The 530,759-nt window shown below is 52.1% G+C and overlaps 115 protein-coding genes and 1 further gene across 115 annotated transcripts in view; 51 read left to right on the forward strand and 65 right to left on the reverse strand.

Annotated features, from left to right (window-relative positions):
- Positions 1–11,619: 11,619 nt before the first annotated feature.
- Positions 11,620–12,707, reverse strand: HER10_EVM0007173 (prefoldin). The gene is made up of 5 exons (XM_035476738.1): positions 12,465–12,707; positions 12,217–12,378; positions 12,047–12,156; positions 11,864–11,981; positions 11,620–11,777 (listed from the first exon to the last, which is right to left on the reverse strand). The coding sequence occupies exons 1-5, from the start codon at positions 12,487–12,489 to the stop codon at positions 11,740–11,742; spliced, it is 453 nt and encodes a 150-aa protein (XP_035328157.1). The 5' UTR covers positions 12,490–12,707; the 3' UTR covers positions 11,620–11,739.
- A 358-nt stretch (positions 12,708–13,065) lies between these two features.
- HER10_EVM0009238 (prolyl-tRNA synthetase) lies at positions 13,066–15,746 on the reverse strand (the record flags this gene model as incomplete). Its single annotated transcript, XM_035478730.1, has 7 exons — positions 15,202–15,746; positions 15,049–15,142; positions 14,949–14,989; positions 14,798–14,888; positions 14,656–14,738; positions 14,476–14,605; positions 13,066–14,414 (listed from the first exon to the last, which is right to left on the reverse strand). The coding sequence occupies exons 1-7, from the start codon at positions 15,295–15,297 to the stop codon at positions 13,066–13,068; spliced, it is 1,884 nt and encodes a 627-aa protein (XP_035328333.1). The 5' UTR covers positions 15,298–15,746.
- Positions 15,747–16,085: 339 nt separating this feature from the next.
- On the forward strand, positions 16,086–19,365 carry HER10_EVM0010240 (CBF/Mak21 family protein; the record flags this gene model as incomplete). The annotated part of the gene is made up of 4 exons (XM_035479706.1): positions 16,086–16,748; positions 16,812–17,899; positions 17,967–18,477; positions 18,532–19,365. The coding sequence occupies 4 exons, from the start codon at positions 16,086–16,088 to the stop codon at positions 19,351–19,353; spliced, it is 3,084 nt and encodes a 1,027-aa protein (XP_035328414.1). The 3' UTR covers positions 19,354–19,365.
- A 21-nt stretch (positions 19,366–19,386) lies between these two features.
- Positions 19,387–20,615, reverse strand: HER10_EVM0004302 (uncharacterized protein). The gene is made up of 4 exons (XM_035473951.1): positions 20,102–20,615; positions 19,882–20,005; positions 19,800–19,828; positions 19,387–19,741 (listed from the first exon to the last, which is right to left on the reverse strand). The coding sequence occupies exons 1-4, from the start codon at positions 20,225–20,227 to the stop codon at positions 19,460–19,462; spliced, it is 561 nt and encodes a 186-aa protein (XP_035327882.1). The 5' UTR covers positions 20,228–20,615; the 3' UTR covers positions 19,387–19,459.
- Positions 20,616–20,754: 139 nt separating this feature from the next.
- HER10_EVM0003309 (adenylylsulfate kinase) lies at positions 20,755–22,443 on the forward strand. Its single transcript, XM_035482923.1, has 2 exons — positions 20,755–21,111; positions 21,178–22,443. Exons 1-2 carry the CDS (start codon positions 20,970–20,972, stop codon positions 21,927–21,929), a joined length of 894 nt encoding a protein of 297 aa, XP_035327787.1. The 5' UTR covers positions 20,755–20,969; the 3' UTR covers positions 21,930–22,443.
- Positions 22,444–23,161: 718 nt separating this feature from the next.
- Positions 23,162–24,087, forward strand: HER10_EVM0003010 (adenylylsulfate kinase; the record flags this gene model as incomplete). Its single annotated transcript, XM_035472700.1, has 3 exons — positions 23,162–23,169; positions 23,376–23,628; positions 23,716–24,087. 3 exons carry the CDS (start codon positions 23,162–23,164, stop codon positions 24,085–24,087), a joined length of 633 nt encoding a protein of 210 aa, XP_035327751.1.
- Positions 24,088–24,285: 198 nt separating this feature from the next.
- HER10_EVM0005390 (V-ATPase subunit C) lies at positions 24,286–25,818 on the reverse strand (the record flags this gene model as incomplete). The annotated part of the gene is made up of 5 exons (XM_035475011.1): positions 24,286–24,492; positions 24,550–25,042; positions 25,116–25,207; positions 25,344–25,438; positions 25,524–25,818. The coding sequence occupies 5 exons, from the start codon at positions 25,816–25,818 to the stop codon at positions 24,286–24,288; spliced, it is 1,182 nt and encodes a 393-aa protein (XP_035327984.1).
- A 1,221-nt stretch (positions 25,819–27,039) lies between these two features.
- HER10_EVM0012137 (uncharacterized protein) lies at positions 27,040–30,251 on the forward strand (the record flags this gene model as incomplete). Its single annotated transcript, XM_035481538.1, has 3 exons — positions 27,040–27,055; positions 27,116–27,286; positions 27,379–30,251. 3 exons carry the CDS (start codon positions 27,040–27,042, stop codon positions 30,249–30,251), a joined length of 3,060 nt encoding a protein of 1,019 aa, XP_035328580.1.
- Positions 30,252–30,808: 557 nt separating this feature from the next.
- On the reverse strand, positions 30,809–32,563 carry HER10_EVM0009292 (F-box domain-containing protein; the record flags this gene model as incomplete). The annotated part of the gene is made up of 3 exons (XM_035478783.1): positions 30,809–32,066; positions 32,129–32,446; positions 32,526–32,563. The coding sequence occupies 3 exons, from the start codon at positions 32,561–32,563 to the stop codon at positions 30,809–30,811; spliced, it is 1,614 nt and encodes a 537-aa protein (XP_035328335.1).
- Positions 32,564–37,801: 5,238 nt separating this feature from the next.
- On the forward strand, positions 37,802–38,904 carry HER10_EVM0011072 (uncharacterized protein; the record flags this gene model as incomplete). Its single annotated transcript, XM_035480514.1, has 2 exons — positions 37,802–38,579; positions 38,648–38,904. 2 exons carry the CDS (start codon positions 37,802–37,804, stop codon positions 38,902–38,904), a joined length of 1,035 nt encoding a protein of 344 aa, XP_035328490.1.
- A 568-nt stretch (positions 38,905–39,472) lies between these two features.
- On the reverse strand, positions 39,473–40,293 carry HER10_EVM0006591 (uncharacterized protein; the record flags this gene model as incomplete). Its single annotated transcript, XM_035476173.1, has 2 exons — positions 39,473–39,974; positions 40,046–40,293. 2 exons carry the CDS (start codon positions 40,291–40,293, stop codon positions 39,473–39,475), a joined length of 750 nt encoding a protein of 249 aa, XP_035328112.1.
- Positions 40,294–40,746: 453 nt separating this feature from the next.
- Positions 40,747–44,411, reverse strand: HER10_EVM0001021 (uncharacterized protein). The gene is made up of 4 exons (XM_035482846.1): positions 41,868–44,411; positions 41,526–41,805; positions 41,374–41,477; positions 40,747–41,319 (listed from the first exon to the last, which is right to left on the reverse strand). The coding sequence occupies exons 1-4, from the start codon at positions 43,834–43,836 to the stop codon at positions 40,994–40,996; spliced, it is 2,679 nt and encodes an 892-aa protein (XP_035327564.1). The 5' UTR covers positions 43,837–44,411; the 3' UTR covers positions 40,747–40,993.
- Positions 44,412–45,807: 1,396 nt separating this feature from the next.
- Positions 45,808–46,711, forward strand: HER10_EVM0001796 (ubiquitin family protein). The gene is made up of 2 exons (XM_035471531.1): positions 45,808–46,410; positions 46,476–46,711. The coding sequence occupies exons 1-2, from the start codon at positions 46,171–46,173 to the stop codon at positions 46,536–46,538; spliced, it is 303 nt and encodes a 100-aa protein (XP_035327634.1). The 5' UTR covers positions 45,808–46,170; the 3' UTR covers positions 46,539–46,711.
- Positions 46,712–46,825: 114 nt separating this feature from the next.
- HER10_EVM0004473 (LIM domain-containing protein) lies at positions 46,826–49,739 on the reverse strand. The gene is made up of 2 exons (XM_035474116.1): positions 49,272–49,739; positions 46,826–49,206 (listed from the first exon to the last, which is right to left on the reverse strand). The coding sequence occupies exons 1-2, from the start codon at positions 49,348–49,350 to the stop codon at positions 46,901–46,903; spliced, it is 2,385 nt and encodes a 794-aa protein (XP_035327902.1). The 5' UTR covers positions 49,351–49,739; the 3' UTR covers positions 46,826–46,900.
- Positions 49,740–50,798: 1,059 nt separating this feature from the next.
- HER10_EVM0007793 (CHCH domain-containing protein) lies at positions 50,799–52,255 on the reverse strand (the record flags this gene model as incomplete). The annotated part of the gene is made up of 5 exons (XM_035477337.1): positions 50,799–50,917; positions 50,991–51,025; positions 51,125–51,308; positions 51,891–51,914; positions 52,216–52,255. The coding sequence occupies 5 exons, from the start codon at positions 52,253–52,255 to the stop codon at positions 50,799–50,801; spliced, it is 402 nt and encodes a 133-aa protein (XP_035328207.1).
- On the forward strand, positions 52,209–55,600 carry HER10_EVM0006541 (dynamin central region). The gene is made up of 4 exons (XM_035476124.1): positions 52,209–52,768; positions 52,830–53,216; positions 53,288–54,910; positions 54,964–55,600. Exons 1-4 carry the CDS (start codon positions 52,670–52,672, stop codon positions 55,276–55,278), a joined length of 2,424 nt encoding a protein of 807 aa, XP_035328106.1. The 5' UTR covers positions 52,209–52,669; the 3' UTR covers positions 55,279–55,600.
- Positions 55,601–55,705: 105 nt separating this feature from the next.
- Positions 55,706–60,845, reverse strand: HER10_EVM0000128 (uncharacterized protein). The gene has a single exon (XM_035469923.1). The coding sequence runs from the start codon at positions 59,203–59,205 to the stop codon at positions 55,897–55,899; it is 3,309 nt and encodes a 1,102-aa protein (XP_035327490.1). The 5' UTR covers positions 59,206–60,845; the 3' UTR covers positions 55,706–55,896.
- Positions 60,846–61,362: 517 nt separating this feature from the next.
- On the reverse strand, positions 61,363–63,636 carry HER10_EVM0004027 (uncharacterized protein). The gene is made up of 4 exons (XM_035482941.1): positions 63,386–63,636; positions 63,243–63,333; positions 63,023–63,187; positions 61,363–62,971 (listed from the first exon to the last, which is right to left on the reverse strand). The coding sequence occupies exons 1-4, from the start codon at positions 63,487–63,489 to the stop codon at positions 62,057–62,059; spliced, it is 1,275 nt and encodes a 424-aa protein (XP_035327850.1). The 5' UTR covers positions 63,490–63,636; the 3' UTR covers positions 61,363–62,056.
- A 333-nt stretch (positions 63,637–63,969) lies between these two features.
- Positions 63,970–65,176, forward strand: HER10_EVM0012880 (26S proteasome non-ATPase regulatory subunit 9). Its single transcript, XM_035482260.1, has 4 exons — positions 63,970–64,298; positions 64,379–64,451; positions 64,501–64,838; positions 64,892–65,176. The coding sequence occupies exons 1-4, from the start codon at positions 64,128–64,130 to the stop codon at positions 65,015–65,017; spliced, it is 708 nt and encodes a 235-aa protein (XP_035328650.1). The 5' UTR covers positions 63,970–64,127; the 3' UTR covers positions 65,018–65,176.
- Positions 65,177–66,009: 833 nt separating this feature from the next.
- HER10_EVM0009075 (GTP-binding nuclear protein gsp1 ran) lies at positions 66,010–68,196 on the forward strand. Its single transcript, XM_035478574.1, has 5 exons — positions 66,010–66,356; positions 66,521–66,613; positions 66,682–66,835; positions 66,920–67,125; positions 67,193–68,196. The coding sequence occupies exons 1-5, from the start codon at positions 66,300–66,302 to the stop codon at positions 67,325–67,327; spliced, it is 645 nt and encodes a 214-aa protein (XP_035328314.1). The 5' UTR covers positions 66,010–66,299; the 3' UTR covers positions 67,328–68,196.
- Positions 68,197–70,199: 2,003 nt separating this feature from the next.
- HER10_EVM0007918 (homeobox domain-containing protein) lies at positions 70,200–73,073 on the forward strand. Its single transcript, XM_035477458.1, has 4 exons — positions 70,200–70,766; positions 70,842–70,953; positions 71,015–71,475; positions 71,529–73,073. The coding sequence occupies exons 1-4, from the start codon at positions 70,534–70,536 to the stop codon at positions 72,559–72,561; spliced, it is 1,839 nt and encodes a 612-aa protein (XP_035328219.1). The 5' UTR covers positions 70,200–70,533; the 3' UTR covers positions 72,562–73,073.
- Positions 73,074–73,406: 333 nt separating this feature from the next.
- HER10_EVM0011744 (ATP-NAD kinase) lies at positions 73,407–77,617 on the reverse strand. The gene has a single exon (XM_035481167.1). The coding sequence runs from the start codon at positions 76,064–76,066 to the stop codon at positions 74,036–74,038; it is 2,031 nt and encodes a 676-aa protein (XP_035328546.1). The 5' UTR covers positions 76,067–77,617; the 3' UTR covers positions 73,407–74,035.
- Positions 77,618–81,663: 4,046 nt separating this feature from the next.
- Positions 81,664–83,421, reverse strand: HER10_EVM0012507 (exosome complex subunit Rrp46). The gene is made up of 3 exons (XM_035481901.1): positions 83,122–83,421; positions 82,900–83,057; positions 81,664–82,809 (listed from the first exon to the last, which is right to left on the reverse strand). Exons 1-3 carry the CDS (start codon positions 83,309–83,311, stop codon positions 82,426–82,428), a joined length of 732 nt encoding a protein of 243 aa, XP_035328615.1. The 5' UTR covers positions 83,312–83,421; the 3' UTR covers positions 81,664–82,425.
- A 242-nt stretch (positions 83,422–83,663) lies between these two features.
- HER10_EVM0004899 (serine/threonine-protein phosphatase 2A activator 2) lies at positions 83,664–85,080 on the forward strand. The gene has a single exon (XM_035474527.1). The coding sequence runs from the start codon at positions 83,761–83,763 to the stop codon at positions 85,036–85,038; it is 1,278 nt and encodes a 425-aa protein (XP_035327940.1). The 5' UTR covers positions 83,664–83,760; the 3' UTR covers positions 85,039–85,080.
- A 112-nt stretch (positions 85,081–85,192) lies between these two features.
- Positions 85,193–87,372, reverse strand: HER10_EVM0000670 (uncharacterized protein). Its single transcript, XM_035470441.1, has 3 exons — positions 87,021–87,372; positions 85,599–86,951; positions 85,193–85,521 (listed from the first exon to the last, which is right to left on the reverse strand). Exons 1-3 carry the CDS (start codon positions 87,099–87,101, stop codon positions 85,291–85,293), a joined length of 1,665 nt encoding a protein of 554 aa, XP_035327537.1. The 5' UTR covers positions 87,102–87,372; the 3' UTR covers positions 85,193–85,290.
- Positions 87,373–87,445: 73 nt separating this feature from the next.
- HER10_EVM0000154 (uncharacterized protein) lies at positions 87,446–89,637 on the reverse strand. The gene has a single exon (XM_035469948.1). The coding sequence runs from the start codon at positions 88,946–88,948 to the stop codon at positions 87,956–87,958; it is 993 nt and encodes a 330-aa protein (XP_035327493.1). The 5' UTR covers positions 88,949–89,637; the 3' UTR covers positions 87,446–87,955.
- Positions 89,638–94,055: 4,418 nt separating this feature from the next.
- Positions 94,056–94,869, reverse strand: HER10_EVM0002183 (uncharacterized protein; the record flags this gene model as incomplete). Its single annotated transcript, XM_035471907.1, has 2 exons — positions 94,056–94,087; positions 94,434–94,869. 2 exons carry the CDS (start codon positions 94,867–94,869, stop codon positions 94,056–94,058), a joined length of 468 nt encoding a protein of 155 aa, XP_035327666.1.
- Positions 94,870–95,256: 387 nt separating this feature from the next.
- HER10_EVM0000465 (uncharacterized protein) lies at positions 95,257–96,120 on the reverse strand (the record flags this gene model as incomplete). Its single annotated transcript, XM_035470246.1, has 1 exon — positions 95,257–96,120. The coding sequence occupies one exon, from the start codon at positions 96,118–96,120 to the stop codon at positions 95,257–95,259; it is 864 nt and encodes a 287-aa protein (XP_035327514.1).
- A 472-nt stretch (positions 96,121–96,592) lies between these two features.
- HER10_EVM0006150 (transcription initiation factor IIF) lies at positions 96,593–97,850 on the reverse strand (the record flags this gene model as incomplete). Its single annotated transcript, XM_035475743.1, has 4 exons — positions 96,593–96,934; positions 96,985–97,187; positions 97,239–97,512; positions 97,575–97,850. The coding sequence occupies 4 exons, from the start codon at positions 97,848–97,850 to the stop codon at positions 96,593–96,595; spliced, it is 1,095 nt and encodes a 364-aa protein (XP_035328060.1).
- A 919-nt stretch (positions 97,851–98,769) lies between these two features.
- Positions 98,770–100,017, forward strand: HER10_EVM0012732 (RNA polymerase II transcription factor SIII subunit A; the record flags this gene model as incomplete). Its single annotated transcript, XM_035482120.1, has 1 exon — positions 98,770–100,017. One exon carries the CDS (start codon positions 98,770–98,772, stop codon positions 100,015–100,017), a length of 1,248 nt encoding a protein of 415 aa, XP_035328635.1.
- A 576-nt stretch (positions 100,018–100,593) lies between these two features.
- On the reverse strand, positions 100,594–101,109 carry HER10_EVM0000317 (ubiquitin family protein; the record flags this gene model as incomplete). The annotated part of the gene is made up of 4 exons (XM_035470104.1): positions 100,594–100,678; positions 100,793–100,875; positions 100,964–101,018; positions 101,099–101,109. The coding sequence occupies 4 exons, from the start codon at positions 101,107–101,109 to the stop codon at positions 100,594–100,596; spliced, it is 234 nt and encodes a 77-aa protein (XP_035327503.1).
- Positions 101,110–101,668: 559 nt separating this feature from the next.
- HER10_EVM0003209 (SPFH domain/Band 7 family protein) lies at positions 101,669–102,996 on the reverse strand. The gene is made up of 3 exons (XM_035472893.1): positions 102,570–102,996; positions 102,125–102,480; positions 101,669–102,067 (listed from the first exon to the last, which is right to left on the reverse strand). The coding sequence occupies exons 1-3, from the start codon at positions 102,826–102,828 to the stop codon at positions 101,747–101,749; spliced, it is 936 nt and encodes a 311-aa protein (XP_035327775.1). The 5' UTR covers positions 102,829–102,996; the 3' UTR covers positions 101,669–101,746.
- A 613-nt stretch (positions 102,997–103,609) lies between these two features.
- On the reverse strand, positions 103,610–106,329 carry HER10_EVM0003524 (trehalase). Its single transcript, XM_035473198.1, has 4 exons — positions 105,809–106,329; positions 105,374–105,732; positions 105,006–105,306; positions 103,610–104,947 (listed from the first exon to the last, which is right to left on the reverse strand). Exons 1-4 carry the CDS (start codon positions 105,985–105,987, stop codon positions 103,744–103,746), a joined length of 2,043 nt encoding a protein of 680 aa, XP_035327803.1. The 5' UTR covers positions 105,988–106,329; the 3' UTR covers positions 103,610–103,743.
- A 1,978-nt stretch (positions 106,330–108,307) lies between these two features.
- HER10_EVM0006442 (beta-eliminating lyase) lies at positions 108,308–109,916 on the reverse strand (the record flags this gene model as incomplete). Its single annotated transcript, XM_035476026.1, has 3 exons — positions 109,501–109,916; positions 109,188–109,446; positions 108,308–109,127 (listed from the first exon to the last, which is right to left on the reverse strand). The coding sequence occupies exons 1-3, from the start codon at positions 109,601–109,603 to the stop codon at positions 108,308–108,310; spliced, it is 1,182 nt and encodes a 393-aa protein (XP_035328096.1). The 5' UTR covers positions 109,604–109,916.
- A 1,929-nt stretch (positions 109,917–111,845) lies between these two features.
- On the forward strand, positions 111,846–113,825 carry HER10_EVM0003755 (glycosyltransferase family 17). The gene has a single exon (XM_035473419.1). The coding sequence runs from the start codon at positions 112,400–112,402 to the stop codon at positions 113,534–113,536; it is 1,137 nt and encodes a 378-aa protein (XP_035327826.1). The 5' UTR covers positions 111,846–112,399; the 3' UTR covers positions 113,537–113,825.
- Positions 113,826–114,683: 858 nt separating this feature from the next.
- Positions 114,684–118,675, reverse strand: HER10_EVM0002485 (ADP-ribosylation factor family protein). The gene is made up of 4 exons (XM_035472194.1): positions 116,430–118,675; positions 116,204–116,276; positions 116,107–116,126; positions 114,684–115,987 (listed from the first exon to the last, which is right to left on the reverse strand). Exons 1-4 carry the CDS (start codon positions 116,477–116,479, stop codon positions 115,579–115,581), a joined length of 552 nt encoding a protein of 183 aa, XP_035327693.1. The 5' UTR covers positions 116,480–118,675; the 3' UTR covers positions 114,684–115,578.
- A 1,982-nt stretch (positions 118,676–120,657) lies between these two features.
- Positions 120,658–124,665, forward strand: HER10_EVM0010890 (DNA-directed RNA polymerase I subunit RPA2; the record flags this gene model as incomplete). The annotated part of the gene is made up of 2 exons (XM_035480335.1): positions 120,658–121,394; positions 121,456–124,665. The coding sequence occupies exons 1-2, from the start codon at positions 120,927–120,929 to the stop codon at positions 124,663–124,665; spliced, it is 3,678 nt and encodes a 1,225-aa protein (XP_035328475.1). The 5' UTR covers positions 120,658–120,926.
- A 1,556-nt stretch (positions 124,666–126,221) lies between these two features.
- HER10_EVM0012981 (uncharacterized protein) lies at positions 126,222–129,177 on the forward strand (the record flags this gene model as incomplete). Its single annotated transcript, XM_035482355.1, has 6 exons — positions 126,222–126,498; positions 126,551–126,681; positions 126,736–127,002; positions 127,053–128,185; positions 128,731–128,780; positions 128,873–129,177. 6 exons carry the CDS (start codon positions 126,222–126,224, stop codon positions 129,175–129,177), a joined length of 2,163 nt encoding a protein of 720 aa, XP_035328658.1.
- Positions 129,178–129,664: 487 nt separating this feature from the next.
- On the reverse strand, positions 129,665–130,652 carry HER10_EVM0000363 (uncharacterized protein; the record flags this gene model as incomplete). The annotated part of the gene is made up of 1 exon (XM_035470148.1): positions 129,665–130,652. The coding sequence occupies exon 1, from the start codon at positions 130,469–130,471 to the stop codon at positions 129,665–129,667; it is 807 nt and encodes a 268-aa protein (XP_035327508.1). The 5' UTR covers positions 130,472–130,652.
- A 251-nt stretch (positions 130,653–130,903) lies between these two features.
- On the reverse strand, positions 130,904–133,963 carry HER10_EVM0004818 (alpha-glucuronidase A). Its single transcript, XM_035474450.1, has 3 exons — positions 133,042–133,963; positions 131,860–132,977; positions 130,904–131,804 (listed from the first exon to the last, which is right to left on the reverse strand). Exons 1-3 carry the CDS (start codon positions 133,582–133,584, stop codon positions 130,925–130,927), a joined length of 2,541 nt encoding a protein of 846 aa, XP_035327932.1. The 5' UTR covers positions 133,585–133,963; the 3' UTR covers positions 130,904–130,924.
- Positions 133,964–134,791: 828 nt separating this feature from the next.
- On the reverse strand, positions 134,792–135,607 carry HER10_EVM0012250 (nonselective cation channel). Its single transcript, XM_035481648.1, has one exon. It carries the CDS (start codon positions 135,408–135,410, stop codon positions 135,111–135,113), a length of 300 nt encoding a protein of 99 aa, XP_035328589.1. The 5' UTR covers positions 135,411–135,607; the 3' UTR covers positions 134,792–135,110.
- A 161-nt stretch (positions 135,608–135,768) lies between these two features.
- Positions 135,769–138,259, reverse strand: HER10_EVM0002735 (nonselective cation channel; the record flags this gene model as incomplete). Its single annotated transcript, XM_035472436.1, has 6 exons — positions 135,769–136,602; positions 136,665–136,728; positions 136,782–137,099; positions 137,153–137,467; positions 137,524–137,860; positions 137,971–138,259. 6 exons carry the CDS (start codon positions 138,257–138,259, stop codon positions 135,769–135,771), a joined length of 2,157 nt encoding a protein of 718 aa, XP_035327722.1.
- A 1,851-nt stretch (positions 138,260–140,110) lies between these two features.
- HER10_EVM0010892 (phosphopyruvate hydratase) lies at positions 140,111–141,624 on the reverse strand (the record flags this gene model as incomplete). The annotated part of the gene is made up of 4 exons (XM_035480337.1): positions 140,111–140,906; positions 140,972–141,022; positions 141,078–141,423; positions 141,501–141,624. 4 exons carry the CDS (start codon positions 141,622–141,624, stop codon positions 140,111–140,113), a joined length of 1,317 nt encoding a protein of 438 aa, XP_035328476.1.
- A 2,567-nt stretch (positions 141,625–144,191) lies between these two features.
- HER10_EVM0008194 (peptidase family M1) lies at positions 144,192–147,477 on the forward strand. The gene is made up of 3 exons (XM_035477726.1): positions 144,192–144,462; positions 144,536–146,831; positions 146,886–147,477. Exons 1-3 carry the CDS (start codon positions 144,380–144,382, stop codon positions 147,342–147,344), a joined length of 2,838 nt encoding a protein of 945 aa, XP_035328239.1. The 5' UTR covers positions 144,192–144,379; the 3' UTR covers positions 147,345–147,477.
- A 229-nt stretch (positions 147,478–147,706) lies between these two features.
- On the forward strand, positions 147,707–148,840 carry HER10_EVM0001188 (FolB domain-containing protein). Its single transcript, XM_035470943.1, has 2 exons — positions 147,707–148,490; positions 148,589–148,840. Exons 1-2 carry the CDS (start codon positions 147,810–147,812, stop codon positions 148,802–148,804), a joined length of 897 nt encoding a protein of 298 aa, XP_035327583.1. The 5' UTR covers positions 147,707–147,809; the 3' UTR covers positions 148,805–148,840.
- A 77-nt stretch (positions 148,841–148,917) lies between these two features.
- HER10_EVM0002818 (uncharacterized protein) lies at positions 148,918–150,156 on the reverse strand. Its single transcript, XM_035472512.1, has 2 exons — positions 149,254–150,156; positions 148,918–149,151 (listed from the first exon to the last, which is right to left on the reverse strand). Exons 1-2 carry the CDS (start codon positions 149,800–149,802, stop codon positions 149,008–149,010), a joined length of 693 nt encoding a protein of 230 aa, XP_035327729.1. The 5' UTR covers positions 149,803–150,156; the 3' UTR covers positions 148,918–149,007.
- A 192-nt stretch (positions 150,157–150,348) lies between these two features.
- On the reverse strand, positions 150,349–153,775 carry HER10_EVM0006809 (UTP-glucose-1-phosphate uridylyltransferase). Its single transcript, XM_035476384.1, has 4 exons — positions 152,953–153,775; positions 152,341–152,436; positions 152,203–152,279; positions 150,349–152,145 (listed from the first exon to the last, which is right to left on the reverse strand). The coding sequence occupies exons 1-4, from the start codon at positions 153,067–153,069 to the stop codon at positions 150,855–150,857; spliced, it is 1,581 nt and encodes a 526-aa protein (XP_035328128.1). The 5' UTR covers positions 153,070–153,775; the 3' UTR covers positions 150,349–150,854.
- A 3,336-nt stretch (positions 153,776–157,111) lies between these two features.
- On the reverse strand, positions 157,112–159,579 carry HER10_EVM0000384 (PHD-finger domain-containing protein). Its single transcript, XM_035470169.1, has one exon. It carries the CDS (start codon positions 158,664–158,666, stop codon positions 157,371–157,373), a length of 1,296 nt encoding a protein of 431 aa, XP_035327511.1. The 5' UTR covers positions 158,667–159,579; the 3' UTR covers positions 157,112–157,370.
- A 698-nt stretch (positions 159,580–160,277) lies between these two features.
- On the forward strand, positions 160,278–162,234 carry HER10_EVM0008245 (histone deacetylase). The gene has a single exon (XM_035477775.1). It carries the CDS (start codon positions 160,575–160,577, stop codon positions 162,057–162,059), a length of 1,485 nt encoding a protein of 494 aa, XP_035328246.1. The 5' UTR covers positions 160,278–160,574; the 3' UTR covers positions 162,060–162,234.
- A 768-nt stretch (positions 162,235–163,002) lies between these two features.
- On the forward strand, positions 163,003–164,652 carry HER10_EVM0006160 (histone deacetylase). The gene is made up of 2 exons (XM_035475753.1): positions 163,003–163,689; positions 163,766–164,652. The coding sequence occupies exons 1-2, from the start codon at positions 163,444–163,446 to the stop codon at positions 164,495–164,497; spliced, it is 978 nt and encodes a 325-aa protein (XP_035328062.1). The 5' UTR covers positions 163,003–163,443; the 3' UTR covers positions 164,498–164,652.
- Positions 164,653–164,764: 112 nt separating this feature from the next.
- Positions 164,765–166,582, reverse strand: HER10_EVM0004056 (major facilitator superfamily transporter; the record flags this gene model as incomplete). Its single annotated transcript, XM_035473713.1, has 2 exons — positions 166,358–166,582; positions 164,765–166,248 (listed from the first exon to the last, which is right to left on the reverse strand). The coding sequence occupies exons 1-2, from the start codon at positions 166,560–166,562 to the stop codon at positions 164,765–164,767; spliced, it is 1,689 nt and encodes a 562-aa protein (XP_035327854.1). The 5' UTR covers positions 166,563–166,582.
- A 1,890-nt stretch (positions 166,583–168,472) lies between these two features.
- HER10_EVM0004399 (beta-glucosidase) lies at positions 168,473–171,292 on the reverse strand. Its single transcript, XM_035474047.1, has 2 exons — positions 169,320–171,292; positions 168,473–169,261 (listed from the first exon to the last, which is right to left on the reverse strand). Exons 1-2 carry the CDS (start codon positions 170,586–170,588, stop codon positions 169,214–169,216), a joined length of 1,317 nt encoding a protein of 438 aa, XP_035327892.1. The 5' UTR covers positions 170,589–171,292; the 3' UTR covers positions 168,473–169,213.
- Positions 171,293–176,299: 5,007 nt separating this feature from the next.
- On the reverse strand, positions 176,300–179,410 carry HER10_EVM0001295 (uncharacterized protein). Its single transcript, XM_035471050.1, has 2 exons — positions 177,379–179,410; positions 176,300–177,316 (listed from the first exon to the last, which is right to left on the reverse strand). The coding sequence occupies exons 1-2, from the start codon at positions 178,976–178,978 to the stop codon at positions 177,009–177,011; spliced, it is 1,908 nt and encodes a 635-aa protein (XP_035327591.1). The 5' UTR covers positions 178,979–179,410; the 3' UTR covers positions 176,300–177,008.
- A 5,974-nt stretch (positions 179,411–185,384) lies between these two features.
- HER10_EVM0011337 (TBC domain-containing protein) lies at positions 185,385–187,577 on the reverse strand. Its single transcript, XM_035480771.1, has 3 exons — positions 186,734–187,577; positions 185,870–186,672; positions 185,385–185,816 (listed from the first exon to the last, which is right to left on the reverse strand). Exons 1-3 carry the CDS (start codon positions 187,229–187,231, stop codon positions 185,693–185,695), a joined length of 1,425 nt encoding a protein of 474 aa, XP_035328518.1. The 5' UTR covers positions 187,232–187,577; the 3' UTR covers positions 185,385–185,692.
- Positions 187,578–189,172: 1,595 nt separating this feature from the next.
- Positions 189,173–192,950, forward strand: HER10_EVM0007676 (sulfate permease). Its single transcript, XM_035477225.1, has 3 exons — positions 189,173–190,706; positions 190,759–191,299; positions 191,352–192,950. The coding sequence occupies exons 1-3, from the start codon at positions 190,284–190,286 to the stop codon at positions 192,905–192,907; spliced, it is 2,520 nt and encodes an 839-aa protein (XP_035328197.1). The 5' UTR covers positions 189,173–190,283; the 3' UTR covers positions 192,908–192,950.
- A 1,303-nt stretch (positions 192,951–194,253) lies between these two features.
- HER10_EVM0005671 (histidine acid phosphatase) lies at positions 194,254–197,803 on the reverse strand. The gene is made up of 10 exons (XM_035475277.1): positions 196,355–197,803; positions 196,205–196,289; positions 195,951–196,113; positions 195,870–195,893; positions 195,737–195,804; positions 195,618–195,679; positions 195,420–195,565; positions 195,273–195,361; positions 195,101–195,217; positions 194,254–195,047 (listed from the first exon to the last, which is right to left on the reverse strand). The coding sequence occupies exons 1-10, from the start codon at positions 196,927–196,929 to the stop codon at positions 194,481–194,483; spliced, it is 1,896 nt and encodes a 631-aa protein (XP_035328016.1). The 5' UTR covers positions 196,930–197,803; the 3' UTR covers positions 194,254–194,480.
- A 3,351-nt stretch (positions 197,804–201,154) lies between these two features.
- On the reverse strand, positions 201,155–203,951 carry HER10_EVM0005625 (TfdA family Taurine catabolism dioxygenase TauD; the record flags this gene model as incomplete). The annotated part of the gene is made up of 5 exons (XM_035475233.1): positions 202,324–203,951; positions 202,028–202,258; positions 201,893–201,960; positions 201,669–201,838; positions 201,155–201,599 (listed from the first exon to the last, which is right to left on the reverse strand). Exons 1-5 carry the CDS (start codon positions 202,565–202,567, stop codon positions 201,155–201,157), a joined length of 1,158 nt encoding a protein of 385 aa, XP_035328010.1. The 5' UTR covers positions 202,568–203,951.
- Positions 203,952–208,454: 4,503 nt separating this feature from the next.
- Positions 208,455–217,623, reverse strand: HER10_EVM0003810 (uncharacterized protein). The gene is made up of 7 exons (XM_035473474.1): positions 212,769–217,623; positions 212,079–212,541; positions 211,326–212,023; positions 210,368–211,270; positions 210,222–210,264; positions 209,960–210,115; positions 208,455–209,770 (listed from the first exon to the last, which is right to left on the reverse strand). The coding sequence occupies exons 1-7, from the start codon at positions 212,769–212,771 to the stop codon at positions 209,664–209,666; spliced, it is 2,373 nt and encodes a 790-aa protein (XP_035327832.1). The 5' UTR covers positions 212,772–217,623; the 3' UTR covers positions 208,455–209,663.
- Positions 217,624–220,225: 2,602 nt separating this feature from the next.
- Positions 220,226–221,947, forward strand: HER10_EVM0013326 (uncharacterized protein; the record flags this gene model as incomplete). The annotated part of the gene is made up of 1 exon (XM_035482688.1): positions 220,226–221,947. The coding sequence occupies one exon, from the start codon at positions 220,226–220,228 to the stop codon at positions 221,945–221,947; it is 1,722 nt and encodes a 573-aa protein (XP_035328692.1).
- Positions 221,948–222,413: 466 nt separating this feature from the next.
- On the reverse strand, positions 222,414–223,928 carry HER10_EVM0000526 (SWIM zinc finger protein; the record flags this gene model as incomplete). Its single annotated transcript, XM_035470304.1, has 1 exon — positions 222,414–223,928. One exon carries the CDS (start codon positions 223,926–223,928, stop codon positions 222,414–222,416), a length of 1,515 nt encoding a protein of 504 aa, XP_035327523.1.
- A 3,177-nt stretch (positions 223,929–227,105) lies between these two features.
- On the reverse strand, positions 227,106–228,148 carry HER10_EVM0004190 (uncharacterized protein; the record flags this gene model as incomplete). Its single annotated transcript, XM_035473842.1, has 1 exon — positions 227,106–228,148. Exon 1 carries the CDS (start codon positions 228,051–228,053, stop codon positions 227,106–227,108), a length of 948 nt encoding a protein of 315 aa, XP_035327870.1. The 5' UTR covers positions 228,054–228,148.
- A 493-nt stretch (positions 228,149–228,641) lies between these two features.
- Positions 228,642–231,668, reverse strand: HER10_EVM0001180 (uncharacterized protein). Its single transcript, XM_035470935.1, has 4 exons — positions 230,097–231,668; positions 229,538–230,034; positions 229,402–229,479; positions 228,642–229,342 (listed from the first exon to the last, which is right to left on the reverse strand). The coding sequence occupies exons 1-4, from the start codon at positions 230,277–230,279 to the stop codon at positions 228,790–228,792; spliced, it is 1,311 nt and encodes a 436-aa protein (XP_035327581.1). The 5' UTR covers positions 230,280–231,668; the 3' UTR covers positions 228,642–228,789.
- Positions 231,669–234,203: 2,535 nt separating this feature from the next.
- On the forward strand, positions 234,204–235,982 carry HER10_EVM0004017 (short-chain dehydrogenase). The gene is made up of 3 exons (XM_035473677.1): positions 234,204–234,637; positions 234,699–235,134; positions 235,191–235,982. Exons 1-3 carry the CDS (start codon positions 234,610–234,612, stop codon positions 235,618–235,620), a joined length of 894 nt encoding a protein of 297 aa, XP_035327848.1. The 5' UTR covers positions 234,204–234,609; the 3' UTR covers positions 235,621–235,982.
- A 934-nt stretch (positions 235,983–236,916) lies between these two features.
- Positions 236,917–239,398, forward strand: HER10_EVM0003668 (uncharacterized protein). The gene is made up of 2 exons (XM_035473334.1): positions 236,917–237,618; positions 237,684–239,398. The coding sequence occupies exons 1-2, from the start codon at positions 237,313–237,315 to the stop codon at positions 239,109–239,111; spliced, it is 1,734 nt and encodes a 577-aa protein (XP_035327820.1). The 5' UTR covers positions 236,917–237,312; the 3' UTR covers positions 239,112–239,398.
- Positions 239,399–239,474: 76 nt separating this feature from the next.
- HER10_EVM0011781 (amino acid permease) lies at positions 239,475–242,748 on the reverse strand. Its single transcript, XM_035481202.1, has 3 exons — positions 241,463–242,748; positions 241,178–241,387; positions 239,475–241,121 (listed from the first exon to the last, which is right to left on the reverse strand). Exons 1-3 carry the CDS (start codon positions 242,026–242,028, stop codon positions 240,059–240,061), a joined length of 1,839 nt encoding a protein of 612 aa, XP_035328550.1. The 5' UTR covers positions 242,029–242,748; the 3' UTR covers positions 239,475–240,058.
- Positions 242,749–243,660: 912 nt separating this feature from the next.
- HER10_EVM0004564 (glycosyl hydrolase family 47) lies at positions 243,661–246,347 on the reverse strand. Its single transcript, XM_035474203.1, has 3 exons — positions 245,452–246,347; positions 244,035–245,374; positions 243,661–243,978 (listed from the first exon to the last, which is right to left on the reverse strand). The coding sequence occupies exons 1-3, from the start codon at positions 246,041–246,043 to the stop codon at positions 243,775–243,777; spliced, it is 2,136 nt and encodes a 711-aa protein (XP_035327909.1). The 5' UTR covers positions 246,044–246,347; the 3' UTR covers positions 243,661–243,774.
- Positions 246,348–246,549: 202 nt separating this feature from the next.
- HER10_EVM0009758 (2-oxoacid dehydrogenase acyltransferase) lies at positions 246,550–248,513 on the reverse strand. The gene is made up of 4 exons (XM_035479234.1): positions 248,154–248,513; positions 247,715–248,074; positions 247,251–247,643; positions 246,550–247,191 (listed from the first exon to the last, which is right to left on the reverse strand). Exons 1-4 carry the CDS (start codon positions 248,391–248,393, stop codon positions 246,895–246,897), a joined length of 1,290 nt encoding a protein of 429 aa, XP_035328376.1. The 5' UTR covers positions 248,394–248,513; the 3' UTR covers positions 246,550–246,894.
- A 288-nt stretch (positions 248,514–248,801) lies between these two features.
- Positions 248,802–251,088, reverse strand: HER10_EVM0002925 (RNA recognition domain-containing protein). Its single transcript, XM_035472616.1, has 3 exons — positions 250,869–251,088; positions 250,605–250,821; positions 248,802–250,546 (listed from the first exon to the last, which is right to left on the reverse strand). Exons 1-3 carry the CDS (start codon positions 250,949–250,951, stop codon positions 250,235–250,237), a joined length of 612 nt encoding a protein of 203 aa, XP_035327740.1. The 5' UTR covers positions 250,952–251,088; the 3' UTR covers positions 248,802–250,234.
- Positions 249,306–250,165, forward strand: HER10_EVM0004307 (uncharacterized protein; the record flags this gene model as incomplete). Its single annotated transcript, XM_035473956.1, has 3 exons — positions 249,306–249,629; positions 249,688–249,906; positions 249,992–250,165. The coding sequence occupies 3 exons, from the start codon at positions 249,306–249,308 to the stop codon at positions 250,163–250,165; spliced, it is 717 nt and encodes a 238-aa protein (XP_035327883.1).
- Positions 251,089–251,342: 254 nt separating the features above from the next.
- On the forward strand, positions 251,343–254,222 carry HER10_EVM0006269 (WD repeat domain-containing protein). The gene is made up of 3 exons (XM_035475860.1): positions 251,343–251,775; positions 251,842–252,669; positions 252,724–254,222. Exons 1-3 carry the CDS (start codon positions 251,553–251,555, stop codon positions 252,762–252,764), a joined length of 1,092 nt encoding a protein of 363 aa, XP_035328069.1. The 5' UTR covers positions 251,343–251,552; the 3' UTR covers positions 252,765–254,222.
- Positions 254,223–254,509: 287 nt separating this feature from the next.
- On the forward strand, positions 254,510–261,760 carry HER10_EVM0007889 (uncharacterized protein). The gene is made up of 2 exons (XM_035477429.1): positions 254,510–261,160; positions 261,219–261,760. Exons 1-2 carry the CDS (start codon positions 255,018–255,020, stop codon positions 261,484–261,486), a joined length of 6,411 nt encoding a protein of 2,136 aa, XP_035328217.1. The 5' UTR covers positions 254,510–255,017; the 3' UTR covers positions 261,487–261,760.
- A 204-nt stretch (positions 261,761–261,964) lies between these two features.
- HER10_EVM0010645 (WD domain-containing protein) lies at positions 261,965–263,975 on the reverse strand (the record flags this gene model as incomplete). Its single annotated transcript, XM_035480098.1, has 2 exons — positions 262,675–263,975; positions 261,965–262,607 (listed from the first exon to the last, which is right to left on the reverse strand). The coding sequence occupies exons 1-2, from the start codon at positions 263,832–263,834 to the stop codon at positions 261,965–261,967; spliced, it is 1,803 nt and encodes a 600-aa protein (XP_035328451.1). The 5' UTR covers positions 263,835–263,975.
- Positions 263,976–264,544: 569 nt separating this feature from the next.
- On the forward strand, positions 264,545–266,536 carry HER10_EVM0009058 (endonuclease/Exonuclease/phosphatase). The gene has a single exon (XM_035478558.1). The coding sequence runs from the start codon at positions 264,786–264,788 to the stop codon at positions 266,310–266,312; it is 1,527 nt and encodes a 508-aa protein (XP_035328311.1). The 5' UTR covers positions 264,545–264,785; the 3' UTR covers positions 266,313–266,536.
- Positions 266,537–266,583: 47 nt separating this feature from the next.
- Positions 266,584–268,842, reverse strand: HER10_EVM0000372 (uncharacterized protein; the record flags this gene model as incomplete). The annotated part of the gene is made up of 5 exons (XM_035470157.1): positions 266,584–267,318; positions 267,370–267,462; positions 267,499–268,105; positions 268,273–268,369; positions 268,548–268,842. The coding sequence occupies 5 exons, from the start codon at positions 268,840–268,842 to the stop codon at positions 266,584–266,586; spliced, it is 1,827 nt and encodes a 608-aa protein (XP_035327510.1).
- A 697-nt stretch (positions 268,843–269,539) lies between these two features.
- Positions 269,540–271,916, reverse strand: HER10_EVM0008446 (FKBP-type peptidyl-prolyl cis-trans isomerase). The gene is made up of 4 exons (XM_035477969.1): positions 271,610–271,916; positions 271,005–271,478; positions 270,296–270,941; positions 269,540–270,236 (listed from the first exon to the last, which is right to left on the reverse strand). Exons 1-4 carry the CDS (start codon positions 271,694–271,696, stop codon positions 270,031–270,033), a joined length of 1,413 nt encoding a protein of 470 aa, XP_035328265.1. The 5' UTR covers positions 271,697–271,916; the 3' UTR covers positions 269,540–270,030.
- Positions 271,917–272,559: 643 nt separating this feature from the next.
- On the reverse strand, positions 272,560–273,703 carry HER10_EVM0004310 (ThiJ/PfpI family protein; the record flags this gene model as incomplete). The annotated part of the gene is made up of 2 exons (XM_035473959.1): positions 272,834–273,703; positions 272,560–272,762 (listed from the first exon to the last, which is right to left on the reverse strand). Exons 1-2 carry the CDS (start codon positions 273,465–273,467, stop codon positions 272,560–272,562), a joined length of 837 nt encoding a protein of 278 aa, XP_035327884.1. The 5' UTR covers positions 273,468–273,703.
- Positions 273,704–274,154: 451 nt separating this feature from the next.
- Positions 274,155–277,776, reverse strand: HER10_EVM0013372 (uncharacterized protein). The gene is made up of 3 exons (XM_035482733.1): positions 276,389–277,776; positions 276,043–276,268; positions 274,155–275,944 (listed from the first exon to the last, which is right to left on the reverse strand). The coding sequence occupies exons 1-3, from the start codon at positions 276,947–276,949 to the stop codon at positions 274,797–274,799; spliced, it is 1,935 nt and encodes a 644-aa protein (XP_035328699.1). The 5' UTR covers positions 276,950–277,776; the 3' UTR covers positions 274,155–274,796.
- A 7,494-nt stretch (positions 277,777–285,270) lies between these two features.
- On the reverse strand, positions 285,271–287,443 carry HER10_EVM0001040 (uncharacterized protein). Its single transcript, XM_035470802.1, has 3 exons — positions 286,359–287,443; positions 286,028–286,271; positions 285,271–285,947 (listed from the first exon to the last, which is right to left on the reverse strand). The coding sequence occupies exons 1-3, from the start codon at positions 286,727–286,729 to the stop codon at positions 285,906–285,908; spliced, it is 657 nt and encodes a 218-aa protein (XP_035327565.1). The 5' UTR covers positions 286,730–287,443; the 3' UTR covers positions 285,271–285,905.
- Positions 287,444–289,470: 2,027 nt separating this feature from the next.
- Positions 289,471–292,053, forward strand: HER10_EVM0012219 (uncharacterized protein). Its single transcript, XM_035481617.1, has 2 exons — positions 289,471–290,087; positions 290,215–292,053. The coding sequence occupies exons 1-2, from the start codon at positions 289,878–289,880 to the stop codon at positions 291,544–291,546; spliced, it is 1,542 nt and encodes a 513-aa protein (XP_035328588.1). The 5' UTR covers positions 289,471–289,877; the 3' UTR covers positions 291,547–292,053.
- Positions 292,054–307,276: 15,223 nt separating this feature from the next.
- On the forward strand, positions 307,277–310,810 carry HER10_EVM0010916 (uncharacterized protein). The gene is made up of 4 exons (XM_035480360.1): positions 307,277–308,671; positions 308,723–308,964; positions 309,017–309,787; positions 309,844–310,810. Exons 1-4 carry the CDS (start codon positions 308,593–308,595, stop codon positions 310,261–310,263), a joined length of 1,512 nt encoding a protein of 503 aa, XP_035328478.1. The 5' UTR covers positions 307,277–308,592; the 3' UTR covers positions 310,264–310,810.
- A 347-nt stretch (positions 310,811–311,157) lies between these two features.
- HER10_EVM0010501 (cellulase) lies at positions 311,158–314,217 on the forward strand. Its single transcript, XM_035479958.1, has one exon. The coding sequence runs from the start codon at positions 312,308–312,310 to the stop codon at positions 313,847–313,849; it is 1,542 nt and encodes a 513-aa protein (XP_035328438.1). The 5' UTR covers positions 311,158–312,307; the 3' UTR covers positions 313,850–314,217.
- A 683-nt stretch (positions 314,218–314,900) lies between these two features.
- On the forward strand, positions 314,901–318,076 carry HER10_EVM0003267 (uncharacterized protein). The gene is made up of 4 exons (XM_035472949.1): positions 314,901–315,182; positions 315,301–315,519; positions 315,597–316,315; positions 316,366–318,076. The coding sequence occupies exons 1-4, from the start codon at positions 315,096–315,098 to the stop codon at positions 317,759–317,761; spliced, it is 2,421 nt and encodes an 806-aa protein (XP_035327782.1). The 5' UTR covers positions 314,901–315,095; the 3' UTR covers positions 317,762–318,076.
- Positions 318,077–324,961: 6,885 nt separating this feature from the next.
- HER10_EVM0000308 (ammonium transporter) lies at positions 324,962–327,327 on the forward strand. Its single transcript, XM_035470095.1, has 3 exons — positions 324,962–325,523; positions 325,592–326,515; positions 326,576–327,327. Exons 1-3 carry the CDS (start codon positions 325,454–325,456, stop codon positions 327,109–327,111), a joined length of 1,530 nt encoding a protein of 509 aa, XP_035327500.1. The 5' UTR covers positions 324,962–325,453; the 3' UTR covers positions 327,112–327,327.
- A 3,524-nt stretch (positions 327,328–330,851) lies between these two features.
- HER10_EVM0009030 (alpha/beta hydrolase fold protein) lies at positions 330,852–332,499 on the reverse strand (the record flags this gene model as incomplete). The annotated part of the gene is made up of 2 exons (XM_035478532.1): positions 330,852–331,985; positions 332,410–332,499. 2 exons carry the CDS (start codon positions 332,497–332,499, stop codon positions 330,852–330,854), a joined length of 1,224 nt encoding a protein of 407 aa, XP_035328307.1.
- A 198-nt stretch (positions 332,500–332,697) lies between these two features.
- On the forward strand, positions 332,698–334,005 carry HER10_EVM0009480 (short-chain dehydrogenase; the record flags this gene model as incomplete). The annotated part of the gene is made up of 3 exons (XM_035478966.1): positions 332,698–333,444; positions 333,563–333,793; positions 333,871–334,005. The coding sequence occupies 3 exons, from the start codon at positions 332,698–332,700 to the stop codon at positions 334,003–334,005; spliced, it is 1,113 nt and encodes a 370-aa protein (XP_035328345.1).
- An 869-nt stretch (positions 334,006–334,874) lies between these two features.
- Positions 334,875–336,782, forward strand: HER10_EVM0005920 (monooxygenase; the record flags this gene model as incomplete). Its single annotated transcript, XM_035475522.1, has 4 exons — positions 334,875–335,061; positions 335,149–336,171; positions 336,224–336,540; positions 336,606–336,782. The coding sequence occupies 4 exons, from the start codon at positions 334,875–334,877 to the stop codon at positions 336,780–336,782; spliced, it is 1,704 nt and encodes a 567-aa protein (XP_035328040.1).
- Positions 336,783–337,906: 1,124 nt separating this feature from the next.
- HER10_EVM0011739 (fungal specific transcription factor domain-containing protein) lies at positions 337,907–338,851 on the forward strand (the record flags this gene model as incomplete). The annotated part of the gene is made up of 1 exon (XM_035481162.1): positions 337,907–338,851. The coding sequence occupies one exon, from the start codon at positions 337,907–337,909 to the stop codon at positions 338,849–338,851; it is 945 nt and encodes a 314-aa protein (XP_035328544.1).
- Positions 338,852–340,509: 1,658 nt separating this feature from the next.
- HER10_EVM0003533 (cytochrome P450) lies at positions 340,510–343,530 on the reverse strand (the record flags this gene model as incomplete). The annotated part of the gene is made up of 3 exons (XM_035473207.1): positions 341,996–343,530; positions 340,735–341,925; positions 340,510–340,665 (listed from the first exon to the last, which is right to left on the reverse strand). Exons 1-3 carry the CDS (start codon positions 342,245–342,247, stop codon positions 340,510–340,512), a joined length of 1,599 nt encoding a protein of 532 aa, XP_035327804.1. The 5' UTR covers positions 342,248–343,530.
- Positions 343,531–344,415: 885 nt separating this feature from the next.
- HER10_EVM0011870 (uncharacterized protein) lies at positions 344,416–348,935 on the forward strand (the record flags this gene model as incomplete). Its single annotated transcript, XM_035481284.1, has 3 exons — positions 344,416–346,029; positions 346,093–347,368; positions 348,805–348,935. 3 exons carry the CDS (start codon positions 344,416–344,418, stop codon positions 348,933–348,935), a joined length of 3,021 nt encoding a protein of 1,006 aa, XP_035328555.1.
- A 10,319-nt stretch (positions 348,936–359,254) lies between these two features.
- On the forward strand, positions 359,255–364,987 carry HER10_EVM0006915 (uncharacterized protein; the record flags this gene model as incomplete). Its single annotated transcript, XM_035476487.1, has 3 exons — positions 359,255–359,263; positions 359,794–364,749; positions 364,841–364,987. The coding sequence occupies 3 exons, from the start codon at positions 359,255–359,257 to the stop codon at positions 364,985–364,987; spliced, it is 5,112 nt and encodes a 1,703-aa protein (XP_035328131.1).
- A 1,526-nt stretch (positions 364,988–366,513) lies between these two features.
- On the forward strand, positions 366,514–369,522 carry HER10_EVM0004985 (uncharacterized protein; the record flags this gene model as incomplete). The annotated part of the gene is made up of 4 exons (XM_035474611.1): positions 366,514–367,545; positions 367,579–367,872; positions 368,032–368,301; positions 368,356–369,522. The coding sequence occupies 4 exons, from the start codon at positions 366,514–366,516 to the stop codon at positions 369,520–369,522; spliced, it is 2,763 nt and encodes a 920-aa protein (XP_035327952.1).
- Positions 369,523–370,034: 512 nt separating this feature from the next.
- On the reverse strand, positions 370,035–374,661 carry HER10_EVM0003153 (fungal specific transcription factor domain-containing protein). The gene is made up of 4 exons (XM_035472838.1): positions 372,756–374,661; positions 371,990–372,664; positions 370,656–371,936; positions 370,035–370,587 (listed from the first exon to the last, which is right to left on the reverse strand). Exons 1-4 carry the CDS (start codon positions 373,605–373,607, stop codon positions 370,474–370,476), a joined length of 2,922 nt encoding a protein of 973 aa, XP_035327768.1. The 5' UTR covers positions 373,608–374,661; the 3' UTR covers positions 370,035–370,473.
- A 3,413-nt stretch (positions 374,662–378,074) lies between these two features.
- On the forward strand, positions 378,075–382,236 carry HER10_EVM0012756 (uroporphyrinogen decarboxylase). The gene is made up of 4 exons (XM_035482142.1): positions 378,075–380,812; positions 380,870–380,911; positions 380,988–381,917; positions 381,992–382,236. The coding sequence occupies exons 1-4, from the start codon at positions 380,758–380,760 to the stop codon at positions 382,063–382,065; spliced, it is 1,101 nt and encodes a 366-aa protein (XP_035328640.1). The 5' UTR covers positions 378,075–380,757; the 3' UTR covers positions 382,066–382,236.
- HER10_EVM0011724 (uncharacterized protein) lies at positions 378,211–380,295 on the reverse strand (the record flags this gene model as incomplete). Its single annotated transcript, XM_035481147.1, has 1 exon — positions 378,211–380,295. The coding sequence occupies one exon, from the start codon at positions 380,293–380,295 to the stop codon at positions 378,211–378,213; it is 2,085 nt and encodes a 694-aa protein (XP_035328543.1).
- Positions 382,237–382,452: 216 nt separating the features above from the next.
- Positions 382,453–383,731, reverse strand: HER10_EVM0010112 (uncharacterized protein). Its single transcript, XM_035479582.1, has 2 exons — positions 383,195–383,731; positions 382,453–383,117 (listed from the first exon to the last, which is right to left on the reverse strand). Exons 1-2 carry the CDS (start codon positions 383,383–383,385, stop codon positions 382,859–382,861), a joined length of 450 nt encoding a protein of 149 aa, XP_035328403.1. The 5' UTR covers positions 383,386–383,731; the 3' UTR covers positions 382,453–382,858.
- Positions 383,732–388,315: 4,584 nt separating this feature from the next.
- On the forward strand, positions 388,316–390,422 carry HER10_EVM0007835 (UbiD family decarboxylase). The gene is made up of 7 exons (XM_035477378.1): positions 388,316–388,833; positions 388,888–388,966; positions 389,058–389,257; positions 389,316–389,452; positions 389,544–389,664; positions 389,749–389,791; positions 389,869–390,422. Exons 1-7 carry the CDS (start codon positions 388,757–388,759, stop codon positions 390,307–390,309), a joined length of 1,098 nt encoding a protein of 365 aa, XP_035328212.1. The 5' UTR covers positions 388,316–388,756; the 3' UTR covers positions 390,310–390,422.
- Positions 390,423–392,836: 2,414 nt separating this feature from the next.
- Positions 392,837–393,690, reverse strand: HER10_EVM0002564 (uncharacterized protein). Its single transcript, XM_035472270.1, has 2 exons — positions 393,523–393,690; positions 392,837–393,451 (listed from the first exon to the last, which is right to left on the reverse strand). Exons 1-2 carry the CDS (start codon positions 393,558–393,560, stop codon positions 393,217–393,219), a joined length of 273 nt encoding a protein of 90 aa, XP_035327704.1. The 5' UTR covers positions 393,561–393,690; the 3' UTR covers positions 392,837–393,216.
- Positions 393,691–397,900: 4,210 nt separating this feature from the next.
- HER10_EVM0005137 (superoxide dismutase) lies at positions 397,901–400,032 on the forward strand. Its single transcript, XM_035474761.1, has 3 exons — positions 397,901–398,925; positions 398,985–399,183; positions 399,241–400,032. Exons 1-3 carry the CDS (start codon positions 398,854–398,856, stop codon positions 399,723–399,725), a joined length of 756 nt encoding a protein of 251 aa, XP_035327963.1. The 5' UTR covers positions 397,901–398,853; the 3' UTR covers positions 399,726–400,032.
- Positions 400,033–409,945: 9,913 nt separating this feature from the next.
- Positions 409,946–412,519, forward strand: HER10_EVM0011036 (uncharacterized protein). The gene is made up of 4 exons (XM_035480478.1): positions 409,946–410,240; positions 410,298–410,385; positions 410,449–410,787; positions 410,839–412,519. Exons 1-4 carry the CDS (start codon positions 410,076–410,078, stop codon positions 411,414–411,416), a joined length of 1,170 nt encoding a protein of 389 aa, XP_035328487.1. The 5' UTR covers positions 409,946–410,075; the 3' UTR covers positions 411,417–412,519.
- An 840-nt stretch (positions 412,520–413,359) lies between these two features.
- HER10_EVM0010317 (uncharacterized protein) lies at positions 413,360–414,447 on the reverse strand. The gene is made up of 3 exons (XM_035479781.1): positions 414,160–414,447; positions 413,972–414,039; positions 413,360–413,891 (listed from the first exon to the last, which is right to left on the reverse strand). The coding sequence occupies exons 1-3, from the start codon at positions 414,166–414,168 to the stop codon at positions 413,537–413,539; spliced, it is 432 nt and encodes a 143-aa protein (XP_035328422.1). The 5' UTR covers positions 414,169–414,447; the 3' UTR covers positions 413,360–413,536.
- A 5,114-nt stretch (positions 414,448–419,561) lies between these two features.
- On the forward strand, positions 419,562–424,343 carry HER10_EVM0004805 (C2H2 finger domain-containing protein). The gene has a single exon (XM_035474437.1). It carries the CDS (start codon positions 420,512–420,514, stop codon positions 423,932–423,934), a length of 3,423 nt encoding a protein of 1,140 aa, XP_035327930.1. The 5' UTR covers positions 419,562–420,511; the 3' UTR covers positions 423,935–424,343.
- A 6,064-nt stretch (positions 424,344–430,407) lies between these two features.
- HER10_EVM0011668 (transient receptor potential ion channel) lies at positions 430,408–434,743 on the forward strand. The gene is made up of 3 exons (XM_035481092.1): positions 430,408–432,123; positions 432,184–433,761; positions 433,814–434,743. The coding sequence occupies exons 1-3, from the start codon at positions 431,805–431,807 to the stop codon at positions 434,173–434,175; spliced, it is 2,259 nt and encodes a 752-aa protein (XP_035328539.1). The 5' UTR covers positions 430,408–431,804; the 3' UTR covers positions 434,176–434,743.
- Positions 434,744–435,038: 295 nt separating this feature from the next.
- HER10_EVM0000525 (protein phosphatase methylesterase 1) lies at positions 435,039–437,101 on the forward strand. The gene is made up of 3 exons (XM_035470303.1): positions 435,039–435,775; positions 435,889–436,721; positions 436,794–437,101. The coding sequence occupies exons 1-3, from the start codon at positions 435,546–435,548 to the stop codon at positions 436,958–436,960; spliced, it is 1,230 nt and encodes a 409-aa protein (XP_035327522.1). The 5' UTR covers positions 435,039–435,545; the 3' UTR covers positions 436,961–437,101.
- Positions 437,102–438,448: 1,347 nt separating this feature from the next.
- On the reverse strand, positions 438,449–441,614 carry HER10_EVM0000147 (cytochrome P450). Its single transcript, XM_035469941.1, has 2 exons — positions 440,162–441,614; positions 438,449–440,083 (listed from the first exon to the last, which is right to left on the reverse strand). The coding sequence occupies exons 1-2, from the start codon at positions 440,434–440,436 to the stop codon at positions 438,652–438,654; spliced, it is 1,707 nt and encodes a 568-aa protein (XP_035327492.1). The 5' UTR covers positions 440,437–441,614; the 3' UTR covers positions 438,449–438,651.
- A 3,262-nt stretch (positions 441,615–444,876) lies between these two features.
- Positions 444,877–449,218, reverse strand: HER10_EVM0011923 (uncharacterized protein). Its single transcript, XM_035483165.1, has 3 exons — positions 446,728–449,218; positions 446,330–446,665; positions 444,877–446,266 (listed from the first exon to the last, which is right to left on the reverse strand). The coding sequence occupies exons 1-3, from the start codon at positions 447,530–447,532 to the stop codon at positions 445,386–445,388; spliced, it is 2,022 nt and encodes a 673-aa protein (XP_035328560.1). The 5' UTR covers positions 447,533–449,218; the 3' UTR covers positions 444,877–445,385.
- Positions 449,219–459,025: 9,807 nt separating this feature from the next.
- On the reverse strand, positions 459,026–462,006 carry HER10_EVM0008058 (Cullin family protein). Its single transcript, XM_035477594.1, has one exon. It carries the CDS (start codon positions 461,853–461,855, stop codon positions 459,105–459,107), a length of 2,751 nt encoding a protein of 916 aa, XP_035328227.1. The 5' UTR covers positions 461,856–462,006; the 3' UTR covers positions 459,026–459,104.
- A 9,988-nt stretch (positions 462,007–471,994) lies between these two features.
- HER10_EVM0003282 (uncharacterized protein) lies at positions 471,995–473,470 on the reverse strand (the record flags this gene model as incomplete). The annotated part of the gene is made up of 4 exons (XM_035472964.1): positions 471,995–472,307; positions 472,374–472,857; positions 472,927–472,991; positions 473,058–473,470. The coding sequence occupies 4 exons, from the start codon at positions 473,468–473,470 to the stop codon at positions 471,995–471,997; spliced, it is 1,275 nt and encodes a 424-aa protein (XP_035327785.1).
- A 15,858-nt stretch (positions 473,471–489,328) lies between these two features.
- HER10_EVM0008837 (F-box domain-containing protein) lies at positions 489,329–493,406 on the reverse strand. Its single transcript, XM_035478345.1, has 3 exons — positions 492,174–493,406; positions 490,237–492,111; positions 489,329–490,062 (listed from the first exon to the last, which is right to left on the reverse strand). Exons 1-3 carry the CDS (start codon positions 492,450–492,452, stop codon positions 489,505–489,507), a joined length of 2,712 nt encoding a protein of 903 aa, XP_035328292.1. The 5' UTR covers positions 492,453–493,406; the 3' UTR covers positions 489,329–489,504.
- A 1,783-nt stretch (positions 493,407–495,189) lies between these two features.
- On the forward strand, positions 495,190–496,723 carry HER10_EVM0010243 (uncharacterized protein). Its single transcript, XM_035479709.1, has one exon. It carries the CDS (start codon positions 495,821–495,823, stop codon positions 496,397–496,399), a length of 579 nt encoding a protein of 192 aa, XP_035328416.1. The 5' UTR covers positions 495,190–495,820; the 3' UTR covers positions 496,400–496,723.
- A 21-nt stretch (positions 496,724–496,744) lies between these two features.
- HER10_EVM0011156 (sucrose transporter) lies at positions 496,745–499,510 on the reverse strand. The gene is made up of 5 exons (XM_035480594.1): positions 498,813–499,510; positions 498,728–498,753; positions 498,357–498,668; positions 498,224–498,295; positions 496,745–498,165 (listed from the first exon to the last, which is right to left on the reverse strand). Exons 1-5 carry the CDS (start codon positions 499,277–499,279, stop codon positions 497,015–497,017), a joined length of 2,028 nt encoding a protein of 675 aa, XP_035328498.1. The 5' UTR covers positions 499,280–499,510; the 3' UTR covers positions 496,745–497,014.
- Positions 499,511–510,750: 11,240 nt separating this feature from the next.
- Positions 510,751–513,525, forward strand: HER10_EVM0010118 (uncharacterized protein; the record flags this gene model as incomplete). Its single annotated transcript, XM_035479587.1, has 5 exons — positions 510,751–510,985; positions 511,032–511,400; positions 511,462–512,860; positions 512,966–513,048; positions 513,101–513,525. 5 exons carry the CDS (start codon positions 510,751–510,753, stop codon positions 513,523–513,525), a joined length of 2,511 nt encoding a protein of 836 aa, XP_035328404.1.
- Positions 513,526–515,325: 1,800 nt separating this feature from the next.
- On the forward strand, positions 515,326–517,914 carry HER10_EVM0007945 (uncharacterized protein). Its single transcript, XM_035477483.1, has one exon. The coding sequence runs from the start codon at positions 515,459–515,461 to the stop codon at positions 517,772–517,774; it is 2,316 nt and encodes a 771-aa protein (XP_035328222.1). The 5' UTR covers positions 515,326–515,458; the 3' UTR covers positions 517,775–517,914.
- A 2,223-nt stretch (positions 517,915–520,137) lies between these two features.
- HER10_EVM0009785 lies at positions 520,138–520,986 on the forward strand.
- Positions 520,987–523,295: 2,309 nt separating this feature from the next.
- Positions 523,296–523,637, reverse strand: HER10_EVM0007135 (uncharacterized protein; the record flags this gene model as incomplete). Its single annotated transcript, XM_035476701.1, has 2 exons — positions 523,296–523,391; positions 523,434–523,637. The coding sequence occupies 2 exons, from the start codon at positions 523,635–523,637 to the stop codon at positions 523,296–523,298; spliced, it is 300 nt and encodes a 99-aa protein (XP_035328150.1).
- A 3,740-nt stretch (positions 523,638–527,377) lies between these two features.
- HER10_EVM0001440 (ankyrin repeat protein) lies at positions 527,378–528,925 on the forward strand (the record flags this gene model as incomplete). Its single annotated transcript, XM_035471186.1, has 2 exons — positions 527,378–528,218; positions 528,348–528,925. 2 exons carry the CDS (start codon positions 527,378–527,380, stop codon positions 528,923–528,925), a joined length of 1,419 nt encoding a protein of 472 aa, XP_035327605.1.
- Positions 528,926–530,314: 1,389 nt separating this feature from the next.
- HER10_EVM0008199 (uncharacterized protein) overlaps positions 530,315–530,759 on the forward strand; it is a gene marked incomplete at both ends in the record, with an annotated part of 531 nt that continues 86 nt past the window's right edge. Inside the window, one exon of the mRNA XM_035477731.1 lies at positions 530,315–530,759. This exon is cut by the window's right edge and continues 86 nt beyond it. Within this exon, the coding sequence (XP_035328240.1) occupies positions 530,315–530,759 (445 nt within the window).

Consider the following 530,759-nt stretch of genomic DNA (forward strand, 5'->3'; position numbering starts at 1 on the left):
TATATTATTACTTAGCTAAGTTCCGTATTATTAAAAATATTATGTTACTCTTTAAGTATATTTACGTTAAGTATAATAATTAGGGCGTTAAGGGGCCTAAGAACTTATTAAGCTTTAGAGGAGGGACTTATTAAGGGTATTTTTAATAAAATAGGTTCTTATTAAAGTAGTATTATAATTAACTAACCTTTTAATTAATTATCTAATTAGTTATTTCAATAATAGTTTATATATTAATAAGTTTATTTAATAGGTTTATTTAGTAAATTTATTTAGTTTAAATAGAGCTTTAAGTAATATGAAAAGTAATAAAAATAAAAAGAATTTTTATAAGCTCTAAAAAGTAATAAATATTAGCTTTTTTAGCCCTTTTTTTTTAAGAACCTCTATATTATTAATAAAGTTTAGAACTTTTATAGTTAAGGAAGGCTATTTCCTTTTAGGGTCGGCCCGCCTTATTAAGGGCTATTTTCGCTTTATAAATAAGCTAGTCTACGAGGGTTAATATTAAGTTTTTATTACGTATATTACTTAATAAAGTTTATAATTAATAATAACTAGCCATCACTATTAATATAGCTTAAACTATTACTAATAACGTAATATATTAATCTTTTTTAAATAGTTAAAAACTACATTTTATTTTTAGCTTTTTAATAACTCTAGATTTCTCTTTTAATCTTTTAAACTTTCTATTTTATTACTATAATATTAAGGTATTAATTATATTTTAAAATCGATTAAGTATTTTATTAAAACTATATTATATAAGTTCGGTATTAATAATAGTAATAACTATAAAAATATTTATATTTTAAATTTTAAGTTAATAATAACTAGCTTATACTCCTCTAAGTAATCTTTTATAAATTAGGATTATTAAGTATAATATTAATAAAATTAAATTATTAAGTATACTCCTTAAGGTATCCTTATAAATCGACGAGTTATTAATATTTTAATATTTTAAATATTCTTAAAGTAAATAATTTAATAGTAATAATAATAATAATAATAATAATAAATAGTAAGGGAAGCGTTTTTAACTTTAATAAAAAAAACGAGTAATAAATATATAGTATATAAGAGTTAATATATACTAGATATTAGTACTTATAAAGGTTAGTATTATTTTTAATAATAATAATAAGGGTATTTCTAATACTACTATTATAAGTTATTATTACCTAGAGGGTAATAAACTTAGCTAAGTAGGCAGCTTATAAAGTAGTAGCGTTATGCTTAATATTACTATTAATCTATAATTATAAACTTTATAAAAAGAAAGTTTAAAAGTAAAAGGAAATTGTAAAAATAGTTTAATGAGATAGTAAGAATATTTACTAATACTATATATTAATACTATATAACTAATATTAAGAACTACCTAAATAACTAATAAAAGTAAAAATATAAAATAAATATTAAAAAAACTAAGTATATTATACTCTGTACTTAATTACTAATTAAAATAACTCCTAATCTTTTACTCTGTCTATAGGGCGAGCTTTACCCACTCTAACATATATAAGACCTTTTAATACTAGCCCGTATAAATAGCTAGATTTTATATTATATATTCTTTTTTATTAAGGTTAAAATTATATATAATCCCTTACGTTTATAATATAACCTATATTAAAAGATTTCTAACTTTATAAAATATAATTTCTAAATTAATATTAATATATTAGATCTTAATATCTATATTAGCCCGGCTATTTATAATATTTATATTATTACTTAGCCGGATTCCGTATTATTAAAAAGTATTATACTACTCCTTAAGTATACTTATATTAACTATAATAGCTAGGGTATCAAGGGGGCCTAATTTATTAAGCCCTAGAGGGGGGGACCTATCGAGGGGCATTCTTAGAGTCCTAGCCCAGTAGTTACTAACTATATACTAAGAAGTTCTTATTAAAATAATATTTTAATTAACTAACTTTTTAACTATAACTTTTTAACTAATTATCTAACTAGTTATTTAAATAGTAGTTTATATATATTAATAAGTTTATTTAATAAGTTTATTTAATAAATTTATTTAATTTAAATAGAGCTTTAAATAATATTAAAAATAATAAAGATAAAAATCTTTATAAGTTTTAAAAAGTAATAAATATTAGCCCTTTTAGCCCTTTTTTAAAAAACCTCTACGTTATTATTAAAATTTAGAACTTTCATAGTTAAGGGCCTTTTAATTTTTATAACCAACTTTATTATTAACTTTTTAGTTAGTATTACTATATAATAAAAGGTATAGTTTATCTATCCTAAATTTAATAGCGGTTTTTATATTAAAATTACTATATTATATTAAATACGTACTTAGGGTATATTACGTATATTATATAATTAAAAAGTATATTATGTTATATAATTTTCTTTAAAAATATAATCCCGTTAAGGTTAATCTTTTACGCTTATAAAGCTAAAAAAAACCATTATATAAACTTATTATTATAAACCTGCGCTTATATTTAATAACTTTTATTATTAACTTAGTACTTTAATTAATATTATAAAAAAGTATCATTATAATAAATAATAATAATATTTTTAAACTACTATTAATAATAAAAAGTCCTCGCTACTTATTAAATTAATTATATTAATAATAATCTCAAAAACTTAATTTAATAACTAAGACTAATATAACTATAATTCTATTAGTAAAAAATACTTGATTTATTATAAAACCGGCTATTAATTGACTAAATATTAAAAAAACGACGCTAAATATATTAAAAGTTTAAAAATAATAAAAAATAAAATACAAGATTTACTCTAAGTTTATATATATAATTCCTTAAGTTCTATAAAGGAACTGCTTTTATTATTAATAATAATAATAATAATAATAATAATAGTAGTATAAAAATAGTAATAATAATATAAAAATAATAAATAATAAAAGAATATAGCGTTTTTTAATTTTAATAAAAAATAAAATAATAAATCTTTATTTTTAGTTCTATTTTTATTAATTACTTACGTAGTTCTTAATATTAGTTATATAATATCAATAAATAGTGGTTTTTCTAGCTTTATAAATATAAAAATCGACCTTAATAGGATTACGCTTTTAAAGTTATATAATATAATATTTTTAACTATATAATATGCGTAATATACCTAAGTATATACTTAACGTAATATAATAATTTTAATATAAAAACTAATATAAAAACCGCTATAATTTAGGATAAGTAAGCTATTATAGTAATACTAGCTAGAAAAGTTAGTAATAAAAGTTAATTATAAAAGTTAAAATAGCCCTTAACTATAAAAGTTCTAAACTTTAATAGTAATATAGAGGTTTTTAAAAAAGGGCTAAAAGGGTTAATATTTATTACTTATATTAAAGCTTATAAAGATTTTTTATCCTTATTATTTTTAATATTACTTAAAGCTCTATTTAAATTAAATAAACTTATTAAATAAACTTATTAAATAAACTTATTAATATATATAAACTACTACTTAGATAATTAGTTAAATAACTAGTTAAGAGGTTAGCTAATTAAAATACTACTTTAGTAAGAACCTCTTAGTATATAGTTAATAATTAGCGGGCTAGGACTCTTTAAAAATACCCCTTAGTAAGTCCCCCCCTCTAAAGCTTAATAAATTAGGCCCCCTTAATACTCTAGCTATTATAATTAATATAAATATACTTAACCCTTTAAAGTCGGCCCGCCTTATTAAGGGCTATCTTTACTCTACGGGTAAGCTAGTTTACGAGGGTTAATATCAAGTTTTTATTATATATATTATTTAATAAAGTTTATAATTAATAATAACTAGTTATAACTATTAATATAGTTTAAACTATTGTTAATAATATAATATATTAATTATTTTTAAATAATTAAAACTACTTTTTATTTTCTAACCTTTTTAATAACTCTAGATTTCTTTTAATTTTTCTAAACTTTATTTTATTATTATAATATTAAAGTATTAATTATATTTTAAAATTAATCAAGTATTTTATTAAAGCTATATAAGCTATATTATATAAGTTTAGTACTAATAATAATAATAATTATAATAATATTTATATTTTAAATTTTTAAATTAATAATAACTAGCTTTATTCTTTAAATAATCTTTTATAAATTAAAATTATTAAGTATAATACTAATAAAATTAAATTACTAAGTATACTTTTAAGGTATCTTTATAAGTTAATAAGTTATTAATATCTTAATATTTTAAATATTCTTAAATAAGTAAATAATTTAATAGTAATAGTAATAGTAATAATAATAATAATAAATAATAAAAAAGTAATGTTTTTAATTTCAATAAGGAAACGAAGTAATAAATATATAATATATAAAAATTAACGTATATTAAATATTAATATTTATAGAAATTAGTATTATTTTTAATAATAATAATAAGGGTATTTTTAATATTATTATTATAAACTATTATTATTTAGAAAGTAATAAACTTAGTTAAGTAAGTATAAGTTATAAAGTAATAATATCGTACTTAATATCGCTATTAATCCGTAGTTATAAACTTTATAAAAAGAAAGTTTAAAAATAAAAAAATTATAAAAATAGTTTAATAAAATAATAAGAGTATTTATTAATATTATATATTAATACTATAAAACTAATATTAAGAACTGCCCGAGTAGTTAGTAAAAAGATATATAAAACAAATAAATATATTTAAAAATAGTATAATACTTTTAATAATATAAAATTTAACTAAATAATAATATAAATATTATAAATAACTAAGTTAATATAAATACTAAGATTTAATATATTAATATAAGTTTAAAAATTATATTTTATAGAATTAAAAATCTTTTAATATGGGTTATATTATAAATATAAGGGATTATATAAGGGTCCCTTAACTCTTAATAAGAAGAAGTACGTAATATAAGATCTAATTATTTATATAAACTAGTATTAAGAGGTCTTATATATATTAAAATAGGTAAAGCTCGCTTTATAAATAGCTAAAAGTAATAAAAGTTAAGAGTTTTAATTAATAATTAAATACGGAGCGTAATAATTAAATACGGAGCGTAATATACTTAGTTTTTTTAATATATAATATACGGTATAGCCTGGTAAATTACTCTATCGGGGATATAATATTAATATATAACATACGGTATAGCCCTGGTAAATTACTATATCGGGGATATAATATTAATATATAATATTAATAAATACTCCTATTATTTTATTAAACTATTTTTATAATTTGTTTTTACTTTTTTAACTTTCCTTCTTATAAAGTTTATGATTATAAAAATAACGAATATAAAATATATAAAAATTAATATTATTTTAATAATAATAATAAGGGTATTTTGAATATTATATTATTGTTTATTTTAATTTTAATTTTATTAATTACTTAAATAGTTCTTAATATTAATTATATATAATAGTTCTATTCTAGCTTTATAAATATAAAAATTAACTTTAATAAGATTACGTTTTTAAAAAAATTATATAATATAATATACTTTTTAATTATATAATATATATAATATACCCTAAGTACGTACTTAACGTAATATAATAATTTTAATACGAAAACTATTATTTAATTTAGGATAAATAAGCTATTTTATATATTAGCTAAAAAGGTTAATAATAAAAGTCGGTTATAAAGATTAAAAGCGGCTTAATAAAAGGTTATTTACCCTTAATTATAAAAGTTCTAAACTTTAATAATAATATAAAAGTTTTTTTAAAAAGGGCTAAAAAGGCTAATATTTATTACTTTTTAAAACTTATAAAGACTTTTTGATTTTTTTATTTCTTTTATTTTTAATATTATTTAAAATTATCTCTATTTAAACTAAATAAATTTACTAAATAAACTTATTAACATATAAACTATTATTTTAATAAGAACTTATTTTATTAAAATAACCCTTAATAAGTCCCCCCGCCCTAGGGCTTAATAAACTTTTAACCCCCTTTAATACCCTAGCTATTATAATTAATATAAATATACTTAAAGAATCCCTTTAAGGTCCGGCCCGCCTTATTAAGGGCTAATTTTACCCTATAAATAGGCTAGTTTACGAAGGTTAATATTAAGTTTTTATTATATATATTACTTAATAAACTTTATAACTAATAATAGCTAGCTATAAATACTAATTAAGTCTAAAATATTAATAATCTTATTATAATATATTAATTACTTTCTAAATAATTAAAAACTACTTTTTATTTATTTAGTATTCTACCTCTACGAATCGCTCGGGCGGTTCCCAATATCGGTTATATAGTATTAATATATAGTATTAGTAGATACCCCCTATCTCTTTAGAGGAATTCTAATTATATTATATAAATCAAGTACTAATAATAGTAATATTTATATTAATATACTTATTTTAAATCTTTAAATTAATAATATTTAAGTCGTATTTTTAAAACGACTTTATTATAATTCTAGATTTTTAAATATAATATTTATAAAATCGAACTTTTAGCTATTAAGGAAGCCTTAAGGGTCGATAATTTCTAAATATTTTAATATTTTAATAATAATAATAATAATAATAATAATAATAATTATAGTATAATAGTAATAATATAATAATAATAATAATAATAATTATAGTATAATAGTAATAATATAATAATAATAATAATAATAATTATAGTATAATAGTAATAATATAATAATAATAATAATAATAATTATAATAGTAATAATATAATAATAATAAACGATAAGAAAAGCGTTTTTGATTTTAATAAAAGAAATAAAATAATAAATATATAATATATAAGCCCCCTAATAAAATAATCCGTCGGGGCCGTACCGTATATTACGTATTAAAGAAAACTAAGTATATTACGCTCTATACTTAATTATTAACTAAAATAGTTCTTAACTTTTTATTACGTAAAATCTTCTTAAGTTCTAACTATTTATAAAGCAAGCTTTACTTATTTTAATGCGCATAGGACCTTTTAATACTAACTTATATAAATAGCTAGGTCTAATATAATCTCTTTTTATATAAATATTATTATTACCTGGGGCCTATAAGAACTATTTAAAGTACTAACTTATTAGCTTAATTCTATACTTTTCTAATTTATTTATTATAATTATTATAATTAAACTAGCGTTAATATATTAAATTTTAATATTTATATTAGCTTAGTTATTTATAGTACTTATATTATTACTTAGTTAAATTCCGTATTATTAAAAAGTACTTTACTATTTTTAAGTATATTTACGTTAATTATAATAACTATAATATTAAGCTAATTAAAATAAATACTTAGCCCGGAGGGATAGACTTATTAATAAGTATTTTTAAAATAGGTTCTTATTAAAGTAGTATTTTAACTAGCTAACTTCTTAATTAATAATTTAACTAGTTACTTAGGTAGTTTTATATATTAATAAGTTTATTTAGTAAGTTTCTTTAATAAATTTATTTAGTTTAAATAGAGTTTTAAATAATATTAAAAATAATAAGGATAAAAAGAATTTTTACGAGCTCTAAAGAGTAGTAAATATTAGCTCTTTTAGCCCTTTTTTAAAAACCTCTACGTTATTATTAAAGTTTAGAACCTTTATAATTAAAAATAAATAACTTTTTATTAAGCCGCCTCTAACTTTTATAACTAACTATTATAACTAATTATTATAACTAACCTCTATTATTAACCTTTTTAACTAATACTATTACGTAATAAAAAGGGTAACTTACTTATCCTAAATTAAATAGTAGTTTTTATATTAAAATTATTATATTATATTAAGCGCGTACTTAGGGTATATTACGTATATTATATAATTAAAAGTATATTATATTATAAATTTTTTTAATCTATTAAGGTCGATCTTTTGTACTTATAAAACTAAAAAAAACTATTATATATAATATAGTTATAAGAGTTAATATTTATTAAATATTAAAAATTAATATTATTTTTAATAATAATAACGAGGGTATTTTTAGTATTATATTATTATAAGCTATTGTTATTTAAAAAAATAGCGAACCTAACTAAATATAAGGGCTTATAGAATAATAATATTATATTTAATATTATTATTAATCTATAATTATAAATTTTTATAAAAGGAAAGTTAAAAAATAAAAGAAAATTATAAAAATAGTTTAATAAGATAATAAGAGTATTTATTAATATTATATATTAATATTATATAACTAATATTAAAAACTACACGAGCAATTTATAAAAATAGAATTTAAAAATAAAAATACTTTAGGTTAAACTTTTATTATAAAATAATATTATAAATCGATAACTTATTTTAGTATTTTTAAATATTAATTATATATAATAATTTTTTCTAGCTTTAGAGGTATAAAAATCGACCTTAACGGGATTACGCTTTTAAAAAATTATATAATACGGTATATTTTTAACTATATAATATATATAATATACCCTAAGTACGTACTTAATATAATATAATAATTTCGATACGAAAATTATTATTTAATTTAGATAAGTAAGTTACCCTTTTATTATATAGTAATACTAATTAAAAGTTAATAATAAAGGTTAGCTATAATAATTAACTATAATAATTAGCTATAAAGGTCAGAAGTAGCCTTCCTTAATTATAAAAGTTCTAAATTTTAATAATAATATAGAGGTTTTTAAAAAAAAAAAAAAAACTAATATTTATAAAGCTCGTAAAGACTTTTTTTATTTTTATTCTTAAAGCTTTATTTAAATTAAATAAATTTACTAAATAAACTTATTAAATAAACTTATTAATATATAAACTACTACTTTAATAAAAACCTACTCTACTCTTAGTATATAATTAATAATTAGTAAATTAAAAATATTTATTAATAAGTCTATCCCTCTCGGGCTAAGCGCTTATTTTAACTAGCTTAATATTATAACTATTATAACTAATATAAATTAATACCGTGTAAACGATATCGAGAACCGCCCGAGCAGCCAGCAAAGGTAGAACACAAAACAAATAACTAATATAAATATACTTAAAAAATAATAAAATACTTTTTAATAATACGGAATTTAGTTAAGTAATATTATAAATATTATAAATAACTAGGTTAATATAAATACTAAAATTTAATATATTAATATTAACTTAGTTATAATAATTATAATAAGCGGGCTAAAAAATATAAAATTAAAATAATAAACTAGTATTTTAAATAGTTCTTATAGGCCCCGGTAATAATAATATTTATATATAAAAAATTATATTAAACCTAACTACTTATATAGGCTAATATTAAGAGGTTTTATACGTATTAAAATAAGTAAAACTCGCCTATAAATAATTAAAACTTAAGAAAACTATAGTAAAAGTTAAGAGCTATTAATAAAAGGAAATAATAATTAAGTTAATTAACGACTATTTTAGTTAGTAATTAAGTATAGAGCGCAATATACTTAGTTTTCTTTAATATATAATATACGGTATTATTGGCGGATTACTTTATTAAGGGAATTAAAATTAGTTATAATAATTAATTATAATAATTAATTATAATAATTAATTATAAAAGTTAAAAATAGCCCTAATTATAAAAGTTTTAAACTCTAATAATAATATAGGACTTTTTTAAAAAGGGCTAAAAGGGCTAATATTTATATATTAAAGCTTATAGAAATTCTTTTTATTTTATTATTTTTAATATTACTTAAAGCTCTATTTAAACTAAATAAACTTATTAAATAAACTTATTAAATAAACCTATTAAATAAACTTATTAATATATAAATTACTACTTAAATAACTAGTTAGATTATTAGTTAAGAAGTTAATTAGTTAAAATATTACCTTAATAAGAACTTAAAAATACTTATTAATAAGTTTACCTTTTTAAACTAGGCGCCTATTTTAGCTCGCTCGACGCTATAATTATTATAACTAATATAAATATACTTAAAAATAATAAAATACTTTTTAATAATATAAAATTTAGTTAAATAATATTATAAATATTATAAATAGCTAGGTTAATATAAATATTAAATTTTAATATATTAATATTAATTTAATAATAATAATTATAATAAGGGGTTAGAAAATATAAAATTAAAATAATAAGCTAGTACTTTAAATAACTCTTATAAGCCCTAAATAATAATAATACTTATATAAAAAAAATCGTATTAAACTTAGCTATTTATATAAGCTATATAAAAAAATCGTATTAAACTTAGCTATTTATATAAGCTAGTATTAAGAGGTTTTATACGTATTAAAATAAGTAAAACTCGTTTTATAAGTAGTTAAAAATAATAAAAATTAAGAGTTAATAAAAGGAGATAATAATCGAATTAATTAATTACTATTTTAATTAATTATTAAGTATAGAGCGTAGTATACTTAGTTTTTTAATATATAATATATAATACGGCCCTAGCGGATTACTTTATTAAAAATATACTACATTATAAAAATACTTTTGAAAGCTTAATTATATTAAAGTCGATTTTTATATTTTTAAAATAAAAAATATTATATATTTATTTAGTATTCTACTTCTATAAATCGCCAGAGTAGTTTTTAATATTAATTATATAATATTAATATATAATATTAATAAATATTCTTACTATTATTCTTACTATTTTAATAAACTATTTTTATTTTTTTTCTTTTTAATTTTTTTATAAAGTTTATAATTATAAATTAATAATAATATTAAGTGTACTACTATTATTTTATAAGTTTATATACTTAGCTAAGTTCGCTGTTTTTTAGGTTAATAATAACTTATAATAATATAATATTAAAAATACTCTTATTATTATTATTAAGAATAATACTAATTTTATTAATATTTAGTATATATTAACTTATATATTATATATTTACTTTACTTTTTATTAAAATTAAAAGCGCTACTTCTCTTACTATTTATTATTATTATATTATTAAATTATTTATTTATTTGAATATATATTATTAATATATTAAAACTTATTAACCTTAGGGCTTTTAATAACTAAAAGTTTAATTTTATAAATATTATATTTAAAAACCTTAAATTATAATAAAGTTATTTAAAATAATATAACTTAAATATTATTAATCTAAAAATTGAAATAAATATATTAATATAAATATTACTTTTATTAATACTTAATTTATATAATATAATTTTAAAATACTTAACTAATTTTAAAATATTATTAATATTCTCAAATTATAATATAAAATTATTTTTTTTAAAAAGATATCTTAAAATTATTTAATAAAATAAAAAATAAAAATAGTTTTTAATTATTTAAAAATAATTAATATATTACGTTATTAATAATAATTCAAGCTATATTAATAGTTATAACTAGTTATTATTAATTATAAAGTTTATTAAATAATATATATGATAAAAACTTAATATTAACCCTTATAAACTAGCTTATTTATAAAATAAAAATAGCCTTTAATAAAGGGCTAACCCTAAAGGGATACTATATATTTATATCAAAAATTATCTAAATAACTAATAAAATAGAATTTAAATAAATAATTTAATATTTAAAAAAATACTATTAATAGAGTATTAAAGTACTTAGTTTTTAAGCTTAGTAGTTAAGTAGTTTAATAATACTTAAGAGGTCCGCTAGTTGCTTAAGGTTCGGGGTTATAGAGGTTTAGTGCCTAGTGTAATAGTAGTCACGGTGCTATTTTTGTACAATAGTTATAGTAGCCTGCTTTATAACACCCCATTGCTATTCATGCTGTCTGGCTTTGTAAAACCTTTTGCCTCAGCACTATCAGTTACACACGATTCGTTAGTATATCCTTAACCATGCTGCCTATTGCCAAGTCATGTTTCCTAGGGACATGTGGAACTTACCATCCTCAACACTTCGCACATTTAGCGTTTTCCGCTGCACGATCAGCTCGAGGTCCTGAATGTTATTCATCAAATTCTGAATCTTGGCCTCGTAGAAACGTTCGGCAGACTCGGTATCCTGCGTGAGTGTTAACACACACCATGGTCAGAGGTCAGACAGAACCTCGGGCCTGATGAACATGCCTTCTCGACGTAGAATCCTGTGCCCACGTCGACGATGACGTGCTTTGGATCCGAAAGCTCCCCACGTACGTAGAGAGAGTTGGTTAGCGGCACCAGGACAGATTTGTCGCCTGGAGAAATGTTAAGTTTGCTGGCCACTGATGACACGGGAAAGTTGGGGACCTGCATACCATCCCCAGCACCAGGCCTGGCCTTGACACACCGGAGGCACTCCTTGAACCTGGATTGCGCGCTGTGTAGTTGGGCGAACGAGTTTGTCAAGTGCTCGAGTTCTTCTTCCAACTGCTTCTTGACCTGACTGAGTTGCTGTGTGTCTAGCGTCTCCAGATTGACTGTGGAGCCGAGTCAGCACTGAAAACGGAAGATGTACACCTGACCTTAATGAGGAGACGGCGGAATCTAAACCGGAAACACTCACTACTCTCAGAACCCTGAGCGGCCATGGTTGATTAAACAGGCCTGCGGGCGAACAAAGTCGTCGGGATAGATGATTGAAGTGAGTATGAGTTCCTGCTCAGTACCAACCCCTAAGCGACGGTGAAACCCCACTTCGAAAAATGGCCAAAAGGGAAAACGGCGGGTTGCTGATGTGATTGAGACCCGGTGCTGTGTCAAACTTTCTAGAGGCGGAGTGAGGTTTGAAGCAAGGCCTGACTACTTGATTGTCGTTCATTGACACCACTCCTTCCCATATTATTGACAGCCTTTATCGCACTTCTCGGGCGGTGGCTACACACGTGACCGCCCCACACCGCGCAGGACACGTCCGGGCAGGCCGCCATCGCATGCCACCCACCTCACATCGAGTGTGGTAAGATCGGTAGATAAAGAGAGGTTGCTGGGTCCCTGATGCTTCGACGACAATGGACACACCTTTTAGTTGTGACATTAAAATGAGCTATTGGAGGCGTTTTCCTATCTTTACAATGGTAGGACATCTGATTTGGAGATACATGAATGTCTTGTACACACCGCGTCGCGGGCGTCTCAACGAGACGTCCTAGCGGTCTTCATTCTGCTCAGAGCTGTTCGAGCAACTCTGCCACACGCTGGCGTAGCTCTTCAAGCGGGACTGTTTCTTTGATCCCGAATCTGCGGCACTGGACCTCACAGTTACCTGTCTCCTTCCATACTTTACCCAGTATGACTAGGACCGGATAACCTACCAAGTCTGCGTCATTCAGCTTCCAACCGAAGGACGCCGACCTATCATCCAGCACCGTGTCAATGCCCCCTGTGGCGATCTCATCATACACTTGACTGGCATCTTGAGCTAGAGCAGGAGTCGAAATCACCACGACTTCGTAAGGGGCAATCACGCGCGGCCATTGTAGGCCCTTTGTGTCTGTTAGATGCTCAGCTACGGCCCCTATGAGTCGGGAGACGCCAATTCCATGGCACCCCATCTGCATAGGCGTCTTTTCCTCAGCCAAAGCTGGCTGACCATCGTGCTGACTTGATTTCGCACGAGTTGGTACGGATACTGTTGCATCGAGTGGCTCCGAGTATCGAGTTCCTAGGTAGAATGTGTGCCCAAGCTCCAGCGCCTTCTGCAGCTGGAGAACGCCACTATCGCAGCAAGGGCATCTGTCACCATCGCGAGCGGCGAGCAGGTTGATTGATTGTCCAACTTGCGTTCTGGTAATGATGGTCGAGTCTACTCCATCTTCGGGAACATCCAACCCTAACAAAGGCGATGATTTGCTTTCTTCTCGTAGAACCTCTTCTAGGTTGCTGCTCAATGTGGAGTGTATGATGTTGATGATCTGGGGCCGGGTGGCCGCAGTGTCCGTGCTAGAACTCGTTGATGTAATAGCTGTCCGCCACAGTGATGCGGCATTCTCAGTGCTTGCGTCCAGATCAGCGACAATTGTCTTAATGGCCGAAATCCTGAGATCGTTCTCTCGGTCAGATTCATCCTGGCTTCGGCCTGGATACCAGGCATTCACCAAGGTCTTGCGGTCTTTACTGATGCCTCGCCAAACCCTTATTGAAGCAGGTGCAGGACTTGGGGTTTCAGTCAGACCGCATGGTCCCGAGCTGTCGACGGCCACTGTCCTTGGCTCGGCAACCTCGGCGTTAGCAGCGTAGCTACAAGTATTGCAGGTGACCAGAGTGTCTTCCCCAATTGAGGTGGGCAAGTGATACTCATGGCTCAGATCGCCTCCCATGTCGCCGGAGCTCGCTTTGGCTACTTTCACAGGCAGCTTCAGTGCTTTGAAAACGCCGGTGTATGCCGACTGGACCTTCTTATAGGTCTCCAGGGCCGAATCCGCGGAGACATCAAAAGTATAGAGGTCCTTCATGGTGAACTCGCGGGTTCTTAGTAGTCCATGGCGCGGGCGAAGTTCGTCACGGAATTTGCGCGCTAACGATGTCAGCATGAGTTATTGGGTGGCTGATGAGGTCTGTGAAGTTTCTGTGCTCACTGATTTGATAGAGGCGAAGGGGCAGTTCTTTGTAGGATTTCACAGTCTTCGCCACTAGAGTAGTAATCTCTTCCTCGTGGGTCGGCGACAGCATGTATTTGGACCCTTTGCGGTCCTCGAAGCCGAAGAGCTTTGCCAGTCAGCCGTAGGATCAAGGTTTTTGAGACAGCATGCACTGACCTCAGCCTCTAGTTGTGTAAGACGGCCACTCCTCTGCCAGAGGTCCTTGGATGTAATGGTTGACAGAGCTACTCTCGAGGCTCCTGTGGCAGACGTCAGTGAATGGCAGCGGCCGGTAGCCGAAGTGTACGAGAAAACTTACCAAGTTCATGCATATAATAGTCAATGACGCCCTCGAGTTTCCGTTGGACACGCTGGCCAAGAGGAAGTAGATGGAAAATGCCAGAGTGTGACTGAAATATGAGGAATGAGCAAAATCTCCCATCTCAATGCCCCTTCATCGAACGACCTACCTGTCGCAAGAATCCGGCGCGAACAAGCTTCTCATAGGCGCCTTGAGTTTCTGAATTGAGTACGCTGACAATCGAGATAGGCAGCATGCGATAGACCTACCTTCGCCTCGTTCAGGTGTCATTCCTCCGGTAGGGACCCAAACAGTTGACAGTCGATTCCTGGTGCTACCGGCGCGGTAGCCGCGGCTGAATGACTAGTGACATGTAAGCAATGTCATATGAGTTATTACTTGAAAGGCATATGTGTACCTACCTGGCTGCTGCCATTGAACGGTAAGTTGCCATGGCTTGCCTTCGTGCTAGGAGACGTCGACAATATAGGGACTCTCCATGCGCGACTGAAAGACATGTTGGCGTCAAAAGTAAGTACGCCAGCTGACGAGGCAACTCTGGAACACGTTCGCTGACCAATGCTCGCAAGTGAGTTACTGGTTCAGTAGCGATGACCAATATTCACCTTGAAAGCCTCCACCAAGATGGGATGATAGTGGTGATTGGTCAACCGCTGAACGAGCTGGCCGCTTGGGGACTTGTCAATCGGAAATCAGCAAATGGCACAAGCTGGCAATGGACAGTTGATTAGTGAGACTGGCGCAAGACAAGATCTAATCTCATTGAGGTCACAAGAGGCCAGGTGAGGGAGGCTACGTCAAATTTTGTTTGACCCCAATCTTGGATTGCTTGTATGAGAGGGCTATCAGCGACAATACGGCTTACCTAGGTAGACGGGGCCAGGTGGATGCGCGACCCGAATTTATATCGTTATTACCTTACTCCGAGTTGCCTTGGGTACTCCAAGTTGGAGATGACAATACAGATAGGTAATACTCAATTGGGTTTACCGTTCCATTTAAGTAGGTAGGTATCCGTACCTAGGTACACCGGGAGGCTCGACCACGACCTTGACCATCCCTGCTTATCGATAAGAAAAAAACGACCCCACTCCTGGCTCTCAATTGCCTTTTTTTTTTTTTTGCGACAACCCTTCCTCTCTGCATTGCAGGTTCTGCTTCTTGTACATTTTGGTGTAATACAGAGGATTTCTCTCACCTTCACACGGTTCATTGTTATCTTCTCCAATAATTTACCCAGGACTCTCCCTCTTCTTTTGGCTGCGGTCGTAATCTGAAATACATGATGGGCAAGCCAAAGAGGCAATCTGCCGGCAAGGCTCGACAGCCAGAGTCCTTGAACCCGGAATCATTCTCGAATCTCACAGCCAAGATTGAGGGAAAACTAGGCCAAGCTGTCAAAGACAACTCAACCGATACCAAGAAGCGCAAACACACCTCCGACGAGCCATTGGAGAGCTCGTATCAACGGAAAAAGCATGCCCATCGTCGCGACAAGTCCACGAGCGGGCGTGACGACATTACGACTAAGGTGAAGGGCAAGAAAGGCGCGCTTCTCAATCGCGAGGATCTCCTCGAGGAGATCAGAGCCTTGGGAGGAGACGAAGAGGACCTGAAGCTCATTGGAGACATTGATTCGGACGACGAGGACGCCACTGAGGAAGCCAACTCTATGGCTAATATTGACGGAAAGCTTCAGAGTGAGCTTGCTGCTTTCGCAGCCCAGCTCGGCCTCCAGCAACATCACGAATCAGCAACAGCCCAGGATGCAGAAGAATCCCCGGAGGAGGAAGATGGGGAGGAGGAGACGGAGGACGACGAAGCGAGCGAGGTAGATGAAGTTGGTGAAGGCGATGACCAGTCTGACCAGGAGGACGCAGCTCCTGAGATCCATGCACCGCAACAACCTCCCCGTAAGGATGTCAAAGATACGTTCAAGAAGCAGTTCGTGAGCAGCCACCTGACCCAAGTTCCCCTCAAATTCATGCATATGCTGACCTGTACCCGCCAGAAATTCGAACCTCGTGCTGATTGGCACGGGGCGGAACTGAGCCAGCTCCCGGACCCTACGTCTCCCGAAGTGAATGGTTTCCTTGGCGTCATCAGTGCTCTCAAAGCTCATGCAGTCGCTCTTCTAGAGGCGGATGCGGCAGCATACAACAAGAGCGTCCTGGCATCATCCTCTCGAAAGTTCCTCTCCACCATCATGTCTTCCGGAACGCTCTCCGACAAAGTCTCTGCTCTCACCTTGGCAATTCAAGAGTCACCACTGCACAATGTCAAGGCTTTTGAGTCTCTCCTAGGCCTTGCATCCAAAAGGAGTCGTGCTCAGGCCATTGGTGCTCTTGGTGCTCTGGTTGATCTGCTCGGTCCGGGTCTAGTTCTACCTCCTAATAGGAGACTGCGTGCCTTTCAGACTCAACCTGGTCTCATTGGAGCTCTGCAGCGATCCTCTGTCAAGAATTGGAACTCTAGCCAAGCCTTACCGGGTCGCTTAACGGATGCACACCTCATCCAGTGGGCTTACGAGGATTGGCTCAAGATATCATACTTCAAGATCATCCAGCTCCTTGAGGTCTGGTGCAACGACGAGATTGAATACTCTCGCACCCGTTCCATCGACTTTGTCTACGGCCTGCTCAAGGACAAGCCCGAGCAAGAGACCAATCTGCTCAGGCTGTTGGTAAACAAAATGGGCGACAAAGATCGCAAGATTGCCTCGAGAGTCTCCTACCTTCTTCTTCAGCTTCAGAACACCCACCCCGGAATGAAGCAGGTTGTGATCAAGGGTATAGAGCAGGAAGTTCTACTCCGACCAGGTCAAACTTTCAGGGCCAAGTACCACGCTACGAACACTCTGAACCAGACGATACTGAGCAACCGCGAAGGTGGCACGGCGGAGGCACTGCTCCGCATTTATTTTGAGATTTTTGTTACTCTTCTCAACAGTTCCGCACTTGGCAAAGCACCTGCCGAAAGTCAACAGGATCGTGCTTCCAAAGAGACTGGCGTTACAACGGAGACAGCCGATAAACTGGTCACCGCAGTACTGACAGGAATCAACCGCGCTGTGCCGTTCGTGGCCGAGCAAGACCCGATGTAAGTTCTCCTTGTCCAATGGTTTCTGTGCTTCTGAATCTTCGAAACAACTAACACTCGCATGCAGCCTCGAATCCCAAATGGACACTCTTTTCCGAATCGCGCACTCGACGAACTTCAACACGAGCATCCAGGCGCTAATCCTTATTCAGCAAATATCCGTGTCAAGGCACCTGGCATCCGACAGGTTCTACAGGACGTTGTACGAATCCTTGCTGGATCCGCGACTTGCCAACTCCTCTAAACAAGCCCTTTACTTGAACCTGATTCTGAAGTCTCTCAAGGCCGATGTTGACACGAGGCGGATCAAGGCCTTTGCGAAGAGAATGTTGCAGATTCTCAACTTGCACCAGCCTGCTTTCGTCTGTGGCTTGATATATGTGGTTTTCCAACTACGGACTCAGTTCCCCGACCTTAGAGCACTCCTGGAAGAACCAGAGGATAACGACACAGAAGAGGCGACTAGCCAGCCCTCGCCAGAAGATCAGAATGCATCTGTTTCTAGAGGGAGTGTGTACGATGGCCGCAAAAGAAACCCAGAACATAGCAATGCTCAGAACAGCTGTCTCTGGGAAATTGTAAGCTTGGACCTGTGTTTGAGTTCACGAGACTACGGTCGCTAATGAATACAGATACCACCCCTCACTCACTTCCACCCGTCCGTGTCTCTGCTAGCCGCAAGTCTGTTCTCAAATGAGAAGCAGATGGCCAAACCCGACCTGGAGAGCCATAGCTTGATCAGATTCCTCGACAAGTTTGTGTACCGCAGCCCGAAGGCGGCAGAGACTGCTAGGGGAGCATCTATCATGCAGCCGGTCCGCAATCCTGATTCTGGCAGTATCTGGCTTGCGAAGAGAACTGGCTCAGGTGCAGCTGCGCCAATTAACACGCCTAAGTTCTGGAACAAGAAGGTAGACCAGGTTGCAGCGGAGGATATCTTCTTCCACGAATACTTTAAGCAAGCGGGCAAGAAGGTCGAGGGTGGTAAGAAGATCACTGAACAATCGTCATCTGGACCAGATGAGGTTAGTGCCGAGGACAACGCCGAGCAAGAGGATGAGATCTGGAAGGCCTTAACTGCCTCGCATCCCGATGGCCCAATCGAGAGTGACGATGACGACCTTGACATGGATGGATTCGACGACAGCGATGACGAGTCCGATGGCGGCGTTATCTTCTCTGACGGCTCCGACGCCGAACTTTCGGATGGTGACGAAGATGACGGAGACGACGAAGATGCCGGCGAGCTCCATGGCGAGGAAGGAGACGACGATGAGGCGATGGAGGATGGGGGTGGCCCCGAGCTGTCTGCAGTACCTGGAGAGGCCGAGGAAACTAGCCAGAAGAGCAAGAGCGCCGCCCGATCATCCAGGAGGAAACTCAAGGACTTGCCAATGTTTGCGTCGGCAGATGATTATGCTGAACTCTTGGCGGCAGAGGAGGAGGACATGTAATCGGACCAAGAAATTCTCAATAGATATCATATTGTATGTCTGGGTAATACAAGCCCATGAGATGAGAACTCCTGATCAACTCGCTACCGACCTATCCCATATCTAGCTATGTGTCAAACCACTCAAGGTCGTCATCTTTAGTGAATATGGCTCTATACGTCTTGTCCCCATCCGAATGCTCAGTCTCTTCAGTGTGGATGCTGTGAAGCTTTGGCGGCTCAGCTCCGGGCACAAAGGCGCGGAAGTGAATGTAGGCAGGTCCCGACTCAGGTAGTGCTGGGATTCGGACCTTGCCAAAGAGGTGGATTCCGTAAGCCGAACTGGCAACTCTTACGGCTACAAAGTTGTCCGGGCCAAAAGCGGCCAGTTGGTGATCGTCGAGGTGTTCCTAGGATCTGTCTAAGCGGACGCGATGGCAAGGCGTGGCAAAATAATGATTGACTTACAACGGCCTGAAAGTACTCGGGCTCGTGCTCTGATGATGTAGTGTTAGCCCATGGCTTGTTTCCAGTGGAGAATGTGACTTACTTTGATGTTCACGTCGGATGTGGAGAAGTTCTTTTTTGAGATCGTGCGCGATCTCTTGGAATACCTTGATTGACTCTTCTTTAGGCGCGTGCACAGCGCCCAGATCTACGGTTTCTGCCGTGGCCTAGAACGGACGGAGTACGGCAAGAGGTCAGCCGGTGTCAACATGGCAGTAGGTCGTTTGCATATTCGGCATGCGGAGGAAAATGAAAGGCAATACCATTGCGTGTTTTGTTGCTATATCTTTCTGCCGAATTCCTAGCGGCAGGGACGTGATGTCTGTTATTAGATGGGACGAGTATGAGATGAAGTTGGTTGACGGTGAATGCCAAAACCAACTGAACATCTGCCCCGTGGACGGCGGTGTCTTATTAAAGTACCAGAAGGCCAAAGGTCAGATGAGGGGTATGTATCCATCTGTACCAGGCCTCTAGGCTTGTCACGTTGCTTGCGTCTGCATCCGTACTTGGTCATTCAAGTTTTGAGATCTTCCCAGGACCCCTGGAGCCACACGGACCGATGCCGCATGAGAACCAACCACTGAGGTAAGGGCGAAGACTCCGTCCTGCCCGTCCCGAGTCTGATAGTTTTACGGAGAGAGATATGATGTCATGTGGCCGGGATCTTGTCTTGATCATACAATCATATTCGAGGACTCTATTGCGTGGAGTGTACAGGGGGCCGGGCGAGGCTACGACACCAGAAGTTACATGTGCATTTTATCTGCAGCAAAGTATGGTTCCAAGTTCAGAAAGGAGGAGTGTGCTGTTAAAATAAAGCATCAGACAAGCGCAAGGAGTGGAAACCATCTGTCCGTTTTCATAAGTCCAGGTGAAATCCCCATTGATGCATATTTTGGGCTAGGTGTTTCTTCCGCAGTTGTTCGCTTAATGAAGTGTCGTTTAGTGTTATGATGTTGAGCTACCTAATTGCTGGGATCAAGGTACCTCGCCTGAACGGTCAAGCTATCCTACCTGCAGCCTCGGCATCGACTGGAGTGACAAACCGCGTCAAAGGTCAAACTCGACCTTCTCCTATGCCTCATACATCAATCGTAAGCTCCAATCTTAGACTGACCAACTGTATCCATGGCAGCATCACCCTTTCTTCCGCTTCGGCGACTTCTTAAGCAGCCTGCAGCATTGGCCTCCCCTAACGCGCCAGTCTTGCGAACCTCCGGCCTTCGTCAGCAGGTTTGGCTCCGACGCTATCAACAAGGCGTCAATGCAGGTAAATTACGTTGCTTTTGAAAGTCCTTCAAGACCATAAGCCATTGAGCTCACACAACTATTGTAGGCACATCATCGCAACCGAAAATCTCTTCCCGGTTCCGCAAAGCCATCAGCTTCGGCGCGTTTGGACTACTGTTTACGAGCCTGGGTTTCGCTGCAGCGGCGAGTCCCCTACTGCCCGGTCTACTTGACGCGGCAAGACCCCGTTCTGATGAGGATACCCTGCACGCCTACGTGCCCGAAAACGACGAGGCCGCAGTGGTGAATGATTTCGTCAACAACCACCCTATTGCGGCAGAGATGCGCCGGAATCCCGACATGACTGAATCTCGGCCCCACATGAGACTCCCCGATGCGCTGCGGCGGCATAATCTCACTGGCGGCACGCTTCTTGGGCCGGGTCGGATCACAGTTCCCCCTGTATGCTGGACTGAAAAGGGAGGCAAGTCTCTTGTGTCAATCTCCCATCTCGGCACAGACATTTGTGGTCACCCTGGCATTGTGCACGGTGGATTGCTTGCTACAATGCTGGACGAGGGTCTGGCGCGATGCTGCTTTGGTGCTCTTCCACACAAAGTGGGCGTTACGGCCAAGCTTGAGATCAACTATAGAAAACCAGTGCACGCAGGCACGTACGTTGTTTTGCGGGCGCGTACGACAAGAGTAGAAGGGCGCAAGGCATGGGTTGAGGGCCAGCTGGAAACGCTCCCAGTGGATGGAGAAGAGCCTCTTGTCCTAGCGCAAGCCTCTGCGCTCTTTGTCTCCCCCAGATTTGCATCTGTAAGTGACCTTTTCTCTTACTGCTTGGATCATTGAGCCACAATACTGATATCCAAAAAAAGGTAATGGCGAAGCTGAATGCGACTTGAGATCTCTGCGAACGCAAACCAGAGCGGGACATTTCGATTCTATTCATACCGTAGATTTCAATAGTCGGATGGAACGCGCCGGGGCGATTAGAGAGAAGAAACGTCACCGAATTAGAAGGGTTTTGCGAGAGAAGATCGATGCACTGAGCTGAAAGCGCACGCTCAACCCGACCCGACTTAGACTATTCGAGCCAGTAGCCCTTCCACACTCTTGTGGGACGGATTCTGAGTACAGGCCACGAGCCCTGCTGGATGGATTGATAGATGGCTCTCATGAGGGTGCGCGCAGAATAGCTCCCTCTCAAGACTTGCAGCGTACGGCGAACACTAGGCAGGTATAGATAGCCCCGCGACCTGGCTTGAGCTGATCGATAGCTCGCAAGTAAAAAATTGCGGTCAGCGAAGAGGGATATTGTCCAGCAGAACATTCAGTCAAGATTTCGAAATGCGCGACTCTAGTTGAGGACAGTTGTGATGTCATAGCCGTGCAAGGTGGCCATGAGCGGTCCCTAGGTGACACGGAGGAGGCTTCGGCACCGACGTGAAGCGCGGCGCGGCATCCGGGAACGGAGCGGGAGTCGGCACTCGGTCAGTCGGAGGCAATACCTCCAAATGGGCAGGAACCAGCCAGATTACAGGCCTCTGACGTGCTGGTCCCGCCAAGCGATGATCCACCTCTAGCCGATCTGACGCCATCGCTCGGCGCAGACTGGCAGTGTTCCGGTAAGGAAGTACTTTCATCATGTTGCGGATTCTATTGATTTTTTTTTTCTTGCTGTATCCTAGGTCATTGGATCATTCCCTGCGGTATCCGTAAGGTACTGAACCTAGATGCGGAGAAGGTCAAAGCCAGACAAAGTACCTCTCTCATGAAGCCACTCTATATTTTGTAGTGTTTGGGAGTTTTGGGTACATCGCCTGGTGCTGACTTCTCCATGATCTTAGCTTGTGTGAAGTGAAAAACGAGAGGGAAAAATGGAGGGGGAGGAGGTGGGGTGAAAAGCAACTTAGTACCCTCCCTACTCGGTCCGTTGTCGTGAGAGTCGTGTATGCGAGCGCATCTGTGTGTATATGTATGAGCGGTTGTTGCCGCTGCGCCTGATTCCAATCCACACTTTCGTCCTTTCAACACCATTCTCCCCTTTAGTCCTTACCACCAGATACCCAATCGAATTCACAATGGCTACGTAAGTATGAGTCTGGAAATCTAGAGTTCCGTCATGACGGGATCGAAATTGCCCCTCCATGAATTTCCTTCTGCTATCCCACCGACCCCGCAGTCGTCGCACCTGCCTGCGGTGAATGCTTTGCAGCTCTTTGCCTTCACGTCCGTAACTCGACAATTGGCGGCATAACGAACAAATTGGCTGATGTTTGTCCTCCGATATCATAGCAACATTACATGGCACCCCTCACTCTCGCGCTCTGAGCGTAACCAGCTGCGCGGGCAGCGTGGTTTCACCCTCTGGCTCACAGGACTTTCCGCCTCTGGCAAGTCCACCGTAGCAACCGCTCTGGAACAGCACCTTTTGCACCTGGGAGTTGCCGCCTATCGTTTGGACGGTGACAATGTACGCTTCGGCCTCAACAAAGATCTTGGTTTCTCCGAGAAAGACCGTAATGAGAACATCCGTCGCATCGCTGAGGTATGATCAATTACTCCAACCTTTAGACTTGATCTTCCGCCCTGAGTACGGCCACCGTCAGAGAGTACGCGACTAATGCCGCAGCAGGTCGCCAAGCTGTTTGCCGATTCTTCGACTATTGCCATTACCTCCTTCATCTCGCCGTACCGTGCAGACCGTCAAGTAGCTCGTGAGCTGCACAGCCAGACTGGCCAGAGCAGCGATGAAGCCATTCCATTCATCGAGGTCTTTGTCGATGTGCCTCTCGAGGTCGCTGAGCAGCGTGACCCCAAGGGTCTGTACAAGAAGGCTCGGGCGGGAGAGATCAAGGATTTCACCGGCATCTCAGCCCCTTACGAGGCACCCGAGAAGCCCGAAATTGTTATCAGGACCGACAAGTCGAGCGTCGAGGAATGTGTGGCACAAATTGCCGAGTGGCTGATCAAGGAGGGTCTCATTACTGCGAGCAAAACAGCCTGATGTGTACGGTCCTACAATTGCATGTGCGGCCGGTTCTCATCTTGTATGAACTAGGAGTTACCAACTGGCTACAGCCCAGAGCTTTCTAACCACGGTCTAATGCCCCTCAAAAAATAATACGCATTTTCAGTGCAAGGTTGCGTCTGAAACGCGGGACTGCATGCACCCGCCATGCTGCAATTGTGTAGTTCTACGCAACTAAGAGAAGTCAAACTCGTAGTAAACGTAAGCTGTATACTCGTGTCCCTCGCCTCCGCCAAGACCAACAGCAGCCATCTCGGACGAAAGTGCTGCGTCGTCTTTGGTAATTTTCCCGCGCTTGTCTCTGCCAAAGGCGTTGCCTCCTAGGTACGAGTAATTAGAGTCAAGCGCTGTCTTGACCTTCTTGACCAGTTTCGAATTCGTCTGCCCGCCGCGTTAGCATCGTAAGCAATGATTTGAGGGAGAAAGATGAGTGCTAACCTTGACAAGAACACTGACATAGTCGAGCGGGAGTCCGTAGCGGAGAACAGCCTCGACAAACACGCGCAGCGCGAGCACATGCAGCCAGATCATGACGCTTTCGCTCCAGCCTGTCCGGCCGATTCTCAGAGCCTCTCCCCATGTCTTCTTCTCTTCACGAGCCACTCGGTCAAGCTCGCGTTGCTCTTCCTCCTTTCCACCCTCCACGTACTTGTATTGACGCGGGGTCCATTTTTGCTCGCGACACTTCGCAAGGAACTCTGCACTGTGTTTTTTGAATGACGTAGCAGCGTACAAGGTGAACTCTTCGTCCGTCGCGACCTGCACGGCAGACCGGGGAACCACCATCGGTGCCAGTGTTTCATAACTCTTCAAAAAGTCCTTCTTTGCATTGTTCGGCACAACAATAAGATGCGTCTCTAGGTATTCCGAGTCCTGGATGAGGAGGGCGGGATCGACAACGGGAGTGAGGGACTTTGTCGCAAGGTTGCCACTGTAATACTGCTGTCAGCTATCAAGTCATCCTTGCGCTAGGAGAAACGATGGGTCTTGGAAACAATACGTACGTCTGCTTGCGCTGGAGAGTGGCAAAGTTTGTTTTGACCGAGTTATACTGGTTGAACTTGCTCTTGACATCGTTGTCGGTAGTGACGAGTTCCTGGCGCTTCATTAGTTTCCTGCGGGCCTACTCTATGGATGGCAACCCCGATCCGCGCCGAAGGCGAAACGGATGCAGCAAAGCAGAATCCCGCCGCGAACCCGTTGGTTCCAGTGCGCCCTCTCACTCCACGTACCTTTTGCAGTGTATCGACGAGTTCGCTCAAAGGTTTGTCGGCGCGGTATCGGACCTTGTTCCAAGAAAACGAGTTGACATATTGGTCGGTGGGCTCTGAGGTACAACCGCCGTTAGTGATATGTACAACAGATTTGTGGGATGGCAGCAGCAACGAGGCGGTGCCCTAGACATTTCTCACTATCGTTGACCATCTTCTGCTGGGAGATCTTGTCCTCATCACCATCGAGGATTGACTTCAATGAGTCGGCAACCTTTGCAACGACAGCCTGGCAGGTAGACTCTAGCTTGGTGAGGTCATCGGCTTGTTGGACCAAGGCATCCAGGGTGCCGATTTTGAAATCGGGTATGTTGAAGGGGCGAACACTACCATTCTCAGCCGAAATGGTAGCACTTAACGAGTTGATTGCATCGTCCTTATCTCCAGAGTCGAAGATGCCGAGAGGCAGGGAGACGAGGGCGTATTTGGTAGACATGCTTCTTGGACTGGATCGGACGCCAGCTAGCTATCCATGCGGCTATGTCAGAGCCTCGGAAGGTCTAGGAAAGTAAGGTGAGGTAAGGTTACGGTAGGTGAGGTCGAGAGAGCTATCGGAAGGTAGGCGGAGTTAGTTGGGCATCGGTCGATGCAATCGGGAGAAAATGAGAGGTTGTCACTGACCTGGAGGCTGGGGTTTTGAGCAACACCCGCTAGTAAGCAATGGCTTTGCGAACTCCAGTAAAGAAATCGCACATGGGTAGGTAGCTGAGATGGTGTCAATTGAGGGCCGGAGCGGGTTGAAATGTAGCAGTGCCCAGTAGTACGGAGTAGAGGAGAGAGAGGTTACCTTGGGTGCTAAGCTGAGGCCAGCCTACGAGCCTGCTCCATGTAGCCCCCTACCTACGCAACGGTGAATCGCGAACGAGGTACTCGCAACTTTGCCAGTGTTCAAGTACAGATTTGGTGTACACAGGTGGAAGAGGTACGTGGATATGGCACGACCGTTTAGGTACCTGGGAAGCGGGCGACGTAGCGGGGCGCAGTAGCTAGGTACCTCAAAGCTGGGTGGTGGTTCGTCATTCACTCTACGATAGCCTGAGAGGTAGCCAGCGGGTCTGCTGCCATCTAATAAGGTGACAGCCTACTCCGTAAGACCTACCTGCTATACATGGAAAGCTGCGAAGACTAATCCTCTTCACTCGACATCCCCACGCTGTCCAACGCTGCTCACGCCATACCTCCCCAACTTCGACAGCCGCTGCGCATTCGCAAAGCGTAGGTCTTGTCCAGATATCGCTCCGCAGGCCTTGGTTTCTTCTCTATCTTTCCTTTCGGCATTTCGCCCATCGCGAATGCGCATCGCGAGATTTCGCTGTCGCTAATTCATTGTATAGCTCCAAACGATCGAGGGCTTCTCGCTTTATTACAATCTGAATAGTACTTCGGCCAAATCCAACAACGATGACGACCAGCTGGCGCCGTTGCATTATCAAAAAGAGAAGCTGACTCGGCAAGTCATCACATGCAGTCGAGTCGCCTTGGTGATCCATCTGGGGTTTCGTGATGCCCTCTTGCATCCGCGGGTTTTAGCATACGTATTTTTTGCCATCCGGATCAAGGCTCCCCGCCGGGGTAGAAATCTCGAAAGGCACCGCTGTGTTCCGATCTTTCTTGAAGGGATGATGCGGAATTTGTGACGCGACTGTCATCCACAGCCATGGCTACAACCGCAGGTAAGTGTAAAGCACAATGCGCTTTGTTTTCTGCGCGCCGACTAATCGTCTTCTGCAAAGCATCTCCTCAAATTTCGAACCCTGCGCGACGACCTACACCGCTTGCTGATGCCTCTACCGCTACCGCTACCGGCACTGGCACTGGCACCGCTGTTGGCACTGGTACCGATAGTAGTGCTTGCAACGGTTCTGCAGTACAAACCCCTGTACTGGGCGTTACAAGTGAAGGAGGTTTGTAGGCTATTCTTATGTCTTTAATGCTATTGTTCGTTGAACGGTCAGGCAGGATCACTGAAAAGGCGTTGCTGACTTTCGAGCTGTAGGCGCGGCGAATGGATTCGGGGTCTTGCAACACACTGGCCCCCCAGTACAGGATGATATCCCGGGCCTTTATAGAGATGGACGTGTACGTAACCCTGTGCCTAGTAAGCTGAAGGGCAAGACCGACGCGACGAAAGGGAACTTCGGAGTGATGCACATAGACCTCACTACTACCAACGAAAGTCGGGAGCGTGATGCAGCAGCCAAACGCACGAGTGAGGGAACGCAGCTTGCGGCCAGATTGGCCCAGACAGATCGTTACATTCCCATCAGACGGAGCAAATTTATCTATCGACCGGAAGTACATGCCTCGAACAGTCCACCACAGCTCAACGCACCGCATCCCAGTGCACCGCAGCTGAACGCACCACAACTCAATAAACCGCAGCAAAACGCACCGGGACACGATAAACCGCAACTGAATAAACCGTGGCCCCATCAAACGCAACCTAATACACCGCAGCCCAATACACCGCAGCCCAATACACCGTGCCCCCCTAAAACGCCGCTCATCACACCGCAACGGAATGCCCCCCAACTCGATCGACCCCAGCTGAACACGCCATATATTCGGGAGACTGTTGAAGAATCGGCGCAGGTGCGGAGGAGGACCTCGACACTTACGACCGTGGAGACGATAGCCGAACAAGCTCGACTCTTGACTCTGTTGCGAAGCCTAGACCCTGATCTGGTTGTTGATCAGCTTTGCAAGGGACTGAAATTCTTTGGAGGGATTGCCAATGAGCACACATCATCCGGCGCATCCTTTCCCATCAGCGCCGAGGCGAATGGATCTGGATCTCTCTTTGTTGGCTGGCTGGCAGAGATCTTTCCAGCTCTCGACCAAGGGGCGATGCCGAGCGCACACCAAACGAAGCTGAGACGACCACGTGGTCGTCCCAAAGGAAGTAGGAATGCGAAGGGAAAACAAGCTGGCCATAGTGTGCAGCGACTGGCTTCAAGAGCTCATGCAGCAGGAGCAACAACGGACAACAGTGCAGGTGATGACGCGGTGGAGAGGGCTGCGGTGGATGCTAGCTGGGTTGACATTGATGACACCATTGCAGATACTGACGGAGAGAGTTTGCAAGTGGATGCCGAGCGGGTGGTTGCAACTCCAGCTTCCAGTCAGGTAGTCTCCGGTCCAGGTGCTTCCGGTGGAATGCCGGAATCTGGCTCCGCCCAGACCTCGACAACTACGCCGGCCCCCAAGCGGAGAGGGAGACCTAAAGGCTCGAAAAATCGACCGAAAGATACGGTGCCCTCGGCCAACGATGCTCATGAGGATACGAATGGTGTATCCGAGACCCCAGTAATGATTCAGCCAACAGCAGTTAATCCTCCCGAATCCTCAAGCACGACTGAAGGCCTTGACGAGCTTGGATCGCCGCTTGTCAAGAAGCGGAAAGGAGGCCCTGGCCGTCCTAAGGGATCCAAGAATCGACCGAAAGGATCAGCAAATGTCCCCGGCTCTCAATCTCAACAAACACCACCTGGATCGGCTGCAAATGACCAACGAAGCGAGCCACAACCTACCGCAGCGGGTGATTTGGCTCTGCCGGCGGCTGGTGGTGGTTTCACATCCTCTACCCGAGAACAACAATTCGAGCAGCGACCGGCCATTCCGGTAAATGTAGCTTCTCCGTTCAGACCGGAGACTGTCAGCGAATCCGCTGCCATGAAGCAACAAGTCAGCAAAACCTCCAGATTCGCAAAGCGCAAACGGAAGGCTTCCCAAGAAGGCAGAGACAGTAATGCAGGCAACGAGTCGCTAACAGCTGCCTCGGCTTCAGGTCCAAATAATGGTAGGTTTACTGCAACCACCAGTGAGAGCCCTTCGTCACCGCAGATGGCTCGGTCTCAAGGACTACAAGTGCAGGATCACGCTCATGGCCATCAGCCAGTGACCAAGAGGCAGAAATTACCGAATCATCAGCACCAAGATGCTGCCTCAAAAGGTGGAATGACGCAAGCTAGCCAGAACAGTCAGACTGGAGAAGGTGGGCAGCGCATGCCACAATTGTCAGAGCCAACGCAGACAGACCTTCACACCAGCAGCCTCACAGATGCCAGAAATAGTAATCTTCAGAGGCCGAGGAACCAGATGGGCGGCGCGGCAAATCGATCATCGCTCCAACAAGCCCTCAACGCGCAGCAACCTCAGTCTGATCTACGACTTCAATACAGCCAAAGCCTCATAGCTTCATCCGCTGGCCGAGGAGTTGAAAGAACTGAGGTAGCGGCATCCTACTCCTTGAATATGCCTTCAAGGCAAGCCATGTATAATCAAGATGGATCGGCTCAGGGGCAACAGCAACAAAATCTCTTTCATCAGCAAGAGCAACATCGGCCAACGACACAGAACCGATCTAATGACAGTCAGCACCGCCTAAGCAGCTCGGGTACCGGCCGGATTCCATCAACACTAGGGCAGAATGGGGACAGCTATACAGAGTCTACAAGTGACGGAGACTATCAGGGGCTGGTGGGCCTTCAGCAACCTACGTATGGCACCCACATGACCGGATCATCGAGCACGCGAGGAGACAGCTACCGGACTTCGACCTCACGGCCGATACAACAGCAATCATCTACATTCCACGCACGACAGGAACACTCAGTACAGAATACGGGCATGTCGTCTTTCCAGGACTATTCCGATTCGGCATTTCTGGCAAGCTTGACAACGGCTAATCAAGCAAACTTGGCGATGAATCCCACACAATACAATGTCAATGGTGCAGAGATGCAGCGTGCATCGCCGAACATGAACTCAACATATGGCTCGTCACACCTAGGCCAGTCGTCTTTTGGTGGCGGCATGACAGAATCTGCAATGAGAGAACGCATGTATCATACTTCGAGACGTCAGTAAATAAAGACGTAGATGTCACAAGCGCCCATTTACTGCACCGCCTGTAGGTACACTGTGCGACTGGCGCCATGCTCCGGCTGGTGTCAAGGGCTCAAAACAAATTTCTGACCCCCTACCTACGCAGTTGCGCCATGGAAGAGTTGGGCCAAATAGGTGGGTGGCCGTCTCAGCTGTGATTCCGAGCATCGTCTACTGAGGATACCCAGCCAAGTCGGCGTACCTCGGTCAAGATCCGGTATGTGATAGTCGGTCGTCAGTGGCAAGCCTATGCGTGGAAAGAGCACGTAGCTGAACGCGTGAATTGTTTCACTTAAATAGGCAAACGGATGCCCAACCAGTCCTGGCTATAACACGACTACAAAGCTAAATGGAAAACTGTTTGATGTTGGTATCTTTATCCAGATCCCAGGTATTGCACCCCTCTCTATGCTGGCCCTGACAAAGAGAATGTGAAAAAAAAAAGAAGCATGTCCAAAGGCAAGTCTCCGCTTGAGTTCCACTGGGCCAAATTCCAGGCCTACCTTAACGCCCTTAAATGCTCAACGCCACGCTGGTTCTCATGCGCCGTCCATAGCATCTTCGTCTATCGCTTCGAGCGGAGGACGAATGGATTCTGGTGTACTTCGTCCGTACCACCACTCATCCTCCTCGTCAATGCCATCATCGCGAATTAATTCCAACATTACTTGTGCATTGCGTTTGATATCCTGGGTACGCTCAACGATGCCCCGCTCCAATATCAAAGCTTCCGCGGTTTTGAGCCAGATTTCTTGTAAGCTAGGGAGGTCAGCCAGTACGTGCCGGACATGCTCACGCTCCAGCGGTCCCATGGGCATGCCGGCTGCTAGGCTTGTGTTGAATACCAAGTTCGTATCGGAATCGACTGGATCATCTAGGGAAGCCCGAGAGGCGCGGCGCGTTGATATTCCGTCATGTTGTGTCGACTTGGTTGAATCTTTGACCGAAATCGAGGACTTCTTTCGGCCCATGCCCATGATACCACGTCGCTGTTTCGGGGTAGGGTCGATCGAGTCCTTCGAGACACAGTTGTACCAAACATCAACGGCTCCCCGCCTGCTGTTGTAGCCCTTAATCTCCCAAAGCCTCTCCACTTGTCGCAAGCCTCCAACACATAGAATGGCAACATGAACCTCATCTGGAGGTCTTTCCTTCAAGTAGCCTCGCAATGATCGTTCAACGCGGCCAGCATAAGATGGCGGTCGGAGCCGTCGGCAGAATGACGAGATGACCAGAGGGAAGACTTGATGAACTCGTAAAAGCGTCTGATCGTCGTACATGCTCATTATTCGAGCCTCGATCGGATTCAGTGTATATGGCTCGCGCAGTAAGCCATGACCGTTGTGGTCGAGTATGTGTTGTAAGTGCAGCTTTCGATAGGTTTCGAAAAAATGGAACAAGGTGAAAAGAAGTGGTATCAGGCGACGACGCATACGTTCATGCTGAGGGGCGAACTCGAGACGCTGCGATTCCGTCGTTCGTAGGAAGATCTCCTTAGTGATCCATTCGCACATGAGGTATGACAATTTGGCGGCGACGTGCAAACGATGCCACAGACCGCACAAGTGATGGAAATTGGCGGCGGTGGGGTCGTTAGATGGGTAAAGACGCAAGGCGTATGCCGGGATGTGATGTTCTAGATGATGGCGAACGATGGGTGCCTCATTTAATGTCACGATAGCGTGCCAGGACCTCGAGACTCTGCGAAGATTTAGGACGTCCGTCAATGGCAGCGACGAAATGACTTGAATCTGAAGCTCAGTAGGTAGAGCTAGGAACAGTTGACCGAGAGATTGCCTGGTGATTTGTTAGAATTGGTGAACACCATCGTACGTTGGCTCTAGGGGAGGGTGGCTAACGTCTTTGGCTTCGCGAACGCTATATACTGTTCGCGATGGTCTACCTGCGATGTTGACTTGTTTTGGAGGATCGAGACCTTGGATCGCAGGCTGAAGAGTCGGCTCTTCTCGGTACGCTTCTGGTCTGAGGGTCGGGGAGTCTCGGTATGGCCTTCATTTGACTTGTAGGTTCGTAACGGCAGAATAAAGGTAGAGGTAGACTGAGATGATATCGGTGGAGAGGGATACGGTTGAGAGGATGGCGTCTGAGGATGGCGTAATTGGTGAAGCTGCTGGGGTTCGCGGGTCGCAGGGGACTCATTGAGTTGATTGAGTTTGCTGAAGTACCGCTCGGAAGCGAACTCGGTGATATGCGGCGGATCCATGTTAATGCTATCGCGCTGGACAATGGCTCAGCCTGAAGTAAGAGAAAACGAGGTCTAGGAAGTCCAGCATATGGTCGAGGTACGCTGTGTTGAAAATGGGAGAATTAACGACGGGCGGGGATCGGATAGTCGAAGATGCCGTGCATTCGCGGCTCAAACATGGCTGAACATTGAAGATATCGGTGATGGTTCGCAGGCGGGGGAAATCGTGGGGGGTGATTTGAATGAACAGGCTGGCGCCCGGCGTCGATTGGGATACAGTCGTCGAAAGCGCAGGCTTCGAGAGTCGACGGGCGAAAGGTGACGATCAACGACAATGGCAATGTAGGGTATCGATATTGGACGGCCGATGAAATGGGTCGAAGAGGGCCGAATCGGAGCAAGAGACGAGGAAAGATGGTGAATGAGCGTATGTGACAAAGCTGAGTCGGATAAGGAGATGAAAGGCGACCGATAGTGTTGTAGAGAGGCAGAACGTGGTGGTGACGTTTCGAACGTGATGGTCGACGTTGGTTGGGATGTGAGGATGCGAGGAAGAAATGGAGGAGGGAGAGGGAGGGGGCACAGGCAGAGCGCGAGGGTGTTGGAGAGGCCCGTCGAAGTCAGGTAACTCACTCTCTCTGGCAGGCAGCACGTTCGGTACTGGTAGTGGGAGAAAGGCGGTGGTGGTGCAGTCAGGCTCAGGTTCCAAGAATTCTTGGTGGGTGGATGAGAGTGGGTAAAAGCGTAGAACCTCTCTGTGATGGGCGACGACGTGGGTATGCACGTAGCTATGGTGGTATGGTATCCAAGACTGGATAACTTGGTAGACACTGGCGGTCACCTCAGTCTGTGGGCGCAAACGTGGGTGAGGTGATGATGAGGTTAGGTAGGTATTACGGTGCGGTACGGATAGAGAAGAGGCAACGAGAGCAAGTGGGTGGGACTGGAGGCCAGGAACGGGAGAGAGGCAGATGCAAGAAAGCGAGAGAGGGATCGGCTGTTCGCTAATTCTGGGTGGTCCGGCGGTATGTGCGGCGAATTAGTGGAGGTCAAAGTGAGGAAGGGCACCTGCTGGCCTAGGGGGGGGAGTCGATGATCCCGAAGCGGCGTTTGGCACTGTGATGCAACGGCGCTGACTGGCTACGTCCTCGGAGAGGAAAGGGCCGGAGAAGGGTCGTTTAGGGGGCCTTCACTCAACCTAACTTAGGTACCTATCAATTGTGGGTATTTTACCGTGTATCTATTTCTTCACTACCACAGTATCATGGGCGTGGATGGCGGAAGCGAAAGAAAGCGGCCGAAGAAAGCACCGTAAAAGTGCGCGGACGAAGCTTCTCATCCCCACAGTCCTGAGCCTGGCAAGCCGTAAGTAAGTGAAAATCGCATTGGATGCTTTTTATCGAGTGGTTGAGTTCCATTGCTCTACGGAGCGGGTGGTGGTCACTAGGTACGTTGGTGAGTATACCTACTGTGAGTGTGGCCTTGAGGTTCCTTCTTTCTTTCTCTCTTTTTTTTTCTTTCTTCCCGTTTCTTGTTCCTTGAATCAGCAATTGGGTCTTGGTCTTAACTCTATCCGTAAAATGGCTCTTCATCCATTTCGCCATCAGGTATCCGTATGGAGTACTGATACAGAGGCCAGGTACGGGGGAATAAGGTACTCCAACCATTTGACTCGAGCGGCAACTGCAATTGCGACTAATCAGGTGTTTTCATCGGCGAGATACCTTACCTAGGTGCGTATGTACAAATTCAGATCAGATTAGTACCTGATTGTCCATTTGTTGTTGGTATCTTCTTATTTCGTGGTTCAACATCCGACTTCCATTCCTCGGCTGTTTTACGGACTCTATGGCGCTTCCCCGTCTCCATTTCCTATCCAGTGCCATTGTCGAGACTCCAGAGTCAAATGTCGATCCTGGGGCCCGGGGAATGAGGGTGAGCCCGCCCGATGCCGCTCCAACTTCTTCGCCGTGTACCATGCTTTTGCCATCAACTACACGCGATGAAGCAGCTTGGTCGGTTGGCTGTACGGAGTAGACACTGCGTAGGGGCACTTCTCGGCCATTGTCCCGCGTTCAGTGCGCGATGGCCCATGGCTACCTTTGGTTCAGCGGGCGCAGCGGGCGCAAAGAAGTATCCTTAGACAGTATGCACCGATGAAGTACCGGCCACATTCGTGCAAACGATCCAGGAGAGAAGCCCGGCATAGGTCGAGACGGAGCTCCTGCGGCTAGATGCTCTCGCTCTGTTTCCATTGGCTCATTCGTGTTGCAAAGCCCGATTCGATGCTATCACGGATAGATGCTTCACCTGTCCAAAGGTACTGCTGATGGATCATGGTCTCAGCCGCCCTAGAGCTACTTGGACCGACTTCGATGATCCAGGACCGATTACCAAATAGGCCCGAGACAGTGCCATACCTGACGCTTCAACGGAGACAAGTCTATCCGTCGGCACTACTCCGTGGGTAGACCAGACAGTGGCAGTCTGGAAACATTTCTCTATCGGCGGATCTATCAATCGCATGGCGTGCTAGAAAGCAGTGTGAACCAGACGATGTTCATGTTGAGCATGCTGGTACTGACATCTACCTATTCATCAATCATGTCTCAAGTTTAATTTCATTCTCGCAGTATTAAAATTTGCAGCCGGCAGGAATGAGAAGGCCAGTGGGCTGCGGGCATCGCCGACACTACCGATCTAGGCTCATTGATTTTCTCGCCTTCGCCATTTACACACGGGTGGCTTGGCTTCGCGGGGCGCCACAAAGCAAGCAGTGAATCACATCGGGGTACGGACCATGGACCGCCCACAGAAACTCGCCATGCGAATGATTTGGTCCAGGTAAGAAAGGTGTCGAAGGCACAAAGCCTATCCAAGCACCCAAGGAATCTTGCAATTGTACGTCGTGAGCGCACCTTTTGCATGACTTGAGGTTTTGCCCCTGCTCACATTCCTCTCTCGAGGGCTGAGTATCCTGAAAGCATGTACACATGGAAGAGCAAGAAGATAAAGAAGAAAAAAAAAAACTCAATAGTGTTCCACACTGCAACTATAATTGCATACTGCGTAGTTTCTGGCACCTCATCGCCGTGCACCCCTCGACCCTCGTGAGCTTAGTGTACTTCGTACGAAGCCGACATCTACCAGTGCCAACTTGAGCATGGCCCATGGGGTCAAATGGAACATGGTAGGTAGATTGGACCGAAGTGACCGAAGTTGAAGCGATGGAACCGACACAAGTTGGCTAGGCGCTGTCTCGGACGGACAAGCTGCCTTCGATGCAGCGGGGGGGATAGGTACAGTGGGGTGTACAGATACCGGGGAAGTAAAGTAAACCGTAAATGCTACATACGGTGCCGCGGTATCAGTTTGACGTCTCGTCAGGCTCGGCCCAATCATGAGCGCTGTAAGTCACTTAAGTGTGAGCACTGAGGTACGCACCTCGATGCCATTGGTGGTGCAAGCTGATAGTTACGGAGGTAGGTACTTGTAAAGGTAAGTACCGTCAGAAAATCCAGATGGCGTGGTGGAGCGGCCCTCGGGCCTACCGCGGTCTTTTTGTTCTCTTAGGCTCTTAGTCTTCGGCCTTGCCTCCCCTCCGCATTCGTCACAGCCGATACCTATCTCCCCCCCAGAGGCCCCAACCTTTCACGTCGTTTTCCGGCCGCATGGCCGCCGTTGGTGGATTGCTTTACCTTTACTACGTAAGTACCGTTATCCGTGACCCGCTCCGCTCTACCTACTTCCCTTGCGTGTGTGTGAGAGAGAGAGAGAGTGTGTGGCTGCCTTAGCGAGTAACGTTTTACCGGCTCCATGCCATACTCCGTCCTGGAGCACCAAGGACGTTCTAGCACTTTATAACGTTCTTCCGGTTGGTCATCAGGTCACTAGCGCTACGGAATACTGGATTAGGAAGGCACCTCGACTTTTGGCACTGCATTATCCGTATATTACCCTACAGATACGGGACTGTATCCGTAGGTCTACTTACGTTTATGAGTCTTGTCTCTATGTTCCCGAGCCAATCTTAAGGGTAAGAACTTCCGATCCGCACCTCTTTGTGTAAGCCTCGTAGAAATTGAGCGACCTAACCCGCATGCCCGGTGGCGCGCCATCATCGCTTGCGTCTGCCTTTGAGATGAAGACCTGTATCCCGTCATGTTAGTCGACCATGAAGCCATATTTCTTGGCCAGGCCAGCCCCCCAGAATATGTACACTAGCGGGCAATGGCATCGACATCGGCCGAGAATGCCCCGTGGATATGTGGGATTCTCCCCGCCCGTGGTCACAGGTCGCAACTCCCCCCTCTCAAACTTCTCCAGCTTTATCGAAAAATTTACACAATGTTTGCACCTCCAGGACCCATTCCCTCCATATTACTCCGCGTTTCCTCCGCTCTTTGAGCTGCTCCAGAGCCCAGGGTCAGGAGTCAGGACAAACTACTACGTAGCGGGTTTGTATCACACTTTGACAACCACACGCGACACTGCCATACGGCCCTGAAGGCCAACCGTCCCACTCGAGTGGCAATACATATTGTTCGCTTTCATAACTGATGTGGGAGACAGAGGCCCTTTCTTAATTTTCTATCCCCCCGTACCTCTCTTGTTCACTATTACCTTGACAATCGAAGTGATCTTGGAATGCCGCGATACGCCCGAATGCCCTAGGCACGTATACGGCCCTGCTTCAACGTTGATTCGCGATTCGTTTCCCGCCATATCACCTACACTGTAGTTGAAGGCGGCTCGATTGTATAACCGGGAATTAAGTGATGCTCTATGCATGTGTATCTTCACAAGTAATAAAAAATTCCTCTTTCGCGCGCGTGGCGTCAATCTCCTCAGCCACAACGGCCCGGACCTGATTGGATTCCATCCATCTCTGTCTCCGTCTCCGCATCCCACTCATCGCCAAGTCTGGGTACTTCCTCCTTTAAGCTCATCTTAGTCATTGGTTGGTGCCGATTTATCTTCACCAGTGCGAAATACCTCATTCTTCTCTTTCGTCTCGAACCATTTGTCTTTGCCGGAGACCAGACTTCATTGTCGGTGAACCACCTAGAACCCATACCACGGCTCAATCGCTGCAAAGAATTGTCACGATAGACTCGGCCGGATTGTTTGCACTGGCCGATAATACGTTCTGCTTTTCCTGTCCGGTGCTGACGGGGAGAGTACGCTATGCATGGGTAGTTTGAGTCTTTAACGCGCCTCGGTACTTGAGCAGGCCGCAAAACGCCCGGCCCCGCACCGCGTCGTGTCCGCAAAACCCACCTCACACCGGACCACAATAGGGTCAGGACCGGAAGGAGACGAAGAGATGGGAACGCCGGGTAGTTCTCGGGCTTCATCGCCACCGCGAGTGGCGTCGATTGAAGTGCAACTTCCCGGTCCAACAACAAGCACCAATCCCGATGCTGCCGCCGACACTGCGCCTTTTGCCCTTGCCCGGTTCGAGTTTGAGACAGGCAAGGGTAATGAAGGCACCAAGGTCTTAATGGTAGAATGGGATCCCTCGATATCGCCTTCTTCCTCCTCGCCGGCATCCGAACTTTCACCACCGCCAGCCAAGGCATGGGAGGTTTCTTGGGATGGCAAGACAAACCATCTTCCAGCAAGCAATGATGTCAAAGGAACGCATAAACGGGTGTACTTCCTAATTCCACCAGGTGCTAATGTTCCTCCCACCGTTTCCATTGTTCGTCCTGGCGGTACATCCCTCACCATCAAACCCCTTCCTGCTATCTTCCCGCCAAGCCTGGTTGCCAGTGAATTAGATACTGGACCACGTGGGGTTCTTCACACCATCTGGGCCAAGAAGAGACTTCGTGAACTTCAAGAAGAGATCGATGCCGAGAAGATGACAAATACCGAAAGCGTCGGCTTAGAAATGGTGCTCCAGGAGCAGCAATGGGTTATCGATCATTTTGGTATTGTTCCAAAACCCAACAACATCGTCGAAGGCCGGACGATGTTTGCCTCAGAAACTCTACTGAGTCCCATCTCTTCTCAATCCCCGACCGGTAGCCGACTGGGAGAGAAGCTGAAGGGGCTGAAGCTCACGACTTCTGCAGCAGATTTAATTGCTGGTTCGGCTGGTGAGATGACTCACAAAAGATAACCTGCGTAGCATATCAACCAAGCATAACTGACTAGAGACTCGCAGACAAGAACACGCATCTTCAGCCTGTATCTTTCTCGCCCGCCCCCAATGACATGGCCGTTCACCCCTTCTCGCACCCTGCCCGGGAGGCGACTACTGGCAACCTGTCCCTAGGAGCTTCGGCATCGTTAGACGCCATGCTCGCAGGGGGCGATCTTCACCCGAGACAGCAAGAACAGGACCAGGAGGAGGAACTTTTTGCACTCCCGATGAGCCCCCGCAGTCCTGAGATGAAGCGGAGTCCCTTCAGCTTCGCTTGAAGATAGTGATCGCTTCTGGGCCAACATCATTTCTACTCTCAACGACTTTGAGTCAGATCCTAGTCAGGGGGGTTGCGATGTCCCCTGGACGTATACCGTGTGTGTGTGCGAAACTGGAGGACGACAGCAGTAGCTGAAGGTGCTAAAGCATACATTCGTAGACGGGCTACAGAACGACACAAACAGGAGTTTCATGTTCCACGTCATAGCTATTTTCTAGCCAACTCAGCATGTATCATTCAGTTTGTAGGCTACTGCTCCTGCGTACTTCCTTTCCTTCTGGTATTCCATAGAATGTTTCTTTCAGATATCTGCTAGCTAGACGTGGTCCTTTGCATTGCGTTGTCGTTGCCGATACCGCCATCGAGAAGCAACAGTAGAAAACAGCAGAGAGAACCGCCGGCATGCCATTGATGTAGTGCTCGTGTGCTGGTTCCCGTTTTTCGATGCAGCCGAGTGGTTAGCTCCAATCCGCGAGGATCACCACCTCCTGCGATTCCCGCTGCCTCATTCCTTTCCCACCTTCACTTAGCATTCCACTGAACCAGATACTGGAATCGCATTCGTTTCATCTCCAGCCACCAACGCGACCTTCGTCCCACCGCTCCTTCCTCTCCTGACGAAGATAATAAAGCACCTTGGCGTCTCTGTACCTCTTGATCCAGTCCAACGTCTCTCTCTCCGACGCATACGCGCCATCTCCCTCTCCGTCGATGAAGCTCTCCTCCAAGACATGGCATACCGAGGCCTGCTCATGGACACCTTGCCCTAGACGTTGGTACATGGCAGCCGGTGAGAAGGGTGCTAACGCGTGGTCCATATCGGATTGCTTCTGCCGCCACTGGCGCTCGAGCGCATGTGTTGAAAGAAGCTGCGCTTGCGTCGTGGAGCGCTGGTGGGCTAGACGAGCCTCGAGTTCCACAAGCCGTGACGCGAGCTCAAGGTTCTCGGTCAAGGCCGCTTGAAGGGCCTGATGAGACGACGAGAGAGATGGGTGAATCGTACTTGGTGCATGTGCAAGGGCATTAAGCAGGTCCACGTTGGTCGCTACGTCAGCGAGGTCATGTTTTCTAATACCACCATCAGCCGGGAGAAAGACAACAAACGGCAGGTGATGCCGCTGCCATGTCCAGGAACGTACGCCTTGTCTTGCAACACCTTGGGAAGCCAATGTTCGCCCGGATCAGGCACAGACTCAGGTCGGGCTATTTCGAGCCCGGCCGGCTGAGAGACTTGGTTCAGACGGCTCCCACCTGCACTCTCCACATCAGGTCCGGTGCCGTTGCCGTTGCCGTGCCGGGGCGAGTTGAGCATAATCGGCGTGCCGATACGACTTGTGTCGTGGCTTCCCGGCTTGGGTGGGAGTACCGGTGGTGGAGGATCATGCATGATGTGGACATAAACACGCAGCCGATTAAAGACTACAACAAGATGATCCTCGTTCTCAAGGCCTAGGAAAATCTTTAGGCCAATGAATCACTTGGTCGGCTAATCAAAGTATTAGGCAAGGTATCTTCCAACTACAGAGATGTCAGCGTTCGTTGGGCGGCGTAGGTTTACAAGACGGAATGCGGCTGTGGTTCATCAGGCAGAGGGGTGGGAGGTTCACAACGTTAAGCAAGGACCTTGTCAGGTGCCCCCACAGCGGATGAATGAAACTAACCAATCAAAACTAGAATTGTGACTGGATTGTACATTTTGTATAGTTAAGCTCACATCTGCGTATTATGATATCATTTCCATAACCACATATCTGTACGGAATACTCAATTATAAGTAGGAACTCAACACAAGCATGGCCTCAAGAGGTACGAATACGCAGTTTTTTTGAACAGACTTTTCCTGTGATTCTCTTTTATTTGTGAGTCTGCAAGTCTCGATGTAATTAATCGCCTCCCTGCATTAATCAACTTGGTAGCTGAATGACCTTCGTGTGTTCGAGGCATATCACGCCCAGCCGAAGTCTTTGTGAGCGGCAAGCCAAGCGCTAGCCGAATCTCATGTAGACGTAACGCATCTCTAGTAGAGGCCTCAGATCCCCATTCCTTATTCCTAACAAACATTGCGACTCGCCAGTAGACTGCCCAATTCAGTGCTTTACGGACCAAAGATCCCGTGACCACCCCATTTCCCGTAGCTTCTTGCTACTCGAATTGGCCGCCTTTTTCTCGCCCGATGCAACGGCCAGAGCTTTGCTGCAGGCAGCAAAACACTCGACCAGTTCCTTCATTCGCTTAGCTTTGGCGAAGCACTCTGCCACATCGGAGCCCTTCTCCGCAATAGTGGCCGCCAGCTCCATACACTCCAAAAAGTTATCCCTCGTCAGCGTCGTGCCGGCGAAATGGAGCGTGCTGACGTAAGCGAGGATCGTCTCGGGAAGATATGCTTCCCGCAGCGCTTGTAAGTCTTGATCCTCTGTCACGAGCGGATTAGTTATCTGGAAGATGTGAGTTAAGTAGCACGCATTACCTTGATCACCCAGCCAGTCAACCAGTAGCGGCCGCACGTGTTCTTTGGCCGCTTTGACCTCATTGCCAACCTTCGCCCAGAAATCTCGTTTGACAGACGGGTCCCTGCAAGTGGTTAGCAAGATGTTGTAGCCAAAGATCAGGTTGACATACTCTCTTGACAGTTCCGCTAGGGAAGCGACAGTCTCCATTGTGTCCAAGGCTCTGACAAGACACTCAAGTTCGCGCAAGACCTTGGCGTCCGATACTACTTGACTTGGCGAGAGGTCCATCGCACCCGCGCCTTCGAGCTGGTTGACCCAGAATTCTCCATCTTGTGTCCACCAGAGTTCGTCTTCTGCTTGTTCAGGGAAGTCGCTTAAGCGCATGCGCAGAATGCTGTCGAATGGGACACGATTTGCGAAGCTTCTGGCGGCATTCAAATGCATGGTCTCTGTTCGATGGGGTTCCAGTTAGCTGACAGGAGTCATCTATCTTGAAAAGGCAGGGTCATACTTAGAAAGTGCTTGTAAATTGCTACGCCGAGGGAAAAGACATAGGGCCAGGCCTCGCTGACTAGAAGCAGCCATTCTACTGACCGGATCAAGCGCTCGTCGACCACGTCAATGGATTCGGGATCTTCGCCAAAGAAGTCTGTTTTGATGGAACGTCCGTACTTCAAGGACGCCGGGCCATCGTCCATGATCTGGAACTCCCGCATTGCATCGTTTTGCGCAGTATCGGAGTCCAAGGTCTGGAACAAGAACTGTGGTTGTGCCTTGACGAATTCCACCACGTCCAGTCCTGCTTTGTGAATGAAGGTGAGCTGCTCTTGACGAGCTTCGCTATCGGTGATGGGAAGTAGGTTTGTGCTTAACACTTGGAAGGCTCTCGATGGGTGAAGCCTGGAGCAATACAGTGGTATCAACTCCTCCAAGCCTGCTAGTCGGAGCAAGCTAATGTACTGCGTAATCGTGTTCTCTTGCAATTCACGACGATCATGATCTGAGCTCATTGTTACGGTGTTTGTTTTCAGAGTGCCGAGTTTGTCAAGCGTATCGAAGATGATGAGTGCATGGACAGCAATTCGCAGGCCATCGGGACTTGTGATGTCGGCGAACTTTTCCGTCACTACGTCGACGTTGCGACAGTTGTGATCGGGCATGAGCGCAGATGCCTCCTTGGAATTCGCTTTCTGTGTGATGGCCACACCCTGCTCGTAGAAATGTCGCTGGAGGTCTTTGGAGATAATGGCGGCTTGTAGTGCCTTGATAGGCTCCAGAGCTTCCTTGCTTGTGTGCGGGCTTGTCTCAAGGTTGCGGATCAGGCGTTGCTCCAACGTGGCGGCATCGCCATGGAACTGAACTGCGTCAAAAGCAGCGAATGATGAGCGGATGCTTGCCGATGCTTCCGGAGAACATTGGCTGAGTAGGAAAGTGTCGAACTGCGTGCGAACCAGAGCGTTGTAGTGCATGAACATAAAGTCGTCCCAAGTCTGGCATACTCTTTGCACGCTGGGGATGTCTCCGGACAACACCCCATATACTGCTCTCTCGATATCATCGGTCCCTCCTTGGCGAGCAAGAGCAAAACACATGCGTCTCCAAAGAGTAAGCGCTGAAGGGTCGTCGACAAGCGTGGTCTCGCCATGGTCACTTGCAAGAGGTAAGGCGGACATGGATACAGCCCTCCAGACCTCTGTCCTCTCCAAGCACCACTCCCGCGTAGTCTCCAAAGCACAGCCCCTTCGAAGCAGTTGGAAGCAGCCTACCCAGATAGCCCTCTCAAAGTACTCATCCTGTGGCTCCAACTTGCGACCCTGTCTGATCACAGAGTCTGGGTCTAGCTCGGCAACAAGTGGCGCCTTGTCTGAGTTGACTAGAGAGCGTGCGACCTCCGGAAAATGCACATCAAGCGGGCGTGAAGAACCAATCACACTCTTCTGCAACTTGATGGCAGACCTTGTGTGTATCCAACCGTGAGCGATGATGTCTCCTCTGTCAGCGTTTTGCTGGAGCTCTCGTACGAGGTCGTCGATGTCGGGGCCAGCTCTCGCGCCTTGTTGTAACCATTCGAGAATGGTCTTCCTCTCTGTGGCCATCTGGTCGCTCGCAAGGAATGCCCTCCACAAATCTTCTCCATTGTACGTAGCTTCCTGGTTCGTCGAGGATCGAACAGAATATCTCAGCGGGATAAGGCGACGAACGAGATCCCATGTCTGTCTTTCCTGCTCCCATACTCGAATCTCTTCTGAATCTGCCGCAGCCTCTGCCTCTTCTTCATCGTCCAGGTCCATCTCATTATCGCCAATTGAGCCCTGACGGCGTGGCTTGCGCAGCTGCGACAGCTTTTCGACGGCATAATCGTGGTATGCGTCTACGAGTCCCAAGACCCTTGCGCGTTTGTCCTCATCGGTGCCTTGGTTCGCCAGGCAATCGTCCAGAATGTTCGCGAACACCTCAACTTCGGGCCCGATTCCGTCCATTTTCGGGAATGCAATCGTTGTCGAAGGAAACGAGATCTAGGAAAATACAGATCGGAAGTTTGCGCACAAGGAACAGAAGGTATCCGGTCGCCTCGTTAACTTCAATGTGGAATGATCGATCTTTGGTCGTCGGCAAGGTTGCGCATGGGACCAGGGTAAATATGGAGTCCCGATGCGATCCTAGTGGGTGGTGATTAGCCAAAACAGGACTTGCGAACAAAGTGAGACTATGCAGTGACTCGTCTGCTTACAATCTGTCAATGATTGTGGGCGTCTGTGTTTCTAGGCCGGGGAGATATCAAGTCATGGATGCTGCGGTGTGAATGACTTTGCAAGGTGCTTTGCAGCGCCAAAGATGTAACTAGTTGCAACCTAAGAAGCTCTTGCGCGCAGAAACTTTCCCAGGCCCTCGACAAGATTGAAGGAATTCCCACGTAGCGACTCTGAGGATAGAGGAAATAGGAAATAGGCTGGAGGAACAGACTCGAATAGTGGGATTGGGATAGTTGATCAGACCTCCCACCCTACCGGGAAAAAAAATCATGAAAACAAACCAGCTGGCAGCTCAATGAGGCGTCTAAGGTAAGGTACCTCACCTTGCGGCGCCGGGAGCGACAGACGTCCCAGGCGAAAGGCAGGCTACCTTAGCGCCTAGCTGGCCCGTGCACACAGTACCTAGATGCGCGCGTCGCGCCAAAACTTTAGGCAAGAGTGAACACTGTGTGCATACTCTAGATCTATGCCTTGAACAGATCAGAAATCGACTGTGTAAATATACGTAAAAACACAGTATGGACCCGCTTTAGCAGCCTTTATCAACACACACAGTTGGAAATTTTCTTTGAAGTTTCTCTCTCTTTCCTTCTTCAATGTCAAGGCTTTTGTATTAGAGTCTCGGAATAAGCACTCAATGCTTGTTCAGATCCTACGGGGTCTCTCAGCGCGCTCAACGAATGCCTAGAAGAATTCTCTCTTTCTTAAATGTTGCCAGATTTCTCTACTCGGGTTAACGTATATCTATGGAAGAGTGTACATTTCAGCATCCCAATAGCTACTTCTGGGAAGCGGCCTCGCGCGACTCCTCACGTATTCTCGACAGTTTCAGTCGAAGCAGATCTGGCTTGGGGCAGCTCGCCGACGTAGCGCTGTCTCCTTTTGACTGGTAAAAAGCCTCGCAGCATTCGTACAAGGCCAAAATCACCGACTGGCACTTCTCCTCCTTGTACCCGTTTTTTGTTAAGCAATCTGCGAGCCCAAGTTAGCTATGATAATGCCGACTCAGCCTCACACCTGGTATTTGAATCGTAACGAAGCCATGGAGAAGTGCATGATGAAGACCTACCCTGAATAGCGCACTGCGCGGAACTAGGTCAGCGCCGGGTCTGTTAAGTTGATTCATGGGTTGGATGATGGGCTTACAGCACGAGGCTGGCACGGCGGATTCGCCTTCAGGTCCTCATTCTGGCCCTTGCATTGGATTGTCAGCAGCTACATCGTAACACGGCGCGGTGTCGGAGAGTCTACCATGACGATCGGTAACGGCAGCGTTGCTCAAGGCCAAACGTCGAAGTTGCGAGCGGTCCTGGTGGACAATGAATATGTTAGCAAAGAGCCAGCTATAGGCATTGAGGCTCAACCTCGTGATTGTTTCTTGAACATGCTTATTAATGATAGAGCACCTAAATCATGCAACAACGGGAGACTAGAAAGGTGTGCTCAAATACCTACGTGTACGTGTTCCACGAAATTTTGGGAAGGGGCAAATATTCAGATGGAAAGTAAGGTAAGGTACCTAAATCGAGGTGGTGGTGTAGGTAGGAAAGAAGGTATCTGGCTTACATTCCACTATCACCTTGAGGCTTAGGCAGGCGACATCTGGGGTGGGAAGGTGTTCTACCTAAGGTAAGCCTTAGAAAATCTAGGCTCCACTTTGTCCAATCAACCGCCTTCCATCCCACTTCCACCCAATGTCTCTGCCGACCTCTGTAGGTACCTAGAGCGCCTGTCTTTCGGACTCAGATGCGCCTCCCACTACCGCTCCCCACCTTCCGCCTTTCGTCAACTCTACAAGTCACCTTCTGCACAACATCGCGTGCTTCTTTTCCCGCGCTCTTCACAAGCCCAACTCTTGAAGTTCTACAGCCACACGCGTGCGATCTCTCACACTATCGCGAATACGCCCTGCAGCGCAAAGTAGGTGGACACCAACCCGTCAGCATTCCATCCATGCTTCGACCTCTATCAATCCACTTCCGTTGACCCCTCCAAGGTCCAAACGACCCACGACAGTCTTGTGCCGTTGCTGACTTTCACCTTGTCAGCGATAGTCACGAAATGTCTGGCGAACACGAGAACGGAAGCCCGTCTGCTGGCGGTCAAGATGCCCCGCCCGCCGTCGAGCACCTGAACATCAAGGTTACCGACAACAACAATGAGGTCTTCTTCAAGATCAAGCGCTCTACCAAGCTGGACAAGCTTATGACGGCCTTCTGCGAGAGACAAGGCAAGGCTATGAACTCTGTCCGATTCCTCTTCGAGGGTCAGCGTGTTCAACCCACGGATACCCCAGACACGGTAAGCGTTGGCGACGCGGCTGCCTCCGACATTGTATGCAATACTAATGCGAGTGGCACTATCAGCTCGAGATGGCAGATGGAGACACTCTCGAGGTGCACCAGGAGCAGGTCGGCGGTTCCTTGTAGTCAAATGGAGGCAAGAATAACGGGAAAATACATGGTGGGAGTAGTCGAAGGAGCGATGGATTTCTTGCTTCTTGAGAAGGCCTCGGCTGTCGCAAATGGCGTACATGGATGCAACGGATTCTCCTAATAGGGCCATATGAAGACAGTCAATGACGATTATGACTTTTACCACATTATTTTGTTCACCTTTTCCCCTTTAAGTACCTTGTCCAGTCAAACGCTATGCTATTGCTCAAGCTTAAAACAACACCGAATGCCAATCGACAACAAAAGCGCAAACGCTTGCCCTATTCCTTGACTCTAACTCCTATCCTAGACAACTCAAAATAACGCCCAATTCTACATTCTGCTCGTTTACATCGTTATGCCTTAAGTTCTATCATGCGGCATCCTGTGCATAGCACCATCACCCTGTCACCAACCTCTTTAGGAAAAATTTGGCCGTCGTCGAAACCGCCCTGGCAAGAAGCGCAGCGGAAACACTCGTCATGCCACTCACCGCCCAGCGCCCGAATGTATTGTCCGATGACAGCAGTCTTGCACTTCTTGCACTTGGGCGCCCTTCTCTCCGTCCTCTTTGTCTGACAGTTGACACACCACGCATACCCGTCCTTTTCGATATGAGTCATGCCTTTCTCGAATGGATCGCCGCATTCCGCGCAAAAGAAGTGCCCGTAATGCCAATGCTCTCCCAGAGCGACAACGTGCTCCCCGAGAATGGGTGTCTTGCAGTGTTTGCATCTCGGTGCGTAAAGTTCGTGCCAATCAAGATGACAGAAGAAACGTAGGCGCTCGTCGCCGTCTTCGGCCATGGTCTTGCCTGGCGTTTCTTCCAACACCTCGCCATCGGCGCGACGTTGAATTCTGTCAAGGCGCTCTTGGCGGTGAGCTTCTGGCTCTGGACTAATCTCCAAGGCTTCCAGACCAGTACCACAAGCAAAGCAGCTGAAGCACTGGGGATGGAAGCGCTCTGAGGATCCGCCCAGAGCGACGAATCTACCTTCAATTGGGAATGCGCATTCGTGACACAAAGCGGTTGAGTGTTTGCTGGTGGCAGGAGCTGGTGACCAGTGACGTTGCGGGCGCCGGAAAGGGTGGCCTCTGGATGCTGTCTTGGGGTCAGGCAAGGGCCGCGGCTTCGGATTCGAAGATTCATCGTCGTCGGGGGTAACTATGAAAGGAACACCAGGATTAGAACCAGGTGGCTCATCCGTCCCGTCAATATTTATGACCGGAACGATCGGGTTGCTGCGTGCTCTGTCCGACGGAGGCTCCTCCGACGCCACCACGATAGAAGGAATTTCCATCGGCTGGCTGTTTTGGCTCGCGGCTCCTGGCCTAGCATCAGTTCTCTCGTCTGGAGCCTTCCACTTCGAGTCGAAGCTTACAATCGGCCGACCAGGGCGATCACTGACAGCCGTGGGCGTAGGCAACTTCGCGCTGCGGTCCTTCAACTTCATACTTGTGGCCCCTCGGATATCTTCACTGCGTATCTCCATGCCGTTCTTCTTGGGGATCTGGTCGTCCACCACAGGCTTCGGAACCGAAGTGTTGGTGGTGTACTGTGGGTTGCGCGACTGAGACGGTGGGTTCCGTTGAATCTCGACATTGCACCTGGGTTTCCAGGGTCCAACGCGGTCCGCCTGTGAGTTTGTAGCAAATCGGACTTGATTCTGGGGGTTCTCTGGTTTGTCCACCAGAGGTAAGTCTGCTGCCGACGCTGGCTTCGTCTTGGCCTTGTCTTCCCGGGCATTGGCTTCTGGCTCTTCCCAAATCTGATCACCGGAAAAAGGCCTTTGAACTTCGCCGCTGATGTTCCGCTTCATACTGCTGCGACGCTGCCCTGAGCCCCTGGGTTTCGGAAGGGGTCGGGCACCGGTTGGCCCTGAAGTTCCCAAGTCTATCGAAGGCCGCTCGGGACTCTGACTCTCCTCCCCAACGCTATTCCGTGACAAAGCCAGGGAAGGTCGACTTCGCCGAGAGTGACCATCGCTGTCGGTAGAGCTGCCAGAAACTGACCTGGACTTGTCCCTAGCGAGGCCGGATGGATGGGCGCCGTCGGCATGTTTGCCCACGCTTGCGGTGCGAGCATGAGCATAACTGTTCTTTCTGAGGTGAGGCTTGTACCGATACGGGGCGTCCTTGTCAGGAGGGCGAACTCCATTCTGATGCCGCCAGACCAATTCTGAGGCCTCGTCGAGTGCAGCATTATAGATACGTGTTTCGTCGTCTGGCGTCTCCGCGGCTTCATTCTCGACGGGTTGTTCGCCGTTCTTAATGGACATGTCTTCCATGGCATGTCGAAGTGACACGGCCTCTTCCTTTTCCATCCATCGCTGTCCTCTTTCCATGTAGGTGGCAGTCGGCACCACCTGAGAAGGCTTCAGAGGTGATGTTGGGCGGTAAGGTTGATACTCCCGTCCTTGGGTGCTCGGAATGGAATGACGGGATGATACACTGGCGTTTACAGAAGGGGGGTGCGGTTGCGATGGTAGGTTGATAGAACCTGGAGTGGAGAGTGCAGGACTTTCGCTTCGAGGAAGGGGCTCGGAAACGCTATGTTCGATTGAAGGGCGTTTTGATCTGATACTTGAAGAGGAAGGCGGCAGAGGCCTTGCTCCGCCGGGGCGGGCGACTCTGTTGGATCGGAGGTTTGCCAAGTAGGCAGCTAAGAAGTTGGGATTAGCTATCACGACAGCCAGGAAGAGAGAAGCACACAGAAGCATTTCTCACCGAATTGTTCGTTATTCATGTAGCTTGGCGATGGAGGAGTCACCTTTCTCGTCTTCTCAGTGCTCTTTCTGCGATGCATGATGGAGAGCTGGCGTGCGGCGAGCACGTCGTCGATCAAGCAGTGGAGACAGGGAATGGTGGTGGCGGTGGGCAGTAGGTAGTGGGAACAGGGTGAAGATTGATGCGGTGCCTGGGGAACATGCGGTGAAGGTTAAGTGGATTCGCTTGGCTATGGATGTATAGATGACGATGATGCATCTACTTATGAATGAAAGGGCAAGACTGAGTCTCTTAGTGACACTCTGAGGGAGGGGTTTTCCGATTGATGGCGATGAAGTTATACTTGAGCCATCCAGTCGTAGCTAAGGTAAGGGAAGGTATTTGGCGTGGGATGTTGTCAGGGCAACGATGACTCTCCCTTCTGCGACAACGAAACATCGAGGCCGACGGGGTTGGGTGAGCTTAAGTTGACCTGCCCGGCTACACTACCTAGGTACGCAGGGGGCTCTGTGCCGTCGTCGGGGACACACCCGGTACTTGAGAGAGTCACCTCAGTGCAGTGTGACCTGATGCCCTTCCAGGTTAGCCCCTCGCGCCGTGCATGTTCCCAGCACTTCTCAGGGAGACAACCACAATAACAGCTCCACAGTGGCAGACGCCTTCAAATGATGGCTAATGCCCGTGATCTTGCGTCGACTTCTTTGAAAGGAACCACTTTCCCTCTGTTAAGTGCCCCGATTTGTGAGCATCTTTTCCATGCTGAAGGTACGTTATGTCTCATGTTTTGTATACCACATAGCCCTCAGGTGGCTGTATACGCCAATGTGCCCCATCACTATCAGATAGCTGCATACCTACCTACCTTACTCCATACATATCTGAGAATTGAGATTTTGGGCAATTCAGCATGTCCTGACCAATTTGCCCCAAAAGCAAGCGCGTCGGTCTGGGTCAAAAGTAACAAAAGTAACTTAAGTAAGTAGTGCCTAAGACCAAAGTAAGTAATAGTGCAGCCACTGTAAACAAATATGCCGTCCCTTGCCTGGGGCTGTACCATGCACAGGGCGACGCCCCCAGCGCGATGCTACTGGGTCCGTTGTTAGAGTGCATGACTTTCTTTGCTGCGCATAATGGCTCAAATATTGACAATTTCTTACACATCTGCGTTGTCAAGCAGCCACGTCGTCGACCACCCCCGCAAGTTCGTTGCAATGCAAACAAATGCCCCCTTGGTATGAATTCCGTGAATAATGTACATGTAGGGGAGTTATCAGCTGAAGAGCCTCCAAGGACCCGTCATATTACCATCGCAATTCGCCGGGCTTTGCGTCCTTGTCCTTGCCAGTATTTCCCTGGGCTTGAGCTTGGCTTAAAGCCAGACCGTTTGGTTCGTTTGCTGGTTTCGGTCCATTGTCGAAGCCTAGATTTCTGAACTCGTCCTTGGCCATGAGATTTCTGAGGCCAAAGTTAACAGTAGTCAGAATGTCGTCCATCGTTTCGTCCACAGTCGCATAGTGAAAAGTAGACTTACCGATCCATCCGACATGCAAGGTAGGATTTAGCAAGGTCGCGGCATTCAGCGTCGTTCACTCCTCGTACTTTCTTGATGCACTCGAGATAAGTAGCTATAACATGCTTGCATTCGCCTGATCAGGTGCGCATTAGTAGGCCAAGGACCTCAAAGACGCAATGGATTGGGGCACATATTTCGCAACTCACCGTCATGATCAAGTGGGAAACTGCCACGTTGGGGACTGAGTAACAAAACAAATGGTAGTCACACGTTAGCCTGCACCGCACCACCTTACATATTGCATTGGCTGTTGTGAAGAAGGGCCGGGTCAGGTACGAACGGAATAGGCTTGGCATTGGCTTGTCGAGAACCTGGACCACCAAGTTGACTCATGGTAAAGATGATGCGGGTGGGATTCGATAACGACAAATGATTCAACAAAGTTCTAGCTGATAGGTTGTCCTGCGAAGCTGCTGCTGTGTTGATGTGAAGAAGTTGCTGTGCCTGGATATCTATATCTGAGCCTGGGCATTGAGGGTGAGAAATCTGAGTGTCCGGAGCTCGGGTAGAATGGCGCCGCAGCTTGACTTACCTTGGCAGGTATCCAACGCTTGTATCGTCTACCTCACGTATGAGGTTCTCGATTGCCTCTTTTGCTCAAGTTGCGGAAAGGCTCACATGCGCTGGCCCTGTAGTGGAATCATTGGCTACGTAGAAGGAGGACCGACAAAAGCGTGTGGAACGATATTGGTCGATTCTGTCAGGTACCTGAGGTACCAACATCGGTACAGACAACCTAAAGTCTCCTTGGCACCCAGTGACACCCAAGAGTCTACGACGGGACGCTATGGCTTTTTCAGAGCACCTGTCACTAAGTGCCTCGAGAAAACCCCTCGCCCAAGGTAACTAACGAGCTACGCAATCTACAGTAGGTAGCTGAGGGGCGAAGGCGTACGACTAGGTACATATCTCAGAATCAAATTTCAGTAAGGTAGGTAGGTCTTCTCTTCTATCTGGTATCACTACTGGAAGATTGCGGCAGATAGAAAACTTTCGGTCCGTCCATAGCCAGTTGATGACTTTTAAACACTCGCCAGTGCGCGCACCGGTAAAACCGCGAGCTAAGGTACCTGTATACGAATCCAGGGAGGAAGAAAAGGTCAAAAAAAAGCCAAAGCCCTTTCGCGATAGAAAGGGGGGTAAAAGGCCATGGAAGATATCTCTCGCTTCATCTTCCTGGGAAAAGCCTCGTCGCAATCATTGTTTTCCTCACCCTCTGAATTAGCTTACTTTGTAATCTGCTGGCTCATACAGAGTAGGTCCTGATAGTGATGTAACCGAGCCTGAGGTGTCAGGGACTAGCGGATCCATGGATGTGTATTAGCTAATACTAGGAACCATTCTCCTCCACTGTACCAACCTAAGCATTACGTGCCTTGTCGTTTGTCGGAGCTTTCTGCGTAGGCGACATGGTGGATCGCGCATGAATTCTCGAAATTGAACGACACGCCGGAGAGCATCTACGCGCATCGGCTCAAGTAAAGCCCCCCTTCGCCCAAAAATTCCATCTCGCCTGAAGGGGCTTCGTTCTCAGTTTTGTATTTTCTTCATCTTCTGCCTCGCCCTCAACCTCCAGAGGCAGCCGACCACTCCCGACGAGCCTGCGCTTGCTCCCTTCACCTGCACTAGGTGCCCTGCCTTGTTTTGCGTCGCCCTGCGCTGCAGATTCCCCGTTCGGCCTGGCCTTTCGCCGTGTGAAGGAGCTTCCACCATTTCGCCTCCCGAAGCTCTCCTCGACATCCACGAGTGCTTCACTCCTCACCACCACCACCTCTTCCAACCCGATTTTGTGGGAGTTTCTACCTCCTAGCGTCACCCAATCACCATGGCGTCCCTCGGAGACGACCTTCTCGGCACTGTCAACAAATTGCAAGACTTGGTCTTCAATACTATTGGCAGTGACTCGCTCGATCTCCCCCAGATTGTATGTCGTCTTGTCATGGTGCATTAACTACCTAGACGCCCAATCGCTGACATTTGAGCAGGTCGTAGTTGGTTCGCAGTCAGCCGGAAAGTCCTCCGTCCTCGAAAACATTGTCGGTCGTGATTTTCTGCCCCGCGGCAGTGGCATTTGTACTCGACGACCCCTGATCCTGCAACTCATCAACGTATCCGAGGACGAGAGTGCCCTCGACCCTTCCTCCGACCCCTACAGGTCCCCCGACCTTGCCAGACGATCCGAATGGGCCGAGTTCCACCATATCCCGAACCGCCGCTTCAATGACTTTTCGGATGTAAAGCGCGAAATCGAGAACGAAACAGCACGAGTGGCGGGCAACAACAAGGGAATCAACAGACAGCCCATCAACCTTAAAATCTACTCCCCACATGTGCTCAACTTGACACTTGTTGATCTTCCCGGCCTCACAAAGGTATGCCACCATACTTGCCTTTCTCAGTGCTCAGCGTCAAACGCCTGGCATACTCTAACACAAGCTCTTAGGTTCCTATTGGCGATCAACCTACAGACATCGAAAAGCAGACGCGGAACCTGATCTCCGAGTACATTGCCAAGCCGAACAGTATCGTCCTTGCCGTATCTCCTGCCAATGTTGATATTGTGAACTCGGAGGCTCTTAAACTCGCACGACATGTCGACCCTCTTGGTAGGAGGACGATTGGCGTGCTTACCAAGGTGGATCTCATGGATCATGGTACGAACGCGTTGGATATCCTATCTGGCCGCGTGTACCCTTTGAAACTTGGGTTCATCGGTGTTGTCAACCGCTCTCAACAGGACATTCAGGGCGCCAAGCCCATGGAGGAGGCTCTCAAGGCCGAGTCTGAGTTCTTCAGACACCACCCCGCCTACCGGAACATTGCTAGTCGATGCGGCACTCAATATCTGGCCAAGACGCTGAATACAACTCTGATGGCTCACATTCGCGAGCGCATGCCGGATATCAAAGCTCGCCTCAACACTCTCATGGGGCAGACCCAACAGGAACTGGCAAGCTATGGCGATATGCACTTTAGCGGCAAGGAGCACCGTGGATCCCTCATCTTGCAGCAAATGACACGCTTTGCCACGTCATTCATCTCATCCATTGACGGTACGTCGACTGAAATATCGACTAAGGAGCTTTGCGGCGGCGCTCGTATCTACTACATCTTCAACTCCGTCTTTGGCATGTCGCTAGAATCCATCGACCCAACTTCAAATCTTTCGGCCCTTGATATTAGAACAGCCATTCGCAATTCCACCGGTCCCCGTCCCAGTCTTTTCGTACCCGAAATGGCCTTTGACCTTCTCGTCAAGCCTCAGATCAAGCTTCTCGAGATTCCTAGTCAGCGATGTGTAGAGCTTGTTTACGAGGAGCTCATCAAGATTTGTCACACCTGCGGCTCAACTGAGCTGTCTCGATACCCAAGACTGCAAGCTAAGCTGATTGAGGTCGTGTCAGACTTGCTGCGAGAACGCTTAGGGCCGACCTCCGGTTATGTCGAGTCTTTGATTTCGATCCAAAGAGCGTACATCAACACTAACCATCCCAACTTCCTGGGTGCCGCCGCTGCCATGAGTCACGTTGTCAGCAATAAACAGGAGAGGGAGCGAAAGCGTTTGATTCAGGAAGAACGGGAAAGACGGGAGAAGAGGCGTCTCAAGGAGTTGGGCGCCAATGGCACCGAAGGCCCCGAGGGCGAGGAGGAAGAGCCGGCCATCATCGAAAAGGCCGAATCGAATTCTCTTCGGAAGCAGGCAACTAAGGGCGCGCGCAGCTTGTCACCTAGCGTACGGGAAAATGGCACCACCGGTCTGAATGCGGCACTCAACGGAGCAAGGTCAGCTTCTCCGTCAAGATTCAATGATAAGGGCCTGGGCGGCGCGCGCGACTCTTTCTTGACCTACTTCTTCGGCAAGGACGGTGCTTCTGCGATTGGAGCAGCATCATCGCCCAACTCCTCCATCGCTCGGCACGTTAGCCAGAGCTCTGAGCCCACATTTTCACAGAGCATCCGGCGAGCTGAAGACAAAGTGGCTTTACGTGCTCCAGCACAAGCTTCGTCCCGGGACGAGCTGGAATTCGGCAAGCCTCAGCAATCCATAGATTACGGCTCCCTCTTCGTAGGTTTCTCTCTTCCTTATCTCTCATTAATGAGTATTAATTCAATCTCCAGGGTACGGCTAGTGGCGAGCCAGCCATGACAGAACGGGAAGCCATGGAGACAGAGCTTATCCGAGCACTTATCTCTTCCTACTTCAACATCGTGCGCGAGTCGATTGCGGATCAAGTTCCCAAGGCTGTCATGCACCTGTTGGTGAACCACTGCAAGGATGTAGTTCAGAACCGACTTGTCAGCGAGCTTTACAAGGAGGCGCTTTTTGAGGAGCTTCTGTACGAAGACGACGGTGTCAAGAAGGAGCGTGAGAAGTGCGAGAAGCTGCTCCAGACGTACAGGGAGGCGGCCAAGATCATCGGTGAAGTGTTATAGATACGTGTTGGAAAAGGAGAAACAGATATTGGCGAAACTGGCGCCACATGTTTGCATTAACGCCCTCTCTATCTCTCTGTAACTCTCTGCCTCTCCCTATCTCCTTTTCTCTTTCTTTATTCCCCACTTCCTACCTCTGTGTGTGTCGCGCAAACGGATATACACTCTCGGGTTTGTCAGGCGGATAAAAGGCGAGGTCTACGTCAGGGGGGCGTTTCCGATGGAAAAGGCTCATGGATGTCTGAGAAACGATGCCATGATCGTTGTGCTGTACCTCATCTCAGTCTGCGGGGTGCCTATCATGTACCTTGTTGTGTCGAAGAAGTGTGTAATAGAAGATCCTCAACTTCAATAAAGTCAGACTAATATTCAGCTATGGGTATGTTGCAATGCACCCAGAGAATGTGAATGCTAATCTGGAGAGATTCGCCTCACGCGTACACATTCCTTGCCCATTTGTCCGTTGCAATCACACGGAGTCAGGCTTGATGCTCAGCTTTTTCGGACATGAAAATAGATTTGGATACGAGGAAGATAAAGTAGAGCATGGTGCTATTCGGCTGCATTTGACTACTGTGTTATGCTATTCCTATCCCATTAAAGAGGTACAATGTCTAGCTAGTACTCTGATGGTCTTTTCGCGCAGGGATCCGACATGGACGCTAGGTTGTCTGGGTCATATTCTGCATACGATGATGGAGCAATGGTATATTGGGCTCCTGCAGTGCAAGCTTCGCGCATTTGGAAGTCATCTCGTCGCTCGCCAGGAATAGGGGTCCGGTCCATCGAGTCGTACAGAGTATCGTGACCACGGTGTGAGTATGATCCTCTGTTCTGATGGTGATGAGTGTCATCCTCGTACAAAACCCGATGCGTTTCTCGCTCTCGTAGAATCGGCCGACGAACGATGTACTCTCCCTCTGCATCTCGTACATGTACAATTTCATAAGTCTCCTCATAATCTGCAGACTGAGGGCGAGTCGCGCTCGCACAGCGCGTTGCGCTGCGGTTGTCGCTGCTACGACCTGAATTTTGAGTGACCGCTGGGCTGTGGTAGTACGTCGACACCTCAGAAGCATGTCCGGTGTGACGGGATCCATGCGACTCTGCGATGTATTGCGTGGAGTGTCCATGGCGAGCGTCATCGAAAACTTCTACTTCCATGCGTCGTCGTTTAGGGTAATTGGGAAAGTCCGATGGAGGGCCGTCGCGCGCTGTGGAACGGCGCTCTTGACGAACTATCTCGCGCTCTAGCAGCCCAGCCTTGGGTACCCGAGCCAGCGCGTCACGATCTTGAGCAAGATGTGACTCGAGAGCCGCAGTCAAGCTAAAGTCATCGGGATCCCCCGCTGATGAACGTGTAGAATCTAACTCAGCAGCCCTGGAAGAATGAGGAATTACTGGGGCACATCTTGCTGAGCCAGGCCTTGTGTCCTGCGGTAACAGTTGCTCCCGGTCAAGCAATGGGCGTGACCGAACCAACCTCGACTGATCCAACGTACGAATGACTCTCTCTTCCTCCTCTACGGGGTATCTACTACCATGCCCATACCGAGATTCGACCAGAGCTCGATCAGGGGCTCGACTTGGCTCACGGTACCCGTGGCAATTTTCGTCGGGCAATGCTGAGGTACGGTTTGGGGAGTAGCCTGACGGCATGTAATGATCTGTTTTGTTGCCACCTGCAGGATGTCCACTGTCAAAGTAAATGGTGCGACCCTCACGATCAAACTCTGTCGGAGAAGCGCCCCAAGAGCTTTGTCGGCAAGGGTCAATGTGTGAGGCCCGAAGGGTGCGTCCTGGTTCGCGTGCTTCATGAGGAGGGACCAGTGGCTTATACGGGAGTGCTGCGGATCTTCGATTATAATCTTCCGTTGACGGCTGCGTGTCTCGGCGTTGTTGCTCTTGACCCCCGATCGGTGGTTCTCGAATGGCTCCAGGACCATGCCAGGGGTTGCGTTCATGACTGGAAGCATCTGCATGCGTAGCATATGTGTGCCAAATATCATCCGTGGTCCGACCTGAATCGCTGGGCTGTACCACCCCGCCCAAAGGCCATGCGGCCACAGATTGTTGTGTAGGTCCGTTGGGCCTATTGAAGACCCAGGGGACTGCTTCGTTGACGAGGTTGAACTTGTGTCCCTTGCCGCCAATAATGGCTTTCAAGTCAGGAATTTCTGATACATCCGGCATTAGGATCATGTCTTGAGTCCAATCGAGGCCTGGCTCACTCCTGAGCCCGACCTGCTGCAATCCGGCATGTTGGTTTTCGAAGTGATTGACGAGCTGCGGGAGCGAGAACATGGTGCGTTCTGGATTGACTGGTGGCCCTAGACCCAATGTACAGGATCTGCACCTCAGTCCATTGATATTGCGAACTGGACGCATAGCCTTGTTGTTTGATAAGCCATCGTTAAACATCCGCAACGAGGGAGTCTCGCCAAATTTTTGCCAGAAACGTTTGACCACATGGTGTATAGTGATGTATACTCTCAAAGGCCCAGGTAAATCCCTGGTTGTGCTAAGCGAGTTCCAAATGTCTCTCGCTATCCGAGCCAAGTTTTCCAACTGAGTGGTGTACGATGACGCAAAGGGCATTCCTTGAGGTGTAGCAGACGGTGGCTGAAAATTGCCTTGATGTGGAAAAGTGCTATGCGGTTGCGCACTATATGGTGCCTCTAGCATGTTCCGAGGTTGCTCTTGGGGGCCAGGAGGTATAGGTCCAAAGCTAGAAGATGCCACAGGGTGAAATTGAGGGGCGCCAGACAGCCCAAAGTTCGGCGGTAGGTAGGGCGCACGCGGTATCCTGGCATCCGTACTGTATGTTGGCAATGCATTGTACGGAGCAGCTTGTGGTGCGTGATAGGAAAGGGGTGGAACTTGGTCCGAAGGAAAACGGTGCACATGGCTAGGCAGGAGACTGCCACTCCGACTAGGAGTATCATGACCTTGAGGTGGCCGGGGTCCTGTTGCCGCATGACCTTGGGCGGTTCCCTTTCCTGCGGCTTGCTGAGAACCTTTGGTCGATCGGCCGTTGGGTTTGAATATGGGCTGCTCCGGCCATTCAGCTCTCCAGTGAACAACGATGTTGCCGAGACTGAGGGCTTTGGTATGCTTTGCGGCATAGTGTTGTATGACCCCCTCGAACCCGTAGAACCTATGACTTTCGCAACCATTGCAAAGAAACAACTCCTTCCTATACGGCTCGGTATGCTGTTTGATCTTCATATCAAATACCCACTTCATGTTCTCCAGAGTGAGCTTCTGTGTAAAAGGGCCACCTTGGGGATCAACAACAGGCTGCCGCCCAGCTGCGATAGCATCCGCAGTGTCTTTCGCAACATCGGCGTAAAATCTTGACCGCACGGATAGGAGTACCCCTACTGCAAAACGTGGGCTATTCTCCTTGTTGACTTTGCGACCCTTGTTCCAGCTACCGCGGATGATCTCGTCGGCATATTTTGACATTCGCGCTCGTACCGGACCTTGGATATCATCCCAGTCTTGATCTGTCACTTCTCTTGTTGTCTCGACCTTCGTTTCAATGCTGGAGCTCCGAGATTCAGTAAGACCCCTGTTGACGTTCCTCTCGGCATCGGCTCGTTGAGACAGCAATCTGGGCTTCAGCGTATTCCACGCATTCTCGTCCAAGGCGGCCGTGATTTGTATGGCTGCTTGAAAGGAAGGCATGTGAACAACAACGTTGGGTGGCAGAGGAGGGTCGAGTAACATTGCGCGCCGCTCGATTTCAGCACGCCGTAATGCTTTCCGCGCGGCAGCCTCTTCGTGGGTCTTATCTGACCTTCTGCGGCCTTCAGAATCTCGGTCCTCTAAAGAAGTTTGAGAGGAGGTTCGTGGTTCGTGGTCTTGGTCTTGCGGCAGTCCATCATTACTGCCGTTTCCCATAGTTTGCACGCTCCGGCACATTTGCGCCAGACCGCCAGCCGCGGCCCACTTCTCCCATCTTGATGCATCAATTCTGAGCTCTTTACCCTGGGCGCCTAGTCCTTTGAGCCACTCTTCGACGGCTGCTGTCCCAAGGCTCTGAACCACGTTTAGCTGTTCCTTGGCGGCAGTGATGCTGGAGGTTGAGTATAATTTTGTAGTCTCCAGCTTGTTATCGCCCACGTTGGTTTCCAAGGTGCTCGATGGAATGGCCTGCAGTTCGGGTGTGACGAAGACAGAGGCGAGTGCTGGGATGAGGGATGATGGGATTGTGGAAGAAAGTAACAGGTCGATCTCCTATGGAACGTTTAGTTTCGAGACGAAAAATGACGAGATTTAAGCACCAAACAGACCTTCACAGAATGTTTCAAAAGACAGGGACCGCAACAGGTGACGCCAAATGCAAATACAGTTGCCAGACCACACACTCCAGGCCCCGGACGCCAGGGATCAGAACTCTCTTGTTGTTGATCAATCGGCTTTGTAACACCGCAATATTGACAAATTTTGGTGCAGCATAGCCGCCACATATCGAGTTCAGTACGATTCTCCAGCGGGGAGGGCATTCTGGGATGGTGCAATCTCCTTGAATGCTGCCAGACTGTATCTGGTTTCATTGGCTTGAAGAGACTCGCATTTTCCGGGTAAAGAGCAGTATTGCCGAAAGCGGAGTGAGAATCAAGATACCCGTTGAAAAGCTTGTTAACTCGTAGCAAGGTACCCAAGCTCCTAGGGGGGAGAAATGCGAAAACCCGATGCCATATTCCAGAGGGAAGAAGTGATCTGTCCCCAGGCAACTGAGGTGGCTTGGTCCTCATAGCCTCAAACTTCGGCCTCTTGGATGTGCCTAGGTCTTGGCTAGTATCGGTGACTTCCACAATGCTATGAGCAGCCTTTCGTTTGTTGTCCCTGCTCGACTGACCCTGCAAGCTCATGGCGGCTTGGTCGGATGTATTGACATTAGAGAGACAATTGTTCCTTGGTGTGAAGAACTTCACATCGTCTGAAAATGCACCAGCCTGAGATGAAGCAGTATTGCCATCGTCTTCGGTTGGACTGTGAGGCAACGAGGAAAGCTCCATTGCAGCCTCTCTTGGGGATGAGATACCTCGGCCAGGACGCAGGATAGAACAGGAAGGGTGTGATGGATTGGATTGCCAATAGCAACTGTGAAAGGTAGAGTAGAAAGAGCTTGGGAGAGATTGGAGAGCTTGTACACTTGTCAGATCTGAAAATCGTGATAGCTTGAAGGTCACGCAACGAATGATCTATTGTCAACTCGTTGCGCCTCGGACCCGACTCAAAAGCCGCCCGCTGGATGGAAATATGGCCCTCACAGCTATGAGATTCCAAGGTTTCGCGGGGTTAAGAGAAATATGATAGTGAAATGGCTCTCGTACAGTCTGAGAATAGTAATGAACGTCGGGAACAAAGGAGCCTCCGGACCTACAGTCCTTTCCCTAAAAATCACACCAAACGAGGAACGTCAGGCGTGAGCGGACACATATGCTTGGGAGTAAAATGAAACAATGCCACCGCTACTCATTCAATTCCCGTAACATGGTCTTGGGAAAGAGCGATGGGCGGCTGACCGACGTGATGGGACGCAGTGGAAGGGAGTTGAAATGGCCGATGAGATGTATTGAAGTGGTGGTTCAATGTTAAATTGTACCTCCAGGTATCGAGGTAGTTTCCAATGCTAGCTCGGAGCCACGGAGCTACAGGGCGCCGTTCATGGACGAGTGGAGACCTACACCCTCACTGTAGGTAGGTGCCCAGTCGGATCATGCTCAAGCCTCAAGGTTCCTTGGCTTTCCCACCGTACCTTGACGTAAGTAGGTACCTCCGCGAAGGTAGTTATATGAGTTTGCGCAAGATGCGGAATCCCAGTTTTTCCACACGATTTCACCTTCTAATGTAGATGATGTTCGTGACGGCTGTATTCGCTCTTGCGCATCGGGAAACGGTGCATACGGTCAACGACTGAGTATCGGAAGTGAACCTGGCGTTTAGCTTGGCTACAGATCAACGTCCTCACCACGAAGGAAAGGCTGATGTCACAGGCACTCAGTAGTGTCGCAAATGCATCGCATTCAATTCCCATGTCTGGCATGTAGGAGAAAAATCTGTTTCAAGATTGTGGACCAGTTTAATTGAAATGATCATGGCTATCTAGCTTACGAATTCGTGGTCATTGCCGACTTGAGTCTGGTATTTCCCTCCCTTCTCCAAGGCCGTACTTGACTTTGGATCAAATAGCAACGGTGATGGTAGAAAACGGAATGACGAATTAGAACCATGGCTGTGTCGTGCCATTCTTGGTACTTTGTTGGGCAAAAAGAAATGCAAGATAGTAGAGACCGAACTGTATAAACAGCTGTCACGGAAGAGGTAGGCAGAATCCCTCAGGTGCCTTATGTCTATGGGACTCGAGAAGATACAGTTAACGTACCAAATTAAGCGAATGGCTTCGCCTTGGGCCCTCCACCCAATTGACCAGCGAGTTCGTATGTTTGTGTAAGGTATGCAGCAAAACTTCTTAGACGATTAGCCTGAGCCGGTTGTAAATGAGGCGAAATGCGAGCTTAGCGTCTCTAATTTTTCACCATTCTCCCGTGATCTTTTGCCTTCACCAATGCTGCTGGAAGACCTGGCAACGATGCATCTGCATAGTGCCAGTATCAGATTAGCCAGACCTGTTTGAGTTGTCGGATGCCGTTCCAAGCATCGCCACCCACCTATCGTCTTGTGACGCAGGAATCGGCCTGGTTAAAGTTGTGCAAAGTTTGGAAGTCGCCTCTTATAGTCATCAGCCGATCTCCATGCGGCGAGGCTATGAATTGCGTCTTCTGCTTCCTTTTGCCTCACCCTCTCCCTCTCCTTGGCCTCTCCTGCTCTCGCGATCAGTCTCGTTGATATTATCGGCTGTTGCTCCTCGACCGCTGGGATCCGAAGAGCGAGAGACGCTACTATCGTGGCGATGTCGGGGACTGCTTCGAGATCTCGGACTTGCACGTCCCCGAGAGGTTCGACGCGTAGAGCTACGGCTGCGTGATCTAGGACTTCGAGATGATGCTAAGTTCGAGCTTCTACTGCGGGATCGTCTCTCACGACCTGGCGAACGACTCCGTGATGAGGAGTATCTACGGCGCTTTGCAGCCGCCCGCTTATCAGGCGATGTTGAGGGCGTCGAAGGGCTTCGTGAAGATCTCCTTTTCCTTCGTGATTCGCGATACTTCCCCTGGCTCCTTCTCGGCGACGCCGATCGATTTCTCGTAGGCCTGGGGCTGGATACGCTGCGTTCTCGACGAGTTCGTCGGGCAGGGGCCGGGGGCGAGCCACGGCTAGAGTCCCGCTTGCGATCGGGGCTGCGCGACCGTGAGGTGGCGGATGCCGGAGACGGAGAGCGCGTGTCGTTGCGAAGACGGCCAGATACTCGGCTGTCGAGACCGCGATTCCTTGGGACATAGCTGTCTCTAGTGGACCCACGGAACGAGCCTCTGTCCCTCTGATCACGGTTCCTCGCAGCCGGTGAGCGCGACCTGTTGCCACCAAACCGTCCTCCGTGTCTACCTCTTGGGTCGTAGTCCCTGTCACTGTTGCGACCGCGCCACATGTCTCCACCGCCGCCGCGGCCGCGTCCGCGTTCACCGCGATCCCTATCTCTCGGTGCCGGGCCATCTTGTTGACGCCTGTCGATATCGCCTCGGCGGCGTCGTGCCTCGTCTGCAGCGCGATCGGCTTCCATCTGGTCTACGTCAGTGACTATCCTTGGCTTTGAATGAAGATTGATACGTACCTTTTCTTGTATCAGCTCTAGCTTCTTGGCCTCTAGAAGTTCTTTGGGCACACCCTGAGGGCTTGTTTGGGCACTCAAGAACAATTTCCATAGTTCCCTGCAGAATGGCGCCGTGTCCTTGTCCAAGAAGCCCGTAAGTTGTATTTGTAAAGCTTTGATGTCTGGCTGGAGGAAAGTCAGAAGATAATCGCGAGAATCGGTCGAGGCAGACAATACTGACAAATCGGGGCCCTTCGATCAGATTGAAACAAAGCTCGATAACAACGTCATCTTCGCTTCCCAGGATGTCGGAAATTTTGCTGGCTATCCACCTGAAAAAAGATCAGTTAGCAATTGGATGACAATGGAAGGCGAGGCTCATGCTTTTTCATCACCTGAAGGTTGACTTTTTGCATGTCAACCTTTTGATTGAATTCCGCAGGGAATTTGGTGGACTTTAGGAGCTTTGCGTCGACGCCGGTCGCCATGATGATCGGAGAGGCAAAGAGCGGACGTGGTAAGAGGATGGAGGAAGAAGAAATGGAACTGTGACGTTGATACAAGGACAGTCTGGCAAGAGATCGGGAGCTGGCTGGGGTTGAACTTAGAGCTGTCGCCGGGGCTGCATCGGGTCGCTGAATGGACGCGTCGGGTTCCAGTCAGACCGCATCTTGTGCCTCAGGTACGAGCAGTGATTCTAGGCTCCCACCAGGTCTTGTGAGTTAGTCAGCGCATGGGGAGTCACAATACTGGGCACCTACCCAGGCTAGGTACCCTACCTAGGTACCTAAGGCCGGCACGGCCAATGAACCTAAGGCTCGATAGGTACCTACTCCAGGTTCCCAAGCACCTGTGGTACCCGGCTAGGTAAGGTAAGGTAGCTACCTAGGTGCTAGGCAGGTCCCCATGACGCTGCCCAAGGATTTGGGGCGCGGGGCTCACAATGTCCTTTATGTCGATGCAATACCCCAACAGAGAGGGTTGAAGTTGAGGTCCACCAATATCAATTCCAGCCCAAATACTGGGGACATGAACGAAGTCGTCTGCCATCGCTGCAAGAAGTCAGGAACCGACTCTTCATCGCACTAAAGCCCCCTCACATTTCTATCGGTCCGTCCGGTCAGCTATGGGATTGCCCCTCAGGATGGACAACATACACGCTCCAACCGTGCCCTCGGGCCCAGCCAGCAATACGTCAAGGAACGGTGACCTTGGTCGCCTCTCTTTTGCGGAGCTACAGAACAAGAAGGAAAACATGGAGGCTGAGTTGAAAGCTTTGGGCGCAGTCCTCGACTCTGTTTGTGATTTCAAGACCCCCCGCTCCAGTGTTCGGAGACGAACATGGAGAAGCGAGCATTCAGCTGATTGGCGAGCCAGCACGGAGTTGACATGAACACACCTCTCACAACTCAGGACGGCTTTCCAAGAGCCGATCTCGATATTGCTCAAGGTGTTTCTCCTCTGGTGGCAGAGATCTAGTACCTCGCTGATTGTAATAGTGCGTACTACCAGAGCCCGCATCATCCACCTCCGCAATGACTACAAAGAGCTCATGACCATGGTTGAGAAACAACTCCATGAGCACTTTGCCAGCTTGCAAGGAGAGGAGATAACCGAAGTTCCGCTCTCCGGGGGTGCCAATAACACCCTGGCAGACCATTCAGCATCTCAGCCGCTGGAGGAGCCATTCGCAAAGGTCAACACGGTGGTTCCGGGAAGCCCAGCCGAGTTAGCTGGCCTAAAGCCGAACGACCAGATTCGCGTATTTGGCTACGTCAACAGCTCAAATCACGACAATCTCAAGAAGGTGGCCGAATGCGTGCAAGGGAATGAAGGTGTAAGTTGACTGTTGCCAGACACTTGTGTGGATATGACATTAACCAGACAAAGCGACCTGTTCTGGTCAGGGTGTCTCGACCCAGCCAAGGGGCGCGGGAGGAGTTGCACGTAACACTTACTCCGAGACGTAACTGGGGTGGCAGAGGTTTGCTGGGCTGTCACATCCTACCTTTGTGAGAGAGGAATATATTGCTTCAGCTGCGGGGGCCAAATGAGGATCTGATATCGCCGCATGTACAGTAGGCCAACCGACATGTTTCGCGACGACTTCACTTACATAAGACATGAAGACTCATGCCGAAAAGTACAAGGCTGCGCGCTATTGAATTCAATCAGTCAGAGTCACTAATGCCTTGGGTGCCCGCAAGGAACAATCAACTGGCAGGAGGACGCTTCGACTCCACGTGGCTCGGCATACTTCTGGATTCACTAGCACGACTAGGTACCTGGTGTAAGCCACCGGCTGCGGTCATTAGATGAACCATTAGGCAGATAATTGCCATGGCTGAATAGGCAGCGATTAGAAACAGGCAGGGTGGTATGGTAGTTGGATTACAAAGCAAGTCGCGGCCTGATGGGACAGGTGCCTGTGTCGAATGCTCAAGGGATTTTGTGAGATGTGTGGCGGAGGATGATGTTGGCACTACTTACTTTTGAGATATTGATTGCATGTTCTGGTGTGAAAGAAGAACATCAATGGATGGCTAACACAGGTGCCGTATGTCTGGATTGACCGCCCACGCCGCTCTCTCCCAACCTAAGGTAAGCAGTGACGAAAAAGCGGACCTCGAAAATTATTTTGGTAGTTTCCATGATACGTACGGGCATGAGAGTGGTCGAGCGCGTCAAGTATGCATTCGCCGCCAAACTGGGTGATATTTCTTACCTTGGGTTTTTTAGTGAGAGCGATCTGCCGGCGAAGGGTTGTAATCCTCAAGTGCCCGAAGCAATGGGACCCAACTTGTTGCTGAAGGAGACAAGGAAACATCCAGTCACCCAAATGGAAACGGCCCGGAGGAAAGAACAAATGGAAAGAGACGTACTTGCCGTCGCCCATTGAAAGGGGACCCCGCTATGACGAGACAGCGCCGCACGTGACCCTTGCCTAGCCCAATCGTGCCTACCCGACTTCGTTGGCCTGCCTGACTGAATTTTTCGCTTAAGAAGTACGGCTTCCTTGCAAGCTCCCCCGCCATCCTCAAAAACATAACCCCCCCTAAAGTCGATCAGTCGGTGACGATTTCCACACGTCGAAAAGTTTACAGCCCACTACTCATCCCTCTCTCCGGTACGATATCATCTACTCCGCGCCCTTGCCGACGCTGGTTTTCGCCTTCACGTCGACAAATCTCCCCATCTGTTTGCCTTCTTTCGCTTTGCGCCAGCTGCTAACCTCGCGACCAGCCCCGCTTGTTTACAATTAACTCGCACCGAACCGATTCCTTCACCGATAGCAAACATGGCCGAAACTCCTACCTTCAAGCTCGTCCTTGTCGGTGATGGCGGTACCGGAAAGGTGAATCTAATAGTCCCTCGTCCCCCATCGCCCTTGTCGAGGTTGCGCCCGACAGCAGCGCTTGCCCTCTTCGCCAACATCGACCCCTCGACTTGAGCCGATGGCATTCCCTTCCACTTCCCCCCTCCATTTTATCGCGTTGCTAACAGTGTGTGACGTTGCAGACCACCTTCGTCAAGCGTCACTTGACTGGTGAGTTCGAGAAGAAGTACATGGCCACTCTTGGTGTCGAAGTCCACCCTCTGGGTTTCAGCACGGTAAGTACCTCCCATGGACTTGGTTCCCCTACAGCATCCGTCGCCGGTTTCTAACTCAGCGCGCGCAGAACTTTGGTCAGATTCAGTTCGATGTTTGGGATACCGCCGGCCAGGAGAAGTTCGGCGGTCTCCGTGATGGTTACTACATCAACGGACAGTGCGGTATCATCATGTTCGATGTCACCTCCCGTATCACCTACAAGAACGTCCCCAACTGGCACCGTACGTGGCACCCTTCGGATTGGCATGACTCGAGTTCATGTCTTTGACCCCAAACGACCAGCCCAACTAACAAGGAGCATCTAGGCGATCTCGTTCGTGTTTGCGAGAACATCCCCATCGTTCTCTGCGGTAACAAGGTCGACGTGAAGGAGCGCAAGGTCAAGGCCAAGACTATTACCTTCCACCGCAAGAAGAACCTCCAGTACTACGATATCTCTGCCAAGTCCAACTACAACTTCGAGAAGCCTTTCCTCTGGCTTGCACGCAAGCTTGTCGGCAACCCCGCTTTGGTACGCTCCCGAACGACTCTCTGCACCGGTTTCTGCCTCGAAGATTTTCATGCTAATTGCTCCACAGGAATTCGTTGCTGCACCGGCTCTCGCTCCCCCCACCGCTCAGGTCGACGAGAAGCTCCTCGAGCAGTACCGCAAGGAGATGGATGAGGCCGCCAACATGCCTCTGCCCGGTGAACTTTCGGACGAAGACTTGTAAAGATAGAGACGCGGCATGGACATGATCCCAACGCGGTGGAACGGTTGAAAGGACGTCGTGAACCGAAATTCTCTGGCGCAGACCGGCAATAGCTGGTCACGGTCATTATGGTAGAAGACGGCACGGCCGGTTCGTATGGTAGACTCGGAGCTGGATGGAGGGTTTTACACTTGCTGCGAGACGACCAGCATACTTTGAGTAGTTTGACGCCTTACAAGATGAACACTGAGTCCTTACATTTCCACCAAGGTGTCTCGGGTTCCGCTCGTCCACTTCTCTACTATGCGTGTCCGTACCTCGACAGACAGCGCAATGCATTTAATTAGATAGCAATTCAATGGTTAGCTAGGCATGAATGGGGAGACAGACAGACATACAGACAAGGAGAGAGAGGAAAGAGCGCAAAAGCAGGTAGAGAAACGGTCATGAACATGGTCTCGTCAGGACCACAACATGCAACTCAACCACGCTACGTCACATCATATTCTGAATGAGAGATAATAAGTGGGTTCCAGATATCTCGAAAGGTGCATAAGTAGCACTAAAGTAAGTAGTCCCTTAGACGATAATGTGACGGACCCTGTTTGCGAGCGAGACCGAATGAAGTACTATGGTAAACCAAAAGCGCGTTCAAAGAAGCGAACAGTGGGTATGCACCGGCCTTGACAGAGTACTCCGTATCGTGTACATCCAGAGGTGGTTGGAGACCATCAGAGGAGACGGCCCCGGACCCTTGAAAAGACATACCGAAAGTTGGGGCAAAAATAGTGCTTGCGGCCACGATACAGGCCCATTTGTGCAAACGATCAAACTCCTCTCAATTCAAGTTTCAGCTGCTAAGTTATTTCGTACACCTACCTGCCTTACGATTATGTCTTCAACAACTGAGTTGTGTTTTGCCGAAAGCTCAACCTACAGAGGCTTCCATATTAGTTCTTCGTTTCTACACTGTGTTCAAGAATGCCAACTTTGAAAATATATTACACAGCATGAGTAACTGTTCCCACCTCTCACCGACACTCATCGAAAGGCATAGCAATACTCCGGGGTCTGGGCCCAGGACTTTCCATTTAAGGTAATAGAAGTGCTAGCCTGTTAAATACTCGGGATCCAGCGACGCGTCTGGTTGTCTGTTTGTTGGGGAGGTGGCTGGGTGTTAATCTCTGATAGTACGGAACTTTGGTGTCTGACGGGAGAACCGAGAGTTGCTAGCGGGGCTTAGGAGGACATGGATTGTAATGGATATTCTTGTGCTGAGTGCGGCTTATGTGCCAATTGCAAGGCGCGTCACTGGGTCTGCTGGATTTCTAGGTGGGAGGGCGAGGTGGGCCTTTATTGGTATGCGACGGAGAAGAAAGTTTTTCCGCACTCAATCAAGTGTGTCCGTATCTTGTTCCAGCCTTCATGCACCAATTCGCATTCGCGCCAGGCTCCATGGTCCCCAAGCAGACTCGGTCAGATGCGGCAGGGTGGGTACACGGAGGAGGGATGGTCTGGGGTCAAATACCACGCACAAGCGACGACCAGTTGCCTTTCGCGTTCTACCGCTACCGGAAGCATAGTATCGAATTCAGATCGAACCGGGGTGTTTTGCACGCGCGTGGTGTCACGTAAATATGACGAGGAGTAATATTTCAGATTGCAGTACATGACCAATCTCGACTTCGCTTTTGTTGGATACGGTTTTCACATTTGACTTTATGAGCTTGTTATCCGGTATGTCACGAACAGCTTTTACGGCGCGAGAGGCAAACTTGTATGCATAGGCGCGTTGTTCATCCGGCGAGGCGCCAGACCAAAAGCACGCCAAGTCCAGAAAATGAGGAGGAGAACGAGGTGTGGAGGTAAGATGAGAGAGCGAGTGGACTAAAGTCTAAGGGATATTCATCGGTCAGGTCGTCGACGGTAAGACTAGCATAGTTCGATGCGTGCTTGTAATTTCCATGCGGACCGCAAATGATTAAGGTATTCGGTATTTTTAGGGTCTGTCTTCAATCTTGTCGGTGTATGTAGCCCCTGGTGATGGAAAGTAGACTGTTTTTGTTTTATTTCCCAATTGAAAACAGACGCGCGACGTGACTGGTCCAAGCCTTTTACGCATAGGCTATTCGTACCTCACGTTATGACACTAATTTGCAGAAGCTAGGTACCTACATTGAGCGCGTAGACTTGGGTTCAAGTCAGCAAGGAACAACAGGCCTTGGGGTCAGTCAACATGAAGACATGTGCTGAAGTACGTGCATGTATTGGTTATGACTTGCGAACGACATCGCTCAATCCAGATGAATGTGTACTTGGATTGGCTTACAGACTATCTGCGCCGCATCCGTCCGGCCATGGAACATGAGGCCCACGAAATGTAGATGGAAGCATGCCGCGCCTGATGCTCAAGCGCAAACATTGTTGCAAGGTATTCGTAAGGTGATAAAGCACACAAAAACAGACGTGGAGGTGACTTGGTGGGTCTGCGGATCCGTGCCGCGATCGCGCTGTTGTGCGGTACCTTACCTAACCTGGTAGGCTTAGTGTCACTGTACTCCGTAGATGATTATCACTTGCTACTCAGTCAACTACTTCGCATCACACTCACGACCAAATACGATGTGTATTACGCGTCAGTGCGAGTTTGCTGGAATCTGCAGTGGAATTTCACTTTTCTTTCTTTCTTTTCTTCTTCTTATAAATGCTTGCTCAACATGATTTTCAGAAACACTTTTGTATCCCTGCACCGAGCCGGTATCAGACCAAGCTCAGTACCTACGGTACCCTGGCCGGGTATCTGCAACTCCACTATCCACGTCCCTAGCGTGTAAGTGCCTTTCCCTAGTTGGGGTTCTCAGACGCGCCGTGTTCAACACCAAAACCCATGTGGGAGGCACCACAACTCACCTGGACCGTACCTGACCTTAATTGCGACGAATAACCGCGCCTCGTGTGTCTCGACACTCTCGCTTCCCCACCTCGTCCGTTCCTGGGAGCCTCTCTTCGTCATTCTTCCTCTTTACTTTGTTCTCCTCCCAACTTTGTTTTGCCTGCAGTCCTACGATTATCTCCAATTCACTTTATTGTCACGCCTGTCCCGTGTCTTGTCCAATCTTCCTTGAGTGCACGCTCGCTACCATCGCCCCCGGCTCGCGACATCTCGTTCAGTTGCATCGACCCCAGATCATGACTGTCGTTTACGACTCCTAGCTTCGACCGCCGCCATGTCTGTCTCCGACATCTCCTCTCAAGCCTTGGTTGGAGCTCCGCCGTCCTCTTCTTCCCCCTCTCCACGCGAATCCTCCTTCCGGACAGATCAACCCGCGCAGACTCCTACCAGACAGCCTCTTGCAACTGGGACAGAAACTCCTGACTTCGCGCCATCTTCGTCTGTCAAGACAGAAGTGTCAAACACCGACTCTGAGCGTCACCCAAAGGGAAAGAGGAAGAGAACTGCGTATGTCATTGTTCTTGGCCCCAATTGCAACGCGTTCTTGTGCTACAGCCACTGACTCTCGTTTGATCACTGTAGTGCCAAAGACAAGTCGATACTCGAGGCTGCCTACGTTGCGAACCCGAAACCAGACAAGGCAGCACGCCTAGACATCGTGAAGCGCGTCTCTCTCAACGAAAAGGAGGTTCAGGTATTTGATAGCTTTGCCGGTACGATAACGGTCGCGCTTGGTGCTGATTGCGAGCGTGTAGATATGGTTCCAAAATCGTCGACAGAATGACAGGCGCAAGTCGCGGCCCCTCTCCGCTCAGGAGATTGCTGCTCTCCGGTACGGCGGTATGCAGATACTCTCTTCGGATCCAGTAGCCTACACCTCTTCTTTGCCGGAAGAAAAAGCATCGCCAGTGGTAGAAACAGCTCCCATCAATGCTGTCGTGCCTGCGGAGACTCCGGTCAAGGCTTTACAAGTGCGCGGAGACGAGGCCGATGAACAGCCTCAACACGCAACACCGTCCATTTTAAGTGGCGGTCCTGAGACGACGGTTCTGGAGACGCCGTTGTCCCAAGTCACGGCTTCCTCGTCTCAGCCTCACTCAACGGGGTCATTCTCTTTTTCAAACTCTGTTGGGTTCTTCACATCTTCTCATTGGAACGCAGCAAGTGCCTTTTCAACCCCTACAACGCTCAACCGCAGCGCTGACGAAACCCCTAAGTATGTCTCGTTTAATTGATCGTGGGCTGTCTTCTAGCTAACATATTATGCAGATCCGATCTATATACACCTGCGTCTTGCTCACCGCCTGCACATGGATCACAAACCCTGCCCTCTCCTCAATCGTCGCAACAGTCGCAGGTGCGATTGTCGCTTTCGCTCGAAGGCAAAGCTGAGCTTGTCTCTAATGAGAACTCACCCCCTCGCTTTCAGCCTACGAAGCTATTCTCGGATTTGGCACCCTTGCCTCAGCCCAGAATAGCTCGACCACTCCAGCGCAGTCACAGTGCCCTCCCTAGCGTGACTCTACCACCCATAACAGCCCTCACTGACTCGCTGCCACCGGCACTGGGACGAGGCAGATCTCGTGACGCTCACGCATGGGAGCTCTGCTGTGATGCTGATACTCGTGACGAGCTCACGACGCAAGCTGAAGATGAGTCTAATGGCTCTGCTGTCGCTGCCATCAGTCTTCTCCGCTCAACCAGCGGCGTTCTTCAAAACAACAGCTCCAAACGGAACTGTCCTGCAAGTAGGCCGGCTTCTCGACCTCAACAGGCTAAGAAGCCTAAGCTCTGTCGCACATCTTCCAGCATGGCTAGAATGCAAACATCACTCACTGATGGCGAGGAGTCCGTATCTCAACCAAGTGAAGAAAAAAGCCTGGATGACAAGGTCAAGGTGGACATGCTGATATCTCCATCGGGTGATTCTGATAAGGAGAATTGGACACCTGAGGACCAAGGCAACATGCGTCGGTTGCCGCCAATCAATGACCGGAGACCTTTGCCGGCTGCCGTTGACGGCAAGAACAATGCGAGACGAACAGGTCGTACTTTACAGGACCATCCCGGGCCTGCTATATTCAGCAGTAGCCGGGCCAGAACGATGCCCGCTATGGGACGCCGAGGATCCGGAAAATATGTCACCATATTCGAAGATGGGCAGAGCTCAAGCTCACCTACGACAAAGGGCGCAGACGAGGTGGAGAGTTTCATGCGCGGCGGCGATGTGAGTCCAAGCAAGAAGGGCGACATGGATTGCATCGCAGGTCTGTTGTCTCTTAGCCAAGGTGCCTGGCGATAGAAACTTGGTGTGGAGGTAGGCGGCTTCACACTCTCGTCGGGAGTAATCTGCACAAAAACTGAGTGTCTTTGTTGCGTCCCCTTGTGGACACTCAGTCGGCTCCGTGGTAGCAACGGACAGATACAAGTCCAACAACATGGGCAGTGGCCCCCTCCCCCTCGTCAAGCGAGTTGCGACACAGAAAGACACAGTAAGCGTGGCTGAAGGTCCAGCAAATTCAGAGATGGATGTGCCGGTCATGCCATCTATCGCTTGCAAACGTTCTATACTTCTGTCGTCTCTTGCAGGAGCCATGACCGACATGATGGAACCCAGCTCTCGCTCTCTAATGTCGCACTGCGTATCAGTTGAAGGAGGACCGTCTTTGTCCTCATGTGTTGGTGTTGTGTTGGGGCTTGAAATTCTAACAAGCAAAAGGCGTCTTGGGATTTGGTTGTAGATGTGGCTCTGCAAAGTCGGTTGTACGTGTGCAATGTTTATGTTCTAGACAAGCCTGTAAGGCGCCACGGCGAAGCAAGTCATAAATAGAGCAATGAAACACAAAAAAACTAACAACGTAACCGATGTGTCTATTTGACTTCGGATCACCGAGTAGTGGTAACTAGTGTCTGTATTACTATATGTGAACAAGGTTGTAAACCAAGGTGCCATCATCTTCTTGTTGTCTCCGTAGATAGGCACGGATTCTCAATGCTCTCACATGATAACCCAGATGCTCGTGCTCATCCAGAAACAGCCCTCATGTTTATTGTTGCAGAATGTCAAGATTACATACGCTCTTTGTTTGGGAGGAATACATGAGAAGAGGTGACTTCGAGTCAGGCACAGGGGCTGAAGGGATCTAGGTTCACGTTTGTGGCAAAAGCTGTTTGGTATGTGACCACACCTGCTAGTCGGATCTAGCACCAACCGCAGATGCTGGTGAGATTTTGATCTCACTCTCTTTGTTTCTATTTCTCTTTCTCTCTCTTGAGACTATGTATTCGCCGGTCACAAGAGGATCGACATCCTCTTCCCCTCTCTTCTTTCAAGTTGAAAGGCGGGCGGGTACGTTGGCCTGCGCACCCGACAGCTACCTCATGCAAGTATATACCGTGCCAGTGCCAATGCCAGTATTATCTCCCTCGTCTTATGATGATGATGTTAAACAACACTGCTCATGCGAGCATGTCAGATCTCAGTCTTTCCATCCACGCATCCACGCACACACAGCAGTGGGCGTCCCATGCGTTTCCGTCTTTCTTATGCCTTGCGAAATCGCTCAAGTCTATAAAACAAAGAAATAAAAGATGCCAAAACATCTTAGTCTAGCCCACCCTCCTCGCTCGTGGGGCGAAATGCAAAGGTGCAGTGCAGCATAGTCGAACTGAACAGAGCGTGCTGCTTTGCGTAGCTGAGCTGCCTCTTTTGTGATTTCGAAGAAAGTTGGGAATCATGATGCTCTGTCTTTCACGAATAAACAAACGGCCGTTAATCACATGCCCAGCAGACTCATCTGCCTTCTCAAGGGACTCGCACTGATGCTCCCGTCCTCGCTAGCGTAGCAGGCCGAGTCGGTGTCAATGTCCCACTCCGGATCTTCATCCTTGCCGTCCTCAGACGGGCAGAGGCTGCCGCCAGCAGAGGGGTCGAAGCCCTTTTGCGTTGCGGCGCGCGTATTCCAGCGAAGAGTGCGGGAAACGCTGTCGAACCACTCCGTCTGAGTTCGGACAACTGTAGGAAATGGATATTGTGAGGCGGTGATGGTGACGTAGTCTCCTTGCTTCAACTCAACACGACCCTTGCCATCAAAGGCGCAGTACGCCGTTGCGCGCGAATTGCGCGGCACCGACACGCGGAGGAGCATCGTGTCAGAGAGAACCATCGGGCGGAATGAGAGGGTATGCGGGCAGATAGGTGTCAGGAGAATAGCCGGGATGTCGGGGTGTACCAAGGAACCTCCGGCCGAAAGAGAATAAGCAGTTGATCCTGTCGGAGTGGAGAAAATGCAGCCGTCGGCCTGCACGACAGTAAGAAGCTCGTCATCGCCGTAGAGTTCCAAGTTCGAAACATATGGGGATGGGCCGCGGTCGATAACAAGTTCGTTGAGAACCTCGAATTGCTCTCCTTCCTCCGCCTCTTGGCCAAGAGTGCCGTCACGGTAGACAGTGCAGGTGAAGCGCATACGCAAGTTGACACGCATGCCCTCGTCTCCCATGATCCGGTCCAAGTGCTGCGTGTACTTTTCGAATTCGAAGCTCGTTAGGAAGCCGAGACTACCCAGGCTGAAGGACAAGACGGGAGGCACGATGCGCTGAAAAAGCCATGATGTGAACAGAACGGTTCCATCACCGCCGAGGGTGAGGACTAGGTCGAACTTCTCAGGTTGGCTCCAGCATAAATCAGGCGTCCAGTACTTAAGCATGTCCTGATACGCAGGATTCTCTGCAACAATGCCATTGGCATCGAAGCGTCGAGAGTTGCGCAGCTTGGCATCCACATAGACATTAACGCCAACGTCGGCACCATACCTCGGAGTGCGAAGCAACCAGGTAGCGAGCTCGCGGGTCAAGTAGACGAGCTGGTTATCGCGAGCCTTGGTGACAATCATGACATTGCGAACAGCGCGCTTGATGGGGCGACGTTGCAACTGCTTGGAGACCTCGCGGACGCCGGTGGCTGTCTGCACGAGCCTAGAGTGTGACATGCAGTCGTCATTCTTAATCTCCTCGAGAACCTTGTCGATGTTGACGGCATCATCGAATCGGTTGTGGTAGAAGCAGGGGGACTGCAAGGAGGGTAGGGCGGTGGTGGGGGTCATGCTCCGGTTGGCCAGCTCGTTCAAGGCGTCGGCCAGCTTCTGGGATGAAGAAGTGGCGGGGCGGTTGTCGCAACCGCCTTGCTGGGACAACATGCCGGTAAGTGAGAGGGCTTCGGGTTTATTTCTGCGAACAACCGAGGCCAAGGCTTTCATAATAGTCTGGCGGGGAACTTCGTGGGAAGGTGCGCGACGATGGCCCTTGGGAGGATGGGCGGCAGCGCTGGCGTTGGCGTTGGTAGACTTGGAAAGAGGAGGCGGGAGCAGTTCGGGATAGGCGGCGGTAGAGGTTATTGATAGGGAGCTTCTTCTTATCGAGGACGAGGGGTTTTGTGTTGCAGCAGCTGTAGCGGGAAATCCGGCTTGGGCGCCAGCGTAGGGTTCCTCCTCTGCTACCGGGCCAGCATTGCGATGCAGTGACAGTGAGTGCGAGTGTGTCTGCGAGTGTAAATGGGAGACGGAGTTGGAGGTGGAGGCGGAAGAAGAGAGAGGTCGGTCGTGGACGGTAGTGGTGCTGACACTGGCGCTGGAGCTTTTGGGGCGGTCGGAAAGCGAGGTTTTAACTCCATGGGGGTCGGAAGAGGGCGACGAGGACGGCAACGAGGACGGCTGGTGCTGTTGCAGTGACAATGGCGCTGGCGGCGGAAGCGGATTCGGATTACTGAGGGCCGGGTGCAGGGCGGTGGGCGAGGAGACGAAGCCCGACATGGTTAAGAATAGTGTATCTCCGCCGACGGGGCGTGGAAAGTGAGAGAGATGTGGATGGAGATCGGGGTATGGGTGTATGGATGGAGGAGCGAAGTACTCTGTACCGCGCGAACCGATCCAAGGTGCAAGGTGAGTTGAATGGCCGGAAAGTGAGCGATGGACGGCTAGGTGGTAATTAATTGTCGCAAAAAATAATGCAGCGGCAGTGACGAAAGAGTAATAATAGCACCTTCCGGGGGCGTGGGCTGCACGGCAGAAAACCTAAGTACCTTTCTCCGAAAGGTATGTGGTGGAAGGCACGGGTACCTCAAGGTAGGTACTTCCGACTTGGTAGGCGAACCGTGGAAGCTGGCAGGGGGTCGGGTGGTGGCAGGGACCTGTTCTCCGCTAAGGCCGAGCGAAGTTCGAACACCAAGCGGTAATAGCAGACACAACTGACTGCTGGCGAGCCGAGAAGTAGCAAGTACCAAAGAACAGTTCCTACAACGTGGAGACCACACACAAAAGAAGGTCGACCAAGCAACTTTCTAGACTCCAGAGTCCAAGGAAATGGAACCTGGGAAACAACCGGACCTTACGGACCACCGACGCCGATGGAATCGGTCAAGTACTGATGGGCGTTGTTGCCGTGTAGATCCTTGTGTTAGGCCGCGATTGAACGACCTTTGCTTGTGTGATGGAACGGGTATCCGTACTGGACGGATTTACCACAAACTCGTACAAGTGTTCAGAACGTCTCTGATGTCGGGTAGAACACAGGTTCAGAACAGTGTCCAAACGGAGATAGTCGGTGCTTTCGCAAGCTTGGCAACCTGGCAACCTTACTGAGATTGGCGCTTGTAACTCTAAGCTCTACGCTCAAAGAGACTGTCTGTCTTCCTTTTTCTTTTCCTGTTTTGCTCTCTCAGGCACCCTCTAGAGATGCAGGTCGATGTGCAGGTAAGCTGGGCGCTTCCTGCAGAGTTGTGACTCGGGTGTGACGGGGTCTCGGATGGAACGAATGACGCTAAATTGAGTCGAATTGCCGCCTCGGGGCGGATAACTAAACCAGGCTGATGACTGCTGATTTGTCTGACAATGTTGCAGTCGGGTGTGACGACTGACCAGAACCTGAGTGATGAACTACTCGTCTGGCAGGTCGGTTCTTGGTAGTCCGGTTGGGGCGTCCTGGGCTTGAGGATGACGAGAACTGAGCCGAGTCGACAGTGTGAAACCGAAGGCGATCAAATAAGAAACGATGAAAAGCCAGCAGCCGCAACGAAGTAATTAAGTGAAAAGGGGTATGATAGCAATGCAGTGCACACGCAAGGTATCTGATGCAAAGACAAGGCAAAGCGACGTAGTCAAGCAAGAATTATGAACAATGCCCCAAAAAACGTAGCGGCCGAGGTAATTGCTAGAACTACCGGAGCTCTGCTTCGAAAGGAACGGGATGAATGGGAGAAGGAGAGAAGAGGAGGAGTTTGTGGTGGAAGAGAGAAGGAGGAAGAGGAAGAAGAAGAAGAAGAAGAAGAGCGATAAACCAAACGAAGACGAAATAAGAGAGTGACCAGACTGACTGACAAGAGAACAGAGGGGAGGCCAGTTCAAGATTCGTCCCAGCAATGCAGGAGCTTTAATATTCTAGGTCACAATAGATATTTCTCCCCTCTCCTCCCCTTAGGCCCCCCCCCCCCTCTTCTCCATTTCTATTGTTTTCAGTCTGATGTCGATCGAATCGAGCAGCAGGATGGATGTGATGCGACAAAGGGCGCTCCCGCCACAACGCCCAAGCTCAAGCACCCTGTTCTGCTACTTTGCTACGGGCTGAGAATAATCCACTTGACTTTTCTTCAAGAGGTATCCCTACTCCGTCTTCAGGTGGTGTAAGGTACGGATATCAAGAAGCCAATCTTCTCTTCCCTCTCGGTACCCGTGGGCCCCCCGTCCTGATCCATAACCTATTACCTTGTTCTTCTATCCGCCCTGGCCATGTTGTTGGACTGTATCCGTACGAAGTCACGAAGACCGAAGTTACGAACTACGAATACCCTACTACTCCTTAGCCACATCCATGACCCATATGCTTAACCGTGTTACTATCATCTCTGGCAGCCTCCAAAGTTCCAAGGTTCAGCACCCGCAGTACGCGCCTTGCCATGTTGCATGCAACACCCTGCTGCCAGGAGGCCGGGCAATCGGTGGCCTGAAGCACAGATACGTACCTATCTACGGACTCTACCCGATAGTGGCTTGGTGTATCCGTAGTCGTCACTCAGGTAGGCATGTTACGATGCATCCATATGCTACGGATACACGTGTAGACCCAGAGATAGGACTGGTTCCTCAAAAAGATTGGGCTTGTGATAAAGTCAACGGGTGTGAGAGCCAGCCAGCGAGAGGATGCAAGGCAAGCAAGGTGCGGCGAGTGGTAAAACGTCGATACGTACTCCCCGTCCACATCCCTGGCGATCCCCAGTCAAACGTCTCTTCCTCTAACCTCTTTTGCAGAGCCAGGTTCTTCAGAGGGCAAGGGAGACGAACAGGGGGCGGCATGACAATGGCAGACCCCCGTGGTGGGCCGGGAACGACTTCTGGTTCCCAGTCCCTAGCCAATGCAGGCCCGTTGGATCGTGGTGAGCCAATACTGAGAGGGCTACCTGCTGTGCGGAGACGGATGTAGCCCGTGATTATTGCGTACATACGTCCTTACCTTACATTACCACTGTCTACACACCTTACCGGCGCCTTGGAGCCAGATGCTGCCGTGTCTTGACAGGCACGCGGCACGCTGCAGGCCCGCCGCACCTCACGCACAGCATCCCCTTTTGCAGCTGCGGCCAGCGTCCAGGAGAGGCAACAAGAGACGGGACACCAAGTGTATCGTGTACCCGCTCGGGTCGCCACAAATGTCGCACTTGTGACGGTACCGAATACTCTGCAACTCGAGCCTATGTTCCTTTACGTCAACGGACGAGACGAGGGAGGCTCCTCTCTCTTTACTGATTTTTGCTGTTATTGTTGTTGCCCTTGGTCTGCCATGATCAGCTCTTGTCTAGACTTTTTGGTCCTGTCCTTCGTACACGTGTAGTAGCATCGATGATCACCCACCGAGTGTAAGAAAGACCGGGCAGTCCGACATCCAGCCATCGAATCGCCTCGGATCTGTGCACGACTCTATTTGTCGGAGGCCCTTGACTGGAACTTTCCACTTTCTATTGAAATATTGAGAAGAATTAACACCATAGGCCAGACTGCGTTTAACGTGGAACTGTCTCCAACAAGCGTTAACAATAGTTAGCGCTCGCTGGATCCAATGACAAGAGCAAGTCATGCGGTCACGATACTGAGGCAGCATGGGAAGCATGCCCGTACGGTAGTGCGACAGCCACAATAGGTGATCCGGTGGCTATTGGGATATCACCAAAACGGTGGCTATCGACTGGACAGAGGATAGGTATCCGCACAACGCGTAGAAACCAAAGAGCCATGCGGCTTCAATCTGGTCTCTGCTTTGCCCTGATCGACCGGTGCTTGTGCAGTCTCACTCTCATGTTTGGGACGCCGCTAGGCCAGGATTGTCGGAGGCGAAACAACCAATCTGTCCGGTTTCCCGTCGTCTCAAATGACAAGTCTTTCCCCATATCCCATACTACCGTATACAAATTCTGGCGGCAACATCTCTTCTGACTCTCTCCTGAATCACTCGTTTGTAGTCGAGTAAGGTACGGCATGCGAGTTTTCTTTCATGTGCGTGTGCATATGTGTGTGTGTATTCGCCGCCGGGTCTGGCCTCAACTTTCCGCTGAAAGACGCAGGCCGCAACTTGGCCTGTGTCCTGTTCCTGAGCGAGGGGCAAAGTCTAGGTAGACCCTCTTCCAGCGATGGACTGCATTATGCCAGTGTGTTTCGAGGACGTGAGCCTTGACTCTCTGCTGCTGCTCGGCTTGGGCGGTCCTAGGCTTCCCGAGACGGCAACAATGATCCACCGATGACAGCAAGATAGAGGAAGAGAGGAAGCAAGGGTCAGTGGTAGATAGGTGTGTGTGTGTGTGTGTGTGTGTGTGTGTGATATCTGCAGATCGAGGCTGTCGTCCGAGGTAGCCCGATTGCTGCTGGACGGCTCGATCACCTTTGGGGAGCGCCGAGACATCCAATGGCTGAACGGACGGCTTGCTAGGAGAGGAGATCATGGCTTGTCAGACTCCAAGAAGAAAACCTCTTTGCAGATCTAGAGTGTCCCATCCGGTAGAACGTCGACCGCCGGCGAGGTGAGTGAGTGAAGTGGAGGATGCGACGAGAAGAATCGGCCAGGTGTAAGAAGAACCGATAGCCAAGACTTTCCTCGGAACGAACCTTACCTCGAGATGCCTTAGCCAAGATGATATTGGACCAGCCCTGATGTGTTCAACAAATAGTAGAGGTCCTTGGTGATAGCAGATAATCAGAGACATGGCAGATGAAGTTTGCCGTCAGTTGTCTGTGGGAACCTGCAGAGCGTACGAATGAGGGCTGTGCTGCTTTCGACAACAATCCACCTCCCGTACTGCTGTTGTTGCACAATCCCATGTCCCTAGGTTGTCGCCGTTGTTCTCGTTGTTGTTATCATCAGCGTTGCATGGAGAAGGAAGGAGGAGTCGAGCTGGTTTGGACTTAATGCGGATCAAACACCGCCCGCTTTTTGGCCCGCCGCGGGCAGAGCTACCTAATACCTAAGGTACTTCACCTCTTCACGCTTCGTACCTTTTTTTTTTTTTTAAAAAAAAAAAATGTAGATGGACGTCCTTGGCTAGCGGTTACCCGACCCATGTTACTGGATAACATGTGCGTTTGGTGCACCCCCCAATTATGTTATCACACTGTATAGGGGAACTTCCTCGCTGATAAGTCCAGGTACCGCTACCTCTGCCTTCCTGGCACGACGTTCTAGAAGCTCTGCGGCGCTGCCTTCGCCCAAACTGCTAAGCGGAACAGCGGTCACAGGCCCGGGTCCACCGGGCTGGAACACATGCATACGCAACGATAAAACTGATTCCTTTTGCTTACTGGAGGCCAATGAAGATGAAAGACAAGAGTCCAAGATCATGCCTTTGAGCTTCTGCAATCAAGGCAGTTAGAGTATAGGAAAGCTGCTCCGGAAGATGGGAGGCGAGTACCATGCAACCGCATTCCAACCCTACTTACATGCCTACATCAGTTATGCTTAAACTGGCCCGAAGCCACCCCGAGCAGAATCAATATAATACCATGCCGCTTCGTATGGTGTATCCAACCGTGGCTCTTGGCGACTACTACTCATTGGTCACCTTATTTCATAGGTACCCAGACTATTGCGTGGGTGATTTTTTTTTTTTTTTGGCATCACCATCTCAGGCACGAAGTGACTTGATAAACCTGGGAGATCTTTTCGGGGTAATAGAATTTCTACTATGTAAGGGTAGCCAAAGGCCTGGGCATTTAAGGTAGGTAGCTTGCGCCAGGTAAAACAGGAGACACTCCACCAACTGGAAAATGGTGTCATTTTCTAGTGCCGACACCATTTTCCAGTGCCGACCGATGCAGAAAGGCAGGACACCCAATCCTCTCCCCCACCGAAGACGGTCACGGAGCCGTTTCCAGTTTCCTCCGCAGGCGGGAGAGCGTCAAAGGTAACACCGCTATGGGAGACGTCCTGGTCAGAAACACCCGGTAGCTCCTAACCTCGGGGCCTGTCATTGTCGCAGGTTTCCCCGTGCCCCTGCCCGCTTCAGGACCCCTGAGATCGAGCTGAAACACCGCCTCACGCCGCATTTTCAGCGACCTTCAAACAGGCCAAACAACGCCGTCGATAAGTACCAATCCACTTTACTTGACTTTGATATGCGACCTGACCCAGTCAAGTTACTTCTCCCAACATCGGCCGCGGGATAACTTTCTGGCCCTTGTCTTCCGTGTCATGTTGCTACTGCTTCTGACGTTTGTGATAAGTGATAGCCTGTGAATAGGCCCATTGCCGAGCCGGTCCCCGGCTCCCAGCTCCAACAGTGTTTCCAGCTGCTGTCATCGTTGCTCTTCCCCTGAGGAAACCTCATGATAATTCGTCTTGCCACCCCGTCGGCCGTCTCGTTTCGATACTCTCCCCAGTCTGTCGTTTTCACCGTTGATAACTGAGTGAACCAATCCAGACCATCCCTTTTGATACAAGGGCGCCGTCCCTGATACCTAGAGGCTAGACGTCGATGCCGCGCGTTGCTCGTTGGTATCGTCCTTCTTATCATCGATTACATTGAGCCAGTGTCGACATCTCTTCTTCACTGGAACTCCTGAATAAGGAACCACCCGCGCCTCGGTTGTCGCTCGGCGGTTCCAAGACCCTGCATACTTCGATTGATGGGCTGATTTTACGCAGCCTTTGATTCCATGACGGTCCGGATGAACTGCTGCATGTCGGTTGCGTCTTGGCTGTCATCGTCCATGGCGTCACCTAGCTCCGCTTGACGGTGTTGGCTGCACACTGGTTGACCTTTGTTGATCACTTCATCCCACTCGGCCATGGAGAACGTCCCCTCACTCTCCAACAACAACAGGTCGTTCTCCGACGTGAAGATGACAACGTGAAGCGATTTTGACTGGTCAATCTCCAGAGGAGACGGGTCAGCGATGATCTTGTCACCCTTCTGGACAACGGCCAAAGTGGCACATGTGGCAATAGCCTTCAAAGGCACAGCAGCCGACAGCAAGGCCAAGATGGCGCTGTGAAAGAGAGCCGGTAGCAGGGGCAGACTCTTTAGTAAAGTAGGATAGTCAGCAACAGCACTCGATAGGCGACACTGGGCGGTGGCTTTGAGGTATCTGAGATGGACTTCTTTACTTACAGACTGAGCTTGTACTACTTTGCTGTTTGCATAGTCATTCTGCGGCGTCTCAGTCACCTGGAGCGTAACCTGAATAAGACATCGAGGAAAATTCTTGACGGGAATCAGCTGGCGAAGGGCGGACCGCAAGATGTTCTCGAGTTGGCGTTCTCCTGTGCCTAAATAGTCGTAACGAGTATGAGCAAAAGTGACCACATGGTGCCAGAAAAAAGACAGTCTGACCTCCAACCCCTGCAGCAGGTCGTACGACAACATCAACGACTGATTCGAAGGGGTTTTCGTCTCGTCGTTGGACCTCAATCGGCCCATTGACGGCCGCAACCACGCAATAGCCGCCTCTTGAAAACGTTGCCGAGCCATCTGCTCGCGGCAGATGTGAGATGCGGGCCTGGGGGTTCGAATTGAGAGTCATGACGAATGGTGATGCGGGAATGATGGAGAATGAGGACAAGGGAATGAATTGATGAGTTAGGATTTCTCCCTTGAGGTATGCTCGAAAAGCGAGTGCGAATTAGTACAACGACAACCTGTATATCCTGCCTCAAGCAACTTCCGGGAGGAAAAATTAGGATGAAGTTGGCGAGCCACAGGTACGTACCTGTCTCGAGGCAAAGTTCCCAGCAGCAGACCAATTACAATCAAGACCTGCGTCGACAGGCACGTCCTGTATGTGCTCCGTACCTACCTTACCTCAGGTGGGGGCTGCTTCATTCATTTACCAGACAAGTATGTACGTACTCAGCACAGCGAGCTTTCTAAGCTTCACTTTAACTTCAACATCACTCAATATTCCGCCAAGCTTGTTTGCACAACCGCCCCTTTAACACTGGATATCTGTTCCCGAGTTTGCTTCCTCCCGCCATGGCTTCAGCAGATACTACAACACATGCCGCCACGACAGCCTTGCCTACCTTGAGTAATAAGATTCCTAAGCTAGAACCCCGCCGACGTCGCCCAACTCCCTCCAACCCAACACCACGTCCTGAGACGCCCGCGCTGCCTGCACCACTAGGCCTCGATGACCACGAATACAAGACCCCCTCGCGACGGATCCTTTCCCAGAAAGACCATGAGCTATTCTTGTCGTCCCCGACATATACGCTGGTTCTAGCTTTCGTTCTTGGCCTCTCCGAGTCCGTCGAAGATACACCTCGCTCTGCCGTTAAAGATAGCGAACTCAGCCCTACACTACAGTCGATCCTCGGCATACTCGACGAAGTAGATGGATTTGTGAAAGAGGCTCCTCCCGACGATCAAGAGGGCTCGCGCTTTGGAAACAAAGCCTTCCGGACGTTCCTAGACCTGGTGAAAGAGAAGGCAGCGGCTTGGCAGACGGGATTAGGCGTCGGCGAGGCCGCAAACACTGAGGTCTTGGTCTATCTGGAGCATTCCTTTGGAAACAGGCAACGTATAGACTACGGTTCAGGGCATGAGCTTAACTTCATCATGTGGCTCCTATGCCTTTACCAACTTCGAATCATCAGCAAGGGCGACTTCCGACCATTGGTCCTCAGGGTTTTTGAGCGGTACTTGCAGGTCATGCGTAACGTCCAGTTGACATACTATCTGGAACCCGCTGGCTCACACGGTGTATGGGGCTTGGATGACTACCAGTTTCTCCCATTTCTATTTGGCGCCTCGCAGCTTCTGCACCATCCATTCATCACACCATTGGCGATCCACCAAGACCTCACGCTGGAGGAGTTTAGTCAAGATTATCTCTACCTTGGCCAGGTCAACTTCGTCAACGATACGAAAACGGTCAAGGGTCTACGATGGCACAGCCCCATGCTGGACGATATCTCGGCTTCCAAGTCATGGACCAAGGTGGAGGGGGGTATGCGCCGAATGTTCGTCGCCGAGGTTTTGAGGAAACTGCCGGTCATGCAACACTTCTTGTTCGGTTCGCTCATTCCAGCAGTAGATGGGATGAGCACAGAGCAGGACTTTGAGCTAGGCGACGAAGAGCATGAAGAGGAAAGCGGCGAGATTAACCCGGGGAATGTGAGCAAGCATAAGCATCAACATGTCGGATGGGGTGATTGCTGCGGCATCAAGGTCCCTAGCAGTGTAGCTGCTGCTCAAGAAATGAGGAAGAGAGGAGCCCGCGATAATCTGCGGCGGATACCCTTTGACTAGATGTCTATGACAGGCTGCCATATGGCAAGTTATGAAGAGAAAAAAAAGCCATGACAGGTACGAATAATGAACCTTTTAGATTATACTATTATGCACTACTATAAGTTGTTCTCCATATTGCCACTCCATTTTGTGGAAACCCCCTATTACTCTTCTCTAGTTGTATTACGATGCTTCAACAGCATCCTTCGTATTTTGTATGTTCAATTCAAGGCACAAGCCGCCTCGGTCGCCGTCCAGTAAGGTATCTATCTACCTCACCAGGCCGAGCTCGTGAAGACGCTCGATACCGGGAAGGTGCGCCCACTGCTCACTGGAGGGCGAGCCGCAAGTGAGATCGAACCACAGATCAGGGTGGTCGTTGTCGATGGAGTCCAGCGCGTAAGCGACGGTGCTACCGTACAGGTCGCACCGCGGGACGTTGAGACCCTTTTCAGGGTAGAAACGGTACGACTTGCAGCCGTCGGTGGTGTTCATGACACTCTGTGAAGGAGGAGTCTTGTCAGCGATGCCGGGCTTAGATTCCTCGGAAAAGAGGGGAGGGAGGATTATCAACTTACGGCACAGAATTGGTAGCAGCCCTCGAGGGTCACGGGTACGTTGGGGGCGTTGTTGACGAAGCGAGCCAGGAAGTAGTTGCCCACCGGCAAGCCGTGGACGCCGCAGTGGTTGTTGCCCGGCATTGGTTTGCCCGTCGGCGCGTCGTTTTGGCAGACTGTCTTTGTTGGGATTGTCGTCGAGGTAGGGACCGTGGTCAACGAGGCGGTGGTGATGGGCTCCATGGAGGTGTCGATGACGCAGCTTTCCGTCGGAATGACGGAGGAGAAGGCTGTCGTCGCCTGGGCGGTGGATGTGGCAATGCTGCTGGTGGTGTTGGGGAGGAAGGGCGTCACGTCGGGCGTCTGTGTTGTCCAGCTGGACGATGTCGGGGCTACCGAGGCGCTGGAGGTGGTCTCGTCGTCGCATGGCTCGGTCGTGGCGCTGGCCGAGGTGGTGGCTGACTGGGTGTATGTTCCATTTTGCGTCTTTGTGGAGAGAGTGTACGTCGTAGTCGAGTTGGCGACGGGCATGCTAGATGTGAATGTGGGAACAGTGCTTCCGGTGTTGGTCTCATCGTCGCAAGGCGTCTCCACGGCCGCGCTGGTTGATGTTTTGGTGGACCACGGCGCCGTGGAGTTGAGCTGGCTGCTGAACGCCGTCGAAGTCGAGTTGGTGTATGAGGAAGTAGAGCTCATATCATCATCGCAAGGCTCGGTTGTCTGAGAGGGGGCCGCAGATGTGGTGTTGTGCCAGACGGGTACGGAGGTGACGGTTCCATCTGAACCTCCGGTCGTCAGGGACGAGCTGGAGTATGTCGACGTGATGTTAGGGTACGGCTGATGGGTGCTGGCGGTATCGTCAGGACAGGGAGACTCGGACGGTGCCGCGGATGAAACGGTTGTTGAGTTTACAGGCAAAGTGTAGCCGGTCGAGAGAATCATGGAAGTCGAGGAGGTGGTGTTCCATGCTGCTCTTGAACTGGTAGAGTTGGCAGGCAGCGAAGACGAAGACGAAGGCAGGTAGGCTGTGCCGGTGCCCCTCGATGATGTCAAGTTGCCGCCATACGAAGTCGTAGCCGTAATGTAAAACGTGACGTCCACCGTGGTGAAGGAGGTGGTGACACTTTCGGGGCATCCGGATGCGTGGAACGACGAGGAGGAGGCGGAAGCGGTGGACGATGTATTATACGAGAGGGTGTAGTGAGTGCTGCTGGCGGTCCCCGCGGCGGTGCCCGTGCCGACAGCAGACGAAGTCCCGTTGGAAGTGCCGTTGAAGTGGAATCGGGAGCGGCCCCGGGCGGCGATTGGACGGACCCATTCGCCCGATTCTAGGTCCGGTTGGGAGTCTGGGCCTCGGACGATGTGAGCGACAACCTGGTTTCCAATTTCGTTAGCAAACTACCCATCTCATAAGATTCGATTTGAGTTTCCTGTCAATCTCACCTGTTCGTCTGAACTTTTCGGAGCTGCTACCGCATTTCCGAGGAGAAGGGCGGAGATGCCCAAGAAGAGGCTTTGCTGCATGGTGTTGAGAAATGATCTGAACAGCAATAGGAAGACACCGAAAGGCTGGAGCAATGAGTAGTCAACCAACAATTCCTGTAAGGTATTGTGTCGAACTGGATGGATGGTGAGTTGCCCAATACACCAAGACCTTTGAAGTGAAAGCCATTGCCTTCTTTATACACTGTCGCTGTCATCGCTCAGATCTTCAGGGAGTTGCATGATCTCCATCACAGGAGGCTTCGAGCCCTTGGTTCCCTGAAGATGTGGAGGGCTCAAGAATAGAGGGAAGACTATGGGTGCTGTCTATTGAGAGCCGGGTCCTGAAGAAGTGGGAGGGGGGATGATAGTATCACGCAAGGGGGGCTGTTTTCAACCCTTTCAAGCGACCACGGCTAAGACATCGTCGCAATGAGCCAAAACTTCAGAACACAACGGCTTGTCGGCAAGACGCCTCAGAAAGGGAGAGTAAAGTTCATGAATGTGGTATATTTCATTAACAAGCAGACCTCCTACGCCATTTCTCGAAGTAGAGGGTCGAGTCCCGTCGGAAGGGAGTAGAGCCCCCCATCTGTAGTAAAGTACAGAAACCAAGTATGATTACAATCTTTCCGTCATGCCCTTTGGGAGTTGAAATGCAGTGTAGGGTATCAGAAGGAGTTCACTGAACGCCGCCATGCCCATAACCTTGTCGATGCTAAATGCAGTGCAAAGAAATCCAGACACTCGGCACAAATGAGTGTCGGGAAATGTACGCCATTGCAGACCTCAAAACGATTCGCTTTGTTCCAGCCTTTGAGGCATTTCTCAGTCCATGTCTGCCTCACTGTCGTCCGTACTTGCGATGTACGTTCTGTCCTGAGGTCTCCAAATTCTCAGTCTTCCCAAATCGTCTCCAAGTCGAGATCTTGTCGTCGTTCAGCGCCACACACACTCCAGCGCTTTCGCTTGTCTCTCGATCCAAAGCCCCCCAACGTTCTGCCACGCAAGGGCGCGTCTAGACCGCTCTTGCCCTTCACCTCGCCAGCATCGCCATTTTCTGCGGCGTCTGCGGCAGCCTTCAATTGGGCAATCCTCTCTGCCTCCATAGCTGCCTCCTCCGCGTCAGGCGAGTCTGGTATAGTTTCCAGACTAGAAATGCTCGGACTTCTCGATCTTGTAGATGTCGGGGTCGACGGAACTGACGAGGAAGGAAACGAAGGAGAGACTCCGCAGCCGTGTGAGAGGGAGTCGTATCCTCGTGGAGATGGCGAAGACGACGCCGATGTATATGTAGGCGTGGTAGGCATCGCGAACGAGGGAGTGCTGGCAATACCAGGGTTCCGCAGTGGTGAGGAAGGACGGCGATGTCGGGGCAGGACCATAGAGGGCGTCGTTCCAATGAGGTTTGCAGAACTGAATCGCTCTGCAGTCTGTCGATCGGGATCTAAGGCGGAGGCGCGGATAGGTGAAGTCGGGAATGCCTCGTCGACGGGCTTCCGTGGTGTTCGCACGCGGGCGGGCGATCCCGAGGGGCTGGCAGGGCGGAGTTGAGGGGAGAACAGGATGTGACCGGCGCCATTGACGCCAGGCATAGACTGGGTGCGAGACATTGGAGGGGCCAAACTCGCTGCTGACCTAGATCTCGTATGGTGACCGGACAAGGGCGAGGTAGTACGTGGTCGGTAGGGCAGAGGGGTAAAGGTCCAAGACGGCGCAGTCGGAGAAGTAGGACTGGGATCAGTCTGGCGGCGGAGAGTCGGAGGCTTTCGCAAAGGTTCAGGCTCGGCAACGACAGGAGGGAGTAATGTCGGGTTCTGTATACGGAGCGAGGGAAGTGGTGAGGATCGGAACTCCTCCATTCTCTCAGTCTCGGGAACGGGCTCCATGTTGTATGTCGGAGAGTCCGATGTGCCAGGCTGGCGAGGGCGACATTAGCTGCGGGGAACTGAGCCTGCAGACTGCGGAGGAAATCGGTTCCTCTCTCGTCGTGAAGGTTGCACGAGTTTCCGAGGGCGGTTGTTGTCTCGAGGGGGGACAACTAGAGCTCGGCGTGAAGACCGGTCGGACAAATCAGTTGCAGGCCGTACTTGTGTGGAACTGCATCGACAGCTGGATCGATTGGAACGTTTGGCGTTGGGTTGAGCCTTGGAGAGAAAAGAATCGTTTGTTCTCGAGCGGTGTCGTTTGCAGAAGAGCGAGGAGGATTGGTGAGGGAGAGTGAAAGAGAGGAATGAAGTCGAGGAAGGCAGAGGGCAAGAGTCGATGGGATCGGTAGGAGCGGAGGTGCAACTGCAGCAACGACAGGGCAGGAGCAGAGAGACGAGACAAATAAACAAGACACGACGAATAGGCGAGAAGATGGGCAGAAGGGCAGCAATATGGAGGATAAAAAGGCGGTGGTGTCAAGCAGAGTCACGCATTCCGGGTTGCAAATGAGAAGAAGGGCCCTGGGCGGCTGACGAAGGGGTCCTGATTCTGAAGGAGGGAAGATGGGCAGGGACGGGAGGGTAGCCGGGGGTGCCCATAGCAGGCCCGGAGATATACGAGAGAGGACGGACGCGGATGCTGGAGGCGGAGAGGCGGGAGATGGAAGGCAGAGAGGGAGTTTGTAAAGCAATGCACTGGTTAGGAACCTGGGCAAGTACCTGAGGAGACGCAAGGTACATGGAAATGTGGTGAGCATGAAATAAATTGGGGAGGTATTCTCTGTCAATTGCAGTGGGGATGTATACATCCAAGCCATGAGGAAAGGGGGTGGGGGAGGGTTACTAAGGCGCGGTTGGCACCCAAGACACTTTACCCTACTGAGCCCAGTATGGGGAGTATCTAAGCGGTTAGGGGACTTGGGGCACGTCCAGAACCACCGAGAACTTGGGCACAGGGCTCAGGAGTAAGCTGTATTCATAAGTTGCCTTACTGCGTATGGTAATGAAGCAAAGGAGGGGGGCGGGCGCCATCACGTTAGGCCATCAGCAAACCGCTGCTGCACGCTGCACGCCGCATATTACACATGGCTCTTTGTCTGTCTGTATCGGGCCGCTTCCTTCTGTTTCCTTTCCCCTGGCTTGTATTAGCAATATACTTGACGTCCACAGGTTGTTTGTTGTGTCGGGGACGAGTGGATGTTGGGAGGGGGATGTCCTTCTGGCAAGCGATCCTTAATCAAAGGTGAGAGGCGCTGTAGATGAGATTGATTGAGGTGGACTTGATACCTTATGCAGCAGCAGGAAAACAGCATAATGGGCACCCGAATTCGTCGAGGCACCCAGGTCGTCTTTACCCGTGCCTTAGCAAGCTTGCCTAGCTTAGTACCTGACTGGCACATTGGTTGGTATTCGTACTGCAGAGTCAAGACTCAGACCCCTCAGAGCGGCGCCCGCTACGGTGAACCATTTGGTCACGATCAACAGAAAGCGCTGCTGCAGGGGACTGGGATTGTCAGATGCTTGTGTGCGCTTGTCATGCACCATACCTTGCCATGAATCTAGGTATTCATCTTACAGCACCGCATAGTGAGGGAAGTACAGAGTCAGTCTGTCATCAGCACAGTCTCTGTTTCTGTACATCTCTCGTGGCACACCATAAGAAACATATACCACGCAGATACTGCCACGAGGATGCAGGACTGTACGGTTTATTGCTGCAATGCTCCAAGTGGAGGCAGCGGTAACCGGCCCAGCCTCCACAACTCATAGTCCTCCACTCTCCATGTCCTTTTTTCCCCTGCGAATAGAGGGCCGGCGCGGCGATGCCGCCAGACCCTGATTGATATCCGCGTGCTGCGCGCACGCGGATGCGGGGTGCAAGCAGCCTTCCATTTGCAAGTTGCATCCCCCCCCCCCCATGTTCCACTTTACAAGCAGTCGCCAGTTGGCGCAATTTGCCTCACTCCCGCCAACTTGCTCCGCAATGTACCTCCTGATCTCCAGGGTGAGCCGTGACGACCAACTTCCGATGATTTTTCCGTATCCGTTCTGTCCGAGTGTTGTGCACAGCTCTGCGTTTGGAGGCTTTCGGGCTTCCAAGATTCGAATCACAAACAACGCCAAAAAATAAGGCCTCTCGGTGACTGTGAAATTACTACCAATTAGGTACCTTAGCGCTTAGAAGTCGAGCCAGATGCGGTACGTTGGTACCTGAATCAAATTAAATAAGGTAAGGCAGGTACAACATCTGGGGTGCCTCCCCTCAAGGTAAAGTGCATGCATGCACGTCGTTAGTGTGAAGAGTAGGTTTACGTAATATACACCTGAGCAGCTAAAAGACAGGCCACCATTGGTTCCTACCTTACTGTAAAGTGCACCTTGGCCGAAGATCCAGCGCCCTACGGATACACAGGCACATTAGCCTCTCCTGTCCGTATTGACGTTGGGTGCTTGGGTACTGTGGTCTGTGGAAGGTAGCCGTAGATCCTCTCTACCTATCGGTCCTATCCTGATCCACGATCCGACGGTATCATTTGCACTGTCTGATCGAAGCTTGAGGCTTTCGTTGGGCTCGATCTAAGTTCGACTCTTTCTGTCAGTACATATCCTTGGCAAAGCTGCTGATCTGTTAGTCACTATAGCCGACGGGACGCCTCGAAACCAAAATGTAGATATGCGACCCCTTCTCAGTGTCAATGACACCTCAATGGGAACGAAGCACGCCCAGTCTCTCACCCTGCATGGATCTTTCTGCCTTGGCGAGTGTCCGGACTGAGCTGGGAACTCCTGTGCAGAGCCCAGTACCTGCAGAGAAGGCAAGGAATATAGGTGAGCAATCACTTCACCGATGCTGTCTGTAAGAGCATTGCTCTGTTTCACCTCTCAGAGCTACGAGGTGTCAATATACTCAATGACAACCTGATAGAGGAGTCGACTCTGGATCGCCTGAGGTATCGATGTGGTCTAGCGTCGGGTGCGACCCTACCTGTATTTCCAAGGACACCGCTGCCTCTGTCATGCTGCCTCATGCTCAGAATCCCCACCCTCACCAATATCATACAGCACTATAGTATGCACTCCTAGCGTGCAGATATTAATGAATTCATCACAGCTAGAGCCGCGTTTCTCTGTTACACAGAATCCCATCCGAACTCTGCGGCGTTTGCCAGCGACTACTTCGCTTACCAGTTGCTACAAAACTCGTTCTCGCCGAGATACGTTTCTAGTGGCTTACACTGCGCCAGGATAGCTCCTGGGTCGTTTGACCGTCAACATGGAGCACTCGGACCATAAATCTATATACATAATGGCGCCTTTTCTGGCACACCAAATGCATCACTGCCATTCAATTTATACCTCCTTAAGGTAGCCAGCCTTATCCTCATCTACGCACGGTCTTTCCAGCTCCAACATCATACACCATGTTCACGGCTAGAACGCCAAACACCAAACGCCAATATCCTCAGCCCACCCCCGGCTTCTCTGCATTGCATCGCCTGGCATCTTAAATCACCTGACCTCATTGAACAAAGCCTGCATTATGCACCTCGTTTTCATTGTCTTCAATGCCCGTCCGTCCGTCATACGAAGACCACTCCGTGCCAAGTTCCCCTACCTCGTTTCTAGGCCCCCTATACCGATAGGCATTCAACAGACTGAGGCGACTCGAAGCAACGCGCATTGTAACGGCTATTCACAGTATGAGAGCGGGTACATGGGGTTATTCTAGCCTCAAACCCTTCGTGCCATTGGATGATTTGTACCGCTTGGCCCGACTGATATATGCCTACACAACAACCCCTGTGAACAACAATGCTCGTCAGGAACCTGAGAAGCGTACCGGTCTCATCCATGTCTGCGCCTCAGCAGTCCCCTCCGTTCAAACCGAGAGTTGGGAGTTTTGATCGCACACGAGTCCGCACATCTAAAAACATTTTGTCAATGCTTTGCGTGTTTTGGCACATCCGCTCGCTTGTCGGCACTGTAACCCGTCTAAAGGTGACCTGACACCTGGCTCAGCCGTGTCTGAATTGTCTCATCCGGTCTTCTTGCCGTCGGATGCCTTGTATTCCTCGACAGCTTCGCCGCTCTGACCCAGACCCTGCTAGGAAGAGCTGACTCTAGGCCCTCGCAATGTCGATAGCTACGATACTGCCAGTGTGTCGTGACAAGTTTCTCGTATTGTAGGATTGCTCTTGTTTTGGTTATGAATTTGTGGAAACCCGTGAGGGGCGAAGCTTGCTTTGCGTTACGTTACTTGGATTCCAACCCGCAGTCATAGGTATCAACACAAGGCGAGGAATCCGAGCCCCGGTGTGGCGATTCCCGAGCATTCCAGACGTGAGGCGGCCTCGTGTCTCCCGATGTAACTCGACCGGATCGGGCCCGCATCCCGGAGTCGAATGCCGGTGTACGGGACCTGGGTATGATCTTACCTCTCGCTACCGTTGTGGCCCGCGCCACCCTTACCTCTCGAAATTCCAACTCAGAAGCGGTGAAGTCTCGTTTGCGGTATGCCTCCCGCTCTGAGCAGCTTAACTCGCTAGTCTTTACAGATGAGATGATGCACATGAAGGCAGAACACATGCGATTTACTATGTCTTGGTATCGAAGCATACGTATCTCGGCCTCCCGTCGTAGTATGAATCTCCAATTCGTAAAAACGATCGCCATGTTGTTGATGTTTTGCTATCTTTCGTGGTGATGGATATTGATGTAGTGAAGCCTCAAGCCTTCGCCTTACTTAATTCTCTCCGTACATGGACCTCCAAGTCTTTGCTCGCCGTATTCATTCCGATTATCGCGGAAGAAGATCATCAGCTTCCATTTGGAAGCCGAGCGTGGCATCTATAGAGAAAAAACACTAAAGCCGGGAGTTAAGCCATACATCCATCATCAACGGTAGCCCTCTGCCTGTTATGGAGGCTTCCTGCTGAGCCTCGGCCCAGGGTTCTTTATCAAAATGACAAAAATGCAACTTACATCACACGCAATGGGGCTCAACTCAGGCACCCGAGATCACCTTCGAGAATTCCTCGTCATGCTTTGCGATATAAACAGATGCCACTTACATCAGAGAGCACCAAAGAGTAGACCATCCTCGCTGAGTGATGGCATAATGACGCAGAACTTCACTGTTTTATTAGCAGCCAAATCAATCCTAAATTATGTATGGGAAACAATACAACATAGCACGATGGAACCTGACTTGCCAGTGTACGACAGTGACGTATTCTGAATGGGTTCACGGAAAACTCCAACGTCCATCGCCAGGTAAATCAAATAGAGGAGCCTTGCGGCTCTCCCGTAGCCTCATCTTTGACAATATTCTTGGTTGTGTCCATAGCCTCCACCGTTTTGTGGGAAGACTCAGAGGTACCTTGGGTTTCAGAGGTTTCTGAGGCCTCGGAAGCCGCAGATGTCTCTCCCTTCGATGAAGTAGCACTCTCTTCATCATCAAGCTCGTCAGAGATCATGTCAAGCCTAGGAGTCGGGATAAGTTCAAAGATCTCGTGGGCTGCAGAACTATCATCATTCGAAGCAAGCTCGACCTTGGGAACCTCGACAGCCTCAAAGGTCTCGAGAGCTCTAAGGTCATCATCCCCAGAATCGTCATCGACAACCTTGCTCTTTCGTAGCGTGTTCTGTAGGCTCTTGAACGCATTTGCCGTGCGGTCTTTGAGGGTGTCCAGACGCTTGCACTTGTCACACACTCCAGCCTTCCGGACGCAGTTCATCGAGTGTACACGGCGCTCGATGCATGTGTGACCAGTATTACTTTCCGTGTACTTGAGGAGGTCCCTCTGCAATTTGCAGATTGTGACCTTTTTGCCGAGTTCACTGTGCTTGCACTCGTATACGGTGGCACGGTAGAAACACATGGTTGCTAGATAGAAGAGTAGTGGAAATGGAAAAGTCGAGCGGGATTAGACTTACTGTTGTTTTGTGGTTGAAGTAGAGATCTGACATGGCAACTTCGACCCGAACCTCGAGATACTTATATGCTCGACGTCGGACTGTGTAGCATAGATGACCTGCCTAGGTCGAACATGTATCGAAACGCAAAGTACTGCAGTTGTTTCTAGACATGTAGATGTTTCGCGGGCCTCTAATCGATGGTTTCTACCAAAGCTAACAAAGAGGATCGAGATCCTGTGTGGTTATCAGTCGGCATGTTTGAACAAAGGATGCGAGACAACGGCACTGCCTAACATAACATCGCCACGACTAAAGGATCAACCAGCATTGTTCAGAAGACCAGAGCTTTATTATGTGGACTTCTTGAAAGATAGGTATTCACTTTCGAGAATCTCTGAAAAAGTTGATGCCCATGCTGTGCCTCCTGGCGCCCGAACATCCTCCACCTTTGGCACTTGGTACCCTATTCTCCTCAGAGTCTTCATCAAACTTGACTCGGCGTTGGAAGATATCACAACTCCTCGGGTTGCCAAAATACACTCAATATCTGTAGTGGAGTCGCCAAAATACACCAGCGTCCCAACATCCTCTACTCCTCGCCGAGCCGCCAATGTTCGAAGGGCTCGCAGCTTATCCTCGCATGTCATCAAAGATGCCTGCCTCGTTGTTGAGCCCTCTACTTCCGGCCCGGAGATGCTTCCGTTCAACTCGATCTCATTAGCGACAACGTCGACGCTATAGTCTGAGAGGACACCCTTGATGAATGATCTAGACCAGTTGACGGAGACTACTGCGACGGACCAGCCCTTCTCTCTGGCAGCACTCATGAGCTCCGCAAAACCATCTCTTAACTTGATTCTCCCTTCCTTTCGACAAGTTTCACCGGCAAGTGTGAGATGTTCCAGGCTGATGCCCTGGAAGATGCCTGAGCTCTCAACTCTCTGGACTGATCGCATCTCAACCTCCTTCAGACCCCGCAAGAAGGCGAGCTCGTCTTCAAGCGAGGATCTGTCATCTGCGATTGGAAGATACGTGGACACATGGCTGGCATGGTCTTTGCTGTAATCCAGCAGGATCTGCTGCCAATTTGAAGACAGATCAACCCCACGCTGCTGCTGGAATTGGAGGCCGATTTCTGCCAATGTACCGATCGTATCCTTTGTCGTAATGGTACCATCAAAGTCCAACACGAGGTTGGGAGTTAAAGGAGGCATTTCCGCAACACGTGATACTGCGCGGTCTTGACGTTGTGTCCGGGAAGATTGGCTTAATTGGATCCAAGCCGATGAAGTCGAGTGGTGACGACTGTGCACTTCCCCACTTGCCCACTTTGATCACATGTGGTGTTGGACTAGGAAAGAAAGGCAGCCATGCTCATGTCAACAGTTGAGACAGTGGACACTGTGTTGCTACCACCACCGGATTAGGACTTCATCTACTGTATCCCAGGCAGAGTGTGTGAATCGCTTTCTCTGTGTTGCTCTATCGTTCTGTGATGGGAGGGATAGCTGCAAACCCTTCGACACGTGTGTCATCACCTAGTGTCCCGGGGGGTATCAAAAAGTCCCTAACTGTAAGAGCCACCTCCATCCAAGACTTTCCATGCGGAAAAAACAATGCCCTTCCAAACGCCTTGCGATGCCCTGCGGTTCCTGTGCCCTGATCTGTTTCAATTGCGAATGTTCACTAGACAACATCCTCCATAACCACTTCGTCATCGTCGTCCTCTGCGGCGGCTTCCTCCGGTGCCGTCTCATTAGTGGCGCCGGACGCCATGCTCTTCAAGTGCTCCTGAAGCGACCACTCGTTGGCGTGAATGCCGGATCTGTTAAGTACTGCTATCTTTTCCAATGTCTGGCGTAAGAAAGCCTCGGGCTGGTCAAATCTAGCTTTGAGGATCGACATCTTCCAGTACTCGTACTTCCTGAAAGCCTCCATGAGACCATCCAACAGTTGTTCCTCCGACATGCGGGCGGATCTGTTTTCAGATTTCTTCGGCTTGGTGGCCTTGGTAGGCGCAGACGTTTTCTATTCTTTATTAGTACTGGATCTACCAATTTCCACCGAGTGCTACTCACAATGAAGGAGCCAAACTTCTCAACCGCAGCTGCAGAGCCATGATGAATAATGCTGTTGGCTGCGCGCTGTTCCATGATCTGCAAGGTATGCTTGGGCCGCTGAGCCTCGACTTGCTTCCGTTGAAGAATTGCCTGGCTCTCCGCGTTATCGACTGGCTTGCACGCCAGCTCGTACTGGATTCTAGCGGCAATCTTTGTCTTCTCTGCGTTGAATTAGCCGCTGACCTGCGCCATTTTGAGAGCATCAAACTGACTTGGAATCGCCTTGCGGTAGTACGGTTGCCATTTGCGGCCCTTCTCGAATGGTTTCTTCTCCACCTTCTCCGTCTTGGGTCTCAGGAATCGAGCCGGGATGCCAGCATTTGCAGCGTCTGTTCGCGCCTTGGATTTGGCCTTGAAGCCAGGTAGGTCCTCCTCGGTGAAAACAAACGTGCTCCGCGCGATCTCCTTGCCCATCTCCAAGTCGTATTCTTTCGGCATCAGCTGGTGCTCGGCGCGGTCGGAATTGAGTAGCATTTTGAAACGGTGCTGCGCAAGCAAGTTAGCTCAACCGTCGATCTAGACTTGTCGCGTCGCGTATATCACAGTACCTCAACGCTGCCATCTGGACGGACCACATCCCACTGTCGCATGGTGCCGATCTCGATTTCTGCGTCATCCGGCAAGCTATCCCATGCTTCCCACAGGTCCTTCGGAACGCGTGCTAAATATGCCTGGCCGAAGGAGCCTTGATCGCCGAATTGGTCGAAGAACTCCAGATCGCCAGCATCTTCGTATAGGTCATCGTCGTCGACAGGAGCGGCAGGTATGGCTTCGGGATCGGGCTTGATATATGGCTCCGGTTTGATGTATGTTGAGTCCGCCATATTGAATATTCCGGGTTACCTCAAATGCTCCGTTGCTATCCAAGGTCGCGAAGTCGAGGAAGAGTTGGTGTTTTTTGCAATGACGGCAGAGGAAACAGGATAGTCCACATCTATCTTAGCTCTGTCACAGCAAGCAAGAGAGAAGCTCGGAGTGGCAGTCAAGATCCACTCAATGCAGCAGCCTGGAGGTACCTTAGTGCCCGAAGTAGACTAGCTCACGAATCATGTGACATGGGTGAATTGGCGCCAATCTTCAACTTTTGGAGGTTCAAGTACCGACTATGCTACTCGACTATTTGCGTTCGCATCCTTCGAATTCAGATACTTACACTAGAATACTTTGAGGTCTGCCTGGGTTCGTAATATGAGCAAGTTGAATGTCCGAGCCCGGAGGTCTCAATCATTGATTCCAGAAGCAAACCTAACATATTTGCACAATGAGCCCAGTCATCATTCATCCTCAGAGGTACCCCAGTGACAGTCACTGTCTGCCTTAGCTCTTTGACAAGGGCCTGTTCAGGTCAGCTTTGGGAGCCACTTAAAAGCCGCATGCCCCACTACGGATCTGGCACTTCAGTGTTCGTGACCTCTTTAAAAGGACCCATCCACCTGCAACTTCCCGCCATCACTTACATATACCAGCAACAACAAAGATCTAATTTTTGAGTATAGTACTGCTTATCGGCCCGGCCTGTTGCCACATGGCCTCGAGGGGTCTCCTCTACCTAGACAGAAACACTCTGCTTCAATAACCTAGGTACCATTCGAATTACCTGAATACCCACTACATCCGTTATTTGAACGATGAACCTGCGATTCGCCCGTTCCCCATCAACGACCATACGACCAAGCGCTCTCATCACGGCGGCAACGACCATCAGCTAGGCCCTCTTCAAGAATTCCACTTATATCACTCACCATGGCGCCGACTAAATCACTTGCCGAGCTGTGCATTGCTATGTGCCAGAGACACATCACAGAACTCAGCAGTGTCGGCAATGGCGACGCCCTCCAATACCACCATGTCCGCGAAATCCTCCTCAGAGTCACGAATCCAGCTCAGCTCCGAGAGATTGAGCTCAATTCCCCTTTTATACAGGGCGAAACCTCCGAGCTCTGGCTGCGCCTTATCAAGAAGGAATTCCCATCCGAAAGCCACGAAAAGAATTATGCGCCTAAGAATCCGTCGAAGTGGTACAAGATATACGAGCGATATGCGGAGGAACGCCGCGAGGCTCAGCAACAGGCTGAGGCCGAGCTTCTCGCCAGGGTCCAGGGGCTCCAGCAGAAGAAGGACAACAACGTCAGCAGAATCGTTGACCCCAAGTTCGCCAGATTCTTGCCCAAGCCGCCCAAGACTGGTCGCACCTTTTCAACACAGCCTCGAGGAAAGAGGGAGCTCCCGAGTTCCCTGAGCTGGGCCGCCGGAAGCAGAATGAAGATGACGACGGGCGCTAGCGTCATGAAGAAAGCCCGTAGAGAGGCCAAAGAGATTGTCGGCATAAGAAGCACTATGGCTGTGCCAACTGGCATGATCAGGGCCCCTCGATTGAAACAGGCCCCGCCCTCGATGGCTGCCGAGCACCGAATCTCAAGTCAACCAGTCTTTCGGCCTACGTCTACCAGCAGCCGCCCACCCACACATTCCACATATGTCACTCCCCAGTCCAAAGCCACATATGTTTCCGATTCATCGGACGGCGAGGACGGTGATTTATTCAGTGATGAGGGAACGCCGAAGAAGAACAAGAGCATAGCATCTTCCTCTCGCCACAGTCGGGATACGGCAGCTTCCTCTAGGCCTACAAATCCTTCTCAATCCTCAGCATTCAAGGATCGCAACTCTTCAACATCCGCCAGATCTGCCTCTAGTTCGCAAACATCGGGTTTGCGACGTGGGGGCGGTATTCTCGGAAATGCTGCTCGGCCCAAGAGCAATATCAGAGTTGAGCGTCCACCAACCAGACCCGAGCTACCATCCTCTGCGAGTATGGATTATTCCCGCCCGCACAAAGTACTTGCTCAGAACAGCGGCCCGCAATCTCCTCCTTTGCCAGCGTCGTTGGACGAAGCACAACAAGCTCGACCAATTCTGGGCAATCAGGAGCTGCCCAGAAAAAGAAAAGCTGTCGACATTTTCATGCCGAAAAAGAAGACCAGACGCTGAAGGAAAGTATAATCACGTATGGCTAGAATGAGGAATCATGAGTATTGTAACATACAAGGTCGTCGGGCGTTGGTATAGGGACAGGTCACATAGCATTGGAATTCAGGCGTCGGGTTGGTCATGGTATATACCCTCAGGCTTCGCATGGTCGTCCTGCCCATCATGGCAGAGTGGAATTTAACTCATTTGAAGATGCTTGACGGTGCATTAGCTTTCAACTCAGCACCATTTGTTTGACCCCATGCTGTGTTCATGTGACTAGCTTTATTCTCCATGTGCGGATTCTCGCAGGCAGCTCTTACACGCTAGTTTATTGCTCCCCCGGTGCCAAATCCCAATGCAGACTTTAGCTTTTGACAGTTAAGCCTCGCATTCCAGCCTGCCTCGAGACCACCCATCCTTTGGACAGGCGATATTCTATATTTCCATGTCGCGAATGGACGTCGCTACTGCATATCATCCCCTATAGGCTCTGTAGCCGATGCATGCTCCGTCTCAAGAACGCTGAAAACACCTGAGCTGCGTATTGTTTCCTGGCCTGTCTTCTCTTGCTCAAAGCCGTTGTCAGAGACAGATCTAGTTTCCACCACGAAGGGCGAGAACCAAATGCAACGTAGCGCCAGCCTCGAGGCCATATTCAGATGCGGACTTGTCGTCGACCCTGTTTGAGCATCTTGTTAGCGGAATGGTCTCCGTAGGAAATTCTCCCAAGGTCCCCCAGTCCTATCACACTAGCGAAAGCATGATTCCACGCTCCAAGAGGATTACACTATACATTTGCTTTCCACCGTAGATGAGTCTTTGCTGTACGGGCGGGATGCCTTCCTTCTCCTCAACCTTCTCCTTGATCTGAGAGACCTGTTGCAAGGTTGGTCAGCGTTCTATTCTGCCCCTCTCTGTTTCCGTCCGTTGTATTAGGTGGACAATGTGTCGGATGGGTACGCGCCTTGTATTCGTTCTCGATGTCCAGCTCAATCTCCTTGCCGGTAAGCGTTCGCACCCTAGTTGGCGTAAGCAGTTATTCGAATGGGTACAGTCGGGTCACCGCCTCCAGAGGTCCGGAGGACAGAGATTCGCGTACTTGATTAACATTGTGGCGTGTGTGAAATAGCGACAACAATCTATGGGGCTTGTTTCTGGTTTCGAGGGGAGGTAGAGAAGGCGAGGTTGTGTGGTATTCGAATTCGACTTGGCGGGGTCGTGCGGTTTGTTGGTTGAGGATGTGACGGTTGTACGATTAGTCTCGAGCTATCCGCAGGCAGGAAGTCGTAGTGGGGGAGGGGCCCTTCTGTAAGCTGAGCAGGGGAGGGGGACCTCTGAGATGCCCCGGCCCACCACAGGCACGTCTTAACGCTGTGCAGGCATCCACCAGTTCCGACGGCCTGTGCTGCAAATGGATCGACGGCTGTCGAAGAAAGTACTTCAACGTACGAAAGACAATCCCAAACGTAGCAAGCTTGCTACTATAAAGTACCTTATAGATGAGCAACATAACGAGGGACAGTTACGGTGTGGAATTTCCTATTGTGCTGTACCAGAATTACTGAAGCGTTTCTGTTTGTTGTACATGGATGGATTTTTCACCAACCCTTTCGAGCCTCCGACATTTGCAGATGAAGTGTTCTCGAAGCTTTCAGAGGCGTTTTTTTTTCATTATTATACAAGTCCATGCCAGTTTTCGATGTTGTAAGAGTACAGTGTGGAGAATTCGCGCCCAAATGCCGACGCCTCATTTCTTCTCGCTATCATCAAACACGTTCAGGCCCAGGCCCTCAGAGTCAAGCAACAAACGGTTCTTGCTGCCGGACTCCTGCATCTGTTGAGCAATAGCGCGCGCGTTCTCAATCTTCTTCAGCTCGACGTAGGCCTTGCTCTTCTTGATGGCATCTCCAATCAGCTCAGCAGAGCGAGCCTCACCCTGGGCCTTGACGACCATGGCCTGCTTCTCCTGGCGAGCCTTGTCAACAACGAATGCCGCGCGCTGAGCTTCTTGCTGGGCAACCTGCTTCGCTTCAACGGCAGCTGTGAATTCTGGGGAAAAGGCAAGGTGCTATGGCGTACTGTTAGCAGGGCATCATGGGGGTTCTTTAGAGTGTCGTTTACATACCGTCAGGGACACATCGTCCAGCAGGATGTTGAACCGTGCGGCACGGCGGGAGAGGTTCTCGCGAACTAACTTGGCAACCATCTCTCTCTGGGTAATCAGTTGGGAAGCGTTGAACTGAGCAACAACACTCTTCAGAACCTCATTGACAATGGAGGGAAGCACTCTCTCGTCGTAGTCTGTGCCGAGAGTGCGGTAGATCTGAGGCAGGGCCTTGACATCAGGCCTGGAAAGAACACGGCAGGTGATGTTGACCATCTGTAAGTCCTTGGTTCCGGTGAGAGAGGCGACGTTTCTGGGCTTCGCGCGAACATCGTAGGTGACGGGAGTCTCGAACCAGGGAATGATCAAGTGGGTTCCTGAGAGGAGTCAAACTGTTAGTACGTTTTCATTACCAACATCAAGGGGAAAGGTGCCTCCTCAAGTGGTGTGGAGGGGCGCTGCCTACCTTCGCTGTAGATCTCCTTGCTCACACCCGTTGTCCTCCGGTACTTGATCGCTCTGTGACCACCGTCGACGTTGAATAGCGCATTCTGGGCCACGAAGGCAGCACCTCCCAACAGAACCAGACCGGCAAGTCCCATGCCAGCGCCGCGAGGACCACCGGGCATGCCGCCGCCGCCAAAGCCGCCGCGCTTCTGCTGCTGCTGAGCGACGGCCCTGAAGCGCTCGTAGGCCTCCTCCATGGGATTTCTTCCTCCAGACATGATTGAGTTCGGGTGTGGGCGCGTCGGTTCGATGGGTATTCAGCTCGAGGCAAGGGAGCTTCGATCGGTGCTGTTTTGCGGTCGATTGACTGTGGGTTGCTACAGCTTCGGAATAGGAAAGCAAACGGTGGAGCTTTGTCAGACCAGTATTCAACGTCACGGTTCGTCTGGCGGAGCTCAAAAAATGGTGTTGGCCGGTGCTCTCGGCTTTGGAGTGTGCCCGCGGCGACAGCTGGCAAGCACCTCAGGCAGCTCCCGGTTCGTTCGAGCCGTCATCAACCTGGAAGGCGCACAGACCACCCCCGGATTACTTACCCGTCGACCCTGTCTACATCCTCAGCTGTCACCATCCGGCAAAACTGGCCTATCATAGCAAGCAAGCCAGTTTCCGTGAGAGCAGCTTCATCTCACATTCCCACGATATGAAGCGGACCAGGTGGTTATTGGTATATCGTCTGGTTCAATGAGATATTGGGTCATGGTTGGGCGCTTTGTATACTTCGGTAAAGTCTTAAATTCGGGATGTTCTTGTTGGGCACCTGCGCAGTAGGTCAGCAAACACCGAAGACGACCGACTGAGACTGGAGGCAGCTTGGTGCCGGACTTTTCCCCTTACCGTTCGGCTTCATCGATGAGAGCAATTCCAGGTGGATCTTGACTCAAGTCGAAGAAGTCTACACTATGGGCTAGCTCACCTACTACGTCGTTGGCAAACATTTGGTTGTGTCAACGCCAGGTAGAGAGCACTGCGATCAACATCTCAATTAGTGAGTCTACGTAAACGTCGTTAAGATATTATTTGGCCTGATGGCGCTCCTAAAGCATACCAACATCCCTATTTGTACAGCCTCAATACTGTGATACTATGCGATACATTAATAGAATGCGTCATCGCAAGTCAGCCCATTTCTGACTCTACACCCTCTTTGCGGCCTCTTCCGCGCGTCTACCAAACTTCTTGGTCCAAGAAGCATCGTAGGAATCTAATTCTACCGCGCGTTGAGGCAAACTTCTCTTAGCGGGATGGACGTTGGCTGCGGTGATGTTCCCGCAGTCGGGCCGCTTCAAGTCATTTCCAAACACATCAACGGCCCAAAGGAGGACACCGTTCGTCCAGCCGAATCCTTCAACCACTTCATATTCTCCACCGCCACCCGCAACGTTGGTTGAGTTATCGCCGTACTTCTCAAACATGGTTCCGACGCTCTGGGAGGTCAAGCCCTGGAGCTGAGGAGTCTCGCTGGTTGAACCCCCCGTAGCGTACCACGTGCAAAAGGTAGAGTCCAGGTATCGTTGTCCGAGGCGGAGGGCGAGACTCTGGACATCACGCCAGGCGGGATCCGACTCTCCAAAGGTGGCAGGTGTCCTGCGGAGACCTTCCATAAGAACGTGCATCAAGGGTGGCCAGACGTTGGGCTGATCCCACTGTTGACCTGTCTTGAGGTTTGTAGCGGGGATGCCGCCCTTCTTGATGTCTAGATACTTCTCAACACGCTGGTAGGCTTGCTTTACCGCGTAAGGGTTGTTCTTGAGGTGAGAAGGTGCCGCTCCTGTCCAGAACGGGTAGAACTGGGAAACCGAGAAGAGAACTTGTTGTTCTGCTTCGGCGGTGTTCGTTTCAAGAGTGTTGGCATCATCGTCTTTGGGAATGTAGATATTCTGCCCTCCTGATGTCACGTTGTAGTCAAAGTAGCTTGAAAGGGTCGAGTTCCACATCAAATCGTACATAGCTTGACTTCGTTTGGTTGCAAGTTCAGTCCAAGCCACTGCTCCCGTGCTGTTGTTTGTGGAGTTGAGTAGCGCAGCAATGGTCATCTCATTCCAGTACAAGATGGAGTTCAGCTCCACAGGGACAGTCTCCAGAACATTGAGGGATCGGAGAGGGAAGTAGACGTCCCTCGCCGCATCTGCAGGTCGAGAAAGCCATCGTGAACTGTAATCCCAGCCACTCTCGGCACCGGACGCAAGATTGGCATACACACGGGCCTTTTCGGTGTCGTTCAGTTTCTCGACCTCAGGGTAAATGATTCCGTTGGTCGAGTAGTAGGAAGCGTTCGAGGCAGTGACGTAGTCTTCTCTGTATGATTCGGGTCTGGGTTGTGTGTTGGTGACGTTGTATCTGATCCTTGATGTTAGCTACAAGCTACTAAGTTTGATGGTCTGAATATTCTACTGACTGATTCAGAGTGTATGTAGTCCCGTTTTTGTTGACTTCAACAGTTCTGTTTGTCGTCCAGAATTCATGCTCCTTGATGAGGAGAGGGATTGCGCGTTCTAGTATGCTCCGGTCGCTCGTGTACTCGACATAGAGTCGTACCATCTGTGCTAGCAATGGCGGCTGCGAACGGTTCAGATAGTAGATTCGAGCGCCATTAGGCACAAATCCGAGTTTTTCCACGAGATCCAAGAAGTTTTCGATAACATTCTTGGAGATCTCAGTGAAAGCGCCACCCGTGCGTAAGAGACCCTCGAGAATCCCTGCATGACATTGAGAGTCAGTTGACAACTCGCCATATGAACGTGAACTTCAGTAGTGTATTCTTACAGAAAGAGTCCCAATAGTAAGGCTCGCGGAATCGGCCTCCGGCAACTACAAAGGTGTGGTTGACTGGGATGAAGCTATTCGGACATGTTGTGCAGTTGCTTGCAGAGCCAGCATAGGTGCGGGTCAAGTCCGGCCAGATGGCAATGACCTTCTGAGAAAATTCCTTGATCACCGTATCGTTGATCTTGTCGAGAAACTTTGGGTCCGTCTTCAATTGGTCTTTGGGTACTTCCTTGAGCTCACCACCTGCTGCGGCGAAATTGGCGCGTAGGAAGTCATTGAGTGCAGTGTTATTACTCAAGGGTTTCGACAGATTGTTGAATGCTGCTTGGATCTCTTCCAGGGACTTAATTGCAGGCCTTTCGAGTAGCGATGAATGTCAGTAGAGAGCCTAGGTCGAATTTCGGTCACGTGGTGGTGTCCATGAGCACTCACATGTCTACGAATGTCTTTGAGTCTGAGAACGGTCTTGCCAGTTCAACTTCTTTCAAGATGTCGCCATGGCAGTAGATGGGTGAGTCGCAAGGAGCGACAACAGACCCATTCTCATACAAAGCCTGAGCTGTCCGAGGCAAGACAGCTACAGCTGCGAGGGCCAGTGCAAAGTTGACCATGGTGTTCAATTGAGCTCTCGGAGGAGCTAGTATATACACAATGGTAGTATTATTGAACGGGTAGATCCAGAGACGCAGACGAGATGTTCACTTCGGATGAAGTGGCTCACGACCAGGTATAAATGGGCACAGAGGGAAGCACATTATGCATATGGGATGCTGCCAGGCTACCCACCAGGATCGGCTGCAGCTTCACTTGCCTTAGGTCGGGAGGGGAAGCTTGGACGGGTTCGTCGCCAGGAGGGATCGTCGGTCGCCTGAGATGGGCAAGTACCGCAGCAAGGCCAGGGCAGACCCGGGCCGGTACCAGGGGGCCGTGAACCCAAATGTACATAGGCTTTCCCAGGATGTTAGACATAATGACCAAAACAATTTCAAAAACTCCTTCGTTTCCTGCGGGTTTACGTGGGCGGCCGAGCAGAAGGTTACCGTTGTTCGGCGCCGTTGGGCTTGGAATATGCTGGGTTCGAGTCAATTCTGCGCCATCGCAGGCATCTTGGGTTCGCGGCATGGCAGACGACACGTTGGACGCCACAACACGCAACTTTTACCAATCGAGACAAGGGCGCTGTCACATCGAGCAAGGCAGAGAGACAGACACCGAGAAATGAAGCTGGCTGGCTGGCTGGCTTCGCCGGTCCTGCTTGCAGACGACGTGCAGCTTTCCCCGCATGATCCAGTCCTTTGGGGAGCCGTGGTAGAGCCGCTGTACGAGCGTCATAGCACCGATTGGCCGCCTGTTTTGTTTCCTCTCAGCTTCTCAGCATTTTCCCAGCTCTGGGGGAAGCTTCTAGCTCCAGAAGCGTCCATGAGCATGATGGGCCAGCAGGCTAGGCGTATTAGTGCAAGGGTAGGCGGAAAGTGTGGGTGACGAGCATCGTATGTCATCCCACTTGGACCGACAGGTATTGTGACGTCAGCAAGGATGACCGTGGGATCTTGCGAACTTGGTATTAGTCTTGTCTTGGGAATTGCGGTAAGAATGCCTGTTTGGCGGGGTATTAAAGGCTTTGTTCGGTGCTCGTCAGACCATGCGGTAATTGTTATTGGACAAATGAGCCGGGCTCTGCGGAGAAGCTCGGCGGCCCCGGATACAGCTTTCCCCACACTCCTCCGGAAATTGCTCCGAACGTTGTCTTGATGCATTCGAGTAGCTAAGGTATGTAGTACAGATACCACCTGTATGTTTGTCCACACTATGTCAGCGGCGGTGAAGTAACCCTCGAGGTCTTCAATGTTCCGCGTTTGCATTCTTCTTCTGCTGTCTGCCAATCGTCCAGACACGGAGGCGCAGACGATGTGCAAGTGAGGCTTTCCCCATGAGCAACGAAATGGCTGCCAGCGATGTACTCCGTACTTTCAACATTTTTGCCCAAGGGTCTACCTCCTTGTGTAGCTTTTGTGCCTGGAGAGGAGCGAGACCGAGATTGTCATGTGGTGTGGGAGAAACCCAATACTTTGTTACATCTGATAATATGTAATCGTAGGAAATCTCATCCCTATCGGTCTTGGAACCCCCACAAGTTGATTTACGACAACTACTCGCTTTAGAGGGTTGAAGGCATCTTGAAAAATGAAGGCTGACCACATTAATATTAAATATTGGCCAACGACAATTGGGGCTGTCGCATTCCAATTCCCTATCAGTATGTAGGTACTCTCTCGGTGATTTGTTACATTTGACCTCTCATTCATTTTACTTATCGGCACTTCAAGCCGGCATTGCATGTACAAACGCCTGCAAAGCTGATCCACGTTCGTACAACGCGCCGCAGCAACCTTGATTACGGTTGAATTTCACTTCGCGCAAGAGCCATCTTCATCTGCCACGCTTGAATTGTATAACCTCTTTCAGAACCTGCAATCGGCAACGGAGTTCTCATGTCAAGGCCGACGGCGCGTAGTAAATCTTCATCCATGGTAGTGACAAACACCGAGTGGCTTGATCATGGGCCATCCTGAATGACAGATTTCGTTTTCGACATTTTGCACACCAAAGTTTGGTTGCAGACCTCAAGCTTGATGTCTGGTTTTGCTCGCCATACATAATGTTTTGTCTTTCACAACAGTTGATTCGTTGAGACGACAGGGATGAAGCAGTGGTCGCTCGTCTTACATCAGCTACCCTATGTAGAACCCTTAAAGGTCAGCCAGTGAGGCTTACTTTCTTCACGCAATTCGGGCTATAGTCAAGTGACACGATGGCTGAAGCTGTGACAGCCTCAGATGATATGAGCATAGAGACGTGACATCATTGATTGAAGTTGGCGTCGTATGAGGAATATCAAGCCCAAGAAAACCCAAAAAACCACGTTCAATCTTAACGCGGCTGGTACATGTTCGTCGGGCCCTTCTCCCCTCCTGTTGTCTGACTACCACCCTCCAGAGCTCGCCGAAAGACTTGTTCTAGCTTGGGCAGAACCTTGTCTTGGTTCTGGGCAATTTGATAATGGATAACCAACCTGTTGCCAATGAGTTTCAGTCCCACTTCCGCCCCAAACGCGACGAAATCCTGGGTGCTGCACCCAGCGGCATCTAAATCAAGCCAGCACATGTTGGTGTCGACCGGAAGGGTAAGCTTGCCACCGAGACTAGTCCAGAGTTCCCCGATTCTCTTTGCGGTCTCGTGAGACGACTTCAAAAGACCACCTTCACCATTCGGCCCCTTTCCGAACGTCTCGTCAACGGCAACCCTAGCAGGAGCTGCTACCACTCCAGACTGCCGGAGACCACCGCCGATAGACTTGCGCACCCAGCGGGCGTGCTTGATGTGCGCTGCGTCGCCCACAACGATGCTTCCAATTGGAGCACCGAGACCCTTTGAGAAGCACAAGCTGACGGTGTCGAAGAGTGAGCAGTATTCGGAGAGACTACCGGCTCCAGAGGCAACAGCCTCCCACATTCTGGCACCATCACAATGAAGCTTGAGGCTGTTCTTCCGTGCAAACTCTGCGATCCTCTTGACCTCGGCCAGGGGGGTCACCACGCCGCCAAGGGTGTTTTCCAAGCTGATGACCCTGGTAGGACAGGTATGGACATCGTCATCAAGAGCAGCATGGGCCTCAATGTCCTCTAGTGTCAGGTAGGCTCCGTTGCGTGGTACTACGGGTTGGATCATGGCGCCACAAAGCGAAGCAACGCTGACGAATATCAATCAGTAGATGTCGTACGGTACGAGAGCTCAAGGGGGATGCACGAACCCGCCAGCCTCATACTTGATGATGTGTGAGCGATGGTCACTCAACACGCTGTATGGAGGTTGTGTGAGGAGGGCTCGGAGAGCTACTTGGTTCCCCATGGTCCCGGAGAGAACCAAGAGAGCGGCCTCCTTGCCAGCAAGAGCTGCGACGTGAGATTCGAGTTCCATCGTTGTGGGGTCCTCCACGAAAACATCGTCTAGCAAACTGCAATTCTGAATGGCAGCGAGCATCGAAGCCGTCGGAGTGGTCATAGTATCGCCTTGTAATCACGGTTACTCTACCAATCTTTGGTTAAGCTGACGTCCTTACTTACTTCTTAGGTCGAAGCCAGCGGCCCCGAGATGACCGACCCAAGCATTCTGCTTAGGGGCACCAGCAGTGCCATTGCTCGTGTTACTGACAGCAGATGGGGACATGGCTCCTGGAATCGATCGGGGAGATGATGTGTGGATGGATGCGGTAAAGCCTGGAAGCGTGTGGCGGGTGAGGGCGTTGAAGGCCGTTGACAGCTGCGGGGTTGGCTGGTTATGAGATCGCCTCAATGCCGCGCGCAAGGCGAGTGGAACTGTGGGTGACCGATCGGTTAGTGTTTCGGCCTGGCTTCAAGAGCTTTTATAAGGTGTGATGCTCTTATTTGAGTGATTACTAGTGCTTTGGCATTGAACAGCGAGGTGACTGGTACCATGAAGCTGTGTCCTGAGCAGAATCAGACTTACTCGGTCTCCTGGCCAAATTCATCTTTTGGGGGTCTGGCCGGGACGAGATGCTTTCGTGGGCCGGTTGTATACAAGCTCTCCATACAGATACGCAGAGCCGGTACGTTATCTTGCAAGTCCGGGGTCGGAGTCGGGGTCGCTGTGGAACAACCAGCGACGTTGTCATGAGTGGAGCACCACAAGAAAGTTCCGAGGTACGGATGGTCTGGGACGCTTGACAGTTGCCCAATACCAGTAACAATAGACCACAAAGCTGAATGTAATCTCGTATTACTAGCATTTACCATTCAATTACTTCAGAGATGGTATATCAAGCTGCTTCTGCTTCCGCACATATTCATATCAGTAATTAAGCACTTACTATCCGTGCTTAACTACATCGTCGTACGTAGCTTTGCTTGTATGATGAATGTACCTATTGGCTCGGCATCGGCTTGCCGGGGGTTTGACATCGCTCCTTTGATGTTGCTTATCTTATCTTGATCTCCGCAGGGGGCTCTGGAGTGATGACATAACATGCGATGGTTTGGCCAATGCGTCTCACAGAAAGATTGGAGAAGAAAACAAGGTACCTAAAGGGACGTTACTCGGTATAATTTCAAATGTCGCAGGAACGCCAGCTTGGCATCTTGACATCTCAGCTCTAAGCCTCCTCCCGAGGCGAAGAATGTTTTTGTTTCAGACCAATAGGTGCTTGAATCGAGCAAGCTTCGAAGCTGGGGCCCGTTGGGCTTGGCCCGTGATGGCATTGCTGGAACTTGAAACCTGGGCGGTGGGACAGTGGCTGCTCAGACACACCAAGCTCTGAAGGCCTTTCTTGACCGGGTATCGAGACGAAAGCTTCACCTTGGCTTGTGTTGTCTTTCAGGAGTAAGTGGGGGTTAATGATGAGGGATCGGGAACCCCCGAATCCTCTCTTAGGCCATAGCATACGGCAGCGTATATACCCGCAACAGGCAGCCATCAACAGAGTCTTTTCTGGTGTTGTTGATGGTGGAGTTCCGCCGACGATGGATTGCGCCTCACAGCTTGCGTAGGGGCGTTACTCAGCACATTCGGCGCCATACAACGTTGATCGTCGGAAAAGGAGCGAGACAGTGCTGACAGCTACCGTCGTTGACCTTGGCGCAGCAATGCCCAGCTTTTATCTTTGTCGGGCCTTCACCTGTTCGAGAGACATACGACTGCGTAGGGCCACTGGTCAGGAGTGACTAGACCCCACTCGGCCTGGTAAAAGCTTCTTCTTGCTACACCCCTGTTGGCGGCACCAATCACGCAGGACGTCCCCTGCTTCTCATCTTTTATGTACATTCACCCTACCCACGCACTACGGAACCACGGATGTTCGTGCCTTCTCGCGCTCATCTTGCAGCTCACTTTCCATCAAGGGCGAGTCGAGTGCTGGTGGCCATTAAGAGAATGATTTTTGGGCTGGGAGCATCAGTATGTTTTCTTTGATTGTATGATTTCCTCCTCTTAGGCTGGCTCGTCTGATCTACTACCATAAAAATAGAGTTATCTTCTCGGCGTTTCTACATAAACAGAAAACGCAAGCGGCATTGGTCCCACCCTTCATCCTGGACTCATCAACGTCAAAGATGGAAGGCCGGACGGACGGTATCTCAATGTGCCGGCCAAGTTTACCATTCCTCCAAACACTCCTGGACAACAGCGCACAATTGTAGCCCGGGTGGACCTGTGTCTGCAAGTGCAAGACATGGGAGACTCACATCCGCCTCGAGCTGAGAGGAGACATGGTGCCGCCATGTGCCTGTCAGTTTCGACAATGGAACTCGACCGATCTGCTCTTCAACACAATTTCAGGGGCTCCCTTGGTTCGTGTGAACTATGAAGCGCCCGCCATCGCGCCATTAGTGCTACCTTTGTGGTAACCTAAACTTGCCCATAGCATAGCTGAGGCTTTCCCCGGTAAACCGCCCAGCCAGAGTGTGCCACTTTGATCAGAACTTTTGCCTACCTTAGTGTAAAACGTTTATTTCATTAAAGCGCGTGTACTTGCTTGACTTTGCTTCAGCTCGCCCCCCCACGCCCCTTCCTCTGGCATCTCAAGCTACTTCATATTTCACAGGTGACACCGGTGCTCGAGCCTGTCCGAGCCTCGACATAATCATACACTTTATATACCTACTGGTTCCTTCCCCTGGCATCCTGGGTTTTACACACTTCCCCAGTTCTGAAAATATGCGACAGGGCTGTTCCCGCCATCAAACGATCCGTGGCCCGGATGCTCTCATCTGAGCAGCTCTACAAAGCCTGTGTTCCTCACACTGCCTTCTGGCTAGGATTTCCTTTCACGCTCCTACCAGTAACACCGGATTAGGGTGGAGACTGCATTCGCCGTACCTCAAACCCGGTCACCAGATTTTGTTTTGAGAGGTGAAACGAAACAGCCTCGCCGCGACGACTCAAGACCAGAACATCTGCCCTTCCTACTCAGGTCGCCATCTGTCAGTCAACGCCTAGCCCATCGACACCATGGTTCTTCAATGGCACATTGGCTTTCCTGTCATCCTGAAACTCTTGTTGGCGATAACGATCTGCCTCATTTTGTACTTTAGCCAACATCCTGCACTTGACAGATTCGACCATCGCATATCAAACCTCGACCTGTCCCTTAAGCTTCCCAAGGGCGGTCTCAATTTCGGTAACAAGAGCGACCATCATGGCTTCTACTCCTCCGATGCTGCCGCCAAGTTTTGCAAGCACCACGGTTACCCCGTCTTTGTTCCCCAGTCAGAGACTGGCCAGCGAAAGGTATACGACCTATTCATGGTCAACACAGAGCTCGACTGGATGGAAATACGCTTGAACTCTACCTACAACTACGTTGACTACTTTGTCATCGTTGAGTCTCCAAAGACTTTTACTGGCAGGCCCAAGCCACTCACGATCAAGGAGAACTGGGACCGGTTCAAGCCTTACCATGACAAGCTTATCTACCACGAGCTCGAATTCCCGTCAGATTTCAATCCGAGAAGGTCGTGGGACTACGAAGACTTACAACGCAACGCCATGTACACCCAAGTGCTGCCTAGGCTCGTCGGAAAGCAGGCTCCGGTATACGGGGACGTTATCCTCGTCGCCGACGTTGACGAGATTGCTCGACCGGAAACACTATTGGTGCTGCGAACGTGCCAATTCCCCCGTCGCCTCACCTTGCGTAGCCGGTTTTACTATTACAGTTTCCAGTTCCTCCACACGGGACCTGAGTGGGAACACCCGCAAGCCACCTACTACCAGGGCCAACGCACGCTCCTTCCGGCGAACCTGCGAATGGGAGACGGGGGCTTCAAGCCGCTTTACGATCTGGAGAAGGCGAATCTCGGGAACGCCTGCTGGCACTGCTCCAGCTGCTTCGCCACCGTCGATGAGTTCCTCACCAAGATGTCGTCCTTCTCCCACGAGTGGATGAATGGCGAGAGGTTTCGAAACAAGGACCGTATAGCGGACGCCATTAGGAACGGAAAAGACCTTTGGGGCCGGGACGTTGACCAATTTGTGCGCCTCGAGAATAATACAGATATGCCGAGTATTCTACTGGATGAGCCGGAAAAGTTTGGTTATATGGTGAATAGGGATGGGCCTTCAGCTGGGTTTACCGACTACCCATGACTACCCATGACTGTCCTGAACTCCCGTCTCTTGCTTCTTTGGTCATGCTCGTTATTTTCTATTCTGTTTTAATCGGGCATATTAGCATGGAGTTACTGCTTGGATGGAGGAACCGCATCGTCGTCTTTTTTTTCCTGGAGGGATGGACGGCGAACCCAAGAGGGATGGCATCTGGCAAGTCATTCCGAGCACTAGAAGAATTCAACGCCATGTACAATACATTCCCAACACTCATGCTCGTGCCGCATTGCCTTGTGGGTGGTGTGAGAGGCATTCCAGTTCCTTGACAAAGATGTATTGCGGTGATCTGGATGACATCGAATGAGCGAGCGAGCAATGAGTATTTGAGTGGGTACACGAGTTCCACATTCCATGTTCACCTTACGTGACAGTAGCCATGGGCTCACCGAATGCCATACACTAACTCATTCGCTCACTGTGAATTCGAGAAGGTAAGTGAGGTGAAAGTAGTCAAGTCAAAAGGCTGGAGATTGTTCTTGCCTTCCCAGGTATCCAAAGCAAATAGCCAAGGTGATATAGAGTGAGCGAGTGAACCGGCGTCCAGTCAGTGAATGTGGGGTTGACGACGGGAAGCAAGCAGGAAAAGCAGCTGTCCTGTCCGCTTGGCACTTCTGCCACCTCTAGCGTCCCAAGCATCACCAGGCCATCCCTGGCTAACACATCGTTGGCATCGCTCATTGAATGGGTCCTGCGGGAGGGGGATTTTCTTGCCCTCTCCCCCAAATACGTCGTTATTTCCAATAGAGGGCACATTTTATTTTCCACCTCTCGTTTATTTTCCAAACCGTTTTCTCCTTTGATCTACTTACCTGTTCTACCTTACTCAGTTTTCCTTACCTTTTCAACTTCACATTCCCCACACTCTCTCCCGAACCTCCGAGACATTGAAAACACAACGCAACAGACAAGAGAGCACCTCAGCGCAACGGGCACCGAATCACCCCTCCTCCTCCTCTCCGTCCTTCACCCCATGGGCCCTGCAGCAAAGGGGTGCGGAAGCGTCGGTTGGCGGACCAATCACGTCGCGCCAGCAGCAGATGGAAAACGATGCATTGATGCGCGATGCGCTGGCAGTCTCTGGTCTGTGTGCTGCGCAAAAGGGAATGACAATAAGAGAGAGCAAGACTGCCACTGCTGAACGAGAAAGAGAGAGGAAAATAGAGACTGACGAAAAACTTGATATCTTTTTCCTCCCTCTTTTGACCCCTCTCTTTCCTCTCTTTACTTTTCATCTCGAGACATCCCACGGTCTTTACTTTGGTTTCTATCTCTTCTGTCGTCTACCCCTCTCCTAACTCTCTCAATTCTTGTACCTCATTCTTTCTCAACACCACCACACACCGGTGCTGTGGGTCAGACCAGCTCATGTCGATTTTATGGTGGACTGCATCACCTTCTTCATATACGCAGAGCTTTGGCGTGGCAGCGTAAACCTCATACAAATCAAACATGGACAGGAGATCAAGCGATCGTACATCAGTCATGATATTCATTCGTCTACTTTCGTAGCATCGTCATGGCCACCCACTTATACCCCGCTCTGCTCCTTTCTACGTTGCTATTTCTCGCTTGAGCGGTGCCGCGTACCAGCATTTCTAGGTTGGATGACCTTTAAATGACTGGAAATTCCGGCGTCCTAACTTCAAAATCAAAGGCAAGCGCCCTGCTTCCAGACATGCCGTCCAAATTATCGCTTAAAAACAGTCCCCTTCCCTCCCGCTCCGGTATATGGGACATGGTGAAAACGCCATGGGGGACTTGGCACGCTTACTGCTGCTAATGCTATCGCAGACCAACTAACAACGTCAGAAGATCCGCGATTTGGAGGACAATTTCGACACAACGACGTCTCGACACCGAACACCATGCCGGATAACTCCCCCTCGTCTTCAGTATTAGTATTGCCCCTTCGAACCCACTAGCCCGGAAGCCCAAGAGGGATACGATCGAGAAGGAACGGCAGGGCGGGACAACTGGAAACGCGGCGGATCGAGGCACCCAACGCGCGTCAGTATTACGCATCACCTGTTCGCCCACTTCATCAGCCACTGTAGCACAGCGTCCAAGTTGGTCTCCTCCTTGGCGCTGATGCCGTAGCAGCAGACCTCGCGGTGGCCTATGGACTTGAGGTCAAGCGCATCGATCAGCTCGTCCACCGATAACTTCTGTGGGAGGTCCGATTTGTTCCCCAAAACAAGGAGCGGGATTTCCCTCAGAGAAGCTTGGTCCATGAGAGCATGAAGCTCCTCCCGAGCTTGCTGTAGCAAGTCCATATCAGCGATATCGACGATGAAGACGATAGCGTTGACGCCACGGCAGTATCTTTCCCACATCGTTCGAAATCGGGGCTGGCCACCAATATCCCAACACTTCAATGTAACGTGTCCTCGTTGCACCCGCTTCATGTTGAATCCGACCGTCGGGATCGAGCTACACGAGATTTCAGTTAGCCGAAGATGCCGCTAGCCGAGACCGATTACACCAGAGATGGCACAGTAGGCAGTTCTGAGGGGTTTCTGAGGGGCGAAGAAGAAATGGAGGTCGCTTACTCGATGGTGAACTCGCCGCCCTGCAAGTGTAAATGTCAGCGTGCGAACGGCTTTGGTGCGAAGGAAAACCTGGCAATGTAGGAAAGGATTCACTTACTGCAAGGACGCGGAGTAGAGACGTCTTACCCGCATTTTGGAGACCGATCATCGTCACATCCATCTCTGTCGCCCTGTCGTCGCAAGTCAACTCAAGCTCAAGATACCATCCCCGAGGATCGAGGGTAAGGGCAGAGTGGGCGCGGCGGGGTAAGGTCAGAGCGCGCGGGCCGTCCATCGCTGAAAATCACCCCCGCTGTTCATCGCGGGAAGCAAAGTGCACTCACCAGAACGTCCTCAACAGCCAGTCGTACACTTTCCGGAAAAGCCCCGCCATGGTGGTATAATGAGCGCGATGCGCTGGTGTGGAGGAGGTGGTATAGTATGCGTAGGTGGCCAAAAGAGGTGTCGCCAACGTGTGCTGATCTTGGATGCGGATATAGCGTGACGGCAATAGAGGTTGCGCAACGGAGAAAGGTCGGTGGCGTGGCGATTGCTATTTCGTTCGGAAGAGTCGTCGATACGGTGAGAGACGGAGAGGGATGAAGGATGGGTGCGGAGTTGTGATTTGGATGCTTAAGTATTCGATGCGCTCAGACGCCTTTGAAAATTGGAAATAAAAATGTCTCGTATGACCCGTGGTAACCGACCAAATGTCGCAAGTCAAATGTCGCTGGCATCGACGTGGGAGATGGCGGCACAGGTTGCTGCTCTGCTCTGTGCGATGATGGGGGCGGGAGAGACAGAGAGAGAGAGGCTCGATGGGCGTCGCTGGTTTCTCGTTGGCGGGCGACGACACTGGAACTGAGAGCAAGTTGCGGCGCAGATGCAGGTGCAGACAGTGCAGGCGGCGGGCGGGAACCAGAAAAGAAGAGCGCAGGTGACGCTTGGCCTGGCCTGGTCTGTCCCTTTGGGGCCGGAAGAGGTAGGTACCTCGAGCAGCCCGTGAGGTAAGGTAAGGTATAGTAGGTCCCCACCAGAGAAAGACGGGATGGTGAGGGTTGATGGGTCGTGGAAGTGACTGAGTACCCTGGATCCGGCTCAAGCTTGGGGTCGAGGGACCGGGGTCGGGAGGGGAGGGGCACAAGCTGTAGAATGAACAGTGCCGAATTTGGAGTCGCAAGAATTGGCGGTTGGGGATGAAAAGACGACTGGGAATAACCGCGTTGACAGGGTCTGCAGCGGTTACAAGATCAACAACTGGGGTTTCATTCGTTTGCTTCTACCGGATCATGTGGATCTGTCCACGATAGGCGCGAGAAAGGGCTGCGATCAGGGACGAAATTGTATGTCCACCGGGTGCCGGTGCACCTGAGTTCCGGTGTGAGTGCCTTTGCAGTACGTTATGTGCGGCAGCGGCATGGAAGTCAATCCACTGACGACAGCAACGGCGGCGGTAGCAGGGATGAGATGGGAGCGTGGCGGCGGCGGCGAAGGGTGATTTTCGACAAGGACCAGCCTACGAGGCGGTTATTCAATACAACGGCGCTCGTCCCGACTATGATGAATCTCTTTGGCAGACGTGGATGACTTGACTAAAGTACGCTTCCGTGACCTGATGTGAAAGCTCGTGGACCTGCTCCCGGCTGCCAATGTTAAATGAAGGTGATGTGACGTATGGTTGAATCTAATGGTGCTTGTAATCCGGTGGGCGAACGGCTAAGGTAGGCAGAGGTAGACGGCGACGAGGCGCGATAACCTAGACGTCCTGGGAGTCACCAGAACCCGATATGGGTGGGCCAAGTCGGTCTTAGCCGGCTTAGGTTGAAGGGTTGCAGCGATTCGAACCGTGGTGTCCAAAGTAAGGCCAAGACATGCAGACTTCCAAGGCTAATAAAGGAAGCCCCGAATTGATGCGGTGGGCGTGAAGGCTGGCTTTCCGCCTCGGATGTTGTTTAGTCGGCCTCAGGGTAAGGTAAGGTGTGCAAGGTAAGGTTGCTCAGGTGGTCACGTTTGCAGGTGGATGGGTAGATGAGTAGATGGTAGAAAGATTTCCCAATGAAGAAAGATATGTCGACAAGGGGAAGGTGAGTGGAAGGATGAAGGGCGCGTGAGAACCCAGATTGTTGCAGGCGGCACAACTCCAGATTTGTCTGGCAATTTCCGTCAAGCAACCTGCGAGGGCTGGCTGCGTGCGGGCCGAGGCAGGACGGTGCGATGGAGAGGGGAGAATGGTCGTCAACGTTGGGCGTCTAATGACGTTGTGACTGTGATGAGAGGCGAGGCGAGGCGAGAACCGGGCGGCTCGCCGACAAAGGCGTTTGTTGGTGGCTACCTTTTTTTTCTCTGTCTTTTTTGGAAGGATCACCAGTAACGGAGGTTGGGTAGGGTTCTGCAAGCGGGACGAAGACTTTATGCAGGCTCGACCTTGAGAGGCAGCCAAATGGATATTTCGATGGCACGAGCTGGATGAAAGGCGGACCGGGCTGGATGAATAGAAAGCAATGAGATGGAAGCCTCGAGTTTCCTGGGAAAGCAGGATGCAGATCGGGAGTATTTAGCAACAACGGCGCATGGTCAGGTAATGGCCGTTAACTACCTAGGTAGGGTGGTGAAGTAAGGTAAGGTAGGTAAGGTAAGGTAATGAAAGGGAAGGACTGTAAGGCAGGCTGGGCTCTTTCTCCAGGCAGGCAAGCACGCGGGCGACAAAAGCCGCAGGCAACCCAATTATATTCATGGAAGGAAGGAGCCTTTTCCGTAAGATGTACCTTCCACGGCTGGGGGTTAGTATGCCCGGTACGGGAGGGAAGGTTTGGGCAAGGAAGGCAGTTAGTCACTTCAGTCTTACGCCTAATGGAGGGTGCAGCACTTATTCAGCTATGGTACTCACCTACCTTTGGTACGGTGAGATAATCTCTGTTTTCTCTGCCTTGCCTTACTTTCTCCGTTTCTCTAGATCTCGTAGTAAGGAACTATGGGAATAGAGGATGTAGGCGGGGGAGAAAGAAGGCAACTTGCCCGTTTGTTTGTTTATAGGTAGTCTAGCAGAACAAATGCGCAGAGCTGGCTGGATAATCTGACGACTAAGGCTCGAGAGAACTTCCTACTACAGAACAGAAGAAAATCGGTAATTTAAGTCTGCGATATTCTCTCCCGAGCTAAGGTGGTGTCATTACACAAGCAGCAGGTGTTAGAACTGTTCACTGCCCTCAGTTACCTTGGTGTGCTTAGTGAGGTGTGAGGTGGATGGAAAGATACCTATTACTGTGTAAGTACGGAACTTCCACCAAAAGCTGGAGAGGACAGGGGCTTGGCAGGTGAGACAGGCAGAGGCCAAGAGGCAAGGGCGGCAGCATATGTTATGCATCCCCCGGGCATCACCCTGTCATCATCTCATGACGGGTGCGGAGTCGCGGAGACTGTGGACTACCTCGCACAGAGTGGGAGCGAGAAGTATGTATCGCGAGTACCTCGGTGGGGGTATCTCACGTAAAATGTCCATGGACATGCCTTAGCTCCTAGTCTCGGTGAATCGGGCCCAGTTAGTGTAGATTGGGCTGCAAGTCGCCAGCTGCTCGCTGCAATTCCTACTAATTAGGAGTCTTCCTTTGCTAGTTGCATTCTTAGGAGACTCCCGAAATCTAGATTTGACGGGGAGGGTACCCATCCACTGCGAGCATTGGTGAGAACCAGCGATTTCCGGGGATGCGGCATGACCACTTTACGCCTAAAGGCCTGACCTGACTTGACCTTACCTCACCTCACCTACCTTACTTCACCTTTCTGCTACCCTACCTTATAATTAGTGCGGATAGCTGTTACACCTTAGGCCACCCAGTGAAGGTTGCTTGCCTTGCCTGACGGATCCCACTTTGGGCTGGAAATTCCCGTCTTACTGAAAGGTTTCCCTGGCTAGGTAGGTACTACAATCCTATGTCAGAATTCGCTGTGCTGATTCGACTTTGTAAGACCACTCAAGTTCATTGCGGCATGGTGCTGCCACCAACCCAATGTACCATCTCGATCATCAGACGAATAGAGCAGAGTTCCGTCAGCGAACCCGGGCGATGACAGCCACCAACCATTGACGCGTCCACTTCCGCCTGCCATTCCCAGCTGTCGGGTTCACATCACGCTGAGTGACCAACCGGGTCCAGTCAAATGTGACTGAAATTTCGTGGTAGATTAGAGGTAACGAACCATTGGTGTCACAGTCAAGGAAGCTGCAGGACACGCAATATCCCGTCCCTACGACTGATCAACTTCGGCGTTCACAAGGTACAAAGTAGAGCACGGCGGTGTCTGAGATGAAGGCTGGCGTACGGACGGGAGTGGGTCGGTCTCCGTGGATATCGGGTGCCTTTCATAACCGGAACGCCGAGAGCATCTCAGTCCCGGGTGCACAATCCCGCAACAGTGGGGTCCCGCCTACGCGGGCTCCATTCCGGAAGAGCATTTCAAGACCATGGCCCCGCACCTCAGATAAAGCACCGTCCTCGCACTGTCTTGGATAACGGCCTGCACTTTCAATGAGGCCGCGCCATGATTGGACGATGCAATTTTTTCCGCTCCAATCTCCATAATTATTTTTTTGTTTCCACCGAGGGCCCGACTGACGCATCTCGCCCTCTGCGATCCAGAAACCGGGTGCAGTAGGAAGAAGTCTACATTTTCGCCCTCCTTGTCTGTCGCTTTTGTCCTGCCCAGGGAGACCAGTCCTTGATATCGCTACATCTACATGACATAGTCCCCCGTAAGCCAGCAATTGTTCACTAAGAAAGAAGGAAGAAGTCAAGCCTGAAGCTAACAATCGCAGTCGCAGGCAAGCGAACGAGAGAGCGAACATGGCGCCCTCAGCGACAAGCACCGAGTGGGATCACCAATACAATACCGTTCGTCGCGAAAACCTTTTCCGCAACCCCCCGAAGGATCACACGGCCTATCCTGCCCTGCAAGAGGCCGTGAGCCCTCACATCGACTCCTTCAATGCCTTGTTCACAAGTGACGACAAGAGCCTCCTCGCTCGAGGCATAGAGGATATTGGCACAAAGACGTACCTCGATGGCGACGACAGGGCGGGCCTCGAGGGCAAGAACCGCCTGTCTGTACGGATCAAGAGTGTAGCGCTGCAAAAGTCTCAGCTACCCCCCTCCAACAAGTTCGCCAGGAATCGTGAAATCCTGCCCTCCGAATGCAGAGAGCGTCATTCGACGTACCGAGGCAGGCTTTCCGCCACCTTCGAGTACAGGGTCAATGGTGGTGATCCGAAAGAATTTGTGCGCGAGCTTGGACAGGTGCCAATTATGGTCAAGGTAAGTGCTTCTGTACACCAATTGCAAAACTGACGGCGGGGTGCTAATGAGGGATTGGCAGTCCAACAGATGTCACTTGGAGGGCAACTCCCCTGCTCAGTTGGTGCAAAGAAAGGAGGAATCCGAAGAACTGGGCGGTTACTTCATCGTCAACGGTATCGAAAAGATTATTCGACTGCTGCAAGTCAACCGAAGGAATTTCCCCATGGCGATCAACCGACCGAGTTTCCAAAACCGAGGCCAAGGCTACACCCCGTACGGTATCATCGTCCGATCCGTCAGACCAGATGAGACATCTCAGACCAACGTTTTGCACTACCTGAGTGACGGTAACATGACGTTCCGCTTCTCCTGGAAAAAGAATGAGTACCTTGTACCGGTCATGATGGTCCTCAAGGCTCTCGTCGACACAAACGATCGCGACATCTTCGAAGGACTGATTGGTCTCTCCAACACGAAGTCGGCCAAGAACAGTTTCTTGACGGACCGTGTTGAGCTGCTGCTACGAACCTACAAGTCATACGGACTCTACAGCAAGACCGAGACGAGAGCCTACCTGGGAGAGAAGTTCCGCGTGGTGATGGGTGTACCCGACACCATGTCCAACTACGATGTCGGCACTGAGTTCCTGCGCAAGGTTGTTCTTGTTCACCTTGGTAACATCAACGTTACCGAGAAGCAGGACAATGACAAGTTCAAGATGCTGTTGTTCATGATCAGAAAGCTGTATGCTCTCGTGGCAGGCGACTGCGCTGTCGACAACCCTGATGCTGTCCAAAACCAGGAGGTCCTTCTTGGCGGTTTCCTGTACGGCATGATCATCAAGGAGCGCCTTGAGGAGTTCCTGTCGACTGCTGTCAGATTGTCTCTCCGCGAATGGACCAGAAAGCACCCGGCCACCCCCTTCACATCGCAGGACTTTGCCAAGGAGTTCCCTGCCAATATCTTCAGACACGCCAACGAGAACCTTGGAAACGGCCTGGAATACTTCCTTTCCACAGGTAATCTGACCAGTCCTTCTGGTCTTGATTTGCAACAAACAGCCGGTTTCACAGTTGTTGCGGAAAAGCTCAACTTTCTCCGTTTCATCAGTCACTTCCGAATGATTCACAGAGGTGCCTTCTTCGCCGAGTTGAAGACAACAACGGTCCGAAAGCTGTTGCCCGAGTCTTGGGGTTTCCTGTGCCCCGTACACACTCCTGATGGTTCGCCTTGCGGTTTGCTTAACCATCTGGCTCACAAGTGTAAGATCATGACCGATTCCGTCGACGCCTCCAAGATCCCTGGCCTTGTGGCGGAGCTGGGAGCTGTGGAGACGTCTTCTGCGGCTACAGATGAAAGCGTTGTCATCATGCTTGATGGCAAGCTCATCGGCTTCTGCACACCTCGCGAATCTCTCAGAATCGCAGACACTCTTCGTTTCTGGAAGGTGGAGGGCACTCACGGTGTCCCTCTCCAACTGGAAATTGGATACGTCCCACCTTCAAACGGCGGTTCATACCCTGGTATCTACTTGTCTTCTGCGCCTGCGCGTATGGTCAGACCCGTGAAGTATCTTCCTCTTGATAAGGTGGACTTTGTGGGGCCTTACGAGCAACCCTACATGTCTATCGCCGTTGTTGAGAACGAAATTGTGTCAGGCGAGTCGACGCACGTGGAGGAAACTCCTACCAACATGCTCTCCATTCTTGCCAACATGACGCCCTTCTCCGACTTCAACCAGTCTCCCAGAAACATGTACCAATGTCAGATGGGTAAGCAAACCATGGGAACACCGGCAACGGCTCTTCGGCACCGAACGGACAACAAGATGTACAGAATTCAGAGTGGCCAGACACCGGTCGTACGATCGCCTCTACACAACGCTTATGGATTCGACAACTTCCCCAACGGCTTCAACGCCGTTGTAGCGGTTATCTCATACACTGGCTACGACATGGACGACGCCATGATTTTGAACAAGTCGGCACACGAAAGAGGATTCGGACACGGTACCATCTACAAGACGAAGAAGGTCACCCTGAAGGAAGAACAGAGAACACGAGCCACCAAGAATATCACCAAGCTCTTCGGTTTCGCTCCCGGCGGTTTTGTCAAGGGTTTCTACCGTGGCTTGCTCGATGAGGACGGATTGCCCTACGTTGGACGGATGGTCCAAGAAGGAGATGTGCTCTGCGCATGGCACACGGTGTCAGCAGACTACAGCGGCAAGCTGATCAACCTGGACGGACAGACACACTATGAAAAGTACAAGGAATCTGAGACTGCATTTGTCGAGGAAGTACGTGTGCTCGGTAGCGAGTCGGGTAATGAGCCTGCCCAGACGATCTCTATCAAGCTCAGAGTTCCCCGATCCCCGGTCATCGGTGACAAGTTCTCTTCTCGCCACGGACAGAAGGGTGTCGCTTCCCAGAAATGGCCTGCTGTCGATATGCCTTTCTCAGAATCTGGTATCCAGCCCGATATCATCATCAACCCTCACGCTTTCCCTTCTCGTATGACAATCGGTATGTTCGTCGAGTCACTGGCTGGAAAGGCTGGCGCGCTCCACGGATTGGCACAAGACTGCACGCCCTTCAAGTTTAATGAGGAGAACACCGCCGGTGACTACTTCGGTCATCAGCTGATGAAGGCCGGGTACAATTACCATGGCAACGAGCCCATGTACTCTGGTATCACGGGAGAGGAACTGGCCGCCGACATTTACGTCGGTGTCGTCTACTACCAGCGTCTGCGTCACATGGTCAACGACAAGTACCAAGTGCGAACGACGGGACCAGTCGTGCCGACAACCGGCCAGCCCATCAAGGGTAGAAAGCGTGGTGGTGGTATTCGTGTGGGAGAGATGGAGCGTGACGCGCTGCTCGCTCACGGTACGGCCTTCCTGCTGCAGGATCGTCTGCTCAACTGTTCCGATTACACGCGATCCTGGATCTGTCGAAGCTGTGGTTCGTTCCTCTCAGTTCAACCAACCGTGTCACCATTTGTGGGTAAGAAGAAGCAGGTCACGACAGTGCGTTGCAGAAACTGCGCGACCCGCCTCGACGCCGGCGACGCGGAGAGCGCCGCCAAGGTGGAGGGAGAGATCTGGGAGGACGGTCAGGGCAACCAGTGGGTCGGAGGCGAGAACACGACGGTTGTCGTTGTTCCTGGTGCGCTCAAGTTCCTAGATGTGGAGTTGGCGGCTATGGGTGTCAAGCTGAAGTACCGCATCGACTCCAAGGATGCGCCTCGCAAGGGCCCCTTGAAGCCCATGAAATCATTACCATAGAGGCTTAGATCGACGGCGTTTCGGTAGACAAAAGATGTATTCCACCCTGTACATACATTATGACTTCTTAATGGACAAAGGTGCACAGTGCTGGTCAGAGTGCTTCTCGCCGAGTAATGATGGGTTTCCCTATCAACATTCCATGTTTGGATTCAACCCCTAAATCGAGTCTCAGCTTCGCGTTGAAGACTCCAAGCCGAACTCCGAAGGGGTTTGACAAACGGCATAGATGTTGCGAGCGTGGACTGCGTAACATCAACATGTGTAGAGCGGTTACAATCAGATGCTGAACCGTTTGTCTCATGTAGGTTACCGGACCAACAAACAGTCCTTTGGACGCACATCGTACAGACAATGTCGGCAGCCGCCTTGTGCAGAGTTTGACAATCGATTGGCGGCAAAGATCTGAGAGATTTCTCTGCGCCTCCGTCAACTATAGCACAAATTTGGCAGACCAAACTCATGCCGTACCCGAGAAGCCTCGTGGTATCCAAAGTAGTTTATTGTGGTTCCTCGTAGTCGTTCCAAAACTGAGGTAAGACGGAAGCTGCTATAGCTCACCTTCAGGGTGGCTTGATATAGGAATGCCACGAGCCGCCGTGGGAAACCAAGATGGTTGAGATTGAGTCAGTGAAATTTTCATACCGATCAGGCTTCGTTCGCCTAGAGACATCTGTTCTGAGAGCTCCTGCTCTGGCTGAACAGTTCCACCTAGCTTGACGTATTACCGCGCCCTGCTTCTCAGCTATCAATGTGGGATATCCCTCAATCAGTGCTTGATTGGAGAGCAATTTACACAAGGTACGATAGTGATGTTTCTTGGAGCTTTGAGAGAAGGTACGCCATGTCACATCAAGGTACTGTAGTTGATCAGGAAGGCACGGCACGTTTTGTGGCCGGAAGATACCAAGGACGAAAATCCGTGCCTTCCGCTCCAGTCTTCTTCTCTCACCAGTACCTAGGTAGATCGTGACGCCTGTCTTTCCTCTAATAGATTCGGATTACGTCGTGCAGAGGTACCTCGCCCCGACACCTTCCTAATTGACTCTGTTCCCAAATCTAGAGACTGCCGTTTGGAAACCAGGAACTCAAGTACGCAAGCACCATACAATCACGGCTATGCGGCGTGCCACTCGCATCCTGTTTGCCTTACGTGACTACCTTAAAGTGTGCTCCATACCAAATTGCATTATATTGGCACGAGAAATGCCGTTCGGTTCGCCCTTTTCAAAATTCCTTTTGGCCGGGCTATCTCCACTACAATCTGGACGTCGAGTTCGGCACTCATCAACATCCGAACAATCCCGGAATTTTGAACACGATCATCTTGCTGTCATCGTCACACCTGGCTGGTTCCCTTATTCAAGGCAATCTGGCTGTGCCGAAATTTTGATCGACCTGGACAGCCCATACTTCGACCCTCTGACATCTACCACGTCTCAGTACCATCCTACGAGAACACCAATATCCATTGTCCTTGTCAAACTTCTCATACCCTTGGCTTTAAACTAGTCGACTGCAACAAAGGGGACGCAGGAAAGGCGTTTTGTTGCGCCATGCTTCTATCTCTTGTATTCCTCGCTACCGCCGCAGCGGCCATACCCTCTCCACCGGCCTACGACTATGGCTTCGAAGCGGCCAAAGTGGTCAAGCGCCAGACACAGGATCCAATGATTGTCACCAAACTGCCTTCAATAAATGGAACTATTCCTAACCGCCCCGACATCAGAGAGTTGAAGGAGAATCCCTTCAAGTGGAATCTCTTCCTCCTCGCATCAAGCATGTTTCAGTTCACGAATCAAAGCGAACAGCTATCGTGGTATCAGATCGCAGGTAAGACTGAGTGGTCACTATCGCGTCGATTGGCTTTCCTGATATACAGCAGGTATTCACGGCGTTCCTTTCGTCCCCTGGAACGGCGTGCCCGGCGTACCGGGAGGCGAAGAAAGGGGCTACTGCACCCACATGTCCATTCTCTTCCCATCGTGGCATCGCGTATATCTTGCTTTGTACGAGGTCAGATCCCATGAAGTCTTGACGCCCCCCACAAAACCACTAACATCGTAGTAGCAAATTCTCTTTCAACTCGTGCAGTTGATTGCCTCGTGGTTCCCGGACCCCACGGAACGAGCTTACTACCAAGCCGCTGCGATAGACTTCCGAATCCCATACTGGGACTGGGCCACTACGCCGCCGCTCGGAGAAAACGTCTACTTGTCCGAATTCGAGCAGCCTGCAATTCAAGTGTATGGCCCTAACGGATGGCAGACCATTGCCAACCCATTATACAGCTACAAGTTCCGGCCGCTGGACCCGCAGGTCTTTTCTCAAGGCGATGTAAGTAGTGGCTCCCACTTGATCAAAGAGTAGAATCCTGATGGTATAAGTTTCCCCATTGGACAGAGACAATGAGAGCTCCCTTCGAGACAACGGACAACCAAAGCATAGCGCACTCGATCGAGCATGCCAGACCTGCACTTCAGCAACGACTCTATACTCTCCTTTCCAATTACAAGGACTTCGAGCCCTTTAGTAACAAATTTTGGGGGACGGCGTCAAATCAGACGCAGTACGACTCAGTGGAGGCTTTGCACGATGCAATGCACGTGTTGGTGGGCGACCGCGGCCATCTGTATTACATTCAGTATTCGGCATTCGATCCGGTGTTCTTCTTGCACCATGCTATGGTGGAACGAATAGTCGCCATGTGGCAAGTTCTGTATCCTACCGCCTGGGTCACTTCCCAAATCGCAATGGAGCCTTCCTTCACCATGCCGTCAGGGACTGTTCAAAATTGGCTCACGGAACTCAAGCCATTCTATGTGGACGCCAATGGCACCTTTTGGAACTCGGCGATGGCCAGAGACACTACGGCCTTCGGATATTCGTACGCAGAAACGAATCCGAGTCTAGGATCTCACAAGTCTGAGGAACAAGCTCGCCTCATAGCAACTATCAACAGACTATACGGCTCGTCTAGCCCCTCAGGTCTGGCCCGGAAGCAACGGAGAGTGGCGTCCAAAAGAGAGGGGGGGCCGCTATCCCAAGTCCGAAAGGGAACCACTTCGAAGCATGTGCTAGACTTTTCACAAGACCCTGACCTTGAGACCAAAGTAGCGACTGAGGACGACATGTACACCGAATGGGTCGCCAATGTTCATGTTCAGAATGGAGCGTTGGATGGCTCGTTTGCAATCCACTTCTTCCTAGGTGAAATCCCCGAAGAAGCCACTTCTTGGGCATCTGCACCGAATCTCATCGGATCCATGAGCGTATTTGCGATGAAGAACATGGGTTCAGGCAACCATGTGTCCGGGACAGTTCCTCTGACATCGGCCTTGATGCATATGGTTTCGGCAAGAATTATCTCAGGGCTTGAACCCGATGAGGTCTTACCGTATCTCGAAGAACATCTCCAAGTTCGGATTGTCGCGGAAGGATCGACTGAAGTTGAAGCGACAAAGATAGACAGCCTACATATCCAGATCGCAAGCGCTCGTGTTCAAGCATCTAGACACGAGTGGGAACTTCCGAAATGGGGGCCTATGGTGGAGAGGTTTGTGCTGAGCCTCGGCTGATATCGTCTCTGCGTTGCGATTGGGAAAAGACTTAGTTACAGGAAATTTTCCTAGATCCATTGATTAGAGGACTTAGAGATAGCTGCCCTTTAATGTGTAATTTGCGTTTGCCTTTCCGCCATTAAGTTGACATGATGAGGAGTGAAGCTACCAGTCACGTGGACCGAGACTAAAGACTCACCTTGAGCGTGGCCCCACTTCCCAGAAACGGGATAGCAGCTTTTCCGAAGCTTCAGCCTTCCGTCACCCAGGACTGCCAACCTCAGTCGCGAGGTCTCGCATCTAGCCGCCTTTGCATTTGACGAACGACACGCTCAACATACGAACGCCGCCGCCAAAATGAAACTCGTCAGGTACGCGCAATTGATCGTCCTTTCCCTCCTTCTGCCGTCAATTTGTGTGCTGAGCCCTCCTTCTCAGAGATGCAGAAGGTCGCTCGCCGTAAAACGAGACCAAAATAAAGCTGACCAGAACTTCCAACAACTAGATTTTTGATGAAATGCGCCAATGAGACGGTGACAATCGAGCTCAAGAATGGTGAGTGGACCCTTGTCATTCTGACCCGCGGCTCTAGGAAGATGCGCAAACCGCTGCATATCGTTTGTCAGACTGAATACTGACGCGTGCAGGCACCATCGTTCACGGCACCATCACCTCGGTCTCGCCGCAGATGAACACGGCGCTGCGCACAGTTAAGATGACCCCGCGGGGCCAGGACGCCGTCTCGCTCGATACCATGAACATCCGCGGCTCGACGATCCGATACTTTATCCTGCCCGACTCGCTGCCGCTCGACACACTGCTCATCGACGACCAACCGAAGCCCAAGAACAAGGCGCGCAAGGAGGCGGAGCGCGGCGGCCCTGTCCGCGGAGGAAGAGGCGGCCCCAGAGGAAGAGGCCGTGGCCGGGGACGCGGTCGTGGACGTGGTTGAGCTTGGGTTAATGGGACAAAATGAAGACGCGCTGTTTTTTCGACGAGGGCCGACCGTCGACACCTGTTGTTACTGGGTCGACACCGACAATTTTTTATGGGCGCCGAGAAAGGTTTCCTGCTTGCCTCAGGGAAAGAAAGACGGAAATAGCGCTCGTGAATCATGAAGAATCTCTTCATAGGGGGAAATACTTATGCCCAACCCCTTTAGGGACGACGGACCGTCGATGAACTTTTTTTTCTATTTTACAGTCCGGGCCTCGAGCTTGAAAAAAGACGGGTAACCCTACACATCAAGACCAACCGGATGCTATTCAGGCGTTGGGGGTGGTTAGGAAATAAAAAGAATACAATCCCAGTAAATGAAACTACAGATCTCGCAACTGGGTGTGTGCCATGAGGCTCGCCAGCACAATCATGCGACTAAATGAAGAAGTACACAGGTCAACAAGATGTCAAGATGAAAGAGCTATATGTGTCCTACGTCTCTATGTAGAGTGTTCCTCCGTCTCTGTCTCCCTCCACACCCTAATGATCTGCAACTTCTCCCACCCAGCCTTCTTCCCGCTCTCCCCAACCGTGACAGCCCTCCACCCGCCCCCGAACCCTTCAATCCGACCTTTGACCTCGTCCGGCTTGTTCTGCGCACACAGCAGGATGTAAGCGCACCCCCTCGCGCTCAAGACCCCAGGCAACGCCTCAAGCAACCGATCCGTCGTCTCCATACCGTCCCGCCCGCCCGCGTACGACAGTGAAAGCAGATACGAGTCCTCGTCAAACGTCGTCTTTCTGCCAGCGTCGGCGACGAGCGTGGCTGAAGACTGCGCGGGGAGCTCCGGGGACGGGACGTAGGGTGGATTGAAGACGAGGACGTCGACGCTGGCCGGACGCAGCGGGGTCGTGAGGTCGCCCAGGGAGGCGCCGAGCCAGAGGGAGGGAGGGGAGGCCGTGGACGGGTTGTCGGCGACGGCGCGGCGGACGGTGGAGGTTGTGGCGTGGCAGGCGTGGCCGTTTAGGTCGATGCCTGCGGTGAGGACGGTGGGTGTGCCGAAGAGGGTTGCTGCGTGGGCGGCGAGGAAGGCTATTACGACGCCGGAGCCGGTGCCGATTTCGACTACCAGTGGGGCTGCTGGTCTTGACCTTGATGATGATGATGATGTTTCGCCGCCAAAGCGTGATGTGAGGAAAGAAGTCTCGGATGAGGCTGAGAGGGTGTCTAGGAGGAGATACGAGTCCTCTGCTGGCTCATACACACGCTCAAATGGGACGTGGGAGGTATCCGGTGTGGGCAGCATGTTGGGTGAGGGCCTGTGAGGAGTGTGTAAGTCTCAGTGAGATGATGAGTGAGGGGATGAATTCTTACAAAGTGGTATTGGGTTCTGATTCTGTGAGGCGGGTTTGACATGCAAGGTCGCTATTGAGGCCCCGTTGATATCTGCCAGGTACTCGGCTTTGTGAAGGGTGCTTGCTGCTGGTTTGACCCTCAAGAGACGATGGCTAGATGAAAAATTTGGGGATGAGGTCAAAATCCAAGATACCTTTGTCGGATGAATTTTGTGGGGTTCACATCACTCACACCAACCACAGAACAAATTCACGATTCATCCACCTGCATTACAATGCGATTGCGGTCACCAAGAAGACACGTCAAAATGCACATAATAGAAATATAAATATAATCATGAAGAATTCATAAATCTTGAATGTTAACTACAAAATGATGTATGCTTGCTCAAAAGTCCAACAGTCTAGTCGATGATACCATCAGGTAAGAAGCTGACATAGTCCAAAGGAGCGACCTCAGGCCCGTCAGGGGTACCGACAATCTTCAACGTATCGCCCTTGGTCACCTTGACGCCAGGGAAGTTGACGCGGATGGCAGAGTGGCCATCCAAGAACTCGGACGGCCAGTGGCCCAGCCTCTCCTCGCTGTTACCCCTCCACTGGCCGACGACGGCATCGTTGATGTACGCGACGTACGAGCACTTTCCTCTAATGACGTCAAAGTAGTTGACGGCGAGGGTGTACGTTCCGGTCTCGAACTCGACCGTGGCGGATGCCGTTCCGGCCGTCGTGTTGGAGCTCGTCACGATGGCCTTGTAACCCGACGCCGCCTCAAAGGGGTCGACGTCGACGACCTTGTATCCGTCGAGCGTCATGTGCTCAGCCTCGATGCGATACTTGTAGTTGCCCACGCGTCCCGCCTCGTCGGGGATGCTCGACTTGTTCCAGTAAAAGTTGTTGATGGAATCGCGCCAGACGAGCGAGTGGCCGGCCTGGTACTTGAGCTTGAACAGCACGTGCTCGTAGCGCTCCTCGTCGATGAGGCCCTTGAGGGACTCCCACTGCGGCACGAACGTCTGCGCCGTGGCCGAACCGTCGTAGTGCGCGTCGTAAAAGTGCTGGATGACCGTCTTGCCGCTCTTGAGCTTGTGCGTGTAGGGCACGTGGTGGAACCAGAGGAGCAAGTCGTCGGGGGTCGTCTCAATCTCCTCGTACATGGCCGCCACCTCGGGAGGGTATTGTCCTGCGTTTCGCGTGCCGTTCTTCACGGTACGGTCCATACCGATGCTGTCTCCGTCTGCTCTAGTCCACTGACCCCAGCTGTTGCCGTCTTGGCTGCGCGGGCTAAACTTGGAGTTAGTCATGAACTTCAAAAGTTTGAGTATGCAATCTTGCTTACCTAGGACCGTAGTGGGCGTAGAGGATATCAGTCAAGGTCTGGATGCCCAGATTGCCGCTGTAGCTCTCGTAGGCGGGCCAGCTCTCCATGGACATTTTGGTAATGGTGTCGACGATCTTGCGGTCAACACCGAATGTCAGACGGGTCCAGTCTTGGACAATGGCAACAACGTCGTCAGCAGGATTCCAAGCAAGTCTGCCATAAGCATAGAGGTTGGACATGGCCAGATGACTTCCAAGCCATGTCGAATTCGCGCCGACATTGATGACACCAGCGTAGCCACCGAGAGGCCTGTTGAGGCGCTTGCCAGAAAGAATGTCACTGACAACAGAGGGCTGACCATCAATGCGCAGATCAAAGTCCAGGATCGTCTTCCAGAGAGGAGGGAGGTAGACCAAGTGATCCTGCTGGCCGAGATACTCCTGGGAGATCTGCAACTCGATGGCCATGCTTGTGTTCTTCAAGTTGGCAAACAGGGGCGACACGGGCTCCCGGACCTGGAAGTCAATGGCGCCGTACTTGATCTGGACAATGACGTTGTCATCAAACTGGCCGTCGAGGTGCTTGAAGAACTCGACCTGGGCGTTGGCACGATCAGCGCGCCAGTCGGACTGGTTTAGCGTGAGATGGTCGTAGACAAAGGCTCTGAACATGACGATGCCCTTCTTGGAGCCGTGGTTCTTGAGCTCCTTGGCGAAGAGGTTGGCGCCATCTGCCAGCGTCCTGTTGTAGGTCAGGGGGCCGGGCTGACCCTCCGAGTTGGCCTTGACCAGATATCCAGCCATATCGGGAATGCGCGCGTAGAGCTCATCGGTGATATTTCCCCACCAGGCAATGACAGTCTCGTCGAGGGGGTCGAAAGTGGAAAGGTTGCCGTATGTCTGGGGTGAGGCGAAGTTGAGGGAAATGCCCACCTGAACACCCCATGGCCTGAAAGCGTCGGCAATCCTCTTCAACCCGTCCATGTTCTCGGGGGAAAGGAGAATGGCATTGGCGTTGACGTTGTTGACGATGATACCGTTGATTCTGGCGGAGGCCAGCAGACGGCCGTACTGGGAGACGCGGGTCATGTCGGTGACGACCTTGAGGTTCTCGAAGAAGATGGAAACACCTCCGTACTGCTCAAGTCAGACATGTTCGCACTCAATGATGGTCTGAGGAGGAGGAGGGAAGACTGCTTACACCACGCTCAATGCTGCCATGAGTTCCTGTGCCATCCATGTTGTCCCATTGGTTTGCCCATCTGACAGGAGCAGAAGGGTTTGTCGCATAAGTCAACTCGGTGAAGTTGCCCTGGGCCAACAGGCTCAGATACTCAAAAGTACCGTAGAGAGCGCCCCTCTCGTTCTGTCCCAGAATCTTGACACCATCACCCTTGACGCTAAGCCAGAAGCCATCCTCAATGAGGTCCGCTTGAACGCCCTCACTTCCACAAGCAGCAACGTAGTCGTCAACAGTAGCAATGACAACGGAAGCAGCAGCACAGGCGTCCTGGCCGACAGAAACGTCTTTACCGAGGATGCCTTGGTAGCCCTTAGTCAATTCGGACAAGGCAGAAGCAATTGGGCCGTTTTCTGTCGCATTGAGGCCGATGACGGTAGAGGGAAGGGATTCGGCGACGCCGGAAGACTTGCAGTCTGGTAGGCGAGCGTAACGCAACCAGCCGTCGAGGCCGTCCTCTGCGGTAACGAGGCCGAGAGAAGCAAGGAAAAGAAGCTTCCACATGACGTGCGGTCGGTGGAAAGAGGTGCTGCTGGCGAGAAGAACCAGTTGGAGAGAAGCACTTGCTCCAAAAGACCTGTTACATGGTGGGATCGGGGGTGCGCGAGCTTATAAGAAGAAGCGCCGGTTCGTTCATCGACACGCGAGCGGTGCACTTGGGGTGGGATTCCCAGATCTGCGGGACTCGCAGGACCAGGAACAGGAAAACATTATTTTTCCCACAACCCAGGCCTTGTCAAGTCCGAAGTCTCCAAGGGTTCCCGGGTCCCAATGCAACCGGCCGACAGCGGTGATGAGCGGATGGGGTTGACCATGGTATTCAGGCTAAAAGGAAAGCCGACATATTCATCCATGGCTTGGGTGTGGGGAAGCTCTGGGGGAGACCATCGAGGTTGGACTACCAATCTAACGTCTTCCCGAACGACTTCAATGGATCCTTGGACAATGTGACCCCTTTCATCTTGAGTCTAAACAGCGACATGCGGAGAAATTGGCACTAGCGGAGAGAACCTTGACTGGGGCAGGAATTATCGTTGGATGTCGGGCTTGGAAAAGGGGAACATGTACCGGTGTTAAGATAGAGAAGAAACCAATCGTAGGAAGGTTTTCCTGGCTCACGCAAGATGCCTTACATGACTTACAGCTCGTCGTGATAGGGGGATGAAGACAACGGTGTAGCCACAAATGATTGAGTAAGGCAATAGCAAGTGAAGGAAGAAACGTCTGATGTTCTCATTTCCCCGCATGGGGAGAGAGAGACAGGAAAGCGTGGGGTGAATCGGGGAAAGAAGGGTGGGGAGATGGTAGGTAATTTTTTTGAAAAGAAGCCCAAAAAGAGGGGAAATAAACAGTTCCCAGGTCCGGCCGGCACTGCTTCGGGTATCCATGTTCCATGAATGACTTCACCGGCTCGGGTCGCCCTTGCTTCCTCTTCCCAGCTCTTTCGTCGAGGACTGATAAATTCTTAGGGGGTTATTCAGCAGCTCGGACCTGCAATTTTACTCCTCTCTATGCGGTAGAAACGTTAATTCCATGACTCAAGTCAACATGAGAAAGCTGCTAGCTACCTTAGTGATCACTGATCATTACGCAGCAGCGCTGTAGTGAGATGATACCAGCCTGTGCTACTGCTGATTGTTCCCCTTTAGAAGGCTCCTAGTCAGTCGACTTCGGTAGAGCTACCCCGACCCCGAAAACCCCAACGGCCCAGCTTCCATAACTTCGTTGTTTCTTCTTTTGCTCGCTTTCCCCCGCCATTACTTTCTCTCCTCGGTTGTCAAAATCGAACCACGCAGAAGAGACTTCCTGGCCCGTTCAACTCCCATCAGCTAGAATCGTCATCGCGTCTTGGCCCTGGGTAAATACACGTCAGCCCCAGCACTAACCCATCTGCGCCTCAGCCTCCACCCCAGTCACCAGCTTCACTTACCCAGCTTGGCAACTCCATCCACCCAGACATCGACCCTCCCACGTGCCTCCTTCGTCTCTGTACTTTGCGCCTTCGTGATATCCGTAAGTTTCCACCGTCTTCACATGACAGCGCAGCAGGGGACCTCGATCCCAGCGTCCTGCTTACTCGGCCCCGCTCCGATCTTGATGCCGTGCGTGATCTTCTTAATCACCCGCGCCTGGTTGCGGTCGTAGAGCCCGTATAGGTCGTGCGTCGGACACGACCGCTTGTCCGCCATCTGGAGCCGGAGAGGCCTCTTCGCGATGCCGCTGCCGAATTGTCCGCATGTCGTGTAGCCCATACCGGGACCGCATTGCACGGCGATCTCGCCCCAGACGCATTTGCACTTGACGTGCTTGTAGATGAAGACTTCGCACATCTTTTTCGCTTTGTAGAGATTTGATATGGCAATGGAACGATGGCGTCGAAGAAAAGCCTTGCTTTTGCTGTTCTTTGTCTTGGTTGCTGTGGAATGAAGGGTAGGAAAATGTAGGCAAAAGGTGAAGTTTGGGAAGGTGGGTGGTAAGTGTAGGCCACCTAGGTAGATGCTACCTCCTACTTCAGATTGCAGACACGAAACATCCCCAATAACTTATTCACTTATGAGCAGCGCTGCCCTTGAAGATACTCGATTTCATACTTTTAGGCATGCTTTCTACTTACATCATCAACAATACCACCACACGCTAGACCTTTGCATCCCCGCGTCTGCCAGTATACACAGCACAATTACGTGGCTAACTCGGTGACTGGGTCAGAGGCGCTTCCCCATCACGAAGGGTGCTGCTCTCCCCAGTACCGAAGCCTCGGTCAGAATAATCTTCGGCGTCCAGCATGCGCGCCAGCAAGGCCTCGATTCTCAGGGACGTTTGCTCGAGAGAATCCAGCCTGCTGCCGACGTCTTGCATATCCTCGCTTCCCGTAAAGGACCCACGCAACTTGGACGACACGCCCGGGAACATCGAATCTCTCCTAAGAGGCGACTTCTTCCGCATGGTATCATTCGTAATGGACCGAGTGAATTGTCGCCGGATGAGGTGGTGCGTGAGCTCGTCGTCCACCGCAATCTCTTCCTCGACGGACTCGGGCGGCGGCAGGTCAAACACGGCTCTTATGTCGCGGTGGGCCGTTATGCGCCACTTCTCCCAGAACCATTGCTTGACCCTCGGGTACAGCGTCAGGCTGCTCGACTGTTTCTTCTCCGGCTGCGGCGCTGGCCAGAGGATTCTGCGTTCTGCCACCGCGATGATCAGTAGGAGCGGAAGGTTGACTAGCCGAACGCTAGCTACATGTATCTTATGGAACCATCGCGGGGTGAGGATGAATTTGAGCGGAATAAGGACGAAGACGGCCAGGATGTTGAAGGGGGGCTGGTAAGCAAAAATGGCATCGCCCTTGACTCCTTCTAGTGTCAAGACGGCTTTGCGGAACATTATCTCTGCAGTCGCGTTCTTGACGATCGTGCTAAATGTATTGGAAAGCATGGAGACGAGAATGGTGAGGAACAACGTATTTCCCAGGAAGGCGAAAGCGACCATTAGGACAGGACCCAAGATGGGGTGAAATTGCACCTGGTGAAAATCTGTTCAGTCCGAGATCTAATAGAAAAGGGGGAAGATGAAGGGGCTCTTACCGATTCGTTGATGCCCGTCCCGTCAAGACCAAACCAGATCCAGAGCATCCACTTACTAATAGTACTATTGCTGGATTAGAAGCTGTACATGGTAGGCCAGTTCCGGAGGCAACTTACACGGGAGGATGTGCACCTTCACCAAGCCACAGAAGCGACAGTAGAAAGCCACCGAAACACCATGCTGACAAGAACGTGAGAAGAACAAAGTCTGACATCATGGACCGCAAGGAGAGGAAAACCAGATTATCCGATAGCAAGTTGAAGGCAAGACGCGGGACCAGCACCGGGGCACCCATCGCAAGGACGTCGAGAGCTTGTTGTTTTGGAACAAGTTCTCCAACTCGAGCTCCATGGATGCGCAGTACCGCGTATACAATATAGATGCCAATGAAGCCAACATCGAGGAAGGACCACAGATTCTGAGTGTAAACGTGCCTATCTTGTCGTGAGTGACGCTACTGTTTGTGATGAGATTTGGGTTTTCTTACCAGCCATGCTCCAAAATCGTAGCAAATTGATCGAGGGACCATCCAAAGGCATAGATGGCGAAACAGCCTTCCAAGACGGTGAAAGTCTCCGGCTTTCGCTCGGCCATGACAAAGAGATAGAGAGCCAGCAGAATCAGGAACTGGAAGACCTCGAGAATGTTTCTGGTACGAGGTACAAGTAGTCGATATTGGTCCAGCAGTGGCCCTTCGCGCGGGTTGTAAAGTGAGATAGGCTTGAGTTTGTAGTGGTCCGGAATAATGTCCATAAAGCTCGAAGGAGTGTAGACAATACGGCCTTCGTAGATGGCATCGACGCTTGAGTCCATCGTTAGTATCTGCTCAAAGCTCTAACCCGAAAGGCAAAAACCTACACTTTCTGGCAAGGAGTAGCACTTAGAAAGTATTTACTCTCAGTCAAGATAGCAACTTCGAGCGAAGGAAGCATGCGGTTGTAACTGCGATAGGACTCCGTTGAAGCTGCCTCACGAATCCCGGCCGGTGCCATCTGAAAGGGCTCAAAGCCGGCAACCAGGATGTGTGCTAGCAGCACCAAGCCTTCAGGCCCTTCGTTGTCTTCACTGAAGCGCCTCAATATCCGCGTTGCCACCAGCTCGCAGAGAGCTGCGCGGCTGTAGTTGACATTTTGCCGATTGTTCAAATGAGATTGCTCATATAAAAACTGAGCGCGGTTTACGAGCAGGCAATAAACTTGTGACTATCAGGTTATTTGCAACAAACACCACCCCGAATATTCCAAATCAATCTCGGTTTCTGCGAGATTGAGGATCGAGGTGAGAGACGGAGGACTTTGAACATACCTATGGAGATGTCGTCGAGCTCATACAATTTGTCGACAAGCGGGCGGACGACGGCGATGTTGATACGCACATCACGAAGTTGCTCCAAACTCAAATAGTCTTCAACAATGGAGATAATGTCTCGTCGTATACGGTGAATATTCGTGTATACTGGTAAGTGACTGTGAGGATTGACCATGCAGCCATAGAGAGGAACTTGAATCTCAGAGGTGTGACTGGCACGGTTCCGTTGCAGCAGCGGCCGTTCTTCCGGAAGCTGGAGGCGTGCCCGTCGGGTGCGCTCCGACATAGTATGGCCGGACTGTATCGAACTTCCCTTCGTGGTGGTACAGAATGCAGCGTAGGCGACGGCGATGTGGCATAGGGCTGGAGCTAGGGTCGACAGGACATTTAACGTGTAGACAGAGCTAAGTCGTACGTAACAAGTGAGCGAGCTATGGGATGTTTGGCGGAAGAAATCGGCGGTGATGGTGAGAAGACGGCGCGAGACACCCACGTGGAGAGTGGCAAGTTAGGGGCTGCCCCCACGCTCTCGCCCGTCACAATCCGATTGGGTTGCTCAAGTTGTTATACTAGATAGCCGGGGAGTCAGTTACAGCCAGGAAGTTGCAACACCAACAACAACAAATCCTAGAGTGGCGGTGGGGAGTTGGTAGCAGGGTGACCGCAAGAGACAACAAATGTCGGTGCCTCACAGATAGCAGAGATGACGCAGATATCGGTAAGGTAGATATTAGATAGGATGCGGATGGAGTAGGACAGGGGACGACACGGCTCTTGGCTCCACGGTGCATGGGGACGCTAACAGTAGAAGCGCATCTGCTTTCAATGCGAGCCTGAGCCCGACAAGGTGGTCTGGGGTAACTAAGGCAAAGAAAGCATTGCCCGCGCGTCAAGTTATGGAATGTGATACTAAGCCAAAACTAGCATTCATGAAGCGGCAGCGGCGGCACGCAGCATGCGAAGCATCAGCCGCGTCTAGTACGGGACATACTGCGTATAGTAATGAAGAGAGCCGCAGAAGCAGCGGAGGGGAAATACGCCAGACCATTGCAGAAGAGAAGGACAAAGGAGAAGGAAAGTAGTACACACTGACTCGGTGTCCAGGTTGCGACGCGGCAATATTGTTGGCTCGCCAGTTGTTCAGGAATTCCTCTCTGTTCGTCTGGTGTGTGTAGTCTCATGAATGACGACACATGCGTCGCGCAAACGCCCGGTTGTTTCCGAACTGTCTTGTCCTGAGCTTCGCAATGTACGCTGCAGTATCAACTGGATCTGCAATTGATGGGTGAAGAAAACTGAGATAAACCAGCACTCGCGCTAGCAAGCCTTCTAGCTGGCTGTGAACTTGTAGCTCCTAGGTACTGAGTAAGGGGGGGCGGGAGTTTGAAGTCGTGCACGGTGCCTCTCACCTTTCTCGGCCTGCCAACTTTTGTCGTTCGAGGCAATTCGAGGCTACTCTTTGCTGCAGTTCTTCAGCCCAGGCATGGCACACCCTGCAGCATCCAGCCTGAATCCAAGTGATTGGGCTACAAGCTGAGTGTAGTACTGGGGCACTGAGCGGTGTATAATGTGTGTGTGTGTGTGTTCAGCTCCACGTCTACACCCACGTCTTCTGAATCTGATGGGTCAAGACTCAGAGGCAAAAGCGCGCTAGCCGCATCAAGCAACAGAGCTTAGCTGCTTGTGTTACATAATGTCACTCTTGGCCGAGGACGCCTACCAAAAAGTTGCTCCGAATAGTGCCATCCAGGGACCTTATCTTTCATGCAGTCAATATTGGCGGGGCTCATGGAGCTATCTTTTTATGTCGGAGCTCACCAACGCTCGCGGCGGGGCGGTCGATGCTCTTCAGCAAAAGTTTTTGGTCTATTCGCCGGTAGCAAATATGGTTATCTCTCAGGCGCCTTCTGAAGCTCTCAGTGATGGGGGATATTTGTTCTTTTTTCATTTTAGGATAAAGTGCGGTAAGCTACGAATTTCATCATCGATGCTCCCATTCATCCCTCCGTTGCGCATTTCCTATACGCCAGACGTTTCTCATCAATTTTTTCACCCCAGTCCTGCCGAGTCTTCCGGGAAGAATACTGCCATCGGACCATGGAACGCAAAAGCTCATCTTCGTAATCGCTAAACCACTTTACAGGTTGACAGACTTGCGGAAGTTGGCGCCGGCGTAGACGGCGTTCTCGCCAAGCTCCTCCTCGATGCGGAGGATCTGGTTAAGCTTGGCAAGGCGCTCGGAACGGGCCGGGGCACCGGTCTTGATCTGGCCAGCCCGGATACCGACGACAATGTCGGAGATGGTGACATCCTCAGTCTCACCGGAGCGGTGAGAAACCATGACACCCCAGCCGTCGGCGTAGGAGTCCTTGGCGGCCTGGATAGACTCGGTGAGGGTACCGATCTGGTTGACCTTGAGGAGAAGGGCGTTGGCAGCCTTGAGCTCAATGGCCTTCTTGATGCGCAGGGGGTTGGTGACGGTCAAGTCGTCACCAACGATCTGGATATCCTGGGTCTTGTAGAAGTAGCTCCACGCCTCCCAGTCGTCCTCGGCGAAGGGGTCCTCAATGCTGACAATGGGGTACTTCTTGGCGAGGTCAGAGTACTGCTGAGCGAGCTGCTCGTAGGTGATCCACTTGGTGGGGTCGCTGTCGGGGTTCTTGAAGTCGAGGTCGTACTTCTTGGCGTCCTCCTTGTAGAACTCGCTGGAGGCAACGTCCATGGCGATGTTCATCTGGCCAGTGTATCCGGCCTTCTCAATGGCCTCAGCAATGAGCTCGAGGGCCTCCTCGGCAGTCTGGATATCGGGGGCAACACCACCCTCGTCACCGACGTTGCCGGCGGACTGGCCGTACTTCTTCTTGGCCAGACTCTTCAGGATCTGGTAGACCTCGGCACCCTGGCGGAGGGCCTCGGAGAAGGAGGGGGCAGCACTTCACAATTGTTAGCTGATGGAACGGAACAGGCTGGCGGAGCATCGATGCGTGGGTCAACTTACGAAGGAACAATCATGAACTCCTGGAAAGCGAGGCGGCCGCCGGCGTGGGAACTGTAGCACGGAGTGAGCAAATGTTGGATCACAGTAGAAGCAAGGAATCGCTTACCCTCCGTTGAGGACGTTCATGAAGGGAACGGGAAGGACGTAGGGCTTCTTGGTACCGGCCAAGTCGGAGACGTGGGCGTAGAGAGGGACACCCTTCTCAGCAGCACCGGCCTTGGCGACAGCCAGGGAGACACCGAGAATGGCGTTAGCTCCGAGCTTGGTCTTGTTGGGGGTTCCATCGAGGTCGATGAGGAACTTGTCGACCTTGGTCTGGTCCTTGACATCAAGGTTCTCCTTGATCAGAGCAGGGGCAATGACGGAGTTGACGTTCTCAACAGCCTTGGTGACACCCTTGCCAGCCCACTTGGTCTTGTCACCATCGCGGAGCTCGCAGGCCTCGTGCTGGCCTGTTCAATGGGTTCTATCAGCTTTCGATACTTTTATCTCTCGGCAGGGGTTGGATGCGAGGACGAGGACGACGTACCAGTGGAAGCACCGGAGGGGACGATGGCACGGTGAAGGCCGGTCTCGGTGACGACGTCGACCTCGACGGTGGGGTTGCCACGGGAGTCGTAGACGTAGCGAGCGTGGATCTTGGTGATGGCCATGTTGTCTCGTGTGATGGATTTGTTCCTAACGAAGAGAGGGGAGAGAGGTCAGTAGATGGTCGTGGGGGGAGGGAAAGGCTTTATATTGGCAGAAGGCAGAAAAGAGACAAGTGGGTGAGTCAACAATGTGATAGGACCGATTGGGGGAAATTGCTAAGCTTGCGAGTGCTCGCTCCTTGACCGGACAGCAAGAATTGCCTCAGGGTGGGATGGCATGGTGGGGTGATTCTTCGGACACAGCTTGCAAGCTCCCAGCTGTTTCCCCAAGACCATCGCCAGGTGCAGTGGAGTGGAAACGTATGATGAGACAACTTACTTGTGGAGTTTTGATTGATAGAGCCGGAGTAAGACCTCAGCAATTACTTGCGTATGAAGGAAAAAAAGATGAGGTTGAAGTGATGGAAGAGAGGTTGATGGCGACAGAGGCGGGGGTGAGGGACAGCAGGAGCACGGTGGGAGCAGATTGTTTTGGAGGGGTCGTTTCCCTCCTCAGGTAAGGGTAAGGTAGGTACCTTCGTTTGCAACCCCACCTGCCCTGCTGCTGCACCGGAGTCCTGAGTCCTGATGTGAGGTGAGGTACCTGCGGTAAGGTATCATAAGCTGCTTAACTTAGCTCGGGGCAGGTGCCCACGGCGCCATTGGATCGCTCAAAAGATTGGGGGTATCTTGGACGGGTGCCCAATCGCTTTTTCTCGAGACGAGGCGGGGCATCTGCCCTGTTAGAGCGCTACATGGGCCCCAAGCTCCAAACGGCCAAGAATATCACAAACCAGCTTCGTTTCAAAGTATCTTTGGTACTGGTCTTAGCACCGCCTCACCACGATAAATGCATCTTTGGTGAGGGCCGCCTTCTCAACAAACCAAGCAATGAAAACGCTGCCCTGCCAAAGCGGCCAGCAGCTGGGAGGGATCTGGAACACGTTTCTGCCCTTGTCTCTCTTCATTGGGTCATTCTCGCTATTCTCGTCCCTCGTCCCCAGCCCCGAGTCCGGCCTCATTGATTCCATGGCTTTCTGTGTCTTTTCCAGGTGCCCTAATCAGTCACTGACCTCGGTCCTGGACAAAACAAAGGCCGTTGCCATGTCTTGATTCCTTGCCCATTGGCCGTTGGCATCCCCGTGTGGTCTGATTGGCTGCCCACAACCATTGTCTCTCGCACAACGGCTCTCCAGCCATCCATCATCGGCATCTTGTGGACTCTAGGGACTGAGCTTGCGTCAAAGTGCGTCTTCGACAATCTACAAGTCCCGACGCCCGATCTTCAAGACGTCTTTTCCCCGGCACCCCGGTCCAACGACGAGCTGCTAATTGGCAATTGAGATCAAACAATGGCATTCTGACTCCACAAATGGTCTGGGACAGGCTGTACGCCATGGATTATCCCGAGGATGTTGCTCGGAATAGCCAGGTGCTAATGCGGTTCTTCCCGATCATGGATCCCGACCCCGTCACCCCGTCCAGTAAAGCCGGGGTAAGACAAGTGTAGGGTCGGCAGGCAAGTCATTCTGTAGGCAGCTGATATTGCCTAGAGTAATTTTAACCTAATCGTCTGGAGCTCAAGTGGAAATGACGTCTGGCTTTGACCCGGGGAGGCGGTTCTCGGCCGGGGAGACAGCATGTTAGTCGGCTTGCCTTTGGCACATCCGCGTGCCTGCAAGCTTCTTGTCCGCTTTCACCCGAGTATAAGTCATGCATAGCACATCACTGGGATATGGCATTCTTCGAGTCTCTCGGTTGGCTCATACAGACACTGGCTTCCATAGTAGGATAAACAATTTCCCAGCTTTTGTCTACCTGCTCATCGAGCAAGGCTCTACAGCTAGCTGGAAGTGCACGTGACAAGTTGTCGTTGCTATCAAACAATCCTTCAAGCACCACTTCCGGTACCTAAGGTCCCCTTGCCTCCCGGGGCCTGCTTTGATCAGGAGGACATTTTAGGCCCTTCGCTAAAGACCTTCTTTTGTAATCGCACGGCAAGTAGGCTGTTGGTAAAGTTTGGACTCAAGGCTGCAACTCGTGCAGATGGAACAATATTGAGATTGATCTAACCATGGCGAAATTTGAGACTGTGCTGCATCATCCCGCTAGCTCAGCAAAGAAGAACTTGCGACTTAAACTGTAATTATCGAGGGGTTTCAGTCTTGCTTTGTTGCCACGTGCATGCGTTGCAAGGCAATTTCTGCTGTCTTTTCCAATGAGCTGCGGAAGTGTCTACTCCAACAACTAAGTTATGATGACTGCGAAGGGTTTGTGGGAGGCACTGTGGTAGGTAACATGAGTAAGGTAATTGCGATTCATTATTCTTCATACCCGGGGATTGACGGCTACATCCTCCACAAGATCTCCGATTGAAACCCGTGTTCTAAGGCCGGCCGGAAGGCAGCAAGTAAGGCAGATCCCGTGTTTCTAGCCCCGACAGCACACCCGGCGGCCCTCCCAGGAAAGCACGGGTGCGGCAGTGGGCCGAATCGGGTGGAAGCGGCTTGGCGTGGGTCCGGGCGGCGCTGAGGGAAAGAAACTGACCTGAGGCATGGGGATGTGGGGAGAGTTTTCTACCTTTGCCAGCGGCCTGCGCGGCCTGCGTCGGCGCCTTCCACTTCTGAGACTGGAGCATTGATTTGCACAGAAGAACTGGAAGCTTCCCCTCAGCTGGACCCCGCGTCTCTGTTGCATGTACCTTCCTTAGACAGCTTGGGTGCCTAGCAGACTGACCGCTTTCGTTCCTTTGCGGCTTTGGCCCCCCTCCCCCTCCTCAATGGCGTTCCGTTTCGCAACAAGACGAACGGTCAACCTAACCCCACGCATCGTCAACCCGACGGCAAGACCAGTCACACGCATGTAAGTACACTTATACTCTTATCTGGTCTCTTTTCCACCTTTGAATTACCCATTGACCTGGCTTCTTCAACAGTCCCTACCAACTACGAAATCACAACGCCTTTGCGACCCGTTCGCCAGTACTCCGAGCTACCCCTCCTCGACGAATTTCGCGACTCCAGAACCCTCAGCGCATTGCTGCTACACGATACTGCTCCTACAAGAGAAGTATGTGCAGACACGGAGAGCATGGCGGCGCTGGCACGCTGAACTATCCTCGGGAACAGCTGCCTACCAACGTCGTCCCGCGCCACTACGATCTTACTCTTGAACCCAACTTCGAGACGCTTAAGTTCGATGGCTTGGTCAAGATTGACTTTGACGTGGCGGAGGACTCCAACACTATCTCTTTGAACACCCATGAAATCGAGATCAAGAATACTTCATTGTCCTTCTCTGTCGAAGGACAAGAGAAGAGCCTTGGCGAACCAGTCGTCACCTACGACGAGTCGAAGCAATGGCACAGCTTCGAGTTCAAGGAGAAGCTCACCAAGGGCGGCAAGGGTACCCTCGAAATCAAGTTCGTCGGTGAGCTGAACGACAAAATGGCGGGTTTCTACCGCTCATACTACAACAAGCCGGATGGCACCAAGGGTATCATGGCCACCAGCCAGATGGAGCCTACCGACGCCCGCAGAGCCTTCCCTTGTTTCGACGAGCCAGCACTCAAGGCCGAGTTCACCGTCACTTTGATTGCTGACAAGGCTCTGACCTGCCTTTCCAACATGGATGTGGCTGAAGAGAAGGATTTGCCCTCTGGAAAGAAGGCTGTCAGTTTCAACAGGTCTCCCGTCATGTCCACCTACCTCGTTGCCTTCATCGTCGGAGAGCTTAATTACATCGAGACCAACGATTTCAGAGTACCCATCCGAGTGTATGCCCCGCCTTCCGAGGACATCGAGAGAGGCCGTTATGCCTTGGATATCGGTGTGAAGGCCTTGGAGTTCTACGAAAAGGCCTTTGGTCTTCCTTACCCTCTGCCTAAGCTTGACCAGGTTGCCATTCCCGATTTCGCCGCCGGCGCTATGGAAAATTGGGGTCTGGTCACCTACCGTACTGTTGAAGTCTTGTTTGACGACAAGACCAGTGGTGCCGCAGCCAAGGAGCGAGTTTCGACAGTCATCACTCACGAGATTGCTCACCAGTGGTTCGGAAACATTGTTTCTCCGGACTGGTGGCACGCTCTGTGGCTCAACGAGGGCTTCGCCGAGTTTGCGTCTCGCTACTCCATGAACGCCTTCTTCCCTGAGTGGAAGCTCAAGGAGTCTTTCGTCAGGGAAGATCTTCAGGCAGCATTGGGTCTCGACGGACTCAGGAGCAGTCACCCTATCGAGGTTCCCATCCACAAGGCCGAGGAGATCAACGAGATCTTCGATAGTATCAGCTACGCGAAGGGCTCTTGTGTTGTCCACATGCTTTCGGCATTCCTTGGAGAGGATGTATTCATGGAGGGTGTCCGCAAGTACCTTAAGCGTCACGCTTGGGGCAATGCCACTACGAATGACCTGTGGCAAGCCTTGAGCGAGGCTAGCGGCAAGGACGTTGGCTCCATCATGAACATTTGGACCCAGAACGTGGGATACCCCGTCGTCTCTGTCACCGAGTCAGGCAAGTCGATCAGCGTGGAGCAGCATCGTTTCCTGACCACAGGAGATGTCAAGCCCGAGGAAGACAAGGTCCTCTACCCCATCTCTCTGAATGTCCGTACCAAGGGAGGTGTCGACAAGGACTTGATGCTCACAACCCGTGACACCAAATTCGAGATTGACGATGCCGAGTTCTTCAAGATCAATGCCGATTCTACGGGATTCTACCGCACCAAGTACGCTATTGATCGTTTGGAGAAGCTTGGAAACGCTGCGGAACTACTTTCTGTTCAGGACAGGGTTGGTATTGTGGCTGATACAGCTGCTCTCGCAACCTCTGGCTACCAGAAGACCTCGTCTCTTTTGAGTCTGTTCAAGGCTCTTAGCCAGGGAGGCGAGGCCGAGTACCTTGTGTGGGACCAGATCCTCACCCGCCTGGGCTCAATCAAGATGGCCTGGATCGAGGATGACGCCGTTGTTGACAAGCTCACCGAGTTCCAACGGGAAATTGTCAGCAGTATCGCACACAAACTAGGATGGGAGTTCTCCAGCAACGATGGTCACGTCGAGCAACAGTACAAGGCTCTTACGTTTAGTGCGGCTGGCATGTCTGGTGACGAGAAGGTTGTTGCTGCAGCCCGGGCCATGTTCGAGAAGTTCGCGGCTGGAGACAAGACGGCGATTCACCCCAACATCCGAAGCTCCGTCTTCTCAATCGTTCTGAAGTTTGGCGGCGAGACAGAGGTATGCCTGTTCCTTGAAAATGCCATTGAAGCAAGTCACTAACCAAAATCACAGTATGAGGCCGTATACAAGTACTACAAGACCGCCGAGACCGCCGACGAGCGCAACAGCGCTCTCCGAACCCTTGGCCAATCCCGCGACCCCAAGCTCCGTCAACGCACACTTGATCTTTTGCTGAGCGGTGAGGTTCGTGACCAAGATATCTACATTCCTATCGGCAGTCTGCGGTCGAGCAAGGGCGGCATCGAGGCCTTGTTTGACTGGCTGCAAACAAGATGGGAGGAGATCTACACCAAGTTCCCTGCCCAGTCTTCCATGATTGGCAGCATCGTGAGCTACTGCACAAGCGGGCTTACCAAGCAAGAGCAGCTGGATAAGCTCGATAAGTTCTTCGCGGAGAAGGAGAAGAAGGGTTTCGTGCGTGCTTTGTCGCAGTCCACCGACTCGGTCAAGGCCAAGATTGCTTGGACCTCCCGTGATACTGAGGATCTGCGCAAGTGGTTGAATCTTTAGGTGTATATCTTGATGAGGGCGATTGCTAATTAGCATAAACGCCTGCTATTTCATCTTGGATGATTGAGGGGTGGCAGTATACTGCCAGGTTCGGCAGAAAAATCCAACAAATAACGCATTGTAATAAAAATGGACAAATAAGAGAACATCTCCGCTTGTCGAGCCCTTCATTTAAAAGTATTCAACTGGTTCCTACTACTGTCCTCATGTGCATGAGAACATCGCATATGATGTGGGTGATTTTATGGTTGTGGTGGACCCCGCGATTGTTTAGGTAGTCGTCATGTAGGGCACTTTCCTCAGCCAGTGCATACTGAGTTTGTGAGACCCGTTCACCTTGAGCTGCGACCAATCCGTCCAACGTTCATCCTTCACCTCCTCCCATCCAACCGATCGTGTATATTGGCCGGCCTCGAAGAAATCAAATTTTCATCGAGTCTGATTGTCAATCGCACCTTTGCTCATATGGAGTCGAAGCGAGTTTCGTCGTGGCAGGTCCGCGCCGAGGCCGGCGAGCCTTTTGCGGTGGTCCGGGTCCGCGACCTTCAGAGCACGATCAAAGCCGGTACCGACGCCTGGGGCCGCGAGGGCAAGACACAGCCCGTAGTTGTCTCCGCCGAGCTGTCCATGTCAGAGCCCTTTGAGGCCGCTTCACTCGCGGACAAGGTCAGCGATGACACGGTGCACTATGGCCTCTTGGGCAAGGCGCTCCTCCGCATACTGGACAACGTGAACCGCTACGAGGACGATTTGAGCCTGGAAAACGCCATGCAGATGATCTGGAACGCGTTGACTGGGTACCACGTCTCCGGGCCTGAGGCTGATGGTCTCACGGAGCCGGCGTTCCTGAAGGACAAGCTGCCCAGAATTCGCTACCTGAATATCTCCCTCGCCCTACCAAAGGCATCGCTGCTCGGCAGTAGCGTGAGCCGGTCTTACTCCTTGGCCCATGGCTTCCGTAATGGTACCCAGGCAGGGGCGGTCTACAGCTCGAGCCTGCGCATCAACGAGCTGCGCGTGCCTACGCTCATCGGAGTCAATGACAACGAGAGACTAGCGAGGCAGGTTGTCGTGGTCAGTATCGAGATCGAGGGCTACACTGGAAGGTCGGATAATTACGTCGAAATCGAGTCTTTCGTTGTAAAGGTTTGTGACTTCTTCCTCCTCTTATTCACCGTCTTGATAGTTCTTCACTCAGTCTTATATATATGGATCATTGCTGACTCAAGTCATGGTATCGAAAGATTCTGGGTGACTCTTCCTTTGAGACGCTTGAAGCCCTCGGTCCCGCTATCACTACGGGGATTAGGCGGTGCTACCAAGAACGATCAGATATTCATGAGCCTCTCTGCAATCCCGCAGACTGGACTATCAAGGTCGTCATGGAGAAGCCGACTGCCATCACCATGGCCGCGGCCTCGTGTGTGGAGTACAGAGAACCGCCTCAGGCAAAGCCATAGTCAAATCCATCTTTTTCGTCAAGAAAGAACCACATCAACTTAAGTCTAACATTGTTCGCTGTACCGAGGTTGACGGTGAGAGAATCCACGAGGTTTTCGCTATCGTGCCATCTCTCCCCCTTGATCTGTGCCGTTTGCCGTCATAATATCTCACCCAAACTCCCCCCTTCACCGATCCCTAGGCCCGTCGAGTTTCCTACTACTCATGCCTCAAACTTGTCACACTGAGGCACATCCCCGTTCGTAATCTCCCGAATGAACGCGGGATCCGGGTCGAAGAGCATGACGTGGAAATGCTCAACCGCGTGAACGGACTTGAGACTCCGCCAGTTCTTGAACCAAATGACCTAGCCATCATCGTCAGCTTAACTCATGTCCATATTGCATGTCCGTTCTGACGATGGGCACCGCCAAATCATGACAGAGAAGAAGGGAGGATGAAAACTCACAGTATCAGGCTTCGTCCTCGCCCGAAACGTCCCCTCCACAAACCGATCAATCTCCTCCCTCGCCCTCTCCGTCAAATCCCCCGTCGCCGGATTCTCCTCCAACTCAAACTTTGTCCAAACAACAAGATGCACAATCCGCCCATCAATCCCATACGGCCAATCATTGTACAAAATCCTATAATCCCCGTCTGCCTCAAACGGTCTCTTACCCTCAGTAGCCCTCAACGGCTCCTCCCACCCAAGCCGCTGCCTCAGCACAAAGTTCATGACGCTCCCGTGCTCCTTGATCAAGTGGTGGATGAACAAGCGGTACCGCCTCAGCTCGCTCGGCACCCGCTGGAACAGATCCAGACGGTTCGTCTCGACGAGCCGCCGGACTTCCGTCCACGTCTGGCGGTTGTAGGCCGCGTCGGGCGTGCTCAGGATCCCGACGTCCTTGGCCGAGAGGTTGCGGAGGCCCTCCGGGCACTCGTCCGTGCGGCGGTCCGTGGGAACGTTGACTTGCCAGTACGGCAGCGCCGTGGCTGCCGGGCCGGAGATGCTGCCCATGATTTTTGTGTGTTGTGGCTTGTGGTTTGGTTGTGGGAGGTCTTTCTCTGGTTCAATTGACAAGGTCAGGGGTTCTGTCGAGTAACTTTAGGATGGTGTATCTCGTATTCAATGCAAAAAGAGGATGGATGTCGTTGTCACCGAGAAAGGGGAAGTAGTCAACGAAGCTAGGAGGGAACGGCGATCTGGACGCTTGCAGGGCTGCCCACGGTTGTCAAAGAACCCAAGACGGCGAATAAGACCCCTTTACTATATGGGGGGTGGACCGCAGTATTTAGCCTCTTGTTGCCCGTAAAACGGAGTGCCAATATGCCCGCATTAAACTCCTAACAAATCTTGCTTTCGGTGAACCCGTTGTTGCCTACAAAATGCAAAATGTTGCTGCTATCCCATGAAGCAAAAAAAAAAAAAAAAAAAAAAGGCATGGAGGCGTAGACTATCAGTCGGAAACCGGCTGCCCACCAAAATCATGCATCCGGCGGCAGCATCCCACGTCGAGCCCCTCTCCCCTACCTTACCCCCCGGATTGCGCCCGCCCGCTGTGGTGCCCGGAGTAAGGACCGGCATGTAACCGCGCGCATTGTTCACCTCAATTTTGTTTTTGTTGTGTTTCTCATGTTGACTTTTCAGATTCCTTTTTCCTTGTCTCACCGCTACTCGTTGCTAGTCGGTTCTGGACCACTCCACACGGAAATGCAGGTCCAAGTTACCGGCAGACCGATATCGTTACACACGAACGGTCCTCGACGGACCATGCCAAAATCCACGGCAATTCACAGGGATCAGAGGGAGACATAACCAATGCAAGTGCAGGTGGAGGTCAACGAAATGCACACGCATGGTTTGAGGTGCCTTATTAAAATACTATCGAGTTTGTTCTGCCGCTGCCACAGATACCTTATGCAGACGCCGCCTTTTTGGGGGGAATGATCGTTGGTTTCTCTCTACTGTTCCACCTCGCCTCCAGATTGTCCTCTTGTGATGATTCTCAATGCATCGTGACATCTGACCGGAATGTGCTCAAAATACAAAACCTGCAAAAAAAAAGCCACTTAGTGCTCAAGCAGGCGCAAGCTACCCTGCACAACGACGTTCTCGAGGATGGATCCAGGAGGCACATCAATAGTGCTGCCTTCCGTCGCAACAATGATGACGGTACCCTTGAGCGTGACGCCACGGCCAAGGTTGACGGCACCAGTGATGGTAAGGTGGTCCAACTCGATGATCTTAGGGATGGAGGGGATGTGCTTCTGGAAGTCAGAGACCTTCTTGAAGTCGCTGCCCAACTTGATGAGAGGAGCGTCACCAAAGCGGCTGGAGCTCATTTGGAGCTGGCCGTGCTTGACGGTGTAGAGATCAGACTTGACGAGCATCAGGTCAGAGCAGGTCTTGACGGGCAAGAAGCGACGACGGGGAACGTTGACACCGTGGGCGTTCTTGAAGTGACGGATGGCAGCACCGACAGCGGTCTCCAGCTGGATAATGGAGATGTCAGACTCGCCCTTCTTGTCACCAGGGATGGTCTTTCCGTTGGGAATGATCTCCATCTCAAGCTCATCGTTCTCGACGACGCGCTTGATGGCCTTGAGGTTCAGCCAGATGTTGTTGGTGTTGAAGTACTTGAACTTCTTAATGGACTTGAACTCGTTGACGTGCTCCTTGGGGACCTGGGCGATCTCGAGAAGACGGACGGATCCCTCGTAGTCGATGATAGTACCACCCTTGACGTCGGCCTTGGTCTTGTTGGTCAACTCCATGATGTACTCAGACTCAGTCTCAACCATGTGCTGGAGGATGCGGAGATCGACGACGGCACCCAAGTTGTCAACGTTGGACAGGAAGACAACCTCAATACCGCGCTCAATGAGCTTGTCGAGAATACCAGAGTTGTAGAGCGACTCGAAAACGTCACCGTGACCAGGGGGGTACCAGTCGTTGATGGAAGAGTCGGTCTTCTTGGGGACGGGAAGGAGAGAGTCCTTCAGGATTCTGGGGTACCTGGACTGGTTGAAGGTGAGGATGTCGACGTTGTGGCCCTCGTACTTCTTAATGATGGAAGCGGTGTCCTCATCGGTGTTGAATGAGTTCATGAGGATGAAGGGCACGTTGACATCGTAGGTGCGGTTGAGGTACTCGATCTGGCGGACAGACAGGTCGAGGAAGGACATGCCGTCACGGACCTCGATGACTGACTTGGGACCGACACAGCCCATGGAGGTACCGAGACCACCGTTGAGCTTCAGGACGGCAAGCTTGTTGAGGAACTGGACGGACTCGGAGTTGGCGAGGTCCTCGTAGTCAACAACCTGGCCCTGGGCGGGGGGAGCAATACGGTCCCAGTCGCTATCACACTGTTAGCTGGAAGGCCATTTGTATTGCAGGTTCCTGTTGTACACTTACACGGCGTTGCCCTTGGCCTTGTCGTTCAGGTAGCGGCGGAAGAGGGCGAAGAAGTTGTCCATCTCCGTCTCGAACAGCTGTAAGATGATTAGAACTCGTGTTCCCAAGATTACAGCTGGAGTGGATTTTTCTGCTTACCTTCTTCTGCTCGGGGTCGGTGACGGTCTCAGAAAGCTGGGTGAGGGCATTGCGCATCTGGGCAGCAGCAACGCTGGTGGAAGTGTTCTCGAAAGCCTGGATTTGAAGTCAGCCGCGCACTCACGAAGATGGGACTAAGTCCTGCAATGGAAGCTTCTCAAAGTGGAGAATGCTTTGAAGCTATCGTCGAGTGATCCGCTGCGGGGCCCTGCGACCAATGTGGCCAGCTTGCTGCTACCCCTGACAGGCATCGTGGAGCTTGTTGCCGGGGAGAGAACAGCGCACACCGTACCGCCCAGCTTGTCTCCTTCAGCCATGTCAAGCCAGCAAATGTCTTTGGAGGTATTTGGTGCCTCACGCATTGGCGATGCTGTACGGTGCCGTGTGGGACTGGCCCGGCCGCGGCCGTCAAGGTAAAGCAAGTAGCCAAGCGTCGTACGACATCTCAGGTATTCAGCATGGAAGAAGTGACACAAGCTAGCAGGTATGGCGGTTCTTGCACTGCACAAGGCCGTGTTCTGTCTGTCTCGGGACAAAGCAGGCACCGGTCGCGGCACTCGACATGCCTCGCTCAAAGCTGCACTGAAAGAAAAGGGTGGATAGAGTATGTACCATGTGGGATCTCGTCTTGCCGTGGTGGCGGGAGCTGAACTCCTCATCGCTCTTGCCCTGGCCGCCGAGGGGGGACTTGAGGTGGGTGGGAAGAGCGCTCTTAATCGCTTGAGCCATTGTGAAGGATATCTGACGCGATTCGCGGTGTGAAGCTGAATATACTAAGAAAATGTTAATGGATTGTACCGGAGCAAAGAGCGAAAATCTAGTGTATCGTATTTTTTCTGTAGGTGTAGAAGGGACGGTGTGGAAAAGGAGAGGGAAAAACAAGCGGTGATTTCGAGGACGGCGGGGTAGTGCCTACATTGACAGGGGATTCGCCGTGGGATTTACGGCGAAAAAGATTGCTGGTAGCTCAAAGTGTTCTGTGTAGCCTGACGTAATTTGTGAGCTTCTCCATGTGATTTGGGAGAGAAAAATAAGGCAAGGTGCGGAATGAGGCAGGTCGGCGGAGGGAAAGCAAGGTACTCCCGCGGTGAACGAGAGCTGGGGGGAAGGGCGGGGGAGGTACCAAGACTGCGAAAATGGCAGAGAGGCAAAGTGAGGTGCTTCGGAAGCCAGATCAGAAGTGCAATCTGCTTGGTTGGAGCAGATTGAGTGCGGTTGCGGTGATCGGCGGTACCTTGGGGTGAAGAAGGGTTGGAGGGGAAGCAGGCGGCGGGCAATCGGGGGTGGGAGTCCAGGTAAGGTACTTACAGCAATAGCAACAGCAACGAGCGAATGTGGTCGAGAATCTGGTTGGGATGGAGAGGGGAGGAAGAGGAATAGAATAGGTAAAAAAGGAGAGCCGTCAAAAGGAGTCAGAGACAGGCAGGAGGTGGCCGGGCAATTGGCTTTATAGCGGTGATATCACTGTGGGAACCCAGTCGATTCGCATTTGCCAATTTTCATTTTATCTCGTTCCCCCCGTTCGAGGAGGAGACAGCCACGCACGGGGAGGGGCGCCTGTCACTGGAGACACCCGATGGTCGACACACCTGAGGTCGAAATGCTGGGTGCTGAGATGGGCAGTCACCGTCAGTAACCTGGCCTTCCAGGTTCCTTCCTCACCTCCTTCTCGAACCCGATGCCATATACGAAGTAGGTACGTACTTTGTGCCTCCCACCCCTCCTCTAGGTACCTTACCTTACTGAGTACTACCTTATGTACCTCATCCCACCTTGCCTTCACACCTCAACTTGTGCTGGCTTGTTTTTATTTCGCGATATCTGTACATCGTTCACCACACAGCATAGCACGCCTCCTAGTCACATTGGCATTGTTATTTTTCTCTCTTTTCCTTCTGGATCAATGCTCGTTTGCTCGTACTCGTCTCCGATATGAGGACAGGTGAACAATCAAGGCAAGTTTCGAGACTCAAAACATTTCCCAACCTAACCAGTCCCTGAAGCTAATGCTCCGTACCTGATATCGCCCACCTAAGCCATTCCAGTCCACCTTTCCTCGACTGCAACCCACTGGCCTTTGGCCTGGCCACGGCTTTCTCAGCACCCCTGTGGCGCTTCAGACTAGTGACGCCTAAACGAGAGAAGCGGCGGCTGCAGCTGTAGCTGGCTCGCATAAGTGGCAAAGGAGGAGGCGCGGAGAGAGCGAGAAAAAAAAAATCAACAACAGCAGTCTCGGGAAGCACGTCGTTGTTTTTATCAAGAATTGGGGGTACACAAACAGATACGGAGATGCAGATCACCAAAGGGTGCGGATAACGGCCAAATCTGCAAGGCGCTGCGACCAACCATCCCCATCCAATCTACTCCAGGAAAGGCCAGAGACGACACCGAGAAGGCCAATGCTCAGACATACAGGACCAGTATCTGAGCCACGATGCTGGTCAACCGTCAACGTCTTCCGTACAGGCAGAAATGAAGTTCTGTCTTTCGGAGTCCCCATTGACCATCTCCAACTTCATCTCAAGTTCCAGTAACAGTCCGCGGCCACGGCCGCCCACACGCTGCTTCACGGAACAGTCGTCCGAACAAGTACCTCCCGGCGATGCATGCACTAAAAAAGGTGTGAGTCTCCATTCACTGCGGAGTCAAACCGTCTTCGCGACAAAGTCGCTCGTCTTGAATGGATATCCTGAAATATCACACCCCCACCAACCAACATCCTCGCCAGCTGTAAGATGAGCTGGACCTGCCCTCCTACTGTACTTCCAACCATATTCCCCCTACAATCCCAACCACTTTGCGGAGTCATTGTCTGCAATAAGGCGGGACACGACACCTGATGTACCCATTTCTTCACCTACTTTACTTCAGAGAACCCGCCCCCCACCTGGGGAAACGTTACGGTGTGCTGCTCGCATTGCAATAGCTTCCAAGTTCCTCGGACCTAGTCGAGGCCACAAAGACTTTGACGCGCACCTTCTTTCATGTTTTCTGTTTGAAAACTGAGCAAGGCTGAGAGCCCATCTCAAAGGAGGACCAAGCGGTGCGATGTCCGCCTTTTCTCGCCGACGTCCCTCCATCAATGGCGCTATTCGTCAAAGATAGTCGGCCGAGCTGAACGCTCAATGGCCGGACTCGCCTACGCTTCACACACCTCATCGCCCATCGCGCAACAATAGGAGTTGCCACCACCCTGAACTTCCCGACTTCGCTAAATTGATCGGGACCAAAAGTGCTCAACTCGGCGCCCTTTTCTTCAAGAGGCCGGCTTTCCGCCTCAGTGTCAAACAAGAATCGCCGTGCCAGTTACCTTCTGGCCCCCAGTCTTCATCACAACCGGAGCCGATTTTGTAGCCAAGCCGGCCTCCTTCGGAATCTTTCCCGAATAATCGCTCTTCAAACTCCCAAATGACCCAACCATCAGGTTTCTGATGATGTTCGTTGAACCGAAAATAAATCCCACAACCCCTGAATGCCGGCATCTGCGCCCCGGGCGGGCCAATTCCCACTTGGCTTCTCGTTTTAGTCAGTTCCCAACCGGCTCAAAGGGGAGGGATCCATCAAAACCCATCCCGCCTGGTCGGAAGTTTGATTACATACTGCTACACTGTGGGCCGGGTTGTCCAAGACGAATATCTCGCAGAACACGGATACAGAGTCTCTTTCCGACGCGATCATCTCATCTGTGGCGGTGGCCCATTCACGACGAAAGGGAGCTAAGGAGACTTTGACGTGTTGTCGGCCATCGCCCGGACTCTACTACTATCTCTTTCAGCCCGGCAAGCCAAACTCGCGGGCGTCCATTCAGCCTGATCAGACATGACGCCGTCGGCTGTCACGCGAAAGACCCATGTCTTTCAACATGTTATGTAAGCGCAATTTGCGCTTCTTGACGCCATTTTCAATAATGGCATTCTTCTCCCGGATCTCGAACTCTTTTGCTCATATTCATCCTTGTCTAATAAGCAATATGTTGCAAGTTCTACATTGCGCTAATTAACCTCCACCGAGGTGGTTAGTGAAGTAATGAAACGAAACATTGAGCCAAATGTCATCACCAGGGGCCATAACCACAAATAGAAACAGGCGGCGGACGGGAAGCCTCATTCCGTATCTGCACTTGGACTGCATCGCAGACAAGGCCGCCCCATCAAATGAGGCTCTCCGGTGCGTCCCACGTGGGGGGAAGGGGAGGAAGCCCAGACCACACCACAACGCCAGAAGTTGAACCCCCATAGGACGCAGTTGGTGGATGATCGGGGAGCAGCAAAGTACAATAGCGGCGGTTTTGAAAACTGATGAACGTTGTGGCCTTCACCTGTGGGAGAGTATTCGTACAGAAATCGCTTTTAGGCTGGGGTAGTATACAAGACAAACAGCCACAATATAGCTAGAAGCGTATCGAGGAGTTAGTCATTGGCTCGATATCACCGCCTTCGAGGTCCTACTTAACCTTGACATAGTCTTTGAGGTAATGCCTATACCCAAGGGTTTCCGGGTAGACAATACGAAAAACGCGGTAGTATTCTTTGTTAACGGTTCGAGGAAGGCCTTGAGACTTGCAGATCCATGCTGCTTAAAACCTTTCCTGGGCTCTTGTGCGTTCAACTTAGCCGCGCAGTCGTTCAGCAGATTTAGACAACACATCCAGTCAAGTGCGTGACATTCACAGTATTCTGCATCATCTAGCTCACCAATGAAGTTACGTGTGGTGCAGAGCTCAAGGTCTGGTTTACTGTGATATGTTTTTTTCCTACCTTGACTCTCATCGCAGGGAGTCAGAGTATACGACAGATGTCAAGAAGGAAGATTGTGTCTATTCGGTTTCCATGCGTGTGTGACGCCAGCTGTGACATTGATCTCGCCCGAAAAAACGCCTGGTCCTTCCTTGGTGATTGGATCTCTCGTTCACGAGGACCCTCACCCTGATAATCAAGCTACCAAACGCCGCCCACCTGAACCTCCAAAAAGGGGTATAAACGCTCGAATCACACCGCTGTCCCGTTATCTTCCCAGTAAGGTACGATGCCTTATTTCTTCTTCTGCTTCTCCATGTTCTCCGTACACACGGGGCAGTACCACGTCCCGTTCGGCTCGCTCTTGAGGCCGACGCACGACCAGTGGAACCACTCGTAGGGGCAATCCTCATTGTCGCACGCCACCATGTCGCCGAAGCTGACATTCTGGCACGTGCAGTATTTCTTGTCGTCGCCAGCCTCGTCATCCTCGGCGTCGAGCATGCTGTCGTCGCCGTCGCCGTCCTTGCCGTCGCGCGCGGGGGTGCCACTCGTACGGTCTACGCGGCTCCTGTGGTCGCCGTCGTCGCCGCTTCCACTCTCGGCATCCGATAGCTCACTATCTGCCGTCGAAGCTGGAGAGTTGCGGCTTCCGGCCTTTTTCACGCGGGACAGGGACGACTTGTTGCTGCTGATCGGCTTCTTCCGGCCTGCGCCGCTCGGCGTCCCTTTCCGTATGCCCGAGACGCTCGATGCCTTTGTGGACGACGATCTGGGCCCTGCGCTGCCCGCTCGCACCGTGCCGTTCGGTCCAGGGGTAGATCCCTTCGGTGTTCCTGGTCCCAGTGACGAGTGCCTAGCCAGATTGCTCGACGTCGCAGGAAGGACACCCAGTCCGGAGACGGAACGCGGTCCTCTCTTTGGCGCGCCGCTCCCCGGCCCTGCCGAACTCTCCCGAGCCTGGCGGTTCATTATCATGCTAGCAGCAGGCGTCGCGGGGGCCGAGGAAGCGTGCTGCTGGGACTGGGCGTTGCGGATCTGGGGGTTTCCTGCGCGAGCCGTGACCGGACTCGACGAGTTGACGATCGGATTCAACGGCGTCGCGGTGATGGCGGAGGCGACGAGGTGGCTCGCGGGGTTGATGGATCGGCCTGACGGGGCAGAGTGGTTCGCGGCGCTGGGCCGGATGAGGGAGGGGCATTCGTCGGGTTCGTTGAAGCCGGGCTCGGCGCGGTCGTATAGCATCTTGATGTGTTGATCGAGGTTTCGCAGGTGCTTGTCCATGATGATCTGCAGCTTCTGGGTCAGGGCGATCTTCTCCGTGGCGAGCTGGTCGGCACGGATGAAGTTGTCGCGCATCTGAGATCGCATGCCCTGCTCGCGCGGGTTCGTCTCGTGACTGCCGTTCGCCCTGATCCATTTCTGTATCTTTCCATCGCGGTCCTCAATCAGCTTGACGCAGTCGCCATACTGCCGGTCCCTGTCGGCAATCTCATCCTGCAAGAAGCGAATTTCTTCTGGAAGGTTCTGAACGCGGTTGAGCCAGTCGTCGAGGATGATGGCCGGGTCGAGAGCCTCGGCCGTCGGCATCCTCCTGACGAAGTCGATGGACAGATCGTCTCTAGGCATTTTGCGTGTTAACGACGGTCCCAGTATAGATATGTACCCTTCGTTGAGTAAACAAGCGGCTGGGATCTATTCTAGCAGGCAGACGAAACGGCGCACGCCCAGCAAGAACCACAGAGACGGATCAGGAGCAGGATATATGGAGCCGAAAGCAGGGTTCTTGCTAGAGACAGGACGAGGACGAGGACGAGGACGAGGACGATGATAGGTCGAGTGAGGTAGAGGAAGCAACAAAGGTCTCGTGAACCAGAGTCATCGAGATTAAGATGGGGACTATGCGAGGTAAGAGGGATCGGGGCAGAGCAGAATAGAGGATATGTGGAGTGTAAGGTATAGAGCAGAAAGCCAGCAGCAGGTGGGAATAGTGGCACGCAGGGTGACGGGGCGGGGCGGCACGGCACGTCCGCCGACGGGGTGGGCTGACCGAGAGGGCAGAGAACCACTGGTGATATATGCCTTGGCTGCACTTGCCCTTTGGGAAGGCGATGACAGAGGAGTCTTGGACAGGAGAGACTTTGATAAACAGAGACCCCGGCCACGATCCTCCGCAACGAATAAAGTGACTAGCTTGGCTCACCTAAAAGGAACTGGAGACCGGAAGGAGAAGGGGGCGTCGAATCGACAAGAGAGCTCTCTCTAATCGATTTCACACCAGCTGCGGCAGGCGAGTCGAGCGTCGAATGATCGAGTCGAGGCGAGGCGACGTACGGGCCCTGGCTCGTGATCCCGGAATGTATTTTATTCACGGAGTAATGAAAATTTCCTTGCTGAATACGGATAGAGAGATGAAATTTTCTCGGATGCGCGTGGATGTGGGGTGGAAGAGGCTGGAATCGCGTTTGTGCAGCGTGGTGGTCCAGTTCCAGTTGGATTCGGGTGGTGTCAGTGTCACCGGTGGGTGGACAAGTTTGCGAGGGTCCAGCTGGTCATGGCACTGTCCACTGACAGCGAGACGAGCTGAGCGGAGACGGGAGTTTTAGCCTCCGGTTTCCATGCTAATGGAGGTGCCATGGTGCGTTCAGGCTGCAGGTCCATGTGCTCAGGCGGACCTCGAGTCATTTAGATTTGATTGGGCACCTTGTGGATGGTGGGTCAGGACGCATTTGTCCAATTTCAATGTCTCTCGCAGAGTCGCAGGTACCTTTCGAGCATCTGGGGATTTGTTCAAGGAAGATTCCAGCCTCGAAGAACCAGATTCGCACAGACTCGTTCCTCATAAAGCATTGATGACAGAAATTAAAGATGCAAGTAATGCACGAGAGAAGTATTGCATCCTTGGAGTCTACGGCACTCTCTCCAAGTTCAGAGAGTTTCGAAAGATTTGAAAGATGTGTTGACGAGGTTTCTCGAGATTTCTTGCATGTACCAGAAGGTCAAGCCGCAATGAGGCTGGTGCACTGCAACCATTCTGGGGAAAGCGTGGCTAAATGCGCCCAAGGTGGCTGGTCTTTCCAATGGAAGGAAACCTTGCTTTGCTTCAGCAGGGGCCCACCTGAGGTACCGGCTTCCTCCCCCGTCGCCTGCCACATGAAAGTACTATCCAATTATGAAGCCAGCCCTCGAACGAAACCTCGCAAATACATCACGAATCAACGTTGAATCACCAACTGACAACCTCACGGACGACTTTGGAAATTAACGCAAATACCACCAGCTGCACCTCAACCCAGTAGGACCACCGAAGGCTTACCACTTTGTCCTTGCGACCACCTCTGACTCAACCAGTAATACCAGCTATCCATTCTACCATTGCTGAGTAAAACTCATCTCAGTCGGCCAGCTCAGGACCCCACCAGTCACATTCGACAACAATCGAGACTCATCGTGAGCTTTGTCCCGGCCGCTCCGGCGGGAAACCCGTCGCTTGCCATCATGGACACAGATGCGTACCGATTTCGTGTCCCCAAGCCGAATTATTTACCTCACAGGACCGACAAGGACGGCATCGTTGAGGAATACGAGCCTCTCGGCCAAGCCAGTGAGCTCGACAACGCCAAGTACTTCGCGAAATGCAAGCGTATAGCTGAGGAGTCTGGCATTACACGACCAAAAGGCTACAATGTCTCTTTCCATTGCAATCCCGAAATGGAGAAGCACCACTTCGGCCAGACTCATCCTATGAAACCCTGGAGACTTACCCTTTCCAAGAGTCTCATTTATTCTTACGGCATGTCTTTCGCCATGGACAACTACATCGCCCGCGCTGCCACATACGAGGAGCTCAACGACTTCCACTCGGACGACTATTTGGACTTTCTGGGCACTGTCCTACCCGAGCCTGTTCCTAGGGACGTTGAGAACGCTAACCCCGATCTTAAGTTTAATCTGGGCGGCTCCGACTGTCCTCTGTTCGAAGGCCTCTACGACTACTGTTCCATGTCAGCGGGCGGATCTCTCGATGCTGCGCGCAAGATATGTTCCAACCAGTCCGACATTGCCGTATCATGGGGAGGCGGCTTGCATCATGCGAAAAAGGCGGAGGCGTCTGGATTCTGTTACATCAACGATATCGTCCTGGCTATTCTGCAGCTACTACGGTGCTATCCTCGTGTCCTTTACATCGATATTGATGTGCACCACGGAGATGGTGTTGAGGAAGCATTTTATTCCACCGACCGCGTCATGACGGTATCATTCCACAAATACGACCCTCTCAACTTCTTCCCCGGTACCGGCGGACTGGACGATAATGGTCCTAAGAACGAGCACAACCCAGGCGCCCACCATGCCATCAACGTTCCCTTGAACGATGGCGTCACTGACGATCAGTACAAGTGGCTCTTTGAGAATGTCATTGGCAAATGCATGGAGAAATTCCGACCTAGCGCTATTGCGCTGCAGTGTGGTGCCGACTCTCTCGCTGGAGATCGTCTGGGACGTTTCAATCTTCAAGTCCAAGGCCACGGCGCTTGCGTCGAGTTCTGCAAATCATTTGGAGTGCCCATGATTCTCTTTGGTGGCGGCGGGTACACTCCCCGCAATGTTGCCCGCGCCTGGGCCTTCGAGACCAGTATTGCCATCGGCTGCCAGGACAAGATCGATCCCATCATTCCGACACACGCTCCTTGGAGAGACCAATTTAGGTATGAGGAGTTGTTCCCGACACTGGAACAGATTCTCGGGGAGCCGCGTGTCAACCGCAACACACGAAAGAAACTGGACGAGGTGTTGCAGCATGTGACAGAACAGCTGAGGTTCGTACAAGCAGCTCCAAGTGTACAGTACCAGACCATTCCCCCAGACCTGGGCGGTCTGAGAGACGACGTTGAAGCAGCACTCAAAGAACAGCGAGAGGCCGAGAACGACGCTGTGAGGAAACAACGAGAAGAGGCTGTTGGACAAGCCATGGAGTATTGATGAGGGCATAATGGCATGCCACCACAGCGTGGGAGTACGTGGATACCAAACGGAGTTTAGGGTGTATGAATGATTTCAAAGTCTAGCAATTGGCGTCCTCAACGTCAGGGCGGGCCAGGCGGGAACTTTAGGGACTACTCTTCCAGTACCTTGTTACTGGGAAACATCAGACGAGTGCAAATTGAGTCCCGTAATCGTCCTTGAAAAGACCGAGTCACTACTGCTGCATCAGCATATGTCATCTATGAACGTGATTCCTGAGCCGAGTCGCTCACGTGTGATGCTGATGGGCTCATCTCAACGCTTGGCAAAAACCGGATGCAATGAAGGAAACTCTACAAGTTGAAAGAATCATCTCGCATCAATGATCAGGGCAAACCTGACATTGTGGTTACCAGTCGTGCGTTGCAATATAGAATAATGGAACCAACCTCAGCAACCCGCCCGGCTCTCATTCGACATTATTCGGCTGCCTAGATAGCGGGGCCTCGGATGAGGACGTATCTCGGCCGCTACGTCCAAACTTGGCTAGATTCAAGCCGGGCACATTGAGCAATTGTCCAATGGGGAGCAGCAGCGTGATGAGCACCCTTAAGCTTAATCCCCATTTCATGATTCTCAATTATGCGACGACTTCACCGACGAAGCGTTCCTTTGGGGAAGCAGGTAGAGGGGAGAGGGTGGTGAAGGAGCTGATTTGTCTGGTCATCAGGGAAGAGCAGGTGTTATTGGGATTCAAGTTGTTGCGTCCTTCTGCTTTGCGCGTTTGCATGTAAGTCTGGCTGGAAAATACTACTTCAGATCACCGCCAAGGAAAGAAATGGGATTGAAAATTGACCTTACCTCAACATCAGACGACTAGGAAAAAAAGTGAAATACGGGACGATGTCACCCTCAAGCCCATGGGGCCGCCCATATTGTCTTACACCCCCATATGGGCCAATATTATGGCTGTCGGTCAGCATTTAGATCAGGGCCAAGAAGTGTTTGTCTTCTGCGCTCTTTCAGTATGCGAGGAGCTCAGGATCGCGCCAATCGGCTTCCGCACTGATGCTTAATTGACGCAGAGCCCGTCGTCCTTTGCTGTATTTGGGTTATTCGTACCGACGGTTTCGTTCATCGATGGCACGCTCCCTCGGCCCTGCATCCTTTCAACTAGCTGCCTGGAGAGGGGGAGGGGTGCCACTTTATATCGATATTGTTCCCGCTTCGTACTGGGATTTACACCCCCGGATCCTGATATAAGTCAGATTTGAAATGTATATAACAACCTTTGCACTTCTTTCCTTTGGAAGATAGAGAGAGTGTCTGCTACCCACAGGAACGCGTCAAATCAAGAACTCCAAGTCCGACCCTCAAGTTCCTCCCATCGGGCAACACAACAATGGTCTCGTCACGACAGCTCGCACTGCTAGCCGGAGCTCCGGCCGGCATCCTCGCCCTCGCCGCGCCGCTCGTCCCCCGCGCCGTGGACTACAGCAAGTGGAAGCCCGGCGTCAGCTTCCAGATCGTCCTCCACCACCCCATCTTGGCCGGGAGCACGGCCGACATCGTCCCCGCCAACGCCGACGTCTGGGATATCGACCTGCAGCACGCCGTCGACTATCCTAACATCATTCCCACTCTCAAGGTGAGACGACAATCCCATCTACAACACGCGCCATCTTTGAGAATGAAATATTGCTAACACACACACCAACAAAAAGTCGGCGGGAAAAATCGTCATGTGCTACTTCAACGGCGGCGCCCTCCAAGACTGGGACGAAGACCTCGACGCTTTCCCCTCCGCCGTCATCGGCTCGCCCCTGAACCCGCCCTACACGGACGAGCGCTACCTCAACATCAAAGACGCCCGCGTCGTGGCCCTCATGAAGGCCCGCCTCGAGCGCGCCGCCTCCATCGGCTGCGACGCCGTCGACCCGGACAACATCGACGCCTGGGCCGAAGACGGCGACGACCCGACGGGGTTCAACCTCCAACCGTCCGATTACGCGACGTACATCTCCGCGCTGGCGGCCCACGCGCACACGCTCGACACCACGGCCGGTTCTGGGAGGAAGCTGCTGCTGGGGCAGAAGAATGCGCCGACGATTGCGCCGCAGCTTGCGTCCGTGGCGGACTTCGCGGTGCTCGAGACGTGTCTGGGGACGAGGACGTCGGACGAGGTTGAGCCGTTTTGCGCGGACTTCCAGCCGTACATCGCGGCGGGTAAGCCCGTTTTCCAGATCGAGTACCCGTTGAGCGTGCGGGACGACGACTCCATCAGCCAGGTTGATTACAATTACTTTTGCGTCAACAAGAATGGCAACGAGGGGTTCAGCGAGGTCCTGAAGCATGCGAGCGAGCAGGTTGATGGGTGGGGCCAGTTCTGCGGTCTGGGGCTTACGGGAGGTAGGTTTGAGACGCCCACTGTTGATGAGGGGGATGATGAGGAGTAAAAGGGGGAGGTTTCATGTGAGAGATGTTCATCGAGGGACACACCGAGTCGTGATGACTATGGACATGACTTCAATTCTTGTACTTATAGCTTATATCCAGTAGAACATGTACATGCTGGTAACGATATTTCATACAGATCAAAGGACGAAAAGATTCCGCAACTCCGTGCAGGCCATGACACAGAAGCAAATAACCAACGCGAGCATGCCATGTTAGAAAGCCGCAGTGAAATTCCAGGGAAAGCCCCTCACTCGATCGAAGGGCCCTCAGTTGTGGAATTGAACAGAAGCCTCGGCCTCCTGCTCCAGCATCTTACGCTTCAACCCCCTCGCTTTCAGCGCCACGTACCCGACCAGCGCAATACCGACGGCTAGGCCGGCTGAGAGCAGAATGACGTTGACGGGCACGGGATCGCCGCCAAACGTCTGGTGGAACAGGACGTCCAGTCCGGACTGCAAAAAGTTGAAGAGGCCCGACAGGCAGATGATGGTGCCGTACACGGTGCCAAACGTCTCAAAGCCAAACACCTTTGCGCTGTAGTCGGACACGGCGGTGTAGTAAAAGGGGCGGTAGAGCACAAAGAGGCAGACCTGGATGTAGGCGGCGCCCATGTTGTCGAGGACGCCCAGCACGCCAATGGTGGTGGCGATGGTGACGAGTGCGGTTAGGACTGTGACGGTGCTGGTGTGATCGAGGAGGACGCCGATGAAGGGGATGGAGAGGATGCCGCCCACGGGCAGGGCAACGTCGAAAAAGTTGTTGATCTCGATGGCCTTGCCCACATCGCCAAAGATGACTTCATACTGCGCCCGAATGGTGGCGACAAAGTAGTTGATGCGGAGCATCTGGATGACGGTGAAGAGGCAGATGAGGATGAACCACGGCGAGGCGATCTGGCGCAGGGCCGAGCGGTTATGCATCACGCCCCAGACGCCCGAAATCTCGTTCTTGTTCTCCTGGCGAATCTGCTTGTCTACCTTCTGAGTACCCAGCAACTGCTCCACATCCGCAACGACAGACTCGCGGTGTCGGCGCTCCTCGCGCAGAAGAGCCGTGTTCTCGTCAATCTGGTCGTCGTACGGGTCCGGGTCGGATTCGTTCGCGGCCGCGGTCTCCTCTTGCAATTCGACCAGTTCTCCTACCGTCTTGTATGACTGCTTAGGCATCAACGCGAATTGGACAACAATAATGAAGGCCGGGACGATCAAGTACACCTTGAAAAACTTTTCATGACCAAAAGTACCCTCGGATGCTTGGAAGATTAGGCGGTAGACCAGGAACAAGGCGCTAGAGGCGTCAAAAGCACCAGTCATGAGTGCGAGAATGAAGCCCGAGTGCTTTGGGAACGCATTGGACAGTTGGAAGGACGAGATGTAAGTGAATGGACCGCCCAAAGCAAGGCAGAGGTATCCAATGAGAAAGCCGTCAAAGGGGAGTGTCTTGGCATAAGCCATCAGAATTGACCCGATAATCAAGAAGACACTGCCGACAAGTCCACAAACACGCGGACCGGCGTGGTCAAGTAGGGCGCCAACAGGCAAAGCCGCGATATTGGTGCCGACCGCTGCCACGGTAAACATGAGATTGAGATGAATTTCAACACAAGTATCGTCGGGAGTTGAGTTGGACTCGTCAGTGGAACAGACGTCGCTGTAAGCACCCTCTCGTTTGAGCACCGGCTTCAAGGCCGCAAAACCAAAGGCGATACCCGCTGCGAAGAGGCAGTAGATGACGGCGATGGTGACTTGGACTACGGGAAATGGTCAGTACATGTTTCCGTGTGACAGTACATGGTAGCACGGCGTCGGGCACTTTTTTGACGGCAGGTGACGGGCTTATTGGTAAGACGAGCGACGTACGAATTCTTTTCCATTGCGGAACTTCAAAAGCGCCAACGGCCAGCACAGTATCAGGCTTGCTCGCTGCAGGGTCCCATTCGTCGGGAAGAGGGTTGAACGTGAGACGTCCCGCCCTTATACTTGAGGCATCGCTGCCTCGTCTCGATCCCTGGGCTTGGGGCAGGAATTGGAAAGTTTCCACCGAGGCCACACGGCTCAAAGACATGGTGGCTGATCAGTTGGTCGATGGTTTTTTTTTTTTTTTCGTGATTGAGATGCCAGCGAGTAAAACGAGATCGAAAGCCAGTGGCCAATAAATATATTCAACAAGCAACTGTTAAAGAAAACAGCCGCCGAGAAATAGGTTCGAGGAGGAAGTCGAGCTGAGGTTAAGAGGTGGAGCCGAGCTTGAGATAGCTAGCCCAGCAAGCTCTGGTTCGCCAATGACAATCCGTCGATAGGCAGAGAGGTTGGCGAGACTCGATCGAATGGGGTAAGGCAAGGTAGGATAGAACAAGATACCACTGCAGAGCGGAAATTTTCAGACTTTTCAGTCGAGATAAGGCTCTTTATCTGTCGGATCGAGAACCAAGGCTTTGCTGCATGTCCTGCAGAAATTTTCTGACGTAGTGTAGTGTAGGTAGTCAGTCTTTGGTGTTTTCCCCCATTCAACCGGAATCGCGGGGCACACCATACATTGATGGATTGACGACAGCCCCAGAGCTAGGGAAGGGACGGCAGCACTCTCGCAGTCTTTCCCCGTAAATTGGGACTAGGACAGTATTGGAGAATATCGTAACGACAAAACAGTGAGTAAAAGAATTCGACAAGGTAAGAATATTTGAAAATTTAAGTTATGCTCGAAGGAATTGTAGGAAGGGTGTCGAGGTTAAAGTAGAGAAAATCTCCCACAGACAAGTGATCAGGTGGCGATGCGGGGAAGCGCCGATTGGGCGGAAGGAGGGGTTCGAGGTTGCAAATGGAAGAACACGGGCAGAACACGCGGATGAATGGGATGCAGCTGGGCTTGGTTCACAGGGAAAGAGCCGGTGCTTTTTGGAGCAAGGCATCATGGGCAAGCACAGCAAGGTAGGGGAAGCGGGGGCAGAGTAGACAATATGTAAAAGAATAACGTCGTAGAAAACGCGCTTTGCCTCCTCCTAACCGCCTCGGTCTGGAAGTCTTGCCCAGCCGTTGTTACGCTGTTTCCACCAAAGACGACCGCATGCATGGAGGAGTGAATGGAAATCGGATGAAGGAATTGAGCCGTCATGTGGCCCTCCTTCTCCGGTGGGCACCACATACCGTCCCCGATCTGCCGCCGTGAACCGAACCGCATGGGCCCGGCCGCTCGGGGAATGGGAGCGACACGGAATGAGGTCAATGATTAAGAAGCCACCCCACACGATGGATCATGTCAGATTTGATGGGCAATCTTGTATGCGAGCTATCACCTGAAGCTTAAGCTGATTGCAACTGGTATTTATAAGACCCGCTGAGAAACAATTTCAGCCAACGCATGCCGTTGCAAGAGAGGGCAGAACACGTTCACAAAATGGCGTAGATGGAAACGGAAGGAAATCCTCTTGGTTCCTGATGCATTATTCTGTGACTCTGGTTACTAACCTTGGTAGCAAGTAATTGGAGATGACATTCGTCGAAACCCCAGATCAGCGCCAATCTACATAATAAGACGAGTTAGCCACCTCTGTCGACACCATCTCGGCATCACCCTCTAACCTAATCGAAGCCAGTCAGCAACGGTGCCAAAGTCAGCGGTAAGGCCGGCTAAAACATTTAGTGAGAAGTTATCACCCTGCAGCACTGTGCATCAATCGTACAAATATACATCCGATGTTCTGCGATACCATCGTCGATGTGCTTCAAGTCAGGACCATAATGAACAGCGTGGCTTGGTCAAGACTTCAAAACAGCCATCTAATAGTTTGCTTCAACCACTATAGCGGCCCGTAGACGATATGCCCACGACTGCCATCTAACCGCATGCGGTCAGGGCACCCCCAATCTGACGGCCTCCGGCCCGAACGGCAGGGAAGAGGGCGGGGGCGGATGTGAGGCTGCATGTCTGCCGAAGTCTGCCCCTGGACCCCCGAGGCCCGTCCTCGCCGTGATCTATCCCGATGATTGTCTTTTACGGATGCTAAACCAATCTTGGTTGGCGAGGGCAAGATAGAGTAGTCGTGAGCAGTAAAATTAAAAACTAACGGTGCGTCGGCAATACACGAAGCGGCTATAAGGGTACCCCCAACGCCCGCGGGCTACGCTCGTCATGAGACCACCCGCGAAAACAATACAGGCACGGTAGCAAGGCAAACAGCGATAGACAAAGAAAACGATGCGTCATGGTGACAATGTGCCGGCGAGGGCTGCCGTTCAAACTCTGCCCTTCCCCAAATCTTCCCGTCCATTCTTATGCAAACTACCCGAGTCGAGTATCCACCATCTCTAACCCCCTACTAACTGTTTCCTGTTGTACTCTGTCTTGCGGCAAAACGTCGGCACCCAACCGCGAAAGAAAACACCTCATAAAGGTAATCGTAAGGCATCGTCGCAGGTCGTGGCTCGAGTTGACATGGGCCGAATTCGCCGATAGAAAGGAGATGTCTGTCTCGGCTTGTCGTGATTCCGGGGTAGTTCCAGTTGCGCCCTCAGGCTGTTGAACTCGTCCTCTATCCATCGCTCCAACTTTTCCTCTCCAAACGTCTCCACAGCATGAAAAATATGCACACAAATTAGAAAAAGGCCATCAAAGATCGTAAGCGGACGTGTCGGTGCCGATCCGTCGATACTCTAGAGGTATTCACGAGAAACAAAAGCAAAAACATCCACGCCAGGTAACTGCTGGTCATGGGCTCTTCACTTGTAGAATCTGATGATGGCCTTTGCGCTGCCGGAAATGGCCGTCTGGGGATTGCGTGTTAGTCAAGGGACGATGTCCAGGCGCCAAAGTAGGTAAACTTACAGTACAGCCAGTGCCACCTCCGGTGTAGGAGCCGCCAACAAGCGCACACTTGCTGTTAGCACCCGTGATTTCAATGTTGAAATCGAGCTGGGCAGTCGATGTTGGTGCGTTGTTGAAGATGGAGATGTAGGTGTTGCCGTCGGTGCTCTTGCCAACACCAATGTTGACGGGAGCCCAGTTACCAGCTCCAAGAGGGTCCTTGGAGCTCTTCCAGACGCAGGCATCCTCGACACCGTAGCCGAGCTTGTTGACGTAGTACTGGGCGGTGGTAGGGCTGTCGTTCCAGACGTAGTAGTCGGCGGAGGCGGGGTTGGTGAGAGCCAATTGCTGGCCAGGCTGGGGAACAGTGGCGATGACCATGGACTCGGTACCGGGGTAGTCGGTACGGCAGACGCAGGAGATATCGTCGAGGTCGTTCTGAATGAAGACGCCGCCGGCTCCCTGTTCGCAGAGGGTCTTCTTGGTAGGGCGGGAGAGCTCGAGGTAGCCATCGGCGTTGCAGTAAAGTCCACCGATAGACTGCTTGGTCGAGCCCTGGGCGGTGGGCCATTGGGTCTTCTGGTAGCCAACGGGGCAAGAGTAGGAGCAGAAGGAGTTCTTGGAGCAGCCGCCGTCAGAGGCAACAGCAGTCTCGATGAAGGAGATAGCGGCGTCACCGACGCTGTAGTTGGGGGTTCTCTGGATACCAGTCCAGCCGTTGGTGCCGAGATAGTCGACGGGAACGGCGCCGTAGTCGGAGGGGAACTGGGAGCAAGGAATGGTGCCGCTGGGGAACTCGGCGGTCAGGCCCTTGCCTCCGGAGCTGCTGGAGCCTCCGCTCGAGGCCTTGGTGGAAGCGGGCGCCTGGGTAGAGGTGGAGGAAGGCGTCGGGGTCGGGGTGGGGGTAGGAGTCGGCGTCGGGGTAGGCGTCGGGGTGGACGAGGTGGAAGACTTCGCAACCTTGGCCTCGAAGAACTGGGCGTCCTTAGAAGTGGAAGCCACGGGGGCCTTGGAGGTCGAGGCCGACGGCAGAGGGGTCGAGGAGGGGTTGGTCTCGCCGACGACAACGAACAGGCCATCGGCGATGCCCTTCTTAGCCTCCTCTTCACTAATAGGCTTTCCTCCCAATTCGTAGGCGACCACAGTCGGGCCAGACTCGTACACGACGACAACGTCGCGCTGGTCGAGAGCGGTGTCCCTCTTGACGTGGCGGTGACGGTGGTTGTGGGGTTGAGCAACAACACCGGCGGCGAAGGATGCCGCAATGGCGAGGTTAATGATGGACCTCATATTGTCGATTGATGTTGATAATCTAGAGTACGTGTTAGCGCAACTTGAACCTCAATTGCGTTGGAGGGTACACAAAAGGCGCTTCATAGGGGGGGCGGTGAGACGCTGCATCATCAGGCAATGAATGAGCGTGAAAATGGCAAAAAGAACAACTACAACATCAACGATGCAGTTGCTTTTTTGTTCATCGCTTTCAATGCCGCGCGCAAGGTGGTGTTTTCTCTTGCGATGCTGTGTTGCGCGTTTTGCCCCGAATCGCTTTGGTGTAGACCCCCAATCGGGAGGCGTTTTCCCCCGTCACAACCACTCACTCACCCTTTTCTCGCGAGTAGTGCAGTCAGAATCGAGAATCGTTTCGATATATGGCGTGTCTTGTCGCGTGTTGATAGTGATCGAAACGGAGAAAATCGTACTAGGTGATTACAGGATAACGAGTGTTGGCTGATTCGGATTCAAAAGAGTGTAAGTGAGAGCGAACTCTCTAGTTGGGAATCAACGCGGTGAACGAGAATGAAGAGCTCGATGACCAGGAGAAACTGAGAAGAGGGAGAAGGAGAGGGTGAAGTGGAGGAAAACAGGGTAAAGAGGCCATGTCGTGGATCCCTTGGGAAATTAGGAAGACCAGGCGCGGCAGGTACGCCAGGTACAAAGCCGTACAAGCCACCCGGGCCTCCAAGACCATACCCAGGGCCCCCCAAGCCTGCCCAAGACCACCCCCCAGGCGCTATTATCAGAAACAAGACCAGTCGATCCCGCCCGCGGGCTGCAGGTACAGACACACGCTTACGAGGGCACCCGCCGTACCTCGCAGCAAAGCGGTGCATCTGCCCCAGAAGGGGAAGGAAAGGGGGTTATCTGCCTGGATTGGACTAGCGGCAAATTAGAATTAGTGGTTCGTTGGATCCATTTATTTTTACGTTGACATTCACAACCACCCAGACCAGGCCCTGACCCGTAGTACCTGGACCTGGACCTGGACCTGGACCTGGACCTGTACCTGGACCTGGACCTGGGCCTTGACCTGCGCTCTCGCTTCGCGTTCAATTGCTGTTATTACCTTACTCCGTAGGTACACAGAAAGGCCAGGTACGGATCCCGTACTTCCATTGGGTGCTTGGCTGATTGCTCCTTCCATCTTGAACTCGCTGCTTCGCACTTGCTCGCGGGATCCCATAATTCCTTCCCAAGGATCCCAGCCACAAGCCCACGACCAACTTGAGTGGACTCTGGAGGAACAGAGAGAGGGAGAGGACCACAAGGTGCTGCATGCGAAGCCTGGGGACACATGAACATGCGCATAGCGGACCCAGAAGGCGCAAATCCCCCTCTTTTTGGCATGTCTGCATTGTGTCGTACGAGGAGAGTGGAAGGCGCCTGCAGCCAACAGGCGTGGCCCCCTTCCTCCTTCTTGGGTTCCTTCCTGGCCAAAAGACCCAGAAAGCAGCTGGTAATGGTCGGAAATCCGGGTCCAAGGCATGGGAAGCATATTGCCTTCATTTGCCATTTCCATCATCCACGGACCAACTTGTCCAAGAAGAACGGCAAATCTTCATGGATGCACTCGTACTTTGTGCCTTCATCCTGGCACTGCGCCCAAAAAAACACACAAAAATTCAATCGGGCTGTGGCACTCTCCCACGAGGCACTTTCAGGGACGTCCCGGTCACACTGCTTGACGCTCCCGCCGCGGCATCGCCTTTCGTCTTCCACACAGCTGTCGTCCCATCATTTCTTTATTTGTATCCTTCTTTTTCTGCTCGCCTCAGGCAAAACCAGTTCGTCCCATCATGCGTCCATTCTATGCTTCTGGGCAGAAAATAAAAAGCAACGTCAGAAACATAATCGATGATACCTGTAGGAAACAACCGCAGCGCACATATACGACCCGACGGGATCTAATGCGAGACAAACCAACTGGCGAAACAAGCCATTACCGCCAACCATAGCCGTTGCGTGTCAAGCCACCGCCTTGTCCGCATTTTCCTCTCCCCCCTTTTTCTCCCAGAGTCCGCCTCTGTATCCGTATTCTCGCTGCACAATTGGACAAATGGATCATATCATCCCCGGACAAAGATGTTGTAGCGCTGCGGAAATATTCGTCGTCACCCCAGCTCCAACTCGACAAGCCCGGTCGGCCGAATGACGATCACCGCTGCCATTGCATGCGACAGTTGAACGGGTTATTCCTACAAAGACACTACGCATACAATCCCAGTCAGAACCCTGTCCCTGATACAACATAGCCAGCCTGTCGCCGTGTCAATTGACGGCTCGATTTTCCCTCTTGGTCTTTGTCGACGACTCTGGCCCTCACCCAGTCGAATCAGATTGCCTTGGCACAATTAAAGAACCATGTATAGGTAAACCAATCCCTGCTCCCACTAACCATGGGCTGGCTGTTGGCAGCTTTGCTCAATTTCGACATTGCGAGGCAATCAACCGTCTGTCAAGCGCCTTTCCCGAAAGCGTCGACGACGTTATTTCCACTCGCCAGCCTGGACAATTGGTCTCCTTTGTTTTTGTCGATTCGTCGCTATCGTTGTCGTAGCCCTCGGCTGTCGTCGTCGTCACCTCACATCTCAATTCGCTGAAGTGGGAATGGGATAACATCTGGCACCAGTAACTAGCCTTTCCCCTATTGTTTGGGTCTTCTCCAGACTCCAAAAGCCAGTCTCCAACCATTGATTGTTGATTTCGGCTGTCCTTGGCACCGTGCTGCAGCCACCGTGCGCTACTACGATTGACATCAAGCGCTCATACGAGATTCGGCTGTTAGCGACGTTACACGGTTACCATTGACAATCGCCGCAGAGATGGTTCACGGGTGGCGGGTGACGGAGGTTATTGCAACCCCAGTTACCCCTATTGTCTTTTGGATTTCCGGTACAGATACGCACCTGAGGAGTAGGAAGAGGTTTGAAGTCTGGAGTCCAGCAAGCGCCACTGGCCAAGGGTCGAGAACAGATTCGAGATGAACCCTTCTTGCGCACGTCCGGAGTACATGTCCATGTCATCTGAAATCTGGAGAATCCTTGACCGGCTGATGCATAGCTATTCTGAGTGGGAAAAGCCAACCTTCAGTCCCAGACGTCTCGTGAAGAATCTACCATCGGTATACCAAAGACTAATGTACACGAAGCTTCGCTACAGAATTCCGCCTGAAAGGCGCGAGGCAGTAGCTCAGTTAGCCCCCCCGCCACCGGTGCTACGTGGGCTTCTTTGTGAGGATTTGGCAAATCTCTCCAGCAACCAAATCTTATTTACAACCACGACGGCCAAAGTGCCAGATGCCATTTATCTTGCAGGCTTCCGCTAGAACAAATGAATGGGGAATCGAGAAATTTCGGCTTCCCGTCGGGCTGTGGCTCATCTCCTCCCTAGGTACCCAAGAAATCCGTACCTAGCTACTTTCTCAACAACAAAACTATGGGCCGAAAGATCAACGACAGAGAGCTAAGTCGTCGCGATCCACGCCAATGGCTTCAATAGCGTTGCACATCCTCCATTATCCACCGGTCGCTAATTAGTAACGATGAACGCTCGTACTTGGCCCGACACTACCTCCGAATATCCATCACCTGCAACTACTGCGGTTGCCAAGACGAAGAGACAACAAAAACATGGAGATCCAACCAAGCTTCGATTGTAGCTACCTACCTAGCTACGGACACAGCGCGTGCTCGCTCAATCACGACCCTTCAAAGGCGTCAGGCCTCTGGCCACTCACACCACCTACGAGGTATTCTTACTACGTACAGATAATCCTACAGGCCATGAGCATTTACCTGCTGGGCCATGCCATTTCCTTCGTCTCATTTCGGCCATGACGTCCACAAATCCACACCACAATTTCGGAAGTTACGATCGATCTGCGCTAGAGCGAAAAGCAATGGCCGCGCAGCCACCACCTTCCCACCTGAAACGTTGAAACATCAACAGCCTTCTGGGTCCAGGCCTGTACGATTTATCGGTCTTCACGAGAGGTGCATGGAGAGGCCCTTCTCTCAAGGACCCAAACCCAAAGGCCATTTACGAGGAGAGTCATGTCACGAGCCCTGCTGGCTGCTGCACGAAAGACCCTCCCCCTCATCGGCTCGAGAGTGCCGTGGGTTATACGGATAACCTATTCGTACCTGGGGCTTGCGTAAGTGGTCGGCATCGACGATAATCTTGTTCGATTAATAGTCCCCCACTTCACGCCGGAATAGCACGATATACCCAAGTGAAAGTCACCCAATTGGTGGTCGAACTCGCGTCACTGGAAAATTACACCCACCAAACCTCGTACTTTGGAATTCGTGATTTTGAACATCACCGAGGCCCTCATCCGCAACCTCAAAGAAATCTGCCATGGCGCCTGCTTCCAGGACGAGAGATTCCTGGCGGGCGTCCGTTCCATGCCAGCAGAACGACGCGACTTTGATCAAAACAACGCCAACTCACCCACGAGACTCATCCGCCTGATTTGCACATGTATTACAAAAACACGCTATCTGACGATGCATTCCAGACTCGACGTTGGTTTGGTTATCCACCCCACGGTCAAGTGCTGCTCTTCGCTCTGGCCCACGCCCATCTCACGGCTTCTAGAGCCTCACGGGACGGGACCGCCGTTGTTTTGACCAGAGACATTGGTCAGAAACAGGGGGGGCGATTGATTGTCAGGCACAGGAATGGCTGATTGCGGCACTTGAATTAATCAACTCATCTTTTCGTTGAAGTTTTACCTCCTGACTGACGGGAGCTGTCGAGACACGGTACCATCAATCGCATATTGCTGTCGTCTCGTTTCTTCCTGATGCAAGCTTTTGCGCCCTTTCCGTCGCGTCGCAAGACGTACTCAAAACCTGGCAAGCTCGACTGCAACCCAGGCGCAACACGACTCGTGCTGTTTAGCAAACACGGCGTGGGCATAGCGTAGGTGGTCGGTTGGTCACCAAGGCGCCCCGAACAGGCTACTTTTCTTGTCTCACTATTTGACCGCCAGCTGGGCCATTGTTGACAAATTTTGTTATGGAGGGGCGAGCATTCCAACGACTACCGGCGACACTTGGTCGGCGTCGGCGGCGGCAAGCCGGCGTTGGATAATGATTGTGCAGAAATGGCTGCCGCCATGGCGCAACCGTTGAGCCCAGCGCAAGTGCGTACCGTATCGACGGGATTGTTTTGACAAGAACCCATGCCTGGTCGTATGCAACCTCTTCCACTCTCGGGATGCTCAAGAAGAGGGGTCAGGCTCTGCACTTCTTTTGATTATCACGATCCAGGGCGGGGGAGGGAAGCGGGTTGTCTCTTTTCCCCTCTCCCTTTCCCACCCCTTCCCAGCTGATGGATATCCCTTGGGTATCCGTTTGTATCTTTCTTTTTTCTAATAGTGTCTCTGCGGCATGCTTGGCGAGAAGGCTTTGCGCGCTTTTTTCAGGATGGTCAAAGAGCAACAAAAACTCTGCATCCCTCGCTCTCTCTCGACTTGAAGCTTAGAAGTTCCCTTCACTTACGTTCACAATGAGGCACATGGCTGTTTCTGTGCCTTTCGCTTGGCTCGACTCGGCTTCTTGGCATGACTTATCATCACCTCTCATCTCATGAGTAACCTACTTACCTGCTTGTATCTGAGCTAAAGAGGGAAGCAGCAATGTGTGTGTCCACCCAGGTCGTCTTCCGTGTCACGTTGAAACGCCATCGTGAGTCGAGTATCCCTTGCATGTATGCCCTTGCAAGTTGCAACGACTTTGTCGCATAGCAGGTGATGCTACAGTCTGGGGATGGATCGAGATTGATTATTGTCGTTTTGTTCGGGACAGAGCAAGTTGAGCACCGTGACCAGAGGCGGCAACCGAGGTGAAATGAAATGAAATGAAATTCAGGGATTCGATGGACCTGATGTCTAAAAGGCATTGAAATTCCGATATTCTGTCTCCTCAAGGAAGACCTAGAGCCTCGAGGCTAGACTTTCTGCAACGACCGCTATAATACATGAGAGGGAAAAGCCGATATCAGGATCCTCAGTGTGAAAAACTACCAGAATGAAGAAGGAAAAATCCGTCGCGGGAAATCGTGGGACATGGCCATAGACTCGGCCCCATTTTCCAACGACGGACCAACTCAAAACTTTTTTTCATATCGAGGTCCACCGTGCACGTCTACCAGTGCCCTGAATAAAACGCCTTCCCCCGGGACGAAACGGGTCGTCCTGCTAACTGATGGGTCAGAGAGGCAGAAACATGGGTGTGATAAACGAGAGATGAGAAATCAAGACGCCGATAATGAGTGAAAAACGCCAATTTGTCCTCCTGCTGCCGCTGCATGAGGTATCCTCTTGCCCGCTCCCCACCAGAAACATTTCGTCGTTGTTACATAGGTGATAGGTTGCGCCGACGGCTGAAGAACATGCCGTCGTTTGTACCTGCGTGTACTGCATTATACTTTGACCTCCGTCGCTTCGCCACCATGGGCCTCCAGCTGTTTCTTGAGTCCCGTGACTTCGCTCGTGAGAAGTCCAATCTGCGCCTGCTTCGCGCTCTCTGCCTTTTCAAAAGCCGTGACCTTATCCGACAGCTGTTTGACCTTCTCTTCGAGGCTCTGGATGTACGCCCAGACACCCGGGTCCGTGGCGAACATATTGCCGCCATTCTCGGCCCCACTTCCTGGCTGCGTTCCGCTGGAACCACGAGCATGGGCGGCCCCTGCCGGAGCCGCGCCAGCCTGTGATGCCGGAGCAACAAAGGCTGGAGAACAGTATCAGCGTGTGATCAAATTGCAGGCGCAAGTTTCAAAAGGCACAACTCACCTGGCGAAGTGTTCCTGTCAGAAGGCCTGCGGCCATATTGGTGCTGCTGGAATTGTTGCGTCAGACTTGGCGAACGTTGTCTCGCAATGTTGTTTGTATCGTGCCCGGGGCTCAATGGCTTCGGGCTTTCCGTCATGCCACTTTGTGAGTAGACAGAAGCGCCACTTACGGGCACAGAAGACACGCTCGTATTCGGCGTGTGAGCACCAGCAATGCTGTTGGGCATGCTTGGAGACGTGGTCGAACTTGCTGTACCGCGGTCAACGTTGGGCGGATAGAGCCCGCCGGTTCCGGGTCGCGGACCTGCTGGCGGGTATGTACGCGAATGAGCGCTATATCCATCGATGCTACCAGGTCCACCTGCAATATGCTGTGCCTTGATGCTTGGCAGGCTCAGGCGCCTCTCCTCCTCCGTCAAGTCTTCTTCGTTGGCATACACTATGCCAGCCATTGAATCATCGCCATCATGCATACTCGGCCCGTCCAAGTCATCGGTCTGGTCGAAACTGCCCATACTGGAGCGGCGGCCCGCACAACCACCCGCACCCTTGCTGTGCCGAGCGAGTGCGTCGCCCCGAGCAAACTTCCGATCGCACTTGGGACATATGTGGGGTTTCTCGCCTGTGTGCAATTTGCTATGACGCTTCAAATCGTGGAGGCGTCGGAAGCGCATGTTACACTCCTGACATATGTACGGCTTTTCCTGGCTGTGAGTGAGCAGATGGCTCTTGAGGTTGTGGTGACGCGTAAATTCCGTCTCGCAAAACGGGCACTTGTGCTTCTTGCCGGATTGAGTCGGAGAATCGTGGCCGGGCGACGGCATGGGAAAGCTCATGCCGCGCGCCGGTGGTGCGGGCATCATGGCGGCGGCTTGGAGCGAACCCGGATATGAAAGTGATCCGGGCGTATTCTTCTCATCGTGAACCGGGGCCGGGTGCGGCTGCTGGGGCTGATGCTGTGGCTGTTGAGGTTGTGGCTGTTGAGGTTGTTCGCTCAGCTTGGGATCAACTTCCATTGGGCCTGGACTGGCCGTCACCAAAGCGCCTGCAATACTAGCTGCGCTCGCTGCGCTTTGCGGGCTGATCTCTGCAGGTTCTGCGGGCGCATTGCTAACTTGTGGGATTGACACCGGTTCGGGAGCCTTGGTGGTGACCTCCATGGCAGCCGTTGGAGCTTGGGGTGCTTCGTCGGGTCGACTCATGGCGGCAACACTACCGGCCAATACGGAAAGCACCGAGTGGCCTGGATTGTCGCTTGAGGCGGGTGGATTTAGGCGCTGTTCGCGTTTGCGTTCCTCTTCGAGAGCTTCGAGCGCCGCGGCGGCTGTCAATGGTGTCGGTGAGCGTCTTGACGATGCCAAGCCGAAACGAGCGGACTTCGTGGGGGAGGGATAGTCGATAGAGGGAGGGATAGGAGGAACGGCGCCTTCGACAATAGGGTCGATAACAGACGTGGGCGAAGTAGGAGTAGACTCGCGCGCCCTCTTGAGCGACTTGGTGCGAGCAGGATCTCCCCCAAGCGCGAAAGTGTCTGATGCGACCGGCGTCGTCGCTGCCAGGAGGGGGGCTTCGGTCGCAATGGGACCGTTATCCGAGGCCATGAGCGGGCGAAAGCATCAACCGATTAATTGGAGGGTTTGAATTGGAAAAGAAAGCTCCGATGCGACCGCGTCGTCGAGGTTGTTGATGGTCAACGACAAGTCATGGGAGCTTCGAATCGTTCAGCCACACGTGGCGGTTCTTGTTCGTGGACGACCCCGAATTTGACGGGACGAGCGGACGAGTCGTGGTGGAATGTGGCGGAACCGATTTGGGCGGGATTGAATAATGGCTGACGCAAGCCGGTCTCGATGGCGAGTAATTCGTTGGAAATTGAATTTGTTACGCGCGCAAAACCATTGGCGGGGTGGAAATCTGGCTGGCGGCAGCGATGTTGAAGAAGAGGGAAAAGAGAACTGAATTCCAAGTGTGGCAGAAGCTGGAGGAAAAGGGAAGGGTGGAGGGCGGGTGCAGCAAGATAGAGTAAGGCAAATGGTCAGAAAGTTGAGCGAGAGAGGTGTGACGGCGTCTGCGAATGAGGGCGAGTTGGGGCTTGCGGTTTCTGCCACAACAGACGGCGGGCGGCGGGTGCGGGAGGTACGGACACACACTGGGGCGGCCGCACACGCTACCTGCCTTCCTTACCACCTGAGGTGAGGAACGACAGAGGTATCCGTACTCCGTACCTGCCTGCCTGCCGAGCTTAGGTAAGCTTTCGTGAGACGAGGTAGGTAGGTACCTACCTACTTACATGCCTCTCTCCTCCTGCCTACCTAAGGTGACCAACCAGGACATGGAAGGTCAGGCAGGCCGCTCGCTGCCCGCAGGCGCACGGAAAGGCGGTTCGTTCTCGGTTGCGGCAGCGCGGCAGTGTTGGAGGACCACTGACAGGACGACAGGAGGAGGGAGTTGGAACTGGAACTGGAACTGTGAACATGATCCATCCCGACTGCTGCAGTTGTTGTCGCCAATGCTGCTGCTTGCATCCAACTATTTACCTGAGTTTGGGGAAGGCAGTCACGCCGTTATCCCAGGAGCCCAACAATCAAGTCCCTTCCCTTTTCCCAGGTATGTCGCGTGTGCCTCCCCCCGAATATCGTTACATGGCATGGCGATTGATACCTACCTCCCCGTACCACCGTCATGGTACCCGTCGGAGTTGACCAAAGTATGGAATACCTTGTAGCTGAATATCGAGGAACGGTGTACTCGATACATTGCCCACCCACCTCAACTTCTCTCAGGCGGCGGACATACATCTCAAGCCACACCCATGCGCGCGCGCACATACACACACTGTTTCTCACTCGTCTCCTCCCTAACTCCGTCTTGGCATTCTCTGAATTACGCCACGCTCTGTGGGTGCATATTTGAACTATCTCAATACGTGCGGCTTGTTGGGCGCCACACTACGGAGTAATGGAATCAATATCGGGTCAAGGAAAATAAAATATGCCTCAGTCTTGCTCCCAGCTCTAGTCTTCATAAGAATTGTGACATGCCGAAGAACGAGGCGCCACACTTGACGGTCGTCGGTCCAAAAGGTAGTGTACGAAGCATTGGAATTGTGAATGCGACGGAGTCGGATTCCGGGGACCAGGCTGGATGACGAGGGAGAGGGAAGGGAAATGGAAGGGAAGGAAACCTGAGAGAATGGAGCCCGAAAGCAAGGGCCTTTCAGCCCCCGCGGTGGCTGTGCAAGAAAATCAAGAGCCCCATCCCATCCATGCCCCAGCCTCCCAGTGCCTTCTGTTCTTCCCCTTTGCTGGGAGTCTGGGACACACGCGAGTGGCTAAAAAGTCCATCTCCGTCTCCACTCAAATCCACTCAGTGGCTTCCCATAGGTTCTCGGCCTGGGAACATCAGTCCCGGTTCCAATTTTCACCTCGTAAACAGACGTGGCTTTGCATCCGCACTACCGACGGGCCAAGTCACCGATACTTGTTTCTCTCGTCCCACCATTGTCGCTCGCCCTGCTTACGGCTGCAGTCTCCAGGTGCACTTCACTTGGCTCCTCCACGCGCATCGCCCCTCTCTCTTCTTTTCCCCCGCAGCAGGCGTACTGGAAGACTGCTACGCGGTTCAGCGGACAGTGAGAGTGCCCGTGGCTGATGACCTGCCGAGGAACCTACCTGTGCCTACCTGACCAAGAGCTCTCCAGCTACAAACGCCTCGCATCACGCGTGCTACACTCCATACACGCGCAAACTCCGCACACCTGGCCGGGAGTACCTTGATTGTACCTGAACATTCCCTCACCTCAGGCTTTGAGCGGGCGATGAGCCGACCTCTTGCCGGATCGACTCCCTCAGGCATGAAGCTAATGATAACGGGATCGATCGTTTCTGCCGATTTGCCCTTAGCATCACTCGTTTTTCGATTGTTGAGCCGCAATGCGGTCAGTCGCCCCTCAACGCGCTGCTAAATGGGCAGAAGAGAGAACCAACGGAGAGGGCATGCACTTCAATCAACACATCGTTGCCAGGCACCCGCCATGAACCCACCGGAGCCTCGCCTGGCTGTGAGCCTGTGCCTTGCTCTGCTTGCCTTGTCCAGTCCCGAGGCCGCCTGGACTGAGGCTGAGACTTCTTTGATGGACGACTAGCATCCACCGCACAGGTTTCGCTTACAGGTTCCAAGGGATACGGCGGAAAAGGCGGCGCTCTCCTTTGTACCATCGCCGGCTATCCCTTCGGCGGTATAGAGATCATGGAACGATCTCGATAATCACCTCTGCTCAGGAACCGGAATCCCGCGGCCATGGTGCCAACTTTCTGCCCAGGCAAAACAACAAACAGACTGGCAGGTAGGCAAGGAACGAGTCAGGCATCGGCCAATGAAGGGATTGAAACGACTCCGTCGCAAACCATCAACAGCGACGCCTTGGGTATTACATACTTCAGCTTTGGTCAGCTATTAATCCGTGACGAATCACCTCGGAGCCAGGTCCGTCCCTATTCGGCCATCAATTATCTAGCTCCCCATACTAGTGCCTGTTTTGTAACCCCTGGAGCTCGCGAGGCACCTGAACTGGGAATCATTTGGGTGGCACTTCATACAGGCGATGCTACCCAAATGTGGCTGAACCATCCAAACAGACACAAAATCGACAAAGCAGACATGACCGATGCCGCGGAGCATTTCCTACGGCAACCAAAGTTGCATCCAACGTTCCGCACCTTCGATCCCGCGATCACTCACTGTCGAACCATGAGATCATTGGCCTAATCTATCCCTCACCTTCGCCGCCAAACCCTACATGACCACGCGGTAATACCCCTTCTCGCTCTCTTGTTGGATCGTGTTCCTTATGACGACGACGTGCGGACCCCGCGATGTGTTGGGAAAGCAGCCAATCCCACATTAGCACGCCGTGGGAAGAGAGAAGCCGCCGCGGTTTTACGCAGGCCTCTTGCGACTCTAATTCGTCATTTTCCGCTGCTATTCACCCCTTCTTCAATCTTCCTGAGCCTCTGGTGTGATGAGCGTGAGTTCTGCGCTGACTGATGGCCCCGAGCCGCTGTGTCAGCTGAGTCACGGCCTAGCCAGAGCTCATTTCGTCCCCTGCCTGTCAGCACCCATTGGCCGCTATCACTTTACGCCGCTGATCCCTCGCTGCTCAGGACCTTGACGGGACAGCACCACTCACCTGAGCCCTTCCGAGTACAGACAGGGCCTGGCTCTTTCCCATGCTCATCGTCATCAATCGCCTGGCTCGATGTCGCGGGGGACCCTGTTGCGGGGACAACAGCATCCGTGATGATGCGCGCCTCGATACGCCAACTGCTGTGCCAGTTTCGATCAAGATGCCATGAGTTAGACTACTAGGTAGGCAATCATGATCGCGAACGCCATTGCCTTGACTTGCCTGCCGTGCCAGCTTGCCACATCGTTGACACTCTCGGGTTGATCATGGTCGCAGCCCGCACTCTTCAGCTGAGGTACTCCAGCCTCGCCACATTTCATGCTTACATGGGGGAAACAGCCTATTCAAAAGCAGACTACGTCATCTTTCACGGAGGTGTTCCTGTCACGAACAAGAGCCGCGCGACCTGGCCAACGACAAGATGACAGGATACCTTTGGCAAGCCAATGACGGCAGTTGAAAGCTCTGCTGGGCGAATCCAGTCGCCTGACTTCAAGATAGACTAGTCCCGATTCCGCACTTGCTGCGGTGAGGCTGGCTGAGGCCTTAGCGGTTCAGCAATATGTCTCGGCAGGTCGCAAGTATGTGAAATGGCTTTGTGATTTTGAGAATTGTTTGGTCCCTCTGCCTATTACTCCTCGCTTCATTCTGTTGTAGTTTTCGGTTGTGTCCCTGCCTCGGAGGATGCCCGTGGCAGAGTCGCCGCGCTTTGCTGAAGCGTAAAGTCTACTATCGGTATTGGGTTGAAACAGCTAGGTAGGCTGACAAGAACTCTGGTGAGCGGGCTTGCGTTCTAGTATAGATGGTGGAAATACCTCTAGGGTGGCAATGGCGGATAAGAGAGCCGCTCAAGGTTAGTTACAACCTAAGTTCGTATTGCAGCCGACTCAATTGCCACCCGCCTAGGTTGGTGAGACTTGACTTGCCTGGCAATCAAGCTATTGCTCATGTGGAGTAAGTTCCTACCTCTGGCTGTGAGTCTAAGCATGAGGGAGAAGTGAGCATCGACCTGCATTCCCTTCTGGAGCTGCCTTGTTGAAAGAAGTGCTTTGGCTCTTACACTGCTGCTGGTAGTGTCCGTCCCATCACCTTTAGTATACGTTTCGCGACAAGGTGACGAAGATGGTGTGCAAAGTAGCCTCAACGGCACTGAAGTCACTTCGAGACATTCATGGAAGCCTTGTGGTCACAATCTAGCATCTGGATGGAATCTGGACAAGAGCAGAATCCAGTCGCAGCTGACTTGGAACATGGGGAGATATTATCTCTGGTAAACTAGGAAGGTTTTCTGGGTAAATGACGTGCGTGCGTGGCTCGCGTAGTTACGATGTCTGAGTCCGCAGCCGATGTCATGTCTAACGAAAGTTCGACTTGACGTGTGTTCAAGTAGTTGAATGGAAACATTTGTCAACGTACATGCCCTTGGTCACGGTCGTGACTTTATATTTCAATCCTGGGTTCTGAAACCCTGAGCAAACGTACTCGGTCCACGGGGATTACTTGTGCTGTTTTAAATATACCACTGTCCAAATTCTACAAGTTTACCTCGATTTCAGGCTTTTGTTTGGAATCCAATGTGGAAAGGCCCATTGCCAGGTCAGGGTACGTTCACAGTATAGCGCCTGAGAAAGAATTGAGTATGTTTTGCCAGTTGTTGAAAGTTTTCAAGTCAGACATCTTGCCAAATGATAGACTTACTTTGTCCATGAAGTCTTCGCTATGTCGCGTTGTAAATATGAGAGAACCCTAGAAAACTCTCCCAAGGAATGAGTACATCTCCAAAGGTCATAGTTTCGCACGAGGTTCATGAGATCTGTGCCGCCGTGACGGTCATATGTCATAAGTATTTTGTGCTCTCAACAGTGTCATCGCGAGCAACTACTAGAACTTCGATGTGTTACAATCCCTTGTCATAATTGTTCACAAAATACTATCTTTTGCTTGTGTACTCTCATGGTTGGCACTTGACATCTGCCTAAACAATGTCTGGGCTTTCAACCAGTTGTGCGAAGCACTTTCTCCCCACAACTTAGACCAGACTCACATCGATTAGTTGGGTATGGAACGCTTGCCTGAACGCGCCACTGAGTGAAATTATCAGTGAAGCACAGATTGAGCAACTGTCGTAACTGCTGTCCACGGATTCGATGAAGAACAGGCGGAGGCAACTGGACACATAGCAGACGAAGCACTTCACCCTGTATGTGCCGGGCTCGTTGAGTTGTAAGGTGCCAACTTGCAGATCCTTTGCAACCCACTTGTTGTGCTGGAGGGTACTGCCGACTTGCTCTATTGCTATGCTATATCGGCCACGATACCGATCACGAGTCTGCCTGTGCTCCCTTAACTAGACTGCTGGTAATAGAAGGAGGGGCCAACCGCAACGTCGTGTGGATAGGCCCCAACATCAAGTTCTCTACACAGAGTCGACGTTTCTGTGATACTTCATTGCAAGCTGGCCTCTACCCTCACTCTCTCCCTGCCTCCACCCCCATCCAACCCTCGCATACTCTGGGTTGTCGATTCCGCCCCGCTCTATCACCTGGATTCCCACAGCCCAAACTCAAATCTACTCGCCCTAAACGAGAGGTCATGCCATGCGAGTATGGAATATACAGCACAAAAGTATATGGAGGTGTATGACACCAAAGTGGGCAAGAGACCCTGATATTCTCTCTACAAGCACGGAATCGCCCGCCGCCACAGGGAGGGACACCGCCACAGGGAGGGACACCAGAGGAAGACTGCATACTGTATTTGGGTGGCAACATATTCTTCTCACAGTAAGACAGACGACAAGTAATAGGAATTACAACGATAAGTATCAATTAATTTTCCCACCCAATGCAAGTGTACTGTTCTTTCCCCGGTATATCTCATGGAGCTATGCCATCCTTGACCGTTTACCACCCCCTATGGCGCTCTATCATGAAGTTCCCATCTCGTTTCCCATGTTTTTGTTTCAATCGTCAAGTCGTTAAAAGTCTTCTCATCGTACAGGTACACGTCATTCAACGTTCAAACATTCATCAGACATCGCCCCTTCCTTTTGTTGAGTTCTCGCCACCTCCTCGTGAGGCGGTGCTCTTCGTGCTCTTCTTGTCTACCATTATTCATAATATCCATGCATTCAGTGGGCGTGCGCAACTATAGCCACGTAGGTGTCGTCTGGGATTCTTTCTATGATCCACAGTGTACGTTCAATTACTTTATCGGCTTGCAGCGAAGGGAATGAACGCAGCAGCTTATTAGGGCTGATAGATTGTTAGCATGCACAACTCAAGTCTAGACGGCGCAGAAAACATACCTTGGAGAGCTCATGAGCTGATCCCGCATGCCCATCAACTGGGCTACAATACAGAGAATATTCAGATGGGGCCCGTAGGCGAAGAGAAAGTCCCACAATCTGAGGACTTCGGGAAGCGGAGGCGTACAGGCACATAGCGTCAGAACCGAGGGGAAAGCGTAGATCTCAGCCGTGAGACCTTTGGAGTGCAAGTAGCCGCTTAGCTTCGAGTCGACCGTGGCAAGGACCTTATCAACCAGCGCCAGACCCTTGTGTACGCCGTCCATAGCGCCGCGGATGTAGCCGGGGCATTCGCGCGTCAGAAGTGTGTAGAACGCGATGAAGGCCTCGGATTCGCTCCTTGCTGCGTAAAGGAAAGGCGCGGCCAGCACGTTCATTCCTTGCACGTATGTTCCGGGCTCCGCAGCATGGCTGGATTCGGAGCCTTCTGTGGTCAAGGTGAGGGCCCTGGCACGGTTTCTGGCACCAGGCGAAAAGGCGGGATCTTGCGAGTAGGCTGTGGCTGTCGACGTCGATGTCGAGCTGTCCTGCGATATGGAGCTTCTTCCAGTGCTGGGTCGCTCCCTGCGCTGCTCCTCCCGCGCATCGTGTAGGCGCCAGGCTACGGCGTTGAGGAGGCGAATCAGGCTGGCCTCGCTCACACGTCGCCTGAACAAAGGATCAGTCGTTAGGGTTCGAAAGGTATCGTTGCGAATCTTGGAGTAGGCTGGGGAGGCTCCGCGGTGAATCAGGCCCAAGTAGTCATCGGTCGGGAGAACGGGGGTATCGAGCAGGATGAGCCAGACGTATATACGTAAGGTTGACTGCGTGGCAAGAAGTCAGCATTGGTGTATAGGCTTGATGGGCATGAAGGGTGATGTTTACCATGCCGTCGCTATCACTCTTTATGCCCTCGCTCAAGATTTTGCGACGAGCCATGCCTAAAGCCTCAATTGTCTCTCCTTCGGGTGGGCCCTCTTTAATAAGTTGTTGGAGAGACATGGTCGCGTACTTGGGGCTGATGCCCATCATGCTGCGCTTGCCCGTAGCCAGCGCATTTATATGATGGATAACGGGCGCCGGCGCATCGCTATTGGATCGTCCTCGAGTGTGTCGCGCCACGTTGGAAGAAGAGCTCGGGTCGCGTCGCGTAGGAGAGATATTTCGTTGCGTGATTTGCGTCAAGCGTTGCTGCGAGATCAAAGAGGGTTGATGAAGGGGTTGAAGCTGAAGAGCCGCCTTGGAGCCAAGATTATGTGCGGATTGCAGTTTGCGAAGGCGATGGGTACGCGGAGACGGTGGTGGGAGCAACTCTGTGGTTTTGGCTTGCGACAAGTTGTGCGCCGGATGGGCGACAGGATCTCTTGGGGGACTCGGCGGCATCTTTGCGACTGAAGGATTGGACCAGCTATATTCACTAAGTGAGGGACAACGGGAATATACGACGGGTTATGGGAAGAGTATTCTGAAAGATTGGCAGGGCACGGTACCAAGAACCGCTAGAAGAGAAAAAAAGAGGCAAGACAACAAGCGTAGCGAGGTGACCAACACCTCGTGGGCTGCTATTTTTGGCCCGGGGCGGGGAGGAGGAGGTTGGTGATTGCAGACTCGGTGGTGTAGATGACAAGCATTGCAGGTGTTGGCGGCTTGGAGTTTGTTTTCTGACTAAGGCAAAGCGACTTGTTGCCCGGGGAGAGAGGGGCTGTTGAGGACTCGCGTCGGTCAATTGCCCCGTGTTTTTTCGCGTACCAAATATCGCTGGCGACCAGCAGCTCAACGATTCCAGCGCTGAATGGTCAATTCCAATATTCTCATGTTGCTTATTCTAAGAGCTCTAGTCCAGCCTCGCCGGCCGAAAGTGTGAGACCTCCTTATGGCATGCAATCCACTTTCCGAAATTTGGCAAATTCGTAGCAATGTCTCCAATCTTTGAACGAAACAACCGTCAAGAAGGCGAGAACATTGATCATCGAGGCTGGTACCTGGAAAACCGGGGCAAGCAATTGAAAGACGACTGTAGGTATTGTGTAAGGTTAGCTGACTTAATCTTGAACTTCCTCTTTGAGCCACAGCGTGCAGGTCCGGGTCGAACCCCCACAGTAAGGTAAGGGACCCTTCCGGAACTGTCGGCGCAGATGTCCCGATCCGGTTGCGGAAAATCGTTAAACCTATGCGGAGTATCTCCCCGTCGATTATCCGAGCTGAACGTCCTTCCTTATGTCAGCCTTCTGTCGTCGCAAGCTTGGCGTCATGGGTGCGTCTTTGGCTGTTGGTCCAAGCTGGCCCATGACGTTGGCCATCCGTAACCACATCCGCTTTACGGATCCTCTTAGCAATAGGCAACTGTAGTCTCCAGTCTCTAGTATCCGGAAGGCCAGGCGACTACGGATTCTGCCCACACAATGCAGCATATTATCCCGGAACCCCATTCCGTGAATCCATCTTGCCATCGTCTTTCGCCTGGGGCCGAGCATCCCCCTGTCTCTCTCCAGACTCTTGACCATCTCGCAGTTTGCCGCCATTGTCGACGGTCTGATTCGCACGTGCAGTAACCACGAGGAAGTGCAACATCACACGTCCCGACAATTATGGCCATCTGAGATTCTGGTCCGCATCTGTCAAGGACCAACCCAGCTTCTCATCTCGTTCAAAAGCTTCGCACCACACTTCGCGAGACAAGCAACCAGTCAAGGCGAAGAAGTCTCAGAAGGGTCCAACCAGGTTGAGCATCTCCGCAGCCATCTGCCCCACTTTCTCATCACCTCAAACAAGGGTACTATTGCACCATCGCCAAGTTGCAGAAGCTGAACCCCATTGGTCAGCACACTAGGTACCGTCCCAATTGCGGTAGTTCTTTGGATACTCGTCTCCTCCCCGTGGAAACGTGTGTTGCACAACTGGGAACACTTTGGCATTTGGGCATTGTCCCTCACCCGACAGTCTGCTCTGATTTTTCATCGTCTCCAGTTTATCACGTCGGTCAACAAGGCAGCGCTTCGCCCGGCTCCATGACTGACGACACATGAGCATTGGCATTCTCCAATTTCTGCAGTCTGGCCACAGGAAACCCGAGCTTTCCCCTCGTGCTCCTGTATCTCTGACATGCCGCGTGGTAAACCAAGTTGAGACTTGAGAGAGCGAGAGAAACCACGCAATAGTTCCCTCCGAGACCGCATCTTTAGCATGGTCCGTTCCTCCACTTCATCACAGCTGAATACGCCGCATTGTGCATATAGAGTACTTCATCCAATGGCGCTTATTGAAAATCGTACGGACGAGCCCGTCTGATATTACCAATTCGATATCAAATAAGCAAGAGAGCGCATGTCCCTTGTCTGGTGGGTATAAGATAATTGGGCTCGCAGCATGTACCGACCCCCATTGCCCGTCTCCACTAAGCTTTGAATGGCAAAGGCTCGATGGCGACATCGCCCCGGTTTCGACATCGCGGGAGGAGTGCGGATACTACCACCACAAAGAGCTTCTGCTGACACCAACAATTGTTGCTATTAAATCCGCGCCATTGAGGGATTCATACACCCCCTGTCAGAGTTTTCCCTCTCTCGAGTCTCTCTCGCCGTCGTCGTCTTCTCCTCGGCTCTTCTGCAACGCTCATTTCTTGGCTGCCGCCGTCATCCCGGTGCCACATCTCTTGGCCCACGAGATCCATCGTCTTGTCAAGCAAGAATGCCTTAAGAGCCTCCCTTGGCACTCCACTACCGAAGTTTCTGAAGTCAATTAAAAGCTTGTCTGTCTGCCTTCCTCAGCCTAAGTTGAAGAGCTTGCGATAGTCTTTGAAGAGCTTCGAAGAGCTTCCGCAAGATTTGAAGAGCTTCTGTTTCAGTCGCACAACCCGACCAGGTCGCTCCAGACCACTCAGGCCACACGATACAGATATATTGTCGCCACTATTGTGTGAAGGGTTGTTGTCTCTCATCCCTTCTTGTCAGCCACAAGCGCTTCTGTCGCCATTTTCGCACGCCGCCAAATTACGGCGTTTTTCCTGTGTCGGGAACTCTCTCGCTCATCGTTGAGTCGGCCATCGTTGTCTCGACCAATTAATGCCCCTTTGACCGATTGCGCAACTTTGCAAGGGCTGTCAAGTAGCGACAATTTCGCACCTCCTGCCCCAAATCGCCACCCCCGTCGAGCCTCGAGGACTGGAAGCGTTCTAGTCACGGCTTGCACCATTAGCTTCTGCCCACTACGCACCCCGGTTCCCATTCCTGCCGCCCACTCTCGACCGCCAAATCCCACGGCGACCCCCGTGGACCCAGGAGTGTGGCACGGTAACCACCCCCGGTGACTCCTATATAGCCTTGGGACATCTTCGCCAAAAAAGGAGCGAGGTCCTGTGTGCTACTCGTCTCTGTAGTCAAGAGCTCGACAAGTAATTCTTCAGAGTCTCTGCCGGTTTCCGGTCCGATCAACCACCATGTCGAGCACAAGCACCAAGATTGGCCATGGCCTGGCCAAGGTCTTGGGCATCAAGCTCGAGAAGCCCGAGAACGAAGAGATGTTGCGCGGCGAATCTGTCTTCTCTGTTCAGTCCTCGGACACATTCGTTGAGGAGGAGCCAACAACGGCTGAGTGGCTCCTCGAACTTCTTCCCGACGGCCACGAAGTTCTTGCATACATCCGCTCTCTCTTCCCCTTCCTCAACTGGATTGGTCACTACAACCTGCAGTGGTTCCTTGGTGACTTGGTCGCCGGTGTCACTGTTGGTGCTGTTGTGGTACCTCAGGGTATGGCTTACGCTTTGCTTGCAAAGCTTGATCCTCAGTTCGGTCTCTACTCATCCTTCATGGGTGTTATTATATACTGGTTCTTCGCTACATCCAAGGATATCACCATCGGCGTATGTAAACCCTCTTCCAAATCACATTGGTGCTCTACTAACAGATCAATAGCCCGTTGCTGTTATGTCCACTGTCGTTGGTAACCTCATTACCGATGTCCAGGCAGACTTCCCCCAATACGAAGGTCATCAGATTGCGTCTGCTCTGGCTATCATTGCCGGCGCCATCATTCTCTTCATTGGTTTGATTCGAATGGGATGGGTTGTCGACTTGATCTCTTTGACCTCTCTGTCAGCCTTCATGACTGGTTCTGCCATCAGCATTGCTGTTGGTCAGTTGGTCACATTATTGGGCATCAAGGGTGTCAACACAAGAGAGGCTACCTACCTGGTCTTCATCAACACCCTCAAGGCTCTCCCCAAGACAAAGATGGATGCTGCCATGGGCCTGACCGCCCTCACCATGCTCTACCTTTTGCGGTTCATCTTCACTAGCCTGGCCAAGAAGTATCCTCAGAAGTCGAAGCTTTTCTTCTTCCTGTCGACCCTGCGAACCGTCTTCGTCATCCTTCTCTACACCATGATCAGTTGGTTGGTCAACATGAACAGACGGTCAAACCCGCTGTTCAAGATTTTGGGAGAAGTTCCAAGAGGTTAGTGCATATTTCACTCGGCTAGTATACTGTGAGCTAACCAAAATTACAGGTTTCCAGAATGCTGGCGCCCCGAAGATCGACACCGACCTCATCAGCGCTTTCTTGCCCTTCCTGCCTGCCAGCGTTATTGTGCTGGTCATTGAGCACGTTGCTATCTCGAAATCCTTCGGTCGTGTCAACAACTACACCATCAACCCTTCCCAAGAGTTCGTTGCTATTGGTGTTACCAACGTCATCGCACCTTTCCTTGGCGGGTACCCCTCTACGGGCTCGTTCAGTCGTACCGCTATCAAGTCCAAGGCTGGCGTCAGAACCCCCTTCGCCGGTGTTATCACTGGCCTTATTGTCCTGCTTGCCATCTACGCTCTCACGGCTGTGTTCTTCTACATCTCCAGCGCGTCACTGGCTGCAGTCATCATTCATGCCGTCGGCGATCTTATTACGCCGCCCAACACTGTTTACCAATTCTGGCGTGTCTCACCCCTTGAAGTCGTCATCTTCTTCATTGGTGTCTTTGTCACCATTTTCTCTTCCATTGAGAACGGAATTTACGCCACAATCTGCATCTCTGCCGTGCTGCTCCTCTGGCGCATTCTCCGTAGCCAGGGACGCTTCCTCGGAAAGGTCAAGATTCACTCCGTCGTCGGCGACCACGTCATTGGCGAAGACCACCGACAAGTCATTGGCGAGTACGGCACCTTCAACGCCAGCGACAACGCCGCCCGCAACGTTTTCCTGCCCATCGATCACGGCGACGGATCCAACCCCGAGGTCTCCCTGGACGAGCCGTACCCCGGCATCTTCATCTACCGCTTCTCCGAGGGCTTCAACTACCCGAACGCCAGCCACTCCCTCGAGTACCTCACCGAATACATCTTTGCCCGGACGCGCCGCACAAACATGCAGTCGTACGGAAGACTGGGCGACCGCCCCTGGAACGACCCGGGCCCGTCCCGCAAGGCCAAGAAGGCGCAGGCCCAGATGCACGAGGAGGAGAACAGAGCGACGCTCAAGGCCATCATCCTCGACTTCAGCTCCGTCAATCACGTCGACTTGACGTCCATCCAGCAGCTCATTGACGTCCGCAACCAGCTCGACCGCTACGCGGCCCCCGACAAGGTGAACTGGCACATTGCCTGCATCAACAACCGGTGGACCAAGCGTGCTCTCGTCGCTGCCGGCTTCGGCTACCCAGTCGACCGCAGCGACGGCACGCAGCACCAGTGGAAGTCCATCTTCAGCGTCGCCGAGATTGGCGGCTCCGAGTCGGCGGCCGCGGTCGCGGAGAAGGAGGCTAACGAGAAGGAGCTCTCGACGCACGCGCGGGCCGCAAGGACCATTGACGAGGAGGCGCTGGGCAAGGACGGCGGCGCGTACGACCAGATCGACCCCGTCTCGTCGGGCTCGAGGAAGGGTGGTGCCGGCGCCGGCAACATTGGCGGCGGCCCCAGGAGGAAGGGTGTCGTTGTCCACGGCCTCAACAGGCCGCTGTTCCACGTCGATCTGACGAGCGCGCTGCAGAGCGCCATCGCCAACAGTGAGGGCAGGGGTATTGTTGAAGAGGATGCAGAGGACCCCAAGAGTCCCAGCACCTCTAGCGATTGAGAGAGAGAAATGTGAACGTTTAGGGATGGAAACAGATGTATAGCGATTTTTTGATACCCTAGGTGGGAAATTTTATTGAAGAAAGAAGAAAAAGTCGGTGCAAGATATGAAACTAGGCACATAGAAGATATTGATGACGATATATCACCCTGCGGGGAGAGCAAGTTTGCGTCTTGCATTTAATGTTATAAGATTTGAAAACACTATGATCCAGCCATCCGAGTCAGTTAAGTGATTTATTGCTCAATTTGTTCCAGGCACGTAAGCACGTAGAAAGGCTCACCCTTGAGGAGTTTCACTGTACGTGATTACCCTTCAGCAAAGGATGTTAGCTTGTACGTCTCTCTGTGAGTCGATCCTGTATCAGGACCCATCAAATACGCAGAGTGATAAGATGTTTCCTTCGGATACTTTCTGATGATGTATCTTGCTACCTAGTCTCGACAGATAAAACCCCTCTAATGCCACCATCACGAACTGACACACTTCAAGCAAAATCGTCGCCGCCCTTACGTCTCAAACCACAATCCTCACAAAAGAATACAATATACATCACGATCTAATCAAACGATACAATCCCATAGCCTAGAATAACCTTTTTTTCGTCCCCCTATCCGACGTTCCCCCAATGCTCAAAATCAACTTCATATCAACACCACGCATCCAGAACCCACCTACACCCACATATCTCCACCAAAACACCAAAAATCATCAAAAACATACAACACCAGGTATTCGCTGGTCGTCACCGACCCAACTACTAATCCGGCCCTCATTGGCTTATCTATGGGAGAGCGGACGGGATCCCGAGTTTTCCAATGGGTATGGTCGTATGTAGTGGTTTGAGGAGGGTAGGGCCTACATGATGGCAGAGACGACATGATCATGATTACGGATGGCGCGATGAATATTGTTAGCACCACGATGTAGTTTCAAATAAGAAAGGCGCTTTGATTTCGAGTTATTCCATTGGCAATGGGGCTCAGCTCTGCAGACGAGGGTTTGGGAGTGGATGGGGATTGAGACATAGACAGCTGTTTCGTGCTCGTCTTTACCCAAAGAACGACAAGAGCATCCGCGGATCTCATATCCATGCGCAGTTCTGTAGTTGACCGTCAATGGGGCCATTTCAGAAAAAAAAAACGGATCTAAAGTGGTGCCGGGTTATATTCCTCCAAGTACCGCAGAGAGTAGAAGTTGCCGTGGGTTACAAGATTGGTTTATTCTCCTCACACCTTGCGACGACTCCTTCATCCCACCACGGTAAACTGCTATGAAGAGACAGAGCCTTGGGCATAAACAACGATGTAATCTTGATAACCTGAAGATACCAATCGAGATATGTTCCCGGCACTAGGATACTGTATGCGAATCCAAGGCGACCTCTGCGTTGATTTCCACCGCTGAAAACACTGGAATGCACGGAAAATGCAAAAGCCACCCAAATAGATTAATCAAACACCACCTACAGACCCTACAGTAAACAGGCGCAATTTCACCTTCGATCAAAAAGAACATTAAATATATACACAACCATGGTCCAACAGCACTATCGTCACAAGCACCTACCCCCTCACAAGGGCCTACCATCATACACAGTCCCGTACGGAACAGTCTCAATGTCTCCATGGCAAGCCCTATCATAGGCCGCCAGCTCAGGCATACCCTGCTGCACATTCAAAAACGTCTCGAGCTCGCACCAGCCGTCTAATCTCGTGACATCGCAATCGGGGAAACTCCAGCCCAGCGGCACGGTCCTCTGGTTCAGGACAAAGTGAATGTACTTGGTCTCCCCACCGTCCTTCTCGTACCCGGAACGGTCGGCCTTGAACGGCTTGGGCGTCTTAATGACCTCAATGTCGAGCCGGGCGCCAAAGGGCGTGATGTGCGAGATGGTGAAGTTGTGCGGGCCCGGGTACTGCGTTGGCTGGAGGAGTTGAGCGAATTGCTTCAAGCCAAACGCCGTTAGGATGGAGGCGATGTTTGTGTCGTGGGAGAAGTCAAAGTAGAGGCTTTGGTTGAGCGGGAACGTGACTGTGTTGTTGTCGAGTGTCACGTTGATCTGAGACCCAGAGTAGCCCAGGGTATGGTTCTGGAGGCGCGCAATGACCTCTTGTTGATAGCCGATACCAACAGCGCGCTGCAGCCTTGTCAATATCGGTTCATTCAGCGCAGTGTGAAATCTTAACATACACCTGTGGGGTTCTGGAACGCGTTGTTGCCGGCAAACATGAGGTCGACGGAGTAGGAGAAGCCGACCCATTCTTCGTAAGTGAACAAGTCGCAGAAGACGCTGAAGCCGTATGCCACCTGGTTCGAGGTCAGTCAAAGGCGATCCAGTCTCCCATCCGAAAGAGGTTCTCACCGTCTCGTAAGGACACATGGTCTGAGCCGCATAGGTGTCATCGATGGTCCAGTCATATCCTTCCGCCAGATCTTTCAACCGGGCAGTAGCTGGAAAGAGTTGTCAGCGGCATGTACGACTACGTAGAATAGCAGCAGGCAGGCTCACCATTGGCGAGGTAGTTCGAGATCCAAACCTTGGCAGCATCGTCGCCTCCATTCTGCTTGCGAGCGTTGGGGCAGTTCAAGTAGCCGGCGAGCGAGTTGTTCGCTCTGTCTTGTTCAATGATGACCTCGATGGTGGCATTGTTTGTCCTGATATCCAAGTCAGCTGTAAGCTTCACATGCCTCAAGTGGAGCACTATACCATTCGAGACCGAAGAAACCCGCCAGCCAGTACTCGGCCGACTTCAGCATCCTGTCTTGCGTCTGCAAGCGTGTTAGTCACGAATACTCAGAAGATAGTAGTAGATACTCCTGACGTACAGTTGTTCGCACAATGATCTTGCTGTTCGGATTATACAGCGACGAATACATGTACGAGTGCAAAATGCCTAAGCGCTCATTAGTCTTGATGCTCTATGCCTTTGCGTGAACTGTCTAGTATCAGGCCACCTACCAGAGTCGAACAGCTCTTGACGCCCTGTGGATGAATGTGTCAGCAGTTTCATACACAAACAAGGTAGTACTCAACACCAACCTTTCGGAACCAGGATCTCGTGTCCCAGTTGATACTTCCAGTTATTCAAGAACTTCAAAGCACCCTTGGCGTTCAATTTCTTGCCAGCCTTTGCGATGCGCTGCCCAAAATCGGCTACATTGGATCCCGTGGTGGGATATCTAGATCCGTGGCGAGAGAGCATCTATCACAGGTTAGTCAAAATAAGCATTTTCCATCGTGACCTGAGAAGCAGCCATTGAAGTCCAGCCTTAGCTAGCTCTGATGTGGCTTACCTGAACTTGGACGATATCGGCTCCTTCCGGCAGCGCGTATTCCTCTACACCAAAGCCAGGACTCGGTTGATACGGGGTAAGGTACCTAAACGCTCGAGAGTTGAGCGATCACTTCTCCACCTCTGACCGTGTACATGGCACGCAACTTACCCCATCATATTGAAAATGCTCTCATTCTTGCTTCCCATTCCTTCGATAGGGATATCCGTCTGCAGCGGCGCATTCGGCACAAAGGTTCCCGTCGGAATAACTCTCGTCTGCGCCATAAAGGCAGGTCTACCAGTCGCCGTCGGGCCAGCCCACAACTCCGGACTCGTCCTGAAGTACTGTGGCACGTCATCGTCCGGCCTACACGGGCAGTCCTCGAGGTTCTTCAAGCCGTCCAACGCGTTCGGGCCCCGTCTCACGCCGCCATTGTCCCAGGCGAAGCCCAGGACCACAAATGCGAGCATACATCCCACAAAGGCCAGGGCGAGCGCGATAGCAATGGTGGCGCGACGGCGGTTACTGGGCGAGTTGTGCGAGCCGTCACCGTGGAGATCAATGTCGACAAACGTGGCGCCGGACGTCGGCGTCGGCGGCGGGAGGGCCGGAAGAGGCTTCTCGCCAGGCAGAGCCTTTTGCCTTCGGCCGGAGGAACCGGAGCGGCTGCGACGAGGCTGCTTCCGGGAAAAGTCGTCTTCCTGTCCCGGAACGCGGAGATAGCCGCCCTGGCGGGGTGCCATAGTTGCTACAATAAATCCCAGGGGAGGACTGAGATTTGCGCAACGCTCGATGAGAGAGAGAGAGGGTGTGGCGGAAGGGATCCGGCGCTTGAAAGGAGGTACAAGTCAACCCCTTCGGAGTTGACGGTCCGCTGAAGGCTTTTCTTGCAGGCGATGCACGACACTCCTTGGCTTGGGAAGCTGCAGCTAGCGATGTCCAGTCACAAACTGCCGGAGGTTGCACCGAGACACCAACCGGACGCAGAGCTCGTACGCAGGTAAGGTAGCCTGGTAGGTAGGTAGGCAAAAGAGGGGGGCGTGGAATAGGCAAAGTAGAATAAGGTACGTCAAAGCAGGATTCGTTTCACACTCGGGGGTGCAATCCCATGTATGGAGCGCTTGTTTCTTGAAGTGGATGGTGCCTAGGATGGACATGCAGCTCTCAAAGCGGCACTATCAGGCGGGCAAACCGAGGTTGGCGTAGGCGAGACGACGATGCAGAGTGAACTGTGTGCGCCTGAAGGCGGTTGGATGGACCGATTGTGAGGTGCGGCAGTAGGGTATAACGGGTGCCGATGCAGGAAAGAAGGGATCTTCTTCGACACACATGCGGCGGGCAGTCGATCCCCAGGCCTCGGGAGCAACGTCCGTGATTCCCCAATTGGCCACCTGGATGGTCAGTGCGATGGGAAGGAAAAGGCAACTTTGCAGGACGGGAAGGGCGGGAGGGACAGGCGAAAGCGAAGAAGCAAACAAAGGGCGGTCAGGTGTGTGTCGTGTGCGCAAGATCACCCAATGCCTCTTTGCTGTAAGGTCAGGTATCCGTAAGAGAAGGTTTGATAACGTCGCGATGGGGTGGTGTCGTCTGAGGCGGCCAGGAGGAGCTCAAGGTAGGGAGACTCGCGGTTAGGGGGCATCTGTCGTTGGGAGCGGCGCCTTCTCATTCGACGATGCGTGGCCCCATCGGCAGCTTACCTTAGCGGCTTAGCTCAACCGGGAAGGCGGATCCGGTCCCGACGACGCACGGCCAACAGCCAATGACACGGCCTGGTCTGGCTGCTCCGGCTGATGGCTCTTTGGCCTGTGCTACTAAGTACACAGTAAGGTAAGGTAGGTGCCCTGAGACTCCCGTCTCTGAGTGATGGATCTTTGATTCCTGAATGATGAATCTCAATCTGACAGGATTCCTACTTACCTAAGCACGCGATAGGATACACATCGACTTGACCTCTCATGACACTCCCAGGTACCCTAGAGTTCAGTCGTGAGAGTCCTGGGGTATTCCTACCTTACGTTGCCTTTCCTTGACTTACCTTAGGCTGGACTGGAATGGACTGCTGCCGCCGAATCCGCGGAGGCTGTAGCCCATCACTGTCAACGCATTCCTACCTAGGTAACTTTCAGCCGTTGACGAACCGACGTCAATCGGGCTGCAATCTCCATCCATCCATCCACACAACTAATACTCCGTGCCACCAAACAATCGCAACACCCGTCGTTCATGCTTGCTTTTTCCTTCTTCATGGCCATCGTCCGCTACCTCCCCCACGCCCCCAATCAACCCTTCCCCTCAAGGCCATGTTTCTCCCGGCTGAGTTCCAGCTCCAGCTCCCCGACCATCGCATCCTTTAGCTACACAGATTCTGCCACCCAAGTCGCGAAGCGAGCATCGCGGGGAAGCCCTACCGCACCTTGACCCAACCTTTCAACGTCAATCACCGTGCGTCCACTTAACTTGGACCTTCATGGCCGCGCTTGTACCAACCTGCAGCTCTTTCAACGATAGTTCTTCCCAAACAGGACTCATCCAAGTTGATTAGTGATTCCACGCAGGTGTCAGCCAGTCGATTCTAGGCCTAGGGTTTTGTGACAACCCCCCGTACTTACATACAACCCATTCGTCACTCATGGTCACTTTTTTCTTCTTCCACTCCTTCTTGCTCGTCTTGGCGCGCTGTTGAGAAGAAGAAACGATTACTGGAGCTCTTGTGCTCCACAGTACGTATCTTCAATGTCTCCGCCGCTCCTCCAAGCAGGCGTTCCGAACCAGACCAGACTCCTCCTCCCAAAGGTGGACCATCCCAGCGTCCCTCCTCTTGCAAAATGGGCCCCGTTTCTATCCCTCCGATCGATCGCCCACGCTAGGAGCCGATGACAACCTCCCCGTCGTGTACAGGCTATGCCGCCATACTTTGATGGGAAAAAGAAAAGAAAGCGTCGAGTGCTGGGATTGCAGAGAAGCAAAACAAAACATGGACAAACGCAAGAAGCGGGGGCTCTGGCTGCACACATCCATCTCGAGACCTGCTAGCGAAGGACGAGCCGGTCATGCCGACCTCGGACCACCGCCGGATTTCTCACCATTTCAAATTAGGTAATCAAGTCAAGCTTGCTATGGGTGCAAGGCTTTGGCAAACCAACCGGCAAAAAGCAAAATATACTTGTCATGCACCCTTGAGTTTCGTGCGGATACTCCTCATACTTCACCCTCGTCTTGTCTGCATGGAACACGTATCCTGCTCGTCGGTGACAAGCAACGTGTCTGCCCAGGATCATCAGGTGGCCAGCGTCATCGTAAAACCCCAGGTCCTCCAGGCGACTAGGACCGGACTGAAGACATTGGCAAAAGAAAGAAAACATCCCGGCGTAGGGGTCCTTGAGACGGAGCTGATGCACTTCTGGAAAACACTCCAAAAGTTCCCGCATGGCGGCCTCCTCTTTCACTGCCCACTTCTCATGCGGACCTCGTTTTCTTTTCGCTCCTCCCTTCCCTTGTAGGGGTGCGAAGGCAGACTCGCCGTAGGCTGTAGCCAGCGATCCGGCATTCCCATGCAGGCGATGAAATTGTACATGCCCATAGACACTGATACCAGCGTATTGCAGGTGTCAAAAGCTGCTTGTCGTTCCGCCACGAGCTGCAGCCACGCGCTCGCTTGCTTGCCGATCACTAAGAGAAGTGCAATCGAAATGCAGGAAAAACCCAAGGCACACTGTCAATAGAAGCGCTTAGTGGCTCTTTGCATGTCTCGACAATGGCCTCGGCCCTCCTAGGCGGCTGTCGCCTCCCCTAGAGGTCAACATGCTCGAATTGTCCTTTTGGCCATGGCAAACTGCGAACTCCATGCCCGTCTAAGATATCGGTCAGATGGTCTGCCGGTCAAGACGCCATATTTGCTTTGCAAAGCAAAGATCAATGGCCTCACCGTTGAGGATCCCAGACATTGATGTCTGTTCGCATCATCGTTGCTTTTCTTCCTTGCAGCTGAGTTGTCGTCCACCAGAGACTGCGAGGGCTGTTGCTTGGGGCTGGGAATACGGGACCGTCATATGCACGTCTTTCTACATTAGAGGCGGCGAAGAAGCAATGTCGGATCCGCAGAGAGATCAAGCGGGCGTTCTTCTATGCATAGTGGGGCTGGTTTCCTGATTCCGCAATCGTCAGTGTAATGAAGCAAGATATACCAACTTGACAGAAATTGAATGCGGCAATTGATGCAGATAATTGTCTGCTTTGCCTCAAGTATGTTGCCTCTCTGTGAACTGCCGCAGCTCGCAATGAGCAACTCCGGCAGATCCGTCAGGGAGAAACCCAGGCCTTTTGTGACCGAGAAGCTGAGAGTATGAAATGAGGTTCCGTTTTGGCCGCGTTGACAGGCGTACACCGATGTCTTGAAATATGTTCAGCCATTGGTTAGCTGTTTGACCGGTACTGCATGGATGTAGATTTCCCAGCTCCACGGTCGTGTGACCAATGGGTGCCGTTACCTATCCTCAACCAACTCACTGACAGCCGGACACGTGCCGGGATTTCAGTGCCACATGTCTCAGAACCAGACTTGCCGAAGTCATTTCAAGCTTCGCATACCGGACAGGTCTCGACGGTCAAGGATTATTAGGTTATACTATAACAACGCCGGATTTAACATCCCAACCATTGTATACATGCTTTTCCCAGCCGGGTTCTACTGTGTGAACTCCAATGGACTCCGTGCTTTTCTGACCGTAAACGACGAGGAAACGATAATGAACTTTTGTGGTGCAAGGGGGGTTAAGTGAGATGTTGCGGAAGGAAACTCGGACAAAAGAAGATGTGGTGATTGACTCCACGCAAGAAAAAGCCCAGCCCAGTTTCCTGGGTTCGAAACATGCAAGTCCAAATAATGCAACCATGACGCCTCTTTCTCCCTTTTTGGTGATTCTTCATTAGGCGTCCTAGCAAGAAAATCAAAGACCACAATGTGCAGAATCAGTTGGGGTACTTTCTGAGTGGGAAGAACGCGTCAGGCATCGGCTCCAGGTGCCAGACGCGGTCGGCAGGCTTGTCGAAAGCATCATGCCACTCGCGCTTGAGGGCATCGGGAATAGACCAGCCGAGCTGCTCATTGCGCACGCGCATGCGCACAAGGTGACGCTTCTCATTAGTACCCTGGCCGTTGACAAAGGCCTCGCGGCGGTGGAGGATGGCCAAGTTGTTGATGAAGTGAATATCGCCAGCACGAGTCTGGATCTCCATCTGAGTAGCCTTGGCAATCGCTTCGACAGCGTCAAGAGCCTCAATCTGGCGAGCTGACAAGGATGGAAAGTGTGCCGGTCTGGGATGGGCCGAATTGCCCATCAAAGGGGTGCGGCCAAAGTTGATAATGATCTTTCCGTCATGATGGAAGAGAACCGGACGGCACTGGAACTTGGGACTGAGGTCTGGTCAGGCGACAGCTCGGAAACAACGGAGAACCGGTAGGCAGCTGGGACTGTTTACTTACAGGGCAAAGGGCCAATCGGAACGGGACAAAGTGCGAATGATGTCAGGTCGAGTGGCTGCAAGAACGTTGTAGACGGTGTGAGCAGAGGCAATGATACACTTGCCACCGGCAGCAGCAGTGTTGCGGGTCAACCAGCTGATGACATCGCCGGACTCCTCATTGTGGAAGGTCTAGGATGGCCTTGTCAGTAGTCTGCAAGGAAAGACAATGGTGGTAAAACTTACAATGGCTGAAGTAGAATGGCGATGGTGATCCGCCTTAGCCTGGCTTGTGTTGTCGGCAACGATGTGGACTGTTGTTGTTGATTATAGTTAGCAAAGACTGTCCAAAAGACGAACAACGGCACAATGTCAACGTACCAAGCATATTTCCCTTCTTGTCCTGGCGAGCACGTTGGTTGGCGACATAGCCCTGAACGCCAAGGTACAGGATCGTAAGGTCTTCGACAGAGTGCTGCTGGGGGTCAATGCCGCGGACTACAGCGAAACCCTTGCCTTGATGAATGTCACGGGCAATGCCATCCAAAGTGGCACCAAGGGTCGGCAGAGGGAAGTTGTCCCGGCTGACGAGATCGCCGTCTAGGCCCAGAGCTAAATTGGCACCAAAAGTCAGCCTTCGGACAATGTCAGCATGAGGTGGGCAGGCTTTGGCATACTCTTGAAGTGCTTGAGCGCGGCAGCGAGCTCGTCAAGGTCCGCATTAGTGAGGCTGTAAGTGTACTGCGACTGTTTGGTAAATTGCGGGCCGGTCCAGGCTGATTCGTTGACCACTGTCTCGGGAAAGCCAGTGGGGATGACAGGAACGTCCGCGACTGGGGCGTTGCGGTCGAGGTGATGGATGTGATGGCCAGCGGCTGCTGTGGTAGCACCCACGACCGGACCAACTGCACTAGACGCCATCTTGCTGATGTGAGAACTGAAATCAGACTTGTCAGAAGATGACCATGGGCGAAACATGAGTAAGCAGTGGCAGGGGGCATGTTCGGAACGAACCTGGAAACGTTTGTTTGATATTGACTTTCTGCCGTGCGGCGTGGGATGTAAGGCCAAGAAGCGTGGGCGTGAAGAAAGCGACTTTGAGTCAGGTTGAGGCTCGGAACAAGCTTTGAGAAGAAGGGGACGTAGTGACGGCGGAGCCAATGACTACGAACGTGTGCTTGAAGTTGAAGAGCGTCTGGAAGAGACTGAGTAGGCGTGGCAGAGACTGACTTGTATAAAGGATTGGGAAGAAGAGAAGACGAGACAAAGGCTGGTGCGGAAGACAATGGCGTTGATGGGAGAAGAAACGGTTGAGAGAGAGATGGCGAGGATCTGACATGATCTGGCAGAAGCCTAATATACTTGCTTCACGGGCCAGGAGGAGAGGCAATGGAAGGAGAGGCCAGTCGGTGAAGAAGGATACTTCAGCGGCAAGGCAAGCGCAGCAGGAGCAGAAGCAAGAACGGGCAGGCTCAGGGAATTCGGTGGCAAGGAATAGGAAGGACAGAACGGGTAGGGACGACAGGCGAGATAGCAGGAAGCCGCTCGATGTATGGGTCCCATGGAGTGGTTACCCGAGTTGCGCCTGCCTGCGTAGGGGTTTTTGCAGGAACGGACGGGAGTGAAGATGGGAAGTGAAAGTAAGTTGTTGAAGGGTAAGTAGGTAAGGTATGGTCGTGAAGCAAAGGAGCACCGAAGCTGTACGAACGAATACAGACAGTGCTGGCTTTCCTCTAGGTGGTATCCGGGCCCGGTCGACGGCCACATGCGTGGAGTGGGCTACCTAGGTAGGTGGGCGTGGATATGTGGGCGTGAACGACGAGAAAGAGATATGGGCGTGTGCGTGTGCGCGCGCAAAGAAGCAGCGATATGTTGCTTTACCTTAGTTCGCGGGAAAGCGGCAAGGGCAGGTAGCAGGTGAGCCAGGCCGTTGGGAGGGCCAGCCAGAGACAGGAAATGAGGTGATGGTGTGAGATTGTCATCAAGACATTTTTAAGTCATGGGGAGTTGGTTGTGAGAAGAAGAAGAAACTGCAGACGAGAGCGGAGGACCAGAGGTAGCTGGTAAAGAACGGAAGGGAGGTGCTGATGGAGCCCACCCGACCTCACATCGGGTCCAGAGAGGCATGCGAATGGCAACTGAGAGTGAATTGGCGAAAAAAATAAAATAAAGTAAAACATCCAGAGGTAGGTAGTCTCTACCCTGGGAACTAACGCAGGCAAGGAACAAATTGAACGGCAGGATGGGCCAAGACAAGGCCTGCGCGGCGAGGTAAATGAAAGGAACTAAGGTATCTTACCTTACCTACCTTGAGACAACACTTGGGGAATACCTACTTTACCTCAAGGTGTACGAAGTAGACGGCAATACGAAAAGGTGAGCTCCGACCTGAGGTAAGGTAGCATGGCAAGAACAGAACTTGAAGGGAGATGCAGATGCAGGGTGCCAAAGTGCACCACAATCCACGGCCATGTAGCAAGATTTGGACGGGAGGGTACATGCCGAGATTCCCTTGCCTGCCTACCTGAAGGTACCTTACCTTACGTTGCCTTGCCTTGCCTTGCGATAATTGATCATTCCTTCCCAAACATGAAATGAAAGATTGGTGCGTAAAGTAACCCAAGGTCAAATATCTGTAAGGTGAACAAGGAAGGTAAGGTAGGTAAGGTACCTTAAGGTAGGTAAGGAAAGAAAAGGATCTGTAGACAGGTTCGGATACCTCGTTGCACGGAATGTCATGGGGGGTGCAGTTGGAAGGAGGGATGGGAGAATTGAAAAAGACGGAAAGATGGACGGGCATTTGCACTTGCTTGACCTCGATTTCAAAGGTACGTCTCCTCCCTGCCTTACATCACATGGGTAGGGCCTTCCACCACACGCCCACGCAATACTTCAATCAATACTTGCCATGCTCACTCTTTCCCTCTCTACCCAGTTTCCTTTGCATTTTTTTTCCTTCCTGGTGTTCTTTTTCTCATTGCTCTCCCAGGCATGGAGGCTTTTGCGAGTGCAAGTATCAATAAGTGGCCAGCCTGTCAGGTGGACTTGCGCAACGCCGGGGGGGTGGGAAAGTGCACCATACTCTTGCAGGTACCCGGCGAGAAAGAAGCAATATGCGAGGAAAAGAAGATCTGGGCTGGTCCGGGCTGAGCTAGGCCGTGATTGCGATGGCCAGCCCCAACCTGACGTGGAGGGGAACAAAACACAATCGAAGAAGTGAAGGGGAAGATTGAGAAAGAGAAAAAAAAAAAAAACAGGATGCACTGTGCACCCCATCTTAGGCCGGTTGTGCCTCATCTCTCCTTGACCTGGCGACCCTCTGGCTTCCTGGATACCCACGCCGGGCATATCTTCTGCTCAAGGCACGAGACATGGATGATGGTGCCGAAAAAGAGGAAAAAGGACGAGAGCTGATAGAGCGATAGAAGATGCGTTCTGTATGACCAGTGGGGTTCGAATGGAACCGGAAGAACAATGTAGAAGAGAGGAGCCGATGCAGTAGTGGTGGACCAGGGAAAGAAAAGATTGAGTACGTACGGGCTCCGTAGAGCAAGGTAGTGTCCTCAGGGACTGGAAGGGGGGTTGCAATGGCTCTGATTGTCTCTCGAATGCGCTCCTTGGTGGGTAGCAAGTTGTGGCAAGCTGCGAGGGATGAGAACGACAAACGCAGCAACCCGATGCAATGGAGGGACACGCACATTACATTAGCACTTTGGATGCAATATGTAGCCGTCCAGAGAGCGCAAACCAAACAGCGCGGAGCTAGAATATGGGGGGAAGGGCAGGAAGCCAGCGGCTCTACAAGGGAGCCACTGATACGTGCTATGTGCCCATTGTAGGTGTTACGTACGTAACCGTGCATTGCTTGTGCTAAGAACAGTAAACTAGCAATTTGATCGCCCGCGATGCACACTGTGGGGAGGGGCGTTAAAAAAATACTGCAAAATAAACATCAGGTCGGGTTGTGGTGCGACAGACCAGCCAGCTTTTCGTAGCACGCAGGGCGCGATTTGGTTCTGCTAAAGTTGCGAAGGTGACGGAGCTTTGACGGACTCAAAGACACATCATGTGCAATGTGTTGTCGGATGTATCGTTATTGGCAACGATGCCACAGTCGTACGCTTCCGTGCAGATTGTGAGTTACCATGATGGATAAGAGGAGGCAAGCCGCACGGCACGGGCACCAGATTGCAGCAGCAGGGTACGCGTGGTGAGGTCGACATTGGACGAACATGGACCACCAAAGCTACCTCGCTCGGCGTCGGGAAGGCACTTCAGCAATCCAGTGCGGTGGGGAATGGGTGTGCGATCAGAGACATGATCGATCCCACCTCGGTAGGCAGTGGGAAAAACACGTTTTGTGGCGAGCGCCTCCGCTGCTTGTTGAAACATCCGCAGACGAGGAAGACGCAGTTGCGACGGGGCTGAGTGCACGATCAATTGGAAGCTCTCACGGCCATCGTGTAGCACGGCATATTCGAATCCTCGGGACGATGACGGTTGGGTGGGTGATCGGGAGCACTAAGCTACGGCACAGAGCCTTGCTTGGTGTTGTCGCCCGTCTCCGCGCCCTGAACCGGGCCGTCAAGTCGAGTTGTGCGCTCCGGGGGCGATGGTAGGTGGTGTCCGATTCGATTCGTGTGCTCGTGTTGCCCCGATGAGCGACCCACGGTCCTAGACCAATTGATAGGGTCAATGTTTGAGGACCTGGTCACCCGATGCTCAGGTTTTCCTTTGCTCTGCGAGATTGATGAAGCGCCCCAACAAACCAATCGGCGCTGCTGCTAGCCGTTTTGCTCGTCCCACCTCGTTCGATCTCAAGGAACTGTAAGAAACGACGGCCATCTTGAGAGCAGACGGCGTATCGCAGGAGAGGTGCTAAGGTGCACGCCGGTAGGGTCTGAGTCGAGAATGCGAAAGGGGAAGGGAAAAAAAAAAAGCTGGCAACAGAGGCAGTCCGGAAGATGAGTCTGAAAGAGAGGGAGAGGGAGTTGGTGTGCTCATAAGCCACGCAAGGCAGTCGCAGGACTCTGGCTGACTGACTGGCACATCGGGCTTTACCAATAGGTAGACCGTGAGAGCGAAATGGAGCATGTGTGTCTAAGCTATCCATGTTTCAACGTGGAGTCGGTGGCATGGGCAATGTAGCTGGTGTCCAGCAGCAAAAGCAACGAAGAAAATGTTCGGAATTAGCATCCACTGTGCTGTACAAAGCCGGGCAGAGATGGAAGGCAGGTGCCCTGGGGTCAGGTAGGTTTAGGTACGTACCTATAACTGAAGTGCAGATGCGACGATGCGTCTGTGGGCACTAGGCGAGGCGTTTGTCCCACAGATGCACGCAACTGGAGACATGCAGACAACGAGCATGTAATGCGAAAAGGAAAGAAAAGAAATATTCTCAAACAAACACAGCCGAGGGGAAGCGGACGGTGGAGGGCTCTCAAGTGAAAAGACATGCCTGAAAAACTCGAAGTACGGAGTTGGCGGGACGGAAGGAAAAGGCACCAAGCATATATCAATATGGTACCTACCTTACCTTGCGTGCTTAGGTGAGGTACCTTACCTTACTGACGTTGTTATCTTTCTCACTGAGGGATCTGGAAGCCTTCGCGATGGCGAATCGTTGATAAGGTAAGAGTAAGGTACTCGGTAAGGCAGGAAGGAACAGGCCCAGCACGAGGAGGGGAAAGAGATGGTCGTCTGCAATATTGGGACTTTGCTGGATGCGCTTGCATCTACACCCATGTAAAATAAGGTAAGCAGCTAGCCGGGCGGTAGGCGAACGGGACAGGAGAGCCGCGACCCCTGACGCCGATGGCTGGGACCACTTACAGTCCGTCCCGGTCGCACCTCCCGTTTTTTTCGATGAGCGAGGGACCCCTGCAATCCTACCCCCAGTCACTTCCACGTCGGGAACCTCGATGTGGAATTTATGGGTCTTTTAGTGGTACGTGCACGGCCCCCCATCCATTTCAGTTGGAAGGAACCTCCAAGGAAAGCAAGGTTGACGGCGGCACGGCGGGGAGGAGGAGGGGAGGACCTTGCCTTAGGTAAGGCATTCCCAACTTCCCGTTGGTTCTCCACACTTTCCCGGTTGAACGTCACCTCACCTCCTGGCCCTGCCCTCCTTCACCATCGTGACTCCTCCGAAACTGCCGGCAAAGGCAACAAGACCCGGCCGTGAAAGATGCGAGAAACCTCGTCATGCGACCTCAAGCGCTGCAAGCTCAGGGTCAATTTTCCGCAACTCGCCGAGTTTCTTCCCCCTACCGCCCAGCCCGATGTTTGTTTCTGTCATCCTTGATAACGCTGGCCGCAGTGCGGAAACGAAGATGCAGCGAACCTCGGGAAGAATCTATTCTTTGTTTTCATTTTTCGTACCGTAATTTCAATTCAGCATGTCGTCTACTTAGAAAGAGAAGGTAAGAGGGGGGTTTTCCAAGGGGTTTCTTCCTTCTTCCTCACGCCCCCTCCCCCATCTCCCTCCGTCAATCAAGGCTTGTTCGAGGCCTGCCTTACCGACGGACAACCTTCTCAGACCTGCACACCCTCAGGATCCGAAATACTCCCTCAAGCCAACAGGGAAATACATCAAGTCCAGACCGGATTTCATCCGAGTTGCTTGCCCGACATGTCTTAGTCGACAACACCACACCACATTCCCCATCTCCCATTTCCCATCCCGCCAGTCACTATCCTCCATCCCGCTGATCCATCATTCAACCTCCCGTCCTCCCCCAGATTGCCACCCGACTTTGAAACATTCCGATGCCCCATCGACAGCACGAAAATGTCAGTTGGGCCTGGCGCGCGCGTATACACACAAATATTCTCTGGATGTGATGTGTCTTTTTCATCTTGTCTTGGATTTTTTTTTTAACTTTTTTGACAGCACTGGACCGGCCCGCGAACCAGAGATGCATATGAAATCTGATGAAAAGCGGAGTCTGCATTGGGCCGGTGAAGGATTTCTACGAATAGAACTGCGCCAACTCCACACCATCCGACCGGACACACGTCTGCAAGGACACCTGCAGGACCCTGTCCAACGGTGCGGATCGGCACAGCTCGAGCCATTCTCGACCGAAACGATGTGTTCGAGCTTTTCATATCAGAACGCAGTGAAAGATCATGTGCGCGCATCCCCTGGTTGAACCATTGGCGAGATGTGGGGGTCGACATGGAACCTCGTAGTCTCCAAAGGCAAAATCCTGAACTCGATAAGCTCCAGGTCTTTCATTCCTCGACTTCAACCATCTTTTGTCTCTGACGCCCCATCGCGAACTCTTAGAGGTTCCGACCTATATGCCGTGGTGTAACATGGCACAAAATACACGGACATCCGGCATTCGCCACAGTCAATCATGGGACATGCACAATGTCGGCACGGCGATGCGCTGAACGGAACCATCCGACGAGTACAAACACACAAAGTTACTATGGACAACAACAGAAACAACAAGCCTCGGCTCATGATCATGTTTTGCCACCCGTCGTCATCGTCGTCAACTTCGTTGAGACCTTCCCGTCTCACTTCTCTTCCCCTGCCCACACGCAAACCTGTCATGATATCTCTCCTTGAGAGTAACAGTAGAGCCAGTGAGATGAAAGGAAAGAAAAAAGATGGGAAAGAGCCACCGGTATGCATTCTCCCTCCATTGCCGTCGCCATCGCTCCGTAGAATGAACAGACAGACCGAGGTGGACCTCTTCGATTCAAGAGTCCCGGTCGAACGAGAAGAATAAGTAAGTATCAAACGGCCTGCTCGCGAATGATAGAAAAGAAAAACAAATTTGAAGAAGATGAAAGCATGAAATGAACACCGCCTTCAATGCCAAACCTTTAAAAGCCAATGACTTGTCTTTTGGGCCCTCCCGCTTTGCGCCTCTGCACGTCGCTTTAGTGTGTGCACCCCTCCCCTGTCCCAGTAAAAAACAACCTGGAAGATCCAAACGGAAAGTATCGCCCTCCCCCTCATCTCCTAGCCTCCATCCCTCTCTCCACCTGCCCACCTCGATTAATATGCCCACGTTTGGGGCTGCCAGTCTCGCTGGAAGAGCTGGCTGACGAAGAAGTATGGCTGCTCGTACTGGTTGGCTCGTTGAACCTCTTCCCATTCGCGTTCTAGTCTCAATCGCGTCAGTCATCACTCCCAGCTTGTTGGTTGGCCTGTCACACTGTCGATCCAAGGGATGCGCATCTCTCTAGCACAGAACAGTCACACAGACACACACACACACACACCACCCCCCAAATACTCCCGTATCGGTCACAAGGGGGGGCTTGGTTTAGGAAACAAGGGCTGCCACTGACTGTTTTGCATTGCCATTGCGCGCGTGTAGTGGATAAACTGCACCGCATCGTCGTCCAGCTGGGCCAGCGTCCGCAAGTCCTGGTCTCTGCAATCCTCGGAAAATGGGTAGATTCCCTTGTTGCAGTAGTGGAAGTACGCCAGGAGAATCGTTCCTCCTGTTCGTCAGGCTTTCGTCAGCATGTCTTACTCAACAAAAAGCCAAACAGATTGGGCCACCGCTGAACATAAAGCAAGCGCCCCAGCCAGCTATTGTCCACTTACCCATATGATACTCCTGGACATCTGTCTGCCTTGCGAATTTTGTCTGCCAGTGTAAAAATTATTTGTTAGCAAACTCATGGTCAAGCAACTCGTGGCTGCTCCCTCATTGAGCTGAAGAGCCTGCTGATCTCCCCATCACAACTCACCTTCATACCATGCTTCCTGGCGTATGAAGCATCGTGATCCGTCACAAGGGCGATGTTGTGCAGCAACATAAACGTAACCAGGTAGGTGGTCAACCAAGTCTTCTGCTTATTCTGCAGCGTCATCTTTTGGAGCTTTTCCAGCATTTCTCGTCGAAGTCTCGTCTGTATATGCTGGATGAGGACCAAATCCAATTGAGCTCCCATCACCGGCGGAAGGGGGATGCGTCCGTGCTGCGGGCTGCTGCTATCCAGAATATCGCGAGTCATTCCGAGCGTGTCGTCTCCAACAATTTCTATTGACTTCGTCGTCAAGCGGACCGCCATCCACAGTTCCAGCGTCTGAAGCAGAAGCTCCTTCTCATCTTGAGCCGTTGAAGGATCCTGCGAGAGTTTCCAAGCTTTGAGGTAGGTCTCGAAGAGTAGTCGATCCCTGACACCCATCACACTCTCCACGACCGAGTTAAAGCATTCAACGACGCCTCTCTTGATATAATCTTCATACGCCGTCTGCGCGTCGTCCAGGTTCGTGATGGCGTATGTGGGAATCGCCACAGACTTCTTTTCCCCTTCTTCGGTAACCCAAGTCCGTTCCAGCTTGTCGCCCGGTTGTGGGACGAATTCTCGAACAGAGAGCTGAACCCACATACTGCTGGGTGTGTAGCCCTCCCACAAGCGTACAATCCTCACTTCATTCGACGCCCAGTTATTGATGTTGTCTACAATGCCGTTGTTGAAACGCTGGGTCCATTCGAAACCAGGTGCTTGGCCCTTTTTGAAGAAATGGCATTCCGTGATTTTGTGGCGTACACAGGGCTGGCGGATAAGTTGCTTGTGATGATTGTTGTTCGATCTTGGCTTGCAGCCTAGACACGGCCCTTTCGGATCATCTGGGTCAGTCTTGCACTGATATCGTTTGTCAGCAGTCGAATCAATCACTCTGAACTTCTGTGATGCTTACTCTCACTCGCTGCATCTTGCATCGAATGCAGGATCCGTTCTTCCTTGTTGCTGCTGTCTCCTCCCGAGCCTTTTGGTCCTTGAAAGGGCCACGCTTTGCGGCTGGTGGGCGCTGGTTAGGGAAAACAACATCAAGGCTAGCGTTGGCGTGAGTGTTGGCAATAGAACCGTCCATGTCCTCAGTCTTAACACAGGACATGGGGTATGTTGAGTCCATAGCAAATCTGGCAGTCGTAACAGGCACAGGTGTGGGGGTATGTAACGCTGGAGATATGACCATGTCCATCATATTGCCGCCGTATGTAGGCGGCAGAGTCTCCCTCGGAGTCAGACGACGATCAAGGGTGTTTGCGTTCGAGTAACTGGGTTCACCACCAACATGACCACTGGGTATTGTGGAATAGAAGGACGGTGCCGATACCTCAGTCACGTAGACATCAGTGTCAGGCCCGGAGTGTTGGGACACCAATGTCTGATTAGGGTCCTCATGTACAGGTTGATAGCTGGACACGTAGGAGTCCAGCAAATTGTTACCTCCGGCCGGGAATGAATTCTGGGTGTTAGACACAACTGGAGTTGGGACGTAGACGTCTGATTGAGAAACTTGCGCTGAAGGGGGTTTCTCAACCTCATAGGGCCTGTTACTGTTGGTTCCGTAGTCATAAGTAGCAACCTCTGACCCAGGAAGGGGCTGATAACCTGGTGATTGGATCAGCAAGGGCTGAACGATTGTTTGATACGCCGCAATACATACCATCGTTGGTAACAGCACAGGTGCTCCAACAGTTTTGGCAGAACGCCAAAGCCAGCGTCTGCATCCCCTGTGTCAGTCCATTGACGACAGGACCTGGAAACCCTGAAGAACGATTTAGTTCGACGTTGGCAAGGGCATGCTGCCCAATGTGAGGAGCCTTCTCTTCATAGTCCTCAGGAAGAGAGCCTCCTGCGTACTGAGAAGACATGGAGTAGCCTGATGCAAGCCGTTGTCTCTTGTGAGCGTTTTCTATTTGTGAGGTGTTGGAAAGGATTTGGTGAAGTCGGAAACCAGGAATGTTGTACAAGTCCGCGACTTGGTTAATCAGGATTTGGGTCTCGGGGTGAAGGGTAGAGAAGTGTATATTGGCATATGGAGAAGGCGAAGAGCTGTGATGTCCCGGCACTATAGAAGAGTCGTCTTCGGGGCCGGGGACCCGGCGCTTTCTGAGATGATTGTGATTCTAAGATGAAATCAACCAACCGCACGTTCAAAGTGCAATAGGGCAGAGGAAGGGATGGAATCGCCAGAGCAAACGGGAACAGCCAGGGCTAACAAAGATATAAGGGAACGATGTGTGTGCAATGATGCGGGTGCTGGGACAGCGGCTGGGCTCAAACGACATTGGGGAAGATCGGTGATATATCCCATGCACGCTGCCGCCAGCCGGGAAGCAGGGACATCTCTTACCATGATTGATGCAACGAGAGAGGGTGTGTTGGACAGAGCCTAGTAGCGAGACCAAGTACCACAATCTGTGACCTGTATAAGGTATACGGCAGAGACAAGCAGCAAGCAGTAGGAGTGAGCAGGCACAGCGAAGCACAAGGGGAGCGTAGAAAATTGCGCCTCACCGGGAGGGGGTGGGGGAGGGAGTTACGGTCTCACGAGAGCCATTGCCACATAATGGCACCCCTTGTGCGCGAGTGGAGTACAGGAAAGAGGGTATGGTAGGGGAAAGGAAAGGAGGGTTGATGACTCGGCCAGGAACAAAAGGCGGAGGAAGAACTGCTCGGCGTAGGATACAGAGGAGTGGAAACGGAGGTAGGGAGTCAGGCTAGAATGCCGTTGTGAAGAGAGACAGACAGGCCTGCTTGACAGCATACACTCGGCCGAAACTGGGGGGGATGAACCAAAGGAAAAGACGGCAAGTCTTGCTGCTGCGTGCGTGTGCGTGCTTGGAGGTATGCGTATGCCGCTCTGCTCTTTTTTTTTTCCCTTTCCCTCACTCTTTTTTTCTCTGAGGGGGGTACTCCTGCTGCCGCTGTCTCTCTCAGTCGGTTTCTGCAGCCGTTGCTCCTCGGCCTTGACGGATGTCGCAGATGCTGCTGGCCGTGGCCTGAGCCTAGTCGCCTGGATGTTTCGCCCGTACGGCGCAAATTCGAGACGCTGTCGTTCTCGTTGTTTGCTTTGTGCGATGTCTCCTTCGGTGGAGCACAGCGTTGCGCGCGCTGGCAGGCTAGAACCAGAGAGCGTGCCGATAGAGACTCTGGTACTGGCGATTGGCGTATCCTGTGCTGGTCGGTCGGTCGGTCAGTTCGAAGGAGTCGAGGCTGAAGTGAGAAGACTCGGTGAGAGGAAAGTTGAGGAAGTGGGCTGCACCCGTGCTGAATTGTATTTCACCGGTCTGAGGGGTACTCATGAGAGGACAGGGGTTCTTGAGACCACGCCACGCGAGAAGAGGAGCCGAGCATCTTCCCGCCCCTGCCGAGTGGATGGATTTCAGGCTGCCCGTCTGATGGGAATAAGGCGACAGGGGTGGTGGAAAGAACACCATGGAACCGACTGTTGTGAGCGCTGCTGATCCTGCTTCTGGCCTTCACTTCCGCCTTTTTTTGTGTAACCAACAGGTGCCGTTTGCTTCGTCTGCATGGAAGGGCCAAACGCTAGGCCAATCAAGGGTCGAGACACTTCTGATGCTGGATCTGCTGATGCTTCGGATTGTTGCTCACGGCGAAGGTTGTTACGATTGCTAGCCAACGATTGCAAAGGCCGCCACAACTTCACACATTGGTGATCGGTCGGTCTCGGGAGGCGGATGGATGCCCAAGGCTGTCCTGTCTCCTGTCTGGCCAAGAGATGTGGATTCGGATGCGTGTGCTTACGTGAAGCGCCATGAAAGATCCCATGCGGGCGACGACGTGATCTAGGACTGGGAGTCATCATATTTCCATCGCCCGGCTAGCAACGTGCGCCATGTTACCAAAAGGCCGAGGCAACCAACCACCACGCGTGCGGCCGCAACCCCCCCAGATTTGGCTCCCTAATCGCCTCTTTTGCCAATATGACCTTTGTGCTTCTCGACGTTCCATTGTCATGCGCTACGGTCCCGAGAGTCTGACACCCTTTGCCTGCTTACCCTCGTTTAGTTAGATCGCTCGAGCAGCCTGCAAGTCTAGGGATGCGTGTGTATGCCTAGGTTGGCTAAGAACAGCCTCGTTGTTTTTCCCTTTGGCAATGCGTATCCAACCCGATCCAGAGATCGTCACCGCTTTTCCGGGAGTGAGAGTGCTTCCAGAAAGTTGATGAACATATGCTAGGCACACTCGACTTGCTTATGGACGGGACAAAAGATGACGAAGAATTCGGTCCACGAGAGGCGCAAGTAAAACATTTCGTGTGAAGAGCTTCGTTCTCGTTCTGGGTCGTCAACAGCCCAGTTGATTCATCTAACAAGATTATTGGTCCGTTTAAAAACCTGTCAGTCGATCGATCAGTCGATTCAGCCTGTAGCTTGCACATGATTGAGTGAAATTAACATCTTCAGCTCTTGACGATGATGTAGCCGCTCTGCCCCAGTAACCGGGTGTACGTCCACCGCCACCAACACCACCACCACGGTCTGGCCTGACTAGGTCTGGCCGTACTGTTGGGCCGTCCCTCGGAGCGCCGGTAAAGGAACCTGCCGGCTGTCAGAAAGTGAAGCATGCAGCAAGTAACGCACTTTGGGCAGCCCCATGTTTGCTCAAAAAGGCCTTGACCGCCTTTAACCACCACGCAGCCCCTGGTCCTGGCGTGTTGCCCGAGAGGCGGATTGTTGTTGGAAAGACGAAATTCCCATAAAATCCGCTCACGACCAGCCAATGTTGGAGACTAATTACCATTACGAAACTGCAAGCATACCCGCAGTCGCAGAAAGTCAACGGCCGCACGGCGTCTTGGCCGCGAAAAGACGATCCCCCCAGCAGCAGTAGGTCAAAAGGGTGCATTGCGTGCGGGCCCTGCGAATTGGTGTCCCGGCTGAGAGCAAACTTTTGACATTCATCTCGAGAAAATATGTCGGTCAACAAATTCGGCCATTTCACAGGTAAAAGCGCCTGTCGAAAGCAAAGCTCTGCATGCGCGGGCGTCACCAATGATGGCAGCCTCTGTCGATGCAGCTGATGAGGTCAGGGAACCATCCGCTAACGGTCTCGTATCAAATCAGCGTCTGACGTTCCTCTGCAGGCCGCCGTACCAGTCGAGTGAGGCGAAGTGAAGTAAGAGCGTTGCGAGATGGCCACACAGAGCGGATGTGTAAAAGTTGGATCCCTGAACCAGGCCTCGGTGATTGTGAGATGCACAAAATCGGCCTGCCAACAGTGAACACGGTTGCAATTTGCTGCTCCAGAGCAGGCATTAACGACGAGGAACACCAAGTTCTGGTGGGACGCAGGAGACCGTGGAGAGTTTAAGCTCGAATGGGCAACCGGTGAGTCGGGAGCCTCGCTTGTGGATGGTCGCTCGACAGACCAGAGACTCGACCCGTGGAAGTGTGTGGATTCACCCCGGCAAGGCCAGACGATACCTAGCCAAGTGAGATTATGTGCCGTGACGTGCCCCCAAACCCAGCGCTATTTCGTACCGCCCATTTCCGTCGGAGGTTGCCAGCCATTGGCCTGTCTCGTGCTATGTTTCGATGCTCAACATTGTATCCATACTTTGGTCGGGTACCACAGTATCGATTCTCCAAACTGCAGCCAGAGCGGTGATGATTCGTGAACAGGGTGTGTTGGCCGCTTACAGACTATGCTGCACATAATTAGTCCGGCGACGATTTGCGGATTGACGAATGATTACTGCCGGACTAAAGAAATTTTTGCTGGAATCTTTTTTACCGAGATCTAATTAGATTGCCTCGCAGGCTAAATAGAGCACTGCAATGGCCACAAAGTTCCAACGGATCGCAGAACTAATCGGGGCGGCGCTAAACAATGCGTAAGACCGGAAGAAGAGCATAATGATCCATTTCTCTGCCGATTCTTGAGATCTGCTGAGCACTCGGCATTGAACAAGACTGGTTGCAATGCGCTAGCATGCGATCGTGTCCGAACGGGCGGGGAGAGTTTTCGGGTAGGCGGACATGGGGCCTACAGATTGTACACTATTAGTGAATTCTGCGCGGACTTCTTTTTTGGTTGAGTCGGTTCAAAACTAAGGTACCTTAGCTATCGGGTCCTTTTCAGCATCCCATAATAGTATATGAAGCGGCTGCGCATGCATGCTCCGGTGATTGCGGAAGATGTCCCGTTGCTCTAGTCCCCGGCGGAACAAGGACAACCTTGCACATCGGTCAAGTCCAGGGGCCGAGCTGGTGGACGGGAGAGTCGGGTACCAGCATCGGCCCATGGAGTGGATGTATCCACCCGGTGAGGATGAACATCGGAAACTGCAACGTATGCCAACCGCAGATTTGTGCAGAGGAGCAGCAAAGCAGAGGCTGACTATGTTGGTCTTGGTCTAAAGATTCGTGGCGTTCAGTCATTTGCTTGAGGACGGTTGGCAAGGAAATACCTCAGTGCAGTGTACTGCGGAACGACGAGCCTTGTCGGACCCCCAGCGAAGAGCGGCTTCTGGCCGAGATGCAGCTCGGCGACCACAGCGTCGTCGAAAGTGCCCCAGGCCATCGTCCACTACTCCGTAGACCAGTCCTAAATAAATTGTTGAGGGGTCTACTCCGTACAATGGATGACGTTTGCAAGGTCGGTCGAGACAATTCGACCTTGTCCTCATTGATTTTGGCTGAAGTTCCCGGGGTTGAACGTAGTGGTGGGCCGGAGGGTACTCCGGAGGTTATGACACAGTCGCATCGAGCATCGGCGGCAATGCAACCCACTTCGCGGTCAAGGTGACCCCCAAGTACGTGGATGGGACTGCCGGCGCGGGCCAGGTGGTCCAGAAGCTACCCCTCGCAGAGATGCGAGCCAACGACGGTGGGAGAAGCAGACGAGTGGTGTGGCGGATTGGCAGCATGCAGCGAGAAAAGAGCACCTAGGGACGCAAGAATCGACAGTTGGAAGTGTTGAGGTTTGCCGTGACTGGGTGATGTGAGATGCGGGAGGCTGCTACCGATACAAAGGCGAGGAATGGAAGGGAGCTTCGTCTCCGCTCTCAAGTACGGCGCCGGTTTCGTCACGTGGAGTGCAGCCCGGGTCGGGTGGTCCGAATGCAAAGTCAAAGCTTCATGTGCCGGGCGACACGTCCATGGTTGAGGTTCTTCATCCGACCGGCCGAGAAGTACGGAGTGTTCGGTGTGTGCTCAGGCCTTTTCTAACGTCGAAGCCGGGAGGCCGGTGTTGAGATATGGCTGAATGAATCAACGACTTATTTCAGAGAAGATAACGAGAGTACACCTTTAGTTACCTGAGGTTTTTTGAGGAAAATGGCACAGGTGCTTGCGCTTACAGTGCCACTTGCACCTGGAGGGATGTTGAGATGCCAAGTCGCGACACTTTCGGACAAAGGAGTCGTATTTGCCTGAGGTAGCCCAGTAGGTCAAGTAAATACCTAGGTAAGGTAGACACCTTGAAACCTCAAAGTGTCTTTTCTACTTACCTACCTTAAGGTAAGGTACCTTACCTTCCATCATGGAAGGTAAGAGGCGGTACCAACCTTCCAGGTTATGCTGCAGGAGGGAGGCAGGCAAGCAGGCGCTAGTGCGCCATCACCACTTTGAGCAAGTGGCAGGAGAGCAAGAATACCTAGGTAACCACCTCAAGTGAGGTAAGGTAGGTAGGTAAGGTACTTCCTCCCTCATGTCACTTGGATTCCACGCAAGATGCAAGCACGTTTCTGAGCCGTGGAAGTAGTGGAGGCAAGGACCGTCCCGTCCCTTCCTACCTTACCTCAAGACAGGTACTTACCGTGCCTCGCCTCACCTCACCTCACCTAGGTACCTAACTTCATTTGTGGCCTAACCACCTTGGCCTCCTTGCCTTCACTCGGGTGCCTTAGCTTCCATTCAATTGGGTTGTGTGCTTCCTCCGTATTGGCTAACCATACCTAACGAACAAAGACCTCCATAAGGCGACAGCATTATCAACTTTATTTGGACTGAACAAGTCTCAAGCAGCCAGAGCAACGACCCCGCAAGCATTCTGCAGTTGTTGATATATGACCAAGTTGCGTCTTTCCGTCTGCTCAAACGACTAACAGACTGAGAAGCACGATCAGGTACTTTATCCTCGACGCACCTACCTCCGGATCTCTCGCCTGTTTTATCCGTACATTCAAGGTACCTCATGTAAGTACGAAGCGAGATGCCTGCACTTTCCACTTTCGCTAGACGAGCAGACAGCACGTTTAACAATACTTGGGTATGATACTTGTTCTTGAGATCTGCACCGAGGCAAGTTGCATCAATGATTACCTAGGCCCTGCCGCCCTTTGCTTATTTCCTGCATTCTGCAAGCTTCCCGTTCTGATCATGTTTCCGCTGACTCCGGAGACTCTTGCGGCTGCCAGCTTCCGACCTTCAGCTCAGCATATAGCCGTTCCCATCACCTTGTCGCTTACTCTAAAGCTGGTTAACTCGGTCTGTGTTGTATGAATTGGATGCCCCTTCTCTACTCCCTTACGATCTGTCCAGCCATGCAGTCAAGCCAATCCCGCATCCATATGTACCCCCGACGGGAGCAAAAGCCTTCCCCACGAACGCGACCGAGACAACGCCGATCCAAGCTGCGGCACGATGCCTCAATGTCTTACAAAAACGGCTGGCCGCGGCTAGACGTCGATGCAAGTAGCGACTCAGGAAAAGAAACAATAGCGTTGAGAAAGGCTGCCGGGCCGAGGCCATATAGAAGAGAAAAAGAAACCACGGAGCGGCCTCTGGCCCCCCGATTTCCGTTGCCTGCCTTGCCAGCGTGTCTGCCTGCCCAGCTGAGCACCTTGCCACATATCAAAGGAGATAAATCCGCGGCACCTTCCAAGCTCACACACGCACGCATGCCTTACCGTCTGCTTGTTCGCCTTACACTACCTAAACTGGCGCCTCTTGCCTCTGTCAAAAGTTCACACCTACGCAAGGCAGACAAGGCAGGAAGCTGCAACGGCGTTGGCCAAGCAGATCGACGGGAGTCCAACTAGTGCGGCTCGCGGACATGGAAGCTGCCTAGGGTGGGAACTGTCACTTCTCAGTGGGCAAAAACCCAAGTTGCAGATTTGCGAGGTGACATCGCCATTCACATCCACCCCCTTCTACAGCCAGCATCGTATGGTTGGCATCTTCCTCGCACTTGTGCTCGACTCGTTTTCTGCCAATTCGCCCCGAGTCAACCAACACAGCTCTTCTCCTCATCTTGACCGTTCATCTTTCCTCTCGACCAATCAGGCGCCCTGCTTGAGGACCTGGCACATCTCCCCTTCCAACTGCAGCTACGCATGCAGGGCAACACACAAACACACAAATCGGAACCCAGCATTGTCATGCAAATTCCCCACGCCCATACCCTCGCCCACGCTCACGATCACTTCCTGGATCACTAGAACTCATCAGTCCATGCGTACCTTGTCACCGGTATCGCTAAATTTCATGATTCGGCCTATTGCCTGGTGCAACGTCGTGCCGCCCCGCCATCGGTCAACATCTTGTTTGTCAGTCACCGCAGTAGTGGCGGCACATCTGTAGGTAGAATCGACAACATGCCTCGATAGTCTTCCTTCCTGCTGATTTTCTGCAGTGATATACGACTCAGGAAAGATCCGAAAATTCGTCCATCTGTCATTTGACAGTTTCGTCCCCCCTCCAAAGCGCCACTTGTCGCCTTCTTCTGCGCTGTCTTCCATCAACTTCCTTGATGCCGTGAAACACCTTCGCTATATGACGTTGAGCGCCATTGGCTATTCTGATTTCAACATTGCCCAAGCCTGTCAACTATCGTCACAAGATGGATCTGGGGTCGGACATTATACGCGACATTATCCACCCCACAGCAGCCTTCACGGACGTCTCTCTGTCAGACGTCGAGCACCATGATAGTAACATCCCACATCGACTTCCATCGGCCGATGACTGGGAGCACTCCCAGCTGAATCCCAAAAACCGTATTGACAGCCTCGACCCCCTGCCAAATCCTCTGTGGCGCATCGATGGCTGTACAGGACTCGGGACCCAATTCTACGTCCTTCCTACGTTTCTCTTTCCAACACCGCCGCTGCGTCTCGATGCCTTTGTGCCAGAGCAGTCAACTCAAACGCCCGAAATCCGGCAATTATTGGATTTGGATGTGGCGTTTCATACCAAAGATCGCGCCCGAGTTCAAAAGCTGAACATATCCAAGCACATTATTCGTGCTTTACAAGTCTGGACAAAACGACTGCCTGACCCAGAGGGGCTCTTACGATCTGTGCCATTTGGCTCCCGCATCGTCTTCAAAGATATTTCTCTCGATGTCAGAGCCATAGAGATCAACATCGCACCCACGTACTACCTCGAACGTCAACTTCTCTCGGCATCCGCCCTCGCTGAGATGTGGGGACCCGAAGTCCAGATACCGCAATGTATAGACTTGTCCGAGGTTCATGTTGTCGAACAGATCCACGACAGTGTCTGCCTTGTTCAAATCAAAGGACGCCTCTGGATTTTGAAGACACTGACAAGTTACACCAAGTACTTGTACCATGAGCTTAAGCTTCTATTGTCAACAATACCACACCAGAACATCATGTCACGTCCCGCACACCTCGTCACAAAGCGTTGCACTTTTGGTAGCAAAGTTGCTGTCATCGGCTTCACTCTCGAGTATCATCATTATGGTACTTTACGAGACATTGTGCCTCTTTCACGAATCCACAACACGATTTCTCAAACAGAACAATTCAAATGGTCAATCCAGATTACGTCGGGTGTACTGCACCACCGCAGAACCTCTGGTACATTCTACCCTGACCTCCGCCTCGACAACATCGTCCTATCAAAGAACAGAGATGCAGTCATGGTCGATTTTGAACAGCGCGGGGTGTGGTGCGAATTTGCGTCCCCAGAGATCAATGCTGTCGAATACATCCGCATATTAGCTACCGATGACGAAATACCCGAGAATACCAGAGATCACTATGCCGACATATTGAGGCGCTTGTGTCCTGATTTCGAGTCTCTGCAAGCAAGAGAGGAGTATACAAATCCGCCCAACGGCTACAATATCTGCTGGGCATGTCTCAGCCCGAGGGAGCAGGAGGCATCGGAGGTGTACATGCTCGGGAGAGTATTATGGTGCATCTTTGAGGGAGCTAGCGCACCTCAGCAAGCTGCTGTGTGGCAGTCCTATCGCTGGGAGACCGACGTCGACTTTCCTGCCTTTCTCAGGACGCCACCGATACTACGCTCGCTCATCGACCGTTGCACAAGTGGCCGTCGTGCCACCTTGGGTAACCAGATCGGTAGAGAGGGCAACAAAATTGTTTTCAAAGGTCAGGAGAACAAGACTGAGCCCAAAGACATCCGACAAGCTGCTGCGACGTGGTGGAAACGTGAGATAGCGTGGGCCGAGAGTTTCCTGGCCATGAGAGACCACTCAAGATCGAGCGGAGAATGGAGCGAGAACCACTTCGACAGACCTAGCTTACAGAGCGTATTAGATGAGCTAGAGAAGATTCGGGATGAGCTATAAACAGGAACAGACACGGGGCCAAAGATGGCTTTACGAGGGCTGGAACAGAACAGAACAGATGTATTCACTTAGAAATGAACGATTCGGGGATAGACAATGGTATTTATTTTATTGCAAAGCAAGAGAGGAGAGACCTCAGAAGTATGAGACGCCTGGAGCCAGCAACCAATCGACCAAAGTCACTGCCTAGAGACTTGGCGCCTTACATTCTCCAACAATCATGCAATCTAAATGAGAAACAAGATGTGCGGGAGTACAGGTAGTGTCAAGGGGATATACATGAACATGATAAGTATAGATAAACGGAGTAAGTGTCACAGACACAAGAATGAAGAGAAATATGGTAAGAATCCCGTCCTCCCCAAGGTTCAGAGAAACGCTCTGTGCTTCCCTGTCTTTCCTTCTTCTAACAAAAAAGCATGCAGTGTAGGAATATGTCCCGTGGACGTGTGCGTGTACGCCCACGTCACCTCATTCTCTTGGATCCCCGATCATGGCTCTGACTATGCCCGTGGCGTTTCGACCCCGCCCCGGACGAACTTGTGATGGCTAAGCCGCTGCCGCCAGACCTCCTCAATCGAGCAATGAGGGAGCGGAATTTCTCGACGTAGGTAGCCGGCGCACCGTTTACGCCCAGCTGGTCCAGGATGTCTTCGAGGCTGTGGAGGAATGGCGCGGCGGCGTCGGGCGGGAGGAGACTCAGTACCCCGAGGACGAAGTCTTCATCGCGGTCCCCGACGAGGCGGAGGAAGAGGTTCTTGTCCCGGCGAGCGATGGCGGCGGGCCTCGTCGTCGACGTCGAGGAAACGAAGTCGCGGTTCCGTTCTACGACGGCGGCGAGGATGTGTACTAGGGTGCGGGCGGCGCTTGTTCGCTCCTGGGGTTCTAGGGGCCGATCGCGCTTGAATATTGAGGTGCGGACGAGGCCTATTACACCGTTGATGTGTCGTGCGGCCCAGGCTACGTCACGAGGACCCTCTGCTGAGCCGCCTTCTGAGGAGGGGGTGGCAGTGGCGTTGGAGTCGAGTTCGCGCAGAACGCGGTCGACGCGCTGGGAGAGCTTGCGAAAAGGGTCGTTGACGGGGTCTGTGGAGCGCATCTGGGAGAGGAAGTAGTGGAAGAAGTCGTTGTTGGCGAGGAGCATGCGGAAAATTGTGCCCTCGAGGTCGCGGCGCTTGACTGGTTTCTTGCCCGTGGAGGGCGGATTTGAGAAGAGGTCTGGGCGATAGTCTTCAGGAGAGGACGAGGACATGACAGCTGAGAGCATCTCGCGTGCTTCATCGACGCGGTGAGGGTTCGGGTGCTGTTGTTGGTTCTCGTCTTCTTCTGCCTCGTCCGAATCGGTGTTTCCAGAGTCCTCTTCCGAGTCTGGGGTGACGACGTCACAGCGTAGGCCGTCAGCCAGGACGTCAAGGTGGAAGGCCGATATGTCTGAAAAGGGGTCGCCAATCTCCTCTGGGTAGCCGTCCGCGGTCATGGTCAGGGGGGACGCCGGGTCGTGATCGTAGAGCGTCTGCTTGACGAGCTGATCCAGGAGCCAGAGGAGGTGCTTGCAGGGCGGGCCGGCCGTTTGCTGCTGTTCCCGGCACGAGCAACGTGGCGTCGCGAAGGGGCTGTCGGGGGATCCTATGCGGATGGAACGGGGCACGAGCTCCGTCATCTGAAAGGCGTAGACGTCGTCCCTAAGGCGGCAGTACTGCAGCGAGAGGCGGGGAGGATCCTTGAAGGCCTCGCGGACGCGCAGACGGGCGTCGTGAGAAAGCGTGTCGAGCTTGTAGACGAGCTTGGAGGGGGAGCGGATGACGGAGTGGTCGTCGTCGTCGACGAGAGACGAGTCCGAATCGGACTCTGGCTCGGAGCTGCTGGAGCCGCCATCGTCGTCTCCGTATCCGCCGCCGTCGTCCTCATCGTCGTAGTAATCTGAGGTGGTGATATCGCTGAGGGACTGCCGGTGCGCCTGGGCTCTGGTTGTGGGAGGCATCCTTCTTCCCAGAGAGAGCTCTCTGAATTTGGCTACGGGGGTGGGAGAGGATGACGAAGACATTTATGTTGTGCGAGGGAGCAGTAAAGTTCTATATGTTTCACAGAGCCTGCTGATGAAGAAGGGGTTTCCATGGTGAATCGGTTCACGGGTTACTTATAGGATCCAAAGGTCAGATGGCAGGGGGGAGTGGGAAGGGGGAAGGGGGGAAAGGGGGGGCGGAGTGAGGCCAACTATGACAAGACCCCCAGAGACCCAATGCTAGTGTTAGTTGGCGAAGCTGGCGATGCTGGATAGGATGTTGGAGCAGGGGGGAAGAAGCGGGAGGAGGCAGATGAAGACATGACCAAGACGAGCCTTGGGAGTACTCGCACACGAGTGGTGGGCGAGCAGGTCCCATGGAGATGGACGATATGACGCAGAGCAGGAGTAGGGGCGCGGTAAAAAGGAGTAAGATCAGAATCGAGGACGACTACTGGCCGGTTCGGGATCCCTCCTTTCCCACCCCTGGTCTTGCGAGAAGTTGATCAGATCACCTTCTAGAAACAATTCCATTTTCTATACTTTTTTTCCTTCCTGCGTCTTCACCCGGCCCCTGATCCTGGGATCGCTGTTACTGCTGGGGAGAAAAGTCAGGCGGGATGAGGTGGAGGGATGTGGGAGGTCGGCTCGCCCTGGCCGAGACCGAAGTCTGGATGCGTGCTGTGAGCTCAGCAACAATGCCGGGAAAGGCTGGATGGGTTTAGAAAAGCTCGGGCAGGGGCGCAAAACTGCGCAAAAGAGTTGGGACAAGGTTTTGGGTCGTGAAACTCCACATCAGGTGGTCGTAGAAGCTTGGGTGGAAAGGAAAGCAATGCAGAGTAAGGTCAGGGCCCAAAGAGAAACATCGGACTACGCAGATCGAAGGTCTTTGCGCCGTCTGCGGCGTACCGGCGGCACGCGCGTGGCATGGGGAGGGGCATTGATCTCTTGTTTTCCCATGTCCAGGGTCCGGGGAAAAAAGCTACGACGCATGAACAATGGGATAACTGACCGAGAAGGTCTCGTCTGGCGTGATTCATAGGACGAAGTACGGCAAAGTGGGGGGGAGGGAAGGAGGGACGACTCAACAAGGCACCGGGGGAAACATAGAATGCGCTGTAACGATGAGATGTTGGAGCAGAGATACGTTGATTTCTCTGCTGTGGTTCGCCAGATTGCGATGATTCGTACTTTGACGATGACGATGGGAAGAAGAGAAGTCGAAGTTGAGAGAGGCAGTATCCTGGCTGCCGGGGTGCTGGGTATGGTACCCTGGCCCGGGTGAAGAGGTTAAAAGTGGGGTCGCGTCTATCGCCCAAAGGCCGAACCGCACGGCCGACCGCCGAAGGGCCGTCGTCCACCGTCGCGGTGCCGTGGGCTCCTGGGCAGCCTTCCATTCCCGCCCAGAAGTTTCCTTCCACCTCCAGCCACGGCTCAAGCCACGAATACGCTGCTGCCATTGGTTCAGGAAGAAGACCAGAATCCGAATGCCCAATAAGAGCCCAGGCATTCTCTGAACTGTCCAGTCACCGCTGCCTCTTGGGGCCTGGGGGCCGCGCAAACGGGCCGCTAGTAACCCCACCGTGGCTACCAAAACGGGAACCACAGCCCCGAACGGGCCGGCCGCTTCTGCGACCGCGCCTATATTCGCGCCCCACTTTCTTCCCTTTTCTGACGTCCATCAGGCTCTGGGTTCCATGAGAAATCCAACTTCACCAAATCACAGCCTTCCTCTGGCCGCATCACCGGCCGCATCCCCCCAACTATCGCGGCCCTCTTTGACCCGGTCCATTTTGCTGTGCAGCGTGCTCCTACGACCGTCATAAACACCTCACAAGGCTTTCTTCGAAGCATAGGTAGGACCGCTGTTCCCTCTGCGGTTCCAAACTCCCGGAAATCGGTTAGAACGCCTTACAAGCCAGAAGGAAGGGGGTCCATGGCCGAGAGGCCTCACGACGGTCCTGGTCTACCCTACCCTAGGTAGGTAGTTGGGTAGTCGGACTTATTCGCTGCAACCTAGAGCCAACCAGACTTGGACGACAGGATCATCACGGTATCTTATTCGTCTTCCTGTACGGCTCCCGATAACCAGCCAATCACTTTGACCGACGATGGCGTGAATAGATTGAGGCCCGTTGGACTTGACATCGGCCTCTGCGGCACCTCCTCAGCCGCAGAAGCCTTTGACGGACTGACCGGCAGTGCTTGACCATAGCCAAGCATCAACGGCTTCCCCATGGGTCCTTAGGCAGACGACAGGGGCAAAAGGGGCTTCGCAGGACCACTGGTAGAGGAATCTAGCGTCGTGATCTATTCATAGTCCGTATAAGTGCTGTCGTGTCACTATGGAGGTTGAGAGTCATCCTTCGGACAGGCGCGATAGCCGCCTACATGAACGTGTCTTTCAAGACTCGACAACCTTTCTGACTTTAGAGGAAAACAGGGCTCTAGATGTGACGTATCTCAGCAAAGAAAGTGTACCAAGTCTAGACCGGGGATGCCTGGGCAAGAGCAGGGCGGTGTACCTTGATGCCACATGACGCCAGGCTGACGATGGTGATCGATGGGTAAGGATGAAACTCGTAGTCACACAGTAATGATTGAACCAGCCTGGGAGGCATACCTAGCGGGAAAGCAGAGAGATTGCAATATGGTTTGTATTCGGGTCACAAAAAGCCGCGCAATCGTCTCTTGGGCGGAAAGTGGTGAGTTCAGGGTTACCGGCACAGGGAGGCCATCTGATATCTAGTGCCGAGCGGAAGATGCCCCCAGCTTCGGTCACGTCGTAGCGCACACTTTGGCCCATCCCTTTCGGATCCACGTGCAGTTTCTGCTCATCAGTCAAGTAAAGCTTCCGCTTGCAGAACTCTGATTCATACCTGATTGATAACGAACCTCACAATGACTCTGACATTTCAAAGTTTGATGCAACTGGCAACATTGATAGCAAATCATAGAGTCATGTTGTCTAATGGCCGAATGAATTGCTTGCAGCGGATGCCATTATTGTTGAATGAGAGGTTCTGAAATTATTGTCTAAACTCTTCTCAACAGCACAGTGCCTCTTCTGAAACGAAAGGGTTTGCTCTCAATCAAGCGACCTCCTATCTTCCAAACACCAATCCTTTCCGAAAGGCGAGTCTTACGAGGCGCAGCCTACTTGCGAGACTTGACTGACCACGTCTTCTCCTCAAACCGGATCACGCGACCTGAAGTGTGACTGGACTCAAACACCTGCCTCCCAAGAACAACATCCATAATGACCCCAATCTGAAGCAAAGCCAAACAACACGTAAGAATGCCACACAGCTGCGTGACCACGGGGCTGTAGTCGGCGTGAACGGCATACACGGTAGGCATAGCCGCCAGAGACCAACCTGCAACGTAACAAAACGGCAGTATCGGCAGCACAAAGACGCTCTTCCACCCGTTGAACCACTCGCGGTACCGGTACGTCATGGCGATGCCCAGGAACACGGCCGAGACGTTGCAGAATGCCCACCAGCAGGGGAATAAACTAAACAGCACGAGGGGTTGGTGGCCGTAGTAGAGGTACAGCCCGCCGTAGCTGAGCAGGCACTCCTCCAGTACGACGTCGAACAGACCCGCGAGGCCGAGAAACACCAGCAGGGTCTTGTTGCTGACCCCGCGCATGAGCGCGCCAAAGATGGAGCACCCGAGCACGGCGCCAAAGGACCACCAGATGATGCCGACGTACACGTCGAACTCGCGGCCGAGAAAGGTGAACATGAGCTGGGACGGGTCGTGGGACTGCGACCAGTAGCAGTTTGCGAGGTAGTTGTCCACGGCCTCGGGGAGGACGCAGGTGGCGGCGCCGAGGGTCAGGGCCGTGGGCACGGTGGAGGACCAGCGCTTGCTTTCTGCGAGGGAGATGAGGACGAAGACGAGGGAGAGGGCGAGGAGGATGGCCGATACGACGCGGACGTGGGATGCGTCTTGGGCGAAGGCGTCGTTTGGGGGGGCGATGGTGCGGAACGTCCAGTCGAATGAGACTTTGACTTGGGCGTTTTGTGCGGATGTGAGTGGTAGCATTGAAAGGAGTGAGGCTGCGGTGAGGACCGTCCGACTGAGAAGCTTTTTCATGTTGGAGTTCTGTTGTTCTGGGAAGGGGGACGTAAGACGATGTACAGTGTGGGTGAGGTTCGAAGAGTTAGGTAAGGTCGAATAGTCGAAGAGTGTCACACCTAGGATCAGTCCGTCAGAAGCTTGATAAGTGAAGATGTCTTTTATACATCTCCAGATGTTTGCGTTGTTCCGAGTTCGTAAGTTCGGAACCGAACGAACCCTTCCAGCATGAGGCTGTGATCGGGGATTTCCCACATGCAGGTATCCGACCATATCCGCAAAGCCCCTTATCATGTCGCCACAGAAGTTGAAGAAAAATATTGAGATGACGTATCAATAGGCCATCTCAGAGAAGCGGAATCCAGCAAGTTGCCGCAAGGTCTTGCGACGTGATTCCATGATACTAAAAGTGGTAGCTCGGAGCCGAGCTTGCGATGTGGCTGGTACGATGGATTAGTATTTGGCCCCGAATAGACTGCACTTCGCCTCTGAGTACGGTCGACGGAGGATATAATTCATCAAATGAATTATTTCAAAAACAATTCCAGCATCTCATTCTCAGGTCATTCCTTCGTTATCTCTCATAAAAAGCCTGTGGTCAAATTACCCGGCTTGAAGGCGTATAGCCTCTTTATATAACACATTCCTGCTGCATGGTATGAGCACGCCCAAACTCCATATACCCCGATCTATAGCCAGAATCTACGACAAAAAGAAAAACAACGATTGTAATGAAATGGGTATAACACATCGCCTACATCACCTTGCCCCGGCGATCTCCCGGCTCTCCTCCCGCCCCCTTTTCTTCCCTGTCGCCAGCAGAGCATTCCGCCGGCGGTGGAACTTGATCGATTGAGTGATTCGAGTGCGACATGATATCAATCGTTGTACGGACATTGATGACCGGCCTGTCGCGCGCCTGCGTCTCCTGCACGTGGCTCCTCTGGCCGAGATCAGAAGACGGCCTCGACGCGTCGTACTCCTCGTACTCGTCCCGCCCGTCGTCCCGGACCGTCTTGTTCAGCTCGATATCGGACCCGGTGCCGGACAAGGCCCGGTCAATGTCGTTGAATGTTCGTACGGTGGAGTTCGAGTTTTCGGATTTGCCCCCCCTGGCGACGGCGCCGGACGTTTCTTTCGTTCCTGGGTGGCCGCTCGTATTGACCCAGCCCGCTCCAGACGGACGAGATTGCTTGCTCTTGTTGCTCCATCCGAAACCCCAGTTCTGGAAGAGAGGCCGGAGACTGGTGACCGAAGCCGCGATGATGCCTAGCGCCGGCTCCAGGACACTCCAGATGGCGACGTCGCTGTGGAGGGAAAAAGGTTAGCCAGGTGCTCCTGCCAAGTCAGACATTTGGGGACGTACATTGTTTCGTAGAGGAAGTCTGCCGAGATGGCGAGACGTCTTACATATGGTATACGTACGATAAGAGCAACACCAGCACTAGATGTTTGTTAGAAACAGGATGCAACGCCACGGGATTGAGAATGTTTTGACTTACACCATGCCCATACTCAAGAGAACAGCAACAAGTGCCTTTGTACGCCGGTTCAAGTTGACGTTCCACAAGAGGGCAATCGGCAGCAAACCCATGCACCAGTCTGATATCGCCGAGATGATGCTGTGTGCAATGGTCGCGTCCGGGACAATGTTGAAGTTGATACACGACCCCGGGTCTCCGTACAGTTGCCTCCAAAAGTAGGATGGGGGCATGCACTGGAAGGTCATGATGCAGAAGAAGGCGATGGAGATCATCCAGACGACGACGAGGTTGGCGTAGATGATCCAGCGGTGAACTTTGTTGAGAGCGAGACGGAGGAGCAGGAGACAGATCGAGGTCCGGATCGCCAGCGTGATTGGGGAGTAAAAGACTTCGCAGATGTACCAGGCTCTGAGAGAGACGGCGGCTTGGTCGACCGTAAGTTCTGTGATGTGCTTTCCTGTGGCACCATTGGTGATGCCGTGGAGGGCGATGCCACCGTATGCTGTGTAACCGAGCTGCGAGATGTTCATGTAAGTGGCAAGTAGGAGAAAATGCGAGGGTCAGGAAAGGTACTAACCATGGCCCCAAAGATAAGCCAGTCATCGATGGCTAAACTTTTGACGATGCATACTTTAACGTAGGCTCTCGCCAGGACGAAGAAGCCGGCCGCGAGCATGAAGGACAGCTGGACAGCAAAGAGCTGCATGCCTCTGTATTGGATATCATCGTGCGGTACGCGTGGTTCTAGTGAGCCGTCCATATTGTAAGTCGAGATGGCGAAATATGGCTCAAGCAAAACACCAGAGACATCGGGACTCCCAGTGCCACAGAAACGCGGATGGCGAGAACTTATAAGCCCTCCCACTCTCAGCCTGGCGTATGTGGCCCAACTTGCGCCATCCCATATGTCAAAAAAGAACACTCAGTGGGGGGTAGGGAGCTCAGAGAGGAAAAAGAAAACGCCCCTACATGTACCGGTTCCCCACGAGGAGACCAGGTCTTGAGAGTGTATCTCTCTCAACTACTTTAGATTGAAACACCCCAGGCCCAAATCGTGTTTTTCTCCATCTAAAGATTGCATGTTCCAGAAAACCTTCTTTTACAACGAAATCTCGCTTCAGAAATCTTCCTCTTAAGGCCAAGTTCTCCGTGCCGATAATCCGTGGTTAACACCGCCATTTCGATAAAAACAACAGCTATACGACATGCAAAAGATGGCAAAGCAACACCTTCAATCGGGTCACTTGCTGGCTTAGCAGTACATCCTGCGCCATAATGGAGAGACGGGACGCAACTTGCAGCTGCCGCGAGGAAGCAGGGTTCAGGACAGCCACGCCCATGTCCAGGGTTTGACTGGGATTGACAAGTTCAGGGTCGCCCACCAGGCCTGCATATACGCACAGAGAAATTGCTAGTCGCCAGGCGCACGACAATTTTCTCTCCGGTAGTTCCGCGACTCCGTGTGGTTCTTGTTCATCTGCAAGACAGATGCTTTAGGAGAAAGCGAATCCACACTTGGAGAAAAGAAAACCCCACAAAGTAAGTAATACGGGGTCGAGTGGGATGATGCCAGTCGTACAATAGGGTCGGTTTCTGACTGGACCATTTCAGACGAAAAGGGTTCCTCTCCTCCGGACCAACGATGCCGAGGATCCAAAAAGCATGGCTCTGTGGCCCAAGAATCTGACAGGTGTGATACGCCGTAGCGAGTATGTGACAAGAATGGGGTTATGATAGAGGTTTGATCAGCTTTGTCACGCCAGAGGCTATTGGTTTCCTCAAGGACCACATCAAACTAGTATGTGTTACCTCACAGACCCAGCCAGTCTGTGATCAGGATGAGATTCCCTGTATGACTGTTAAATTGATGATCTCGCGGTATCCGTACATGCCTCCCAGGCGGATGCTCGATATGAAAGCGGAGACGGGTTCCAAGGCCCCGGATCGTGACTAGGTTCATAAGCCGCGGGTTAGGGGGGTAGCGTCATATCTTGGAGCTTCAAAAGTGCAAAATGTGCAAGCAGCGAGAGTGTATTATTATGATCCTGCTAGATGACTGGTGGCGAGAGACCGTAGCTCTTGGTCGACACAGAGAATCGTCAGTCCGCATTGACTTATTTTATCTCCTAGAAAAAGAAATCATTAGTCGTAGCAGCAAGTTGGAGACCACAACAGTCGAGACTCGATGCTGGCTCTCTCAGTTATCGTTTATGACCAAGTATTTAGCCTGCTGGTAAGCAGACAAGATCCCGATAACCACGCATTTTATTGTGCATCAGGATGATTCTTTGAGACCTGCTTCGCAACGTGGTCCCTCGGTGCATGTCTTGCCCTGAGCATTTTGCCTTTGGGAATTGGGTGGTTGCGATTCGGCCGAAGCCGAAGGACCATCATTATCCGTACATGGGGTACGCTGATGGTACCCTTACTGGAAACTGCAATAATCTGGAAGAGTTTTCTCGGTCTCGAGGGCCGCCTGGCGGTCAGCAAGTTTGCCCATCGTACGATCCGAAAGAAGGCAGAGTAAGCCAGAGTGGACGACATGGATACCCGAGTGAAGTTAGATTGGATCGGTGGATGGGCAGCAACGGAGGACAATACTGTCTCAGTGTATCGGCCGTACGAAGAACCACTCGTTAGTTCAGCCCTTCCCGTGGCGGGACCAACGTTCGTTTAGCCAGAAAGGCTGGCGAGTCATTGCCATCGGCCGACGAATGCGAAAATTGCCAGTACCTAGATGTGTGGGCCACGTCGTGCGGAACCGCGAGGTTCAACGGGGAAGCTTAGCCAGGCAGAGCCGGTGCAGGTTGACTGGTTGACTGACCTGTCAAATGCTGGTAGAGAGGGGCGGGCAGACAGTATCGGATTATGGCCGTGGATGTATTTGAAAATCCTTCCAAGCAAATGCCGTGGCGGTCTGACGGTCTCGATGAGAAAAGTCGAGGATGAAAGCAGAAAAGAAAGTTGATGTTGGATGGGGATGGAGGAGGTCCAACGAGACCGAAGCAAACACCAGGGTAGCACAGGCCGGGGGAGCCTGCCGGAGCCAGGGTTATTGGATGGATTCGCCAATCGAGGAAGCCCCAGGGTTGGATAATTAGCAGGCGTTACTTTACGCCAGGCACGTTGCAGTGAACCTTGTTCACTCAGGTCCCAGGAGCAAGTCTGAAGTTTGAACTTGGCGATGCCGGGCAGAAGCCGTGGTGGCATCCAACGCGGGACTTGTTTGCTTGTCAGTGTCAATCAAATTGCACTGACAGAGCGAGTTGCATTTAACAGCCGGCCGAAGTATCCCTAGGTAACCAAGCAAATGTACTTTGGTGAGATATAATTGGGGTCAGTAGCTCATCGTATCAGGCCCACGGGGCAGAGTCGAGTTCGATCAGATCGTCCCCGACTGACAGCTCAAATAGTGAACAATGCGCTCGATCCTGCAATCTGCTTCACTGGCGCTTACGTGGGCCACCTCAAGAGTCGACAGTACATAGGCTGGACCGAATTTCTGCTCGCTGACCGGATCATCGTAGAAATTCTACCAACTTAGCGTCCTGCCCATTCCTTTTGTTGAGTGCGAGCGTGAGAGAACTGATCGATGTGAAGGCAGGATCGAGAATGCCGTTGCGCTAAGTCGACGAGCATCAAACCCTTAGGCTAAATGATATATCACTTCTCAACAACGGCTTTTATGGCCCGTTGTCTCCAACAACGACAACAGCTGGGTCCGTGAATGTGAGAGAATTGGCGCTTTTGGCGACTGGGCTCCTTTCCCCTCTCTGCGGGCTTTGGCTGTCGAATGCCATTCTCTCGGGAGAGGCTTGCCAACTACGCGCGCCACTTGAAGCAGTCGGCGGGTTCTAAGCTTCACTGTCTCACTCGCTGAAGATAGCTGTCGATCCATGATTCACAACCACTTGATGATCAATTCGATGAACCAGTAGACTATCCGACAACGATTGATTTGCAAGTGGCAATAAGGATAACGTCTCAAATTTTAAAGGCGCCCGTCTGCATTCGAGGTCCGGCCTAAAACACAGACGATACGATGACCGGTTGACCGGGTCCCATGACAACAAACATCAAAGACCTCAGGGCTCAGGCGTGGCGTGTTTGCTTGTCCTTCTGTGCCGCATGTCAAATACACACTCAAAATTAAAACCTCTGTGTCCCGAGGTTGGCCCGTCAGGAAAAAGAAAGTGAATGGCGAGTGGTCAGATTATGACGTGGTTTGCATGAGCGGGGGTTGGGCCCCTATATTCCGAAGAGGGAGGGGAAACACCGGCAAAGTCAACGATAAGGAGCTGTGTTAAGTATCCATAACTACGGCCGGGAGAGCATGGTCATGTCGGTGCACAGGGCCTTCCGTACGGGAGGTATTCTGCTCTCGGCTCACTCCGTGTCGGGCCCGGGTGCGGGGTACACTATGAGGACGGAACGGTAATGGAGTGGGTCTCAAGCTTCGGGGGCGCATAGGACCTCCCGCCGATACGATCGCCGAATGTCTCCCATCATGAGATGACAACGTCATTGCTAAGGCTCATATCATGATCCAGTATGCTAGACGCGCCGTGGTGACTGCCTGAAGCCTTGGCATGCGATGCACAGTGTTCAATCGAGACAGATGGAGATCATGCCGGACGAATTGTCCCGCTTTCGAGTTACCTCAGCAAAGCTCAACCGAATGTGCAGGCGGACGGTTGTCTCCGGGCTCCCATGCAATGAATCGAATTGTTGAGTGCGATCAGAAAATACAGAGCCGCAAAGCTCCTACTCCCTGAAATTCAACCAATTATTTGCGCATTCATGTGAGGGAAGGAAATAGCGCCTGAGCCTAGACCGCACAATGTTTCTGCAATTGCAGTCACCATGACGTCGTTGATGAGGTATGTGGGTAACCGTTCTACCAATGCACCTACCTCCTTCTAGTTACTATACTTATCTTGACGACACGATGGATAGTAGCTTCCTTGCTGTCTCTGCTTCGGTCGTTATAATTCTTTCCCCTTGAAGTCCCATCCTTCCTGACATCTCAAACGTTACTCATCCATCTACACCTCTTTGCATCCGCAGACTCAGTAATTGCCCATACCACAATGACAGACAAATCACAGTTCGAGGAAGGTATGTTACTCGTGTCATGATACTTCGCAACAGAGAGAGAGAGCTCACAACTCGTTACCAGGTTACAAGGTGCCGGTCACAGACCAGAGCTTCCCCGGCAAGGAGGGAAAGCTGCCCGTCACCCCTCTTTTCGACAGAGTCCCAACTGCAGATGGCGGCTCCAAGCTGTATCAAGCTGCAGGAAAGCTTGAAGGCCTGAAAGCCGTCATTACTGGTGGTGACTCTGGTATCGGCCGCGCCACAGCAATTCTCTTTGCCATGGAAGGTGCCGATTCGCTCATTGCGTATCTCCCTGATGAGGAGGAGGATGCTCAGGAAACCAAGAAGCGTGTCGAGTCTTATGGTCGCAAATGCCATCTCATTGCGACTGATATTACTGATGCCGCCAATTGCCAAAAGATTGTCGACACTGCGCTGGAGAAGCTCGGCGGTATCGACATCCTCTTCAACAATGCCGCATACCAGATGATGGTTGAGAACATTACGGACTTGAAGGAGTGAGTTGTATAAGCCGGCTCGCTGCTTTTTGCCCGCACGCTAACAGACATTGTAGGGATCAGTGGATTCATACGTTTAACACCAACATCCACCCCATTTTCTACCTTTCCAAATACGCCTTACCTCATATGAAGAAGGGCGCAACCATTATCAATAACGCCAGCATCAACGCTTACATCGGCCGTCCTGATCTCTTGGACTACACCTCCACCAAGGGCGCCATCATCTCTTTCACTCGCGGGTTGAGCAATCAATACTGCGACAAGGGCATTCGCGTCAACGCGATTGCACCTGGTCCGGTCTGGACTCCACTCATCCCCGCGACCATGAACGAAAAGGCCCAGAAGGAGTTCACGAGTCCCATTGGACGCCCGTCGCAGCCTTCAGAGATCGCGACGTGTGTGGTTTTCCTTGCTTCCACCGACAGTGCAAGCATCACGGGACAGACGATCCACTGCAACGGCGGTGTTATTGTCAACGGCTAAGGAGGGAAGCGAGACATTTTGTGCTACATAGATACCGTACGCTCGGTACAGGTCCTGGTTTCTTAGACAGAGTGCTAAACATCAAGGTCTAGAGAACAAGTTAATAATTCCATGATCACAACTTTTTACTGTGTGAAAATAGAAGAGAAGCGTGGCCATCTCCATATTCTATTCTGATTATAAGAAAAATCTAAAGAGCCTCAACTGCGGCGACCATTGAGCATGTGTTAGCAATTGTCTTTTGCGGTGACCATGTCCATCTGCTTAGAGACCGATTCGGCCGACGGCAAGGTCCCAGGCGGGAACGCTACCCACAAGAGATTGAATAGCGTGGATGAAACAGGGGACTGGGATGAAACGAGACCAACCACAGGTCGCCAATCGTCCACCAACACGAGGGGCGAGGGGCAGATGAGAAGCGCGTCGTGCTGTGTGCATGACCTGCATTTCTAGTGTGGTTCTGGTGCATGTCGGTCGATATTGGGACGTATTTGCGCTGGATTGACAAGTCTGTCCTCATTGGACGAAGGCAGACCGAATCCTGCCTAGATCACATGAACTTTCAAACCCCTTTATCTCGCTATCCATTGTCAACAGCATGTTGATGTTTAGGAAAAGCTACTTTGGCGGGGAAACGTGGACCGACCGAGCCGATTATAGGCGATGGTTAGCTGTCCATGTGCGATTGGCGTAAGGATGCCTGCCTAGTGCTGGTCCAACGAGGTTTCCGCGCTATGTTTACCTTGGTCGCAAGACAGGCCGTTAACACGCGCATGCAGATCATTGGATTCTCATGCGCATCAGTGCCTACACGTATCGTGGTTGAGCCGCAGGCCGTGACTTGGTTTCTGTTCTGTTACATGACACGTCGAAGCTTGTTGGGTTCTATCTCTGAGGGCGAACTGCTGGAGCCTTGACGTCGTTCCCGCAGGCGGGTCAGAGTCATGTTGCGGTATCCTACTGCAAAATAGGCAGCGGGACGCAATGCAAACAAAGATCTCTGGGAAACTCTATTGCTGCGTCGTGGTAATGGAGCGGGCCGCTGCTAAGGAAAGACAGAACGACGATGAGCATGACAAGGCAGATAATCTTGTACTCTGCTACGCCAGGAAGTAAGGTCCCCTTTGTCTAGGATCTCTTTCCTGGACAGGCGAACGGCCAATGGCACGCCAAGGCTGAGTCTGGGGGTGCTCGGCCCCCAAGAGCAGAGGTAATCTCTACCTTCTCTTGTCATGTCGCTACGCCCTCATTCCCAGGAAAGGCTGAGCTTTAGGAAGTACCGGGAACTTTGTCTCCAGATGTGACCAGAAACGGCCCCTCCTCCAAAGAAGACGTGTCGCGCTTTCCCCTTCCCTCCTGCTTCCCTGTCGCAGGCCCATCCCTTCATTTTCCCTCTCCCCCTTCCAGAACAACTCATCTGGTCTGCTTGTTTTGGGCTGAGCCACCCACACATTCTCCGTCTGTTGTTTTCCTTCTTTTTTCTCTCTTCTGCAACAAGAGCTTCGCCAATCCTCTTAATGTCATTGTCTCTCTGGCCCTGCTGAGCTTTCTTCTTGCAACTGCTTGAACCCCTCGAGCCGTGCACAAACAACAGCTCCAACGAGCCCACTCCACCAATACCAAGTAAACAAACCGTCATTTTCGCATCGCATTCCCGTCGCATTCCTCACGTTCGAATACCCAAAGGCTACCATGGCCGCCGCAACGTACAAGCAGTTCTTGACTGCTCCCAACTCGTCGCTGCTCGCGCCCAATGCGACTCTCTACTACATTACCACCACTACCACTTACAATGGCCCTACCGATATCATTAAGCACCTCAACACTTTGCGCAACCAGGTGAAGAAGAAGAAGGAGGAGATCCTGGACATCGTCGAGGGCCGCGATGCCATCGCTGCAGAGGTTGACACTACCCTAGAGTTTGTCACCAGCGGCGGCGCATACCTGCCTGGTCTCGATGACAACTTCCTGTCTGACCGGACTGTCTACCTTCCGATTGTTTGTGCTACTCCGCGTCCTTGATTCTGGAGATTCAACTTGGCTAACCGCTCCCTTGTCAACAGATGCACGTTGTGAACTTCGATAGCGAGGGCAGGGTCGCCCAGATTCGCCAATCTTGGGACCAGGGCGCCCTCCTCAAACAGTGCGACATCATTGGAAAGTCGGGCCGCAACTGGCCCATCCGGGATAGCACCGAGCAAATCAAGTTGATCACCAAGGGCTTGAAGGCCAACGGCAAGGTCGATGCCCCGGCTCCCGACTTCAACGAGTTGACCCACCGATCGCGAGGCAGCTCAACCAATGTGCTGCGAGACCCTCATGCTTCTCTGTCTCTGTTTGCGCCCAGAGAGGAGCAGGAAGAAGAGGCACCCCGAGCTGTTGTGTCACCTTATGCGGGTACCCGACCTCAGCAACGGTCCTTCAACGATATCCTTGGCCCCCAGCACGAGGAACCCAGCTCCCCCAGCGCCGGACGTGAGCGCGATGAGTCTCCCAGCAAGTTTGGCGCTCCGAAGGCTGGAGCCGGAAAGAACTTCCAGCCCAGCCGCTTGTTCGACGCCGATGAGCACGCAGATGTGCCCGACAGCCCCGAGCAGAAGTCTCCCGAGAAGTTCTACAGACCCAACCCCAAGAAGTTCCAGCACTTTGACTTCGCCGATGGTTCAGACCCACAAGATACTCCCAAGCCTGCCGAGGGTCGTCCTAAGGCTAGCAAGCACGACAGCAGTTGGTCTTTCGACGATTTCACGACGCCGCAAAAGATTAAGCCCGGGAAGACACTGCGCACTCAGGACGTCCGCCACTGGGATACCGATGTGAACAACTCGGCGATTAAGGAGACCCCTGTCGCCCGGCAGCAACAGGTCAAGGGACGCCGCGACGCCGAGGCGCACTTTGATTTCGAGGATGATGGCCCGCAAAAGACACCGCGTCCCGCGGGCCGACCCAAGGGCACTGCGCACAACACTGGCCTTCACCTGTATGAGAACAACCTGTACAGCGAAGACGGCAAGCCCCTTCCTGGAACCGACTCTGACCGCGCATTGGGTAACATTACAAACCTCAACCATCGTCACAAGGACTTTGACCCCCATTTCGCCATGACAGATGATTCGCCGAGCCAGTCGGGCCAGCAGGGGCGACCCGCAGTCAGTGACTCCCGCAAGAAGGTGGTGAGCAACATGGACTCCCACTGGGATTCATATGACGAGTCTCCCGCCTCTCAGAAGGAGAACAAGCCCCAGGTGTCTTCAAAGGGCAAGGGCGGTATCCACATCGCTGGAGACGGCATGGGCTCGAAGAAGGTCAAAGAGGAGAAGGAGGGCGACTCGAAGGGCATCCACATCGCCGGAGACGGCATGGGTGGCAAGAAGGGCACCAACCGCAACTGGCTCTACGGAGACGACGACCTCGACGACATTCCCAAGGCCGTTCCTCCCAAGGGTGGCTCAGGCTTGACCTCGGCCCAGAAGAGCTTTTGGGACTTCTAAGCGCAACGGACGGACACCCTGGCATCCCTCGAAAGAAGAAGCCAGCGCCACTGGCCCGGTGTCTTGACTGTTCTTGTTACGATTAAATGTTTTGTGCCACGCTGCCCATGATTCACGGGAGCGTTTCATTGCTGCCAGTGTGCTATTCCTTTCCCGACTACTCATCCTTCCATCATGTTGTCGCGTGATGGAGTGGGACTCGGACTAGGGGAAGTAGGATATCTGGCTAAGAATACCTGGATGTAAAATTGCTGTACCACCCGTGAGAAAAAGAAAGAGAGAGAGAGGGGGGGGGGGATAGAGGAGACGTTTTGAAGTAAGGGCGAGCGGGGGGTGAGGAAGAAGGTTCAAAAATAGGTTCCTCTACCGCTTCTATTGTTGCACAGACATAGCCCATGATATCCAACAGACCGAACACATTTCTACCTACTTGATTTCCTGGCAAAAATACTACTGGGAAGGATTGATATGATGCTGGTAGAACTGACGCGCTGACTATAAAATTACGGCATCTGAACCTCGTGAAGAGTAGCTGACTACTGTCACTGTGTAGAACGGGCCAGTTGCTCTTTCTGACAATGGGTATACAGTGGATGATACGATGTAGGCACTGCCCGTGAGGATCCATGATGCAGACATGAACTGTGTATTGTGTCATCCCCATTCTAATAGAAGCCATTCTTTCTGGTGATGATCTCTGGTCATCCAGATATGGCGGATATCTCCGATTACCTAGGCATACAGTATACCATGGCATCAACATGAATGATCAAGAAAAAGTTGTAAAGTACCAAGATCAGCCCCCCCGGCAGGATGTCCATACGCCACGCTGTTTATATCCCTCGCTTCCATATCCAGAAAACATCAAAAATAAAAAGAGGTTCTTCGACTGCTTCTGTACGTCGATCATTGTAGCAAAACCCCCCAAAAACACACGAGTTGCTGCTTCAACACAAAAACTTGTACACACGCTTCCACCTAGGCCACGACCGCCTCTCCTCCTGCTCCTGGGCAACCAGGATGCCGAGGTTAAAGTCTCGCCGGCCCGTGGAGACGTCCATGTCCTCGATACGGATAAAGACGGTCCGGAAGTAAAACTTGTGCGCGACGTACATGATGGCCACGATGGGGAACGCGGCGTACCGCAAAAAGAAATTCTTCGCGACGGACTCGGCGTCCCAGGTCTCCCAGCCGACGGGGAAAGCACCGACCCAGAACTGGGCGATGAGTACGAGGACGTTCATGATGAGGCCGCACCACGAGCCGACGATGCCGACCTGGGAGCGGAAAGCGAGCTCGTGCAGGCCGTGGCCTTTACGGGCCCAGGCGTGGCGGAAGCGGATGTGGCAGAGGCAGATGGAAGCCCAGGTGAAGATGGATGACAGGCCCGAGATGGCGAGGAGCCAGTCGAGGACCTGGTCCTGCTGCTTCAAGTCGGCGAGGTAGGCGAGGAGACCGACGGCGGACGCGACGCCGATGGCCGTCAGAGGGCGACCTTTGCGGTCGACGTACGAGAGGAAACGCGGGGCCTGGTGCTGGTCCGCCAGCGCGGCGAGGGTTCGAGATGAACCGAAGACGGCAGAGTTACCGACGGAAAGAACGGCGATGAGGATGACGGCGTTCATGACGGAGGGCAGAATATCAATCTGGGCGTTCTCGATGGCAATGACAAAGGGGGAAGCGGTCGCATCGGCGGAGGAGGAAGCACCGAGGAGACGGGGCTCGTCGTAGGGCACAAGAAGCCCAATTAGAGTAAGGGCCACGACGTAAAACAGGGTGATGCGCCAGAACACCTGCTTGATGGCGGTTGGGAGGGATTTGCGTGGGTTCGCCGCTTCGGCCGCTGCCAAACCGACCAGCTCAGTACCGGCGAAAGCAAAAGCAGCGGTGACAAAGACGCTACAGAGGCCTTTGAAGCCATTGTGAAATGCCCCCGGCGTTTGCCAGAAGCGACCGCCAATATAGCCCGTGTCTGGAGTCCCGCCGCAGTTGAGAACGATCCCTAGTAAGCTGCGCGGTGATCAGAATTAGACCCCTGTGGCAACGGAGAGAAGACAGTAACTTACATGAAGCCAATCACCGCAATGATCTTGATAATTGAGAATATGAACTCGGCTTCGCCATACCCTTTAATACCAAAGAGATTGATAGCGACGATACCAATAAGGAAAATGGTGACAAAGTAAGCCTTGGTTATGCCCTCTTGCCAGTACGTTATTGTGATTGCAGCCGCAATGATTTCGAGGGGTAGTACAATAAGCCATTGCAGTGCATAGCTGTAGTATTTCGTCAGCGGTCTCTTCTCTCCATGGCGCTCACGAATGACGCGCGCAGGTGCTGCGTATACTCACTTCCAACCCATGGCAAAACCCCACGATGGGTCCAGAAATCGCGTGGAGTATGCCGAGAACGAACCCGCAACGGGGAAAGCAACAGCCAACTCCCCCAACGCTTGACAAGTGCAGTATAACATCGCGCCCACGAGCGAAAAGGCAATCAGTAATGACGCCGGCCCGCCCACCTCGAGCGCCTGTCCAGAAGCCACGAATAGTCCCGTGCCGATGGAACCGCCAATGGCAATCATCTGCAAATGCCGGCCCTTGAGCTTTCTCGAGAGGAGGGAGTGCGAGGTCTGTAGGTTGGCGAGTCGGATATCGTAGTAATGCACGCCGTTCAGCACCCTCTCGTGGCCGGGCTCGAGGTCCAGAGACGAGTTGCTCTTTGGCCTGTGGATGCTGCCATCGGACATTTGCGTGGGCGCGCGCCTGAAGCTCTCGAGCACGCGGCTCAGGACGCCCGGCGCGGGGCTCGGGTCGTAGATGGGTTCCCGCCGCATGCTGTAGCTGCTCCCGAGGGTGAGGGAGTCTTCCTTGATCTTGATCGCACTGAGTTCCACGTCCTCGTTGTACGGCGCCATCCCCGTTTCCGTAGCGTGTCGGTATGTAAATGGTAGATATCAAGACTAGTGGGGTCGTCGTCGCCGTCTACACCGCTCGTCGCGGGGGATACTATTGAGTCTGGCTCTGTGTCTGGCCGTGTGTTCGAATTGTTATCGTGTATATCGGTCGATCGTGAGATATGGCGTTTGTACGTCGGGTCGCTCGTTCGGTGAGACTTGGCGCGCTTTAGGCATCGGCCACCTCCGTCGAGAATCGCATGCCCGTTGCCGAGGGTATCTGGATGCGTAGAAGCAGGGTCTGACGCCGATAAGATGCCTGCAGATCGTCTCGAAGTATTGGCGTAATCGTCGGTAGAGAGCGTAGAGAGTTCGCGGATTGAGGAAACTGGTCGGCCTTGAAGTCTATGCCGCACACCAGGAGAAGGGCAACGTTTCCGTGTACTAGTCGTTGCGACGAAAAGCGACGGACTACCGCCACCTAAAGGGGTTGGGTGACTGAACTTGTGTGGTGAGGCTTATCATGCTGGGCCGACCAGCGCAGTTGCCGCATTGGCGTTGAAAGGTGACAGGATGGGATGGCTTGCTGGTCTAATCTGGTGACAAGGATACCCCCCGACTGACAGACAAGAGTTCCAAGCCGCCTCTTTCGGTCCTTCAGAACGTCGGCGACAGGACGAACTGGCTCGGCTTAAGGGTGCGACACTGGCGCCGACGAATGAGGGGAGAGGTGGTCATGGCTGGGCCAGGCTCGAATCCTTCACTTGTCCCTTGGCAATGGGCAGTTGCACTTGGAAATGGAATTGTCAGTGTGCCTGCACCCCCAACTTTGCCCCCCCCCCCCCAAAGTCGCCCTAAGCAGAAATGAACCCACTTCCGCTATCTCTCTCTCTTGCCCGTCCGTGCCTCTCACTCCATCTCTCTCGCTTACCCAATGCCCGCTGTTGCGATCGGTACGGGCATGTGCTTGTCTGGGGTTCTCTAATGGAGACTAAATGGAGGCAGCATGACTGGGAGCCATAGATCGTCCAACTAGGAAGCTGGATGGCTCCACAGGGGAGCAACCCTTGACCGTCCGAGTCGGCCATTTCTCTGCCCGTATCATGGGCTACCGTCTACTACCTATGTAAGGATATTTGTTCAAGTCAATATTCGCCCACAGTCGTTCGTTCCCCTCTCCAAGACTCCAGAGTAATGATGACACACCTGCTGAGCGCCGAAGCAAAACTCCCAATTGACTTTGTTCACTATGCAGGTGTCATGCCCTGCTTGCAGTCTGTTCGCAACTCTGTTCGCAGCTTTGCCTCAGACCCAACGTTTGACAGGCGCACAGATTGAGGCAGGTTGTCATCCCACGCCCCACATGCATCGAGGCACATACCTTCAATACCCAAGGTGCTTAGGTAGAATACAAAGTACACTATCCCTCATCTCAGAACCGCATGTGCGGCGGCGTCAAGTCCTCGCAAGTGAGCAGGGAGCTGTGGAAGTATATATTCATAGTCGGTAATTACTGCCATGAAAAGTTGTAAAAGCATTGCAAATCTGACAGTGCAGATGGGACATAAAAAAAAGCAGTGGTAGCAAGACCATTGAGAGGTACATTAGCCCATGCTTGAGCAGGGGTTTTTACAACAGCTAAATCATCTTCCCATACAACGCCAGACTGTGCCGTTTGAATACTGTGCCTCCAACGACAGAGACATGCTACTTTATATAAACATGCTCTCCCTGACTTTCATCACAGGTGAGCTTACATCAATGATATCATGCTTGTTCCTTTTGCTCCTCCTTTTTCTCTACAATCAGCTTTCCGTTGGCGTCTCTCGGCTTACGCTGCCAGCCCGTGCTGAAGAGCTTGCCCATATCGAACCGGGGGAGCGGGTGCGCTTCCGTGTTGAAGACAACCTTGTCCATGGGCAATAAGTCATCCGGTGAGAATAGGAGGTAGAAATACTTGAGTGTCTCGGCCTAGTCATACCGTGTTAGTTACCATGACTTAGCAGTCAGGCCAGAGTCTCACTTACCATCCAGAAACTTTCCAGGTTGTCGCGCGTAACCGGCGGAATCGTGTTGGCGTTGCTCAAACTTGTAAAGCCTCCACCATCCTCGACCGAGGTGTAGTTGACAAACGACTTGAACATCTCCCAGCCCCATTCACGGTACTTGATGTCCCCAGTGATTCTCCACATGTAAAAGACACTCTCAATCGTCTCTGGCCGCTGAAGGTTGTGGACATCCTGAGAGTGGACCTCAAAGTCCTGTCGCCACTTGGCATGAGGATCCGGATCGAAGTCCTTGGGTGGGTGGTGCGAGGCCGAGGGAGAGGCAGGTGGGTTGTCGATGTTGAAATAGGTGATCTCGGCGGCAAGCCCTGTCGCCATCCACTTGTACATACCCCAACACGTCTGCATGAGCTCGCGGGCCAGCTTCATGTCCTCGTCCTTTTGTTTGTTCCATGTGGGCAATTTCCTGGCCTCCGCCTCGGGAATGCCTCCTGTCGCTCCCAAAGCAATGGTGCCGGGCATGAAGCAAACGAGGTGGTCCATCTTTGGAGACAGTTCATGGTTCAGGCCAGAGGGGCGCTCTCCGAGAACAGTAAATCCAGAGGGTTTGCTGTAGGTGATCAGGTGCTTGCGGACTCCTGCTAGGGCTTCGTCCCACATCTCCAGGTAGACGGGCTCCTGCTTGTTCGTCTGCAGATACTGCTTGATCAGGTACTCATAGTACGAGTCTCCGCGGGAGCCCAGGCGAATGTTGTCTCCCCTGAACTCTCCCGTCGTGGCGTAGAGGTAGATGGGGACAAGTCCATCCTGAGCACCGTTGTCGTCAACCACCTTCATGACCCGCTCGACCTTGTCCCAAAAGTCCTTTTCGCCGGTCAGCTTGGCTAGGTACTTGAACTCGAGCTGCAGTGTCGTCGTCTCTGCGGTCGAAGAGGCGCCGCCGTCAGCATGGGATACGATGCCCTTGTAGGTGGCCAGGTTGACGCTGGCGTAGGGAACTCCCGACGGCGAGTCAAAGGCGCTCATCAGACGATCGGCCAGATCTTTTGCTTTTTCCAGGTATAAGTCCTCACCAGGCGCGCCTGGGTCGTCGTCTTTGATCGCGGCCAGCTCGGGGAACTCGGTGGACAGGTAATGCGCAGAGAGAAGGCCACCCATCATTCTGATGGTTGTCTCGAATGTGTTGACGTCTTGGTCTTGATCCCACGTCAAGTCGTTGGCAAGCCATTGCCTCGCATGGCTCAGGCGTGATGTCAAGTTCATCAACATCATGGTGTCGAGCGAATCGATGATGATCCAACCAAGTCCCTTGGGTGCCATCTGTCGTCCGGTCTTCGCAATGGGATGGTACTCGTCGTATCCTATGAACAAATTTGGCCATTAGTTTCCGAGCTCCGTATGAACGAACACAATGTTACCAGCAAGGTCAAAGTCTTACCCCAGGCATAGCGTTCGTAGGCATCCCAGCTGAGCTCAAAGGCTTCAACTACTCTCTCCCGTCTCTTGAGCCAGTCCACCTTCTTGCCCGCGGGCTCTGTCGCACCAAGCCAGCCAGTCCATGTCGTTGCCGATTCGCGGGCCTTGGAGCCCTCTGAGAAGAAGCCAAAGAACCAAAGACCCGTCACGAAGCAGAGGAGGGTAACGAGGATGGAGCGCTTCCGCCGCCAGAGAGGCCGAAACCTCCGGCTTGCGTGGTGGGCATAGGGCTTGTCCTTGTACATGGGAAGCTGGCCCTTGGTACCAAGAAGGTCTTCTACCCGCCCCTGCACACCGTGGAAGATACCAGAGTTGCCTCCACGGTAGGATCGGCTGCTGTTGGCAGAGGCACCCCAATATCTGTCTTCGAGTTGTCGCTGGGGATTGCTGAAGGAGGGAACGTTCTTTGGGACATTGAAAGACATGTCGTTCAGCGCAGTGGCTCCGGCCTCGACTGCTTTTTCTTTGATGTTATGGGCAGCTCGGGCGGCCGTGATTTTGAAAACGCTAATGGCGGAGTTCTGGTGTAGATTGAAAGGGTCGCGAACATTCATATTACGCCCTCAGCATTGTCGCAGTGTGGATCCGGCGGTTTCGAGCAAACGACGTGGGACGGGACGAACAGGTCGCAAACCTCGGGGATCAACAACCTTGGAGGGAAAAGACTGTGAAAGAAGGCTTGCAAAGACAGGTGCTCTGGTTCAACCCCCAGCAGCTTTGAGGAATGACAGTTGTATTGTGACGGGGTGGGATGTAGAAAAAAATAACAAGAGAGACAAGAGCAACCAGCAACTGAGACTACCTGAGGAATCTCGATGATGTGGACTTTCTGACCCAGCTGGTGCGGGCCAGTGAGTGACACCTCTCGGTCGCGCAAAGGTGTCCCGTCGGGTCTTGGAGGTAAGGTACCGACCACTTTACCCGCTAACCCACTGTATTTCCTCACAGCGCACGCTCACTGGTGGACGGGACAGGAAACCTACGGAAAGGCGGCACTTATGCCCAGCGTACCAGGCACTTTCGTCACGATGGACCGATACGTTTGAATCTTTATTGTTTGGTACCTAGTTCTTATGGTCCTTGGACCACCAATCTCGTAGATATGCCACTGTCTGTGATCGCGAGTCTTTTCCTTGGTCTACGCGATGCTTTCAGACTACGGCATACCGCTTTGTGTATTCGTAAGGTAGCTAGCTCCATTGAGACCTTTACTCCCAGCTACTTCAGCCTCGTGGCATCGAGCATTATGTGTACAAATCACTCATTGGCAAAATGAACACTCCCAGAAATCCTAGTGTCGCATTCCGTCTTAGTTTAGTGTGTAGTAGTACAATGGCTCTTCCCAATCGTCGCAATGCTCAATCATGTGTATGCTGTGTTTCAACGCAAAAAAGCGCTTCTTCCCTTACAGAAGCATACGTCTGGGATCCTCAATGTACTCCTTGACCTTGACCAAGAACTGAACAGCTTCTCTTCCGTCAAGAAGGCGGTGATCGTAGGTAAGCGCCAAGTACATCATGGGGCGGATCTCGATCTTGCCGTTGATGGCCACTGCGCGATCCTTGACTGCGTGGAGTCCGAGGACGGCAGTCTGGGGAAGGTTGATAATGGGGGTGCCCATCAGCGAGCCAAAGACACCGCCGTTGCTGATGGTGAAGGTACCGCCAGCCATATCCTCGATCGTTAGCTTGTTGTCGCGGGCCTGTGATAGCTCCATGTTAGCGTTGAACCTCGATGACGTAGTAGGGTCATCGTCCATACCTTCTTGCCCATGTCGGCAATGGCCTTCTCGATGCCGAGCATGTCCAGCGACTCGGTGTTGCGCACGACAGGGGTGACGAGACCCTTCTCAGTGGCGACCGCAACGCTGATGTCGACGTAGTCGCGGTACACAATCGTGTCGCCGCCGTTGGGGCCCTCGATGGAGGCGTTGACGGCCGGAATATCGCGCATGGCCAGGACGCAGGCGCGAGAGAAGGCGCTCATGAAACCAAGCTTGACACCAGTCTTCTTGAGGACGTCTTCGCGGTAAAGCTTGCGGAACTCAATAAGGGAGGACATGTCAACCTCGTTGAAGGTGGTAAGCGAGGCCGCTGTGTTCTGCGACTGCTTGAGTCTTTCGGCGATTCGGAGGCGCATGCGGTTCATTTTCACCTGCGAAGATGCCTGGTCAGCTCTAATGCTCATGGAAAAGATTGCGCGCAAAGATTAGGTGGTAGACCTACGCGACGTTCCTCACGGCTGCCAAACGCCGGAGCAGCGCTGGTTGCCGACTCCTTCTCGGGAGCAGGGGCAGGTTTTGACGTCTCCTTTGCCGGGGCAGCGGGCTTGCTGGCGGGCGCATCATCCTTGGGCGCCTCCTTCTTGGGTTCCGGCTTCGATTCTGACTTGGACTCTGGCTTTGACTCAGGCTTTGACTCAGGCTCCGACTTCTTCTCTTCGGCAGGCTTAGATTCGCTTGAGCTGGACTTCTCGCCTCCAAGCTCCATTCTGACGATATCCTGGCCGACAGTGACGGTGTCCTCCTCGTTGACCAAGAATTCCTTGATCGTACCGGCCTCAGGAGCGTTAACAGCAACATCGATCTGTGCAACAAGAGAAAGAACTGCAGTCAGCAACAGGAACGTCATGTTTTCCCCAAAGATACCAGATGAACAAAGCTACCTTGTCAGTCTCGATGGTGGCAATCTCCTCATCCTGCTCTACAAAGTCGCCGACCTGCTTCGACCACTGCTTCAGGGTACCTTCGGAAATGGACTCAGCCATCTGCGGCACTTGGACGATTTTGTCGGCATAGCTGCGGACGTGCTGCATCATCTGGGGAAGCTGCAGCGGCAGCGAGCGCGGCTGGTACCGGCGCAGCGGCACGGAGCGCGCAGTCGCGACAAGTCTTCTTGAGAGCATCGTGACGGGTGTTCGATGAGGTGTGTGGGGAAAAGGAGAGAAGAGATGAGCGTGGTTGTGTTTTCTGTTTTTTGGGTGCACTCTGGTAGGCTAGCAAGCTGGTCACAGGTCTGCATGAGACCCACAGGTTGGCAATGGCAGCAGTACGGTTGTAGTAGTGGAAGCGGTTCTCTCCGTGTGTACGCCCACAGCGAGTAGCCTTCTGCCATCAAATAGGTACCCTTACCTCGGATAGCACTCAGCCCCGGCCGGCTTGGAGCCTGCCCTGTACTTTTATCTCGCCGGGACAAATACGGAGTACATGCCGATCCTTCCGACGCTGGGACAGATGGAATTCCCAAGAGGTAGCGTCATTGGCATATTGGCACCGGAACTGTCGTGTCAGCCATCTTTCACTGTCACCAGCAGGTAGGCAGCACAGAAGGGATCAATCTAAGGTAGGAGCCTTTGATATACAGACAAGTGACGAAGAAAGACTTTCAGGCATGGACGGTCTCCCATTCAAGTTGCAAAGTGCTACCACTATTAGATACGTACCGGGACGAAGTAGCCGACTTAAAGATTGGGTATCTGTACCTTGAGGCCAGTGGGGCTGTCAAGGGCACAACCGACACCCAACTCGTCGTACAGTCGGTGGCCTGCATCCGAGCATTTCAACTTCAAAGGGGATACGGCCCGGGGAAATAGACGTCTGCCGCATCGAGAACCCCGAAATCGACTCGGTCCATGTTCACATTATACGTGTGAGCCAACCGAGAGTCGAGTCTGCCCTCTAGTGCCACGACTGATCATTCCTCTACAGTCGACGTTGCATCCTCACCAATCGAGTTCTCAGCGGTGTTTGGACCTATTTCACGCGAACAAGGGAAACACAAATTCACCTCTGAAGGGCACGCATTGTCTACGTTAAAAATGTCGTTTAGGGACTTCCCATTCTTGACTCCTGAGGAGTTTTCCGAAATATGCCATCATTTCGATAGTCAGTATTGCCGTGCTACCTTGGGCCCGATGCGACGGCGTTGGAAAATGAGGGTATGCACGGCACTTGATACATCATTCGCCTCGGGCGTTGAATACACTACTTATTTGCAAATTATCCGGCCACTCGAGGCTACTTTGGACTGCGGCGATCTCTCATCCGTTCTGGATAATTTCTCATTTGGCGATGGTGCTTCGGAAAAGGATGCTCTAGGACTGGGTGATGAGGCCATGATTGATGCTGAAGAATCCGACGAGGTAATGTCCCAGGCTCTTCTTATTCGACACGCTGCTTATGTTCACTAACATACGGCAGGCGGCGCTCTCCAAGTCACACGTTCCTGACTCCGGTCACGTCGTCTACGAAGTGCACTGGCATCCCACATATCGGATGCCTTGCCTATGGTTCACATTACACGGACTGCCAGCCGACGAGCCTGCATTCAACCTTGACACTGTCTTTCGAAGACTCGTGCCCGATCAGTTCAAGGATGCTCTCCGACGGTCCAGCGGAATTGGAGGAATCTCCGGCGACGTAAGTGTGCATCAGCTGCGGACCAGTCAATTAAATCTTCTGAAAGAGACCGTCTGTAGGTCTGTACTAACAATCGAGGTCGCAGCACCACCCCCTTACGGGATTACCGTCATTCTTCATCCATCCATGCCTCCTCGGTGACGCCATGTCGGGTTTCACCTGTTCCAAGGAGCAGTACATGATGCTATGGCTCGGCCTGGTTGGCGGATGCGTCGGGCTCTGGGTGCCCAAAGAGATGGCCCTGGATTCAACCGGCTGAAGCTCACCGCCGCCGGGACCTTCCTGCCTTCTCTCGCCCTGTCTGAACTGAAATGCAAGGCTGAAATCCTCAATCGTCGTCGCTGTCCTCCTCCATGGCAACATCGCTGTCCTCGTCTTCTTCCTCGTCTCTGGTCCGCTTCTGTCCTCTTGCATCAGCCGTCTGCGCGTCAACCATGGTTTGATCACCCCCGGCTGCCGGCTTCGCCGTGGTGGCCCCCGTGGCTGCCGCTGATGCGGCACCAGGTGCGGGAGCGTTGAAGATGCTCTTCTGAAGATCCGTCACTTCGGTGCTGGAGGCTCCTGCTGTCGAGTTTGGCATCTTGTATGTGCCGTCTAATTTGGCGACGAAGTCGGACTTGGACTTTGCGTACTGGACGTTCTGTTCACGGTCTCGTCAGCGAATCCCCTTATAATCCTCTACTCTCAGGGTCGCATACCAGAGGCCGACCGAGGAACTCAAAGCCTTCAAGGGAGCGCATGGCCTGGGTCGCTGTCTGGATATCGCGGAAGGTGATGTGGGCTTGTCCTCGCATCTTCATGGTCTTCATGGCGACGATGTCGAGAACGGGGCCGTATGTGGAGAACAGCAAGTAGAGTTCGGTTCGCAAGTCGGCTTTTTGTATCTTGTTCGACGGGAGATTTGTGACATAGAGCCTACGATCATTAGCGATTGCCACTTGTTTCCTGTGTTTCTGACTTACGTCTGGTTCGGAGCAACAGTCGCAACTTTGGCGGGTAGTGATGCGTTTGGCACGAGGCCACGGGGAGGGGCGACCGCTGCCATTGTGCAATATGATGTATGGATGTGTGAGATGGTATGAGGCCTTCGTGAAAATCGTCAATTGTTCGACAGTGTCTATTCGGTGTCGGTATGGTCTCGAGGTGGCGCGTAGTGGTATTCGTCCTCGTTGAATCGTCGCGGTACCGATTTTTTGTGATGACCGTCCGGCTACCGCACTGTAGTTGGTCTTCGGAGCTTCACTGCTAGCGCCGCCAATCGATCCCAGGGACGCCAGGGTGTGGCCTTAGGTTCAGAGCTGTGCACAAAAGAGAGTGGTGCGAATGCCATGTTGCCCTGTCGGAAGACCTACCTAACCTAAGGTACCTACGTAACGCCCCTCTCTGCCCCACCAATGTGCACCTCCCAGACGGTACGTTGTAGTGTATGCAATGCATGCACCTTACGTATGTAGAGCCTGGGGGAGATACATTGCCTTGCTTGGACGGAGGCCAGCCAGCATCTACTACCTAGCACTGCCTCAAGCGACCACTTTGTCTGCCAACATCGCCAACTCTTCTCTTTCTATACTCCCTCAACAACCTCCGACTCATTCTAGATAGTGGTAGTAGAGAGCTATACTCCTATCACGAAGCAACCGTTCATCATGGCGGCCCCTCAGGTTCACCACCTCTTCCACGCGCCCATCGCGGACCATTCCTTCTCTGCCGACCGCCAGACGCTGGCTATCGCTCGCGATTCTACCATTGAGCTCTACGGACCTACTGGAAATTCTTTCAAGCTCAAGGATGAGCTCAAAGGACACGACAAGACCGTCACAAGTGTCGACATTGCTCCCAACAGCGGCCGTATTGTCTCCTGCTCTCAAGGTATGTCAATGCGCGCTAATCCGTCCTGTCTCCGAGTCGAGAATAGCACCTGACCTTCCGCGATAGACAGAAATGCTCTTGTCTGGGAGCCCTCGCCGACCGGATACAAGCCCACACTTGTTCTCCTCCGAATCAGCCGCGCCGCGACCTTTGTGCGATGGTCCCCCTCCGAGACCAAGTTCGCCGTCGGATCGGGCGACCGCGTAATCGCTGTCTGCTACTTTGAGGAGGAGAACGACTGGTGGGTGTCGAAGCACCTGAAGAAGCCCATTCGCAGCACCATCACATCCGTCGCATGGCACCCAAACTCCGTTCTGCTTGCTGCTGGATCTACCGACGCCCACGCCAGGGTTCTGTCCAGCTTCATCAAGGGTGTCGACGCCCGCCCCGAGCCGACCGCTTGGGGTGAACGATTGCCGTTCAACACCGTCTGCGGAGAGTACTTGAACAACTCTGCCGGCTGGGTTCACTCTGTCTCCTTTTCGCCGAGCGGAAATGCCCTGGCGTTTGCTGCTCACGATAGCAGTATTACTGTCGTATACCCCAGTGCCCCTGAGCAGCCTCCTCGCGCCGTCGTCACGATCACCACCCAGTTGCTTCCCTTCATGAGCCTTCTGTGGAGCTCAGAGGATGAGATCATTGCCGCAGGTTACGACTGCGAAGCCTTCCGCTTCAAGGGCGGCGAAGGCGGCTGGAGCCTTGCTGGTACTCTGGAGTCAAAGGGCCGACCCGGGCTTAGCGACGCCCGCGAAGAGTCTGCGCTCAACATGTTCAGGCAGATGGATCTCAAGGGCAAGGCTACGGATGACACCAAGCTCAAGACAGTACACCAGAACACTGTCACCACACTTCGTTCCTATGAAGAGTCTGGCGGTAACTTGACAAAGTTTACCTGTAAGTTTTGGAATCCCTTTGTTCACTAGTGTCGAATGCTAACTAGAGATGAAGCCAGCGGTGTCGACGGGAGAATCGTCATTTGGAGCACTTAGACAACCTTTCATAGCAAGCTTTCAATGGAAATACCACGATGTTTCAGATACTCACCTCCATATTGTGAGCTGACCTGCTAGAACCTAGTGACACGTTCTCGACAGTTCTTTCCGAGCACATTGACCAAGAGGCCTCGGTCGCTCGACGTCCGGTTGTATACAAATACGGCTTGAAAGGTCATCTAACTCATGTTGACCTTCCAAGCGACGTTGATAATCAACATTCAACATGGAGCAGTACGGCAGAGAACCCGAGCCTCTGTGCTCACCTAGCACATTCATCTACAATCTTGCGTTCAGACCAAAAGATCAGAACTCGGCGACCAGTACGAACCCGATGGCTGTACAAGCTTCGCCTATGCCACCTCACTTTGATCCACAACTTCACGCCGGTTCTCTCCTTGAACGACGCGCTCTGGCTGGACGCACTATCCACGGCAGGCCACTTGTGCCATTGACTGTGCAAATTCTGCACCGAAATGACATGGACATATCCGTGACGGATTTTGACGAGTTATTTGACGGCTTCTTTCGCTTTCTTGCACGACACCAATCTCATAAGGAGAGGCATGCTCTAGCAATGAGGATTCGCTCGGTTCAGGACATTTGTCTACGAGCTAGCCAGAAGTATCACGAACGACGACGCAGGCAAGCCAGAAACGATCGCAGAAGAGAACGCAGAGAAGAGCGCAGAGACAATTCAAGGGGGGGTTGCTTGAGAAGGCTTCGTGGAGGCAGTCGTCGCCCCAACCCCTACGATCGACCCGTTCAACGAGATTCGCACCATGATTCTTCGTCTTCAGCGTCTTCCACCGCCAGCGACTCGGTCTCGAATAAATCGCTTCTGCATAGCACCGGCCGGATTTGCAATCATCTCTGGGAACAAGCCAACGTAGACGCACTGGACGGATTCCTGGGTAGAGGGAAGAAGCGGGAAGCAGCGACAACCATGGCGCAGCTGCTAGAATGGGCGGAGACGGTCATGGAGTGCAGTAATCGCAGCAAACGCAGCGACTCTCCCGACAGATCGGACTTATTGCGACTACTCGAAGCTGCAAAGAATTTGTGCGGCTGGCTTGGTGACAGTGATTGGGAGGCAGAACTTGGAGAAGTTGAGGGCGCTGTGACATTCTATCTCACTTTCGGAGTAGCATAGACTTAGGGAAGGGTGGATCATGTTTTTTTTTGGCGATGTTGGTGCGGTTGGTGCGAGCTTAATAGTAAAAGACAAGCTAATTGGTAGGAAATGCCTCTAGCTGTCTTATATCAATAGCAAAATCGTGTGATTGATCCTGAGTTGACGAATATTACAAGAAGCCAAAGTTTCCTTCCCCAGGCTCTTTCAACTTGTAGGAATGTCAGACCGAAACATGATACTTGACTCTGGCCTCATATTTCCTGAATGCAATGCTTCTTTCTGTCCTTGCGAGGCAATCAATGGATCCAGGTTCTTTGACGAAACAAACGGCGAGATTTATGTCTTTGAGATATTTTGACGGGGTCAAAGCAATGGAATGGAAGCAAGCACATGCAGTTGGGCTATCTTCTCCGTGCCACACGTGCCTACCTGAGCTACCTGAAGTGCTAGCGTACTGAAACTCCCCGAAAGTACTTAGGCACGCTATCATAGTGAATAGTGACATTGTGCTGCCAAACAGAGAGCCGGTTACCGTGTTCGCCTAAACGGGAGGTACCCATGCCCCTGCCACCTCTTCACTTCACCTTCTCCAACTCAAACGTCGTCTCCCGCTGATCTAACCCAACCCCACCAAACGCGCCAGCACCTCCCAGCTCCCGCCCGAGTGTACCTGTGCTTGTGCTCTACCGGGACTTGTACTGTCAACCACCTTTTAACAACACATCCACTGCCGCCTTTTGCTTTTTCCTTTCAGAGAGAAACGTCACCGCTATTGCCTGTGAAGATCCCTCTTGGATTCCCTTCGCCAGTAAGTATTTCCTGCAGTCTCTAGAGTTTTGTTGCTTCTTGGATTCAAGAGGCATTCCAGGCGCTTACCATTTTCCGCACTCCAGCCCACCTCAGATTACTCACCGCGTACAAGCGACCCGCCACTATTTGCCAAAAGGACCCCGCCAGAGCTCTACCGATACGCAATATCGCACATCACCGGGCTCCAGAAACAACAACCACCCTCACACACGCCCTGTTTACACGAACAGTCCTTCTCCCTCCCGGTAATTCGACTCTTTCCTACAGCGAAACCTGAGAAAGGGAGCCATGACCGATCACTTATAATGGAAACCCCAATGTCAACTCAAGAGCGCCAGCTCTGTGAGTTTCTCCGAGAGCTTCCCGCAAGATGGAACTACGAGTACGACGATCAAGCACACCACGACCTGTTGGAAAGTCTATTCTGGTCTTTGGCAGGAGGTGAACGATACATGCCCCTCTTCTTTCCCTCTGGGCGTCCTTCGCACAACCTCAAGCTCCACGATGCTCAGGGCGCAGAGGAAGGCGCTGAATACACCGAAGCCGCCCGCGGCAAGCGATGCGGCCACATCTTCAAGCCCGGAGAAGCCTCCTACTCCTGTAGGACCTGCAGTACCGATGATACTTGCGTCCTTTGCAGCCGATGCTTTGACTCGACCGATCACGCCGGGCACATGGTTCGCATCAGCATTTCCGTCGGCAACAGTGGATGTTGTGACTGTGGCGATGACGAGGCATGGCGCCTCCCCATGTTCTGTACGATTCACTCCGAGACGAGTCCGGAGAAGGGCGAGGGAAAGGGAAAGGAACCGGCCGGTCTTCCCGAGGACCTGGTGCAGAACATGCAGATGACGATTGGCCGCGTCTTTGACTATATCTGCGACGTCATATCATGCTCACCGGAGCAGCTGCGGCAGGGCAAGACGGCCGACTCTATCCAAGCCGACGAGGAGCTTTCGCGCCTGTCTCCAAGCATCTATGGCGAAGGTCCTTCGGGGCACCCCGAATACGCGCTGGTCCTCTGGAACGACGAGAAGCATACGGTGGAGGATGTGCAGAATCAGATTGCGCGGGCTTGTAGAACAACGGAGGCTCAGGCTCTCGAACGCGCTACTGAAACGGACCTTGTCGGGCGCAGCATTCTGAAGCGGCTCGACGACCTTGACGCTCTTCTTGAGATGGCCACTAAGTTGGAGCATATCAAGGTTACCGTCACCATCAGGTCATCGCGCGACACATTCCGTGAGCAGATGTGTGGGGCCATGATCGAGTGGCTCAGCGACATCTCAGGATGCAGTGTCGGATCAGACCACACCATTCTGCGAAACACCGTCTGCCAGGAGATGATGAAGCCTTGGAGGAAGGGCAGTCCTGGAAGCCATGCTATTGTGGGGAAGGATGGCATCTACGACGAAGAGAGGTTCTTGAGAAATCTAGAACAGTCTCAGTCTTTCACACAGCACGTCTTACTGCAGATGCAGCGTATTGCTGCCCAACAGCAAACAAGAGCTCTTGGCGACAGTGATGATGATGACATCGACATGGGCAGGGGCAACGGCACTCCGGATAGTGACGCGGGCGACGATGACGACGATGATATGGACGATATCATGATGGTGGATATCCAGCCTGATGGACCTGGGGATATTGGCCTCGAGTGGCGTGGTAACGATCAAGCTCTGGAAGAAGATGAAGCTACCATGGCCGGTTATCCGCCTCCTCCACCCCCACCCGCAGCTGCACGCCGGTCTGCCAGAGACCGCGATTTGACGCCTTCAGACTCCGACACTGCTGAGCCCCTGATTGCACCTGCAATATACGCCAAGGCTAACTTGGAAATTCCCAAAACTCCTGGCCAGGGAGAGAAGGCGCCCTCACCGAAGCCAGGTAGGTATTGGCTTGAGACTCCCCCTGGGTATATGAACCGTGAGAATGTTCCCTCGGCGGAGGATGTCTTCCAAAGGGTTCGTCTAGACTGGCTCATTCTATTCGATCTTCGCATGTGGAAGAAGGTACGCAACGACCTTCGATCTCTCTACATCTCAACTGTTGTTTCGATACCCGAATTCAAGCGCATATTGGGACTGCGATTTGCAGGATTATACACAACGCTGGCTCAACTCTACTTGATTGGAGACAGAGAGCCGGATCACTCCATCATCAATTTGTCTCTACAGATGCTCACAACACCTTCGATCACTGCAGAGATTGTCGAGCGCGGCAATTTCATGACGAGCTTGCTCGCCATCTTCTACACCTTCCTCACCACTAGACAAGTAGGCTACCCATGGGACGTCTCGTCCAATGCTGTCCTCGCCTTCGATTCTGGTTCAGTGACGAATCGGCGTATGTACCACTTCTATCTTGACTTGAAGTATCTTTTCGGCTCGCCAAACGTCCAGGAGAAGCTACGCACCGAGGAGAGATATCTCCTGCAGTTCTTGGATCTCGTCAAGCTACACCAAGGCATTGGGCCGAATGTGCGCGCCATTGGGGAGCACGTCGAATACGAGACGGATAGCTGGATAACGGCTTCGCTGGTGACACGCGAAATCAACAGACTTGCTCGACAACTGGCCGACGCGTACAGGAATGTGCCGGATAACGAGGCACACTTCGTCGCCCAAGCCATCAGATTGACAGCAAAGGCTGTGATTCTTCACTCTATTGGTGCTGAACGCCATCGATTTAAGCAGGCCGAGATCAAGGAAGAGGTCAAGTTCAAGACTCTTGGTGATTTCGAATTTGACAATGAGTCGGCACGGTACGAAGTGGTCAAGTTCACCGTCGAGGAGGACCCCATCAGCTTCCACCACGCCCTCCACTATACGCTCTCGTGGTTGGTGGAGTGCGGGAAGTCTCTCCCTGCCTCAAGCATGCGAGCCCTCCTGAGCTTCACAACGCAAGACTTGAGGGTTCCTCCCCGCTCCATGGGCCGCAAGGTCATGCCGAGAAGGGACAACTCACCGGAAGATAACCTCATGGCTGCATTCGACTACCCCTTGCGGGTTTGCGCTTGGTTGGCGCAGATCAAAGCGAACATGTGGGTTCGCAATGGCATTAGTCTGCGTCACCAGGCGGCGACATATCGTGGAGTCAGCCAAAGAGATGTCTCTCACCACCGAGATATCTTCTTGCTTCAGACTGCCATGGTCACAGCGGATCCAAGTCGCGTCCTCGCATCCATCATTGATCGATTCGGCATGGAGAAATGGGTCAAGGGCTTTTTTGAGCAAAAGTCGGCAGCGCAAGACGATGCGCAACATTTGGACGTGGTTGAAGACATGATTCACCTCCTAATTGTGTTGCTAAGTGATCGTACATCATTGATTGCCTCCGAGGACGAGCCCAACGCCAATGTTCTCGCCATCCGCCGCGACCTCACTCATATCCTATGCTTCAAGCCTCTTTCGTTCAACGAAATCAGCAACAAGCTGCCCGAGAAGTGGCAGGAGCAAGAGGATTTCCACCGTGTTCTTGATGAAATGGCTTCATTCAAGCCTCCAGAGGGTGTCTCCGACGTAGGCACTTTTGAGCTACGACCCGAATTCGTTGAGCATATTGATCCTTACATTGCCCACTACAACAAGAATCAGCGTGAGGAGTCCGAGCTAGCTTATCGCAAGAAGATGGCTATCAAGACTGGGAAGCCGGTCGAAGAGATTGTGTACGAGCCCAAACTTCGATCTATTCCCTCAGGACTGTTCAAGGATCTGGCTGCGTTCACTAGTACCGGCATGTTTGCCCAGGTCATCTACTACTCCTTGCTCTACCCGCTGGTCGCCGCCAGACTCACGCCGAGTGTGCCATCCACTCGCACTGAGACTTTCCTTCAGGTTGTTCTTCACCTGATTCTCATCGCGATTTCCGAGGACAAGGCCGACGAGAGCGACATGACGGAGGAGTCGCTCAACTCATTTGTCTTTATCTCCTTGACACGCACTGCCCGAAGTAACTTCATGCAAGAAGCGCCCAATGCAAAGACCATCGTCGCGTTGCTGGACATGATGTCTACCAAGGAAGAGTTCAAGGCGTGCCACCCCAAGATTGCTCTCATCCTGAAGAGGATGCGACAGAAGCGCCCCCGCAACTTTGAGAACGCATATGTTCGATTGGGTGTATCGGTTGACCGCATCGATACTGCATCCCCTGCCAACAACTCTGCAGAGGAAGAACGCGAGCGCAAGAAGAAGGCCGCACTCAGTCGACAGGCAAAGGTCATGGCACAGTTCCAACAGCAACAGAAGAGCTTCTTGGAGAACCAGGGCAACATTGACTGGGGCTCGGATCTCGAGGATGAGGAAGAGGCCGAGCAGAACACTGACCGGAAGAACAATTGGAAGTATCCCACTGGCACCTGCATTTTGTGTCAAGAAGACACAGACGACCGTCGTCTTTATGGAACGTTTGCTCTGTTCAACGAGAGTCACATTCTACGACAGACAGATTTACAAGATCCAGACTTCGTCAGGGAAGCCTTCCACACACCTTCCAGCCTGGATCGCTCTGCGGAAGACATCCGGCCATTTGGGGTTGCTCATGAGAATCGACAAGAAGTCACAAAGGTCAACGCTCAAGGCGAGAAGTTTGTTGCCGAACGCCAGACAATTGGCAAGGGCTTCCCATCCAACCTCTCGCGCCCCGGACCGGTCTCAACTGGTTGCGGCCATATGATGCACTACAGCTGCTTTGAAATGTACTTTGATGCGACAAACCGGCGACACCATCACCAAATTGCCCGACACCATCCTGAGAACCTTCGAAGACAGGAGTTTGTCTGCCCATTATGCAAGGCTTTAGGAAACGCATTCTTGCCTATCATTTGGAAGGGACAAGAAGAATGTTTTCCTGGGCCCCTTCAATCCCAGCGCATTTTTGCAGACTTCCTAGACGCTCAAATGCGATCCGGCTACTACCGCCTCGGTGCGAATCGCCCGCCCGACCAAGTTCAGGCAGGGTTCGCCAGCTATACCGCAGGACAAGTCACGGGTTCACTTGCAGAGAAGGCGCCTCAGCTATTGGAAGAGGCATGGTCGGCTGATGAGTCGGGCTTGGATTCCGTGGTTGTAAACACGCCGCTGACGTCTGTATTCCCGGCAGCCAGCACGCCGGTCTCCAATCGCCGATCTGTACAGAGTGATGGTTCTACTCTCATGACCGAGCTGGCCAAAGTTTACCGCCGCCTTCGCGATACTGTACGGTCTAACAACTTTGAGACTCGCCACGACAGGCTCAATATCGAACTGCGAGAGAAAAACGAGCTCTGCCACAGCGATGTCCTGGCTAAATTGGTCGGGTACTCCACTTCGGCTGCAGAGATCCAGCAGCGTGGTACCGAAGCCCAGTACGGTATGACACTGCTGGAGAAGATTCCCGAGCAGAGTTTGACGCACCTCCGCATCTTGGCTGAGACGGCCACTGCGTACCGGGCTGTCGGTGGTCTCAAGGCTGGCGGAGACAACTGGATCGACGAAGAGTTCCGCCTGGATAGCGAACGGCAACACGTTCAACTGTTCGTCTCGCAGTACTTTGGGCAGGAGACGGAACACGTTAGGCGTCCTATCGACATCTATCCGCCGTTACTTGGCCAGGACGCCTTCATCTTCCTCACCGAGTGCGTGTTTGGCGTCATTCCGGCGCAGAACTTTGACGTCACTCATATCCTGAGACTTTGTTATCTTGCGGAGATTGTCAAGATTGTCTACCATATGGGACGCAACATCCCGGTGTCTACCTGGGTGAACCATCTTCTCAACAGGGAGACGCAAGATCCGGCACTTAAGAACTTTGCTGAATTTTGTCTCGCAATCACCAAGACTGGCATGGAGATCAACGTATCCCACCATGAGATGCCGGCGGATCTTGGCGAGAACAAGGGTTTCGGACAACCGGAACTGGACAACCTCGAGGGCTACTATACGTTCGTCAAGAAGTACGCTCTGACTTTCCTAAGGAAGAGCGTCGTTCTTCTCTACATCAAGTACGGCGTAGACTTCAACAGCCACGTTTCTCCTCAGCCAGACGCGGACGAGTTAGACCGCCTCACAGAAGTACTTCGGGTACCAACCTTTGATGAGATGTGTGCCGCCATCACCGACCACGGTCCCAATTGCGGTTGGCCTGCTTCGACGACGAGTCTAGTCAAGGGATGGATCAGACATCAAATCATGTGGCCAGGCGACGCCGATCGTAAGCTTCCCAAGTCCGCGCTCATCAGTCACCCGGGCATTTTCGAGCTGGTGGGTCTGCCGAAGAACTACGATGCTCTCATCGAGGAAGCTACTCGACGGAAGTGTCCGACGACAGGAAAGGACGTCTCGGATCCCATGATTTGCTTGCTCTGTGGAGAGGTCTTTTGCGGTCAAGCAGTCTGCTGTCTTAGAGAGGAGACGGCGTCTGGCGACCGTGAGCCGCAGAGAATTGGCGGATCGCAGCAACACATGCGAAAGTAAGTCTTCATGATGAGTGGGTGAAATCACGCCCGTGCTAACCTTCTCGTGCTCTAGGTGTCAGGGTAACATCGGCCTCTTCCTCAACATCCGCAAGTGCTGCATCTTTTACTTGTTCAGGTTGTCGGGGTCCTTTAGCAGCGCGCCCTACATTGATAAGTACGGTGAGACGGACCTGGGTCTACGCCACGGCCGCCAGCTTTTCTTGAACCAGAAACGCTACGACTCGATGCTGCGTACCACATTCCTCAGTCACGGAATTCCGAGCTATATTAGTCGTAAGCTCGAGGCGGAGATCAACAATGGTGGATGGGAGACGATTTGAGGTTTCGTCGAGTGGACGGAAGTGATGAACTCCTGAGGAAAATGAATGCCACGCATAAAGAGAGATAGGGAACGGGGGAGGAAACTGACGGGAAGGAACACATGTTCTTTACAAATCGGGGGCGGAAAGCGAAGGATAGACATGACATGCATCTTGGGCCCTTTTGTTATCTTCTCATCCTTAGAGACACATAGCAACTTTTGGGGGCTGGTGGCAGGGAGGCAACGTCGGAGTTTCGACAGGTTGGCAACGAGAGTTTGAATTTCAAGATAAGCAGAAAAAATGACATGCTGCACAAAAAAGATTCGCTCGAGTTTTATCCTTGGCATCGATGTCTGCCTGTTGAGAAATTTTGGACGGTTGTCCATCTATCTTGGTATCATATTCAGGTCATCGCCTATACTCGAGATGATTCTGTTTTCTCCTCCCCTCGATGTACATTCATGGATCTGGCCCCCCCTTTCCGTGTGATGTTCTATCACACGCCAGCCATATCGATGTCTTCTTCCTGCTTTATCGGCGGTTCTGTGCCATCCACGTTGGCGACTTCCTCTCCCCTAGTCTCCTCACCAATCGCGTGGCCATTCGTCAGCGTCTTCTCCGCCCCATCGGCTTCAGTACCAGCAACAACGGCGGCAGCAGCGGCCACGGCATCGACCTCCCCTTCACCTAGCAACCTCTTAAAGATGCGTATCCGTCCGTCCTGCCCCGCCGACACCATGACGTCCCCATGGACATCGACCCAGAAACACACGTTGGCACCCTTGCCGCCTCCCCGGTGCGAAGAAGAATCCTTCTTGTGGGCGGGGATGCGCTGAACAACCTCTTTGGTGACGACATCCCACAGCACAATCTCGCCGTCCTCGCTGGCCGAGGCGATGAAGGCGCCCTCGCCGGGGACGAGGCCGAAGCAGCCGCCGATGGCGAAGCGGTTGTTGGCGTGGCCTTGGTACGTTTTCTTGACGGAGCCGGCAACGTAGTCCCAGAGGCGGATGCTGTTGTCGAGGTTGAAGGCGAGGACGAAGCGGCCGTTGGGTGCGAAGCAGACGGAGGTCACGGCGGGGTTGTCTTCGTGGACTAGGGTGCGGAGGCACTGGCCTGTGTAAGTGTCCCATATGCGACTGTTTTTCATGGTTAGTAAAGGATCCCAAACAAGGAAGAAGGGGGGTAAGTCTTGGTAATACGTACATGAGGCCGTCGGTCGAACAACTCACGACCAACGTGCCGTCGCATGAAAAGTCGATGCCGCTGACCGGGTCGCTATGCGCCGGCAAACTACGCATCAAGCGACCCGCCCTGACATCCCACAAAAAAACGGCCTCGTCGTACGATCCCGAGGCGAGTATGTTTCCCTTGGGCGAGAAGGCGAGACACATCACGTAGTTGTGGTGTCCCCGCAGCGGCAACATGGGGTGCGCGGCGGGCGCCGCGTCGTCCTTGGCCATGTGGCCCACGCCCTTTGCCGTGACTTTGGGCCGGCCCGTCACCCGGTCCCAGATGCGAATCGACTTGTCGTCGGAGCCCGTCGCCAGGCTCCCGCTGTTGGGGCTCCACGCCACGCAGTTCACGCCGGCCATGTGGCCCACCAGGGTGTCCATGTGCTCCCCCGTGGCCGCGTCCCACGTCTTGACGGTCCCGTCGGCCGAGGCGCTCGCGATCCACCGGCCGTCGGGCGATATCCGCACCTGCGAGACGGGCGCTCCCGCGTGTCCGCTAAGCACTCTCTCCTCCTCGTACCGTGGCCTCACAGGGCCCTTCTTGACGGGCCCAGGTGTCACGGGCGTCGTCACTGTCGCACCGGTATCTGCGCCGCCGTTGGTCGAGGAGAGCCGTAGCCTGCGGTCGACAGCGCCTGAGAGACTGCCGCCCGATGTGGACGCAGGCGACCGTGACCCCGCGCGTGACTCGTCCTCGTCCTCGTCATTATCATCGTCGTCGTCGCTGCGTGAGCGGGAGGGCGAGGCGGTCGCCGACCTTGGTGTGCGCGATCGCGACCGCGACCTCGAGTGCGACCGTGATCGAGATTTGGAGTGAGATGAGCGTGAGTAGTATGCCGCCTCGTTGAGCTCGTCCTCGCTAGGAGACCTGCTAGGCGTCATGCTAGGACGGCCGCGGTTGGTTGACAGGCGGCGAGATGTGCTGGACCGCTGCTTCTTCGTTCTCGTTGTCGTCGCGGTGGTCTTCTTGACGGCTGCGGCTGCCGTGGTGGTCGTGACTGTCGTGTCATTGAGCTCATCTGGTGAGCTTGATCGCGGTGTCGCGGATGTGCTGTGTGCGACGACTTTGCGACGTTTCGGAGGGGGTTCGGGGAGAGGCGTCGCTGCTGCTGAGGAGCCGAGGTCTGACATTTTTCGCGTTATGTTTGGGTATGAAGGTACGAGTATATGAGACGGGCTACCAGGTCCCTTTTGTGTTGGTCAAGGAGGCTGTTCATTCGATGGCGGGCGGGGTGGTGGAAAATAGGAGCAATCGATGCCCAGGAAAGCCAAAGGTAAGGCTGAATGAAAGGACGGCAAGAATGATCAGCAACTTTTGGCGCGTTGAAAAGAAGCAGGGGTCGCTTGACTGACGTTTAGCGGTTGCTTTTCAGCCTCGTCCCCACCGCACAGGTCATTCTGGGGTCGAGCTCTCCCCCTGATAGTGTGTGGGACCGCTAAGATAAGAATCCGCTGCTGCCATGTTCGTACCGATTGGCCAATGGCGGACTATATGGGGCCTCGTCCGGCCGAGCATCTGTAAGAGTGGGTCGCTCTTCCGTCGACAACCCCCGGCCTGCCGGCAAACGCAAACGGGACAGCTCCTTGAAAGTTGAGAAAGGGAAAAAAAAAAAAGAAAACCGAACGCAACGTCACCAAAAGTCCAAGCGTCCGTTGTAGTGACCTCTTCATCCCATCTCGCGAAAGCCCCGCGATCCGACCTCACTTTTGACGGTAATGCGACTTCATTCTCTCATCTTTGCCAATGCCATAGCGCCAGTCCAGTCAAATACCCATCATTACAACCACTGCAGAGCTTGAATCCTGCTCTCACACTCCACTTCGGAAGCTTCGGCGTAATCACCTACAACTGCCGACCTATCTTGTTGCAGCTGGCTGTCGTCTTACACGCGTTCGACACTCCTCTTTGATCCAATATCTCTTCCCGATTTTAAGCCATCTTAATCTTTATCTTTTTCCACAATCTCCTCGGTGGCCTCCCTATTTCTTTCCCCACATCTTCTCATCTTCACAAAACATAATCTTCAGAATATTCACCTCGTCATCTCGATACAGCAAACAACATAAAACCAAACACAAAAAATGGACGACCCTCTCCCAAAGGACCTTCGCCTCCTAACCCTCAACTGCTGGGGCCTAAAATACATCTCCAAGCTCCGCCCCCAACGCCTCGCAGAGATCGGCCGCCGCATCGCCGCCCTCCCGGACCCGCCCCACGTCGTCGCCCTCCAAGAGTGCTGGGTCACCTCCGACTACGACGCCATCCGCGCCGAGACCGCCGCCGTCCTGCCCCACGGCAAGTTCTACTACTCGGGCCCCTTTGGCGGCGGCCTCGCCGTCCTCTCCCGCTGGCCCATCGACGAGAGCTCCATGCGCGCCTACCCCCTCAACGGCAGACCCACGGCCTTTTGGCGAGGCGACTGGTACGTCGGCAAGGGCATCGCCTGCGCCCGCATCCCCGTCCGCCTCGCCGGCGCGGACGGCGGACCCGGCAGGGACCACGTCCTGAGCATCTTCAACACTCACACCCACGCGCCCTACACCGAAAACCAACCGGGCGACACCTACCTCGCCCACCGCCTCGCCCAGTCCTGGGAAATGTCAAAACTCCTCCGCGCCGCCACCCAGCGCGGCGACCTCGCCCTCGCCATGGGCGACTTCAACATGCGACCCCTATCCCTCCCGCACCGCATCATCACGGCCCACGCACCAGTGCACGACGTCTGGCGCGTCCTCCACCCAGACTCGTCCCTCGGCGCCGCAGACGACCCCCTGGAAAAAGCCCGCGGCAGACCCGTTCCCTCGGCCGACTTCAACCTGCGCGAAAACGGCGCTACCTCGGACCACGTCTACAACACCTGGCGCTGGTCCAAGGAGCAGCAGAAAAAACTCGGCGAGGGGAAAGAACCCATCGTCGTACCACCAGACACGCCCGACAGAAAGGGGAAACGCCTGGACTACATCTTCTTCGGCTCCGGAGGAGGTGGCGGTGGTGACGATGACGATGGCAGCGGCAACTGGATCGTCCGCAGCGCCAAAGTCGGCATGGTCGAGCCGCATCCCACGCTCGGCTGCTCTCTAAGCGACCACTTCGCCGTCGAGGCAACGCTGGCATACCAGACGCCCCACCATCGCCACCAAGGCCTCGATGCAACGGGAAACGATAACGAGACGTCCTACCTCCAGGACGCCTCAGCCAGCTCCCACCGCGACTCCTTCACGTCCGAGAACCCTCCTGTTTCCGAAGTGCCAGGCAAAGGTCTTCCGGTACCAGTCTACGACGAGATCCTCTCCGTGACACGTCAGTACATCCACCGGGAAGAGAACCAACGGCGCTGGCGGGGATTCCACTTTTTTGCATGGTTTGCCGTCCTGATAGCGTGCCTTATAGCTGTGTGGTTCAGCCCACACAACTTTGTTGCCTTTGTTCTCATGCTCCTGAGCAGTCTCGGACTGGTTGCTGGTGTTGTTGACGGTCTCATGTCACTCCTCTTTTTCAACTCAGAACTCAGGGCCTTGAAGGAGTTTGAATGGGAGATCACAAACGCCAAAAGGCATGCGCGAGATTCTGTTTCAGGGGAGACGGTAAAGAGGGAAAAGTCTTTCTAAGAACCCGAATGACGGTGGTCCTGCCTAGCATAATAATACCCCAGACTCTAGGCTTAGTTGATGGTGCCTCCACAACATGTCACACGCGCCAGAGGAGGGGCTGATATGTAATGAAGAATAATGTCTATTCATACTCGACGTTGCTCTTTCCTTCTCATAATGGCGCAAGACACCTTGTACGTATGATCAGCTCATACTTCTATCAGTAGCTGCTTCAATTTTGCCCCTCTGCTCAAAGTCGCCTCGACTGACAACGCATGCCCCACGTCGATCAAGAATTTGTAGGGTAGACTGTTCCAACAGGCCTGCGACTGGCCATGTCTTTGCGTCGCCACGAATAACCTAGAAAAGCTGTTCGCTTCCTCATCTGAAGAACGTCCTCCTTGACCCAACGGTCCCGCAGCAGCTTGTCTCTTGGGCGCTTGCATTCTCTTCGTCCGACTCTTCTGACGTACCATTTGAGAAAGGCCTTTTCGACATCTTCCAGAAAGGCATGGTCGTCAATGTCGCGATCGAATCGTTTCAATTTGGATGAGTCATGGGGTTTGGAGATGAACTCAGTGGTCAGACACCTCACATCGTCTTCAAAGTCGTACTGTAGAAACCTAAGACGGAGATCGTCCAGGTTCTCCGACCCCTCCACTATCTCGGAATCCATTGAGTCAGACCAGTCGCTGATCGGCTCATCTTCTTCAAAGTAGTGAGAGTCAGCGTAGCTTTGAATATGTGGTATCCACTCTGGTCGACTGGAGCGTATTGCTTCCCAAGGAACGCCCCGAAACCACGGGTGGGCCTTGATCTCGGATGCGTCATTATTGAAAACGTATTGACTCGGTACACTCTTGTAGCCCTGAAGCTTCTCCCAACTTCGTCGAGCATCTTGGTTGCGATACTCGGGTGAAGAGAGACGGCTGTCCTTGTCCTGGAGCAGGTCCTTGATCAACTGCCGGCATACTCTCGAGACTGGAGGTCCATCAATAGGAAACACCAAGCTTTTCCGATAATCCTGCTCTCAAAATCAGAGAAATCTACAACGGGAGGTTCTGTCCAAACTTACGAGGATGTTCTGTTTGGTATAGTGACGACCCTTCTCCGAGAGAAACGGCGTGTGCCCATATAGGCACTCGTAAAGGATGATTCCGATACTCCACTAGTCGCATCTACCATCATACTTCTCTCCCATGACCACCTCTGGAGCCATATACTGGCTTGTGCCAACAATGGAGCGGGCCGAGGATCGGCGTGTCTCTGTTGTTCGCCAACCAAGCAGCTGGTCGACTTTTACAATCTCGTCTGCGTTTGTTTCGACGACATTGAACGGACATTCAAGCCCATCAAACTTGGTTCGGAGCAATTCTGACGGGGGATAGTGCTTGGACGACCCTTCTCGAGATGATCGTCGCCTCGTCCGTCCACCATCGCGGGCGGCTTTTTGATCCTCGCCATCACCGTCGAGCGTAACACCTGTTAGGGCCAGAATTGACTGTCGCTGCCACTTGTAGTAGGAGGTGTCATGGGACCAATGGTCGTCAAAAGCCAGCCCGAAATCCGAGATTTTCAGGTGACCGTCGGCCCCGATGAGGAAGTTGTCTGGTTTGACATCTCGGTGGATGCATCCAAGCCTATGGGCCTCTTCGACGCAAAGTATCATCTCGGCGATGTAGAATCGAGTTCTAGACTCGGTCAAGATGTTTTCGCGAATCAGAAGACCAAGAAAGTCTCCGCCCGGCATGTAGTCCATGAGGAGGTAAAGATTCACTGGATCCTGGAAACTGGATATCAGGGGCACCACCCTAGTCCCGATTAGCATGGGAGAACAGCGTTTCCCAGCACATCGAGGGGACTTTTCTCACCATTCTGAATTCTCAGAGGCCGCCAAGAAGTCTCTTTCCGCTCGTAAGTGACCTTCTTGGCAGCTTCGAATCATGTCAGACTTCCGAATGACCTTCATAGCAAATACCTGTCGTCGGCATCGGTCCCACACAAGCTTGACAACTCCGAAGCTCCCTTTTCCGAGGATTTGCAGGGTCTCGAGGTTTTCCAAGTCCGATCCTCGACTCACTTCAGCGTTAGACGTTGTTGACTATGCAACTCTGCAGCTGTGAGTTTTGGCGTTTCTTTGCTCGCGGAGGAAATTGGTCTCCATTGCAAAGAAGAGCCTCCAGTAATAGTCTCTCTCACTGGGGCCGAGGTGACCTCCATACTGATCGAGATTTCGTTGGTGCTCGGCGATACGTTGTTCACGTGGTGTGGGACGACTACTCAAAGCATTCTCGAAGTAGGTCTCCAGGTAAATTCTGGCGGCTGCTGCCTTTTCGACCGTGTGGACCCTTTGTTTATCAGAGAGTTGGTTCCAATCTAGTTGTCCCCAGGGTGTGTACTCGGACGCCGAAGAAAGCTCAAATTCCAAGTCAGGTGGCGGATTTGGGGCGGCTAGGCCAAGAGGGTGGTTTGTGACGGGCTGGGCAATTGGGTATCGCAGAGGGCGGGACTGTATTGCCTTGTGAGTGGGTTTCCCCCTTATGTCCATGAACCTGTGAATGAAGTTCCTGGTTCTGGTGGACCTAGCACTGCCCGAGGACTGTAGGTCTGCTTTGTGTGTTAGCTGGTGACTGTTGGCCTTGAAGTCAGTCTCTACCCACGTTGATGATGGCGGTATCTCCCCTTGAATAAATGGGTAAGTGGGGTCTCCTGAAGATGAGGACGGGGATTCCAAAGAGTGTGCTGTGCCTGGCCGTCAACTTCTGGACTGAGGTCTGTTGGGGGTGTGTGGTTGGCGTCTATGGCTGTTGCCGTGAGGGTCGGGTTTGAACGTGCGACGATGCTGCTGCGGAGAACTTGTTGATGCATGATGTTTACTAGTGATGGAGAAACTAATTGAAGAGGTAATGAGACCTGCTGGTATAGCGACTTATGATAAATGCGGGGTCCAAAAGAGAGGCGGACGAGCAGTCCGGCTGTGATGGTGTTTGGCCTGGTGGCATGTCGTCTGAGAAGATGTAGGCAGATTAGGAACGAGGATATGGATCGTTGTCCTCGGCCCAGGGTTGCATTGAGGGACTTGCCAAAAGCAGCTGGACCACCTCGGCCGTTTCAATTGATCTACAATGGGCAAGTGAGCTCCATCCAGGATAGTCACCGGCGAGGAGGCAGGTAAGTACGCTGTAGATTGAGCTTGCCCCAACATCTCAGGACGTCATTACAAGTTTCTGGGCACGATCGGTCGCCTAAGAGGAAGGCTCGCCGGGATATTCATGGTAAGAAGTAAGGAGACTTTGTTTTTCGTAAAGGAAACCGGAGCTAAGTACAGACCGACCGGAAGAAAACCATCCATGTCCGGTGAGAGAAATTTCCTACATCAACAGAAAACTCTTTTTGTGATACGCCAACTAATGCAGTGTAAGTCCTCGCCTCGTCATCCCATCAAACACATTCTGCTTCCCGCACCCCACGAGGGGACTGCGGATCTTCGCAGATAGCCACAGGTCGGAGACTATCCATTGCGGCAACGGCGCATATATCGCGACTCAGCGAATCCCATCGCCGTCACACATCATTACGAGGGAAGGTTGGCGTCTGGAACGCCGGGGCCCAGCAGGGGCTTGCCATCTTTCCATGGCGTGCTCACCGGGCAAAATAGGGTAGAATACAGTGAGAAGCATCCTGAATCGGCGTCTCGCCGCCAAAAGGGGGTCTTGCTAGTGAGGAAGCGACCTGTTTACTTGATCTCAAGGAGCTTAACGTCGAAGGTCAGGGTGCTCTTGGCAGGGATGCCGGGCAGGCTCTTGTTGCCGTAGGCGAGGTTGGCGGGGATGGTAAGACGACGCTCACCACCGATGGCCATGCCGATGACACCAATGTCCCAGCCCTTGATGACCTGGCCCTTGCCAGCCTTGAAGGTGAAAGGCTTGCCCTTCTTGTTGGCTAGAGATATGAGTTAGCGAGACACCCAGGAGAAACGAACATTTGAACTCAGCGCTTACCATCGAAGACCTTGCCGTCGTCGAGCTTGCCAATGTAGCGGACACTGACGCTGTCACCGTTCTTGACAGCGCGGCCGGTACCGGGCTTGCGGTCGTCAATGGTGACTCCCTGAACGACCTTGACGCCACCAGCGGGCTTGCCAGCCTGCTTGGCCTTCTCAGCGGAGCCGGTAGGGCCCTGCTCGAGGTTCTTGGCGAACTGAACCTTCTTGTCGGACTTGGGGGTGGTCTTCTCCTCGGCGGCGACGGCCTCACCCTTGTTGTTCTTGAGCTTCTTCTTGTCCTTCTTGGAGGTCTTGGTCTCGTCGTCGGCCTTGATCAGGTCGTCGAGGCTCTCGGCAGCGCGCTTCTTGCCCTTCTTGCTAGTCTCGACCAGCTTGGGGGCCTCCTCCTCGTCGGTGTCGACCTCCATGACACGCGGGTCCTCGGTGTCGTCAAGGTCGTCGCTGTCCTCATCGGGCATGCCGTACTCGAGCTCATCGGGGGACAGGTCGTACTCGTCGTCGTCCTCATCCTCGTCGGATCCCTCTTCCTCCTCATCGTCGATAACGTAGTTACCAGTGAGGTGGACGGTGTGGGTACCAGAAACGACGAAGAAGACCTTCTCACCCTCCTGGACGGTGATGTCAAGGGGCTGCTGGTAGTTCTGCGCGGTTGTTAGCAATCAAGATTTTCCCCTCCAGACTCGCACGGTCTATTCGCAACTTACGCGCTCGGTGTCGAGAGTGCAGATGACAAAGTTCTCAAGGTCAAGGCCCTCCTCGTCGTCATCGCTCTCCTCGTCATCCTCCTCATCATCGTCAGAGGCCTTGCCCTTGCCCTTCTTGCTGGACTTTCCGTTGGGCTTGGCATCATCCATCTCCTCGTCAGACTCCTCCTCGCCGACGGCCTCGATCAGCTTCTTAAGGGCCTCAGCCTGCTTCTGCTTCTTGGACTTGGAGGGGTCGCTGGGGCCTCCGTTGGGCTCATCATCGTCATCGGACGACTCGTCGTCGTCGCCGTTGGCGTCAATGAGAGACTGGAGGTAGTCCTCATCGATCTCCTCATCCTCGCCGGCCTCGAGGTCGTCACCGAAGCGCTGCTTGACGAGGCGAAGGGTAGAACGGGGGACAGCAGGAATGTTGCCGTCAGCATCGGCCTCGGGAGCCTCAGAGGGATCAATGGCGGCCATGGTGATGCGGAACTGGGAAATCCCAAGGTTAGTTAACTGTGAATAAGCAGGAGTGCGCCGGCGCCCAGCGCAAGTTGCGAGCTGGCCGGAGCTTGCGCTCAAGTGCCTACAGGCAAGGAAACAGGGCAGAGAGATGCACATACAGTGGCAGGGAAGTCGGGGTTGGCGGGGATGAGGATCTCGCCGGCAGGGACCTCGAGCCCGTAGAGAGCGACAGGAAGCTGGGCCATTGTGCTGATTGTGAAGGTGGTATGTGAATGAGACTAGTAAAAGTTGGTGCTTTTGCACTTGATAATTGCTCTTCAAGGAGGTCGAAAAACAAAGACCGTTCGTTCTTGAAGGGATTATTTGGGGGTATGGGAAGACTAGGAAGAGGAAGAAGATGGGGTGGGATTCGAGTGTGAGAGGGAGGTTGTACAGAAAAGTCGAGGTTCTCGAAGAGCTTTTGCCTGAAATTTTTTTCCACTCGACGACCAGACCAGACGGAACTTTTTTTTTCTTTTCTTTTTTTTTTTTCTTGGTCTCGACCCCACCGCTGGCGGCGCTAGTGCTGCCTTATCCTGTCTTATCGGCCTTATCGCACCATGGCAACCAAGGCGCAACGGCAGGGAAGGTGCGTCTGGGGAAGGAGCTGCATTGGACCCTTGCCCCAAAATGCCCCAAAATGCCCCAAAAATCCCCAAAACGACGTCTTCACCGGCGCTCTTGTGGACGGTGAGGACCCTCCACTCGTACACCGCTTTCTGCCTGGACTCGGTGCTGATGCTGTTGACGAAGTCTGTGCTGCCTTTGAGGTCCTTCGAGGTGCCTTTGTTGCGCCATCAAGGATCACTCATCCTCACTGCATGCCATATTCTGATGAGATCTTGATGGCAAGTTGGCCAAAGGGTCTTCGATCATGCCGTTGGGCAAATCCGACATCTCGTCATTTTACGGACATATACAGATGATATCTCTCTTGCATATCCTCTAGATAGAACAGCTTCTATCATCAAGGTAACTACCTAGGATCTACCTTGAGAACTGCAAGGTCCCCATCCGTCTCCTGACCTCTCTCTTATTCTGATATTCATCGTTGGTCATCTTCGACTATCTACCTCGACTTCACAAACCAAGCCTTGACGAGCTGCCACACAAACCCCAAAGCGAACCTCGTCTGCCCCTGCTCATACATCTGGCCCCTCTCACCGACTTCCGCCATCTTGCACGCAATCTCGACAATCGGCCCCGGAAACAGGCGCCTCTCGCTGCTCCGAGCGTACGCCGCCACCAGATCGTTCCCATTCGTGATACCACCTGTGAATATGCAACAATAACTTAGTCAAACAGACATAAAGAGTGAAAAGAGAGGAGACAGAAAGACTTACCACAGCTCCAGAAATTGCCATCCCGGCACCATCGAAACTCATCCCCCACAAACCTCGCCCCCGGAAACCTCTTCTTCAAAACATCCTGCAGACCCCTCGGTCCGCATACCCTCCTCCCCTCCAAAATCCCCGCGGCACCGCACAAGAACGCACCCGTACAGACACTCAGCACGTCCGTCCTCTTTCCTTTTCCTCCCTCCCCCTCCTCCTCATCAGCATGTCCCCTCAAAAACTTCAGCGTCTCCTCATCCCAGCTCGCCGCCGGATCCGGTCCGGGGACGAGCAGGATATCCAGCGTGCCCGGCTGGACCTCCGGGCTGGAGACGTCGTGCGTCGGCCGGATCTTGACGCCCGCCGTCAAGGGGAGCAGAGGAGGAACGAGGTGTCCTGCTGACTCCGGGGCCGGGTTGTCCGAGCTAGAGCTAGAGCTAGTGCTGGGGCTGGCCTTTGCAGAAATGTAATAGATTTCCACGCTTGGCGCCAAGTTCGGGATATGTTTGGGTATCATGGGCAGACCGCCCAGGTACTCTCTCGACATCATAAACAAGACGTCTACGCAGGCCATGTCGAGGAGCTGACACTCGGACGGCATAAAGACCCCAATCTTGACCATTTCGGTACTGGTGTTTGCCATTTTGTGTATTGTTCCTTTTTCCTCTTCTTTGAGTTTTGTCGTGAGATGCTACAAGGTGGATTGAAGCAATACCTGGATAGGGCACTGGATTCCAACAATATGTTTAATGTGTCCTAGCATGGCTACCTCGGCATCATCGTCAAGGTATCAAACCCCATCCATCTTTATACTCGAGCCAAACAGCCTATCGACCGTCCGTCCTCCGCATGCTGCCGTCCTTTACTTCGCGGTCCGGAAGCCCATCGGTATAGCCAAAGTGTTCCGTACACAACAACCAAGCAGAAAGACACTGGGCATCCGGTGGCTGACATCCATGGGAGCTGATTGGGTGTCATATCTTAACTTCCGAGAGGCTTCGGGGTTCTAGCGGCTTGTCCTCGGCGGTGTTGGTCCGTCTGACGGATGACCGACCACTGTAAGCTGTTTGGAACGGCTTCCTGTCCTTGGCTACGTTCGTTCGAAATTCTCTCCTTCATCATGATCAATCCCATTGCATCTGCTAACGAGGGAGCTTTGCCCGGGTGGTTTCCTCTAGAAAAACGTGAGGTTGCATCATATTCATGCCTACCTTGCTCGCCATGATCAAATCAAAACCGCAAGGAACCCAAACTAAGTCACATAGAATTGCTCGCAAATAATGTATAATTCACATCAATTTTATCGTGGCAACGTTCTTCCTGTTAACCACGCCGTCCAATCCACGTCTTAGCGTCAATTGCCATGATCATGAATCGTTCTATGTACACACAAGATTAAATATTATAGGACTCGTCCAAATTAATGGGCTCCGGGATTCTGTCGTGTCGGCCTCCCGTCTTGCTCTTTTGGAGCCCATTGTCAGCTGTTCCTGCTGGGCTTGTCCCGTCCCCAGCGGATGCAGTCATCTTTCGTCACCATCCCGGCATCTTCCTGCCGCTGGTGGGTGAGCCTCGTCATGCTGGCCTGGATATGTCCGACCCCATCGTTTCCACTTCGTCTTCCGTATAAGCGAATGCACTTGGACGGCTCTCTCGCTCGTCAAGTTCCTGCGTATTGCTCCGAGAACTCCGGTTTGAGGCCCCATGAATCCCCGAAATCTCTAGAATGCCGATACCATGCCATGCCATGCATATCAAGAATGCCCTCATCTATTTACACGTGAGGCTCTTGGGAGCCCCAACTTCTTCAAACACGTAATCGAGTTAAAAACCGCCGCTTGGTGGGTCTTCCTGGAATTGGGCTGTGCGTCGAATTGAAGAAAAAATAATGTGAGCCATCGACGCCTCCGCGGGGAGGGCGAGGTCCTGTCGAAGAGTAGATAAAAGTTAACACAGAAGAAAATGATTGTCGTTACGCGATTTCGGCTGCCGTGAGGGATTTCGCTCTTTGCCGGGTAACCTTTTTGCTGACGGAGTAGACCAAGTCTAGCGTCCAGAAATGGCACAGCTGTGCCTGGGCGCAAGGAATGGCACCATAGAGAGGGGCAACGAGCGGAACCATTGCGTAGTCAATGAAGTTCTTCTTGACGTTGCGGTAAGAGAAGTTCATGCCCTCAGACAGACCAGCCTCGGTCATCTCACGTTGGCGGGACTTGACGCAGATGCGGTGGAAGCTCTCATACAAGAAGAGGTAGAGCGCAATTTCCATGAAGCCAAAAGTACGCAGAATGTTGCAAACGTCGAAGATCCAGCTGAGGTGAGCGACTTCCTTATTGCCCTCCGTGACCCACACGTACAGAGTGGATGAAATTACGAAGATGGTCATCTGAAGGGGAAGGAAGTGCGCCTCGAAGAGACGGTGGAACAGGTAGACGATGCGTTCCCAGTTAGGAGACTGCAGTGTATCGTGGGTGACGTCGGAGAAAACACCGCTCTCTCTGGGCTGTTCGGGATCCTGTTGGTCCAGCTGCGTCTCGGGGACGTAGACGTCGGAGGCGTCGCCCATGGAGTTGTGAAGCGGACGGAAAGCGCGGGAGGTGTGCTTCCTTTCCTGCCAGAGTTCGACAACCTTTCGGAGCGCATATCCGGAATCGAGAGCACCCCACATATGTCTCATTGCCTGCTTGTAACGAGCCTGCATGTCCGAGTAGATACCGCGGAGACCCTTGGAGCCATCGCCGCAGACGTTGCTCTGACTGACGGGGCTGACGACGGTCCTGACGGTCAAGTTGCCGTTGAGAGCGAAGAAGCACTTGAGGTACATATGCAAATCTTCTCCGATGGCCTCGTTGTCGCAGTCCCAGCCGCCGACGCGGTCAACAAGTTCCAAGGGCACGGAGTAGACGGAGGTGGGAGGCGCAATCGTAGATCCGGAGTACAGTCCCGACATACCACCAGCACCCCAAAGGATGTCGGCAACACGGACAATGGCGGGAACACTGTGGGCGTTGCGGTCGAAGATGATTGGAGCCGCGTACATGGTGGTCTTTGCTGTTTCGGGATAGGCCAGGTGCATGGTAGTCAGCAAAGCGAAGAAGTTGGATGAGAGATGGCTGTCGGCTGTACACCCCACGTTTCTGTCAGCGAATCATCCTACATGCGCAAAAATTGGAAACATTGACTGCGGCAGATTCTCAGAATCTGACATGCGCACGTACCGTCAAGACCCGTAATGATCACATCCTTGCGGGTAGTCATTGAATATTTTTGGCTCAATTTGCGGGCAGCCCATGCCACGTTGCTTCCCTTGCCAGCAGATTCGCCTGGGATGTCGGACGGATGAATGGTGTAATCGATGCTGCGGAACTTCTTGACGAACTCCTGAATGAGGGTCATGGCCTTGAGCTCGACGTTGGGCTCGCGTTGTTCCATTCCCAAGTAGACCTAGTATGCAAGTGTCAGTTTTTGTACGCGTATCAATCGACAACGACAATATTCGCCAGATCAGTGATCATTGACCACCAGGGCAACTGTGTGGCCAAAAGGGGGTCCAAATGTACTCACATCGTAGCAGCTGCGAGCTTGAGGGTGCGAAGCCAGCACCTCGAGAGTCTCCTTCAGGGTATCCATCTCCTCCTTGTAGTTGGGGACAATAATAGCGTGGATGACGCGATCGGGTTCAGCATCACCGTCGGTGTAGAGTTCGGGCTCCATGTCGCCAGCTTCGCTGCTAGACGCAGAACCACCGTGGGAGGACGTAAGGGTCTCCGAGCTGGACAAGGAGGTTGAGGAACCACGGCGACGGTGGGAGAGTCTGTAGTCTCTGAGAGTCCTGTTGCGAGCAATCTTCTTCAGCTGGCGGGTCATGTCAAAGACAGCCCAGCAGCATCGGAGAGGAAAAGCGAAGACGAGGATGTGGATAAACAAGCAGTAGTAGGCGTAGATTTCGGTCCAAATGCCAGCGCCCTTGGTGGTCGAAGTCGAAGAGCTAAGGCTATCCTCGTGCAAATAGTTGTGTGCAGAAGCAGCTGATTCCTTTGAGATAACCCAGTAACTCAGGCCCAACAAGCCCAGCATGGCCAAGCCGCCGACGCGGCGCGAGGCCCAGGCCAAAATCGATGACATGGTGACGACCGAGGATGTTGCTTCGGTGAGGCGCGTTGCCAGCGATGGAAAGGTCGACGATAAGGCGACAGCTCAGCAAGGTCGACGACGGAAGGCGAGGTTGTCTGTCTGTCGAGGCAAGCAGCCGATAAGAGGCTTGGAGAAATGTGCGAAGCCTGACTGGGGGGGTGGAAGTTTGCTCGAGGGAGAGCGAGACCAGCGACTGTAGACAGCAAGTGGGAGAGGGAGAGAGGAATGGAGAGGGAAGTAGGGCGGAGGAGGAGAATCAGGAAACCTCTGGGCCGAAATTGCGAATGGCACGCGTAGAATTGGAGCCCTACCGGTCGAGGTCGATGGTGGTCTCTCGCGCTCTCTCACTCTGTCTCTTGAAGAGGGTTGAGTGTGGGTGAGGAGGAAAGCAGGTGACAGACAGGAGGAAGGGGGGGAGGGGGGAGAGAAGGAGTGAAAAAGGGAGAGACTGGGAAGAATTAGAGTGCGTCTTGTCGGATGATATTCACGAGGAGAATAGCGACTAATGGATACGGGGCAGACTGAGGAAGAGAGAAGGAGGGAAGAAGTGCAAGGTAGTGAGAGTGGATGATTTCTTGGATAGGGACCTGGGCATGGAGGAGGAGCAGGAGCAGGAGCCAGGAGGTAGTAGGTAGGTGGACACGGGTACAGTAAGGTCGGGTCGGGTCTGCTAAGCTAAGGTAAGGTGCGGTACCTTAAGGTCCAGTCCAGTCCACCTCAGTGTTCCGCGGGTGGTACACTACAGACAGGTAATATTGTAAGGCAGGCCTGGTACGCAGTGAGGTAGACCATAGACGGTAGACGAGGGGGGGCGGCAGAGAAAGGGGGCGCGCTGATTTCTCTGAGGTGAGGTGCGGCGCGCCTTGCTCTGGACTCTCACCTCTGTATACGTACGGAGTATTCGTACCAGCCCTCTTCCCCTTTCACACGCGCACCTCAGAGCTTGTTTGCGTTGGACCAGACCAGACTGGTTCCAGATGGGACGTGGGGAGTGAAAAGGGTCACTTGTACAGAGTACTTGTGTCGGCCCAGCGCCACAGCCTGGCTTGGGCGTGGAGGACCCGCTCCCAGATGTACGGATACCAATATTCTCTGCCGCCAAACTTTGTCTGTTTTATTTCCATTCTCACCAAAACAACCAACGGCACCCCAAGTATGAAGACGGCCCCAATACAGTGACGCTGGGGTTCGACCGCCCCAGACAGATATCTACAATACCTGCTGAGGCATACTATGGAAGGGAGGTATAAAGGAGGTGCTCGCCGCCTGCAAGATGAGGTAGGAAGACGTGCAGCTTGCAAAATCGTTGAAATGGGGAGTGGAAGCCTCTGGATTGGCGAGACGACGAGCTGGGGGTCTCCTAGCACCGGTGATGGCAGCCGTAACAGACCGGGGGGTTACTAAGGCACCTTGATCCGGAGAACTGCAGCAGATTGAGGTGGTGAAGAGGCGAGGCAGGCCGCAGGCCGCAGGTCACAGAGAGCAATGAAAGAAAAAAAAGAGAAAGAAGCAAGAAACAGAGCGAGGGTCGAGATGGTTCCAGTGTGCTAGAAGCCAGACTAGACCAATCTTGGACGTGATCTTGAATCATGATTGGCTCATGAGAAAGAAGGATCGCCTCTGATTGGCCTGGGCGGCCAGGGCCTTGGGGTATGCCGTGCTGAGGCTAGCGCATCTCGCCCGCTCGCATCGCATCTAGTGGGCTGCCTCTGCGCCTGCCTCACTCCCATCCTCCGCCTCGATAATTGCTTTAGCGCGAAAAGGGACGTGGGCCCATGAGAGCTCGCAGGGGTGGCACGGATACACGGACAAGGTCTGGTTGCCTTGGGAATTTTCTGCGCTTGTACTGAATCGCCCCGCGGGAAATGAGAAGGAAGAAATTACCGAGTAAGCGGTCAATCGCGAGCACTGTGTACGGCCGGGATGTATAGTTGAGGTTGTCTTTTCTCTCTCTCTTTTTTTTCCTTCCGTCGTGTTGATGATGACCAATCGATATCGAACTACGGAGTTAGCCAACGGAGTAGCGTTCGTTGATTTCGCTTTGTGACAGCTTCTCGTGCCGATAGTGATAACGATTGAAAGGAAAGCACCGCCATGCCATGCCATTTGCTTGTCAACGTTATAGTAACTTGGGCCAAGGAAGTCTCATATTCTGCGAGGCTTGGCCAATATTCCAAGCATGAGCGGAGCCAATATTCGTCAACAACTCATTCTAGAGTCTAGTATAGGCAGTCGAATTGCAGAGCGTGGGAACCCCTTCAGATAGATTGACTGAGCCGGGCAGCTTGTTGTGATGATGAAAGTGTGATCATGTGCGACGCTGCGTCATGATCGAGTGCGAGCCGGTAATGCTAGACAGGAGCTTGTCGGGCACTGCACAGCCGCACTTGGCGAGTGGCTTCACTCAAGCTCGATTCGAACCTTCTTTATCCTGTGTCATCTCTTGCTTATACATTTGGTGCTTCAGCCTTGGTTGACATGATATTCCTCGTGACTCCAGCCTCAATACCAAGAGTTCTCTCAGACCACGGACGTAGGTACAGATAAGGTGATAAGTATCTCCCTGCGAGTTTTTACTCTCTACACAGTAGATCATTCTGAGTATCACATAGCTTCCTGTGAGAGAGAAAAATCAGCAAGAGCCAACAGTCGCACCTTTTACGATGACTGGGACGTAATTTCACAAGATCCCCGCACAGTATGCGCTTCTCATGCAGCGATGCCAAGTTCATAGGCCAAAGACTGCCTGCTGCCTGTGCCTTTTTCGACGCTAGGGACGCTAGAGACGCCAAGGTGCCGTGGGGTCGCTCCTCCCGCTCTGACGGGCTGGCTCGCCCAAACGGGATATTTGAAAAGTACCTCCCCACCAACAATTTTCAAGTGCTCGATCCGGGGGCGTCACAGTGCAGTGAAAGGTCCACCTTGTGCTGCCTTTTTACCGCCAGCTCTCCACCTCACCGAGCAAGCGTGCGGCAGGCAGGGGACCCGTGGACCTGTGACAGGTACGTACTGCGTACATACAGCCAACAATACTGCGGATGGTTACTCCGTACGGATACAAAGTCCAAGGCAACTCGACATCCGGTGCTGGATCCCGCGGACATAGTACGGCGCTCCCGCGATGACAGAGCTGGAGGGCACCACGGCACGCAGGCGGCAGGAGTAATAACTCATCAACAATGGAGACTGGAGCCGGACCCGGACCTCCTGAATCCCCATTCCATTCAAGCCCTGCAAAAACATACAAACAAAGGAGGTCCAGAGCTCAACAGCCCATAATTGTTTCTGGATTCTCATTCAGGCCAGTCTCGGTGGTGGCTCTGGTGGATGCTCAAGATGGAAAAGGCGTAGAATCCGGCCGGGAATAATCGTCAATGCAATCGACAAGCAAGTACTCCGTATTGTGTACGAATGCTTTGGCTTCTGTGGACTCGTGGAGGGGGATTCCTTTTGTACCAGGTTGTGAAGCTTAGCCATCCTTAGTGGAAAGTCGCTCAGGGGGCGGTGTACAGAGTACGGATTCAGATTACTGTGTAGTAAGCAGTCGAAGCTTAACCTCACAACCGAACGTGGGGCTTTCTTTACCTTATTGTTCAAGGCGGTACTTCAAAGGTAAGTTCTCATGCCTTCTTCCTTCCTTGCAGTCGTAAGGCGCCTGCTTAGTCGACAAGGTGTCATAGGGTAGAGGCTAAGGCACCTTCCCTTACCTCAAGCAGGCCCGGTCTAAATGATAATACCTGAGGCGGATGATAAGTGAGGCAGCTTCCGCTGGTTCCTTTTTGTTTGATGATTGCACCTCGGCTGCTTCGACTTCATCGATCTCTAATGACGTGCCTTGATCTTTGTACTAGCTTGCCTACTTTGTCAGTCCAACAAGTCAACTTCTTCCGAGGATTGTTCCCGTCAATTTGCTGCCACCAGCTAGGCAGTTCGACATGTATCCTACTTGTGCGACGCGACAGCTGGTCTGTATATGTTTCCATGGCATTAAGTTCTTATCAGCTGTCAGCTGTGAAAAGCATGCGATGACCACCAAGCCACGACTATGCTCTCGAGCACTTGGGTTCCCATCACAAGCTCAAGACCAATACGACTCTAGCTACCCGGGAGCTCAAGATAGTCCATAATATCATCAAACACCCAAAGCTCGACACCGCTAGTCCTTTCTCGATTTAACCAACAACAACACCTATCGTTCCTACGATTCGACCGCGCGTTGACCATCCGGCCAAGGGAACATGTCGAGTTATCTTGGAAGCAGTCAACCCTGCCACTATCCGCGTTTGCCAGGCCAGCGAGGATGAGCAGCCATGCGCCATGGATACCGCCTCTTGTGCCACAGTGTCACGGGACAAAGACGGTATCCAGGGCCACCGCCGCCGCCGCTGGACCTATGCTATGCTTGCGTGCGAGGACGAATCGAAACACACGGCGGGCAGATGCTGCTGGCGGTACCACGCTATCGCAGTCTCACAGACAATGCTTCAGGTCTGGGAGATTTACCTACCACTGCGGCGCTGCAGGACGCTTCTAGCTGCCGGGACCACATGCAAAGTGGTACGTAGGCACGCCAAGCGGAGCAAATCGTGGCTCAGTCTGGGAGCGCGCACACCTTTTTACACGTCGCGACACCGTCTAATGAGCTACAGTCTCGCAGTCTCGTAGTGGCCATTGGTTCGTTCGGGGGTGCTTCCCCAACCCCAGCTCTCACAAGCGGCGCTGCAGCTTGAGCTGTCGACAGACGGCGGGTCGAAGGAGGGGGTCCCTTCCAGCGTGGCAGCTGTGGCTGCCGTCGTCATCCATCACAGCTTTGCTGCGGCATCGTCGTCATAGGGCGAGAAGATGCGACCCTAAAGAAACGAGGTCATGGGTAGCTAGACGACGAACGATAACGATGACCAGCGAAACGCGCCTACACAGGCGAAATTGGTCACGGCATGGGCAACGGGACGGCAAGGCAGCATGCCTGCCAAATGTCATCTCATGGCATGCATTTTTCGACCAGACCTGTCGCACGCTTTTCGCCTTCCAGGGTTCGCATCGATGATTACACTCTGGTAGACTAGCCTGCGGTCGAGGCCCCGCGAACGATATTCTTAGTCGTCCCACCATCGCCAAACTTACACTTGGTGTCATCCTGCGCTGAATCTGACGCTGTCCAGTCAGTCCAATCCAGTCACAGTGCGGCCTTCCTGCTCACTCACCGTCGGACTGGAGAGCCGACGTGGGATCTCGTGGCGTGCTGGGATACCGTTGCTGCGAAGTGATGGGATGCTGAGACATGGCCGTTTCCTCTTCACTTAGCCTCTACGGCTCCTCTTGCTCTCTGCCTGACCCCTTTCCAGAGTCGCAATGGCCAAGGAGATCGAAAAAAAATTTGAAGTCCAAATCAGCAGATGAAAACCAGGCCTAGGTGCTCTGGCCAGGTCTCTACCAGGGCCCCAGGGTTGCAAAACTGCAAACGTGCCTGTCAAGATTCAGCAGTGACGGGTCACGGCAGCCGGGGCGGGAAATTTCGACCTGCATCCCGTTGACTTGGATGCCCTGGTCACACTGTCCGATATCGACATGTGCCCGACAAGTGCATATCACCAACAATCCATCTCACCAGCCAGTCCAGTCTCAACCACGCTCAGACACCCGGGCGGTTGGCCTTGGTCAATGCAGGTTCGGCGTGGCCTCGCGAGCCGCATCAACATCATCAAATCAACGCCGTTAGCTTCTAGCGCATTTCATCAGCCCCGTGCTCACCGCATCCAAGCCATCTTGAGATGCTCGTGCTATCAATGGCATCTATTCATGGCCTGGCTGGTCTAGTGCTTTCTATAGACGCCTGAGACGGCATGGCAGTGAAGTAGCAAAGAGACCTGAGATCAAACCCGCAATCTGCATATAGCAGGTAGGGCAGGCCACAGACAAGTCTTCGCATACTTTGTTCGTACAGAACACGAGAATACCAACTTCGACAGAGGGGTCATCTTTGGAGGCGGGTGGCGTCGAATGGGCTGCCATCCTTGTACGGATAGCTGACGGTGCTTATTCCTCCCGGACAGATTCAGGCCGCGATATGTCTGAAAGAAAGGATACCGCGGGCTCTTCGTCCGCTTCAGGCTAATTCTTGTATTGTTCGCTCGTAGAGTTGCCCCAGCCACACTCCGCAATTACTCAATCACAAGCGAGAACTTGCTTCTTCCGTAATGGATAAGGCGAGCATGCTGGTCCGAGGATTGTCGGATATGAGCTTTTGGTCACAATACGATGAGGAAGGCCATGTCCATCGATTGCTTCGTAATTCACGCAAATGTCGGGCGTAATTGCTCCCTCAGCTTAACTCCGATCTTGGCAGAATCGTTGCACTCGCGACATCTAGAGACTCGACCACCTATTCAGAAGCCAACGCAAGCAACGGGAGGTTATCCGTATTCCGCGAACCTCCACCGTAGGAGTCAGCAATGAGCATTGGAGATACATACGTAGTACGTATTCGGATGCCAACTAATATGATGAAGAAAGTCAGCAACACGTAAAGACCGAGGAAGGCGTATTGCAGGTGCCAGGAGCACCTATAGGGGGGTTGCCGGATGGTGGGGTGGGCGAGCACTTGGCGGGCCGGCGTTTGAGATTGAACGTTTCTGATGCTCCGAATCTGACTGGCCGACTGGACCAGTACCTTGCAAGGCAAGACATGGAGTTCCAGGTCTCCTCGCCAGCCGACCGCGTTCAGAGGTAAATGGTTCGGCTACGGCCACCAATGTGGCCAGTCTTTGGGCTTTCCTGGGGGAATCGGAGCGCCTCCTCGAACACCATCTCACCTCGATACTCGCCGTTGAACCCCATCAACGCCGGTCGCAACCTAGCTTATTGTCATTGCGGAACCTGCGTCGACCCGCACTCGCGGATCGCCATACCGGTGGCATGCCGCATAACCACCAGATGCAGATATCAACGGCGAGATTGTCGGAAAAGAGGAGGTGTTGGAGAAGCGGAGACAACCAAGGGAACGTAGTCACGAACCATACCTTGCATCCACCAATCGACGATTCGACTCCGTCGCCGCCCGGTTACTTGGCAGGCCTTGGCTTAGTCCGTCACCCATCATGATGAACGACTATGTGCGATTTGCGAGGTCACTGAGCCTTGCATCCATGAGCAGGAAGGAGTTGAATTTTAGGTTGAGAACATCCATCGGAGAACATCCATCGTGGCACAAGAGCCCCCGTCTCCCAGCTAAAGTCAAGGCATCGATGCGTGTCCGGTGCGGCTGAAGCATCCGATGTCTTGATGATGAGCTAGAACTCAGCGTGCGATGGCTCCCGCAAGCCTCAGACCGAATTGGTACAATTGTTGTTCCTCTCGGAAATCTACGTCTGCAAAGTACCCAACCCACGCATAGCGGACGGTTTACCCTTGAGACACCAAATCCATGGACCAATGTGGCACTCAGACTCGTCCGGTCACAAGTGGCATGTCTCAACATGTTGCGATTCAGAAGTTCGCCCCATCATATCCGTCTGCGTACGCATCTGCCCGTTTACCACCGGGGCCGTCTTGTCGGCCGACGGGGTCCTGTTCTGCTCCAATGCGGGAAACAACTTTGAAACAAGCCCTGCGAGACAGTCGAGATGGGCATACTTTTTCTTGCATAGCACAGGATGAAGCTTGCAGGACAGCGTGCGTGGCCTCAAGAAAGCAAGAACGGTTGATGGGGTGTTAGGGGACCATTATGCCGGACTTGATTCCTGCAGCGACTTGCCGTTCATGTTCCTCGAGGCTTCTCGAAGCATACGGTCGCGAATGACAGAGACGAGGCAATATGCGATCCGCGCAGCCAGCGCAATTCTCGACGACGAAGACCTCACGGCCTACTTGCACCCTTCCTTTGCCAACACGACCTGCTTCTGGCCAATTGTTCCAGTCACGTATGAAACGACTTGCCTCAGATGTTGAAAGCCAAAGAACAAAAATAACTCACCGCCCAAAGTCTTCCATCCCCGATGACCCCGACAGCCGGACGGATCAACCAACCAGTCACCTTGCGGGACTGACATGTCGCATCATCGGATCCGAGGTGAGACCTACGGCTGCCCTGTGCATTGCTTCCCCAGCCAACGCGTCACTTGTGCTTCGGCCGGGCGGGCTTCGCTGGCCGTCCGGGCTTATGCCGAGTCGGAATTTCCTTGGCAGCCGGCGCGGGTGACGACAGCATCCCGTTCAACAGCCGTTCCCTCGACTTTCCCCGGGCAGACCCACCCCCAGAGCATTTCACACGTCCCGACGTCAAACACGGCTCACTTGTCTTTTGAACGAAATATGTTTCGACCTGTATAATATTGATTATTGAGCTGACGACGCCAATCGTCTGCGATGACGTCGTGGTTCTCGGCGGGCTATGAAGGTGTGAGGCGAGCCTTTCCTCGGCCTTGTGGTCTTTTATCGGACCCCGTCTGTGATGTTCACTCCTCTTTGCAATCCCATCGGCAGCCCTTTGGAGGCGCAGCGCGCTATTACGCTGCGCTGTCAGCAACAGAGCCACCCCAGGCCCAACTTTGACATGTTCAACGGTGCCCGCGGGTGCGTGTCACCGTAATATACCCTTTGAGCTTAGATGCCGTCCTTCCGTAGCCCCACCCTCGCAGGCATGCTCGCGGCTTTCGAGAAAAGTCCTCATCCGTAGACTCCGAGTTCAGCCTTGAGAAGGATACTAGGGCATCGCAACGCCTAGTAGACTGATTCCCCCGCAGATGCTCGTGTTCAGAATTCTCGCTGGGCCATCTTGTTTCTGCGGCATCCCCAGCTGAAGTGCCGAGCCACGAAGCTGGGTCAGAGGCTCTCGCAGAGCAGTGGGGTACACGATCTATTGATACCGAAGCATCTTCTGCTAGACACTTCGTGCAGCAGCCGAAAGATCGAGCTCGTCCAACGGGGAAGTACGTTCCATCTGCCGCTTTCATACAACCTTTTCGAAGAGCTCCTGGATGGGTTTCGCAGCCTACACCAGCGGAGGTTAGGCAATTGATGCGCAGGACAAGTTTTGCGCAAAACAGGAAGAATCGCGTTTTTAGAACTCACATCAATGAACTTCTCCAAATCTTTATCGAGGTTGGCCAGATCGTCCTTGCGCTTCTTGTTCTCGGCAATGAGCTTCTGCTTCCTGCCCACCAACTCGAGCCTCTGCTGCTCGAGAGCTTCACGTCCCACTCGCTCGTGGCCGATGCGTGCAATCATCAAGGCGTCCTCGTCGGCGTCGGCGTGCTCTGGTTGCTCGGCGAGGAATTCTTCGACGGGGATGAGAGGTAGCTTCTGGTAGGTGTGGCTGGAAAGTCACAAGATGTTAGCTATACATGAACGCTTGCCGGCGGCCGTATAGAAAGAGAAGATGAAAAGGCCTCCCCCGACTTACTCGTAAGATTCGCAGGCCTCAATCTCGCCCTCGAGATGGCGCTGCTCGTAGTAGAGGTTCTGCAGCTGGAGGTGCAGGCGGTCGACCTCGTGGCGCGCCTCGGCGGTCTGGGCTTTTGTGTCCCTGGCGTCGAAGTTGGCAGAGCGGTGCAGGCCGCGGAGGTGCGAGATGTTTGTGAGGAGGAGTTTCTGTTCCTTTGACAGGGCGGCTTGGAGCTCTGGTGATGAAGAAGCTGATCCTGACTCTTCGGCCGCCGCGCGGGTGATTTCGGTGAGGAGGTGGAGGAGCTTGGCGGCTTGGTCTTGGGCGTAGCCTGAGGTCTGGAGGACCGCGCCGAGTTTCTTGTCTGATACGAGCTCGTTGACTACCATTGTTGCGGTTTCTTGTGTTTTTGTTCGTGGGGGCTGTGAAGAAGTTGACGATGAGGATTGGCAGGGTATGGTCACAGCTGTGTCGGTCTCGATTTGAATTTCGTTGATGGATTCGCTGGAGCTGATTTGTTTGATCGCCGTTTTCCGAAGAAAGAATTGTTCGTGAAAGCCTCGGGGCGAAGTTGGGATCGCGACGTCTCTCTTGTCGCGTGCGTGCGCAAGGCTGAAGGAGGGCGAGGTAAGGTGGTCCGGCGCGATCTGACGAATGGGGTGGATTGGGCGGTTTTGCACTTTTTGCGCAAACAGACGGGTGCGGTGGAAAGTCTGGGTACGACGCCTCAGCCGTGGCGTGGTGGTTGGATCTAGTCTGCTTCCGATGCTTTTGTTAATATTCCCATAGCTCACCACCACCGTACCGTGGCGGACGTTGGAAAATCAGTGCAGCCGCACCGCAGGGACCGTGCTTTCGGTAGCAGTTCCCAGCTCCCGTGGTCCCGTCTCACCACCACCTCCAAGATTCTAAGAACCTGGACAGGAACACAATCTGCACTACAATCTACAGACCGCCATGAGCGGCGTTCTGCTTGGTTCTCGCGACTGTGGACCAATTCATGCTCCGGCGGATCTCATGGTTAGGAAGACACGACTTGGCCGTAGGTGAGATAAGGTAGGGAATGCACCGCACTGGTGAAGCACATGCTGGGCCGCAGCAAGTGATACCATAATACAGAGCTTACAGGGTAGAACATTACCGTACATACATCTTCAGGCACGCCATGGGGAAACTAGTCGGAAGCCTTATCGGATAGTGCCTTTGGAACTAAGCAGCTAAGGTACCTTGAGGATAGTCATGGACAACAACGAGAGTCTAAGACATTGGATGTGGTCTTGGGGTTGTCCATCACAAGGCACGCTAGGGCGGGAATTTCCCCAATGTCGAGCGTCATCTCCCAAGCCTTTGGTTTGCCGTGCTGTCCGGCAGACTAAGGTACGCATCATAAGCGGGAAGATCCGAATGGGAGTGGTAAGAGAGACAAGTGGTTCCAGCGATTGTGAAGCTATTGCCTGAGATGGAGCTCGGGGCTCCGTCATTGTTGATTCCTGCCATATTGGAAACACCCGACACCTGACGGGATTTCCTCGAACCTCAACCCTGCTCCTTTAAAGAGGAGTCTCGGAGCTCTTTCATGCACATGCTAGTGTAAGGTAAACAGCGTACGGAGTACGGACCATGCCTTGGCCCCTCCGTCTCACAAGGCATTGACAGCCGTTGGGGTCGTCATCCCAAGGCTTGGTTTTCTTACACACGTACGGAGAACGCATGGCAACGGCACGGCAAGGCAAAGTCGGCAACGGGCTGCATATTGGCATTCACGCATTTCTGAAGATCTTACACTAGTCCGTCACTCTGCACCAACTTTTGTGTGTTTCGTTGCTGCAGGTGCAACAGGTGCAACAGGTGAGCAGTAAGCACTCTCACTGGTGGACGAAAGACAGAAAGAAGAAGGGGGAAAAAAAAAAAGAAGAAAAAAAAGATAGTGGCCCCTTGTGGGAACGGGTGCGAGGAAGGGATGACGACGATTGGTGGCGCGCATCAGAGGCCCGCCACGCCACGGCACGCGCGCCTTGGGCTGGGGCCGAAGTTTACCGGGCCATGCAGGCGCTGGACCCGCTCGGGGCCAGCAAAGCGAACCGAACAACAGCCTTGAGATTCACGGTTCATGCGGGATTCCCTCTCAAGACATTCGGTTGCTTCCCTTGATTGTGTATTTGGATGAGTTTACTCTTCTCTTCTGTCCTGCTTTGTCCTGAGGGAGCTCCATTTGGTCTCTGGTTGGTTGGACTCCGATTCGTAAACAGGTGCCTCTCTGTTCAGTCCCTTTTGTGTGTTGTTCCGATGGCGGATGTCATGTCCCTTTAGAGCTGCAGAAAAACCCACATTGCCCCGAGATGAGAAGAGCCAACAACCCCGGCCTCTGCAAGGTACCTTACGAATACTATCCGTAAACCACTTTGCGCGGCTTGGCTTGAGCGCTTCCGCAACTCATTCGCAATTCCCTATTGTAATAGTTTCCCTCTTTCTTTTGTTACTTTTGCTCGTTCTCTGTTTCTCTTCCCCTTTATCTCTCGGATCGCTCTCGGTAATTGAGTACGGAAATACTTTGCGTCTTGCTGACACAAAGCACCACTTCAAATCTTGGGAATTCGCCTCCCGCTCTGTTCTGTCTTGTCTCTCAGTCTCTTTCTCAACTGCCAAAGCTCCCGTCTCGTACCTATCTCTTGGCTCCATTAATTGAGTCTGCTTACTATTCCTCGTTTTTTTTTTTTTTTTTGCAAAAACAAAACGCACGTGCAAAAAGGATCCGATCCGAGGAGCTTTCGTTTTTGTGTTTTCTCGCAAGACAGGCACCTAAAAGTATCTCCGTACTCCATTTCGCCATCCGATCCCATCCTTCCAAAGGTCCCCCTTGACCTTCCCCCCGAGAAAGGCACCAGGGTCCAGCTGTTCTGTCGATCTGCGGCCTGCTCCTCTCCGTACTTACGCCCCGGCCAATCCGATTCCCGCATTGTTGAGATCCGCCCGCCGCTCAACTACCTCAACAGACTTAGAACGCTTTTTTATTTCCTGGAGAAAGCAGCTGCTTCTTTCGGTCCCTTCTTTTTCGGTCTCTGTCCTGTCTGAGTTTCACTGACCTGCATTCCTGTTCCCGTTCCCCTCCTCCTCCTGCTCATCCCTCCCACGCTCCCTCCACCCTTCCACCGCCCGCCCTTTACGCCAAGGCCCCTCCCCTCCCGTTGGGTGTATAAGCCAATAATTGCCATCGCCTCCCGCTCGTGGGCTTATCCGTAAACATCGACTCGTCCCGCAAATCTACAAACCACAACACAACCGCACTCCTTATCACCAAAACACCGCATATCTTCAGTGTAACACAACCAAAACCACAACTGCGGGACCACACTTGCACGTGTAAATCCAAACGAAGGCGAGACCGACATAGTTCAACAATCCGGAATCCCACCAACCTTTTACCTGGCTGCGGTCTCTACCGCCGAGCCCCCTACTCCGAACCTTGTTTTCGCTTGAAGCATACCCGAGGTGCTTCTGTTAATACCTACATATTTCTGACTTCCTGTTGGTTGAGTTATGGAACCCATTGCCAACATGGCTTCCCTCAAGTCACCTTGCAGCGGCGCCGCCATTCAGGACGACGACGACTTCACCACTGCCACCGCCTCGGGAGCTCAGACTGAGGGCTCCGAAGTTGCTCGGAAAAGACGACACTCCCACTTTATTCCTAGACGCAAGTCCATTGTCAACCAGATCATGGACGGCGAGGAGCACTTGTTACTAAAGGTATGCTGACTTGCAATTACAAACCTCGGCTGCCGTTCAGGGTTGCATTTCTCTTCTTACAGAGACACTGTGACAAGAACTTGTCCGAACACGAGGGGAGAGACATGCTGACAGTACTCCTCCACAGGTCGATCTCTTCCTGACCGAATTAGAACGCCGCCTCGAATTCCTCGAAAACTACGGCGAGCTCACTTTCGACTCGAGCATATCCCGCGCCTTCTCCACCCTCCAGACCGTCCGCGCTCGCTGCTCTTCTGCCTCGGAGGAGGTCCTCGGCGCCGGACGCAGGCGCCTGCACATCATGGTGGAGACACTCGAAGCCCGGTACCAGGGCGCCCTGGCCTCGGCCGAATCCCTCAACGAGAAGGCCCGCGTTGGTATCGAGCTCCTGGACGACATGCTCACCGAGTTTGAGAACAAGGCGCACAAGTTGCGGGAGCAAGGCCTCGCCAATGCCGCCGACACGGCAAGCGCATTCATGAACGAGGGCCGAAGAGTTGTGGACGAGAGTATCGGGCTCGCGCGAGAGGTCGTCGACGAGGGTATCGAGAGAGCCATGCGCGCCGCTGAGAATTTGGAGGAAAAGATTGCCCACGCCGTCGCGCGGGCCAGGGAGACGAAACTCATCACCTACGACGACCTCCCCATGCCGTGGCGCATCAACCCTCACATCCGCGATGGATATCGTTTTACCGAGTCCAAGCTCGAGTGCATCTGGTCGGCCTTCCGCCCCTCGAACGAGCTGGTCAACATTTGGTCTCACGCCATTGGCCTCTTCATTGTTCTCGCCGTCGCCCTCTATTTTTACCCCCGCAACATCAACTTCCAGTTCAGCACCAAGACGGATATTTTCGTTGCCGCCGTCTTCTTCTTCACGGCGTGTCTGACGCTGGTATGCTCAACAATCTGGCACACCATGAACGCCGTGGCCGACGTAGACGCAATCAGCATCTTTGCGTGTGTCGACTACACGGGCATCTCGCTGCTGATTGCAGCGTCCATCGTCACGACCGAGTACACGGCCTTCTACTGCGATCCCGTCAGCCGCTGGTTGTACATGGGTACGACGGCAGTCCTCGGCATCGGCGGCGTCATCCTCCCATGGCACCCGACCTTTAACGGAGCTGAGATGGCATGGGCCCGCGTCGCCTTCTTCTGTGGTCTTGGCGCAACGGGGTTCCTGCCGATCCTGCAGCTCTACTTCTCCCACGGGCCCGACTTTGTCTGGGAATTCTACACGCCGATTGCCAAGAGTATCTTTGTATACCTGCTCGGCGCTTTTGTCTACGCCAGCAAGATTCCCGAGCGTTGGTGCCCGGGCATGTTTGACTACATTGGCGGAAGCCACAACTTGTGGCATCTGGCGGTTCTCGGTGGTATCTTGTTCCACTACACGGCGATGCAGTCCTTCTTTGCCAATGCCTTCCGGCAGGCGCAGGGAGAGTGTTCCGTCTTTTGAGGTTGAGGCGTGAATGTACGCCGCGTTTTGGCTCGGGCTTGCTTCGATATGCCAGTCGTATTCTGCTGTGATGCGACTACGGAGAACTTGCTTTGCCCGCGGTCATACATATCCTCCTTTCCGGGAACATCTCGCACTGGTGCCTGTTGTCCAAAAGGGCTGTATCTCCCAGCCTTGCCCTGGACAGCAGTAGGCGCCATCTGGCATCAGTCGACCCGACGCCTCCTCGGCTCCAGACCCATCATGTTGGGTTATGTTGGGCCGAGCATCAATGTCCACACTGGCAATCTTATATCGCTTTAGAAAGCTTAGGACATCATCCCATGGTCATCTTTCCCGGGGGATAAAGGCGGACAAGCTGTCAGGATATTGACGTTCGTCAGCCCTAGAAACTTTTCACGCCTCGCAGAGCCGGACAGGGACGCTGTTATTTTCAACAAAGTCACACGTTCTCCCGCTCAGTAGTCACGGGCTGGCCACGCCCAGGGAAAGGAGCGCCCCCATTACCAAGCCATTGAAAATGGTAATCGGCTCGGCGGCCGGACCAGCCGTTGGAGTAATACTTATTGCATTGACATGATTTTGTCTGTCCACGACTTGTGTCAGCATTTAGATTAGATTACAATACCTAATAGGGCAAGAAAGCTAGAAAACAGGGCTTGAGGTCATCACTTCTCCCCCTGCGCTCGTTAATAGAATAGATACCCATCTGTCTAAAAGTTGGATGTTGATCTTTTTGATAGCACATACTTGCACTTCTTGTTGACTCTGCCGTTGCTTTTTTCTTAGGGAGACTGTTTGATGAGAGCCTTCCTTATTAAGATTTCCTAATGATCAAAATGGCCCGAATCCTCCTTGATTAGTTGTAGAGGTTCAGGATCTGAACAGGCGTAGTGTACGGTCCTCGTCACCTGCCTCTCCCAACTTTCCTCTCTCTGCACGCCTCGCTTTCCTGTCCTTGCGCCTCTGCTCCCTTTTCCGCATCCCGATTCCCACTTCCACTTCAATGTCTCAAAGTTGGGTGTCCATTTGCCGGGAAGGGCATGCTTCAAGGCCATGGGACCGCCGAAACTCTCGTCTGGATCTTTGCTGTGATCCGACTAGGTGCTTAAAGGAGAAGAAGAGCCACTACTATCCTGAACTACCCTCGCTGTAGTCCATGCTCCTAGCCGTCGTGTTCGTCAGTTGTCATTGCAACCTTGTCCGTGTGCCGGGAGGGTGTTGGTCTTTTGGTCAGTCGGTTGATGGTTGATTGTCAACGTCCGCTGGCTCTCCGGCTGTGAAGTACTGGGCTCGGTGCCATTCAACTCGAGAGATGGTAGATGGTTGTCATCATTCCCCATGGTGTCGCTTCTGGTGACTGCTGACGGCGAATCCGTGTGCTCGCTGCTATCGTCTTGTTCGTCTCCATCATCCTCTTCATCTTCATCGTCATCTTCATTGTCATCGGTGTCCTCTCGTGTGCGGAGTCTGGCAAGATTTCTGGCCATCGAAGCCTCATCTACCTCAGCCTTGTGCCTCATCCAGGCCCGGCCAATCTAGAGATGTATGAATTCGACATTTTCTTATTGTCAACCAAAGATTCAGATTGAGACTTACCTCGGTCTCAGTACAAAATTTCTTCAATTCCTCCGCCGCCTCCTTGACTGCTAGTCGTAGTTCTCGGCTGACGGGCATCTTCTTGAAGCATTTCGTCTCTTGCTGATTGACACAGCGCTCGAGTTGCTCTGAGTAAAAGACGGAAGTAGAAAGAAAGAGATTTCCGGTTGGTTCTCAACAACCTCGCTCCAGGTAAAGATGAGAGAGTCGTGATTGCCTTTTTGAAAGAGTGGGAAAGAAGAGAAAGTAAGGAGGCCAGAGATATCTCTGTCAGGTAAGGTAAGTAGGTACGGCTATGGATTTTATAAGTGACGACGGGCCTCGAGCCGTACGGGAAGGTACGATCAAGCTTTCACCACTCGTAACTTCTCCCGCCAACATTTCTACGTTAAGTTGTCAGGAAAACAGAAGAAACTTTATAAATTCTTCATTTTCATCGTCTTCTTCCTCAAACCGTTCTTACCTCCGAGGAAATAACGTTTGTATGATTCAATCGCGACGTTTTGCGCTCACTTTGCAGCCACAAAGTCTATTGTGCTTAGGCGGCGACGTAATACCCTGCAAAATGCCTCTGACTTTCGATGAATCTGCTTATAAGGAGATGAACTCAGGCGTCAAGTTTGACACGAGGAGATAGCAGAGTAAAACAACCGGGCCGTACCTGAGGTTGCTGTGGTCGGTCCATAGGCAATAGTCATGACAGGTCAACACGCAGGGCCTACCAAGATTCATTCTGAACTCGCCTTTCCGCCCTATGTCTTGCAGGTTACGGAACAGCTAACGGGCTTGTAGATGACGAGAGTTGATGACCAAATGACGAATGATTTAAGAATAATCCTCTTATGGCTTATAGTATTACTGACGGAATCAGCGCCTGATAAGCATTTGCTCTTGTCTTAGCAGTCGGATTTTCTTACCGATGCACTGTCTGCTGGATTCGCATGAAGACTGGAAGACAACATGTACAGTTTTCAATCGTCGATGGGTACGTCAGCCTTCATTGTGTTCGTCGTAACATCTCGAGGACGCCTGATCGTCAGAAAGGGTAGCCGCATCGAATGAAATACGTTTCCCTTAGCGATGACCGCCCTCTCTCTTTCCCATTGTTATCTTCCTTGATCTCCTCGGCCGGGAGCGGTCCCGGGTGCCTAGCAGCTGCCATCAAAGTCAAAGATTGAAAACATGGTTTTTGAGTCTTCTCACAGCTAGATTGGCTATGGAAACGTTCTCGTGGAATTGAGAAGTCAAGATGGGCGGTCTAGACTCCATCGACAGGGCCACATTTCCGCGGTTGTCGTGCGAAAGCCTGCACCGCGTTCCATTCATTCATGAGGCGTTTTTCCAGGGAATAGATTCTTCGATATTCAGCCCTATGACCGACTGTAGTACAGCGAGCAGCTCTTCATTTCTCTCTAGGCATTCGCTCTGGTGGCTGTATGGACGGAACAGACCAGATCACGGCTACTCACCAACGGCCCGACAGTTTCGAATACGACGAAGCATCTATGGGAGAGCCATCCAGCCTCTGTAATGGCCAAACATCAAGTATGAAACCAATCTCTTGATATTCATCGCTGATATCCGCCTTCAACAGTCGACCAAGCTCTCAGCGACCGGAGCAACAAGCTCATCGCCTGATTCGAAATAGACGGTCAACCTCCAAGCTGGTATTGTCTCCTTTGACTGAGAAGAAACCATATTGTGACATTTTGAAGGGAGAAGCCATTCAACACGCTGCATCATCAACTCTATACCTGCTTCGCCACGCCAACACCTGCCTCACATCACCACCCACCTCGCCCAACCACGATACAAACCTCGAAAGAGCCTCGGACATCACCCTTTTGTCTCGAAAACTTATAGTTAGGGGCAAATCCGTGCAAAAATGCGAGAGGAACTCGTTGGCGGGAAATTTTGTATGAGAAAGCAAGTGCTTGGTGAAGATCTTATAAAGTAGATTGATTTGAGGTAAGGTACTTTGAGTGTTGGCGACTTCGCAATTGCGGTGTGGCTGCATGAGATGTGAGAGAAATAAATAGTGAGTCTGGGTCGGCCAAGCAGAAAGGTGGCATTATGTTGACATCGATATAAATCCCTTCCAATATGAAATATCAAGGAGGGGACGTGATAGCCACGCGGGCCAACATCCTTCTCTATCTCCCGGGTGGAATTCCTCAACGAATACTCCACAAGAACGAAGCAAAGATGAGATCTTGAGGCTCTGAATCATGGGATCATATTCATCGCCTCTCGGCCCATGTCTAGTTTACAACGGAAGCCAAGGCAAAAGTCATGGGTGGAATCTAGAGAAGCCATTTAGAAAGTGTTTATGGGATTATCTACTAGAAATCCCACAATAATCCGACATCTACCTGTAAAACCTCAGGTCAGCTCAGATCAGGCTCAATTTCCGTGTGCTGAAATCATAACCCGAACAGATGAAACGGACACTTGGTGATGAGCGAGGGGAGAGGCTCTGAAGGTAGCTAGCCACTTCATAGGACAGAGGGATTGCAATACCGTTAATGATATCAAACATTCTAATCCAAGATTCTGATAATGGTTACAGGAACAACTCTAGAAATCTGATGTCTCATCGCCTACTTAGGAGGCTAATGGTCACTCAAGGCAAACCAGCTGCTTTGCTCAACTGTCACACGAATAACGCCGAGGTCCTTTGACGAAAGACAAAAGGTATCGGATTCTCCTGCGAGTTGCAACCGGTGACCGAAGAGAGAGAGGTATCCCATGAAGAGTAACATACAGCTTGTCTACCAACGCGAGGCAATCAAACATATGTGGGATCAAGTTCCGGCTATATAACCAAAGCAAGCGTAGATTGACGTGTAAACAGGAGGGGGCTCGACAGTACGATCGTCCCTGCCTCAGCTTGTGGACTGATACCTATCCTTTCACGCCATGCGCACTCACCTAATTTACACAAAGATGCTCTCAGATACTGCCAATATCCTCCCCGAAACTGAAGAATCACTTGCTCAATACGTGTTTCTACGACCTCTAAGCATCAGATATTCCCGTCAATGACCCATTCCCGGGCCGACCAGTCCCTTGAATCCTCTCACAAACCTGGCAGGGTGTCCCATTAACCCCCCAAGCCCGATCTGGGAAACCATCAGAGACGACCTCAAAGCCGTACACGAGGCCCTTCTCCAAAGACTCACACGCCAGACGTGACGTGCTCTCTACCCTCATGCATGCATGTAAACCGACTACACAGTAGACATTACCACCGAGCATCGGCCGACGCGCCAAGTCACCAATAACGCGAACACCACCGCAGTTGCTTCGGGGGCGGAGGAAGCCATCAAATTACGAAGATCCTCATCGACGTCATCAACGACCAGACCAAAAGAGACTCGAGGCAATAGACTCTCTCCGGACAATTTCCCACCCGAAGAAAAAGGGCTGAACTAGGACGGAAAGTCGCCGAAGGACCGACTGCTCGGTCCGCCATATCTCCGTTCTCCCCTTCAGAAAATACACACAACTCCTCGAGAAAGAAGCCCCCCAGCTCGATAGTCTGCAAGCCGGCTCTTCTCTAGTCCACGCCATTCAACGTTCGCGCTGCTGCAAATCAGAGAAATATCATTAGATGAAGAGCCCAAAGAACATCATAATCAACAACAACCGAGGCAGCAACAATTGCGAATGCCACTCATTGGAGGGAGAAAAAAGCCACGAGGCCACCTGTGTGAACCCCGCACATCGACAAGCCCATGATCAACACTTGGAGATCTTTCCACCCCAATGTACCGCACCGTCTGCCTCGGTTTCAACCAAGACTGAACATCGGACACCCCTTCTGCTACCTGAGCAATCAACAGAGGGAGCGAAAGACTCAATTCGCAAAGTACACCTCATTCATCTCATGAGAATACGGCATCTGTGTACGCCGTAAGCTTGGCCGGCACCTCCAACCCTCACCGTACGGCCGAGGGTTCGAATGCGACAAGTGTCCTCGGGACCTCGTGAACACTGATTCACAAGACCAAAACCCGGCTCAGGCGCGCACCCTCCTCCAGAGATCTCCCAACCTCGGCGATGCACAACTGAGACAATGAGACTGAGACATTCGACCGACGCACCACCGTTGCGGGTGCCAATACCGAAAGGACACCGCGGGTTTCGCAGCCAGACCGACTCGAGTGAGTCGAATCGATACAACGGCCGGTCAACAAGTCAGGCAAATTTCTGCCCCCTCAAGATGTCTAAGAGGGTGTATAGCAAATATCGAAGCTCGCGACACACACCCCCCTTAGTCAAGATCAGAAATTAGACAGAACTCTCACCCCGCCTTTGCCCCGCGAGAAGCGCTAGAAGAAAGAGATAGTGAGACATGCCATCGAAGAAAAAAAGAGCCTTACGTGGACAGACTACAGAGCAATGCCGACGTGGTATCGGAATCGCTCGGAAAGTGTAAAGACCTTCCTCCCTCCACTTGTTGGTTCGATAGACCAGACGAGAACCAGAAAAAAACACAAAATCAAGCCTCGAATGACCAAACCGAAAAAGGGCCATCAAACTGTTGATCATTGCCCTACGAGCACGAAATACCGCCGGGTGGAAGCCCTCTGACAGAAGGCGCGATGCGACGCTACCTTGACGCCAGCAAGCAGCTCTAGGCCAAAGTTAGCAATGTCTCAGTTCTAGTCAAACAGCTAGACCTCTTCGACGGTCCTTCTAGAGGTTTCATCCAGTGTGGATATTTCGTCTTCGGAACCGGTGCGTCGTTTTTTTTTCTCGTTAGGAACAGATACGGATTTGGGAGTCCCAACGAACAAAATCGATGACCGAAAAAAGAAAGAAATGCCCGTAGTACGAGTACACTAGAAACGGGGACGAACGTGTGAACCCCATCGTCGGATCATCGGACCCCAAATCTGTTGTTTGTTCTTATCCTTCTCTCCCCTCCGCCCACCACGGCGGAGCAGTTATGTCGATCACAAAGACGGATAATCCCACTGGACGGAACCCCAACGTCGTATCCAGACCTCCTCTGGGACAAAATCCTCGTCGCTGAGGCCCCCTGGGGCTTCGCCTTTTCCAAATTGCTGGTAGATTTGCAGCGAGGGTCATGTCAATAGTCGCGACGCTAGCCCGCTCATCATTAGCCTCATCTGTGCCGTCCCAGACGCACAGTCCACAAGCGGATTGATTTCGCGAAATGAATTGCCAGACGGCGTGTGAGTGGGATAAATTCTCCCAACATCGACAGTTGGAGGAATCCGGGGTGGCATATTACCGTAGGACAAACAGCTCATGGGGGCGTCTGTGGTCGTCCGTTACCTTTCACTCTGCTGCCCTCCCTTTCTCCCCCTAGGCTTCTTAGCGAACGCCATCGGCGGCCTGGGCCTCCTGTATAGATTTCTTGGCCTGCATGTTGTTGATTCCAACCGCATGTACATTGAAAAGCAGGTGTGTCGCGTTGACGAGCTGTGCCGCGCACCAAGACCAGAGACCGGTCAGCGTCTCCTCTTCGAGACCCCTCTGCAGAATCGGGGAAATCATTCGTGAAATGAGCTCCCGCGGGTTCCCGCAAGCCTCATCGCTCTTCTCCGCATCGCGGCCCTTGATGGTTCGTTCTCCCATTGTCATACCATGTCCTCTTGTAGAAAGTCGACCGGCGCTTCCCCAGGCCGCAAGGCTCCCGGTGTGAGAATTGAGAAGAGACCCGTTGCGCCTTTCCCTGCCAGGACTCGGCCCACTGGAGGATTCAATCGGACCGGCTAATTCCCATGTCCGTCGGTCTTCTTGAGGCGAGAGCACCGCCCTGGCGGGCCATGAACCATGAGAAAGAAGGCTGGGCGATGTACAAAGAGGGGACCTTCTTGTCTGATCCTCCGAAAGAGATTCCACTCCAAAGGCACAACTCCGGGGGGCCAGGCTTCGTGAAACAATAGAGAACAACCATGACGGCATGCGGAGACCGATAGATCGTTGCATAGCAAGTGCAAAAAAAAAAAAAAGGGCCCCCAATCCGGCCTCGTGGAAGGGGGGATGGATAGTGATGCGATTCCCACAACCTCCTCAGTAAGCATCTGCGAGTGCATGGCGTGTACCCGCGATGCCAAGATGCATCTTACACACCCTTCACGTTACTTTGACCAACCACACCTACGGCCCGCGGCCTCAATGCGACTTGTGCCTGCATCTGAGGTGCATACACATCCTGGAAGTTTGAAGGATTCCATGAAATTCGCAGTCGTGGGTGCGAGGTTTTCACGGAGGACCAAATGAAGGCTAAATGGCAAAATCGTGTGGTGGGCCATGCCCTGGCATCCAATCCGTTAGAAGACTCCTTCTGAAGGGGGTCGGTCAAGATCAGCTGCACGAAGGGCTTTGGGTTTCTTTGTCCCAGGTAGAAGCTGCTTCGACGTCCCGAATTAGGAGCGTGGAGGTGGCAGCCCATATCTGTCGATTCAGCGTTTCATGTGGGCTCCTGAATAGACGTCGAATTTTGCAGTGAAGTTTGGCTCTTATCGTCGTCATCGTACCACTTACGTCGCCTCTTTGACCAGAGGTTCATATATTTGAGGGATGATAGCCATGTGCTCGGCTCTCACCCACAAGGTTTCTTCTGCCTGTTCGCCTGCGCTGTGGATTCAAGTCGAGCCCGCTATGGGCTGAAAACCAAAAAGAGCATCGCGTCAAGCAAAGCCCTGCTTGATGAAGTCGTTTCGCGGGGGCAAGCTTCCTGGTTCCCTTTTCAATTTGGTATTTTGACAGGCAAACAGCTCAACAATTAGGGCGATCCATTGGCTAGAATTACCATATCAAGGGTACGAGCTTGGCCCTGGTCAGTCTGACACATTGTTGCTTTGTTTCTTTTGGAAGGCAGTGGAACCGTTGGTCCGTTGGTTTTCGAGATTTCAAGGAGGGGGGCAAAGACCCAAAAGTTCTCTGGAGCGCCAGGGGTAAGAACACAAGTCTAGCGGAGAAGTGGATGAGATGAACGTGGTGGAAAGGCACCTAGTCCTGGTCTTTGTAAAGTCTGCCCAGGATGCGATCATGTTCCCGGGGCGCGACGTGGATAAGGTGCCTTGGAAAAGTGGACGAGCCTTTTTTCTTTTGTCCGAATCAATCGTAAATGCCTCCGCTCTCAATACTTTGACAGTTGATAAGGTTTACACTGCTCCGAGCCCCCCAGCGGCATTTGCTTCAAGGGCACGTTGATATATTGCGGCCCAAAGAGGGGCCGTCTGCTGTTGCTTTCCTGTACGCCAGTGTAGACTGGTACGGATACAGATACTTCCATCCGCATGCTGTGACTTACCCCCATCGGATGTGAGCAATGCGCTGCATGCTGAGGAAAAATTCGGTCGAGGTCGAATCACGTTCTCGAGGGTGCCTGAATAGCACCCTGGCGTTGTTGCAAAATGGACATTCTCCCGGCGCGGCGTGGCCTTTCCGCTCCCACATATGCCCTGCGCCTGGGCCGACAAGAATTGCCTCTTGAAGTCTCGCAAGGCGACCAGTCGTTTTCTCTTCTTCGATGCTATCTTGCGGCTGACGAGAGAGGATGGCATGACGGGTTCCAGTCTCGATGGAACGTCTCGCTTCCTATGCCACGCTGCACTGTACACTACGTGCTCACAGGCACGCCATGTGGGTGGCATCCGGACCCGGGTAGCGGAAGCCATTCCCCTTGTGTGCTTCGTTGCCTTTTCTGAGAACTCAAGATCGGAGGGGACAGGCTCTACGGCTTGCTTGGTAGACGGTGGACCTATGCGAGTGAGCCGGTGGGCCTGCCGTGACGAACGCGTGCTTACAAGCGTCGCTCTTGATATCAGAATGTGTCGTCACGCATTGATGAGGGGAAGGGAGATCTCGGCTTGGGTTCATTGGCGGGGCGCCCTTCTGAGAAAGGTGTGAGCCCATCCATCGCCCTTATTCTGTCCTCCGTACCACACTATGGTAAGCACCTCGTAATGTTAGTACCACGTTAGTGTTGACAAACGACTACCCGCGACTGACAGCCGTTGACGGAATTCTTCAAGGTGCGCCCTAGAAGCTTGAAGAGAGGCCGACGCGTCCTTGGCCGGCTACCACTCGGCCACCAGGCATGCGGAGTGCGGCGTAGCTTCGACGCTTCGCTGCCCCTGGATTACCATTTCGGGAGGCTGGCCAAATGGGGCTAGTTTCCCGCTCCGCCCGCCTTTAGCGACCTCCCGAAAACTGCTGGTCGCCCGGTGCCGGACCCGCTCGGTCGGCGCTGTCTACGCCTCCCACGGATCTGAGTGGTTTTTCCCTCCAAGACTCCTTCAGGCTTCAATAGGCGCCTCTTATTCTGTGTATTTTACCCGGGGGACCCCATGGTCTATTCGTGCGTGTCTTCTCACTGTAACCCGAGTCTCATTGCAAGGGGAACGACCTAAAACCCCGACGGGCCTTGGCGGTTCGGAATGGACCACGGCGACGTATACCATCAACGGGAGGTATTACAGCCGGCTCTAGTGTCATCATCGCGTTCATTCAGGGTCCGCAGTATCTGGTGATAGATGCCTGCAGCCAATGGATCTGACTCGATCAATGTTTCTATCGCAACAGGAGCCATGCTTTTCATTTTTGGATCGATCATGGTGGACGTCGTCTGCCAGCCAGCCCGCCCCCGAGCTACCTTGACGATCTGGTCCGGCTCCGGGCCCTTTCACCGAGGATCTTGTTAGAGCCTACCCGGCCATGCTGTAACTAGAGCCGGGCGTTGGGTATCGTGGCGTTATCCACCATTGATCCGGTAGACCATACCTCGTAGGTCCAAGGGAAGTTGTCGGTCATCCGTTGCCGTTCCATTATCTGGTACCGACGTCACTGGTGAGCTGTGTAAGTCCTCCTCTACTGCGATTACAGGATAGGAATCCTCATGCTGAAGCCGATGCAACCAGCGAAACAATGCTGGTCATTGGCTTGCCCGCTCCAGAAAATTCTTCTTGTTGTCGGCAAGGGCTGGGCTCGTGGACCATGGCAGCTGTTACATTGAGCATGCATACAGCGGGGCTCTCGCGATGACAATGATTCGGCTTCAGGACCCGACGATGTGGTCAAGCCTCTTCCCCGAGTGGTCCGGATCCTCAACCTTTCCGGAAAGAGTCGATTCCCTGATTGAGGTGGTGGCCCCTCTACTGTGCCGTATTCAAGAAGTTGTCGACTTTTCATTAGGGGCTCTTTGTCTGAGACCGAAATGAAGCTGGTCGCCAACGGGAGCAGAATCGAGTGTTGTTGCTCAGCGCACCAATCCGATCCGGGCGTTGGGTTTATCGATGCGCAAGATATTCCAAACAACCTAGAGGTTGGCTGGCGCCAGGTTTTTTGCCATAACGGAATGACGGAAATGACGAAAATTTGGCTTTGTCATTTCAATGTAGGCTAACGTTGTGTTCGTTGCCTGGACTCAAAATCGCGGCCGAGCGACATATTTGCGGCACTTCGCATTTCCGCATGTTCGAGAAGCTCTTCCGAGAGTTGTCACAACAGAGCAGTGCCAACGCCAACGCCAAGCTAGGACCCCTACCTGCGGCTTCTGGTATTGGAAGGTCTTGAATTCAGCAGATAGGACAGGACAGCCTGCGCGCTATCGACACTGAGGCGCACTGTTGGGGTTCTCAACGGTCAATCAAGAAGGTGACAGCAGTTCCTTGTCTAAGAGGTTTTCGACCCTGCAGCTGTGACGACTCAAATCGCGCTTCAACTTGGTTGCGAAGTTGATAATCCAGACGATTTGACAGCCCATAAGTTCAACTCGAGCCAATAGGATGGGTACCTTGAATCTCAGATATCTGACGGGTACAGTCGATCAAACCGCCTTCCACTTTGTGCAGATATTCCGGCGATGCGGCTTGCCGTACCGAACTACTGTGTATAATGCTGTTTTGAGACTACCAGCTTTCATCCCCAGCCTGACACCCGGGTCATGGATGTAGGGTAGGTAGAACTGACATGAGCGGTATGCGCCGAACCAGTGACCGATGGTATTGATTTCGAAACCATTCCTCTCCATATCCGAACATCGATATCATCGCTGGACTTGCGGAATTTCCTATTCGATAGTGCATTGAGGTTCATACTGAGTTAAACTTGGTCGGATGTCACCAGTCCGCGGCTACAGAGCCACTATAGTGCGCTGGTTCATTTAGTGCGCCGACTGGAAGAGACTAATATCCGTAGATGAAGACACCTTTGTGACGCCCAGGCACGCCAGGCTAGCTGAGCAGGTCTGCGATGGTGGTGGTGGTGGTGATTGTGATTTGTGGTGGTGGAGGCGTGTTGCGGGGTGGTGTGCCAGGGGTAAAAGGTGTGGGTGGGACTGCTGCTGGGCGGTCGTCTTTGGCTGACCGAAATGGACATGTCTGTGCAAGAACAGGGGACCACCAACTCGAGGGGGTGGCATCAAGGGTCGCGGAGCTGCGGGAAGTCTCTCCTACCGCGCTGCGCAGTGTCGGCAGCACCCCTATGTCAGGCACATCGTTCCGCTCTGCGAAAGACGTACGTCTGCGTAGCTCATGCAGAAGTCAGGATGGTTCAGAACCTGCAGTGACGGGCATTGAGCTGTAAGGCGCGCCGAGACACGAGTTGAAATTTGCTTTTTGCTCAACGGGTCCTAGGCTTGGAGGAAGCACTTAGGGCTTCTCAACCCGTCAACGAAGCACACAACCCAGAGACTTCAGGGCCATCCTCTCGCATCGGTCGATTGGGATGATTTCCAGGTCGTTGGGCCTCGTGGTTGGCCGAGCCAAGCGAAGAGAAGCACAACCCCACCAGCTTTGCTCCGGCGCTGTGCTCCACGGTGACTGCCAATCGATCTGCAAAGCAGGGGCTCGTATGGGCAACGCAATGAGACACATTGGCCATTCACATCTTTCCCATCGTGTCGTGAGCTCTGAGAGGCTCGGGGACGGCACACCCATACGAAGACTCGGCGGCGTATGCGCGCTGACGATTGATTCGGGTCACAAAATCGTTGACGACCGCAACGATCATGGCCACCTTAACCTCGAGCTGTAGCGCTTCGTGATCCAGGTGGAGTGCGAGCTGAACGCCGAGACTTGCCTTCCAGGCTGCTAGGAAGCAAGCTTGGTCTTTGTGCGCGCTCTTGGTCAATCTGCTCCGTACGTGGCCATCCATTCATCCATCCAAAGTGATGGAACGCCGGGATCTTGCCCCAGAGATCTCTTTTTGGCTGACAGGGCTACGAACGCCATGGCAATTGACATGCCTTAGCATGGTTTCTTGAGATTGAAAGCGCCTGGCAAAATGAGCAGTGGAGCCCCCTTTTCTGGGTGTGCTTGTTGGTCTTGGCCCTTGAGAACATTGCAACCAACAACAGCAAGGTCTTCGAAAGACTCGTTGCGGGCAATGGGCATCACTGCTAGCATCTCTTCCCTCGCCGAATCGCAAGATCGTCATTACACTCTCCGAATAGTTGGAGCTGGTTGGAGACCAAGACGGGTGTCCACGGAGGCACGTTGCTAGCGATCGTTGTCTTTCTGCTATGGTGGTCATTCGTCGCATGTGTGCTAGCTGCTGAGTACCGAAGCCACCACGTTAGTCGCAGTTGGCACATTGGCGGCTTCGCTCTTGCGTATTGGTTGAAGGTTGGAACGAGACTTCTGCGAGACAGTACGTGAAACCCTCCTTGCTTGTCTCCTCTGTGTCTCTCTCGGATTTGGCACATTTGCTTCTCTCACCGTTGAGAAGATCTAGACATGAGGTTCCTGCGGACAAGCAAGGGGAGCCGATGGTTTGCCTCCCTTTCAGCTGGACAAGCGACGCAACAGGCAAGGCATTGCTCAGCCCTAAAATCGGCTGGCTGCTTTTGCCCTCCCTCTGCTATGTAAGTACGCACGAGCCGTGGGTATCCGTACTCCGTACAGAGAATTCATAGAAGTGTTACGGCTTTGCAAGTCCAGGGGTGCCATGTCGGGCCTTTGACGTGGCCCAGGACTATATTGACAGACATTAAGAGGCGTTTTCTGCGAAGTGGCAGTAAAGTGCAACGTCCGGACTTGAATGTGGGCCAACGTGGCAAAGAGTCGTCAACATGTTGCGTTTATTCTTGGTCGCGGAACAGACCGATTAGACGAGGTACACAAACAGAAGAAGCGCACCAGGCGTCACTTCTGGTTCCTTTTGCTTTGGTAACTTGTCTGTGCACAGCGAGATGCACGCACGTTCTCGGCACTTTGCCAGCAGCACCAGAAGGCTGGGATTTCAAAAAGCCGCTGTTCAGCTGACTCGCGGGCACTAGCCACGCAGCTTTTAGCTATGGCTCAGCCGCCTTCGAAACGCTCGCTCGAGTACCAAACAATGGGGAATGGCTAAAGTAGTTTGTTCGGCTTGTTTCGATCCATCTCGTTGCTGGAGGTATCGCCAAAGAGAATCGTAAAGTCAGGAAGCAAAGCTAAAGCGGTGAGAGAAGCCGGGCAAAGCTGAAGCCGAGCCATGATTGTCACCGGGCTCTTCGTGATGGCAAGGGCTAAGGTGAGACATGCAGACGCATTGCAACGAGGGAAACGTCAGTGAGAGACATTCGACTGGCAATGTCTCGCTCGCTGCCGTGCCGAGGGAGCGGTCGGTGATGGAGGTGAGGGATCTGAGTCAACTGACGGTCGGTGGTGCATCCGATACGCGCCACACCATGTGTACAGCGTAGACAGCGTCGATAGCTGGGCGTGTTATAAGCCCCAAAGCATGAACGGTTGGTAGAGGCTGAGGTGAGGTGGCATCGGCAGAGCACGGCACTGTTGGAATTTGCTAGTGAAAGCCCTCGATTGGGTTGGCGGGAGGCCTTGAAAAGCCATGTGCGGCATGCTCTGTTTGAGTTTTCTGGGGATCGAATTGCCGAATGTTGTTCGACCAGACCAGACCAGACCAGAAGTAAGATCTCCGTAGAGACGAAAGACTGCGGTATCCGTAGCGCGAGAGGATTGAATCGAGGTCAACTTTTAGATCGAGGTCGTTAGGTGGTCCAAGATTGGGTCACGCGGTTGGGGTTGAGTAGAGGCGGCGGCCGGCGTGCAGCGGCCACGGCGGCAAGAGAGCACATCACAGGGGCCTAGCTGGATAACTCGAATGATAGGCTCGACGGGTGAAGAGCATGAAAAACGGAAGCAGGGGAGTGCGAGGGGCTCGCAGTGATCTTTCCCAATTCAGCCATCGAACTTTACCTTATGTCATGTCTGACACGGGACATGGGTGACGGGCAACCGCAGAGAAGGCGTGACTCCTTCCATGCCTTCCTCACCAGCTTACCTTGGTTGCCTTATTATCAACACGGAAGGTCTTCATACTCAACCTGGAAGGTACGGAGTATCCATCCTCAACCTGCCTTGGGCAACGCCACCGCCCACTATATGCCAACTTGACAGGAACAGGATGGACAATCATGGAAGGAGAGCTGAGCAGTCCAAGAGACGAAGAGTCATGGAAAGAGAGTGACAAGATGTTGGAAGGCAAATTGGACGGCATGGTGCCCATCAAACCAGGGGCAATTCGTGATGTGCCCCCTTCGCGTGATGAAAGGCATTGATGAATGAGGGACTGCAGAAGCACATTTCAAGCCAACCGAGATATTGCATCTGGGTGATACTCCGTAAAGGTGCTCAGGAATGTTTTCAGCACACTTGTCGACACGGGTTGTGCGCATTGTGAGTGGTGAAATATTTAGCGGGACGCCGTGGACTGTGGACAGGTGCTGAACAACACCGGGAGAAAGATCCACTGAATACCCTCGTTGAGGCCTGTCTGCGGCCTTGACTGGTCTCTCTGCTGGTGGGGTTACTCAATGGGCATCCAGGGTTTGGTCCGCCACGGAAGATGCAGCACCTTAACTGGAGCGAGGTGAGCAGCCACGCAGTACGGAGTACCTTAGCAGTCTGGAGGTGGAATTCCCGGCCACACGACAGCAGCCCGGCCAGGTCGAGAGTCCCCCGGCCGCCGATGTGGATCTGTTGACAAGGCCCCACATTTACGTCCCACGCCCACGCCCCCCTTTCACAACAGTGATTGCGAAGTACACCCCTCCCCCTCTTCCAGGCTTTCCTTCTCCTCCTCTTCCTCCTTCTCCTGGGTCCGTCCCTCTGCTGAGGTATTCCATCAAGTGCTCCTCCTCTTCCAATTCTCCTCTCCTTTTGGTGCTTCTTTTTTTCCCCTTCCCAGTCCCTGGTCGGCATCCATCAAATCCACACCCTACCCCACCAGGCTTCACTCCCCCCCTTCCGTCCATCGAATCCAACAACACAATGGAAGGCCATGAAATCCCTCCTCTCTTTCTGCTGTGCCTGTGCCTCTCTTCCATCCTGGGCCTGGTCCATCAATCCCTCAATTCCATTCTCACGCTAACCTACACACCCCTGCCCTGAAGACTGTGGCCTCCCCAATAGGGCATGCAGACGACGATGCATCGCCTCACGCGAAGCTCACAGAGTTCCGTCCCACCGTCGCCGCCAGAGAGGGTCGTCGGGATTTTTCCTACAAGGACGCCCATCATCGTCACCTAGTCTATGTCCCTAATTGGCCCCTGTCCACGCCCAACTACACGTACTACGAAGTAGCCCGCCCATGTTAGTCCCAGAGTTGGCCGACCCATTACACCCAAAATACCCGTTCCCGAGTCCTGCCTGGCCCGTGGAGTCGTGGTACCCCAGCATCTCTGGCCTGGACCCTGGGACCAGCGCCGCGACTGGTTGAACCTGATGGTACGGAGTACACTACGAAGTCCACACCAGAGCGCCCGAGTGAAGGAGAGAGACAGACAGACAGACAGACACCACACACCCACACGCCTCTGCAGAAAGTTGAGCGGACGCTACCCAGTAGCCCACGCATCGATGTACATAATGATGTCCCACCCTCCTTCTTTTCACTCGAGGGTCCTCTTGATCGGTTCTGGGCTTCTTCGTCGTTGCTTCTGCTCACGTCTCTCCTTGATACCCCGAGTTGCTGTTGCTACGCTACCATCAACCGGCCTCGCCCTGACCTGTCCTGTCAGCTCCAATTACGGACCATGACGGTAGCCATATAGCCAGAGACGTCTCTGTCCCATGCTGCAACATCTCGCCGACGACTTATACGCCGCTCGCCCTGCCTAGTTCCCCGGAACATACACGAATATCTGGGATACAGTTCAAGTCAAGACAAAACTTGGACTTCAGCGGGACTGAGGACGTTACTGGGGGAAACTATTCAAACTACACGCCATTGAGAGGGCATCCGGCACCGAAAACAGCCGTCAGTACCACGATCGTCACTACTACGATAGATATATTTCTACGCTTGAGCACTATTGCTATACTGCGATACTCGTCCACGCATTGTCCAAAATAGTGTCGGCCACTGGAACAGGACCATCATCGAGCGGCTGTCCGACTCGACCACGAACGGAAATTTGAACGGCCGTACATATTTCAGCCGCCCGTCAGCTATAATTCGACCATGGCCAACGAATCTCTCGCCAGGGGAGGCTGCCCCATACCATTCTACTCTGCGAGCTTGTTTCCAATCGACGAAGGGTGTAAGTTTGATGAGCTACAGCATGACGGGTCAAGTTGTTGACCTTTCATAGTTATCGAGGGCCGACTATGCCAAAACTTGACCGCGACCTTGCAGTGTTGCTTGCCCTGCCCGCTTACAGACTGGGTCTACCCGGATTACTTCAACACTCTGACGACGGCAGCCAACTGGGTCTGCGTCGCTAGCGCAGCATGCTGCCTCTTCCTCCTGATATCATGGGCTTTTCTGCCTGTTGATAAAACATATAGACACTACCTCAGCATTTGCCTGACAATAGCTGTGTTCATCATGAACGTAAGTGGCCCGCCCTTCGAATAGGGACGAGGGAGACTGACTTCCCCCTCAGCTTGGCTTCGTCGTGCCACTTGCCGATCAACCGGAGCAATGCTACAACGACATTACACCGCACAGCATGAAGTCTAGCAAAGTCTGCGGTGCCTCTGGGGCCTTTCTCTTGCTCGGAGGCTGGGCCGGTGTCATGTGGGTATTCTTGCGATCGTTGTCCCTGCATCTCCAGATTTGTTGGCAAGTTGTCGTGGGCCGCAACTTTATGATTTTTGCCCAAGCTACGGGCTGGGGTATCCCACTTGTTGGCATCGTCGTTGCCCTCGTCTTCAGTGGCGTGTCGTTCCGATTTGGCGCTACCTGTCACATCAACCACAAGAACAGTCTTGCCGATTTCTGGATACCTCTGCTGGTATTCGCCGGTCTCACGGTCATCATTCAATTCGCCACTTTCGGATATTGTATCAAGGTCTATCTTGCTTCCCTGGCGGATAACAGTGCGTCGACAGAAGGGTCGAGCTTGCCCACGTACAGCAATAGCATCCAGACGATGAGCCCCCGTCAAGCATACCGCCGAGTGCGACGTGTCATTTCTCTCCAATGGCGAGGTATTGCTATTGTTCTCATCATCATTGCCGACGTCATCTTCTTCTCTGTCGTCTTCGTATTCCAGGACAACACGGTCCAGGCAGTACATGACGACGAGAGCATAGCCCAGGCTTGGATCCTCTGTCTTGTCAGCACCAAAGGTGACAGGACGAAGTGCTTGGACAAGGCTAAGAACATGGTTGTCAACGAGGCAACTATTACGGCGGTCCTGATTCTTCTGGCGGTAAGTGACGCGCGCCTATGCCCTGTACATTTTCACAGGTGACTGACTTGATCCAGATGAATGGTATCTGGCTGCTCTTCCTATTGGGTCGCTGGGCCATGGTCCTTGGCTGGGTGGACCTCTTCACCTCCTGCCTAGGCAGAAACAAAAAGGAATTCGTATCGGTGGATGCCAGATACGATGTCAAGAAAGACACACGTGCGTACGAGATGCTGTCTAGAGACTCGAGCGCTGTTGTAACACCAATCTCTCCAGTCAAATCCCCCATCGTAAGTCCCAACAGCGAACGACGAAGAACGCCGGATTATTTTGGGCAGACCGCTCGCTATCAGCCGCCGATGCGGTCGTTCTCGAGTCCTCGACCGCCGCAAACACCTCCCACCTGGGATGCGCGAGCAACTTACGCTCGGCCCGAGTCACGATCCCGAGGGGACGGCTTCGATGACATGAACCCACTTGGGATGAACCGTATATGATGAGACGAAGCGGCTGGTCATGACGGAACGAGAAGAAGAAAAGAAAATTAAAACGGAGAGAACAATGCGTCTGAAATCGGATGAAACCATATTTCAAGCGCCTGCTTTTAAGCGCGCGCGCGCAACAATACCCGACAACCTAAATGGAGCGGCACCATTCGGCCGAAGTTCGATCTTGCCCGCGCTGATCCGCGCTGACGGTGAACGCTGACCAGTGTCGCAAAAAGAATCTGAGAAAGATGATGTAATGTGGAGGAACCACCGGCCTCGTCGGCCATGTCAATATGTCAGAAAAAATCAATGTAATATCAGCGTCGGCGTCTCGGTCTCGTTTATACCGCGAAGGAATGCGAAGAGTACGTTGCCCCCACAATTTAAAGACCCGAAGGAAAGGATTGTGGGAAGGTCGGCGGCGGGAGCCTCTCTCTTATTGATTATTGATGGATGGGGGCCATGGGCCTCGGCGCTTCAGTATCGGGGCGGGAGAGGGAACGGGATCGGCGGAACGAATCACGATTGACGGACATGTAGGAGCAGTTGAGAGTCCGAAAAACAGAAGAGTCACGCGACAATTTAATGCGAGATGGCCTTATCAAGTACCGGATTGTGCATGTCCTTAGTCCCTCCAACGGCCCAATGGGTGGAAACATGAGGAAACTACCGAACAAGGATGGTGGTGGTGGTGGTGTTGTTGTGGGTGGGATTATGGGATAAGCCCGCCCGGAAGATGCGGAATGGCCGGGGTTTTTCACGAGTGATGCGAGGAGCAGCAGCGGAGGGGGGCCAAACAAATCTCAGCAATCGCATTGGAGCGAGCCATTGATCAAGTGCCATGTCATCCAATTCCATTGCATCCCAATGCCTTCCGCAATCCATTGCAAATGCTTCCGCTCGGAGACCCAGGTCCTGACTGACGGTGGAGAAGCAGATTGACTCTTCGGGCGGTGGACGGACTTTTTCACTCATCTGCCCAGTCTTTTGATTATAAGTAGGTTGGGCTTCCAAAATGAAGGAATTTTCACAGACGAGTGTAACCCCTTTTTTCTTACACTTGTATCAAAAAAACGTCTCGTCATTTATACTGAGAGACTCTGACCGAAACGTGTGCATGACTTCTGACGACAAGGCATCAACGACGACGAACTGTTGATCCTAGCTTACACCAACAAGGACACTCATCAAGTTATCGTTTCAAATACTGAACCGACTGGGTTTTTGATTTCACTTGACCCAAGCCACCACGAACTACGAAACAGAAGAAAAACGTTTCAGTCAGCTTCAAAACTGTCGACCACCAACGACTGAAGACGGTATTGAGATTTTGGCCTGGAAGTTGGGTGGAATCGAACAACATACCGAAAGCGAAAACCACGGACGATAGCGGAACCTGGCCGAGAAGGGGGGGGAAAAAGAAGGGAAGGAAATCAGACAGAGAGTAAAAAACCTGTCAATACCGCCAAGACGGAAACGGCCTGACGTCTACAAGGGCTGTACGCGTATCCGGTGTGAGCATTTCACCGGACGACATCAGAACGAGACGAAAAGGGAACGTCTCGAAGAAACGAAACGAGCAGTCCGAACATTGAAGCGTTGCGTTCCCGAGCACGTGGTCGAAACACTCTTATACCCTGCTCAGGCTAAAGTCTCTCAAGGAGATCAAAAAGTAAGGAACACCTCGTTACAGGAAGAAAGCAAAAGCAAAAGCAAAAGCAGAAAACGGGCAGGTTCAAGGTGTGTGAGGTCATCTTGCCCGTTTGTTAGGTTATCGGCATCGTCGGGACAAGCTCTGCAGTCCGCACCACCCGTCCGTCGTCCGTCGGATTTGAGGCTTTGTCCTTGCAGCAGGGCTGGCGCTGGAAAGGGACTAGTTTGGCCCGGCTTGACACCCACCACCTCCCGCACAAGCCCACCGCTTCCCGATCCCGCCAAGGGGAGCCTCTCAGCGGACTCACCTCAGCTCTCAAGGTGGTGACACCAGACTCCACTGATTGGACCACAAGCTCCACAACCCAACCTTATCGCTTATCTTATCGGAACATTAGTGATGCCGTTTTCCGAGATCTTCAAGCTGAACCCCGGCACGCCGGCCAGGGTTTGGCGCTGGAGCGCGGGACGTCCCCAACCTGGGACGCCGATTGATGACATCGAGCAACCGAGCACTCCGCCAGCTAGAGGTGGTGTCTACCTCCCGAGCATAGACAATTCTGCGACAACCGAAGATCATGGAGCCTCCACCGGCCTCTTCTTCCGCAAGATCTCAACCTCACCCCAGCCCTCTTCACCAACAGCAACAACACATTCGAAATTAAGAAGGAGAACCTGCCACCTCGGCTTCGTCAGATTCTCGTCCTTTAGAATGTTTCTCATACTGTCCCTCGTCTTCCTCGGCGGCTACGTCCACTACTTGTGGAAAGCAGAGGCTGCTCTCGGTGTCCCCTGGGTGCCCGACCCGGAAGCTCAGCTGTTCCAGCAGCGGCCCCTCCTACCTCCAGCACAGGAGACCAGCATCGACACGTACTCGCTGCCGCTGCACACAAAGGGCCGGGACATTGTCGACGAGGAGGGACGTCGCTTCAAGCTCCTGTCCGTCAATTGGTACGGTGCCAGCGACGAGCTCAACATCCCCGGCGGACTCGACGTCCAGCATCGCGATGTCATTGCGCAGACCATTCGCGGCCTGGGCTTCAACAGCGTCCGCCTGCCCTACAGCGACGAGATGGTCATCACCGACCCCCCGATCCCGGCCGAGCTGGTCGCTGCCAACCCGGACCTGATTGGTCTCAAGGCACTCGACATATTCGAGGCCTGCGTGACGGCGCTGACGGACGCGGGCATCGCCGTCATCGTCAACAACCACATCACGCACTCGACCTGGTGCTGCGGTGCCGACCCCTGCGACGCCCACTGGGCCAACGACCACCTCGGCCCGCTGTGCCGCATCAAGCAGACCGAGGAGGACTGGATCCAGCACTGGGAGAAGATCATGCTCCGCCTCGTCGACAACCCGGGCGTCATCGGCGTCGACCTGCGGAACGAGGTGCGCGGCGTGTGGGGCACAATGACCTGGGACAAGTGGGCCACGGCGGCCGAGAAGGCCGGCAACAGGCTGCTGGAGATGAACAAGGACTGGCTCGTCATCGTCGGCGGCACCGAGTCCGGCAACGACCTCACCGGCGTCGCGAAGCGGCCCGTCGTGCTCGACGTGCCCGACCGCGTCGTCTACTCGGCCCACGTGTACGCCTGGTCCGGCTGGGGCAGCCTCGAGGGCCGATACTCGAAGCGGGCGTACGCCTCCTTTGTGAAGGCCATGCGGCACAACTGGGCTTACCTCGTCGAGGGTGACGTCGCGCCCGTGTGGGTGGGCGAGTTTGGCGCACCGCACCAGCCCAGCATCGGCGACGCGAATTACTGGAACAACCTGCTGCGCTACCTCAAGGTCATTGACGCCGATTTCGGGTACTGGGCCGTCAACCCGCGCAAGCCAAAGGATAACGTCAAGGAGACGTATGCGCTCGTCGAGGACGACTGGGTCACGCCCGTGCTGGACTACCGGATGAAGGACATGGTTGAGATTATGAGGGCGTAGTGCGCTCCGCAGTTTTGGCTGGATGGTGAACAGGTGTGCCTGCTAGAGTCGCGCATTGAGGAGCTCTTGGCGACGATGTGTATTTGATGACACGAGTGACGGAAAATGTTTCCCCCCCTTTTTTTACCACTCCCCCCTAATGGCGTTTTATGGAATGGTTCTTACTATAGGCACTTTGGTTTTTTTTACTCTGGGAGTGCCAGCTTCGGATACCCGGCTTTGGTCAGGCACGAGCTAGACGGTCACTGACGATCATGTCATAAAAACTGGCGAAGAAGCCAAACGTTGGGATTAGGATGACAATTTTGATGTAAGCAATTGGATTCATGAATGGCCATGCAGTCAATGAATGAGGAGTTCCTTGGATGAATTCTCGGCCCCTTGCTCGTCCCGTGTGAGGCATTCGCCATTGGTGACGCGAAGCATTGTTACTATGAACTGGTTTGTCTGCGCTGATCCTGCTAGTCCACGTGGTAGGACGAGGTCCGTGGATGGTCTCTAGTAGTTGTGGTGATGGAAAATTGGTCGGATGGCATGTCCGTGGCCTTGATGCTTAATCTGTCTTTTGGCCTGAAGGTACGACCACTACCCGTGACCAAAGATTTCTTTCAACGCCACTCTATAAGTCCTGGTGCTGAAGCTTACGGACGAGGTAGGTACTGCTGCCCTCCTTTATACGCTGGAATGTTTCCTCCCCGCAAAACGTGCTCGCTGAAACAATCGACCCCTCCTCTCCAGACAAGCAATCCAGCAAGGTGATCCCAACACCCTCTGTGAAAGCTTCCGTTATCGATAAAGCAATGGAATGGAAAACGCAGGTGCCACCCGCCCGACTTCCCGTCAGGTCCCGTCATCAGGCCATCACCTTATCGATAACCGCAAATTAAAGTGGAGCAACACCCCTCAGTGGGTGTGCCGCCGCGCGCGTGAGTTGGAGGTGGGAGGTCCCGGACGGTGGTGGTGTGTGTGGGTTGACGACAAACGGCCAGAGGGAAGCTGCGGATGAGCTGCGGCGGGGGGGAATGAGGAGAGGCCATTCTCCAGACCTCACCTTCCACCAACCCAACTTTCTTCGCGCAGCCAAACACACTTTTTCGATCGTCGCAAAAGGCAGTGTATTTCTTTTCCCATCGGGAACAGGCAAAGCCTCAAGATTCTATACTTTAACAAATCCACAACAAAGGGGAGGGCGGCTCGTATGTTGCGCGCGAGGCGAAAGGGAGAGAAAGACTCCAAGGTGCGGTAGATGGCGGGCCAACAGGGTCAGTATCATGATCGCGGCTTCCGCGAGGCTGTGTTGGGGAAGTGTCAGGTTCAGACCTGTGTTGATCGGGTACGTACGACGCAACTTTGCTTCCTTTGCATCTCTGCTTTTGTTTTCTTTGGGGCAACGCGAGAGGCCTCTGCAGCTTTTCCTAGTATCGACTTGCATGCTGACTCTACTTTGTTAGTTTGGCGACGGAGCTACCGAAGTGATCCGGCAACGCGAGCGCGACCACGTCAACGGCATCGAGAATGACACCCTTGTGCAGGGCGTCCCTTCTGACCAGATTGTAACGGGTGTCGAGGATGAGGAGGCGGGCAGCTCACAACCAATGTCCTTAGAGAGGAAGATACCAAGGACGCCGTACTTTAGGAACAACCTGACAGCTCTGTCGCAGAGATACAATGTTGGATCTCCCCTTCCCGCTTCGTCGGATGCCGTGAGGGACGACCACTTGGCTAACGGGACTCCCCCCTTTCCTAGCTCTACTTCGCTGCGTACGAAAACCGAATCTTCGTCTATCGCCCCAAGGGCATCCCGCAACAAGCACTCCCTCGGGAGCCGAACCTCATTCTGGCCACGAAGCCTGACAAGATCGCGCGACATATTGGAGGCACGCTGAATTTGCGCTTCTCCCATCAGATCAACCATATCGCCGTCGGGTTTCTCGGGAGAGAGGAAATCCTCGTTTCGGTCTACGACGATGGGTCGGTTTTCGCGTACTACGTCCGGAAGATTGCAAAGTATATCGAGCGCATAGCGTCCGGTTGTCGAGAACCCAATCCCGTGCCGACGTACTTCTTGCGCGAGAACGTGGGTATTTCGGCATGGGGGATCGCGATCCATCAAAAGTCGCGGCTCATCGCCATTAGCTCCAACAAGCGGGAAGTGACCGTCTTCGCCTTTGGGCTCTCCCGCTTGCCCGAGGAAATGGATTGTCATGCGAGACATTTAGATCACTGCGAAAGATCGGTTCTCAAGAGGAAACGAAATTGGAGGATTTGCATACCCCTGGGTGAAGGGGGTCACAACATCCCCAATCTTTCTCTCTGGGACGACCATCATGGGTACGCTGAGAAAGTTGTTGCGAATGATATCTACGGAACGACCTGGATCTTGGACATATGGAAGGCCGGAACGGCGCCGTTCAAGATATCGCACAGAGCTAACGTCCAAGGGCAATGGGCATTCCGTAATCCAATGTAGGCCATTTTCAGACACTTTGATGTCACCTCTGCTAATTCAATTTCAGGGGCTGGGGCGTCATTGTCCTTCCGTACGAGAGTTTCCTGCCCGCACGATCTGTGACAGACCTCCTGGGCATGGAGGAGTCAGACATCATGAACGCTAAAAACTCCCACGCTGGGCGATGGATTGAGACCCAACGGGGCCTCTCTCGCATTCGCGATCATCCTGCGGAGCCGATCGCTCAACGCATGCCGGAACCGGAAGCGTTCGGCCATCACCACGGAGCGGCATGGTTCCAGCATCAACAGCCAGCTTTCCTAGCTGCTATACTAAATAATCAGCAGTTTCTCGGACTTCCGGCACCTCCACCGCCGCCGTTTCCTCCCCCTCCTCCGGCACCAGCCGACAATGGTAATAATGCAGGCGGCGGTGCTGTACCCCCCGCGAATGCTATTGTCCCTCCTGGAGCCCCAGCGACACAGAATGCGGTCCTGTTCACCCCGGATCACGAAGACGATGATGACGACGGATGGAGCGAAGAGGAAGAAATCCCGGTCGCAGCATGGGACGATATGTCTTCTTCTTCTCTTGATAGCGAAGATGATGACGTGGGTGGGCCCATCGGGGAGGATGCGAATGAGATTGTCTTCATCGAGGAGGCGCTTTCTGCAACGGAAGAAAACGTTGGGTCTGGCGAGGGCATGACGCAAATTTCGCCGCCTGAGATGCTTTCCAGCTTTTTCAAAAACACGCCGAACTACGACATGAGCGAATTCCAATCTTCCTGGCTGGACATGGTCTATACGCCCCACGATGGCAAAACGTACGTTGCCCCAACGACAGTCATTGGACGCCTCCAGTATCTTCGTCGACCCCTGGTAAAGAACCGAAACACAAGGGAGCAGGACAGGAGCGCCCTTGAAGAATTGGGCAACCGGTGCTGCATCTTGCGAACCTACGAAGAGGACATTGAGATGCGCAGCATCAACCCAGACGACGGTGCGGCGGTCTTCTGCAAGGACCCGATCAGCTGGATGTACCCCCCTCACCCCTTACTGCAGCATTCCGAGCGGCTCAACATGATTCTTCACATTCCGGAGCTGTCGCTCGTGGTGATCGGATCCGCCATGGGTCGTGCTATACTGCTGACCCCGACACGCTCGCGCTACCACATCCCGGGGAACGGGTATAAGCTGAAGCAAGGGTTCCGGATTGACCGGGTTCTGCCAACACTCTCGGACGAAAAGGCAGGACGTCGGCCGCCTCGGGGACTCTATGGCATCGCTGCTGGTCCGATTCAGGAGGGCGGCGCGACGGGGTGTTTACTGCGTGCTGATGATGCGGCTATGCCGTCGCCTGCGTCGAGACGGTACAGGCTTATGCTCCATTATCGGGATCATAGTATTTTGAGTTACGAGATCAGTCGGGATGACAAGAATGAGCACGTTCTCATCTTTTGAGAGGCCGATTTCTCTGAAGAAGGGCAACGGTGAGGAGCCAAATCGAGGTATGGAGAGAGAGGTCGAGGGCAATGATTTATCAGATACGCTGGAGGCTCTGAGGGAAGGGGGTTATGCATTTTCTCTACGGACATGATGATGGCGTTTTCTTGAGGCATTTCCAAGGTTTTTTCTTTCCTGATACCCGGCCTAGTGAAACCCCCCTCTCTCTTCGTGGTTGCTTGCTCGCGGAAGAGGGAGAAGTTTTAGCAGAAAGATAGCTAGGCCTTTTGAAGAACACGATAGCCATTAACCTTGAACCGTGTGTAAGGTGTGTAATATTTCAATACTCACTGAAGACCAATCTTCTTGAGAGTGGCTGCTATGGAGAGGGGACGAAAGGGGTCCTGGAGTGATGACCGCACTGCTTAGTTTTTGAAGGGGTATGGAGGTTATCTTGCTAGGTCTCTCTCGCGGATTCTCTTGCCAAGTGCGATGTGATACCTTACTTGATCACAGCTCAGATGATACCCAGACTTTGTCGTATGTATCCTGAGCTATAGTCATGACGAAAGTCATTGATGTTTAAGATGAGATCATCTATGGATGGTGTATCCGTTGGCCAAGGTGGAACTTTATCCGCGTTTTGTCCCTGGGTCCTTACTTTTCGATGTTTCTTGCAGCGTAAAACTTGTCCAAGGTTGTTTTCTTTTCTCCCAAGGGTTTCGTCTTCTTGTGTATGGTGTGTAAACGGTCTTGCCGGCTTGGAGTAAGCTAGATGTGACCTGAGACCGGGAGCTGGGCGTGACATTCTTGGTGGCTGGTGTACTGATCAATGGCACGATGAAGTTGGATTGTTTGGTGAAGCTCACGGAATGTGGATGAGTAAACAAATCTGCTTTGCTGTCAGTATTTTGCTGCGACGAACTCGGTCTCGGGGTTTAGATTTGAGGAGGGATCTGGTGTGCTTCTCTTCGGCGTGGAGACCTTCGTTGAGAACTTGGGGTAGCGCGTTGTGTGTGATATAACCTTACGCGGTGACTTGAATACAGTGACACGAAAAGGCACGGATTTGGAGAGTTACGTGGTGGTGGACTCAACTTATGGAAGAACGATTCTGCTAGAATCCACGAACTTATAGCCATCGAGGCCCACTCCATATAGTCGCCGTTAGTATCTCCGAGTCAACACACAGGTAATGATCTAATGTCCAACCTACTATAAATAGATATCTTATTCCTGAGATTGAGTAGAAGCAACACCAGTATAGATATCGTCCATTATCAGCGTGGATAGACGATATTCTGAGCAGGCCGTTTCGCTGACTAGGGGACCAAGCTGGGCCGACATAATCAATTAAGTACACATCATATGTCAGAGCCAGGAAGGAAAGCCGCCTTGTAGTATGACACCGCTGCTGACGTTGGTTGTATTCAAGGCCGTATATGCGACGGATGCTAGATAGTCGAGGCCGACTTTGATCCATTGGCTGACATACCGTCTTGTAGAAAGCAGCAGTATGTTCCGGAATAGAAGCAAAAATACCTTGGCACGATCGCAATTTGAGAGGGAAGCTGAAAGGGCCATATCCATCCTGCTGTCTGCCTGGCTCGGTTCGTCCCCACAGCCCCTTGATGAATTTTATACCGGTCTTGCTAAAGACTTTGGCCATTGCCAAATACGTCAAGCGATGAACCCCCAGAGGTTGGACGGAGGAGTCACTTTACATAGACTCTGTTTCTAGTCGCTCTGGGAATGATATGACACGTCTTTCGGACTATCGCACCGACATCGACTTGCTCCATCCTGTGTGAATGCACTTATTCAGCCAGCATAGACCGGTGCCACAGCAGATACGGAGAAAGTACGATTGGAAGGCTTTCCGATCAAGGGACATTCACTGCCCTGAAAATAAATGGAATTGTTCCTGTGCTACCAGGTCACAGAGGCCTCGAGCGATGGTCAGTTATGCCATACAGTAGAGAACTATCAAGCAAGGCCCTGCAACCCTTTCAGCCAGACCTTCGATTCCTCCACCAAAATACACACGACGGATCTAGAATAATGTTTGGCACTCTCTCCATGGCGAGCAGTCGTTCCATCCTCTAGATCTCTCAGACCATCTTGGGGGCCCCTGCCACTCCGTTATTCAAAACATAGAAACAATGTACCGAAGTAGTTCGCGGCGAAATAGAGTTTCCCTTTCACGTCAATCCAGAAGGCTTGGAAAATAACGTGTCTCAAGGCGGTCACCGATGATTTTGATGCGAGTCTCTTCCCCTGTCTTCCTAAGAGGTCAGTGGCCGCAGAGCTTCCAGGGAGATATAGAGGACTCTAACTTATAGGTAGCTCACCTGTTACCAAACGCCCCCACGCAGAGAGTCAAGTTCTGGCTATCAGCATGGAGACCTTGAGCAATATGTGAGGTGTAAACGGCACTTCATGATACGGAGATACCGCAGAAAGGATGCCATCATCTGGTCTAGTCCACGAAAGGATCTCCCTATCGCATCATCAGACTTCCCAGAGACCTCGTTGCAAATCACAACTTGCAGCTATTCTATATAGTTCTGTGATCAATGAGTCTTGCCAACTATTAAACGTGGAATCACCTGGATCGAGGTCTTTTTATGACAAGCTTCAATCCCGTACATAGAGAGGTCAGCCAATGCTTGAACATAGCCGTTACCCCCCTCAAACAGCCCGCAGCATATAGCGTGAATGATCGCGGATAACCATCGACTGGACGCGCTGATGAGAGAAGCATCAAGTAAATCGCAGCGTCGCCCGCGACGCTGTTATCCATCGGCATCATGTTCCGTAGGCTTGACCAAGACATCTAGAGCGTCCATAACGACAGAGTCACACTCGGTTGACACGTAACATCACAAAAGCAGGATCATTGAAACAGGGGGGAAACTTTGTAGTTTCTGCATTCTCCGCCAGAAATTTTCAAGGGAGCAGACTGTTGATGAGATATGAGCCATGTGTGAAGCTATATTGAGCAGATAGCTGCCTCAAACATAGACAGGCTGTTGCGGATGTTTCATCTTTGCCAAATCCGCCTGGGTTGTTGGGCAAGGAGACATAGAACACAGCCCGTCGACCTAGACGAATCTCGTGGCCGTGGCATGTTCGTTCGTAAAAAACCCTCAAATTGTGAAGCAGGTCTGACGTAGGACTCACGCACTGCGTCTGAAGTGGTCAAGATGCGGGACGATGTCGACTCGATCATGACAGAGGAACGGAGCTGACTCCTTGCACCCCGAATACATGTGTAATGTCGTTATTTGTATACTTTGAACCCTTTTCTGATAACACCAAAGGAAGCCTGTCTTCTGGGTCTTGGTACTCCCACGATGCAGTGGAAGTCTCGTCACATTCCAGAACGATTCAACTCCACACGATACCATCATACGATCATCCAAAGTCACGTAGTCACTTGCTCTTCAAAAGCAAGCCATCAGTCTGCAACGCCGACTCGACCTGCCTGAACCTCATATCCATAGAATCCTTCTAGAAGGAGAAGAACAAATAGGGGATGACCGAGAAAGAATGGAAAGCCCACGGCCTTCGGCCGGCCCGAGCGGACCCACTTTGACTGCCGGAAAGGAGCGAACGCCCCCGAAGTGGATCCCTCTCCCGCTAGCGGAGAGGGAAAATGACATTTTGCTCTGACAAAACGACCAGGGTCCCGATTGGCTCATCTGGGCGCTGATAAGGCTAAGGTTTAGCGCAGGTCGACTGGCGCCGGGAACAGGGAATCTCTTCTTTTGGACGACCGGCGTCGCTAGGATGAGAGGAGGGAGAGGCGCACCACACACATTGGACGTCATCTTTTTTATTATCGGTTGCCCCCCAACTTCTGGGCCGTGATGCCCACATGTCGGGTGGTTTCAAGTAGGCGGACGTCGTCCCGGACTGGGCAATAGTTGGGTTCTTCTCGAACACGATCATCGCCGCGCACTTAGTATAGAGGCCCCCGTCTCAGGAGGTCGAAGCCGGCAGTCAGTAGCAGAAGATTTTGGGGGACCAAAGCTGGGGTGCAGCAGTATCGGAGGGGATAGCGCGCGATAGGGCATGATGCTCCAGAGCGATGACATATGCTCATGCAACGATTTGATGCAGATAATTGCGAAGCGTTCGACTGGTCGCGCGGGAGCTTATCAGGTTCGATGCGTGAGGCGGACGTCACCAATATGCGAAATCGCCAGTCTACCCAGCTCATCGGTCGTTTAATGCGCAACGTGTCTAGAGAATGTCATTGTTGGAGGCGCTTATCCGGTGCAATGAGCGTCTTTCTGATGGCCATGTCAGTAGCTTGATTTGGAGGCACGCCTCTTTGCTGATCTCGAGCACCGCCCAGGTTTTCCCACCTCTAACAAATACAGGCGTGGCGACCGAGGACCATAGTGGGTCATGGTCATCGTTTCGGTAAGTCTTCAAATCGATCTCAGCCCATGATGCTACTCGTCTCAAACGTGAGAAATATAACGGCAGTTCAAAACCAGTAATTATAGCGTGAGAGCTGAGAGATAGTGACATCCCGCGCCTGAACTTCCAAGACTCGATAGTCGTCGTCCAAATATTCAAGACTTAAAGGGCGTTGATAATGTTAGGGATTGGTCGAATAGAATCAAAAGCAACCGGATTTGCGCCTGTTAAAGATGCAGCCAAACAGATAGCGTTGATTGGAGGTCCCCAGCCTGGGATCGACCTCGGTGGAGGAAGCCAAGTTTGAAGGCCCCTCTGCGTTCTCCGGTTCCCTTAGGTGCTGGAGTCTGGATGCGATGCACCTCGCGAATTGGGCTCTCAAGTGTTAGCAAACGGTTGCCAGGCTGAAGACTAATGGATTTCAACCCCACAACGAGAGGCGCGTCTCCGAATGAGCGATGGGTCCAGCAAGCCGATTTCTTCCTTGACATGTGCCGAAGACGGAGCTGCAAGAGCCAGAACCCTCTACGAGCAAGGGTGAAGAGTGGCATCGATTTTTTCGAGAAAAGAAATTTGGTCAGTCTTTCGAGTCGTCAAGCGGCCTGCTCCAGAATTCATCTTGGTGTTGCAATGCAACTTGACCGAGAGCATTCAAATCATGCCACATCAATGTTGGAGCTAGTAGAAAAGTCGCGGTAGCCTCGCTCGTTTGAAATGACGGTACGCGCCACACCAAAGGTTATCTCTGGCTCTGGCAGATTAGACTGTCAGTTGGCGTCAACATGGATGAAGAGTCTTGTCAGGAACGCATGGCCGATTCCGCCAGCCGTCCGCCTCACAGCGTCTCGGCTGAAGCTGATACGCAGATGGGCACGAGGGATCATGTCCTCATAGTGGGTGGGTGGGTTAGCTCTAGTCATTGGCCGTGAGGTCGGCAGCACGCATCGCGTGTGCTATGTGAGACAAATCGTAGTGTATTAGTCGAGAGTACCGCTATAGGACTGTGCTCGAGCAAGGGCAGTGACCGAATTCCTGGGAGCAAACCCCGTCGACAAATGCCAATGCTGAAAAGCAAAGCCAAGCCTTACGATAAGGTCGAGACATCCTCTGACCTGATCAATAGCTGCTGAAATTTGGGGGTTTGGGGGTGGAGGACGCTACGGGAATTGTCGTGAAGAGGATTGCCCCATTGGGGCAATTCCACTGAAGAAGAAAGGGAGCGAGGGATTTGGGGGTATCCCAGGCCGACAACCCCGAGTCCCACCATCGTGAGGTCTTGTCCCGCCTGCATCGGTGGAGGGTGTCCGGGTGGGTCGAGTGATTGCCGGACTGCTGGGCCGTGAAGATGCAGGGGGGGAGATGACAAGCGTGGATTCTGGAAAAAGAGAGTGAATGAGTGAGAGAATTTGCAAACTTGTGATGGAAATGGCTGACTAAACAGCCACAGTGAGCTCTGAGTGGACCAAAGGCATTTCTTTGATTCAGCCCAATTACTGTCCACCACTGACAGGTCCCGCTTGGGCTGCGCCTATCGCATGTCTTATCTGTGGTTCTGTCAAGTGTCAAGCGTATCTGGGAGACTGGTCGTCCGCTCGGGTCGATGTTTCTTTTCGTTCATGATTGATTCAATGATGACAGCCAAGGACCGAGGATGATTGGAGCTTGGGGGGAGACACGGAGGCAGCCAAGCGTGACTGTTGAGGCTGTCTCGATAGTTTCGATGGCTTGGCTTGGCAAGTTGTATTTTGGCTGCTGTATGTTCGGCAGGAGTGGCAGTGTCGCAGCCGGTGAGGTATTTGTCGTGCTGGGACAGATATCGGCCGAGTGGAGGGTTGACCTGACTACTGTTCATTGAGCCTGAACTTAGACCATTGATCTTGGTAGATAGAGTCGCCGTGGGTGCATAGGGCGAAAGATCAGGCCGGCGCTGACATGGCATTTCAGCATCAGAAATTGGTCGATGTGAATGGGAGGAGACGAGAATCATGGACAAGCTTGTGCCCCAAAGTCTCACACAAGCACGTGTACTGTCACAGGTACTACTCCGTAAGCCTCCACATAGACGGCGAGAGTGAACTGGAGCAAGAGCTTAATCCCCAGGCTCATTGCCTTCGATTCCACTGCCATGGGCTATTGTCTGAGAAGAATCGAAGCCTGGGTACTCCATACTTACACCTGCATCATCATCGTCGACTCTAGGTGGTCGAGGTAAGGTAGGCAGGTGTGCCTGCTTGAGCTCATTCGATTCTGAGATTGGTGTGTAGGTACTGCGCAGAGACAGTACGTAGTACCAGAATACGTACTTTATCAGGACTAATGCGAATGACAATGACAGTGACATGGTGGCCGGCCGAGGAAGGCGTGGGGCGCGATAGGTGCAAGGACATTCCGCAGTACGTACCGATGCAAGTTCGACTTGTGGCAGGGGAGGGGCGTCTCTAGGCCAGGATTTCCCCCGAACGGCCGGGTCTGGCTTGCACTTGCCATGCTTTGCCTTCTTTGCTTTGGGGCCCACGGGCATTGAGTTCGGGATAGAACGCTCAGTCAGGTTCAGTCTTTTCCCGCCTTCTTCCTTCTGTCTCTACTTGTATCCGTAGTCCCTAGCAGAGGAGAAGCACCCACTTTATTCCCTCTAACGTACTGCGTCCGCCGCACCATGCTTGTCCACTCACATGTTCATCATTTGCCCAACATGGCCCGTGTCGTGTCTCTTATCTGCCCGCACCAAAACTCACTTACACTTTCCTGTCTGTCAAATCACCCACTGATTAACCCGTTGCCCAATGTCAAATGTCTACCTACCGAGCAATGCCCTCCACCTCAGTGCCTCCCCATCCGCTCCCACAACGCCTCCTCCGTATGCGGATTGCCCACACTAAGGTAGCTCCGCTGGCCCAGGCAATTACACCCCCAGACACGGCCAGGGATCACCGCAGTATTCCATGCTCCCTCTGCCGCAACCACGTCCTTCTTGAAGCCACCCCTTCTCTCTTCTGTCCTTCCTGTCTGGTATCTTTATATATGATCCTACCTGTCCCTCCCATCCCGTTTCTGTCCGCCTGTTCGTTCCTCTTCACCCAGGCAATTCGTCTCATCTTGAATCCGACCTACCCTGGCCGTCGACAATCTCGTCCCAGCTCTGTCCACATTCGAGACAGCTTGCTCTTGAGAAAAAAAAAATAATAATACTCCCTCATCCCCTCTCCTGACTCTTCTACGCCATCCAATCCTCTGGTGAACACCTCGCACGACCCCGATACCGCACACCAATCGCCCATCATGTCTTACACGCATACTGGAGCTCCTACGGAGTTCAATGGCACCAACGAAGATTACGGTGGTGATTCCAGTACGTCGACAACTTCCCGCAACACTTGGGGCTCGCCTCGACCGACTTTGATGCTAATCCGTGAATAGCCACCACGAACCTGAACCAATGGTACCAATCCGGTGACCAGTCTTACATTCTCGTCTCGGCCGCCATGGTTCTGCTCATGATTCCCGGCATTGCCTTCCTTTACTCCGGTCTCGCCCGCAGAAAGTCGGCCCTCTCCCAATTGTGGGTGGTTATGATGAGCTTTTCAGTCATCGTCTTCCAGTGGTACTTCTGGGGTTACTCTCTGGCCTTCAGCGAAACTGCCACCAACGGCTTCATTGGTGATCTTCGACACTTTGGCCTCATGAAGGTTCTCGCTACTCCCTCCCAGGGCTCGCCTCTCGTTCCCGCCCTTCTCTACTCCTTCTACCAGATGATGTTCTGCGCCGTTACTGCCGCCCTCACTGCTGGTGCCACCGCCGAGCGCGGCCGAGTCATTCCCTGCATGGTCTTCATCTTCTTCTGGGCCACCCTCGTCTACGCCCCCGTCGCCTGCTGGGCTTGGAACGCCAACGGCTGGGCCTTCAAGTACGGTGTTCTCGACTACGCCGGAGGCGGCCCCGTCGAGATTGGTTCCGGCATGTCGGCTCTCGCCTACTCCTGGGTTCTCGGCCGTCGCAACGAGAGAATGATGCTCAACTTCCGTCCCCACAACATCTCCCTCATCACTCTCGGCACCATTCTTCTCTGGTTCGGATGGTTGGGTTTCAACGGTGGTTCCGCCTTCGGTGCCAACCTCCGTGCCGCCATGGCTTGCTGGAACTCCTGCTTGACCGCCATGTTCGCTGCCATGACCTGGTGCCTTCTCGATTTCCGTCTGGCCAAGAAGTGGTCTCTTGTTGGCTGGTGCTCCGGCACCATTTCCGGTCTCGTTGCCGCTACCCCTGCCTCCGGTGTCATCACTCCCTGGGCTTCCATCATCCTCGGTGTTGTCGCTGGTGTTGCTTGCAACTTCGGCACCAAGAGTAAGCCATACTTTCCTCGCACCCCTTGAAGTAGATCACTGCTAACATGAATGTCCTCAGTCAAATTCCTCCTCAAGATTGACGACTCTCTCGACGTATTCGCCGAGCACGGTATCGGCGGTATTGTCGGTCTCATCTTCAACGCCTTCTTCGCCTCCAGCTCGATTATCGGTCTCGACGGTGTCAACATGGGAGTCTCTGGCGGCTGGGTTGACGGCAACTACAAGCTCATGTACATCCAAATTGCCTACATCGTCGCCTGCTGCGCCTATACTTTCGTCATGTCCGCCATCTTGGCCAAGGCCATCGACATGATTCCTGGTCTGAAGCTCCGCGCTTCCGAGGAGGCTGAGCTCCTGGGTATGGACGACGACCAGCACGGTGAATTCTCTTACGACTACGTCGAGGTTCGCCGCGACTTCCTTGCCTGGACCCCTCACCAGGCCGAGCCCGCCGGAGAGGGAAAGTTCATTCCTCAGCACGGAATTGAGGAGCACCAGCACATGGCCAACAACGGAGCAAGCAGTGGATCAGACGAGCCCAAGCCTGTGACGCCCCAAGGCGAGATCAGGAGCGAGAAGGCTCCTTCTCTGTAAATTGGGAGCCCGTGCCATGAGGAAGAGTTGGTCACTTTGATTTGAATTTTTGGGTGCCGTATAGGCTCCAAAAGCGAGGCGTTATTTACAGGATGGGATTGATCTAAAGCTGTTTTCCCCGTTGGAAGGATATCCCGCAAAATGCGAAGCGAGCAGATACTTTTTTTATTTTATTGTTGTATAATACCCCATGGTATATCCGTAATGAGAAGCCAAATAAAAGCGACTCTGATCTATTCTAGACGCTCAAGCGCATTTCCCTTCTGGTGAAGAACTCTGACAGTTTGATGGGACGAAAGCATCGAGAGAGCGCATAAGGAGGGGGGGTATTACGACGAGGATGCATGCGGTGTTGCCGAATGTCTCATCCTCCTGTACGACCGGAAATGACAACCAAGAAGGCAGAGAGAGAAAACACAAAAACAGCGCACCACTTCTGTATGTGTACATGCTTGGCGGAGCTGGATAGTTGCGGTCAAGTGTCACAAGTTTGTGGAATGTCAGGAAGGTTGTGCAAAGGGGGGTGGAGGGTGAGGGGGGAAAGGATCGAAACACGGCCATCAGCCTTGGCGCAAGCTCTATTTCTGCTGCTGGCATGTTTGATTCGTTGGCAGATCCGACTACTGTAGTAGACATCAGGTTGTTGCCCGGGTTTTCCTGCTCACTCACACCCAGTCTCACTTGGTACTCACACTCTTACTCTCGTCGAGTCGGCAGTGCGTCTCCCCTCTCGTCCCGACTCTTGTCCTGATGATTGAGTTTTGGGTTTAACTTTTTACACGCGACTCGAGGCACTGAGTTTTCCAGGCGGATAATTAGGCTGCAGTTCCCCGGACGAGCTACGTTATTTGTTGCTTGGGTTGCTTTGGTGCTCATCTATTCGTTCCGTTTTGGCTACCACGTCCGGTCGACCACGGTATGGTTAAGATTGGTTCGGCCAGTTTGGCTCGGAGACCGCGGATCCAATTGGTCCTCCATCTCTCTGCCCAAATTGGAACGTTCATCTCGCGCATCTTATGTCCCCTCCGCCGGCCGTCCCAAACGGCATGCATACGTATTCGTACGCGACTTGGGTCCTTGGGATGATACGCCGAGTGGGATGATGTTCTGCATACAATGCGCCCTGGGACACCGAACAGTATGTCTGTGTCCTCTGCTTGGGGACATCTTTCAGCTTCGGATAATGACTCTCGTTTCTGCTTTCCATTGATGACAGCCCAAGCGCCGCGGTACAGTACCGGTAAGCCGACGTCGGCGCCAGCTCTGATGCTAATATTCTGGAGAAGGGTGCGACTATTTCCGAGCGGACGTAGACAACACCGTTACCGTTGGTCATCGAGGCAATTAATCATGAAGACATGGCGAAGAAGAGAGAACGAGTACGTACTGTAGCCTAGTGTAAGCGATCGGGAATTGGCGCTTCACGCTGGTCTTCTTTTCGAGGGGGGTGGGATCGTTGGATGGGGCGGCATCGTCAACTTGTCAAGGATCCCCCCATCGACATTGAGGCCCCTGTCGACGCACCCTTTTTTTTTTTTCGCCCACGCTACCGACGTCGGGGGGGCTTGTCGCCTTAGTGAACCCCACCCACGGCCAAATGTCCAAGAGATAAGGAATTGAACGCTGAGTGGGCGAACCGGCGTCGCGACCCCCAAAGATGGTCTGCCCATCTCAGAAATATGTCCACTTTTTGGGAACGTTCAAGCCGTCGGGGCGAGCTAGTCTGATATACCTTAGTCGAGCATGCATCATGGGGGTTTGGCGGCTTGCATTGGGCGTCGGTTGATGAAAGGGCGCGCGGGTGAAGGGGAAATTCGGAAGTGAGAAGACTGGGGGGATCGATATGGATACGAAGGCTGATTGATGCCGCCAGTTCCTTTGGTTCCTTATCTTTGCAATTGAATAGGAGAAGTGGGAGTGAAGAGAGATGGTGGTCATGCGAGCTGAAAGATTGGTAAAGAGGGAAACGTGGGAGGAATATCGGACAAAGGTGGACGAGACGGAGAGAGAGAGACTGAGAGAGAAGGGGAGGCCGCAGAGGAGAAGGTAGGTGAGGAAGGAGGGCGCCAAGTGGGAAATTGTTAGGCAAGAAAGTGCGGTGCCATGGGGGGGTCAACTTTCAATGTCTTGGCAGGACCCAACGGGCCATACGCACCTGCTACCAGACAAATGAGCAGCGTAGTGTACGGAGTATGGGGCAAGAGCAAGAGAGGTAGTCGCGATGTCGAAATATGAAGTCATATTCAAGATGCGGCTCTTCCAGCTGGCTTCAAGCTTTTGCTGCACCCCAAGATCCAGCGGGCGCTCGACGGGACTTTTTTCTCCCTTTCCCCAGATCTCGGGAAGCGGTTCGTCCCCCTAGGGGACCTAGGTACATGTCTAAAATAAAAATCTCCTAGATAAAGAAAAGAGTTGATCCTTCCCGTTGCGCGATGGCGATGCGGCAGAGGCAGAGGGAAACGCATCCAAGGGCCCGGGAGTTTGGATCTTGCGCCCGCAAGAGGTGGGTTTTCGTGGTGGTTTGGCGGGCGTTGCGGGCGCAACGACATGTTGGCGTGCCTTCTGGGTGTGTGGTGTGGTGTGGCAGGTGCAACGGTCTGATTTGCGATAAGATAGGAGCACCTGCAGTTTGCAGATGTGGAATCCCGAATGGCTTACTTAAGGTACTTACCTCTCAGGAAGGTGCCTTGTGAGTGCCTTCCACTTTGAAATTTTCCTATGTCGACGACGTTGATTTAAACAACTACATACCCTCTTCCTAGACCCCGGAGGCCTTGTCGGAGCCGTTGACGTCTTGCCGCCTTGGGGAGAGACAACATGTCGTTAAAGCAAGCCCCAAAGAGCCTCAAATCGGCTTTTGTGGAACGGGGGTTCGTTTCGGTTCGTCTTTTTGGGCTTCCCGCACCCGCGGGAACGGGAAACGAGATGAAAAGGCAGTGTCATGCTGGCGCTGGGCACGCGGCTCTTTGAGAAAAGGGAAAACGGTTACGCGATATTTACATGATGAAAACTCCCCAGTGGTGAGGGGAGATGAGGGGGGCCGCCGCTACCGTACCCCGAACGAACGTGCCAAAGTCTTGGCCCTTTTCTTTGGAGGCAGATCTTGTAGGGCGACGAATCGGCGAAGCTCCTTTTCTATTGCGACACGACTGGGCGAGATTTCGAATCCCGTCTCGTGGTCTAGAATCATTTCAACCTGTTCGGTTTGTCCCTTGTGGTCGAGTGTTGACGGCAATTGACGCGGTGCATCCAGGATTTGGGGTACCCGGCCCCAGCTGTACCCTCCCAATGACTGACTACCCGCGGTATGCACATCGTGACCTCGGTTCGAGACACCCTTGCCTGTTGGAGATAGTCAATTCGGAATCGAGGAACCGGACTTATGGGCGCATCGCAACAGGGCAAAGTTGTGCTGCTGCACGTCAGATGCTTCTTTTTGCAGTCATGAGAAAGCTCACCCGAGTCTGATATGACGGGAAAAGAACGCCCTTGCTTGCGAGTGCATGCAGGTGGCTGGCCAAGGAATTGGCCCAATATCGAATCATCGACCAGGGCGCTATATTACCACGAGGATTTCAGCACCGGATAAGAGGGACAGACATGTTATGTTCTCACGAGCAAACTAGACGAACGACGCGGCAGCAGAGGAACGAGCAGAACGAAACGCCGACGTGCACTTGGCATCTAAGGGTCATCAAAGGCGGTGGTGGTATCATGTGCAATCATTGATCGACAGAAAATCATGACAAACACTTTGACGCCCAGTTCCTCATCCTCCGAGACGCGTCCCCGATCGTTTCGCACTCGGATTCGATCAAAATTCCATCGTGGACCTCGGTGGACGCTACCTCCAGCTGGACGTCCAACCCGGGATTCCGTCTCCTGACTGCTTCCGCAAAGACCCGCGAGTCATCGCAGAACACTTCCTGCGCGCCGGCCGTTACGTATACTGACTTGGCGATAGTGCGAATCTCCCCGAACCACTCCATGTCGCCATCTAGTGCCAGCGGTTCGTGCGGGTTCGTGGCTTGCTTCGCTACGTGGTCGTCGGCAAAGAGGTAGCCGCCAGCCTTGGCAACGATGGCAGCTGAGAGCATATCGACACGGTGATTTGTTCGATAGGAGACGGCATCGGTGCGAAGCGTGAGGAAAGGGGAGACCAAGAACGTGCCGGCGAGGGGGCCACTTAGCCGAATAGGCTGGACGTCGGGGTGGGGACGGAGGAGATGGCAGAGCACCTGGGTTGTGAGGTTCCCGCCAGCCGAGTCGCCGCCGATGATGAGATTCTCTGGCGTGACGCCGGATCGAAGGAGGTGATTGAGGGCCGCCACGGCCTGCTGCAGCTGCGTCGGGTATCTAGCACCCGGGCAGAGGGTGTATTGCAGGACCGCGACGGCGACCTCATCTCCGTTGCTATCGCCGGGCTTGCCGTTGACGTAGCATTCCCAGCACCAGGTGAGGTGGCCCGGGGCCAATGGGGCGACGTACCCCCCGCCGTGGAAGAAGAGTACGAATTTGGAGGCTTTCTTGCGGTTGCCGAGCCACATGATGCTTCCGCTGTCGCCGGCGGCTGCGGCATGGTTAATATCGGCCCCGGTGCCGAGAGGCTCGACGTCGTGGTGGAGTCGGTCGAGGGCGGCGGTGTTGGCGTTCTTGGACTCTTTGGCTTTTTGCTTTGCGAGCCAGGCCGAGTAGACTTGCAGGGTCGGAGTGGCCAGGAATTGAATCTCACGTGGCTGGAAGACGCCCAGAACGATGCGGTAGGTTGCGGCCAAGAACCAGAATCTCAGCGGGATGCCGCGGCGGATGGCGCGTGGTAGCCCGAGAGCTACGATTGAAAAAAAGGTAGGGAAAGCTGTTTTATTCGGTGAGTTCTACGTTATGTAGCTTGTCGATTGTGGTACTTACCCCATAGTATATGAAAGATGAGGCCGATCTTCTGGAGAGGTCGAAGACCAGATTGTGCTTGGGCCATGGTTGCTGATCTGATCCGAAATGCCGGAGCCGAGTTTCTTGCTGACGTGAAAAGAGGAGCCCACAGCTAAGTCTTTCGAAAGAGTCTAGATATTCTTGGGAACGACTGAAATAAGGCAGTCCGCAGCTTCAAAACGTTGGCGCAAATGCGTGCCGAGGTAGTCAAGTTTGTTGAGCCAAGGTGTAAAGCGGGGAGATGCTGCACTGACGGACCCCGCGGCGGGCCGACATGGAGAATATAGAACCCGTCCCAAAATATGGGGAAACCAACATCTATTTTCCCCGCCTCCGGCTGTTCTGTCTTGGCAAGCTTTTGTGTAGGACGGACATTGGAGTCATACGGAACCGCTCCAGAAAGCTGAACCGGGGGTCGCCTTCGGAACCAACCCGATGTGGGGTCCGGGATGGACCCATTGGCGAACGGTCTGGGGAAGAGAATGGGATCACGGAGGCGGGACGAAGGAGAGACGGTTATTGTTCAGATGCTCGTCTTCATCCCACTCTATATGGGGGGTCATATCGCTCAATATCGATGACCAGAATTATTGCAAAGTGTATCATTTGTCCAATTCACTCTCTCCCCCAAGTCCCACTCGCCCACCACCAGAGATTATGCCTTTTACAATCGACACCGTCGCCGTCTTCCTGCGCGGGACCATCCTCAATCCGGCCCTCGTGGCCGCGGTAGCGGGAGCAGCAACGCTCTCCTTAGACCAAGCCGTCCTCGCCGCGAACAAGATCCCCTTCACCATCACCCAACTCCAACTCGCCTCCTGCATGCTCGCGGCCGCCGGCGTTGGCCTTCGGCTCCACGAGTACCTCACCCGCGGGACAGCCAACAACTGGACGACGGACTCGACGTGGGACTGGTCCAAAGAGATCGTCGTCGTCACGGGCGCCAGCGGCGCCATCGGCATCGGCGCGGGCGTGGTGCGGGACCTCCTCGCCAGGAACCCGCAGACGACGATTGTGGTGGTAGACTATGTTCCCATGGCATGGCAGCCGGCACCCGGGACGGGGGATAACCTGCACTACTACCAGTGCGACTTGAGCGATAAAGAAAACATCCGCTCGCTCTGCCAACGCATCCGCGCCGAGGTCGGGGACCCGACGGTGCTGGTGAATAATGCTGGGCTGGGGCGCGGCGCCACCGTCATGGAGGGGACGTACGCCGACGTGGAGCTGACGATTAACACGAATCTGCTGGCGCCGTTTTTGCTCATCAAGGAGTTTCTCCCGCACATGGTGAGGAGGAATCACGGGCACATTGTGAATGTGAGCTCGATGAGTTCTGTGATGCCGCCTGCGCAGATTGCGGATTATGCGGCGACAAAGGCCGGGTTGGCGGCTCTTCATGAGGTATATTTCTTTTTCTTCCCTTCTGGTCGTAAAAGCCCAGACTTATAGAGCGGGCTTGACTACTCGAGATGAAGCTCCTCGAGAAGAAGCATCCTACTGATGTCGGGGAAAACAACAGAGTCTTCAGCTGGAACTGAAATACATCCACAACGCGCCCAAGGTCCGGCTGACGCTGGGTGTCCTGAGCTTCATCAAGACGGCCATGTTCAGCGGCGAGACGGGGCAGTCGGCTTTTATGTTCCCGCTGCTTGAGCCGGATGCCGTTGCGGGAGCGTTTACGGATGCGTTGTATAGCGGGTACGGGCGGGTTATTTACCTGCCGGGTATCACGCGGTACATTGCCATGTTGGTGAGTGCTTTTCTCTCCTCTCTCTTTTCCTAATCTTGTTTTCGAAAAGAATTTTCAGTCTGCTAATGTTGAAATAGAGGAGTTCTCCCGAGTGGTTTTGGAGGATTGCGAGGGAGAGCACTGCGGGGCTCAAGGTGAATTTTAAGGGGTATCAAAAGGTTGATGGAAAGACTGGAAAGTTGAAGATTTCGGGTGAGAAAGGAGGCGTTTAGTCGGCGTCACGACGGAGTCGGCTCTCAAAGAAGGGGGAATATACGGTGCTTACTCGGTCGGGAAAAGGCGGTACTGTCCCTGATCTTTGCTGTTCCGCACATGCAAGAGCTTTTCGAAGATTTATATACGGTTGGGCTTCTTGGTTGATATTTCTGGTTTAGAATATAATCCAATATACATGTATCACAGGAAACAGGCTTAGTAGGTAGTTGCTATATCAAAGAACTTTCACGTCGCAAATAACCACAAGACCATGCGGTCTCGTCCAACCCTTAGGAGGGACAATGTTTTCCAGTGAAAAAGCCTTGCCGTTTGGCTTGACTACATGATGTTTATTGTCCTGGCTTAGAAGAACTCTGCCTAAGTCGCGGGGTTAGCGTGAAACCCGCCCCTGTGGTGGGCTCTCATCCCAAGTTGTTACTATGTGTTCAAGGGGAGGGACGCACATAACAAATTCATCAGTTACATCAGCTCCATACTTGCTGCCAAGACGGAACCATAAGCTTCGGAAGTGCGAAGAACGAAGACGACGACGAGGGGTTCGCAGCTTTGAGTGACCGTCACATCTCCTCACGTCCCGACTTGCCTTAAGTCGGAATCGTCCCGACCAATAGGAACGCGCCCGCAGCCCCCCAGATGTCCATTTACGGAAACCATCCGGAGACCGATCATATCACATCAACGGTAACGATGGACGACGGCTGATGGAAGAATGAGGTGTAAGGTGTGTCTAGAATAAAACAATGGGATGGTCACACCTCCACAGCTGGTTTGCATGTCCTCTCGACAATCCTACTTGTAACTGAGTTCTTGCTCCTTACCAGCGTCCGATACCAACTTCACTCTCTCAACCTTGACGATTTTCAACATGGCGAAAGTTATCGACGTCAGCGAGACGGAGAATGTCTCTTACAGCCAATTTGCCTGTATTGGCTCCGGCTTTGCAGCTATTGGCCTCGGAGCAACGCTGAAGCGATGGTACGGAATCGAAGACGTAAAGTTCTTTGAACGGCATAGCCAGCTAGGTGGAACTTGGTTCATCAATCGATACCCAGGTACGTCAGGAACATCCCAATCTTGGCCATCTTCCCCCGAAATAGTGCTTCAGAACTGCGAGCTAACGGCCTCTGGTGTCTCGGTAGGATGCGCCTGCGATGTCCCCAGCGCCCTGTACAGCTTCTCCTTCGAGCCCAACCCCCACTGGACGCGAGTCCTGCCGACGTACTCTGAGATCTGGGAGTACCTCAACAACGTGGCCCACAAGTACAACCTCGTCCGCAACATGTCGTTCGACGTGCTCGTCGAGCGCTGCGAGTGGATCGAGGAGCGTGCCCGCTGGCGCCTCTCCATCCGCCACCTCAAGTCGGGCGCCACCTTCTTCCACGAGTGCCAGTTCCTCTTCGCCGGCACGGGCGCGCTCGTCACACCCAACGACATTGACGTTCCCGGCGCGGACACCTTCAAGGGCGTGATCGAGCACACGGGCCGGTGGCGTCCGGACATCGAGCTCGAGGGGAAGAGGGTCGTGCTCTTTGGCAACGGGTGTACAGCCGCGCAGGTCGTCCCGAGCATCGTCCACAAGACAAAGTCGCTGACGCAGATCGTGCGGTCGAAGCACTGGATCTTCCCGCCCATTGATAGAAAGGTGCCCGACGTGATCCGGTCCGGGCTCAAGACCGTGCCGGGCTTAGCGCGCCTGCTGCGCTTCATCGTCTTCGCCGCGGCGGAGAGCTCGTTGCAGGGGTTCCCGCTGACGGAGGCTGCGAGCAAGTATAGAGCCGGGCAGAAGAAGGTTGCGGAGGAGTATATGCGGTCTACGGCGCCGGCCAAGTACCACGACCTGCTGATCCCGGAATTCGAGATTGGGTGCAAGCGGCGCATCTTCGATTCCGGGTATCTCAAGAGCCTGCACGCCGAGAATCTGACGTTGACGAACGAGAAGGCGCTGGAGATTGTGCCGGAGGGCGTCAGGACGGCAAAGGGGCTGATTGAGGCCGACGTGATTATCCTGGCCAACGGATATCACACCAACGAGTTCGTTGCCGGGGTCAATGTTATTGGGCGAGATGGCGAGACGATACCGAGCCATTGGAAGTCCTTTGGAGGGCCCGAGGGGTATAACTGTTCGATGATGAACAATTTTCCCAACTTTGTCATGATTATGGGTATGTTCGTATTCCCTTGAGGAGATTGCCCCTGACTGCTAACACCATCAAGGCCCCAACGCTGCGACAGGACACACATCGTCCATCATGGCCCTGGAAAACTCCATCAACTACGCCCTGCGCGTCTTCAAGCCCGCGCTGGAAGGCAGAGCGAGCACTGCGGTGATCAAGCGTGAGGCCGAGGAGGCGTACACCGACACCATCCAAGACGCCTTGCAGCACAGGGTATGGAACTCGGGGTGCAGCAGCTGGTACTTTCAAAAGTCGGCGGACGGCACCAAGACGTGGAACGCCATGAGCTATCCCTATACGCAGGGCTACTTTTGGTATCGCTGTCTGTTTCCGGTGTGGTCCGACTGGGAGTATAGCGTGAGTAGAGACGACGAACTTTCTGAGATAAGTGGCGAAGCTAACTTGACTCTTTGCGTTACCAGGGACAAACGAGTCCGGTCTCGTCGATCAAGAAGAGGCAGCCGCGCGCATTGCTTTTCGTCCTCACTACATTGCTTGGTCTTGCGGCTTGGGGGACATTTGACAAGACAGGATTTATTGCGGCTGTAGCCCAGGCTCGGCTTTCTTTTGAGGCGCTTGTTGCCTCTATTCCCAAGTAAACCATTATTGCCATCATCATGTATTTCCTCAATTTGTCAGCGGCCAAAATGTTCCCAGGTTCCTAATTGTTTCTATAATTGTGCATCTGAGAGTTCCATATAGAATAGTCTACCCATTTGCACCCATATCCTTCGATAAGGTATCTTACCTTACTTGCATCGAAATAAACACATAAGCTCACCAAGATCTGACCACCAAACCTGGGGCATGCCAGGTATTTCGTCAATACAAGTAGTTTACGGGTCCGGTAGTTGCACCCTTGTCAAGGCAAACGACGAAAACACGCACCAATCATTGCGGTGGTGATAGTCATAGCGTAACTGCTAAGTCCCCGGTGGGCTTTCAACTCGTCCCGGTGGCCCGCTTCCGCCGGGGAACTTCACGGTCCGATCTGCACGTCAAGGGAATAGCCGTTTAACCCCGCAAAACTCACTTGAGCCTTGTACACTCCATGGTACCCTGTGATGAACATCTCCATCCGACATCTCCGTAGCGTTGTTGATATTCTTGGTATTGGTACTTTGTCAGTACTTCTATTGATCTATCCTGAAGTTTCCGACAATCACACTTCACCTCGCCATGAGATTATTTCGGTACTAACAACTTGGTAACGTCGGAGCGCATGCTTCTCATTAAACGTTGAATATCTTCAAAGCTAGCACACACGACCGTCACGGCAGGACATAGCACCTCGCGATGCCCCCTGGGCGACAGGAACGGCAGCGTCGTCGCAAAATTACCCTGGCATGTGAGCCATGCCGAGAGCGCAAGGCACGCTGCGATGGAGGCAAGCCCATATGCTCGACGTGTCAACGACGATCACTGGCCCTCGAGCATTGCGTCTACACGGTAAACAATGCAAGAACGGCATGTAGCGATGAGTGAGTTTATGGCGATGTGACAATTTGCTGTTTTCTTCCTTCATTCCACTGACCTACGAAAAAGCTATACAAAAACGCTCCATGAGCGCATCCGCAAGCTGGAACAGGCTTGCACATCCCATGGCATCGACATCAACACTCTCGAAGTCACTGCGCAAGACGCCCACGGCTCCGCCGCTGACAATATGTCATCCACCGCTGCAGGAACCCGGGACTTTACCGCACTAGACGCCGCCTCCGCCATGGACACATCCGACGATCAAGCAGCGGCGGCGGCGGCCCAGCTCCCGTCGCCATACTCGTCCGTTGGCGTCGACAGCTCCAGCGAGGCCAGGCGGGTGACGGCCATGGGCACCATACTCGCCGAGGACGACCTGGAGGACTCGCCCAACAAGTCTGCAGAGCCCGACTTCTACGGCAGCTCCTCGGCCGTTGCGTTCTTAAAAGAGGCATACAGCGCGATGAACTCGGCCCCTGCAAGAGTGCAGCCATCCACTCCCTTTCGGAGCCAGCAGGCACTACCGTCCCTCTCGACGCCGTCTTCACTGTACGCCGACTTTGACAAGTTCCTCTTACCCCCTCGCCCGTTCGCCGATTATCTTCTTCAACTGTACTTTCAGAGAGTACACTACCTCTACCCCGTATTCCACAGACCGGCCTTTGAAAGAGCCTACGAATCCCTCTGGCAACCGACGACCTCAACAACCGCAGCAGCACCAGCAGCCGCCTCCGAAGCAGGAGAACCGGACTTCCGCGGCGTAGGCCTGGGCTGTTCCCCCGGCGCAGACGCCACCACGATCGTCTTTCACAGCGCCCTCAACTCCATCTTTGCGCTCGCCTGCAATTTCGCGGACCTCACCTGCGCGGAAAAGGCAAAGAGCATCGAGGTCTTTCTGCTGCGGAGCCGCAAGTGCCTCAGCGTCGACCTGCTCGAGAAGAACAACCTCGGCGTCGTGCAGACGCTGTTGCTGTGCGGGTTGGTCTTTCAGGGGACGCCGTTCCCCGACCGGTGCTGGAATGCCGTTGGGATCGCGTGTCGGATTGCGCAGGGGCTTGGGCTTCATATGGATGTTGTGGCGGCGCGGGAGATGGGGGCCGGTCTTGGGGCGGAGGAGGAGGGAGGGTTCACTTTGGAGATGGACGTTAGGCAGCGGACGTGGCAGGGTTGTGTTATTCTCGATACGTGAGTCCTCCTCCCCTCCCCCCCCTCCCCCTTCTCTCCCCCACCCTCTCGTTTATCTTCGTTGTTGCCAGAGTCATTTGGGACCATGAGGAAAAAGGTTGTCACGGCTAACATGTTTTCAGCCTCGTGAGCATGACATTCGGTCGGCCTACCGTCACGTCCAATCTATCAGCAAACGAACTACTTTCCAGGTCCCATTCCGAAGCGGACCAGAGTCTCAAGCAGCCCAAGCTAGAGTTCATCACCCAAAGCTTCAAGCTGAGCCTGATACTCGAAAATATCCTCTCACAAGTCTACCAGCCGTGGCGGAACCGTTATCCCGCTCAGGGAGCAAATTGTGGCACACGGCTAGGAGGAGGAGGAGGTATAGGAGGACTAAGCTTTGACGCCATTGTCGAGCTCGACTCCAAATTAACCGACTTTGAGGACTCGGTACCGCCGCTCCTCTCGTGGGGAGCCGATTCGAGAGCTTCCGTGCTGGACGGGGTCTCGTCTCCAGACGACCTCCGTGTCCTCGCGACGCAGAAACACGTTCTACACGCAAGGTACGACGCCCCTCTCATATGTACTGGATATCAGACGGGGAGCCGGGGACTAAATATGGTGATACTTGTTTGAATCTAGGTTCTTGTATCTACGCCTCATGCTCCACAGGCCGATTCTCACCGATCTCTCTGCGGAGTACGCCCGACCTCGTCAGGACACCGCCGGTGGCCGCCCGCCATCGGAAGCACCCCTCAGATCGCAGAACAAAGGCCTTAGGGCGCCGTTCCTGACGGAGTGTGCTAGGGCGTGTGTGGAAGCAGCCATGCAGCTCATTGATCTGGTGCAGGGCTCATATCAGACGGACACGACGGGGGCGTGGTGGTGGAATAGCTTGTGTGAGACACTTCCACCTTCATTTCTTCTCTTTGATTTCCCAAGGCAATTGGTCCTCGTTTGAGTATAGTAAGTAGAAAAGATGGCTAACGCGAGATCATATAAATATCACAGATGCCTGTGCCGCCGGCTTAGTCCTGATCGTCTGCCGCCTCTGTCCGCGCCTCTGGACGGGGCTGGACCACGCGGCAACGTCCGCATCGTGGGAGCAGTGCCAGGGTATTCTGCAGGGCATCGCGGCGTTCAGTGTATCGGCTCGCAAGTCGCTGGATCTGCTGCGCAAGATTGATGGGGCCGTCACGCAGTTACAAGCAGGTGAGTCTTCTGGTCCTCTCGCTCAAATGGATATGCCGTCATTATAGCAAAGCTGACACGGTTCATTTTGTCTACTACAGCAAGGGAACCATCGGGACAGCAGATGGACCCCGAGATGAATTGCGCGTCGGGGTTGGAGGAGAGCTGGTCGCTCCCGGCGGATGTCGATGTCTCGCTGCTTCTCGAGCCCGATCCCATGTCTTTCTTTCGCGGGTGGGAGGTTATGGGTTACGAGACTTTGAACTCATGATAGGAAGTGGAGCGACTCTTTGAAAAGAGAGACAGAGAGACAGAAAGAGAGGCAATATCGAAGTGATAACAAAAGAAGCAGAGCTTTTTTTACTTTGTATGTAATAATGTGAAATACAAGTCAGAATCTACCTTACACCGCGCAAAACAGGCAGGCACGAGATTCGAATGCCAGAATCCAAAGTATTCTATAGAAAAGGGAGAGGACGAGCATGTAATTTAGTCCCGCATCAGCTTAGCGTCCTCCAAAACACCAGCAACCTGAGCCTCTCGCAGGATGAGAGACTCGTAATGCTTGTTCCTCATGTCGACCTTGACAGGGAAGGGCTCGCCCGTGGCCTCCAGGTTCAGGATGTTCCTGTTGTACGGTCCATTCTAGGCTATCAGTCAGTATGCTGCACATCCCAAAAAGGAGCAAGAGACAAGAGGGTAAAGGTCACTCACAGGCTTGTAGTCGACACACTGAACCAGTCTGGCAATATTCAAAAACATGCTGCGCTGAGCCAGGCGGTATCCCACACATATCCTCCGCCCGCCGCCAAAAGCCCACAACCCATGCGCGATATCCGCCTCGTGGCCGTCCAGCCACCTCTCGGGCTTGAACTCGTCCGGATCCTCGCACTCGTTGGCGACGGCGGGCCCGTTGATGGCGAACCCGGTCCCCGCGGGGAAATAGTACCCCTCAAACTCCATGTCCGCAGACGTCGTGTGGTCCGGCGTGAGCGGGAAGATGACGTGCCAGCGCAGGATCTCCTTGGCCATGGCGCAGATGTATTTCAGGTCGTCCATGTCGGCGAGGGTGGGCAGGCGGGCCTGCTCGTCGACGCCGCAGAGGGCGTCGACCTCTGCGCGCGCCGCCTTGAACACGGCCGGGTACTCGAGCGCGGCCATGGTCATGATGTTGAGGGCCTCGCGGGTGGTGTCGCTGCCGGCCTCGATGAGCTGCATGGCGACGTACATGCCGTCGACGTGGTCGCCCTTGTACTTTGTGTCCGGGTGGAGCAGCGTGTCGCGGACAAAGGACGGGGGCGCGGTGCCGTTCTCGACTTTGGCGGCGATGGGGCTGTACCAGCGGTCGTAGAGGTCGTAGTTCCACTGGCCGAGGGCCTCCCAGTGCGGGCGCCAGAGCTGGAGGAAGCGCGGGAGCTTTGCGAGGTCGGGGAACCAGTCGATGATGGAGCTGCCGATGGAGCCGACGAAGAAGGTGACTGCGTTTTGCATGTCGACGAGCTCCTCCTCGCTCTTGACGAGGCGCTCGCCGAGGGCGATGCGGTGGATGACCGAGTTGGCGTAGCGGTAGTGGTGGCGGTACCACATGCCCGGCTTGAAGACGTACTCGGCCATCATCTGGGTGCTCTCGAGCTCCTGGAACTCGCCGTACTGGCGGAGGGCGGTGCCGCTGAGGAGGGAGTGCATGACGCGCCGGGGCTCGGCCCAGTCCTTTTGGGACATGATGAGGGACTTGCGGTTGCGGCCGACGATGTCGTTGGAGATGGGCATGGGGGTCCGGGTGCTCGTCTGGCTGCTTCGCTTGGCGATGATTTCGCTCACGACGCGGCTGCTGTTCAGGAGGACTAGGGTCTTTGAGCCTAGGTGGAGGGTGGTCATTTCTCCGTATTTTGCCATGGAGAGGAGCTGGTATTTTGGACCAGACGTTAGATTGATGTTTACGCACAGCTTCACAAATGAAGAGATGGATACGTACGCCTCTGTTGTAGGGGTCTCCTTTGCTGGAATTGACTTGGAGCAGGTTCCCGAATAGGGGAACGCCTTCGGGGCCTGGTGGTAGAACGGGACGTCTTCCATCATTTCCTCTGCGTTTCCCGACTGGTTTGAAGTACTGAAGTAATATCGTGATGAGAAGTATGGTGGTGGCTGCGGCGGCGAAGAGTATGGAGGCGACGAAATGCTCTTGTCGTAGGCGTTGAAGAACGCTGTGGATTTGCGTCACGACCATCTTAGATATATAGAATTATCTGAACACTGTGAATATGTTGATACAGAGGTTAATAATGACAGCATGACTACAGTTTCCGAAAAAGATCAAACGCTTTTATCATGGCGTTGAAGGTTGAGCTGATGGCCATAGGGATCTGGATAGAGCCCATGTTCGGGATCGTTCCGACACCGTTTGGTTTGGCCAGACTGTTAACCCTTGGTTTCGGAACCAAGCCGTTGCCAGGGTTTCAATTCCCCGACAGGCCTAGAACATTTTCGGAGGCGGCTAGAACAGAAGATGCGATTTTATTCCTTCCACGTCACTTTTGGAAAGCGGACCACATGATTTCCATGGTCGCCGCCATGGTTGCCGAGAGGGCCGTAAAACCAGGATTCCGGGCCGGCGGGCTCGGGGAGTCGGCGAGAGTGGGGCCGACGGACAACACGGCAAATGTGGATCTCCGGCGGAAGAGCTTTAAGTACGACTTGCGTCCGCGAGAGGTTGTGAAGACTTGGAAAAAGCTGTTGCACCCATTCGGTTTCGAGTAACACCGGCCAACGCCCTGCTTCAGGCCGCCATGCAGGCGCAGACGGGAAGTTCGCCCCTCTTCAGGATCAAAGATTTTTTGGCGCCATCGCGATACCCGATCTGCCGATGTCTGCGACTGTGGCTCACGCGGTGGCCTACGGTCAGCGGCCCAATCACAACTGGGTTGGGAATCTCTCTCTCAGTCTGTGACTTTGTGGCGCTCTGCAGTGCTTTGGAGAGGTCGCCAATGGGTAATCTCCCAGCACAGCAGAGGGTGACAGTGAGAGTGGTTACACGTGTTGCCGCAGGTGACCTGGTTAGACAGGCTGCAGTAGGCTGCAGCAAGACGATGCAGATCCCTGTTCGCCGCTGTGGTTTACTCTGTCTTGAGGTGTTGGAGAAGAGAGAAAAACGAGCTGGGTGGATCAGACCACAAGAATTAGAGTAGCCATTGGTGAGTCAATGATGAATCAAGAGATGAAGCGTATGGCATCTTTGTGTGACGGCTTCGACACGTCTCGTCGATAAGAAAAAGAAAGGCTCATGAAAGAGGCGGTAAGGATGTGTTGGCGAGGGAGCGCTGGAGCGGGGAGGCCAGCCGGGCTGATCTCCACATGGGACGTTGCGGATGGTGGCATTGGGCGCACTCACTGACCTCAAGACTCAAGGCTCCAGACTCGAAAGTGACTTGCAGAAGCGAGAAAAGAGCTGGAGCATAGACGAGAAGATGCATGGCATAGGTATCCGTAGTACGTATGAAACCCCGGTGGAGGTGTACTATGTAAGAGTGGATGATGGATGGGAAGAAAGTGTAGTGTGCACTTTACAAGGTGAGTTATTAGGTAAGCATATCATGAGGCATCCATACATACTACAAGGACATAGGTAAGCACGGTAAGGTAGATTGGTACCTAGGTAAGCGCGGGCAATTTCGACAGGGTGCCGCGGTGGCCGGTCGGACACTTGGACCATGGGAGCTGAGGTGGAAACAGCGGACCAGGGAAGCTACAGGGATGGCCGTAGCTGCTGCCCGTCGAGTTCCTTTTCGTCCCAATTGCAGCAATTGCCAATTTCACAGGCAGCTCGCCTCACCCTGTTCACCTCGTCTTAGTGGACCGCGACCGCTGGGCGACCCCGCCGCCATCTGAGGTGAGCCCAGCTTCCCCCATGTACTCCCTCCCTACTACGTACCTACGCAGCATCCGTAAGGTGTGCTGCGCTGCCAGCTGCCTCTCTGAACGAGGAAGGGCCTAGCTCCCAGTCCCCTTTCCCAGCGCCCATCGTCCCAGATTGTGTGTGTAGTCCCCAGCCACCCTTTCCCTCCTTGCCTCCCATGGAAGGAAGTCTCTCCCCCCCTTCCACACTTTGAAGGCTTCCCACCACCCCCCCGCCCAGTCAGTTTTTTGGGGGAACACCCCCGGGATATAGCTTCACGGCCTGTCCCGCTTCGTCCAGTCGCTTATTCCTCCAAAAAACAAAACAATAACATCGCCAGATTATTGTCTGCGCACTCCAAAGCACAGAGCCTCATCTTAATTCACCACCATCACACAATTCGACACCCCACGCCGTCGAACGTCTCCATCATCCAATCGCGCCTATACCACGAAAGAGCGACAGATGCGCACGACAGCTTTCGATACGCCTTCGCGACCATGATGCGAGATCCGCGTCGCCGGAGCCCAGAGAGCTCTCGGCGGCGAAGAAGAGACCGCCGTGATTCTCGCGAGCAACTCGCCAACGCTGCCGACGAGAGCGTCGTATCGAGTATTCCTGGTCCATCATCTCGGGCCCCAACACACCAGCAGCCCCTGCCGTCCGTGTATTCGCCGTCGCAATCGCAATACCCCCAATCCTATACCGAATCTCAGAGATACCCCGAAACCGAGAGGTATGCCGCCCCTTCTGAGAGATATCCCGATCCTCAGAGATATGGCGAGCCCCAACGATACCCCCAACCCGACCAGTACCAACCTCACCAACACCACCAGCCGCAACAACAGTATCCTCCTTCCGAGGCGTTGATTCAGCCTCTAGGCTATGGCGAACCCGAACGACATGCCCAACCCCAGCCATACCAAGGAAATCACCAGTCCGAGAGGATGCGCCCGCGAGGCGGCTCCAGTTCTTCCTCGTCCTCCTCCACCTCCTCCTCCATGCTCAACATCTCAGCAAAGAGCCCCAAGTTTGGCGGCATCTTTAATACTTTCTTCAGAGCCCCCTCGGAGCAGCGCAAACGTCGCAGGAGGAAGAAGCAGAAGGCCCGCATTCTCTCCTTTGGCAATTCCTCCTCCTCGTCCGTCAATTCTGACATGGCTTACGGTCGCGGCTACATTGACCGCGACAAGAGTCAGCTTACGAGCCCCAGGCCACAGGGATACGCGAGTCCCTCGTTGTACCGTGCTGAACCGACTGACGCCCACCAACAACAACAAGCGCGGCCCCCGATGCCTCGTGATAAGACCGACGAAGAAATTCTCGAGATTGGACGCCAACTGCAAGACATTGCGCGCAGGCAGAATGAGCATGATCTCAAGTCTGCTTCCAAGTCACGGGCGTCCCAGCTGGCCGGTACCGCCGCTGGTGCCGCAGCCGCAGCCGCCGCCTTCAGCCATTTTCGTAGTAAGAGTAAGAGCGACACCAAGACCAGAGGATCTGGCACTTCTAAACCTAATGAAAACGCTTCCTCTTCGGACGATGACTGGGAATCGGCGTCTGAAGATGAGTCTACTACTACGGATGATTCCGACAACGGCCTAGCGTATGGCTCCTCCATCAAGCCGTCCAAGTCGGCAAGAATCTCAAACGAGCCTCCGGAGCAGATCAAGCCACCCTCGCGGAGGAGTACCATTGTGGACCCACGCCTCTTCGGTCCCGTAAACTCTCTTCGCGGCGCCGTAAAAAGCCCATGCGGCTTTGGCGAAGAAGACCCCCGGTCTGCTGGCTCTTCCCGGCGCCATCACGAAGAGACGGTAGCGCAGGTCGAATCGCCCAAGACTGGGAAACAACCGATGCAGCGTATATACCCCGTGCCGACCTCCGATCCGGACAAGTTCGACTACGACCGTAGCTCTGTAACCTCATCCCGCCAGGATGTCCCTCAGCGTGCCCGGCCCGGCCCAGTCCCTATCCAGCAGCCTATCCCCATTGTCCCTCTCCCGTCCAAGGTGTACGATGCAGAGAGATTCGAGGAGGAGGAGGAGCGCCGGAACTCTAAGCAACCCCGCCAGCCGCCCAAGGGAAGAAGCGCTGCCGAGAATGCCATCGCCGGCGTAGGCATTGCCGCTGCGGCTAAGGGTTTGGACATGGCTGCTAAACGTAGGGACTCGGGCGAGTACATGGAACGTCGAGATGACCGTCGAAGTGAGGTACGAGACCATCATCGGAATGACTTCCGCGATTCCTGGCAAAGCCGTCGTATAGAGGAAGAGCCCGAACGCCCAGTACCAATTGAGCTGGAAGACCGCGATCCTCGTGATCAGAACGACCCCCGCCGGCCCCATCGACGCAACAACGTTGAGATCATCGACGACCGAGACAAGCGTCGGGCTGGCCGTTCTGATCCCGCCTATGAGGCCTTGAAGAAGCCCGACGTCGAGACTGACCCTCGCCCGGAGGTGTACAAGCTGCCCCAGGGTGACGAGATTCGAGTTGAGTACGACCCAAAAGATGACCACCGGCCACGTGAGGAACCAAAGGAACCTCGCAGGGATGACCGTAAGCCGGTGGTGGTCGTGGATGAACGCCGGGATGTGAAGCGGGTAGAGAAGCCGACTGAGGCGCCCCGAGAGATACATGGGGTGGAGCATCCCGAGGCCCCCAATGCACAAGCCCCTATTGACCCTTTCCAGTTCCAGGTCGCTGATGATGCGTTTCAAACGCCAAAGTACGCCACCCCGAAGAGGCCACTGACTCCCCAGGTCGTGACCGTCGACCGCGAACCCAACTTTGACGATTCCCCGCCGAGGAAGCCCGACTACTCCGAATCCCGAATGAGCCGCAAAGACTCCTTTGAACTCGAGAAGCGTCTGGAGCAGTATCAGCAAGGAGCACGAGACCGTTCCCGGACCCCTGAGCCGCGCCGCCGGAGGGATTCCCTTCAGGAGGAACAGCATGCTGCAAAGTCCATCTACGATGAGGCCAAGCATGCTACCGTGCCTATCGCCGCGGCCGCCATTGCTTCTGCCATCGCCGTCGAAGAGGAGAGATCACGCAAGCACCGCAACGATCATGTGACTGAGGATGGCTCCCGCGACAGATCCCGAACTACCAAGGACGCCGTACAGGAAGAGGCCGATCGGTACTACCGTGAGACTGTCATCGCCCGCAAGATCGCCAAGGACGAGATCCGCTCGCGCAGTGCGTCTCCCCATGATGAGTCTGTCGTCGGCAAGTGGCAGGACCACGATGAGGGCCCAGACATCGTTACCATCGTAACACCGCCCGAGATGGATCATCCTCACGACAAGAGCCCGTACGACGCACCCAATGCCGATGTGCGCATTGATCATGTCATTATCCCCGACGAGCTTTCTCGCTTCCGTTTGCCACACCGTCAACTCGATCCTGGCGCACAGCCAATCTTCCAGTCTCGCGATCCTTCTGCTGAGCGTGAGCGACCTCTGCTGAACCTCGTCTTACCCACACCCGTTGTCACCCCGCGTCACACACCCGCCCCTGAGAAGCAAGCGCAAGAACAACCCTCCAGTAGAAGTCAAGAGCCTGTTCAACCTCGATCCGTTACTTCAGCTGAGCCACCTTCTTCTGCGACTGCGCCTGCCACAGAAATCGTTTTTGGACCCAGAGGCGAGGTTGTGGAAAGGCCGACAACGCCTACAGCCAAGTCAGTCACTTGGGGCGAGAATGAGACCAAGAGCTTCCAGATCGAGAGCCCAGAGCCTCCGATCAAGGAGCCGTCCAGCACCTCTAGTAAGTCTAAGAAGAAGAAAAAGAAACTTGGCAAGAGTTCACCGTGGGGCATCATTGCTGCGGGCGTTGCCGGTGGAGCTGCAGCGGCTGCAGTCTCTGAAGCCTCTGAAGCCCCCAAGATGCGCGATCCTTTCGAGAGCAAGCCCGAAGAGGAGAGGGAGAGACACAGTCCCCCAGAGTCACCAAAGTCCCGCAGCGTTGAGCCTATATCACCCATCATCGAAGCCGCCCCATCTAAGCTCACCACGTCGTTCGAAGATGACGCAGACTTGCCTCCCGCCCCAGGCCCCAAGCCTTCTAGCCCTCAGACGTCTAGGATGCCTGGCGCCTTTGCAGATGATCTAGAATTTGCCTCTGTGTTGGCGGCTGGTCTTCAAGACACTGGGTTTGATCCCAACATTGTCATCGACAACCCCACCTACATGCGTCGCGACAGCCCACCAGGACAAAGTGAGCCGGCCGTTTACCAGCAGCCGTTTGCCGAGACTGTCACCGACCTGGGCATCTATGGCCCCGATCATACCCATGATGGGCTTACTGCAGGCGACCGCGGCTTTGTCATTGGCGAGGTGCCAGAAACACCAGTAACAGAGAAGGACATGCACAACGGCCACGCGACCGACTCCCCTCGTGAAAAAGAGCGTCGTGACAAGGGCAAGGCTAAGGAGGTGCCATTTATCGAGCAGGAGCCGCCAGTTGAAGAGGCTGAACCGTCCAGGAAGCTGAGCAAGAAGGAGAAGCGCAAGCAAAAGGCATCAAAAAGGCAAAGTCTCGACAACGTGTTACCTGAAGAGACGTATGGTGCCCCCGAGCCAAGATCACAGCCCGAATCTGCTCCTTCGTCTGCACAGGCCCCTGTCTACGAAAGACCACACGGCTATTATGACGTTCCCGAAGCCACATCACGACCTGAGCCCAATCCATTTGCTCCGATAGATCATGCATACGCCAGACCTCACAGTTACCACGATGTCGCCGAAGCTGCACCACACCCTGCACACGCTCCATACTCGCAAGCAATGCCCGCCTACGATAGACCTCACAGTTACTATGGCGAGCCTACAACGGCTTACCGGGACCAACCTGCTCCCTACGCAGAGACGGGCCCTTCTTATGAGAGGCCAAGCAGCTATTACGACACCCCTCAAAGCCCGGAAACCGTTGTGGCGCTTGGTCCGAAGACTCGTGGATTTCAAGACGCACCCACCTGGGATTTGCCCACTTCATCTGCGACAACACAACCTCATGACGAGACTCCCGTCTCTAGAGCGGTGGAGTCCGAAGCTGCCCCAACAGACCCTGAAGCCTCCACATCGGCGAAAACAAGCAAGAAGGACAAAAAGAAGAAGAGTCGTGGCTCGAGATCTGAAATCATTGTCACATATGACGATGATGAGCCAGAAACCCAAGAGCCATCTTCTTACAACGAGCCGAGCACCTCTCACGAGAAACTGCCCGAGAGGGATTCATACCGCTCTACCGAGCCCCAAGAGGCCGGCGATGACGCATGGAATGAGCCTGCGAAGAAGAAGAAGCCAAAGAAATCCAAGCAGAGCTCAGATGAATGGACAGACGTCGACAAACAGAGCGATTACACGGCGACCCCAACTGTCGAACGAAGCCGCACTCGCGACGATCTTGAAGACTGGGATGACCTCCCGGCCAAGTCTCAGCGGGACCGGTCCAAGTTCGAGGAGCGAGATGTGAGCTCTGTAGCATCTGACCCATCGAGCAGGCGAGACAAGTCCGAGCGCCGTTCAAAGAGTAGCCGAATTGACGACCGCGACGTGAGCTCAGTTGTCTCTGATCCTGCGAGCCGCCGCGACAAGTCGGATCGTCGATCCCGGAGCAGCCGATACGAGGACGCCGACACCAGTTCGGTGGTCTCTGACCCCTCAAGCCGGCGTGAGAAATCCGATCGCCGGTCCCGCAGCAGTCGCTTCGATGATAGGGATGCTAGTTCAGTTGTGTCCGACCCCGCCACACGGAGCGAAAAGTCAGAACGCCGTTCCAAGAGTCGCCGTGAGGACGATCGAGACGCAGCTTCCGTAACCTCTGACCGTTCGTCTCGTCGTGAGAAGTCTGACCGACACTCGAACGGTACTCGTTACGACGACGACGCCAAGTCGGTGGTGTCGGAAAGCTCTGAACGTAAGAGACGCAGCCGAGACGACAAGAAGAGTCCCAAGGAAGACGAGAAACGCAGTAGCGGCTTCTTCAACAACCTGTTTGGAAACAGAAGCAGCAAGGATGTTTCCAGCAAGGACGAGAAGTCGTCTTTTTTAGATAATGCCGGCACCCTTGGCGCGGGTGCCGGCTTGGCGAGCGCCGTGGCAGCTTTGGGCTCCATGATGTCCCGCTCCAACGCCACCGAACCGCAGTTGGAAGAGTCGTCAGATGCTCTTCGAGATCGCGAGAGATCCGCCAGTCCCCCGCGAGACCTAGACATCGTCGACCCTGAGATCGTGCCGCGGACTATTAGACCTGCCATCGACCCTCAGTACGGAGATTTCCTCCCCCTGCCACCCAGCCCAATGCCGCCCAGCACTCCCGGCTCTCCCACCCAGACAAACTTGGATGAACTTCCTGCCCTGCCCGACAGCCGACCGGAGACGCCACCGGAGGAGCGGAGGCGTCAGCACGAGACCAAGACGCCAAAGACACACGCCCGCAAGCGTAGCAACATGGAGACACCGACCAGAAGCCCAAGTCAGACGGCTGTACCCTTCAAGCTGCGACTGGGGCAGAGGTCGGCACCTTCGTCTCCAGGTACCTTTGGAGTCTCGCCTGTCACCTCGCCAGCGGTGCCGACGTTCCCTGAGACCACACACATCACCCCTCCTCATCCCGCTTCCCTGTCTAGGCGCCCCTCGAGGCCCATCTCGTGGGAGAACAGTCGCGAGATCAAGCCCCTGTACCTGCTTGAACAGGCTCGTCAGGAATCCGCAGCTCAGTCAACGGAGCCACCCATTGATTTCCCAGAGCTGCCTCCAAGCGAGCCGTCGTCGCGGGAGTCACCTGCACCAGAATTCAGTCTGCGTGATGAGGATGTGAATTACTTCCATCAGCTTCAGGCATCGCCCTTTGAGCCTGACCTTCGTCTTGACACGGATATGTCGCGCTATCCTGAACAAACAACGCGCCGTTTCAGCTCGCAGGAAACCACCCCGAAGGCAGAGCACGCAGTCCAGCATGCTGGTGCCATGTTTGATGCGGCATCGCCTGGCCTTCCCGCGTCTGCAGATACCGCCAGGGGGTTGGACTTGTCAGAGCACGAGCTAGAGAAGCTGCCCGCACTTCCTGCTAGCCCTTTGACATCCCCGGCAACGGCCATCGCCAGTCCTATTCACCGTTCGAACATTCCGGAATCCAAGTCAGGGCAGCTACCTGCTCTATCCGACAGCCCCGTGACGCACGCAACTGAGATGCCCGAACCGGAACAAGTCGAGACTACGTCCAAAGAAAGAAGTTCGTATCTCCTACACATGACGCCCCCATCAATCATCAAAAATCTAATGGATCGTGACACACCAGACACACCATCAAGCCCTTCACTGAACCGATCGCGCGATGTTGCCGCCAATTTGACCGAGATTGACCATGACGGCCACTCCCGCGATGATGCTATTGGCGCTCTACTGGGAGGTGCCGCGGCTGGTCTGGGGGCTGCCTATCTTGCAGATCGTCTCAAGTCTCACGACAAGTCGGCAGAGATTGGCCGAGACGCAAAGACCTCGGATGCTCCCGAGCCAGTGGAACTACCCATGGTTGAAGGCAAGAAGTCCAAGAAAGACAAGAAAAAGAAGAAGAAGGGCAAGGGCGCGTCAGTCGATGGCTTCACCCTCCCTTCAGATGAGCCTACTTCTTCTGCTCTTACGCCAGATGCCGACGAGGCGTTGGTCTCAGTGGAGCCCCCCACAATTGACTCCACCAACAAGGACTTCTTGCCATCAATCGATCAGGCTCGCACCATGCCAACCGAGGAGCCAGTTCACGCCTCAGCTAACAACACTGTTGATGTTGCGCCAGTCGACAGATCTGTGGAACCCTCGGGGGCGATTCCCTCAGTCGCTGTCTCCTCGAACGATGAGACTAATTTAGATGTCTTGCCACCGCTCCCTGCTGCGTCTGCTGATGAGCACGCGCTTCTCTCAGGCGATTCTGGTACCTCAATTCATCGCGCCGATGACCCGTTGCTTTCAACTCAAGATACTCGACGGTCTCTGGAGCCCACTGTTCAGGCACCCCACGCAGTCGAGGACCTTCCAGCTGTGCTTGATAGCAGTGATCACACCAGCAAATCTGTCGCGGAGGACGTACCTGTAGGTCGTAGTGCTCTGGTCGAAGACGCTGCTCCCGAAACCGTCACATCCGAGCCTTTGCTCGAGGATGACGCGTCCGACAAGAAGCTCTCCAAGAAGGAGAGAAAAAAGCAACTCAAGATCAAGAAGGCTTGGGAGCAGGCTCAGGCCGAGATGCAGGAGCTTGAACGATCTGCCGAGTCGACTGAGCAGAACAGCAAAGCTGCCTCCGAAGCAGACACAACGCCGCAGCCCGCCCTCGCGCCTGTGTTTGAACAGACCGCGGAGACGACTGAAGCCGAGCGAGCCGCGGGGATCCCGCTACCTGAGGTCTTGGATGAGGTGTTCGAAGCTCCCCTGGAGTCACTAGCTGACGTCCAGCCCACGCCCAAGCCCAAGCCCGAGACTGCTATCGAAGCAAAGGCACCGTCCACTTTCCTACCCGCTATTGAACAAGCGGCGGCTATCCCTCTACCTGATGCCTCAGACGAAGCCTTTGATGCTCCTCTTGACTCCTTGACCTCTATCGAGCACAAGCCTGACACCGCTCTCGATGCAAAGGCCCTGCCGACTTCTTTGCCAATCCTTGAACATGCTGCGGAGACCCGCGAGATCGAGCAAGCTTCAGCTGAACCGCTCTCCGAGAAGGTTGAAGACATATCTCAGTCGAATATCAAGGAAGTGCCTGAAGAGTCGGTCAACGTCGAGGAGCAAGCAAAGACTGAAGAGCTGCCCAAAAGCGAAGAGGATCCCTTTGCTGGCTTGAGCAAGAAGCAGAAAAAGAAGAGGATGGCAGCAATGGCAGCTGCTACTGCCGCGGCCGCGGCTGCCGCCAGTGCCGCTGCAATTGTCCCCAACGACGCTGACCCTTCTGAAGCCAAGGAACCCCCCGTCTCCTCAGGTCCCCTTCCGGAAGCCGTCCCGGAGCCGCCAATCGATGCTGAGAAGGCAACGAAGACCACCACGGAAGCGGAAACAGCTGCAAGTATTCCTCTCCCTGAGATCTCGGAACCCGTTGCGGAGACCTATCCCGAGACTAGAGAATCTCTTGGACCAGTGAATGCTCTCAAGGAGAAGGAGTCTTCCAATGTCGAGCTTGCTGCTGCTGTTCCACTACCTGAGCATGTCGCTGAGTCGCTCGAACCGGAGTTTGAGCAGGCTCAGCCCGAACAGCAGACTGTGGTCGACGTGGACCCATTTGCTGGCCTGAGTAACAAGCAGAAGAAGAAAAAGAAGGCTGAGATGAAGGCTGCAGCCGATGCTGCTGAGGCTGCAGCTGTCGCCGCCGCCGCAGTTCCGCCTCCTGAGCACGTCAACGAGTCGCTCGAACCGGAGACGTTTCTCAAGCCAGTCGATCCCCCAAAGAAGAAGGAGTCTTCTGATGCCGAGCTTGCTGCTGCCATTCCACTTCCTGAGCATGTCGACGACTTGCTTGACCCAGAGGTCGAACAGGCCAAGCCCGAAGAAAAGCAAGAGCATGTCAAGGAGCTGCTTGACCCCGAATTCGAACAAGCTAAACCTGAAGAGCTGCCCGAGGTTGAGGTGGACCCCTTTGCTGGCTTGAGCAACAAGCAGAAGAAGAAAAAGAAAGCCGAGATGAAGGCTGCCGCCGCTACTGCCGTCACCGATGTTGCCGAGGCTACTGCTGTTGACGCCGCCACTGTTCCACTTCCTGAGTATGTGGACGAGTCACTGGAATTGGAGGCTGAACATCCGAAGACCGAAGAGCAACCCGAGGTCGAGGACAAAACAGTGGTCGAGGAGAAGCCAGTGGCTGTGGAGAAGTCAGCGATTGAGGAGAAGCCTATGGATGAGGTGGATCCCTTTGCTGGCCTCAACAATAAACAGAAGAAAAAGAAGAAGGCCGAGATGAAGGCGGCCGCAAAGGCCGCAGAGGCTGTTGCCACTACTGCCGCCGACGTCGTTCCACTTCCTGATGAGCATGCCAACGAATCACTTGAATTGGAGGCTGAACGACCCAAGCCTGAGGAGCAGCTCGAGGCCGAGGAGAAAGCCGTGGTCGAAGAGAAGCCAATGGATGATGTTGACCCCTTCGCCGGCCTTAGCAATAAGCAGAAGAAAAAGAAGAAGGCTGAGATGAAGGCCGCCGCTGATGCTGCTGAGGCCGCTGGTATCGCTGCCGCTCCTGCCACCGAACCCGCTGAGGTCAGCAGAGAAGTGGAAGTCGAACAGCCTACCGCCGCATCACCCGCGCAGCCCATCGAAGAGAGCAACTCAGTTACCGAAGCAACTGCTACTCCTGAAACCGGCATCTCTCAAGCTAAGGAGCCCATTGAGCTTGAGCAGCCTGCAACCACTTCTCTCGCAGACATCGAGGAGAAGAAGCCTGAAACAGAGCCGGAGCAGCCCAAGGTAGAGGAAGATCCACTTGCAGGTTTGAGCAAGAAGCAGAGGAAGAAGAAACTGGCTGAAATGGCCGCTGCTGCTGAGGCTGCCGCTCAAGCTAGCGCTGCTCAAGCCAGCGAGACTCTCAAGACGTCAGAGGTCCTTCCCGAGCCTTCTCTAACACCCTCTGTCGATGTTCAGGAGGCCAAGGACACGGATGAAGCTGAGAAGCTGCCGGCACTCCCCGTCGCGGAGGAGCCGGTTCCCGCCCCCGTCCTAGATGCGGCCCAAGAACCATTGCCTGAGGTCAGCAATTCCAAGGAGGAAGTCGAGACTGACTTGCCTGCTTCACCTCTGGTTCCTGACACTAAGAAGGGTAAAAAGAAGAAGAAGAGCAAGAAATCCTTGGATGCGACAAACGAAACTCTTCTATCTACTTCTGTCCCCGAGCCCTCCCCTGTTTCTTCCCAACAAGACACTCCTACATTGGACATCGAAGCAAGGTCGCTTAGCACCGCTAATGATGTTGCATCCTTGCAACAAGAATCCGCCCCTGAGGCGCCAGAAGCCAAGTCTGCTGAGATCCAGCAAAGCCTCCCCGACCAACAACTCGATGCCCGTGGCCCCCACGAACAGGCCGCCACACCATCGGAATCACTGCCGCCCTTCTCCGAGTCTAAGGACAAGTCGCTCGGACCAGCTGACGGGTTGGCTGAGCAGCAGATTGCAACTGTTGACCAAGACGTCAAGCCTGTCGACACCGACGTGGCCATTGACGAGACTCAGCCTGTACCTCTAGCACCAGAAGAAAGCCCGGCCACGCTTGAAGACGACCCCTGGCAGCTAGACGAGGACCCATGGCAACAGCAGCCTTCTGTCTCTGGTCAAGAAGACAATTCTGCTTCAAAGAGCGACGAGGTTTCGCAGCCACCGGTCGCCGATCAAATCATCGATGACACCTCGGTTGAATCGCGTGAGGCAGAGGCCCTAGCTGAGGCCGAGTCTACTCCCTTATCCAAGAAGCAGAAGAAGAAGCTGAAGAAGTCCAAGAAGGACCAGACCGCTGAAGCTTTGAACGAGGCCGAAGCAAAGCCTTCTTCCACCGAAACGGCTGCAAGCACACAACCTTCTGCTGTGGAAGTGGGCTTGATCTCGACCGATAACGACACTTCTGTAGCTGTCCCCGCAGAACCTGCTGTCGAGAACGCAACAGTCGAAACGCCCGTCGCAAAAGCATCGGAGGAGACGTCCGTCTTACCCGATACTGAACCAGATGCCACCACCATTCCTCTTCCAGAAGATGAAATCGGCTTCGTTGAGCAGACCCCCCAACAAAGTGTTGCCGAAGGGGATGTTGCAGGAGTGCCTCTTCCGGAAGACGCTACCGAGAAGACTGATGTATCTGAACCAGCTCCGGCTGAGAAGGTTGCAGCTGCAATCCCCCTTCCGGAGGATGTTACCGAGAGAGCCTCCATCCTTGCCCCTGAAACTTCTGACAATGTGCCAGCCGCTGTTGACAACGCAATGGCAACTTCTGAGCCTAGTCTCACGGAGCCGCCATCGGCTGAGCCCATTCAGCCTGAGGCATCTGGCAAGAAGAAGAAAAAGAAGAAGAAGGGTAAGGGTGCTTCGCTGTCGCAGCTGGATGACGTGATGTCGTCTGAGTCGACTCCTCTCCAGTTCCCAGGCATTCAGACTCCTACCACTGAAGCTCCTACCAACAAGACTCCCGTCAATGAGCCTGCCGCTACCGATGCTCTTATTAGCGATGGTCCCGTCATCGACACCCCGGCGTTCGATGCTTGGGGAATCGAGAGCCCTACCCCCGAGTACTTTACCAACGCTCCTGTCATTGATACTCCCTCTGTCGAGACTCCTTCCGTCGAGACTCCTGCCGTTGAGATTCCTGCCGTTGAGATTCCTGCCGTTGAGACTTCTATCGAGACTCCGGCTGCTGAGACTCCGGTCGCTGAGACTCCGGTTGTTGAGACTCCGGAGGTTGAGACTTCGACAGCGGCGGCAGAAGCGCCCGTATCGAGTGTATTAACTACGGACGCACTCGTTGAAGACCCGTCCAGCCAGAAAACCGTCACCGATACCGACGCTTCTGAAGCCATTCCTGTGGACGCACATCAACCGGAAGACATCAACCTTCAGACGGCCCCCCCAGTCACAGCGGACACTCTCGAGACAACTACACCTTCTTCGCCTTCTACTGAGCAACAGCAACATTCAGCTCCGACCGACGAGACTTCTAAGTCACTTAAAAAGTCGCAGAAACAGAAGAAGAAGGACAAGAAAGCAGCCGAAGATAGTGTCCAGGTGCCAGTCATCAACGAAGAGCTCCATGCCGAACCCGCAAAGGTTTCTTCATCCATGCCACCAATTGATGAGAAGTCCTCTGCGACTGACGCGCAGAAAGCCGATCAATCGCAGGAAATTGATGCCAAGCCGACGGATTTCGCTGTAGAGGAGGCAACTCAAGTGGAACCTCAAACGCCAACAATGACCGAAAGCCAGGATGAGGCTTTCCTCACACCTCCGCAAGGGCCTGCGACTCCCATTAGCCCAGACGAGGTTTTCGAGAATGCTTCTCAGGAGCCGACACTTGTTGACAGCCAAGTTGACTCGCTTGAGTCCAAACCGCAAGAAATCTTCGCTGAGGACCAGCAGGACCGTGGTCCGGAGTCTCCAATTGAACCCGAAGCAACATCATCCAAGAAGAGCAAGAAGAAGGCCAAGAAGGCTGCTGCAGCCGCTGCAGCCGCTTTCGCTGCCGCCACCACATTGGAGCCAGCTGTTGAGGACGCTACCAAGAATTCGGATACTAAGGACGAGACGGTTACGGATGAGTCGATCACGGACAAGACGGTCACAGACATTGAGAACTCGAACACGACCATTTCAGACAAGATTGGGGAGATGGAGCAATCATCGCAAGAACCCACCGCGAGCGGAGAATTCGCTACGGACAGCAAGATTTCAGAGGAGGCAGACCCAGGACCAACTGTTACCAAAAAGGGAAAGAAGAAGAAGAAGGGCAAGAAGTCTTCCACCCTGGACCCGGAGAGTACCCTCGAAAACTCGGCAGATGTAGCGAATACAAGAGAACAGTCCGCTTATTTGACCTCTCCATCGGGAGAGCCTAGCAGTGACGAAATCCCCTTCCCGCAAGCAGACACGCCGACAGAGGCTGAGTGGCCGACTGCTACAACTGCGGGCAAGAAGAAGAGGAAATCCGTGACCTGGGCACCTGAACTGGAGTCTTTCTCGACCTTTGTTGAGCCTGAGCCTGAAATGCCTTATGAAGATGACAACGGCTTGGAGACGACAAGCACCAACGAAAGCGACTCCATATCTGAGGCATCTTCCGCAGTCGAGCCAAGCTCGGTTCAGGATACGTCAAGGGCAGGGGAGTTGCCCGAAGCAGGCAGTCCAGGCGATGTTCCGACCTCGCAAGGTTTAGACGAGGATGTCGGCCAACAAACAGCCACAGTTGTGGCGGAGAAGGATCTCGACTCCGATGGCCAAGCTCAGATGCACCCTGCAGGCAAGCCCAGTGAGGAGGCCCTGTCCACACTGCAAGACACAACCGCGACCCCCAGCGATGATGTTCCGTCATCTCCTGGGCTGAACGCAAGCACGCGGGGAGTTGCAGGCGAGCCAATGGATTCTCCGACCCGGGAGCCTTCAACGCCTGCCTTTTCCAGTGAAGGCGGCGCTGAAGTGGCCAACGAGAAGGGCGGTGAGACATCAGAGCGGGAGCACGAGGTAGACGCGGAGCAGGTGGCTAGGGCCCAGGCTGGTGCAACATCGGACCCCGAAGCTGCGGGCCGCCCTGACACCATTGACGAACCATCAGCGGGATCCAACGCTCAAACGGGAGAGGTCGGCAGCCAGGACCCCGGCCTGCATGCGGGTGTGGAGCCGATTGACGACAAATCACTGGAGAACACGCAAAACAGGCGGATAGCGGATGCCCAAGCCGTGGGACCGGCCCTCACCGACTCGGCTCTGGAGCTTCTGGAGGCTGGAGACCCACTTCGGACCCCGGTCACAGCCTTGGCGAACCAAGACACAAACACGGCGATCCCCCAACCTCTAGGACAGGGCACACAGGAGGGACAGGTACCCAGTCAGACATCATTGGAGGTTGGCAAAAAATCTGACGCGGGGATTACTGACTCTACTGCCGAGACCGAGACCCTTCTGCAAGACGTTCAACAACTAGACAAAATTTCAGACGTCGAAAAGAAGGAAGAAGAAAAGAAGGACCGGAGAGACGAATTCGATTCTCTCGCCGCCAATGTTGGATTCCCGGGTCAGTCAGATCTATCGGAATCTTTGGGTCAACCAATCTTGCCGGAGCTGCAACTAGAGCCGCTTTCGGAGACTCTTCCCGGCCTTGAACCAACAGGGGACCCGAGTACCACTCACGACCCTGAACAGACCGAAACACAAGTCGGTCAGGAAGACGACGTCGGTTCCGAGCCCTCAAGCTCGAGCAAGATGTCCAAGAAGGAAAAGAAGAGCAGCAAGAAGAAGACCAAGGCTGCAACGTCTGAACCAATTCCTCAAGATGATGTCCAAAATCTCAAGTCAACGATTGTGGACGATGGTGCCCCGGCTGTCAAGGCCGTTGACGAACCAGTCCAAGCACCGGAGCAGGCGGGGCCGGATGTCACGGACGCCCCGGAAGCAACCACCGTAAGAGAAGCGGTTGAGGCTGGCGAGGATGAATGGGCAATTCAACCAGCTGGCAAGAAGAGTAAAAAAGACAAGAAGAAGAAGGCTGCAGCTCAGGCATCTGCTGCAGTGGAAGAGCAGAGCGCCGAACCTTCCCCTGCGCCTGAAACGCGCGAAATTCCCGCCGAGCCTGCAACGCCTTTACAGTCTTCAGTAGACGAAGCCTCCAAGGGCGATGATGCTGGCGACCACAAGTCAACAGAGGAGTCTGCGGGCACCCCGGAGGGTGCAGAGCCCAAGCAAAGTGAAGAAGTTCAAACCCCGGCGGAAAGCACATCAGATGAAGTTCAAAGTTCACCACAGCCAACGACAAAGGATGAGCTGCCAGCTGAACCAGCAGAGGCCGACATCAATGACTTTGAGCCAACGAAGAAGAGCAAGAAGGACAAGAAAAAGAAGAAGAAGCAGCAAAGTCTTTCATTGGACGATAGCCAGGAACTCCCTCAGCTGGAGACTCCGCTAGAGGAATCTTCCTCTGCTTCACCTGACAACGCCCCTTTGCTTGGCGACGCAGCACAGATGCCATCTGAAGATGTGCAAGCTTCCTCAGAGCCAGCGTCCAAAGGCCAACTAAAGGCCGATGCTCAAGACGACTCAACTTTGAAGTCTGAGGAAGCAGCACCGCCCCAGGACTCACCAGCAACTTTGCAGCCTGCCGACCTGGAAGCAGGAGCCTCCTCTGCCTCTACGGCTGAAGAATCCGAAGTCACGCAGGAACTGCCATCAGAGCCTTCCGGCCAAACTGATCCTTCTCCAGCAACGCTCGAGACACCTGCAGAATACACCACTCCACTTGCAGAGGAAGAGTTCCCAGCTGTCACCAAGAAGTCCAAGAAGGATAAGAAGAAGAAGAAGGGTCTTGCTTCCGACACCCAAGATGAGCCGCCAGCCACGCCGGAAGCGCGGCTCGTGGCAAAGGAGATTGACCTATTAGATGCACCGCAGATTTCTGAGCCATCAACAACGCCTGCCGTCACGCCGGCCGCAGAGGAGCCAGAATCCCAAGCCGTGGAGGAGGTGGCTACTACAACAGAGGCAGCGGCGAACACCGAGTCACCAGCCGTTGTATCCGAGGCTCCCATCTCTGAGAACCAAACGCCAACTACTGTTGAGGAAGAGCTTACCACCTCGAAGAAATCGAAGAAGGAAAAGAAGAAGAGCAAGAAGGACACCGCGCAAGATATTTTGGAGGACTCTCCCGCTCCAGAGGCAGAAAGCACGCCTGAATCGATACCCACATTGCAGGTGGAGGAAACTCGCGAAGAAGCCGTCGTTCCTGGTGACGAGGTGATCGCCCAACTGAAGGACACCGCTGAAGAGCCCATCGTCACGACTGAACTTCCCGAGCAGCAAAAGGAAGAATCTACCAGAGTCGAGCCTGAGCAAGAAAAGGGCATTGAAGAGACGGCGCCTCTAGAATCGGAGCAGCCTAAGGTCGAGGAGGATCCCTTCAAAGGCATGAGCAACAAACAGAAGAAAAAGAAGAAAGCAGAGATGGCAGCTGCCGCTGCCGCACAGGCCGTTGCTACTGAAGCCGCTGCTCATTCGCCCACGCCTGCCGCCGAGGAACAAACCGCCGACTCCACGCCTGCTACTCTGGAGACCCCACCAGAGGCGCAGCCTACCGAGGAAACCGCTGCCGAGGAACCTTCTGCGCCAGAGCCGCAAACCGCAGATGAAGTCAAGAGTGTGCCAGAGGTCACACCGGAGTTGACGAAGTCTGAAGAGGATCCGTTCAAGGGTATGAATAAGAAGCAGAAGAAGAAGAAGATGGCCGAGATGAAGGCGGCCGCTGAAGCTGCTGAGGCTGCCGCCACTGTTGAGGCTGTCGAGATCGAGAAGCCCACGGAAGACGATGCTGCCGCTGAGAAGCTTGTCGAGGCGCACCCCGCAGAGGACTTGGTTGCTGAGAAAACGTCCACCGAGGAGGAGCTTACTGAGAAGGAGCCTGCCGATGAGAAGTTTGCCAATGAGATCCCCATCGAGACACATTCCACAGACGACACGCCCGGACCGGAAACTACCACCGAGGACATGACGCCTGTCGAAGAGATGACTTCTGACAAGACTGCGATCGAGACGCCGACCGAGGAGCAGTCCGCCGTGGAGCCCGAACGCGCGGCGGAACCAGAAGTTGTGTCAGAGGCAGTACCAGAGCCAGCCCAGGCAGACGAAGACCCTTTCAAGGGTATGAACAAGAAACAAAAGAAGAAGAAGATGGCCGAGATGGCTGCCGCCGCCGAGGCTGCCGAAGCTGCCGCCGCAGGTGAGGCTGTCTCGGAGGCCCAACAAGTATCTTCTGAGCCTGCTCCAGCCAAGCTCGTCGACGAGGAGCCTATTGTTGAGGAGTCTGCTGCCAAGGAGACTCTAGCTGAGTCGAAGTCCGTGCCTGAACCGGAGTTCGAGCAGCCTGAAGTCGAAGAGGACCCTTTCGCTGGCCTGAGCAAAAAGGAAAAGAAGAAGAAATTGGCTGCAATGGCCGCCGCTGAGGCCGAAGAGAAAGCAGTTGAGCAGATGGTCGGTGAGGACAAGGTTGCCGTTAAGATACCTGCAGATGTCGCTCTTGAAGAAACTCCTGCTGAAGCCTCGCCTGCCGAGGAGTCGACTCTTGCCGACAAACCCACCGACGAGAAGGCTGTTGAAGACGCGCCCGTCCCAGAGGCGCCCCAGGTCGAGGCTCAGGTCGAGGAGGACCCCTTCAAGGGCATGAACAAGAAGCAGAAAAAGAAGAAGATGGCTGAGATGGCCGCTGCAGCAGAGTTGGCTGCAGCTGTTTCTGAGCCTGCCACCACTGAAGCTTCAAAAGTCCCTGAAGAAAAGCCCGAGGAGGTGGCGGTTGAGCACAATATCGTTGAGGAGACTCCTACAGAGGCAGCTGCCGAAGAGAAGCCCATCGACAAATCCGAGTCGGCATCACCCGTCGTCGAGGAGGACCCTTTCAAGGGCATGAACAAGAAACAGAAGAAGAAGAAGATGGCCGAAATGGCAGGCGCAGCTACTGCTGCAGCCGCCGCCGGAGTCATCGCATCTGAAGTCAGGGATGTCCACCACGACAAGGCTGCAGACGACAAGGCACACATCTCATCCGAGCAGCCACCCGCATCTGAAGTAGAGACTGCCGCGACGTCTGAGGATGCTCCTAGGGATGCTAGTCCTGAGCTTCCTGAGGTGAAGGAGGCGTCAGAAAAGTCTGAGAGCCAGGTCGATACTTCCGCAATTCCGGATGTCAATGTCGATGACGAGTTCCCGATGGTCGAGAAGAAGGCGAAGAAGGACAAGAAGAAGAAGGGCAAGGCCTTGGAAATCCTCGACTCCAACCCCTCGACTGAGACGAGCGCCCAAGCAAGCGAACCTGCCGCAGAGCCTTCTACCGAGGCTGTTGCCGAGACCGTCTCAAAGCTTCCGCTGAGCGATCCTACTGTAGCCGCCGAACGCAAAGATACCGCAGTAGAGGAGCCTTCTCCCTCAGTACCAAGTGCCACAATGGACCAGTCTGCCGATCAGTCGATACATCTCGAGAGCCCCGAAGCACCTATCGAGGAGCCTGCCAAAGAGGCCATCGAAGCGGTGGTAACAGACGAGCCTCACCTAGATGCCGATATTGCTGCTGCCGCCCAGGAGTCTTCTAAATCTGTGGAGGAGGATTTCTCTCCGAAGCTGTCTAAGAAGGATAAGAAAAAGAAGAAGAAGGGCAAGCTTCAGGATGACTCGAGTCCCCACTCTGGAACGGCAACACCCGCCGCCTTGGAGCCTTCAGACCCCCTTGATGCATCTACTCCCGATGTTCACGAAGCACCAGCCGCCGCTACCACTGATATTTCTGCACCTGACTCAACCGAATTGACCAAAGAAACTTCGGTAGACATCTTGGAACCCCAAGCAGATGCCGTGACTGCAGACGCCAGAGAGACGGCAAAGGTGGGGAGCGAGCTCCCTTCTGTTACCAATGAGGCCGAGGAGAGGCACTTGGCCAATGCCGAGTTGCCGACCATTGATACAGATGCCACTTCAGCCCCAGTTGCAGACTCTTCCACTGAGATTCCCGCTGTGGCCCCCATCGAGACCCCTGTTGAGGCTTCCTCCGAGATTCCAAGCATCGACGACGAGTCTCCAGCCTTCCAGAAGAAGTCAAAGAAGGACAAGAAAAAGAAGAAGGGCAAGACTCAGGACGACATTGAGATCACATCGGGAGCTGTCACTCCAGCTGATGCACTCGAAGCTGAGACGCACCAAATGCAGTCGCCCGATGTCTCTGTCGAGCCAGTCAAGACTCCTACAGATGCCAACTTCCCCGAGGCTGAGCCAATCTCCACCCCAATTCAAGAGGTGGAGGACCGTTCAGTGGCGGAAATACTCGCGCCAGCGCCCTTCGCTGAACCGAAGACTGCCATCGATCAAGATACCATCGCCAAGGACTCCCAGCTTCCAATTGACGCACCAGTTGAGGAAGAATGGCCCGAGAACGCGCCCGTCAAGAAATCTAAGAAGGACAAAAAGAAAAAGAAGAAGTCCATGGCCGAGGAAGATTTCGATCTTGCATCTGGAACCGAGACACCGATGGCGACCACCGTCGAAGACAACAAGGAGGAAGTAGCGCATGTTGACGATACTACGAATACCGACAGGTCCCTGACCTCCGATAACAAGATGCTATCAGATATCCCGCTTGCTAAGGCTTCAGTGGAAGCGCCACTTGAGGCTGACTTGGCACAAGCATCAGCTCCAGAGGTAGCACAGCCTTCGTCATCGCAGGATGTCTCACAAGAACAGCTGGTGGCAGACACACAACAACCTTCTCCTGCACTCTTGGCCGAGAACCAGCCTGAGCCATCAGCTTCTGTGAAATCAATCGAGCTTGAGCCCGAGAAGACTGCCGAAGAGACAGCGGCTGCCGAGGAGCCTTCAGAGTTCACGTTCAAGAAGTCTAAGAAAGACAAGAAGAAGAGGAAGTCTACATTGACCGAGCTTGAAAACCCTACTCCAATTGCTGAGGAGCCAGTGGCCACCTTGGAAAACACTACCACTGATCCCGTCGAAAAGCCAGGCACCGCAGAACCCATCTTGGAGAGCTCGGCCGTCGAGCCTGTGGAGGGAACGGCCCTGCCTGCTGAGGAGTCAGCCTCAGTGATTCCGGAGACTGAGCCCGCAACTGTCCACTCCCAAGATGCTCAGCCAAGACATGTTGCAGAGTCAGACGTGCCAACGACCACTCTGGACCTTGAACCCAAGCCAAAAGGACTGGACAGCCAGTCTGATGCTGCCCCTTTGACTGAGCAAGAATCCATCGCTCCCGTCGCAGTTGAGAGTTTGCCCGAGGGTGCTTTTGATCAAGTCCGTTCAGTCGAAAGCTCCAACGTCGTGGCTGAGCCAGAGGCCGCAGCTCCTGCTGATCTTGACGATTCCATGCCTGCGAAGAAGAGCAAAAAGGACAAGAAAAAAAAGAAGCGACAGAGCCTGGCATTCGACGATGTCGAACCCGAGTCGCCCCTGGCTCCTGGCACGGCAACACCTAAGCTTGAGTCGACGGAGCAGCAAGAAACCGAGCGAGCTTTAGATCAACAGCCTCTTCCAGCGGAAGATATCTCGAGACACGAGGATCATGCTTCGAGCGACAAGCCGGCCTTCACAAGGGATGATCTCGCAACAGACAGATCCTTCGAATCCACTTCAGTGCCTCAATCCTTCTCCACACTTGACGCCTCAGCTGGCCCCCAAATAATGGACGCCATGACACCTGAACGCCGCGAAGATCTCAATCAAGTTCAGACAATCTCCGAAGACAAGCTGGCTGCTGAACCTACGCCGCAGCAGGTTGTCGGTGACGAGACGATCTCAGTTGATCAGGTGGATGACGTCTTGCCTAGCGCTCCAATGGATGTGTCTGAACAGGACGATAAGCACGCCGTAGAGGCAACGAGCGCACCAGATGTCCGCGAAAGTGCCCTCACGGAGGAACCTGAAGAGACCTTTGTCGTCAAGAAGTCTAAGAAAGACAAGAAAAAGCGCGCCAGCCAGGTGCAGTTTGAGGAGCCGGCCACGCCCATCCTCGAGACCGCCGAAGCTTCTGAGCAAGCCACCTTCGCCAAGCCAGGGCCTGAGGACATCTCTCGCGGGGTCATCCAGGAGCCCGAAGTCATGGACCTTGCACCGCAAGAACCCATTGCGGAGGAGTTTGTCTCCAAGAAGTCTAAGAAGGACAAGAAGAAGGCCAAGAGACTTTCCTTTGCGGATGAGCCAGAAACGATCGTTGAGGAGCAGGCCAGCGCCCCAGTCTTACCTCAAGGCGGCTTCGCCGCACTGGAGACGTCAAAGAACCTCCCGGTCACCGCTACTGAGACGGATGTTGCGAAGAGCTCTATTTCTTTGGAAGACCCAGGTCATCAGACAGCGGCTATGCGCGAACCAGAATTGACGACTGAACCTGTCGCTGCTGGTGATGATGAATGGGACATTCCCGCCACCAAGAAGTCGAAGAAGAACAAAAAGAGCAAGAAGCAGTCAATTTCACTGGATCGCTCTCCGATCAGCGCCAACTTACAGCCGGGACAAGAAACGATTGTGCCTGGACCTAGCCGAACTGAAGATACGAAAGATACGGTTGATTATTTCGACAGTGCACCTCGCGAAATCACTCGAAGCCCTTCAGCGCCACCGCCTCCAGAAACCGCATCAGCCCTCGAATCACCTGCAGGCATAGTTCCCGAGCCTGTTGGTGTCAATGCCACGTCTCCTACTTCGAATAAGTCAGTAGACATCGATCTCACTCCCGCACAGGAGACCAGCAACGTCGTTCATGAACTACCTTTCGATCAGTCAAACAAACGCAAGAAGATGAAGACGAGAGAGTTGTCCAACACTCTCCTTCCCGAGCCGATTGTCAGCTCTAGAGATGTTGCTGCTGCGTACTTTGATGACCGCGAGACACCAGCTGCGGGCATCAGCAAGATTGAGGATGAGCTCCCTACCCCGGAAGCTGATCTGCCTCGTGAAAAGGAGATTCCCGGTCCCAGTGCGAGCAAACATGAGCCTCTTCGGGAACCAGAGCCGGCTGAATCCCTTGACATCGCCGCTTCGTACATGGAGCACAAGTATGACCACAAGCCGGATGAATCTGTCCAGCCAATCACACCAGAGAAGAAGGCATCCGAGTCATCAGGCATCGGCGCCGCAGTCGGGGCAGCAGCAATGGCTGCCGGTGCGGCAGTCCTTGCTAGCAAATCGAGCAGCGGTAAGAAGAAGAAGGGAAAGAAGTCCAAGTACGAGGACAAGCGCGTGGCACAAGAGGAAGACATGTTTGATGATCCTTCTCTCTGGGAAGGTGCCGATAGGAAACATGTCAGCGAGATTGCAAGCAAAGAGGTGGAAGACTTTTGGGGCGGCGGTGAGAATGCGGCCGATGACCAGCTACCTGAGCAGTCAACAAGAACGAGTAGGATGGCGGACGACGTTTTCGGTCCCTCGCTTCAGCAACAGGAGGGCGTCCCCGTTGAAGCACAGGAGACTATTGTCCATGAACAAGAGCCCAGCGCGTCTCCAGTATCTCGAGGCTTGGTAGAGGACGTATCAAAAGGAAGGTCACAGGAGGAGGAACAGGCTAAGGATGTTTTGAGTCTCACAGCACCGCTCAAGGAGAAGGCCCAAGACGACAACATTGAGAGCCCGATTCTTGGCAGAGAAATCGGAACGGAGCAAGCGAGCGAGCCTGCCAACATCACAACACAACAACGCTCACTGAACCGGGGTACCAGGTCACCCATGACAAACACCATGGTTAGCGATATGGATGAAGCAGTCGATCGTGGGTTCGAGGCTGAGGCCCGTCGCGATCTATTCGTTGGACGTTCACCAAACAGCCCTGAACGGACCTTCGAGATGAGCGGTTTCCGGAGTCCGGTGCCGAGCATCTTGCCGCCCGTTCAGGAGGAGGGTCACGATGGAAGCGATATCGAGCCTCGATTGCTGTACAGGCCTGCTTCTCGCACAACTACAGGTTCACCTGACCCAACCCGAGACAGCGGGTTTGTACCCAGCTCGCCTCACCCTCTCAGAAGGGGAGGTTTCGACAATGAGGAGCAACGAGACAGCGGAGTTCATCTTCGGGATTGGCAGGAACAAAGATCACCGGGCCGCGATGGACAACGGACTCCAGAGTTGAGGGTTCACAAAAGCGAAAGACGACGATCTAGAGATCTGGAGAGAGTCAAGTCGCCGGAGAAGACCTCACTGTTCGAAGGAGAGGCTCGCGATCACCCACTTTCCAGAACACCCGTATTGCGAGAGCCTGCAGGAAGGGAGTTGACTCCAGAGCCGCAGAAGCACAAACGTGGCATCAGCCCAGAGCTTGAGATGCGAAGAAACAAGTACCAGGACCTGGCGTCGGCTGCCTTGGCTGGTGCAGCAATCAGCAGCACAGTCTCGTCACCACGCAGCACTCCGCCACCAGGTAATCGCAGCGTTTCCGACAGGGTCGCACGGCTGCAGTCTCCAGCACCTACAGAGCCTATAGCGCGCAGGTCCATGTCCAACAGCAGCCTGTCACGGCACCGGCGGGCCACTGGGGCGCTAACGCCAGAACCGCTCAAGTTCCGGCCTGAGAGCCCAGGCATCCAACGGTCAGGCACCGCCACCCCGCCTCTTCGCCGGGTCGACAGGCGTGTAAGCGGAGACTTGCGATCCATCAGCCAACGAAGTCAGCTTGACCTCAACAAGGACCCCAAGGACCCGACCAGCTCCTCCAACACCCCCGTCGCCAACGAAGGTCGTGTCCGTACCAAGGACATGGCCGACGTCTTCGTAAGTAACGCACATTTTTTAATTCAATTATTTCTCTCCATCTGCTTTATTGCCTCACCGCCTGCGATTCCCAGGTTGTGTTTGTTTTTTTGCTGGAAGCGCTTATGATCGCATCGCTAGCCACCAACACGACGAACTTTGACTGACCTTCAATCGTAGGATGGATTCGGTGAAGGCCGCATCGGCTCTCCCCGATCGCCTACCCGACCACACAGCATGCGGCGTCGCCAGAGCATGCAAGTCCTCGAGCTCGAGTCCCGCGTCGAACAATTGATGGCGGAGAACCGCATGCTCACAGAGACCCGATCCCAATCCGATACCCACAACAGCAACAGAGCCTCTGGCATTCTAGCAGAGCGCGATGCCGAAATCGACGTTCTCAAGCAATCGCTTGAGTTTCTACAAAAGGAGGTTGCCCGATTGACAGAGGTCAACGAGGGCTTGAACAGCGCCAATACCCAACTCGCTGCCCAACACAATGAGCGTTACCGATCATTGGAGACTCAGCACTCTGATGCCTCCCGGCAATTGGAGCAAGCGCGCACCGAGCATAATCACTTCCAGGAGTCACTTCTCCAAAAGGATGCCGAGATTGGCCGCCTACGCTCTGAGCTCGATGCGGCCAAGGACAAGATCCGACAGATGCAGCGCCAGATCCTGGCATCCAAGGGCGCTGACAGTGACTTCCTCAATGTCAAGGATGTCGACCACTTTGACCACAGATGTCAGCAGCTTTGCTCTCACGTACAGCAGTGGGTTCTGCGCTTCTCAAAGTTCTCTGACATGCGCGCCTGCCGTAAGACAAACGAGATCAATGACGAAAAGGTCATTGACCGTCTCGACAACGCCATCCTCGATGGCACCGATGTGGACACTTACCTCGGCGACCGCGTCAGGCGCCGAGATGTGTTCATGTCCATGACGATGAACATGATTTGGGAGTTTGTGTTCACTCGTTACCTCTTTGGCATGGACCGCGAGCAGCGACAAAAGCTCAAGTCGCTGGAAAAGCTGCTTACCGAGGTCGGCCCTCCCCCGGCCGTCCGACAATGGCGCGCCGTCACCCTGACGCTGCTCTCTAAGCGCCCCAGCTTCAAGCACCAGCGCGACCTCGACACCGAGGCCGTGGTCCAAGCCATCTTCCAAACGCTGTCCAGGGTCCTCCCTCCCCCTTCCAACCTGGAGGACCAGATTCAATCACAGCTGCGCCGCGTGATGCGGGAGGCCGTCGACCTCTCCATCGAGATGCGTACCCAGCGCGCTGAGTACATGATGCTCCCGCCGCTGCAACCAGAGTACGACGCCGACGGCGAGCTCGCCGAGACTGTCACGTTCAACGCGGCGCTCATGAACGAGCGCAGCGCCGACAAGTCTGCTACCAACGAGGCCCTCGAGGCCCAGAGCGCTGTTGTGCGTATCGTCTTGTTCCCGCTCGTCGTCAAGAAGGGCGACGACGGCGGTAACAATGACGACGAGATTGTTGTGTGTCCTGCCCAGGTGCTGGTGGCTCGGCCCAAGGGCAAGTCCGTTAGGCTGTTTACGCCCGGGAGCGACGCTGGCGGTGCGTCGCTCGGCGGGCAGACGGCGGCCACGCACAGCGATCTCAGCATGGGAACTTTCTTGCCCGATCAAGCCTCCAATTTGCGGTAAAGGAGCTTGCCCTGACGATGAATACCATGTCTGTGTGTGTGAGAGAGAAGAAGAGAAGTATGAAAAGATGGGCGTAATATAGATGTAATGGAACGGATGGAGGTCCCGGAGAACGGGTTGTGGGACAGTACATTATATGGGACGATTAAGTACATTGGTTTCAAGGGAAACGGGGATACCAAACAAACAAGAACAAACCAAAGATTACGACGTTTACGAAATATTCCCATTTTGTTCTGGCACATCGGGAGAAGGGGACAGAATGGGACGGATGGGCAGGGAAGGCAAGGCTAAAAAGAATGGCTTGTGTTGTTTTTGCTTTGTTTTTGTTTTTTCATTTTGGCAGAGTGCACGACGATACCTCTTGGGTTACTATTATTTCATATTTCATATTATTTGAATTCACTCAATCATGAACAAAGATGCCGTCGCAGTTCGTGCTGTACCGGTCTATTCCCTTTTGCACCAACGATTGGACGCAAAATACCCAGTTCCAATGTCAAGTAAATTGTCCTGGTTCAAAGAAATTTTGACTCCTGTAAGAGATCACTTCTATTACGCACTACCTCATGCAAACACCTCACCTATGTCATCCCCTCACTAAACTCCCTCTAGGCATTTCAGTCGTTCATTGATGAACCATTAGTACATCGTCCTCCATTGCTAGTCCTCCTCTATTAACACTCGTGACCAAGAGATGTCTTCCCGTTTGTGAAACTATTCTCCCTCTGTGGAAGACTTCGCCCCCATCAAACTCCGCGTTACGCATAAATCAAACCCAAACAGGCGTAAAACAAAATAGCCGTGGTATCGTGGGGTCTTTTGAGCTCCAGCAGCCAGCAAGCAGTAGTAGCTTTCCAGCCCATTGAACATGGTCGCGCAAACGGTCGAATACATTGAAGCAGGAAAATAAGCATAAATAGCAAGAAATACGCCCTCTTATATCCACGCTCATCGTTGAGCCCAGTGGAACCCGTTCACCAAACCGAGCGTTGGGTCGTTGAAGCCGGAAATGTTCAGTTCGCCAGTATTAGGATCATGAGGGAAAAGACCGTTGATAACATCCTAAAGAGGAAGAACAAAAAAGTCAGTATATTGCGAATCACTTGTGTTGCGGTACGAGATGAACTTACCCAGTCTACGCCCTCGAGAGGGTTCATCATATTCATCGGTTGCGAGGGCCTGTGACCGCCCATACTGGCCCCGTCGCTGACACTTTCTGGACTGTCCGCGTTCACGGGTGGCATGCTCCAGATGGCCTCGCCGTTTGACACACCCGCAAAGACGATTCCTGGGGGCGGACCTTGCATCTGGGCGTTGGGCGGAGACGCCATCCCCGGAGACCCCATGCCGCTCATCGGTGAAGATTGCTGCATACCAGGACCACCCATGCCAGGCTCTGCTTTGAAGCCCATCGGCATGCCCTGTCCAGGATGTGGCTGCTGGGCATTTTGTCCCCCCTGGTTTTCGTTTCTCACGTTGACGGCCGTCTTGTTTAGCGGTGCTCGAGAGGTTCCTGTTGGCGCACGCATCTTGCGCATACTCTGGTATGTTGCCATTTTGCTCATGATCTCCCCCAGAATCTGCAAGCCCTTCATCTCAGGCGGTAGAGTCCGGTCTGTTCCGAAGACGTAATCCAGGCAAGCCCAGATACGGTCGGCCTCCCTATTCTGCGGTCTGTAGTAGATCTCCGTGGCCAAGAGCAGAGCAATCTGGAATTGTTGGTAGGCGCCTAGATACCAGGCCCAGTCTCGGAATTGCGGGTCGTTCTCAAGCTGTATCGAGATCTCAATGATCATGATGCCAGAAGTGACGAGTAGGTTGTTGAGGCGGTGGGTCATGGGACTGTTGGCGTTGGCGTGGTAGGGGTGAAGGATCATGACGTGGAGGCGGTAGAGGAGCAGATTCATGACCAACTTGGCGTAGCGTTGAATAGGGATCTCGCCATCGAGTAAATGTTCGTACTTTTCCACCATTCGCCGCCTAAAATTTTCAATCTTCTGGAGGACAGCAGTAAGTGTCGTTTTGCGTGTTTCGAGCCTGCGGCGGTCCAGCCAGATTACGCGCATCATCTCGTTGCACTCGGTCCGAATCGCTGATAGTAAAGAAGAGGTCCACACGTCTGCGGGCTCAGGTGGTGGCCCAGCGGCGTAAAAGTCTTCTTCTTCGCAGTTGAGTGGGAGCTTGGTGTCGTAATCTTCCCTCCTGATAGCCGGCCTGGGACCTTGCGCTTCGCAGGTGCGGATATCGAGGAAGCAGAGTTGATGCCAGATGAGTCTACGAACGTGAGTATCCAGAGGATTCAGTCCGTATGTCTCTCCGTCTCTGTGCAAGCCCATACACTCCGCCATCCTGACAGCTGCACCGACCAGAACAGAGTGAGCTCGAGATACCTCGGCTCTGCAGAGCGGGAGCTGTGGTTGGTGTCAGTACCGAGCATGCTGTAACACAAACAGGCGCAACGTACCATATACATGATGAAAGCCTGCATAGTTTCCACTCTAGTTGTGCGTAGGAAATTGGCCTTGCCGAGAGCTCTCTCTGTCTCGGTCTTCATTCGGTCGATCAAGTTGGCTTTGGTGACGCCAAACAATGTCCTTACTGTCGGATCGTCCATACTCACGGCGGCACTGAACCAAGCCGCAAACATGACGGCTTGTGTGGAGGCCCTGGGTTCAATATTGCTGTAGACTTCATCCCAGAAGTTCACATACTCAGCCTCAAAGGATGGTCTGTGGACACATCGTGCAATGGGGTGAACTGCTGCAAAGTATTGTTGCGTGAGTCGATCAGCAGCCTCCTTTTGAGGTAATCTCCTATCAAGAGAGAGGGCCTCAGGGGTGTGGCCAAAGAAGAAGCCACTCGAGGGGGGGATGTAGGATTCGCCAGGCCTCAAAAAGTCGGGGATCGAGTCACCAGAGCTTCCGCTCACGACAGACATGGCATCCATGCCGGGTGGTGGACCACCAAAGCCGGGATACCCAGGAGGCGGTCCACCACGGGGCGGCCCGCCTCGTCCGGCCCCGCCCATGCCCCTACCGCCCATCATGGCCATCATTCCTCCCATACCACCCATCGGGCCACCCATCGGACCACCGGGACCCCCCGGCGGACCGCCCGGGCCAGATATGCCGGCTGAGATCTGACTGTTGCGTTAGAAAATCGCAAACTCGAGACAGGTGATTACGATCTGGGATTTAACTGGTGAAAAGTAAAAGTAGAATTGGACACACCTCTTCAGCTATTCTGGGTCTGGATAGGCCACCGATGCGCTCTGTGATACGCATGCGACCAACTTGTACTCCCAGGTCAATGAGATCGTCGGTCCCGTCAGCGTCTTCTTCGTATGTGACATCGAGAGCCGTCATATCTGTCGGCTCTAGATCGCGCTCCTCGGCAAAGTCGTCCTCAACATCGTCGGCGAGGATAGCTTGCTGCTGGGCGGCTCGGGACGTTTTGGCGACATCGCGTTCCAACTGGCGCTCCAGGGATCCGACCTTCTCCTTGATCTCTGTCAGACGGAGCTGACTGGCCTCATCGAGCTTGGGGCTAAGGTAGACGCAGTCGCGCGAAAACTTCATGCAGTTGACACATGGCTGAGACTTGTTGCACTTGAGCTTCCTGCGCCGGCACTCGAGGCAGGACGTAATCATGCGCATGCGCCTCCGGATAGGCTTGGAGGCGGGACTAGGCGCTCCCGACACAGAGGCGGCCGGGGACGAAGGGCGGTTGGGTGGTAGACCGGTCATGCCGTGCGGCGCGGAAGAAGTTGCTGAGCCCGGTGAGTGAGCGCCAGGCATGAGATCAGAGTTTGGCAGGACGCGGGGGCTCGTCATGGAAGGCCCTTGTGCGGTTGGGCTCACGGGATTGATCGAGTAGTACTGTGGCTGGCCATGGGGTGATTGCGCGGGTGTTTGTAAGTGAGAGTGGCCATGATGGTAGGCGTGTGCTTGTGCGTGAGCGTGCGAGTGCGCGTGTGCGTGGTCCATGGGCTGAGCCGAGTAAACGGCACCACCACCCGCGGCGGCGGCGGCAGCGGCAGCGGCAGCAGCATGACGTGCAGCGGAATAGTGCCCAGAATCCATTTGATGGTTGGTTGGCGGTTCGGGCGCCGGTCTGATCAGATCTCGGATTCTTGTCAATGGCCGAGCGTTTGGAAAAGGAGGGTGTTATGAGAGGCTGTCGGGATGAAAATCGAAGCAAACAAGACGGTCATTCGTTGAAGAGAGTCGAGGATGCGGTCCAAAGAGGATAGAAACTGGGAACGGTCGAGGGTTACCTGGGTGTTCCGGGGGGAGTTACGGACGTAAAAAGGGACGTGGGAAGCTACAGCCTACGGGTGCGAGCCGGGTAGCCAGTGGTGAACGGAGATATGTGAGAGGAGCGGGCGGGACATGCAGGAGAGTTGATTTTTAGTCTGGTCCCTGGTCCTGGTCCCGGTCCTTGTCCTGGTTGTGTGTGATGGTGGTTGCGGGTTGTGGACGACTAATCCCAGTCCGAAGGATTGAGATGGTGGTGATGGTGGTGATGGTGGTGGTTGGGTGGGCGAGTAGGCGAGCGAGGAGCCAAGTATGTGAGAGGAGGACAAGTTGGGGGTGGGCGCGCGCAAGCCTATGTAAGTGCCCATCCACGTACGGATACAGCTCTCTCTCTCACCCTCTCACATAGACGCCGGTAGATGCGGAGGCCGGCGAAGAAGAGGGTATCCTCGATTGGGACTAAGTTTGAACTTGATTTGTGTCACTTCCTGTCCAACAACGGACAATAAGAGGACGAAAAGGAGGGGTGGAGGGGCGTGGCCGAAAAGGAAGCTACCTGAAGGTAAGAGAGAGAGAGAAGGGGGAAGAGGGAGAAAGAGAAAGGAAGAGACACAAACGTGGGAGCAAGTGACATGGAAAAGAAGAAGAAGAGAACAAGAGGTAGAACCAGCAGAGCAAGACACGAAACGAACGAAGCGTGTAACTGTTGCGGGAAGATGGGAGGATGGAGGATGGTGGGAGAGGTGTGTGGAGCAGGATGAAATGGCCCAGAACGACCTTCCCGCAAGGCAAAGTAGGCGGTACCTGGTACTTCGAGCGGCCTAGACAAAGAGGGGAGGGGAGAACCGCACCCTCTTGCCGAGTCTCCGCATCTTTCGTACTGGCTTCTCAGCAGTGGCCGCAGCAGCAGCCTCCTCGGGGAATCAGCGGGTGATGTAAGGTATCTAATAGTGGGCGTACAGCATATTTTTTCGCAGTAGGAGTACCTGAGGTAAGGCAGCGGGACGGAGCAGGCGAGACCTGCTGGGCCGGTTCGCGTGTGCGACTGGGCGAGGAGATCCGCCGCAGGTACCGGGTACTTCCGCATGCGGGGGTTCGGCACCCCTGAGCTCCTTCTCTCTGCCCAAGACACACCTCCCGGGAAGGAATAGTCCATCGCAACATCACGCAACATGTTCAGGGCGTTGTCTCTTCGCTAATCTGCGCACAACACTGATCTATAAAGATACTCCGTATTTGCACCAAGTAGTAGTGTTGTGATAAGTACCCTTCCAGAAACAGCTTGCCTTCCTCCCGTTCACCTACCTCAAGGTACTGAACATCTGGACTGGACCAAGTTACGAACCCTACGATAATCTCCCAATGGAAGACCAAAGCAGATAAGCTCCTTCTCTCGCCATGTCTCTCAATCTTTCTGAGAATGGAAGTACATGTCTCTCTCTGTCTTTCTCTCTCTCTCTCTCTCGCACTCTCTGGGCTGCCGTTCCCTCGACTCTGCTTAGCTGCCGACGGGAGAAGCTGGCGTCGGCGTTCCAAACCGTCCGGAACGTTCCCATCTTTCACCTCTTCTCTTTCTCTCTTTCTGTGTTTTACGGCGGTACTATCCGTACGGCGTGTGCGGATAACCGTACGTCGTAGCTACCTACGCCATGCCATGTCATGCCGCCTACGAGGATGCCGCCATCCCGTGGCCATGCCGCAGCCTGTCCCGTGTCTGCCCTGTCTTGCGGCTTGCCTATCACTCAACTGTTATTACAGACGTGTCTTTGGATGAAGACGAAGCGAATGGGACAACGCTGCTCAACGTGCAGGGTTCTTTTGCTCTCGTTTATCATGGCACGTACGGGACATCCGTCGCGTACGGAGTTACAAGTGTCCATACACTATGCCCGTACTGACCAACCCTAATTTTGCATCAACGTTTGCCTCTGAACCCTGAGTCTGAGTCTGTGAGTCTGAGTCTCTGACTTGAGTCTAATGAATGATAGACGGCGGCCGCCCCCGCGATGCTACCATGGCCCCCTCCAACCATGCGTGCCACGTTCGTCTGAGCAAAGGTCATATTAAGGTCAGAGGAGGCTAATGTCGCCTCAACGGGCCTACGGCAAATGTCAGTCGAGTTCTATGTCATCAGTCGCGAACCGATGCCGTCCACGGCCTCTCACTGGACACAGCCCACCCATCTCGTTTTCCTTTGCTTTCTTTTTGTGTGCTCATCTTTGCTGCACGTAATCAAGAGGGACATGTTGGCGGGAGATGGAAGGGGCACGCCAGTTATGCCTCGGCCGAAACGAACCCTTCTCAGAACCCTTCTTTCCCTGCCTTTACCCTTTTCTGCCGCCTTTCCTGGGCTTTCCTCTACCCGTACGGAGTTACTGTGGTATGTACTCTCCAGGGCAGGTTGTATTAGCTCCAAGAAGTTGCGGCATCCTCCCCCCTGCCCATCACATATCCTCAATCTCTGCCCGCCTCCGCCGCCAGCCAACCCCCCACCTCGATGAGCAAAAATTTGTCCAGCAATGTTACGATTTGGGCATGAGCTGCCCCGATTCCATCCATTGAGGAAGAATCAAATGCCATGCAGATACGTCGCCCCTCCCCTCATTCCCCATCCGCGGACCGCAGCACCGCAGGTATTGCACGTCAGTTCCTCGAGGAGGAGTCCGAGCCTAAGGTACCTAGGTAGGTAACTCGCGGTACTGTGTACGGACTAAGGAATACAGGCAATAGGGAGCTTGGGTACGAACTACCAAGTAGGTACCGTAGCTCCAGTGCTCCACAAGGGACCAAACCTAATCAACGATGGCGCTGCTTCCATCCATCTTCCATACATTCCAGACCTCGTCTTAGGTTGTTCGTTTTTTCTTCAGAACTTCACACTGACAGACAATGCGTGGTCCACTCCCCCAACCTGGCGAAGTGAGAGCCTCAAGTGGTTAACCCAGAGTCTCATCCACCCAAATGCAGCGACCGTAGCATCACTTCTCCCGCACACAATCTCTCTTTCGCTACTCATCGCCTCACCTCACCTCACTCGCCTCTCTCTTTCTCTTATCGGCCCACCCCCTCCCACCCGAATATTCCGGCTTCCCGTCCACTAATAAACTTTGCCCGTTTTCTCTGCACTAGAGCCTACCTCACTCTTTCACCAAGATCGAAACACCTTTCTGCTAATGTCCAGCCTATGTGCCTGGGCTGAGAGAAAAAAGGGCCCTAATGTAAGGTACGGGATGATTACATTATACACCCTTTGCAAATCTTTCGCCCCTTGATCACCGCCACCCTGGGTGACTACTAAGGTAATCGATGTTGCTCTGAGTCTATTCAACTCGCCTAGAACCAGTCGTCCGGCCGCCTCCCCCATTTCGTAGACCGCAAATGACTATGATTATCCCCCCCTCTTCCCCTCCGCCTCCCGTCCGTCCCGGGGGTGAGGTGTCAATCGACCGGGCGGCGCCGAACGAGGCTCTAAGCCCACCAGATTCAACCTACTGTCCCATATTCCGCCCGCTGCCCGCAAAGGAAACAAACACATTCACGGGCGACGAGAGACAAAACCAATACCCAAAACGTGAAAGGGCCCAATAATCCATGAATCCAAACGAATTCTTCAATTTAACCATTCTCCAACTTACGACAATGGGAAACTAGAATCAAGGTTTTCCCTGTCTCATACCATTCAAACAAAGGAAAGAGAGAGAGAAAAAAAAATGCATGAGACTTTTCGCGACCTCGCGACTTCCTCGGTTTCGAGGACCGGAAGGGAAACTTGCGTGTGTGTGTGTGTGTGTGAGTGTGTGTGTACCCACCCGCCCACCAACATGATCTCTCATTGTACGCATGCGGCCAGAAAAGTCGACACACTCAACAACGCACTACTCCGTAAACTCTCCATGCATCAACCTCGCAACCCGGCCGAGAGCCCGTACGCCGTCAAAGAGAAACCAATGGAATGCCGTGCGGCGCCGTCCTACTTCTCCTGCTTGTTTCGCCCGCCCGCGTTTGCCCTTTCATACATTCCAGCGTTCAGCGTTGCTGCGGCTCGCTGCAGATGATGCTATTTTATTCCCTCGTGGCAAAAGCTTTGAACGAACCGAATCAGCTTTCTCGCGCGATTACGAAACAAGGGGCGCTGTCTCTCTCCCATCCCATTGCAGAATTCCAATCGTACTGGGCCGTGCCGCTTCTTCGCTGGTTGTAGATGCGAAAGGTACCCACGGTACCTTACCTACCTTCTTGTCTCACTACTCATTCTGCCCACCATGATCGCCCTCCAGTACCACGGGTACACCACTCATCGTCTTTCCCCCTTTTTCACGTCTTTGTTGCTGGGCCCGAATGACTTCATCTTGTTTGCGTTTGACGTAGTATTTGAATATGTGTGAATGTGGGTGTTTAGTATTACTCTCTAACAATCACCCCCAATCATCTACCACTTGCTCCTTTCCGGAGCCCCAATCGCCTCTCTGATCTGCTGGGCGTCCGGCACCCCTTCAGCCTCACGGCACCTCTTGCTCTCTAGTTCGGAATTGGTCTGCCTCCACCGTTGCAGCACCCGGGCGACGAGAGCCCTCTGCTCGGGTCCCCTGGACTGTCCTATAACATCCAACAACCAGAGCAGGCGTTGCGTCCGCCCGAACTCGCCCCTCTTGAGCTCCCGCGTGGCCACCTTGGCGATGGCCGTCATCGAGCGGTTGCTGAGCGGCACCTTGTTGTTCCGGAGCCAGCTGATGCACCTGGACATGTCTCGAAACGTGCTCCTCTCTGACCGGTTCGTCGCGCTCGCGAACCACACCGTCATGTTTTCCATGAGAGCTTTCCTCCTGATCGAGAGCTCGTGCCGTTTCGCTGCGTACCGCTTCATCTTGCCGTCTCCGCAGTGGACTGCCCACCAAATGTCCCGGGATTTTACCGATTCGTCTCTGATCATGGACTTGATGTAGGGCACCCAAGCCGTCCAATGCCACCGTGACTCGATCTGGCTCTCCAGCTTCTTCTCGTGTGAGAGCAGGATCGATCTCAGCCTGAGGGCCGTCTTGTAGTCGTGACTGGCTGAAGCGACTCGCATGAATGGCATGACAGGTATCGAATCCCTGGTTTCCGCAAAACGTTGCATCGAGGCGATGAGCTGGTCCTGGCGGCCGAAGCGACTCAGCAGCTTCATGAGGTTTTTGATTAGCCAGATATGTTCCCTCCTCAAATGATTTGGTTTATCGTGCTCAATTTCGCAAATGCCGGCTACCAGGGCAGCGAGGCTCGAACTCGCATGTCTGGACGATTCGCGGTCCCAGAATGCTGCGACAGCCTCGTGATCGCCTAGGTACCCACGGCTAGTCCATTGCTGGAGGACAAGCTGGCTGAGATCTCGGTCGTCGTGCCAGGGTAGCTCGCGGTCAAAGTATTTGGACCTGACGCAAGCATCAAAGAGATAGACGGAGTCGACCCGCGGCATGTGTGCCAAGACCTGCAGCCAAAGGAAATGAAGCTTTTGGCGGGCTTCCTCCTCAAAGACTGCCGAACCTTGGTAGACTGCGGTTTCGATCCCCTCGAGAAGCGCACCGTGGTTGTCGGGTGACAATTCGCGGAGCGCAACGCCAATGTCCGCGGCCCGTCTGCGCCCCGTCGACTGAGACACGGCTAGTGTTTGCACTGCCGCAATGATGCCCTCGTGGACGTCGTTCAGGTATGGGCGAGGGACCGCATCGAGCGTAGCCTGGAATAAGAGAATCGTCGCGTCATTGGCCCGCAGCTGAGACGTCCGATTCAGCACAAGATTCCAAAAGCTCGCATCAAACTCTGACGGGCCCAAAACTTTCGAAGATGCGATTCCGTTGACAACGGCCGAAAGAAACAGCTCAATGGCTGTGCTGACCGTCTCGCCGTCAGCGCTTGTCCCGCTCAAAGACTCGGGGAATTTCGAAACAGCCAAGTCCACGGTTCTGGGATCGAGGGCACCCAATTTCAGTTCCTTTTGAAGGGCCTCGACAAAGTCGTAATAACCCGAGTCGATCGCGTTTCGTGTCGATGCCGCAACGGCGGCTCGGGCTTGAGACAACCGATCGTCAAATGTGGAGGCTGGCGCATCCTCAATGCCGTTCCGGTCAACTTCTTCCTCCTTCATCTGTTGTTCTGACACCGACCATCTGTAAACACGAGATAGCAGAGATTGACTTTGCTGGCTCTGTAGATCATCCCTCTGGTCCTTTGATGTACGAAGTGTCGGCGGTTGCCACTTCCATTGACTCAGGTCCACCGGGAACTCAATGGCCCAGGGTGGTAGGGTCGAGTGTCCGTCCATGTGCATTTCCGCCATCCTCCTTTTGCCCAGTCTTCGTCGATTCTCCAGCGGGCCGGGTACAGAGCTCGATTTCCGTCTCGTGAGGCGTGATACGTGGCAGTAGCGCTCAAAGGCGCTCGCCAACAGACCATCCGTGATCCATACGTTGTCGGGCGAAGCTTGAAGCTGTTGCTGGACGGCGCGGCAGCATCGGACGGTTGGTCGTGACGGCGGCATTGCGGCCCGGTCGCGAAGGGATCGAATGGCGACGGGCGCGTAGGTATTCAATTGATCTTGCTCGGACTATATCATTGTCGTCCAGGTTGTGAAGCTGCTTTTGCGTGTTCAGTCGCGGGCGGAGATTGCCAATTGGCTCGATTTGATTCGACGGAGACTATTCAGAGCTGTTTGAAGAGAAGCGATAAATGGGAATTGCCAGAGAGGTCGAAAGAGCTTTGGATTGCGGGCCCACTCAATGGCGGAGTCAAGCCACAACGTGGCTGGTGCACCTGCCGGACCGGCTGCCTCGGCGACGTGCGCAGAGCGGCAGGAGGCACACAGGAAGCGGTGGACGGGGGTCCTGAAGCTTTGGCGGGGTTTTGCAGCGACCGAACCGCGGGGCACTTTTTGGATGATCCGTGGAACGGCATCTCCAACACCCACCATCAGCACCTTCAATTCCCACAGCAGGCCGACAAGATGGAGTTGACATTTGAGCCATTGAAGAACGACCTGCTCTTGCGCGCAGCAAGAGGTGAGTATCTACGCCTAGTCCACTCGTCTAGTCAAATGCTGACCTCCTCATTTCCAGGCGAGACGGTCGAGCGCCCGCCATGCTGGATCATGCGTCAAGGTAACCCGCCCTTTCCCGTCCTAAGAAACAGGACATGAACGAATGGACAGCCGATTCCTGACAACCTGCGAAAAAGCCGGCCGTTACCTCCCCGAGTACCACGAAGCCAAGGGCACCCGCGACTTCTTCGCCTGCTGCCGTGACCCCGAGGTCGCCAGCACCCTGACCCTGCAGCCGATTGAGCGCTTCGCCGGTCTCCTCGACGCCGCCATCATCTTCTCCGACATCCTCGTCGTGCCCCAGGCCCTCGGCATGACGGTCGAGATGGTCGACAAGAAGGGCCCCCACTTCCCCGAGCCGCTCAAGACCCCGACCGACGGGCAGTACGAAAAGGTCCTGGCCAAGAACGTCGACGTCGCCTCCGAGCTCGACTACGTCTACAAGGCAATCACCCTCACCCGCAAGAAGCTCGCCGGCCGCGTGCCCCTCATCGGCTTCTGCGGCGCCCCCTGGACGCTCTTCTGCTACATGGTCGAGGGCGGCGGCACCAAGCTCTTCATGCAGAGCAAGACGTGGATCTACCGCTACGCCGAGGAGTCCAAGGCGCTCCTGCAAAAGATTGCCGAGGTTTGCGTCGAGTACCTCGCGCTGCAAGTCAAGGCCGGCGCCCAGATGATCATGGTCTTTGACTCATGGGCCGGCGAGCTCGGCCCCGAGGCCTTCAAGGAGTTCAGCCAGCCGTACCTGTCTTACATCTCCGAGAACCTCCCCAAGAAGCTCGCCGAGATGAATCTGGAGCGCGTCCCCATGACCGTCTTCCCCAAGGGCGCCTGGCACGCTCTCGACTCCGTTATTGACATTGGTTACGACGTCATCGGCCTCGACTGGCTCCAGGACCCCGCCGAAGCTGTCAAGATTCGCGGCGACAGGCGTGTTACTTTCCAGGGCAACGCAGACCCTGGCGTGTTGTACGGTACCCATGAGCGCATGACGGAGGCTGTCGAGACCATGGTCAAGGGCTTCTACGGTAACGGAAAGAAGGGATGGATTGCAAACCTCGGCCACGGTAAGTCGATGCGTTCAATTTTATTCGCTGCATTTTGTACGGAGAAAGGAAGAAGGCTGATAATATCATGTTAGGCATCACCCCGGGCGTCAACCCCGAGGATCTCCGATTCTACCTGTCAGAAATTCATCGTTTGACGAAGAACTAAACAGGCAACGAGCCGGAGGTTTGTGGACAAAAATCAGGGAGCGGCAAGTGGTGATTGAAAAAGTGGATGGATATTCATGTATCAAGTCACAACGCCTACAAGGCGTATGAAAAAGGAGTGAAGTAAAGCGACATAGCATCAATCTTTAAAAGGCATCTTCCTAGAGACGATAATGCTTTAGAACAATTTTTGTCGAATCAAATGAATCCTCTGATAAGTCCTCGTCAGTAGAAGGAAACATAATGGCAATGATGGTGACTTTAAGTGTCGCAGCTTCAAAGTACGTTCCTGTGATGGTACCATAAGAGTAATTAGATTTTATGGTCAAGGAAGACATCATCATTCAGAGCACGAGCAAATTGTGTGGATAAAGTGAAAAATTCCATTATGCTTTTCCTTCCCGTATCGTAACTATCCTTGAAAATCATGTCGACCGTGGTATCAAGAACTTTTTTTGTGTCGTTTCAACATCTTCAAACCAAGTCGCTGACCATTAGCGACGCTTATTGTTTGCCTCCAGCAGAAAAGAAAATCCCCGATCCATAAAAACTCCGTCGCAAAAGCGCTGTACAATGGTGGCCCAATAAGAAACAGTCCTCTTAGACAATCAAGTCGCCGAAACGATGAAGAAGGCTTCAACGCCGTGTGGCGTCCAAGCGTGGTCACCAACTCAACAATACGCCATCGCTAATGACTCCTCATACCGAGAAGAGACACAATGCAGACGTAAATCCCGCCCATTGGGGGCGCAAGAGAGAAAGAAAAGCAGACAGAAACGAAGCAGATGACGGCTTTACGCCTTCTTGGTCAGGTTGTTGAACCACTGCTTGCCCTTGGCGGCGAGACCGTTGGCGTTCTCCTCGGAGCTGCGGCGCGGTGACGGGCTCTTGCTCTTGCGGAGGGTGGTAGCAGACTCGTCGTCGTCGACGGCGCTCGCGCCCTCAGCCTTGGCCTTCTTGGCCGCGGCCTCCTCCTCGGGTGATCCCTTGAAGACGTTGGCTGAACCACCGCGGCCAAAGTGGGATGCGCCGGCACTCTCGCGTCGTGGGACACTGGATCAAAAAACTCTTGTCAGCTTTTTGAACTATTGCTTGCTTCTCTTCGATTTTCAATGGGAACAGAAACTTACCCCTCGACGTCCTGGCGCAGACGAGTCTCGTAGGGATCGGCGTTCTTGGCCATGTTTCCGCTTCCGCCGCGGCCCGTGGTGACGACAGATGTCTTCAGAGTCGGGGTCTCGAGGTCCTTGGGGGTGATCTTGGGCGACTTTGAGGTGTCGGCCATGTTGCCGGCACCGCCGCGTCCGTGTGAAGCAAGCATTTTCGGAGTTTGTGATGTGGGATTTGGTGTGGGAAAAGTGTATGGTTTAAACGTCTTTATGAGACTCGGGAGACGTTCGTGCTGTTCCGTCTAAGATGGTCTAATGCGCGAGGCTCTTCGGATGGAATTGTCGAGTTGAATTGGTGCGTCAATGGTGCAGTCAGGTAGGCAAAGGTATGAGTCTATGACTTCTCAGGAAAACAGATTCTCCGGTTTATATGTGTGTATGGTGGAAATTGGTGAGCTAGAGGGGTGGTGCCTGACGGGACAAAGGAGCTTTATAGGAACTGGAGAAGGAACACACAGCAAGTAGCACACAATATCTGGTCTTTGTTTTACCTCCTAGGTATCCGTCCGTATGAGGTGCTTCCCTCCCACAGGGAAGGAGGAAGAGCAAGGATGGGATTCTCGGCTGCAAGCAGCAGCTATTGCGCGACCTTTGCCAACTACGGCGCAAGTCATCCTTGGCCTTGCCTGACGTAGGGTGCGCCAGCCAAAAAAGTTGATCACAAGGTCAATCATTCTTTTCTTGCAACAGGCTCCTTGGCTGGCTGGTTTCTCCACATACGCGCCATCCCCGGGGGTGTGCACGCCTGCGTTCGCTGCTGCTCACGCACGGCCTCGGCGACGAACGACCTTGCTTGAGCTTGCAAGCTTGTTGGCCTCTCGGTCCACCGATCTGTCCAGGTGCTCTTCCATAAATTTTCTCCTCCTCTGTCCACTGTAGCGGTGGAGAATGTACCTACGTCTCAGACCGCGCTGGCGGGAAAAGAGGTGGGCCAAGCCTGAAAAAATTCTGTAGCTGGGGGAAGAGAAAATTGAAACGAGGCCTCGATTCTCACAGGCGTTGGCGGAGAGTCATGGGAGAGGGGAGGGGTGTACCGTGTGTGGAGGGGCAAACGTTGACAAACTAAAACGTAATGAAAATAACGACATCCAGTCGAAAACACCACGCACCCGCTGAATAAGACCAGGCACGAACAGCGTTTCTTCGCACCCCCGGCTGCTGGACCCCAATAGGTAAAGTCCCGAGGGGGTGCCATTGTCGTTTTACGGTTTACCTGGGAATTCGAGTCACTTGATGGCAATTCTTTAGCCGCTCGCTTCGTGCCTCATGGCAAACACGCGAGAGGGGAAGGTGCGTGTAAGTGTAAGTGTAAGTGTGAAACGCACATTCGGTGTGACAGGAACCAAGACGGAGCAGTGTACATCAGGTATTCGTAACTTACCTTAAGGAGGGACATTCACAAAGCAGGGACGGCTTATTCGCTGGCTTATGCAATAAGCAAAGAGACGGGGTCGAATGGAAAGGCATCTCGATATTGCGCTTCGGTGTGCAATCCAGCCGCGAGCGGTAAAGAATTGGGAGGGGGTCTGCAGTGCTGCACTATGCAGTCCTACCCCGGATTTTTTTGCATGCTCTTTGGCCATGGGTTTACTTCGCACTACGGATACTTGAGGTTGCAGGAACCACCTACCTACCCCGGCGTTGTTTGATCAATTTGTGAACACTTGACTTGAAAACCCCCCCTTCTTGGCCTGTCTTTCCTGGCAGTGCCTCGGGATTGCGCAATTCATTTCGTAGCCCATCCGCTTCGCCTGGTCCGGGGCGGCCATGAAAATACGGTATCTCTAGGCTGGGGGCGGTAGTGTTGGCGGTTGCTTGGCAATTGCGCGAATTTCGTCTCAGCCGAAGAGCGAAGGCGAGGAACCTAGGTAGGCCTGGACGAGCTCTATGAGAAAATCTAGGGCAAAGGAAATTTTCAAGCAATTTGCAATTCCCACTGTTGTGCATTCCCTGAGCTGTTCTTGCTCTTTTAAGCCCCGGTGGCTTGTCTGTGAGACATGGTCTCGCCTCCAGGTAGTAAGAGAGGAAGGTAGCAAAGTGCCGTGACTCATTTCTTTCAATGATTTCCTGCCTCATTCGTCTCCTCGCCTAGCGGTCAAATCTACTGGAGTATTCGGTAGGTAGACTTCTTATACATTACGGAGTACTGGATATTGATACCCGCAGAATAGTTAGCAGACGTTACCCCGGATTTCCCAGACGTATGGGCGATGGGGACAGTGGTGATGATCCTACGTAATGATAACTCTGCCGAACAACTAGCCAGTCAGGAGCTCAGTTTCTAACAACCTTTCAGGAACAAGGTAGCCGCACGCGCGCCGGGAATCCAACTGAGTCGGAGATTTCGCTATAATCTTGGACATGCGCTCTTCAGACTTCTGACTTGCTTTTACATCTTCGCCCCCTCGCCCCTTCGCCTCGAGCTGGCTGGCTTCGGTAAGTTCTCCACCCAAGCTTTTCATGTTTTTTTTGTCGCTCCGGAGTCCGAACAAGGTCCAAATTGGCTTTTGGAGCTAGCGGGAGCGGCGACACCGAAAACTCGGTGTTGGCCCCTTGGATCCTCGGGGGGAAAAAGAGAGAACTACGTCAAAGTAGCCACATGATGGAGCTCTTCAACTCGTCATGATTGGCTCTACCTACCTGGGATCATTACCAAACCATCTTTCAGTATTCTGTACGGGATACAGAGGTACGAATACTCCGTACATAGTTCGGCCCAGAAGTCAAAGTCTGCCCAAGTCTTCTGCCGGGCCCGTTGGGTCGGTCTGCGGCCTGCCCCGGCCATGGTACCCCAGGCCCCGGCACCCGGCGATCTGCATTCCTGAGAAAATTTCCAAAGGGACGGTCGTCTTTGGGCGAGGTGGTTGTGAAGAGCGAACGCGAGGGAGTTCGGCCCGGATACCTACCTGAGTATTCAACACCTGACCATGTCACTTTCAAGTATTTGGGCGTGGCTTCTGAGCAGGTCCCTTAGCTTAGATGGCGCAATACTCTCACCGCCACACTATGGCTAGTGATCATGAGCACCGGTGCCAGTCTGCCAGACAGCTTAGGTCAGAATTGAGCCTGGATTATGTCAGCCAAGGAGCCTTCCCATTCCTGATGCTTACCTAAAGTCAGAGACTGCATGACATAATCAATTTATCACGTGAGGTATCGGTGGTTCTCGATCTGATCAAGGCCCGCTGCCCCCGTTTCCATGGATCAGCTGTAAGCCGCTCCGAAGTTCAGCATCCGGAAATCTGGACCATCAATCTCTTGGACAATGCCATGCAGAACGGCAATGAGGAAACTGCGATTCCTATCTCTTAGGGGAACAGAATGGCATAGCATATTGAGGCTCTGCAACATAAAGGCTCACAAGGCCAACCCCTACCATCTCTCAGCTCTAACATGGATAAGTTGCTTGTCATTGCAGACCCGTCAGAAGTTGCTCTTGAGCACCTGACCTAATAAACTGCGTGCAGTCTTTGAAATAGCTTGGAAAACCACGATACTCTGACGACATCGCTCATATTTCACGATCTCGACGTGAGGACTAGGCCACTTTCGACAGACCATTTACTCCCCCAAGCATGGGATCATTCCCTATATCTCTCATTGGCCATAAATTCTTTCATCTCTACGCCCGTCTTGTGCAGATTAAAATGATCTGCCCGGCTAGGCATCTCAGTGTCATGCTCACACGCTGGTTCGACTGGATATTTTGAGTACTTTACGTTGCCAGGTTTTGACCTGGCCAGCAACTGTTATTAGACAAACAATCATCTCACCGTATGTCGCCATCGTCTTCATCAGGAAGCCTGGCTTGGAACTCATTCACCTGTTGATCAGCGGAACTTCCCATACCTCGTCTGATGACCTGGCCAGATCATGTCGTGGCTGAAATCAGCCCTTCTTCCCCTTGTGCGACGTGGACTTTATGTTCCCAAGCCCGTCAGCGACGATGATCCAGCCATGCCGGATGTCGGCCTACCAGTACCGCCGTGTAGAACGCTCAAGCATGCTTCGAATCAAGGGCTACCACGGGAAGGAGACGGACTCGGCCATGCTCGTCTGGCCGAAGCCACCATTGACGCCGCCCGAGCTTCCCGAAAGACCTGTTGAAGAACACGATCAATTCTCGAATCTGAGATGCAGCATCATCCCCGTGTCCATAAATCTCGCTTCGTCTAGGGTATCACAGTCGGTTATATAGCAATATCAGCCGAGTCCACTCTCCCTTCCCGCCGTCTCAGTGGTTGCAATAACCGACTTAAACGAAAACCCGAGTCAATGTGCAAATTGAGCCGTTGACGAACCTGATTCTCGGGTTTTGCAGGTAACCGTGGCTGAGCGGTGGCGTTCTCACAACGTGAGCCACCCTATTACATCGGACGGCTGCTGTGATGTGATCAGCTGGCGAGACACTCGCGTACTCAATTCCTGGCCAGACCTTGGCCGGGACAACGAGAAACACAGCAGGGGCTTGAGATGATAGTAATTCTGCGCCCGCCAGACATGACCAGTCCGTCATCGGTTATGGAGTGCCGGACAGACGAGACTAGCAATGCGGGAGACACTAATGCGACGCGGCATGGGCGGGTTCGCGGGCGGGCGGGCAAACCCTTTTCGACGATAACCTGAAGGTGATCAACCACACATGTGCCCGAGTCGGACCTGTCTCCGTCCCTTAGATTCGGGGGTCAACAAGTTCGGCTCTCCCATCGCTTGTCTCGGCGAACGCTTGGATAGCTTGGAAATAGAAATGACCTTTCACGGACGGTGATCGCCTCCTGGGCATCGTCGCCGTTGCGGGTCCGAAGGAGAAGGAGGACAGAATCAGTATTGTCTGAGTCGTGTGGTTCCCCCCTTAGAATGTCTTTGAAGTCGCCATTGAGGGGCACGAGGGGGAACGGGAAATGGGGGAAGCTTCCGACCCCGTTGATGTTTGGTGCTTTGTAGTGCTCGCGCTAAAACTCACCAGCGATAGCTGACGATCCCCCATCCGAATGCAGCCAGATACTACATGAATCAGGCCCTTTACCAGCCATCCGTGTGTTTCTCTCCATCGACTGTTAACGCATTGCTTAGTGCCAACGTCGATATATGGAGGCGAAACCCCCGTCATTGGAGAACCGCTCACCTCGAGCTTGCGATTGTGGCTTTTGAGTTCGTCGTTGGCTCAAAGCCATCTTTGTGTCGAACGGGTCAAGGCAGGCTCGCAATTGTGGGTTTGTTCTGGGCACCTATACCATGCTTCCCCCCTTCGAAAGCCGCATGCGGTTCAGTGGCTATCGGGACTGGAATGCCTCATCGTTCCGACAGACTACCGCGCCGGCGATATAGTCGTGAGTGAACCCCTCCCTGTGGAACCTTGCCAGTGCCCTTGATTTTGATGGAGGGTCGGAAACTGATTCATCGAGAGAAAGAAAGAGAAAAGAGAGTTCTGGGGTTGGAAAAGTATCGCCATCATCTGGTCATCAGCGAGCCTCATATTCTTGACACCAGCTTGGCGGGCATTCCGCCGAAGGCACCGCCGCGATGGCTATGCCACTCAGCACGAGAGCAGAGTGCTGGGTTTGGTACGGCCTGGCGATTGGTGCGGTCGTAATGAGATAGTGAGTAAATGATATTCGATACTTCCCGAATCCAGACGCTGATATTCCGTTCAGTCAGTCTCAGTACCTCGTCCGCAAGCGCAGGTTCTTCGACAAAATGACTATAGACGACATATTGATGGCTATAATAGTCGTAAGTCTTTGCATCAATCCTGCCGCAGCTATTTATAATGCCCACAATTGATCTAAGTTGTTGCGGCTGAAGCTAACTTGCTATCTCTCAGCTAATATACACGATTTCGATCTCCTCTCTGTACATCTACTTTGACATCGTTGCGACGACCGACTTTGACGCCCTGACTCCGGAAGAGTATGCCGCAGTTGGTCGCAAGATGGGAATACTGAACATTCTATCCGAAACATCGATGCAAACAACACTTTGGGGTAATAAGTGTTGTTTACTGCTATTATACAATCGCCTGACGTACGTCTGCAACCCTTTTGCCATCGCTTCTCTAGCACAAAGTGCTCACTGTTGGCAGTCTCTTTGGCCATTATCGAAAGACTTGGGTCAGCGTTGCAGCTTACACCGGGCTTGCATACGTTGCAGTCATCGTATCACTATACGGAGGGTGGTGCAGGCCATTTTCCGAGTACATGGAGCTTCAGCCAGAAAACGGTGAGTCTCTTCATAGATTGGAAGCTGATGGCATCACATCAGCTGTTTCGCAAACGGGTTATTGGATGGAAACTGACTCTTGCTTCTTCAGCGGAATGCTTGACATGGAAGAACTACAACATATTACAAATCATAATGAACCTGTCGACGGATCTGGTGCTTCTTCTAATCCCGGTCACATTAATCAGCCGGTTAAAGATGAAAATCGGAAAGTACGTACACCCTTTTGGTTGCATGTTGACGACAGGATCCTCACCCAGGATAGAATCTGAATGCTAAATTCGATACCGCTACAGGAAACTCCTTCTCATCTGTCTCTTTAGCATGGGCGTATTTGTCGTAAGTTCCATCCTGAAGAGGCCCCATCTTCTCCCGCCATACTAGTCTCGCTTTGCTCACCGACGTCTTTCAAACAGATGCTCTGCGCAATCCTTACCAAGGTCGCCGTCTTCACCTATTCTACCGATTTCGTCTGGTTTATGTGGTGCGTGCGCGAGACGAGTACCGCAATGCTAGTCGGCAACCTTGTCCTTGGAATGCCCACCCTGCGAGCCGCGTGGCGGTGCGTCTTCCCTCAGAGCACGAGCACGCCTTTGCGAGATGGAGAATCCTCTGCGGGTACGGGGGAGACGTACGCGACGTATAACACGGCGAAGAAGGTCTCCCGCGTCGGTTCGGACGCCTGGTCGGCCGCGGAGCAGCAGCACCACCACGACGGAGGCGGTCCATCTCAGTGGAACGCGCCTCCCGCCGCCAGGGTCGCGATCAGTAGCGTCTACACGGATTATGAGCTTTACGGGAAGGCTGGAGCTAAGGGGGAGAGTAGGAGGTTATCGATGGGGTCGGAGCATGTATAATATGACAGGGTTGGCAGGGTACACTCGACTGGATGCGAGGACTGCGGCTTTATAATATGTAATGTTTGTACGCAGTACCGGACTTAAACGGATTCATCCCATTCCACAGGACGAGACGAACCATCTTCGGAATAGCCGCCTCGTGTTCACTAAAAAACCGGCTCAGGTTCATCTAAACTTAATATGCCGCGATGAATGTAGATCATCGCGGTCTGGCCACATTGGCTAGAAGACTGTTGATCTATACGGCACCTTCGTACTGGCTCAGTTCGACACATGATACCCGGATATGGACACCATATGTGAGACTTTTTGTCTCTGGTGCCATGTCTCCGTCGGGTGCGAAATCAGCTTCTTCCCTAAGCGCAAAGCAGCGAGGTTAACAGTATCAACAACCACTATAGGCCAGATTCTCTGAGTCAAACATCATTTTCCTGAATCTAAGTCTTTTGAAGTAAAAGGCTCGTGTATTTTTCTAGGGCCTCTGACTGGTCTTGGTGACAATTCACGTATTGTCTTATGCAGGTTTTGGTAGATTTTGTGCCGAGCTTCGAAGCTTGTTATCGCTTCTACTGACTATACGCGCGATCTTTCTAAGTCGCAGCCATGGTGGTTGACGGAAGGGTCAGTGGCGAGCTCAGTGGTGGTCTCACACCTAAGTCTTTGTAATCTGGTGCGGGTTTGGCTGTTCGTGGGTTCCTATGGGTTATCACGATTTGGGTTCCCATAGGTAAACGGGACTTAATGGGCTTTGGGTGACTGTGAAATTGGGGGTCCAAAAGTCCTCAAGTGTCGAACTGGAGACACTCGTGGGTTTCCGGGTAATCACCCATTGGGTCCCCACGGACCTGGATTCCATAGGTAGAACTTCAGTAATTCAGGTTCTCATGGTTTGTTCCCTACTCATGGGTTCCGCGACTTTGGGTCCTTATGGGTTGAGGATACCCATGGGCCATCGTTTCCATCTAGAAGCATCACCTATGTACTTGTTCACAGCCTACTGTTCAACCGGCAAGGAGCGCAGTCACGTTATGGTATAAGTTGCCATCCTCGTAAGGGGAAGGAGGTCTACTGAGACGGTCCCTGTGAAGTCCACTTAGACACCAGAAAACTCTCAAATAGAGCAAAGCAAGGCAGAGACTATAGGACACATACTTGCTTGTCCCTCTCACTTCGCTAGAGTATCTCGGCCGTCACCGACCTGAGCAAGAAGACCAAACTAGCAAAGATTCGTTATCCACTCACTCCATCAACATCCAAAAAGCAAAAGAACATACAACACCAGGTATTCGCTGGTCGTCACCGACCCAACTACTAATCCGGCCCTCATTGGCTTATCTATGGGAGAGCGGACGGGATCCCGAGTTTTCCAATGGGTATGGTCGTATGTGCTGGGATGAGGGCATCGTGACATCCATGAAGGCCGCACAACACCACAGAGCAACGGAAATCACAACCAACATTCGCACGAATATCAGTCACTGCGATAGCTATACGAAGAGCTTGAAGAACAGATTGAACCCTTTTTCTTGACTTTTGCTGTTTTGACGTTTCGCCTCTCAAGAGTAAGAGTAAGAGCGAGGTTGTGGAGGTAGGTTGCTCAGTCGATTCTTTACCTCTACCTCGTCTGCTCCCTTAACAGCTAGAACCACAACTCACATATTTCTCTAACCCTTGAAGTGAAGGTTATTATTGTAGACTCCAGCACATTTGTGGCATACTAGTTGATATATGAAAAGGGAAGATGCGATCGCCCAAGTTAGCCTCAGTGTAGTTACGCAAGCTCAAAGTACCTGCCTCGAACTGTCTTTGTATCTCACAGAAACAGTAGCAGTTCGGCAAAACAATTACTTCATTTGAAATACACTGCTAACTACGCTTGCAGAATGTTGCAAATCAACCCAATTACCACGCGTTAAGTCGCAGACAAGTGCCTCCTTAATCTCCCGCACTTTTTGGAGTATACGCACACATTACTCCTCAATACGGAGTTGGCAATCATGAAATCACCGCTCTTCAGAATTGATGGCATAAATAGTAGGTTCCAATCCGGGTCAGTAGATTAGAGCCGGCAGACCATTCGGATATACCTAGCTCGCCACGCCAGCCCGGTGCAATAAACACACTTCAGAGGGACTTAGCAATTGAAAACGTGCTAGCTGAAGTGATCTCTCAATCATTAAGCGTAGTTTGCATCACGTCTAGTGTAAAGTACCAAATCCTCGATGTAGCTAGGAATATGATGGGTAGACTCTAGCCGAAGCATCAGACATAGCAGGCTATGCACAGTGTAGAATAGAAGAAATATCACACCATGGTAAGTAATAGCCGTAATGATGTGATGAGAATGAATACTCTGACTTGCAGGCTCATTTCCACGTCTCCGTCGTCGAGATGTGTTTCTCGCCCAGGCCCACAAGCCACCTCACTATGAGAGTGTATCTGGCCAAGTCGGAACTTGTACACGAGCGCAGAGAGTTGTTCAAAAGGTTTCACTCCGCGCCTTTGATAACAAGAGCTTACGCTTGCTCATTATATACGAAACTCCGCGCGGGCCTCTAAAAAGAATATCTTTCGTACATCGAAACCCATGCTCCATCCTGCTCTTTCATAGCGACATGCTAATAACGACAGGCTCAAGTCCAGGAACAACGCTCTCAACAGAGCTGGCCCTCCTCCTCTCATCCGGCTGGGGAACCCACCGCAGGCAGAGGCGGGTGCCTGAGCTGTGCCGTACAAAAATTCAACAACGTGATGCCAAACGCCAGGAAAACCATAATGTGTTTTTGATGCCATGCTCTGCACATTCCAATAACCCCCTTCTCCGTAACATTACAATGCGATCGCACCTCGTCTATTCTCTCGGACGTGGAGAAGGCCCTGGAAGCCGCAGAAAACGAAGAAACCCTAGTGTTGGCGGTTAGTAACTTGGTTCCTCACAAGCGCGTGCATTTGTTGCCGATGTGTGTAGGAGGAGGGTGCGTGACGTACGACGTAGATCATCACAGACACGAAGATGGTGCCCGCAACAGCGCCGCCGTCCTTGGGGTCTTCCTCGCTACCGACGAGCTCGGGGTGGTTTTGCTTGAATAGGATGCCGAGAACACCGAGGATAACGATCGCGAAAACGGAGATGACAGTGCTATCGAACGAAGGCGAATTAGTATTCGGAAGCTTGGCTCAAGGGGGGTGCTGCATCGGGGCAGGGCGTACCATTGCCATGCTTGCATGGCACTGACGACAGGCTTCATGTTTGCGGTTTGTGGCGGAGGCCTGATTTCTTGGCTGTATGTCTGATGAAGCACGAGTGCGAAGTCGTTGGGTCGTGATGCGTGTGGCGGCGTCGTTGGCAGTGATCGCGAAGGTCGAGGCTGTTGCTGCTACCTATCTCGCCGAGCTCCACGCCAGTTCGGTGACGTCCAATAAGCTTGCCTGACTAACCAGGCTTGAAGTTCAAGCCACTGTTCGGTTCAGCCACATATCAGTCAGCCGTTCACTAGCCACACATGGACGGAAGAAAGACCCGCCGAGTTTACCGCCCGGCCACGCCTCGGCGCGGGTGGGGCCGCTCGCAAGTCTGTGCCCGGACCTCTGTTCTGCAACTCAATCATCCAATTCCACACGGCGGACACATGCTCATTTTCACACTAAAGCAGCTTAAGATTCAAGATCGATATGTACCATTAGTCAATCTGCAATGGCTCTTTAGGGAAATCTGCGTGTCCCGCCGAATTTGGACGGATGTGGTCCTTCCCGGATCTCGAGGTGCATCGGATCGTCCCCGCGAGATCGCAGCAGACGCATCCCCAATCAACCATGGTTTTGGAAAATACGAAGCTCTGCCGACGACTATAGTCGTTAGTCGCCTCAGGTTCCCAGTCGGAAGGATCCGATGTAGCCGTCCTTGCCGTCCCACATAGACTTTCACAATAGGCAAAGTCGGCCCCCAATGGTTTCGTCTGCTCAGAACCCTGAAGCCTGAAACGCGTTCCCTCTACCCCGACCTTGGACAATACGATACTGGAGAAAAATAACGACGGAATTCGCAAGCGCATGTTGGTCAAGGGGAAAAATCCATGAAGAGAAGCTGCACAAGGTGACGCCAGGTCTAGCGTGCAATGAATCAGGCCCGAGGCCAGTCTGAGCTAGACGTGCTAAACCGTCACCTGACACCTTGGGAACGGTGTTCTGTGCTATCTTTTGCTAAGTGAAGGCTCTGCTCAGATCCCGAACGGTTCTAGCCCATCTAGCAGTGGAGTGGGAACGGTGTTCTGTGCTATCTTTTGCTAAGTGAAGGCTCTGCTCAGATCCCGAACGGTTCTAGCCCATCTAGCAGTGGAGAAACGGTGCATCGATGTGGAAGAAGCTTAAACCACGAAAGATCGAATGCCAAGAGACGGCCGTTTGTCACCGACGTTGACAGGACCAGTGGGCAGCAGTTCGCCTGATAAGAAGTTGACTGGGCGGCATCTGTTGCTGGTAGCCTGGGATCAAGCTGGCAAAGCAGCCAAACGGCAGGGCCGCCAATGTGTTCATCGCTTGGGCAGTGACATGACAAGCTGAAACAGCAACTTTGGACCCAGACGGATGGTCCACCTCCGAACGGAACTATACGATATCGCCAAACTTTTGGGTATCACCAGATTTTGTTTCTCTTGAAACACTCGCAGTACACTCAAGCTTTTAGGAGAGGTGAACAGACCTTTGGCCTGTCCTTTGTGCATCCCCGAAGACAGCCCAAAGGAGAGCATGTCCTCCATCCTGTGCCTTGGATACAGACGTCCACACCAAGCGTTGATATTTCGTCATGTCGGCAGAGAGAATGTTCTGACGACAGTGGCACAGAGGTGCCGATTGCACAAACGGGACGATGGCCGTCACCGCTGCATGGCGAGAAGAGGTTGACAGGATAGGATGAGAAGACGAGCTCAGGTCATAGACAAAATCATTCGACCCTATGAGTGATGCTCGACTCAAGCTTGGCTACGAATAAGAAAACTCTTTCCACACGGCGAGATCGCTCTGCAGCTGACAGCCGCACCCTTTTCGAAACACCACCAAAGGGTGGCGCATCTCTGATGGTTCTCTACGACCGGGTATCGGAACAATCCCACTCCACGCTGCCCTGGATTTTCGTACCGGCACTCTCTCGCTTGAGCTGCTAGCGCTCATAAGGCTTTGCAAGAGGTGGTCCAAGGCCTGGGGGCCAATAAGACCTTGTCTTGCAACGTGGGTGACTGGTGACTGCATCGGGAAGCCTTGCCAGGGTTGGAATGCCAATCAATCGAGACTAGCAGAGTCGCAAGCGATCTGCAAGGCACTGGCGCCGAAAGCTTCCCAAGCACCACGCATCTTCCCAGCCGGTCAGCGCTAGTAACGCTGCTCTTCGGCTCGGAATGGAACTTGAAACTTGTCAACCAACCAGTACGGGTGGGCAGGGCAACATGGTGAGTCCATCGATAATTAGCATGCTACAAGCACTTTATTGGAACAATTTGGAGGGGCTAGGCAAGCCAAGGCAAGGTGGCACAGCACGCACATTGAGAGGGCACACAGAGGATGGATGCAAGTTCGGGGAAGCATCTTCCAGTGTCACACTCGCACGACTTGCGCCCTGCAGACTTCTTCTCCTTGGTGGTTTGAGGCACGTTTGCGCTTCGCCAATGGATAATAGCCCGAGGTGAGTCTCCTGAGTCCTGAGCCCTGCCCAGAGGGCTTCAATAACATGTTTGCGAGCCAATTCCACGGAGCGAAATTGAATGGGGTCTATCAAAACAGTCCAACTGCATGGTCTTGGAAAGGAGGAGGCACGGCTGGTCATGGGAATATCGTTACCGACATTCGCCTTACCTGAAAGAAACGTCCCGAGCTGGTCTTTGGTAGATTTGTTGGTCCAGATGGGCTGGACAAACTGCAAGGGCCCAGGGTGGGCTCGCTGAAACATATTAGAAGGGGGGAGAGAGGCACAGAAGAAAAGAAAGCCAGCTCTGAGCCAAGCAAACCAGCGTTGGGGCGGAGAGCAAATGTTTGGTTGATGTTCATCGTCAGGGTTCCGATATCTGCAGTCTGCAACTACCCCCCAAATTTCCAGTCACCAACCCTGGCATCAAAGTGCGCCTGAGTCTACGGGGGCCGTTCATCAGCCCCTGTCATGCTGGCAGCAGTTTTGGTCAAGGTCCTAGGGCAAGGGACGGACAGTCAGTCGAATACGGGACCTCGTAGAAGCCGTTGTCTTTCAAAACGCGCCTAATGGATTCCATGTGGTAAGAGTGAGTGAGTGAGTGAGTAAAGTGACGGACTCATCTGAGCGAAGGAGACAGCGCGCTTGGATGCAGAAGACGACTGGTAGAGCATCCGAGCTCACATATGTCACTCACAACTCGCATCAGGAGCCCCTCAGCTGGACGTTGGTTGGGTCGGGGATGCAAGCCAGGATGTCTATGACGGGACAAGGTGCTTGTTCAACGGGCACGCTGAGAAAGGCCGACTGTTCACTGGCCCACAGCTTATGGCGGCCTGAAGCGAGGCCCCCATGGAATTCCGACTCCACCACCTTAATGTTCAGCCCGCCAACATCAATGTCATCATGACCATCATCGTTACCATGGGCATCATGTCCCATCAACACCAACACAGTTCGTCACACGCTCATGCGCCCGCAAGTCCCAAAAGACAATTTCTTTGGTGCCTGGGATAGATCAAGGTCTACCTCTCCCCAGGCTCGTGGTAGAGGAGGCTCATTTCCATCATTCAAACCAACAACAAGGCGGACGGACAGACAGCTGTACGTCAAGAGGAGGCTGGGTAACCGCCGTTTCTGCCTCAGCCTATGTTTCTACCAATGCTCTTAGTCGTTTGTTTGGCTCAAGTCTGACATCTAGTGACACTGCTTCTCTGTCTACTTTGGGTCTCCCTCTTTCCACAGCCACCGACTCATCAGCCTTGCCCTGCTCTTTGAGCGGTTATCTGCATGTTCAGTAACATAGGTATCTGTACGCATCTGCGAGCTGCGTGCCCCTAAAAGCCCCCGAACTTGTGTTCGCCGTTGGCACGTTTCTTTGGAGCGCGCAATCTATTTCTGATTGGCAGGGGCGAGATGGGTTTCCAAGGTGGCGCAGTGCATGGGAAAACAAAAGTCAGACATCACCAACCGCCTATTTGTTTTTGTTCCATGCAATGTATGTGGTAGCCCAGAGTTCAGAGTTGCTACCCCAGTCTCGTCTGCCCAGTGGCAGCTAATGGATTTCCCTTCCCTTGCGCCCATCCCTCCCGTCGCTCCTGGCGCGAGCTCACCCGCCTGTCTTACCCTCCGCTGTTCCCGCACCAAATCCCAGCAAGCGAGATGCCAAATCGGGCAAGATGCCTACCAGGATTCTGGCCCTTCTCTGTATGTTTCCTTTCCTCGCCTTGCAGCCCCTGCCGGCCCTTACAGCCACGGATACACTATCAAAAGTCCCGAGGTTGGTGCTTGCTTGGCTCGACCATGTCATGGAGATTTCTAGGCGTGAGACAGGGACGTAATTCTTAGCCATTGACCATCTATTCATCCTGATTGCGAATACTCAGAGTGAAGGAGGTTGTGTTCGCTTCCGCTTCCCGTACCGAAGTATCCGTACTCTACTCAATACTAGTAAGGTAAACTCCGTCGGCTATTGAGGTAATGGCTAGTCTCCTTGTCATTGAGTTGAACTTTCCTTTGCGCGTCACGACTCACGAAAGAGCAAGACGGTCCCTTCTACCTACCGCCTGCAAACTCACCTGCCTGCCTTGTCTCTTTGACGTTCCCCCCAACCCCTGGCCCTCCTCCTCCTATGATTCTCCCTCTTGCAGCTAGCAGATTGCAGCTTGCCCTTCCATCATCTCTTCTCTCGTAGCACAGGGCGCACAAGGTCCACCCCGGCAGCGCAAAGCTTCGATACGTACCTTGCGAGAGAAACATTCTTCTCCTTCGCCTGGATGCGCCGACGGCTAGCTGCCGTTTCTACACTACATCCCCTTCCACTCCTCTTCCCCCCCTGGTCGCACGAAATACATGATGGCACAAAGCATCCGATGTTGTGGCCTCCTCTTGACTCTCGTTCCTTTCTTTGATTAATCTGGAGCTAGCGCAGCCGGGGTGTGGTCATTCACCCTGCCGTTGGCATTCCGCATACATACCGGCCTGTAGGGTGCCAAGCTACCGTGACATTGGGGGCTGTCGTTGGTCCCATCCTCATCACATCTCTCTCGAGTCTCTCTCGTGTGAGTGTGTGAGTGTGTGTGTGGGCCATAAAGAGTCTCAACCCAATACCTTCTTGCCGTTTGCAGATCTCCATTAGCTTTCCAATTCCAACCTACGCTCGCTACCTCCCCAGTTGGATCATCACTTGGTCTGGGCATCCCCACGGTCTCTTATTCTTTTAAGAAGCTCTCCCAACCCCTCTTACCCTTCACTTGATCCCCAACTTCACAAGCTCGCCCTTGATCATCGCTTGCCGCATTCCAAACAGTCTTATCCCGTTCCTCAGCAACCTAGGATATTACAACAACATCGTCACCGCCAAAATGAAGTCCTTCTCCATCGTCTCCATCATCGCCGCCGCGGCCGTTGGCCGTGTCGCTTCCCAGTCCACTGGCGTATGTCACCGCGTCTTCAACTCACATGCCGGATTCAAGCGTACTAACATGACTCTCAGGAACTTGGTGATGCCACCATCGTCTCCAACCCGGCCGGTGTTGTTTACGAGGCTGTCCTTCCCGAGAAGCCCTTCTACAAGGCCGGCTCGCTGGAGGGCAACGTCCAGGGCTCCATCGTCGCCGTGACTGCCCCCGATGGCAAGGGTGTCGAATTCAAGGTCCGATTCTCGAACCTTCCCAAGGAGGGCGGTCCTTTCAGTATGTTCAATCCCTCAATTTTGATTTCTTATTTTCGTTGCGACTAACATCCTCCAGCCTACCACCTCCACGTTGACCCCGTCCCCGAGGATGGCAACTGCACCAAGACGCTCGCCCATCTCGATCCCTTCATCCGCGGCGAGGCCACCAAATGCGATAGCTCCAAGCCCGAGACGTGCCAGGTCGGTGACCTGAGCGGAAAGCACGGCGCCGTCGCCGTCGACTACGAAAAGACCTACGTTGACCCTTACCTCTCCATCGTCGAGGGCCCCGGCTCCTTCTTCGGTAACCGCAGCTTCGTCTTCCACTTCGCCAACAAGACCCGCATCAGCTGCGCCAACTTCAAGCTCATCACCAAGCCCGACTCGCACGACAACTGCTCCACCACCACCGCGGCGACCATGAGCGGAACCGGCGCCGCCCCTACCGCCACCTCCTCGCCGACGAGCTCCATCGTGCCTTTCCCCGGTGCCGCCTCTACAAGCGGCGCTTCCATCTCGCTCATGATTGCCGGTTTCGCCGCTGTCTTGTTCGTGCTATGAGCATGAGCAGGCTTGGCGTGACTTGACGTCTGAACACCGTTTGCGGAAATTCGACGAGTCATCATCACTACCTACAATCAACCTTAAATCACAAAGCGGCGTTTTTTTGAGTTTCACTACAATCGAGAGAGCACGTCGAGACCGTTCCTGCAGGTCCATAGAAGAGGGGAGGGAAATTGGTATTTCACGCACTAATCGACAGAGGGCCGGAGTCCAGTAAGCCGGACAAAGGTCCATACTGTTTTTTCAACAACACTTGTACATACTTCAATTTGAATGGGGCGGGCATTAGATGATACCAGGGGGGACCTACCAAACGCGGGTGGTTTTCCCAGAAATTAAAAAGTTTCTTGACTCTCATCATGATTTTTTCTTGTCTTTGGCGTTTGTTCTATGACACCTGCACCTAGGGCCTGACCGTAATGAGCTTAAACTTGTAATGGTAACGTATGCGCGCATGCAGGCTTGGCTTTGTTCTATGACACCTGCACCTAGGGCCTGACCGTAATGAGCTTAAACTTGTAATGGTAACGTATGCGCGCATGCAGGCTTGGCTGACATGACATCCATCCATTTGCGCAAATGAACGTGGGCAAAGTCGGTGGGAGCACAGACGGGAGGGCGAGCGGGAAAGGGATCATGGCTGACGATTTATTATTCGATCGAGGCAAACGTCAAGCTAAAGATGTCTAGGAATCTTCTACCACGATCGGCGAAGTAATGCTTCAGCGAGTTCAAAGTCAAATTTTCAAGTGCGACAAATTCCCATTGGATATCTTTCTCCTTTGCAGTCTTGATTACTGATTATGGTGGGCGTGAGAATGCTCTCCTAGCAGCGATATCGTTGCCTGTATCTTCTTTGGAAAGCCTCTGCCCGGTGCGCCGGTTGCTTGGGTCGCTCGTGGGACTCTGAGAGATAGCAGTGGCAGGTCGGGCAGGGAGTGAGCCTGTTTGGCTTTTTTGGGTTGTGACTTTGGCGATGACAGGGCGGCTTCTTTGACGAAACCGAGGCAGAATATGGTGGAAGGGGGGGGGGGGGGGGGGTAAGGGAAGAGAGACGGCACTGGATCAGAGGAACTGAGTTTGGTTGGTAGGTGGTTTACTGACGTTGATGCGGGGAGGGGCTCCGAGAGGAAGAGGTGTTAGCCATCCTTCGTCCCTCCATCAGCCTTCCGTGGCTGCAAAAGCTTGACAGGATGGGAGTTACGGTTGCGAGAAGTTTGTTTACGGTTTGTGAGGAACGCCTCGAAGTAAACTTGACTGCCGTTAGATAAGGAGCCTTGATTCTTCCTTCACCTGATCTTTCTGAGCAAAGACAGAGCCAGAACGTGACTCTCGCTCGGATATCGGTAGGGCAAATCGCAGAGGAAACCGTTTGGATAAATTGCAGACGTGTGGAACGGATACGCCCGGTTGCCGTGTGCCATTTCTTCGGTGCTTTGGCCGCTGCTGGCTGGTTTCATGTGCTACCATTGGATGGTCTTCCGTTCCCCCAAGCGCCAGTGCCGGGACGTCGGCGCGGGATGGTGGGGCCGTAGTTGGTAACGCTATTCCGGGTAATATGGGACCAGTCGATCGGTGCCCGTCTGCCGCAATTGAGTATCCGAATCGGGTTTTTCTACACTGAATGAGGTCCCTTGGGTTTCGCTTGGGCAAGCAGCACCATGGACAACCGTGTCAACTCGGCGACATAACGCTGTAGAAATTGAAGGTCGCCGTTAATACGGGGTCGTCCTCTTTGACTTACAAGCGACCGGACCGGGTCGGAGATCACCAGTTGCTCCGTGTGTCCATGCTCACGTTACGGAGAACGGTCCCCGTTCGGACGCCCGCAAGCCCACATGCCTTGTTGAGTAGGTAGGACGATCCCCCCTCACACTTTCTTTTCGCCGAGCGTGGCCGGCGAACTGATGCGCTCGAGGAGAAGTTCTGCGCGTGATTTCCGGTTCGACTCCACATTGGACAGCAGCCCCTCGCAGTGACTCGCGCGTTGATACACGGATAGAATGATTGCTATCGGGCTTCGAAAGTGCATTACTGCGACCTAGATAAGGACCTGTCCTGCGAGGTTGTGCAGTTTCCGAGAAGCATTGCAATTCTCGTCGTCACAACGCACAACGTTGATGTTGTCGATGGGTGTCATAGTTTGACTTTGTATGGCGTCTTGAGGAGGCTACCAGATGAACTCACGGTTGGAAGCCATAGAGCGCGGCCTTTGACAGTCTGGTACGGAGAGTCCTGGGCCGTGTTGATTTTATGGTCATACTCGGTGGAGTGGCCTTCTTCTCTTGATAAGGCAGCTTCGAGCGTCCAACTTGGGACGGCTGCTTGATTGAAATTGAACCTTTCAGCTGTGTTTCTTGTCTCTTCTAAAGGGGCCTAGTCAAGCCTTGCCCATCCACCTTGACCTCAACCTTTCGGCAACTTTCCGGAAAGGCTCGTTCGTCCAGGACAGAAAGGAACGAATTGCGACGGAAAGGGACACAGATCTCTGCAAGGGGAGCATAGTTAATCAGAATGGCATACGATGGTATCGGTCGAATGCTAGTTGAGAATGATAGACTTGCGAGAGCCTCCACCAAAATGGCGAGGAGAGCCGGATCAGACCAGCCTTTTTGCGCATATCTCAGCATGTAGGCTAACTAGGTTACAAAGGTGTATGTCACAATCGAATCTGATATAAATCTCGTGAGCCATCAGAATATTCGATACAATTGCGCAACTGAGCCACATGGAAATGATTAGCGTGAGCCTCAGAGGAAATCATCAAAAACGGACACTCATCTCGAGATCTGTATCTATCATTCCATCGGGATATTACTAAAGAGCTGTCCAGTATGATACGGTAGCAGAAACTGTTGTTTGGTACGCCGGCGAGGGTTGATATTCATCAGACTCTAGAATCGGTCCCAATGTCGTAGGCGCAAGCAAACCGGATGATGCGCTTGATTCGGCGATGCCAACTGCCATGATAGCCTGAAGGTGTCAAAGCAGGTAAGAAAATGTTGGGGCTGAACATGTCATGCGATTTCTGAAATTTGAAGGTACTTGACAGTTCATGCCTTCCTGTTTCGTGTGTGTGGCCGGTCTCTCTGCTGGCGCCTGCCCTTGAAGGGTTCGGAACCGTGTAAACCTTCACTTCCCGTCTTTCGGGGAGACTATCCGAAGGAGGAGCAGCAGGAGGCCTTTAGCGAACCCGAACCGCCGTTACTTCCATTTGATGTGCCTTCCGTTTGATCCCAAGTTCCCAACACGTTGGCGTGGGCAGATATCCTACACATGTGGCGATATCTTGCCTTCCGTTACGATCCTTCCAGGAGAAGAAGAAGAGGAGAAGGAAACGGTACTGCTTTTGGCCAACGGTGGCTCCTCATAATTTTGGTACTCTTGTTGTCTTATCCAAGCTTGTCAAAGATTCCTCGCTGCTTCCCTACTTACTTGGGGTTCATCTTCTGCTCAAACTTAGAGCTCGCCATCTTCTTCCACTGTCATAGCACCCCCTCTTCTAGTCATCTAAAATCGCCTTCGTCAACCACACCGCCTACAGGAGTTGACGAACTACACTACGAGAACAAAGTGAGGATGGAAATGCCTTGAAGAGCATACTCGGCTACGTTCGAGGCGCGTCTAACCAGATCGTCGACCGCTCATCAACACAGACGTCAAATTCCTGATCGGTCTGGCCTCATCATACATTCAGGCAGTACCTGTATGCTCCTATCGGCACCACGCCTCGAGTTCTAGATTCTACGTGCGGAAAGGTTGCTCTGACCTCGGAACCGGCATTGACGAGTCTAAAGCAAGCGTCCCAAGGACCTCGCATAGCCTGGTGTTAGTGGCGACCTCTGACCTCGGAACCGGCATTGACGAGTCTAAAGCAAGCGTCCCAAGGACCTCGCATAGCCTGGTGTTAGTGGCGACCTCACATCTGAAGCAGTTTACAAGTGCTCAGCTCTGGATGCGCCATGACTGATGTAAGGCGCCGACCCTTCGAATCTCTCACCTATAGACTTCTGAAGCATAGCATCCGGATTTGACTTTGATATACAGTCGGATAAAGCTGCGATCCGACAGTCACCAAACCATGACTCAACCAGCAGGACAACTGGGAGCCCGGCTGACCTTCCTCGCCTTTACAGCCTCACGGCCACAAGCGGATTACAGGCTGATTTCCAGTCGCGATCGACCGTGTCTTAATTGCCACCAACGAGTCCGGAGTGGTCAACAACGGACATGAGAAGGGCAAGGATGAGAGAAGATCAAACTCTTGACTGACGTCGACGCACGCCACGCAGACCTGCCTAGGTCTTGTAGCAGAACCTCCGGAACACTGCGAGTATTTGTGCCGAGCCAGGGTTTGCGGAAGCCAGAGTATGGTGGCGGATTCCCTGCATCAAGGAAAGAGGTCATCCGAAGGCCTAGAGATTGGCAAGTGGGTGAAGCGAACCCACAGGTCCACTGCCGAATATCGCGAGGAGCCTCGGGATCTACAACAGGAAACTCGGAGTTGAAGGTGTCTGACACGGCAGGGATCCATCCATACGGTTGTCTCGCTGAATTCTTTAGATCTGGACGAGCAAAAAATGGTGTCGCCATCCTAGTCGCGTTGTCCAGCACCGGTCCCTGTCGCGAGATCGACGGCAGTGTCGCCAGTCTGGCTTCAACTGAAGTGCGCCAGATCACGGCGATCCCTTTGTGGCATATACGCCGTCCCGGATGGCCGGAGGGTCGATCATCTTTTGCGCAAATCTGGAGTTGAGGAGCGAGGTGGGAGCGGACCATACACCACCACAATACGGTCCTTTTCCCCATATAGGATCATGTTAGCTAGCGGCTCAGCTCGTCTACGCTAGAACCGAAAGAGCAGCCACTCTTCGAGCTCAGGAATGCCTTGTGCGGGAAAGGCACGACCATGTGTCCTGGGATGGGTTGCCTAAGCCCTGTCGGTTGGCTGGGGCCGGCGATCTCTCCAAGACAATGATACCTCAAACTGTGGCCCAGGTTCTCAGCGATCTCTCCAAGACAATGATACCTCAAACTGTGGCCCAGGTTCTCAGCCTGGCACGTGCCTGGCAAGCTGGCAATGCTCATATCGTATGGCACAATGAGACCGAACCCCAGACTGCTTGGTAGACGCGACCAAGAGCGTCACAATCCACGAGGTTCTGCACCAAGCAAGGCAACCAGTTGTGGCCTCGAGGACAGCAGAAGGAGTATTTGGACGCGAGGGAAACCGTGACAGCTATGGGTCTACTCTAGTCTCTACAGCACAATACTCGTGGCTTCGGAAGCAGGCCGAGGCAGAAGACGCATAATAATCGTGAACTGTGACACGCATGATCACTCCCTATTGATCCATCCCGGAATTGGATAGATCGGAGACCTTCCTTGACAGAGGGGTGGAGCTTGTTGGGGAAGAAGAAAATCGCAACATAACGGGCCGAGCTTTTTTCTGTCCCTTTGCTGTTCGGGGTGCCAGGGGACTCGGTTGTCTGATGTCTGTCAGTTCCGAAGACGTTGGGATGATTCAGATCAGGTTTGATCGGCAAGGTTTTCAAGGGACGATGCTCCGAGACTTGCGGCGACAGGGCCAACAACGACAACTAAGGAAATGCGGGGTGCAGCGGAACACCATAGCAAAATTCGGGAAGACCATCGTCAAGTGCGGCTGCTTCTTTTTTGATGGCATATCCTGGCTGCGCATCATGCCAGATCGAGTCCTGCAAGTGAAGGTGGAAGCGGACACAGAACCTTTGGGCAATATGCTCTTTGATCATCGCCCATCGTCAGCTCTAGTTCGTCCCAACTCTCAGACGAAGTCACATCTCCCGAGAAGTCACCTCGTTGGCGGATCATTCAATAACCCAAGGCTGATTTTTCTGGCCTGTCAAGCGGCACGTCAGGATTAATGTTGACTGGCGGCCTACTCACGGGCGCTTCGCTGTCGTCGCTGTCGCGACACCTCGAATCGCGTAGTTATTGTCATGACAATCTTCCGAGTTGGGCCTGCATGAGATTACTCGACTTAGTCGGGTCGTCTTTTCTGGCCCACTGTCCCGGACTTGAGAGGCGTCTCCTCATGCCCGCCGAGAAGCCAGTCTTACGGTGGTGGCAGCGGTACTGGTAGTGGCCGTCGGTCGAGGCTCTGCTTTGCCGCACCGCCCTACATGCAGCAACGCAGCGTCGCTTGATCGGATGATGCCGCCCGCAATTGAGAGTTGAGGCATGGAATGGTTCAGGCACTTCCCATGCAGCTGGAACATCTCGGCAGCTGTGTCGCCGCGGGCCGCTAGCCCTGCAACCTTTTCGAATGCTGCAGAGGTGACAAAGTCAAAGCATGCATGAAGAGCAAAAGCGAGATGAAAGGGTCGTTCAATCCATCAAAGATGAGCGCGACGCATTGCCATATGCGCCTTTCTGGGTCTAATGGTCCAGACCACTGGTTTCCATTGCGCTTGGCGACTTGCCCCTGAATCACAACGGGCACTCTACGGATACCTTACGTATAACGAATTCTTTGGGATTTTCTTGGGATTTCTGACAACGGCAACGGAAGGTCACGGGCCTAGCTCCTGGAGACGACGCATGGGCCACGAACGTGGTGAGGTTGCAACCCGCCATCGGTAACCCATCTTTCCTCAACTAGGCACAGCCTGTCTAGCATTGTAGATGACAAGACAATACTGAGTCACATATAGCCTCTACCGAGTGGCGGAAGCGCCCGAACCTAGAGGTCCTTCAGTGCCTGCAGACAGTATGGCCAGAAATTGTAGATCGCCCAGAGAATCGCACTTGTTCAACTTCCTGCGTCACGGGCCTGGTATCTTCGGCGGAGTCTCCGCAGCGTCAACGCAGCGAGAGACTAGGGTATGGAAGCACTGTTGTAAGTTGTAGCCAGATAGGCATTCGCATTACCTACCAGGTGATACGTCCGGCACCTGTCTGGACGCAATAAGCTTTCTTGTAGACTTCAAGGTGGAGGAGTTCGCGAACAACAACGGCTGATAGCAACGGTTAAAGATAATCTTTGACGCAATGGCGCGAGCAGGGAAGTAGCGGGACAAGCTCCCACATCTTTCGTCCCAAGTCTAGCAGTGCTTGGACGTTGCTTTCACCAGGATCCGCAAAACTGACAGGCTCAAACAGGGGTACAAGCGGATACGGTAGAATGACTCTGATGAGGCATTCGTTCGGAAAAACTGGAGAGTCAAGACCATAAGTCTCTTATCACCTATGGCGAGACGGGTACGGAGTATAGTGGTCAACATTCCAGGTTGGCAGCAAAACCAGTAGGATAGTTCGCCATGTCTCTTAGCAGTTCACTTTCGATTGAGGTATGTCCTCGCCAGAAGCCGATGCTCACCATTTTTCAGCCCTCGGAAGGACCTGACCGCGTGCTTCCTGTGCCTGGTTTTCGGCAAAAGATTCGAGAATGGCATCTGGGCTTCTGTCTTGTCATCTGCAGTTACATACCCCTCCAACACACCCTGGCTGCCTAGGCTTTTCATATCCACACTCCCACACTTCCTAGATCCCCGTTCGTGATGGGGCAGGGGTTGGAGGAAAGGGCCGCTTGGAGGCAACTCGACGGCGAGTGGCCCCCGGTCAGTTCAAGCACCCTCCAAGAGCTCGCAAGATGAGCATGGGATATGAGATGGGGTGAGATGAAGTGTGACGACAACCAGCCAATCGACAGCTGCGCTGCCTTAGATGAGACGCCGGGTACCCAGCGCTTGCTACTCAATATCCTTTGTAGGGTCACCGTCTGGCTCGGGAGTCTGCTCAGTGCGCATCACGGACGAGGGATCGTGCCAGGGAGTGTCGAGGGAAGATCACAAGCAGAGCATCTGCTGATTCTAGGGCCTCCAGACTACCCGGCGCTTATCAAGTCCGAATAACGACCTAGGTACACGATCAATGGTATAGGGTCGTCACAGAAAGGTAAGGGAAGAAGGACAAAGACTATTCTGGGCAAGCGCTTTTCGAGAAGCAGTTTCAGGATACCTTTTTCAGAATCCCAAAGCCAATTTGCTCTTCTTGACTTTCCATTTTCGCCTAGACTCTGGGGTCATTAGAACGGCTTGATGACTTTTGGCTCTGGCTGTATTCTCTAATTTCCTCAACTTCTTGCTAACTGCATGCCGTCCCGCCGCACCTCCTTGTTCCTCTCCCCTTGTCATTATTGAATCACTTCTCTATGTCTAGAGTCTGGTTCAACCTCTCTGGCTGAGACCTCATTCACAATTCTCTTTCCATCCTCACACGGCAGACGCAAGCAGAGGGCCGAGCATCATCATTCGATGTCAGAGTGGACCGAAGCAGGAGGGGACCAGAACCAGGTTTTCAGGGTCTTCCGCATTTGACCAGCTTTGCATCCCTACAAGACTGGACTCTTTTGAAAATTCTCACACCGGCCTCCTCCAATGACCGAAGGATTCCAGCGAGCCCCTCGCCACTGAGATCGCTACAGCAGTCCTTTTCTATAAACCCGCCACATCTACCATCTCAGCTCCACACCTAAGCAACCCAGCCCTCGAGTCTTTGCAACTCATCTCACTCTCTCGACGACTGCTCCGAAAGTCTCAAGGGCTCAAAGTCGTGGCCCGACGTCTTCGTCTCAGCCTCGAAGAGACTGCCCTACGATCAGACGAGTCTTAAGAGGCGGTAAACAGACGGGCGAATAGGAAGCATCCTATCTGCTGTCTGAGACAAGCTACCTGGCCCCCACGTACAGTTGTCACCAAACGTCCATCAATCATCTAAAGCGTTCCTCTTAGCGCGTACATTCAACTAATAAGCCGAGAATCTCATCTGGTGGCGCTGGAACGGTACAGCCATCTGCCGCGGTCCATTCGCATTCGAACACAACGTTCTAGCTGCGTGGTCCTCCTTGGGCACTCCTTGAATGCAGCCACACGTCAAGCAAGGCATGTAAACATCAAAGTTCTTTCCCCTTTTGTGTATTCACTTGGAGACTGGTTCCCTGATGCTCCACAAGCTACTTGGGTTCTATCCATTTGCTCCTCAATCGTCTTGTCCGTTGGTGCCTTGCATCTACCTTCTGACCGACTACCATAGTGAACCAAGAACCCTGTTTACACTCGCGAGCCCCCGAAGGAACTCAAAATTGGGATATCAAGGTTGAGGAAATTACACAGCCAAGGCTGGGTTTCTTATACTCGAGAGGCATTTGCTGTCTAGAATTGCAAGCCTATTGATGGTTTTCTCTTTGACGACCATCTCCAAAGATCAGGTACACACCATCAATGCCCCCCATTCCCATGTAACGGCGCGACTCCAAAAAACTTGACCTGGATGCCCAAGACCAAAAGCATGTTGTTGACACCCTTGTTGCCGTTGTAGTCCTGGAGGTTTCCCAGAGAAGCAAGGAAGGAAGTCGCTATCGTTCAGCAGCCTGTAACTGGCAAGGTACGTGCCTTTCTTTTCTTTTCTTTTCTCGGATGTTTTCGTCATCTCTCCCTCGTGCGTTCTTTCCTCCTTCGTGGTTGGCCTTTACATCATGCAAAACCATACTTAGGGTTGAATCTTGTCTGACCACGTCTTGGTCTCATTCTCAGGCTCGATACCTTCGTCTTTCTGTCTCCACGTCACACCTCCCAAGCATCACCATTAACCGACTCGACCCAATATACCCTCGATATAAACTTCCACAGCCGCATGACACGCATTCCACCGCAGAGAATTCGAGTACACGCTGTCTGCAGTTGCTGTCATTAGACTCCCCCTTCCTACCCAACTTGGGTGGTAATCATCAGCCCACGGAACCGGGAAAAACTTGGGGAGCCGACCCAATTTTGACGGCAGCCCATTCAGAAAGCTTTCCGACTTTGGTACACCATCCTGGCCGTTACCGCACTCGCAGCTTAGCTGGACCACTCAAATCATCTCGATTGGTCCGTCCCTGACATCGCTTTGTGCCGTGTCCGCATCGGTCATAACCGCGCTCTACCCGTACCGCACCCAACGCGACATCAACAGCAAATCTTAGCCCGTCATTTGGGTAGTCCCCTCGTTAACGCCTCGAAGAAGTGTCTGTTGACAAACGTCAAGAACGCACTGCATCTTCGTTGATTGCTTCTCCGAAGCCTCTATTCCGGACCAACATCAGCAGGCCTCGGCCAACGTTACGCCCGGATTCTAAAGTTGTATCGCCAGTCTAAAGGGGACAACACCTCGAAACGCCTTTCGCATCTCCATCGTGTGACGCTTCGACATCAACAGGTTTATCAAGGGTATAGCAGTATAGGTCTCCGACCTTTATATGGACTAACCTTTCCGAAAAGGATTCGACTTTGCAGCGTCACCGACTTTGGAGTGCAGGGTTCCATCATGTCTTACCCATATCCTTCGCACTTTCTTCCCCTCGGTTCCGACATGGAGGTTCCCAATTCTGGCTTCGCGCCTAGCTACGACGCACCAGGCTCAGGCCAAGCATCGATGGACCAGGGGACCCGCGAGCCAACAGACCAGGAGCGTAGAGATTCCATCTTACAGGCGAGTCGTCGAAAATCGAAACGCTCCATGAACAAGCCTAATGTCAGACTGCGGCAGGCCAACATCTCTGATTCAAGTCAGTCTGGACAAGCTGGGGATAAGAAGAGGAACAAGCTGGGCTATCACCGGACCTCGGTAGCTTGTGGTAGGTGTTGTGCCCGTCCTCTCGCGTCTCTTTTGAATTTGTACTGACGGCAGCAACGTCAAGGACATTGCCGCAGGCGGAAAATTCGGTGCATAATGTCAGAGGTACAAGGTGATGGCCGATGTAGGAACTGCATCAGGTTGAAGAAGGACTGTAGCTTCTTTCCTGTAGACCAGGCGCCGTCTCAAATGACTGAAGCAAAGCCCAAAGCGCAACCTAGACCTGCCGGAGGATCTAACACCGCTTCCGCATCGTCTTCTCCCGTTGTACTTCCTGGACAAGCCCCAGAAGGATCCCAACACTATCAGCACCATCAAGGAGGAGTTCTGCCCTCGCCACAAAACGTACTACCGACAACTATCCAGACTTCTGCAGCCGGAAATCTTGGTCAGGACCCCACAGGCTAGTTGCCACACATCCCGGGGACATGTCAAATAGCTAACAAGCGAACAGTGCCTGTATCGAGCACTACAACGTCTTCTCAGCCCTACGATTTTGCGAATCCCCAAATCACGAACTGGGCATCACCAGATATTAGTTCCAACTATGCAACAAAGTCAGGTGACTTGAGAGAAACGAAGAAGCCTTACGCTGAACAGTCCCCGATTACTCCGTCTCCGTCTTTCTCGCCGTATACGTCTCAAGCCCCACCGTCGGCCAGCTGGAGCAATGCAGACATCAATGCTCAAAACAATATGGGTTACTCGTCATTCACAATAGGGAACCCTATGGCATACCCAAGAGGCACACAGATACCTACACAATACCCCACGATGTCACAGCAGGGCCGGCAATTCCCCAGAAGGTCTTCGACGGTGATGACGACTGACATGTACACGAACCCGATTGCGACAAGTTTCCCAACTATGGACCCGCACACTGTTTCCATGTCTGCAGGTGCCAACCCGCCTTCAGGTTACGGTACTTGGCCACAGCAACAGCAGCAGCAGCAACAGCCCCCCTACGGCTATCCTAGGCCATCCGAGGGATACGACACTTGGACGGCTTATGACAACAGTAGCGGGAGGTAGGCACTTCCTAGCCACAATCGTGCTACATCATCAACGGAAAACCCTGGGAAACCCGGTTCCAGACATCCTTCTTCTGCTTCAAACTCTACCGAAGTTGGCATACCGCATAAAGGAGACGCGACGGACCCCATGGCCGAGAAAAGAGAGAAGAACGAGGAAAACAGAACACCCTAAGCAAACAAGAGGCTAAGTAGAAAAGATAGGAAAGTAGTTCAATTTCATGTGAAACCGGAAAAGATATGCCAAACGGTAGCCTTAACCGCCCTGGAACGAAGTCGTGTCTCGGATGCAGCAGTTGTCGAATTGGAGCGGCGCAAAGTACTCGAAAACAGGGGCGAATACCAGAACGAGAAACGACAGAAAGAAATCAATGGGGGTTTGGGGGATTTCAAAAGCAATAGCAACCATATGCCCCATTTTCAAGCGAGGAGCAAGGGACACTGCCATGCCGATGACGGCTCTGCAACGCCGGGATCGCACGAAACGTGTTGCTGGCAGACGTCAGATTTAAGTGCAAGCACATCGCGGAAGGAATGTTGCGGGGCCCCGAGCGCAAGGCGCATGGCCGATGCCGAGCAAGCGGGGAGGGGGAGGTGCCTACTTATACCTAGGCGGAATACGAGGTCACTTTTTGTCTCGGGAACGCACCGTGAGACGGGAGGTTCGGGCCGGGCGCGGTGATCCGCAGCGCCGTACAGTCGGACGAAGAGTCTTTCCTTTTCTTTTCGTGTTTATATTGGAAGCGAGCATTGAGGAGCTATGGGAAGTACAGAAGCAATGGCAAGTGGATGAGAAAGGACTCGAAAACAAAAAGGGGAGGGATCGCATTCGTCGGGTCTGGAGACGCACGCACATTCTATACCACCGGCGTCATCATGACGCTTACCTGTTGCTCGCCTTTAGTTGCTTCCTCTTTTGTTTCCTCTTCTTCACTTCAACAAATCTCCTTCGATTCATAGTTCAACATTCTTATCATACAGCCGTTTTGGTTTCTTTGCCCTTCTTTTCTCTCGAGCGCGCCCTTTGTCAGTACATAGAATCCCTGGCCTCTGAGAACTTGGGAATGGCGAATACTCCAATCCAGATTTTGGTATTGAGCCCATTTATTCTTCTCTGGTCCTCTTGAATTTGCTTCTAGATCTATCAAGCTCTTTTCTTGTCTTTGTGAAATCAAGCTCACAACCCTGTTAGGCTCTTACAGTGAGGGGTCGTGCTGAGGGTTGCTGTTACCTGTTTGCCCGTCTACCCTGAGAGGCAGTTCATGGTTTCGTATTTGGTGATAAACCCCCAATGCCTAGTCGATGGGGAGACGGCCTTGAATTCGGTAACGTCGAGACTCAGCGGGAACTACATTGAAGTCACTCAGGTATCCATGCCCGCGAGTCCCAACGCATGATGCATGATGGGTCAGGGAGAAATGTCCAGCTTACTGGAATGAACGAGTAACTTTAGGTTTGAAGATGGATAGAAATACTCTCACTGGACGAGATTAGTTTCGTACGGAGACAGAAACCAAGGCTCAGACATTTTTCTCAGTGATGTATACCCCTTTATCTTGCTTCAAATCAAGATTCCGTAACTGAAAAACCCCTTTCAACCCCCTTCCCCTAGTGACGTTGTAGATGGAGATCCTGTCTCCCTGACAAAATTACAGGCTGCCTGAGGCGTACTAGTGTATAACTATTGAGACTAGACCTCTCCAAGGACTTTATGTTCTGATCACCATTCCTGGTGTCCATTGGTAGTGACAATACGTTTGGCATTGCTGATACCCGTTACCTACATCTGTGTTGCGATTCTTGACCATCGGTCATTTGGCATGGCGCCGAGTTTCTGATATCTAGGCTGGGAGTATGTGCCAGAGGACAGAGAGGTCACGGAAAGCCCTGGCCTTGTCTTTGGTCTGCTCTGGAGAACCTTGATGAGTCAATTATTGGTTACGTCTGGAATCTGAGATTCGGGGTCCATGATTTGATGAGAGAATAAATCACCGCGGCCTCGTACATTTTATAGACAGAAGAGACGCCAGCAGCCGTAATCGCCAAAACTCCATCCTCCATCACCAAAAAACCGCATAAAACCAGATCGGCCTACTCCCCCTTCCTCCTTCACCTCTCACATCACTGCACAAGCTGCCACGTCAGCACCAAAAGCGTAACATACGCAGCAAGACTCAAGACGGTAAGCATCGCGACGCTATTCCCGCTCGTGCGGAACTTGCGCACCACGCCGCCGCTCGCGACGCCGCTGCCCTCGTCTACCTTGGGACTCGTGAAGAACTGGCGGTTCCCCTCGTGGCGGCGGAAGATGGCGACGAGCATGACGGCGGCGCCGTAGACGGCGAACAGGGCGCCGATGGCGTAGAACTCCGAGGTGAAGATTTTGAGGATGATGAGGGCGAAGGAGAATTGGGAGAGGGCTGTGCGCATGTAGGCGCCTTCGAAGGTTCGTTGGGCGGCGCGGATCTCGACGAGTCTTTTGGGGCGGGGAGAGGGAAGGGTTAATACTGTCAATGATGGGAGAGGTTTTTGAGAGAAACAGAGGTTGAGACTCACTCCTCGGCGGTTAGGATCACGGATCTGGCGCGGTGGAGGCGCAGGTGAAGGTGGTCTTGGGGGTTTGGCTGTGAGGATGAGAAAAAAGGCGATGGTGAGCTGGGGGTGGTTCATCACGAAAAATCGGGGACTGTAGACCTCGATGTGGCATTGCAGAAGATGCTCTCTTTCGAGATGGAAATACGAACCTGGAACATTGTGATGATAAAATGTTTGAGAGGCTCTTTTACTGCGTCGCTGGTCCCCAAGCAGTCCGGGTCAAGATATCTACGAGGTTGCAGTCTCGTTGAGCCGTGTTGGATTGCGACTGGATAGTATCCCTATCTATGCGGCGTCTTCACTGGAAGAAATGAAGCGAATTGGAAGGCTGCAGGAGCCGAACAGTCAAGTTAACGAATGGCGAAATTCAGGGCTGAAATGGCTCTATCGCCATAGAGATACAGAGTAAGGTAGATGGATCCAGAGCTGAGGTGTAGTGCTTTAGAGTTTCTGGGCAGGTGATCTCCACCCTGGCTCTTGGTGGTGGTGGTTGTCGACGTCGCCGAGGTGGATCAGGTGCCGTGATTAGATAAGCCCGCCGAGTCGTCCCCGAGGATGCGTTCACCGTACCTTCTTACACTTAGAATCCTTTCTTCCGCCAACGCAGAATGGCTGGCTAGGTACTTTGATATATGCACCCAAGCTCTGTTGCTAATATTACTTGGTTGTATGCCATATTTTGTATAGCCCTTACGTCGAGATCTTGAGAGTTGTTCGGGCCTAGGAGACTTCATAAAAGTCTGGTTTAAGCCTAGGTCGTTATCCGTTGGGATTATGATCCATGCGTCTTGGTGTCCATTCATGGTTCCAGGTCGCCGAAAGTTTTCCATACTCGGCACCATGTCGAACCGACGCACTCGCTGCGTCTATTTCGCGATAGAACATGCCTCGTAGATGGGCATTAATCTAATTAACCGCCAAGAGATCGCGTTTACTGAAGGCGCTCGTTAATGGAGACTTGCCCACCATTCGCGGATCAGGCGGAAGATGGGGACTTCACTCGAGGCACACTCCAAGAGTACGGTTAAATATACATATCAAGGTCTGCGGGAGCATCATTATTAGCCGCAGATAAGACACGGAGACCAACAAGCGAGCATGAAAACGCCGGTATTTCAATGCAAAGCGTGAGGCGTCGCCGATATGGACGGACGAGTCGGGGATGTTTGTGGCGCCGCGCAACCCTGATGCCGCGGGTTTGGAGCGGCGACCGGCGGAGTGCACCGCCAGGCCAGCGGTCAAGCTCAAAAACACAGCGCTTCTGCTTCGCCCAGGATCCCCAACTCGACTGAAATATCCGAGTTCCATCACGGCGGCTGCGGCTGTGCATAATGGTGCTAGGCCCCACTAGCCAATGTCGCTTTCCCCAGTACTTGATACCCTGTGCAGAGCGGATAATGGGGGTTATTCGGTTTTTAGACTCTTGAATGCGAGAGCGATATGGCGACCGAGCTGAAAGCGTTTCTGCTGCCATATTGACGAGCGATCCTTAAGCAGAAACAATTGTCGATATTCGCGACACTCTGTTTAGGGGCTGATGCCTATCTGTAGCATCTGCCACAAGGGCATGCATTCGTACGTTACCGCAGCTTTTCAGCGAGAAGCACATGCCGTCGGATGACATCAAGCGTCTGCAAGCCGGTAGGTCTGACGAGCGCTTTTCAAGGGTTTGGTATGTGGTCGGTATGAGGTGTTAGGCGGACAGCATCGGCGATAGAATGTGAGAGGGACCATGCGGAGCTAGGGCCGGAAGTGGAAATCTGCCTTCTCGGTGAACACAGGCTGACCCAAGGGTTATCGATGGTCGATGACCGAATGTCGTGTCGAGGTCGAGATGACACTAATCTTGTGGCATTATCAAGCCCAGGGACAAGAATCCAGCCACCCATCTACTAAGGTACTGTGAGGTGCAGCGACGGACGCTGAGGGTAAGAGCAGAGAGTGTGACCTAAGCGGAGGGACAGAAGTAAGCCACAGTAGCTTGCATCTGTGCGACAAGATGTGGTGGGCTGCCAGATGGCAGACATGAGGTGGGATGGATGTAGGTAGGTATTGGATCCATGCTCATACTGCGGCGCAAGTGTAAGACGGGGAGTGGGTGACGGGATGAGTGTGTGAGGTGAGGTCCGAGGTGACTCTGAGTCTGAGGTCGAGGACGGTCGGCCGGGTGTTCCAGTTGCAAAGTTGCAGTGGAGAGGTAAAACTGCCCTGCGGGCTGGGGCTGAGAGAAATGCGCCCAACGACAGCAAAGAAGAACGCCTCGCGCAAATGGAAGAATTAAGTCAAACCCCCCACTTCCCGGCACCCCCCTGTTTCTGGCACCCACAAAAACGCGAAAATCCACCACAACGCAATGCCCACCCCCAACCTCCTTTTATCACAACATTTTCAATTCGAGTCCAAATGGGCTCATTTTTTGCACATACCTTCTTCTATATCTAATGCCTCAATATACCGAAGATCAGCTTCGTCAGGCTCTCGAGGACATCTCAAACGGCAAGAGTCAAAAGAGAGCCTCATTGGAGTATGGGATACCACGATCAACCCTCCAACTACGTCTCCAAGGTGGTCAGACTAGGAAAGTGGCTTTTGCTGACTGGCAGAGGCTGTCTCTGACCAGGAGAGTAAGCTGGCACAATGGGTTCGCATTCAGGCTTCGCTGGGCCTCGCACCAACGCACCAACAGGTGAAGGAATTCGCAGAGCGAGTTCTGGCTGCTGCTGGGGATACCAAACCATTAGGAAAGGCTGGATCTATGCCTTCGTGAGAAGGAACCCTATCATTAAGGTTCAGAGAAGTCGTTCCATCGATTCTAGACGCGTTAATGGGGCATCTACTGAGGTCATTAGGAACTGGTTTAAGTTCCTTGCTATCCCTGAGATCAAGGACATCAAACCAGCCAACAGATATAATATGGATGAGACTGGCATCCTCGAGGGTCAGGGAGCTAATGGGTTAGTGCTGGGCATGGCTGAGACGACGTCTGTTCGCAAGAAACAACCTGGGTCGAGGGCATGGGTCTCTATCATTGAGTGTATCTCAGCCTTGGGTAGGGCACTTCGTCCTCTTATCATTTTCAAGGAAGACGGTCCAACAACAGTGGTTTCCATTACATCTGGTTCCATACGATGGGTGGGAGTTTACAGCAACAGATAATGGCTGGACTACAGACTTAACTGCCATTGAATGGTTAGAGAAGGTGTTTATCCCACAGACTATGCCCGAGGCTGAGGGCGAGGCTCGACTGTTGATTGTGGATGGGCATGGGAGTCATACGACGACAGACTTCATGTGGAATTGCTATATTAACAATATCCATTTACTGTTCTTACCACCACACTCCTCTCATGTCCTCCAGCCACTTGACCAGTCTGTCTTCAGCCCTGTTAAGTCAGCCTATCGGAAGGAGCTCGGTTACTTGTCTCAATGGAACGACTCTACCATTATAGGTAAAGGAACTTCCTGGACTGTTACCAGAAGGCTCGACTTGCTGGTCTATCAGTCTCGAACATCAGAAGTGGTTGGAAGTGGACTGGTCTACACCCTGTAGCGATGGTTAAGCCCCTGATGAACCCTATGGTATTACCTGAGCCTTCTGCTAAGCCCACCACACCAAACCAACCAGTCGGGGCAAAAAGCGATGCCATAATGGTCAACAAACTACCCCTGTTGAGCCATGGGATTCTGCTTCCTCTGCAGTGGTCTGGTCGACACCCAGGAAGCTGGCAGAGCTCAGCGGTCAACTGCACTTATACACCCAACTCGACAATGATACCAGCACTCAACGGCTGCTGTTCAGGAAGGTGAAAAAGGCTTCACAGAGCAGGCCTGGCAACTGGCAGCTGCCCAGCAGCTGCTGGCTCACCTGAGGGCTCAAGTTACCAACGCTGCAGTTAGGAAGAGGAAGACTGTTCAGATCGATCCCAACACGAAGTTTGCGAACATCAGGATATCCATCGGGCTCAAATCGAAGCGGGTGAAAAGGAGGTTATTACGGCTGAATCCAGCGACTCTGAATGCCCTAGTGAGGCTGGCAGTTGTATTGTGGTTGAGGATCAATAGTTAATAGTAATGAGGAGGTTGGGTTGTGATCCCATCGTTTTTGTGGGTGCCAGAAACAGGGGGGTGCCAGGAAGTGGGGGGTTTGACTTAAGACGATACTTTGATTTGCCGTGTGAGTGGGTGGTAGTCTCAGGTCCCTTGCCATCTGGTTCGCTCCTGGTTCGCTCCCGGCCCCCATTCCGCCCTACGAGCGAGTGCGCCTGTGGAGAGGTACTTCGAACATGTACTGAGGCTAAGGGATATGTACCGCAGTATTGAGCTATCAACCACTCAGAGACGTGAACGTTCCTTCCATTTCTCGGAGTCTTCCAAATGCCCCACATGACGGAGCGGGGCAGCGTTGCTGCATGAGCCATGAGGAAGTCGCAGTCGACATGAATATGAACGGAAAGGAAGCATGGAGCATGGAGCAAGACCATTACTAAGGCAAGGCATTCTGAGAATATCTGCTCCGAACCTGGAAGGTTCTTGCATGAAGATATGGCAAGATAGCGATATATCACGACTCCTCCAAGTTGGGTCAGCACGTCAGGTACCTGATCTGACAATATCGCGATTCTCGACCGCACAAACCGAGTCTCGGGATCAAGAAGGCATGGTTCCTCCAGATTTCGGCCGAACACTTGGGAACCAAATCTGAACCAACGATGCGAACAGACGGGCAGCAATTCCGCATGCCATCTCTACCTTGTTGTTGTCCGTACCCAGCCACTAGGTAGTCCGTCCTCTACTCTCCGTCCCCGTAGCCATAGGACATGACAGTATCAGTAAAGAACCTAGGTGACAAGAGGGCAGCGTTGTGGCGCATTCCCGCTTCGGTGGGCTGCGCAAGTGGCCGGCATGCTACCGCTAAGGTACCGCCCACACGCTTCCCATTTCACTGAGACAATGGAACCTGAATGTCGAGGGCGGACCGGACGGGACAGCTGAACCTGGATGAGAGATGGGAGAGTGAGAGACACCAGGCAGACTGCCCAAGTCTAATTCAATGGGTGTGTGGGTTAGCGGGCAGTGGGAAAAGCTACCTCAAGGTACCGAAACTCCCATGCTCTCGCAGTGTCACTTCTCCCTGAGCCTCTCTCTCTCGCTTTCCATTCTTGCTCGTATTGAAAATTATCCAAGGTACCTCATCCCAAGGTACAGATAGCATAGAGAAAATAGGTACTCTATCTTTACCCAAGAAAAAAAAAAGGTACCGTACTTTTTAGCCCTTCCCATCTTGAGCTTCAATTGACCCTGAGGCGCACCTTCGTACTGTCGCCATGCACCACCACCACCACCTGCAAATGTCCGCCTAATTGCCTTATTAACTAAGGTAGGTAGGTCAGGTACCTGGCTTCTAATTGGTTTCCGCCCCTCCTCGAGATTGAATTCCGTCCTGTCTCGCGCTTGTCTTGTCACAATCGCATCCCCACCCCCAACCGTCTCTTACTTCTCCAAGGTTAGCCCGCTGGGTACTCGTACCTTACGCCTTTCCAACCATCCCTCCCCTCGTCATCCCAAGATCATCTCTCCCTCTCCCTCTCTCTCACAAGTCTCACCAACTCTTTTCTCCCCTTCTCCCCTCCTCTGCCTCCCGTCTGGCTCGCGACTCTGCCACATTCGACCCATGCGCCGTTCCTAGGCTCTCTTCCGCCTCGTTCTACTGTCTCTGCATGATCTCATCGAGTCTTGTACACCCCCTCGCATACCCCTGATTCCCAGGCTTCTTTACACAAGACCGCGGATACTCTAACGCATATCCCGCTTCGCACCCCCCCGTTCTTCCGCCGTTCGACTGTCACTCTTTCCATCTTGGCCATACTTCTCTGCCACCGACCTCAACTCAGCCTCACCGCGAAACGCCGCAAACAACTCTTTTGCTTTCGAAATCACCTCAGTACCTTGATGCTCGCATACCTGGACAAGTTTGATCTATTTCTTGTTGCTTGACCCAGTTGTTCCCCACGGCGCCTGTACGAATACACAATCAGCGAAAAGCATAAGCGCTGGACGAGAGAAACGACCAACACATCTAGGCCGCGCAAACGCCGCCGCCCTCCACGACCACATCTTCTTCTTGTGGCTATTCCTCTTGCTCGCTGGCGACTGCTTTCCTCCTCCACATTCAACTACTCTGGGGTATCGCATCGTCTTGTCAATACAGTCTCGTGCCTTTTGCACCAATCCACAAACTGGTGCAAGACTGCTTCCTGGAGCCCTGTTGCGACTGTCGCCTAACCCCACCTTCAGCCTGCTCAGTTGATCGCTTCCAATCCAACCAACTCAAACAAGTCGGAACATGACAGCGCTTGTCTTCTAACAACTCTCAAAGAGTAGTCTCGTCCTCGGCTTTGGCTCCGTTTGCCTGATTTACCGTACCTTTACATCAAGCCGACCTATATATCACGATTAGCCTCTCCTACAATCTCCCCCATACACTCGCGTCGTGTCGTGGCAATGGCTTCGACATACGCCGTACCTCCCGCGGCCTTGCACGATGGACAAGCTAGCGATGCCCACAACCCCTCCCCACCAAGCAGTGGTCAACGGCGACTGACTGCCACTTCATTTGACCCGAATCATCTCTCGCCTTCGTCTCAGTTGCAGAGCAGCTCCGTCTCACCCAACTATAACGATACTCCGGCAGAGTCCATCTCTAACTACAGCCAATATCATTCGAGCGACTTCAGCGATATGGATGATGGACTGGACCCTTTCTTTGGCGTCGACTTTAGCAATACTGAAGCGGGTACGCCCTCTTTCCTTGACCCGGAGCACAGAACCGACAGCTTCGGCCAGGCCACAATTTCTCAGGCGAGAAGCAAAAACCTGGACGCTAATACCTATCCATTCACCCCTGAGCAGACGGCATCACTGCACACGACTTCACCGCGCAGCGATATGAGAACGATTGCCAAGTCTGTGCCTGAGCGACTCCCTCTATCCATCTCACCTCAGGAGCTACAAAGGCCATTCCAGCCTCCTCAGATTTCCACTTTCGCCGCACAGTCCACATCTCAGTTGACACCAGATCTCAGTGGTAGTGGTCGTTCCAGTGAGGACAGCGCAGTGCCGTCTCCTCCCATGATGGCTGCTCAGAGTCCTCGAGTGACTGTCTCCATGTGGGGAAAAGATGCTACCGAACCGGTGCAGTCAATTGAGCGCACATTCACACCAGATGACGAGAACTCGACCACAGCACATGCCGGGCTCAGCTCCGCTGGTGACTTGATCTCGTCCCAAGGACCAGTCGCCGATACGACAACCCCACGACGCTCATCGTTCAGCCGCCATGGTTTAGATCCGACGAATAGGCCCTCTACTGAAGTTGCCAGCGTAAATGACATTATGACTCGCCGTGAGATCGAGGAAAAGAACCAGGAAGTTGATCAATGGCTGTCTCGTAGCTTGAACAACGACCCAGCTGCAGCCTCTTCTCAGCCAGAGACCAGATTGCATGCTAGCCCTGATGCCATGGCTGGGGAAGACGGCATCCATCTTGGCAACCAGACTGAAAACCGCCATCAACCTGGACAAACTTATTTCACAGCTCGCGGCGGCGAGATGACGGCTACGGACTTCCATATCATGAACTCGAACCGTGTCTGGGGGGACTCGCCCGTTGTACACCCTATTAGTGGCCCAGACACAGACCGATACCAGCCGGAATCTTCACAAGCTGCAATTGCTCGTTTCAACAGAATGTGTATGGATAACGAATCCATCATTTCCAAAGCGGCTACTTGGGGCACACGAAGACGCAGTCTGCCTAGCGTTATCGACATGGACACCGAGAACGTCACCAGTGGGAACCTATTGAAGAAGCTTTCCATCAGCAGAGGCGAGGGAGGTCGTAGGCCAAGCATCCTCAAGGATTTGCGCGGCCTCGTCCGTCGGCCGAGTGCCAGCCATTTGCTCAAGCGGTCTAGGAGCACCAATGGCGAAAACATTCCCAAGTCGGAGGCTCCGCCCCCTATGGAGAAGCGTGAGAGTTTGCCTCATCTTCTACCCACTGCACGAACTGGCAGCTGGGGGTCCAAGAAGACACCTACGCCTAGTATCAACACCGCCCTCGTCACCATGGGAAGCAGTGTGGCTTCAATTGGCACAACACACGCACGAAACGGTTCAATTGGCGGCACGCCCATCACATCACCAAAGAGTCCATTTGGCAGTCTACAAGTCAAAAACACACTTCGTCGGCCAAGGAGCAAGTCGGATCTACCAAAAGCTAGCGGAAACGAAACACACTCAAACCTTGTTGGCATGTGGAGGAAATCAGGCGGCCCGCCTGTGGCTGTCCTTGCCAAGAGTAACTCGACAAATGTTGACCTGGATGAGGATGATGACGACGAGGATGACCTTTACGAGGATGGTGACATGAATGCCGAATCCAGCAAGTTGATCCAGGATGTCTCGCCAAACTTCGCAGGCTTCCAAACGCATGTTCTCCGCCTGAATCCGGATCTGGCAACCAACAATAACTATCTCGTTGATCGCATCGCCCATCAGCAGGTTGTTCGCTACAAGAGCCTACTCAATGCCAAGGTGAAGCATCTTGGAATTGGCCAGGCCTGCACGTGCGGATCGTTCTGTTTGGCTCGTGGTGGTCGGCCAGTCCTGCTCGACCAGAAGGGCGATTCACGAGACATTGACCCTCTGTCTACGGGCGCTGACTCTGGGGACGGAGACTCAACCCCTGTGGAGGGTGCTATTACCAAGGATAGCTTCCCCCAGGACATACCTATGCCGCCTACGCAATCCCTCCCGGCGGAGTTCGAATGCCAGCTCTGCTTCACGCTGAAGAAGCCCAAGAAGCCCTCTGACTGGACGAAGCATGTGCACGAGGATGTACAGCCTTTCACTTGCACTTGGGACAGATGCCGTGACCCCAAGATCTTCAAGCGTAAAGCCGACTGGGTACGCCATGAGAATGAGGGCCATCGGCATCTAGAGTGGTGGACATGCGACGTTGAGGACTGTCGGCACACATGCTACCGCCGGGACAATTTCTTGCAGCATCTCGTGCGCGAGCACAAGTTTGTCGAACCGAAGAACAAGACTAAAGCCGCCATCAAACGGGCTGGTGCCATCGATCCCACGTGGCACAAGGTAGAACAGTGCCGTCATGAAACAACGAAGAGGCCACAGGAGGAGCCTTGCCGTTTCTGTGGCAAGCAGTTTCCTACGTGGAAGAAGTTGACAGTCCATTTGGCAAAGCATATGGAGCATCTCAGTCTACCTATCCTACATCTGGTCGCTGCCAAGGAGCTGGAGCCAGACACCATTATCAGTCCGGTGCAAGACCCCCCGCCCAGAGCTCCTTTCAATGCGCCAACTCCCCTGGACGAGTCAGTCGTCAAGAGTGAACCCTCTATTCACAACTATGGGAACCAGTCGTCGTATCAACCTCACGCCATGATGGCGAACAACAATGGTTTATACCAGAACATGAACAACCTTGGGTTCTCCGGGGTCGCGGGTAACTCGCAGTTCCCAGACTACATGTACTCTTCCCAGTATCCGAACACTAGTCAGCCGATGGCTCAGAACTTGATGAGCATGCAGCCTGTCAACCGAGCAACCCAGGGATTCAACCACCAATACCAGAACACAAACAACGTGGCCATGCCTGCCGCATCATATATGGGAGCCCAGCAACAATACATGTCGTTGGCACAAGAAACTGAGCCCTTTCCCGCACTCGACCACAACGCCCTTGGACTACACCAGCCTGGGCAGATGGGTGTGGGCATGGCCTATGATGGACTCATAGGACAGAGCAACATCGAGGAGAACCAGTACAATTCTCAGGGGTCTATCTCACCGTATTCACACTCTCCCCTCCAAGGTGGTCAAGGGTTCTACCCACCACAATAGATCATGCAGTATCTGTGTGCCTCAACCGAGGCCATGAAATATTCGCTTCAATCTTCTCGCGTATTTAGATACCCTTTTTCATAGCAATTTAGTCCGGTTATTTCTTCATCTGTATGGAATGCGAACGCCGGACCCGGCTCTCGCTTGACGATGTATCGATGTTACGGCCTATACCAGTGTCAGAGCAAGCATGGTGGCGCTCAGGATGGAGGATCAGTAAGAAATCTAGACGGTCAACGGAGTCACGGAATATTCTAAGCTGAATAATGCCATGCACTGTGGTAGCTAGGGATGCCACGCAAGAGAAAGAGTGCAAGTGTCGAGTACCAAGTTGACGGGAGCGAGTGTTCTTTATATATCTGGACAATGTATGTTTTACATCGTATTCTCAGACCTGAATGAGATCTGCTCAATAGTAAAGTATCATCAATCATGAAAGAAGGCCATATACCTCCAATGCGAACGCTTACTACGTAGATAGAGAAGAGTCTGATATGCGTACCCAATATCATCTTAACCCACTCAATAGCGCGCGTGAACACGGACGCGACATACCCTTTCAGTGTGCCAAGTTCCAACCTAGCTTTTTTGGTCCCCACCAGAGAAGCATTTTTAGCATCCTGGGTCCAGTCAAATGTTCCAGAGATTTCCAATGAGCGGTACGCGAGCGATACGGAGTGGCCACAGTCAAAAAATATCTACGGAGTACGGGTGCTCTGGACTCCCGTGGGATCAGCGTGCTCATGTCTTGCCGGGTCGAACGGTCGAAACCCCCCGCGGAGCTTACCTATCCGACTTGATCGAGGAACAAGCCTTTCCAAGTCTCTGGGATGTTGAAGCCCTCCCTGCCCCCCCCCCCCCTAAATTACCAACATTGTGCTCTTGCGTCTGTACGGACACGCTGTAGTGTTCGGAGGTTCCACAGTTTCCAAGGCAAATGCGTCGCAGTCTCGGGGGGCACACTTACGGGGGGTTTTGACTTGGATGGAGAAGGGAGGTCATTGGTGACACCGTGCCTGTACGCAGCATACGGTATCCTAAGTAAGGACGAGGGAAGACCCGCTTCATACGAGGCGCAATAGCGGTAATACGTACCCCGGGCCGCGGGCCGGGAAGGAGGGAACGGGCGACCGCGGAGTCACGGTTGCGATTTTTTGTGTATGGATAGTCAGTGTACGCATACCGAGTACTGTGGGTGGTATATGATGGTTGGGGTGGTGTAAAGCCGGAGCGGAATGGACGGGTGAAGTCTGGTTGGTGAGTGGAATATGAACATATCTTTTCTTTTCACAGTTTATGCTCTCGATTGAGGGGGGGATAAATCACGAAAAGTTTCCTTGGTCTCGACGGGCTCCGACCGGGACCTGGGACGGACGGAGGTTATTCTGGATCTGGTGCCTGATTGTCGGGGTACGGGATACCCTTTGATATTTTATTACCGTTTGGCATAAGGCGCGGGTACATACCAATGATACCATACAAGAGAGTAAAAAAGCAGGGAAAAGGGCAGCCGGGCCGGGTAGCTGGGAAATACTGGTGACGGTCTTGCTTGCTTTTATTAATCTATTTCCATCACGGTATTCTGGGTTGTGGTTGGTTGGGGGCCGCTCGGAAGAGGGGGGATTCGAGATGTGAGGGTGAGCCTGTGTCCAAGCCGTGGGAGGAAGGGCCGTGTTGTTGGTGTCTATACTGTATATTCTTCTTACTCTGGGAGTTGGAGTCGGAACTTGGGAGAGGTTGGATATGGGAGCGGAATGAAGCGTAAAGACGAAGACAAATAACCCAAAACGTGCTGTTTGGACTTGGGTTTCGAGAAGCCAAGGGTGCCTCTCGTTGAAGAGAGAAGACCTGCCAGATGCATCAACTACATTGCTCGTCTCTCGGGGGCGCGATTCTAGAGTGAGAGCAATGATGGGTTTTCCAGGATTTGGATCTTATCGCTCGAGTGTCTACGAGCATCCATCCATCTGTAATCTGTATGGACAGGAGGCTATAGCTGAGAGGTACTATTGTGGCTCATCGTCATCACCGCCGATCGTGTGGAAGGCAAGAAAGATACCGCGGGTATGGTACGGGGTCCAAGAGCGAGGAGCTGTTTATGAGGAGGGGGCGGGTTCTCTACGGGATAGTGAGAATGTTTGAACATCCGTACGTGTGGGTGGCAGTGAGAACGCAAGCGAGGGATAATGCTTGACAATGACGACGGAGAGAAGTGTCGGGGTCCGGGGAAGCCGTCCTGGAGGCCTACCTACGTTTCTTTCGAAGAGAACCAGTCTAGTGGGAGGATAGAAGGCGCTTGAAGCCCGAGACATGGATGGGTATTCCGGGGCGTTGGGAAGTTTGGGAAGACATCACGGTAGTTGAAGCCAGAGTTTGGGGATGTTGGCGATGAAGTCACTTTTTACTTTTTTCTTGGACAGGTTTTGAAAGGCGCTGCTGGGCTTCATGGTCGACCCCCTCTTCCTTCCCCTCAAAACTCCTGGTGGAGAGTGTTTCCAATCACACGGTACCACTGCCAACGTCGGAAAGGAAACCCGTGAGACAGAGACGAGTGGGAGAAGGGGGGTAAATCAGGGGCTTTGACGAGTTTCGGCGACGTTTACAGAGAAACTCGAGGTCATATTGTTGACGAAACGATTGGATGGGAAAAGAAAGAAACAGCCTTTGTTCGGTGACGGCGTGCGAACAGGATGTAACCTTTTGACGAAAAAAAAGAAGGCTGCCCTTCCAAAAGATCAAGGTTTTGGCGTTTTGCGTTTCTGTGCATATGCTGGGAAAAGGGGGGTCTGCAGACGTGACATGTCGTCAATATCGGATGAAAAGATTGACAACTAAGGCCCAAGGGGGCGGTGCGTCCGTCTAGGCAGTTTTGGCGCGGGGGTTCTGAGGCACAAGTCGTTTGTGTTGCGTTTGCTTTTGCCGTCCGAGGCTCAGGCCAGAGCTGGGCTGAGATGAGCTGAGCTGAGCTCAGCGTACTCGAACTCGGTAGAGCAAAGCACGGAAGTATCTGCACATCTGCACATAGCCTACAGCTTAGAGGAGATGAGACGAGACGGCGTGATATGTCCGGCTTGGGAGGAGTGAGGTGGCATATGCACGGCACGGCACCGGACTGCGCGCTCGCCTGTTGCCCGGACTTTCTTTTGTAGCGACGGGACGGATGGGAGCCGGTGGACGGATGGAGGGGTAAGAAATTCGTCACTTTGCTCAGGCTGTCGAAGGCTGCGAGAATCCCGCAGGCTGCAGGACCAGAGGAGGACAAGCAATGGTCGGTGCCAGCGTTGAGTATGGGTAGGGCAGAGCCAACACTAGAGTTGGAATGTTGGACAAATGGTTGGAATGTGGCTTGGCAGGCCTCCCGGGGGGCATCACACGGGCCATGCTAACCTTACATCTTTTCGTGCGGATAGTTGAGCATTCCTATGGCAGGTGAGCAGACTGCGAAAAGGTGGGTGGGGGAAGCGGGCGCGGGAGATGGGATGGGAAGAAGTGGGTGATCCGAAGTCATTGTCTTTTTAAGTTCAACTTGTGTGTGAAAGATCAGGATTGCCCTGCCTCACTTTACATCTTGGTTGTGTGACTGCGCAAGTTAAAATGCCGTGAGAACGCACAGGCAGCCGCACATGCTAAGGTAAGGTACAGTACAGCGGCTGTGCCTGCGGGCATTGTAACTACCGTGCCCTTTTCTTCTGTAGTCTGTACGCAGTAGCTTCTTCTTATTCTTCCTCTACTGCATACAATTGTCCAAGGTTTGGGGAAAAGTGTATTGCTGATGTGGACCTAGATGCTAAGATGACGGATATTGTACATGATAATGCAGACGCACCGATCCACGTCCCTACGTAGTACACAGCATCGCGATATGAACGTGGTAGCGATGATGGATAAGCGACGCGGCTTGGATTGTGACGTGGGGACATTCCGACATTGAGGTGAGGAAGAGATGGCGGAAGCATGGAGATGAGGTTAGGGGTGTGTGAAATTGGGGTTGGGAGACAAACGGTTATTTTTACACGGTAAACAAGGTTCTTAATCTTAGTAGGGTATCAACGGCAATCCGATTGAATCGAGCCCGTTCTCATCGATTGATTATCCGTACGGAGCACTCTCTTTTCATGTGCCGACCTAGTGGTCTCATTACAATCAGTGACCAAAGTCGGTTTAAGCCCGTTAATAAACTGTGGTTACTGTGGTTCCCGACAGGCTTGTGACGAGATTGACCGACCTGAATTGATCAACGTGGCAGCGGCAAGAATTTCCCGTAGCGCCTGGGCTTTTGATCATTTTCATCTGCTTTCCCAAGACAAATGGGGGCTGGACCGCTGGAGGAAGGACAGTCTACAGAGTCAGAACCACCGATTGGTATTAAAAGTGTTTGACAGTTTGAGTCTTTTTCTCTGTTTTGTTTCTACAATGACGGAGTGCAAAAACTTGGATTGGGCTCCAGTGGAATCATGAATCGGCCACAATCAAGAATTTTTCCCACCCACCTCCTAGAGTCCCAGACTTCCAGCTGACAGCTGGATAATTGATGATAGATAAGAGAATCTCATTGGTGAAAGACGAGGTTCCTCCTCCTTCTCCGTGATGGCGCAGTTTCAGACAGGACCGGGGGTGTAGGGAATGATTTGGTTCTGGCTTCCCTGCTTCCTCTCTCTCTGTGTCTTTCTCTTCCTTCTCTGCTTCTGCCGCGTAGCTTTTGGAACAGCGATAGCCAATGGTTCCTGTAGCTCACCACCTGGCAGAAAAAAAGATGAGTGAAGACTGAAGGCCCCGTTCTGGTAGTCGAGGCCGTCCGGCGTCCCGACCAGTCCCCCATGTTGATCCACCAGTACCATTCTGGCTAAGCCCCTCGACGGGGACCCCTGACGCCAATGCAGGGGCGCGCGGACGGAGTGCGGTTGTTGCGGGCTGGGACGGGTGGGATGCAGAGTTGATTTTGTGCCTGTCCATCACCGTACACGTACATAAAAAAGATACCGTTTTACTGACTTTGACTCGGCACTAGCCTTGGGTTTTGCCCCTGAGTCTAGAGTTTTCTTCGCTCGCGTATCTGCCAGGCCAAGGAGGCACTGGACTCGGCGTCACGCGTGGTCGCTGACGACTGCTAAACCTTAGTCACCGGGCAACAAGACAAAGACAATGTACTGGGAAACGGTGGAAGGAGGTTGGATTACTCGAGAATGTTCATGATTCACCGTTGGTCGCTGGTGTTCCTCGGTGTCTCTGATTTAGAGCGGAATTGCCGAGACCTGCTCCTCCTCGAGGCATTGTTTCAGACTCCACAAGAAAGAATGGGCGAGCCGTGTATCTTTATGTAAGGTTAACTTGGTGTTCAGACGTTTTCCCACGGCATGGCGTCACGGCGTGCGAAGTGTGTGTTCGAATAGAAACTTGGATGGACTGAATCCGTATGACGGTTTATACTGCGTACAGAAGTTATTGACGTTTCATGCTCCGTATGATAGACTGTACGTATCTGTATCTACTCCGTATACCTACTTTATGTAAGCCGAATGCAGATTAGAAGCTGGGTATCAATCACCTTCCTTGCTGCCCGCAGCGGCCCTGTCCAACGGTAATTTGATCGCAGGCGGGCGGGAAGGTCAGGCAGGTCCCATCTCTGCGTGATTGCCTGTGGAAAGTAAAGTGTCTTATGTAAGGCGGTACCTGAGCAACCCAGCCAACTCAGCTCTTCGAATAAGTACCTTTACTCTGATGCTCGAGGCTTGACAAAGGTCACTTGTCGGTACGTATCGTCGTCGCTCACTTCCAGGCAAATTGTTCCTTGCTGAATCCCGGACCCTCAATCTCTTGTTTCCTCACACCAGCAAGGACTTCGACCACGACGGGCCAGTCTGGACTGTTCGACCACACGACACCGCGGCTGGCCTAGACAGATGCCAGCGGGGGGCTCAGATGGGGTGTGCAGATGCTGCCTTAGTTTGACTTTTTTTCTCCCGTCTGGTTTTGCACGCAGCTGCAACTTGCAAGACCTTGCGCCGCCATCTGTTTTCACTTTGCATCAAGGCCCGGTACGTACTGCACTTTTGACAGAAGCCTTTCGTAAAAAACTAATGCGCATTCGCAGCCTTTCCACCACAGTAAGCTGATGTTTACCATCTACCGGTCGTCGTATTCACTACCCGCCCCCTCTTCCTCGCAGTAGCCGCCCGCCACCGCCGCTAATACGCCTCGCACCGTCGAACGGCCAAGAGAGATAGAGTCGGCGACAAGCAAGCCGCACCATGGCATGCTAATGCCAGTGCCGCCGCCAGTCTGGCGCCATGGTATCCTCACACTACCTTCCCCCAGACCACGCTGAGTGAATCAGGAACGGGAGGAGATAATGGGCTGGTTTGGCTACGCTGGGCTCCAAAGAGGACCCAACGAGGGACCCAGTTCGTCAGCGCCGCTGCGTGGGTCGACCCAATCCTTGGGCTATTACTGGACATTGGAACCAGCGCAAGGGCAGAGACGCTCTTGACCAGGGTTGACGGCCTTCCGGCTGGTTGACGTTCCTTTGCACTCTGGAGCCTTTGAAGGTGCCTGGATGGGGCAAGGATCATGTCAGGGACGAGGTTCCAATCGAACCTGCGCCCGGTGGAGGTGACCAGGATGTTGAACACGACCTCCCACAGATGGTTCCTCTCCCCGTCTTGTCTTGTCCCAGTGGGAGGAGGGAGGAGGAGACGGATCAGAGACGGTGCTAGCAGCTGTGGTTCTGTGGACGAAATCCGTCAAGCAGCAAAGCAAGAGGGAGAGCGTGAGAGGCTCGGAGACCGTCCAGATTGTTCGTACCGTTGTTCGTCTGCGTCTGGTGTGCGTGCGTTGCCCCCATCCACACCAATCCGCACGCCATCCCAGGGTCCATGTCCCTCTTTGCATGGGGGGCCCGTGGACGAGAACAGACGACGCTGAGGTCGCTTCCAGGCTTGGGGCCCCATCTCCCGCCAACCATCGATCGCCAATCGCTTCCCCTTCTCGCTCGTTCGTGTCGTTCCTTTTCCTCCTCTGTCTCTCTCTGCGTCTTGTCTCTGCTCCCTCCCTCCCTCCTCCCACTCCACCACCACCTCCTGACCGGCGTGCATTCTCAGCATCGTCACCTTTCGCTCGTTTCATATACCCGCCCGTGGACTTTAGCCTCTTTTTTCAGCCACTGTCTCTCTCTTCGCCTATCTGGCTGTTGAAGAAACTCTCTCTTACTCCAACACACTGCTCACTCTCTCGATCTATCATAACCTCCAACGCCCACCTCACCACCATAGGTTTTCAACCTGCTTCCGCTGATCCATCTCTTTCGGCGTACAAGAAGCCTCATACGGGCTCATCCCATCGACACCCTTCGGGCTCTGCATAGGCACCTCGCGGCCAGCCCATATTCCTCTTCTTTCCAGGTTGATCCTCGGCCTCTTTTATTTCATCTCTCTCGTGTCATTCTGTAGAAAGCTGTGCTTGCTTCTTGTTAGCCTCTTACCATTTCACAATCCTTCGACTCCACTAGTACAATCTGGTTGCTTGTTTCCTTTGGTCCACGACTCTCGCATTATACCCTCCCGACGCGACGACGACGACTCGAATAGTATCACTCAATTCGCCAAAGAAAACTCACAACCCGGTCCCCGACGAACACGGAACCCCCTATCTCTCTCACCACCAAACTCGTTATCAAAGCGTATCAATCTGTTATAGTAGGGAAAGGGACGGCATCAATCGCTGGGAGTACAGGAGAAAGAAGCACAAAGAGGCTCAAAAAGTATAGACTTTGGATATACCCACCATCACACGGCTTTGGGAAACATTTTCGATTCCCGACAGAACGACGAACAACGAATTTTCTACCACAACTTTGTTTTTACAACACAACAAAATGACGCGAACCGCACCCAACTGGGGCCCGAAGCGCCTTTTGGCCTTGGCCACCGCATTTGCTTCTAGCACCCTCGCCGATTCCATCCTCAAGACAAGCAGCTTCACGACTTGCGGCAACGATACCGCGATTTCCGTCCAGAAGATTGATATTCAGTACAACAACGACAACAAGACCGTCACCTTCGATGTAGCAGGAACGAGCTCCAAGGTTCAGAACGTCACAGCCATCTTGGATGTCAGCGCCTACGGCACTGCCATCTACTCCAACACATTCAACCCATGCGAAGCAGGAACCTTTGTCGAGCAGCTCTGCCCTGGTATGTGCCAGCTGTGGATGAGTTGACGTTTCGATTACGGAAAATGCTAACAAATCTCAGTTCCCGCCGGCAGCTTCTCTGCTCGTGGCACTCAGAAGATTCCTGATGAGTATGCCAGCATGGTCCCGGATATCGCCTTCGCAGTCCCCGATATCGCCGCTCAGGCCAAGCTTCAGCTCAAGACCCTCGACACCAACGAAGAGGTCGCCTGCATCACGTCCCAGGTCACTAACGGTAAGACCGCCAGCGTCGCTGCCGTCTCTTACATTGCCGCCGGAGTTGCTGGTCTCGCTCTTGTCGCCACCGGTGTGTCTGCAGTCAGCTCTGCTTTCGCTGGAGGCAGTGCCGCCCTTAGTGGCAGCGGCACTGGAGGTGCTGGTACCATCAGCCCTAGTTTCACCGAGGTTTTCGGATGGTTCCAGGGCATGGCCATGAACGGCATGCTTTCCGTCAGCTACCCTCCCGTCTACAGCAGCTTCGTCAAGAACTTTGGTTTCTCTTGCGGCATCATTCCCTGGACCGACATGCAGGTCGCCATCGACAACTTCCGCGGTGCGACCGGCGGTGATTTGAGCAAGGACAGCGTTGAGATCCTCAAGAACAGCACTCTCATTCTCGCCGACGGCTCCACCGTCGACGGTGGCAGCGCCCTCTTCAAGACCAAGCGTGCCGTCGAGACATTCCAAGCCCTCGTCCTCAGAGAGATTGAGACCAGCGTCAACGGAACCACCAGCGGCGACTCTGACGACCCGGTCACCACTATCAAGCAGAAGGTCCAGGGTATCACTGCCTTTGTCAACACTCTCAGTGTCCCCAAGTCCAACACCTTCATGACCGTTCTCCTCATCGTCGCCATCGTCATTGCCGCCATCATTGTCGGAATTCTCCTGGTCAAGGTCATTCTCGAGTTCTGGGCTCTTTTCGGTAACTTCCCCAAGGGTCTTGCCGGATTCCGTGAGCACTACTGGGGATCCATCGCCCGTGCCATCACCTCGCTCATCATGCTGCTCTATGGTATCTGGGTCTTGTACTGCATTTTCCAGTTTACCAATGGTGATTCATGGGCTGCCAAGGTTCTTGCCGGTGTCAGTCTGGGTATCTTTACTGGCATTCTCGCCTTCTTCTCCTACAAGATTTGGAGCACTGCTCGCAAGCTGAAGCAGGCCGAGGGCGATGTGAGCGGTCTCTACGATGACAAGAACAACTGGATGAAGTACAGCCTCTTCTACGAGTCCTACAAGAAGGACTACTGGTGGATCTTTGTCCCCGTCATCGTCTACCTGTTCGCCAAGGGTTGCATCCTTGCCGCTGGCGATGGCCACGGCATGGCCCAGACCTCTGCCCAGCTCGTCGTTGAGGGTCTCATGCTTTGCCTTTTGCTGTGGAGCCGTCCCTTTGAGCGCAAGTCGGGCAACGTCATCAACATCACCATCCAGGTCGTCCGCGTCCTCTCTGTTGCCTGCATCCTCGTCTTTGTCGAGGAGTTTGGCATCGCGCAGACCACCCAGACCGTCACTGGCGTTGTCTTGATTGCCGTCCAGTCCGCTTTGACCGGTGTGCTCGCTCTTCTGATCATGTGGAACGCAATCAACGCCTGCTGCAAGGAGAACCCCCACCGCAAGCGCAGAAAGGAGATGGGTAAGTCTACTTCCACGCTATCTGAATATCACGTTACTGACCCCCTTTATAGAGAAGATGCAGCGCGACATGGACACCCTCACTCCTCTGGACGCCCGCAACTCCCTCCTCATGGACCGCAAGGATCCCGAGGCCGGTACTACCTTCTCCATGTCGAGCGTCCCCGAGAAGAAGGACCAGCGCTCGGAGTCTCCCGACCACTACATGGGCGCAGCGGGCAACGCTCCCTACCGCCCTCTGGCGCCAAGCACGCCTTACGGCAACGCCCACCACGACCAAAGCCGCGAGAACCTCGTCCTCGGCGCGGCACCCATTGCCGACAGGGCGCCAACACTGCCCAACGTGGGCGGCGACTTCAACCACAACCCCCACGGCGGCTATGGTGGTGGCGGTTACCGGGGTGTGTATCACTGAAAGAAAAGCTGAAAGAATCGGGAGGGAGACGCTTTGACTGGTGTGTGTACCTGTTGGAATGACAATGAACATAGAAGTGTGGAATGTATGACATATGGATCTCTCTTAGCTGTTCACAGAGATTCCAGAAAGGAAGCCACTTATATCCTATTTACTTTTTCCTTTCCTTATTTCTTATTTTATATTTTCAAAAAACTTATTTCCTTGGGTCTGCTCATCCTTTGTCCGTCTCTCTCATTTTCTCTCTCAAAGATATCTACGGATATACACAATAACGTTTTACACCCTCTGCAAACACCAATGGTTATGATATCGACGGCTGCCTCTCTGAGTTTCTCGTTTCTTTTTGCCTTTTGTCGTAAAGGGGAAGAGGGAGAGGGAGAAGAGGAACCCTTTTATGCAGTCGTTATCAACAACATGCACAACCAAGCAGGCTCAATGTCCCCTGTGGGGATATACACGTTTTATGACCGCAAGGTAATCTTCTTCTTTGGGTTCAAAGGGCGGAGGGTTTGCATAGCGGAGGAAAGGGCCTCGGATAAGTATATACCTACAAATGGAACGCAAATTAATAGTATAAAGTATGTGACTGTTGAGTGATGAGTGATGAGTGAAGTTGGAGGGAAGAGGTTGACGATGTAGACGATATGAGACCATTGGTTCTTGGGGTGTATTTATTGTGATAACTCCAGGTATAACGGTCTTCCCAAAGGAGTAAGAAGCCCAAGGCAGCTCAACAAAGAAGATGTTCAGGAAACCTCGCCTTTGTCTTGTCACTGTGGAAGGAACACATGGCAGGGACGGGCCACTCTTTCTTTCAGCGAGGTTTTTGGGGCACAGTTGCCTCCATTAGACCGGCGTGTGCGAGAGATTGCCTCTAAGCACTGTAAACCAGACGTAAAACACTACCGAGGCACAGTGCGAGTGGAAAGGGCTGCCCCTCATCACCCCACTGAACGTCATCCCCACGACGGCAACTCAAACTCCCAAAGTTGGTCTCACAGCATCCCACTTGGCCCAAAGTTGGCGGCTCCAGCCTTGCTCTGCATTCGTTTCTTCCGCTCCGTGTGACGGGCCTCATCTTGCGGCCATTTCAATTACACGGCTCTGATCGTCTCTGATCTCTCTCCTCGTCAAACTTTCCTGCATCTGCAACCATCGGCTTGGCATCCCGGCTGGTCGGCGACGCCTGCAGCACACACACACACACACACACACACACACACACACACACACACACACACAAACGGAAGCCACGCCGGAAGTTGCCTTTGCCTCACTATAGAAGGCACAGGAAAGAGGGAGAGGGGAAGAAACAACATCCACCTGTTTTGGCAGAAGCTATCGGCAGATCCCAAGGCCAGCCCAAGATGAGTGAGTTGCAAAGAGCTTGGGCCAAGAGGAAACTCGACCCCATGCATCCTCTACCGGAGCCCCTCAACGACCTCGACGACGAGGAACCCGAGACCGATCAGCTCCCCGAGTTGCCGGAGCACATGGACGACGGAGACTCCTCCTCTGCCTCCTCCGCCTCCTCCGCTTCTTCTACCGGCACCATCATCCCCTCTCCGAGTCAGAACCTCTTTGCTCGACCGCAAGGGTAACGTACTTTTCTCTTGCCCTTTGCTGTTCTTCCCCTCCCGCCATTGCCACGAGGCCCGAGGAAGGAAAACACGTTTGTGCTTACACCAAGGCGCTGATTCCCGCTTCTAGTGTGTCGAGGGGCCGCACGCTGGAGCAAATCCCGTGGACAACCTATTTTGAGAGAGAATTGTTCCTGAAGCCCAAGGTCGGAGACGATGACTCTGCCACCGTGACATACCACGCCTACCTCAACTCCCCTGTCGGGAAGGGACCCCTCTTCGTCATGCACCACGGCGCCGGCTCTTCTGGCCTCTCATTTGCGGCCCTCTCGTCCGAGATCAGGAAACGTCTCCCTTCGGCCGGCATTCTTTCTCCGGATGCTCGCGGCCACGGCTCGACGGTCATCACGGACGGCACCGAGCTCGACCTCAAGCTCGACGTCCTGACGGAGGACCTGTTCAGCGTCATCCAGCTGACAAAGACCCAGATGTCTTGGCCTGAACTTCCCCCCATCATTCTCATCGGACACTCGCTGGGTGGCGCCGTCGTCACGGATGTAGCCAAGTCGGGGAAGCTGGGCAACGCTCTGCTCGGGTACGGAGTTCTGGATGTGGTGGAGGGCTCGGCAATGGATGCTCTGCAGAGCATGCTGACATACCTCTCAACGCGGCCCACCGGCTTCGCCAGTTTGCAGTCCGGTATAGACTGGCATATCCGCTCGCGCACCGTCCGCAACTCGGTGTCGGCGCGGACTTCAGTGCCGGCGCTTTTGGTGTACGACGACTCCATCGATCCGACGAGGCCGTGGCGATGGCGAACGGATCTGGCGGCGACGCAACCATTCTGGGAAGGCTGGTTCGTCGGCTTGAGCAAGAAGTTTCTCGAGGCGAGGGGTGGAAAACTGCTTCTGCTGGCGGGTACGGACAGGCTGGACACGGAGTTGACCATCGGTCAGATGCAGGGTACGTTAACGTTGCTCTCTTTTCCCCGTACCATTCTAGCCAGATAAGAGCTGACTGGCACCCTGGCAATAGGCAAGTACGCATTACAAGTATTCCCGGAAGCTGGACACTTCATCCAAGAGGATCTGCCAGAGAAGACGGCGCTGGCAGTCGTGGACTTTTACAGGCGGAACGACAGAAGTGCCTTGGTGTTGCCGCCCAAGGTTGGCGATCTGCTGAAGCAAGGCAAGAGAGTCTAGGGGTCCTGTGCGAATACCATTCCATAGCAAAAGCGTACAGCCGCCCTTTTTCTTTTCTCGTACATTCATAGTTATACCCCTAGCTTGCGTGAGCTTGGTCAAGCAGATCAAAGGCAATATATGCGATGGATCTACCACTGAGTCTAACAAATGTTCCAGTCCATCTCATTACTGTGTGACCCTGAACTTTTCCTGGCTTTCTGTTATACCAAACACCAACTATACTAAATTAAAGCCTAGCGTCTTCAAGTTTTGGAGGACATCTACGGTACACTGCCATTAAGCACAACCGCATGAACATCATACTTGTACTCAACAGGGCCTCCACTAAGAAACAGTCGTTGCTCCGAGCATGGGAAGATACGCACAAGGTGCAGTTCCACAGAAGATTTGGGGCTTTAAATAAAAAAAACATGTCTGACCTCAGCCTCTAGTTACTGCCCTTTGACCGTCGCTGGCCCTCACTGAGGCCCTTCCTTTCGCTACCGGCCCGTGTTCTATCCTTCCTTACATGTGAGGCGTTAAGGAATTCCGGTAGTCATAAGGGCGCAAAGCTTGTACCAAACGCAAAGAAGCTGCGGCAGTAGGCTACTAGGTGCTTGCCAAAGTAACCGGAAGATCGCCAAGGACCGACTGGCTTAAGGAAATCATTCCTGACCCTGGATCCGAACCGGATCTATTTAAATATGGAACTCAAGCAAATCGTAATCGCGGTCGAGCGATCGCGCTCAAGGCAAGCTAGTAAATAGTTACGGAAGAAGGTGCGGATAGAGGAGGTAAAAGTTTGGCTATGGCAGTTACAAGAAGGTAACGATATACAAACAACAAGATCTCCCCTCATTATCGTCAGCTAAGTTCAGGAGCGTCAACAATATAATCACGACTGAGAAGTAAAAAGATTTCAACCCTCTCGGTGCTGAACTGGGGGCTACATCTCTTGGTGCTCATGCTGGGACTCGAACTCGAACTCGGAGCCTGTCGTCGAGTAGGCTGTAGGCGTAAGTTGATTATCGACCGTGAACCACTCCACCACCCAGCCAGTTTGACCTGACCCGTCGACCTAGACGGGCGCCTGCTGGCTGGTGACGGGAACGGAGTTGAGACGGGGGGTATATAGCCTTCTCGCGGGTGATGTGTCGGAAGGTGAGGAAAGTACGGGCCGGTCGTGCCTGCCTGAATCACCAAAAGCACCTCAGGTTTGTTTACTTTAGTCTAGATGCGCCACCTACCTATCGTACCCGGCATGGAACTCAGCGATGTAGATGGCCTGCTTCGAAAGGGGATAAAAGGTTTCGCATTACCATGGGTTTCAAGACGTTAATGAGCTGTTTGCGGGAGGACCTGGTCTCTTTCTGGACGAACTCTCTTCCCTTGATTGAAGAAAACCTTGAAGACCTCTTTTGCTTCAAAACGTATATGTGTGTTATTGGATTTAACGCCATATTCTTCTATCCTTTCCCAAGCATCAAATGCTATCAAGAACACCATGCTGGGACAGACCTCGCTCGTCTGCGCGCTCAGCGTGCCCCCTTTTCCCATTATATACGTCATTTTGTGCTTTTGACACATACCAGGAACCCAGCCCAGTTCAGTCCAGCCAGCCAGCCAGTCAGTCATGCTCATATCATTAATTACAACACAAAAGCACATCCTTCACTCTCCACACACACCTACACACGCACACAAGCAACTCACCAACCATCGACGACCTTGACGTACACGTGCAAGCCCTTTGACGGACGCGCAGTGACGCCGCCCTTGATAGTCATATTCTTCTCGTCGTACTCCTCCTTGTTCTTGAGGCTGAACTCGAACCGCCCGATCCACGAGGCGAGGATGCACGCAAACTCGGCCTTTGCGAACCCCTGCCCGATACAGCTCCGCGGCCCGTGGAGGAACGTCATGAAGGCGTAGTTGCTCGTCGCGCCGCCGCTGTTGGCCGTCTTCTTGGTCTCCGCAGCGTCGCCGCCGTCGCGCGAGGGGAGCCATCTGTCCGGGTTGAAGCGGCCCGCGTCGGCGCCCCAGAGCGAGGTGTCCTTGTTTGTGGCCCACGGGCAGAGCATGATGCGCGTGCCCTTGGGCACCTTGTTGCCGTCGATGACGGTGTCGACGGCGGCTTCGCGGAGAGTCATGGGCACCGGGGAGTAGTAGCGCAGGACCTCGTTGCAGACGGCGTTGAGGTAGGGCATGTGGTCGATGTCGAGGGCCGTGATGTCGCCGGGCGTGCCCGGTGTCGGGAGGCGCTCGCGGATCTCGAGGCGGAGGCGGGATTGGACCTCGGGGTTGAGGCAGAGGCAGTAGATGGCCCACATCATGGCCGAGGCCGTGGTCTCGTGGCCTGCGGCGAGGAAGGTCATCATCTGGTCGACGAGATTGTCCTCGGTGAAGCAGCCGGACTCGAGCGCTACCGAGAGGATGTCAATGTCGGTGAGCTGCTTGCGCTCCAGCTTCTCCTTCTTCTCGCGGATGAGCTCGCGGCAGGTGGCGCGGATGGTGTTGGCTGCCTTTGCGATGTCGCCGTTGCGCTGCAGGGGAAGATGGTGGACGAGGTTACCCGGGAGGAGGAGACCGAGGACCGCGAGGACCTGGGCCTGACGGCTCGGCTTGAAGACGTGCTGGTAGGTCTGGTTTAGGGGGTTCGCCGGGTCGCGGATGGCGCCAAAGTCGCGGCCCATACCGGCCATGCCGATGATGTCGAGCGTGGTGCGCGACGCCCAGTTGCCAATCTCCAGGACGGCGGTGTTGGGGCCCAGGGCGGCCTTCTCCGGGTCGGTGAGCCCCTCGGTGGCGCCCTTTGCGGCCTCGGCGTGAACGGCATCGGTGATGGCCTGGACGCCCTCGCATGCCTTGCTCCAGAAGAGCGGGTACAGGTCCTTTACGTGGCGGAAGGCAAAGGCTGGCATGAGGTTCTTGCGCTGGACCTTGTGGTCGTCGCCCTCGGCCAGCAACACGCCGATGCCGAGGATGCGGCCGATGGACGAGCGGACGGCGCCGGGCTTCTTGAAGTCGTAGTTGTGGGTGACGAGCACCTCGGCGAGAGCCTTGGGTGACGTGATCAGGAGGCGCTCCTGGTTGAACAAGCCGCGGTAGCGAATGATGCCTTCGTGAGGGATGGTGTTAATCCTGCGTGGCGTATACATTTAGTCTCTTTCACGTCACATGCCAAGACAGCTTTCTCTCTCTCTCCGGTGTTCTACTCACCATTCAATCATGGGCACGCCAGTCGGCTCGCGCATAATCCTCGGGTACTGTCCCATCAACCAGTGATCACCTTTGGGCCCCGGAAGCGAGCGCAGAGACGAGAAGTACTGGGGGAACAAGAAGACGACAAAGATGCCCCAAGCCAGCATCTGGAAGGCAAATGCGCCCACGAAGGCGACTAGCAGGTGACATCTCGAGAATACTGGTTGTCGCAGGGCCAATAGTACGGCGATTGCAGCCGAGCTGACGGACACTCCGCGCCAAGGGACGCTCATTGTTGCGGTTGTTCTTCGAGTCTCTTTTTCTCTTGAGGAGCGATGCCTGCGTAGATAGTTCTCTTTGATGACGACGACTCCTCCAACGTCTACGTTGCGACGAAAAGGCGAGCTGTCCGAGTTTCGAGATGAGCAAAGCGAGATCTGTCAAAGACTGCGTCTAGAACTCTCGTAAAAGACCTCAATGTCGAAAAGCGCGCAGTAGACGGTTTCCTTGGTACTATGTCTTGTTGACCTTAAGATTTGCGTAAGTCGCCAGAACTTTTCCCAATGACACGCAAATGAAGAAGCCAGCCTAGGCGTTTAAACTCCCGGGTAAGGGTAAGGTTATGTAAGGTAAATGGTGAAATAGAAAGAAAAGAGCAACACCGGATCAAAGCTGTTTCTTGAAGTTTAAGCTCCCAATTAGAAGGGAAAAGAGGTGGTGGTGGCGTGTGGTAGGTAGAAGAGGGCAGGCAAGGCGAGGTAGATCCCGCGTGGAATGAGGGCCGGGTCGATCTGTTTCATGCGTACGGGGTTGCAGACATGGAACCAAAGCATCGCCAGCACATGCACAACAAGGCAAGCCGCAAAAGAGAGAGAAACACACACGGGAGAGAGAGACAATCCACGCACGTACCGCGTCTTCTATGGGAAGTCCCTTATTTGCTGCCCTGTTCCAACTGTTCAGTCCGTGAGGTAAGGTAGACACTTGGTTCCTCCAAAAGTCCGTTCTTGGGTTGTCCCTTCAGACAAGGGGCCGTGGGGTGGTGAGTTTTGGCTGTCGGAGACCACAGATGGGCGAGACGATGGAGAACGGAGTTGGGATGAGACGAGACGCGACGGGATGCCGGGGGTGGTTGGGAGAAGGGGTGAGTGAAGTTCTTCAAACGACGAACCCGGCTTTTGTTGTAATCTGGTTTTATCTTAACCGAAAAAAAGATGTGAAGAGTACCGTATTGTTGTCAGCTCTGGGTTGGTGAATCTGAGAAAGAAGTTCTGAGATGTTATCTCCTGATGAAAGTCGATGAAGCAACTACACGCTAAAAGCACGTGGCATCCGAGGTCAATCGAGTGAGCAAGGGTGGTGATGGAGGAGGACGTTCCCCTACTAAAGTAAAGAAGCAAACGAGATGGGATGCTGGGGAACGGAGCTGGAGTGATGACAATGAGCCGGTCTGCCGTTGGTTGCAAGCTGCTCTGCCCCCCTCCAAAAGAGCCCCTAGCGGATTTCTTGGCTTCGTTCTGCAGCTCGGTGGAGAGAGAAAGAGAGCTCGGCTCGATTGCTTGACAAGGGAGCTAGTTGTACGTATTTCGTTGCCTCTCGTGTTTCTTGTTCATCCGTCTTGGTATCCGTAGGCGATTCGTGGTGTACACGGTATATCACTACAGATTCCCGACTCCGTCTTACTCTCTCTACCTGCGAATATGTTCTCTGCAGTACGCACGGGATTCAGAAGTTCATCCGCAAAAAGGCAGCAGCACCACGTTCGACGAATCGGCACATGACCCGCGACTGGTGGTTGTTCAATAAAGGTGGGATGGTAGGGGGAGGGGTTCTATGGATGATGAGTACACTACATTTTGATGGAGACACCAGGCTCGAATTGAATGCCATTCTCGTCCTAGCTCGCTGTGGATTGGTTGCGTCGTGTCTTGAAAACCGAAAAGGCCCAGCTTCAGCTTGCCTACCTAGATATCTGGAAGAAGTTTAGAAGGGGAACTAAAAGTCCGGGACGGGATTTGAGAGGGGTCCCTGGCCATCGTCCCAGTCCAACGGGCTTCTGGGATGATTTGTTTGCCCGATCCCACCCTTCTTCGTTCGCTTGCTGTTCTTTTCTTCTTCCATCGTGCTAGGAAATTCCGGCGGGATGTTGCCGCCTTGGAAACCCTGGGGGGGCACTGTCCAGTCTCTAGCTGTGCCAGTCTTGTTCCGTTTGCACGCAGTCGTGGCGCTCCTTTGCCTTTGTCTTGAGTTCCAACATTGAGTGCTATGTACGCAATACGGGTTACCCTCTTTTCGGTGTAACATTTGGCTCACCTTGGAACCACTACCCGTCCTCTCCTCGACCCCGAATCCCGGACCAAAGAGAGGTGAGCGAAAGGGAAAAAAAGCAAAGGACACAACGTTATTGCGATTCCAGCGACTCGGTCCAGTCCCATGCCGATACCACGCCAAGCTTGGCCGTGCGAGGCAAAGGCGATTGGCTCAGTCAGAAAAGTCCGACTTGATCGTTTCGGATGGTCCCTTCGATTGGAAGGGGGACGCAGGGCCAAGTCGCATAGCATGCCTGTTTCAATCGCGTGGACAGTGCCCTTCTCTCCTGCTTCGTCTTCCTTTTCTACATTTTCGCCTTCATCTCCAGGACGAGTACGGCTTGCAGGAGTACGGGGGACTTTTACCCAAACAAGGTAATCGAGAGCCTCTCTTATCCAGAGCCTCACTCTCTTACTTCTCGGTTTGGCCCCTCACCTGTTCAAACAAGCAGAGCCCTGGACTATTCTCTGCAGAATGACTTGAGAATGGGGCATAGCACAGCATTAAAAGACGTCTCGTCTGGACGACCAAAGAAAGCCAAATTCAAACTGATTTGTCAAGAAGAACCATAACTTAACCTTGCCCTCCTGAACGTCCAACTTCAGCCCAAGTCGTTGCCGTTGCGTGCTTGACCCAAACATCGGGCTGTTTTGTGAATCTCACCCTTTCTATTCTGACTGTCGTTTAACAGCACGACGCACAGGCCCAAAACCTCATAAAGACCACCAAAAAAAAGGCGGTTAAATCAACCCAAAAGGGCCCAAACAAGAACACGGGAAACATCAAGTGCAAGAAACACAACAAGCAGCACCGCCACCTTTAGCCTTCGCCCTTCTACGGCACGGCAGGCCTCGTTTCCGTTCCGCCGTCTGTGCAAGTGAGGCTCAAAATCAAGAACCCCTTTATTCAACCCATCTCATCTTCCTACCATTCCACCACGCAAAAGATAGCTTTTGGTGACACAAACCACCTTTACCGCCTGTTTAACGTCATTGTCCTGCCTGCCATGAACCCAAGCGGTCCCGTCCTGCTGCTGGCAGCACACGTCCGTTCCCCTTATTTCCAAAACATTTGATCATGCACCGCCCGGTCATTCGAAGCGAATGCTGCACCGCTCGGGAAGAAGCGGCAATGTATGACAGCCAGGAATTGTGGCAGAGCAGCAGCGACTCTGCAGTTCTACATTCGGGTGGCAGTCTTCCGTGGCATCAGGACAGCACCCAAGATGTGGGGTGATTGAACGGCTAAGATAATACATCACGGGTCCCTAAAGGGTCTAAATCCTACCCATACTGTAGATCTGCCCCTCTGGGCAGAATGCACACTTCCCGTGATGACGGACGCCACGGATGCCACGCAAAAGGGACCACCTGGACAACGAGGCTCCAGCCAATGGGAAATACGGCCAACCTTTTCCATCATTCATTATCCATATTCGGGCCGCGAGGGGGATCTTGTTCGCATTCGCTTACACGTCTCTGCATCGATGCCGGTCGACTGGTCAACTTTCCACTTTAACAACTTCGCAGAGAGAAAAGAAGAGGAAAATCGACGCCTGAAATTAATCACAGTTAGCAAGATGATGTAATACCACTCATTACCTACGTGTCCATCTGCCTTGTCCGTCACATCTTGCGGCCTCAAGTTGCCCAGCCACTTACACGCCATACACACATCGCCACCCGCTTTCTCCAAGGGTATCTTGACAATACTACCATCTGATATTCTCCAAAAACTCCCATGATTCGTGATCCCCCTCACATACGCACGCGGCAGAAATAACACAACCACCCAAACTTCCGACGTCCTACGAGCAATGAGGTAGGTGCCCGCCGGAACTGCACCCTAGATACTTAACCGTCCCCTCTTCCTCTTGCCCCTCTCCTCGCCTCGACTAACCCGCCATCATCCCGGAAGTCAAGGAAAGCCCAAGCAAAAATCTCCAAGAAGTCTGACTTGGTCGTCGTTCTCCTCTCAGGTCTCCTCCCCCTCTTCACGCTCCTACTCCGCTCCCGACGGGACAAGACTCGCCGGGATAATCCAAACCCCCGAATCGGGCCAGGATCTCATATTCACAAAACCGCAATACGTAAACCGGGCACGACCTGCCGCCCTGCCGCCCCTCCGTCCCGGCGGATTTCACACGGGCTATTGAGACCCCAAATTCCGTTCCGTGCCGTCCACATTGCATATTCCACAAAGTTCGCTTTCCAACGGCCAAAAGAGAAGTGTTCGCCGTCCAATCATTCCCTAGAAACTACGAGTCTGTGTGTCAACCAAGTCCCGTGATGTCTCATATCGATACCTGTGTGCCTGCCTACTTTTGGGGTCAGCTATGGAAAACCTGTGCCTTAATCAGCGTAAGCCAACAAATTCACCCATGCACTTGGATTCTACAACGAAATATTCAGGAAACGGAATATGAGTGGGATAGAGTCATGTATTCGTCCGCTCAACTAACTAGAACCAACTAGACTAGCTTGCTGTGTCGCTTCCGCCATGTGTGCGGTGCCGCGTTGTTTGCGTATCAAGGCTAACAGGCCAACACCAAATAAGTGAGTGCCCCGTGAAATGTATTGATGATGTGTGCACTCAGGCCGGCCCCCCCAAATGGTCAGCCCTTAAAACCAGTCAGATCCAACGGACCTCATGAATCCTACCGAGAGACTTTGAATCCTGAATCATGCCATCACGAAGATGACGATCCCTGGTTCCCTGAAACGCCATGACCACCGAAAAAATGAAAAAAATAAACGCCGTGGTCGATCTGTGTCAAAGGTCATCCTGCATGCCAAACCGAGCCTTTCCACGAAAGAAAATTGTAGACTGGTTAGTGAAACTGTCCCCCATATCCAGTATACCAATTACGTTTCCACTGGCCACGCCGTCCACGCCTACGCTGTCCACAGCCGCCAAGTCCATGTTGACTTCCCTATTCCCGTACCCATGGGTTGGCTTGAAGCGGCACTCCATTCTCACTACCCATCATACGCCGATGGCTTTCGTCGGGTGCTGTTAGGTCTCCGATCCAAGGGCCCGGAAGGACTGCCGGCAGTGAGGTTCGGTTCGCGGGGTTCAAATATCCGTTCCCATGGAGCCCCTCAGGCACGCCAAGAGCGGTTGGCGCAGCTCCGTTAGGGTGGCGTGCGGTTATCGGAACTCCTTGCGACGAGGCGCTCCCAGTCTCTCCTAGACCTGCAAAGCCAGTTGCCTGATGGTGTTGATGCATGTTGGGACCGGAAAAGGACACCTGTGATATAGCACCGTGGTTCGTACGACTGGAGCCGTTGGATGTGAAAGCTCCACGAGGTGGGAGTAGAGCAGGAATTGCAGCATGCGCTCTCCTGTTACTCTCGTATGTGCTGGATACTGGTCTGGGCCGGCTGCTGCTGAATGTTGGTGACCCTGGCCCTTGAATACCAGTACGAGGTCGAATCCTACGCCGACTTTCACCGCTGTCTGTCGGGGGAGAGCGGCGTTCACCATGGCTAGATCCAGATCCTTGCGAGCGGTTGGCGTCGTCCTGCGCAAGACTAGCGTCCCTGTCTCGCATGTAGCCAGCGTAACCAGCAAGATTTCCAAGGTTCACATGACCACGATTGCGGTAGTACCGGTCAAAGTTCGGGTGTGTGGATGTGATCCTGGCTTCGTGTGGCACCTTATCTCTGCAGTAAGGGCAGCTGTCCGACTCCTCAAACCATTTCTTGATGCAGTGATCACCAAATACATGTTTGCATTTGGGCAGTCGCAGCGGAGCCTCCTTCACGCCCTCGGGTGTTTCCACACCGAATTCATTGTAGCAGATGACACAGGCTATCAAATCATGTTAGCATTTTTTTTTTCTCTCACAATAGAGCCGGTATCCTTATAACTGACTTCTTTCGCTTTCTGATAGCTCGGTGATCGGAACGCTCTGAAGAGATTGGATAGCAGACGAAGACGCCACATATTTCGTGGTCACAGAGCCACGCATGAACTGAGCGGCCCGAACGTGGTCTTCTTCCAGAGTCATAATATGACGTGCCATTTGCGTTGGGTTTCCAGCCAATGCTATGACCTGTTCGAGCGCGCTTCGGTCGGAATCGACATCACTGTCGGAAAGAGGGCTTTGTCTTCTGGACGCGCGCCGAATGGCAGGGACTCGACGTCGCTCTGGATGGTGGTGCGAGCCCAAGCTGCTTGATGAGCTCGAGGCTCCAGAAGATGAGGCGCCTGTGATATTCCGGGCATCATTAGCACATATAGAGTCTCAGGTGCAGGCAAACACCACTCACCTGAATTAGGTTGATGAACGTCATATGGCGGATTGGGAAAGGTTGCAGTGCTGCGGTGGAGAGTAGATGAAGGAGGAGCAGATCCAAACTGGATGCTGGTCCCGGAAGATGGGGCTTGATTTGTACCTCCAGTAGAGTCTGATGTCTCGACCTGGGGAGGATTCGGGGCTGCCACAAGATGTTCTGAGCTAGTTTGTGGTACCGGAGGATTTGATGTATTCACAGAGTGAGAAGCCGTGTTAAAGGTGTTGTGGCGAGGTGCAGCATTCTGCCCACCAAAGTTCCTCTCGGAGCTGGTATAGAACGGCTGGCCTTGTGCCGGATGGCCTGCTGGTAGGGCCGTCGCAAGATTGAATCTCACCGAAGGGAGCTGCGTATGAGGGAACGACGGCTGCATGGTTGGAGGGCCTACCATCTCACTTGGAGGTGCCCCTGAGTAGCCACCAGCCACATTGCCAAAGTTCGGAACAGGCACATGGTTGTAGTAAGGTGCCTCAGAGGCCGAGTTCGAAGGCCGGTGCTGGGGTGCTGGATGTCCCCGGTGGTTCATCAAGTGGGGTTGGTGTTGCCAGTGATATGGCCCAGGTATCGGTGGCACTTGAGGCTGCCAATTTGGGTAGTTCGCTGAGGAGTGAACAGGGTCGTAGTGCATTGTTGAGCGGTGCTGTGGCATCCCAGGGAGTTGCTGTTGGCCTTCTCTGTTGAGGAAATAAGGGCATCGTGGTCGCTGTTGTGCGTACGGATTCTGTGCCTGACCCTGAGACTGCTCTGGATGATGGTATGCGTAATCCATGGCTTCGTCCATGCTGTGAATCCCTTCCACCGTTGCGTGAGGTAAGTCCTCTAGCCTATCGCTGTGAAGCCGGCTTCTGAATCGTGGCTAGTATTGCCTGTATTGGAGAATCACAGTCTCTCTTTCACCAAATAACTTGGCTCTTTTCTTTATTCCCCTCCTTGTTGTCGCCTGATTTCTCTGTTTGTATGCAGCTGCACGGCGTCGCTCGCTTGCTTCTTCTAAGCCCTTGTTCAATCGATCAGAAGGTGCGTTCGTCGTCGTACAAGTTGCCGGTGGTCGAGGCAAGCGGATCGTTCAAGTGAGGGGGTTCCGAAACGAATGTAATCTGTTGGCAAGTCGTCGCAAACTGACTGGAGGAGGGGTAGATGCGGGTGAGTCTGGAGGTTTCGGAATGCGTTCAATTAAGAGTAGCTGCTGGTTTTATCGATTGGCGATAAAGAGTTTCCAGGGTCGGCTCGAAATGTTTACTCCCCAGTAACCCATCGAGGTTTACCTTTTTGGGATGTAGTTCGTGTCCTTTAGGCGTGATGCACAAGGTGCTCAAAGTAGGTTGGTACCTGGGGTGGTCGAGGCGGAACGAAGTGTAAGAGTCGGGCGGGACGTGATGCGGCTGTGAGGTGAGGGGCGCTGCTGCTAAGACACTGGGATGGGCCGCTGGATCATGCCGCTTTCAGAAGTTAGTCGGATGTTCGCAAAGGAGCGGGATGCAGGCGTCTGTCTTCTTTGGCCGTATCAGGTAAGATGCAGTCTGGGTAAGGACGATGGAGTTTCATGCCGTGGGGAATTTTTTTAGAATAAAAATGAGAGAGGAAAAACGACTGTTTGGCATTCCTCGTAACAAACTAGTATTAAGAGCGGTCTGTGTCTCTTAATCTGCTTGTTCGCTCTTACTCTTGTCGCAGGGCGGTGATGGAGTAGGGATGAAAGGAGGAGCGTGTAAGAGGATTGTGCGTGAGAGCCATTCAAGGCGGGGGATCGAGGCAGAGGGATGTGATACCTTATATGAAGTGGTGTGTATGAGTATCGTTGAGGATGACTACTCAGGAGGAGGCTAGGCAAGGTGAGATGGGCCAAGTAAGGCAGTGAAAGGAGCTGGGCGAGGGTGAAGGCAGCCTGTTCGTCTTCTTATTAGGTAGACGAAAAGAGGGGTGACGGTGACTCGATGGGTTTTGGTTTCTCTTGTGACCGGCTGCATACGTCGTGACGCCGATGTCGCCGAGCAAGGGATATTGGTCGATGGGGTCCGGGAGGGAGACGTTGGAAGGTAAGGTTGGCTTAGGTTCACGAGCGGTCGGTGGGCGGCGAAGAGTATCGGTGAGACGACGATGGCTCGAGAAGAGAGGAGGAAGTGGGAAGAAGAGACGAGAGATGGCCACCGAGGGGTGGAAAAGGGAAGGGAAGGCGCGGCAACGAAAGAGGGGTGGGCAGGCAGTCTTGGGTTTTGTATCTCGTCGCAGGCAAGAAGGAAGGGAACCTTGGGGACACCAGACACCAGACACCGGACACCAGACGCCAGACCGACAGACACCACCACTTATTTAGGCAAGGTGTATCTAGTAGGTAGGCAAGAAAGGTCGGGTCGACAGGGCCATGGACGAGCGACGGAGAGAGAGAGAGAGAGAGACGAAGGAGGAGACACGCCAGCCAGACAAGGTCTAAGAGACAATGGGAATGGGTGGAAGGGAACCGGAAGGGAAGACGAGGCGAGGTCCAGACAAGGCACCGGAAGCCAAAGCCAAAGCCCACCTTGGACCTCACCACCCCCAGAGGTATAAGTCAGGTATCTCGCTCACACTCACCTCACACTCGACCCTCACGAAGGACAGGCTTGGAACAAGACCAGTGATGATGGAGCCCCTTCGCAGAGAGTGCCCAGTCAATGACACCGGGACGGGGGGTGGACTAGCAAGAACATACATACGTACATGTGCAGAAAGAGTGAGGGAAACCATGCAACAAGACGGGACCGAATTGGTAGACTGCACAATCAATACGGCTGGGCCGGGCTGGGGCTGGTTCGAACCGACCGGCGTTTGCTTTACGGTACTGCTAGCCAGCTAGATATTGCTACCGCTACTCCTCCGATGATCCAAAGGGCAGCCCATGACCGGGACCATGTTCCATGTCCAGAAAGTCATGTCGTTGCAGGGCAGAAAGGGCGGTAATTATGGGCTGGGTTGGATTGCTTTGCTCCAACGGGACTGGGTTGGACCAGAGCGAACCAAAGACAACGAAGCAAAGTGCCGCAACGCAAAGCACAGCAGCAGAGCAGAGGCACACACATACACACAACACGCAGCACACTGCACACAGAGCACTACTTTGTATCCGTACACACAGCACAACATGGGCAGGGCAGGCAAAGGCTGGGCGTGGCATGGCATGGCGCTGCACTCCCGTCAGGGAAGACGGCAGACAACAACCCAATGGGGGGTTCGGGTCAGGGAGCAAGGGCAAAAAAAGACCGGGACTCAGCAGACGATTTGCCGTGAGAGGAAGATACCCGCTGGGGGTACGGTGCGGAAGTAAGTGTGAGAGTTAGAGACGGCTGGGTGAGCGCCGAGCAAGAGACTTGCAGGGCTATGCGCATCCGCCGGTCCAGTCCAGTCCAGTTCCCAGCTGAGAGCCATTTTGTTTCCATCCAACGAGGGGCATTTGGGTTTGCATTTTGCCCTCATAATAATGCTGCGTCCGACTCATCCATCGTTTGGCCCTCTCACCTCACCTCCGGACCCCACGAAGCCTTCTCTCCGGTGACCGAGTTGAGTGTACGGCCGGGTCCACCCAAAAACAACGATAAGCAGTAAGAGTAAGCCAAACCTGGGCTGGAAATACTGAATATTGGACGTGGCTGTCTGTCGGGAACAGCGACAGGATCAGTCTGAAAGGAAGAAATGACGGGAATTCGACCGCGTGGCCTAGTCCAGGCCGGGCGGATGCTGATTGCTGGCGCCGCTGTTGGCAGAGATGTTTATTATTCATTGCTGCTTCGAGTGCCGGTCTACTAATATGGCGGAAATGTGCTGGATGACTGGGTACGGCTACCTTGTGCGATGCCCTCATTTTATTCGCAGTGGTCTTTCCCACGTCAATGTTCCACATGTAAGCAGGCCCGGCCCCGGGGTGTGCGTGGCCTCGTCTCTTTGGAGGGGCAAGCTATGCGACATGGACTGCGCTGGGCGAGGGTTAAATGAAAAGTCCCTTGTCGGGTGCTCATCAGGCTTTGGGAGCGGAAACTGGAAGCGGATGAAGAGGCAGAAGGAGAAAGGCCAAGACAAGTTCGGATCTGAGACTGAGAGTCAGTGAGCCACGAATACACCGTAGAGTGCCCCCGTCCGAGGTGAGCCACCCAGAAGTGAGCGAGACGTGAGCAACCTTACCGGACATGGGTAGCGAGCGGGTGTGTTTGGGTCGTTGTTGGCTGTTCGGATCCTATGGGGGCGGGCGGGTGTCAGTCGGCGGCGGCAAGGCACCTTTCCTTTCCTAAACACTTTCAGAGGCGGCGAGGGAAAAGACAAATTGTGATACGCCAAAGACTGGGTCGACACCAGGTCACAAGCACTGTCCTCAATGGCGGATGGGCGGTGGTTGATGGTGGCGGCGGTGGACAGGGAGAGGCTTGAGGATGTGCTGCAAGTTGCAGCTAGGTCTCGTCATTGCCAACAGGTGTCGCCTTTCTCTTGAACCACATATTGACCATTGCAGAAACCATGTAAGTTGGTATCCGCAGTTGACCATTTGTGGACGGGTTGATGCACAAGGGCGGTAGACTGAAAGTTTCCTTGCTCTCAAAGAACCATACATGATGGAGCCGGGGCCTCGAGAGCATTGCGAAGAATGAAAGAGTCGGCAAAGGAAGAGCATAGTAGCCATTCATGACCACATCCATGATCAAACTGGGCTGGAGGCCTGAACAGATGGAGGAAGATGAGGGGAGTCGCTGCTGCTGGAGGCGTGTAAAGTGAGATGTATCAGGAAAAGCGGGCGCTGACGGGAATGCAAGCGCACCGCATCGGCACATCAGCATATTGGCATCATAATCAGCATCGGCAGCCTCAGCAGATTACCACGATTCGGAAGCGACGATATGCTGGCCTGCCGGAAACGTCTGAGTGTGGATAAATTCTCTTTCCGAGGTTTGTTACTCTGGAGTCTTCGCATTTCTGCCCGCTGATCAGACTGACAGACGAAGCTGAGAACCCACTCCCTTACCACTCCAGCTGTCCCCTCCGGAGGGAACTCCCAAAAAAAACTCCGCCGTGATTCCACCGGGCATCATCATGTCGTGACCGGGTCGTGAAAGGACGAAACCTTTCGGTCGTGGTGCGAAAGCGGTATGTATGTAAACGTCAACGACCGGGGGCCATGGGGTGTGTCAGTAGGTCGCAACGGCAGTCCTGGGTCCTGGCTTCAGTTGGTCAGCTCCATCTAAGTGTGAGTGAGGTGCTCACATGAACCACCTGAGCTCGGCCGGTCCAAGCAGGGCAACCACTCAATAATACCACACACTCGCAGCGTTCTTCGAAAGGTATCAAGTATCAATAAATACGGTCCAGAACCCTTGCCACGGATGAAAGGCCTGTGAGGCTGTGTCTAGAAACGTCTCTCGTCACTCTACCCTGCCAGCTCCTCACAGCACACCTGGAAGGCTGGCGCTGAATCCCATGGCTGGCCCTGGTTCTCACCTCAGTGGGCACAGCATGGCTTACTGGGCTTGCAGGATACTGGCATGACGATAGTGACAAGGTACCCTATAGGCTATAAGGTAATCACTCACCAACTCACTCACCACCACTGCTCTGCATGTTCTCTGCCCGTGGCACTCCAGACGCAAGCCAATTCCCCACCCGAAAAAAATACACTATTCAATAGCTCGCTGCCACCACAAAACCACAAATCATGGTTGGATTCTCACAGGAAGCTGCACTGAAAGTAGTATGGCTTCGGGTGTGAGAGACTGTCTCTGGGTCCGTGTGATTCGACTTGGCCTGAGAGCAACCAGGGCCGGGCGATAGAGTGAGGAGGGTAAGAACGAAGGTGAGAGTGAGAGTGAGAGTGAGACTAACACACAACTAAGGCAGGCTTGTCAGGTGTTACGAAACTCAACTTGATCGACCAGTCGCACGCGCCAGATGCGAGCCCTTCGCAGCACCAGCATGTTTTCGGCTTGTTATACATGAAGACGGCCTTAACACCCGCCATGTACCCTGCCTGTCGTCCTCCACTATCCGTCCTGCCTGTGCTGTGGTTTTTGGCTGTTAAGGCGAGCGAGTGAGGTATCCGTATGGATAGGTGAGTGTCTCGTACTTTCTGCCCCTGGAAAACCTAGACTCGCCGCCTTCCCTTACCAGAAGGTGTCTTTTGCAGCTTGCCTCGCAGCGATGTACGGATACCTTACGCAGTGACAATTGGGGCACTTTATATTCTAGGAGTCCTTCCTGGTCGAGAAGTTAGTTGGTCATTCATCCGCTCACCTTCCCTCATCTGGCGAATAGAAGGAGAGACCCTGAACTTGCATCCAGACCGGGGTCCTGTCATCCAAGCTTGCTTCGCCGGCAAGTCTTCGTTTTCTTGCAACCACCCTTCGCTTCGGCCGTTAACTCATCCGTCTTGAAAACGAAACATCGTGTCGCCAGCCTCTTTGCAATATCTACCCTCATATGCCGTCTTTTGCAACTTCAAGTCTCACAAAAAGGACTGAAAGTGAAGCTGATTCTCAGGCTGTCCGGTTCAAAGTTCAAACAGCCGCATCCGACGGCTTCTATTGCGGTTGCCTTCTTCTCCCCGGTATATGCGAGACACAGCGTCTCCACAACTTGACCTCAGCCGGACAGCCCTCGATCATGAAATGCACCTAAAAGAACCCAGCAAGCCAGCAATGCTGCGGACTCCCTGCCCGCCTCTCACCGGTTTACTGGCCTGCTTGCCAGAACAAAACCAAAGGTCCGAAAGTGATGAAGTTGCTGTCGGTCCACACCGTGCGCTGTCTCACTCGGCCGTGTTTTTGTTCTGCCCGGATGTATACCGTATGATGGCGAACTTCCCAACTCCCCGACGGGTGTGAGTGCCCTGATTGTTGCGGAATTGCGACCGCCTTTTGAGGAAGCATGAGGGGCCCGACATTCCGCCGAGCGTGCCGACAAGATGCCATCGAAAGAATGCTTAAGATGCTCGATACACACACCGACGATCGATTGCCAGCAACATTTACGGAAGGTTTTCTCAAGTCGATATCCTTCGGCAGTTCCTCGCTCGTTTTGCCATTGATCGACGAACACCAGGCCTGGTCTCTCTCAGCATCATGGCGAATCCTATCATCAAGTGGTTCGCGCTACTTTACCTTACGGATGGACTGACCGCCGACTTGCCGGCCGGTGTGCACCACCTACCTATCCGTAAGGTAGACACACGATAACGATAAGGAGGGGCAGCAGGAGGAGGGGTAGGGGAGGGTGTCGTTGCGACAGGGAGGGGGCCAGCTGTTGGGACCAGCCACCAAGGAACCGTCACTTTTTTTTTTCTCATTCATTGTACCGTCACAATGTCGTACGCCATTCGTATTCCTCGGTTTTCCCCCTTCTCGTCCCTCTTTCCCATGGGTCTTCTTCACGAATCCCACTTCATATTCGTTACTGACCCTGTCACCCGGGCAGTGGTTGACAAGTACAGATACATTACGGGAGAGGAGGGGCCGTGGGGGCCTGCCATGATCAACTTGGACCGTTTGCGCCGGGCCGTTCACACCACACTCTTCCATTGTTGGAAATCCAACCACTTCGCTCCCGCCACCTTCAAGACGTGCCCCGCCTTGGGGCCATGCTGAGGTACGGAGTATGCTCCCTCATCTGCATCAGCAGCGCAATCAGCTTTTGTCCTAGGCGGAAGATACCATTATCGGCCCCCATCTGGTTGGACCCCTGACAGTGACTCACTTCGATTTTGAGTCTTGCAACCTCCAAGTCCTCGCGTCCTGTCACTATTCCCAACTGGCCAAGGACCATCCGTTTGACCCAGGTGGTTCTCGGATTCAAAAATAATTCAAAACCTCACTTCTTCCGAGTCTGCGCCCTTACGATTTCACACACCCCCTACCAACAAACTACGTCATAACAGGTTCTAGCTCCCCCTCCGAAAGGAACAGACACGAGGGAAATGCAAGGACCCCGCGGCTTTGTCCTAACAAGACCCCAGTCATGACCCTGCTGCAAGACCACCTAGCTTTGAGGAGATGATACTTATTCATTGGCTGGAGCCCTTTTTGGTCGCTAACCTCGTCTCTCATTCGTTTTCGAAGCAGCGGGATCCCCGCGAAGATCTTCTAAGCCCTGGTTCGCGCTAAGATAGAGTGCTCCGCCGTCTGCGCTCGACACTACTGTTATCGACTACTTCGGTGAGTCTTGTCTCTGTCCCTCCCTTCTCTTGTCCCACCTCCCTGTCCCTCATCCCCCGTCGCCTGACCAAGTGAGATTTTACTTAATTTCACGGACTTTTCCCGCCAAGTCAGTTTGTTTTGCTTCAGATGTTCGTCTCATCATTCGGCGCTCTAGGCTCGCCACAAGGGTGGACTGCCTCAATTATTGGGCGCCTCGAGTCAGCACCATGGCAAGCGCCTAGGCGTGCCCATCCATGTCTGTTCTCTCGCCTTGCTATCGCCCATGGCGGTGGAGGACGCATCATCAGCAAACTTTTCTCATTCGGCACCCATTTACCGCATTTGAGGTTGAGCCAAGCCTCACACGTGGGATCCAGCTTGACTGGTCTTTTGAGAGTTATCATCATCACTCTCATTCAGCAGTCTGATGGCCGAAACTCCTACTGGGCTTCTTCTTCTTATGACCACACCACCCAATCCCAGAAACATAGCATGCCGGTGCTTTTGTCCCAGTCGCTTCTCAGCGCCTTGTCTAGACCGACGCTCATGTGGTCACCTGCAGGACCAATGACACCCGAGTTTGCAGACACTACACGAGACAAGGTTGAGTTATACGGAGTGAGCTACATCAATGTTGCGGTTGGCACATTGTCTTTTTTCAGTCTCTTTCCATTTCTTGTAAGTTTCCACATCAATATCCGGACTATGTGACGGGTTTGGCAGGTAAGCCGGAATCCCCCGTTTGCGAACATCCATATACCATGAGTCCTATAGCGAGGTTATCGATGCCTCGCATGGAGCACCTTCCTCGCCTATAAGGTGAGAAAAACAAAAAAACGAAAAACAACATCTCTCTCTGGTGGGCAGCTCTCCATCCACAATGGTTGACTGTACCGTCCTCGATTGCCGCGCATGATTGAACAAACAATTCCCGAGTCGCCGATTGCACGTCCGAGGCACTGAGCCGGTCCGATGATCCACAATTCAGGCATATCTGCTCCGAAGGGCCTGCTCCGATGGCTGCTGACTCGGGTCCCATGTCTGGACCCTCGCTTGGCTGGGGCGGGGGTGAGCCAGGTCTTTCGCTGGGCGATGATGACGTCTGGTTCACGTATTTTCGGGGTGGTCGGCCCTTGAACCTCCGACAATGTTACGTCTCCTACCGGTATCTCACCGCATCTTATCATCACGCAATTTGCTAAGAATGATGTTTTGGGTTGTTGTTGCTTGCGCTTCAGCTTCCGTATCCGTTCTGTAGACTCTTGTTCTCCATTCACTTAGAACAGTGGTAGAACCGACCACATGGGCTACTTGAGAGTGAAGGAGTGAAATAATGTGTTCAGGAAGCCTGGTGGCTGGTTTTCTCTTCTTATATCTCAACTGACATTGCCGAGATAAGGAGCGGGACTATTTAGTCACTCTTGAGAGTGAGATTGTTTGGCATCTTGATCCCCACAGCCGTTACACGTGAAATCGGCTTGAGTGTTCTTCTCGCTGTTTTCGAAATTAACCAAATCGACTAACGAATCGTATACATGTCAGCCACTACGCACCTAGCTAGTCTATTCACTCCCGGCTGCTGTGATACGAGCCTTGGACGCCGGTCATCTTCTTTGGTAGAGTCACTGAAGACAGATACGACTGGCAGTAACTATCCGATGTCGCATAGGGATGTGATTCAGCCTGACATGAGGCTAGGGAACCGAGTCGACCTTCATTACCCTCGTCGTGTCGAGTAGTACATTTATAGAAACTTGTTCATTTTTAAATCTAACGGAGTCAGCGGTCCCTCATTCTCCTGGTCCGTCCATGAGTGCTTCCGCAAGATCTGGTCTCGTGTGGACTCGTGTCCAGACCTAAACTGATTCATTACCTGTCGGACGAGCTTTTACCTCAACTCCCGCTTTGAGAATAGTACAACTGGGTAGAACTATTCTGCTATGGTGGTATGGTCCAACCAACCCTCAATGAATGCGTGATAGCCATAAAGAAATAGACGCTGAACCTCGAAGTGCCATACCTCGAGGTAGACACCAAGACTCTGTCCCTGAGCTCTGACTTGTCCTGACTTTCCCACCATCAGCTTCATTCTTGACGGCATTACTCCATAATTCGCGGAAGGGACGCCGTCTAAAGGATATAGAACGTATAGTCCCCCTTGAAACACTAAACTCATCCAGGGTCTTGAGAATCAGCCGAAATCGTTCAGTTGGCAACGCGCAGCTGATCAATATTAGGGAGCCTTTGATCACAGTCTCTCGAATGAAGGCGAAGGGCTATGCTCACCATCTCAAAAGTGAGTTTATGTGGGTGCTGGTATCATGACATGGCAGCGGTGTTGAAAACACGACATATAAGTCAATACAACAAGCGGAACGCTTCCATCCTCTTACCCGTACTCATGGGGTTTTGCATTAGGGAAGCAGGCTAGGTGAACTTGTCAGAATCTAGCCGTAATGGAATCTATCGGCTATCCTGCAGAGCAATGTACTCTCGGGTAAGGACCTTCATCCAAATGGCAAGGGAAGTTTTTGAGATGTCATCACCTCGAATCGAATACATTCCAGTGATATCGTATCTCGGAAGTTGAAGCTTTCGGCGCCAGGGATGTTGGAGTCAAGAACGAGGCGTCTATCTTTCTGGGAGGTCTCGCGTAGCGTCAGGTATCACCTATCATCATCTGCCGTTATCGAACCTGAGAGATCTCTACGATTACTGATCGTCATGCAGCTTCAAGCTTGCTGGATGAATGGAACGCTCTTCAACGCAGTTTCTCCAAAGGAACATCTCCCCCCTTCTGCTTTGGAACTTACAGGTCTTCTGCACTGCATAGTCGTATACAAAGTGAGATCATCTATTTACGAATGATTCTAATGATGTTGGGGACAGTCTGCTGCTTGTGATCGCAGGGTATGTTCGGCGGCATATCTCTGGCGCATTCCCACAAACACCGCTTGAGTCTTGTTAGGGTAAGTTCATGTCACCTTATATCGCTTTCTACACCCAGTGGCTGATGCCTGGAGCCTTGCTTTCCCCCCTCGTTCCTAACTCACTAAGTGGATGATGGATTATCATGTTAACAACTAGGGGCGATGACACTGCTTGAGGGCTCTTTCTCAGAGCATATCTGACGGTCTGTAGACTTTCCGGGTCTTAAGGTAGAGTATCTTGACGCCATCACAAGTTAAAGGCGTACAAGTACAATCACAGAGCGAGCTCATGGAGTCAGCAGAAAGATTCCTGAATATTTGGTAGGCTCTATTGGGAATTCACAGACTGTTCAGACATCTTTGTACCCAGATGTACTCAAAACAGTTGGGAGTGCTACTTGACCACTCATCTTCATGTCAACACGAAGCACCTCAAATACAAGGCGGCGTGGTACAACCGTTGGCGTCTAATCGAACAGTTCCTAGAGCAACATCATAAAGACTGACAAGTATTTCATGATCAGAGAGGGATAGGGGGGCCGACACATCAGAGTTGACTGTGATCAGCCTCACAATATTCATCCAATGGCGAGAAATTTTAACCAGGCGGGCACATTAAATTGATTACTGACGGACGTGCCAAGGACTCAGTCATTCCGGGGAATTATTACTAGCAAAGGTACTAGGCCGATGCCATGTATCTACTGAGATTGAATCAAAGATATGGGTATTACCTTCTCGTCGAAGTTAGCCACCATGCGAGTGAGGCAATTTCAGACCTAGTCCCTTCAATCGAGAGTAGATACCAAAGAGAACACGAGGAGAGACGACATTGATGCAAGGACCTCTGTAGCCGAAACGAGGGTTGTAACAAAACATAGAGTCACTCCGACCCTAAGACACTCGAATTGCCAGATGACAGGTTGACAGGCATCAAGCTCATGTCCGCGGAGATCTGGGTGCAGCATTGATGGATCAAAATGACGTTACGAATAGTCTCAACATTAGAAGAAGGTGCTTGTCAAGTACATGGGGTTAGACATTTTGTCCACTCTGAGCCATGGTCTTCAGTCGCAGCATCCACGTCACGGAAAATTGACACCTGAGCATGACTTGGTTGGGTATCGTAGCTATTATTGACTGCACCAAAGCGTGGTTCTACAAACGAGCCGAAGGTAATCAACTTGTGATCTTAAGGTACCCCTTCTAATGGAATCATCCATCACCTCCAACTCTGACAACTCTGCTTTCTACTGTTGGGGAAACCTAAATATGCCGCTCATTTCTTTGGCAGTCGATACTTTCCTCCGACCAGCTCCAGTTCATCCATCGCCATCTTTTCTGCAAGGAACTCCTGCAGCTCCTCATTGCTCCATGGGAACCCGTCCGCTATCAACATCTTCATCATCATGGCGATCTGGACCAGCGGCATGGCTGGACTCGAGTTGGTCAGCATACCAACAATGAATTGCCAGTACACCTGCCGACGCTCCTTCTCCTTGGCATCCAACGCGCCCGGCTTCTTGGGTGAAAGGTCGCCTGAGTCGGGCGCAGGAGCATCATCGGGGCCGGGTCCAGGTGGATTCCCTCCATCGTCGGCATCGTCATCTAGCTTCTCAATGACAATGAAGGTGCCCGGCTCAATCTCGCGGATGACACGCTGACCGACCCAGAAAGAAAGGGCGGAGCGAATCAGATCATCGTCCATTTGCAGCACCTCTTCAAGCTCGTCAACTGTGCGACGTACAGGAAGCGGTCCGCTGTAAGACTCGTCTGTTTGGAATGCATATATGACAACGGCTTCATACGTCTTGCACTCCTTCTCAACTGTCCTGTCTTCGAGTTCAAGGCTTACAGTGGCGTTTCCGAGATTATTGAGCCATGTAAGTTTGCGGTTAGATTTGAGACGCTCGAACTCGCCTTCGTACTGTCCTTGACCCTCGACGACAGGCCTGGGCAAGATGAAATGCTCTCTGTCCATCGTTGGCCAGAAGAGCCGAGAAAGAATCTTGGTATGATATGACGGAGTATTGTGGGCCTTACGGACGGAACCGACAACGCCTGTCCTAACCGTCTTGGAGATGATGGCATCGACCTTCTTCGAGTCTTGAATGTCCTTTATCATGACGTCGCAGTTTTGCAAGGCATTATCCCCAAACCGCTTCTTCAGTAGATTAAGCACACGGACTTCTTGACTGAACTCCACCTGTGTAGACAGCAATCTCTCTGCGATGATATTTTGGAACTCCTTGATAAAAATATCTTGAGAGCCCAGAGCGCTGATCAATGTCCCGATGACATCTTCTGACTTGGGACGCTTGTAATTGACTCCGGCGTCAACGGGATCGGGGATCCATTCCATGTCGTCCCAGTCCAGTTCCTCATCCTCCAAGGCAGGTCTTCTTTGCTGTGATGGATCGTTGAGTAGAATGGCGAGCTCGATAAGCTTAGCACTGCCTGCCTCAGTACTCGAGTCATCCGGGTTTGACAGGAGTCCAGTCACGACGATGGGGATCGCATCGTCTCTCTGACATAGGTAAAGCTGTAGTGAATGGACCACACGGTCTAGCAGTACTTTGGAATGGTCTAGAGCGTGGAACGTCCTGATCATGGAAATGTATACCCGTAGTATATCCAGTGTTGACCGTCCCGGGTGCAACAGCCGTTTCTGTAACGCTGCCGAAAACGTGTCCGTCAGTTGTAGCCGTCTTTGCGGCGTTGTGATTGCCATTCGGAGGTCATCAAGAGCGTCTCTGCTGTGGGGCCATTGGAGAACGATGTCAAACAGTTCATGAATACGCATGACTGCTAATCGCCCGACGGCAATCTCCTTCCACTTTTCGACATCGGTCCAAGCAATGTCCCCGCTTCCAAGGCGAGCAAACACCTCAACTGCTAGCCGCGAGTAATGGTTCTCGACCCAATTGCAAAGTGCAGCAATGCAGCGTGAAGGGGTGCCAAGTTTCGTAGCGCGAGGCACAGACGAGGCGCGCGGAGCATCCTTCCCGCCATCAGATTTCGACTGCGTCCAGGCGCCCGCGAATGACGTTCTAATGTGCTCCACCATCATGGCATCCATGAGCTCAGCGAATAGGACTTGGAAACTCTCGCCTGCCAGTCCTACTTTGTGCAGTGCCTCAATCAACTGCAGAAGCTCTTGCCGCGCTGTCGCTGCCGCTGCTGCCTGACGATCTGCTTCGAGGTTGGCTGTCCGAGGAGAGCTTGGGAGAGGGCTGGTCTGCTGCATGCCCAGAACCAACCTCATCAGGCGACTCAGAACAGCTCGGAGAGACTCCATAAGCGCCTGCGACATGGAGTTGCCGATGACTGCGTGTAGATCACGGCGGAACTTGTCGACAGCGATGTCTGCATGCTTGTTCTCAAGACCCCGCACGATAAGAGACAGTCCATAAAGATACTGGCGGTGAGCTGCTTCTAAAGTATGGATGCTTCCAAGGAGTACCTGGGATTGGTCACCGTACGTGTTGCAAGCGGAAAGTAGGGGGAGGACATGTTGGGCGAAGTGGTGGCGAACCTGCTGAGTATGCCAGGAAAGGATGTCCTCGGTACTAGCGGCTTTCTCAGCGTGCTTCGCTGGATGAAGAACCAGCTTTAGACTGTCATAAAAGTCTGCATCGTAATCCTGGGATTCCGGAGCCAAAGTGCCAAAGGAGTCCTCAGCGGCCACCGACGGCGGAAGCTGGATACGAGCCGTCACAATGTGCCATGCTTGGTTCCACCGGACTTGGTCGCTGACCTGCATGGAAGCAGAGGTTTGTGAAGGCCGAGATGAAGACGAGACGTGGAATTCTGCAGGTTTGCCATGGCTGGGGAAATGCGAGCGGGAGGATGATTGATGGTGTAGTGGCGGTGATAGTGCGCCGCCAAACGGCTCTCCCTGCGGCTTGAACCTCTGAGAAGGTATCGAACAAGGAGTAGGTTGCGAGATTTCGGAGTCAAAGACTGATTTGAACACACTCTGTCTCTTGCCGCTCCACCTGGACGGCGCGGCGCTCACTATCGTAGCCATGACTGCTTGTGGAATGCATCCAGATGCGCTCAAGCGGAAGGAATCAAGGCCTGCCTCATTGCAGAGTCTCGGCAAGGATAGTGCGGTGACTCAATAAGGAAGTCGCAATTATGTCGGTCGACGGTGTCTATCGTGAAGGATTGCCGTGCTCTCGCCGGTTGTTGTTGATTCCTAAGTAGGAGGATGGATGTGTTTACTTTGTTTGGCGTTGATGGGTTGATTAAGCGCTGCGCTTAGAGCGTGCCTGACGCCTCAAAAATTGGGAGGGATAACGTGGGCCTATGGCAGTGTCGCGCTTAATTCACCCGCAGCTGGCGACAGGCGCTAGCGCGGCGCTCATCGTTCAATTGGCGAACCCAAGGGAAAGAACGCCCAGAGCGGCAGCCACGAAGCGAGACAGGCGCACACGGCGCAAATGCTGCTGGTGCGTGCGTCGTGATGGCTGGCAGTGTACAGAAGCGAAAAGCACCGTACTGAGCACAGTATACTGGATTGACCCCTGCTGCGACTACACCACTTTATGTTCACGCCCCTCTGAGCCAATATCCACTTCTACAATCACACCTCCCCCCTTTGCTCTACCTTACCTAGGTACCTTACCCTACAACACGACGCTCTCTCTCTTTCGCTTGTCTCCTACACACCTTCAATGTCTCCCCTGCTACCTTATCTAAGCAACCGCCGAATTCCACCATATTCGCGGACGACTCCCGATGTCAATCCGCAACCTATGACCAAGCTACGAAGACTCAAAACCGCCGGAAGAAAGTATCGTGCTTAGCTAGGCGCGACACCTGAGGACCATAGACAAGTCATTTCAGTGTCGTTGCCACCAACCCACAAATACTCGCTTAAAGCGCCCGCAGCCGCTCTTCCTTGTCGAGCATGGTCGAGGGCATGTCTTCAAGTGGTGTTTCCCTTACGACAAGTGTGGGGTAACGAGACGAAGGATCGAGACAAGCTGCGTCGAACCTGTCCTCAACAGGACCTGCATGCTTCAACATGGAGAAGACAGGAGACATGACAAGGTATTACCGTTGGGCCAGAGCAGGGGGTCACGGGAGACTTGAACATGAACGCAAACCCCCAAGGAGACACAACAGGAGAGCAATAAGATCTCAATTTCAGGTACGAACTTGTCTTTCCACCCCTCAAAGCCTCAACCGTACCGCAAAGAGCCTGTGACGCATTCTTTCCATAAGCCATTAGCGACTAACCTTGTTTCGTATCCAGACGTGGAGTATTGCTGGCCAGTAGCAATATCATGAGCAATCTCCAAATCGTCCGAGGATTCGAGTCTAGCCTTGATTGCCAGTGGGTTGGCTCCTCAATCGTTACCAAGAGGCAGGGCCATCCCAAGCAACGGGCGCCGTGACTGTCCAAGGCCGGGGCGATTTGCAATCGACGTCCGGCAGCTGTCGCGTCATCCGGGTACTCCAATACGCATGCATTTCAATATCGCTCGCTATCGGCTCGTCTCTCCGTACCGGAAGATTTGTCCGGAAGTACACGAACGGAATCGAGGCCAATACAACTTGGCCAAAAAGTGGTTCAAACACCGAACCGTTGCGGGCTTAACCCAATCGGCCACTTTCACGACCGATCACAGCTTCGCGCGTCGTCAAGCCTCTTCCTTCGAAGCGGGGAAATGCGACCCCCATTAGTCCCACGGAGTTATCGAAGGAGAGGAGGCATTCGGCCCCGAGACAAACATACGGCTGCTGTCTTCCAGCTTAGTCAATTTCCACCGTCATTAACCCCGAGCGAGGTCGAAATGACGGACAAGCATACCACGGGGTGACCTGGTCGTTCAATATACGCTTGTCTATACGAAGAGGCTGTCACGTCTTCGACATGAACTTTACGGATAAAGCCTGTCAGCTCTACCTACATGGAAAGTATGGGACTTATCATGCTTCCGTTCAAGCTTGCCGTACTTGCCGTCAACGCTTCGCCGTTACTCATCGGCTACTTCGTGGTTATGAAGACGACCCAGTCTGCAATCCTTCCGATCTGAACGCCTGCTCATCAGGGGCCACAGCTCCATGGCTTCCCCTTAACGTCTGCCTGCAAATCAAAGCAGCCGGGTAGACGAGATAATGCATGCTTGAAGGCGGCACAGTCCTTTCCAGAGCTTCCATGTGGCTGTTCCACTGTCGCCCTATGAGCCGGCCCCTGCGTTCCAACCATCATTAGCCGTTGACCGCTGTTGCTTCATGATCCTTTGCCAGTGACAGTAGCACCGTTTTCGTGCCACCTGTTCGCCCCGCCGCGATTGTACATCAGCGTCCTGCCGGTGACTTCGCCACTTCGCGCCCAACAGGGCTGGCTTCTGAGCGACTAGCCTTCGACGAGATGGAGGGTGAATCGATATGAATGCAGACGGACTGGGCTGTGGGATGCTCCCGACCGGCACGGCAGTGGATCAAGCCACCAACCTTGTTCAAATTCGCCCGCCTAGCCCATCAGTGGATCTCAAATAATACTGCTGCCTGGAAGTCATCACAGGCCGTCAGCCTACCCGTAGCGCGCAAGCGACAAGAGAGCCGACGAGCGGCTACCGAGTGTCTCAACAGATTCTTGACAGTGCCGTTTGACTGCTAGAGCGGCGTCTTCCTGTAATTCGAAGCGATAGCTTTTCTTCAATCATTACCACAACCTCTCCCACGATCTCGGAGTACGCAACAAGCATATGCTCATGTCCCCGGATGTGAGTCAAGGGCCTGAAATCAGCAATTTAACAGCCGCAGGTTGTTCTGCCAGCAACGTTGTGACTTCGAACGATTGTTGTGGACTCAGGCCACTGGAACGGATGATAAAGAAATGGCTCGCACGTTTATTTACCCGTCGCTATCGGGGCTAGAGATAGAGACAGCCACAGATACTCGAGCTCTGACGAACGCCAGAACCCATCATTCGACTTTGGAACGAAGACTTTCAATAACTAGAGAGGGGTCATTGGAATACCAGGAAATCCCGAACAAGCAGGCAAGGAAGCAGCCGCACTTAGCTAGACTATGCTTTGGCGTCTCAGATCAAACTTGCTGCGCCTACTTCGCTACCGCTATCATCGAATAGCAGATGCTTGACGAGTCTTGAAGGATTGCACTTGCAGGTCGCATGGTGGCCAATAAGGCCCAAGGCGCAACGAGTGTCGTCGAGTATTCCGTCCAATGGCGCACGAGGAAAGTAGATGGCCACAGCATGTCAGGACCTGTCACAGCTTGTTGTCAACTTGTCAACTTGGCATGCCTTCAGAGCGGGCCATCACCAATGCAACCTCACTTTATGGTGATTCCCCAAACCGGTAAGATATTGGGCCCGATACTTTTCCGGGTCGCTGGAGTCACAGCTCCACATGAATGTTTGCCCGTTCCACATTCTGCTTATATAATATAACAAAGGTTAGGTTTTGGCCCCCAACCTTGCGGCAAACAGTCAGGGAGTCCCATGCATTGGTTGGTCGAAGAGTTGTCGCAAGTTCACAGCTGCATCGACTGTAATTGAAGCTACCTACGGTTCGCGTCATTGCGTGTGGCCGGTGGGAAGTTGGATCTTTCTGCAATGGCTGAAACACCAGCGAGTATGAATGTCTCTTCCTGGGGACACAGAGTTTGCGTATGTCCATGACGCCAAACCGTCTGTCGCAAGCCACCCTAGACGGACAGCGGTTTCAAACCACATTGTCAAAGGATAGGATAGTCGAGTCTTACAGTAGTCGTCTGTGCTATCTTGCTCACAGCTGATAGCTCCTTGGCCCGTCGCGAGTCTTTTTTTCGATTTTGCCGAACGACGGCCCCTTTTCTCCTTTTCCCGATCTTTTTTCATTTGCGATACGAAAGTAGCTGGTATTGGGCGCGGATTGCCATGCCGCGGATACTTCACCAAGCCGCGCAAATGAAGCCCGGATGACAACACCGACATGCCCGACAGTCGTAGGTCCCAGTCTTCCCCGTTCGCAGTGATTCACCGACGGGCGTAATGGGGCCGAACGCGCACGAGAATGCGGGACTAGGGTCGGTTTGCCACGGAAGCTCGAGGATCATTTGTAGTCGCTCTGGGTCCGCCGACACGTTCATGTGGAGCATGATGCCACTCTAATGACGGTAATCTCGACTCTTGAGCGGTTGGCGTGGTAGTCATCCGCCCAGACTAGCGTTTACCCAGCACGGGGAGCCCCCGGATCACATCTCAAGGGGGCTCGATTATTGACATCCGTCCGTATCTGTACACTACGGACACAGGCTACGGATACCCGCAAGGTTACCATGCGTTCGAGGTGTTTACTCCCGAGCCTGTTCGGGAGTAAGATCGAGGTTGCAGAAGGCTGCAACACCGTAACCTGGAGGTTGGATCCAGAAACCAGGGACCAATCATTGCACATCCCAAGTATTGCAGCCAGCCAGGTACCTCTGGTAACCGTGCTTGAGCCCGAACGAGCAGGTTTGGCGGACACTTACCATTGCTAGCCCCCACCAATACCTAGGTACTGGACCCCTTCGTGACCCCTACCCTTCTTCACTCATATCCGCGGGGATATGGATCTCTTGGTCTTTGGTTACGCTTTTCCTTTAAGCCATTACGAGTAGGGTCTGCCCATCAAACCGTCAACCTCGGGCCTGTCTAATCATGGCTGAGTCTCTGGCGGAATTCCAGGCATGACGGATAATCCACGGGCGCCAGGAAGGGGTAACTTTCGGCTAGCCTAGGGAAGAAGGGCCCTGTTCAGAAGAGTGAGCTCGTCTCTACTCTCGTCTTACTGGTTGCATTAAACTGATACCCCATGAACGTACCTAGCAAAGCCCAGAGATTCGACTATCCCAAAACGGGTACGGCACCGTTCATCTTTTCTCTCAGCTCTTATTCGATATTTTATCGCACATCGATTCTCAGGGCAGGCGACTTACGAAAGATGACACCAGATTCTCTCAGGTGGTGCCCCTGGTCTTCTCTCCATCATCCGTACAGATGCGGGCACATTCAGCGCATGAATGATGGATGCTGTCCCTCCTCATGCCACAAAAGCCGCTTAACTCCCTGCTCACGGCTCTCTCGCCCCGTCTTCCACTCCTGGCTTTTCCTTGTAAGCCATGTGCCTTACAGGGCAGGGTGTCGCGTTGTCTGTTCAGAAAGGGGGTCCAGTAGAGAGCAGATTGAGTTATATGAGAAGGTCAGTCGGGGTGTGGAGGAAGAGCGAGGTATTACCTACACTACTCCGTATGGCCACAGTACTACGACGTTGGACACTTGGCGAAGCTGAGGTTGCAATAGGTACCAACTTTTGGCCCTTGCGAGAGTTTCGGGTAGCGACTTGAACCGCTCGCTCCACCCTGAGATTAAAATTTGGGGGCGGAGAGTCTCCGACAAGCACGAGCCAGAACCAAGGATGAACATCTTCAAGGAACCCGGCAAGGATTTCGGACGAGAGAGCTGGCCTCGGGACCGAAGGCTCAGTGTGTAAGGATGATGTCTCTGGGGATGACGGGACAAGGTATGGCAGTCTCGACTCTCCCATGAGAAGTGGCAACAAGGAGACATGACGGCGTGTTGAGCATTGACTAAGGTAAGATAGGTTGAGGTTGCCTTCACTGCTGATACAGTACCTACAGTCAGTCGTCACTTCCAGGCCTGCACGCCCAGCAAGGGTAGTGTATCATTCAGTGTCCGTACCTCGCGGAATCTATGCAATATGTCAACTGGGAGGAAAGAAGGTAACGTAGCCATACACGGAATATCTACGTACCCAGGAGTGAGGTGTGTCCGTACGTACCTTAGGTTACCTTAAGGTACAGAACAGAGCAAGGTAAGGTACCCACCACTGTGGTCTTGCACTGCACTTTCTTCACCTCTGTCCGCAGCATCCCCTGCACCCTGCCACGCCTGCCCTCCTCGTCTGTTGGGTGAAGGCTGACAGACGGCGGGGACGCCCCTCTAAAAGTCCGGGCGGTCCAGTAAGATGTCTCCCTCACCTTTGCAGTGTCGCTCCCAATGCTCACAACTTGCCAGGCCAGCCCTTTCTGATCCATCACCAGGTCGTAGACACCAACCGGGTGGCACCCACGTCGTCTTCCCTCGCACTGCATCTGCATTGCAGGGCTCCTCAATCCCACGTTGATCTCGGACTGGGCTGCGTTTCTTCCTTCGCAATTCTCGGACTCGGAGGATGACACGCCCTTGACGCAGCATCACTTGGTCCTGTGCCTCATTCTCCCGCGGAAGACCTCGGAGAGGCGCGTGGGCGTCGCGCAGCCATCGACGGGACACCCTCAAAGCCCGAGGAGCAAGCGATGGTATCGTCATCGTCATCGTCTATCCGTAAGGATACAGAAAAATTCGACTTCCAACACCCATGACCTCCACCACGATAGCCATGACTACCGCACGAGTCTGCGCACTACCTGCGTCGACAGCCGCGGTATGCCGCCGCCGCCTCCTCCGCCGTCGCCCGCCCGCTCGTCTATTCCTTCTCGCCCTGTTGCGGGCCGTTCCAAGCCCCAAATTCTCAGAAGCAAGAACTCATCTCAGCTCAAACGAGATTCGTGCATCTCCAATTCGACCTTATTTTGATGCCTAAAGGCAGGCTTGTCGCGATCAACCCTCCAACCCCGACCTCTTTCCATAATCAGATGGACTCGATGGACGTTAAACCAGACATCGTTAGGGACGCCTACAACCTACCAACGTCTTCCCTACCAGTTAGGACCCGTCCTATTTCCATCGCGGCTGTGTCGAGCATGGGGGGAGGGGTGAAGGCGGGGGCAGCTACACCACACACCACAACACAGTGACTACCTATCCGTACACACCACCAGCATTTTCCCTTTCTCCAATAAGTACGTACCGCGCCTTACCTTCATTTTCGGTACGGAGTAAGGTACGTATCCCGTCCTGTTCCCCTCACCTTGCTCGTTGTTCTTTGCTCACCGTATTGCAGCCCGCTTGGCCTAGAAGATATCATAACCCTGAGCTTTACGGATGCTTTCCTACTCATACGAAATTTGGCCTGCCACTCCTGGCCTAGAGTCTAGACGGCTGGGTACGGATGCGCCGGTCGAGCCAGACAACTCTTAGCAGCTCATCTGCAAGAAAACTTCGTTGCCTTGACTGAACCTGGCTTGTCTAGGTCGTCTGCGACGGCGATCGCTGCCCGCTCTCCCTTGTGAGCCCTGGGAGCCCAGGTCCCAGGTTCCTAGTCCCCCAACCAGGTCCGTTGTGACGGGAGGCGGGTCTTCAATTGCCCGCCGGGACCAGTTACACTAGACAGAAGAGGCTTGGGTTAAGTCGACTGGCCCCTCTTGCGTTTCCTTGTCCGATGGCAGCATGCAAGTCGGTCAGCCTGATTCGGCCAACTGCATACTCTTCCAAGTATTCATTGCATGTGTCGCTCAAACTCTGGATGGTCTACCGACTAGCGTTTTTCTTTCGGCTTTGGCCCGATGGACGTCAAATCTGCATTTCTCGCGAACAAAAAATGACTGCAAACTTTGCTGTCCTGGTATCGGACGATGTCGAATGGGTGAGGGAGAATTCGAGAAGAAGGCAATCGCATCCGCGGCCAATATGGATGTCTGCTACCTGCCTTGTCCGCCTGTACGGTGCCGATCCTACGCCAGTCGACCCGTAAACTTGGTAAAGCATCTTTCGACTCCACGGCTTCTCAACGTTGCACGGCAGCCACTTGCTCGCAGCGGCTCTGCTAGCCATCCCGGTTCTAACACTACGACTCGCAAATGGCGACGCTTTGGGGCGATCCCCAGTCAACAATGGCATCATATATTGATCCTCAGAGTGCGCCAAAGCCCACTCAGTTAGCTGCGCGCCGTCTCGGTCCGGCACCGGCGTGAAGAGGGGACCTCTATCCACCACCAAGCATCCCCATATTTTTCTTGATATCATCCGATGGCCCTCCATGTTGACAAGCGATAGTAAGCAAGCGAGATGGGATGCTGGGTGCGCCGCGTACCAGTCTACCAGATCACAGATGCCATTCTCTCACACCTCCCCGTCCGAAGTACACGTGGACGATAGATTGCTCCCGCCGGTGGCCTGGAAATCCAGCCCCACGATCCGTGAGTTCCACGGCTGGGAACCGGGGGAACCCCCCCCGAGCGTTTGAGTCTCCGCCGGGCCCTTGCAAAAGTCGGATAAAGCACGACGGTCTCCTCTCCAACTCCGCTCGACTGATCTTGACATCACTGGGAAGCCCCCGGCTCATAGCTTACTTGGCGCTGGCGCTTATGCATCAGCGTCTCCCCTATGGACGGAGAGCGACTCCGAAAGCTAGGACCTTTCCTCTCCTCTCATAGCCCTCGCTGGAAACGTCGTGGCCGCCCCCCTCCTTTATCCATCCAAACCTTGGTCCATCCGACGTCTAACCCTCCACAATCCGTCGTATCTCCATTTCTGACGAGTTGACAAAAGATCCAACGACATCGGATGTAAAGCAACGCAAGGTAATGTACTCATGTTTCCAGCTTGGTTGTCCCCATTTTCCCTCACGGAGTACCGCATTCCAAATCCAACTAGCCTACCAGACTATGCCGCATGATCGGGGGGAGCTCCATTATCATCTCGTAAACCCCTTCCCAGCGAAGATGCTTATTGTTCCCTCCTTTGTATGTTTGGGAGAGAGAAGGGCAGGTCCCTGTTCGTCTTTCCAACCTCGTTTTCACTCTTCTTACATACTTGGCCTCCGCGGCCGCCTTGACAAGGGACCCAGCGTCACGGCGTCGTTTGGCGGCCGCCAACAACAATTGTTCCTTGGGCCCGCCCCTCTTCGAAGTTCCCATTGTTTTGATTAGTGGCCATTTCTCCCTCCCCGCTCTCGCTCGCTCACTCATGAGATTCAAGGGCCCTAGCTTGGATAGCTTGGTCGTTTCCACGGTCGGTGGTAACAAATGCCCGAAACAGAGAAAGGGGTGGGGTGGGCGTGAGGGAACTTGAGAGACATTGCGGGCTGCCGGTTGCGGGCGACTCACCCAATTTCGAGATTGCCAGGGGTTCAAGCGAAAAAGTGCCGGGGTTGCAGAGGCTTTTTCTTTTTTTCCCTTCTCCCGCTTCACCACTTCCGCCAGGCCCCCCTCCCCCTAGTAATGTCTTTCACATGTAGACTAACGATAAGGCGGATATGAGAGCGAGAGAGCGAAAGAGCGAAAGTGAAAAAAAAATTGATTATTCGCTATGACGTGCGTTCAAGGATGCTTGTAATTTATCCTTCAAGGCAACAAGATTTGTTTTCTCACGCCTACGATGTTCGGATGCCATGTCCGCTAAGTCAGTCTACGGAGCACGCGCACTGTTGTTACTTGTTACTAGTCAAAAATAACCACGAAGGGGGAGAAAAAAAGGGTTTCTCCACGGAAGCCGGGTGCCATGTCCGTCTTACAGATGGGTTGTAAGACGAGACGAGACGAGACGACGTTGGTAAGACGGACAATGAGTTTTCTAATTTTGACGGACTGCATTTACTTCGATCTTCAACGAGAGTTGCTGCATGTCCCTAATTTTGATGCCGATGCACTGAGAGAGAGAGCGAGAGCGAGATTGGAACGTGTATGTAGAAAGATTGCGTTCTTTTGACGCTAGTGAAAGGGTATATTTCAAGTTTCTATCGATATCGACATCGGTATCGAAAAAGATGAAGAGAAGAAGATGTGCCATCTAGACGATTTTGATCGTCTCCCGCTGCTTCCCCCGTAAACAAAAGCCTTCCAGAATTGTCGTGAGAACGAAGAAAGATGACGAAGCGAAAACAAACCAAAAAAACACCGCCCCGGTAAAAAAGCCCAGATAACCCAAATAAAAGGACCAAAAAATGTGCCAATAAGAAGCTCATTGGACAACTTCTACCTATGTGACTCCCCCCTCCTTTCCAGCGATATTTTTGTATCCCTCCTCGGCTTCTCTCGTTTCCTGTTTAAGTAAATGCTCAAATGCCCCAAACATGTACAGTTCGAATGGTAAAACGGATCTGGTTTTTCCCCCCCTCCATCCGCAAATAGCACGGCCGTAAGGTCCTTGCGTGGCTTGCGTATGTGTGTGTGTGTGTGTTGGAAAAAGGGACTTTTGTTGTTGTTATTGTTGTTGCTGGTTTTCTCTCCCCTTTCCCGCGTGCTGTTGGTTCCAACGACCAACAGCACTCACGTGTTTCGGCGCTGCTTGCACTTGTCGTGGAGAAGGTGGCCGTTCCTTGCCGTCGTCCTCGTGAATTCGGCGCCGCAATTAGGGCATGTGGCCTTGGTCGCCTGCCCAGACTTTTCTCTTTGATGCCTCAGGAGGTTGCTAAAGGTTGAAAATTGTCTTCCGTTGCAGCCGTGTTCCCAGCATTGAGGTTTAGGCCGGCTCTGCACCACTCTGACGTGCCCCCCTTGGTCTGGGGCTCCGGGGCCCATCGATGGCGGCACGCCATACATCAGGCTCGGGTCTTGTCCAACAGGCATTGAGTGTCGGCTTCTGCGTTGGTTCTTGTTAGTTTCAAAGCGTCTTTCCTGGGCCATCCCCGTCTCTCTCGTAACATACCCGTATTGTGCTGGCGGTTGGAACTGGTTGGAGTAGTCCATGCCACCCATGCTGTAGGCCTGGGCCATCGGTGGGTATCCGCTCTGGTAGCCATGGTCTGACAGAGGCGGGCTGTAAGAGGGGAGGTATGATGATGATCCCATTGAAGTTGCCGGCTCTGCGAGGAGGGAGATTGGCGCCGGTGCTGTCGTGTACACGGGTACGCCCATTGTTGAAGAGACGTCGGGTAGGCTGAGGGGAGGCGAATGGATGTAGGGGTTGCTACCGGCTCTATGGACGCGTTGTGATGCCTTGGAGTCTCGACGAGCCATGTCTCTCTGCTTCTTTAATTCCCTCTGCTCTGGTGTCAAAGTTCCCCGTGGCGGACTTGCTGTTACTGATCTGGAACCGCTTGGTGGTGTGAGGCTGGCGTCTTGGTGATGGTGTCCGAGGGAAGAGAGGTTGTGGCCAAGTAATGATCCGCTTGCTTCGGGGTTGTCGAGACCTTCAAGTTGAGATTGTTAGAGGATCCCAGAAGGGCACAAGAGGGGAGTTGAAATGGAAGGTTAATTACCAGGCCAAGTGAATGCTGATCGGCTTCCCATGGTGAACGAAGGGTCAAATGGAATAGCAACAGTGCTGAAGAAGGAGGAAGTGTTAGATGGTCTTTATAGTCTAGTGGCTGGTACAATGTTGGAAGCGCACCTCATGCTTGCTCCAGTTCGCAGTGGCGGAGAGGACTGGTTGGAAGAGTAGTCCTGGGCGGGGTCCACTCTGACTAGAGGGGTCGAATCCGAAGTGTGATGTACCTCGTGTTCGTTCCACTCTGCTGCGTTCAAGATCTCAGGAGGTAGGAGAGGGAAGGGCGAGTATCCTTGTGAGTTGGAGGTTGAGAGAAAGGTTGCGGAGTTGGGCGGGTTGGGACTGATATAGCCGGAGGAATGGAGAGCCTCAGATCTGACCGAGGGGCTGGACTCTAACGGTAGCGTTCTGGGGGAATCGACTAGTTGGATGTTGGCGAATTGAGCAGCAGTAGCTGATACACGGCTCCCTGCTCTAGATCTGGGTGGAAGTGAGTAAGAGTCCTCGCAACCCTGCTCAGAAAAACTGGAAGCCATTGATAAAGAAGAAGGACGACGATGAAGAAACTCTGGATGGCACATACGGGCGAGGTTGTTGAAGAGTTGATGTCGAGATGTACTTGTGTAAGAGTATACCTCTTGCTGTGTATGTCCAAGCGTTGTTACCAGTTGATGAGTTGTATCAAGCCAGTGACGAGGTTTGATAATCGAAGACCCGGATCGACGACTTATAACGAGACCAGTACGATCAGGCAACGATTTTGAGGTCTGGAGAAGGAAGGATTGCTTGCTTGCCAGGTGGAGGCTTTTGGTTCAACGAGATCACAGATGCTAAACTTGGATATCACCAGAAGGTTAAAGATCTCAGCCTCACAGGCCCAGGAGCGGGCACTGTCTTATAAATGGCAAGCGGGCAGTGAAAAGCTGTGGAGATGGTAGCCCAGATCCCGACCTCTGGACGTACCTTTTTCATCGCATGAGAGGAGAGAAGACACAAGAGACGGACATGTTCAAAGAGACAAGCTACACTACATGGAGGTAAGTCCAGACGGTGGGCAGGGGGGTTCAGGGTAAGAGATGGGATTGAGTGACCAGGCCAGGATGGAGAACAGAGTAAGGTACCAGCGCCCATTGAGTGTAAACTGTTATGTTATGGAGAGGAGGGTGTGGGGGTGTGATCGCAACACATCGGGGGTGGAATAAGGGGGCGTGTATAAGATGGGGAACGAGGGCAGACTTTTGCTTGGGAGCGGAGAGGGAGGGGGTGTAAACGGGGGTGAGAGCGGGCGAGAGAGTTCCTAGCGCATGGTGTAAGAGCGAAAGCGCGCGCAGAGCGGAGGCACGCTGCTAGAGGTGTGTGAGCGAGTGAGAGTGACATGCAATCCAGAATTTAATGGGACCTTGGGGAGTGAGAATGAGAGCGAGAGTAAGAGTGAGTGAGGAGGGTTGCTGAGCGTGCTGAGGTACCTGTACAGAGTAGAGGGGGATGATGGGCAGACGGGCACAGTTGACGAGTGAAGAAAGACATGGGGCTGTGGCGGGGACGGGGAAGGGATCGATAGGCTCCAGCATTTCCAGCAAAAGCATTGGCAGCCGTAACGAAAACGCCCGGGTCAACGTCCCTGCTTCAAGCTTGAGACGGGCTGCAGGGCTATGGCTAGTGCGCACTAAAGCACTGCTAGGTGAGAGAGGTGTGGAAAGTAGAGGATGGATCATGGATGACATCGCTCGAGCCCTGGCTGGCCGTCAGAGACGGGCCCTTGGGTTCTGGGTTTCTGGGTTTCTGGGTCAGCTACCTACCTTGCACAGTAAGGTAGTACTAGGTATCTGTGTTGGTGCTGGGCCTCGGGGAAGGGCTCAGGGAAGAAGACGACGGTCCACGGAAGTTGGTGACGGGGAGGGGAGCCCTTGACTTGAACCCGTCCCAGCCGGTCTGTGATCGGGAAAGAGTGGGTAATGGGACCTCAATTGACCTTATTCCCTATTGGGGCAGCAGTTTCGACGTGAACGGGGAACCAGGGGCCGTATTTGTATGTCTGAGTACCCTGAGTTGAGGGCATTCGATCATCGATTCGACGAGGTGATAATCCAGCAAGCTAGGACTGAGGAACCGCTGCGCGCGCAAGAGAACACCGAGGAAAGATGAAATGATGTGGTAGTAGGATGCTGGACCTAGCAGCCAGTGTGTGTGTGTGTGTGCCGAGGAAGCCTGTGTATGGTTGAATGTGTGTGCGTATGTGTGTGTGTGTGTGTGTGTGTGTGTGGCATCCTGTATCCATGCCCTCTTGAGGTTGTCCAAGTTGCAGTAGGTGACTGACCACTGGGCCCCAGGAAATGGCAGTGTTGGGCCGGGAGCCAGTACGTCGGGACGGCGGTTTTGCGTAGCAAACCTAGCCCGGCATTGGACAGGCAGAGCAACAAGAACTTGATGTTGGTCCGATGGGCTGTGACGCTGCCCTGTCCAAGGATATGAAGCGATTATTTCTCATTCTTTTGTTATTTGCTTTTTTTTTTTTCTCTCTTTCAATTCGTCCGTTCTCTCTTGGCAGCATCGACAGCAAGCCAGATTGGGGGCCAGCAACGGTACTGAAATCCCAAGTCCAATTGGAAGACTGAGGTGCTTCGATAGAAGGAAACCGTTTGAAGAAGAAGCCGGACACTAGATGCTCTCAACGGGCGGCTTGGGCAGTGCCCACAATGACGGGCGACTCAAACTGGGAACGAAGGAAGCGGAAGCGGAAGCCAATCCATACCGCTGCATTGCAGAATAACAAGATGCCCGGATAGGTTAGGTGAAGACGAGAGATTGACACGGGAGGACGGTTTAGAACGGGCTAGGTGTTGACCGTCTCCATCAAAGTGCAGGCGGCGTTCAGCAGAGAGATTGCACGAACAGGACGTATTCGCGAAACGGAGGGCGGATAGGAGAGGAGACCCAGGGAGAACGTAAGAAACCAGGTGCAACAAATGGCGAGGGAATGACAAGTCCCTTGAACTCCCCCAAGAGGTTGAAAATAAAGGATCGGGATCCTTGTCGCTGCTTGTCCGCATGTGGCCCAGTCTTGGCTATGGTGGTGGAGAGAATGTGAGCAGGTTGGGTGAGACGATAATTGGAGAAGAAGGGGAGCACAAGAGAGAGAGAGAGAGAAAAAAAAAAAGGCGTTGGAAATTGGAGCTGTCGTTCGTCGTTCAAGACGGGAGTGGAGATGCATGGTGTGTGGTCGGGAAAGCGCCAGGTTCGGTACGTACTGTATGGGTCTTGGGGATCTAATCTTATTCGGGTCTAGAAGAGCGCCTCATGGGGAACCGGGGCAGGAAGAGTAGGTACGTATTCAGGGTTTCTGTAAGGCAGGTAGCTACCTTACCTAGACAGACGTACCTACCTGGACGTTCCTACGGACGGTACGGCACAGTAAGGCGAGGCAAGGTAAGGCGGGTGCCGCCTTGGGGACGAGCAAGGAAAATCATGACAGCTCTTTCCTTGAGCATCTTCTTCAGGGCGTTTCCCTCAAGGTACCTCACGGATACGGGCTCCGTTCTTGCATACTTATTGCGTCTAAAGTAACGGGAGTCCGGTCTACCTTACCCTGCCTGCCATTCCTTCCATTTATGCCGACGGGAGATATGGCGGTGACTCGACGTTATCCCGTGTCCACAATCTCTACCTTGCTTCTCGTTCCATCCGTACGGAGTGTCCGTATGTCACCGGGATAACCAATCCCGGGCGAGCGTAAAACACGACGAACGAAGGCAATACCCTACGGATGTACGTCAGGTATGGGGTCGTCGACAAACCCCGCCGCGCATCGGCTTTGTGTCGTCTCTCATTGCTCCGAGTCCGTATCCGGGGCAAGACATGGAAGTGGGTGTGCGGACGAGGATGAGCACTAGAATTCCGTACATCTGACCTTACCTTACCTTACCTCATTACGCACTTTGGGGCAATGTACATTCGGATGACGGATTACCAATACCTTAGTTTAGGACAACAGCCAACCCGACCGGCACCGCAGCGGCAAATGGGACCTGCAATGGCTCGATTTAGAAGGTTAGACGAGCGTGTGAGATGTCTGCGCCAGGGTAGCCGCAGTGGGTGCGCTACGTGCGCTAGGCGTTTTGCTGTCCAATGTCAAAGTCCCAACTTCCATACCTCTAAGACGTGGGTGGGTGTCTTGGGTGTGTCAATAATTGGCTTTGGCTTTGTTTTTCGTCTGCTTGCTCCCAGGTCTTTTCTATTTCCCGACCTCCTTCTAATCATCTGTTCGTCTTTCCAAATTTGGGTCAACTTTCTTTTCCTCTTGGGGTGGTTTTTTTTCCCCAGGAGCGAGACGTCGGACGACCAAGGTTCCTCTGCCATGACAGAAGTTGGGTCGTTTGACGGCGACTACCTCCCTCTGTTGTTAACCTAAAAAGTAGGGTAACAAATGGAAGGCATGGATCTGGGAAGCTCTCCCGCGCGGGTCAGCCAAATAGCGTCCGTAAGGCGTCAGCATGGAAAAACAACCTTAGCCAATGGCCTTTTCCCACACTGACCTGTACGCCACATTGTAAATACCCGTAAGATACTGAACGTGCCTATCCTTGACTTTTCTAAGGTAATGAGGTGAGGAACTCGGGCGTCTCGGCTTATTTGACCAATCTCGTGTCTGAGTCTGACCCGTCATCACCTACTAGGTACGGATATACCGTCTATCCGTAGTCTGCCTCCCACGGGTGCAACTTGCCCCAAATTTCTTCAAGGGACATTCAGTCAGACGACCAGCGAGTTTCCTTTTTGCTTTTCTAAGTCTTACAGGCAGGTTCTGCTCCCGTGGTCGTTACTGTTGCTTTTGCCGTGGCCGAGTTGGGCTGAATTATTCGAGACCACCTATCAAGCAATTTAGCTTGATGCAATTGACAAAAGTTCGTACCGTTCTGACAAAGTTCTCTGCAATGACCCCGTTGATGTTTCTACGGATACCTAATCATCATCTTACCATGTGGACACTTTTCCTCATTGTTCACTCCGTAGGGATACATCGTTTCGTTCTTGGATGTCGGGTGAAGGTCAACCCCAGCTTGCTGCCATGCCAAGCAGTGAACCGTGCTTGCTCGATGTGATTAAAGTCAGCTTCTGATCGGCAGACCGTGCTGCTTGGGGTCAACCCTGAAGTGGATCTGTGAGTAGGTACTTAGTGACTTTGCCTAGGTACGCAGTACGCAGTACGGTTCCTCACCGGGCTTACCTAATGCAGCCGACCTCGGTATACTTCGGAGACGTACTCCGTAGAACACACCTTGTTGGCCTGAGGTGAGCAGTGACAACCTCCGACGACTCGCGAGGCCCAGTAGAAGTTGGACAACCTTAGTTGGAAATTGCCTGCCGGCGCCGCTCCGCTGGTCATCACTTGGTGTTCACCTCAGGACCGGGATGTTGCGCACAGATCACAGTTACGGACGCAAACCCACCTCTCAAGCGATGCAGCTGTGTTTGGCAAAGCTCCTTCACTCACTTCATCGCAGGCGCTGACAGTCTTCAACCCCCATCTCCCTTCCAATTTCTCTCCCGCCGGCAGAACACACCCTTGGTGGCCACTGCCAGACGCCGGCTGGCTTTGACCTCGTCCGGTCCCGAGATCTTGGTGCGGATGGGCGAGGCCAGGCCAGACCAGGTATCTTAGGCAGTCGTTAAGATCCAGAGCAGCAAGGGCAGGCCCGGTAACGTCAACGGCTACCTTACCTTACCTTACCGTGCACCCCTCCCCCATCATCAACGTCGGCATGGAAGGGTAAGGTACGGAGTACTTCGTACTTACCTCCAGTCGTCCTTACCACTCACCCACCCTTGCTACTGATGGAAGTGTCTGTACGAAAACAGACATAGCTGCATCTTTCCCCTTGGGCTTCGTACGGATATTCGCACAGAGAACGCACGACCAGCCATTCGAGCCATGACATGCCATCTAATCACTTCACCCAGCCATCGGCAACCTGAGCAAGCGAAGAAAATCCTAGGTAGTCATTGGAAAACGGTTTTCCAAGGCCTGCCTTCACCGCAATATCAGTACCCGTACGGATACAGATGTCCCCGCTGCACTGCCATCGCGACGACAAGGCTCCGTCCCCATCACATCGCCGCTATTCTCGCATGTTTGCATCGCCGTTAGGCAGACTCTTTCTACCAGTCCTTGGCTGCGCTTCATCCTTCTGCACCCCGTCAGGCCTGTCAGTCCAGCTCGGCTGTCCACGCAGTAGTAGACCATCTCGCCTTCTCGGCCTCAGCGTCCTTGGTCGCTTGCTGTCCGAATCATGGGGCGTCCCTTGAGTCTTGACCACATCTAGCTCGTTACTCTACTCAATCAGCGTCTTTCTCCCGAATCGCGACCTCGGTCACTTCCCGACGCACTAATAGACTATACATGACGCCGTCGCCCGCACCTTGACGCCCTTTAGGGCTGGGGTGAGGAGACATTGAGCCTCAGGCCTAAGGTACTGGATCGTTGCCGCGCTACCTGCTCCTAGCATATCCAGCACAGTTTCGAAGCTCACTCAACTAAATCACGGATAGGGCTCGCCCGGGAACTCGGGGCGTGGCTTGGTCTTCTTCAGTCTTACAGCGCCCTCATCGTTCTCTCTCGCGGGCGTTCATCAGATACGCCGTCGCTCTCCACAAGCTTCTTCCGCTCAACAGCCGACAAAAGTACCCCGTCGAAGGGACGCCATGTCATCACCTCCAACGTGTGGGGAAGAAAGAGCCTTCAAGCAACAATTGTCTTCGGCCCAGTCTCGTTGAGTGACAGGACGATGCACATCATTGCCAGTCAAGGGTGTTTCTAGCCGTCAGCAGACAGCACATCTACAGCGGTACAACTCAACCGCCGTAACAAAGGAACCTCGCATTGCACGGCTACTTCTCCGACCCGGCTCTACCGGTAGAGTTCCAAAAGCACCCATTCAGTCCCACCACCAACATGATTGCAGCTACCATACCCGCGTACATACCTACTACGAGCTGCTGCCCGCCCCTCTGGAACACCACACCCACGAGTCTGGACGCCACCTCACTTGAGCCAACGTTGACTGTCACGATTGGCGGCGTTCCACTTGTCGCAAGCCCACGCTGCTCATCGCTGTTTCAAGTCACTCCAGTGGCCATCCGTGGCCTTGCACCAACGCCTCCATGTTGCGGCTGGTTTCCGTGGTGGTTGAACTGCATCTGACGCCCGGCAGCATCTCAGACCGTGAGTCGGCGTCCTGAAAGTGCTGCATATTCTAAATTAGACGGAGAAGCCTAGGGCCAGTTGGTCCAAGGTGCATTTTGTTGCTGCCTTGAGACGCAAAACGCGATCGTCGCTCTTAGGCCGCTTCAAGCTGGACCCCCAGAGCTAAAGCTTTGGACGAGGTGGTGCAGCCCCATTAAGGCCCGGGCTTGTGGACTGCACCAACGCCATTCGCCCTAATCACATCAGCAAGCTAGCAACGGGCTCAGGCCGTGAGATGAGCCATACATTTCGAGCGGAGGTCTTCCGACTGACACATTAGACGGGCACTGAGGGCTTGAGTAATACAGCAAGCGCCCCATAATCCGCCGTCCATCATCGACATTACCGGGAAAGTCCCTGCCACTACGATATTAATCCCACAAGGCTTAGACTTTGGGTTGGGTCGGGTTGGCACTGATGACCATGTTGTTTTCACCAACTCTAGCTTCTTTCTTGGCCATACAGTATCATATCCGAAGCATCTTTACGGATACTGGGATTATGATTTCCCGACTTTTGGGTCATGAACGCTTTCAGGCATCCTGGCACATATTACACTTTGCCTGGCGAAAACATCCGATGGCGTTGATGGCCAGCGTTTATTCGAGCCAATTATCTCTGGCTCACCTGTTCACTCCATGTGCCTTGGTCCATGGCGCACATGTATGCCCAAAGCAATGGGCAGCATTCAAGCCACGAGATCGATCCCCAGGTGGCCCATTAATTTGCCGCCCCGAAAAAAAAAGCATATGGACACAATGTGATGACCGCAGAAGCTGAGAAAAATCGTACCGAGAGAGAAGGGAGAGTGCCCCAGCGTGAAGCTGTGGGGTTCTGATACCAGTCAGATGTTACCATCGATGACGAGCTGTGAATTCATTGGCTTGGGTCCGATGACATCCAACCCTTCAAAATCGAGCCTCTACCAGATGCAAACGCAACGAGCACTTTTTGAGGAAACGTCTCTTTACTCGTGCGACCCATGTGTGTGAGAGGGGAATAGGTTCAAATACGACGCTTTGAGTTCTCACCACTTTCACGGTCATCGCGGATCATTGCGCTTTCGTCAACATGCCGCGTCCTAACGCATCCCTGATTATGTGAGACGTACGCATACGCATGGAAGACGCAAGAAGCGGGAAAGATCGAAGATTACGGTCGGAAACTCGTTGGCCAGATTTACGAATTGCCAGACTAGGAAAGACTGCGAAACTTTGGACGAATCTTGAGGTTTGACACAAGTTCGGGTCGATGAAGACAAGCTGCAATGTTACGCTTCAATCCAGCCCCGGATCCATTGCATTTTTGCCCACGCCCCAAAGTCGTCATCAGCGTGGACTCGTGGAAGGCTGGGGAGCACCTGTCACCTTCGATAGGAGACATTATCAACTTATTTGTTGTAGTGAGCGATGTGAATCTCGGCCTCACCACTGCTCCCAAAGTCCGAGTTCTGGCCGTTGATGATTGAATCCTGGTGTTCATCATCACCTTGCTATCCGAAGGTCAAGTCCAAATCCTACGGAGCCACATTGAGCTAGGTTGCAATAACCACTCCGTACCTGACCCGGACTGGCTGCGTCCGTACGGATAACCCGAATCACCGCAAATACACAGCAGAAGCTCGCTTCCCAAAGCAGCAAAGATGCGAGGGCTGTTGGCACCCTGGACGGACCCTTGAACTGTGTAGAGGAACAACTGCCACGTTGACGACTGCCCATCGAAATGGAGACCAGACGACCAGGGTTGCCAGGCACCCAGAACTCTGAACAGCCCACTGCTCATGCGGCATGCCACGGTCTCGGACGAGTGAGCTCCAAAGTCTCGGGACTCGCCCCCAAGCTCCGATAGTATGGATGGGCAGTGTGATGGGGCCCCTTGGGACCCCTTGAAAGCGATGAACTCAGTGCACCGGTCAAGCAGTTGATTTACCGTAAACGACTCAATAAGGAAAAGGCCGAGGTTGTGAAGTCGTAAAACTAAACGTTGTCGAAAGCACTCGGCACGCAAGGTCAGGTTGTGCCGTTGCACCAACGACGCTGCCACCCACGGACATTCATCAAATGAGAACCTCCACAGGAAGACGTCCTGCTTACCATTGCGTTTCATATTACGGGCCCTAGAAATTTCGCCAAAGACATTTCAGAAGTGTCTTGCATCTTCCCATCTCGCCCTTTACAGCTCAAGTGGCTGTAGCCCACCGGGCTAGGGGTGTTCCGTGGACTCCTCATATTCCCCATTGGTTTGCAGCACGCGGCACGCGGCATACAACACTGCCCTGTGAACAAGAAACCCGCATGCGTGCAGTGGGCACCGCAGAATCCCACTTTGCTTGAGATTCTCTCCGCTCTCCCACATATAACTGCGGTATTGAGCTGCAAAGAGATGGAAATGGCGTCTGTCTGCTACCTTAGAATTGTTAGCGTCACCGACTCTTCAGTGTTTTGCATTTCCCATACTCCGCGTGGGATCAGATCATGCTTTTCTCCTGATGATTTGCCAGAAACGGTCTCTGTGCGCCAAATGTCAAATCTACCGTGCTTCACCAAGGGGCCCGAATCTATGATGCGACGAGGTCTACCAAATCCCGGCCAAGGGACACAGTTTGCTAAAAGGGAATCTCACTGTTAGTCTGATCGACTTTGCGGAATCCTTGGCCGATGGGGGAGGACTGTGCCTCTTACCCCGGATTCACCTCGACCTAGTCAAAGTCGCCGAGAGGCTGTCGAAGTCTCCGACTTCGCAAAGGCTCGAACAAGGTCTGATGTCCTGAAGGCTCACATTGAAGCTAAGAAGCGGGCGTTTACTTGGAGAGCCAAGAGACAGGTTTTAGGCCACGCAGCATCAACAATGCCTAGCTCTTCTAACCCTCGCCTGACCTCCGGAAGTTTCGCGGCGGCACAGACAGCATAGACCAGGTTGCGGGCGCTCGTCGTTAAATGTCAGCAGATTAGAAATGCGATAGTTGGAAGCGCCGTGCCTCAGACCATGGCGTCTCTAGGTCGAACGCCGCCAAAATCGTCGCGGCTTCACAGACTTTACAGACTGGCGGGAAACAGCCAGGTCTTCTTGGGCACGCAGAGTACCCTATGTTCTCTGGCCCTGTAGGGCAGAGCAATTTAGGGCTGCCTGCACGAGACGCATAGGTCACACCACACGGCGGAATGCATATTCATGTTGGGAAAAGGGTTGAACTGCCTCTTCTGGTTTGCTCTCCGTGTTCACGAGCGTAGCCAGAAAAGCCGCGTATACTTCCTGCCGATTCGTCGACAAGATATGCAGAGGGGCGGCACGGCTCTGCTCTAGATACGTCGACGTCATCTAAGAATGAATCCCCTCGAATTCTGGACTGTCACCGTCACGAATAATCGCTGTCTTTCACCCGAACACTTCGCTCCGACAAATGTTTTGGTAGAGGGAAATCCACAATGAGACCAAATTCGAGTACCACGCCCACGACGTCATGGTCTGTTCGCAGGCCAGCTGGTGCCGTGGCTGGCCAGACGGATGGGACCTTTGTACGTGAACATACTGATACGCCCTCAACACGTATTTTACGCTTACACCTTTGGCCGACGGAACCCTTCTCCGTACACTCGTACATACCGGCCATTAGACATACTCAGAATCCTTCCGCTGCCGCCCCCGAGTGTTCCTCCCAGCCCTACGAGGGACCGACCGCTCTCCATCTGCGTCTTGGGTTGCTCCAAAGTCTGACATGCAGCGTCAGGTTCCAAAACAGCACACGCTCGCCCGTACACTCTCAAACGGAAAGCCTGCGTCTTGCAGCACACCCCTTGTCAAAAGATGAGCTGAAGCACTGGATTCAAGTTGACATATGGCCGTCATCTGCACGCTCGACGTGGCCCAGCACTGTTACATCCAGTTGCCCTGTGGACTTGAGATGCTGCGGCTGTGCCGCAGACGAGTAGACAGACACACCACATTATCCACGATCGTTGGCCAGACCCTGGCTCCTTCTTTATTATGGGGACTTTAACGTATTGCTATTGTACGGATATTCAAGTCCACTCTGCTTACGACTTGTCTGGCACTTTGGTATGGCGGGACCTGATATATCAACCCGAACCTGCCAATCGCCTTCACCCAAAACCCCGCAAAAGTGCGAAGAAAACATTGTTACAATCTGGCCTGGCCTGCGTGGCTTCTGGTCGTGAAATGTAACGGCGCGATCCATCCCGAACGCCTTTAATCAGGTTCATGCGAGCATGGATGATTTGGCTCATCGGGAGGATTCAACGTCTCGCACCAAGCGCCCTACGAGGGGCATGACCAAGAGGTGCCAGAGACACGCCCCCCTCCTGATGTCGAAAGATCGATCAACTTGGCGGCGCAGCACCCGCTTGCTATGGCGCACTTAGCACATATTCTTGTCGCGCCCTCTTCGATGCACAACATGTGTCTGGCCAGCTGTCGTGGCGGCATCTGACCACTCATAGTCGGTGCCGTCCGCCAGCGACTCAATGTGGTGCCTATGTGTGGGAACAAAGATAGACTGGAATTGCAGTGTCAACCTCGGACAATATCGACCCACGGCATCGGTGTTCTATCATTATCTCCAGACGAATCACGGCGGTGGTCAAGTCAGACGAATGTGTCTATCGTCATAATCAACGAAAATAAGTTCGGTAAGAGCGTTACGAGCGTCAGCAATGAACTCTCGTAGACAACGGGTCAGCGTGTTCAGACACCACGGGGCAATTTGGGCCAACGCAGCACTGCCGTGCATCTTCTTGCGTTCGCGGTCGGACTTTCCAGATTAACCCCGTGGTTATGGCCGACTCGGCTCATGCGCCGATGTGATCCGGAGCATTTGGTCTCGCTTCAGGTCCTCCGGACCTTGTGGACGGTTTCCCATACGGCTGTCCGGGGAATTGGTAAGGGGGGCGCACGGCTCATAGGGCTAGACGACTGATGCGTTGTGGCTGAAGGTGGTGGACGACCTGGCATGTCTCAACTTTGGAAGCGGCGACGTCTGAGGGACTAGCAACGAAAAGATCCGATCTTGAAGCTTTGCATTCGCAGTATGCGTACAATGCAGAAGCGTCTTGCTGTCGTCGTCACGGGGAGGTAAGCCGGACGGCCCCCGCCTCTGGCGGCAGTCACGATTTGGAAGCATGATGTGTATCAAAGGACAAGACATGGAAGAATGTGCGCCAGCCTTCTATGTGGACCACGTCTCATCAGCTCGTCTCACGAAGGGGAAAAGTCAGCCTTGTGTTTCCTGGATAACCCCTCTTACCTCAGCCCGACTCCGAGCTGGCCAACCTCGACTGTATGATCGCACTCCGGGCCCGCGAGCGTGGCTTGAGCGGTATGCACGCGATCCTCCCAAAACTGTGGCTGGGGGTCCTGGTGGTAACGAGGCGGTGACCTGCGCAGGGAGGTCGATCCTATGGCCCTCACGGACCAACCACCGCACGTCGTCCGGGCATTGAGGGGAATGACAGATTCTAGGCTCCAGAATTACCTTGTTGCTATTTTCGACGGCGGACAGCATCTCGATGGCTCGATTGTGATTTCACGGGGAGCGGGTGTGCTCCATTAGTGTCCGGGCCAGTCGCTGGTTCGACGAACGAGTGCGAGTCTTCTCGGGGAAAGAGAGAGGGTGTAGACAGGAAATGGGGGCAAACAGACCAAGATGGAAGGATTCGTCGAGCGATGGGTGGCGCAAGGTACAGTGAAGCCAGCGCACAATGCCGCCATTCCGGTCGATGAGGAGGATTCATCAACCAATGTTCAATGTCCCCACGGCAGCTCATGTCAGACGGACCTAGGTCTGGCTTTACAGTCTAGATGCTCACTCGTAAGAGGTTATCCTGGGGTCGGGGATGGGGAAACGATGAGCCAAGCACAGTAAGTCTGGACTGAAGCTCGCCCCGGTTTGGAAATGATCTCTTTACGAGTCTCGTCTCGTCCCTACTCATGATGTTCTACGCAATGTCATTTTGAGCTACACCGCAAGCAGGACCTCTTTCATTACAATTTGAGAGATATCACAGTCTCGTTTGATATTTGAAATACTACATCCAAAGAGGGAAGTCCTGGGACCAGGATGCACATCCTCAGCTACCTTGGTTGCTTCAAGAAGACCTGATAGTTCCATTCTCTCGGTGTTACTTTACCTTTGCGGAGTCCCCAAAGTAAGGCAACAGGATGTCAAGGGCCATACGGTGGGATCTCCGCCTTCCTAATCTTCAGAGTCTACGACTGTTCAGGGCAGCCCTACAAGGAGACCATGTATTTGTCCCCCGACGTGGGAGCTCATCCTCCTGTGCCTTTTCCATCTGTTCCATATTTGGGCTACCGGCTTGGCAATAGGTAAATCGTAACCATCCCCTTGTTGAGCATGTAAACGAAATGACTTCTTCCAGCTATGTATGCGGGTATTCCCTTTTCGCTGGACAATTTGTCCAGTTGGATTAGGCTTCCATCCTTTCGTCCTTCCGTCTACTGAAGCCGTAGAGGCTTGTCTATCTGTAGACTGATCTACTTGTTCGCAAGGAGATGGCCAGGGTATATGACGAGAGAAAGAGAGAGAGAGAGAGAGAGAGAGAGAGAGAGAGAGAGAGAGAGAGAGAGAGAGAGGAGAAAGGGCGAAAGAGTAACGACACTGACAAGAAGAGCAGGAGGGTCCTTCGTTCGTCGCCCCCCAACATCACCTTCTCTTCGAGTACACCCTAATTCCATATCCTCATCCCACTTGGGTCTCCCACCGCCATGGCCTCAGCGGGAAAGAAAAAGGGCAAGGATCACGATCCTCCCGCTTGACTCCTTTCCCTCGTTCTTGGGTTTGGATTTGGGGTTTTTCACCCTCTCTCTTTCTCTCCCACCCTTTTCTGGATCCGTTCAGATATTCCACTCGCAGACACTCATCTCGACCTGCTTCTTCCCTTGCGCCTTCCTTCTTCCTGCCGCAGTGCGCAAGCCCCCATGTCCATCACCACCATCAGGAAGCGCCATCACCGCCACGACCACCCCCACCTCTCTTTTTGCCTGTTTGCTTTCCCCCATCTATCTTCAGGTTCAGGATTGGGTTAGCTTGATGGAGGTCAAGAGTGTTGTATCATCACCTATAGGGGGCTGTAGAAACTCCTTTTCCTCACAGGGGCTCCGCCAGAACTGACAATATGTATAAATGTATACAAACTTCGTAACTCAAAGCCACGGAGGCCAGAAGGGGCTGCGGATGTAGAAGGCAAGATGTGTATCTTCCCGAGTCTCGGAGCGATGGAGACAGGGCGGAGGGAGAGAGAGAGAGGGCGCAGAATACTTCCAGAACAGAAGAGATCTGCCTCAGTCTCTTCTTCCTCTTCTGCACTTCGCCTCCTCAACTATCACACCGGTGCCTACTTTACCTTCCCTTTCGAAATCCGCCGGTTTCCCGCGGGACGAAGGGGAATGGGGGCGACTAAGGGGTGGAAAGTAAGGGTCTGGTTTCTCCTCCCCCACCTTCATATCTATGGAGAGTCTCTCGATTAAGTCTAGACGTAGGACTTCTTTCTCCCCCTCAACGGCTTTTGGATACTTACATGGGACCCGGGTTAAGGCATACAAGAAGAAAGACATCATCATTGGGTGAAGAGTAGGACTATGACTAGGACTAGGATGAGAGAAGGGAAGGGGGAGGGTGTGGTGACAGCAGGGTAAGTTCCGTAGATATCCCCCATCACCCTCCCCCCTCTCTCTCTCCATCAGACCATTCAGAGCTCTTGTACTAGACTCTTGAGGAACTCGCGGTGATCGAGGTCCCCTCTTCCCAAGCAATTACAAAGACCAAAGTTGATCCCAAGACAGAAACGCCCTAGTGGCAATCTTGGTTGACTTGACATACGTACACCCACATGCACAGGTTGATGTAGTTCCACTCCAACAACGTCCAATATATCACTTCACAACAGCAAAGCAAAATCTAGACCAGAAGCTTTCGTCCTGGGAGCATGGAGTTACAAACTTCCCGTTGGATTGTACGTGCCAACCCTTATTATCACCCTACCTCCCATTGCCCCAACTCCTCCCCATGTCCCATCATCCATCCATCCCCCTCCTGGAAGCGGGAGTACACCACGCCGTACGGGTACGGTGCAGAAAGCCGGAAAGACGGATGCCCATCCATCCCCCTCCCCTCCCCCTACCCTACCCTCTCCAACGAGCTTGCGTCCTGATGGACATGACAATGGTGGTGGTAGTGGTGGTGGTGGCTTGCCTTCCCTCAGCTCTAGCTTCTCCCTCTCCCGCAGGCACGAAACGGCTAACGCATGCAAGGTCTGCTTGCGTCCCTCCCCCCAATCCCATCTCGTCCCATCCCATGCCCTTCATCCTTCCATCTACATCTGAAGAAAAAGGGGTGGCAAGTCGTCCATCACACTTCCGTACTCCGCCTTGTCCCGAACTACCCTTCTGTAACCCCCCCAATCCATCCGTACACGCCTCCCCTCCAACTCCCCTGCCCTTCCTTGTCACCTCATCTCTGCGCCTATCTCGCCTCTCAAGTGACCCCATCTCATCTTTCCCATCCTTCCAAGAGTAAAAAATAGACGCCGGTGGGCGGGGTGGGACCGCAAGCATAGAAAAGACCAAAGGGGAGAAAATAAACCAGGGGTGGGACTTTGGACGTAACGTTCCAAACAAAACATCTCCGGTTTAGTCTAGGTAGTCGTTCATAGGTTAACTAGGCAGATTAGGAAAGATGGTTCTGTATGGCAATCACCTCTTGACAAAGTCCAGACTTGCTTGTGCGCGGGAGTAAGGGGTCGTTGCTGCATATCTGTTCCTGATATCAAAGTGTCTTGAACAGTTCTGCAGAGTCAGCCACTAGACGGGGTTCAGTGTGATGGATAGACGGACAAAGACCATGCCATCTACCTCTTCGACATGATGCCACTGTGTATAGAACTGACGAGAGGACGAGAAATCATACTGTTCCATCTGTCCAAAAAACCATGTTGACTTTACTGGCCTAGAGGTGTCCAACAGACAAGTGAGTTGTAAATCATGACACAAGGGTTCCGGGAAAGGGATTGGAATTAACAATGGCTCCCCATGCTGCTATTCAGCACGGGAGGGGATATCAATTGATGTAAAGGAAAAGACGACTAGGCTAGTCCGTTGGGGGGGGAAGGGAAAACAAGGCTGCCCCCAAAATCTCAAGATAGCGTACTTTGCAAAACCTCCTTCGCCTTGGTATTCAACCGTCTCACTGTATCGTTCGCATATGCCTCCATGGTATGCAAGTTTTGACCCGTCCATATGCCTCCCTTCCACCCCCTCCCCCTCCATCACTTGTACCCTAGCTCACTTTCCGAGACCATACTACAGTCTGCCGTGCCGAGCCTTGAAAATCGCTACCTTGTCATCGTAGAACAGAATCTCTCGGAGTCGGAGACGAGGACGTGAGGTGCCGTAATCAGCGTCTCGCATCGATTCATCGTCGTCCGAGTCCTGCGCCGCAGACGCTTCCGACTGCGAGTCATCTGCATGTACTGCATTCCCCGGGGTATCATCGGTTTCCTCCTCAGAGGTATCTTCATCCACCTGACTCGCCGTGTCGTCGTCATCCGTAGCGACCTCATCTTCCTCGTCATCGTCTTCGCCGTCAACTCCAGATTCGTGGCCCACAACACCATGGTCAGCCGCAACACTCGTAGTTGACGCACCACTCTCTTCTGCCGGCTTGCTCTCCAAGATCTCGAAGCACTTTGTAGAAATGCCCACATAACAGAGCTGAATATCAGGGCGAAGGGTGATAATATCGACCATCTGCAACGCCAACTCTCGAGGGTCAAAGTTGCCGAGTATATGATCGGCAATATGCTGCAGGTTGAGAGACCGCAGCTGAGGGGTGTTTGGCAAGCGCTGAAGGAATGTGTGCTGTAATTATCATTAGCATTAGAAGTCCTTGAGATTCTGCTTCTCTGGAAAGCCGCGTCATCATCACGACGATCGTGAGAGCTGTGATTGGTGCTGAATGAACCCGTGATATGAGGCACAGGTGTTCACTAGCTTTGAGGTATGTGCACAAGAGACAGACGAAAAACAACTTACCCAGTCTTTGAAGTGCAAGGAGATGGCCAATTCTCTTAGGCTCACCATGCGTCCACTGGTCATGTAAAGCAACATGTCCGTCGGCAGCACCCAGTTGCGCCAGCGAGCGGTGTCTGTGGCAGTGTTGCCATTGCTACGCTTCCGATCTGAACTGTCTAGAAGGACCTTTTGCAGGCTCGCCCGGTGTTTCTTGATGACTCCCTTAAAGATTTGATCGATGGTCACCGCTGGCGGTCCACTGGGCCGTCTCCGATCCTGCAAGAACAGGACCTCTAGACTGTTAGGAGCTAGAGTGTCTCTAAGGAAGCTGATCAAAGCCACCGAAGTAACATCTGTGTGAATGCTCTTGAGATTGAGATGATACTCCATAGCTTGCTTAGAGCTGGCGTGGTGTTGATGAGATCCGAGCCTGACAATCGGAGTGGGAGCGAATTGCTTTCGCAATGCCTTCCAAAGAGTGTCGTGCTGGGCGCACTCGAGGATAGTCAATGTGGTCAGGACAGTCCAGTCGAAGGCCTGGCTAAAGACTTGAATTGACAAATGAACTCTTTCGAGCTCTAGAGAACGGAGCTTGAGCTTGCCGTCCAGCCTTCTTCTCGGCACGCCCGAAGGTGTATCCACGAGGTCCCCGTCACCGGTCGCCTGGTCTTTCACAGACTGTGACTTTTCCTCATGGCCTGCTCGGTCATCTGTGGCAGCTCCCGTTGGTTGGGTTACGAGCGGCTCGACTGAGTCATCCACTTCCACAGCATCTGGCTCGTTCGGGTTGGGCTGCCCTGAGACATTCGAGGTCTCCGTAGTATCCATGGCAGAGTGGGCGGTATTGGTTTGTGTCGCTTGCGTCGATGCCATGGGGGCCTTCTCTCTTGACTTCGACGTCGACTTGCGGCGAATGTCATAGATACGACCGACAAGCACGCCCAAAACACCGCCTAATCTTCTCTCGCCAATGGAGCTCTCACCAGGCCATCTGGCATCCCGATCGATTTGCTGCAAGTCGGGCCCATCCCAGGCTTGGACAAAGTCCTTGAAGACGGCTCTCGGGGATATGCCGACCCGAAGCTCTTGTAAACAGTCTTTCGATCTTTCGATCGCTACGGCCATCTCGTCCAGGTAAGCAAGTTCGTCAATGTCGAGAACAGTGAGACTCTTGAGCGGAGGCAGAACACTGAAGGTAGGGAATTCGATATTTGTTTCCGCATACGGGATCGCGCCCCGCGGTGCCGGATGAGCAGAGTCCGAAGGGATCAAGATGCCGACTGTAGTGAGGTGGCTGCCGGGTGGGACAGGAGGTGGGATCGGGGGAGGCGGACTCGACGATGGCGACGGACTGGAGCCGTCGGTGTTATCATGCCATCTCACCCAAACCTTTTCCAGTTTTGACTCGGCCTCGGAGCTCTGTTCGGGAATGGACGCCAGAGCCATGAAGATCTCGGAGAGAACGCCAGTCGGCATATCCCAGACGAACGACTCCAGGTTGACCATTTTCTCCACGGCTAGAGCGACGAGCGTGCCCAGCATCTTGCCGCTCTCCTTGGAGATCATGTACTCGGCCACCCAATCCTGTGGTCCATTGCCCAATGAGAACTTCTTTGTGTATTTGGCGTAGTCGTTCTTCTGTCTCCGAACGTTGGAACCGTAGGTGGGGATGTAGCTTGGGTTGAGCATCTTGCGTGTGCGATGCGCGAAGGAACTGCCGAGGCAGATCGTGGACAGGCCGTACGTAAGAGCATCGACACTCTTCGAGTCGGACGTAGCCATCTGGGTGGCATCGGGCCAGACGATATCGAATCTCGAGTAGATGTGGGGGATCGCGAGATTGTGAAGGTTCGAGTTGGTCAAGGCGAGCGAGGTAAGGTCATTCGTGTGCGTGATCTAGAAATGTCGAATGTCAGTACTGGGAGAGAGACCGAGGGGTTGATAGCGGGTCAACTTACCTCCTTAATGATCAAGCGCAAGATGTCCACCGGTAGCTCGAGAAGGGTCAGCTTCTTGCCTGACTTGCTGGGCGCGACAGCATCCCATTCTTTGTCCTTGCCCTTCATCAGCTTGCGCATGACGACGGCGGGGTCTACCGAAGCATCGGGGACGCCATCGTAGTCAACGGATGCGGGGTGGCCTGGGACGCCGTTGTGGTAGGGAAGCTCGACCTCGTTCGGATGCGGCTCGGCGGCTTGATGGGTCATTGGATCGCTGGTCTGCAGGGCTGGGGCCATGATCGCGAGGGGCCTCAGCGCATGCTTCGGATTGCGATGGCAGCGGTTGTCGATTGCTATTGTAGGCTGCTACTGCTACAATGGCGCGGCTTCTTTCGGTTGCCAATCGCGTACTATGCTGTAAGGTATTGTCGAGGTGAGGAGTGAGTCGTCAGAAGAAGCGATCGTGGGTATCTTGGCTCGGATGCGGAAGGCGCGTTTTGGGCTTGTTCTTTTTTTTGGGAACCCGCGGATGGGCCAGAGAACAGGATGGTAAAATGGATTAAAGAAAATACCGGGCTGAAAGAAGATGATTGGGAATGCTTTGTTGAGGGAATCAAAGAAAGGCTGGTGACAGCAGAGGTCTCGCGAGACCAATCATGTCATGTCAGAAATGACGGACATGGGGTGTCATGAAATTTCGTTCGTTGCGGCTCTGTGGTGAGGAGGAAGCGGCGACGGCGACGGCGGTAATTGTGGTAGTTGCGGCGGAGGTCGAGGTGGTGGTGGTGGTGCGTTGGTTGCTGGTGCAGTCGTCAGTCGTCGATCCGGTGGTGGACGTGGGTGGACCAGCTTGGGTTGGCCAAGGTCTTTCCCAATGTGCTCCGCGCTAAGGTGGGTGGTCCGGTCACACGTTCCCCGGATATATCGTGCGTGGTGTACGTAAGGAAGGTACCTTTTTTCAACTGTTGCTCTTTCCTCTGTGAGAAACGGGGTAAAACTTCCGACCTGAAGGGAATTGTTTTTCCTAATCTGATTGGTTAAGGGAAAACAAAAGGCAGGGTTCAGGCAACTTGCCTTTCAAGGGTTCTCCTTCCTGCTTGTTCTGGGTGATGGAAATCGTCTGGAAGCAGATGGATGCAAGGAAGAAGGTGTTGCACCTGAATGAGGGCAGTCAGTTGGATAAGGTAAGGTAAGGTAAGGTAAGGTGAGGTACGGAGTATGCGTAGGTACTTCAAAATCAGAGCGACCCGGCGGCGGCAGTACGGATTTAGAAGAAGGCGGAAACCAGGTAGGGGTATATTTGTCGGGTCCCATAAGTATTCGGTCCCGCACCTTCAGTTCCAGATTTGGGGGCGGAACCCCAGGATCATCTTGCAACGTGTGGTTCCTTACGTTGGCGGCAAGGGCATTTCACTTGTTGGACCTGCTCTCTTAGTCAGTCGCAGCCCACGGAGTACTGTGTAGTAGGCTAACACTCCTTTCTTTGAGACGGCCGATATCTCACACAGACAGGCCTGCCATGCGAATGAGATAGATTAACTGCAAGCTCAAATTCTCCGACGGCTGTGGAGGAAGACACGCATATGAACACATATCCGTACGCAAATACGGCAGACAACTCCTGGCCCCTTCTCTTCCCGTCGGATCATGTATCCATATTCTGTTCCCCGTCGTTTTCATGGGGTAATGCATAGAATCAGATGTGTGCACCGTGGTCGATGATCCAAGCACAGAATAGCGTTGCTCTCAGTTCTTTCAAATGAAGAGACTTAGGTTAACCCAGCTCAATTCAGATCAGCTTGTACACTTGAGTTTACGGTTGCTTTGCCTCAAGCTACGCCATGACGTCTGGATTCCGATTCCTCAACGGCTTCAGCACGCTGCTACATGCAGCTCCTGCTTGATCCTGGCGGCACCGACAATAAGGATTTAAGCTTTTTACTGCATGATCTGCGTACTCTCTATCTTCAGTTGACACCCAAGGGGAATACAGCTAGACTGGGGGTGCTGTTTCTAAGATAGTGCTAAGTACGCGGTCAGGAGCTGGAATACAGCTAGACTGGGGGTGCTGTTTCTAAGATAGTGCTAAGTACGCGGTCAGGAGCTGTGCAATCTTTTTGGTGGCCGGCCGCATTGACGGGGATTCCGCCCATTGCCCCTCGTGTATGGCTCAGAGTGAAACCGAAATCCGGCAACTGTTATCGCCGACGACGTGACTGACCCCCACCACATACCTTACTGAGGTGCTTTGAGCATGGAAAGATGGAACACAACCATACCTACCTTACGGCAGCCTACAGAAAGCAAGCATAGGAAGCGACAGTAATCGACCAAACGATGGAATTGAGTTCTTGTGTTTTGACAGCACGCGGTCAATATAAGGTAAACCACCACTGCAGTAAGGATCAGGACGGATACTTTGTACGCTTCACCCCGCAAGTCGTCTTCGACGGACCCCAACAAGCAGGTCAGCAGGTCCCCTTCGCCTCGCCTCGGCTCAGTAGAAGCTTTGCGTTAGAGAGGTCACGACCCCACGACCCCAGGAAAAAAGAACGCGACGGTGACGTTTCCCGAGCCATGGAGGGGTCATTCCGGCCTCCCGCCGCTCCATTCCTGTTGCACAGAAACAGCCAAAGAAGCGTGTTCCGAAGGGCCGCGTGCTGTGACCGGTCCCTCCGTGTTGCTTGACGGTATTTGTCGTCGTCTTTGGCTTGGGCAATCCGTGACCACCTAGAGAGACGGAACCTGCCTGTCTGTCTGCCTAATAGGCAACCCTATGACCCTTTCTCTCGACAACCACAGCCAGCCCCGTAAACATCCCTACACGTTGGAGTCAACTATCGCGAGGCCACGGTCACCTCTTGCTCTCTATTGTGCCACCTGTTCTGATTCTACAAACATCGAGTGACCACGTTGCATCCACCCTCCGAGAGAGAGAGATACCGTAGAAAAGGAAGATAGAGATAATACCGTGTCTCCTCTGGCTTGCTGTTGGTCAAAAAAGAAAAGGTACATTATCTCGACCCTTTCCCCCCCCTCTCCCCTCCTTCTCCCAACCCCCGCCACAACCCGCGCGTGCTGTCAAATGGTACCTGCCCCTACCTACCTTACCTCACCTATAAGGTAACCTTCCACCTTCCCTGACCTTCCTCAGCAACCGGAAGGGACCCCTCTCTTTCCTGCCCCCTCCCTCAACCCAATTGTTGCTCGACCCAGAAACGCTATTTATTCTGCGCTCTTACCGCCTTGACTCTGCCGTCTGACTGCAATCCAAACGAAACAACAGCATCATCGCCAGATAAAAAGTCGTCGCGAGCGTCGTCTTACGTTTTTAAGAGAAACAGAATATCCTACCCTGGTCACCTTTCCGAAGTAGCTCTCATAAGCTAGAACAAGCCGGACTCCACTCCTCCGAAGCTCCCTACCCAAAAGCGAAATACTCCACAGAGAAACATCACGCCCAACTACTACAACTACTGCAAACAATACAGCGGCCAGTATTCACATTGTCAAGCCGCGCACCAGCTCCGCGAAATCGAACGCAACGATCGAACGCAACGATCGAACGACACGAGAACTACATTTGATCGGCCGACGGCGAACCTGTGCCTCCGCAAACGCCATACATTAACATAGACACCGAAGCCCCTCCTCCCACATCAACCATGGCGGCCTTCGTCACCAACCTCTGGGAGTCAATCTTCACCCCAGGCCCAACACCGACTCTCCTCCGCGCGACCAACGCAACCTTTGCCGCCCTCCAGCTCCTCCTCGGCGTCCTCCTCCTCGCCACCTGGAGCATCCACTTCGTCATCCTCTCCTTCCTCAGCGCGGGCCTCTGGTACGCTATCAACTGGTTCGTCGTCGAGCTGGCCGAACACGCAGAGAAAGAGGCCAAGAAACCGCGTGGTACCGATACATCCGCTGGCGGAGCAGCAGGAGGCAGCGCGGCAGGGGCCAATACCCAAGGAACGGATGATAGCGACACCGAAGTTGAGGGCGGCGCCGTTGTCGGCGGCGTAAGGAGTGGCGCTCGCGGGAGAAAGGGCGTCGTGGGCGGTAGCAGCCAGGTCGAGACAGCCGCGGAGCAGCAGCAAGCGGCCGACTTGAAGCGTCGCACCGCCGTTTCCGCCACACCCGAGTCCGGGGCTGAAGATGCCACTAACGGGGGCACGCAGTCGAGTGTGAGCACCGAGGATGAGTGGGAAAAGGTTTCAGAGAACGAGAACGAGAAGGACAAGTGAATGAGCGTCGGGGCGCGATGACAACGTACGGAACACACATGACGACGACGACACGCTTAACCAACACCACTCGTCGAGCGATGCACACCACTCGAATATTTTACCACCATGGAGGAGGAGGAGAACGAAGGGGTAACGGAAAGTTGTATGGAGAGACAGATGTTCGGGACGCATCCGCGCAACGAGAAATTTGAGATACCCGTGAGCAAGCGTCGATACATGCGCTACCACTGTCCGAACCGGACTTGTACATAGGGCTTTGGCAGCATGCTCCATGGTGGGCAGCTCCACGTACACATACTTACGAAGACAGCGATTGGCACCACTGGTATTAGCCTCATTCATCCGTGATACTGAGTGTATTCATTGAAGGCCATATTGGAACATACATCCCTGACATCCAGCCAAAACCCGCAGCCTCGAGATGTGCCATTTCTTCGACATCACTCAAATGAAGCCAAAAGCCCTATGCGCTTTATCCCACACATGATCTAATGCGAGAGAGCTTATTCTCTACCCCTTCCCGTAACGCCATCCCATATCCCCTACGCTGCCTTTGCCCCTACAATAATGAAATCCGTGCTGTTTTCTCTTTTTCTACTCGTACATTGGAACTCAGAGATACTTGAGCTTTCGCGTGGCGAACGCGGCCACCACCGCACATATAGCACCGATGAAGAGGCATACCGCAATGGCGTTGGGACCGTCGGTGTTGTGCTGCTCGTGTTCGGGTGCGTCTGACAGCTCGGGGCTTTTACCCGGCTCTAGAACGGTGAAGACAATGGTGCTTATAAAAGTTCCGATAAACTGCGGCAGGGTCGTGTAGATATTGAGTATGCCAAAGTAAATGCCCGACAGCTCGCCCGTAGACGACGTCGTCTGCTGGCCACCCTCGTCCGGCCCGTGTTCCAGATGGAGTGGCTGGTCCTGGCCGAGCGTGGGCAGCTCGATGTTGGAGTCGTTTGAGAGGCGACGGTAGGCTGCAGTCCCGCTCGCTCCTTCACGGGCGCCACTAAGCTTGTTTACCTCTACGCCGAGGAAGGTCGTCGGCGCCCACATGGCGATCGTCCACGATAAGCCGCAGAAGGCTACGAGGAAGGTTGCGAAGCGGAAGCTCTGCGCAAAGGGTGCCAGGAACATGGCCGCGGCGAACATGAGATGGCCGCATATCCAGGCGGTCATGAGATCAGGCTTGTTCTTGTTGAATCGTTCAAGGAATGGCGCAATGGCTTGGGGCGGGCGAGCCGTAAAGTTGTCATCATCTGGCGATTTGACGACCATGGGCAGCAGCCAGGCGCCTATAAAGGTGATAGTCGAGTAGATGACCAGCGCCAAACTGCCAATGCGGCCAATGTCGCCAAGGGCATCTTTGGAATCTTTACCCTCTGCTGGAGCATCGTAACGGAAGTACGTCTCGCCAACCCAGGTGGTGCTGTAGAACAAGAACGGGAACCAGCCGATCCAGGACCAGAACTGGGCCCAGCATATGGCCTGGATCCGAGGGGGAAGATGGAGCAGCGTCGACCAAATTTGGCGGAAGACCTTGAACCGCCCAGTGGCTTTGCGGGGGTCGTGTCTTGTCGACACCAGGACCCTCTCAGTGACAGCCCAGCAGGTCACTCCGGAAGAGAAGAGCATCAAGAACGTAGCGATGAGTGTGAGCTGCTTGAATTGCGAATCGCCCATTGTCTTTCCAAATATGCCGACCAGATCGATGGCACCGGCTCCATAGCCCAGCATGTGTCCAATCGCGGACATTCTACTAGCTTTGTGGGGATTAGCGGACGGGATGCAACCTGGGGTGATGATGCAAGCTTCACTTACACCACGCGGCGCCGGTCTGTTGCTTTTCAATGGGAAGAGTATCGACGATCAAGCTTCTTGCGCAAGACATTACTGTACCGAGGTCAGCTTCAGGGATAACGAGAGACTTGCATGCAGGCCTTATTCAACGCACCAGCATTGATGGCGAAATCCACAAAGTAGATGGCCACCACTGCGAGGATAATAGTAAAGATCCGCGCAGTCTCCTTGTCCGATACGAACATTTCGACAATTTCTTTTGTGAATCCCAAGGTCAGCAGGCTGATTGCGACGATAATTGACCCTATCACGATGAATGGTCGCCGCCTGCCCCATTTCGACTTGGATTCGTCCGCGATAGCTCCCACAATGGGTTGGACTACGAGCCCCGATAATGGCCCTGCGATCCATACCAGCGAGGTGTTGCTCTTTGTGAGGCCAAGATTCAATAGGTATGGTGTACAATCTGTTGCCAGGGTGGATTAGTATGCAAAGACTGGTGACAGGGGACAGACGGTGACGTACAAGTCATCTCAATTCCCCATGTGAAGCTGCGTTTAGGTCCTAGTCAGTATGGCAGACCTATTGGCAATCGTCGCTTGCGACATACGTGATACCAAGAGTGTTGAAGGTCAAGAGCACCATTCGCATGGCCTCTGAGCTCCCCCTAATGGAGGGTTGTCCCGCCCAGCTAGACATCCCTGCGGGATCTTGCTCTAATACGGAAGCGTCGTCGTCTTCGGAGTAGTCGTGACCGTCGTCGTTCTCGCCTCTCCTGAATGTGTCCGTATGGTGTCGGGGAAAATTGCCAAGACCGAAAAGCTTCGTGTCCCCTTCTCGGTGCGCTTCTGGGGGTTCGCGGATTGCAATGGGAAAGTGGACGCCGTCATCTAGCTCGTTGCCGCCCTTGTCGTCATCGATGTTGCTGCTGGAAGATCTGGAGGGTGTCCTTATCGGGGTTGATTTCCCGCCCGAGTAATCGTCGTCGTAGTCGCGGTCATACAGCGAGGAGGAAAGGTGAAGGTGCAAGGATGAGGAGTTGTGCGACGAAGTCGTTGAGGCCGACGTATGGGCCATTTGAAGGGGCCGGCGCAGCACTCCGTACAGCAGGCTGCTTGCGCTGCCAAGGGCAGGGCGGGCGGCTTGCGTATGGGCAGGGGGGTTTTCGAGGTGTGGACCAGAACCGAATTTAAAGTAATCCGGGCGTCGCGGCCGCTGCGGATATCAGGACCGGATGCGCGTCATGCCCACAATTCCGTGGTTGTGAAAGGAAGATCGACCAACGGGAGTTAACTTTGCTGGCAGATTGGGGATGGATGCAACGGAGGTCCAAGATGTGCAGGCACAGAGGAGTGGTGGTAGCGTCGAGCTATGGTGGGCCCAGCACGGAGCAAGTATAGGTATCGAGGGTCCAAGGAACGGAGTACGGTACGTACGGGGGAAATGATGAGGTACCTCAGGGGGCAAGCAGGGCGACCGGAATGCAATGCGAAATTGACAGGGCGAATGAATGACTGCTGCGCATCCTACTGTTCAACTTCGAATTGTGCAGAGTCGGGAGCTTGAAATACCTTAATGTAATGATTAGGTAGGTATTGCCTACCTTAAGCAATAGGGGCTCGCTGGGACAAGACAGCCCCAGGATGTGCATAAGAACAAGAGAGGAAGCAAACGTTAGACCAATGGTCAGGGTCGTCAGGTAAGCAAGCTCTCAGCCTGCTTTGCTGTGCTTCCCTCATGTAAATGAGGATGCGTGGCTTGATGGAACATGGAAGGGATGGTAGGCACCTCGGGTAAGGTAAGCATTTGTTGTACAATCGTTCTGTCCAGAAATAGAAATAGAGATAGGGAGTACCTTGTACCTAACGCGAGGGAGACCACCAGAAGTGATGGGAACGAGAAACCCTGCGGTATCAAGAGTTTTGATTCAATGGGGCTTGAAACTATGAAAAGTAACTTCGATTGCCCTGCACCCCAATTCGTTCAGTGAGAATTCCTCCCAGGTTCCATTCAAGGTAAAGTATGGTCTGCCAATTCCCAAGCAATTGGCCCGACAAAATGGCTTGAAAGTTGAAGCTACGTCGAAGCTTACACGGGGAGTTTCTCGTGTTAGAAGCTCTGACCATTTAAAGAAGTCAGGTTCAACCTTCAAGACAAGCCCGTACAGATATGTTCTCTGGGAGTATCGAGACTCGGCCATGGCCAGGCATTAGGGAAGGATATTTCTTACTCCAAATCTCTTGACCACCTAATTCAACCATACAAATTGGACACCATTTATGCCTCTCAGCAAGTGCATAGTAGAGCAACTTGAACAAAGAATGCCCGAACTTGCTAGGATATCTACTCTGTACCTTACTGTTACTCTCGGTTTTTCTTCAGTAGCGACACAGAACCAAGCGCATATATGGGTAATTTAGAGATAGATATCACCAAAGCATTCCATACTATACTTTATAATAACATGGGTTGAGTGTATTGATAAATATTTGGTTTTATTTTATTTTATGCACTACGTGCGTAAAAAAGCTTACCTTATATAAGTATATCTCTATATATAGTTTCCTTTTAATAGTATATACTAATATATACGTATTTCGTTAAGTTAAAAAGTATAATAGTACCCTATAATATACGCAAAGCTTTTATAAAAAAGGTACCCCTATAGGACGTCTAGCTATATTATTAGCCACTTATTAATTATATAGCGTAATACCTAGGTAAGTAGACGGCCTGCGACGGTAATACTATTAAGATCGGAACTACCTAAGGTCGATGTGCACCGACTAAGGCAGGCCCTAGCATGATCTGATGCGTCTGGCATGCCATATCTCGTTAAAGACCTTCGTGTTCCTGTTTATTGTCTTCCTACGCTACTATAGCTTTTAAACCTTCTGGCCCGCGTTATACTAGAGGCGTGACTAACGTACCGTAAATATCCTTAAACGTAATACCAGATGCCCCGACGTACTAATATACCTTACAAAACCTTAATACCCTCGAGGTAAATATAAGAGATCCGTTAAGCTATTAAATAATAAGTAGATCTCTTCTTTTATATTCTTAAGTCCTCGAATTATAATAACTTTAATATAATAAATAACCTAATAAACTTATTTATAGCTCCTAGGTTTAATATTATTACCCTAGCTTACTTATACTTAAATAGTTTTATTATTAATTTTAATTTTTATTATATTTTTGAATATGTCTTATTTAATAGCGTTCTATTTTCCTTTTATACTTTTTAAAAACGGGCTTTTTATTATTTATTTTAGTTATATTAAAATAAGTAGCGTTTATATTAAGTATTTTAAAGCGTACTTAGATAAGTTAAAATTAATAAAGGTTTTTATTTTAATTAGAGGCTAGGTTATTAATAATGATATTATTTTTTTATTAATATTATAATAACGGCTCCTTATTTTATAAGGGCCCTAGGTATTTAATAAACTAGTATATAATACGTAGTTAAGTATTATTAAGGCTAAATTATATTAATAATAAATAGGGCTATTACGAGGATCGTAATAAGAAGAAGGCTATTACGACTTAATACGCATAATAAGGCCAGGGCCTACCCTACAGGACTTATAATAGCTACTATACTATATATATAAGAGTATAAACTTAGGATAACTCCTCTTAAAATAAAAAAACTATAAATAAGTTACATAACTATAATTATATAATAAAATAAAAACGGACGCTTATAAAAAATAGGATAAATAATTATATATAAATAAGATAAATAACCGTTTAATAAATAGTTAAGTAATTATAAATAGTAATATTATAAAAATATATTTAAAAATAAGATTTATATATAATATAAACTTAAACTAAGTTTAAAAATAAATTTTTATAGCTTCTTTAGTAATTAACTTAATATTAAATCTTATAATTATTTTTAGTTATTTTTATTAAAAACCTTTTAATAAGACTACAATTAATTATTAAAGCCTTTATAATTTATAAATATAGTTTTAAAAGCTATTTATAATTATAATACTATTTACTTAATATTCATAACCTTAATTTTTATTAATATACTTACTATAACTAGCTAGCTATAATACTTTAATTACTCCTATTTAATAAGTTTATTTTATAAAAACTAATTAAATAATACGAATATATTAATTATTAATAATAATAGCACTGCGCGGCCTACTTAAATAGCTACGCTTATTATATAATAACTATATAATATAATACTTAAACTTAAAAAATAAAAATAAGTAATTTTATATTTAGTTATTAGTACCCCACCTCTTTTAGTACTTAGAGCTAAGTACTTTAAACTAGAACTTTATAATAAGTCCTTAAATACGCTCTAGGATTCTTTACTTAAACTAAGGCTTATTTATATTATTATAAATTTTCTTTTATTACTAAAATAGATAAAGTTTACTATATAATATCCTTTTTAAAAGGACATTATAGTTCGAACCCTTTATAAGAGATTATTTTAAAAACGAGTATAAAATATAAAAAGTAAATACTAAGAAAATTTTTAATAACTATAATAAATTTAAGAAAAGACTTAAAGAAACCTTTAGTAACTTTAATAAAGAACGAATTATAAAACGAAGATTTACGAACCTTATTTAAAAAGGTTAATTAGTAAATATATTTTAGAATTTTAATAAATTATTTTTAAATTTAATTAGAGTAGCAAAGTACTTATAATAGTTTTTATTATAGTTTAAGAGAAGAAGTTAAGGACGAACTTTTTATTAGGACTAACTAAATAAATTTTATAATTATATTAATATAACCGTTAAGATTAATAATAGACTTTATAAATAACGCTTTAAATATAAAGAATAAAATATATAGAATAACTAACTTAAGTTTAATAGCGGACATAAGTATAGACTTATAACTACTATTACTAATTATTATAACGAACTTATAGACTTAAGCGTTACTAAAAAGATAACCTTATTAAAAAAGGACTTTAAATACTATAACTATAATAAACTAAGATATATAGCTAGAGATTATTAATAACCTAAACGTATTTAATATTAACTTATTTTAAAAAACGAGCTAATATTATTAATAAAAAGTCTTTTATAAATAACTTTTATAAATAGCTTATTATAATAACGACTACTTTATTTATTAAAATAATAAAGAATAAATAGGTAATACCTAAGCTATTTCTAAGAACGAAGATTTTTATTATAACTAAAGTAATTAAAATAACTAAAGAAAAAAGTACTTACTTATTAACCTTTTATTCTTAAAGATAATAATATTAAATATGTCGCTATATTTTTTAGATTTATTAAAATATAAAAAAAAATAAAACGGACCCTATTATAAATAATACTTTTATTTTTTAAAGGACGAATTATATAAAGCTCTAAATAAGTATAAAAAATAACTCGTTAAATTTAAAAAAAGGACCTAATATAAAAAAATTATAAGTAATTTTATTTATATAGCTCGATAAAATAATAAAAATAATCTTTTATAAAAACCTTAATTAAATAAAATTCTAATTAAATCTATTTATATAATATAATAAGATAATAAGAATAAGAAGCTTATTTATAAAATTAAAAGTAACTTAAAAACTTAGAACGTAAAAATAAGATTAAAATAATTAAAAACCTAACTTTAATTTCGAAATTAAGAATAAAAAGTAAATTTTTAGCTTAAAAGGATAAACCTAAAATAAGTCCTAATAACCTTATTTTTAGTAAAGAATTACTTTATAACTCGGACGAATTTTATAATATTACTTAATAATATACTTAAATAGAGATTAATTATAAATTTTATTTTAATATAAATAACGCTAATTTTAAAAAGATTTTAAAAATTATAATATAAAAATATTAACTTATATAAAAATAATTAAATAATATAATTCTATAGAACTGAACGACCTAAAAAGTATTTATAATATTATTAATTAAGGAGATAGTTCTTTATTTAATATCTAAAACGTATTTTATAAAAAACTATTTTAAATAGAATGCTTTAATAATAAGTACTTTTAATATCTCTTATTTAAAAAAAATAATAAGTTCTATTTATAAAAACGTAATAATTAATTTATTAAGGACGTTTATATTAATAACTAATTACTAAACTAAATACTTACGTATTTTAATAAAATTAATATAATAATGTTACGACCCAACACGCATGACAAGGCCAGGGCCTGCCCCACAGGACCTACGGCGGCTACCACACCATATATGCGGGAACACGAACTCAGGGCGACTCCTCTCGGGACGGAAGAACTATGGGACAAGTCACGTGACGATAAGAGATAAGGAACTCCGTACGTTCGAGATACGGGGTCCGTCCTTTCACGATACGGAACCCGTATGTTCAGAACACGGGAACCGTTGGGTAAACATACGGACAAAGAATATGTTCAGGAACGAGACTTGTATATAGTGTGGACTTGAGCCGGGCACAAGGACAGACTTCCATAGCTTCTTCAGCAATCAACTTAGTATCAGATCTTACGATCGCTTTCAGCTATCTTCACTGAGAACCCCTTCTGACAAGACTACGATTGATCACCGAAGCCTTACCCACCTTACGATTTACAGACATAGCTTCAGGGAAGCTATCCACGACTACGACACTGTTTACTTAGTTATCGCAGCCTCAACTTCTGCTAACATACTCACTACGACTAGCTGGCCGTAACAAATAACTTTTAAACCTAACTTATATTTTTTTATATAATACTAAAATAGTTATTATATAAAATGAAACGAATATAAATATAATTATTATTAAATTTATTATATTCTTAAATTACGAGCTTAGAGAGAACAAGAAAAATAAATTAAATAAAAAGAATAATTAAAAAATAAATTTTAAAAAACTAAAAAGCTAATTATAAAAGAATAATAAAAGGTAAAAATTAAAAATAAGTTCTTATATATAACTAAATAGTATAATAATATATATTTATAAATTAAACTTAAAATATATAAATATAAACTACGTATTATAATTAATAGTAGCGTATAAAAAGCTTTATATTACTAAGAGTAATAAATAAGCAACTTATTATAAATATAAAAGATAACCTATATTAATTATAAATAATAAAAGAAAAAGTTAATTATAATACTAAATATATTAATCAGGAGACTATATATTCTTAATATATATTAATAATTAATAAAAATAATTTTAATACGATATTATAAAAATTAAAAACCTTAACATTATCTTAAAAATCTCGTAATTATAAAAATATAATTTATAAATAAATTAAACTACTAGCTAGGTCTTATAAAAAATCTAGTTACTAAATAACCTAAAAAAAAAGGTTTAAATAGATTTATAATAATACTTAAAAACGAAAATAAATATAATATATAGCTTTTATTAAAATAATAAAAGGTTATAGGGCGTTCGTACATAATAATAACGATTAAAGATCGTAACAATTCTAAATTATACTCGAGAAGTATTATATATATTTAAAATTATTTATAAAACTTAAAAAATAGGATTATTAAAATATAATAGTTAGGATATAGAAATTAAACTTAAAAAGGAGTATAGCCTAAGTTCTTCCTATATATTTTATAAACTAAGAAAAATAAAATTATTTTAATAAATATATTAATAAAAAGCTTACGAAAAGATATATTTAATTTTTAAAATTTCTTATAATATTACCCTATTCTTTATATTAAAAAAGAATAAAAAAAAAACTTATTATTAATTATAAAAGACTTAATAAAATTATAAAAAATTATTACTTTTATTACTTATTACTAAGCTTAAAAATTTATTTTATAAAACTAACTAGTTTATTATAATAAATTTTAAAAATATAAATTTTAAAAAGTATTTAATTAAATACGAATTAAAGAAAGAGATAAATAAAAATAGTATTTTAAACTTATAAAGGACTCTTTAAGTATCTTATTATACTTTTCAAACTTATTAATACTCTAATAACTTTTAAATAATAATTAATTACGTACTCTAGAGTTCGTTAATATCTTTATTATTATTTATATTAATAATATTTTTATTTTCTTTTTAACTTTAAAATATATAAAAATATATTTATATAATATTTTAAAACTTTAAGATACTAAGTTATATACTGAACCCTCTAAATATAAATTCTATATATAAAAGTAAACTTCTTTAAATATATTATTATATTAAAATAAATCTATATATAAATATTAAAAATAGAAGTAATTAGGGACTAGCTTATACTATAAAACGTTAAGGATATATAAGATTCTTAAAATTTATTAATTTTTATTAATAATTCTTAAGGACTATATTAACGTTATTAAACTTTTTAATAATTTAATATAAAAGATACCCTATTTATTTAAGACTTTAAGTATAAAAAGCTTTTATTAAAGTTAAGAATATAATTATTTCTAAACTAATTATTATAATCCCGACCCTTAAAAACCCTTTAAAATCGAGACTAATACCTTAAACTTTACTATAAAAATAGTTCTAAAATAATAAAATAAATAAAAAAAGCTTTATTTATATTATTTTTATTTTAAAATATTTTATAAAATAGAACTAAATTAATAAATTTATAATAAAAACTAATAATTATTATCAAAATATTCTAAAAATAAAAACTATAATTATTTAGAACTAAATACAAAATTATAGTTTATATAAATTATAAAAACTTTACAAACTTTATAATAAATAAGAATTTAAATAAATAATAAGTTAAATAGAGCGAATTCTATTTAAATATAATTTCCGAATTATTTATTAAAAAGGTTTAAAAATAATAGAATAAATACTCTTAATAAAAACCTAATTATAAAATTATAATCCCTGAGGAAACGTGTTATTTTTAAAAAAAGATAATAGCTTTATATTAATTATAAAGCTTTTATAATAACTAAAAGGATTAATACTAGCCCGATTAAAAATAACCCCTAAGCTTATTATAAAAATTTATAATATATTCGTATATAGTTATTGAGTTATTAAAATATAAAAATAGATTTACTAATATTATAATAAATTTATTATATATACTAAAATTAAAAATAATTAAGGATTATATAACTTATAAAAAGTAAAAATAGCCCGCATAAGCTTTATAACGAGCTATAACTATTATAACTATTTATAGAAGTATAATAATTAATTTTATAAGACTTTATTATTAAACTACTAAAGTCTAAAGAACTATTTACGAACGTATAATATAAGAATATTTTAATTATAATTAATTAACTTACTAAGTTCGCTTATTTTATATTTTATAAAGAAGCTAGTAATATAGAAGAGTTAATATATATATTTTTAAAGTCGTTATTACTAATTATAATAAACTAAAAGAAATTATTTTTAATAGAAGCTCTCTATTTATTTTAAAGTTTTAAAATCCTTAATTTTATAACTTAGTATAAATTATAAACTATTAACTTTTTATTTATAAACTAATAGTTAAATAAAAAAATTAATTAGATTTTAAAAACTTATTTCTGTTATTATATAAATTATAATTAAAATAACTAGGTAATATTATTATTAATAACTTAATTTATATATAATAATATAGTTAATAAAAGTATAAGAAAATCCCTATTCTATCTAAACTATAAATACTAATTAATAGTATATAAAAAGTATAATAAAGATTATAAGCTATTAAAATAATAATAAGTATAATAAAACTTAAGGAAATTTAAAAAAATATTTTTAAATCTCGAGTTTATATACTAATATATAAAAAGAATATAAATAGATTAAAAATTAGAGAACTAACTTTAAAAAAGAGGAGATAATACCTACCTCTTTCGCTATAATATTAAAATAAAATAACTAAATAATAAATTAAATTATAAAAAACTTAAACCTTTCGAAATTATTTAAAAAGTCTTAAACGTTAACTATAAATTAAGATTCCTAGATATAATAAAGTATTATTTAGTTTTTTATATTTTATTTTTTAAACTAGTGCTTAAGGGTTTATATATAAAAAATTATATTATTATAGAACTTAATTATTATAGCTAGCTAGTTATAATAAGTATATTAGTAAAAGTTAAGGTTACGAATACTAAGTAAATAGTATTATAATCGTAAAAAAAGAGACGGCTTGCCTGCCTTCGGAAATGGCGGACCCAACCTGCCATTTTCGGCACCTGCCACATCGGGTAATTCTCGGCCACGCAATCCCTCGCCGTTTTTGCCAGCCCATAAATGAGCGACTGCCCCGCGCAACGCGCCAATGTATCTCGAAGTTTCCTTTGTATCTTTTCTCGCAACGCCTGTTTGCGCCACTTAATTGTTTCGCCGGCCTCAGCCACAACCACAGTCCACGACACTCGCCCATCATCAACATCCAGTCAAGTCCCGCTCGCGATCATCGAGAACACGATAAACTACGGCTTTTCCTTACATCAGCTTGACCCGTTGCTTCGACGACTAAGGTACTTGGTTCCCGTTACCTGCACTTATTTTGCCCATTCCAAGTACAGCGCGCCTTGCACAGTACGCCTGGTTTTCTCTTGTCGGAATAGTGTTACTAACTTAGAGTATTGCCGTTTATGGTGTCCTTGCGCCTTGCCGATCTCGATCATAGTTGATATCGAAAATTTCTAACTGCCCGATGGGACGCCTCACACCCATATTGCCGATTCTCGAGGGCTTCCCTCGCCATCTGCCTCGCCTCCCCGTTCCTCTCGCCTCATCCTTGACCCAAAATCACCTTTTTCGGTAATGCAAGGACTCGGGAGGGTCATGGGATAAGGCATAGGACCACACCACTGGTCAACCCTGGTTCAAAGCATTACGACAATTCCCGCGATTGCTCCGTTGTGGCTGCACGCCGCAGGTTACTCGCCGTGTGCCTCAGACCCAACATTGCCGTTTCTGGTAATTTGACAGCTCAGCGGGGTCCATGAGATGCGTTACGAGATTCTTCAGTCATGCTACAGGGCGTGACCGAGAAATTATCGTCTTTGTCAATCCTCAGGCCTTCAACCCTGATCAGCAGTCGAGAATTGCCGAAAAGGGCGAAAGTCAACGCATGTCGCGGAGATTGGCATCGCGCCGGGCTACCAGTCAAGACATGACGGGGTCTGTCTCACTGGGAGTCTCTGACAGAAGACACTACGGCTTACACCACAAGAATTTCCATATTGGGTAATTCACGTCTCAACGGCAGCCTGGATGTTCGACCCACCTGTCCCTGGACAAAGTGCCACCGACGACGACGGTCTCGTATTCGTATGTACGGAGAAGGTTTGATAGCCAGGACACGTACACCCTGCGGCGATGCCGGTGGGCATTGACTTGACAATCACACCCTTGGGACGGCCTGCTTTTCAGAAGCTTGGCCGTGTAACACCGCCCTGGAATCAGGATATGCCTCGCGAGAAAGAAAGCTTCTTACCGAGACCCCGAGGTTTAGCCCCTGCTGTCATCTCGAAATATCTGTCAGAGTGCGGCAACTCGGGAACCGCCGCAAACAATAGCGGAGCTGGCCATGACACTGCTGTCTATCAACGGAGTGGATCGTTTCCCACACAGAGCTGTCTGAAGATGAGAAGCGAGGGCTCGCCGACGAGACTGCTCCCTTGGAACTCTTTCATGCCATAGGCACAATACCAACCCTCGAACCTGGATGTTCGTATGTTGGAGTTTAGAGAGACGAGCGGCTAGACTTCATCGAGGCATACCTAGCGGCAGCTGAGCGGCTTTCTGAGTCAACGAAATTGTTCGGAGAGGCAATTTCATCTTGGCTGTGCCGAACACTCTGGTGTGCCTGGTTTGCCTTCGACAAAGTGTTGCGAAATTCCCAATAGCTTGAACGCATCATGCGTCCGAGGTAGTATCCCGACGGATCGTACGGTTGATTCTGCAATCAAGTGGCTACCTTCAGGGGGAGGCGCAGATGACCTCTCCCCCTTAATCAGGAGGCCAGACTTTACGCTGGCTTGCAAGGTCAGGTAGGCTCGATGGAAGGTCAACGATGGAGGGTCAATTTCAGCTAGACAGGCCTCACTCGGTGCAACTACAAGTCCGAGAGGTCACTTCAACGGCTGGACCCAATCTCCGTCGACACGTATGATTCACGGCGCCAAGAGCGGAACTGGCCGGAGAGATGGCCCTGGCCATCAACGTTGTGACGTGGTTTACGAGCTTGGCCATGGGCCTTGAGCTAAAGGTCAGTATGTCAATGACCTTGATAAGCCCGGCAGTTGTTCCGTCACAACTATTCTGAAAGGAGGAACAATGTCGTCAGGACTTCAGGGACATGTCCGAGGTTCAGAGGGAAGAGTACGCGCCATCAGGGGGTCACATGGCAGAGGCGTTGGCCTGAAGCGGTGCGACGACCGACGCTAGATTTGGCTTCCCATGTGGGTTTGGAAGCTGCAAGCTCCTCCATAGTCTGGTGAAGTCATGGTTTGATCCGATCGTTCAATTGAGCGACTAAGTCTTTCGCCTGGAAACAACCTATATAGCCTCGTCACCCCACGATCATGGCAGCAGACTGATTCTATACTGCTCATACTCGACCAAATCATTCTTCTTTCGCCGACATGCCCCAACCTCACTTCAAAGAAACACATAACGTGCAATCCTATGCGAAGTTCTATCAAGAAAATGAGCGTAGACAGACACAACGCGAAGAAAAGAAGCGTCAACACAAGCGTAAGGAGCAGCGAAAGCAACAGCAAACATCAACACTGCAATCAACAGCGCTGGCAACGTCACTCGAGCGAGATACAGTGGCCTCAATTGTGAAAGAGAGTCTGGCCTCAAGCCACAAGTCGGGTACGCTCGCATCATATCCTTCGAGGCATTGACTTACAATAAGCAGATGCTTCTCCCGACTTGTCTCTTAGTATCGACGAACCGGATCCCAATCTGAATGGGACTTTTGAGACAGTCGAGTCATACACTGGCCATATGGGTGATCTCGCACATGCAACCCAGCCTCTTTTCTCGATCCCCGAGATCGATGGGTCTACAGCGGAAACCGCCAAATACACCACACCTGATGGAATCCAGTCTTCGGAACACTGGTCGCCTTGTGCCTCTGTACACCCCCAGCCTCCCACAGGATTGGCCTCACAGGAAGTCGCAATTGCCTTTCAACAAGACAAGCAGCCCCTCGCTCCCGATCCAGTTAGGTTTTCAACCGGGCAACTCCGCCTAGCACGTTGTGTTCCAGATGACGTGAACGAATGTGAGAAATCAGAAAAGAAAATATGCAAGACGATATCCTAAACTGACAGGAACTCTCACAGACATTACCCAAGACAAGGAGAGGAGCGAGAACGGCGATACCTGCGAAAGCAGTGATGACGATGGCTCAGCCAACGACAACCACGGGAGCTCTGATGATGACGACCCCGATTCTGAGAGTTTTTCTCCGGACAGGGCGGTTCGAGGACCTCAAATTACGGATCAACACTGGCCGGGGACTTTCTCAACAAGCAATTCGGCCGCGCCCGACCCCGCGAAGAGCCTAGTATACGCAACAAGTTCTGTTTCCAATTCCTCTTGCGTTGATGTCGCCGCTTCACTGAACGTAGCGGAAGACTGTCAGCCAGACATTTTTGCGCTTCCTACTCCATCCTCAGATGATGCCTCCGTCTCACAGCAAGGTGGTGATGCCGTCACCAGTAGGAGAAAACGAGGTCACGAGGCAAGCGAAGATGGGCTTGAGAGCGAAGGTCTTTGCCTTCCTAAACGAAAGAGATCACGAAATCCCACTAAGGCAACTGCAACAAAGACTCTTACAGCGAGGACTTTGCGCGCACTCCCTTCTCGAGTCTTGGCAGAGAAGCCAGGCAGTAGGGGTGTCCCAGCCCAATTCGAAAGACATATCCGGCGCTCCTCAAGATCAAAGCCATGGTCTCACGGCTCTAGCCCCATGAGTTGTCATGATGTTCAGTCGCACATTGATAGGCTTCCCTCGTTAGACGTGGACAGTACCTCAAATAGAGGGAAGCGGACGAGCACACGGCGGGGACGACCGCAAATTATGCCTGAGATAATTTTGCCGGGTTCATCTCATTCCAACCATTCTTCAGGAAAACCTAGTCATCAGAAGAATGGACAAGCTTGCCTTCCTCCTGCCGCCCCCACAGTGACTTCATCCTCAGTCACATGTCACACCTGTGGCTTCTCTGCAGAGCATTTGCTACAGATGAGCGATATTGTCGAGGCTCTCACTCGAAGTGGGGCTGAGCTATCTGGCAATGCAAGGGGATTAGGCATACATCAGATGTTCCACGGGTATGTCAGAGATTATGCTTCGAAGAGGCTCCCACACAGCGCAATCATCACGGGAAGCAGCGACCCCTTAAATGGAGCAAAACAAAAACAGACATGGGAAGCAACTGTCGGGCTACCAAACTCGGAGATATTTCAAGATGACGAAAGCTCAGATGAAAACTCTGAAGACAGCCACAGCGAAAGCGCAGATGTAAATTCCGATCAAGGTGACAACCCTGATGTTCCTGAGCAAAAGGGCAAGAGACATAAGCGTTTTCGTTGGACGACTTTGGACGAATTACGTCTGCGCGCATGGGTTCAAGAGGAAAAGGATTGGTCGTGGATTGCTGGTAAATTGCAGCGAAGCGAGCAGGCTGTCATCCAGCACTGGGCGATTATGGTTAAGCAGGGCAAGACGGGAAGCAAGTGAGGTCTATCAAAAGTTAGTAGTGCCCCGCCCTTAAAAGGTGTTTGGGCAACCCTGTTAGTTTTCAAGAACCCCGTAAGTTACTCTCTTCTGCCTGTCCACAGCAGCAACCCAGAAACTGTAAACTCTAGCTTTTCGTCGACCTTGGTGGACGATGGTCTTCCAACTATCAAAGTTGAAGATGGCAGTATTTAAATTCGCATCTGAAGATAGTGACGTTGCTAGTCCCTGATCCCTAGTCCAACTGCCCATCATGAACAACATCCAGACACCAGAATTCTACCTTCAGGCATGCCTTGCGCTAGGCCACCAGCCTCACCACTTCATCCACAATCAACCGAGATGGTGGTGGCTGCTGCTGAGAGGCCTCAACTTCAACCGACCAGGTCGACCTCTTGTAGCTGGCGGACGGATTCCGCAGCGAACCAAACCAATAGTCTTCATCGTGGGCCTCAAGGCCCTGCTTCACGAATCGGATATACCTCATCCGGAGCAGATCATCGACGTTCAGGATACTCTCAAAGACATCCTGGCCCAAAGCAAAATAGGGCAACCAAGCATGTACCAAGCAGAGTATCTCGAGTACTTCAACGCACCAACACTGCTGATGTGGGAGCAAGAGGTGATGGACTCGATTCCTTGGTTGTGGCTTTGGAAGGGTTGACAGGGGGGATCAGCTAGCCTATCGGGATGTGCAAACCTAGCTTGAGTAGTAATGTATCCTATCAAAGGACGAAAGTCCACACTAAATGTAAACCATCCAGAGGAAGTGAGTCCTATCTGTGCGGGACGTAATTAAATCGTCTTCCCAAAAGGGGCAAGGCGACGGAAAGACAACAAGATTGATTGCGGACTGCATCTAGAATTGCCTGACCTTCCCCGAACCACTCTTCGACCAAACGAGGTTCCCATAAGTATGAGCGACATACTTTCTTATCGCCTCTGGAATAAACATACTCCAGCCACATGTCATGCTCGTTGATTTTCTGCACAACATTTGCTGCGGATGAGCAATACCGTATAGACTCTGATTAGGAGCAACAATTACTTGGCTAGCAGTAGGGAATGGCCGTGCTCAATCTATTCTCTACATTCATTGCAACGAGGAGATTTCCGAATGATAGAATAAGACTGTGAAACAGTAATGCCTAATATGTTACACTCCGATACAGTCACGGGTGACGGAAGCTCAGACGCCAACACCAGGGACGACAGCAATAGCGACGTCCAGAGCGTTGGTTCGTGAGGGAAGATTCTCATGGATTGCTGTTGAATTGCGGCGAAGCGAGCAGGGTGCCTTTCAACACTGCTATCATGAAGAAAAGGGAGGAGGAAATGTGAAAGATATGAGGGAAACATTGTCTCACAGGCATCCTGTACTGTCTCTCAGATGACTGAAATGGATGTAATTGACCTATTTCTGCTACGAAAGCAGCCGGATCTCGTGGTCTTCGTGGTTTAATTTTCTTTCTTTCTTTTGTACATTTGACCGGCTCTATTGTCTCCTGGCCTGAGAGTTCGGCGGTAAAGTAGTAAGAACTGACCGCGACAGGTCGATAATGGTTTGATGTTCCGCCAGGCGAACTTCTGATGTTACATAGCCACGGATATTTCCGCAGAACCAGATCCCACGAGTGCAGGATGTAGCGTTGGCGCAGTCGGTGACATCAGTCTCCCGGACGTAACGGGCTCCCAATAGGTTCACGGGTCCGTACACTCACGGGTCTCCCGTTAGTCAGCAACATCCACTGTATTTGGCCGTCTCAGCAGGGGCTGGGGCGGTCTCGTTGGGGACAAGATTTTGCACTCCTTGTGTGGCCTTCTAAATGGCATTTACTACATGTAGGCAGTCGTTTCTCCCCCTTTCTTTCCAACCTGTCCAAAGGCCCATGTTGAGGCTCATTTCGAGGGCCTCGAAGCTCGTTTCGCGTTTGGTCCCGCGCCACTTCCCGCTGCCGATCTTGAGATTCATGAATGTCTAGGGAGTCGAGATCGTCTTGAGACTTGCAGTTGTCTTTAGTGTCGTGGTTGTGTTGAGAGAATCTGGCTTCCCGGTGTTTGAGAAGCCAATTCTCGCTCCAATCTTCCTTGCCTAATACCGAGAATTGGCAACCAGAACGGAATCGATTGCATGAGTAGGTGATTGTTGATCGGCCAGACCTTCCAATAGTCGACCTTCGCACAATGAATCTATAGCCTCTGATTGCTGCCAAGATATGCAGACTGACCAACAATTCTTCTTGTGATGAGTAACACGCTTGAGGGGGAAGGTCGTTGAAATGCATCGGTAGAGATATGATGGTGGCCACCTTGTGATTGATTGTTGATCAGTGTTGAGACGGCCAAATACAGTGGATGTTGCTGACTAATGAGAGACCCGTGAGTGTACAGACCCGTGAACCTATTGGGAGCCGACGTAACGGACAGGTTTAATCAGCTTTGTGTGGCTCTCACGTGACTCTGAGTTTGGGGTACGATAGTTGTCGGGGCGACATAAACCAAACGTGACGAAACATATCCAAACAATCCAGATTGTCGAGACTCAAGGGTCGATTTGATTGATCGCTAGGTTTGTGCCTCACATATGTCGGGTCAAAATGGAAGATGAACTCGCAAAACTACGACAACAGCTTCTGGAAGCGCAGCAACTTCGCAACGAAGAACAGCGCCGACGCGAGGAAGAACAGCGTCGACGCGAGGAAGAACAACACCGACGCGAGCAGGCTGAAGAACTCGCGAAGGCGGCACAACCCCAGACCCTTCCAAAGTATCTCGCATCTTGTCACTCGCTCAGCCTCGCCATTGAGGTGGTGACCGATCGCTCCTTGACTACGAAAGGCGATACGACCAACCCGACAGGCCGGATTTTCCCTCGACGAATCATTCCATGGGATGACTTCGCGACGAGGCAACAGGAGATATGGGATCAACTCTCAAATTCCCGCACGTTCGCTTCGAGGGCCGTGTTCCCATCGCCGCATCAATTAGACTACGTCAAGTCTTTGATCAACCCGATCAGCAGCGAGACTGGCCTCCGGAACTTCCAGCGCGATACGGTCGAGAACGCGGTTCAGAAGCTGGTCGGTGAGGCATATAGCGATGCGCAACTCCGAATTGACATCGGCTTGCAAGGGACCGTGACTTTCGAGAGCCATACGAACCTCGGTCAGACAGACGAAGCCCTATCCGAGCCTATGGAGCAATTGTCCATCGAGCGAGATAATATCGACGCTGCGGCAATTCCCTCAAGGCTACCGAGCCGCAAGCCCCGACGAAGAGCTAGGGGCAAGGGCAATCGGGCAGATCAGTTCTGCATATACCGCACCTCCGACGGCCGAAACAGTCCGGCCCTGGCGATTGAGTACAAGGCACCGCATAAGTTGCGACGCGACGAGGTCGTCACCGGTCTGGAGTCGGAGATTAGACCCGAACGCGACGTAATAAATAAGGACGGTGAGGGGTTTGGGTTTGCGTCAAGATCGCTTGTTGCAGCTGTTGTGACCCAGCTCTTCTCGTACATGATCGGTAAAGGCATCCAGTATGGATATGTGTGCACAGGAGAGGCATTCGTCTTCCTGCACATTCCGGACGATCCCACCATCGTATACTATTCCGTGCGCGTGCCTAACTTGGATGTTCTTGATGATGACGACGATGAGAACAGGCTCCATGGTACAGCCGTTGCACAGGTCTTTGCCTTTATCCTTCAGGCTCTGCGTGCTGACCCGCCCCCACAGTCCTGGCACGATACTGCCGCGAGTCTCGACACCTGGGCTGTAGAGTACGACGACGTGCTAAGGAACATACCCGAAACAGTGCGCAAGGATAAGGAGGCGCGCATCTCTCCGTACAAGCCTCAACGCTGGCGAGGGTTCAAACGCTCGCCGGTTCAAACGCGGTCTCGGTGCAAGCAATTCGACGGCAACGCAAAGCAGCGGGATGGTAGTGGTGACGATGAAGAAGGAACTCCTCCCTCACCAACGCCGACACGACTGATTCTCAATGGCGAAAAGGCTCTCGCGAAGTCGGGTGCGGGCTCGGCCGGTAGACAGGCACAGGAGCACCGACATCATAGCCAAGGGAAGCAGATGAACATAAAGGATCGTCAGTTCTGTACGCCGCAATGTCTGCTCGGATTAGTGAACGGCCGGCCCCTGGATGAACGCTGCCCGAATTTCCAAGATCACGGACATCAGCACCTAAACCGACTGGACTTTCTGCGACTCATCCGCATTCAACTAGCCGAAGACCGTGGTTGCGATGCTGACGTCGTACCACTTCACCTGTCCGGCCTTATCGGCACACTCTTTAAGGTCAGGATGTCCTCCCATGGCTACACTCTTGTCGCCAAAGGCGTTGAGACACTCGACTTGGCCCTCCTTCGCCGCGAGAAGAAGGTGTACGATAAACTCCGCTTGATTCAGGGAAAATACGTTCCCGTTTGCTTGGGGCGGACTAATTTAACCCTGCCGTTGTACTACGACAGTGGCGTATACAAGCATGTCTTGTTTCTCAGTTGGGCCGGAAAACCTCTGTTTGACTCTACCAATCAAGCAACCAATGCAGATATTGACGCAGTTACCCGGGCGTATAAGAACCTACATCGATTAGGTGTTCTTCATGGCGACGCAAAATTACGCAATGTCTTACGCAATGAAAGTACAGCAGGTCAAAGTATTGTGGTGGTGGACTTTGAGCGGGCGGAATTCAGTCCCCGCTTACCTCTCGGTTTGTTCAGTTCGAACCGTCAAAATAAGAAGAGGAAGCGGGGGATATTGGGGAAACCAACTGCATCAGACAGCCAAGGGAGCAAAAGATTTGCGGAAGAGCTAGACTCCGTGGTGTGTGACATGTCGAGATATGTGGACGCCGGACAGCGGGAGACAGCCGTCAATGTCGCCAGGAAGGTGTAAGCTTTTTTTCTAGAGGGTTAACCGTTCTAGGTTCTTGTTAGGTTGCATGTCTGTCAATGCCGGGAATAGTATTGAGAAGACAGCTCACGAAGCGTCTAACCTTGGCAAACCGTTGCAAACGCGATCCTCTCACCGGCTGCAAACATGCACATGCAAACACAACTACCTCATTCTACCAGGGGGCTGCACTTGCATTGGTGTGTTGGTTGATATTCAATCAGCCAATAGCCTTTGTCCTATTGTATTCGGCGTTGTCATGCGTACGCCATAGAGATTCCGGGCGGGCTCTCCACCGGTACCGGCATCGATACCGGGGAGGTTCCCAATCCTCGAACCATATTCTGCGACTTGAAGACGAGAATCAAATGGCCGACCATGTGGCTTTTCTGGCTCATAGGTCCGAATGATTTGCGGGGATTGCGGCAGTTCGCATTGAGGAGCAGCCAAACCATCAAGGACTTATCATACGACTTGCTCGTAACGAACTACAGCGAACAGAGGAAGTCGAAAGTATACGGGGTCTACTTCGGGTTCTGAAGGACTCCGCAAGTGAAGGAATGTTGGCTGTTCTGGGTGAGGTTCGACAGTAGCTGAGTAATCAAGGCCTCAAAAGAAGCACTGTAGAAGAACGACTCTTCGATGAAGCACTAGCAATCAGTGAGAATCGGGTTCTGCAGAGATGGATGCCGTCCTAGCACCCTGCACCATCTCACTGCAGTGTGAAGCATAGACAGAAGAGGGAACCCTCGAGGCCTACATGGTATGCAACGCGCATGTAAGAGGTCTCTCGAAAGTCCGCCAAAGCCGTCATCGCAATCATTTCGCATTGTCCTAACTTGCATTACCAGGGACGAGAACAGGGCTCTGTCAACTCTGACGGGCACTCAGTTTCCCCAGCTCCAAATTGATTCTGCCACTCCCAAAGCAGTTTGACCCCACTTATATTTCTGCCGTCCTCGCGGATCTGATTCCCAATTCAGCGTTTCTGCCATACCCAGTTCAATTCTGCTATCTGCATGGGTTATTGCACCTATCAGCGAGCTTCGATGCATTCTGCCGCCCCGGTTCTATTCTGCCAGCTCGAACTCTGCTTCTGCCGTTCCTTCTTAGGATTCTGCCGTGTTTTTCTACCGGCCGTCTAAATCTATTCGCCTTCCCAATTACGGATTCTGCCCCCCTGACATTGATTTTCTGCCGCTCTCAGCCGTGCTTTTCTGCCCGCCTGCACTCCATCCGTTTGGGGAGACGTTTCTCTGTTCAAGTCGTTTGTCATATATCCGTGATCCTTGTTTCGGCCGATGCGGCCAAACGCAAGCTCTGTTCTTCTTCACAACATTGTCTCAGTGGCTCATTGGGCTCCATACGCGTCCCTCGTGCCAATTGACTACTATGGTATCAGGCCAAAGTAAAATCCCCTGTCGAGTATCTGTGGCGCATTTGGTCGATTATCTAAGTAGAGGTACTCCGACCTGAACACGATGGGCTTCAGCCAGTCGAGCTGCCCAGGCCAGTGGGTCACTGCCCGCAAAAATATGGCCAGGAGTTCAACTTGCCCATACAACCATCGTAAGTCCCAGACAGAGCCCTCTGCCAATTCCGTCATGATCACGGCAACGGACCACATCTAGCATGAAGTCTACTTGGCCTTGGACTGAACATCTGTGTCAAGGCACGATGTAGCGTTTACGGTGCTTTGCTTACTGATTACTGGTGTCTCATTTTGCTCGTGTCTACTCCACCCGCATCTGCGTATGGAGTATACCGAACCTGACAAATGCTCTTTCATGTACCGTAATGAAGCTTTGGCAAGAACATATCTACCGAACGACGATAGAACCTAAATGTATCCCTAAAGGCATCTGAATTAGGGACTAGATACCAATAGAGCGAAGGGACGTGCTCTTCCAAGGCGCTTTGCAAGCTTGAGCCTGCTTTACCCAGCCTTAAAATCCCTTGGAAATGACGCTGGTGGCATACTGTACGTTGGCCTCTCACTGTGCTGCAGGGCGCCGCAGGAGGCTGGCCTCACGGGCCCAGTTTCAAAGCCAGATGACGCCAGCGAAGTAGACAATCTGAGTACCGAGTCTTGGCGTCCAAAGCAGCAACGCCTAAATCTGGGCGGCGACCGTTCGTTTCACGCTGCCATCCTCAGATCTTTCACATACGATGCCCATCCTCACCACACCTGGTTCACAACTCTAGCTGCATCGTTATTGCGCACGGTGTAGTTCTCACCCAGGACATCACAGTTTTTTCTGCCCCCAGATTCGGGTTACCATCAGATGGGTAAGAACGAACACCCACGGAAAGGAGTGGCGGGGAAATGCCACCCGGATCTCACTTGGCCCGGGCGTGACGCGTGGATGTGGGAGACCGTGATGGACAGCCGGGTGATTCACTGTGTCAAGCATCCTGTGGAGCCATCGGACTCCATGGTATCCAGCGCAACAGGTTGCGAGCTGGTTTGTAGCTATAATTGGAAAGCTAGCCAGGATCTGAAGATTCACGTACCCGGTGAGCCTCAAGTACCTGGGGACAATACTACATGACTGACTATCAGTAGGCTTTGCGGCGGTCTTGCAGCAGGTTTCCTTACCAATTACGGTGCCTGAAGATCAGGCTACGCGCTCGATGAATGACAGCACGGCGCGTATTCCTGAATGCTCTTTTGAGCCGCTGTTTCGCGCCACAGCATCGATGAACCCGTCATTCCGTTTTGACAAAGTCGACATTTTGGTGAATAGAAATAGTCTCAGAAAACTTCTGGACTTCTGCCAAGCGGGGCGACAAGACAGCTTTCGAATCAATCTGTACCTGGTTCACCGCAACCTGATTATCGAGCGTTGCGAGAAGACCGTCAGCAAGCTAATGGGCGGTTCGCAGAATTCTGGGTGGGGCCGGAATTTCGAGCGCACCCTCACTCGATACCCGTTGGGCTAGAAGACAGCACGGCGCATCACCGAGCTCTTCGATACCAGCTGAGAGACCTCACGTGTGTCGTGCGTTTTGAGGTAGATGCATGCTACGAGCGGAAGGTCGAGGAGGGCGGTACTTCACAATCGTTGGCACGCGCAATGAGTCGATTGCAGACCGATGATAGCCAAGGAAGGAATGCTTCTGCCAGCCAACAGCCAACACAACGAGTGCCGATGGCTCAAGCGAATGCCGCAGAAGTCAAGACAACAGCCAGACGCAAGAGCCCGGGGGCATAAATGCCGCAGCTTTGGTTCGGCAGAACGCCCTGGCTTATCCTCGGACAGCACACAGATGGAACCTTTGAAAACCTGAGAATCACCGACCGGCGGCTCTGTTTGCGGGTTGAGAGGAAACGCACCAACTCGAACTTCGCAAGTTGGCTGCGGTCTTGGCACAACTACGCGAGGCCGTCCGGGAGAACGGAGGCAAGTTTTGCATTGCGATCCATGAGAAAGCCACAGAGACGTGAACTATTAAAGTGTACCCTTCATGCGTTGCGAAAGAGGCTGTTCCGGAAAAATTGAAGGGCGACCTCTGGAGGTGACAGGGAGCGGTTTGCAAGACAGCGGTTCACTTACACCTTCATGAACTTAGCCATCTTCCTGCATTCTAGGAAGGGATGTCGAGCCTTGCCAGTACTCGCCCAAAGATCCATGCTTGTATTTCGGCTGTTTGCGGGAGGGGGCGTTTCGTACCGTAAAGTTGCGCTGGGTTGCTCATGCTATGGGGATGGCGGCAATCATGCCTCTTACCTGGTACGCCGAGAGCAATCAAACTAGAGGCCAAATATTGAGCAACTGCCGTACGGAGGTCGGCATGCTTGACGTAGGCTTCCACCTCTGCAGAAGGCTCCGCTAAATGAAAGGAAAGCGTCTCGGACTCGCGCTAGTCAAGCCTCACGAGCACGATCGCCTCGCCTGTCGTCAAGAGACCGTGCTCGAGTAAGCCTTCGATCGTATAGTGACAGGTCTGCGTGTGATGGCGGCTGCGGTGAGCCTCTCCGCGTGATACTGAAACCGTGCGTCTGGGTCAACCAACGTTGATATTGTCTTCCGGTCTACCACTTCCTCGTGTGTATTCATCGAGCACAGGTGCTGCGCAGGAAGTTGACGCAGTGATTTATGCTCGGGAATATTGAGCATCGAAGAGCTGCTCGAGTCGTCATCGTCTTCGATTCGGCAGACGCAGATCTAACGGTCCGTAACTGTTGGAGATCGACTTGCTATTGTGCGTTGTGGAGGGAGGTGTCGATGTGATTCGCGTTCGACGATCTCCGCCGCTGCGTCGCTGAGCGCATGCGGGTGGTTCTCGGAGACAAGTCCGTTGACTAAATCGAACGCACTTTGGACTTCTTTTGCCTTCTTGAGCTCGTCCATGATTGTTTTAACGGGGCCCTCGACGCTATATTTCGGAAAGCACTCGACGGCCTTCTCGTCAGTGGTCTTGCGCTTCGCGATCCTGCTTTCTCGGCCAGACAGGAACGATGTGCTCTCGAAACCGCGTCGGTCGGCGGGGAAGTGTAGTAGTGGGTGCCGAAGGCGATGCTCTGTTGGCGCGAAGTCGAGTTATGGGCGGAGATTGGCGAGACACAACCTGTTCCGCGGATTTGTGATGGAGCCCTAAGAAGTTAGTGTACGGTCTGTTTCGACGGTGAATTTGGCAGAAGCCAGGGAATGACAGGCAGGGATGTGTCCGTTGAGTGAAGTAGACTGGGTTTGTTGCTCTGCCGCCTCGGCGTGTTCTTGTTCTCTGTCAGCACGTTCTTACGCAGAAACTTGGCCAAATCCTCGGCACCTCTTGTTCGGCTCATGATGTCCCTGATTGATGTGGTTGATAAGGTGTGCATTAAGTCAATCGAAGGCTGGAAAGTGGTAGGAAAGTGTTTAGGCCAGCCTGTAGCGCAGAACGGATCTTGCTGTATCGCTGAGCAATCCCCAGCGTCCTTGTCAGCGGGTAAGCCGTCTTTCCACGAACTAGACCATCCAAAAAGGGGCGTCGTTGCACCGTAACTCACGTGCGCTCTGTACATACATGCGTGCGCAGAAAGGCCTGTTGACGCACGAGCCACATGCCTCGCCGGTCTGACGTAACCACATCATAGTCGTTTTGCCGACTTATATTCGTCGGCGCCTTTCTAGTATTGAGTGGAAGTAGAGATTTCTTCGGGTGTACCTGAGCATTTCAAGATCACCATGGTCAAATGATTCATACAGACTCAGCTGAAAGACTCGGACGGATCAATTGCTAGTATGTCTTGGCTAATGCATGAGCGAATGGGTCTCCATTCGTGTCTTCTAATCAACCGCGAAGCGGCATGAAACCAACAAAAAGCAATAAGTCAATTTGAAGTGCAGTAAGTATATTGCCCACTGCCTTTCCTATAGAGACAGCAAGCATCAGGGGACACGAGGAGAGCGACACACCGAGTATACACACCAATTCGGGCAATACAGTAGTAGATATACAAGGAGAATGGGGCATCATTGCAACTACAATCCTCCGCCGGACAGCTACATTGTCGCACTCAACCGCTACCCACGCCAGATTAACCTTTGACGTCGCATCGAGATATTCTTTCCGCATAGTCCAGTGGCGATCTTGTCACAGGAACCGGGTAGATCGTTTTCTTCCAAGCCTTAGCCTTAAAGGTAGCCTTGAAGGGCTATGATGTGATTGAACTTACCAACTCAGCGCGAGATTTAGGGAAATTGTGCTCATTGGAAGACGTGTATTCATAGAACCTGCTTTTGAAGCGGACTTGGACGTACACATCGGCCCCGTACCGTCGTCGGATCTGCTCACAACGCCACATGATGTTTTTGACTGCTTTGTCGCAGTTCTCGTTGGTTCTATCCCTTTTCTTTGGCTGCTGCTGACGAGAAGCCATGATTTTTTGGGTAAGGGCTGCGACAGTACCGTATTGTTGACGTACCATAAAGTAAAAAATGAGTCTGCTTCATCATCATCTCGTCGTTCTACTCTGCCCAATGCATCCCTTTTCAAGTAAGCATACCGCATGAACGCGTGAGGCACCAGGTGGCAGTGGAGCCGCATCTGAGTCTATTCTGTGATTGCTAGTTTCCTAAACTTTGTCGCAGCTTCTTCGCGAGGGCAGCCAAAATTGGCTTTTGATGCATCTGCTAGCGGGAAGAACGTGGAGTCACCACTTACGGATATTAGCAAGTAGGTTTGGACGCGGGTAGCCCGAATGACGGGATCCGACAGCCACCCGAGAGGTAGAACAAGAAGCCATACCCGTTGATGTAGGACCAATTGCATGTGACAGACAGTTATACGCACTTTGTTGCTGAACGGACAGAGCGTAGACAAAAGAGTCCACTTGAAACACCACAATGATGAGCTTTTCGTTTCTGACCATACGGCGCGAAGAAGCTTACCATCATTTGGAGGCGAGAGGGACTTTGATTGGAGCCGTCGACGAAAGCGAAAGAGGCATAACTCGGACTTTTTGTCGTCTGCTGTGAGTTACACGGCTGCTGACATTGCTAACCAAGCTCATATATCCGCACTCATGGTGTTTGCACCGGCCATTTTGAAAAGGAAGAACTTATCTAGGCGGCATATTGTATGTGCTGTATCGTATGATTCAAAGATACAATCAAACAATGCATCGCATGGCGACAACCCAAGACCAGAAAAGATGAGCGGAAGGCACAAAAGATGACGCATAAGCTCATGCTGACACACATACAAATCGAGCCAGAAAATCTAATACTGTATTATTTATATGCCCACCACGGATCGTACGGATAGGTTCTAAATCGGTGTGTATGTGGTGCATCATGAGCCTGGCAGACCAGACTATGAGCCTTTGAGAAGCCAGACAGGATTCAACGATTTATAAACATCCTCCCTTATCACCATAGTCGTGCGTGAAGTTGATAATGTCAAAATTCACATGTTGACGAGTCTGCGATCCTCACGAGAAGTTTGCATTCTCATATACGGGCCCATAGAACAGCCTTCCGCCAATCACTTGCCTTTGTCTTACTCTTCATGGAGCGCCTCGATGCGTGTCCATCATAAGGAGATCTGGCGATACAACTACAGCCACCACAATGACCTCATATGGTTGGTGAGTCTGGCCTAGGGATACCGCACTCGGCAGACCTCGCGTAAGGATCATTCGAGTTCCAGTCGAAAGAATTAGTAATAATCACGCCATCGCGGCTGGCTGTCCTGAGATGGAGCGAGCGTTGTGTGGAGGCTTTCCCGTAGACGTGTGCCACTCTATACGAAGACATTGCCTCGCTCTCCTTGGTTGGATGTCGAGCCGCTGCAGAGCAGACGGTCTTGATACCAGCCGCGATGTCTGGGGACGCTATGCTAGTCGGAAAGCTTGTTCCCCGATGCGAATCGCCTTGTACAAATCCCTTTTCCTTCTTGATACTGTCGCTGTCCTCATCGGAGTCGCAAAGGAGGAAGGTCGACACATGTTCTTGTGGAAGCCTCTGTCTGTGAGGCGTTTCACTTGATGAGGCGATTTTCAAAGGTGAGAATACTGAATGAAGCTTTGAACCCATGATGCGTGTAGACGTTCCCTTTGCAACACATGTTGACTGCGGCATGTTTGAGACCTACATATCACGAGTATGCAGATACTACTTCTACCCACCACAAGCAACAGGCGAATGGACGTGCGGTACAGTAGGTGCTGCATTTCATACTCAATTAAAAAAAACCCCTGTCGAGCGTGTCAGATGAGCATCATCTTTCAACCTAGATATGGAAGAGGTCTTGCTTGCGTTTCTACAGTAGAACTCGAAATCGGTTTCCGTCTTTGCGGGCAGAAATTGATCTGCGCACAAATGTTTATGGATCCATTTGCTGACAGGGCACATGACAGGGCCCCAACGATACCTTCTTGATGGACCCCGCAGCCGAAAACAGAATTTGCTCTCACACTGTGTTTGTGAACTAGGCCCATATTGCATAATCCAACATCCACAAACGGCGATGGCAAATTCAGTCTCTGCAGTACGTAGCATGGGTCTAAACTAAGAACACAGTAAAGAAACAATTCTGGCTTGACTGTGGAGGTAATCGGTGAATGTACTTCATGGGTCTCAGTATGTAGCCTGTCAGCAAAAGGATCCACAACATGTCCGTGCACAGATCAATTTCTACCCGCAAAGAGGAAACCGATTTCGATTTCTACTGTAGGCAGACCAGCCGCAAAGGGTTTCTAGCAATACCTGATGATTCGTATAGACAGAATGTACAGATATGGAGAAACTCTATTCGGGTTACGAAAGGCCAGATCTAGATCTTACAGATAAGGAATCAAGGAAGCAGGACCCTCGTAGGATGGCTGGGGAAAACGCCGGTTCCAACGCAGGATATGGCGCAAATTTTGAGTCATAAGCAACTTGGAACAAAGGGCGTCCGGTAATATAAGCGGTGTGTGGCTAGGGAGAATAGCTAGAACCGACTTCTGGTGAGGGCCGAAAGTGGATGCTATAGATGGGCTAGCCGGCAAGCGAGATCCTTGTTTTGACGCCAGGAACGACCTGCAACAAGAAAGTGGCAGCACCTTTTCAACTTGATTCCTGGATTTCGACCTCTAGGTATGTGGGTAGGAATCGGAACCTTAATGCACAAGAGGAAGGCATTTCGGTACAAAGGCCCTTGATTAAGTTTCTGAGAATGCATAATCCCGGCCCTTAGGCGTCGACGCGGGCTGTTGGAAAGAGCCCAGTGTGAATCCCGCAGAAACGATGTAATGGTGGGTGAAAGCGTTTTATTTCTTGCTGGAGGTTCCGGTAGAAATACAGAATCGATTATACAGTGTGTTGCTTCCTCTCTATAACACACTTGATCTGTTTGAACTTGACCCACACAGTCTGGGCTCAACATCATCTCTCCTGTGTACAAGCCACCGTCATCTGTAGCAGGAGAATATGGCTACTGTGGAAACCGATCATGGATATTTACAAGGAGCTTTTGATCACGCGCTGCCACTCGCACTGTCGTTTACTATCCTGACCCACACTTTTGTTTGCAAACCAGTCGTTACAGCCATTACCAAAGGTTTGCGGAGGTCCATTATCCCAGTTTCCGGCTTCTCAAACATTGAGATGGTTTGCGAGAGAGGGAGCAACATGTGCACAATACTGTATGGTGAAGGCCTATTTGGTATCCATCGGTCTTGCGAGGACTAGGCGTCCAAAGGCGACGTGAACACCATTTGTACGCGCGCTATCCTCGTCCACCCAGACCGGAGCCATAACAACCTTTTCGAATAGCCCAGCATTCTGAAGCCATCTTCAGCTTGTGTCCAGAAAACCAGAGACCGCTTGCGAAGGACAGTACTGTCCACATAGAGGATGAACGAGATGCCTTCTTCATAACCAAAAGAAGCACCTTAGCGCCTGAATAGCAGAACTCAAGACCTTTCTTGAACGAGATGGTCAACTCCGGATCTGCAGTGTATGTATGAGATACTTCTGGCGTAAAGCGCCGTCCCACGGGACGAAGTCTGAATTCTTGTATTGGATATGAGGCCGGCAAGCCTACAGCAACAGCGTGACTACCTCGTTTTCTTGCTATGCCGTGCTTTCGTCGCAGGTCGCATCGTGCCTCTCAGTACAACAGACGTCACTCGCTATGAAGTCTATTCATGCAGAGCCGATATCTCTAGACGTGGCGTGGCATGTCTTCAATCACAGCGAGCCCCATGACCAGTCCGTATTCGCACAATGCTCGCGCACTTGGCATTCGTTCTTCAACCCCAAGCTTTACCGAAACGATGTGAAAACGGGAAAATACTCCGCCGTTTTCAGCACCATTACCAACTGTAGAGATACGCGGGTGGCTCTCGCCACTCTCCGGCATACCTTCCAAGCCGGCGCTGACTACAACAGGCCGGCCACCATGTACATGACCGAGAGCCATCGATACAGCCCTTTCCTCGTTACGGCCCTATATCTGGCCGCTTCGAAAGGCTATGCTGACATTGTGTCGTTTCTCCTTGACCACGGTGCCGATATCGATGGGGTCCCGGACTGCCGGCTACGTACTCCCGTCTTTCTATCTCTTCTCAGCGGGGACGCCAAGACGTCCATGATTCTCCTTCGGCGCGGCGCACGGCTTGAGTCTTCCGAGTTTGGAATTAACGCCCTCCACCAAGCCGCCGCCGCCGGGCTCACCGAAGTGATCACGTACCTTGTCGACGAGAAAGGGATGGAAGTGAACGAGGCCGACAACAACGGGGACACGCCGCTGATTCACTCCCTGTTGTCTCCGTCGCCAGAAACGGTCATCGGTCAGCTGGCACAGTTCGGCGTCGACGTGAACCAGCCTACGACGATCGACACATGGCGCATGACGGCCCTCAGCATGGCGTGTGAGGACGGCATGTTCTCCGCCGCTCTGGCACTGCTGAAGGCTGGAGCAGACGCCACGGGCGAGCTGGACGGCTTGGTCGAGGGGGCCGACCCGGCGCTTCGTATATTTGACCAAAAGCCGCTCGAGCTAGCGCTCCTGGCTCGGGTCAAAGAAACGGATGGCAGGACGGCATCGGCGAAGCAACGGCTCATCGACCTCCTCCTTCAATCAGGCGCTGACCCAAACCAAGCGGTTTGCATATCGGCACGCTGCAACTGGACAGGACCCCTCTTGCTGAAGCTGGCTCGAGAGCGGCGCCGTTGGGAGGCCGAGATGCTGCTTTCTTCGGGTCTCGTAGACATCGACAAGCGCGACTCGCACGGTTCGACGAGTCTCGACTGGGCACTTTCCACATGTCACGGCAACCCCGTGATGGCGTCGATCTTGCTGCGGCGCGGTGCCAAGATGGACGATGCCGTGTTGTGCGACATCGTCAGCAAGCTGGCGCGTCTTGCGGACGCACAAGACCACTGGAGTGTGATCAGCCTGTTGACGCGAGAGCCTAAGCTGTTGAAGATATTCCACGTGTTGTATTCGCACTGTTTCTGGGCAGCGTCCCGGAGTGGCGACGCTGCCGCATCACGGTTTTTGCAAGAGTCGCCGGGCGTGATTGTGCGTCTCGTCACGGAGATGCTGAAAGACGGTGTGAGTCTGACGAAGACGGGCGTCTTGAACATGCTGCGAAATGCGAAGGAGGATAGGCCAGGGCCGGTCATCGCAGGGGTTTTTCGATCAGAAAGAAAGAGCGCCATGCGGAGGTGGTGTTAGTATAATGAGGCGAGATTGTAAGGGGAAAGAGGCGGGACGCCAACCCAAGAGAAGTGGTACTAGGGAGGGAGGTGATTGGTAGGCGAAGCCAGTGGTAAGCTGAATAGCTGCCAGTCATAGACGAGACATCACATCCCTGATGGAAGGAGAGGTTACATTGCTCAGTAGGCAACTCATCGTCCCGGATAATCAGCATTTATTACGATTAGGAATCAAGTATCCTCCATCCGCGCAGACGTATAAATTATAGAGCCCGCCGTCTTTGTTGAGCCATACGTGCACACCATCTTCATCATTTCCAGGAGCACGCTCACAGGCTGGCTGACTGTTTCAAACGTTATGGATTCCACGCTCGATACAGGCATCTCGCCTTTGGACCACTTGACAACACAGCTCTTCGAGTGGTCTTTCCTCGATGAAAATGAGCTCGAGAAAAGACAGAAGGCCGTTGAAGTCGTGAGACAGAAACGTAGTAGAAAAAGGGCTCGTGTCAATACTTGTAGGTTCTTCTACGGTACAGTAACGTACGTATCGTCAATGGCATCTGCTGACACGAAAAAGACAATACCGACCCCGCTACGCCTGACGACACGTCCGAGGATGACTGGACGGCACCGAACACACCAGACACAAGAAGAGAGTCCAGTGACCTTGGGCAGAAACCCGACGATGAATGTAGCACGACCGTGCCCGTTGCTGCTGTAGCTGCGCTGATGCAGGAGATTACCAAGAACAAATGGACTGCTGTCGTTTTGGTGGAATTCGATGGCAGCGAGAAGGCGGTGTTGAGGGTGGGTGTTCCATCTCAAGACAAGCATATCCGGAGAGAACTCTTAGGGCTTCTTGAAAGCGCTGGCCAGGATACTAAGAGGGGATTTCAACTGTAAAGGAGATATGTCGGTTCGTATGAGGGTCGAGCTGTTGGGAAGATGTATCGTGACAGCAAAGCCAGTTAAGGCGGCTTTTCTGCCACTCATCAAACTATTTATCCAATTGCATTATGCAATGCAACCTTATGTACAAACATACAAGACAGTGTGATTGTGCTTTTGCCAGGTCTGCGCAAATGTAGTATCGCAATGTTGCAGGTAGATATCGCCACCGCAGCCACGATGTTGCCAGTGTTTCCGACTGGAGGCCTGAACTAGAGGCTTCGCCGGTGAAGAGAGAAGACATTTTCGACTGCGGAAACTTACCACATGCAGATACGGCCACGTACTGAAACATCGGCGAACGTGTATCCGCCTACGTAGCTGTATAAATTCAGACCATCTGACGATGGCTAATGCCTACAACCCAGCTATCTCATCTTCAATCTCCGAGAGGCTCGGTTCCCTAAGGAGACTGTATGCACATTGAACCACCTCACGCAAAGATATTACCGTCAAAATGACAGTGCGGCGAGGTTCGACGGTCCACGCAGCCTGGTCCTCGTGCCTTGAGGTAGTTGAAGTCATCTGCACCGCCACAAGTGGCGCTCACATGTTCTACGGTGTGGTCGTGGGGATCCGTGACTCCCTCGAGTGGGATTGGCTGGGTGATTATCAACTTTTGTGGGTCTTCGAAGACGGAGAGTACGTCAAGGTATGGCAAGAATGCGTCGAGCGGCCCCGACCATGCAACACGACTTGGGCGCCCCGTCTTCAGTGTATCGTAGGCTGCTACGAGACGGACGATGGCGTCAACCTGTACGCCGTCAAGTGGGATGGCTACGCCTGTCCGACGTGGGAAGCAGAAGAGGACCTCTTCAGTTACGGCCAATTGATGGCCGAGCATGACGAGACTTGCCAGTGCGCGCCAGGCCTTGGGAGTGGCCACCGACACAATGAGTGGA

The sequence above is a fragment of the Colletotrichum scovillei genome (assembly GCF_011075155.1).
Source record: "Colletotrichum scovillei strain TJNH1 chromosome Unknown Contig00010, whole genome shotgun sequence".
Lineage (NCBI taxonomy): Eukaryota > Fungi > Ascomycota > Sordariomycetes > Glomerellales > Glomerellaceae > Colletotrichum > Colletotrichum scovillei.

Bases quoted from the DNA above. Each gene is read 5' to 3' on its own strand.
- HER10_EVM0001188 (XM_035470943.1), top strand. From the start codon at position 147,810: ATGGAGTCGAAGCGAGTTTCGTCGTGGCAGGTCCGCGCCGAGGCCGGC. The intron at 148,491-148,588 runs GTTTGTGACTTC...TGGTATCGAAAG, and splicing joins TCGAGTCTTTCGTTGTAAAG to ATTCTGGGTGACTCTTCCTT.
- HER10_EVM0006269 (XM_035475860.1), top strand. From the start codon at position 251,553: ATGGCGGCCCCTCAGGTTCACCACCTCTTCCACGCGCCCATCGCGGAC. The intron at 251,776-251,841 runs GTATGTCAATGC...CTTCCGCGATAG, and splicing joins TATTGTCTCCTGCTCTCAAG to ACAGAAATGCTCTTGTCTGG. The intron at 252,670-252,723 runs GTAAGTTTTGGA...CTAGAGATGAAG, and splicing joins TAACTTGACAAAGTTTACCT to CCAGCGGTGTCGACGGGAGA.
- HER10_EVM0012507 (XM_035481901.1), bottom strand. From the start codon at position 83,311: ATGACTCTCAATTCGAACCCCCAGGCCCGCATCTCACATCTGCCGCGA. The intron at 83,058-83,121 runs GTCAGACTGTCT...ACGACTATTTAG, and splicing joins ACCTGCTGCAGGGGTTGGAG to GCACAGGAGAACGCCAACTC. The intron at 82,810-82,899 runs GTAAGTAAAGAA...ACTTTACTAAAG, and splicing joins AAGTAGTACAAGCTCAGTCT to AGTCTGCCCCTGCTACCGGC.
- HER10_EVM0008446 (XM_035477969.1), bottom strand. From the start codon at position 271,696: ATGGCCCAGCTTCCTGTCGCTCTCTACGGGCTCGAGGTCCCTGCCGGC. The intron at 270,942-271,004 runs GTAAGTTGCGAA...ACAACCGCGCAG, and splicing joins GCACTCTCGACACCGAGCGC to AACTACCAGCAGCCCCTTGA. The intron at 270,237-270,295 runs GTAAGCGCTGAG...TCATATCTCTAG, and splicing joins CGACGGCAAGGTCTTCGATG to CCAACAAGAAGGGCAAGCCT.
- HER10_EVM0010916 (XM_035480360.1), top strand. From the start codon at position 308,593: ATGGCCAACGAATCTCTCGCCAGGGGAGGCTGCCCCATACCATTCTAC. The intron at 308,672-308,722 runs GTAAGTTTGATG...GACCTTTCATAG, and splicing joins GTTTCCAATCGACGAAGGGT to TTATCGAGGGCCGACTATGC. The intron at 309,788-309,843 runs GTAAGTGACGCG...GACTTGATCCAG, and splicing joins CGGTCCTGATTCTTCTGGCG to ATGAATGGTATCTGGCTGCT.
- HER10_EVM0013372 (XM_035482733.1), bottom strand. From the start codon at position 276,949: ATGTCATCGATTTTGGCCTGGGCCTCGCGCCGCGTCGGCGGCTTGGCC. The intron at 276,269-276,388 runs GTGAGTACATTT...CTTGCATACTAG, and splicing joins AAGCTCGCAGCTGCTACGAT to GTCTACTTGGGAATGGAACA. The intron at 275,945-276,042 runs GTACGTGCGCAT...TGGGGTGTACAG, and splicing joins GATCATTACGGGTCTTGACG to CCGACAGCCATCTCTCATCC.
- HER10_EVM0010243 (XM_035479709.1), top strand. From the start codon at position 495,821: ATGGCGGCCTTCGTCACCAACCTCTGGGAGTCAATCTTCACCCCAGGC.
- HER10_EVM0000384 (XM_035470169.1), bottom strand. From the start codon at position 158,666: ATGCCGACGGCCGAGGCTCTCGACCCGGCCATCATCCTCGACGACTGG.
- HER10_EVM0011668 (XM_035481092.1), top strand. From the start codon at position 431,805: ATGACGCGAACCGCACCCAACTGGGGCCCGAAGCGCCTTTTGGCCTTG. The intron at 432,124-432,183 runs GTATGTGCCAGC...AACAAATCTCAG, and splicing joins TGTCGAGCAGCTCTGCCCTG to TTCCCGCCGGCAGCTTCTCT. The intron at 433,762-433,813 runs GTAAGTCTACTT...CCCCCTTTATAG, and splicing joins CAAGCGCAGAAAGGAGATGG to AGAAGATGCAGCGCGACATG.
- HER10_EVM0000128 (XM_035469923.1), bottom strand. From the start codon at position 59,205: ATGTGCCGGAGCGTGCAAACTATGGGAAACGGCAGTAATGATGGACTG.
- HER10_EVM0010501 (XM_035479958.1), top strand. From the start codon at position 312,308: ATGCCGTTTTCCGAGATCTTCAAGCTGAACCCCGGCACGCCGGCCAGG.
- HER10_EVM0009758 (XM_035479234.1), bottom strand. From the start codon at position 248,393: ATGCTCTCAAGAAGACTTGTCGCGACTGCGCGCTCCGTGCCGCTGCGC. The intron at 247,644-247,714 runs GTAGGTCTACCA...GCATCTTCGCAG, and splicing joins GCAGCCGTGAGGAACGTCGC to GTGAAAATGAACCGCATGCG. The intron at 247,192-247,250 runs GTATGGACGATG...GAGCTATCACAG, and splicing joins TTGCCGACATGGGCAAGAAG to GCCCGCGACAACAAGCTAAC.
- HER10_EVM0010317 (XM_035479781.1), bottom strand. The intron at 413,892-413,971 runs GTGAGTCTCAAC...CCGCCCCAAAAG, and splicing joins GTGATCCTAACCGCCGAGGA to ACTCGTCGAGATCCGCGCCG.
- HER10_EVM0007889 (XM_035477429.1), top strand. From the start codon at position 255,018: ATGGAAACCCCAATGTCAACTCAAGAGCGCCAGCTCTGTGAGTTTCTC. The intron at 261,161-261,218 runs GTAAGTCTTCAT...CTCGTGCTCTAG, and splicing joins TCGCAGCAACACATGCGAAA to GTGTCAGGGTAACATCGGCC.
- HER10_EVM0011744 (XM_035481167.1), bottom strand. From the start codon at position 76,066: ATGTCGGGCTTCGTCTCCTCGCCCACCGCCCTGCACCCGGCCCTCAGT.
- HER10_EVM0011923 (XM_035483165.1), bottom strand. From the start codon at position 447,532: ATGGACGAAGCCATGGATTACGCATACCATCATCCAGAGCAGTCTCAG. The intron at 446,666-446,727 runs GTGAGTGGTGTT...GGAATATCACAG, and splicing joins CGTTCATCAACCTAATTCAG to GCGCCTCATCTTCTGGAGCC. The intron at 446,267-446,329 runs GTCAGTTATAAG...ATGATTTGATAG, and splicing joins GCTATCAGAAAGCGAAAGAA to CCTGTGTCATCTGCTACAAT.
- HER10_EVM0008194 (XM_035477726.1), top strand. From the start codon at position 144,380: ATGGCGTTCCGTTTCGCAACAAGACGAACGGTCAACCTAACCCCACGC. The intron at 144,463-144,535 runs GTAAGTACACTT...CTTCTTCAACAG, and splicing joins GCAAGACCAGTCACACGCAT to TCCCTACCAACTACGAAATC. The intron at 146,832-146,885 runs GTATGCCTGTTC...CCAAAATCACAG, and splicing joins AGTTTGGCGGCGAGACAGAG to TATGAGGCCGTATACAAGTA.
- HER10_EVM0009058 (XM_035478558.1), top strand. From the start codon at position 264,786: ATGGACGACCCTCTCCCAAAGGACCTTCGCCTCCTAACCCTCAACTGC.
- HER10_EVM0001180 (XM_035470935.1), bottom strand. From the start codon at position 230,279: ATGGACGGCTCACTAGAACCACGCGTACCGCACGATGATATCCAATAC. The intron at 229,480-229,537 runs GTAAGTCAAAAC...ACAAACATCTAG, and splicing joins CTCTTGAGTATGGGCATGGT to TGCTGGTGTTGCTCTTATCG. The intron at 229,343-229,401 runs GTACGTCCCCAA...TTCCCTCCACAG, and splicing joins GACTTCCTCTACGAAACAAT to CGACGTCGCCATCTGGAGTG.
- HER10_EVM0005671 (XM_035475277.1), bottom strand. From the start codon at position 196,929: ATGGCACCCCGCCAGGGCGGCTATCTCCGCGTTCCGGGACAGGAAGAC. The intron at 195,362-195,419 runs GTGAGCCTGCCT...AACTCTTTCCAG, and splicing joins CTCGAACTACCTCGCCAATG to CTACTGCCCGGTTGAAAGAT. The intron at 195,218-195,272 runs GTGAGAACCTCT...ACCTCGAACCAG, and splicing joins CCATGTGTCCTTACGAGACG to GTGGCATACGGCTTCAGCGT.
- HER10_EVM0011156 (XM_035480594.1), bottom strand. From the start codon at position 499,279: ATGGCCCATACGTCGGCCTCAACGACTTCGTCGCACAACTCCTCATCC. The intron at 498,754-498,812 runs GTATGTCGCAAG...ACCTAAACGCAG, and splicing joins TTCAACACTCTTGGTATCAC to CTTCACATGGGGAATTGAGA. The intron at 498,669-498,727 runs GTACGTCACCGT...CCCTGGCAACAG, and splicing joins ATGGGGAATTGAGATGACTT to ATTGTACACCATACCTATTG.
- HER10_EVM0003309 (XM_035482923.1), top strand. From the start codon at position 20,970: ATGGCAGCATCACCCTTTCTTCCGCTTCGGCGACTTCTTAAGCAGCCT. The intron at 21,112-21,177 runs GTAAATTACGTT...CAACTATTGTAG, and splicing joins TCAACAAGGCGTCAATGCAG to GCACATCATCGCAACCGAAA.
- HER10_EVM0004027 (XM_035482941.1), bottom strand. From the start codon at position 63,489: ATGGCGACCGGCGTCGACGCAAAGCTCCTAAAGTCCACCAAATTCCCT. The intron at 63,188-63,242 runs GTCAGTATTGTC...ACTTTCCTCCAG, and splicing joins TGATCGAAGGGCCCCGATTT to CCAGACATCAAAGCTTTACA. The intron at 62,972-63,022 runs GTACGTATCAAT...GACGTAGACCAG, and splicing joins TAGAGCTGATACAAGAAAAG to ATGGAAGCCGATCGCGCTGC.
- HER10_EVM0007676 (XM_035477225.1), top strand. From the start codon at position 190,284: ATGTCGAGCACAAGCACCAAGATTGGCCATGGCCTGGCCAAGGTCTTG. The intron at 190,707-190,758 runs GTATGTAAACCC...ACAGATCAATAG, and splicing joins CCAAGGATATCACCATCGGC to CCCGTTGCTGTTATGTCCAC. The intron at 191,300-191,351 runs GTTAGTGCATAT...CCAAAATTACAG, and splicing joins TTTGGGAGAAGTTCCAAGAG to GTTTCCAGAATGCTGGCGCC.
- HER10_EVM0000154 (XM_035469948.1), bottom strand. From the start codon at position 88,948: ATGGAGCCCGTTCCCGAGACTGAGAGAATGGAGGAGTTCCGATCCTCA.
- HER10_EVM0002564 (XM_035472270.1), bottom strand. From the start codon at position 393,560: ATGAAGCCTGTCGTCAGTGCCATGCAAGCATGGCAATG. The intron at 393,452-393,522 runs GTACGCCCTGCC...TTCGTTCGATAG, and splicing joins GCCATGCAAGCATGGCAATG to CACTGTCATCTCCGTTTTCG.
- HER10_EVM0010112 (XM_035479582.1), bottom strand. From the start codon at position 383,385: ATGCTTGCTTCACACGGACGCGGCGGTGCCGGCAACATGGCCGACACC. The intron at 383,118-383,194 runs GTAAGTTTCTGT...TTTTTGATCCAG, and splicing joins CTGCGCCAGGACGTCGAGGG to TGTCCCACGACGCGAGAGTG.
- HER10_EVM0002485 (XM_035472194.1), bottom strand. From the start codon at position 116,479: ATGGCGGGGCTTTTCCGGAAAGTGTACGACTGGCTGTTGAGGACGTTC. The intron at 116,277-116,429 runs GTGAGTGCACTT...TTGCGACGACAG, and splicing joins TGGCTGTTGAGGACGTTCTG to GGCGACAGAGATGGATGTGA. The intron at 115,988-116,106 runs GTAAGCGACCTC...AATCTCGTGTAG, and splicing joins GGCGGCGAGTTCACCATCGA to CTCGATCCCGACGGTCGGAT.
- HER10_EVM0006160 (XM_035475753.1), top strand. From the start codon at position 163,444: ATGGTCTCGTCACGACAGCTCGCACTGCTAGCCGGAGCTCCGGCCGGC. The intron at 163,690-163,765 runs GTGAGACGACAA...ACCAACAAAAAG, and splicing joins ACATCATTCCCACTCTCAAG to TCGGCGGGAAAAATCGTCAT.
- HER10_EVM0012756 (XM_035482142.1), top strand. From the start codon at position 380,758: ATGGAGTTGACATTTGAGCCATTGAAGAACGACCTGCTCTTGCGCGCA. The intron at 380,813-380,869 runs GTGAGTATCTAC...CCTCATTTCCAG, and splicing joins GCTCTTGCGCGCAGCAAGAG to GCGAGACGGTCGAGCGCCCG. The intron at 380,912-380,987 runs GTAACCCGCCCT...CCTGCGAAAAAG, and splicing joins ATGCTGGATCATGCGTCAAG to CCGGCCGTTACCTCCCCGAG.
- HER10_EVM0012880 (XM_035482260.1), top strand. From the start codon at position 64,128: ATGGGATTGCCCCTCAGGATGGACAACATACACGCTCCAACCGTGCCC. The intron at 64,299-64,378 runs GTTTGTGATTTC...TTGGCGAGCCAG, and splicing joins TGGGCGCAGTCCTCGACTCT to CACGGAGTTGACATGAACAC. The intron at 64,452-64,500 runs GTGTTTCTCCTC...TGATTGTAATAG, and splicing joins CGATCTCGATATTGCTCAAG to TGCGTACTACCAGAGCCCGC.
- HER10_EVM0007945 (XM_035477483.1), top strand. From the start codon at position 515,459: ATGGAAGATGAACTCGCAAAACTACGACAACAGCTTCTGGAAGCGCAG.
- HER10_EVM0011036 (XM_035480478.1), top strand. From the start codon at position 410,076: ATGTCTTACCCATATCCTTCGCACTTTCTTCCCCTCGGTTCCGACATG. The intron at 410,386-410,448 runs GTAGGTGTTGTG...AGCAACGTCAAG, and splicing joins CCGGACCTCGGTAGCTTGTG to GACATTGCCGCAGGCGGAAA. The intron at 410,788-410,838 runs GCTAGTTGCCAC...ACAAGCGAACAG, and splicing joins TCTTGGTCAGGACCCCACAG to TGCCTGTATCGAGCACTACA.
- HER10_EVM0004899 (XM_035474527.1), top strand. From the start codon at position 83,761: ATGGCTTCAGCAGATACTACAACACATGCCGCCACGACAGCCTTGCCT.
- HER10_EVM0004473 (XM_035474116.1), bottom strand. From the start codon at position 49,350: ATGCATCGCAGAAAGAGCACTGAGAAGACGAGAAAGGTGACTCCTCCA. The intron at 49,207-49,271 runs GTGAGAAATGCT...CCAACTTCTTAG, and splicing joins CATGAATAACGAACAATTCG to CTGCCTACTTGGCAAACCTC.
- HER10_EVM0011337 (XM_035480771.1), bottom strand. From the start codon at position 187,231: ATGCCGCCGAGTCCCCCAAGAGATCCTGTCGCCCATCCGGCGCACAAC. The intron at 186,673-186,733 runs GTAAACATCACC...CTTGCCACGCAG, and splicing joins AGAGTGATAGCGACGGCATG to TCAACCTTACGTATATACGT. The intron at 185,817-185,869 runs GTATGTTTTCTG...ACAATCTATCAG, and splicing joins CAGCTCATGAGCTCTCCAAG to CCCTAATAAGCTGCTGCGTT.
- HER10_EVM0004399 (XM_035474047.1), bottom strand. From the start codon at position 170,588: ATGAGGTCCATCATTAACCTCGCCATTGCGGCATCCTTCGCCGCCGGT. The intron at 169,262-169,319 runs GTAAGTTTACCT...CGCAATCCCCAG, and splicing joins GAGGTGGCACTGGCTGTACT to ACGGCCATTTCCGGCAGCGC.
- HER10_EVM0003668 (XM_035473334.1), top strand. From the start codon at position 237,313: ATGGCCGCCGCAACGTACAAGCAGTTCTTGACTGCTCCCAACTCGTCG. The intron at 237,619-237,683 runs GTTTGTGCTACT...CCTTGTCAACAG, and splicing joins GGACTGTCTACCTTCCGATT to ATGCACGTTGTGAACTTCGA.
- HER10_EVM0001295 (XM_035471050.1), bottom strand. From the start codon at position 178,978: ATGGCCTCGGATAACGGTCCCATTGCGACCGAAGCCCCCCTCCTGGCA. The intron at 177,317-177,378 runs GTGAGTTGTGCC...ACTGTTCTCCAG, and splicing joins TGACAGGAACACTTCGCCAG to CCTTTGTTGCTCCGGCATCA.
- HER10_EVM0004564 (XM_035474203.1), bottom strand. From the start codon at position 246,043: ATGAATGTTCGCGACCCTTTCAATCTACACCAGAACTCCGCCATTAGC. The intron at 245,375-245,451 runs GTAAGACTTTGA...ATTTGTTCATAG, and splicing joins CTACGAACGCTATGCCTGGG to GATACGACGAGTACCATCCC. The intron at 243,979-244,034 runs GTAAGTGAGACT...CGGTATGACTAG, and splicing joins ACCTGGAAAGTTTCTGGATG to GCCGAGACACTCAAGTATTT.
- HER10_EVM0008058 (XM_035477594.1), bottom strand. From the start codon at position 461,855: ATGGCTACGATAGTGAGCGCCGCGCCGTCCAGGTGGAGCGGCAAGAGA.
- HER10_EVM0005137 (XM_035474761.1), top strand. From the start codon at position 398,854: ATGAAGTCCTTCTCCATCGTCTCCATCATCGCCGCCGCGGCCGTTGGC. The intron at 398,926-398,984 runs GTATGTCACCGC...CATGACTCTCAG, and splicing joins TCGCTTCCCAGTCCACTGGC to GAACTTGGTGATGCCACCAT. The intron at 399,184-399,240 runs GTATGTTCAATC...AACATCCTCCAG, and splicing joins CAAGGAGGGCGGTCCTTTCA to CCTACCACCTCCACGTTGAC.
- HER10_EVM0000308 (XM_035470095.1), top strand. From the start codon at position 325,454: ATGTCTTACACGCATACTGGAGCTCCTACGGAGTTCAATGGCACCAAC. The intron at 325,524-325,591 runs GTACGTCGACAA...ATCCGTGAATAG, and splicing joins AGATTACGGTGGTGATTCCA to CCACCACGAACCTGAACCAA. The intron at 326,516-326,575 runs GTAAGCCATACT...GAATGTCCTCAG, and splicing joins TTGCAACTTCGGCACCAAGA to TCAAATTCCTCCTCAAGATT.
- HER10_EVM0008837 (XM_035478345.1), bottom strand. From the start codon at position 492,452: ATGGCCCCAGCCCTGCAGACCAGCGATCCAATGACCCATCAAGCCGCC. The intron at 492,112-492,173 runs GTAAGTTGACCC...CGACATTTCTAG, and splicing joins TGCGCTTGATCATTAAGGAG to ATCACGCACACGAATGACCT. The intron at 490,063-490,236 runs GTAAGTTGTTTT...TGATAATTACAG, and splicing joins CCTTGCACTTCAAAGACTGG to CACACATTCCTTCAGCGCTT.
- HER10_EVM0003755 (XM_035473419.1), top strand. From the start codon at position 112,400: ATGGTTCTTCAATGGCACATTGGCTTTCCTGTCATCCTGAAACTCTTG.
- HER10_EVM0009075 (XM_035478574.1), top strand. From the start codon at position 66,300: ATGGCCGAAACTCCTACCTTCAAGCTCGTCCTTGTCGGTGATGGCGGT. The intron at 66,614-66,681 runs GTAAGTACCTCC...CAGCGCGCGCAG, and splicing joins ACCCTCTGGGTTTCAGCACG to AACTTTGGTCAGATTCAGTT. The intron at 67,126-67,192 runs GTACGCTCCCGA...ATTGCTCCACAG, and splicing joins TTGTCGGCAACCCCGCTTTG to GAATTCGTTGCTGCACCGGC.
- HER10_EVM0003209 (XM_035472893.1), bottom strand. From the start codon at position 102,828: ATGTCTGGAGGAAGAAATCCCATGGAGGAGGCCTACGAGCGCTTCAGG. The intron at 102,481-102,569 runs GTAGGCAGCGCC...GACTCCTCTCAG, and splicing joins CAAGGAGATCTACAGCGAAG to GAACCCACTTGATCATTCCC. The intron at 102,068-102,124 runs GTATGTAAACGA...AGTACGCCATAG, and splicing joins TGGACGATGTGTCCCTGACG to CACCTTGCCTTTTCCCCAGA.
- HER10_EVM0002925 (XM_035472616.1), bottom strand. From the start codon at position 250,951: ATGGCAGCGGTCGCCCCTCCCCGTGGCCTCGTGCCAAACGCATCACTA. The intron at 250,822-250,868 runs GTAAGTCAGAAA...TAATGATCGTAG, and splicing joins ACTGTTGCTCCGAACCAGAC to GCTCTATGTCACAAATCTCC. The intron at 250,547-250,604 runs GTATGCGACCCT...GACCGTGAACAG, and splicing joins AGTTCCTCGGTCGGCCTCTG to AACGTCCAGTACGCAAAGTC.
- HER10_EVM0004805 (XM_035474437.1), top strand. From the start codon at position 420,512: ATGGCTTCGACATACGCCGTACCTCCCGCGGCCTTGCACGATGGACAA.
- HER10_EVM0000670 (XM_035470441.1), bottom strand. From the start codon at position 87,101: ATGCAGCAAAGCCTCTTCTTGGGCATCTCCGCCCTTCTCCTCGGAAAT. The intron at 86,952-87,020 runs GTGAGATTGACA...ATTGGAAACCAG, and splicing joins CGAAAAGTTCAGACGAACAG to GTTGTCGCTCACATCGTCCG. The intron at 85,522-85,598 runs GTAAGTTGATAA...CCTCCTTCACAG, and splicing joins GCTGCTACCAATTCTGTGCC to AGTGTCATGAACACCACCGA.
- HER10_EVM0003267 (XM_035472949.1), top strand. From the start codon at position 315,096: ATGGCGGGCCAACAGGGTCAGTATCATGATCGCGGCTTCCGCGAGGCT. The intron at 315,183-315,300 runs GTACGTACGACG...CTACTTTGTTAG, and splicing joins TTCAGACCTGTGTTGATCGG to TTTGGCGACGGAGCTACCGA. The intron at 316,316-316,365 runs GTAGGCCATTTT...ATTCAATTTCAG, and splicing joins TGGGCATTCCGTAATCCAAT to GGGCTGGGGCGTCATTGTCC.
- HER10_EVM0007173 (XM_035476738.1), bottom strand. From the start codon at position 12,489: ATGGCCGCTCAGGGTTCTGAGAGTA. The intron at 12,379-12,464 runs GTGAGTGTTTCC...TCGGCTCCACAG, and splicing joins CGCTCAGGGTTCTGAGAGTA to TCAATCTGGAGACGCTAGAC. The intron at 12,157-12,216 runs GTATGCAGGTCC...ACATTTCTCCAG, and splicing joins CAGGCCTGGTGCTGGGGATG to GCGACAAATCTGTCCTGGTG.
- HER10_EVM0001021 (XM_035482846.1), bottom strand. From the start codon at position 43,836: ATGGACGGAATCGGGCCCGAAGTTGAGGTGTTCGCGAACATTCTGGAC. The intron at 41,806-41,867 runs GTATGACCCTGC...CCCATCGAACAG, and splicing joins AATTTACAAGCACTTTCTAA to AGACCATGCATTTGAATGCC. The intron at 41,320-41,373 runs GTAATGCGTGCT...CGCTCGTGACAG, and splicing joins TGACTGGCTGGGTGATCAAG to AGGATCAAGACTTACAAGCG.
- HER10_EVM0007918 (XM_035477458.1), top strand. From the start codon at position 70,534: ATGTCTGTCTCCGACATCTCCTCTCAAGCCTTGGTTGGAGCTCCGCCG. The intron at 70,767-70,841 runs GTATGTCATTGT...TGATCACTGTAG, and splicing joins GGAAAGAGGAAGAGAACTGC to TGCCAAAGACAAGTCGATAC. The intron at 70,954-71,014 runs GTATTTGATAGC...GCGAGCGTGTAG, and splicing joins TCAACGAAAAGGAGGTTCAG to ATATGGTTCCAAAATCGTCG.
- HER10_EVM0007835 (XM_035477378.1), top strand. From the start codon at position 388,757: ATGGCTATGCCACTCAGCACGAGAGCAGAGTGCTGGGTTTGGTACGGC. The intron at 389,258-389,315 runs GTACGTCTGCAA...CACTGTTGGCAG, and splicing joins CTATTATACAATCGCCTGAC to TCTCTTTGGCCATTATCGAA. The intron at 389,665-389,748 runs GTACGTACACCC...ATACCGCTACAG, and splicing joins TTAAAGATGAAAATCGGAAA to GAAACTCCTTCTCATCTGTC.
- HER10_EVM0008245 (XM_035477775.1), top strand. From the start codon at position 160,575: ATGGACACAGATGCGTACCGATTTCGTGTCCCCAAGCCGAATTATTTA.
- HER10_EVM0004017 (XM_035473677.1), top strand. From the start codon at position 234,610: ATGACAGACAAATCACAGTTCGAGGAAG. The intron at 234,638-234,698 runs GTATGTTACTCG...ACTCGTTACCAG, and splicing joins CAAATCACAGTTCGAGGAAG to GTTACAAGGTGCCGGTCACA. The intron at 235,135-235,190 runs GTGAGTTGTATA...CAGACATTGTAG, and splicing joins AACATTACGGACTTGAAGGA to GGATCAGTGGATTCATACGT.
- HER10_EVM0000147 (XM_035469941.1), bottom strand. From the start codon at position 440,436: ATGAGCGTCCCTTGGCGCGGAGTGTCCGTCAGCTCGGCTGCAATCGCC. The intron at 440,084-440,161 runs GTGAGTAGAACA...TACGCCACGCAG, and splicing joins GGCGTGCCCATGATTGAATG to GATTAACACCATCCCTCACG.
- HER10_EVM0006809 (XM_035476384.1), bottom strand. From the start codon at position 153,069: ATGGCTCAAGCGATTAAGAGCGCTCTTCCCACCCACCTCAAGTCCCCC. The intron at 152,280-152,340 runs GTAAGCAGAAAA...ATCATCTTACAG, and splicing joins CCGACCCCGAGCAGAAGAAG to CTGTTCGAGACGGAGATGGA. The intron at 152,146-152,202 runs GTAAGTGTACAA...ACAGTGTGATAG, and splicing joins AAGGCCAAGGGCAACGCCGT to CGACTGGGACCGTATTGCTC.
- HER10_EVM0012250 (XM_035481648.1), bottom strand. From the start codon at position 135,410: ATGTGCGAAGTCTTCATCTACAAGCACGTCAAGTGCAAATGCGTCTGG.
- HER10_EVM0002818 (XM_035472512.1), bottom strand. From the start codon at position 149,802: ATGGGCAGCATCTCCGGCCCGGCAGCCACGGCGCTGCCGTACTGGCAA. The intron at 149,152-149,253 runs GTGAGTTTTCAT...GATGATGGCTAG, and splicing joins CGAGGACGAAGCCTGATACT to GTCATTTGGTTCAAGAACTG.
- HER10_EVM0003524 (XM_035473198.1), bottom strand. From the start codon at position 105,987: ATGGTCAACTTTGCACTGGCCCTCGCAGCTGTAGCTGTCTTGCCTCGG. The intron at 105,307-105,373 runs GTAAGAATACAC...AATGTCATGCAG, and splicing joins TTACTATTGGGACTCTTTCT to GGATTCTCGAGGGTCTCTTA. The intron at 104,948-105,005 runs GTCAGTAGAATA...ATCAAGGATCAG, and splicing joins ACTACATACACTCTGAATCA to ATACAACGTCACCAACACAC.
- HER10_EVM0006541 (XM_035476124.1), top strand. From the start codon at position 52,670: ATGGCGTCCCTCGGAGACGACCTTCTCGGCACTGTCAACAAATTGCAA. The intron at 53,217-53,287 runs GTATGCCACCAT...ACAAGCTCTTAG, and splicing joins ATCTTCCCGGCCTCACAAAG to GTTCCTATTGGCGATCAACC. The intron at 54,911-54,963 runs GTAGGTTTCTCT...TTCAATCTCCAG, and splicing joins TAGATTACGGCTCCCTCTTC to GGTACGGCTAGTGGCGAGCC.
- HER10_EVM0001796 (XM_035471531.1), top strand. From the start codon at position 46,171: ATGTCTGGCGAACACGAGAACGGAAGCCCGTCTGCTGGCGGTCAAGAT. The intron at 46,411-46,475 runs GTAAGCGTTGGC...TGGCACTATCAG, and splicing joins CCACGGATACCCCAGACACG to CTCGAGATGGCAGATGGAGA.
- HER10_EVM0003153 (XM_035472838.1), bottom strand. From the start codon at position 373,607: ATGGATTCTGGGCACTATTCCGCTGCACGTCATGCTGCTGCCGCTGCC. The intron at 372,665-372,755 runs GTGTGTCCAATT...CGCAACAGTCAG, and splicing joins GACCCAGAATAGCTGAAGAG to ATCTCAGCCGGCATATCTGG. The intron at 371,937-371,989 runs GTACGTTGCGCC...CACCAACCACAG, and splicing joins AGGCTTTCATCATGTATATG to CTCCCGCTCTGCAGAGCCGA.
- HER10_EVM0001040 (XM_035470802.1), bottom strand. From the start codon at position 286,729: ATGGTAGTCAACGAGCTCGTATCAGACAAGAAACTCGGCGCGGTCCTC. The intron at 286,272-286,358 runs GTAAGTCGGGGG...GTGACTTTCCAG, and splicing joins GAGGCCTGCGAATCTTACGA to CCACACCTACCAGAAGCTAC. The intron at 285,948-286,027 runs GTGAGTTCTAAA...CCGCTGGTGTAG, and splicing joins ATTTGGAGAAGTTCATTGAT to GCTGCGAAACCCATCCAGGA.
- HER10_EVM0004818 (XM_035474450.1), bottom strand. From the start codon at position 133,584: ATGTGGAAGCTTCTTTTCCTTGCTTCTCTCGGCCTCGTTACCGCAGAG. The intron at 132,978-133,041 runs GTAAGCAGTCTT...TGACTTGAGCAG, and splicing joins ATGGCAGCATTGAGCGTGGT to TACGGAGGTGTTTCCATCTT. The intron at 131,805-131,859 runs GTAAGCAAGATT...CTCCAAGTTTAG, and splicing joins TACGCCCACTACGGTCCTAG to CCCGCGCAGCCAAGACGGCA.
- HER10_EVM0000525 (XM_035470303.1), top strand. From the start codon at position 435,546: ATGAGTGAGTTGCAAAGAGCTTGGGCCAAGAGGAAACTCGACCCCATG. The intron at 435,776-435,888 runs GTAACGTACTTT...TCCCGCTTCTAG, and splicing joins CTCTTTGCTCGACCGCAAGG to TGTGTCGAGGGGCCGCACGC. The intron at 436,722-436,793 runs GTACGTTAACGT...CCCTGGCAATAG, and splicing joins GACCATCGGTCAGATGCAGG to GCAAGTACGCATTACAAGTA.
- HER10_EVM0003810 (XM_035473474.1), bottom strand. The intron at 210,265-210,367 runs GTGAGTTGTGAT...TTACACTGGCAG, and splicing joins CCAGGAAGCATGGTATGAAG to ACAAAATTCGCAAGGCAGAC. The intron at 209,771-209,959 runs GTCAGTGGCAGC...GATTGAGACTAG, and splicing joins CGCAATGGCAATGCAAAACA to AACGCGAATGGGAAGAGGTT.
- HER10_EVM0004302 (XM_035473951.1), bottom strand. From the start codon at position 20,227: ATGTTCAGTTGGTTTTGGCATTCACCGTCAACCAACTTCATCTCATAC. The intron at 20,006-20,101 runs GTATTGCCTTTC...CGTCCGTTCTAG, and splicing joins TAGCAACAAAACACGCAATG to GCCACGGCAGAAACCGTAGA. The intron at 19,829-19,881 runs GTAAGTCACATT...CTACATCATCAG, and splicing joins CATCCGACGTGAACATCAAA to AGCACGAGCCCGAGTACTTT.
- HER10_EVM0012219 (XM_035481617.1), top strand. From the start codon at position 289,878: ATGGAACCCATTGCCAACATGGCTTCCCTCAAGTCACCTTGCAGCGGC. The intron at 290,088-290,214 runs GTATGCTGACTT...ACTCCTCCACAG, and splicing joins AGGAGCACTTGTTACTAAAG to GTCGATCTCTTCCTGACCGA.
- HER10_EVM0011781 (XM_035481202.1), bottom strand. From the start codon at position 242,028: ATGGCGCCGTACAACGAGGACGTGGAACTCAGTGCGATCAAGATCAAG. The intron at 241,388-241,462 runs GTGAGTATACGC...GAAATACTACAG, and splicing joins GGTTTTGCCATGGGTTGGAA to CTATGCACTGCAATGGCTTA. The intron at 241,122-241,177 runs GTAAGTTACTGT...ATCACCGCGCAG, and splicing joins ATTGCGGTGATTGGCTTCAT to CTTACTAGGGATCGTTCTCA.